This window comes from Anabrus simplex, chromosome 10 (assembly GCF_040414725.1).
Source record: "Anabrus simplex isolate iqAnaSimp1 chromosome 10, ASM4041472v1, whole genome shotgun sequence".
Taxonomy (NCBI): Eukaryota; Metazoa; Arthropoda; class Insecta; order Orthoptera; family Tettigoniidae; genus Anabrus; species Anabrus simplex.
The window spans coordinates 14,916,689-15,478,468 of NC_090274.1; the positions used below are offsets into that span (position 1 = coordinate 14,916,689).

The 561,780-nt window shown below is 41.1% G+C and overlaps 4 protein-coding genes and 2 pseudogenes across 9 annotated transcripts; 2 read left to right on the forward strand and 4 right to left on the reverse strand.

The window, feature by feature from the left end:
• Positions 1 to 26,361: 26,361 nt before the first annotated feature.
• On the reverse strand, positions 26,362 to 124,514 carry LOC136882252 (microtubule-associated protein futsch). The gene is made up of 15 exons (XM_067154804.2): positions 124,380 to 124,514; positions 124,087 to 124,257; positions 119,734 to 119,876; positions 115,363 to 115,519; positions 113,817 to 114,123; positions 106,367 to 106,478; positions 101,762 to 101,999; positions 74,629 to 74,862; positions 73,489 to 74,247; positions 70,702 to 70,884; positions 57,355 to 63,864; positions 48,933 to 49,071; positions 42,280 to 42,414; positions 38,166 to 38,310; positions 26,362 to 26,684 (listed from the first exon to the last, which is right to left on the reverse strand). Exons 1-15 carry the CDS (start codon positions 124,423 to 124,425, stop codon positions 26,586 to 26,588), a joined length of 9,378 nt encoding a protein of 3,125 aa, XP_067010905.2. The 5' UTR covers positions 124,426 to 124,514; the 3' UTR covers positions 26,362 to 26,585.
• Positions 124,515 to 124,675: 161 nt separating this feature from the next.
• LOC136881766 (major facilitator superfamily domain-containing protein 9) lies at positions 124,676 to 147,575 on the forward strand. 2 transcript variants are annotated; one of them, XM_067154201.2, is made up of 5 exons: positions 124,676 to 124,811; positions 132,983 to 133,114; positions 138,858 to 138,987; positions 141,750 to 141,959; positions 146,784 to 147,575. In XM_067154201.2, the coding sequence occupies exons 1-5, from the start codon at positions 124,764 to 124,766 to the stop codon at positions 147,479 to 147,481; spliced, it is 1,218 nt and encodes a 405-aa protein (XP_067010302.2). In that variant the 5' UTR covers positions 124,676 to 124,763; the 3' UTR covers positions 147,482 to 147,575. The 2 variants fall into 2 exon arrangements, with proteins under 2 accessions (XP_067010302.2, XP_067010305.2); XM_067154204.2 differs by lacking the exon at positions 124,676 to 124,811 and adding an exon at positions 125,377 to 125,440.
• A 17,006-nt stretch (positions 147,576 to 164,581) lies between these two features.
• Positions 164,582 to 446,015, reverse strand: ec (echinus). 5 transcript variants are annotated; one of them, XM_067154367.2, is made up of 9 exons: positions 445,681 to 446,015; positions 339,279 to 339,456; positions 238,548 to 238,640; positions 179,422 to 179,556; positions 179,166 to 179,330; positions 177,443 to 177,571; positions 174,621 to 175,790; positions 173,084 to 173,441; positions 164,582 to 169,309 (listed from the first exon to the last, which is right to left on the reverse strand). In XM_067154367.2, the coding sequence occupies exons 2-9, from the start codon at positions 339,429 to 339,431 to the stop codon at positions 165,972 to 165,974; spliced, it is 5,541 nt and encodes a 1,846-aa protein (XP_067010468.2). In that variant the 5' UTR covers positions 339,432 to 339,456; positions 445,681 to 446,015; the 3' UTR covers positions 164,582 to 165,971. The 5 variants fall into 5 exon arrangements, with proteins under 5 accessions (XP_067010468.2, XP_068085649.1, XP_068085648.1 ...); XM_068229548.1 differs by lacking the exon at positions 445,681 to 446,015 and adding an exon at positions 444,576 to 444,624; XM_068229547.1 differs by lacking the exon at positions 445,681 to 446,015 and adding an exon at positions 444,571 to 444,609.
• A 69,403-nt stretch (positions 446,016 to 515,418) lies between these two features.
• On the reverse strand, positions 515,419 to 540,190 carry Ercc1 (DNA excision repair protein Ercc1). The gene is made up of 5 exons (XM_067155083.2): positions 539,993 to 540,190; positions 531,972 to 532,105; positions 523,002 to 523,199; positions 519,879 to 520,064; positions 515,419 to 515,809 (listed from the first exon to the last, which is right to left on the reverse strand). The coding sequence occupies exons 1-5, from the start codon at positions 540,087 to 540,089 to the stop codon at positions 515,576 to 515,578; spliced, it is 849 nt and encodes a 282-aa protein (XP_067011184.2). The 5' UTR covers positions 540,090 to 540,190; the 3' UTR covers positions 515,419 to 515,575.
• LOC136882212 (uncharacterized) lies at positions 517,989 to 518,563 on the reverse strand (annotated as a pseudogene).
• A 2,463-nt stretch (positions 540,191 to 542,653) lies between the features above and the next one.
• LOC136882254 (uncharacterized) lies at positions 542,654 to 543,410 on the forward strand (annotated as a pseudogene).
• The last annotated feature ends 18,370 nt before the right edge of the window (positions 543,411 to 561,780 follow it).

Consider the following 561,780-nt stretch of genomic DNA (forward strand, 5'->3'; position numbering starts at 1 on the left):
ACCAAAAACAAAAAACACAGAATTGAAGTAGCACACGGAACACACGAAACTCGCTGATAATGTGGGTAATATTACCCTGATCCAAACAAAAGTTATGAGACACATTTTACAAGGAAAATACTCGCCACAAATCGGCTATATGTATTATTATAACACTATGTGAGCATCATCAAGAAACCGGTTCAAACAGTCAATGAGGGTATGGGTAAGTGAGGATAATAAACACGATGTACTGGTAGTCAAAGGTATAGCCATGTTCACTAAGAAATATTTTAAAAAGTGCGTCTGGGTACGTCGTAAGCCGGACATAGAAAGAAGATATTATTGCTAACACCATTAGACAAAAAGCACACACAGTAAGCGTGGGGAGTCAGTTGAAGACGGGTTTAATATTCAGGGGTTAAAGCATTATTGAAACGTAAGCGAATGATATTTGTGATGTGCCGTCGTAGATAAGTGCCATGAAAGTGCCAAGGTTTATGAGGAATAATGGGTTGGAGCTGATAAAAATTACCTTTTTTGCTTGACGAAGTATTAAATCATGTTGCCATTTATGATAAGCTTCAATACGCGCCTCAGACAATAGATCTAAGGGTATCGCAATAGAGATAGGTGAAGAAGATTGCTTGCATGTGTGTTTAGCGGCAGACTCAGCTGTCTTATTGCCAGAAATCCCAGCGTGTCCAGGAATCCATACTAATGAAATATACGCACCAGACTGGTCAAGAGAATATGATAAATATATTACGTTATATAAATACCAATTGTATGAAGGTAAATTAGAGCATAAGGAGTTGAGAACATTTTGAGCATCGGCATAGATAGTAGCCTTGGCATAAGATTTAATGTTAATGAGAAGGAGAGCCTGCCGAATGGCAAATAATTCGGCAGAGAATATATCATAAGAAGCGGGGAGAGGAAACTCAAGAAGTGTATAAGGTTGGGGTATAAAGATAGCAGCTCCAGTGCCTTAAAACGACTTAGAACAATCAGTATAGATACTGACTTCACACTCCGAGGAGGAGTTTAAATTTAGTGGCAGGAGAATAAAATTGTTTGGTATACTTGAAAAAGAATCAGCCGAATAAATAATGACAGATTGTCTAAAACACAAGCTTTCATAAGATATAGAGTACATTGGAAGTTTATGCATACGGAGGAATGCAATTCGATGCGAGATAATAGACATGTAAACGGTGAATAGAGCAGGGTCTAGATTCCCCACAAGGAGGGCATTAGGAATAATATGTATGCAAAAGACTTAACTTGGGAATGAGTGGAGACTGGGCGAGGGCAAAATGTTGAGTAAGTACTTAGAAGCGAGGGACTGGCGACGAATCCACGAAGGATATTCGCCTGCTTCGATCAGTATAGCATTAATAGGGGTGGTTTTAAGAGCTCCTAGGCACACTCGTAATGCTTGGAATTGAATTACATTTAAATGTGCTAGTGTAGAAGCAGATGCTATACGGTATCGATAAAGAAAGAACAGGTAATCCATTATTGATCGGATAGTGGCACGGTATAAGAAAATAGCGGTGTTGGGATCAGCTCCCCAGCTTCTACGTGTGACCGTTAGTAAGATTTTGATGAAGCTATCAGGTTTTCGTTTAAGCATCAATACATGTTGATTCCAAGTTAATTTATTATCTAATAACACATCAAGGTAAAGATGGTTGGAAACAAAGGGAACTGAAAAGCCGTCAACGACTAAAGGTGATCTATTGTACGCACCAGTCTTGGGTGAGCAAGCAGAGAGAACGGATGTGCTGAGTGAGTGCTGCGGAATGGGGAACACCTTGCAACAATATAGAGTTGCGATAGGAAGTTGGCAGAGCAGATGGAAGAGTAAAGAGGTAAAGGATAAGAAGACGAAGGATACGAAAGGGGATTAATGGCAGCGCTGCTTGTCGCAGTGGTGGTGGCAGAGTTGATAATGATAGGCGGAGTGGAGAGGAACCCAGCAGCAGGTCCAGGTCATGTGGGCGCTCTTGTATGGGAAGAAATTGAGGAAATAAGGGAGTTGGTGAAGTATGCTTGGCAGGCAGACCAAGTAAGGGAGCTGATAATAAACCAGGCAGAGGATATTAAGCAATGCATCAAGGTGGAGATGAAAGAACTAAAGGAGAAGGTGGAAAACAACAGAGAAGAGGTAGAAATACTGCGGAAGAGGAGCTGGTAAAGGTGAAGCTGGAAAGAGTTAATGGTGACCAGGAAAGAAGAAGGAAAAAATCTTTATTTATGCAATTCAAGAAGGGGACAGAGAAAATAAAGTGGACTTAGTGTATAAGGTGGTGGATGTGGTGCAAAACAAAAGGAAGATCAACTTCAGCGATGTTGCCATTGATGATGCGTATAGAGTGGGGAGAAGGAAGGGAAATAGTCCCATTAAAGTGTCGCTATTATCCACCCTGATGACGAATATTATATTAAGGAACTCAGGAAATTTAAAAGGGGAGGAAGTGTGGTTGAAGACTAATATTGGTAAGGAAGCAAGTAAAGAACTGAGAATTTTAAGGAAACATCTATGGGTAGCGAGAAAACAGGGCCTGAGGGCAAATATTAGAGGTCGACAGTTGGTAGTTGGAAACGGCAGGTGGTCACGTGTGGTGGGGGGGGAGTGAACAAGCTTCAGGAAATGGATGACAAACATCAGCAGGTTGGCGAACAATCGGCGGGTGAAGGTGAAAGGAATGTCGAAGCAAGTGCTGAGTGTGTTGACGTAGTAGTGAATAACCGTGACGAAGTGACCAAAGTCCAGTGTCCAGAGGAGGAAAGAGCATCAGGAAGAACACCGAGGGAGGGGGATTGTTACTGCCACACGCAAGCGGAGCAGTGGAAGGAGAAGAATAAAGACGCCGAGAAGGTCTGGGTAGAGGAAGGAGCATAAGTTTAAAAGACTTGTGGGGTAAGGAAAACAAAGGGCAGGACGAGAAGGCTAGTAAGGAGAGTGCCAACGTGAATAAAAAGGAAGAAGGGGAGCTGATATAGAAGGAGCGAGGGTAACGAGAAGCAGAACGATCAACACAACAGAAGGAAATAAATTTAAAGGAGGAAGGAAAGAGGATGGAGAGGGAATAAATAGCCATAGTGCAAAATAGGATTTGTAAATATTGAAGGGGTACTAAGGAAATTGGGTAACGGGGACGTGATAAAAGTAGTGGAGAGTTTTGACATTGTGGCCCTTTTGGAGACTTGTTAGGAGAAAGCATGAGTCTGACGTGTAAAAGGTTTGTGGTAAGGAACATAACGAAGAAATAACAAGGGAGGAGAAGAAACTCAGGCGGAACAGCATTGCCAATAAAGGAAGAAATATGCGATATGATTGAAGTATTATAAAATCAGATGGAAGAAGTGATTTGGGTGAGGGCTAAGCTAGGTAGGGGCGAGTCTAAGGAGGCACGCCCGGTCGTTTCATATAACCACCCTAGTGGCTCAGTATATGCTAATTATAGTTTCTTCGAGGAGCTGATAGTGGACTATAGTGGGATCAATGAAAAGGATGAAGAAGCGGAAATGATATTGATGGGTGACTGGAATGCTAGAATAGCGAACGTAAGTCCCATATACAATAGAGAAGCGAAAGGAATAAGGAGGAGCGAAAGAAGGAGTAAAAATATTGGAATAGATGGGTATGGGCAGAAACTCCTGGAATTACGTTCGGCAGGTATTCTATACATTTTGAATGGATGGTAGACCGGGAATAGCGAGGGGCGTTGACATATATTACAAAGCAAGGAGGGAGTGTTAACGATTTGGTAATCAGCTCGGATGAGATGTTAGTGAGAATAAATAATATGGAGGTTGTTTACTGACCTGAATCTCATCACGCCCCGATATCTGTAAACTTGAGGAGATTGGAGCACGGGGATAGGTTGGGAAAAGGAACGAGTGATAGAGGAAATGGTATGAGACTCATTAAATATAAATAGACAGAGGAGACTAAACCAAGACTTGATAAGTATTTACAGAATAAGTTCCAAGTTATGAATGTAGAGTGCGAAGTAGCATTGAGATGTAATAATGTGGATAGGGCATAGAGCTAGTAGAATATCCCATTAAGAAGGTAGCAGAGGTTACAAGTCCCCATTTATCACCTAATGCTTCTTTGTCTTCCGTTTCCTACTTTTCCTACATACCATTACCTTTTTCTTCCTACTATTTACTCTCAGCGACTTGTGGAGATTGGAACACGGGGATATGTTGGGAAAAGGAATGAAGGATAGAGAAAAGGGTAGGAGACTCATTAAATATAAATAGACAGAGGATACTAAAGTAAGACTTGGTAAGTATTTACAAAATAAGTTCCAAACTATTAATGTAAAGTGCGAAGTAGCATTGAGATGTAATAATGTTGATAGGACCTTAGAGCTAGTAGAATAGCCCTTAAAGAGGGTAGCAGAGGTTACAAGTCACAGAGGGAAAAGTGTTGAAGAGACAGAGGGGTGGTATAACAGAGAGTGTAAGGGATTGAGGAGATTAGTTTTAAGGGCACTGAAAGACTTTAGGAAGCATTGAGGGGGAGAAGAGAGGGAAAGGTTTTGTTGACTGAAGACGGAATACAAGGCAAATATTATAGAAAGGAATAGTCATGGAAGAAGGAACAAGTGGAGACAATCAATAGGGAATGCAAAAGCAAGGAAGGTAAAGGTATGGGAGAGAATCAATAAAATTAATAGGGGTGGGAGGAGGTACAGTAAACCTAAAATTGATTATGAAACATGGATGGGATATTTCCGTAAATTGTTAGGAGGAAAGGATAGGTGGAAGAGAGATAGAAGGGTGGAGGTGATTGGCAGCGAGTTCACAGTAGGAAGTTATGGATTGGATAAAGAAATATCAGAGGAAGGGGTATTGAGAGTGTTGGGCAAAGCCAAAAATAGGACAGGTGGAGGTGGGAACGGAATAACAAGTGTATTTTGAAAATAAGCGACGAAGAATAGTACGATGACGGAGTGTATAATGAAGTTATTTAATCAGGTGTTCGAAGGTACCAGTTTCCCGAAGGAGTGGCGAAAAGGTATTATATCCACTATTTTTTTTGCTATGAGCTTTACTTCGCACCGACACAGATAGGTCTTATGGCGACGATGGGATAGGAAAGGCCTAGGAGTTGGAAGGAAGCGGCCGTGGCCTTAATTAAGGTACAGCCCCAGCATTTGCCTGGTGTGAAAATGGGAAACCACGGAAAACCATTTTCAGGGCTGCCGATAGTGTGATTCGAACCTACTATCTCTCGGATGCAAGCTCACAACCGCGCGCCTCTACGCGCACGGCCAACTCGCTCGGTTATCCACTATTTACAAAAAGAAAGAGCGAGGAGCAACCCTAGTAACTACAGGGGCATAAATCCTTTAGACGCATTGAGTAAGGTGTACACGGGCATCTTAGCGAATAGGTTGAGAAAATGGGCGAAAGAGTTTTCTATATTATCGATATATCCGGTTCAGGAAAGGACGTAGAACTATGGGTAATGTGACGATAGTGAAGACAACAATTGATAAGTACATGAGGAAGGACGAAGGAAGGAAGGAAGGAAGGAAGGAAGGAAGGAAGGAAGGAAGGAAGGAAGGAAGGAAGGAAGGAAGGAAGTATGGTGTGCATTGCAGCGGTCGATTTTGAAAAGGCTTTCGACACAGTAAGTAGGAAGGCGCTGCTTGAGAGATTGGGTAGGGTGGGAATTTCCAGAAAGATGAGACGTGCGATTGAGGCTATATATGAGGAAATGTATTGTAGTATTAGATTAGAGGAAGGGGTTTTAAGTGGTCTAATCGAATCAAATATAGGATTAAAACAGGGTTATCTCCTATTCTTTTTTGATTTTATCAATGACATATTAGAAGGGCATGGGATGGAGTTGACGAGTCCTGTATTACGTGAGCTAGGAATCCCAGGGCTGATATTTGCAGACGATGTATTATTTATGACGCTGACGGGAGGAGGATTACAGAAAAACTTAAATGAAGTTTCAGAGTACGCTAGGAAATGGTCGCTGTGAGTAAGTAGTAGGAACAAAAAGGTAATGATATGTAGGAAAAGTAGGAAACGGAAGACAAAGAAGCATTGGGTGATAAGTGGGGAGGTAATAGAGGAGACAGATAAGCTAGAGTATTTGGGTGTTTGTATAAGTAGGAATGGTAAATGGTCCGATCAAATTAATCAAGTGAGTGGAAGGGGATAGCAGCACTTTCAGTTATAAGAATACTGGAAAATAAATTCCCAGGAATTGATTTCAAGGTACGGATAATGGTATTTAAAACAGTGGTTTTAAGTAGGATGTTTTATGGAGAAGAAATATGGGGGCTTCAAAAGGATCGTACTATATTAAATCAGGTTGTTAGCATATTTGGCAAAATGGTAATGGAGCTCCCAAATTGTACGACTAATGCAGCGACTAAAGTTATGTGTAATGAGTATATAGAGTTTGATATCATGAAGAGAGTGTTGGGGTACTGGAGAAAGTTAGTAACGGGTGGGGGTGGCTTGCTCCTACAAACGGTTTACCAGAACCAAATGAAGAGTTATTTTGGAGATTACTGGATTGACAAGGTGAAAATATTATTGAGAGATTGGGTTTGGGAAATTATTTGGAGAGAGATGGGGAAAGAAGGAATGTAGTCTGTTAGAGGAATACGTTGAAAAAGATCAAAAAATATTCAATCAGAGGAGCTGGAGGCTGAATGTAGGAGAAGGACGTCCCTAAACATGTTTATTAGAATCAAACAAGTAGTAAGTATAAGAATAGATCATGTGAACAGATTAGAGAGAAGAGGAATAACTTGGTGGATGATGGGTATTTATAGGAATAAAAGTTGGACAAGAATGAATGACAAATCGATATGTTTATTGTGTGGGGAGACAAGGTATGAGTTCCACTCGCTAACAGCATGTAAGGGAACTCGCGTGGAGAGAAATTAATGAGTGAAGGGCAGTTGGAAGCCATGAAACAGTCAGCCAATGAACAGAAGATTGTTAACTGGATAGCGAGAGAGTGGAAAGAACCTGGGAACTTAAACAAGTTTTTAGAAGTTGTCAGAAAACGCTGTATAAAGAAGTTAAAGGAAGCAGAAGTTTGAAGATAGTAGTATAGCATATATATATATTGTTTATTCTGTCGTAGTTATTGTTGTTTGCTCTTGATATGGAGAGCAGAGAGTGATATGTAGATAAGCAGCAGTGAGGGTGTGTCCGAGTGGTGTCCTAGGTTAGGTCTCAGCTGTCTGGATGAGGCGGACAGCTGACTGTGGGTTCACTCGCTCTGACGCACGCCCATTGTAAGTAGGCTGTTATAGTTAGGCAATTGTCTTTTGTTTGTTCTTGTTTTGTGTGCCGTTTTTGCCGTCAGGTTTTATTCAATAGCGTTGTCCATTATTTATATATTTATAGTGCTTTTGTGTTTTCCCAGTTCGGTCTTGTCTTGATTGTATTTGTTTTTTGTTTTATTCACTCTTTCTATTTTCTTCGTAAAGAGCAGAACAAAATCCCTACAGGGTTCTGCAACCAAGGAAACCAAAATTCCCAAGGCACATGGCAATGGAAACGTGGACATCACATTTCAGTAAGGTACTACAGGCCAAGGACTCCAGACCATCTATGAAGAACTACAATAACATCATTACCATTACTCGGCTGTTCACAGAAGACGAGGTGGAGGAGGTAATCCGGAGAAGTAAAGACCACAAGGCTTGTGGTCCAAATAACCTATTTAATGAACACTTGAAGCAGAACATTTCAGAGCTCAAAGCAGCTTGGACATCCGTTATGAATCAATGCCTCATAAGAGGATCCATTCCGGACAGATGGAGATACGCCACACTAAAGATACTATACAAGGGGAAAGGAAAACATAAGGATCCACACTCTTAAAGGGGTATTGCATTAGAAAGCATTCCATTTAAAATACTGACTAAGATCCTTGAAAAAAAGACTAACAGAACTTGTGGACCGTGTGATACCGGAAGAGCAATTTGGGTCCCTAAGGGGCAGATCTACTCTACAGACTGTTCAGTGCTTACAAAGTGGCATACTAGAAACAACAGGGAAACAGAAGCAGAAACTACATGATGCTTTCATCGACTTCTCAAAGGCCTTTGACTCGGTGAACAGAGCATTACTGATAGAAAAACTCGAGCCGCTTATTGGAAGTGATAACGTCCTATTTGTTCTGATATGAAATATAGCCTACTTACAGAGAACTACGTACAAATTGACGACAATTTGACAACGTCCTTTCCGATAGAATAAACAATAGAACTGTGTCAGAGGGCTCCGTTGAGCCCAATCCAATTCAGCATAACGACCATGGACGCAATCAGGAGAATAAGTGCGGAGAATGTAAACATTTATGTCTATGCTGATGATATGGCAATTGCGTCTTCGTCCAGTGAAGATCTACAAGCAGCTTTTGATAGATTAGTGGAATGGGCAGGTGGAAACGATTTACAGCTGAATGCAAGTAAAACAGTAGTTTTGACATTCAGACGAGGGAAAATGGCATTGAAAGACATTTTATTATAAGAGTGAGAGATTATAGACGCCCGCCTCCTTTAAGTACTTGGGAATGGATCTCCAGGTCACGGGTGCCATTTTGAAGTTTTCAAGCTACATATAAAAGACAAGGTCGCTGCTGCGGTAATAGCCATGAATGAAATCAAGCATCTGCGGAGTCTCTCAGTGGATACAGCGTTGCAGCTCTTTTTAGTGAAGCTCTCACCAATATTGAGTTACAGACTACATCTACCGAGAGTAATTTAAGAGATTTAGAGAAGACGAAAGCTGTTTATCTAAATAAAGATCTAAGATTATCGAAATATACTCCCTCACGATTGGTAGACGAAGTTGTAAGGGAAAGGTTCTTCATATAGAACCTGCGAGAGTAGATGCTGCTACATTCTACGTCTGCCTACAACAGTGTTCTACAAGAATTTTATTAAAAGAAAAAGGAAATATGGAGCACGTGTTATGCCATGATGCCATGGTGACACAAGATTGGAAACAATCAAATTATGAGCTATGACATGTCATGACACGATTAGGGGTACATGGCTTCCATCACAGAATATGTGACAATAAGAAACATCATGATCCGCAGGAGGATTGTATGTGTCGGCTGTGCAAGAATCGTTGTGATCGCTATCACCTCCAGGAATGTGGAAAAAGAGTGGTGTCCTTTACCAAATTTTGTAGTAATTAACACAGAGAATTACATATTGTATTATAAATGAACATTGATCCATGTATTTATGTATATATCTATCTCATGGTCATTGGCTACATTAAATTATATTATATTATAAATGCGGCATCGCCGTTATCGTTGCCATAGCAACAAAACATATTCGAGCAGCGTTAGTCAAGACTTTATCGCCGGTGGCGCTGAACTTCAGACTCCAAATCTCGTGGGCCTTAGTACAGTGTCTCGTTATGTATGATATACATGAGTAGTTAACAGAGGTAGGTCCATAAAGTCATCCGTCTATAAGCAAGAAACAAATCAATTAAAACACCAAACACGAATGTAACGCATTTAAAAGTTGGATTCGAGACCCTCACTTCGAAACTATAATGCAAACCTGAAAGTACATTAACAAAATAATATTCTATTGCAGATACAATTTTAAAGTTGCGCGAGTTGGGATAAACACATACACCCGGTCCCCGGGCCAGAAGAATTAATCAGAGGCGATTAAAATCCCCGACGCGGCCGGGAATCCAACCCGTGTCCCTCTGAACCGAAGGCCTCAACGCTGACCATTCTGCCAATGAGCCGGACGTCCTGTCTTTACATTGACCTTGACATACTGCTGACTGAATATATTTGTCTTCCGTAGTTCCTCACATAAACACTCCCGTTTTTCATTAATGGTCCCTGGAATCACGGTATATTATTCAGTATTTTAACTTATTTTATTTATATGCAAAAGGCATATAGGACGTCGTTTTTTTAATGAGCGCATATTTGTAGAAAATTTCGAGTTGCTAACCTTCCCGACGTGTTCAAATAGAAATTATTATCTTTTCTCCTTTATTGGCTATCTCCCCTCCTTGGGGAATGTGCCATAAACGTGAATAGTCGTTTCGCTGTAAGATTCGTTTTCACCGGACAAGTGAAGTTTGCTCCTGGCGGCTGTACACAAACAATAGATGCTTGGCGCAGGTAGACAATGACAATAAAATCCCAATTTTTTACCTTTTCTATTCCTTTTGCGTATAAATAAATAAATAAATAAATAAATAAATAAATAAATAAATAAATAAATAAATAAATAAATAAATAAAAAAATAAATAAAATTAATTATTCACCTCTTTGCGTAATTGGAAAATGAATAATATAAAAGATGACAATAAACCAGTCTCCACACGGGGAGTCGAACCCACGACCATCGAATTACTAGTCCAAACTCTTACTGCTACGCCAACAACTGCTCGGCGTGCGCACTCACGTAAGTTGCTTATACGGTGCGAGATCCGCGTCAACATTTTTATTTTTTATACGCTTGGCCATCTGGAGTTCCCACTTCGGGTACCGGTAGTTTCATTTCTAGTCAAGCCCTGCGTGTTCTATAAATTTGAACGAAATCGGTGATGACGAGTAGGGAATGCCCCCTTGTAAATATGGATTTAGGGTAATAATGGACTGCCTCGGCTTGCGGACGACATAGCCATAGCAAGCGAGATGGAAGAAAAACTCAACAAGATGAGAAAGATAGCCAGAAGGGTAGGGCTACGAATCGCCCACTCTGAACACCACCGGAGTTTGGAAAACATCAGAAGGCACCGTGCGACAGGTAGGAACGTTTAAGTACCTTGGAGAATGTGTAACAGGAAGGAGCAGCGAGTGATAACGATGAGGACTACCTAGCTTGCGACCAGAGAAGAAAGCTCAGACACTACAAGACAACAGTGAGGAACGCATGGGGCAGAGCAAGTGGAGAAAGAAGAAAGAAAAGTCCTGAGGAAGTTAGTGGCACCATGAAGAAGAGGCGAAAGATGGGAACGAAGATCAAGGGACGCACTGAACCGGAACATGAGGACGATCTCTGAAGAAATGAGTCAAAAGAGCAAGATGATCAGGATGGACATGGAGAGTATGGGAATCGAGAGGAAAGACGGGGACTACGCGAGTTGTCTGGAGTGAGATTGAGATCAAGGTGGAGAGGACAGAGAACTGGATACATAAATATACACCAACCAATACGCCAGAGCTCATAACAGAGAAAGGTACAGGAAGAGGATATTCGTCTGTCGGATGGAAACGTTAAGCCTTGAGCAGACCTCTTGGTGTTATTCGACAGTAGTCGATACCAGTTTTTCATCCTCTCTAAATAAATCTAGAAATGCTACTTCCACTTCTGAAGGGGGACATGTTTTTGAGGTTCATTCAGTATACGACTTAAGTGTCCCACGGTCGCCACGATGAGTGCATAGTCACTGACTTGTCATCGAAGCGACCGTGGTTCGAATTCCAGCTAATGAAAATGTAACTATTCTCTTGGTACTCTGACATATATCTTCTGTATTTCTACAAAACATAATTGAAGACTTCGGGGATAAATGACAACCCACATTTTGTAAGTCCTGAGATATAAAGGAACGAATTTTCACAAAATATTTACTGCTAAAACGTTGCATCTTTGAAACATCTTACCGGTACTCAATACAATGGCATATGCATTCCTTCTTTATATAACATCTTGAGAAAATTGCCTACAGAACCAGTAGTGTATAGGTAATTAGAGTATATTAAACATTGAATGTACCTATCAATTTGAGGGATGTAATTGTTTACATGCAATATTGATGAACGTAGTGAACTGACGACGCAAGAAAACATCTGTTTCTGAAGTTCTGGAAGAATTGCTTTGTTTACCGCCCTAGATAAGGAAGAATTAAACGGAACTTCATGTTGGATATAACTGTTTAAACAAAGGATTGAAGAGTCAAAATATGAGGGTTATCACTTTTTACCCCTCGAGCGTTTTCAATTATTATTACTCTCTGTTCGATAAGGGACACACCAAGCTCAGCACACTGTTAACAGAGGAACCCCCTAGCTCCAGGTTTTTCGAGTAGAGGTACGTTAGGTGATACGCGTGCGTAGTTGTCGGCATCCCGATATGATAAGGGAGGAGTATGTGCCATCAGTGGCTGTCCGTAAGTCCAGATGGAGTCTCGTTTCGCGGAAGTACTCTTAGGTTCCCCTCTTCAGCTACAGTCCTCCGTGGAGGTTAAGGGGAAGAGACAAGGAAGGAGTTGTCCCTCCAAGTCACTGGAGAGAGGGGTAAAGGGAGACGGATATCAGGCAAGCGTAAGCACAGTAGAACAAGCCTTATATATATAGTTTGTTTTACGTCGCACGGACACAGATAGTCTTATGGCGATGATGGCATAGGAAAGGCCTAGGAGTAGGAAGGAAACGACCGTGGCCATAATTAAGGCATGGTGTGAAAATGGGAAACCACGGGAAACCATCCTCAGAGCTGCCGACAGTGGGACTCGAGCCCACTATCTTCCGGATGCAAGATCACAGCTGCGAGCCCCTAATTGAATTATATATAATATAATTATATAATATTATATAATATGTAACATATATATTATATATAATATTATATAATGTATATAATTTATTATTATTATTATTATTATTATTATTATTATTATTATTATTATTATTATTATTATTATTATTATTATTATTATTATTATTATTATTATTGCTTAAAGGGGGAATAGCATCTATGTTTTCGGCCCCTATAATCACAACGTAACGGTAAAAATAAAAAGAGGTGAAATAATGTTTTTAAAAAAGCAACCGAGCTCGATAGCTGCAGTCGCTTAAGTGCGGCCAGTATCCAGTAATCGGGAGACAGTGGGTTCGAACCCCACTATCGGCTGCCCTGAAGATGGTTTTCCGTGGTTTCCCATTTTCACACCAGGACAATGCTGGGACTGTACCTTAATTAAGGCCACGTCCGCTTCCTTCCCATTCCTAGGCCTTTCCCATCCCATCGTCGCCATAACACATATCTGTGTCGGTGCGACGTAAAGCAAATAGAAAAACTAGCATACAAAATTGAAAATTATTCCAATATATAGGGCATGATCAAAAAGTTTCCGTATGAGGGCGGTGCTACAGCGGACATGCAACGTAGCGCGACTCCGATGCGGGTATACAAGCACAGACATGTAGGCAAGGGGATTCATGTGGCAGTCGTGTCGTGCTGAGGTGAATGCGTTAAATGCGGCCATTTAAATATGGCAACGTTATTACCAAATGCGTCCAAACAGGACCAACGTGCTCTTAATCTGTTCTTGGCTGCCAAAGGACAAACATCGGTGGACATCCATCGGAGAATGAAGACTGTGTATGGGGCAGCATGTCTGTCGAAAATCACCGCTGTGGAATGGTGCACCAACTTTCGTGCGGGTCGCGTTTCGACACAAGACGCCGGTCGATCTGGGAGGCCAGCCTCATCCATTACGCCAACTCAAGTGGAGACACTCGAGCATCCGCCCTATAGTCCTGATCTCTACCCATGCGATTACCACGCCTTCGCTCCCCTAAAAAAGGCCTTGATGGGTTGACGTTTACTGACGGACAAGATTATGCAGCAGGCGGTTACGGACTTCTTCACGCAGCAGGACACGATATTTTACCACACGCGGATCTTCAAGCTGGTGTGTCGGTGGGATGAGTGCCTAAATGCTCACGGCGATTTTGCCTGATTGGCATTGTAACCCGTCATGGGGGTTATATACATTTATTATGTATAATAGTGCAAAGAGAAGATCTAAATGTATCTATGACACCGAGTAGTTTCAAATCAGTTGGTTGCAATATTCACGCCGTGAAGTAAATGCCGAGTTAAGAATAGAGGCCGTGGTAGTTAAAAATCTCCAACCATCAAGATAATAGCATACTAGAGAAACGATACACATAGCGCAGTGGAAAGAGTGCGTAAGAACCTTAGAAAATTAAACGAGAGTGTGAAGAGAAATAAGGGACGTGACGGGTGAAAATAGATGAGAAACCATGACAAAATTTGGAAACAGATATATTGAAATAATTAAATCGAAAATCTAGAAATTTACATGAAAAGAAGAATATACAAATATGGAATTCTCCCAACCATATATAAAAAATAGGAATCTATTACACAAAAATAAGATATAAAAGAGAAAGAAAGCAAATGAGGGGGAATAAAGCAGGAATGGAAAGGGACAAACAAGGAAAGGATAAATACGGCTATAAGAAGAGAAACCCAGAATAACAACAAGGATCAAAAAGATATTCACAGTTACAAAATCAGAGTATACCAGCAGGAAATCTTCGAAGCAAAGTCCAAATGTACTATACAAGTCATAACCACTTCAGTTACCACCCGAATTGACACTAAGTAACGTTGTTATGCAGGCGGAAATCACTATATAGTTCAAATGAACCAGTTTCAAGACATTCAGAAACACAAATGGCGAAGCACTGATTAGACACGAGTGTGTGTGTAGGAGTCGCGGAATTGCAAATATACCACACGCACAGTTAGAAACAAAGTAGACACTAGGTTCGTCAATAGAGGATTTAAATACTGAAAAGACGAATGAAATCTCGGCCTGGAAATGCCATGCTCCCTGTCAGAAATTCAAGGGAAAGTAATTCCCGATGCAACAGAAGTATTTATAGAAAAGAAATTAACAGTTTGTCATACCTCATCATGAAACAGATAGCACTGCCCGAAAATGGGAGACTCCTGGGCACATGTCCCTAAGGACGGAGACGACGTTAGATGTTCTTCCCTCCACACAGGCCAAAGTCCATCTCAAAATATCCAGAGAGAGGCTAGGTATTTATACAGTGGAGTAGAGGGGAAAGAATGAAAAAAATATGTCTGGAAGATTCCAGAGGTTACTGGAGCATGCGCGACAAACCAGGCGATGACGAATGACGTCAACCGGCGAAAAGGAAGTCAGTTTATAGTAGATCGTAAAGATGAATAGAGCGGAGTTCATGCAAAGTATGATGTGTCCAAATTCACTGAAGTATGCGAGTCCCGGTTGCAGGGAAAGTACGGTTTATATGAAGATGAGGGTAAGTCCATATTAATAGTAGAAAAAAAGGTTATGTGCATGGCGAAGTTCATAACTGCAGGTGCCGGGAAGTGAGGAGTCCGTTACGGCATTCAGATTCAGGATTGTACGGCCGTCGAACGGAAATATATTTATCGCCCCCTTATAGGTCATTATTTGTCCAGTAAGTTGTAAGAACCAAGCATCAGGTTAAGTTTTAAAAAGTACAGACAATAGGTTTCAATCAATTACAAATCTCGCAGAGATACACACTGTCTATTCGTGGACTTCCAAAAAGCATATGATAGTGTGAACAGGCACGCAATATGGCAGGAACAGAAAAGGGCACAAGTTCCCAGGAAACTAAAAAAACTAACACAGACATGTATACAAGGAGCAACATGCTCAGTGCAAGTGAACGGAAAGAGGTCGGAGAAGTTCGAAGGGAGGACTGGAGTGCGAGAGGGAGACTGTTTCTGTTTAATCTGGCACTAGAAAGAGTACTGCGGAAAGTAACAAACCTAGAGACAGGAATTCAACTGGGTAGAAGAATCAACACCCTGATATACGCGGATGATGTAGCACTCAAAGCACAGAATGAGCAAGATCTTGTTAAAATGACAAGAGTTTTAAGGGAAGAAGCAATTAGTGTGGGCTTAAAGATGAATATGGAAAAGACCAAATATCTTGTAGTGAGCAGAGGAAACAATAACAAACCCTCAGATGTGGATGGAGAAATGTTTGTAAGACTAAAAGCATTTCAATATCTTGGGGCAGTACTCAGTGAGAGAAATGAGACAGGCCAAGAAATAATGGCTAGAATTCAAGCAGGAAACAGGTCAAGGTTTGCAGTCGGAAAGCTGCTCAAGTCCCGGCTTCTATCGAGACACACGAAGATAAGGATCTACCAGACTGTAATACAACTCGTGGTCCTATACGGAGCAGAGACCTGGACTCTGACCCAAAAACAGAAAGAAATCTCATGACATTTGAGAATGCTGTGCTGAGACAGATTTTTGGACCAGTGAAGGATAGAGGAGAATGGAGGAAAAGGAAAAACTTAGAACTTCAGGAATTGTACAAATTGCTAGACATTGTGGCAGTGATTAAAGAGAGGAGGATGAAGTGGTATGGACACGTAATGCGTCGAGGTCAGATAACCACGCAGGTGGTGGAAGAAAACATCAGAGGCAAAGGCCCAAAGAGAAGACAACCACTCAGGTGGATAGATGGGGTCAGAGAGGATATGAGCAGAATGGGACTAAACGAAGAAGAATACACGGATCGAAAAAGGTGGAGGAGGATAATTTGCGTGGCCAAAAACCGACTACGGTTTTACGTAAGTAAGTAATAAGTTTAAGGGGCGTATAACTGGGCAACAACAACTTTGGCATCTCAGCAGGCTGCCAGCAGTTAATGTAAGCAACATATATGGAATTTTCTTGAACCGAACCGTCACACCCCTGCTCATTACTTGAAAGTACAAACACCGTATCAACAAAAACATGTAAATACAGGGTAGCTTAATTACAAATGTTTATGCACTGGGGAGGAAATAGTTTAAGTTTCCACGGAAACAGTTCTGATTCTTTGAATAATATTGTTATTGATAACTTGTTTCTGATTCGACTATGAAGATTCAGAACTAATTAAATTTGCTTAGCCCTTCGTATGACTTAATAATGTATGATTATGTGACAAATATACTATGAGAAATAGTAACATACGAAAAGTGATACTTAACAGTAAAATGCAAATAAATGCCGAATAGATATACATTCGGTTTCAATGAAAATCCACCATGTTCTGTTTTACTTATAGTATTTACTGCATAGTGGTATATATTTGTTCAAAAATAAAATATCTGACACACAAAATGAAGGAACCCTTAAGTGACTTTCTTCTCTGGGAACATTTAATGCCCGAAGTAAATAATAAACTTATTATTGCCGTGCGGTACTGTTCACTGTACGGTCCGCACCTTGGCTACATAAGGAGTACGATCTTCAACAACGCATGTCAATAATGTCATACGAAGTATTATACCTACATTGAGGGCTTGATGCCTTCTTCATGTCGGAAATTACACTTCTGTTAGAAGAAGAGCCAGGTCAGCGAGGTAGTTTTATTTCTGTAACCGAAATCCTTCGATAGAAGAACTGCTGTATGCAACCAACATCCTCCCAAGTTGTTACCAAGATGAACGTGAAGTTGACTAACGATGGACATCATCAGATGATTCTGAAGTCGCCACCTGGCCATCAGAAGATTTTGCAGTCGCCAGCTTATCAATAAGAAGATTTTGGAGTCGCTAGCCGACCATCAGAAGATTTTGGAGTCACCGGATGATCATCAGAAGATTTTGGAGTCACTAGATGATCATCAGAAGATGTGAATTAGCCTAAGATGTGTGTTTGTATGTGGGTGTGGGTGTGGGTGTGTGGGTGGGTTTGTGTAGGTGGGTGGGTTTGGGTTTGTGGGTGGGTGCGTGGGTGCTGGGTTTTACCGGAAGTAATGTACGAACGTCATTATGTAACAAATTTCATACATTAGAATATTATTGGGTAAGGGAGAATTTATTAATCGGTTAGAGTGTCTGGCTGTTGTATGGGTGGTACTGAGTTCAATTACGAGCCCTGTACAGGGTTCTTCTCGCCTAGGGTGGTGCCTGCTCTGCCAGGACTCACACAGCCCAGAATAAATAATTGAGGTACTACTTATGCAATCGGTACAGAGCTCCTGGGGCGAACAGTGTAGAAGGGTGAATTTATCTGGGGCTGATGACCTAGATGTTAGGCCCCTATTATCATCATCATCATCATCATGAAAAATACCGGCGAAGGATAGCTGCAGTACAGCTGAGATCAGCTTTAAGAATTACAGAAGGTGGCTTATGGCAAACGAATGGAACGATGGCATCAAAGATGTCAGGAAGATCCACGAGGAGAATAGACTAAGCGGCTGATACCACGTTGAAGTTAATTATTAGCTTACGCAGCTTTTGACAGGCCATGGATAATTTAGAACATTTAGAATAGGCAAGCGAACAGTCCGTTGTGTGTTTATTGTAATGATGCTGACGATGTACTTGTATGTGAGCATTGATCTACACGAAGATGTTTAGAAGTTGAGCAAGGAGAAATTACACCAGAATCTATTGTCTTAGTGATGTTACGAAACCAGGAATGTTGAGATCAGATAGCTGCGTAAGCAGAAAGTATTCTACGAGAGAAAGAGAGTGATTTGGATGCCCATGAACGTCAGTAAAGAAGAAACGAAGAAAGAAGAAGCCTGAGTGGGCAAAAGCACGATGCCGCCCTGAAGTAATGCGAGAGCGGATTCCGGGGCGGAGGTGCACAACGTGGGAAAGGGTGTGTGGTTTTTAGTGGGTAAGAATCCCACACGCTTGTGGAGTGCGGACCCTTCACAAGTGTCTCATGAAAGATTTTCCACACTCCCTCGTAAAAAAAAAAAAAAAAAAAAAAAAAAAAAAAAAAAAAAAAAAAAAAAAAAAAAAAAAATTCGAGAGACGCACAAGATGTGTTTAAGTAGCAAAAGAAGGCAATAAGATGTATAAAAGGAAAGGCCATGCAGGCCTATGTTTCAAGAACTTGCTATTATGACTCTCCCGTCACTATACATATGTCATTGCATTCTTAATTTCAAAGAAAAACTCGATGATCTGACATCTCGTAGCAATATTCACTCATACGATACACGAAGAAGTAATGATTCAGATTCACCACACGTTAGATTGATAAAGACACAATACAATTATAAATATAATGGGAATAACTTGTTCAATAAGCTGCCTACCCAATGGAAATATATGTCCTTAAGTAACTTCAAAACATATCTCAAAAATGGCTGTTATTAAGCAGTTTTATTAACTATGGCTGTTATTAAACAGTTTTTATTCACTATCAGAATATGAAGAAAGAGTAACGCTATTGTCAAACGGCAAACATGAAAGTTAGCGCCTTCCTAATAGGTAGATAACACTGGTAGTTTTGATCAGATCCAACGGTTACTATTCAATAGACAAATAGCCCAAAGTGTCATGATAAGCTTTCATTGTATTCCCCATATCCGCCGCTTGACAATAGCGTTACTTTTTCTTCATATTCTGATGAAAATGAAAATCCACAGCCTGTTTCCAGTCATTCGACCGCGTCAAGAATGGGATGAATGAAGCCCCATCTAGCGGCGAGGATATGAATTGTGCCGGCTGCCGAAACCTGTCGCATTCCTCTAGGGCAAAACTTAATAACTGACAGATGAAATGAAATGATATTGGAAAGTGTTGCTGGAATGAAAGATGACAGGAAAAACCGGAGTATCCGGAGAAAAACCTGCCCCGCCTCCGCTTTGTCCAGGACAAATCTTGCATGGAGTAACCAGGATTTGAACCACTGAACTCGGCGGTGTGAGGCCGGCGCGCTGCCGCCTGAGCCACGGAAGCTCCTTCACATTCTGACAGTGAATAAAAACTGTTCAGTAACAGCCAAATTTTTAGATATGTTTTGGAGTTTCTTAACGGCATATCTTTCCATTGGGTAGGCAGCTTATTGAACAACTGGACCCCATTATATCTATAATTTTCTTGTGTGTTTTTCAATCTATATGCAGTAGCCTACTCTGTTTAGAGGCATTTAGATGTATTTATACAAGGTGATCGTAAAGAAAGTGAACCGAGTATAAGAGCATTAGAGCATTTGTCATACTGATAAGTAATTTGAAAAAGTTACGTGGATATCTCGGCCATTGTCAATTTATCAGCTGCTGAAGTTAGCCAATCAGATCGCTTCATGGGCGAATTCAAATGTGCTGTACAAGGCGGTAGTGCTAAATCAGCACATGGCTTGGTCAGGCTTGAGAGACAAGCCGAGAAATGAGCATCAAACTCTAACACACCGTGGGTTTCAGCCTACGGCACCGTAGCATGCTTGCTGTGGGCCGAGCCTATCAGCAGGAAGGTCCTTGTTCAACTTCCTCCCCTGGAGAAGTTAATTTCTTATATTGGCGCCTGATGCAAGCCTCGTGAAGATTAACAACACCGCCTCGCAAAGCCTATCTGGTGTCTCCCGCAATGAGATTTGACTGGCTAACTTCAACAACTGATAAAATGACAACAGTGCGGGATCAGTATGGCCAACCCTCCAACTCTCATATTCCCGCTTCACCCTGTATATTTTCACTGTAACTTATGTATTGTATTTGACTTTGTCTATTGCAACTGCATGTTGTCTAATGGCAATAAACTGTATTATATTTTCCGATGAAGCCTGCTAAGGACCACGTGCCAATTTCAATTCCGTTCTTCATACTTTTTTCTCTTCCGTTCCATCCAATATTCCTTCATCCTTTCACTACGTTGTTTCTTTCCGTCCTCGGACCACTTCGCACCAGGCTTCTTGTTCAATCTCCCTTGGAATCCTTCCATACCCTCTTTCTAAAAATCTCTCTGTCCATAATTTCTTCTTTTCTTATATTATTTCCTTCTAAATATTTCTTTACCTCTAGAATCCAGCTAGTTGTTGCCTGTTTGTCCCAAAGTTACTTGAAAATCCTTTTTGTTAATCTGGAATCATCCATTCTGTAAGTAAGTCCAAAAAATTGCAATATCCTTTCTATTATAGTTTCCGTTCTTTTCTATATCCCTGTATATTTCATCATTAGATCTTAATTTCCATACTTCTGTCTTTTTCACAGAGCCTAAGATTGTTCTCATGATTCTCCTTTCTGGTAGGCCTACCTAAACTTTATCTAATCTATGGTTTAGTACCAGGCATTCACTTGCATATAAGCATTCCGGTTTCACCACTGTAGTGTAGTGCCTTATTTTAAGATTTTTAGATAGACACTTTTTGTTATAAAAATTCTTTGTGATACCATATGCTCTTTCAACTTTGTGTACCCTTTCTTCTACTGCAGAAATGTCTAAACCATTTTCTAGAATTATTCCTCCCACACATTTGAATTTCGTTACTCTTTCCACTGGACCAATCTGTTGCCAAAAACGTTGAAGCACTCTTGATGTTTGTAATAAATTTTGTCTTTTCTATGGAGATTATGCCTTTGCTGGCGAGATGTAGTGTTTACAGTGCACTGTGTCTTCTGGTATGGGCTAGATCAAATTTGTTACTTTATTGCCCTGACTCAGTCTCATCCTTGACTTTGACAATATGAAAGTGACTGAGGTATGAGCGATGCTAGTAATACCATTCCTTATGCAGCCAGTCCCTGTTATGAATGGTGTGAAAATATCACTCATGGGGTCGGTTGGTGCATGCATTTCAGTGGGCTTGGCAGACTGATATGTAATAGCAACGGCTGGCTCGGTGAGGAAAGCAACGGGGAAACTACCTCACTCCTCATTTCCCTAGTACGCCTCTTCAGTGATGCCTAGGCTATTTATGACAGCTATGGAGATTGTCCAACCTGTCTTGTTGGCTATTTCTTCCAAGAGATTGATTTGTGTTGTTCCACTTGTTAGGTATTCTAACAATGTAGCAAAATTGTCTGCAAATGCTAGGCAATTTATTTCAATGCTTTTGTTTTTTCTCCCCAAAGTTACTGGCAAAATGTTATGTTCTTTAAGCTCTGCATTTCAAATTCTTACAGTTTTCTCTAGAACACAGATGAATAGAAGTCACCTTGCCGTATCCCTGTAATTATCGTAATAGGTTTTGATATCTCACCCATAAATTTCACCTTTGGAATTGTGTCAGTAAATGTTTCAATGTTTCACGTATTAGGTTTGCCAATTTAGTTTTCACTCCAATTCACGAATTGTTTTATCTATGGTTCCTCTATCAACAAAGTCACAATAATGTCTTTTGAATTCAATTTACTATGGTGAATTATGGATTTTAAGTTAAATATTTGTCCTAAACAAGATCTACCTTTTCGAAATTCAGCTTGATACTCACCCAGTCTCTTTATTATTATTATTATTATTATTATTATTATGCATTTGCTGGCGAGATTTAGTGTTTACAGTGTGCTATGTCTTCTGGTATGGGCTAGAATAATTTTGCTACTTTCACTGACCTGTCTCAGTCTCATCGTTGGCTTTGACAATGTGGAAGTGACTGAGGTATGAGTGATGCTAGTAATACCATACCTTATGCAGTCAGTCCCTGTTATGTATGGTATGAAAACATCACATAGGGTCGGTTGGTGCATGCATTTTAGTGGGCTTTGCAGATTGATATGTAATAGCAACATCTGTCTCGTGAGGAAAACAACGGGAAACTGCCTCACTCCTCATTTCCCTAGTATGCCTCTTCAGTGACGCCTAGCCTATGACAGCAGTTGGCGGAGCTGTGCAGGATCAAACCAGCTCATGGTAATGGAGCCATGTCTCATCACCAGTCACAAGCCTAGCCATGAAGTTGACTGGATCTTGATCATGGCATTGCAAAAGTTCTCTGCACACGTCCTCACGCCTCTGCTTTTCATCTGCAGACAAGAGCCTAGGCACCCATGTGGATGACACCTTCCCCAACTGTAAGTGGCTGTGCACGATGTTTCCGCTAATCCCCTTGGCTGTCTCGATTTCCGTAAATGTGATGCATTTGTTTCCTTGGATGGCCTGTTCGACCTGGGCAATGTTGGCTGGTGTTGACACTGTCACATTCCTTCCAGAACTGGTTCACTTGTCCACCGATTTGTGCTCTGTTTTGCATCCTTCCACCCAGTTGTAAACTGTTTTCCGTGACGGTGCATGTTCTCCACAGACTGCCACCATACGCCGATGAATTTCTGCGGTGGTCACGCCTTCTTTCCATAGGAACCAAGTCGTCTAGCGCTGTCCCTGACGGTTGCTTTCCATCTTGTCTGCTCATACGCTGACGGTGTTATGAAATGGCTACGGCGAGTGCATTCGTTGGCCCCTGTGCGTGTGCTGCTACCAAACGGTGGAACAAGTCACTAGTTACACGTCACCACCTTCGAAAGTGAAATGTGAACCATAGCTGGACGTACAAAAAATAAAGTGTAAAATAATATAGCACGCCCTTCGTATTTAAGACTATCATTTGTACCCGTTTTTCGCACGGGAATTTGCATTGGATTACATGTTTCCTTCAGAAATGTATGCGAAGTGATATGGCTCTATTCACATGTTGAATGCGACGTGTTAAAATGATATTTTCCTATGAAATCGCGTGGCAGTAACAAGCTGAACAAAGCCGAGAGAGAATGAGGACGATTTTCAAATTTATTGAACGGTGTAGTTTTTGGTCCGAAGTTGTGTGAAATTTTCCGTGGTTCTCAGGTTGCATATTGTATCTCTTCCCACTGGCGTGGCGCTCTGTCAATGATACCTCCCTTAATATCTTCCCTATCAAAAAGAGCACAATGGCTCTTTAGTTTCTCCGTTACCCACCTTAAAGTGACATGCACAACAATGTCCCACAGGACCTGGACTAAAAAATCAATTCTTTGTAATCAACTGCGTTATTATCCGTCGTACAATAAATACGTACATCGCATAAAGGAACAGAAATAACATATTCTTAAACGCTTGTTATATACATCATATGATAGACCTAAAGTTAACGAAAATATAAATACCAACCCCATGTGCATACCATGAAATCATATGCATCTGATAACACAACCCTGAGTAAGTAGATTCCAAATACGTAGTTTGGTTGAAATAAGTCCGGCAGTTTTCCACTTTTAGGAATATGCAAACAGACAGAGAGACAGACATCAAAGAAGGGAAACATTCTACCTTGTGTTTTCTCGGTATTTAGTTACTATAGGTGGGATTCATTTTCAAGCCCATCGAAATATTATGCATCCTGTGATTTTCTCCTGATAGGGTGTCCGTCACTGGCTGCAGAGCATGAAGGTCGTACGAAATAGTAATTTTCTCCATTATTTCAAGAGTAAGCAAAATTATGAGCATAACAGAAGTTGTTTATAATGAAGGCAAGTTTCACATACAGTCCACGAATTTTACAGAAAATCAATAGTATAACAGAAAATGGAAGAAAACTGTTCTGGTTTTCCTATAAACCCCCACAAACACTACCACTCCAACTTTGGTCACTTTCATCACTCACGAAACATAAACAGGGAAAACAAAACATCCTTTTAGTAATTTCGCACACACAGATCCACTCTAAATTTACGCATGATTTCTTTACTTTTAGTCTGCTTCGTTATATCAAGATCAGGCAGTGGGCGGCTGGCATTCTTAATCTCAGTTTGCGCTCAAGAGAGAGGAGAAAAGTTTGTCTTCCTAAGTATTTGGACATTGTTCATACTCATTTTGAGCTCCTTACCTTTCCCGGGCACAAAGATTGTGGACGCAACTACAATGCATAAAAACACACCCACGGACAAAAGATTGTAACTTCTTTATGTCCTAAAAGTTAATTTTCTCGGCACAACAGTACACTGACAGGCTTGTGTACAGCATACAATAATATAACTAATTATGACAAATACTGTGAAGTGGTATGGTGTAGTGGTTAGTGTGATTAGCTGCCACTCCCGGAGGGCCGTATTCGATTCCTGGCTCTGCCATGAAATTTGAAAAGTGGTACGAGGCCTGGAACAGGGTTCACTCAGCCTTGGGAGGTCAACTGAGTAGAGTTGGGTTCAATTCCCACCTCAACCATCCTGAAAGTGGTTTTCCACCTTTCCTCCAGGAAAATGGTACGTAACTTACGGCCGCGGCAGCTTCCTTCCCTATCCCTTCCAATCTTCTCATCCCCACCACAAGGCCCCTGTTCAGCATAGCAGGTGAGGTCGCCTGGGCGATGAACTGGTCATCCTCTCCAGTTGTATCCTCAGACCCAAAGTGTCACGCTCTAGGACACTGCACTTGAAGCGGTAGAGGTGGAAGTTCATATCTTCATACTCTGCTATACACACTCACCTCAGTAATCACAACATCCTAGATTTATTTCTTCACAGCAAGGTTGCTTCTGCTACATAGGTTCATCGAGATAACAATATCGATACGGAATTAAGTGGATAGTATGTAATACACAAGTTCATCGCGTGGTATTGCTGTTGCATTCCTGTTGATTTTGTTATATATTTCCAAAAATGACAAAATAGGTAGTAGAGGTCACAAGCCATTATTATTTCCACCTTCCCTACCCAAATTCAAGTCCTCTTCTCTTTTTACCCTGATGGAATTTCACAAATTTCACATATTTCTACTGCCAATATCCTCACCTTCAAAGCATCAGAGCTCCTTCATTTCTTTCTCTGATAATGTTAATGGAGGATGGTTGCCCAGCTGCACTTTCTTTAAAAACAAAAATCACCTGACAAGTCATGCAACTGTCTCACTTATAGTGCAATAACTTGATTTCTTTGAATTTTCCAATCAAAAAGTTTTTTAAGTTCCTTCGTATACTGCAGTTTCAGAGAACATATTGGCACTATGCATAACATTATGAAATGTGACAATGTACATCTGAATGTGGAACCAGCACAGCCTTATAACAACTTACTGGTGAAATTTTAGTGCAAGATGTTACTTTTGGGACTATATAAGCCATTTTGTTATTACTTGTTGACTTCTAACTTTGTAACAGATCTGACAATAATAAATTAATCTGAATAATTAACTTCCACGAAATAATCCCACCAGATTGGCTCAAGTCCACTTTTATCATTCTTCCTAATGAGACAAATACCAAATGCTGTGAAGAGCACAAAACCATCAGTCTAAGGCCCCATTCACACGAACCACTACTTTCCACGCCACGCCACGCCACGCCACGCCACGCCACGCCACGCCACGCCACGCCACGCCACGCCACGCCACTTCTTTGACACACTATTTTTCCTTGGGATTGAGGACATAGCGGAGTACTAGATTTTATTGGGTCCATCCATTGAATTCACATCACCTAGAACGAGGAGCTCATTGCTTTCTTCTTTTCAGCCAGGCGCGATAGTCCACAAGTTCAATATAACTTGTCGTACCAACATTCAAAAATTCAAATTGTTACAAATTTTATTAAAGAGTTTCACGCAAATATCTTGCTCAAGTTGGTGGGTATGTCGTGCATGCTCTACAAATACGCAGTGAACGTGTTAAGGAAGGAGCAGAGAGAAGAATAGTACTCAGAGAGTAGTGATGGAAGGACAGACAGAAATGCAGATCATTTAATCCATTACCACACTGCATAGAAAGTCAGATGAGGGAGCGAGAGAAGATGACTCCTTGCACTTCTTTATAAGCTGTACAAAAATAACATAAAAATTTATGGCTAGAGAATGGATTGCATGATAAATCAGAACTTACGAGATCGGACTCATATTAAAACATATTTTATTTCACTGTAACCAACAGCTATCTTTGTTGCCGTCACAGGGTATCAAGCACACATCCATGTCACGATACGTAAGTACATTGGGGCTTTATATATATACAGGGAAATAGTGCATAAAAACATGATGCTGAAAAATAGTAAATACAGCCATTTACATCAATATAGACATTTTTACACGATAAAAAAATTATACAAGAGGACTAGCGCTAGCTGAGTTCGTTGCCATGCACCATCGTCAAGAAGATGTCCAAGTCCACACTCTTGAGCAAAGACTGAGGATTTTCAGCACGAGTTCGCTTCTCAGGCTAAAACAGAAGAAAGAGAAAAGGTTAAAACATAGGAAAGACAGCGTACAAGTAATGGTAAGGACAATACAGAGAGAACTGGGAACCATGAAGATATTAACACAATTTATTTCATACTCTGATGTAACCGCCTTCCGTACTCAAAAGAGCATGGAAAATGACACTTGACCGTGCTGTGATTAAGTATTGATTAGGTGGTCAATTTAATAAATTCTAATCAAATATCATCAATACGGATCAAAAATGATATTTATTACATGTAATGCCAGTAAATCTACCGACACGTGGTTGATGTATCTGAGCACCTTCAAATACCACCAGACTGAGCCAGGATCGAACCTGCCAAATTGGGGTCAGAAGGCCAGTGCCTCAATCGTCTGAGCCACTCAGCCCGGCATTTAACTTTTTACCTTCAACAACATCAACAGTGACATTTTCAAAATACAGCATATGTTACAAAACAACAAAGGATGTTCCTCCAGTTCTTCGGCAAACTGCTTTAACTGCGAATTGCCTTAACATCGGCACTTACACACAAGATCGTCAATTTTGACACACGTTTTTTGTTTTTCATCGATGATTCGACTACAAATATATGAACATTTTTTAATATATGTTTTTATATCCACAGCAACAACATAAGAACTTCATAACATTCCTCGACTTCAAGTTCTTTAAAACTCTGCTCAACACTGCAAACGCACTCCAATTATTTGTGATCTGAGACCTGTGCCACTTTGCAATTTTTCAACTTTGCACTTTTCATTTTTCAATTGTTGTAAAGTCCAAAGTTTTTCTGTTCCACCATGATCTAGGTTTTACTTTTCAATTTTTTCACAAAGGGAAAAGTCTTAGCGAATGAGTGATGCGATCAAGTATATTCCATGGACAAACTGTACAATACTCCATGATTTAAATACTTTATATTTTGCGGCGAACTTGACAGTATAATTGTAGTACTGGTAGTTTTAAAGTTTTGATCATGGGAAAGAAAGATGATTACAAGAAGCTGGCTGTGCTAGAAATTATCAAGGAGAAATGGGACATCCTTTTTGGCAGCTTTAAAAATAACGTCTCAAATGATGACAAGCATCCATATTAACAAGACTACCATCAACACATCCACACACAGAAGGAAATTCACCCTTCATTAGAAATCCTGTCGCTACATTATGTGGATTATATGGCCAGAGTACTATATTAGGAGATATTACATTTACTATAACATCTATGACTTTGGTAACAGTTCTGCAAATATTTGATTCTGATGTCCAATGCATTGATGCTACACTGTGCAGCTGGCACCATTGATTATTTTTCTTTTTCGCGAAAGGATTGAGTTCTTTTTGTTGCATGCTCAATAAATGACCGATCACTTCAAGAATATCTAAGCAATAGTCAGCCTGTGTTGGGGTAATAAGAAAACACTCACGAAAATCCGTCAAAGTGAGGTTATGAAAATTTATCCTGTCTTTGTACATTCTCTTGTTGGAATATTCATCACTGTCCTCATTTGATGATAACAAAAGCTCTTGTCGTAAAATGTTTATATTACTAAACCAAATTCTACGTCGAGAAACTAGTGTACATACTTGTTAATTATCAGATGAAAAGGGAATCATCTCTTTGCAAGATTTATGAAAACATTTCATTTCTTTGCACTCTGCATTCCTGTACCAAGGTTACATATTATATAAAGTGTTGAATGGTAACTTTAATAACTTTCCGTACTGTCTCTGATTTGTTGAATTCTGCTTCACATTAATGTAAACATGGATAGTCAGAGAGAGAGTATGAATCAGAGAACTCCTAACTTAAGCTTCTCCACCTGATTGCAACACTGTGGTTCCCAGCTCAAGTGACATGCTGACATCAAGTTAATCCATTCCCAGTCGCATATCAATCAATGATCTGCATGCAGAGCCGTCACCCAGATGGCAGATTTTCTATCAATTGTTTACCTAGCTTTTTTAAAATGTTTTTAAAGGATTTGAAAATTTAGTGAAAAAATGTGATAAATTATTCCAATCCTTTACTCCACTTCCCACAAATGCATACCTGCCAACTTTACAAAACAAAAAATCAAGAGGTTTTGATATGAAAATCAGAAATCAGGAGATACAATTGGTGATGGTGGTGGTGATGATGATGATGATGCTTGTTTAAAGGGGCCTAACATCTCGGTCATCAGCTCCTAATGGCACGAAATGCAATGGCAATTTAAGAGTCCAAAATTCATCCACTGACTAGAATTTAAAATGTGATGATGATGAATGAAAAGATAAATATGAATTTAAAATAAGTAGCGGAGCCAACTCACAACACTGAAAGTTAAAAATAATTCCACAATCGAACCACTCGCTAGAATTCAAAAAGATAACAATGAACAATGTTTATGAACTTAAAGCAATCAGTGAATCCGACCCGCAATGCCTCACCTTCCCAGATACCGTATTGGGAAATTAGTGTTACTTACCAAGCGACTGCTTACAAAGCACAATTCTGAATCTTGTTGTCAAAAGGGGTCCAAAACCCAGGTCAACGGCCCCTCATAATGGTACTTATCGTTAGTAAAGTAGAACCATGATACTTGTCATGTTGCAGTACTAATCCAGAGTAACGTAGACTAAAGGTGTTCCAAACGGTTATGGTACTACTCACAAGTATTGTACGTCAGACAGGTAATGGAGACCTATGGTGTTTCTCACATAATGGCGCCACTCATAGGCAACGCCCAGACCCGTGGTGTTTCTCGCAATGGTACTAACCATAGGCAACACAAGCCCGTGATATTCCGCATATAGTGCTACTAATCACAAACCTATTGCGTACCTAATATAGTAGTACTCCTTGCAAGTAAAGGCGATCCACGGTTTTCCTTGTGTGATGGTACTAATAACAAGTAGTTTCATGGTTCTAATTCAATCACTCATACGTTGCCCCTTTTAGTCACCTCTTACGACAGGCAGGGGATATCATGGGTGTATTCTTCATCTGCGTCCCCCACTGGTCAAAACTGCTTATTCTACATGTATTGCACAATACAGGACAATATATACTGTATTATAACACTCATTGTCTCAAACCCCGACTGTATGAGGCTACAAGGATAAAAATTACACATTTCTATTGCCTCACAGGAAGTATGTGAGTGAGATGATCGGTCTCTGACAGTGGCGTATATTCAGGGCTTCCAAGGCTATCAGTGAAGCTCAAACCTCAATTGAAAATGATGGAAGTCTAAAGGACATTATAATGTAAGCATCTGACACATTGTTCCATTTACAAAACTTGAAAGCAGTGAGAAAAACCGTTGCACGTATTTCTGAGAGCAAGGCATCAGAGACTGATTTTGAAGCCCAGACTCTTGTCCCTCTCCCCTCTACTCGCCCTGCGCGGCTTGCTACTGTATATTGGACAGGAGCGAGGACTGGGGGGATAGGTGTGCTAGGCCTCGGTCCATCAGATCGCCACTGCTAACTATTAACCATGCACTACTCATCGTATATACTTCCTCACCTCATAATTCTGACTTAATTATCTAGATAACAGAGTGCTGGTATTTAACTCCCGTTTACTTCTACATCCTTGTAGGAAGACACGGCAGGGCTGCTGTTATAGGAGCAATATTGTGTTCTTTTTATTGGTAGATCTGCTAAAATGAAATGTGATCTTTCAGGTTTAGCGTTCTCTTTTGTTGGTTGGAATCGAACCCGTGATCATGGATCGGACACCACCACTGATCTCCCGAGGAAGCTAATTAACTAGGAAACGATGACTACGACTGCTAATAATAATGGTGCATGGCATCTGTATGGATTTGGTGGTAACCTAATGAGGATAAAATGAATGGCGAAGACATTATACACACCCAGTCCCCAAGCCAGTGGAAATAAACAGTATGAGGGGGTTTATTCTGAGAATTGAACCGGGGCCATCGGACCAAAGGCAAGCATTCTCTCCATTTAGCCACAAAGTCGGACTTTAATTTGCTAAACCTTAGGCTACCATCTCCACTGATCAGGGATTGAGCATTGGCAATAGCAGAGGCCAGGGCAGTAGCTTGTGAAACAGCCGTGACAACACAGCAGACTACTCCACTGGCCATTGGCTGAAGCTCAAAACGCTTAAGGCTTGACGTTCACTAAACCAATCATCGAAAAGGAGTAACCTAAGTCTAGTAGTAGCCCACGTCTCGATCCCAGTATACGCCACTGGTCTCTGATAAGCCTTCTGAAAATAGTATGAACTCGTGCTTCACACGTGTGAGTCAGCCGTGCACTTGGATGCCATTACTTAGCAAATGCATAGATTAATATATATTGGATCATGTGCCCGCGCGATTATGCAAAGCGCAAGGCTATTGTTATCAAATCATAAACTAAACTTCGCCAGACTTTGAAATTATGTCACTAAATTACTAAAAAATACTCCAAATCTAGCGACTAGTCTCTAGAATTGACTAGACTAACATAGCACACGAGAACGAGATATACGCGTCACAATATACAAGTTTCAATAAACATCGCACATTCGCGCAAATTTCACAAACGTCGATATTTCATTCAAAAGCGACAAATGAGCAAAGCACTACTGGCAACTGATGTATAAAGCTGAAATAGCGGGATTTGAAAAGAAATGTATGAAGTTCACCAAAAAATAAGCTAAAATCGGGAGCAATAATAGAATAACTGCGAGGCGGGAAAAACTATCGAAAATCAGGAGTCTCCCGCCTAATTCGGGAAAGTTGGCAGGTATGCATTCCCAACAGATAAATATCACATATCAGTTATCAATGATCTGTATTCAGGGCTGTCAACCAGGTGGTAGATTCCCTATCAGGTGCTTACCTAGTCTTTTAAAAATGTTTTTAAAGAAGTTGGAAAATTATTGAACAGTTTCCTCGATCTATTATTCCAATTCCTTACCCCTCTTCCTACAAATGAATATTTGCCCCAATTTGTCCTTTTGAGTTCCAACATTATATTCATATAATGGTCTCTCCTACTTTTAACACATTGATGACAAGCCCCGAACGGAGGCTTGCTACCCCATGCAGACCGGATAGTTCAAGCATCCAAGAAAGAAAGAAAGAAACTACACTGCAGCACTCAAACTACTGTAACTCAAAAAGTATTCAAGATATCGACCCCAAACTTTGAACAAGTACTCACTAGGTTGCTTAGTAGTCTTTATGGTATGACACCTTTCAATGCAGTACCATTTGTGGCCATATTTAACAGTCTTTTTAAGCTGTGTAGTATGAAGGCCCTGTGTGTGGATTTTGTGTACTCATTGTATTCAAGTAAACAGTTACTCTCCATTTAATGTTAGCCATTAATCATTAGAATTATCTAATTCTTGTCTCTTAGTACCTATTATAACCGGTCTGTACATAATTAATTACAATTATTCGTAGCAGTCGGCAACTGAATATGCAGCGCCATGTTGCTATCTGCACTGGAGTTCCAGGAAATAGCTCTACATATCCGACATTATTTTGTTAAATACATGAAGGTTTAAAGAAAGAAAGATGCAGCGATAATTTATATTCCATGACTAAAAGGTTTGGAACTCGTAATCTCGCCCACAATTTCATTACCGGGTGAGTTGGCGGTGCGGTTAGAGTCGCACAGCTGTGAGCTTGCATCTGGGAGATAGTGGGTTCGAATCCCACTGCCGGCAGCCCTGTAGATGGTTTTCCGTGGCTTCCCATTTTTTCACCAGGCAAATGCTGGGGCTGTACCTTAACTAAGGCCATGGCCGCTTCCTTCCCACTCCTAGGCCTTCCCTATACCATAGTCACAAGATCTATCTGTGTCAGTGTGACATAAAGCAAAGAAAAACACATCAATAATCATGGAAATATGAGGTGCATAAAAGCGAGAATTCTCATAGCCCGCAACCTACTGTCAGCTGAGAAACTACGAGAATTCTCAGGGCTCGTCACACAAGTGGCACGTTAGACAATGAATTTGCATATAAATGCTGAAATACTTTGTCATCACATAGAGCAAGTTGCCCTTGTACAATGATTCTTAGCACATATATACAAAGCTTCCATGGCTACAAAGACTGTACAATTAAATACATCGACACTAAAATCTATGATCTCTCTACTCCATGACATGATTGAAAGTAGTTTGAATTATTGCTAACAGATAGCACAACAAGCTACAAACGATACCCGTGCGTAGAAACGGAAATCTCCGGGCCCCGTCAACAACTGCTGGCCGCAGAACTAAGGAGATCTCTGGGGGTGGTCGTCGATGTGCTAAAAGCTTTACTCAAAACTTATTCGTCTACCAATGCCATTCCATGCTGTCTCTCCAATGACGGCTTGAAACATACAACTTCTTACAGTATGTCGTACATTTTGTATTACCTTCATTAACCTTTATCGGACGGGCGTGCACGCGCTTCCCTTAGCGGACAGAGCATTAGTAAGGTCCAAGCCCATGCCGGCCAGAGTTTTCTTTCCTAGCGACAGTACGAACTATACCATCATACTGGCACTCTCGTAGAAATATGAGATTTTGAAAGAACAACTTTGAATAAAGATTGGATTATTGCTTACAAAATGGGGAATGCGACATACTAAATTATTTATAAAACAATAGTTACAATTTATTAATAAGTCCAGTCAATCTCTTATTACACTACATTACCTGTGAATTTGCACAGACTGTACACAATATTGCAAGTAAGAAAACCTTCGAAATGACATGAAAACCTCCCTGGGTCATTCAGTAGATATGGCAATGTATGTTGTAAGGTCAGGCGAGGTCAGTAACAGGAAACTACTGAGCTGATGCAATGACAGGAAACAGGCCACGCTGAGGTGAAGACTCTACAAGGAAGTGGAAAGTTATTTTGTTCTTATCGCTTTACATCACATTACCATACCTGCCAACTTTAGAAATCAAAAATAGGAAGATAGTTTAATTCTTGAATTTGATCACGTATACTGCGCCACTGTCTCGGTGGAAAAAAAAAAAAAAGACAAGACAAAAGGCATACATATCTACAGTTACAATACGAACTGACCATTTAATTTAAAATCTTAAACTAAGAAAACCAAAAAATGGTTAAAAGAAAATGTAACGAACACAGAAAAAAATGTTAGTAGTTTCTTTTATTTGACTGCAAAATGAAAGGAAATTCAATTTTATAGGTTTGTGGCCATGATGTGAAGAGATAATACCAGAAACTGTCACTGAGACAACTCTCTGAAATACATTCAAGTCATTAAAATTATGAACTAAGAATGAACACAAATGCAGTGAAATACACAAAACTAACACATACAAAACAGATCAATATGTCTCATACATTATTAACATACGACTTTGACAGGGGGGAAAAAGCACAAAACCGCAAGAAAAAACACTTGGACTACAACTCCAACGGAACTACGCAGAGAAACGATGTTAACAGCGCACGAACCAAACAATAACAAAGCAACAAACTCATTCTTTCGTCCCAACTAATGGAGTCGCAAGCGCACACTAGCCTCTCTCGCTTGTAGGACGATTTCCGTCCCAAATTCCCAGCTGTAAAGCACACACGCTGCTCCAGTGTGCGGGAAACACTATACAATCGCCAAATAAAGCATCAAATAAATACGCTTGATAATTACACAAGCACATAAGAATCATCCTAGGGGAAGAGTATTGACTGTACTGGAGGTTACATTGGTCAAAAAATTGGAAGAAAAAATAAATCAGAAAATTGTATGAGTAACAAAAAACAGACTATATTTACTTTACATGTAGGCCTAAAAGTCGTGTTCACCATTTATTGTCTTTTTACATTTAGAAATACTGCCTTCCGAGGAAAGTAGCCCATATATCTCAAATACATTCTTAAGTTTTTTAAAGAATAGTGTAGAATGTACAATTTATATCTTTTTATAGCCTTGAAGTAATGTGTTCGCTGATCAATTTTGAGGTTATCACAGATTGGATACCCGTTTACTTTCTTTGACTGTAAAAGTGGAGGGAAAAAAAGGGGTCTAATACGCAAGTAAATATGGTATGTGCTGATACCGGGTTTCATCCTCTCCCAAATCTCATTATTATTATTATTATCATCATCATCCCACATCTAAATGTGAAGGTAAAATAGAAAGACCGCAAAAGGCTCGCTTTCATGAGTCCTACCCGACCTCCCTTGGTCAACTCTTGTTCTTTCGAAGCCTAGGGAGGGTTTCATTTTCACGCCCTTCATGGCCCTTGTCTTTCTTTGGCCGGTACCTTCATTTTTCGAAGTGTTGGACCCCTTCCATATTTTTCCTCTCAATGTTTTAACATATTGACGACCGGCCCCAGAGATCTTCGTTGTACTGCAGTCAACGGCTGTAAATGGGCCCTGGAAATTTCCGTTTTTACGCACAAACGTCACTTGTAGGTTGTTGTGCCATCTGTTGGCTATACTTTTAATTGCTTTCAATTATGTCATGGAGTAGAGCGATCGTGGATTTTAGTGTCTACGTAGTTTTTTTAATTGTACAGTCCTTTTAGCCATGGAAACTTCATATATAGACGAGTGTTCTTACAAGTAATAATAATAATAACTTAAATGTTTCCACCTTTTCAATACAATATATTCACAAATTTACAAAATTATACGGTACTAGTTTCGACCCATCTAGGGGTCATCATCAGCCGTATTGAAGCAAAGATCATTTGTGGCGAAATCCTAAGACAATATTATTTTAAAGAATAACAAGTGAAATGAGATGTTATGGTAATAGTTAATAATACAAGGAATATACATAATAAGAGGTTTTTAACAAAGAATAAAGTATAAATGGGGTGTTGTAAAAATTATAATCATGGAAATCAGTAAGTTCTTGTATTGAAATGAAATATGGCTTAGGAAGAGGGCTTAAGGTGGGGCTGAAGGGTGCGGGAGAAAGTGTAATTGTCTTGGAAAAGTACCTTTGATTAAATTTAGGATTGAGTTTAGGTTGGCTGCATTATTGTTTCTGAGGAAAGTGATAAATAGATCGAAGAGTATGTTGGGTTTCTCTGAGATTTCATTGAGATTGTGACTGGCATTAAAGTATTGGTCTAGGTGTATGTAGTAATTTTCCATTATGTTCAGTAAAGGGCCCTTGTTTGCTAATACGAGGATGTCCATGTCTTGTTCAATATTGGTGAAATTATGGTTATAATCTTGCATGTGTTGGCCGATGGCTGAAAACTTGTTGTATTTTATTGCGTTAGTGTGCTCGTGGTATCTGATAATGAAGTTTCTCCCGGTTTGCCCGATGTAGGTTTTTTTACAGGTGGTACATTTGATCCTATAAACTCCTGATTTTAAAAAACTGCTGGTCTTGTTGATGTGTGAAGTATTGTATAAAACATTCATGTTCTTATTGTTGGTTTTGAAGGCTATTTTAACGCCTTGTTTCTTAAAGATGTTGGTTAACTTGTAGATATCATTGTTGAACGTGAAGGTGGAAAATGTTAGAGGTTTGGTTATTTCTTTTTTGAGGGTAGTTTTTGGGCGATGTTTGTGTTTATTGATTATCCTTTCTATAAAACACAAACATCGCCCAAAAACTACCCTCAAAAAAGAAATAACCAAACCTCTAACATTTTCCACCTTCACGTTCAACAATGATATCTACAAGTTAACCAACATCTTTAAGAAACAAGGCGTTAAAATAGCCTTCAAAACCAACAATAAGAACATGAATGTTTTATACAATACTTCACACATCAACAAGACCAGCAGTTTTTTAAAATCAGGAGTTTATAGGATCAAATGTACCACCTGTAAAAAAAACCTACATCGGGCAAACCGGGAGAAACTTCATTATCAGATACCACGAGCACACTAACGCAATAAAATACAACAAGTTTTCAGCCATCGGCCAACACATGCAAGATTATAACCATAATTTCACCAATATTGAACAAGACATGGACATCCTCGTATTAGCAAACAAGGGCCCTTTACTGAACATAATGGAAAATTACTACATACACCTAGACCAATACTTTAATGCCAGTCACAATCTCAATGAAATCTCAGAGAAACCCAACATACTCTTCGATCTATTTATCACTTTCCTCAGAAACAATAATGCAGCCAACCTAAACTCAATCCTAAATTTAATCAAAGGTACTTTTCCAAGACAATTACACTTTCTCCCGCACCCTTCAGCCCCACCTTAAGCCCTCTTCCTAAGCCATATTTCATTTCAATACAAGAACTTACTGATTTCCATGATTATAATTTTTACAACACCCCATTTATACTTTATTCTTTGTTAAAAACCTCTTATTATGTATATTCCTTGTATTATTAACTATTACCATAACATCTCATTTCACTTGTTATTCTTTAAAATAATATTGTCTTAGGATTTCGCCACAAATGATCTTTGCTTCAATACGGCTGATGATGACCCCTAGATGGGTCGAAACTAGTACCGTATAATTTTGTAAATTTGTGAATATATTGTATTGAAAAGGTGGAAACATTTAAGTTATTATTATTATTACTTATATATTGTTCAATACGGACCAAAAACATGAAATTCATAACCATCAATGAGTGTTCTTACGCACCGAGAATCATTGTAAAAGTATTTCAATATTTATATGTAGATTCATTGTCTGATGTGCCATATGGGTAATGAACCCTGAGAATTCTCGTAGTTTCTCAGCTGACAGTAGGTGACAGGCTATGAGATCTCTCGCTTTTATGCAAAATTGTATTTCTTTGATTACTGATGATATTGTGGGCGAGAATGTGAGTTCCAAATGGTGCAGTCATGGAATATATATTATCACTGTATCTTCCTTTCTTTAAACCTTCATATATTTACCAAAATAATGTTGGTTATGTAGAACTATTCCCTGGCACTCCAGTACAGATGTCAACATGGTGCGGCATATTCAGTTACTGACAGCTTCCAATAATTGTGATTAATTATGTGCACACCGGTTATAATAGGTACCGAGTGACAGTGAATTAGATATTTCAAATGATTAACGGCTAACACATAACGGGGAGTAGAAGTAAAGATAAATCATTGCGTACTTGAACACAATGAGTATACGAATGGCACAAATACAGCATTCATACTACACCGTGCTTAGAAAGACTATTAAATGGAGCCACAAATGGTATTGCTTTGAAAAGTATCGCAACGTACAGACTACGAAGCAACCTAGTGAGTACACGTTCCAAGTTTGAGGTCCATATCTTGAATACATTTCGAATTACCGTAATGTGAGATACAGCAATGTAATTTCTTTCTTGGAGTCTTGAACTATCCGGTCTACATGGGGTAACAGCCTCCGTTCAGGGCCCAGAGTCAATGTGTTAATAGAGAATGGTTGCCCAGTTGCACCTCCTTTTAAAATCACCTCCTTATAGGCCACACACAATCAGAAAACACCACCATCATGACTTACAAAACAACTCACTGTGTTCTGCTCTGTTCAGTAAGAGATTACTTACCTGAGCAGTCGAATCCTCAGTCGAGGCTTTTCTCTTTTTGGGAGGCAATGACCGTGATTCATCGCTGATCGTCGGTCCTGACGGAGCAGCACTGGTGTCGCTCGCTTCACGGTTTACTAGGCAGGAGACTGAAGGAGGTGGTACTCTGCTGAACAGAAATTCGGCCTTTAGTCACAAGCACTACGAGAGACACACACAACAACATCAAAGAGTGAAAACCTTGTATGTTGGATTTTTTCTGAAATTGAGATATTGGAGATATATGTCAAACTGTTCAATGTCAAAAGTTACAAAAACTGAGTTATACTGCCCTCCAGCGACCAGTGAGTGAGCCACATATATCTGAATAGGCTGAATTTTGCATGAAATACTCATTGGCCATTCGCAATTACCATATTAAACATATTAGATTAACTGGTCTGTAATAATCCTTATAGAATAACTAATGAGAGATGAAGTTGAATTATTTGTCGTAGTCACCTAAATTAAGTAATTTTTTTCAAGTAGAAAAATCAAATTAATTCCACACATTTAATACCATATACTGGTGAGCAATAAGTCATTGTTATAGTGATTTAAAGAATATTAATTTCTGTTTATACCGAGTGTGACCTTGCCGCAATACATGCGTCACATACTTCCAAAGGCAAACTACTATCAAAGGATCTTTAACATTATGACCAATAGCAATCTTTTCTAAATACTCCGTGCTAAGAGTGCCAGTAGTTAACTCTAAAATGCACCAAGAGACGGCAGAGGTACATGCTTCTGAAACACAGATACGACCTAGTACGATATATTAGGGAGGGGTTTAAAGAAAGGATCACGATAAGGTGTAACACTGTCCACTCACCTCCCTCGCATTTGTCATTTTCCGCTGCTTTCTTCCCCAAAGTTTGACATTCACACACTGCCACAGCTACAGGGCTACCGTCAGCTGATTACCTGCGTCAACCTGGATGACGTCATCGACTCTATACACTCTTCGTGGACATTCTCGGCATTTCTAGTGCCACGTGTCATGATTTTCCCTGCACCTCCCCTCTCCAGATGGCCTATATAAGCAGCACTCTTTGCCTACTACTTCGATGCGTTCTTTGGCTGTTGGAGAAAGAGGAACATCTTTGTGCTATGCTGGTGTAAATTTTCACCGCACATGGGACTTCACTATTCAACCATGAGATATTGCAAACTTCTCATGACTATGTTTTCGAGTTAGAAGTTGCACTCGCGACAAGAGAGAAGTGGATCTCTAATTTCTTTAACTTATACACTGTTGGAATTTACATGAATACGAAAATTATTTTGTCAATACAATCAAAAACCTTTCGTACTTCTGTGCTTTAAATATTTTTTCTACTTTGAAGATCTCTTGTACTCAACTTCTGGACTGGTAACTTCATTCTATCGGGCCCAAATGCATCTCTGCTGTATCAAGTGTTTTCTAGAACTTGTCATTTGCCAAAACGCACTATTCTCTATTTACGTCAAGTTTAATGGCATGCCTGGACTTAGTAATTTAAAATGTTGTTCTTTGGTTCACTCTCCTACTCAATAGGGAACATGCATGATCCGGGGTTTTAATTAAAAATATGCTAATCTGATTCAAAATTTCATGCAGAATTCAAAAATGTGATCAGAATGTACAAATAATAACTCCAAACGTGATAAAAATCTACGAAAATGTCACGTCACGCAAGCACGCGATCTCATTGGTCTGACGTCATCGTACAGGTTGACTGAATTAGCAGACGAAGTAACACATAGTGTGCTGTGAGAAGCAGGATACACTTCGCGTATTTCTACTTTACGTTAGTGTCTAGTATGGTTAAATTCGAGGTCTATACATTGGATAATAATCTGAGTGGTATATTTTAGACTTAAAATGAATCCTGCGCAGACAGTGAGGCAGAAAACTTATAAATGGTGTAGAGTTCCGATGTGCAATAGCACATCGCATACCATACCAAACAAATTGTTTATAAATGTTCCAAAGACGCTAAAACTAGGGAGAAATGGATTTTGGCGAGCCGGAGAAATGCTGGTGATATATCGGAAAAGTCTACAGTTTATTTTTTTTTGAAGATTTTAACGTAAGATGAATTTGTTTGAATTTTCAAATCACTTTTCCATGTCAGCTGTTCTAGTGGTAAAACTTTAAATTTTAATGTATGATGCTTTATTTAAATGCTTCAATTACATCTTGGAATATGAAAGTAATAAACAGTGCATTAAATAATGCTGATTATTAAAGTATTCTCCAAACCTAACCTATGTTTTGGGTGATCCATGTCAAGATAATAAATCAAAGGGGTTATGAACCATTTTGACAGCTCTAATTCTACCAATATATCTTGGCATGGGACAGTTATGTATGTCTTTATCTTTATCATGTTTAACTTTTTCCCTCCACAAAGATATTTAATTCTCTTTTATGGGCCCTGGAAGTGGGTAGGCCAGTTGTCCCAACCATAAATATATATTTTTTGGGGAATGATAGATTATAGCCCTATAGTACTATGATCTTTCTTTCCTTCTTTCTTTCTGTCTTTCTTTCTTTCTTAATCTGCGTATCCTTCAGGGTTGGTTTTCTCTCGGACTCAGCGAGGGATTTCACCTCTACCACTTCAAGGGCAGTGTCCTGGAACGTGAGACTTTGAGTATGGGATGAAACTGGTGAGGAGGGCCATTACCTCGCCCAGGCGGCCTCACCTGTTATGCTCAACAGGGGCCTTGTTGGAGGATGGGAGGATCGGAAGGGATAGACAAGGAAGAGGGAAGGAAACGGCCGTGGCCTTAGGTGCCTGGAGGAGAAGTAGGAAAATACGAAAAACCACTTCGAGGATGGCTGAGGTGGGATTCGAAACCCTTCTACTGAGTAGACCCCGTTCCAGTCCTCGTACTATTTGTTTTCAACTTTCATGGCAGAGCCGGGAATCGAAACCGGGCCTCCGGGAGTGGCACACATTAACCACTACACCACAGAACCGGACTAGTACTATAATGCTACCTATATGTTTATGTTAGTGCTGAAATCCGATTTCTTACTTTACTAATGCTGAAAGCCCGAAAATGTAATGTTGTTCTTTAATAGGGGAATCAGTCTAGAAGGAAATGTTGAAAGTGATGTGATATCTATCCACGTTCGTTGTTATCCTAATACTATGGATTACAGTACATTGCACGTATATAAAAGACGCCACTTACAAACTTGCTTGTTATCCGCGAATTTCTGCGGGCACAAAAGTCACATTTTTCAAGAATGATGACATCTACACATGGTAGATTGTCTGACTGTGCTGTTTCGAACCTTTCTTCTGTCATTTCGAAGTTATTCGCGATCGTGAATAATAAACAATCGGCTTTTAGCAACGGCTATGCACAACGGCTGATAGAGCTCCATGCGGTACTGGATCGTGACGTCACAGCGCGCCGCTTACGTCAGAGGCCGTTTCACTCGCCTTGCGGAAAGGCACTATTAAATATTTTTTTAATGGTAGAAAACAAGGCAACATACCACAATGTAATACGTTTACGTACTATTTCATTGGTGTACTTTTCAAAAAAAATATTTTTGAAAATGATGCATGTTCCCAATTGCTTTTCCTATTTCCCTAATCTTTCTTATTACTCGTTGTACAGTTGGTTGGGAAACATCTGAGTTGTTTCATGTATGTGTTTGTTTGTTTATTCTATTCGGATAAAATCCAATTTGTATTTATGTAACTGATATCTGTAAAATCTATTATGAAATGTGTTGTAAGCTTCCAATATTTTCTTGATGTGCTATTGTGTCTTGTGTTTGAACACACCTGTTTTGTTCATCCAAAGTTGGCAATTCTTCATGCCCTAGTTCCCGTATATTTGCCTAACTTCTCAAACTCATTGCTATTTTATATCTTCCCCCCTCCTGTGACATCCATGGTTTAAGTCTCGTTTCCCAGCAGGTGAATATGTTGCTTCCACGATCCTTTTTTTTAAATCTTTCGTATATAATAATAATAAAAAACAATCTACATGCCATACACGGAATACATAAAAGGGTGAAAACAATGACAGGTGATTGTAGGAACAGAGAACACAAAGGACAAGGACAACCTCCATATCTTCGTACCTGCTGTCTTCAAACAGAGAGGCTCTCGCCTCATCAGTCCCAGTTCTTCTACGTTTGTCTCTTCTCAGCCCCTGACGAGCTCGCTTCTGCTTCCCAGCTTCTTTAGCAGGGCGGGCATCGTGACGGATCTTCGGTCTTGATGTGGGGAGTAAAGGATAAGAAGCAAGCCAGATAAATACAGGAAATGGGAAGAAACACAAGAAAAGATGAATAGGAACAAGATAAAGGGAGAAAAAGATCCCACAGCACAATGCAAGCATTGGAAAGGAACAAAGAATTATCAAGTCAAGTCGTATAGAGATAGGAACATGAAAAGGAACACATGATGGGATGAACACAAGGGCAAACATGAAAATACAACAGGTCAAGGACAATCTCCACGTCTTCATACGCTGCCGTCTTTGAACAGAAAAGGTATTCCATGCTTCTGTATTCCTAACATGGATATCCATTTCTGGGGAAAATTATAACATTCCCAGAAAAGAAAAAATTAATGTAGTCAGTGAGGTGATAAACAGTGCCTAAGCTCATCATCATCAACATTATTTTCTAGCTCTAGTTTCCTGGGTGTGGTGTACAAGCGCTCGTGACTTCTTCCTGTCAAAGTATAGTTTCTGTTCCTCTATGTCCTCCCACTTGGCATTCCTCTTGCTCACCTCCAATTTCACTCTCTCTATCCATCTATTTGTCTTTGACATAATTTGATAGCCAGGAGATCCTAGGATAGACTGTCTGCCTATTGCTGTTGCTCGCTTAGCACCACCCAGGGGACACGTGCAGGGCAATGAGGAGGTAAATCCAGCCTTAGCACTGGTTTTCTCTGCTGCTGACTATTGTGCTCCAGTGTGGATTAATAGTCCGTATACAAAGTATATTCACCCACAATTCAATACCAGCATGCGTCTTATATCTGGCATCATCAGATCAACTCCAGGTCACTGGCTCCCACTGTTGTCAGGAATAATGCGACCTGACTTACGAAGATCCAGAGCTCTTGTTCGAGAGTACAACAAGATGTGCAAGAATCCTCTGCTACCTGTTCTAAATGACATACCAGCTCTTAGTCTCAAAAGACTGAAATCACGACATCCACCCCTTTGTGATGCTGCTCTGAAGATGTCCACCAACTTCAATGCTTTGGAGGAGTGGAAAGGCAGCTGGAATAACTCTCCCGACGTGCCCCTGCATAACATCTTCAGAGGGGAAAATATTGTAAATGGATCCCAATTGCCACGTGCAACTTGGTCCAGACTGAACAGGATCAGGACAGGTCATAGAAGGTGCAGGGATTCTCTCTACAAGTGGAACTTTGTACCATCTCCAGAATGTGACTGTGGAGCCCCTCGCCAGACTATTCCTCACACTGTAAGCGAGTGTCAACTACGGGCTTATCCAGGTAGTTTGGAAGACTTCCTATCTCTAACAGTGGAAGCACTACAGTGGATTGAAAAGTTGGACATTCAAATATAAGAGATAACACTAATGCCTGAAGTGAATCAATGTTTTTTTGTTATTGTGTCAGGCTAGCAACCCGTCGGAAGGACATTTGACTGCTTTCAAGTCTTGCAAAAAGTAAAATGCAAGACCGTAACGGGTCACATGGCCCAATACTTGGAAGGAAGATGATGATGATGTGTATATATTGTATATTATGTATATAATTTCCTTGCCATACGTTAATAATAATAATATCCATCTATTGCTTGGTCTCCCAACTGGCCTCTCCCCTTTCACTTCTCTGTCAAAGTAATTCCTTTCTGTTCTTGTTCCGTCCATCCTCATAACATGTCCAAAGCACTGTAGCCTGCGTCTTCCTAAAACCTCAGTGACAGGTACTTTTGTGCCAGCCTCCTTCCTGTTTGCTTCAACTAAGAAAGCCACACAAATACGTCCAGCAACAAAATAAAATCACACTAGAAGTTTTGCTCCAATATTTGACCAGCTCTTACACCTTGAAGAAACAGTCAAAAGATTAGCAGGGTGACGTGATTCATCGAGTGCTCTGGGCTGTCTTTAGCGATAAATCCAGGATCTCTTTGTGTAATGACAACAGGTAACGTTTGTGTCTGGAGGCTTTGCTGTGGCACGAGAGACCTGGTCTGGAGAGCCATAGCATACATCAGTCGGTCACTCCCAGTCGTGAGACACAGACAGCACAGCAATAACTGCAGGACACCCTGCAACCACACATTACCCTTTACAACAGCAGGGCTTCCGAGAGGCATTTTCCAGCAGGATAATGTTCAGCCACACACAGCAAGGGTATCACAGAAATGCTTCCACAGCACAATGCTACACTTCGGTGGTCTGCCCACTTGCTGGATTAATCACCCATCGATTATGAGACTTTACACGATCTAGAGGACGAGTTGCAGCAAATATGGACATATAAGCAGCAGGATACCATATGAAATTTGGACGCCTCCATGCTCACTCGTATCACTTCAGGACCAGCAGGGCTCTAAAAGACCCCCTTGTTCGGTTTGCAGCAATCAACTATCCTTTTGTTCAAATATCATAATCTCTTGCTTACACCAACGTTACAATCACCGGTATCAAGTTTCATGCAATTCCGATAACTCCTTCTTGGTTCGTGATTTTTTTGTTGACAATGACAGTATATACACAACTTACAGTAAATGTAGTTTTGAACCCCACGCATGGACTTCCAATTTCAGGATTAAGTTATCTTTGTCTTAGGAATTTCCCCTACAAATGTGGATAAAAATGTCACATTGCAGTTATCCTTGAATACAACACATGAAACATCAATAGAGTCAATACAAGTACAATATTCTTCAGAGAATCCACGAGGTTTCTTTTTCATTTCTTGGTCACTTGGAAATTTACTGTTGGACAGTCTATTTCTTTGTACTGTTGCAACAGCATAAATACAATCTCGGGCTTTTCTGCTGTCACTATTATTTCTTTATATTTTTAAATGACATTTTATAGCCTTCATTGGACCAGTCAAGCCAACTTTATACAAAGAATTTTTCATTTTCCTGTCAGCCCAGTACTTCTTCATTCTCTCGGATTTTATCTTCCTTTCTTCATCAGAAATCACCCTTCCTATTGTTTGTTTGTTGATTCTGGTTTGCAGTCTGGTTTGCTTGTCTGTAAGTTTCCTGATTTTGTCAGTTTTGTCAGTTTTATTTCTTAGGTCTTCCACTGTAATTTGTAGTTCATCCATATCTTTCTTGATTTCTGTAATCCACTTAATGATGCACATTTTTTTTTCTTAATGCTATTTGTTTGGGGCATCGACCTATGTAGATCTTTCACCTTTACTGGCAACATATGTGAGGTAACTGCGTGTGTATTATGTAGTGGCAGAAGTGTAATGTGTTGAATGTGAGGAAAGGAATGTTAAGGACGACACAAACACCCAGTCCCCAGGGAATTAATCATTACAATCAAAAACCCCTGACCCGGCCGGGAATCTAACTCGGGGCCGCCGGGTGACAGGCGGACACGTTGTCCCCTACACCACGGGTACTATTCCATAATTTGTCTATTATTTTCCTGATGATACTGTTCTCTGGTGTCCTGATTAGATGTTCAAAAATATAAAATGCATTTCTTCCTGATTGTGACCATTACTGGTTCTATTTCTTTGCAGACTGTTTCATTAGAAGCTACTCCCCAGTGTCCATCTTTTTGGTAATATTTGTTGACGAACGTTCTAATGATTCTAATGACGTAGGGACGTGGCGACCCCATCGCCCACCCGAGTATTGGCGGGAAAACCATACTTCATTGGGTTAGGAGGAACTCTGAACATCTGGGGTCGTCCCTCTGTGGTTAACAACCGTACTTGTAAATCAGAGCTTGCTCCACCCAGGATTAACTACCTTTGAAAGTCAACCATGGAAAGGTCTTTTAGGAAAAAAAATGCCACCGTCCTGTCCAAGAAAGCAGGAGAAGTCTACATTGGATTCGGTGGGTAACCAACTAGAAGGCGACAACGAGTCGGAGCACAGGCAATCACCCATTCCTATGCCAGCACATAAGAACTGGATCAAACAACCATTATTATTATTATTATTATTATTATTATTATTATTATACGCCGCCCATGGAGTCCGTGAAGTACCAGTATGAAAACGTCTCGTCCACATATACAAGGTGTCATCTGTCTGGTCCAGGAGGAAAGCGAGGCTTGTTTTGGCCTTGGCTTAGCTTCTCTCATTTGGCGAGTGGTTGAATTAATCACCACTGATTCAACTGATTCAAAACTCTCCAGTTGTGAAAATACTGCACTGTCCATTGACACACAGCAACATTAACACGTAGCAATATATTTTACTGTAGGCAATGAAGTTGTTAAAATCTGGAGATTGATATCACTGATGTGCATGCGGGATGAAAGTATTGCTTCAAAGTAGCAGCTTCATGTTTGTTCAGACTTTTCAATTGGGGAATATGACATGTAGGAAACTACTTAACAGGTGAGATAACTGCAGAGGGCAGAATAAAACCAGCACTACTGTTGTTGTTTTTTTTTTAAATTATATTTCTACTTAGGTTAGGACTGTTCAAAGACATAGTACAGGAATGTTTAGTAAGTCGCCATAGTTTTCTGAGTTGAAAACAAAATTTTGCTATTATAGAGAAAAGAAGAAGGGTAAGTAAGCCTTCATTGCCCAAGATAAGATTGTAAAGTCAGCTAAAGCTGTACACCCTTTTCATGTAGTTCCATGGAGTCTAATGATTTCTTTGATTTTAAGTATGTTCCTGATCCACCATCAACATTTCACAAAGCACAATACTTAAAGAACCGGGCAAATTGGCCGTGTGGTTAGTCGCGCAGCTGAGCGCTTGCATCCACGAGACAGTGGGTTCGAATCCCACTGTCGGCAGCCTTGAAGAGGGTTTTCCGCAGTTTCCCATTTTCACATCAGGCAAATGCTGGGGCTGTACCTTAATTAAGGCCACGGCCGATTCCTTCCCACTCCTAGACCTTCCCTACCCCATCGTCGCCATAAGACCTATCTGAGTCGGTGTGACAAAAAACAAAAGGAAAAGAAAAACCCTTGAAGTAACTTGATCTCGTCCATCTCAAATAGCTATTAAAAGAATGTACTCGGCATTAGGAAGGTTTTTCAAGTTGCAAAAAGAGGACAATCAGTGGATGATACACAGCAAGCTGTACTTTGTCTGGATGATCAACCTTGTTTATCTTTTTTGCTATTTGTTTTACGTCGCACCGACACAGATAGGTATTTTGGCGACGAAGGGATAGGAAAGACCTAGGACGTGGAAGCGGCCGTGGCCTTAATTAAGGTACAGCCCCGGCATTTGCCTGGTGTGAAAATGGGAAACCACGGAAAACCATCTTCAGGGCTGCCGACAGTGGGGCTCGAACCCACTATCTCCCGATTACTGGATACTGGCCGCACTTAAGCGACTGCAGCTATCGAGCTCGGTCAACCTTGTTTATCATTTGCACAGAGAGATTTGTGAGATATTAATATCAACCCCTGTGTAAGAATTGTAAATCTAAACTCAGCCCGTCAATTGCGAGGAGAAGAGTGGTATTGTTGTACATGTTTCATAAGTTTCATAACACACTTTTGTACTTTTGTCCTGAATAACAAATTCTGCGCTTAAAGCATTACAATATACGTTCATGCTAATTGTTTTTTTTTTTTTTTGGTAACTATTTCCCTTTAAACGTGAGAACAGACATAATGTAAGTTTGAATGGCACTTGTAACCAGCTCTTCCATCATATGCCACATAGAAGCTTCCTATTTATCACTATTCTCTCTTTCTCCCTGGCCATTGTATTTTTGGCAAAGATTTGTTATACAAAATAATTTTGTCATAGAAAACGGTCTTCATAGTGATTTTGTGTATCATAAGTTAATAATAAGTTTCTTGCTTCTCCTGTAAAATTTAGAATATTTGACATTTCAATCTTCATTTGTGCATTGGTTTTAACAGTCTAAATGTTCAAGATCACAGTTCATTGTGGTGACTGTTGCACTCGGTTTACCACGAGCCTGTGCCCAGAGCTCGAAGCTCTGTCCTCTCGCCACAACAATAAGTGGAGGTTGCTGTAGTGCTTAATGGCTGCATGTTCTGGTTTCACGCATTAAAAAGAATGCATTTATTATTGGTATTACTTAAATATATAAAATACTAGCTGTTGTCCTTTTATCATGTTACCCTACGGTTGCATTTATTCATTGGAGGAGAGTAACATTTTAAATTTCGACATAGGCATGTGGTCACCACACGCCTGTAATGTATGTGCTCCAGTGACATTTGAGCTTCCCATAGCTGGTCTGTTCCATATGCCATACTGTCTTAGCCCTTGTTCATGCTAATGACAAGCCATAAAAGTCCACCATCTGGCTGCGCCTATGTTCTGCTGGCTTCAGTTATACCACCCAGCAGTTTTGTCGATCATTTGTTACTTTTTCAACGTCAATGTCAGAATAGTTTAAGCATAGCAATTTTCTCACACAAGCAATAATTTGTTAAGACTGAGACAACTTCTTGCTAAATGCCTAAATGCCTCCAGCTGGAAATAATAATAATAATAATAATAATAATAATAATAATAATAATAATAATAATAATAATAATAATAATAATCATCATCATCATCATCATCATCTTCTTCACACTTGACCGTGAGCTCACCTGGCAGTTATGTCAAAGTCCTGACCCGGAGTGTGGTATGGAGAACCGACAGAGCTGGACTCGCCGGTGGTCTCTTCTCTGTAGCTCCCCACGATGGCGTAAGTCATCAGGGTATCATCTGTTAACTCCTGCTCTGGCTCTGTGAAAAACACAACCACAGTCACTTTGTACTTCCAAATAAACATAATGACTCTCGTGTCTAGGCACCAGGGCTTACAAACAAGAAATGTAAAAAACTGATTTTAAAAAGCTCGTTGTACCTTTAACACTTTGTTCTTTTGGGAAGTGATAAACCTGAGCACTGTCCGCTCACTCTTCACGCACATCATAAAGTACAAAAGAGGTAGGCAATTTATGAAGGACATGTAAAAAAATCTTTGGCCTTCTGTGTCATACCTCAACCTTGGATTTTAAAACCAAGTATCTATTTTTAACTTATTTTTTTCTATTGGGCTATACTACAACTTGTATTGTAACAATCATCACATTTTATACACAGCATACCTGCCAACTTTCAGAAATCAAAAATAGGAAGATATTTTAATTCTTGGATTTGTTCACGTATATTGCGCACAGCCTCGGTAAAAAAAAAGACAAGATAAAAGGCATACACATCTACAGTTACAATACTAATTGACCATTAAATTTAAAACCTTAAAATTAGAAAACATAAAAAAGGTTACAAGAAAACGTAAAGATCACAGAAGAAAATCCTTAATATTTTCTTTTATTTGACTGTAAAATGAAAGGAAATTCAATTTCGTAGGTTTCTGGCACGTTTCTGAAATACATTCAAGTCATTAAAATTATGAACTAGGAATGAACACAAATGCAGTGAAATACGCTAAACTACTACATACAAAACAGATCAATGTGTCTCATATTTTTTTTTTTTGCTAGCGGCTTTACGTCTTATGGCGATGATGGGATAGGAAAGGCCTAGGAGTTGCAAGGAAGCGGCCGTGGCCTTAATCAAGGTACAGCCGCAGCATTTGCCTGGTGTGAAAATGGGAAACCACGGAAAACCATCTTCAGGGCTGCCGACAGTGGGATTCATACATTAATAACATACAACTTTGACAGGGGAAAAAACACAGAACCGCAAGAAAAAAATATGTGGACTACAACTCCAACAAAACTACGCAGAGAAACAATGTTAACAGGGCGCAAACCACACAGTAACAAACTCATTCATTTTTCCTGATTAACAGAGTCGCTAGCGCACGCCAGCCTCTCTCGCTTGTAGGACGATTTCTGTCCAGAATTCCCAGCTGTAAAGCACACACGCTGCTGTAGTGTGTGGGGAACATGATACAATCGCCAAATAAACCATCAAATAAATACGCTGAAAATTACACAAGCACATAAGAATTATCCTAGTGGAAGAGTATTGACCATACTGGAGGTTATGTTGGTCAAAAACAGGAAGAAGTAAAAATAAATCAGAAAATCTGAAGACGAGTTTTAAAAAAACGGTAAGTTTCCGGGTAAATCGGAAGGGTTGGCAGGTATGATACAGGGTATCCCAGGAGGAATGGTCAATATTCAGGTACATGACAGGAATGTTGAAGCAAAAAGAAAACTTCATATGGACATATGCCCTATTCCAAATGGTTTCCGAGATAGAACATTTGTTTTGGGGCTAGCGGCACACACATATGCGTCTTACATTGGAGTAGGTGGAATCATCTATGGGATAGTAGTTGTGCAATTTAGTTGGAAATGCTAGATGCTGTTGCCCTGCTGGAAGAACGTTGAGCAGTGTATAATGATTAACACGTAAACTTCTACTAAAAGAACACAACAATCAAGATTAGTGAACGCCAGCTTAACTCACCTAACTTCAAGACAGCCCTGCTGCCAACATAAAAAGCAACACACCTCAGCACCATGTTTGACAGCCTACACCTCACGATACGAAGTGCTCAACTAGCAAAACACCAGGAGTTTTAAGTACATCTCATGAAGAAGACAGAACTACAACAGGTTAACCAGTGCTATAAGGGAGCTATGGACACAATTCAAAATTTTATTGATTTTAACTTGTCATTAATGTTGTTCATCCTGCTTTTTAATCACATTCTTAACCTGTCAGCGTGGAGTGCCGAGCACTGCTCGCACAGTACACGTGTGTACCGTACTGCGATCTACCGGTTACCATCGAAGCTGTTTGTGTTTTTGCTCATTTCTGCTTGAAGTGGAAGGTTTGAGCTTTCGAACAATATACCTTGATCCCCATTTCAATAGTCACTGAAATTCAAGTGATATTTCAAGGAAGGTTTATCTCTGCCACGAGGGGCAAGCACTGTTTTTGTCTGCTATCTGGCGACTACTATGCACACTTCTTGCATTATACCTTCATTTCCTCTCAGGGAAGAACCTGGCTGTCAACAGAATCATAAATGTTATCTATTCAGGGCTCTCTTGAGACTGTTTCTTTCCCGTCCCTTTTCCTTATCGCAAGCTGTCTTGCATTCCATCAATCTTGAGTGGATATGGCTTTTATAAACAAGTGCGGGTTATCGAGCTTGGAAATAGATTCACAACTAAGTATTTATTTATTTTCCACCTAGTCGATACAATGATTGCTTAAGGCAATTTAATGGTTAAAAGTGGTACATGTTTCGTATATTATCAACATCTTCAGCCACATAACACTGTTTAGATGAAAAATACATAAATTGACAAGGTAATAGTTTAGAGGAAGTGTCCTTAAAATTAACATAAGAGGCTGTTTTAGAACAGTTGAATGGTTTTGACGAAAGTTTGTTAGATTCAGATGGTGATTTGAGTGATGTGGTTGACATCGCTGTACGCAAAGTGTTCCGTTCAAAATCACATACGATTGATAGTGCGCAGAAGGCAATCTGGATGTCACGGCTAATACATTTCGGTGGGAAAACATGTCTAATTACGTAGGTCAAATAGAACAGTTTATAGGGAACCCAGGACCTCATAATGAAGCAGTTGGGGAATGTGATGGTATGACGGTTTTTAAGACGTTCTTTACGAGTTATTGGAACTAATAGTTCGTGAAACAAATTTATTTGTTCCAGAATGCAGGATTGGAAACCAGTCACGAAGGATGAGATATACGCTGTGATTGCTCTTTACATGTTAACACTATGAGCCCGGACGTTTCAAGATGGCATCCCTACCCTGTGCCGGCGTATTTTAGACTCTCAGAAAAAAAAAAAAAAATCACAGTTCTGTCAATTTTCTCATAAATTAACAAATTTATATACATATTGTACAAAGAGTGGGCTACCCCAAGAAATCAAATAAAATATGCTTACCTTCAGCATTGGAAAGAAACTTAGGCTACAATATTAGTTACCGGGGCTGTGAGCTTGCATCCGGGAGATTGTAGGTTCGAATCCCACTATCGGCAGCCCTGAAGATGGTTTTCCGTGGTTTCCCGTTTTCACACCAGGCAAATGCTGGGGCTGTACTTTAATTAAGGCCACGGCCGCTTCTTTCCAACTCCTAGGCCTTTCCTATCCCATCGTCGCCATAAGACCTATCTTTTTTTTTTGCTAGGGGCTTTACGTCGCACCGACACAGATAGGTCTTATGGCGACGATGTGATAGGAAAGGCCTAGGAGTTGGAAGGAAGCGGCCGTGGCCTTAATTAAGGTACAGCCCCAGCATTTGCCTGGTGTGAAAAGGGGAAACCACGGAAAACCATCTTCAGGGCTGCCAATAGTGGGATTTGAACCTACTATCTCCCGGATGCAGGACCTATCTGTGTTGGTGCGACGTAGCAAAAAAAAAAAAAAAAAAAAAAAAAAAACAACAATATTGGTCCATTCTGATATCCTTGTTCACGCACTTGAATTTCGAATTCACTAGAAAAGTTCGATAGTTTTTAGTCACTGAATAACAGAATTACACATTGTTATTCCCAATACTTAGCTTTGGTATGGTAACACTCAAAACATTCTCCTATGCAAAGACCTACGTCACATTTATGACAATATATCGTTGTCATTTTCTTCACAGCACGACCGGTGTTATGTTTGGACTTGTCGTAGCCAACCTTGCAAGCACGCTGCGCGTGTCCTTCCTTCATTGCGCCTACTGCAAGTATTCTGTCTGGAAAATGATCTCTACCTACTAGCCTTCCCGCAATTGATGCTCGTGATTCTTCAGTAATTTCGGCCCCAACACTACTCACCAAATCATCCGCTAAACGTTCACAAAATTTCGAAAGGGGAAGTTTTTGTGAAGAAGCCTTACGGTACAGTATATAGGCATTCACTATGGCAAGAACAAACAGATGGAAGAATAATTTTTTCCAGCACTTGATCCATTTCCTTGTGAATGCATAATATGCCAACAATTGGTCGGACTTATCAACACCAATATTGAATTTGTTATAGTCTACTACTGCTGATGGTTTGGATTTCTCGTGGCACCCTCTTGCTGCAGGTACTTCAATCATGTCATCATGTGCAGTGCTCAGCATACACACGTCTCGAACATCTCGCCACTTTACTGCTAGAAGGTGTCCTTTCAGCAATGACATTTTTTCACCCTTTTTCAGTTTTTTCGCTAACTCTGATTTTGGCATTCCTTTCCGATTTGGCATCACGCTGCCAGCTGCTTTAGTCTGACAGTCCCACAGATGGTCATAATTATACAGTATAAATTGACTACTTGAGAGATGATTGCAGACTGTTGCCTCACTACACTTTCATTCTAAATCTGTGAAGTCATATAATCTGTCATTAGAACACACGCACATAAATTTGAGCTTATCTAACCGGAGCGCGCGAGGAGTAGGTATGTCAGCAATTACGTAAGATCTAACTGAGCGCACGTGCCTACGAAACATCATCCCTAAGTTGCACCACCAATCACTATTGATCAACAACACCACCTAACGATAGTAATGGAAATCGACAACAAGTCAAATCAAAAACTAATTCGATAGCGTGAATAGCTTTCGAGTGGCTGAATTTCAAAGATCGTGGTAGTAGTATTACTAACAGCAGCACTCAGGCACACACCGCATGGTAGAAATATTACTACCGGCGGGCGCATAGTGTTAATGGCTATAATACAAAAGCCTATGTTACGAAGCTATTTTTCTAAAAGCTCTATTTTGGGTTAGTTATTTCAATGGATGTATCTGAATCAATTAGTAATTTTAAGCATTTCAACAACAATGAGGCACTTGATGCATATCAGAACTCCTTCCGCACCACAGAGACGACAAGGCATTTAAATCCACCACGCTGAGGGGTTAAACTAAGTAATGTCCAATGATTTATACATGTCGTTTTATCTCATGTTCTTAAGGGAGCTGAAGATGATCAATGCAGATCAAAACCACTACTGCAAATAGTATATTTTTAAGTATAAATACATTGTACTTTTAATAAGCAGTATTGATTAGGTGGAATTATCCCCATTTTACAATCATGAACTTCAACAATATGGACATGAAAATAATAAACTACAATAAAATAAAAGGAAAAGCTAGAGTATGTTATAACTTTCAATATGCATTCGCATTAAATCGCTTTACTGCCGATTCCTTAAATTCATAAAATCAACTTCACGGTCCGTATCACACTTCAACAGATTCACAACTAAGTATTTTTTATTTTCTACCTTGTTGATACATTAGTTGCTTTAGGGAACTCATTGGTTAAAAGTGGTAGTTTCATATATTACTAACATCTTCAGCCACATAACGCTGTTTAGATGAAAAATTCATACATTGACAAAAAGTATCAATGCTTTGAGAGAAAGTGCCGTTAAAAATACCATTCTTCTTCTTAATGTGCCATCTTCTAGCGAAGGTTGGCGGTCAACATGGCAATCTTGAATTTGGATGCAGCGACACGGAACAGAGACATTGTGTCCAACCCATACCAGTCTACGAGGTTCTCATCCATAGAGTTCGTCGTCTACCAGGACTCCTACATCCTTCTATTCTTCCTTGTATAACAAGCTGCAGGATTCTGTACTTATCATTCCGCATTATATGGCCGAAGTATTCCAGCTTCTGCCTTTTAATGGTCAGCATGACTTCAGTCTTCTTTCCAAGTCGATCCATAAGAAGATTAAATGACATTATTAAAAACAATAAACCATTGAGAAAATATATAAATTCTTATTACAATTGAAAGCAGTTGTCAAGGAAACACTTGTACAATAATCCATAGAGAATAGTTAATAACCCGCTCCTCCACCCCTTCAAGTACGTGAACAAGAAAGAACACATCACTACTACACCAGACACAAGACAAGAGATACTGTTCCAGAGGAAAGCAGGTTTAAAAAGAATTGACAACTAGGAATTAGTGATATTATCGTCTCCAATACTAATAAGAGCCACATTATGAAACCTAGATTTCTTCACTTTGACAATTACTAAAAAAAATGTATAATTTTTTTACATGAACTTTTTAAGAAAAGAATATTCATCACGACATATTATCCATGGACTATTGCACAAGTGTTTCCTTGACAACCGCTTTCAATTGTTATAAGAATTTATATATTTTCTCTTGAGTATTTTGTTTTTAATGTTGTCATTTAATCTTCTTATGCTATTTTTAAGAGCACTTTCTCTCAAAGCATTGATACTTTGTCAATTTATGAATTTTTCATCTAAACAGCGTTACGTGGCTGAAGATGTTAATAATATACGAAACACGTACCACTTTTAACCAATAAGTTGCCTTAAGCAACTAATTTATCGACAAGGTGGAAAATAAAGAAAGTTGTGAATCCTTAACTTCAGACGCTGTACCGAAGAGAACTGTTCCGTCAGTAGGCCTACCGAAGATCCCTTCACCGAATTCTTTCACATTATTTCTTAACCCTAGAACTGCGGACCGTCTTTCTGGAAGACGGTGCACTGTTCCGTCAAATGCGATCGTCCTTCTGAGAGACGGTGTCGTTCTTCCGCCGTAGGTTTATAATTGGTCACCAGATGGCAATAATATAGATACCAGCCGAATACTTATACTTTTATCTTCAATACTGAAAGTCTTTGAAACACAAACATCGGTCTGGGCAAGTTTATTTAGCTGTAGAAGTGAAAGTACTTTCACATGTTCTGGGAATCAAGATGGCAGCCCGCTTTGTTGACGATTCTGAAATCAAACGCTCGATTTTCGAAGATCTTAGTGACAATACTGATGGTGACAGCGGTTATTTTTTTAATTCCGACGAGAAAATTATTCCTGAAAATAGTGAAAGTGACAGCGAAGTACAAGGTGCCTCGGAAGTAATGGGGATTTCCGATGACCGGAATGATGTTCAAGTCGCTGCAGGTTATGTTATTATTGGCCGTACGCCAAAACTTGAAGAAACCAGCGAAGGAATAAATTTGAACTGTTGATATTTTGCAGATTGTTATAAGGAATTTGATCACAACACAGGAAATAAGAAATTGACCTAAGAAAACTATGATAAGCCGTAGTTTCGAAATTCGTGAAAAGAACTCAAAATTCGTTTCGATGAAAATTTGAGTTTTATTTTGCAAACGAAATGAAAAGTGGATAACTGTGGAGGAATATATAAGAAAATACTTGTTCGTTTCAGAATATCATGTTTCAGAAATAAATTATCTATCACAAATTCCTTTATTTGAGCAAAATATTTCAACAGTTTCCTTTGTCTAAAAAAATTTTAATTGCATCTTACGATAGTTAGAAATCGTGGCAATATTTTTTGTTATTTGTATTATCTTCATTTAGATCAGTCTTTTAGCTTTCTATTGGTATATGTGATTACAGGCATGATTTCATTTTCATGGTGTATGTTGAGAAAAATAACTGCAGCAGTTCTAGGGTTAATTTTATATCTTCCAGACTGTACTTCACGTTAGATGTGATAGGACTCACTGTAGTGCTAGAAGTGTGACCAAACTGTTGAAATTAGTTGGTGGTGAAAGGAGAAGCGAGCTGTAACTGGACCCGTCAAGGATGAACTGGGTGAGAGAAGACATGGAATATCCTTGTTTGCTAATTGCTTCTCAGCAGCTCTTTCTCGGATTCACATCTTCTAAACCTGGTACCTATCTAATGCGGGGGGAAAAAAAGAGAAGTATGTCTACTACAGTATTTGGAAATCCTACGTTTGAAATTTGATGAAGGTAACATGCACCTTGTTAAACACCACACCTCAATTTAAGCAATAATAATAATAATAATAATAATAATAATAATAATAATAATAATAATAATAATAATAATAATAAAAAAGAAGCTCAAAATAAGACCTTATATAAACAAAATATGACTGAATGATGAAAACGGCCTAAATATGCAACATAAAATTGCTTTAAACAAGGTAGTATTTTTCAGATCTCTGTTAAAATAAGCTCAGGGGAGAAATATGACTTCTCCTTAACATCCGAACCTTAATGATGATGATGATGATGAGTCCATGAGTAACCTACCTGTTGTACTCTTTGGATTCCTGACTCTGGAGGCAGACTTCTTCTTCTTCAGGTGTTCTTTCTCGTCACTGGTATCGGAAAGTTCTCCCTCCTTACGACTCGAGCGGTTGTTGATAGAAGTTTCTGTAGTCTTCTTAGAGCGACTAGTAGGTGGTGAATCACTACGTCCAGAATGCCTCGTCTTCAGTCTTCGTTTGGTATCATGCCTCGTTCTGTGAAAGGAGGACGGGGATTCGCGTGTTCTCGATGACGCACGGCGCCTCAGCTCCTGAATTTTCAACCTGCGAGGGCTTCTGTTGGGATCTTCTCTGGTGCTCCTGACGTGCCTGTGCCTAGCGGGAGAAAACCTGCTACGTTTCCGATGTGTCGCTGCGTATTTCTCACTGATGTAGTCCTTGTACAGATGTGCCAATGGCGACTTATGCTGTAGCGATGTCTTCTGCTTCCGGTGAATGCTCGACCTTGAACTGGGTGAGCCTAACTTTCTCTCCAGGCTATTTCTGTGCCTGTTCCTCAAGCTCCGATACATCTCCTGCTTCCTCACAGAAAATGGCCTCGTATCAAAAGATATGTTCTTCACAGGTGACGAAGTTTTCTTTTTTGGAGACTTAGGCTTGTCTGCAACAGGTTTAGTTTCACTTGGTGCAACTGTCAGCAGTTCTTGGAGAGGAGAGACTGTCAGTGTGGGAATACCAGCTTCCTCCGACTCCATAATAAAGCTGGAAATATCCTCCACAACAAAGTCAGGATGTCGTGGGCCTAATCCCGTGTATCGAATTAAGAACATGCCTTGACACATACTCAGTGCTGGCTCTTCCAGTTTCTCCACACGCACCACTTCGGAGACATCACTCTCTTCTATCAGCTGTTTGGCAATTGCTTCATTATCCAAAATGTCAACAGTCCGCTTGGACAATGACTTAGCTTGTGGCGATATGCTACAGCTCTTCTTTTTCTTCACTTTCGCTGCTGCGGGTGATGGTTCCGACTTGGATGTACAGCCCTTCCTCTCGGTTGGTTTCTCTCTGCAAGTCTTGAGTATCGGAGGACGGATGCAACTAGCGTTATGGATTAGCTTCACTTTATCCCGGGCACACATCTCAATACTGTCTTTTCCGCATGAATCATTCGATTTCTCTTTCTGGCCAACACTTTTCTCTGTCATTATGACACTATTTTCTTTTCTCGGCATTGCTCGAGAGCTGGCAGCATTCTTTTGCTGAAGTAGTCGGGCAGCAATAGCCTCAACATCTTTCCTAGGACTCTTAACAGACGGCAAGGTATGATTAACAACGGTTGCAGCAGATGTCTGATTGAGGATGTCTCCATGTCTTTCTTGAGATGAAGATGCTCTCTGAACTCTGGGAGATGTCATTTTCTTACTAGTGTTGTCATCCACACCAACTTCGTCTGATTTCCTATGAACTGATGACAAAATCTTGGGCGGACAGCTGCTCTTGCTCTTGTTCGGTTTCATCTTCTTATCAGCCTCCTTCAACCTCGCCAGCATCCGTTGTCTTTTATCTTCTAGTTCTGAACTCAATGTCCTGTCGAACGACGCCCGACATACACGTGCTTTTGAACTACCAGCGTCGTCTGCACACAGATTCCACTGAGTGTTCGGTTTGATATTCTTAAGGGAACTTGAAATTTCTTCAGTATTAGAATCTATATTTGCAACATTAGAAGTGATTTCACAATTTTGCACTTCTACAGCAGCAGTTCCTGAGGAATCCGTCAACTTGTCGTCCTGTGTTACTTCCCGAGAAGATCTGGAACTGCAAATAATTTCTTCCGTTATTCCTGCCTTTTTGAGATCAACCTCAACAGTCAGAGTCATCAGTCTTTTACTCTGTTCAGCGACAACCCCAGCTGAATTTTCAGGTGCAACAGATGAATTTTCACCGGACTTTTCTTGCTGTTCAATACCTTCTGTCGCTTCTGTTCTTTCTGCAGAAGACTTGACTGTAGTTGCTCTACGTAATTCCTCCTGTGAATCACTCTCAATGATAATCGGGACCTTCTTCTTTGCTCCTACCGGGCTAATATCTTCGCTCGAGGACGAATCACAACTGTCGCTACTGCCGCTCGAGCTGCTGCTGCTGCTGCTGCTACTACTGCTGCTGCTATCACTGCTCGAGTCGCTGCCGTCCCAATCCTCCTTGGAAGAGCCAAACAACATCTTGTGAGCATTCTCTAAACAGTTCTTTATCAGCTCTTCAGATGATTTCTGCATGATCTCATTTTCCAATTCTTGTTTCTTTACGCTGCTACCTGCTGATTTCTTAACAATTTTATTCTTCGATTTCACAGGTGTTCTTAAGTCCTGATTAGGTTTCGGTCTTTTTGTGACATCTTTAACACACTTTTTCTGAACTGACAGCACATTTGCATTAGATTTTGTTTGCTCCAATGCTGTATCTAAACTCTGAACAACCACTTTCTCTGAATGCACAGAAATCTTTAATTTCGATATCTTACCTCCTGCATCCGGCTTTGTGTTAGAGTCCGAATGACCCTCACGTTCAGTGTGGTCTGACGTTTGAGTCTCCAAATCCTCCTTTCCTACTGGCCGACTTTCCATCCCTGAACATACCGAAGTTTTAACAGAAGATTTATCGACGTCATCGAGAGGTCTTGATTCTACTAGCTCTGAAGAATGAACTGACATTTCACCTTCGTTACAAATCCTTTCAGTTTCTCTTTCAATGGAAGAAACTTTACCCTCATGAATTCTTTCTAGTTCTTTCTCAATGAGTGTTATCTCAGGTACAGGTTCTTTATCTACGTGAATTTGTTCCAACTCTTTTTCAACATTCATAGTCTCTGCTTCATGCCCTTTATCTGTGTGAATTTGTCCTGATTCTTCCTCAATATGTGGAGTTTCAACTGCATGTGCCTTATCTTTGCAAATTTCTTCCAATCTCTTTTCATCGTTTGTAGTCTTGGTTGCACGTCTCTTGCGTTTGCGAGATTGTTCCGATTCTTTGTTGACAGGTTTAGTTTCGGTTTCATGTCCTTTATCTTTGTGAATTTGTTCCAATTTCCTTTTTTCTACATGCATAGTCTTGGCATCATGCTTCTTGTCTTTGTGAATTAGCTCCAATTTTTGTTCAACAGGGACAGTCTTAGCTTCACGTTTTTTATCTTTGTGAATGTGTTTCGAATCTTTTTCAACAAGTGTAGTTTTTTCTTCATGTTCCTTATCTTTGTGAATTTGTTCCAATTCTTTCTCAACATGTGTAGTCATGGCTTCCTGTTCTTTATCTTTATGAATGTGTTCCGAATCTTTTTGAATTTGTTCCAAATCATTGTCTACATGTGCAGTCTTGACTTCCTGATCCTTACCTTTTTGAATGTGTTCCAAATCTTTTTCTACATGTGTAGTATGGACTTCATGATCCTTATCTTTGTGAATGGGTTCCAAACCTTTTTCTACATGTGTAATCTCAACTTCATGATCCTTATCTTTGTGAAATTGTTCCAATTCCTTTTCTACACGTGTAGTCTCAACTTCATGTTCCGTATCTTTGTGAATGGGTTCCAAACCTTTTTCTACATGTGTAATCCCAACTTCATGATCCGTAACTTCGTGAATTTGTTCCAATTTTTCTTCAACATGTGTAGCCATGGCTTTATGATCTTTATCTTTGCGAATTTCGGTGGAACGCTGTTTACTTTCCTCGATATTATCCAACTCCTGCTCAACGTGAGAGAGTTCTATGTTAGAGCCTTTATCTGTCGTTGCTTCAACAACAGTGGTCTTGGCTGAATGTCCATCACCTTCGCTAGTAGGTTCCATTTCCTTCTCAACGCAAGTCATCTCAGCAACAGGCCCGTGAATTCTTTCCATCTCCTTTTCAATCTCACTAGTATCCACGATCAATTGTTTCTCTGCAGAACTGCCCACCTCATAATGCTTTTCTTTAGAACTGGGCTTCCCCATTTCTATCCTGTGACACTCATCAATGAGGACTTGCTCCAGTGGTTTTGCTGGAGTGTTCAGGTACGTCGACGGGTTGTAATAGGACGAACAGGACGAGTAGTCTGTCATTCTCGTTGCGTAAGACGAAGGACTCTCGTCGCTCCTCTGGGAGTTGGGAGTAACTGCCAGATGAGGGGTAGGAGGAAAGCTCGGAGTCTGAATCATAGAAAGATTGATGCAAGGTTGATCTCTCAGGAATTTAGTCATGGGAGTGTCCTCCTGGTGATGTCCGGGACTCAGCAATCTGGGAGTGAGTGGTATCAAGCGGGAGAGGTCTGCAGCAATAGCCTCTATCTTCCTTGGAGTATCGAGAATAACTACTTTTGGAGGAGGAGGTGGCAGCGAGACCTCCGACTTTGCACAACTGTTTTCGGGAACCTTAACAGATGAGGAACAAGTTTCATTGCTTGGCTTACTCTGCGCATTATCGGTAGGAGAATCGTCGGTAGGAGAATCTCCCGAGATAACGAAGGTCTCTATGTTCTCCTCAAAATCTTCAGACACAAACAACGCACATCCTTTAGGCTTCTGAACAAAAGTCCTCTTGGACGCATTCAGCTTTGTTGGGGAAAGCACTACTTTCGCACAAGCCGCTGAGTTGCTGAACATCTTCTCTGAACTCGTGACAGCGACATTAGACTCGCACGCACTGCTACTATCGGGGGAAGGTTCTTCAACAGGAGGTTCATGGGAGGGAGCAGCCTCTTCAACAGTAGAACAAGCCTTGCCACTTGGTTCGGAAGTATTTTCGACATTAGATACAATACTTTCGCTCTCGTCCTTCTGAGAAGAACTCTCTGGAACAGTATCTTTCTCCTCAGCTCTACTGACGTCAGAAGTATCTTTGGCAGGTGAAGGGACATTAGCATTATCCTGTCCTTTCTCAGACTCTCCACTGCTATTCAACATGGCCTCCACCATCCTCGCCTCGTCTTTCGTAGCTTTACTGATCCTTGACTTCTTGCTCTTCTTTGCAGGTACTTTAGTTTCCGAGTTGCTTGAACATCTCTTCCTAGCCTTCATTTTAGTCGACTTTGGCGCAACCTCCGCATTATCGAAGTCTCGTGTTAGCAACGCTCGAAGATCAGCATCCCAAGTTCGAGATTTACTCTTTGGCTTTGTGGTTGTCTGACTGGAACTTGTCACAGAGGCACTATCGGTCGAGTCTCCCTTGTCTGCAAGCACGCTTACAACTGTGTCTGGCTGTTTTTGAGCCTCCGAGTCACTGGGCTGAGACTCAGGGGAGAAGAACAAAGTTTTGGGAGCCAGCTGCGTCTCGGGAGCCTGCTCACTCGGAAAATGTTCTGGAGTCTCGGATCCAAAAATGAGTCCGGCCCCCGTCACCTTATCCCAATCGCCCCTGAGCTGGGGGGCGGGACTTCTGGTGGCGATGGGACACTCTGTTCTGCTGCTTGTGATGACTGCCGTATCCTGAACATCGCTTCCACATGGAGGGTTGGGAGACTTAAAAAGACTGGATCTAATGTTCTTGGCCTGGTTAATTCGTGACAAGGGCGACTTGTAACACGACGAACGACGGACTGATTTACAGGCACTATCGTTACCACGCGGAGATCTCTGCTTGCAGGCCACACCTTTTGGGGATGTATTAGACCGCCTTAGAGCAGAACGTTCCGTACCAGATTTTGGAGGCGTACCGAAGTCCAATGCCCTGATGTGGCTCCTACGTCGTCGAGGTGTGCTCAGGCTCAGACGTTTGGGATTTGAGATGGAACGCTCGCTCAAAGTCTGAGGAGTATCGCGCGACTTTTCCAATGCCATGTCTTCAAACGTTGCTGCTTTCTCAACATTGTTCTTGCTCGTGTTCAAGAGTGTTTCCGGCTGAGGACTGACAACTTTAGAGCCTTTCTCCTCAGGATTTTCCGAAGATTTGCGATCTGAATGCTTTAAATTCAAAGCGCCAAGGAGTTTTTCTCTCCCATCCTCGGAGGGAGTACCCACTTGACCAGCTATTGGAGACTTACTTAGCTGCAAAGGACTTCCGTCAGTACAGACATTGGGTAAGTCGATATCCTGCCTCTTTAGAGTGGACATCTTACTGTTCTTGCCGTCAGCGTCGCAAGCATATAGAGTGATAGAGTCCGGGCCTGTGGGGCTCACAACAACCTGTTTGTTTAAAGCTTTGTCCTGTGATCGAGTTCGCACCCCCGACAGAGCTCCGTCCTTTTTGGGATCTTCTTTCTTCTTACGGCTATCCCCGCCTGTTTGCTGCTTTAAAGCGCGTTTGTACTGTTCGGCACCAAACCCTTCTTTCGAGGTGCTCGGCTTCGAGAGATCCACTCCCTTTTTGGAATTGTTTGCAGGCAATGATTTAGTTTGAACTTCCACCATTTTCCTAGCCTTCAATGGACTGGGTGGGCCACCAGCTTTAGAAGGAACGGCAGTCTGTATCATGGGCATGATGTCCCTCTTCACGATGAGGGGTGTAGTGCAGGTGGTTGTAAGTATCGTCTCTAGCTGTTTCTGCGACACGCTACGGAGGACGATCGGTTGTACTATGTCAGCTGAAACAAGAGAAATTGTACGTCATTAACATTACAAGTAATGCCAAAGAGCAAACAAACAAACAAACAAAAGTCATAGGATAAACATGGTAGGTCAGTGCGGGAAGGAGACAAGGACACACCGAGGACACATACAGAGTGTACACAAAGCATTTTTTTACAATTTGTTTTATGTCGCACCGACACAGATGTCTTGTGGTGATGATGGGATGGGAAAAGGCTAGGAGTGAGAAGGAAGCGGCCATGGCCTTAATTAAGGTACAGCCCCAGCATTCGCCTGGTGTGAGAATGGGAAACCACGGTAAAGCATCTTCAGAGTTGCCGACAGTGCACAAAGTCTGAATATCCCATTTAATGGTGTACAGTACCTTCAGGAACCTAAACCATCAGTATGTGTTATGGAGAACCACAAATTTGGTTCGTATTTTACATACTGCTTCTATTAGTCATTCAAAGATAAAGGGTAGGATTCTCCACCTGTTCAATACTGTTTTCAATACGGACCAATTATGAAGTTTTTGATGTTAAAGATCTATTAGTCATGTCAACAACGAGATGCGCGAATCCTGGATGCTGCTTGATTTCAACACATTTGCCAATCCACTTCGCACTGCCTATTGGATGCGTCTGAACAAAGTCTTGTGAGAACTGCTGGACTGACAATTATCCTGCTCCTACACAAGAAGCTCTGATCTGAGAAACAAATTCGTTGCTTCTTACTATATTGTTTGCATCCATTTTTTTTTTTTTTTTTTTTTACAATTTCATACCTATTCAACTATACAAAATCATAAATCAGGAGATTTAGACATGAAAATCAGATAAAATCGGGAGAAATCAGAAGATACAATTCGTCAAAACTGCTTACTCTACATGTCCTGCGCAACACAGGAGTACTTTGGTATCTTAAAATTATTTGTTGGATATTCAACAACTTTACCAGATTGTAAATGTATTTATACATGACTAACTTGTGACATTGTATTTCAAATATTAGTACAAGATTTTAAAGTTTCAAACACTACAAATAGTTATATTGTTTTAATAAGATGACGTAATATATAATGTAAACTATACTGCATCATTTTTTTAACCTCAAGATCAGCAAGAGTGCTCAAGAACCTCTACATGAACTTCTATTTTTAATTCAAGAAAAGTGCCATAAGTGTTACAATTGTGTTGACTTCTTGCCATTTTTGTGTAGGCTGATGATGACATGGACAGATGTCGAAACCGGTCCCTTAATATTTTTAATATGTTGCTACATTGATTCGTGCAACAGTGTTATTGTATTGAAAAGGTGGAATATTTTTTCTCTTTTTAGCATTGTAGCTGCTGAAGTCAGCCGAAGCTCACAAGCGAGACATCCCTCTACTGGCATGCAGTTGTACCTGATGCTTAGTGCAAGTAAAAGTTTTATTGACAGCAGGAATATTTTCCTGATAGATCATCGTTGTAGAGATGTGGAACAGGTAATGACGGGGAATTTTCAATGCGTTCTCTTCGATATTATGCCAGTTTTAATTTAATGGTTATTAAACTCGCAGAAATAAACCTGTCACACTAAAGCCAGAACCAGATATGTCCAAAAACGTGATTTTTGTTTGTTTGTATTAAATACCAATATATACAAAGAGTAACAAGGTTGAAGATGGCAAAACCCCATATGGATAACAATGTATATGTCGCTAGCACAATGAACAATTTGAGTGAAAGTATTTTCGCTCCCTGTGAAAGTTTTACAACAATGCCCACACAGAATGGTTGAAAACCCTTTGATGACCTTACCACATCAATTACAAGCTAATCGAAATTAAAGCTGATTTTGGGTAATCTAGCAAAATTAAAAATGCGTCTCCTGAAAAATCAAGTTTTTGGACATGTCTGGTTCTGCCTTAATATCACAGAAACAATAATTGAGTAACCGCAAGAAAATACGGCACAACTAAAGCCACTGTTAGACGTTGGCATGAAGACAAAGATAGTCTAAAAGTGCACACTATGCATATGATTTCACGCAGCACTTTTTAAGTCTGATTTATCTATTTTTATTTTTTTGTGGGGGTCGTCTTGGATTCGGAGAAATATGATATTCAGCTTTCTTCCCACGCTCAACGAGTGTTGATACCTGCCCCCTTGACGAAGCTGGGAAGCAGAAATGAGCTTGTCGGAAGCTGAAAAGAGACTGATGTATAGATGCACTGGGATTGATGATGTATTTGAAGACGTAGAGACTGTCCTTGTCCTTTTATATCCCTCCTCCTACACTGACCTGATCTTTCTATATCCCTTTCAGACCGTGTACGCACAATTGTGTGGGTTCGTATTTTATTTATGTCTGAGCTTATTTGACGTTTTCTTGGCGCTAGACCAGACTGCAGTGCTTGTGCGGGATACGTAGCATGTACTTCAGCTTTTTTTATTTAGTACTTGACCACTAGGGGGCAGGAAGAAGAGTTTAAAAATATAGTTCATCAGCAAGATGGCGGGAAGCAGTAATGCCTAAAGTAAGTATTTATTTATTGCATTCATATTAATCTAGAAGCTTTACTGAGTATCAGAATATAATCAATGAAGTGTGTAAATTGTGTAGCAAACGTAAATTGTGAACTTACAATATTGTACGTAATACCATGAGGTTTTAAATGTTGATACGCACATATGTGTGGGCTAGGTTTCCTAACAGGCAATGCATGCAGGAATGCTGGCTGCTGTCACAAAAAGGACTATGAAAGCAAAACTCGTACTCTACATGAGAAATGTAATGTATAAGATTTTAATTGTTTAAAATCGTTCCACACTGTAAAATAGAACATTTGATCATGTACATATGTATATTCACATGCATTGAGGTAATTTTTCTTTTTTGTAAGTAGTGAATTAAGTCCTGACATGCACAATTGTGCAGGTGCTTTTTTTCAGATGTAATATTTATTTTGTAGAATAAACTAAAACCATGTGAACAGCTCACCCTCACCATCTTTATTATAACTAGGGCTCGGAAGTTGGAAACCTATACTTTGCCTAAATATGACCTAAAAGCTGACAAAAACTATGTAAAATTGTGATCCAAACTCATTCATAATTTTAGTTTTAATGGCATATTTAATGAAGGAATATAGTCTTTAAAAATGAAAAATTCTGGTGGTAGGCAAAAATATGAATGAAATACTTCTTCTTTCAGACAGTACATTTTAGATTAATATACCAGGTGAGTTGGCCGTGCGATTAGAGGCGCGCAGCTGTGAGCTTGCATCCGGGAGATAATGGGTTCGAACCCCACTGCCGACAGCCCTGAAGTTGGTTTTCCGTGGTTTCCCATTTTTCACACCAGTCAAATACTGGGGCTGTACCTTCCCGCTCCCAGGCCATTGCTATCCCATCATTGCCATTAAACTCATCTGTGTCAGTGCGACTTAAAGCAAATTGTGGAAAAGAAGAAAAAATATTATAATTAAAAGAAAAGGAATTCTGTGCTTCTTTTAGTAATCGCAGAATTTAAAATGAAATATTTTTTCCACCTAGAATGATTTCAGCGAACCCGCAATGGACATCCTGAAGAAAGAAACTGAAATTAGTATAACTGGAATCCTCTCTAAAGAACCAGAGAAACAAGGAAATGCCATTTGGTCCTTGTTTCAGTGATGGTGAAATCCTGACATTCACCTCTCCGCAGTAGAGAGGGGGCAATGATTGCATATAAAAATTATATTTTATATGCAGGCAGCTAACAAATGAAGGGACCGATTATCTCCCGGTATAAGGAGATCCCCTATACCAAGTGCCAACAGTCTCTTTGAGAGTGGATGAGCGGGTTTGGGTAAGGGCATTCTATTGTCCTGGGGACAAGAAATTGTTCCCAAAGGCGGAGGAAACAGTTTGGTCAACGGCATTAGGATGCAGAAGGCAACAGGAAACCACTGCATTAAAGATCCTGAGAGATATTCCAATAAATTCATATGGCACGGCTGCAACGTCAAGATCAGAGTTGGCCATGTGGATCGTCTACCTCCGTTTGGAGATGATGTCTTAAGAAGAAGAAGATAACTGGAATCATATTTGGCTTAACCACACTAAGGTTTCTTTTTCTTTTTTTAAATGCTGTTTATTCGGGGCGTCGACCTAAGACGATCTTTTGCCCCTACTTTACACCATATATTATGAACGTGCGTGCATTTGGAAAATGCAGAAGTGTAAAGTGTTGATGAGGAAAGGAACATAAAGGATGACACAAACACCCAGTCTCCAGGCCAGGGATATTAATCATATACAAATAAAAAACCCTCACTCGGCCAGGAATCGAATCTGGGGCCGGACACACTAGGCTTACAGAAATTTAAATTTGGAAACCTTACCTCAGTTGGCTTTCCAGTATATCACCACTAGTGATGTGACGAGTGGAATATTTCAACTCATTTAACTCGAGTCAAACACGTATTCGAGTCAACTCGAGTGACTTTCTGTTGTAACTCGAGTAAAGAAATTGATGGATGTCCAGATGGATCACGGTCGACTGTGATAAGATCTCACTCGCTTACACGCTCCCGAGTCATCCGAGTCAGAGACACAAACTCGCCCGAATCATCCCAAGTGAGTTCGAGTGCTTTCTGTTCACTGACTGATCGATTTTTAATGAATGTTAGGAAGAGAACTCACGTTCAACTATCGAGTATTCATTTAATTATAGAAATAATAGTAGTTTACTTTTGCATCCCATCTCATTCACAAGACACAGCGACCAGGTCGCCAACTCGAACTGCCAGAGTTTCCGAATACGAGTTACTTGAGATGACAAACTATATAACTCGCCATTTTCTACATGAGGGCAAAGACACAAAATGTCCCAAACAGCCCCGAGTTCGGCCGAGTGATTTCTGTTCTTTGATCAATTCCTAACCTACGCAAGAAACCAGTTACAGTATTAACTTTATTTTTACATATTATTAAGCCTTTTTCCTTTAGGTTTAATGTAATGTGTTACAGAATTAGTTTTCTTTACAGAGGGTTGAGACTATTATTTGGTTTACATTTGAGAAGAACTCAGTATTTCTGTTTCCTTACTTATTAATGTTTTCTTCAGCTGCCAGCCAGTGTTAATTTAACGAGTATGTGACTTCTGGTAGAAAATACATTACTGTACTACTACGAATACACTTGTTTTTGTTTTCATGCCTCAAATGTGCAACGCACACAGTCTTAACAAAGACCTGAGTAAACTCTGCGCACACGGAAAGCACTCGAGTTCCCTCACTCGCCTCCTTTACGAGACATAACGAGGGCCTCCGCGTCTCGTCTCGTCTCGCCCTCCCTGCCCTACCCGGTCGACTCGTCAACTCGAGTTGGTAGTGCTTCTGAACACGAGTGACTCGAATCAACGAAGTATTCAACTCGTCACATCGCTAACCACCACAGGCATCTCCAGGTTCTTAGGTGTAAAGAATCATCGCTTTTCGGACAGCACGTTGCAAAACATCGAGAAACTTCCCTTCACATCAACGGATGTTCAGGGTTTGTAATTGAAGCAAGCGACATCTTCCTTTTCAAAAACACTGACAATAAAAGTTTCTCCTTGCAATATTTCACTTATCTTGCACATAATTTGATAACCCTGCTTTTCTTTTCTTCATTTAATTTCATCTTCTCTTTTGGCAGATATGGTTCAAATATATGTATTTACTAGAGAAAAGATGTTTAAGAGGTGATGGATGAACTAATAACATACCTGGCAACTTTCAAAAAGAGAAATCCAGAAGATCCTAAAGCAGGAAACTATTAACAACACGCGCATGCATTACAAAGTATTGAGACGAATTGAAAAAGGACGGCAAGGGGGTAGATTATAAACAATACTAATACAAGTCAAATATATGTTATGATCACCCCTGAAATTAAATACTTACACAAAGTTTCATCTTGATGAGTGCTCATCTGTTTCCGCTTAACACTGGGAACACTTTCCGTGATCGTATAAAACAAGGAAATTAACTAGAATATGCCTCCCTAAAAGACTGATGATATTGTTTCTTAGTTGAAATCATTACGAACACCACTAAAAATACTAAATCGTCAATAAATTCGTCACACAATCCCACGAGTTTCAGAACTACCACCAATGTTACACTCACACACAAACAAAGCCTTTCACAGCTCCTACTTTTCACGGATTTCTTTTCTTCAAAGTCACAGCCTGGTACTTGTTTGGGAACATTTCAGTGAATGAAGTAGCAGTTGAGGTCGAACAGGTGATAATGAGGTGATAATCGATAATGCAATTATCGATACATTTACCGGTCGAATTTTAAACACTGCATCTCGTATTACCAGCTACTATTGAAAGTCAAACAAATCCGATTTGACCGCAGAAAGCGAAACCAAAGACGAATATTCAAAATCCGTACAATAACATTGTTCATCCGTACAACCGTAAAACACACTCAAAATCCGTACATTTTATGGAAAAACCAGAATACTTGGCAGGTATGTAATAATGATCGAATTGAGAAAAGGCAGTAAAAATGTAGTCAAAAGAGGGTGTAGTTGCAAAAAAAGCCGTTATGACCTAAAAAAAGCTTTAAAAAAAAGGACAAATAAAACCCATCAATTTCTGGGCTACAATGACCCAGAATGGACACATATTATGTTGGGCCTTGTCTTCGAACACCCGAGAAGAAAAAGGATTTTTCCACAACTTCCAAGCCCTAATTATAAGACCTGTATGTTTGACTACTTGGCAGAGTCTGGTTAGAGTAAGCTGAATGGCATTTTTGTTAAAAATAAACTTCCTTTTTCTGGATATAAGTCACTCAATTGTGACCTCATAATGTTTTATACACTTACTTGGGAGAGATGTCACCGTTGCCGAGGTGTTTGTACTTGTAGTCGTCTTCGGAGCTATAGGTTTGTATCTGGAGGTGACGTCGTCACACGGCTGAATGTGGGTCACTTCGGCTGTCGTACCTGCAACAGAACACAGCCTTGCAACAGCCAAGTTCTCACGCAAACTTAGTACCTGCAATGTGGCTGGTTACCAAACAGACGACACAATGTAATTAGAAGGTGCAAATAAGTGACATTTGACATATTTCTGCCATTTCAACTCTGTACTGAATGTAAGTTCTACAGAGGCAGACACACAACACTATGCAAATAGGAGACATGTAGCGGCAAAGCATGTGAATGGATCAACAAACAGGAATTCTTGGCTAGTTGCAAGCATGGGACATGTGGAGGACTTATAAACCTTTACGCTACATATGAACAACATCAGCCCTGTGATCAGCTGGGGTGGTCCCTCATTGATCGAGATATCATTACTTAAGAATGGAGGCCTCGTATCTTATCGTTTTTATGAAATACTGTTTTATCACATTGCTGTGGCTATACAAAGCCTCTGGATCGTTCCGTGGAGACAACGTAACAGAACATCCAATATAATTGTTTAAAATGAACCAACACTGTCATCTAATAATTTACGACACTTGTCTAAAGATACCTTGTAAGTACAAACAAATATCTTACAAACAATAAAATTAATTTTTTTGTACTGATCAATATGATGATTTTATCAAACTGAATTCTAAACTTGTCTTGACACCCCCACTTCCCCCGAAAATTTCAACTGTAGGACAGTCTTTTCACTCACACATAAACTGAGTACCTGCAATGTGGCAGATGGCACAATGTAATCAGAAGTCCACTGCTAAATGGTTATAGCATGCTGGCCTTTGGTCACAGGAGTCCCGGGTTTGATTCCTGGCAGGGTCGGGAATTTTAACCATCACTGGTTAATTCTGCTGGCATTAGGGTTGGGTGTATGTGTAGTCTTAAATCATCGTTTCACACTCATCAAGATCGACAGGTCGCCTACCGCCGTCAAATCAAAAGACCTGCACGTGGCGAGCTGAACATGCCCTCGAACACTCCCAGCACTAAAAGCCATAGGCCTGCAACATTTCTTTTTCTTTACTCTGCTATAAAATCAGGGTATTGTTACATGAGAGGTCTCCACTCATAAACAACGATACAGAGTGAAATTTAATTTTCTTACTTAGCACATATAAAATTTGAAGTCCTGATTTGTATCATATTACCAGTAAATCTACAAAAAAATTACCTCACTTATTGTGGCATGGTTTTTCACTGTTATTGCTTAATACAATCACATTTTTTTCAGCCCTGAAAATGATTAAGAAATTAAGTTCTCTACCAAATCCTTAGCCAGGCCAGTCGTTGCCGGTGCGTCATGCGTGCAACGTGACCAGGAACACTTATTTACATTTCTTATGGTGGGAATTACAAATGTACTAAAGTGACAAAAATATGCTATCTAGGTTTCTACGACATGGACTAGGGCTTTGGAATAATGGCGCAATAAACAGGAAAACGCGCTAGAGAGGTACGTCTTGAACAATTTCGACTGTTATTGTTTTATTATTCGAAACGAATATTATATTAATCAATTGAAGTATTAAGTAACATAGCAAGTTTTACCAATAATAACTACTGTTCCTTATTTCCAATTACAATACATGATTTAGAAGAGCTGAATATTACAAGGCAACAAATTGCAAATAGAGGAGAGAAAAGATTGTGAAGAACAAACATATAAGATTTAACACATTGAGCAGGTGAAGTTAGATCTTATGGAGCATTTTAGAGCGTTTTCACAGTTTTATACAAAAATAACTGATAACCTGGATTCAGCAATGTTTGAGCTACGCTTGCATACCTTTATTTTCAAAACTGGAGCATAACCGCTAACTTTTATAAATAAATTTTAGAAACCATTTTTCTACTTTCAATTTTTTTTTAAATTTTTGCAGTATGTTGAAAACATCAAAAGTTAAATATTTGCACACACCATGATATATTTATGAAACACAACATATATACCAATCATTGAGAAATGAAAAAATTACATTAATTGTGGAAATTGGCTCTAGTCGTCAGCCGCGCAAGACCATGCGGCTAAGAAGCGGCCTCGGTAGTACCAACTTAGTGTCATAATAGAATTAGGTTCTGACAATGTGTTGCTATCTCATCTAATTTCAATGAACTACAAGCACTGTGGAATCTGTTCCAGCACTCCGCTAACGTTTGTAATACGTTGAAGCGGATATATAAGCACAAGAACTCAAAGCCATACGGCGTATGTCGCACGTCTTCAAAGCGTTAAACTAACAATTTTGCAGCAAAAACAGTCTGTTATATCTGATGAAGAAAGGGCAGCAGGTCGGAAAAAATGAAGTGGTTTTGGGAGAGGAGGAAGAATATGACGAAAGTTAAATTCCTGGTTAATTGTTTGAAGGCTTACATGTATATGGTATGATTTAAGTGCTCCAATAGGGGTATAAAATATGTAAATATAAATATGGATCACTGTATGCATCTGGGAAAGGAACAGACAAGTGTCAAATCAAATCGGAGAGAACTTGCATGACATCTAAATAAGTTACATGGATGATGCTAGTTATCAATACATCCAGTGGCATAAAAATTGCATAAAAATTTCTGTTATACTGAAATAAATGAGTACCTATTATGCAGACAAATATGTTAAAACAAACATTAATCACCACAGAGTGCAGGGTTCTGACTAATTAGAGTACCATAATCCATACTCACATAGGTTCTGCTGAGTCAGGTTGAAGAACGGGGCCACCCCTCTGTCAGGGTCACACACGATCACGGTAGGCATGGACATGATGTCCTGCTCAGTGAGGTGCTGCCGGTGGTGGGAGGCCTCCAGAGACGTGCTCACCGAACACAGTTCTTGCGAACTAGGTATCGTAACCATGACCACGGGCATAGAAGTCTTGGGTTCGGAACTTTGAACCGGTAACACCATGGGCATCTCGGTCGATATTAACACAGCGGGAGGGTTATCCGCAGGCTTCTTCGCCATGACTGCATCTACCAAGCAAGGCTTACCGAGGCTGCTGCTCACAAATGGCGTGCTTGCACCGAGGTCGTCTGTTTGTTTGTCACTCACACACGAATCCACTTTAGCACTTTCCTTGCTCGCTGTCGGAGCAGCACTATCGTCCTGCTCCGAACTAGTGTTCACACACCGACTAGGAGTTCTCTTCTCTCGGATAACGTCACTACTGCTCCTAGGTGAAACTGTACTGGTATTTTCAGTGCTTGAGTTCACAGTCTGTGCTGTCGCAGAACTCTTACTTCTATGCGGAGACAGCTGCCGAGCGCCGTCTGGAGTGTGGTGGGACAGTGCGGAACCCTTACTTCTATGGGGAGATGCTTGCCGAATGCCGTCTGCTGTGTGGTGGGGGAGGGCGTCCACAATGAACTGGATAGCAAGAGCGTTTTGGTCGTCCAGAGAACAAACCGGCTTCTTTGTGTCCTTGGTAGACAAAGGACTGCTTCCTAAAAAACAAAACGATTTATTTTTGTTATGTTCAGTATGACAGGAATAACAAGATGGCAAACTGACAGCTGTTAAAAGGAAAAGTATACACTAACAAGAGAAGAACTAAAGGAGAACACTAGGCAAAGTGAGATTCTTCAAGTATTTAAAAATCTACGTAGTAAGTACCGAACATGTTCAAGAGCAGAAAGACATCACCCTGAGCATCTATTTTAATGTCAGGTAAGATTTTAGTCTCTTAGTTATACCAGAAACAACTTTCTACGACTGTTATTTGACATTTTATCTGCCAGCAGACAAGCCTGGGTGGTGTTCCTGCACAGTTATAAAATAAAGACCCCCGTAGATCCCTGTATCCTGACACTAAACTTATTCCGTACCTGAAGTGTTGAGTGAGTCCCTCTTCTGCTTGGAGCTGCTCCTCAATCGTTGTTTAAGAGGCACCTCCCTACTGGGACTCTTCACGTTCTGTTCGTCCTCTTCCTGCTGGTGAACTTCACTAGGGGTCTTGCTCTGAATGTCCTCATCTGCGACTGTTTCTGACAAACCACTGGCGTCCTCTGTCTCGCTTTCTGCTGCTGCAGGACTGGGGCTTCCTTCGTCTTCAACAGGACCTGATAAGAACAGTAAAAAATTGGTAAGCTGTTCATAGGCTGCAGGGCAATATCGAACAGACGTCCATTATATGGCTATCCATGCCCAAGACAAATTATAAGTTAAATTAAACAGAATTATTACAAACTAATTACAAATTAAACGACATTTCCAACAAATGCAGTAATTTGGGCAATATGGCTAACCTCAACATGGGATGATGAGGAGCATCGGTGTTCTCCCCAGGATCTTTTCAATGGGCGGACCGCTCTGCGAACATAACCTAGATATGTGCTAGTTACATAATAATAATACATATTTGAGTCATTGGGTGCTCCAAATGAATATGTAAATACTGTAAACAAACTCGTTTAAATGATAAATCTTCATTACTGTCAGCATACTTGTGTTTCGCTTGACTATCATGTAGCACCGTGCGCAAGCAATGTCTGGATTAGCGCAGAATCGCATGCAAGCACCCAATTTTGCGGGACATCACAAACTCCTTTGGCACTCCACAGCAACCGAGTGGAAAGCCCCAGTGTTACGTAATTATGAATGAGCAGTGCAAAACTAGAAGTTCAAAATTCTCAGCTATGTCTTGTTCGTGATAACAACACTAAAATAGTTCAGTTTTGCAGTTAATGTTTACCTGTCTGATATTATTATTATTATTATTATTATTATTATTATTATTATTCAGTCCAAGATTTCTTTTAAATTTCTTTTTCTTTTTTACAAGTTGCTTTACGTCGCACCGATACTGATAGGTCTTACGGCCGCACTTCAGCAACTGTAGCTATCGAGCTCGGTCAGACCGAGATCAACAGACAAACCATGGGAAGAGTGATTTCAGACAAGGAGAGAAAATCAAGATCCGAGAGAACGAAGAAGTACTGAGCTGAGAGAAAGTCGAAAAAACCCATTGTACAATTGACTAAAGTGGTCCAATGAAGGCCATAAAATGTAAAATAAAATAAATAAATAAATAAATACATAAATAAATAAATAAATAAATAAATAAATAAATAAATAAATAATTAATATTAATGCCCTGAGGGGAATAAATAGAAATGCTATGAATTTAATTTTTTTACGAGGTACTGTATTTATTCGTTTACTTTTTGAGACAAAGAAAATGAAAAATAAATCTTGCATACAAGACCCTCCTAAATGTTATTCATCAGAGAAGAACGACGACTCCACTTCGAAGCAGGTACAAGCCTCACTGCAGTTCTGATGACATCACACAAATTTGTGAATAGTTTCGTCCGTACGACCCACGCAATGCAAACACACGTCAATGTCACGCGGGGCATCTGTGTTTCGTAGTTAAGAAATGTCTGCCTCCGTAGCGTACGCCTAATGCAGCTCTGATGACGTTGCACAAATAAGCGAGTAGTTTTGTGTCCGACCCACGCAATGCAAGCGCACACGAGTCATGCTATAATGTCTGTTTTCTGTAGTCAAGAATGTCCGCCAGAGTAAAGGTTAGCACAAATAGCTGCCGTTCTCGGGGGCCTGAGTTCGATTCCCGGTACCGTACTCCAGAGATTAAGAATGGCAGGAAGGTTGATATGCGGTAAAAATGGTGCATGCAGCTCCCCTCTATTGGGAGCATGCCTAAAAAGAGCTGCATCACCTCGGGATGAAGAAACAGATTTACTTTAGTTAAGCAATATTCACGGTTGTTGCTATTAATATAGCAGGCGAGCTCATTAACGAAGCGATCGTTCAATATCTCTTAACTCGTGTCAATATACGTAATTTTTGGAGAGAAGTAGGTTTAAAACGGGATCAAAACAATCCAATCATAACTATTGTCTTACTTGCCAAGGCACCAAATAAGAAGAAGAAGAAGAACAACAACAACAATAATAACAATTTTATTAATTTTACGTCCCCGCTAACTACTTTCACGATTTTCGGAGATGCCAAACAAAAGATACTATGCATTAATTAAAAACATGGAAACAACGAACGCTTGAAATTAAACATTATGATAATAAAACGCATTACCACAACACCTGTAGATATCCATAAATGCAACAAGCTTTCTTGTTTCTTATTTTTATTCTTTCCGTTGTGGAACTTCTAGCACTATCTGGGCACTCGATAACATACCTAACCTAAACAATGCGGTATGTCTTATTTCAATTTCAGCTGTTTAGGTAAAACCTGATGTGAGAAATGTAACAAGCATGAAATATACTTAAAAATATAGGTCTGGCTATTAACAGCCGCAGTTATCCAAAGAATGCTTCAAATCATTATGCATTAGATTCGGAAACACAACTCGTAACATACGCTAGTTATCAGCTGATGTGTTTGCATGCTTTCTACAGCACGGCTTTATTCGGAAGGGGTGGCTTCTGCTACACATACACCAGCTGGGAATGACGGAGACCATCTCCAGAAACCAATTGAGAATAGATTCTCACTTTTTGGACTCTACAGTCAAGAACGTTCTCAATGGCAGTGAAGATGAGATCATTTGGAATGACGATACGCCAGTAGTAGGGATGTTGGCGGCACAAGACGATGATAATTCAAATGAAAGCCATGATCAAGTTTACTGCTCAACTGAGAAACAAATGACTGGCCATTAAGTTCTTTTGATTAATATTGCCTAATATGATAATAAGATACCCTTATCTGTTTTTTCTTCGGGGTCGAGTATGAATTGAGACGAATCTTCGTAGCGAGTTTTTACGACCGAATGCCCTTCCTGATGTAAACCTCACCAGAGGAATTAATGAGATGAAATGAATGACATGATAAAAAGAGTAACTAAAACTGACTATATTTACTTTATATGCAAGACTAAATGTCATGTGTTCACCATTTATTAATAATAATAATGTTATTTGCTTTACGTCCCACGAACTACTTTTTCGGTCTTCGGAGACGCCGAGGTGCTGGAATTTTGTCCCGCAGGAGTTCTTTTATGTGCCAGTAAATCTACCGACATGAGGCTGACGTATTTGAGCACCTTCAAATACCACCGGACTGAGCCAGATGCGAGCCTGCCAAGTTGGGGTCAGAAGGACAGGGCCTCAACTCTCTGAGCCACTCAGCCCGGCCCACCCTTTTATTGCCTTTTAAATTTAGAAATACTGCCTTCCAATGAAAATAGCCAGTAAGTAAAAACAGCATTTCAAGCCCGGCTACTCATTTCTGCTACCTGGCTGGCGAAAATTTCTGGGGAGGACACTGAGCATGAGATGAGGAGTCCATGAACAAGCAGGCAGTGAGAATATAGAGACAGTTGATGTTTGTCCAGGCATCCTCTTGACATCAACCTGCCATTACATGTTCCTCTCTATGTGTATATGACTTTGGCCAACATCTTGAATGCGATGACACTTGGCAATACCCGGATCGACTCGAGTCGAAGGTGCGAGTTTCAACATTCATGCTTAAGGTGAGGACACCTGTCCACTTCCCAAAGGATTTCAATTTTGCCTTCATCAGTAAGCAATTTCACAATTATGTGTGTATCCATAACTAGAATATCACGAGACAAATACTGTATGTACCATGCTGGTAAACTTCTCAAAATTCTCTTAATCCATAGGTAGGCTACCATGCAACAAACGTTCACAACCCTTCACTGTACCATTCAACACAGAATAAACTTTCAAGTTTCAACCATGTTATCGGGTTCTCTTCTTTTTCTCAATCTATTATTTTCATTTTCTTATCTCCTTCTTCCTCTGAGCAGTCATCCTCATTATAAAGTTTTTCAAAATACTTTGCCATCACCTTCTGAAGACCCTTTTCGTCATGTACTATGGATCCATCTTCTCTCTCTAATGCCTGGATTTTTTATTTTCGATTTTATTACTCTGCATACTAGTTTCTGATTTCCTCGACTACCTTGCTCAATTTTGTTGGTAAACTCTCCCTAACATTTCTCCTTTTCTTCCTTGATACTCCTCTTTACTTGTAGTTTCAATCTTTTGTATTCCACATGTAACCTTTCTATCTTATTCTCATCCCTCTGATTCGTTTTTTGATTTCCTTTATCCATTTCTTTCTTCACCTTGTTCCTTTCTTTTTTATTTTGTCTGCCCACCACTGTGTCTCCTTTCCCCTCAACCCTTGCTTTTGTTTTTATCCATACCTCAATTGCTGCTTCCACAAATGTCTGTCTTAAATTGCCTCACTCACCTTCTCCCCTTCGTTTTTCCGTGTTAGGCAACTTCCTTTTTATACAATCTTGGAATGCCATTCTTTTATCCTCCTCCAATTTCCAAATCCTGATTTTTGGTTTCTTCTTCAATACAATTTTAGGGATTTTTACTTGTTTTAATTCCACAATTAATAATCTATGATCACCCTCCATACTTTCACTGGGGATTATCTTCGTATTCATGACGTAACTTCCTCATTCTCAGTCTGTTATTATAAAATCGATGAGTGTTCCATACTGTCCATCCCAACTATATCGGCTGATCTTATGGCTATTCCTCTTCATAAACCATGTGTTCTTTTATTATCCGGATATTTCTGATAAAAAAGTCCAACAGTTTCTCTCCATCTTCATTTCTATCGCCATACCCATGTGGGACAATTAAAATGAAATAACAAATAACGTAGTTCAACCTATTCAATACAAGTAAATAAGAAATGTAGTGTTACATTCCTATTTAATTATAACCAGAAGCGGTACCGGTTTCGACCCCAATCTGGGTCGTCATCATCATCATCATCATCTCCAACAATGTGTGTTTCCAGTTCATTGAGGAACTCTTCTTATTCTTCCACACTACATCCTGTCTGTGGAGCATACACCTGTACTATCTTCAGCAGTTCCTTGTTTACATGTATGTTCATTAGCTGCCTCTGTGGATCAGCGGTAGAGTGTCGGCCTCCGGATCCCAAGATAGCGGGTTCAAACCCGGCAGAGGTAGTCGGATTTTTGAAGGGCGGAAAAAAGTCCATTCGACACTCCATGTCGTACGATGTCGGCATGTAAAAGATCTCTGGTGACACATTTGGTGTTTACCCGACAAAATTAATTAAATCTCAGCCATAGACGCCCAAGAGAGTTTCGGTTTACTCGGTCTGCCATCTAGTGGGGGCCTAGAGTAAAACGGAACGTCGAAATTGACGAGCAGACAGCCAGATGGCGTCAAATTGAAATGTCTGCACACGGTAGCTGAGGCCATACGATTATTATTATTATTATTATTATGTATGTTCATTCATATCCTAAAGGCAAGGCCTTGTCGCTGCAACCACATTTGTCTCTCATCTGCTGAGCGTTTCAGATCAACATATTTTTTTAAAATTCAGCCTGTCCATCACGGAATCCAGATACTTCTTCCTCGGTCTTCCTCTTCCCTTCTTACCCAGAACTTTTCCTTCCATCAGAGTCGTGAGGAATGTGTTATTACATAAAATCAGCTTCATGGTCCGTATCGCACTTCAATAGATTTACAATTAAGTATTTATTTATTTTCCACCTAGTCGATACAATGATTGCTTAAGGCAATTTTTAATGGTCAAAAGTGGTACATGTTTCGTATATTATCAACATCTTCAGCCACATAACACTGTTTAGATGAAAAATATATAAAATTGACAAAGTATTGCTTTAGAGGAAGTGTCCTTAAAATGTTATGTTAATTTTAAGGACACTTCCTCTAAAGCATTACTTTGTCAATTTTATATATTTTTCATCTAAACAGTGTTATGTGGCTGAAGATGTTGATAATATACGAAACATGTACCACTTTTGACCATTAAAAATTGCCTTAAGCAATCATTGTATCGACTAGGTGGAAAATAAATAAATACTTAATTGTGAATCTAAGGAATGTGTTATGTCGAAGTGTGTGGCCAAGGAATTTGGTTTTCCTCTTTTCTACAGTGTTTATCAATTTCCTTGTTTCGTTTATTTCCTTAAGGACCCTATTGTTTGACTTTTTCTCTATCCAACTAATTTTCAGCATCCTCCTCCATATCCACATTTCCACTGCTTCCAGGCGTTTTATATCCTGTTTTGCTAAGACCCATGTTTCGCAACCATACAACAAAACACTCCACACAAACATTTTGGCAAATTCTTTCCTAATTTTAATGTTAATGTTCCTGCTTGTCAAAAGCTGCTTCTTGTTACTGAAGGTACATGTATGTGCATTATTATAATTCTTAATGATACCCTGACCTAATAATTTATGGTGAACAGCCGAGGATGGCTGCAATGAACAGCCGAAACTAGTACTATTCAATGATATAAACTATGTATCGATAAGGTGGAAGCATAAATTAAAATTTGTATGAGAGTAATGTTAGATTATATATTCAAAGTAAATGCAGAAATACGCAAACCCGAACAAGAGCAAACCTACAAGAATAAAACATGTGTCTTTTCTCCTTCAAAGTTGTAGGCTCCCTTCTTTTACAGTCCTTGCAGATAGGCAGTATGTGTTGACCACCGATCAAATGCGCGAACAGAGTGTTTACATAAAGTAAACTCGTGTCCTCATCCTGAGGTGGTGCAACTGTTTTCAGGCACACCCCCATTGGAGGTCAGCTGCATGTACCATTTCAACCACATACCAGCCCTCCTGCCAGTTTTAAATTCCTGGCAGTACCGGGAATCGAACCCGGACCCCCGAGGACGGCAGCTAATAACACTAACCGTTACGCTACAGAGGCGGACAGTGTTTACATGATATGTGGGTAGTTAAGAGCAAATAGACAGACCTTAAAGTGAATCATGATCTGCAAATATTAACAAGAGACACTTAAAGTAGGACACAAATGCATCAGTCAACAATTCTGCTGATTAAAAAAAGTGTGATCATGTGCTCATTTTCACAATGGTCATTAAGTGCGATGCTGACTGGTGTTTTCGGAGAAAATGGACTAGTAGAGAGAGTGAACACAGAACAGAGTGAAAGAAAGAAAATTTTTGCAATTTTCACCTTTGAACGTATTGAAATAGACGTTATCTTAGTGTACTGGTTACGATGGAGATGTACACTGACCAAGAATTGAAGAAATGCTTTCTATGTAGTTATGAATTTTAGGACTTTGAAAACAAAAAAAGTGCCTGTATATGTGTATTTTTAAGTCTTGGTTTACTTTTCTTATGTGCATAAAGGTGACAATTGCAGATGCTGGTGGTTTCATTAGCACAGTCCCACTGATGAATGGTTAGTGATAACACTCGTCTTGGGACAGGTTAGAGATCAAGGGTTCAACAGGAAAAGCAAGAAATTCCAGCTGTTGATATTCTAACATCCAGTTTTCTATTTCATAAAAATGCTACAAAATGGCAAAATCTCCCATGTGCATGCACGACTGTTGATCGTCTAACCTTAAAAACAAATGCCCCAAAATCATTCTATTTAAAATTTTACTAAGGAGTAACTTATGTCTACCCAAACATCAGTTTTACAGGAACTTTTGACAATTCCATAATTTGTATCCTACAGCCAACACACATGGACCTAGCAATTTACATTAACCATGAGTTACCTGGAATCTTATAGCTTGTTAAATCAGCTGAGGTTAAGAATCAAAAAAAATATTCTCTCCAGCTGAAGATACTGTAAACTATAAAATCACTGGACCTAGCAGTTAATTCAGCTGAGGGTGAGTATGAGCAAAAATATTCTCCAGCTGAAGTTTCTGTAAATGATAAAATCCTTGACATTAGCAGTTTCTATAGTTTTAAACATTGTTGTCTCTGTAGTAATTATTGTTACATTTAGTTTGCCAGACTATATATACCAAGTCTGGTTCTACATCCTACATAGAAAGGAACATATACAATGATTAACACAACAACAGGTCAGTATGTAAAGACAAGACAAAGACAATCTCCTCATCAACTAAACGCATTTCTTCACAACCACAATGAGCTCAACTCTACTTCCCAGATGTATCAGAAGAGCAGACATCATGACAGTCTTGATGTGGAAACTGTGGAACAAGAAAAAAGGTGGATAGAGATAGGAAAATGGAAGAGGCAAAAATTAACCCTTGACTGCTGACGTGAGGTTCCTGGGACCGTTCAGCCCAGAATTTTCTGACCTTCACTTGCATCAATGGTCTTAAAAATCTCTTTCTCTGCCTAGCTTCCTAACTTCCAGTCTTCTCTGTGTTCCCATCATGATCAAAGCTGCCAGCATACCTGCCAACTTTACAAAACCAAAAAATCAGGAGATGCAATTCGTCAAAACTGCTTATTCTACATGTCTTGCACAATACAGGAGTACAATGGTATCTTCTTCTTCTTCTTGTTTTATGATCACATAGGATCACTTTAGTCAGTCCATCATTCAGGTCTCTTTGAAAGGGATTGTTCGGGCTTTATGGTCCTCCCAGTACGTCTTCAGACGCTCCGATCTTCGTGCCCTTTCCTCGCTTGAAAATATGCGTGTTGCAGGTTTGTTTCACGTAAAGGTAAAGCGGTGTTTTGAATTTTGTATTCAATTTTATCTTATTTGTGGTGTCTTCTGTTGTAAGGCCTGTTTCCTTCAAATCCTCTCTTACTTCTGATCCATTTATATCCTGTTGTGGTATTTTTTGAGACGAGATTGTGTTGTACTAGTTGTTTCAGAAGTCTCGAATCCTGCATCCTCACGATATGTCCAAAGAATCCCAGTCTCCTCTTACGCATAGTGTACTGTGGTACATATTATAACACTTATTGTCTCAAAACCCGACTGTTGGTATACGAGGCTACAAGGCTAAAAATTACACACCTCTATTCCCTCACAGGAAGTATGTGGGTGAGATGATCGGTCTCTGATAAGCCTTCCGAAAATAGTACGAACTCCTGCTCCACATGTGTGAATAAGTCATGCACTTAGATGCCATTACTTAGCAAATGCATAGATTAACCCTTATAGGACCAGCTGATGATATATTGTCAGTGACAATCGTTGCGAGAAAGACTAACTGACGATATATCGTCATTGGTCACGCTGGCTAAAACGACCACCTGGCGATATTTAGTCAATGGAATAAAAGGATATCTCTAGGCCAAATATTTAAACACATGTCCTGTGCAAGCTCTCAGCCTTCCTCCAATTTGAGGAATGCACCTCGCAGAAGACCAGGTGAAACACTTAAAATACTAGCACTTGAGGAATTTTCTAGAACTCAGCTCAGCTGAAACAAGTGTGAACAGAATGATGATAGGAAAGTTCACTGAAGGGTTGAGTTGAGGACATATGATTATGATGAGTGCTTGACATCCAAATCTTTACTTGTCTTGCACTGAATTTCAGCAACACACACTTTCTTCATAAATTTTATCTATAATACATGTCTTGCCTTAACTAATATTGATTTTGACTGATGATGGTCTCTAGTAAGACCGAAACTAGTTTCAACCTTTTTAAGATTACAACAAATAGTATTAAATAGCTTGAAACCTTATGTGTTGTTTTACACGATACTGCTCTTCAATACGGATTAATATGAAATTTATTTATTACCCATGAAGTGTAGACATTCGCATTGAATGGGGTATATGGATTATGATCCTGTGCCGTCAAAAATTATACTGATGAACCCATGTTTTGGAAACAAAGAGACTCTTATGTTACAAAATTATCAGAAGAGCCTTTTAATATGCACCGTAGTGATGGCTGATAAATAACGTAACAGGTATTTTTAACAAGTACGCGCTTGTAACGGTTACAGCATGTAACGGTTACAGGAGATATCCAGTTACTGAAATAACTGCAACTCGACAATACTCGGATAAACTCGGTTAACACCGGCAGCGCGTGGCCGTACTCCCCAGCAGTAACCGCCTCTATATAGTAACTAGTATTTTACTCTCACAGCGAATTTTTATCCTCACGGAAGCTCGGCAATACTCGGATGAACTCGGTTAACACCGGCAGCGCATGGCCGTACTCGCTAGCAGTAACCGCCTCTATTAACTAGTATTTTATTCTTAACGCGGATTTTTATCCTCACAGAAGCTCGGCAATCCTCGGATGAACTCGGTTAACACCGGCAGCGCGTGGCCGTACTCGCTATCAGTAACCACCTCCATTAACCAGTATTTTACTCTTAACGCGGAATTTACTGACCAGCATTGAGTTGTAATCATGCATTGATATCGTCAACATTATGAAGAGGGCAAAGACGAGCTTTATATGGTCATATTTTTCCGTAATAGATAGCGAGTTCGCGAAAATGTTCTGTGTGCGGGAAGAAATGCTCTTACAAGTTTTCCATATCAAATTTAAAAAAGCACGTGGAAAGGATTCATCCAACAAATAATTTAAAAATAGCAGTACCAGCAGTCGAGTTAAGTATTTTTAGGTAAACCAATTTCGTTTTCATACTCTTTAATGTAAGCAGGCATGGTAAAACTGGGGCAAGTGCATAAAGCGTTCTATAGGTTTTGTATCTCTCTCCCTCTCTTTGCTCAGTGTTTCGGAATCCAATTTAAGAGATTCATGCCAGTAAATTAAATAAGAAAAGAACCTCTTTTCAGGATGAAATACCGCAACCCCGGTGTCTCTCAAAAACCCGTAACAGTTGAAAAAAGACTATAACATATAATTATATTATAATTGTTACTTATTAATTATCCATGAACTAACTCAACGGCCGCTTCCTTCCCACTCCTAGCCCTTTCCTATCCCATCGTCGCCGTAACACCTATCTGTGTCAGTGCGACGTAAAGCAAAATTTTAAAAGAACATACCCGGCTCCGCAGAGAAACGGGCCAGTGGTTGAACAAAGAGTACAGTTATTTAAGCTTGCATTTCGCATTCATTTGTATTATTCTTATGGGTCTATTATGTGGAATTCATTTTGTTGTATTTTTGTTACTATATTATTAAAAATTTAAGTTCCTATTTAGCAGTTGCCTTGGTTTTTCTCTAAATATGTACGGAGCAAGTGGCCTCGTGGCATGGTCCACGTAGCTATCAGCTTGTATTCGGGAGATAGTGGGTTTGAACCCCACTGTCGGCAGCCTTGAAGATGGTTTTCCGTGGTTTCCCATTTTCACACCAGACAAATGCTGGGGCTGTACCTTAATTAAAGTTACAGCCGCTTCCTTCCCACTCCTAGCTCTTCCCTCTCCCATCGTCGTCGTAAGACCTATCAGTGTCGGTGCGACCTAAAGCAAAATTGTATTGTTTCTCTGAATATTTACTTAAGCTATTATTTTGTATTCATTTGCCTCTTATATTATTTAGGGCAATATTCTGTTGTATTTTTAATTATTGTAATTACCGTATTGTTAAAACATAAAGTTCCTATTCAGCACTTGCCTCAGCTTTTCTCTAAATAATTGTTTATATGTGCCTTTTACATTCATTTTACAGTACAGTTCTCTGTTATTAAGTAGGATTCCTTTTTTGGTAATTTCGTTCTTTTTCAAAATGATCGACTTAATATATTTCTCCATGGATGTCGGTTGTACAATGGAGACAGAAAATAGTACGTAAGAGGAAATTACGAAACTTAACTTACCCTACTTGCGTGTACCTTGCAGACGTTACAGACAGGAAGAGATATTTCCATGAAAATTGTGGCTGGGAAATAACTTAACAAGGATCTTTTACCAGTACGCGATTGGAGCTTGTTACGATTACAGGAAATACTCAGTTACTGAAATAACAGGGGCTCGGCAATACTCGTGTGTACTCGGTTAACGAGGCCAGTGCGCGGACGAAGTCGTGACCAGTAACTGCCTCCCGTAACTAGTATTTTTACTAACTAGTATTATAATATCTAGTTACTGAAATATCAGCGGCTCGGCAATACTCGTGTGTACTCGGTTACCGTACCGAGGGCACCGCGCTCTGGCACGTCACAGAAGCTCGGCAATACTCGGATGAACTCGGTTAACACCGGCAGCGCGTGGCCGTACTCGCTACTCGCTAGCAGTAACCGCCGCTATTAACTAGTATTTTACGCTTAACGCGGATTTGACTGACTAGTATTGAATTGAGTTGTTTCTGTGCTTTGATATTTGATATTGTCAACGTTATGAAGAGGGCAAAGACGAGCTCTATGTGGTCATATTTTTCCGTAATAGATAGCGAGTTCGCGAAATGTTCTATGTGCGGGAAGAAATGCTCTTACAAGTCTTCCATATCGAATTTAAAAAAGCACGTGGAAAGGATTCATCCAACAATTAATTTAAAAATAGCAGCGCCAGCCGTCGAGATAAGTAAGTAATTTTTAAGCAAACTTATTTTGTGTTCATACTCTTTAATGTAAGCAGGCATGGTAAAACTGGGGCAAATGCATAAAGTGTTCTATAGGTTTTGTATCTCTCTCCCTCTCTTTGCTCAGTGTTTCGGAATCCAATTTAAGAGATTCATGTCAGTAAATTAAAGAAGAAAAAACCTCTTTTCAGGATGAAATACCGCAACCCCGGTGTCTCTCAAAAACCTATACTGGTTGAAAAAAGATTAGAACATAGAATTATGTTATTATTATTATTATTATTATTATTATTATTATTATTATTATTGGGCTTGTTTTATGTCTCACCAACACAGACAGGTCATATGGCGACAATGGTATAGGGCAGGGCTAGGACTGGGAACACCGAGCTCGATAGCTGCAGTCGCATAAGTGCGGAGAGTATCTAGTATTCGGGAGATAGTAGGTTCGAACCCCACTGTCGGCAGCCCTGAAAATGGTTTTCCGTGGTGTCCCATTTTCACACCAGGCAAATGCTTTCCTGTCCCATCGTCGCCGTAAGACCTATCTGTGTCGGTGCGACGTAAAACAACTAGCAAAAAAAAAGGACTGGGAAGAAGGTGACTGTGGCCTTAATTTGTTTTGTGTGAAAATGGAAAAGCACAAGAAAACATTTTCAGAAATGCTGACAGTGGGGTTCGAACTCTCAATCTGCCGACCACGTGCCCTAAACCCAGTAGCCATCTCGCACAGTATATTATTATTATTATTATTATTGTTATTGGTATCTGCTGATATTACCTGTAAGTATCGAAACTGATATTGTACATACTGTATATATATCACTGATGAGATATTTTGTACCTCAAAATTACATACGCACTTGCCTCGGCAGTCTTAATTCATTTAGTGCTGCACAAATACAGCTGTTGTAAACATGTGTCCCATACTGGTGGGACATATGTGCAGTCCAGCAATTAAATGGTATAACTGCATGCAATAATAGTGATAAGATTATTGTAGACTACGGTACCAAAATTTCCAAGTAATTTCAACTTACTATTTCCGTTCTGACGACGTGTCAAAATACAACTTCAGATGTTTCAGCATACAGTTACCCTCTCAAATTATTATTATTATTATTATTATTATTATTATTATTAGTAGTAGTAGTAGTAGTAGTAGTAGTAGTAATATGCCATTATATCATCGTCATCATTTGTTTAGATTCGTCGAGTTCGATTGGGGATATTGTTAACTGCCGTGATGAAGATCCGTGCAACCTGCAGGCACCACAATCATCCAGTAATGTAGCCAGAATTGAGCAGACGCAGAATCCGAAGCAGAGTACAATGACTTCGTTCGTGACCAAGAAGATTAATGCAACTCAAAAGAAGATTATCGATGACAACCTTCTCGCACTGTTTACCGAAGACTTCCAGCCATTTTCCATTGTTGAGGACAAAGCTTTTCCGAGATTTGTGAAATCGCTAAATCCATCCTATGTTCTCCCTAGTCGTAAGGTAATTTCAAACACTATGTTGCCTGCGGCATATGAACAAAGTCTGACGAAATGCCGGGAGCTGTTGAAGGAAGTGAAAAGTGTGTGCTTGACGACGGACTGCTGGACATCCGGCGCCAACGAGAGTTACATTGCTGTGACAGCGCATTTCATCACGGAACGTTTTGAACTACGGTCTGTCTTATTGGAATGTGCAGCAATGGACACCAGTCACACCGCTGTAAATCTTGCATCAGAACTGAAACGAATTACGGATGACTTTGGCTTGTCAGAAAAAGTGCTGTTGGTAGTAACTGATAATGCTGCCAATATTATGAATGCTGTTTCTTCGCAACTAAAGTGGAAGCATTTTGGGTGCTACGCCCACACTTTAAATCTAGTTGTGGAGAAAGCACTAAACACAACTGGCTTCAGAGAAATTCGCAACAAAGTGAAAACTATTGTTGCCCATTTCAGAAGATCACCTGCAGCTACAGAAAAATTGATGACTTTTCAGAGAAATAATGGTATCTCTAATCCAAAGAGACTGATACAGGATGTTCCTACTAGGTGGAACTCCACTTTGTTTATGTTGCAACGCATATGCGAGATACAGGATGCAGTCAAGAGCTCGATTGCGCTGACAAATCCGAACTTGCCCACTCTCTCAGCGGAGGAGTGGCAGATTTGTTCGGAACTTCTTCAAGTATTGGCGCCATTCGAAGAAGTATCACGAAAGCTCAGTGCTGAGAACTATATAACTGGTAGCCAGGTGATCGTCCTGACACGAGGACTGACGGCAGTATGTAACCATTTGGTAAAGAAAAATTTTCATCGTCTTGTCGTGCAGGTTGCGGAAGAACTGTCAAATGGCGTAAAAGATAGATTTCAAAATATTGAATTCAGTAAAACAATTGCTCTCTGTACATTCCTCGATCCACGCTTCAAACTTCTTGCCTTCGAGAATTCAACTGCTGCTGACAGTATAAAAAAACATACAATAGATTTAGTGGCTCGCAAGTTGAATATGAAACGATCCTCGGAAGCCAGTGTAACTGAAAATGCTACTCACACCAGCAGTAATAGCAACAATCCTCTCTCTGTATGGGCTGTGTTCGATTCCATCAGCGCTACCACTCAGCCTCAAGGTACACCAATGTCTGCTGCAATTGCTGAAGTACAGCGATACACCGAAGAGCGCCTGCTCCCGAGGAACGAAGATCCTCTCATTTGGTGGAGTAAATACCAGCACGTTTACCCGACCCTCGCCAGCATTGTAAGTGAACGGTTTAATGTGGTTGCAACATCGGTACCCTGCGAGAGAATTTTTTCCAAAGCCGGAGCAATCATAAATGAAAGACGTACACGCCTCAGCTCCACGAAAGTATCACAGATCATCTTTTTAAGTGTAAATGGCCACTAATATTGTGTTCAGATCTTCATCGTTTTTAAGCTTGTACTTTGCATTCACTTACAGTGTTCTTATATTACGTAGGGTTAAATTTGTTGTATTTTTATTACTGTTAAAACTTTAAAGTCCATCAGTGCCTTGGCTTTTCTGTAAATACTCACCGTAATTAATGTTGTATCTTGCATTCATTTACAGTATTCTTATATTATGCACGGTTAAATTTATAGTTCTTTTATTTCTATCATGATATTTAGTACTTGTCTTGGTTTTTCTGCGAGTATTTATTTACGTTCGTATTTTTCATTCATTTACAGGAGTCTTAAATTACGTATGGTAACATTTCTTGCATTTTTGTTATGGTAACGTTAAAAGTGTAAGTTCCTATTTAGCACTTGCCTTGGATTTTCTGTAAATATTTATTTAAGCTTGTATTTTGTTTTAATTTTCGGTACAGTACCTGCTGTTATATTTCTTTGGCGTAAAATTCTGTTGTATTTTTTATTGTGGTAACTTCAAGCAGTTAGCTTGGATTTTTAAAATTAGTTATTTAAGCTTGTATTTTGCAATAATTTACAGTATTCTTATATTATTTAAGGTTTAATTTGTTGTATTTTAGTACAGTATTGTTAAAACATCAAGTTCCTATTCAGCAGTTAAGTTCCTATTTCGCACCTGCATTGGTTTTTCTGTAAATATTTATTTAAGCTTGTATTTTGTTTTAATTTTCGGTACAGTACCTGCTGTTATATTTTTCTGGCGTAAAATTATGTTGTATTTTTTTATTATGGTAACTTGAAGCAGTATTCTTATATTATTTAGAGTTTGGTTTGTTGTATTTTTTCCAGTATTGTTAAAACATCAATTTCCTATTCAGCAGTTACCTTGTTTTTCTCAAAGTAGTTATTTAAGCTTGCATTTTGCATTTTCAGTGTTCTTATGTTATGTAGGGTTAAATTTGTTGTATTTTTATTATTGTTCAAACTTCAAGTTCAGAAGTTGCCTTAGCTTTTCTCTAGTCACCGTATTTCAGCTTATATCTTGCTTTCATTCACAGTACCTACTCTTATATTATGCAGGGTTAAATTTGTTGTTTTTCTTATTATGATATTGTTCAAACTTCAAGTTCCTATTTAGTAGTTGTCCGGGTTTTTCTGTAAATATTATTTAAGCTTGTATTTTGCATTTATTTACAGTACGGTACCTACTCTTATATTACTTAGGGTAAAATTATGTTGTAATTTATTTTTATGGTTAAAACTTCAAGTTCCTACTTAACAGTTAGCTTGATTTTCTCTAAACGGTTATTGAAACTTATGTCCGTCCGGTCCATGATCGTCCAGTCTGTAGGATGGTTAACCCGTTTGACACTCGGTGATGAAAAATGAAACCACTTTTCCCTTTGAGAAAATCATATGATCATACAGTTATGTCTCGTGGTCTGTACGGTTACTAAGTAACATTGTCTGACCATTCATCCATACCTTACATCACGCCTGCACAGTTACTATGGTCACACTTTCGTCACAAATTTCCGGATGACCCCCAGCCACAAGACATTTATGTCAAAAAATCATCACCATCAGAATGTTGGGTGGCAGGGTAGGAGAGGTGGTGGTATAAAATTTCCAATCACTAGATTGCGTGCCCAAAGCCTGGATTCAATTCCAAAACTCCCCGCAGTGCTCGTATGGAGTGACGGCATATGACGCTGTTGATGGTGATTCGTCTGTCGGATGAGGACGTAAAGCACGGAACAGACATCTTGGTGCTATTCGGCAGGAGTAGGCTATTTGCCGGTAACGGATTTCTCTCTCTCCCTTCCTACTATCATATCATACGTTATTCATTTCATCTCATTAACTTCTCTGTCCGGCTAAATGGTTAGCGTGTTCGCCTTTGGTCACAGGGGTCCCGGGTTAGATTCCCGGCAGGGTGGGGAATTTTAATCAAAATGATTAATTCCACTGGAACGGTGGCTGGGTGTATGTGTCGTCTTCATCATCATTTCATTCTCAACACGACGCGCAGGTCGACTACGGGCATCAATTCAAAATACGTCCTCCTGGCAACCCGCCACTATCACTTCATCAAGTCCTCTGATGAGTTTGACGCCAGGAAGGACATCCGATCGTAAAAAAATTGCTACTAAGCTTCATCTCACTACATACCCCACCCTACCGGGTGAGTTAGCCGTAATTCGTTATTTCAACTGGCACGGGGGCTGGGTGTATGTGTCGTCTTCATCATCATTTCATTCTCATAACGACGCGCAGGTCGCCCACGGGAGTCAATTCAAAAGACCTGATCCTGGCATCCCTACACTAAAAGCCATACGCCATATCATTTCATTAAGTCCTCTGATGAGTTTGACGTCGGGAAGGACATCCGGTTGTAAAATTTCCTACGAAGCTTCAGCTCTCTTCATACTTGACTCTACCGGGCGAGCTGGCCATATGGTTAGGGGCGCGCAGCTGTGAGCTTGCAACATCCGGAAGTTAGTGGGTTCGAACCCCACTGTCGGCAGCCTTGAAGATGGTTTTCCGTGGTTTCCCATCTTCACACCAGACAAATGCTGGGGCTGTACCTTAATTAAAGTTACAGCCGCTTCCTTCCCACTCCTAGCCCTTTCCTATCCCATCGTCGCCGTAACACCTATCTGTGTCAGTGCGACGTAAAGCAAAATTGTAAAAGAACATACCCGGCTCCGCAGAGAAACGGGCCAGTGGTTGAACAAAGAGTACAGTTATTTAAGCTTGCATTTCGCATTCATTTGTATTATTCTTATAGGTCTATTATGTGGTTTTCAATTTGTTGTATTTTTGTTACTATATTATTAAAAATTTAAGTTCCTATTTAGCAGTTGCCTTGGTTTTTCTCTAAATATGTACGGAGCAAGTGGCCTCGTGGCATGGTCCACGTAGCTATCAGCTTGTATTCGGGAGATAGTGGATTCGAACCCCACTGTCGGCAGCCTTGAAGATGGTTTTCCGTGGTTTCCCATTTTCACACCAGACAAATGCTGGGGCTGTACCTTAATTAAAGTCACAGCCGCTTCCTTCCCACTCCTACCTCTCCCCTCTCCCATCGTCGCCATAAGACCTATGTGTGTCGGTGCGACCTAAAGCAAAATTGTATTGTTTCTCTGAATATTTACTTAAGCTATTATTTTGTATTCATTTGCCTCTTATATTATTTAGGGTAATATTCTGTTGTATTTTTAATTATTGTAATTACCGTATTGTTAAAACACAAAGTTCCTATTCAGCACTTGCCTCAGCTTTTCTCTAAATAATTGTTTATATGTGCCTTTTACATTCATTTTACAGTACAGTTCTCTGTTATTAAGTAGGATTCCTTTTTTGGTAGTTCCGTTCTTTTTCAAAATGATCGACTTAATATATTTCTCTATGGATGTCGGTTGTACAATGGAGACAGAGAAAATAGTACGTAAGAGGAAATTACGAAGCTTAACTTACCCTACTTTCGCCTATCTTGCAGACGTTACAGACAGGAAGATATATTTCCATGAAAATTGTGACTAGTAAATAACTTAACAAGGATCTTTTACCAGTACGCGATTGGAGCTTGTTACGATTACAGGAAATACTCAGTTACTGAAATAACAGGGGCTCGGCAATACTCGTGTGTACTCGGTTAACGAGGCCAGTGCGCGGACGAAGTCGTTACCAGTAACTGCCTCCCGTAACTAGTATTTTTACTAACTAGTATTATAATATCCAGTTACTGAAATAACAGCGGCTCGGCAATACTCGTGTGTACTCGGTTACCTAGGTCACCGCGCGGTCCTGCACGCTACCGGTAACTGCCTCAAATAATCTGTACTGACTGGTAAACGTGTTCCTGTAGTTACGGGAATTATGAAGTGGGGCGAGCCGTGCGGCCGTACTCGCTACCAGTTTCCATCACAGTAATCAGAATTTATGCATGTTATTTCAGCTTGTAATTAACAGTATTCTTAAATGATGGTGGCTTAAGTTTTTGTTGTGTTCCTTGTTCATGCTTCTGTTAAACACTTGTCGTGGCTTTTCTATGAAGTTATATAATCATGTATTTTACATTCGTTTACAGTATCCTTTTGTTATTTGGAGGTAATTTTTCGTCATTCTTAATCTGATCGACTTCATGTATTTTTCCGTGGGTGAAGTAGAGTGGTATTTACATAAAAGGGGATTATGACTTACGCTTGGTTGGTACACATACCATACTTCCCTGATGCTTCTTGCTTCGAAGGGCATTTGGCCTACTAAGCGACCGCTCCTCACCCCACATGTCTGCAGATTGAGGTGACACATGGTCAGCGTAACGAATCCTCCGGGTCGTTATTCTCTGCTTACTTGAACGAGGCCGTCATCACCGTCAGATAGCTTCTCAAGTGTATAAACACGTAGACCTCTCGAAGCAGCCCTCAGATGCAGCTGAAAATCCCTGACCAGGCCGGCACGCTACCCCGAGACTGGCACCATATTTCCTTTGTGCAGCGAATATTAGGTACCCCTCTTGTACTAGAGGTAATAATAATAATAATAATAACAACAATAGTTTTATTGACGTTACGCCCCACTAACTACTTTTACGGTTTTCGGAGAAGACGAGGCGTCGGAATTTAGTCTCGCAGGAGTTCTTTTACGTGCTAGTAAATCTACCGACACGAGGCTAACGTATTCAAATACCACCAGACTGAGTCAGGATCGAACCTGCTAAGTTGGGATCAGAAGGCCAGCGCCTCAACCGTCTCAGCCACTCATTTCGGCACTGGAGGTTATTTTTAACCGTTAACGTTAACGAGTATATTTGTGTAACCGCTCCAGTTATAACCGTTAATCAAAAATAACGGCTAAGCCCATCCCTAATGCACCGTTGTGTGAACACTACGTTTAGGATGCAGTTGTGTAAATGTGTGTTACAAACAGCAAACTCTCTTGTTTTGTGCCAAAGAAACTGCAACCTTCCATTCATATTGCTATTAACTGCTTATGTTTTATGTATTTTAATTCAGTAATTCATGTTTTATTAGAACACATAGCTAAATACATCCAAATTAATACTATGGCATTTTCTAACCCATATATCTAGTAGTGGTCCGTGGGACCTCACATCAGTAAATACATACAAAATTTCAACGTCCGCAGCTAAGGGTTAAGTTTTTTTTCACCTGTATTCATCTTATCTTAAGAACAAGTTGGGAAATACCAACAACCTCGTCAGAGGAAATGTATGCAGAAAAACTGGGATTGAAGAGAGAGCTTGTTTATGTGGAGATTGCCATATTCCTTTAGTGTTTTCGTGTTTATCCTCGTCTCCTCCTCCCCCTCTCCCCCCCCCCCCCCCCCACTGACCTGTCAGTGTGATCATACACAGTATGTGCTGACTTTGTACATGAACAATTGTCGGTCATTAGTTTCAGTACACCCCTCACGTGTGGTAGAGACTATAGGCTCACAATTACTAGAACCTAAACAATTTGGTCTCTCTCATCTCAACTACAGCTGTTTACATAAATCCTGATGTGACAAACGTAGAGAACAAGCAGCTGCAGTTATCCAAAAAATGCTTCCTGTCACAACGTATTACATTCGGAAATACAACTCTTAACATATGCTAATTATCAGCTGGTGGGTTGGCACGCTTTCTACAGCACGGCTTTATTCGGAAGAGGTGGCTTTTGCTACACATACAGCAAATGGGAATAACATACACCATCCCCAGAAACCTTTTGCGAATAGATTCTCACTGTTTGGACTCTATAGTCGGGAACAAAACTATTCTTTTAAGTCTCAAAAAGACGGGATCTCGATTGCTCTCAATGGTAGTGAAAACGACGTTATTTGTAAAAACGACACGCTGGCAGCAGGGAAGTTGGTGACAAAACATGATGATAATTCAAATGAAAGCAGTGATCAGGTTTGATGCAAATGTAATGAACTAGTGTAACTTGGAAACAATTCTCTAACACATGGGTAAATAATGAAAATATCGAGCTGCTTTTTTTTATCATCATCATTATTATTATTATTATTACGAGGTGTGGCTATGCAGTTGTTTACATGTATTAGTATTATTATTATTATTTACGTAGTTATGTACGGACTTTATTTGGAATAAATCGTGGTCGTATAATTTATTATTTGTCTTGTGTAACAAAACATGGATGTTATGTCATGACACGTCTGCTGTATGTATATTAATATGATTTTATTTAATGTAAAGAACACGTAATTAATAGTATATCATTTATTATTACCTGTAAATACGATGTATAAATCCAATGCAATGCTCTGCAACACAGGGTAAGATTCCAGAACAACGCAACGTTTTCACTAGAGGTTTATCGAATGTTGGATCCATTCGTACATAGGTTATAGAAAACATGTTGTGTCATACATTTCTAGAAGCCTGGCCAGGCAATGTACATAAAGAGGCAGTCTTGGGAATCGGAGTTGAATTGTTAGTGAGAGCTGCTAGTGAAAGTCGTTAGTCAAGTGTGTGAACTATTTTGTTGTGTTGGTAATTGGCTGACATGATAATGTGGGAGTCTTCTTCTTATTCTTCTTCGTAGCAGTCAAGTGTTCAAAATGGCGGTTCATTAATGTGTGTGTATATAATTTGTAAATACAAAACAGTGTACAAAATTGACAGCATCTCCTATGTGCGTCTTTGTAAGTACAACAGGTTTACTGTGCGGTAGGCCTACTGCTCAACTGAGAACAGACATACGAATGTCCATGAAGTTCTTTTGTATTAATATTGGATAATACAGTACCCACATCCCTCTTCTCTACGGGGTCGGGTATGAAGTGAGACGAATCTTCGTAGCGAGTTTACATGACGGGACGCCCTTCCTCATCAACCCCATCAGAGGAGTTAATGAGATGAAACTAATGACGTGGTATGACAGTAATAAAACTGACTATATTTATTTTATATAAGTCGAAAACAAAAGTAATGGAGTGCAGTCGAACGAAGGCAGGTGATGTAGGAAATATTAGATTAGGAAACGAAGTCTTAAAGGAAGTAGATGAATATTGTTACTTGGGTAGTAAAATAACTAACGATGGCAGAAGTAAGGAGGACAAAATGCAGACTAGCACAAGCAAGGAAGAGCTTTCTTAAGAAAAGAAGTTTGCTCACTTCAAACATTGATATCGGAATTAGAAAGATGTTTTTGAAGACTTTCGTGTGGAGCGTGGCATTGTATGGAAGTGCTACATGGACGATAACTAGCTCAGAAAGAAAGAGAATAGAAGCTTTTGAAATGTGGTGTTACAGAAGAATGCTGAAGGTGAGATGGATAGATCGAATCACGAATGAAGAGATACTGAATCGAATTCGTGAGAGGAGATCGATTTGGCTAAATTTGACGAGAAGAAGAGATAGAATGATAGGACACATCTTAAGACACCCAGGACTTGTTCAGTTGGTTCTTGAAGGAAGTGTAAGTGGTAAGAACGGTAGGGGTAGACCAAGGTATGAATATGACAAGCAGATTAGAGCAGATGTAGGATGCAATAGCTACATAGAAATGGAAAGGTTAGCACAGGATAGGGTGGCATGGAGAGCTGCATCAAAGCAGTCTATGGACTGATGATTCAACAACACAACATGAAGGCCTAAAAGTCATGTGTTCACCATTTCTTCTTCTTTCGTTTTGGCAGACTATGGACCACGTTAATTCAACTTCTTCTATTTCTGGGCTTTAATCCCCATCCAGTTCTCCTTCGTCCTTTCACTCTGCAATCTCCTCCTTTCTTCTGTCCTTGGCGCTTCGGTATGGGATCTAACTTTTTCTTGAAACCTCTTAGCGGCTTTGATCCTCGACTTGTAAGCATCCCTGTTGCTGATTTCCGTTCCTTGTATTCCCATTTCTTCCAGGCCCTTCTTCACCAGCGCACTGTAGTTTTCCTGATCTCAAAAAAATCTTATCATCTGATTGGTCAGCCTTCCCGGCTTCATTATGTAGATATGTCCGAAGAACATGGCTCTCCCCTTCCGGATGGTATCCGAGATCTTCTCCATCTTGAGGTATCATTCTTGGTTTTCCTTCTTTCTGTATCATCCATCTTCTGTTCTTTGGGGTCCCAAGTGTCTTCCTCTCCACTAGTACCAACTTCTTGACCAATACTATTTTTATCAGGTTCAAACTATCAGCTGCATATAAAGCCTCCGGGCGGATCACTGTCTGGTAGTGTCCGACTTTTGCATTGATCGAGATATTCTCCATTTATTTATTTATTTACATAGTTTAAGCCCACATTGGAGCACTTAAATCAAATCCAAATACATTTACGTTAACAAAGAATTAACTGAAGATTTAGCTTGCATCATCTTCTTCCTTTCCCAAAACCTCTTCATTCTGGCTGACCTGGCTGCCCTTTCTTCATCAGATATGACATATTGTTTGTGTTGTACAGTTTTTAATGACAATCTTATTTGTTTGTTCTTGAGAATCCTTTTTTCTTCTCAATTTTCAATTTGCTTCATTGTAATATTCAGCTCTTGTAAATCATTCTGAACTTCTTTAAACCAATTATTTTTTGTTTTACTTTTCCAAAAGTAATTAAATAGTTGTTTTATTATCCTATTATCATTTAATCTAGAAAGGTGACAGAAAAAGGCAATTCTTCTTTTTCTCATCGTATCTATTATAGATTCACTTTCCCTATAAACCACTGCATTAGGCAATAATCTCCATTGTCCATCCACCTGATGTTTTTTATTAATGATTGTTCTGAGTATCCTTCTGTCAACCTTTTGCAGTGTATCAGTTGTTACTTTGGTGTTCAATTTAGTGTTTCACAAGCATAAGTCGCTTCAGGTTTAATGACGGAACAGTAATGTTGAAGTTTAGCATTTATTGAAAGAGATTTCTTCTTGTACGTTGGCCATGTAATTCGTAGTGCTTTTTTAACTTAAATGTTCTGCTTTCTATTGATGATTTGTCATTGGTGTTCCAAGTTATAATTTCACCAAGATATTTAAACTTATTCACAATTTTAATTTGTTTAGTATTGGCTAAGGTAATGGTTGGTGCTGTAACAGGGAAGGTTGGCATTATTTCTGTTTTATTTTCATATGAAATTTGCAATCCAACTTTTCTTGCTATGTTATCAAGTTCTTCTATTTGCAATTTAGCTTCTTCCATATCATTAGCAAGTAGTGCAAGATCATCAGCGCCGGGCTGAGTGGCTCAGACGGTTAAGGCGCTGGCCTTCTAACCCCAACTTGGCAGGTTCGATCCTGGCTCAGTCCGGTGGTATTTGAAGGTGCTCAAATACGACAGCCCCGTGTCGGTAGATTTACTGGCACGTAAAAGAACTCCTGCGGGACTAAATTCCGGCACCTCGGCGTCTCCGAAGACCTCCAAAAGTAGTTAGTGGGACGTAAAACAAATAACATTATTATTATTAAGATCATCAGCGAATGCTAAACAATTAAGTCTTATTTTTCTGCCAATCTTGATGTTAGGTTGACACATCTTATTCCATTCCCGCATGATTTTTTCCAACACACAATTAAACAATAATGGTGAGAGTCCATCTCCCTGCCGAAGTCCAGTATTAATGTCAAATGGCTTTGAGAGTTCATTTCTAAATCTAACTTTAGATTTAGTGTTCTTAAGGGTAATTCCAATAAGGAGAATAAGTTTTGGATGTAAACCAAATTCTTTTAGGATATTCAATAATGACTCACGATGGATACTATCATACGCCTTTTTAAAATCAACAATTGTGATAACTAACTTTTTGTTTCTAACCCTATGATTCTTCATAATCCACTTTAAACTGATAATTTGATCTGGACAACTTCTCCCTAGACGAAAGCCTCCTTGGTATTCTCCAAGTTTTAAATTTATAAATACTGCCTCCCAACGAATATAGCTAGTAAAACTCAGAACACATTCATAAGTCTCTTAAAATACAGTGTAGAATATTTACATGAAAATTTATAGATCTTTATAGCCTAGAAGTTGTGTGTCCACTGCACAAAATTTGAGGTTATCGGATAATGGACAACTCCTTACTTTTTGGCCGTTAAATTGGAGGGAAGAAAGGGGGGAGTCTAATATGCGAATAAATACGGTATTTGTCTCTTTTAACAGTAATTACAGGGAAGTTACAGTAAAGATTATATTGAAATAATCGACAGGTTTGGAAATTCATAGTGGCTAATGTTTTGATCCTAGCATTTCAAGATATGTCACTGGGCTAAAAATTCTAGAGAAGATCATAGATTGAGAACCATAGTTAGAGGAGGAGAAATATGGATTCAGAAGTAACAGATCAACAATGGATCTAATTTTTAGCACCCGCATGCTGATGGAAAAGTATTGGGAGAAAGGCAAGAAGTTGGTCATTGTATTCCTGGATATAAGAAAGACCTATGATAGTGTTATAAGAGATAAGATCTGGGAGTAACCACGGAAAAGAAATGTTCCTGAAGGACTGGCAAGGAAAATTCAGATGTTGTACAAAGACTGTACTAGCTGTGTACAAATTGGGGAAGGTCGATCATCATGGTTTGAGACCACGGGTGGAGTTCAGCAAGGAAGCGCACTGTCCCCACTACTGTTCATCAATGTTATGGACAATATAATGAAGAACATCAAGGAGAAGTTAGGTGAACTGAATGCAGTGGCCTTTGCTGATGATATCATGATTTGGGGTGAATGTATGGAAATCCCAGTTCCAGGAATATAACCTCAATATCAGCAAGACCAAGACAGTGGTGATGGCAGTCAACAGAGAAGGGCATCCAGCAAGTGTAAAACTAGGAGACCACCAGCTAGAGCGTGTGGATAGTTTTCCTTACCTTGGAACTGTAATCTCCAGTGATAATTTGGTCAGAAAGGAAATTACAAACAGATTGCAAAAGGGATCAGAATTCTACCAACAAGTAAGAACACTTTTTTGGGATGACATGATTCCAAAACCAGCCAAACTGATGATGTATAACAGCTATTTCATACCAATATTGACCTATGGTATTGAAGCGTGCACCCTCACAAAAAGAGATTCATCAAGACTGCAAGCATCAGAGATTAAAATTTCTTAGATCTACCATCCAGAAGACCAAGATGGACAAGTTAAGAAATGAGGAGGTGAGGAAAGGAGCCGGAATAAAGACATCCCTAATAGACCAAATTGGCACATCCAGACTACGGTGGTACGGGCATGTGATGAGGATGGAGCCTACGAGAACAGCCAGAATACATTTGGGAAGACAGGTGGAAGGGAAAAGACCTGTAGGAAGACCTAAAACTTGATGGATGGACATGATCAAGGTTGACCTAGTTGCCAGAGGATGGACAGTGGATGATGTTCTCCATGACAAGTGGTATATGGACAGGAAGAAGTGGAAGAGGCTCATTAACAGTACCCGGGAAACTGGAACAGTACAATGATGATGATGATGATGATAATGTCTGGACACTCTCTCTCTCTCTTCCTTGACTCCATATTGTTTGCCAGCAAGCTCAAAGTACACTTCAACTTTATTTTACTTCTTCACAAAAGCTTTAGGGAGACATCTGATGGGGTACTCCATGCTCTAATCTACAGAACTAGCCACTAGAGGTCAGGCAAAGGCTGATATTACGAATGTATCATGATAAAACTTTGACATCCGATGGATCGGATTCACTTGACAATTTTTTGAGAACCTGTGATCCAATAGACCGGATCTTGGCACTAAGGAGGTTAAGGAGGTTTAACGGTGGTTGGACAGACGAAGATAGAAAGGTGCCATAAACATCCAAACCAAGCAGGTGCAGGATGATGGAAATGGATCGTGATGATGATGATGTATGTTTACAGTGGCTCAGAAAGTTGATAACACAAACCTATGATCTCCTCGAGGAACCTTTCGAACAAAGGATCCTGCTCCGTCTGCTCCACGATGGTCTTTATCGCCTGGTTCAGCTCGTGCAACATGCCATCGCATTCTACCAAAGGTTCGGAAGCTTGCAGCCCCAACACCTGCGCCTCGGTCCCGCTCTCGTTGGGGATGCGGATCACTCGGTTGATGTTCTCGGCAATCTTCTCGTGCAGCTCTTTGTTGTCCAGCAGGGCCCTGTGCAACTGAGTTACAACACATCGGTACAGCAGCTACTTCGCACTGAGTGCACACAATTTAAGACAGGTGAGGCATTTCTAAAAGACATAATGAATTAGAATTGGTGAGTAAGGTTCCAGCCTAGACACTACAGAACTCAATTATCCACACAATCTTCATTTTTAAAAGTTTAGATTTACTCGACATAGAAGTTAACTCAAATTTAAACATGCAACTTTTTTTAGAAATTCAGTGAAGCTAGGCTCGCATAGTATAGCCATGTTAGGAGAAGAGACCAAGATTATGTGGTGAATAAGATGACTGAAATGCTTCCACCAGGGAGAAGGAGTGGAAGCAACCCAGAAAAGAAACATACGTACAGCGAAACCTCATTAGTGTGTCCCTCATTAACATATTTTCCCGCTAAGCACGTCGTAAATTTGAAGTCCTGATTTTCATTGTATTACATCTATATAATAATATATCACATATCGCATCACAAATTTTCGCTATTACTTCTTAGTACAATCACGTTTTTCCTAGCCCTGAAAATGTTATTTTCCATCCTGTGTGAAAGGAACATGATTTCCAACTTGGGTAAGAGCCGTCGCCACAGCTGTGTGATGATGGGAACAGGCCTTGAATTCCTGAACTTCACAGGATAAGTTGCGCCTTTCGGGAGCAATCCGTTATCCTCAGGAATGTTCAGTTTTGCTCAATCCTGGGACACGCTTGGTGAGAATCGTACACTTTGGAGCTACACTGTTTCTACATCAGTTACGGTGTTTGAAGAGGAATGACAACATGAAGAGGATAAACGACAAGCACGGAAGCTCTGTCAAGCTCAGCCCGGCCCTCCCCCAGCCATTCCATGTGATCTCTGTGGACGTATATTTCATACCAAGATTGGGCTTCTAACTCATATGAAACATATTCGCAAAGCATTGTGAGTGTGAAAATGTAAACTGCTGAAGAATATGTTTACTTGGATACAAGTTGCAGCCGACGCCTATGAGCAGTGAGATTGTTGAATAACACAATGAACCTGTTTGTGCCTGTATTTTTCATTCCATTCAGAAGTTAGAAATTTATTTTGTGCTGAGTGGTACAGTGAAGGGTAGCAAATATTTTAAGCCTATATCTGGATTAGGAACATAATCGTGTGAATCTGACTAGCGTGGTGCATAATTGTCTTGTGATAGCGACCAGAAAATAATAACCCCCGTGCAAATGTTTTCATATTTGTTCTCTCATGTTTTTCACAACTTTTAATACTTTTTTCTCATCTTTAGAAATGGTAGATATAGTTCTCACTGTACCCACGGATATATAACGTAAAATGTCGGGAAAAAATCGTTATCTAGTGTTTCCATATCCCTGTTAGGATAGTTTTTATTCATGTATTCAGTAGAACATTTTCTCGCTAACATGTTCTTTTTCCCTATCCCCTGCAGAAATGTCTTAATTAGGTTTAACTGCAATCAGTCCACCTTGGTCAATACAATAACGTTTAAGTAAAAACACATTACATGTACATATTTCAGCCCTATTCAGCCTCGAAAAAGAAATATAAAATTTACATATAGAATACTCTAAAAACACCACACTAAAAGTTCATGTGAAAGAATTAATCATGAAACGTTTTAACTTGTCGAAACGTAACAACAAACATAACCAAAAAATCATATAGAAGAATATGTACAAACATTTATTCTTGAAGTCTTGATGCTATCAATATACACTCATGTTCATAAAAACCAGAACACCTTGAAAGACTAGAGATAGGAAGTTCATATTCACACGGCATGTGCATTAGTACGTTCTGAAGATACGATTAGCATTTGAACCATGTCGGCCCTCACATTCAAGATCCGCATCAATATTTCGGCGCATCACCACCGACTGGTAAAATGTGCCTGCAGCTCTCGTCGCTATAAACCGAAGGTAATGGATCAGTGCAACTTGAGCAGATGTGCAGGATGCCTTGCAGACATATGCAAGAACAGTACCGTCAAATGAGTTTGAAAGAGGGTGCATTATTGGCATGAGAGAACGTGATGAATCCGTCCAGGAAATTGATGCTCGTGTGGGACGAAGTGTGTCGGCAGTGCTACGGGTGTGTACAGAATGGTTCACAGAAGGCCGTAGAACACGACATCGGCCTGGTCGCACCACCCAGACCACACCCCGAGAAGATCGACACCTCATCCGAACGGCATTGCAGGACAGATCTGCATCCTCCTTAGCTCTGGCGCAACAGTGGAACAGTGTAACACATCCTACACTATCAGGAGCGACAGTCTGTCGCCGTTTATTACGTTCTGGATTACCGGCGCATCATCCACTTTTCCGCCTACCTTTGACTAATGTGCATAAACATGCTAGACCGCAATGGTGTATGGAACGACGTCACTGGGGACAGGAATGGCAGCAGATAGTGTTTTCAGATGAATCCAGGTTCTGCTTGTTTGAAAATGATGGCCGCATTTTGGTTCGCCACAGACAAGGGGAGAGGCATCATATTGACTGCATTCGCACAAATTATACAATGCCAACTTAAGGCCTTATGGTGTGGGGTGCTATTGGGTACAACCACCAATCACAGTGGGTGCATGTCCAGGGCACTGTAACCAACTGCCAACCACCAAAGATACACTGTGGAATCATGTGAATGCAGCATGGATGGCTATACCCCGGGATGCCATTCACACCTTATACGCGTCGATGCCATCTCGCATGGAACAGGTTATCTGTACCCATGGGGGACCCAGTGCCTACCAGGCAACAGGACACATGCTGAACCTAGGTGAATGAAATGCTAATCGTTTCTGCAGAACATACTAATGAACATGTGCTGGAATATGAACTTCTTATCTCTAAGTGTTTCAAGGTGTTCTGTTTTTTATGAACATGAGTGTATAAGATAGCACCAAAATTACGATTTTTTATTTCTAAACTTTTCTACAGGATGTAGGGGATGAATATCTTCATCACCGACCCCACATAAGTGGGATTAATAATGCCGAAGAAGATAAATAACTTTTCAAAGAAATAGATTTAGAGTTGTGAGTCAAAAATTGTTTTGAGCGGTAGGACATGCTTCCGAATAAAAGCAAAGGAGACTAATGTGAGTAGCCTAATATATCGAATGAGAGCAAATGTGGCCTTCCTGAAGAATGAGGCCAAGTGGAGTGAAAATAACTTAGCACAGGGGTGTTTACACATCTGGAAATACACAACACTTAAAGGATTAATAACCTATAATGTTGATCTAAAGAATCGAAGAACTGCAGTGAAGAAGAGAAGAAGAGCTGCATTATGAATACTGTAATAAATGGCATTGACTGGCTAAGTGCATGTTCCCTCTATTTAAGATTATATTTTGAACATGACTTTGAATGCGTGGAAATTAAGTCTGTGGTTTTTTTAGAAATGAACACTGGAAACGGCATCAAAATGCATTCAATATCAAATAGAAATGTTGGAATACGTTGGCTTGTGTTGATTTGTTGACAAAAATTTAATTTTTTCAGAAAGAAGTGATTTTGATTGAAGAGAACCCGTCACCCATTATAAAATCGCTTAAAGTGGGCAAATACCCTGATTGGCAAGAAACGTTCTAGTTCAGAAAGTATAATTTTGGGTGCATCTCACCGTTATACTCACATGGCCTTGAATCCACCAATCACAGCTGCGGATCCTGCGCACTGCTGACCCATGATTGGCAGTCTCCAGGCCGTGCATTGTGTTCAAACCAGTGTAAAAGCAAGAAATGCCCAAAGTTATACCTTCTGAACTACAATACTGGTAAACCACTACAATAACGTGCGGTGCCAGAATAAGGTAATTCAGATAGCTTTGGATTTCACACAGCAAATAGAGGGCGAGAAAGCACCAAACACAACCGCTACTGTTAGTGGACCCGGCTGCACTCATTGTTTACGCGTGCAAGCTCTTTCTGTAATTATGCTTATTATAGCTGCTACTTAGTGGAGTGACATAAAACCAAGCGGAGGAAAATTAAGGATATCAATAATATTAACAAGTTTCATGGAAAATAGATTGTGTTTATTCAACGCAAACCAAATGACAGAGAAAACAAACTTTCAGAAACGACTGATATTGTCTCCCCCACAGCATGCGTTCTATCAACACCCTCAATCAGGACAAAATTACAAGAGACTATGGTTTAATGTAGCTTTCTTCTTCTTCGTATAATAAGGAACCTGGACTCAATTAACATCGGATGCAGTTGGAGACGGGATAGGAAAGCAGGTTAGCAGAGCACCACATTGAGAGATCCACTTCTAGAGCACAGGTGTACACCTGCATGAGTAGTTCGGAACCTGACGTAGAGGAACACTGATTGAGACAGGCTTTGACTTCAACTTACCGATTTTGCAACGTTTTCGCTCGTTTCGCTGTCCTCCGAATGAGATCTCCGTGACCGATTTGGAGACTGTCCTTTGAGAAGAGGAGTGGTGGGCTTCTTCTTGGCTGAGTGACTGGAAAACAACACGGTGCTATATCAGTGGCTTAGTACTACAAGGGCCAAGAAAGAAAATCTCCAATATCTCTGTTAATATTTGCTGTATTGAATAATTACACACAATTAAAGATGAGCAAAATATAATTGATTATCTTTTATACGAGGTAATAATAACGGAGATAACTGCAATTTTTATATCTTTCAAACTTCAAAGTATCTCCTGAAATATTAGCTCTATGTAAAAACATTACAAAATCTTATCTTTCATATCTGACAGAGTTTTACCTTATGAGCTATAATAACAGAGATATTCACTGACATGGAAATAAGTGTTCAGTCGTGATGGTAACAAACTGGTGAAGGTGGGGGTGGTGGTTGTCTTTATAACACGCAAAACCATGTGATCATTAGCACCTATTGCTCAAGAAGATATAAACTGGATTAAATGTATAAATCATATGCAAAATAAATACCAGACACTCTAAAAATAAAATAAAAGTTTTTAAAAATTAGTTTAAAACACTGCGTATGGTTAACACTTTGGCCTCCTTTCTTGATTATACAGTTCTTTTTATGCTGTGTCCTTACAATGGTAATGTTCAGTCATGATGTTATGTTTGCATTGATAATTGTGTAATTAAACTTAAGTTAAACTCTCTCCTATAAGCTGTCAACTTTTGCTTGATGTTATGGTGACATTAAAAGGTTTGACCTAGCCAGGGAAACTCCTCTTATTAATTATTATTGATGTGCTGTAATACAGATGCTGGATATTTGCCAGGGCAGCTTGAAGATTCAGAGATATTTATTATTGAGCAGTCTAGAAAAGAAAATAAATATTTAGAGCATTTTTTAACAGAAGTATGGTGAATACTACTATTGATTTAAAAAGACTGAATACTCACTTCCCTGCTGGTCCCTTTAGATCGTTAGTTGTCGTTCTTACCTCGTATTGCCAGCGACACTGTGTCAGCAGCTGTTCGGAGGAGAAGCGGGAGGAGCAATGCTGTGCTGATAGGGGAAACTTATAGGAAAGGAGGAAAGTTTCCCCCATCAGCACAGCATTGCTCCTCCCGCGCCACTGCCAAGCAACTGCCCAACATACTTAGCAGCCAGGAATACCAGGTAAAGGTGCGTCCACAGCAAGATGTTTTCGTTAACTTTGTTAACAAATTCACTGCCAAACCTGTATATATACGTTTTGGTGCAGTGTGTACTTCACCGATCTCACAAATGAACGCGATATAGTGTCATGCTTTGAGATTCCGTGGAAATGCTCAAGGAAGTTCTGTACGGCAGATATACTACTCCATTCCGCGTGTTTTGAAAGCAATCTGGTGTTATTTCAGCTTCAATGGAGTGTAACATCTTTCTCACTAACGTGTAGCCATCATGGTGTCTTGAAGTATACAGTCATCTCCTGTTGACGAAGAAATTGAATGTTTTCTCATAAATAGCGATTCTGGAGAATATCTATGTGGCAATACTGAACTAGAAGAAAGTGCAAGACAAAGTAGTAATGATGAATCTCATGCGGAATTTTCACCCCTTCCTCAGACGAATTATTTTTTCCCCAAATGTAAATGATTTTGATAATACAAGTTCTTGGATCAACAATTTTATATTATATTTCCCGTAATAGTATCACAGAGTGGAGTAGCCCCCCGTATTAACATGATACCGTACGGCTATGGAGAAAAGCTCTGCACTCAGCAGGCGAGTGGGTTCGAACCCTACCGACAGCTGTCCGGAGGTTTTCTTTTTTTTTTTTTTTTTTTTTTTTTTTTTTTTTTTTTTTTTTTTTTTTTTTTTCCAAGCAAATGTCGGGACAGTTCCTATTCATAAAACACAGCCGATTCCTTCCACTTCCTTACCCAGTTTCATTCACCATCAATCAGGAAGGGCATCCAGCCGTAAAAATATGGTATAAAATATCATCTCACTTCATCCCCGACCCCGTATTTGGTTGCAGGTCTAAGGGGACGATATGCATTCCATTAATAGTAACAGCAAGTATGTATCTGTAAAAGTGCTACTTCCTTTAAAAAACCCGGCCCAGAGGGCTCGCCTGGTCATTAAAACTCGGCAGTGAAAAGGTTAATAAAAATTGTTATTGAACAATGTTCATGAATATTTTTGTATGTTGATAAACAAAATTTCTTTAACTTTTGTGAATGAAACGTTTCATTAACTTTTCATGTTTTTGTTAACATTTCGATTCGCACATGCGCCAGGACGCAATTAGAGCGCGCAGATTCGTAGCGCGGAATACGATAAGTTCTTATTTCTTCTAAAAATTTATTATCAAATCGCAAGCGAAAGTTCTAATATACATGACCTTTAATTCTGTATGATTTTCTTTTAGCTGTGTTCTAATGTAGTTTCATTTCCAGCTTCGCTCCTCGCTGAATAACCTAACCTCCCATGATTGCTTGTATATCATCAAAATAATACTATCCTAACTAGGAAGTTGAAATGAAGATTTTCTTTATTTCGTACCTTTACCCAGGCATCGTCAATAGAGAGCGAAATGCCTTCGGAGCCAGTTTGCTTCCCGCCCTCGAGGAACGAGAGCAGTTTAGCGAGCAAGTAGGGGAAGTGCATGACGTAGTACTGTATGTGCTGAAGGCCAGTGGCGCAAGTACAGTATGGCCACGTTATGCAACCCGCCTGACTGCTGCTCTCTTGTCACGTGACAAACAACCGTCCTGTGCAGAGCAAGTAACACCGTCTCCCTAGAGCAACTACGTGATGACGTCTGCCTTTACCAACTCCTTTATATTGTTGCATAAAGCTTCAAACACCACAGACACAATAACTGAAATTGTTTGTTTTGATACTCTAGACAAATACGGTAGGTACAAAGTGAAACGGCTGAGTCACCAGTTGCTAGGAATCTTTTAAGTTATACCTATAAAAAAAAAATTAAAAAAAAAAATAAAAAAATAAAAAAAATTTTAAAAAAGCCTAAGTCACCAGTTGCTAGGAATCTTTTAAGTTATACCTATATAAATAAAAAAAAAAAAGCCTATCATTAGTGGAGCCAGCTTTCCAATAATCTGTATCATTACTTGCAATTTCAGACCCAATTACTGTCAATAAAAACTGAAAGTCATGTGGGGGCATTCACAAGAGAATTTTGGAAGCCTGCTGCATCACGAATTAAAGGTTCTCACAAGTGTTCTTTCCAAACTTAATTCTACTCCTCTTTCCAGTATTTTTCTTTGCCACACTTCGCGTCTGCGCTTTTCTCCAATTGTACCCACTAAAATAATGAAAGCTGCAGCTGTAAGTATTTTCTTTCTGACCCTATCAATTGTAACCTCACATACAGCTATTTTGGTGTGGACATAATGTAGAAAAAGTTTAACAAAAGTTTATTAACATGTTGAGAAATGTTTTTATTAACACTGTTTCGTTAACCTTGTCTATTAACTTTGGTGTGGACTAACCATAAGAACGACAATAAACGTTCTAAAGGGTCCTGCGGGGAAATGACAATTGAATCTTTTCACAGCAACAGTATTACTCACCATACTTTTTTTTTTTTTAAATGCCAGAACTTCCTCTTATTTTCTTTATCGACTCATCAACATGAAATTTCTTGGAACCTTCAGGCTATTACATGTTACTAACCTCATGTTATGGTCCGTATTGAAATGTACTTAAAGTCAAATAATAATACTAGATTATAAATTCCACCTGTTCAATACATAAGAGTTTTTTATTTAAATTTAAGAAATAGTTCTCAACATATTAGATAAAGGGACGTTTCACTCATAATGAGGGCATTATCAGCCTAAAAATCTCATACCTGAAAGAAAGATCAGGATCCTGATTGTTCTTCTCCTTTAATTTTATTCCTTAATATTTCGCTCTCCTCTTATTTCAGACATAACACCACAAGCTCTACTCAACCTCACACATTTTCCTTTCGACTTTTAATACAAGAAGCTACAACCGCGTCTACCAGCTAATTATAAAAATAGCTACGTTTCTGACGCGTACTTGTCCTCGCTCCTAAGTGCTTCAAGTAGTTTGTTGTCTTATCTCTTCATATAAGATTAACAACTTCAACAGACAAACAACTTTGGATTTTACCTCATCTTTAACCAAATTAACACAACTGTCGAAAGGACATAAAACTACAAACTCTACTTAACCTCGCACATTTTCCTTTCGACTTTTAATATAAGAAGCTACAACCACGTCTACCAGCTAATTATAAAAATAGCTACGTTTCTGACGAGTACTTGTCCTCGCTCCTACGTGCTTCAAGAACTTTGTCGTCTTATCTTTTCATATAAAATTAACAACTTCAACTTTAGGTTTAAATTTAACTACCACTAAGAGTGACTTTTATCCTAAATATTAAGCTATTATAAGCTCCTCACGCCATCTCCAGAATAAGGCACCATATTTACCAGATTTCATTTCAATGCAGCAATTTACATATTCTTTTTGAACTTTTAACTAACTACTTGTTACCACATTTAAAAACAAGACATTCGTAAAGATCTACAATAAGGATTGATTATAAGACTTTGTCATAAGAGTACTTATAACTACTATATTCCTTACTTGCTGGTCATTTTATACACATTTGTACCTAAAACAGTATCCTCTTATTTATATTTTAGACCTTCGTTAAAAACTACGTATAAGAACAATCAGGATCCTGATCTATCTTTCTTTCAGGTATGAGATTTTTAGGCTGATGATGCCCTCATTATGGGTGAAACATGTCCATATATCTAATATGTTAAGAACTATTTCTTAAATTTAAATTTAAAAAAACTCTTATGTATTGAACAGGTGGAATTTATAATCTAGTATTATTATTTGACCTTCAAGCTGTACTGGCAAATATCTAACATCCATATTACAGCACATTAATAATTAATGAGAGGAGTTTCCCTGGCTAAGTCAAATATTTTAACATCATCACAACATCAAGCAAAAGTTGACACGTTATAGAGGAGATTTCAACAGAACATTGATTACCGAATTATTAATGTAAACATATCATTCATTCTACATGACTGAACATCACCATTGTAAGGACACAGAATGAAAATAGTTCTATGATCAAGAAAGACAACCAAAGTGTTATCCATACACAATGTTTTTTAAAAACTTGATTTAGCGTAAACCCGTATTTAACGGAAGAAATTTCCAGTCCCGAAAATTATTCCACAAGAGTAATGCAATTTTATATTTGATTTAATGTAATTCACAAGAGGGCAAAACCTGCACTTATAGAGTTAAGGAAATGTTAAAATTCTCAAATATTTCTATTTGTTTTGGTTATGGAACATTAAGAACCGACATCATAAGCTTGCTAAGGATGATTCAAGGCAGAAGAGGAATTTAGAGCGTGCGCACTTACGGCTAAAGTGAAATGTCGAACTCGGATACACATCCGACCGGGGCTGCTGTAGTAGAAGGGAACCCACGTTTTAATGACAATGTTCTTATAACCTTTGAAAATTCCTACATTAATCTGTGCAATATCCTTCGGTTACAATGAGAACCTTTTACTGATTCACCTGTTATTACGGGCAAATTCACGCATTAGTATTATCGGTTATCAATATTCATACACTCTACTCCAGCGTTTGTACTGAATGTAGTCTATCATTTTCCGTATCGATTCATCGCTACGCGCGAGCAAATCTTTCTTGAATGAGACTGCTCACAACTCCGACTGGTGTAAACAAACATCGGGATACCTTTTCTTCGCAATAAGTGCAACGACAGCAGTTGTTAACTCCTTAGAAATAAAGGCTGGAGTAAAAGATTGCTTAATTTTAATATTAAGTACTGAAATAAAATAATATGATAATGGTTTTCAAGATAGAGCAGTGTGCATAACTAATTTCAGACGTTAGGTTATGTACTTTCGCATCTTGTTAAATTTCAGAAAGGCTGTTCTCACGTAAATTTATAGCGAAAATGTTATCGTTATTCTAAATGAAGCTTGAAATATGTGTGCGGTAAAGCTAGGTTAGGTGATGCTGTTTGAAGTAAGAAAATGGAAATGTTTGCCACACGACTCTGTAGTGAAGCTATCACAATTTTTAAGAATGAAACTGAATATACATGCTCAGACTATTGGAATTAGAAAATATGTGCTAATGAGTAAGCTGCTGCTTGGAAAACATCCGCGAAAATGTTTAAACAAACCGATTGATGTTTCATACCTTTTTTAATGTGTTTTGTGAGAGTTTGGTATCTTTTCCGACTTTTATGGAAAACCATGTATAACGTTATAAGAACCTTAAAGTGAAGCAGTTTTGCATTCACCGATAAAAGTCTGTCAAAATGAAGCAAAAACCTTAACTACAGTACAGTGTGCAGGGTAGACAGATATCTCCTTGTTTGTGTAAATAATGTATGATGGTACAATTTATGTCAATGCAGACAAAGAGCTCTGGTAAAGGTGTGCTTTTTACTGAAACCTCTATTTAAGGTAAACCCCCATTTAAGGTTTAAAAAATTGGGTCCCTGTAAAAACGTTATTCATTTCTAGAGTGTCTATTGTCAATTTTGCATATTTTATATGTTCTTCAAGCTGAAGATGTCCCATATAAAGGGATGAAACGTGTTATATTTATAATGGAAAAGTGTTATTTCCTCAGAGAGATCGCACAATATAGTAGTACTGAAAGGTGGATTCTTCTCAATTGGATTTGAATGAGAGGAAAAGAAATAACAAAGGCAGGCTGAAAGCCAAGGTCTTGAATGTCATGATATGGTGAACCAGAAAGAAAACAAAATGTTAAGGCCTACAAAGTTCTGAGGGGCTGCCTGGCCGAGGCGGTAAAGGCGTGCTCGGTTCGCCCGGAAGGACATGGGTTCGAATCCCCATCAGGAAGTCGTAAAATTTAAGAAACGAGATTTCCACTTCCGGAGGTGCATATGGCCCTGAGGTTCACTCAGCCTACACCAAACATGAGTACCAGGTTAATTCCTGGGGGCAAAGGCGGCCGGGCGTAGAGCTAACCACTCTACCCCATCAAGTGCCGAGGTTAACAATGGTGGAAGCCTTTACCTTCCACTCCTCCAAGGGCCTTCATGGCCTGTACGGAGGTGACTTTGCTTTTGCTTTGCTACAAAGTTCTAAGGCCCTAAAAATTATCAACAATAACATAACTGTTATTCTGCTGTCACTCATCTCTGCTAGATTGCATAGCTGACTAACCTGTGAACAGCAGCTAGTGTTTGGATAAAGAAGGAATATAAGTAAAATTCCAGCATGCACCCAACACATGGAAAAACTAAAGATAAACTTTGCAGTGCCTTAGTAAAGCTTTCAAGACATTTGCTGACAGAGAGGTGGGTGGAACTGTACCTCTTTCTTCTAGGTGAGGGAACGGCGGGGTTCGGATGGTCGCTATCTTTACTCTGCACTCTCGGTGCCTTGTAGCTCTGGTCGCTGTCGCTGGTGTTAGCCTGTCTCTCGGCGACGCACTCGCTGGCAGCCTCCGGCTCGGGGCCAGACGACGACACGGTGGTTTCCTCCAAGGCCTTCGCAGCTGAGGCGGCCTGGCTCTCACCCTCGCGTCCCGTCTGTGTGCTGCGGCTGTCCAGCCCAGAACTGCCTCCGCTGATGCCTGGGAGACTCTCCAGAGGGGTCGCTTCAAGTGGAGGAATACTTCCTAGAAAGAGCCATAAGAAATGTTCTGAAATAGCCAGGAAAGTGGAAATCAAAGTGAAACATTGTTTATCCAGGTCAAATGGTAATGGGACTGGATCCAATTCAGGCAATGAAAATCTGCCCAGGTAAAAGAAATAGAAATTTCTTCAAGGTAGCCTATCGCAGGGAAGACAAGAAAAGATAGAATCACAAGTGAAGATAAAAGGGAATTGGAGTTTAAAAGCTACAAGACAGGACAGAAATAAGCAAGCGGAAATGGTATCTGCCATCCACTATATTCATGAACCTCTTTCGAGACCTTTCTTATGGTCTTTTTCAATCTTCCCTTGTAGGTTTGAAACTCAGATTTCCTTTCTAATCTCTTTTCTTGTCTTCCCTGTGATAGGCTACTTCTAAAAAATTCCGTCTTGGCCACCTGAACTCCACACTGATCTTATTTGGTTGTAGCCCACGAACCTGCTGCTCATGTGAACATCAGCAGATAACAGACTGAATATAGAACTTCTCTGCATTTCCTTGGAAATTTTTGTTCTATTATACAAGAGAATAATGTTTTGCATCCTCTGTCCCAATTTAAAGATCTCAAGTTGTTACCTAGAGTATTTACATGAAAATCCCTATGTATTTTTTAAAAAGTATTTTCAGTCCAACATATGACTCTGCAAATAACCTCAGCCTTTGTGGGTGGGGTTAACTTTCAATAAGTAACCAGGGGAACCTGACCCCTACAGAGCGCATCCCCAGGTGGCAGATGGGGGGGCCCCTATAGTACATAGGGCTGATTGAAATACCCAATACAACCCACGGACCAATCAGGTAGTCCAATTCCGGGGAGCTTTAAAATACTGGGACACCCTCTCTCCAGGGGTCATAAATATGGAGGGCCCTTGCCCTAGGTTATGGGTGAAGACCTTAACGGCATCTACGGCGGAGAAGATGGACTTCGGTATGGTGGAGATGGCGGAAGAGGCTGATAATATTTAACGTTCACTTAAAAACTAAACCCTAAAAAGTTCTTATTGTTTGTAATGAATGTCATAATATTGTTGTAAATCATGAAATAGGTTTCCTGAATTACAGTATCCAGCAGTGTTAAGTCCTTTACTTGCTATATCCACAAAAAATGAAGGAATTATTTCACACTGAACTTGCTTCACCACTCCCAAACAACAAAACTGATGGATACTTTAGCACTTGACAATTTTAACTCTCAAATGGAAGGCTTTTGCAGCACACTCACCCGCACTTGATCCTCGATCATCTCTCTCCCTGGAGCGCTGTTTGGTATCTTGATGCCAACGCACAGACGTTCGCTTGCGTTCCGACGAGCTCTGCAACCAGGAGCGGGAACGATTGGAGACGATCGACGAAACATTGCTGCCTGGAGGTGAAACGCCCTACAAACGAGACAGCACCATCAGAGATAATATTTTACACTAAAGTTTATTCCCAAACTGATAAGTTGTATGTTAAACAGCTAAAAAACCCAAGTCCTCTATCACAAACTGTGAAATGAAGTAAAATGTTAATTAAACAACAAGTTGCATCATATAATCATGTAATCCTTTAACCTTAATTTACTCACTGTCTCATATTTGTCACACGCTAAAGGTTTTCAGAACCGGAGCCTAGATCAGAAGAACATTTTTCAAGCCCTGATTATAATAAATACAGTAGAACCTCAATTATACGTTCCCGGAAGCTGTGTTTTCCCGTGTTATTCGTTCAAATTACGTGGTCCTGCGAGCATCCTAATTAAATCACATTGTAAAACTCCCGCATTATCCGTTCCTCGAAGAGAAGATTTCCCGTATCAACCGTCCAGAAATTTCAGTCCCATCAACGCTAAATCCTTGATCACAAATTTTTCAAGAAAATGGATCTCACGAAAGGATGGCTATGACATACTTACGGATCTTGGTGTTAACATCCCGTCACTGTGGTAATTTGAGGAAGTACTATACCAGAAAAGCAATCAGCAGTTAACTTTCATCAGGGACCATCTTAGCATCGCGTTCGGGTGGTACTGGTTAGAGAATCAAAATCATAAAGCAGAGAGTGTACACAATAATAGGAAGGAGACAGAGCGCATTTCGACAGCTCTACTTGAAGACTGAACGAGTTTCGTCAAATGTTCGTACTTGCTAAACATCTACATTATGTCCAGGGTTAGATGTTTATTTTTTTACTTTTTTCGAGTGTATCGCTGAACAGGTTTTCGGCACTTCCCTCAGGGGACTGAGCTTTCAGGCAGGAATTGAAACTGCTCCTTCTTAAATAACACAAATTTAGTATTTTAATATTATCGTATACGATTATGTTATCGAGACCAGAACAGATGTTGCACCTTACATACATAAAGCCATGGGAGGTTTGGGGATTGCCTATTACTGTTTTGGTCCTAATATAAGACTTTGTGTTAAAATGTTATAAAAACCGCAGTTGTTTTATCTGCGCACGTTACATTTAAAACTTTACATCATTTCACACTCATACCGACTTGTACAGCGAGGAAGATAGGAAAACTTAAAAGGGTCCACCTTTTCAATACAAAAATGTTATAGTTTATTTATAACATATATTTGCACTTGGAACTAGTTTCGACGCTGTTTGGCGTCATCATCAGCCAAAATGTGGGAAATAGGCCAGCATGTAGGCATTTATATTACACAAGGCGTTACATTAAACAATACATATCTTACAAGGAGATAAAAACAGGGACGAATATAGAAAAACAGATCTGTCTTTCAGATTATGCATAATACTTTGTCACGCCACACACTTTCACCACATCACCCTCCATACTTCCCCTCCTTCCACTCCTCCTCCCCTACCTCTCCTTCCCTCTCCCCTCCTAATCCAACAATGGCCGCTCCCCAGACCTAAACTATCCAACACGCTCTGTTCCTCTTCATCTCGCGCCATAGCTTTACCGCCTCATGTCCTGCAATAAACATCATAGAAACCTGCCCCCACCCTACACGTAACGCTGCAACAATACACCACAAATACTGGCACAGTCAACCTCCAAACTGTCAGAAAACGTATTCCTTAATACCAATTTTATATTCTTGTCGAGCTGAATACCGGACCTGTGAAGATTACAAGATTATTTTGTGCATCTACAGAACGGTGGTGTTAATGAAGCTATGTAATATAGAGAGAGACTTTCAAAGGTGGTTAAATGAAGAAGTTATATCATGTTCAAGATCATGCTTTCACATCTCTGCACAGTATTTAAAATACAATTTACCGTTGGTCTTTTATAGCTATTGTTGAGAGTGAAAGAGAATTTCCTGTTGTGTATGTTTATCAGGAACTCAAGGGAGACTTCATTAGTTAGTCGGAACATAGAAAAAATGATGAACTCTTCTCAGAAGAACTCTTAAGGTTTCACCTAACTTTTTCCTGCCTGCTGGCTCTTCAGAAGTGTGTGCGCGCGCGTTTTGTATTCAGGAATCATTCAAGGCAAATATTTTCGCACTGCAAGATGTGTGGTTAAGCTTATTTTTAATATGTATAACTTTTGCTTTCTCAATGATGCATTTGTTTCTACATTCGTCCCTGTTTTTATCTCCTCGTAAGATGTGTATTGTTTAATGTAACACCTTGTGTAAAAAATTGGGTTAAATGAAGAAGTTATATCATGTTCAAGATCATGCTTTCACGTCTCTGCATAATATTTAAAATGAAATTTACCGTTGGTCTTTATAGCTATTGTTGATAGTGAAGGAGAATTTCCTGTTGTGTATGTTTATCAGGAACTCAAGGGAGACTTCATTAGTTAGTCGGAACGTAGAAAAAATGATGAACTCTTCTCAGAAGAACTCTTAAGGTTTCACTTTATTTTTTCCTGCCTGCTGGCTCTTCAGAAATGTGTGTGCGTGTGTTTTGTATTCAGGAATCATTCAAGACGAATATTTTCGCACTGCAAGATGTGTGGTTAAGGTTATTTTTAATATGTATAACTTTTGCTTTCTCAACGTTTCATTTGTTTCTATATTCATCCCTGTTTTTATCTCCTTGTAAGATATGTATTGTTTAATGTAACGCCTTGTGTAATATAAATGCCTACATGCTAGCCTATTTCCCACATTTTGGCTGATGATGACGCCAAACAGCGTCGAAACTAGTTCCAAGTGCAAATATATGTTATAAATAAACTATAACATTTTTGTATTGAAAAGGTGGACCCTTTTAAGTTTTCCTATCTTCCATTCTCAGTTCAATACGGACAAAAATGAAATTCTTAGATTTAAATTGTACAGCGAGCGCGCTTTCCATTTGAGCTCAAGGTCGCGAATAACCGTAATTTCCAAAGTTTTGATGATTTTTTTACTTTCCAATTTCATTGTGACTGGTGACGGGCAGAATTGAATATAATGCCTTCGAGAACTTGAGAATCGATACTTACATTCGAAACCATATTCTCAAGTTCAACATAACCTTTAAAAGTCTATGTAGACCTAATTTACGAGGTACAAGATTTACATACACTGACTATGAACAATATACCGGTGACCAAATTACAATGGAAAATTAAAAAGAAAGGGATTTCGCCATCATATTGGGCGCTTTTGTATCCAATGTGCTTTATTTTATTAGATTAGAGAATTAAAAACTACTTGTGGTCGAATGTTGTTTGCCTTGGTGTTATTAGGTTTCTCGAACACTTTGACTGATCAAAGTTGCTGAACTTAAAGAAGTTTTCAAAGGATACTGACGAAGTTTCCCTGGTAAAACTAAATGTAATGTTTTGAGGTTTTTAAGTTGCAAACTAGTAATTAATGTTTGAAGCCAGCCCCGGGGTCAAACTTGCCTGCCTCTCACCCGGAGGGCCCGGGTTCGACTCCCGGACAGGTCAGGCATTTTTACCTGGATATGATGGCCGATTCCAGGTTCACTCATTCTACGATTACCTTTAATTGAAGTACCATTTAATGGTGAGATGGTGAACCTGGTCTACAGAGTTAGGAATAAAGGCCGAGAGGATGCGTCACACTGACCATGCGTCACCTCGTAATCTGCAGGCCTTCAGACCGAGCAGCGGTCGCTTGGTACATGGAAGGCCCATTAGGGCTGTAGTTTGGTTTGGTTTAGGGGTGTTTGTAAGATTATAAGTATACATATTTCTTTTTTGTGATGTTTAGCCGAATTGTTGATGGTTCATTCATTGCCGGATTTCCCGTTTTCCCATGTTATACATTTTTTTCGTGATCCCTCCAAAAACGGAGAATTGAGGTTCCACTGTATAATAAAAAGTACCATTCCACATGCAACAGCAGTAAAGGAGGATATGAGGCACTGGTTTGAGAAAGAAGCAAGCTCAGGACCTTGGTACATGGATTAAAAGGTCTTTCTGGAAAAAATTGAGAAAAACTGGCATAAAGTGGTCTAAAGAGTGAAGAACAGCATTCTCCTTCGAGATGGAGGAGTACCGGAAATCTAGAAAGGCTAACGAGTGTTAACTGTAGTCCTAATTACCAAAACAATATGTAAAACAAAGAAATTATATTTTTCTTGGTTGACCTTGTCTGTACAAATCTCTATCTTACTCTCCAAATATACAGTACCAACATTCCTACGAGGGGCCATGGGCTACCAGACATACCTGAGGAGGAACGGTGATGCTGACGAGAACAGTCTGACCTGACCGGGTGGAGTCTAGCAGGAACCTCAACTGGTCGATCAGCTTTCCGCACTGACGAAGCTGCTCAGCAGAATCCTCTGGTAGTTTCTGCAGGTGCTCTGCAACTAAACGACAGCACATTGTGAGCATCAATCACCAACAAATCAACTTCCTGTTCTTTCTAGAGTGATACAACACAAATACACTTCTACAATACCGGCGGCAATACATCCATTACCTCTCACGGAGGACCGAGACATCCGTTACTAGAGTGAATCAAATGTAAGAAAGACAGCAGATGCAGATGCCCTTGTCCTTTTGCAGAGTTGTACTGATTTAAATGAACTTATTATTATTAAAGCAACTTATTTCAATGGCTGACTTAAAAGATATAGTTTTTAAATCACTCATTCCAATCAATTACATATTGTTTTATTTTTGCTCTTCAAACTGTACTGTAAATGAAAATCTTATTTTAAACATACATTGTATAAATACATCGAGTTATAAATATTAAAGTATCTTAAAATGTGTTGTTACCAGAAATCAGTTTATGCAAAATAAGATGAAAAATGTTACGGATCAAAGTGAAGCTCGTATCAAAACATTGCCATTAAAGAACAGCTGGTAAAGCAGGAATACTTGCTTAATTAGAACTCTCGTAGATTTTTAAAGAAACTTGATGTTTTAAGGAAGATGTTTCACTTTTTTACCGTAACCGCCTGAGGGTGTGTTCCATGAATAATGAACTTTGATTTTCAGTCACTGGGAGAATCCGCTCATTACGCCTATACACAGAACTTAACATAGAGGTAACTGACGGCTGTCAGCAGATGAAATGACAGATTACAATATACAAGATAGATCATGGGGACACTTCAGAAAATATTCGTCGTTATTGCAGAGGGATTAAGCGACAATGGCTAGGCCTTGCTACTGGCCCGAAACAAATACGGGAAAAACGATGCTTTTGTTTACGTCAGGATACCTGCTTTTGAATATGATATTCAGATAAACATGGCGTGTGTCATAATTAATTCAAATCAGCAGTCATCTCAAATTTTTTTCCAGAGCCTACAGGTTTGAATCAACCAAGTTCTATGGGATTAAAAAAAATGATAAATTTGGTTCTTTTCAAGTTCTATTTTTTGTAAGTTGGTAGGCTATATTTACAGTTTAACAATAATAAAGGTTTATTATATAGTTTAATCATAAGACAGTTTTCCATTAGCATCTTTATATATTGTATCACTTTTCACATTTTTATGTTCCGAATTTTAATAACTGACTAAACTTTTAACTTCCACTTTTAATTTAGTTGTATTTTTGATGACTGTGTTTAGGCTGAAGATGCCCTTAATTGAGGGCGAAACATGTCCCATGTAACTAAGAATCTATTTATGTAACCACTATAAGTGAAAATATAAGTATTGAATAGGTGGAACAAATTAAAACACCTTTATTATTGTTGAACTGTAAAAATTTTCAATACGGACCTAAAATGAGGTTTATATATAACATGTAAGGCTATATTTAACCGACTATTATACAAGATTACCAATTTCGCATAACGAAAGTTCATAGCACACTTGATTTTTCCTTGTTTTGTGCAAAAATAATTGCATATGAATGATAAAATTCTGTAGAGGAAATCTTCTCAATAGTAGACACCACTGGGGGTTTACAAAACCCCATTATTAAGAAGAGTCCGCTATCTAGAAAAAATCAAACATATTTAGAGAAATGTTTTTGATTTGAACACTCACAAGAATAAACAATGTTCCATTTAGGCCTAACACAGAATTACAAAGCAAACAGTGTACATGTATTAGCATAGAATGGATCAAAATGAAATAACACGAACGACATTAATTTTCCATTTCATATTTAAAGAAATTCCACATGAGAGTTTATTTTCTACTTCTGAAATAATTTTAAATCCCTCTGCATTTTTACCAGAATCCTTAGGTGAAATCACTTTGTGAGCTTCTACTGCTTCCTCGTCTGTGTTCGATACAGTCATACACTAAACGAGACACTCAATGTGCAGGACAGATCATCTCTGTACACAGCGTTATCTAAGTCTGCTACACCATCTCCAAATTGTTTAGTTTTTCAAGTTTGCCAAGTTCATTTTTCACATTCATCCCCTCTGAAACAGCATCCATTATAATGAAAATAGTATTCCATAATACTTATTTTGGAGTGTACCGGTCTGTTATTGAGAACGTCTGATGCTGAGAAGCAATTATTCCGTATATGCCAGTACATTTCTGCAGGAGAATTTAAAAACACTGGAGAGGTTTCGTCAGAGTCACGGCCTCAAAGTTTATGGCGTAGAATACGTCTTCCTATCAAAAATGAAGTGGACTGAATTGAATTGAATTAAATGTAGCACACTCCATGTCTATAAACACAACACCAAAGTACTATTTAAAGTCAAGAATTTCATGTTTGGTCCGTATTGAATAGAGATTACAAAACAATAAGTTAAATTGTACAAGATCCACCTTTTCAATACAAGATATGTTGTTGATTAAAATTACAACCTCATTTATTAAATGGTACCGGGTCATTATACAAAGATACACATTAAAGTTAAAACACACAAAATTGACCCTCATAATTAAAACTGTCTATAAAAAGTTAAAATACAAACATACACTTTACACTTTCTTTGAGTAAAAGCAATTATTATCTTCCATTTGGGACAAATAATACAGTGACATTTCGTGGATCGAATTCGTTCACGTAATCCCCTCACAGAGCATGCTGCACTGCACACAGAGGACGAAGCTCTGTTCTTATCAGCGGCTATATCATTTGCTCGGACAATGCCACTGTCTATTCAGGTATATCCTGGAAGAGATCAGTCTGCACACACACTGGCTAATGACTAAGAACACCAATGATCTAATATGCCAGGGGTGCTACGCAAAGAGCCTCTCAAAGGGAGTGTGATCCTGCACATCAGGACCACTGTTTCGTGACAGACCATTGTTCTAATTAACAATAATAATGGCATTTAACTGATAGTCATTCGTAAGTATTACTTATGATGTTTTATTATTTCATAGTTGGTAATGAAATATATGTGTTGAATTCTGTGAGAGATGCTACTATCTGCGCACTTTTTAGTGATAGATTTACACCCTAGTGCTGAAGTGGTCGACTTCGGTTATCTTCGAGATTCATATTGGCAACCTTTGAAACACAAACTAAGAATCGCTTATCATCGCTGTGTGACATCTGGCGTACACTTTAAGTACTCGTACTGTTGTTGTTTACACAGCAAAGCCAAACTATAGAATTCATGCTAGGAACACGTTTCGCAACGGGAAATGTTATATTGTATTATATATTGTGTGTGTGACACAGTTGTTTGCTTAAAATAATAAAGGTTTATAAAATTCATATCGATCGATCATATTATCGATTCAATTCAGATTTCATTTCCATTCAGTTGGCAGTATTTACGGAACCCTTCTTACTTCTCCAACGAGTACAAAAATCTATCACTAAAAAGTGCGCATACTATATACTGAATTTGCATCAACCTGCCCACTTTGGAAAATACTGTACCAGTATTAGTAGTTTAATGATATTTTATTATAAACGTAGGTCTAGTTACTTCTTTGGGCAGGTTGATGGGTCTCAGCGCTGGTAATGAACACTTCTATCTATATGTCGTACAAGGTAAGATTTCTAAGATTCTGCACTCTAAGTTACATATTACCACTAGAGGGAGGGAATACTTCACTACGACTATCACAGCCTTTCTTGTTTAGACTTTCCTTGAAACAATACACATTTCCACTACCAACCTCTTCAGCTTCAGCAGTCTTCTCACTAGATTTCAACAGATACTCTTCAACACTACCGATTCTGAATACGGAAATTCTGTCTCGCATTAAAACTTTTAAGGTACCACAGATGCAGGTGAGCCAAACAAATTCCAGAACTTTGATCTTGAATCAAGAAGAAATTAATTATGAACCAGTGCTGGAGGGTTACCTGCAATAGGGCCTACATGAGCTAACTCCAGCTCTCAAGTTTCTTTGTTAACAAGAGAAGGACAAAAAGGAATAGTAATATTTTAATACTTAATTATGTAGCCAACACTGAATTGCACTCAAGTAGCTGGTAGATTCGGGCAGTCACAAGCCGAAAAGAAATAATAAACCATTCACACATTCTCTACCCTAAGCACAAAATATTCAATATACGTACGATCTTGCAGACTATACAATATTAATGTGTCTCAATACATGACGGGTAATCTAAATAACACCGTACAAAGTAAACAAACACAACTGCGCACTTGTTCTCACCTACCTAAACTGTTAACAGCACAGTATTCATCCAAAATATCGTTCAAACTATTGCCTAACACTCTGGTGCTGAATTTCCTGCCTTGTCTTGCAACTGCCAAGCATTCGGAGAGATGAGGAGAATGTTCCAAAAAACACTGGGCTGCTTCATCGCACTTTTCTTCCTCCAGATAACCTATAAAAATAAGTAAACATGAATCTCGCGTCAATACAAATATGTTTTCCCGCCTTAAAGAGACATTTTCGCAGGCATCTTGACTTTCCGAGATAGGACTGAATTTCATATGAGATATTTACCTAAAACGAGTCTTGCGATCTCTGAAGGCAGGAGAGGCGATTCCATTCTCGTTGATCTTGATCAAACACATGAGAATTAGTATTTTTGCTCATCAGGGGGCACCGATCAAACTTTTTTGCAAGGCTATTTTCCTTCCACACGAACCTCAACAAAAACAAATCCAGCACTTGCTCCTCCTGCTACCATGCTTAAAACACAATTACCACTGTACTTCACGTAAAATCACTAAAGTAATATTGGTTGCACTGTTCAATTTGAAGGTTAATGTAATCAAGCAAGGTGCTACTGAATAACTTGTAGTGTCCGTCATTGAAGATAAGATAATGGGAGTATTATTAATTAAGCTGTCTTCAATGACACTGCAGAAGTAGAGGATTTCTAAAATGCCCGGAGGAAACTCGGTAAAATGGCTGTGTCTCATCGCTTTTATGGTAAGTTGTTGACGAATGAACACACTCTTTATGGCAGAAGTATCAGTCATTATTGCTGATACTGACTGTCGCCCGGATGCATTTTGAGAGTAATTTATTTCATTTTGCCCTGTTCTGCTTTCTGACTTACATACACTGCTATTCATATCGAATTTACATCAGCCAAATACGCATTACCAACATTGGTAAATAACCCCTAATTCACATTAAATCCATTTTTTGCAAGGTTAGAAAAATGTCACTTTAGGATAGAATCTGTGTTAATTCGAAGGCACTTTATTACAAGGATCTGATTGAACCTGTTGAAGTACGTTGCTTTATAAAAATAGCTGGTTATTTGCGATTTCGAGGGTAATCTGTGTTCGCACCCAGATGTGTTCTGCATGTATGGTACTGCGGCCCTGAGGAAGTTAAAAGTGTGGATTTGCGCATTTTTGGCATAACCTCAGCTCGAACTCAGCCAACCTCAGCATCTCGTAAGAATATTTTGGCATCGCTCCAGATCCAGATGACCTATCCGTTTCTCCTGGAGTTGCTAACGACGTGAGAGTTTAAAGGCTTAATGGGCAAATGGCAACCACAGAAATGCATAATAAACGTAATTATGGTAGAGTGACCAAGTTCAGCAGGTATGATTATTTCAAAAAAGAATAACTTTTTTTTCATAGTCGTTCAGATTTGACTCATCTCTGAAATTATTCTCATGTGTAACTTCGAGATTTAAGGCAGACGCGCAGACTTGAAAATATGATTGGGGTGGGAGTGGGGGCAAGAATTATAATATAGGAATGTTATATCAGTTAGACCTGCCTGCTGCCATTTATTGATGGATGCAGTACTTTTGCACCTGTTTCTCGGCACATCCCAGAGCAGAATGTAGCTTCCACCGAAGTCTCAGTCTCATTTAAAACTGTGACAATATGGGCACTGCTGGGGTATGAATGGTGCTGAGTAATAACATTCGGATCACGACCAGTGCTCCCCCTGTGGGTGCGGGCGGTAGAATAACATCCATGGTATCCCCTTCCTGTCGTAAGAGGCGACTAAAAGCGGCCCTCAACTTGGGAGCTTGAGTTGGCGACCAAAGGGACCTTAGCTGAGTCCTGACATTGCTCGCATTCACTTGTGCCAGGCTCCTCACTTTCATCTATCCTATCCAACCTCCCTTGGTCAGCTCTTGTTCTTTTGCGACCATGACATATTAGGCTTGCGAATCCTTGGGAGTCTTTCATTTTCACGCACTACATGGACCTTGTCTTTCTTTGGCCGATACCTTCATTCTTTGAAGTGTCGGATCCCTTCCATTTTTTCACTCTGAGTAGTGTTATATAGAGGATGGTTGCCTAGTTGTACACCGAGCTCGATAGCTGCAGTCGCTTAAGTGCGGCCAGTATCCATTAATCGGGAGATAGTGGGTTCGAGTCCCACTGTCGGCAGCCCTGAAGATGGTGGTTTCCCATTTTCACACCAGGCAAATGCCGGGGCTATACCTTAATTCAGGCCATGGCCGCTTCCTTCCAATTCCTAGGCCTTTCCTCTCCCATCGTCGCCGTAAGACATATCTGTATCGGTGCGACATAAAGCAAATAGCAAAAAGAAAAAGAAAAATGCCTAGTTGTACTTCCTCTTAAAACAGTAATCACTACCACGACCAGTGCATTTGGTTGTTATGACAAGTGTTGGTCATGTTGGTCATAGGGTCAGTCGTGGTGCGATAGCACTTTTTGGCCCAGTGAGGAAAGCAATGTCAAACTCCCTTACTCCTCATTTTGGCACCACCATTCAGTTTTTGCAGTTTCCATATAACTGCATGACCTCTGGTGGTGCCATTTGAGGATCCGACCAACCTCTGGACTGATGACCTAACAGACAGACAGTTGTTTGGCAGGACAAACAAATAAATAAAAAAGTTCATTTGAAGGAGCTTACCATAACTTTTGCCAGCAAACATACTCCACCTCAGTTCGTTCCTGCATACTGCTCCAAGGTAAATTTTCAGTGATTCATCTCTGCAGACAAGAAAATGATTGCTCAGTGGTATAAGACGTTACCAAAATCGTCAGCACCATTAATATAAATTTCAGCTGGTGGCTCAGACGGTTGAGGCATTTGCCTTCTGAACCCAACTTGGCAGGTTCAATCCTGGTTCAGTCCAGTTGTATTTGAAGGTGCTCGAATACGTCAGCCTCGTGTTCCCCCTGTGGGTGGGGGCGGTAGAATAACACCCACGGTATCCCCTGCCTGTCGTAAGAGGCGACTAAAAGGGGCCCGAGGGGCTCTGAACTTTGGAGCGTGGGTTGGCGACCACGGGGCCCTTAGCTGAGTCCTGGCTTTGCTTCCACTTACTTGTGCCAGGCTCCTCACTTTCATCTATCCTATCCGACCTCCCTTGGTCAACTCTTGTTCTTTTCTGACCCCGATGCTATTAGGTTTGCGAGGGCTAGGGAGTCTTTCATTTTCACGCCCTTCGTGGCCCTTGTCTTCCTTTGACCGATATCTTCATTTTTCGAAGTGTCGGATCCCTTCCACTTTTCCCTCTGATTAGTGTTATATATAGAGGATGGTTGCCTAGTTGTACTTCCTCTTAAAACAATAATCACCACCACCACCTCAGCCTCGTGTCGGTACATTTACTGACATGTAAAAGAACTCCTGCGGGACTAAATTCCGACATCTCGGCGTCTCCTAAACCTGTAACGTTAGTTAGTGGAACATAAAGCAAATAGTATTATTATTCGTTCGTTGGGGCCACCTGACGACCACGGTGCTTGTGCTTTAGCTGTGTTGTTGTTTTTGATTGTTGCTGCTTGTGGTGTTCTTAATGGTAGGTCTGGCTGCTACTTTCTTCTTGGTACCTTGAACTTTTCTGTTGGCCCAGTAATCCTTCATTTTCTGGCTGAACTCTATTTTGTGTTGCTCAGACCATTTCCTGGTCTCATTGTGGTTAGTTGCTATAAGGGGTGTTAGGAAGGGTCTCGTTTTGATAGTCGAACGGTAGTCGCTTCTGTTAATTCTGATGACATTATTAATATTAAGTTCTGCCAGATTCTTCTCTACCTGCTGGATCCACAGCAATCCAGTGGCTTTACCCTTGCTGGCTACTTTGAAGATCTTATAGGACAGCCTGTGGAAATCCATTCTATACATTTCCATTTTCTTCTGATGGCATCTGTGAGAGTTTCTTGGTGTTGGTAGAGTTCACGGTTTGGTTTGTACCATCGCCTTCCATGTGATAGGATCCGTGGTCCTATTATCGTTCTCAGAAACTTCCTTTCTTGTACTGTGAGGGATCGTAGTGAGGTCTTCTCAGTTAGAGATAGGCACTCTACTGCATAGAGGACTGACAGTCTGTCTATTGCATAATAGTGTCTTAGTTTGACATTCATTCATAGGTGTTTTTGTTTGTTTATTGTCTTTCTTATATGTCGGGGCTCGGGCTATGAAGCCTGCTATTATGCCAAACCATATTATACAACAGCTTTATAAAATCATTTTTACATATATTTTTAAAAATCACTAAAAGTAATTTACTTAACCTCTATAATTTTCTATCCTTATTGATAATTAAGAGCTAATTATTAAATTTTTACGTTGGTGAAATCTACTTTTTACATATTTGAGTACCACATAAAACATTTCCTTTTAAATAGCCTCTTATTGCCTATGCCTCTAATTTCAGCTGGGATTGAGTTCCAGGAACGTATGGTAGCAGGTATGAATGAGTTGTTGTACGAGTTACTGTGGTGAATGGGAATGGACAAGAGGGAATGTGTGGATGACCTTGAGGGAGCTCTATCGGAAGGGGAGAGGTATTTAAAGTCTGTTCTAAGATAGTCTGGTTTGCTCGTTTGCAGAATACTTTGGAGAAGGGAAACAGCGTGGTATTTACGTCGTTCAGTCAATCTTAGCCACGACAGCTGAGAGAGGAAAGGGCTAATATGAGTTTGTATTGGGATATTTAATACGAATCGATCACAAGCATTGTAGGCTTGCTGTAGTTGACATGAAAGTGTTTTGCTCATACTATTATAAACTACATCTCCATAGTCAAATATTGGAAATATTGGAAATATTAGAAATATTAGGTGTACAGTTTCCTGCAGGCATTGTATGCCTTGTCTAGTTTATTATTATTATTATTATTATTATTATTATTATTATTATTATTATTATTATTATTATTATTATTATTATTATTATTATTATTATTATTATAAATCTCACTACTTTTGGCAATATGTTGAGTAGATGCTTTTCTTTTTTTTTCAAGGATATCACTATTTCACTAACTTCGGATAATAGGATGAAACATGCCTCGATGGAGGCGTAAGCGTTCTCTGTCTGTGTCTGATTCATAGAAAAATTTAATTTCATTTGCCACTGATCTGCATGAGGGCTACTTCCCTGATGGCAGATTCCCCATCAGTTTTATTATTTACAAAGTTGCCTGGTAGTGAATATAGCTCCAAAGGACTCAGTAGACTCACTAACAGAAATTTCATATAACAGCTATAACACATCGTAGTCAAATATTTGGATTGCGATGGTAATTTAGGTTTTGGCAGGATTTCTTCAGCACCATCACTACAATCTCATCTCGATCACAGAAGGGCAAATCTCTGTCAAAAATCTTTTAAAAACCTTGATATGGCACCTTGAGTTTCCATTAAAAGACCATAGACCTCAGCTGACTCCACGTGATATTTATCTTTGAAGAAATTTACTTTGAGTTTATAAATACTCTTCTATAATATGTATCTAAATCTATCGATATCAAAATGATCAAGACCAACATTATCAAAAGCCTGAGTGAGTGAGTTGGCCATGCAGTTGGGGGCAGGCAGCTGTGAGCTTGCATTCAGGAGATATTCGGTTCGAACCCCACTGTTGGCAGCCCTGAAGATGGTTTTCCGTGGTTTCTCAGTTTCACACCAGGCAAATGCTAGGGCTGTATCTTAATTAAGGCCACAGCCACTTCCTTCCCACTCCTAGCTGTTTCCTATCCCATCGCCGCCCTAAAGGCCCGCTCGCACCTAGCGGAAGCGAGACGCGGCGCGAAGGCGGAAAATATTCTTTCACTGCGTATTAGATGCAGTGGCTCACACTTGCACAGACTGGAGGGGAAACGCGCCGCGCCAAAGACAAGGAAGTTGCTTGGCGAGAATATTTATTCCGCTCGTCCCGCCGGAATATAACTTCGGTAACATTCGTAAAGTAGTCGGATGTTTTCGTCGAGTCCATGCGATACACTGGCGGTACACAGCACAGTGCTTGCTTCCCCTACGGATATTCAATTCCTGAGAGACGCTTAAACTGTTAAGTTACTACTTTTAATAATAAATTACATTGTTATTCGTAATTATTTAAAATTATAAGTATTAACAGAACAACTTGAGTACTAGTACATCGCTGATTTTAATATCTAATATATATTATCATGTAGTTCTAGTTGTGTTTATTATATGCATGCCACTAGAGTTTTGTAATAAATGGAACATTAAGAACTATTAAAATATGCAACATAATTAACTCACCTTAAACATACAACCTGTCATAGGGTCGCTGATATAGGTTCACGAAATCACGTGAAATGTTTATTTAAATGTTCTTCAACAAGCTGAAATAGCTGTTGAAATTTCTCAATGCTCATTCGAAAATACACTTTGAATTTCTCTTCATCGCGCAACAGCGATTGAAACAATGTACAAAATTCACCATTTAAATTCCTGGATAAATTTATGTCGTGAACCCAAAATCTTTGATTTTGCCTTTGTTCTTCCCTCTCAGCATCGTCAGCCAACAGCAATAGCCAACAAGCAATCCATTAGTTGCGATTGACTGAGTCGCGCTTCATACACACTACTGTGACAGAATGATGATAACAGCTATCCAAATGGCGAGGCGCGCTTCCGGTAAGTATGAGTGCTTACAAGAGAAATTCTTCTTGGAACTTCTTCTCTCCGCGCCTCCCTTCCGCTAGATGTGAGCGGGCCTTAATTATACTAGATCAGGTAGAGTTATAATTGTCCAGTAATGCATTTTTTCTGTCAAAATCTTTCTGTAATATTTCCATTTCTATAGTACAACATTCAAGGTTTCTTTTATCAGCATAACCAGCCTGCCTGGTACCCATGATTGTTACGGCATTGAAGTCTAAATGGTTTGACACTGAGGTTATCCGGTTCTAGTCCCATTGGTTAAAAAATGTTCACCATCAGAATGTTGGCTGGCAGGGTAGGGGAGGTGGTGTTATACAATTTCTAATCACTAGATTGCGAGCCAAAAGCCTGGATTAAGTTCCAAACCTCTCCGCAGTGCTCATGTGGAGTGAAGGCACATGATGCTGTTGATGGTGATTCATCCGTCTGATGGGGACGATAAGCCCTTGGTGCTATTCGACAAGAGTAGGCTATGTGCTGGCACCGGCTTTCACCCTCTCCCTACATCTTATATCACATCATTCATTTCATCCGATTAACTTCTCTGATGAGGTTGACGTCATCTCACCTCTTATCCGACCCCATAGAGAAATGGGACAAGTGTTAGACAAACAAACATACAAACAAAACAATTGAAATACTGATACTGGATGAGATCATAGTTGAAATTTCTCCCTTCCCTTCTTTCTGTTTCTTCTGGAATGTCTTTGTTCCTATCATTATTGGCTAATGCATGTCTGCTTTCCTGAATTGCAACAAATCATGTAACCGGGTGTTTAGATTCAGGTAGTTTCTGGTAGCACAATCGTGATCTCATTATACACTTCATTGAATTTAACTGGACACGATTATCTTCCTAATAGTCAAGAAATTTTTGTTCAAACACCTGTTCAACATTGCGTAGTTGTTTCAACTGAGGATACCTTGGATTATCCTCTTGAGAAGGAGTGCAGCGCCCGTTGTGTATACTCTCCTCCTCATGCTCATCAGCACATTCAACTGAGCTTACACAGCGGTTCACATTTCTCTCTCTGCTTGTCTGGGTGAGACCGAGTATGTGAGCTTCGCTGCTATCGAAGTCAGTCAGAACCCTTGATAATGCCGAACGCAGTCTTCCGTGAAACGTCGGGACCATCACATCCTCCTGGACCATGGCCTTCAAGCCCGGAAAACACCGACACGATTTGTAACGCCGGCCCTGAAAGCCTCAATTGCTATGTTTGAAAAATATAATTCATATCTCATTAGAATATCCACAGTGTCCTCAGACAAAACCATTATTGAATTAACACTCTCACGTTCCCACAATGAAAAGAGAAAAAATATATTACTCTTTAGTCCCGGTATTAAAACTATTTGGCTGCATTAAATAAATATATTAATACACTGGCCAGCTTGGCAACAGCTGTGAACCTCTCTGCACTAACGTGAAGTTTCCAACACTACACATCACTGTCACTCACATACACAGTGTGCTACGTTGCTAATGTTAGCTGTTACTGTGTGTGTTGCTATGAAATGTATGAAAATAGACAAGGAACCGGGTTTATTCAAATCTCAAGTTTGAGAAAATTGTATTGAATAGGTGGACACAGTAATTTTATTCGAGAAATAATTTTACTTAAATGGAATCATGTTCGGAGAAGTTTGATTCACAGTATTTTAGGGTAGGTTGAGTCTTACAGTGCTAATGGAAGTTTTGCCTCTGTTTTTTTATTTTATAGTGCAGGGTGGGTGGGGGGATTTGCCCCCACAAAGTCAGCACATATGGTTTATGGTCCTGAAAAGAAATTGACAAGATTTATGTTTTGATCTTTAAAACAACGAACATGCTGATCAGCCTCGTGTAGGCTGCTGGTTTGTTTGAAAAACAAATTCGGTCGGTCGGTCGGTCGGTCGGTCGGTCAGTCGGAGCCTTTCAAATTCAAAGTGTTTTTTTTAACCAGGTGCAGGTCTTTCTATTTTACTCCCGTAGGTGACCTGCACGTCTTGATGATGATGAAGACAACACATACACCCAGCCCCCGTGCCATTGGAATTAACCAATTAAGGTTAAAATCCCCGACCCGGCCGGGAATCGAACCCGGGACCCTCTGAACCGAAGGGCAGTACGCTAACCGGTCAGCCAACGAGTCAGACGTGAAGAGGAGGAGATTAGTGCTTTTGTGTTTCCTCTTTGCCTGCTCTTCCCACACTATTCTCTCATTGTGTTATGTGTGTCGTGTATTTCAGGACCTGTTTGCCGTCAGCATGGTGGTCCCTCTTGCCTCGGCCCACCTGCGCTCTCTGGGTTACTCTCACTTCATGACGGGCTTCCTGGGCTCCACGTACGCTGCAATACAACTCGTATCTGGCCCATTATTTGTGAGTATACTTGTGAAATGTTTGTGAGTATGAGGCAGGTGAAGTGAAATTCTTCAGACAGAATTTGTGCATGGTTTTAAATAATTACTAATTCACCTAAAAAGTATTTTCAGTTAATTTATTTGCTAGACTACAAATAATTTGTTTGTATATCTTTGCTTCAGTTATTGGCAGACTATGGACCACGAAAAACTTGAGGCTTTCTGGTCATCTTTTCTTATCTTCCCAGAATTTCTTCATTCTTTTCACTTCTTACTCTTCTGTGCTTCTCGGATGATATTGGTCGGGGCCTACTGTTTAGCTGCTTCTCCTGGAATTTTTAGAGTTTTCAGTTTAATTCCTAAAGTACAGTCTGTTTTGGATCAACTCTGCCGTGATTCCAATCTCTTCCGCATGGTTATTAACCTCCTCCCCTCACGTCGAGGTTGCCTGTATTCCTACCGTATATTCAAAGATCTTTTGGTCAGTTGTTTTTGCCCGTTCTCACCAGATGTCCATAGAATTTCAACCTTTGTTTCTGCATTGTATCCATGATCTTGTCAGTGTATAGGCCTTGTTTTTCCTGTTCTTCCATGTCCTGGTTATTTTCTGTAGTCCTAGGATTTTCCTTTCCTTTTTTCCGAGTTCTTGCAGTTCTCCTTCTTTATTCAGTAAAAGTCGTATGATCCCGCTGGTTTTACCATTGTGGGGTTCTGTTTGATTTTGGTTGTGTATTGTTCGTGTTCTGAGTTAGCCTGTAGGCCATTTCTAGTTTTCTGGCTCTTTCTATGTCGGCCTCTATTTGGTTGGATCCATTCTCCCAAATATTTGAACTTTCGTCTTGTAATCTTCCCATTCCTTGTTAGTTCGGTTCAGGAGAGTTCTTTAACCTTTTGACGAGTGCACACGGCCGCGTCCGAGTACGTATTTCAGTGGAAATTAGAGTCAGCAGCCAATACGTGCTTGAAATAAACACCACAAAGACAAAACTCATGGTTATAAGTAAGGAAAATATTTCAGGGATAAACTTGGTTATAAATCAAAAGAGTATAGAAAGGGTAAAACAATATTCATACCTTGGAACCATAATAAATGAAGACTGGGATTGCTCACAGGAAGTCAAGGTACGCATTAGAAAAGCAAGAAGTGTGTTCCAGAAAATGAGTAATGTGTTTAAAAGCCACAATCTAACTTTAGGGACTAAAATCAGACTTCTGCACTGTTATGTATTTTCTGTTCTTTTATATGGTGTAGAGACATGGACCTTAAATAAAAACACAGAAAAGAAGCTGGAGGCCTTTGAAACATGGCTTTATAGGCGGATCCTAAGAATATCTTGAACCCAGAGCGTGGAAGTAATAAAAAGGATGAACACAACACCTCAGTTGATCAAGATAGTGAAATGCCGAAAGCTGCAGTATCTGGGACATATAATGCGCAACACAGATAGATACAAAATACTCCAGGGGAAAATCAACAGCAAAAGAGGTCCTGGAAGAAGACGAATATCTTGGCTTGACAATCTTAGAGGCTGGTGCAATATGTCATCAGTTGAACTGTTCCGCGCTGCCACAAACAAGATGAAAATAGCCATCATGATCGCCAACATCCGAAACAGATAGGCACCGAGAGGAGAAGAAGAAGAAGAAGAAGAAGGAGGAGGAGGAACAACCTCTTGATTTATGAACCTATAAAGACCAACATTCGACATATATAAAAAAAAGGCAAATTATGGAAATATAACGCAAGAATCAAGGCCAACATGTTTCAGTGTCACTAAACACACTGACTATATTACTAGACATTCAAGTGTTTTTAAAATTTCTGTAGTAAATGATAAGCATTCAATTTATTAGACATTTATGTTTTATACAATACATAATCAACATAATATGAAACTTGTAATTTTATGCAAGAAGGTAATGACATTTAATCATTAGTTTTAAACGCCAACCATACACGGTATATTTAAATATTATCAATATCTGATGTTATATAAGGCAAATTGTTATAATATTTTACCACATAACAACGCAAGATCCAAAGCAATAAGTATTTTAGACTTTAAAGTACAATGATTAGACTTTAAAATATATTAGTGTGTTTATGTAAAATATTTTATAGAGATCAACCTGCATTTATATTTTGCCTAAAATAATATCACTCCAGCAATAAGGTATAAAGATGTAACATGATATTTTATTATAATTATCACGCAAGTTTTATTTATCAAATTTTACTGATAGTCTATTCACGATTGTACATAAGTATAAAAGGGATTCGATTCAACAGAATAAGCAACAATACCTAAGATAAATGCTTAATCAACCCAAGGATGCATTCTGTCAGCCCAAGGGCATGTATATAATAGACAAAGTTTTGTAATTTAATTTTTTAATTTTAACACAACGCTTAGAAATTTGTAAGTTTTTAAGATAAGTTTTCACTGAAAATTATGAAACAACATATCATGAAGGTCTTTCAGAGGTATAAGATAGAAATGCAAATGTGATTCTGATATAGCTGAAGATAACCTATGAAGGGTCGAAACCGGTCCTAGATTGTAATACTTTGCAAGAAAATAAATGTATTGATTAGGTGGAATTTTTCTTTCCTTTTATGAAGAAGGAACAACCTCTCGGGAGTGAGACATTTTTTAAAAGAAAATTACAATAAACTTATTTCTTACAACTTTCAGAGACTTTGAGACACATGGAAAGACATTTTGGATCAAGAAAACACTATAATGTCAAAACTTTTTTAATATATCACCTTCAGTAATATCTCTATTTAGTTCATCTTGTGTCCACAAACTCCATAGAATCACTTGTAATTTACAAAAGAAGAAACATTCACAGTTATATTTACAAAAACCAAAAATATTTATAGCTACGAAGAGCACAAACACTTGTCCACATCAGCGGCAATCCTTACACTGCTGTAACCTGTAGGCTAACGGCCTTCACCGTACAGAACTACGATTTGTACAGCGACACTATTCTAATAACTGAAAAAGCTCCAAGAAAGGCCGCAAGATATCATATTACGTCGGTAAGCAATTAAGTTCTTAGTACTAGCCTAAAACGACAAATCCCGTGCGCAGTCTATTGACTCTCCTTAGATGCACTCATCAGCAGGCTAAGGGATCTGCATAGTACAGTACAAACTTGTTGAAAGGAAATAAACTTCTAATTTCATATAAAAATGGAATCTTTTTGTTCCCTATCTTATGACAGATTGGTATCTGTTCCAAAACCGGTTCAATCCTATGGTTACCACTGGTTTTTGGACTTCATTGATTTTTTTCCCCCCAGATTTTTTGGCCTGTATCTGTGACTCATGCTTGGCTTGTATTCAATTTTTAATTTTCCAGGTCACGCATGGTCTGTTTAGCCTGTGGATAAGTGATATATGTTGTTGCGCCTCCAATGTTGATAATAAGATGGTGCCATGTTTTAGGAATTTGCTGCTATCTGTTGGCCATTTTCTGAACCCTTTATTATTAGTGCCCTTCCTAGTAGTGTGGTTATTCCTATGGTTCCCAAAAGAGTGTATTCCTTTGCTACCAATTTTGTGAGCTTTTTCATAATATTTTTCCTATAGGAGCAGGCTCCTACACCAGGTGGGTCGAACATGTCCGTGGGTACTCCCAGCACTAAAAGCCATATGATAAGCTAGTTGACAGGACAATCATTAGAATTTGCAAAGTTATCAAATACTTTCTGCCAGTATACAGGAATGGTGTTTTACTCAGGACGCAGCAGTAATCCCGTCCATCGGAGATGAGTGGCAGCCGAAGAGACAAATCACATTACAACAATGGTCAGTGTAAATGTTATTGTTGATCAGTATTATGAGCTTTTGATATTGTAGGTGTTCATATTTATTTTCCTTCCATCTCTGTGATATTAGGGCATCTAATGACTACTTTCATGACTCCCTGTTGTCCTGTTCTTCAAGCGATCGTTCCTTTACGATTTTTTCTCATTTTTCATAAACATCTTCACAATTCTCCTTGTAGAACCGTCGCCAGTTAATAAGATTAAACAATATTTCCGTGTTAGCAATGTTCGGCGTTGATATGGACTCAGCAACAAAAATCAAAATTCATGAATATCTCTGTTATCATAGCCAGTACGGTCAAAAATGTGTAAGACATAAATGATCATAACTTTAATATTCTATATAACTTTAATTGTGTAGTATTTATCGATAGAACCACTAATCACATAAATATCTGATAGTTAAAGTTTAGGTCTTCCCCTAAACTACCATTTCACTCAGCGTGAATAAAATTATGTATAGCCTAGATTGGAGTGCCTCATTCCCCAACTTAACATACCAATTTTCATTAAATTCTCTTCAGCCGTTTTCTTGTGATGCACGTACATGGATACATACTGAAAGACAGACATGTTGGAAAATTTAAAAGTGCATTTCCTTGTTACTGTAGACACGATCAATACAGAAATACCATTCTAAGCAATGTACACCTTTGCTGTTCGTAGTTTACATGGATCATCTGCTGAAAGGTATAAATTGTCAAGGAGGGATTCAGTTAGGTGGAAATGTAGTAAGCAGTCTGGCCTATGCTGACGACTTGGTCTTAATGGCAGATTGTGCTGAAAGCCTGCAGTCTAATATCTTGGAACTTGAAAATAGGTGCAATGAGTTTGGTATGAAAATTAGCCGTTTGAAAATTATTATTATTATTATTATTATTATTATTATTATTATTATTATTATTATTATTATTATTATTATTATAAATGTATTGAATAGGTGGACACGGTAATTTTATTCAGGAAAGAATTTTACTTATTGTATCTCCAATATGGAACAAAATGAGATTAGTTACTTGTAACTAAATTGATGTCGGTAGGTAAGAAATTCAACAGAATTGAATGTCAGATGGGTGATACAAAGCTAGAACAGGTAGATAATTTCAAGTATTTAGGTAGTGTGTTCTCCCAGGATGGTAATATAGTAAGTGAGATTGAATCAAGGTGTACCGTAGTAAAGCTAATGCAGTGAGCTCGCAGTTGCGATCAATAGTATTCTGTAAGAAGGAAGTCAGCTCCCAGACGAAACTATCTTTACATCGGTCTGTTTTCAGACCAACTTTGCTTTACGGGAGCGAAAGCTGGATGGACTCAGGATATCTTATTCATAAGTTAGAAGTAACAGACATGAAAGTAGCGGGAATGATTGCTGGTACAAACAGGTCGGAACAATGGCAGGAGGGTACTCTGAATGAGGATATAAAGGCTCATTTAGGAATGAACTCGATGGATGAAGCTGTACGCATAAACCGGCTTCGGTGGTGGGGTCATGTGAGGCGTATGGAGGAGAATAGGTTACTTAGGAGAATAATGGACTCTGCTATGGAGTGTAAGAGAAGTAGAGGTAGACCAAGACGACGATGGTTAGGCTCAATTTCTAACGATTTAAAGATAAGAGGTATAGAACTAAATGAGGACACAACACTAGTTGCAAATAGAGGATTGTGGCGACGTTTAGTATATTCACAGAGGCTTGCAGACTGAACGCTGAAAGGCATAACAGTCTATAATGATAATGTATGTATGTATGAAATAAAATATTACTTATATTGTGTGTGGAGGTACGTATGTTTAATAAATTTCTCTTGTAAATGGGGTGGATTAAGGAAAGAGAGTGTATATATGAACCATCTAATTGCATGAAATATTGTGCAAAGCCTTATCTTTTCTTTTCCCAAGAGATGTTGATGTTTTGCTCGCAGGGAAGCTGGAGTGATGTCCGCGGCCGGCGTCCTGTGCTACTCCTCACTCTGTTGGTCTGTTCGCTCTGCTACTTGCTTATGGGGATAGCTACAGCTCTGCCTGTCATCCTCCTCATCAGGATCGGACTGGGTAAGTAGTGCGTCCTTCAGACAAACACTCGCGTTTTTCCACAGCACTTGATACTGCGTGAAGAATGGCTCTGTCTCAGTTTTGTGCGCTAAAGAGAATACTGTATAATCTGCATTTTATTATTGCTGTAATAATAATAAAAAAACAGAACTTTTTTGCTTTTTTGTTCCAGTATGTTCTATTTGTAAAATGGGCCGAATGTTTATCAGGTTGAATTATGGGGGAAATCCTCTTTCTTAAATGTAGTGGAACCATTTTTACTCATAGGACAGAGCTTTTGAAAAAAAAAATGTCAACACGGAAAATCAAGTGTCAGAATTATTTATTCCTCTTGGAATTCCCCATATTTCGGCTTCCTAGACCGGGCTCTGCCTTGTCCCCACTGTGTCACGTTGTGTTGACGTCAACGTTATTGTTAACTTTTTTTCAAGATTGCAACAAGAGGACTCTTTAAGATCATCATCTTCATTTCCTGTTTCCTGTGTTTCCTGTGTTGGTATCCGTACCAAGTGCACATAACTTATGAACAACATAGGGACATTCACCTCCAAATTAATGAAACAATAGATCACTACATTGATAATAAGGAAAACCTATTCAAAGTACGAATGCTCCCCTTAAAGCTACATAAATCTAGACCCATATTACTATGAACAAACATGAATATCAATCAAGTTGCTCATCTACACAGAAAAAGATACCAACTCCCAGATCAACCCAAAAACGATAGCTGCTCGCCATCAACCACAACATTTTTGATGTGTTATTTAGTTTTAAGGTGTAAATATGTAATTTCAGACTTCATCAATAGTTCAAATTAAGACTATAAATTGTGTCATATCAGTGATTATATCATTATTGGTTATATATGCTGCTTATGTCTTCCAATTAGAGTGTGGCTGAAGATGACTCAATATATATGAGGGTCGAAACTAGTCCCAGTTTTATAAGACAATATACAAACGAATAGTTTTGAATAGGTGAACCCTTCCTACCCTTTGATAGTGATCAATTGTCAATACGGACCATAATGAAATTCATAACTTATGACATTTAGCCAAAACTATCTCCTCTTACCAATTCAGCATCACTTGATTTGTGATTCGATCTATCCATTTCACCTTCAGCATTCTTCTGTAACACCACATTTCAAAAGCTTTTATTCTCTTTCTTTCTGAGCTAGTTATCGTTCATGTTTCACTTCCATACAATGCCACACTCGACACAAAAGTCTTCAAAAATATTTTCTAATTCCTATATCAGTTTTTGAAGTGAGCAAATTTCTTTTCTTAAGAAAGCTCTTCCTTGCTTGTGCTAATCTGAATTTTATGCCCTCCTTACTTCTGCCATCGTTAGTTATTTTACTACCCAAGTAACAATATTCATTTACTTCCTTTAAGACTTCATTTCCTAATTTAATATTTCCTGCATCACCTGCCTTCGTTCGACTGCACTCCATTACTTGTTTTGGACTTATTTATTTTCATCTGGTACTCCTTACCCAAGACTTCGTCCATACCATACAGCAGCTTCTCGAGATCTTCTGCAGTCTCAGATAAAATAACAATATCATCGGCAAATCTCAAGGTTTTGATTTCCTCTCCTTGAATTGTGATTCCCTTTCCAAATTCCTCTTTGATTTCCTATACTGCCTGTTCTATGTAAACATTGAAAAGGAGGGGGACGAACTGCAGCCTTGCCTCACTCCTTTCTGGATTGCTGCTTCTTTTTCAAAGCCCTCGATTCTTATCACTGCAGACTGATTTTTATACAGATTGTAGATAATTCTTTGTTCTCGGTATCTGATCCCAGTCATCTTCAGAATCTCAAATAGCTTGGTCCAAACAACATTATCGAATGCCTTTTCCAGATCTACGAATGCCATGTATGTGGGCTTGTCCTTGATTCGATCCTCTAAGATCAGACGTAAAGTCAGGATTCCTTCACGTGTTCCCACATTTCTTCTGAGCAAAATTGGTCTTCTTGCAACTCAGCTTCAACTTGTCTTTCCATTCTTCTGTAAATAATACGTGTCAAAATTTTGCAGGCATGAGATACTAAACTAATGGTGCGATAGTTTTCACACCTGTCGGCACCGGCTTTCTTGTTAATAGATATAACAACATTCTGCCGAAAATCGGATGGGACTTCTCCTGTCTCATACATCTTACACACCAAATGGAATAGCCTTGCCATGCTGGTTTCTCCTATGGCAGTCATCATTATATTAAAAATCTTTAAAATCTTCATGTGAACATAAACGAATACAATGATAAACCTTATAAAACATGTGAAAGGTGGATGAATCTGGGTCATTAAATTGTCTTGTTGCGAGGAAGATTGAAGTCAAACACCAGATTTCAGCCACAAATAAGAATCATAGTTGACATTCGACGGTATCTTTAAGATCTATGTCCAAGTAATTCTTGAGGTAGCGAGGTGTTCACGAGAAAGTCATATTTTACTGAACAGTGGCCGTTGTTAGTCCCAGTTCAATGCGGAACCAGAAAAACCTAATGAGGTTTACCTTGCGCAGCGTGATGGAATGCTCGACATGCAGTGAGGGACTGAACTAGGAGATGTGTAAGAGAGCGGAAAGGAAAAGAGAACAGTGTGAGGGAGGGGGATGAAGGAGAGGAGGGGAGAGTGAGACTAAGGCGGGGCAGAAGGATGGGGTAATTTATTGTAATCTCAGTTCAATACAGACCAATATGAAATAATATCTCTCAATGAAAGTTGTGTCGACTATTCTGCTGCTTCAGGGATCTTCAAGCAAACGCAGACGTTGTGCAAGACGCTGGTAGCCGACATAGTTCCTTACGCACTGCAGCCCGAGGTTTACGGCAGGCTGAACGCTGTTTCCAGTTTCGGCTTCATGATCGGTCCCGTCCTGGGCGGGCACCTGGCAGAGCTGGAGGACGGCTTCTTCTACATCTGCTGTATTGTGGGGCTCAACTTCTGGATCATCATCGGTAAGTCACAACAGTAATGTTGTTGTTGACCAGCTCTCAGTCCTGTGGTCATAACTACTACGTCCTACATCTACTCTAATCTATTTGTCATGTTCACACCTTCTCTACCCCTACTGTTCTTACTATGTACATCATCATCATGAATTTCTTCCAGTGAGCTGGGTAGGATGTTTAAGAATGATGAGCCTCTGGTATGCTTCTTTTCTCTCTAGGGCATCCCATGTTTCTCCTCCCTTCTCTAGGTCTTCTCTTATCTGATCTAACCACCTATTTCTAGGGCGTCCAATTGGTCTTCATCCCGGAACAATCTTTCCAAATTCTTCCTTGGTGTTCGAGTCACCTGCAACGTGTCCTAGCCACTTCAGCCTTTCTTCCATGGTCAAGTTGACCTGCAGGCCTCTTCGTATCTGATCATTCCTAATACTGTCCTTCCTCGTTCTCTGTACAGCTGCTCTAAGGAACTTCATTTCAACAGCTTGCAATTGACTTACTTCTCTTTTATGTATGATGCAACTCTCCAGACTGTACGTCATGATGGGCAGGAGATAAGTCTTAAACAGGGTCTGTTTAACCCTCTGAGAAACTCCCTTGTCCCATACTATGTTCCGTACTTAACGGAAGAAGTTGGATTTTTTTTGCACCCTGTTCAACACTTCGCTCTTGGCACGTCCGTCATTTGATATTGTACTCCCGAGATATTTTAAGGTATTCACGCGTTCAATCTTCTCTCCCTTCGAGGGTGAGGGTACAACGTGTATTTGTCCTTCTAATTTTCTTTACCACTGTTTTACTCTTGCTCACATTTAACTTAAATTCTTTAAACTTGGTCTTCCAAAGATCCATCCTCCTCTGAATATCTCTCAGTTGCTCCCCAAATGGCAACATCGTCAGCAAAAACAGATGATGATGATGATGATGATGATGATGATGATGCCTCAGCTACCCTGTGCAGACATTTTAGTTTGACGCCATCTGGCTGTCTGCTCATCAATTTCGACGTTCCGTTTTACTCTAGGCCTACTAGATGGCAGACCGAGTAAACCGAAACTCTCTTGGGCGTCTAAGGCTGAGATTGAATTAATTTTGTCGGGTGAACACCAAATGTGTCACCAGGGATCTTTTACATGCCGACAATCGTACGACAACTTTTTTTCTGCCCTTCAGAAATCCGACTACCTCTGCTGGGTTTGAACCCGCTATCGTGGGATCCGGAGGCTGACACTCTACCACTGATCCACAGAGGCAGCAGCAAAAACAGATGCATTAAGATCTTCCTTATCTATTTCTTTGAGTTCCTTTGTAATAGTATCCATGAGTGAAATGTACACTTCTCTTAAAAACTAGCTGAACAAGTTTTTAAAATGTGTGCCATCAGTCTATTCCTTTTCTTTCCGGTCAAATTTCACCAATTTGTTCTGCTCAGTTTTGTATTCCTTCATTTCTGATCTGATATAGCTACTTAATCCTCAGCGCCACATTTCAGAAGCTTCTGTTCTCTTTCTGAGCTTGTTATTGTCCATGTATCACTGTCGTACAATGCCATGCTCCACATGAAATGCTTTAAAAGCATCTTTCTGATTTGTATATCAATGTTTGAAGTGAGCAAATTTCTAAAAGCCTTCCTTCCTTCCTTCCTTCCTTCCTTCCTTCCTTCCTTCCTTCCTTCCTTCCTTCCTTCCTTCCTTCCTTCCTTCCTTCCTTCCTTCCTTCCTTCCTTCTAGTATTTCCTGCATCAGCTGACGTTGTTCAACTACATGCCATTACATTTTTCTTGCGGTTAGGAGGGCGCCGCTGTGAGCTTGCATCCGGGAGATAGTGGGTTCGCATTCCACTGTCAGTAGCCCTGAAGATGGTTTTCTGTGGTTTCCCATTTTCACACCAGGCAAATGCTGGGGCTGTACCTTACTTAAGGACACAGCTGCTTCCTTCCAACTCCTAGGCGTTTCCTATCCCATCGTCGCCATAAGACCTATCTGTGTCGGTGTGCGACGTAAAGCCACTATTTTAAAAAAAGTTTTCTATTTTGATTTATTTGTTTTCATCTTATTCTCTTTCTCCAAGACTGTCCATATCATTCAGTAATTTATCCAGATCTGCAGCTGACTCAGATAAAATAACATCACTGCCAAATCTGACAGGTTTTTTTTTTTTTCATCATTTTTGCTTGTGATTCTCTTTCAAAAATTACTGTTTGATTTCTTTTGCTATTTGTTCTAAATAAGCATTGAAAAAGAGAGGGGACAAACTGCAGCCCTGCCTTTCTCCTTTCTGGATGGATTATTGCTGCTTATTTTTATTGCCGTCGGATCTTATCACTGCAGACTGTCTGTAGATAACCCTTCTTTCCCAGTCACCTTAATTCAATCCTCTTAAGGCAGATAAGATGTGTGTCCAATTGGTGAGGCAGTGGAAGAATCGAGATCTCCTGTATTGTGACTAGGATAATGCCCAAAGGCTAAGGGTGTGTTCCCTAAAAAAAAAAAAAAAAAAAAGCCCCAGCAAGTCCCTATACCGGACTGGATCATCATAAGGCTAATAACCCATGTGAATAAGATTACATCATTCAGAGACAATATGAAATAGGCTAGGCCCAACGCCAAGAGGCAGAAGGGAGCTGTGAAGGAAAAGATTGCTAGAAATGCACAGCACCCGAGATTTATTGCCAGATTTGTGAAGTTTATGGTCACAGTGTTATGAGTGAGGCAAGGTTCTTAAGTAGCTGAGGTTATTCAAGGACAGTCGGGAGAATGTACGTGACTAACCACGCTCGGGTCAACTATCTGTAATCAGTGATAATATTGTGTGAAGGTGAAAACCAACAGTTCACAGTTTCTACACTGGCGTTGCATTTCGCAGAAGTGTCTAAGTCTGTTCTTAACAAAATTGTGATGGAAAACTTGGACTTCACAAAGCTGTGCAATTAGTGGGTTCAGAAGATGCTGACAGAGGAGCACAAAATGAAGAAGTGTGCCAGTGCTTTGACAATTTTGACCTGGTACCATGAGGAAGGGATCATCATCACATTATCACGTGGATGTCTCACATGACACCTAAAACAAAGCAGCAATCGATGAAGCGGCAATACCCGACATCTACAATGAAAGTGAAGTTCAGGCACTAATTCTCAACCCTCAAGATTATGTTTATGGTGTTTTGCTGGCGGGCTTTATGCCACAAGGAACAACAATCAACACAGCTCTGTATTGTCTTTCATTGCAAAAACTGGCGCGTCAATCCAGAATAAATGCCGCAGCCTGCTGCCTGCTGGAGCACTCCTCCTTCATGACAACGCAAAGACTCGTTCTGCTGTTCAAACACAAGCACTCGTCCAGTCCTCTGGCTGGCAGCAGTTTGACCCCCTCCCTACAGCCCCAACCTTGCGCCTAGTGACTGCATCTCTTCCTTGGCAGTAAGCGTTTTCACACTGACCATGAAGTGATAACAGTCGAGGAATAGTTTTCCTCACAGGTGGCAGATTTCTCCAACGAGAGTCTACTGAAACTTGTCGCATGCTACGACTAATGTTCGAATAAGCATGGAAATTATGTGGAAAAATAGTTGAAGGTATGTAGAGTATAAAAATGGAATTAACCAATAACATGTAGTGGCTCTTATTTTATTGGCTAACCTTAATTAAAAAATAGCCATCATAATCCATCCATCATCTAAAGGCTAAGCCTTGTCGCTGCAGCCACATCCCACGGTAGTCAGCAGTCCTTTTCATCGTGACGTAGGAAGCAAAATCCAGCTGAGTGATTATGTTCCTAAGGTATGAGAGATGTGGTCTTCCTCTCGACTTCTTCCTTAGGACCTTTCCTTCGAAGACATTCTGGAGAAAGGTGTCATGTCTTAGGACATGTCCAGGAAATTTAGCTTTCCTTTGTTCTATTGAATAAATTAAGTCCGTTTCTCGTTAACTTCATTCAAGATTCAGATATTAGTCATTTTTTTCTGTCCAACTCATCCCTATTAGTCTTCTCCAGAACCACATTTCAGCAGCTTCTAGTGTTGATTGTGCTTGTTTTCCCAAAGTCCAGGTCTCACAACGTAAGTTAGCACACTCCAAACAAAGGTTTTAACAAATTTCTTCCTGGTTTCAATTCCTATGTGCTTATTTAACAATAGATTATTCTTGTTTTGAAACACTTGCTTTGCCATAGCAATTCTTCTTTTGACTTCAGTCAGGCACTGATTATCATTGGTAATAACACTACCCAGATAACAAAATTCTTTAATGTGATCTATTTTTTCCCAGCCTAATTTAATGTTTGTTTTCAAGAGTGAGATACTAAACTAATGGTGCAGAGTTTTCATGTTTGTCTGCACCTGTTTTGTTATAAGTGAGGATAACAACATTCTTAATATCAGATGAGTCTTCTCCCGTATCATACACTTCACTTTGCCTGTTTCTCCCAAGGCACTTCCAAAGGTATATCATCCATTCCAGGTCATTGTTCCTACTTAAGTTCCATATTCTCTGTCAGATTGTGACCTCAAAATTTGGTCTCCAATTACATCGCAATACTACCTCTTCTTATTCCAGAATCTTGCCAGGTACTTCTTTTCTATGATACTATAATTGCTGAATATGATTCTGTCATCTTTGTATGTTGTGTTATTTCCCTAGAAGTAATTTTTCCATGTGATCCAATATTTGTGCATCAAGTTTTCCTTTCTCCAAACTTTCTATCCTTTTCGTATATGCGAATTCATATCTGTGTTTCCTACAACCTTCAACTTCCTTGCACTTCTGTTTTAGCCATTCCTCCTTAGCTGTCGTGCACTTTCCATCTACTAAATGAGGCTAATCTATCCACTCTACAGGTATTGCCTACATGTTCGTGCCGGACGTCCAAGCCGAGACGAGCCACAAAACGAGCTCTGCTCAGAGGACTCTGGTGGGTGAGGTCAAGAAAACGGCGCGGCTCCTCTTGGAAGTGGACTGGTCCGTGTACTGGGACGTGTTCGCCCTCAAGTTCCTCCTTGGTTTCTCACAAGCCTTCTTTTACACCAACTACTCGCTCGCCATCCAAGAGAAGTTCCAGGTCTCCCCCAAGTGGATCGGCTACACCATCTCCTTCCAGGGGATGATCGGAGCCTTCAGCGGCTTCCTCGTTGGCTGGTTCAACAAGTTTTACCAGATGGACTCAACTTTTACATTGCGATCTTTGCACGGATTCTTACTTCTCGTGCTGGCATACTGTGCGGTCAGCTCGGCCCCGACACTGGGAGTGTTTGTGCTGTCGCTCGTTCCGTTGAGTGTTAGCTCGTCGTTCCTGCGTATCATAGGTCTGGAGTGCGTGCTTCAGAGGACGCCACTGGACAAGCGAGGTTCCGTCGTGGGTTCCAGCAACAGCATATCGTCCATCGCAAGGCTCGTCGCGCCCTTGTGTTCCGGAGCCATCCACGACGTAGCCGGTTATTTTGGAGTGTCTCTTGTTAGCATCCTCACTGCCAGCTCCGGCGCTGCCCTTGCCGGCTTCCTCAGGCTGTCTGAGAACCGCAAAGCCAAGGTCAGCTGACATATGCCAGTGTACAAGAAGTACGGGGCGGTCACGATTTACTCGGTGTGAATGTCGGTTTCGAGAGCTGTGCTCCTGTACTTACCATGTACATTTGACGATATGCCAGTGTACAAGAAGTACGGGGCGGTCACGATTTACTCGGTGTGAATGTCGGTTTCGAGAGCTGTGCTCCTGTACTTACCATGTACATTTGACGTGAACAGAGTTAAACAAGAATGAGGTTGATCCGTCTATGGCAGGTTGTTTTCATGTCCTGACTGTGTATGATATTTGAGCTGCAGGCAGGGCAGATATTCCCATGTTAGTTACATCATTCCACAAAATTCCATAATCATCCTTTTGTCATTGGCCTCTCCTCTCAGTTTCCCCACAGCACGCCCACCGAGAAGTTCTAAATCTCTCTGGAGCGGATGCTGAATGGTCTGGATTGATGCATCTTGAAGGTGAACTGGATGCTTATTTCTTGACTTTAATTCATCCATAGTTGTTTTTTTTGCTAGCGGTTTTACGTCACACCGACACAGATAGGTCTTTTGGCGACGATGGGATAGGAAAGACCTAGAGGAGTTGGAAGGAAGCAGCCATGGCCTTAAGTAAGGTACAGCCCCGGCATTTGCCTGCTGTTAAAATGGGAAACCACAGAAAACCATCTCCAGGGCTGCCGACAGTAGGATTCGAACCCACTATCTCCCGGATGCAAGCTCACCGCCACGTGCCCCTGACCGCACGGCCAACTCGCCCGGTCATCCATAGTTTTGGAACTGTAAGTGGACCGATGAGGATTTTAAAAGGACTTTATTAAAACTCCACCTAATCAACACTATAAGTAACACACAAATTCTTAATCTACCTCATTAGAAGTAGTACTAGTTCCGGTCAATATCTGACCCTCCTCAGCTACATATAAACAATGACGTGACAAATAATATCAAGATTACAATAATCTCACAGTAATACAGACCTTTTTTCACACAAAACTGGGAAATCAACACCAGAAAAACCAAATCCCATGGCATTACAGCCCTTCAAGGTCCTTGGCCTACCAAGCGACCGCTGCTCAGCCGAAGGCCTGCAGATTACGAGGTGCCATGTGGTCAGCACGACAAATCCTCTCAGCTGTTATTCTTGGTTTTCTAGACCGGGGCCGCTATCTCACTGTCAGATAGCTCCTCAATTCTAATCATGTAGGCTGAGTGGACATTGTACCAGCCCTCAGGTCCAGGTAAAAATCTCTGATCTGGCCAGGAATTGAACCCAGGGCCTCCGGATAAGAGGCAGGTACGCAGGATGCGTGAATAACAGATATCGCTTTGCTCTATCAGCGTCAAAGCACGACTCGTCTTTTCAGTTGAGAGCTTCTTTCGTACCATTCTGTGGGCAGTTTGTTGAGTGAGTGAAGTAAACAGCTGAGAACTGATAAAGGCCGCTAAAACAGTGGCAAGCTACAACCGTTACATGGTAGGAAAGCTCGCCCCTGTTTTGTTTTGCATTGGATATGCAAGGCAAAGTTAACAGATGTGAAGATTTTCATGAGCACCTCACTCCATCATGAAAGCCGACCACACACTGTGACCACCTTGCTCTTTCATCACTGTCAAGAAGCAAGTGAGGATTGCCTCGTACGTCGTATTTTGTTCTGCCGTCACTTCTATTTCGACATCACAAAAGTACAGTAGCACAGCTAAAGACTACCTCATGAACATGATTGAATTTTTATTGTGATTCTAGACATTATGCCTTCCTTCTCCGTTACATTCCAGGACAGTCTGAACGTAAACTGTTTTAAGACTGTACAATCTAAGTTTCATTTGGCTCTTTGGAGTCATACACAAGAATCATAGAAGAAATTACTGCTTGGGAATGAAGACCTTGTATCATAAGTCCAAAATGTGAATCTTAAAAGCACAACATTAATTTTTTGTACAAATCCATATGATTTATCATAGAATTTATTTCATATTTCCTAATTGGCACTATATTTTTTTTCCATATTCAATCATATGGGACTCTTTTTTCCTCTGAAATCTTGCTACATACAAGGTCTGCATTCTTAAGCCTCTGTGTAATTCAGACTGGATTTGAGGTGCAATTTCTGCTGGACATTGTAGAAGAAGTGTGGGGTTTTACAGTTGTTCATTACCACCTCACTGGTCATCACAGTTATGCACGTCATGTTAACCTCAACTCTTATTGTGTGACTTTGCCCTTGGTTGCCGTCGGGTCAACTGTTATCGAGACGGACTGCTAATTTGGCAACAATGCAATTAAATCTGCAATCATAGGGCTAAAAATGTTGTAAGATGAATTACAACTAGAGTTGCCATGTCAGAATTTCCAAATGCAGAGCATTCTTTCATAAAATGCTTGATTTCTGATTTTTTATTTATTTCAGAAAATGCTTGATTTCTGATTTTTTTATTTTTTATTTATTTAGGCTAATACAGTAAGACCTCGTTAAGACGTTTCTGCAGGGGACAAGGAAAAAGAATGTGTTAAGCGAGAAAACATACTGCTGAGAATACGAATTAAAAATATCCAACAGGGATATCAAAACACTGGAAATTATTTTTTCCGACGTGGCATTTTACGTTGTGTATCCGCGGGTACAGTGAAAATTATATCTACAATTCCTAAGGATGATGGAAAGTATTAAAAGGTGTAAAAAAAAAAAAAAAAAAAAACCCACCAGATAACACATATGAAACATGCACCAGGGCCAATTAAAATATCGGAAGTACTATTGCTATTTGTTTTACATCGCACCGACACAGATAGGCCTTATGGCGATGATGGGACAGGAAAGGCCTAGGAATGGGAAGGAAGTGGCCATGGCCTTAATTAAGGTTCAGCCCCAGCATTTGCCTGGTGTGAAAATGGGAAACCACGGAAAACCATTTTCAGGGCTGCCGACAGTGGGGTTCGAACCCACTATCTCCCGGATGCGAGCTCACAGCTGCACGCTCCTAACCGCATGGCCAACTCGCCCAGTGAAGTACTATTGCAGATCACACACACTTTCTAAAACAAATGTAAGTAGAAGCCTATTATTTCAGAGCAGTGGGTTATTAAGCATTATTTTCTGGTCACATTCTTACACAGTGAATCGGAGGTTACACTCGACCATGTGCGACTGGGAGGAATGACTTTGGCCGCCATTTTGAAGTCGACAGAACTTCAGTCAACTCAAGTGATATAGATGAAACTCGGAGGTGCGAGTTCAAAATTTGTGCTTAAAGATGCGGACGCCAGTCCACTTTCTAACAGATTTTAATTTTGTGTTCATTAGTAAGATATATCACAACTTTTTCCATATCCCTATCTAGCCTATCACAAGATAAATATGCACCTCGCTAGTCAGTTTCACACTGCTATGTTCCTAATCCAGGTATAGGCTTTCGTATCACACGACAAATATTCGCTACACTTCACTATACCACTCAACACAAAATACATTTCTAACTTCTGAATGGAATGTGAAATACAAGCACAAATTGGCCCACAGTTATTCAGCAATTTCGATGCTAGCTGGCAAGCAAAACTGAATATTCCTGAGGCTAACGGCTTGCTTCTCGAAGGTGCAGCTTATCCTGTGAAGTTCAGGAATTCAAGGCCTTTTCCGGTAATCACGCAACTGTAGCAATGGCTATTACCCGACTTCGAAATCCCGTTTCTTTCACAAGGGATGACGAATAACATTTTCTGTGCTAGGAAAAGTGTAAGCGGTAATAGTGAAAATTTGTGACGTGGTAAATGAGTTATTTTAAGATTAGATTTAATACAATGAGAATGAGGATTTCAAATTTACGATGTGCTAAGCGGGAAAATGCGTTAATGAGGAACGCACTAACGAGGTTTCACTGTATTTAGAATTTAATTTTATACATTTGCATTCCATAGAATTGATGATGACACACTGTATGAAATAATTAATGTTGTCTGAACATTCTTGTGTTTGGAAGAATATTTGTACATAATATTTAAAAAACAAATGCAGTGCTTTAGCCTCAGATTATCGGAGAATGTACAGGTCAAGATGACACTTAATCCCTGAGCTGGAACTCCAGGAGGGTACAGCATCATGTGTTTAATAATTTTTGTTATTTTTTATATTTTCAACTTTTAAACTTTTAAAACACACGGTAAGCATGAATATTGCTATTCAGTGTCAGACTCTTAAAAAGAAACTTAAATTTCTGCTGGATGGATGGTAACCCTAATCACAATGGTGACATTTAATTTAAAACACTTCAGTTATGTATACTTTCTGAAAAAGATGGTATCTACTCATCTGAGAATGTGTACACAAAGGATTACCACCTGAATGTCCACTGTACGAAATGTAGCCATACCACGTGAGATTCACAGACTTTCTCGTTCATATTTACAGAAGAAAAATAACCTTATCGAGAGAGACCTGCAGGCAGGCCCCAGTAGCTCGGAAAGTAGCAAAAATGTTAGGAGAAACACGATTCAGTGTATGTTAGAATTATATGAATTGTATAAAAAAACTGTTGTATAGAATACAACTGCCAAATTTATCTTCATTTTTTTGTCTCTTCCTTTCTTCTTATCCCAAACTTCCGACATGAAGATGGGCCCTTATTCAGGGTTGATGTCCACTATGCTGATGAAGCTGTGAAGCAGAAACAAGCTTGTTGGTCTGGAATTGATGACAAGAGACTCTGTCCTTGACCTGTCTCTCTATATATGAATTAATTTGTCTCTTGTTTACTTATAACAGAACTGAAGTTTGTATTGGGCAAATGTGTATATATAGAAACATTTTATTACTTAAGACAGGAGGAGGTATTCAAAGTTTTCTCGGATTTTACGTCGGGAAGTACCTTACAAGAACTTTTTTAAGTATCTTTACAAATCAAGAATTGTTTTCTCTTTTAAGTTTGTTTTAGTGTCTGCCCTTAAGATTAATTCACATGTTTTACTCATTTTGAAGGTCTTGTATATCACTGCTAGAAATAGCGACTTTTTGCTATCAAGTTTTAAAGAAAGAAATGTGTTTGAATTATGTACCGGTAATATATGTATTAGCTCACATATATTAGCTACAACTTTGTTTGTACTCTTTATTTGCTAAATACTGTATTATTTTACAAGTTCTGTGATTCCCGTTGTCTACTACATTGTGAATTAATCATATCTCTTCAATCTTTACTAAATGTTTACATGACGTTATAATTTGAAAGTTCATCTCGAATCATAAAAGTGGTTGGTCACCTTCACAGTCTAAACTACTCATTGTGTCAGTATCAAAGACAACTGAATCACATTAAAACATTGTTTATACAGCAAATGCAAAAATTTGTACTGTTTAGTGCGTGTGAAGAACTTAAGTTTAAATCATCTGCAGCTTTTGGTCATCATTTTTAAAGTACACCTAAATAATATCTTTGTATTTTTATTCTACCACTTTCCTTTGGAAATATTTGTACTGACTTAAGATGTCGCACAGAGGAGACGCATCTCACGAGAATGTCGAGAATGATAAGCACACAGTACACTGAGAGCGGTTTGGTCTTCCATTAGTACAGACATACAGTTATCTCTCATTATAACGCCATAGTTTGTTCAGAGCATTTGTTGGTGCAGTTAAGAGGGTGGTGTTAATTGAGGTCACTATTTTTTTTTTTTTTTTTTTTTCTTTACATAGCATCGACACAGATAAGTCTTATGGCGACGATAAGTCACTATTTTAAAACAGCAAGTTGAATAACTTGAGCGTCTACATAGTGATATACACTGAGTGGCCAAAAGTCACGGGAAGGGGTGTCCTATTAGAACATGTGCCGCGTATGACCCCTGAGCATTGTGGCTAGCTGCGGCATAGCTGACCAGTTTGTCACAGTGTTGCGAAGATGGCAACACGTCACTAGTTAACGTGGGATGATCATCGGCGCACAGCATTGCGGTGATCACACGCGAATTCAGGTTTCCGGGGTCAACCCTGTTGAGGGCGGATTTTCAATATCACGGAGAGAATGTTACCACCTGCATAAACTGCCACACGGGAAGACCACAGGTGTTTAACGAACGGACATCACGTCACCTCTGCAGAACCATACTGGGCGCTCGACAGGCTAATGTTAGTCAGATCACCGCACAGTTGAATGTTGGAAGTCGGGAACCCATTTCCACCATGATTGTAAGGTGGCAATTGCACTGCATAGGCTTCACCAGCCGATGACCAGCTTGTGTCCCTTTGCTGACACCTCGACACAGAGCTCAACGACTTGCATGGGCCCGCAAACATCGGCAATGGACCCTGGAACAGTGGCAGCTTGTGGTATGATCCAATGAATCCTGATTCCAGTTGTATCGAGCTGATCACAGTGGGACGTATGCCCTATGAAGCTATGGATCCTACGTGTCAACAAGGTTTTGTCCAGATGGGGTCTGGGCAGCGTTCTCATGGTCGCAATTAGGGCCCATTGTCCGGCTGCAGGGAGCATTGACAGGTGCACGGTATGTGAACATTCTTTCAGACCATCTGCATCTCTTTCTGGCCCTAGAGTACCCTGATGGAGATGCCATGCTTAAACAGGACAATGCACCATATTACTGCTCTGTGGTAGCATGCAGGTGGTTGGAGAATCACTCCAGTAAAGTTACGACCATGGATTGGCCCTCCAGATCCCCCAATCGTAATCCAATTGAGCATTTATGGGATGCTGTCGATGCTGGTGTACGCTCATTGAACCCTGCACCAACTACACAAGACCAATTGTGGGTAACAGTGCAAGATGCGTTGGTCCAGATCCCTCCAGAACAATTCCAACACCTTATAGAGTCAATGCCTTGCCATATTGCTGCCGTTTTAAGGGCTCACGGAGGAGCATCTCGTTATTAACATCACATTCAGTGTCTTCCCATGACCTTTGGCCACTCAGTGTACTGTATAGGGATTTTCTAGAATAGTATTAATGAACATTTAATTTTTAAATGTCTGTATTTTGCATTATAACAATCCTGTGACAGATGTTACATACTTCAATACTTCCTCTGCTTATGGGTTTGCCGCCACAACATTCAAAAATGATTTGTATCGTTCTGCTGACCAACAGAAGGATATTGTTCTTTATAAACACTTCTCGCTTTTCTTTCGCACATAAAATTGTTTGTTTATTAATCCTAGAAACTTGTTCATACAGGACAGGACAGACAGGACTGAAGTTTAAAACAGGTCAAGATGTGCTACCGCCAAGCTCTTTATCCTCTAATTGCTTTGTCCAGGCTGCTTTTCTAATTGGTATAAATCGGGATGAAACATGTACTAATTAGACGTTAACACATTCACTCCCATAGATGCCTTAAGGCGAGACCGTATCAGAGTTGAGGCGTTTAAGGTTGCGCGATGTAAACGTTGTTTTGAATTTAGCGCTTAATTCGTACAAAGTCGTAGTTCATGTTGAAAACCATAGATGGCATATAAATTAACAGTCCCTCACCCTGACTACCTGAACAGAGGATATATTCCAATGCTTTCTTTCTTTTTTTTTTCTTTGAGTAAACATGGACCTAAGCCAGTCGTGATATTCTTGTGAGGGTGTGTAGTGAAGTGAGTTACTGTGTCGTGATAACATGACAAGTTACAAATACAGTATACGAAGTGAGGAAATTGAAGACAAACTACTGAACGATGATTCTGGTGATGAATTCATCCCTGTTTTCAGTGATAGCGAAAGCAATTCTGATGATGATACACCAGATTCTGGGCAAAGTGAAATTCAGCACATTCAAATGACTGATACGCATCCGTCTTACTGCCAGCCTGCAATCAAGTTCACTGGCCGGGTAGGATTAAATGCTAATGTTGAAAATAGCAACGAAATTATATCTTTCGTCAATTTATTTGTAACGACGATTTCCTCGAATATGTATGCCATCAGACAAACGTTCACGCGGAACAAGTTATTAGTGCAGTACCGCGTCCATTCATTAAATAGGCCTATTCTGGAAACTGGTCGACGTAAATGAGATGAAAATGTTTTTAGTACTAATGTTTGTAACTGGAATAATTCAAAAACCAGATCTGAAAATGTACTGGACAGATGGCACGAACCCGGTTTGAAAACATATTGTCATTATTGCACTTTAACGACAGCAGTCATTATGAGGGGAATCCTGAATAGGCTATGCAAAATTAGGCCAATTCTCGAAAGGCTCAGCAACCAGCTTTCGTACAGTAATATGTAATATAAAATAGTGCACTACAGAGATGAACAATGGCCGTAGCCATGTTGAAACACCGGATCCCGTGAGATCTCCGAAGTTAAGCAACATTGGGCGTGGTCAGGAGTTGGACGGGTTGCCACACGCTGTTGGTGGGGGGTAAGGGAATGGAGGAGCGGAAAGGAACTGGCCACCCTACCGCACGTAAACTCCGGCTCAGGAACACCTCTGCAGAGGTTCGGACCTGCCTTCGGGCAGAATAACCCTTACCTTACTATAGAGATGAGGGGATTTAGAAAGGCTGGGCTGGGGATTTAAATCACCCATTGAGGAGCTGGTAGTCAATGTCTTCAGATAAGTCCAAAATTATACAATAAGCTAAGTTTATGTAATTACAGATTAGCCATTATATTTCGTGTGGCTATTTCTAGCCGGGTGCAACCGTTGTAAGGCAGACCCTCCGATGAGGGTGGGCAGCATCTGCCATGTGTAGGTAACTGCGTGTTATTGTGGTGGAGGATAGTGTTATGTGTGGTGTGTGAGTTGCAGCAATGTTGGGGACAGCACAAACACCCAGTCCCCAAGCCAAGGGAATTAACCATTTAAGGTTAAAATCTCCGACCCGGCTGGGAATCGCTGTTGGGAGCCTGTGGACCAAAGGCCAGCATGCTAACAATTTATTCATGGAGCCGGTCATTAGCCATTAAAAAGTACAGTATTGGAAGGTGGAAATCATCTTTTAAAACCAAAGTTGACTACAAATACCTTTTATTCAAAACTGTGACTTTACTCCATTCAGATGTAAGAGTCTGTATACCACTGTGGGACCATTCAGCAAGATTTCTTTGTCACGTCTGGACTTCGCCTATGACCACCTCATTGGTGTTGTATTGCCTCCCACAGAGCACATTTTTAACGGGACCAAACAAATTAGAGTAAGATCTGGACTGTAGGGTGGATGAGGAACAATCCACCCAAGTTGTGCGATTGTTTGACGGGTACGCAGACTTGTGTGTGATGTTGGACATCTGTATGGAAGCAAAGATGCAGTAGTAGTCTCTTTAATTTTTTTTTCTTTTTCCGACAGATTCTTAAACTAAACTTCAGAGGTTATTGTGTGGCCAGCAGGCAGTGTGTCAATTAGAATCGCTCCTTCAGAATCCCAGTGTACTGTGGCCATAAGCTTGCCAGCTGGGGGTTCCGACTTGTACTTTTTCTTCGAGGGGAATTTGTATGACACCACTCCATGGACTGTTGTTTGGTCTCAGGCTCAAAATGATGAATCCTTTCTTATCCCCTACAACAGTTTTGGATAAGAAATCATATCAGCCTTGTGATATTCAAGCAACTCAGCACAAATTGTCCTCTGTTGTTCCTTACTCTCATCCGTTAGGCACCTAGGGACCCGCTTGAAACAAACCTTTGAATTGGCTAAGCGGTCGATAATACTGTGTTGGCACTACCCACAGAGATGTTCAATTGAGTAGTCACTTCTTTCGTTGTTATTCGCCTATCACCCCAAATAAGTCCATCTACGCATTGAACAGTCACCAGTGTCGCAGCTGCATGCAACCGTACTGAATGTTTGAGGTCTGACAGGCTTGGTTTATCTCATTGCAACGCTGATACTCTGCTTACCCGATGATTAACTGTACTCCTATCCACTGCTTGATGTCCATAGACATTTTTTAAGTACCTGTGAATGTTTCCAATGGTCTTCCCACTCCTCAAAAAAAAATTCAAGCACTATTCTGTTTTGTACGTACTTTGTGTGGAGTAGCCATTTTATAACAAAACTATTATGTTACAATGACAAAGTTGTAACTTTGTGGCATTGCCAAGGAAGGTTTGTATTTGCTGTAAGTAAAATTTGGTCCTTTTTCAATATATGATTTCACAAACAAACAAAATATGCATTACTTATTGAACTGCCCTAGTACAAAGATTTTATTGAAAACAAGAGGTAGTATTCAAAGGAAAAACAACACTCAATGTTTATTCAGTTGCAAATAATATTTTGTTTGTTTACAAAGAGATTAGTTCTGTTTCATTTCTTTTTGCAAATTAGCAGTAATGGTAAAAATATATCCCACCACTTACCTGTGGGATGGACCCTTTTTTGACCAAGAAGGGAAGCCCATCAACACTTGTGTTGTCTTTCCACAGGAAACATTAAGAGGAGAGTCTGTGTTGCCAGACAAAGAAATAAAACCTTCCTCCCTCATCCTCGATCCCCAAACTAGCGCATGTCACTTGCCAGAGGATCGTCCTCTGAGCTCCTGGTCTGAAACAACTTTATCGTGTTGAATGTTGTGCGAGTACAGCATATGCTAGCGATTGTGATTTTGTTAACTTTATACACTGTTGAAAATGAGAGAATAAAATATTATTTAAGTTGTTATGTAATGTGGTTTCTCTTTTCTTTTTTTTCTTGCTAACATTTTAATTTTCCAGTAACTTGCAATAGAATGGGAAGGAACTGGCTACGGTCTTAATTGACTCTTTTTGAGCGCCAAGGGATGTTTTTTCATTCTTCCGTGAACTCGCCGAAAGTGCCAGGAATAATATGTCATCCCTCAAGGAGACTCATTTAGAAAATGCCGTAATTCTTCCTTTTCCATTAGATGGTATATTCTTGTCAAGGAAGGTGTGTAGTCTCCAAATTTACCACTAGGAGCCGCATAAAATTATTTGTTTTCATGTGACTAACATTTTTAAATGTGAAGGCCGTGTCCGCACATCTTGTGTACGTCAACAGTGATTACGTATTTACAAACAATGGTGGTCTAACTGATTACATACAGAGTTTAGAGAATAACAACGATTATGTCGAGTCAGAAAGTGAACTGGACTTCATTATAGTGTTGAAAACGCTTCTAGTGAGGTTATAGTCGTTGAAAGGGATTCTAAATACGATTTTGTAAGTGGAACACCGCCAATTGCCGAGGTTAGAGATAATTCGGAAAGTAACAAAGATTTTCTCGGTAATATTGGTATTAACAATATCACACATTGCCATTATTCAGTGAAGTTAACCGCGATAGTGATTTACCATACCAACCACCCTTTCCTCAAGTTACCTGGACTGAAACGCCTTCATGATGCTGAACCTATAGCTTATATCTTATTATATCATTATATCATATTATCACTCCAAATAACATAATTTTATCCAAAACGACAGTCAAGAGTCTGTGCTACAAGAAATACCATCAGTTAGTGTGTCATGCTGATTTTTAGAACTACATATTTGCCTTAAAATGTGGATTTTCATTAGTTGTATTTTAACTATAAATGATTTTAGGTATCAAGTGCCATTAATTCAAAGGAACATTCCTTTTATATAATAGGAAAAACTTTTACTGAGAATTGGTATACATTTTTTTTGCTAGTTGGTTTACGTTGCACCGACACGACGATGGGACAGGGAAGGGCTAGGAGTGGGAAGGAAGCTGCCATGGCCTTAATTAAGGTACAGCCCCAGCATTTGCCTGGTGTGAAAACGGGAAACCATGGAAAACCATCTTCAGGGCTGCCGACAGTGGGGTTTGAACCCATTATCTGGTATAAATTGAGAGAGTATTTAATTTTTTTTCCTAGAGAGTTGCAAATCAGACAAAAAGTGGGTGGCACCCTTGGCTAGTACCTAACAAATACGCGTGGTACTGTGAGGGTTAAGATAGACGCCTGGGATTTGTCCGGTGTGAAACATGGAATACTATCTACAGGGCTGCCAACTGGTTTCGAACCCACCATCTCTCGAATGATCCGCGTCATAACTGAGGATCATCCTGAGATGTTACCCAATATTGAAGAAATGTTTACTGTGGTATTTTAATCCAACTCTGTCCATTTATGTATTTGTAAAGTATATGATCAAAAGACTTCTCCCCACCATAAAATGATTATAATCCGATTGGCTACGTGTATCTGTGGTGACCAGGAAACTCCACATACATTATGACACCTGGATAACAAAATAAACAGACTAGTAATTTACATCATATTCTATGATATCAGGGAGTGGTGTCATAAATATATTAACGTTTCAACTACCCTTCGGTACCCCTTGTCCAGACCAAATGATGTGGTGGGTTACTGTGCTTTTGTAGCAGGAAGACAACTTTGTGTAGGTCTGCCTGATGTTTCCAGGATCAGTGCAGTATGACCCAATGTGGCCATTCTTCAGTCTTTCAGTGGCCAGTAACAGTTGAGAAACTCTACTTCGTTCCTGATGATGATGATGATGATGCTTGTTGTTTAAAGGGCCCTAACATCTAGGCCATCGGCCCGTAATGGTACGAAATGAAATGAAGTGCAATGACAATTTAAAAGTACAAAATTTATCCACTGACCTAAATTCAAAACGTGATGATGAAGAATGAATAGATGAATATGAATTTAAAACAATCAGTGGATCCAATGCACAATGTCTCATCTGACCAGAAACAATATTACTGACCAAGGGACTGTTTCCAAAGCACAATCCTGAATCGATGATGCTTGTTGTCTAAAGGTCAACGGTCCCTCATAATGGCACTTGTCGCTAGTAAAGTAGAACCATTGTATTCTCAAGTTGTGTTACTAATCAAAGGTAGCGTAAACTCACGGTGTTCCAAACATTATGGTACTATTCACAAGTATTGTACGTCGTACAGGTAACGCAGACCTATCGTTTTTCTCACATAATGGCACCACTCGTAAGCAACGCAAACCCATGGTGCACCTCACATAGGTGTACTAATCACAGGTACTGTAAACGCACAGTGAATCACTCTCTGTTGCTACTAATCACAAACCTATTGTGTACCTAACATAGTGATACTACCCGCAAGTAAAGCCAACACATGGTGTTCCCTGCGTGATGGTACTAATCACAAGTAGTCTCATGGTTCTTAACCCTCCAAGTGACACGAGTCGTTAATAATGACTCATTTATGCCTTTGTGAAATGATAAAGTCGGTATTAACGACTCTTTTTTTTTTTTTTTTTAGAGCCATGTTGCGGGCAACAATTTAATGAATATTGTCAAACTTTGCGCTAATCAATAGTTCAGTTAATTGGCTATTTCGATTCATCTACCTGAATTATCGAATAGGTCTTTTGGTTAGGTACCGTCTAAAACAAATCTTAGCGTCAGTCGCTCGAAGTGCCGCACCGCGTGGCAGTGTTCTATTATTGTTCTACTTGATTGGTTAGTGTTTCAATAAACTAAAATATGCGATCCATGTTGTTCTGACGATATTCAGGATATGTTGAAAGAAGATTATGAAAATTATGTTTTCAGTGATGACAGTGATTTGCCCGGTGACGAAATACCAAAAGCAGTTTCTTTGAGTGGTGGCTCGTCAGGAAACGAGGATGACAAAAAGAAAGCAAAGCGAATTCTGGTCCCCTAAGTGTAACTGTGGCGTTCATCCTACTTGCTACCATAAGTTGAAACACTTCCACAGGCCCATAGTAAAAGGGAGGAAAAGAAAAACTCTTGCAAGTGACTCGAAGTAAAGAATTATGCCCGAAGATGAGATGTACATTATTTTGGTTTTTCGTACATAACTTTCTGTTCTTTAGTTTTACGGTAAATATGTACTCTTAAGTCTTTTGTTGCTAACAAAATTGTGAAAATTTTATACATTTACCTTTTGTTTCGGTCTTTTATAGTGTTGAAGCTACGTACAGTGAAAAGTGAAAAATTGTAATTCACCACCCTCAATAAAATGGAATCAATGTCTGTACCCAATATTATTACATAATCACATTCCCTAGTTTATACTGAACAGAAGGATATGTAATATGATATATTTTACTGTCATTTTGTATTTTTTACGAATTTTTAAAACAAAATTGTTCTAAGACATTACAGTCGCTTATCACTTAAGAGGTTTTTACGTATCACTTGGAGACTTAATCAATCATCCCTTGGTCCCCCCTTGTAGTCGCCTCTTACGACAGGCAGGGAATACCGTGGGTTCTTGAGACTGTGCAATAAATAAGGAAAATTCTACACTTGAATCTCATCACTGGAATTTTAAAAGAATTGTTGGACCAGCAGTCTATCGCAGGAGTGATCATGTTAAGCAGAGACATTTAGAGAACGACTGTGACATTTGCTAGTCACATAACCAAGTGCACCATCTGCGAGACGCCGGCATTGCTTCAAAAGCTCAGGCAGTGGGTCGAGTAAATACTTAAATGACCACAATTATCGCACAGACCAAACTAATGCACAATATAAATGGAAAAATTGTAGAGAACATGCTGCTGTTGAAAATAAGAGAACATGAGTGGTGTGATTATAGAGATTTTCAATAATAGAGTGAATTCCAATAACACTTATTGCTCCTTGTGCATTGTGTAGTTCTAATCTTCAAAATTAATTGGAACATTTTGAAGAAGAAGAATTTGAAGGGGTTAGCGGTGCTTGCGAAGTAAACTGACGTGACAAAATACTCACCAACTTGTTGAGATCCCCTGCATTAGCTTGTAAATCCATGAAGAGATTCTTCAATTCAGACTGGTACAATCTCGCCAACACAACCTCCAGCATCCTCACCATCGCTTGTTTCTGTTTTGATGCTTGCTTAAACAGCCTAATCTCGTACATTGTGTACATTTTCACTACAGTATAATATCATGTACCAGCCCTGACATCTCCTTCGGTATTTGCTGGAAGGAACGAGTAAGTCAGGCCGGAAACCTCCCAGCCGCCCTGTTTTATTGTTCCCATCTGCTTTCTCCGCAGACCTTCTGGAAAGCCGAACGAGAATATTCCCTTTCCAGCAGAGCCCCAAAGATTCTAGTACTCAATAACCAGTGATATAAAAGGAGGCTACCCACAAACAAATCTGCAATCAGTAGAGTGTGTTGGACAGCAGTTGTCTTGGGAGTGTACCGTCAGAGTATCGTGTTGGAATACTGCGGAGGTACTACCATGGACTGTAGACCGATGTGAAGTCAGTGTCAACTCCAATAAATACACATTTGATATTTAAAATCAGCCTTGTCAATACTTAAGAGTTATTTAATTAATTATTTGTTATCACTTCGTACACTGCTACATGTTTTGAGGACCTTACTGTTCTCTTCCTCAGCTTTTTCTTTTCACACTACCAATTATATCTTGGACCTCTTTACTTATTATTAAACACCAAACACCAAAGTTCTGAACATCTCTAAATTGAAATCTAATGTGTTTTAATAAAATACATCATGTCATAAAATAACACTAAAAATACACTATTCTGTTCACAATCTTCTTAAAATGTCATCCTTGTCTATTACCTAAAAATGCCGTAAGGTTTTAAATAGAATAGTGTAGTTTTAGTGTTCTTCTATGACATTTATGATATATTTTTTTATGACACACATTAGATTTCAATTCAGAGATGTTTAGGACTTTGGTGTTTAATAATAAGTACAGAGGTCCAAGAGATAATTGGTACAGTGGAAAAACTGCTGATGAAGAGGACAGTAAGGTCCTCAAAACTTGTACGGTGTATGAGGTGATAAAAATAATTAAATAACCAAGTACTGACAGGGTTGATTTTAAATATCAAATGTGTATTTATTGAAGTAGAGGTTGTAGTCAATATGGACCATTATAAAATCAAACCACAATGGTGAAGTTAATAAACTCGTGATGTGATAGCGATGGTGATTTTTGTTTTAAGAGGAAGTACAGCTAGGTAATCATCCTCTCTGAATAAATTAGTGGAAAAGAAATTTAAAATAAAACAAAATTATTTATTCAACAAAGGAATTTGGATACGCAGTACAAAATAAAACAAAAAAAATTATTAAATTAGGCCGATAAATTATTAACGAATCAAAAGGGAACGTGTGTTCGAGTAACAGAATACTTGTAATTTACATACCCTTCATTAATCCACTGTCGCACATAAACCGGCTAGTATGCGTTCGAGCATTTCCTGCAGGCCGAGGCTCCGTCTTAGGCCAGAGAGATCGGCGCACTCTGTGAGGATGTGGACGAGAAGAACACACTGAGGGGGTCTTCCCTCTTTATGAAATAGGAGTGTGTAGATCATTCATGACCTATCCTCAGCCTACGCAATGCTATGCCCTCTCTCCCTGAAGTCCGGAATGAGGATCGCCACATGGTAGTTGTCTTCTCAATTGCTCTCAGCTCGTCGGGAATTTGGATAGCTAGCCACTCCGATTCCAAGGACGCCAAGATGGTTCAACGTAGCTGAGAACAAATATCTTTAGCAGGTTCATTGATAGGTCTTGGAAGTAAAAGTACCGCTTCCTTTGCAGCTTCATCCGCAAGTTCATTTCCCGCAATACCAACGTGGCTTGGAAGCCACGCGAAAGTGATTCTGGTGCCAGCATCCCTTAACCTGGCTAGAAGGTCATGAATCTGTTGCACCAGTGGGTGTTGCGAGAAACAGGTTTCAATAGACTGCAGAGCACTTAACGAGTCAGTACACATAAGTGCAAACTGCAGAGCTTCTAAGATGGCGTAAAGCTAACTCTGTTTGTCAGTAGAGGTGAAGCGGTGTTAATGTCGTCGGTGTGAGGAGTATTGTAGTGCTGGTTAGCACTGATGAGTTATCAGTGTCAAGAACTTCACTGTGGGGACCAGTCATGTTGACTGTGAGTTACCGGAGTCGTCGTTTGTCGTGATTGTTAACAGATTGTGTGTGATCAGGATTATAGCCCCTCCAGGTATTACCAATGAACTGGGCTGCCTGCTGCGAGGACAAAGACTTTGTAAATAGCCACTAACTAGGAACTGTTGTAATTCATTCTCAGATATAATTGTGTGTGTACTAAATTAGATCCATAAAACAGACCCTGTTTTATTCATAACAATACATTTGTGTGGTGACACTTCTGATGGAATGCTGTGAGGAGCAGTTAGGTAATGGAGAGGAAAATGAAAAAATAAAATCTAAAATATTTCAAGTTTTTATTATGATTTATCTATAGAGAGCCAACAAGGCAATTTGCAGTAACAAAATACAGTATAAGACCTATCTTACATAAACTAGTGAGATCAATTTGGTTTCTATCTAAAATATACATTCAAATAATAGAAGGCTTTATCGGAGGTTTCTTTCGTTATGTACAAGAAAATCAAAATTTGTACTTTTTGACATATTAGCACTTCCCTAACATTAAAAACTTTCTATCACCAAGGTCACTGTGTCGGAAGACAAATGTCATATCGACAGGCACAGGAGGAAAACGATGAGCTGCTGAAAGGTTTCAAGTTAAGTCTTGAACAAAATTCCTTAAGATCAAGTTACTTGGCGAGTATTGCTCCTCAGAGTAAGGACTGCCTATCTTCATTTCAGTCCCTCAATCCTAGGTACAAGCCCCAACACCGAAAAGGTTAAATTCTCAAAATGTTGTCAAATGGTCAAAAAGAAATTGTAAATGATATACATCAGGGGTTTCCAACAGCAGCCTGCAAGGCCTTTTCTTTTGGCCTCAGAAGTCACTTTATAATATTTACCATTTTCTTAAATTAAATTAAAATATATATCTTTGTTGAAGAGAGGCAAGTTCCGGTTTGAGGCTGTGGAGAAAGAAATATCACAGGCCAACTCCTGATTTATTTCACAGTCAGAAATGAAACTATGCTTTTGGAATACTTCATATCATTGCATTATCCCCATTTCGGTCTGCTCCTTCGCTAGGTGGAATGAATTCCTCCACTGCTGCAGTGGAATTCACTTTCACTGTTTAGGTTTATATTTTTTATGCTGCATGAATCTTTTAAATTATATGTTATTTTAATGAATTAAATCTTAAGTCTTCAATTTTTAATAGAAAAGAAAATGTTTTTTCCTACCAACAGTCTACATATTCATTTTTAGAATTTGTCAAGCTAAAATAGTTACTTTCCTTTTCACTGAAATACTGTTACCAGTTTAAGAAACTGACTGTACATGATGCAGGCAAAATAAGTTACCAATAAACTTACCACATAAGGTCGTATGTATATAAAATAATAAAAATTAAATTATTTTCTGTTCATAAGTGACCACATTTTCTCATTTAAATAAAAATTCTACCAATCTGCACAGCCTACCACTCAATTGCTCTGGCCTCTTAAAGTTGAAAACCCCTAGTGTATTCCATAACAGCCATTTTAAGGGGACTTGTTCACATTCCTCCTGTGCTCGTCAATATTCCAGTAATATCATGTAAAATCTCTTACCACACAATAAACTTCATTTCACTTCATCTCGTGCAAATGCATCACAAATCTGTGATGTCACAGATGCAAGTAGAAATGTGTGAAAGGAAGTGGACACAGTGATCTGGGTAAGTCTTAGTTTCGAGGACGGAATCGTGACATGTAAAACTCGCAGTCCGAACAATACACTGCCGGTGAAATCACCTGTTTCTTGTGGCACAGGTTACAAGACGTAGGAATCCTCACGGCTGAGGTCTTTGCTTGCTCCGGAGGTTTGTACTGTATCTGCTTTGCAACGTTTCCTCCAGCCGGTCGAGGCGGAGGAGGGTGATGATACGGAGGGTACATGGGAGGAGCCTGTTGCTGCCCATTGTACATCTGCTCGTGCCCGCCAAAGGCCGGGCTCCTAGCCATCTCCTGGTGCTGCGAGGGGAGCCTCTGGTAAGGCGGGTGGCCAGGTATCGAAGGGTGATGCGTTGGGACACTAAACTGCTGCTGGTGAGGGCCGGCAGGCTGAGTTACGTGTTGCTGATAGTCTGTCATGGACTGGCTAGTGTCCTGATAAGGGTGGGCCTGTTGATGGATGAACATCGGCCTCGGTTGCTGCTGAACGTAATGCTGCATGTGAGGTGGTGCTTGCTGGTGCTGCTGTTGTTGTTGTTGTTGCTGCTGCTGCATGTGGTGGACATGTTGCTGATGATGGAAGGATGGAGGGTAGGGCTGGTGGGGGTACGCTTGTGACGTCCTCATCTGCTCGGTGTAGGACTGAGGAACCGGGTACTGGTACAACCGTGGATCTGGTGGCTGCTGGTACGGGCCGGGAGCAGTCGTCGCTCTCACCTCTTGATGGATTGGCTGCTGTTGAATCTGAGCGTTTCTAGCTTCGACGGCCGAGTACGAGTGTTGAGAGACCACCTTCTGATAAGTCTGTTGCGAAAGATGATGGTAGACCTGGGCGTCCCTCTGGACGGCAGGCGTCTCGGCCTGGTCCGGCTCTCCCGACTGCAGACTCCGCACCTCAATCTGAACGTCAGATGAATGAGGAGAATCCTGTTTATGGAATGCTGAACGTAGCACCCTCTCCAGGATAGGATTTGGAATGTAACTATCTTCTTCCTCATCTTCTGCAGTTGCGACCAGGATCACTTGGTCACAGAACGTTACGTTCTTTTTCTTCCCACTCTTTCTGCGACTATCTTTTGCATCGATCCCAAGGATTAAGTTATCAGTCTTATTAGCATCCCCTTGATTTGCAGTCATATTAGGTCCATCAACAACGTCTTGGTCACCCACCGCAAGCAGACATTCAATGGAAGACGTGCTACTATTACGCTTCTTGACAGAGAGCACACCCGTGTCGAACCCATTGTCGGAACGATTCTCACGTAAATTTGGAGGACAGTTGGATAAGAAGGTACTAGCACTATCGAAGTTAGTGGGGGCAGCTGACACTGGTTCAGCACTAGTAGAGCTTATCGACGTAGGAACTGAGAATGTCGGAGACTTTACAGGATTACCAAGAGTACTTTTAGACAGCCTTGATTCACACTCACTAGTATTTACAGGTAATTGCACTTTGGTGGGTACTGTATAAAGATGAATGTTCTCAAAGCGGGATGCTAGATCCTTGACCGACGAGGGTTTCTTATCGGCGGAGTCACCTCCACCCAATCGACTCAGATCTTGTCCCATTTTGTTCACAGAGGAGTCCGTTACACTGTTCTGCATCTTCTTTAATCTTCTCTCGGCTTGCTTCGCTTGCAACTCTTTCAGCCACTCTTCACTCGACTTCCCTGAAGACGAGCCAGAAGACTCAACTTCCACCTCTTTGTTCTCTTTAGCGAGAAGAATCTCCTGTCGCTTCATTTGCAGCTGCGCCAACAAGCTGCCAGGAGATGCCGTCTGAGCTGGAGGAGACGGTGACGGTACAGGAGGAGGAGCTTCGCCTAGCGACACAAGACGGTTTATAGCCTCCGTCGCAAGTGCGGTGTCCAGAGGAGGTGGTGGAGGAGGGAAGTCTTCGCTAGCTTGCCGCGAATGAGACACAGAGTTTAACGGGCTAGGGTAAGGTGGCAAAGGCAGCGACTGAACGAGACTTTCACTATCTTCACCATGCAGGGGCTGCTGCTGTTTAGTAACGTTGGCGTTCTGTTCATGATGCACTTCTGCGTGTGTGACTAGTTTATTGTGATGTGCGTACTGAGCTGCGAGTCTGCTATCATACAATAAACCACCGTTAGCGTATGTCACAGCTTCACCCTGTATCCTCTGCTGACAATCTTGTTCCACACTGTATGAAGGAACGAAGGGAAGAGATTGTGGCTCAAAGTCGTAGTTGTGGCCGTACGGCGAGGTGGACGACCTGGTGTTCGATGCTGGATTGTGACCCCCCTTGAGACCTTCCATAGTCGTAAGAGGCTGTCTCTGGAAGTGAGTGTATGCCGGATGGAAATGGGAGATGGAAGAACTGCTGGTGTCTGAAGGCAAAGGGTACTGAGGGCGTTCGAATGTCGTCGCGTTGGCCTGTTCCTGATTTCCATTAGTTTCAGGCGTGACCTTTGCACAGTTAGTAGTCAGTTGAGAAGTGGTACGAAGAGGGGGAGGCGGGGGTACTTTGGCAGCATGTAGAACCTTGCCGGCACTGCCATGGAAACTCTTCCTCATGAGCCGACTTCGCTCCAGATTGGGGTTTCCTCCAGCACCTGTGTACTCCAGGTGGCCTTCCGATAAATAACCGCTCAGAGTGCCCATATTAGCAGCCTTGTCAGCACCCTTAAGGCCGACGCTACTGTCGTCCTGCGACGCCTTCACTCCCGATGAGATACCTTTAGAGTCTATTGCATCCCCGCCAGTCTCTCCTTCTCTGAGGTCTGGCATGGAGCGATTCTTGCGCCGGATCAGGCCCCCCATCAGCAGTCTCCGCCTCACTTTGTGCTGCTTCTTGCCTTGCTTCGCCTCGGGAGGTGCCACCGATTTCTTGGTAGCCTCTTCAGCCTTCTTCTCCTTCTTTTCCTTTGGTAAACTGAGAGGTGCAGGATTTGACAAGAGAGAATAGTCTCGACTATTTTTGTTCCTTTCCTCACTTCTTGCTCTTTTCTCCCTAGCGTTCTTGTCGTCGTCCTTCTTACGTCCCAGTCTACCCGGAAACAGACTTCGCTTGTAATTACTGTATTCCTCGTCCTCTGCTATGTTGCTGCTGTCGCTGCTTGTGCGAGGTTTGCTGCCACGAGAACTTCCTCCAAGCTTCTTCTTAGGCAGGGTGGCGTAGATCTCGATGCTCTTGGCTGGTTTGTCGAGAGGAGCGCTACTCGGGAGCTGCGTCAGTAACTCGCGACTGTTCTGCCTCGAGTGCTGGGAAGAGGATGTCTTGTCTCGAGACCCTTGCCGGGAATGTTGACCGCTCGATTTGCTCCCTGCACTACGGGCACTGCACCCGCTGCCCTCTCGGCTGTGTCGAGCCTCCAATGGACCATCTGAAAACAAAATAATTTGTTATTAATTTGTAATAACAAGTTTTTGCAAAAGTAATAAATCAAAGTAAATTTGAGGAGATGCAGCTTGTGACTCAGGCTTCTCAAGGAGATGCTTCACTCAAGTAGTCCATTTGCAAAACCAGCTATGTGCAAGATAAGCAATTTGTGAGAAATCAGGAAAAACTAATAAAACTCAACAGAAATGTGGTAGAGGGCTGAATTTTTTAAATATAAACTATAGGTAAACATGATTGTAATATGTGTACCAAACTTCTGAAATATCTGATGAGTAAAAATAAGTTATCAATATATTTAATTTGCATATATCGGGTTTTGCAGCTGTGCTGTTCACATAGCAGGTTTTGCAACTCCAGTGGCAGCCATACTGACTGCGCTTTAGTTTGCAAAACAAGCTACAACTGTAGTGGTGGAGTTTAATCACACACTTTTGATGTACACCATGGTCATAATCTGCATCTTCATTCAAACTTTTGAGTATCAAGATTCTGTTCTGCAAAGACATCGACATAGAATTTCAAATTTGGATTACTGCATCATGCTTCCCCAAAGTAAAGGGCAAGAAGTCTCTTAACATTCTTGATCTTAGCCAATTTCACAACACCCCCCCTTGGAATATCAGGGATATGAGCAATCTTAAAATTCTTCCATTTCCCACACAAGCTTTTTACTTCACCAATGTCAAAATTTTAGAAGAGTTCTCCTTGAAGTAGGAGAGATTTATTGCTTTCGCTTCTTGTGATTGTTAATCTCTTTACTTTCTGAAATTGGAAATGCCATTGTCCAGCGTTTTTAAGAATATCATCTGAATATGTCTGACCCGTTGGCTGAACGGTCAGCGTACTGGCCTTCGGTTCAGAGGGTCCCGGGTTCGATTCCCGGCCGGGTCGGGGATTTTAACCTTAATTGTTTAATTCCAATGGCACGGGGGCTGGGTGTATGTGTTGTCTTCATCATCATTTCATCCTCATCACCACGCGCAGGTCGCCTACGGGAGTCAAATAGAAAGACCTGCACCTGGCAAGCCAAACCCTTCCTGGGATATCCCAGCACTGAAAGCCATACGACATTTCATTTTTTTCATCTGAATATGCATTCCAGTACTTAGCAGGGGCATCTTCTCCTAGACGTGTTACGATTCCGTCAGCTTGTAGGTGCATCCACACCAATGAAGTCGGAGAAACAGACAAGCGAGGGGAACAATTGCAAACAGAATTTCACAGCTGAATCTCTACACTATGCAGTACAGCTCACCTAACTATCTACAATAAAAATAAGTGTTTTACCATTATTTTCTTTGACAAAGAGGAGTGAAATGCTGTTCTTATGGAAAGAAAATAGCAGATTTTGCAACTCTACCCGAAGGACAGCCATGTTAGTTAACCCTTAGCCGCATGCAACAAAACGGAGTTTGGAAATGTCAATTTAAGCATGATGTTCCTAAATTTATGTTGAGTGGAAGTTAAGAACACAAATTTCAGATGTATGTAATTTATTCTAATGGAGTTGTCGGTTTTTAAAATTTGGGACATATTTGTTCCACTATGCAAAAAGGAAAAAATTTCATTTCTTAATATTAGGCGCTAGTAAACTTAAGAATACAGTTTCTTTCTTTTGTGTGTCACAAATCAAAAGTAAATGTTTAACTGTATGGTTGGATGTTGATAGGTTTCACACACAAAGGTCTTAGATTCGATTCCTGGCTGGGTTGAGGAATTTCACATTAGGCACCGTGGAACTTTAGAAAGCAGTTTCTTTCTTCTGCGTAACACAAATGGACATTACATGTCTTAAACAGTGTTCGTTATATCCTCTGCACAAAGTTTAGCACATTCAACACATCTTTTTATGGCATCCAATTTCATCATCTTATGTTAGGAGCGACTGCTGAAGTTGACGTACTTCTCTTCTTCTGTGAGGTCACATACATGGGACACGATCTTTCCTGCTTGAAAATTGGCCAGTCAGACTTCCGTCAGCATTTACAAAATTCCAAGTGAGTGAGACCTGAATCACCTGCATTTTGACAGAATATAGTATAGACTATATGAGCACTGTTGACTCCTATGTCCAGCGGGGGTAACACATGCGCAACTTTTTGTGATTTTTTTACATGAGATAAATTAATACAGAGCTTCTGGATGTTGCATGTGGGATCTAATCCATGAGTAGAGGCATGATTTTTTCGCATTAACGATAAACGCGACAAAAAATATTTTGAAGCGGTTTTGCGATATCTTTACGAATCATGTTTCTGGTTAAGAAAATATGGATATTATGTGCGCGAATTAAAGCGATAAGGCCATTTTAAAGCGAAATTCAATTATTTCGTGATAAGCATGATATTACAGCGAAATGTGTAGTGAATAACGAACTTGACATTTTATTCCAAGATTATGTATGAAAAGGAAAGGAAAGCGACAAAGATTCATCAACAGGAACGAAATATGTTTCATTAATGTCCTGGAAGATCTCTTTAAGACATGGCATCAAGAAAAAGGGGTTGGCTCCAGGATTCTTGCCAAACGAAATGTTTGGAATGTTGTTCTTGTGGTGGCTGGTAATCCCACCCCAGTCTGTCTCCTCTCGGCATTGTGCAATCCAGGAATCCCTACTGACGTCTACAAGCAACACAACTGACTGGTGTATGGCAATATCTATTTTGCAAAATAACGCAAAAATTAGTATCCTTTTTGTGAAATCATTCAAAAATTAATGCAAAAAAATCATGCCCCTATCCATGAGGTATTCAAAGTGACTGTTACCAGGGCACAGAAAATGAAATACCTAGAATGGCGATTTCACAAATTTTTCGTACCTGGCAAAAGAATATAAGTTGACAAGTCTATTATCGGTTTCAAAAAAATGTAAGCTTCACGACCTACAACCCTGGCAAGTGTTTGAAGTAAAGAGGTCATTGTGTATTTAACCTGCGCGTGCATAATTTTGTAACAATTCGTAATTCTCATAAAGTAATATCCAGAATTGTGTAAAACATTAGTTTTATATTCAGCTGAATATTCTCACAGAGGTATCATACCTATTATAAAAATACACTATAAATGTAAAAATTTGGTCAAGTTTTAAAATTACTTTTTTTTTTTTCAAAAAGTAATAAAAGATGTGTACACTTTTAAATTAATATAATGAAACTCTATTGCAATTACAGTCACACTAACATGTTCTCTATTCACCTGTGTCCTATGGAAAAAAAATAATCAAGGATTTATGTCCAAAAATGTAAGTAGGGGAATATTTTTCCTTAGTGTGTGCATTTCCATTAAAATTGTCCTGGCATTCTTAGTGCAACCACTACATTACAGTTCGGCATGAAAAAGGTTAAGATGTTCTATTAAAAGGAAATGCGACAGGGACTTATAGGTAATAATAATAATAACTTAAATGTTTCCACCTTTTCAATACAATATATTCACAAATTTACAAAATTATACGGTACTAGTTTCGACCCATCTAGGGGTCATCATCAGCCGTATTGGAGCAACAAATGATCTTTGCTCCAATACGGCTGATGATGACCCCTAGATGGGTCGAAACTAGTACCGTATAATTTTGTAAATTTGTGAATATATTGTATTGAAAAGGTGGAAACATTTAAGTTATTATTATTATTACTTATATATTGTTCAATACGGACCAAAAACATGAAATTCATAACCATCAAGGGACTTATAGGGCCACCGATATGAAAGTATCATATTCTCTGTGAGAATATGCCCAGTGTAAAGGCAAACTCACCTTCCTTGTCCACGGAGCCCCCAGCGGCCAGGAGTTGCTCCTGCTGACTCTGTATCAGTCTGCGATGTAGGCTGCGCACTCTCATCACGCACGTGTTGTGCTTCATGCGGGCGAAGGTTAGCGTCTGAGGGTTGTTGTAAGGAGCGTCCATGGCGGCGCGGGCCTTGCTCGCCGCCGCATGACACAGCACCATCGCCGTTTCCAGGTCGTGCGCCTCCTCTGTCGCCCGAGACTTGTCCAGCAGCTGGTCTGCCTCCAGACACAGCCTCTCGCAGTCGTCTCCGGAGCTCGGATACGCGCCGGGTACTCGGGCCTGGTACATGCCGGGAGGGACTCCAGCCTCCGGGATCTGAGCCAACTGGAAGGAAACACAAGAGCCAAATCATCAGAAAAATACGCCAGATGACGAGTCAAGGAGATGTTTACAATTCTGGCAATAAAACTTTCATCCCTTAAAGTCCTTACTCAAGTAGATTTTAGGCAACAATCGGGTAGGAAAGGGCCAGGACTGGCATGGAAGCGACCATGCTACAGCCCCAGCATTTGCCTGGTGTGAAGAATATCAAGTTCCTCTATATTGCCATCAGTCAAACCTCCTTGAAGACTGCAGTACATGAGACAATCTTACCAGGATCACACCTCCCTAAGTTATAAAGCAACCCGTTCCTTACTTGGTTCAGTTTTAAAGTAATGTTTGTTTCTATTTGATGGCTTCTGTCAGCACAACACAGACAATAAACTGAAGGGGGGAGTGCATTTACTACCAACAACCTAACTTTAGTAAAATCCTAATGTTCCAGCGCAGAACTATAAATGCGACTTGAAAAGAATTGCATAATCAACATACTTCATTGACATTTCCTGAAAGAGTTCTGATTTTTAAAAAGCCTACGCATTACCTGTAAATTTTTTTTTTTCAAATTTGCATGTTAAAACTTAAGGGATGTGTCATTTACTCAGGAGGGAGGGCATCAACACACAGTCATCATGTGGGAAGTGTCACGTAAGAAGATGAATATGGGAGTTTTTAAAAAAAGTGACACGGGGAAAACATAAGCAATTTGCTTTATGTCGCACTGACACAAATAGGTCTTATGGCGACGATGGGATAGGAAAGGCTTAGGAGTGGGAAGTAAGCAGCCGTGGACGTAATTAAGGTACCGCCACACCATTTGCCTGGTGTGAAAATGGGAAACCACGAAAAACCGATGGGAACCCACTATCTCCCGGATGCAAGCTCACAGCTGCACACCCCTAACCACACAGCCAGCTCGTCTGGTGGAAAAAACATAAAAGGAGAAAAGGAAAAAAATGGATCAACTTAACTAATTGAAGGGAAATAAGCTGATCAGGCGCTGGGAATGTATGTAGAAATGTGATTGACGAGGAGAGAGTGCACCTGTGGAGATTATCCTCGTGTCTTTCTCCCCACACTGACCTTCCTATTATGCCCTCCTTCCACTCTCTAACTTGATTTGACACTTGTCATGTGCTCTCTGCCATTACTTATAACAATAATTAAGTCACCAAGTCTCACCTGCAGGTTGTGCTTCAGTCCCTGCTGTAGCGGCAAACTGTCCGTGGACGAGAGTGAATACGAGTCGTATCCTCCGTCGTAGGGGCCCCCTCCACTGCTCGAACTGGTCGGACTCCGGGGAACGTTAGAGGGCTGACTTCGCCCCTGCATCTTCCCCACTATGTACAAGTAAGGGTTTTCCATGGATGTGGAGGAAGACGAGGAAGCGCTGTTGCGATCGCCGCTCCAGTTGCCGGAGTCTCTCCGCCGAGGTATGTTCAGATGTTCCGGCATGTTGAGGCCATCCCCGCTGCCATTGGTGTAACTTCCCCCACTGGAAGTCCTCTGCACCAGTTTCTTCTGTTGGAAGCTCAACACGTTTTCCACAGCTCGTCGACTGATGTAGCTCGGCTCCGTGCTGCCAACATCGCCATCTACGACGTCCACGCCCTGCCCTTTGTCCGCCCCAAATATCGCGTCCTGAATGTCGTTAAGGTTCTGATATTCGCTGTACGGCTTATTCACCGTCTGCTGCTGCTGCCTCTGCACGTTCAAAAGGTGATGAGCCACTTCTGGGTTAGGCGTGATCGCTCTACGAGGCGCGGTGCTGCCTCCATTTACGGCCGCAGAAGTCTTCTCTGGGCTAGGCGTAACTGATCTCCGCAGCATGGGGATCTGGTTGGGGATTGTTGGCGAAATAGGAGACGGAAATGTCCTTGGTTTTGTGTTGTTGTGCTTCTGAGATGCAACAGTTACAGGAATGACAGCTTTTGGAGCACCTTCCGTCGACACGGGCGTGCCACCCTGTACAGCATACAGAAGCAGGAGCGGCTGATATCGTCCTCGCCGGCATTTCTCCACAACCTGCTCCCAGCGCGGTCCTATCTCTTTCACGGTAGCGTCGTCAAAGTAGATCCACACCCGGAGCTTGGTGTGAAAGAAGAAGGTGGAGTAGTGCTTGCCGTAGTACGTCACCACTCCGACAAGGGAGTGCGTGGTCGTGGCCGCCCAACGATGGTCCACAACGCTGTGGAACACGTCCGACAGGCGAAGAGAAGTGCCAACCGTTGCAAACACGTCCATGATGTGCTCTAGAGTTGGTCTTTCGGAATCCCAGACCACACCCACAGATACAATCTCCGGGCGGTTCATGAGCGTCCGGCAGATCTGGATCTTGGCTCCGCAGGCGCTCTGAGAAAGGAAGAATAATAATAATAACGATTCTGATATTCAAAGTTTATCATAGCCTGTAACACCATAAGCATAATACACTTCCTCAAGCATGTCAATCCTGAAAATCAAAGCACTGTGCAGAACATTTACTGGAATCAGATTTGCAGAGCTGTATGTTGTCCCCAATGTTCTTTAACATTTACTCAGCAAGAACTTTCAGAGGTCTTGTCAGACAATAAAATCAAGATGTATGGGGAGTACTCAAAGAACATTCACTATGCTTATGTATGCTTACGACACTGTGTCCACTGCTATGAACTCTGCAGATCTCCATTCGTTGTTAAGAGTCAAAGCTTCAAGTGAACATTATGATTTGAATCCTCAACACCAAGAAAACTGAGTACCTGGTCATTAATAGAACTTCTGCCAGGAACAAAATATAGTGAAAAGGTCAAAATATGCTCTGCTGTGGAGGCCTAATGCTTGATAAGAAAAACAGAATAGTGAAATTTGTTCTCTCTCAAAATAAACTTTGAACGCATTAGGTCATGTCTGTACGTATCGAAGAGATGTTAAGTACAGAATAAAAATGGCCAACTGGACATCAGTGGTATATGAACCCAAAACCTTCCAATTTCACATCGGATGTTCTATCCAATCGAGCTACGGCCTCTACATCAAATATAAGTGGCTATTTTCTTTCTTTTGGAATCTTTGCTCAAGTTGTTTGAGCCCGGCAATCATGCTCAAGGAGAAATATAGTCCCCATTTTAAAGAACGACAAACGCAAAGTGTTCATTCTATTTTATGATCATTAACAATTTAGTTGATCATTGCCTTCAATTATGAAAATTATAATAGAAAAACCATTGGCAATCGCTTGCTATAAGTATGTGGTGTACACACATCAATATATAGAAAGAGCACCAGAGCATAATTTGCTTATCAGACACTAACAAAATGTAAAGCGTTATGCACACTCCTCATAAAAACAGTGAGAAGTTTTCTAATATTGGATGTACATTAGTTGAATATATATATTCTTAACACTGGCAGCCGTATCTCAAAACAAAGATGGCCTATGCCGGAGAGTACATTTACATGAAAGAAAATTCTAGTGATTTTTTAAAAAGTAATTTAAGATTTCTCCCTATTACTGAGGTGATTTAAAAGAATTTGGTGCAAACCGTAACTCCTGACTGACTGTGATACAGTACATCGTATGATATCGCATGATATAAAAAGTGTTAATTTGATTGTATTTGCACTATATATTGTCAATTTTAGCCCATGGCTGAAGATGACCCGTAACGGGGGTCGATACCGGTCGTGGACCTTCATTTTTTAAATTTCTTATGAATGTAACTTGACTAACAAGTCATAAATCACCACAATGAAAGCCAACATTCGGAATGGATAAGGTACTAGAAGAAACCTATCCTGAGCGAGACCAGGACTGCTTCAAGTTGGGGGCTAAGAAGTTGCCCACTTTGACTCTACTACAATGATGATCATCATATTATTGTTGTTGTTGCTGTTATTAATATTATTCCTACAAAAGTACTTTCTAACATGGCACAAGAAAGTGGAGTTAATGTTGCAGCCACGTATTCCAATGTGTACATCCACGTCAGGTTGGAAATACAACGAGCGCTGATCTTTAAACTCACCGGACAGTCCCGAATGTCCCCCATTCCACCAGCTTTCCTCAGCAACTGTCCAAACAGGTCAGGGTGTGCCGGCGGCTGACTCTGTCGAGCTTGAGCTGTCAGAGCCGAAGCAGAAACGTAGTGCACCATCTGAGGACAACAACGACAGTATTAGCAAATTACCTGCATTACAACAGTTTAAGTAATGGACAGGAAGAAACAATTGACAGATCAAGTTTTATATATATATATATATATATATATATAGAGAGAGAGAGAGAGAGAGAGAGAGAGGAATAAAAACACAGGTGAGCGTGGGAAGAGGAAACGAGGACAATCTCTCGCCTTATCAGTCCTATTCACATGTTTGTTCCTTTTTATTCTTTAGTCCGGAGTTACCTTCCAACAGAATAAGAAGGGGAATAGTTCTATCAATTTCCTCATTAATGACCGGCAGTACAGCCCACAGACAATAACCAGTTATATGGATGCCCCTGGGGTCTGCTCGACTGCTAACCAATAGTACACTTGCCTCATAAATGAGACACCACGTGGACTTCAAAAGTGTGCCAGTCATTAACGAGGCAATTGCGACAATTGTAATCGACAAAAGTCTTCAAGAAAAACAAATGATATCAGATCAAGTCTAGGGTTGCTGTACATGCTGAATTACAGTCATCTGTTCCAATATCCTGAAAGTGTCTTTTTAGGACATAAAATTCCTGATTTCATCAAAATTTAAAATAAAAACTCATTTTTGGTTCATCCCATGGGTCATTTTTAAAAACATACATTTATGTACATGTTTTTTATATGTTTTACTGTAGCTTATGTCAAAATTTCAACTGAAAATCATAATTTCTGTCTGTGTCTCATGAGAAGTCATGGCAGTGAGTAGTCACGGCACGAGTACTACACTAAGCTACAAACATTAGTCGCGATAAACAGTGCGAGCTCTCCGAAAGAGATGGGTGTTCATTGTGCAGTACTTACAGTAAATGTTCCCCTAAAGTGCAATTCCACTATCAATTTGAAACTTCACAGCAGTGCTTCAGTTCACAAGAATCACCGCGAACGGAACTGATGTTTCTTGTCCCGCCTGGAGACTGGCGCAAGCGCAGCAGCCACGCTCACCCTCCGCACCCCTTATCCCGCACGCACGTGACTTCTTGTCAGTGGGTAGCAACTTTTAGAACATTTGTTGACAACAATGTAGAGTTGTCAGCTTTTCTAAGTGTTCTCCAGGAATAATGCTTCAGTTGAGTGTGTTTCCGCTTGTGAGCAACAAAAGGAACTCCCTAGATACTGACATGGTTAAAATCACAGTAACTCACCTTTTAACCTCGCCATATGCATGGTTTTACTGCAAAATTCTAAAGGATAAAAGAATACTTTCCACAGTTCCACCAAGTAGGCTACTCCTATTACAGAAATCGCATAAACTGTGAGTACATGTTATAGGTATTCATTATTCTTATTATTAAATAATTAAATTTTTATGGCTGACAATATTCTTAATTGTCTGTTGAATATGGAATACCAATCAATTTCATTTACACACGTTTGTTTTCTTTTAAAAATTCTGGATTTTGCAGTTTAGTAATCCTATTCAAGTCATGACCCACTTTCATATAGAATAACTATTATTAAACATAGGGCTTAGTGCAATTTCAGAACCAAACATCACCAACACACGAGTGACAGTAAACACTCTAGCAGTACTGGTAAGGAGCGAGTTACTCACCTGCGTAAAGGGGAGAGGTTCCGAGGTGGCCCCGCAAGCACCGCATACGCTCTGCTCCACGAGGGTCATGGCGAACTTCTGGTGAGGAATGCAGTGGCGGGCGCTACACATGTCCTCCGCCTCGCCGCTCGCAATGTGGAAGTGGATCCGCAGCAGGATGTTCTCCTAAAACCGACAACATCCAGATGTAAGTGACTCCAGAAACAGACAGGGCACAACACCAACACCTATGATCCCAAAAGAAGAAATGACTTACAAAGCACTCGGCAGCATCGTCCATGAAGCCGAGCTGGAACCGCTGCTGGTCAAAGAAGGACTCGGCCAAGGCTCTTCGCAGAGCGTCGGGAGGCAGTGCGCTCTCATGGCTGAACTGGAGCTGTGAGAACAGGTCCTGCAACAAGAAAAAATACATGAGAGCACATTTACCAACAGGAATGACGGTTTGACATTGAATATCTTAAGAAAACTAATCTCTGCATATTTTAGAGTCCCTGGAAAGAAAATGTTTGGAAACAAGAGATTTTATAACCCTTGGCAACTGTAGCTTCTTGTGCCATTAATTCCACCATAACCATCAAGATGTTCTAATTTTTAACGGCTCTGATTTGCTTGTAACTATTATTTTCCCACTTGCCAAAGAGAATATGTTTTATAGATCATTCTATTTTCCTATACATCCACTAAAACCTCTCTTCAGCATCTTAAAATCTGACTATGTTTGTAAAAATACAGAATTATGGATCTACCATCTTCAGTCCTTACAACACTCCCTCTATGGATGGCTGAGTGCTCGCCTGCGAATCTCAGGATCACAAAAGTAGGTAATTACATTTCTGAAGAGCAGGAAAGAGAGTGGTGGTGATAACCGTTTTAAGAAGAAGTACCACCCTCTATAAACACTAATCGGAAAGGAAAAAGCAGCAGGTCCAACACTTCATAAAGGTATCAGCCAAGAGCCACAAGGGGCATGAAAATGAAAGACTTCCAAGGTCTCATATGCTCCAAAACCATCGGTGTCGGAAAAGAACAAGAGTTCACCCATAAGGAGGTTGGATGAGACCCCTGGTCCCTTTTCAGTCACCTTTTACGACAGGCAGAGAGAGTATTCACGAGGACGGGGAAAAGTCCATTCGCCACTCCACGTCCTACTATGTCGGCATGTAACGCAAAGGCCTACTCAGAATATCTCAAGATATGTATTCCGTACATAATTTTGTAATATTTAATTTTAACGTCAGGTGTTGCCCGACGCAATGAGAGTATGGTAAGTAACAGAATGAAGACATGCCTAAGGCCAGTAATACACTATCTAACCTGGATGAAAGAAATTTGATAATCTCTGATTGGAGAACTTGGACGAAAGCCATCTCGGATCAATATTTCGAAAGAGTTTCTCAATGTTATTACATTTTATTAAAGAGTTTGTGATAAAGGTGAAAGATGACCTGGTAAAAATGGCAAAAAATTAAACTGGAGCATCACTTCGGTGGAACGGCTTATTGCAAGTATGAGGAGAATGATTTGCTGTATAACGCAAAGTCCACGCATTATAATAATTATATATTACCAGTTGAAGATGTGAAAAACAAAACCGTTTCAGGACCTAATACTTTGCTGAAAATATGAATGTACGGTAATTGCTGATATTATTACACCGAGCTCGATAGCTGCAGTCGCTTAAGTGCGGCCAGTATCCAGTAATCGGGAATCCTGAAGATGGTTTTCCGTGGTTTCCCATTTTCACATCAGGCAAATGCATTTTATCGACGTGCTGTGAGATACCGCGAGACGTAAATAAGACGATCATGGATCGCAACCTCCAATAACACATGCCGAGCACATGGTACAATACCGATCGTCAACTTCTCCTATGAAGGGCAAGGCTTATTTCAACCCCTACGGTTGTATTTTTAAAACGTTATTCGACTAGATACGATATACACAAGACTTCTGAAGATGACATGTTTAAATCTTACGAACGTAATTCTCATTTCGCCTGCAGGGAATCCACGAAGACCTACGATCTCACACCCCAAATACAGGACCACAAAGAATGCTAAGGCCATTTGTATTCTATATACTGAATTATCACCTTCGGAAAGTAAGATTATTAAACATAAATTGGCGTAAACATGGAAGGAAAAGAAAGGCAATGGCGTAATGATGGTTTAAGTCACCTCTAAGAGGAATGACGTCAGAAAGCAATGAATTAGTCGTTCAACGGAAACTGTTAAAATTCGCTACTTGGAAGAATATCGTCGTAGAAGTTGTCCTGAACTACCTACTTAAAGAAATGAACGAACGGTAATAAAGAGTAGAGTACGGTAACCGGTTGACATCCGCGTATTCAGCGAAAGGATGCAGAAGACCAACAAGAACATTGCTGTGAAGTGAGATAATGACAAGCAAATATTATCTCTTAACACTAATCAAAAAAGAAAAACGACGAGGATATGGGCAAAAAAAAGGAGGATGTCATGTCCCTTAAACCGAATCGTGAATAAAATTAATAGGAAACGACATCAAACATGATTAAGTGAAAAATCATCTTGAGTAATATACAAAGGTAGTTAAATGACACACCGGTCCGGTCTTCAGTACAGAGGGCCCCGGACACTACGTATAAATGCATCCCCCACATGAAGCTGGTGTCAGGAAGGGCATCCGGCCGCAAAACTGCGGGAAATCCGTATCAAGTTCCACCCCACCCCCCCCCAATAAATTCGGAAGATGCGAGGAGAAGAAGAGAGAAATTACACGTCATAAGTTATCCACAATGTTCGTAACATCATGTGTTAAATGAAACTCTCACAAATTAACCTGGAACTCCCTGTGGGTGGGGTCTGCAGAATAGCATCCACGGTATCCCCTGCCCGTCGTAAGAGGTAAATAAAAGTGGTTCTTAGCTGAGTACTGGCATTTTTTTCCATTGGCTTGTACCAGGCTCCTCAACTTTATCTATCCTATCCGACCTCCCTTGGTCAACTTTTGTTCTTTTTCAACTCCGGCGGTATTAGGTGACTCCCTATTATTTTTCATTTTCACGTCCTTCGTGGCCCTTTCCTCTCTTTGCATACCTTCATTTTTCGACCCCTTCTGTTTGTTTCCCTCTGATTAGTGTTAATAGAGGATGATTGGCCAGCGGTACCACCACCTCCAACTTGAGTCTTCATATTACTCGAAGTGACATTGTTAGAGCGAACAGTATCCATACTTTAGTTGACGCTATCTTGTGACAAATGACACACGAAGCTGAAAACAATGAAAGTTAGAAGGGGCGTTGTCTACACACTTAGGAGTAGATCGCGTGGGCCGTGCGAGGTTACCTCCACGCCCAAGTCTACGTACAGCGAACGGGACACTGCCTCCACACCCTGCGGTGACGTCACGAATGCAGTTGGCAAGCGTATTGTAGCGAACGTAGTACAAAGAAACCTGCATGTACGCCTTCATAGCACTCAGGGCCAGCAACCATGCATCTAATGGAGTACACTCGTACTGACTTATGTAAGTTTAATTGAAGACAAGCGGGAACATTGCAGTACGGAACTTCTATGACCTCACATCTTACAAGAAACATTTCTACTATACTGCACTAGCTGCACTACCCGTGTATGTCAACGATGCCTCAGTCATCGTAACTTATACCGTAAACACGTATGGAACATAAAAATTTAGAAATTGCATTTCCTACTTTTCTTATGCACATCCTTACGACAGAACTAATATTTGTGGAAATAATTGGACGTTTCTGAAAGACGTATGGTAATAATCTCCTTTACTATTCCTCATACAACCGGGCAAGTTGGCCGTGCGGTTAGCGGCGCGCGACTGTGAGCTTGCATCCGGGAGATACTGGGTTCGAATCCCACTGTCGGCAGCCCTGAAGATGGTTTTCCGTGGTTTCCCATTTTCACACCACACAAATGCTATGGCTGTACCGTAATTAAGGCCACGGCCGCTTCCTTCCAACTCCTAGGCCTTTCCTATCCCTTCGTCGCCATAAGACCTATCTGCGTCGGTGCGACGTAAAGCCAATAGAAAAAAAATCACATACGGTAAAAACGCACAAAACCTGAAAGATCAGAAATTATATTTTACACAAATTAAATACAGTTCCAAGTCTCGTTAGGCTTAACACCTTTCACTCACTCAGCCTAATTGGCGACAAATCGAAATTCATGCTCACGATAGCAAAGACCATATTATTATTATTATTATTATTGGGCTAAATTGAGGCATCTAGACACTGTTGTTAAACCTCAGTGCTTGTATGTAGCGGAAACATTGGACATGATTGGAAAAGTTGGACTTGAAGATATCCGGAAGAGAGAAATAAATACTTAATAATGTTAATTGCTTTACGTCCCCCTAACTACTTTTACGGTTTTCGGAGACGTCGAGGTGCCGGAATTTAGTCCCGCAAGAGTTCTTTTACGTGCCAGTAAGTCTACCGACACGAGGCTGACGTATCTGTGCATCTTCAAATCTACCGGACTGAGCCAGAGTCGAACCTGCCAAGTTGGGGTCAGAAGGCCAGCGCCTCAACCGTCTGAGCCACTCAGCCCGGCGAGAGAAAGAAAAATGCTAAGAAAATTTCCGGGCCCAAATGTAAAATATGAGGAGAGGAGACTCGAATCTAACAAAGAATTGTATCACGGAACAGAAGGAGTGATTGAACTGATGAGAACGAGAAGGTTACAGTTCTATGGACACTTGCTGAGGATGGACAGTAATAGGCTACCGTAACGAAGAAAATCTTTGAATACTTCAGGAAGAGGAAGACGGAGGGAAGTCAGGTTAGACTTGACGAAGATGGGAGTTCCGGAAGATTATATCACGGCAGAAATCAATTTTCTATATCAGTTTTCTAGTATGTATCTTTATATGATTACATATTTTGGTATTTTATATGATTACATATTTTGGTATATGACTAATGAACATGTAGGATTAACTGTAAAGTGTAGAAATATTATTATAAGCCTTTGCCTCCAATTATTACAGTGAAGTCCGACTCGTTGGCTGAACGGTCAGCGTACTGGCCTTCTGTTCAGAGGGTCCCGGGTTCGATTCCCGGCCGGGTCGGGGATTTTAACCTTAATTGGTTAATTCCAATGGCACGGGGGCTGGGTGTACGTGTTGTCTTCATCATCATTTCATCCTCATCATGACGCGCAGGTCACCTACGGGTGTCAAATAGAAAGACCTGCACTTGGCGAGCCGAACCCGTCCTGGGATATCCCGGCACTAAAAGTCATATGACATTTCATTTCATTACAGTGAATATTTAATTATTTTATTTTTAGGATTACAATCAATCAATCAATCAATCAATCAATCAATCAATCAATCAATCACTACTGATCTGCATTTAGGGCAGTCGCCCAGGTGGCAGATTCCTTATCTGTTGTTTTCCTAGCCCCTAACTGCACGACCAACTCGCCCGGTGGGCAGAAATCAATTTAGACAACTCGTCAAAAAAAGTTCCGTGGTTTCCAGAAGACTGGGGAAGAAAAGGGAGGTCCCTATACAGAAGAGCAGAAAAAGGAAGTAGGATACAGGATGAAAAGATACAAGCAGAGAGTAAAGGCAGAGAAGGCTAAAAATACTGCAAAGATTGTCAAACGTAGTCCACAGACAGCCGAAACGAAAACTTAAAAAAATATAGTTTAGTAGTTCGGTAGTTTAGTGGGATTTAATTACACGCTAGACAAACACCTACCAAAGAAACACACAATAGTTGAACATCCCTCTACCAACGGTTGGTGTTCCGAAGAGCATCCACTCGTAATACTGGACCAAGCCTACATGTGCGACACACATCGCACCAGCTTCCTCATCGAGCTACGGGAAAACCGTCGATAGAAGAAAAATGCAATATTAAACTCAATTCCACATGAAAAAAAGGGCATTTTGCAATATCGCTTACGTGGTCCCGTTCTCAGTAATAACTTATAAAAGTGATTCAGCAAAATCTCCATCTTATTCAGAACTTGCCTCTACTATTACGTTAGCAATGAGCGGGTTACGCCGAGGTCATCCGCGTGCGTCACGCGTTTTCTCTCTGGAAAGATTCATTACCGAAGTGGCCAGGTTATGGCAAGCAATCACGGTCACAGCCACAAAGATCGCTATAACACAGTCACCGCCGGAGCTCAGGAAATGCCAACGGTTGTGAGTCGACTGATTCACGACCACTTTCCACGAAAACATGGCCTGCGAGAAGTCAAGCGTGAGAACGGCCGCCTACACATGTGAGTCTACACACAGCCATGTTAAGCAATGTTGTAAGATAAGAAAATGACCGTTAATGATCTACGAAAGCTAAGCGTACGAAGCTTGAGAAATCTACAAGATGTGTTTGGACTGGCCTCTAAAAATTGTAAATTTCCGCTATCTTCTGTGTTTATTGGGTGAAATAATGGTTCATGTCTAATGCCATTCATCCCAGTTAGAAATATCGGTATTACTATTATCGGAATTAGCAGCGTACATGGAATAAGATGCCATTTCTCAGCAGACAGAGTAGGGGTCGCCATACTAACAAAAATGTAATCAAATTAAGCAATTTCCTCAATTGTGCCTAAAGTTGAAGGACTAAAGGGCCCAGAAAGGTTTCAAATTCTGAGTCTTGGATAGCTCTATCAAACTAAAGAAAACAAATTTCGAAAATCACTTTCGGCCTAATTGTAGTTCCGGAAAAACAGCCTAAAAGCACTTGTTTCTTTATCCTAGTCAAATTAACGTATTTACATAATTCTTTCTGTAATGTGTTCCTTGGTTCAATACTCTCAGGCGTTTTTTGATTTTTTTTAAATGTCCACACCATATGTAGTTATAAGGGCTTAAGTGAAAATCTGCATTGACTCGCATTAGCGCTCGTAGTGGTAGAAAAAGGCAAACTAATAATCTAACCACGGCCGACTTGATGCGTCGCTCTAGCTATAATAGCTCCAGCTCAGCGAGGGATCCAGTCGGCCGTGTTCTAACCGGATAACCATGATTAAGAAAAGGATTGTCATGTTTAGGAATAAATAAAGAATATATTCTCATACTATATTTTATATACCTAAAATTCGTAGTTATATCCCTAGGGTGTTTACAACATTGAGTTGCTTGCCTGAAGAAGTATGGATTTTGGATAGAAGCTGTGCTTCCTGCTTGACTTCATTGATAACCACAAAAGGGATTCAAACATGTTCATTTACGATAGGGATGAAGCCGTACACAGGAAGTTACCATTCGTAATTATATGTACTATTTAACAACACCTTCTTTGAAATGTATTGTTTCCTTGTTTCTTTTAAAATTGCATTTATTATTAACAGCAAATGCTATTCAGCTTCCCCTCGATAGCGGTTTCCCAGTGGACAAAGCGTTCCGAACATCAGTAAGGATGACATAAAATGAGTAGTAGCTCAATCAAGGAAAGGCTTTCATTAAGAAAAGAAATTTGCTTGCTTCAAATACACAGATCTGCATATAGTAAGCTATTTCTAAAAGCTTTTTTTGGAGCCTAACTCTCTATGAAAGTGAAACTCAGAGAATATTTAAACCCATAAAGAGAGAATCAGCATTTTACATTCCACAAACTGTTTCCTCTGTTGGTTTTCTGATAAGTCAAGATGCCGGAATTTTGTCCCGCTGATGTTTGTATACATCCTGATGATAAGAGGCTGTCGTATGTGAAAGGTCACACGTAAGGCAGTTCAGTGGCATAGTAATAATGTCGTATGGCTTTTAGTGCCGGGATATCCCAGGACGGGTTCGGCTCGCCAGGTGCAGGTCTTTCCATTTGAGACCCGTAGGTGACCTGCGCGTCGTGATGAGGATGAAGACAACACATACACCCAGCCCCCGTGCCGTAGGAATTAACCAATTAAGGTTAAAATCCCCGACCCGACCGGGAATCGAACCCGGGACATTCTGAACCGAAGGCCAGTACGCGGACCGTTCAACCAACGAGTCGGACAGTGGCATGGAGACAAGTGGAAATGCTGTCAGGAAACTCTACATCGGCGAAGCGCAGCTGAAGATGGGAAGGGAATCAATCCATTTCATGTCGCCTTAATTCGCGAGTGACCAGTTGACTTCCTCATGTGGAACCAAGCATAATACTTCTTTACAGTGTGACTCATCTCTGCGGTAACTCTCAACTGTTTTATTTCTCCTCTGTCGCTCTGTCAGAATACAGCACATTGTCGACAGAGTTCGGGGTAGAAAAATACTCGTTTTACAATGACAGTCATCTTTCCATTAAACTTTCTGAACATTCTGTACTCGATAACACGAGGACCCTTGACCCCGCCCCCTCCCAACCCCCAAAAGCTGCTTCATCCTCAAATGGAGTTCATTCCTAACTAAGCGTGAATCTTCTCGTCGTGAATGTCCTTGAATATAGATGCACGTACGATTGATCACATTACTATATCTGCATCGTGTCCTTCTTCAGCAAGAGAAATTGTAGACTAGACCATTTTAATAAATAAATAAATAAATAAAATACGAAACATAAATTTCCAATGTAGCCAAACACAAACTCTTTTGAATGACATACAGTAACTCCACATTACAGTCATTCGTGTATTGCACACATGGATCATAAAATCTCACATAGAACCTATTTCTATCAGGGAGCACGCAAAAATAAACTATTTTATTTAATAACTGGACACGATCAATATTACAGTGTTCGAACAAAAATTCTACCTCAACGATCGAGTCCATTATTCTCCTAGGCAACCTATCCTCCATTTGCTTCTTTTTTTTCTATTTGTTTTACGTCGCACCGACACAGATAGGTCTTATGGCGACGATCATTCGCTTCATATGACCCCCCCCCCCCTCCCGACCCCAAAAAGCTGCTTTATCCACACATGGAGTTCATTCCTAACTAAGCGTGAATCTTGTCACCGTGAATGTCCTTGAATATAGAATTATTAAAAAAAACTATTTTAAATAATCGTAATATGTCTTAAATACGCCAACAATATTCTAAGCACTTTCTTTATAACAGTACCGAGAAGACGTGGCCATGTGCTCGATCAGGACATTTGTTTGTAGAGCTAACGCTAGAGACTTTAATGCGCTGTCGCGCGGAAATCAATGGACATTCGAGATGGCTGAAAAATAACGTAGCAGTTACTTTGTAACAGATACATACCTGTCACTGTTACGAATTTAACGAGGACAAAAATAACAGGTTACCGAGTAACGACAACAGAATAACATACTAGTGAAAACAGTAACTGGAGAGTGGGAACTGTAACTAGTAGCAGCTTACAGACAGAATGTGACCTACCGAGTTCAGATAGTGCGCATGTCTTCGAAGTGAGAGCACTTTCGTAGGAGATTACTTTAAGTGAATAATGTACTCTATAGTGTATTTGTTTAAGTTGCTGCTGTCATCTGGTAACTAACGTGTAAACTGTTATGACATATTCAACTACTCAGGGGTAATCGTTGACTTAGACATCGCGCAGGGCTACCTACATTATAATATTATTATAAGTTCAAGTTTATTATAAGTCTAAATCCCTCTCCTTGCATCTTAGACACTACAACACCGTAGTAGTAAGACCATCTGTACCGTACGCCTCAGAATGCCTAAACATGACCCAGAAACGACAACTCAGAAAACTGGAACTGAAAGAGCGAAAGATCCTCAGAAGGATTATGAGACCCATTAAAGAAGGAGATGGCTACAGAATCAGGCACAACAAGGAACTGTACAGTAAAATAGAGAGCATTACAACAGCTATGAGGAAGAGAAGACTAATGTTCTATGGTCACGTAGTCAGGACGGACAGCCAGAGACTCACTTCAAGGATCTTCAACACTGTATCTAGAGGAAAAGCAATAAATGCCAAATGGACGAATTTAGTTCGGAAAGACCTACAATACCTAAACATTGATCACACTGACATTTACAACCGAGATAAGTTCAGAAAGTTAGTCAAGACTTCTGACTCTCTCCAGTCGCTAACAACTAAATCACTGCGTCCAGGAGTTGGAGTGAAATGGACTCAAGAAAGAAAAGACATCCATAGAGCTAGAATGAAGGAATACTGGGCTAAGAGGAAGAAAAGAGCTCACCAGAGTTAAGAACCACGTGGTCCATCGTAGGCCTAAACGAAGAATAATAATTATAATAAGTTTTACCCATATCATTTTTCCTGTACCATAAATAAATTAGTATGCTAACTTGCCTTACTGATATTATAGATAACATCACATTACTTAATTTTACTTAATCGATCCTCTTGTACCGGTTTGTGTCGAGGTTTGGCAGATATCATCATGTTTTCTTGTCTTCTATCCTTGATCGGGGCATTGTCAAACTCACTCCTCTAGATTTCACAAAAGACGCCATGTTGTCTCCTCATTTCCTCCGCTGTCTGCCTCTCGTTAACTTCATAGCAAAATAGGATTGCGTATTTTGCTGCAGCGATTTTCAACAGTGATGTGATGCGTGCGCGCATGCGCGAGTGAATGAATGGGACTTCGCAACACAGCTTTAAGGAGATGAGCTTTAAGCCGTGACCAGACTGTGACCAATAACAGGTGAGTAACTTTGGACGTTATTTTTAAATGTTACTTTTCACAGCTACTTTATTGTAGCAGTGACATATGTAGCAGTTACACAAAAATAACCGTTTGCGACACCTCTAATGGACATCACTGCCTGTTTCCATGATATTTCGAACTCTAGTCTATTTCCATTAGCTTTACCTGTACTTCGCCATAATGATACGGCAAAGGGAAGGAGAAAAAAATGTAGGATGACTCGCACTGCCAGAGGATGTTAAATGAGTACGGGCAAAATAGTATCGCTTTAAAGCAGGCAACTGTCAAGGATGGGAGGGCGCCTATAAGAGAAGAATGAATTATCGTTCCTCAAAGTTTAGAGCGAGAGCGGAAGATGCCATGGGAAGAGTGAATGAGCCTCACTTCCTGTGATTGTTAGTCCAAGAGTGGTTAATCGTTGTGGAGAACGAACCGTGACAATCACCTGTCAACCTCATTAACACACACACACACCTCTGAGGCTGATAAGTGATAAGGGCAACACCCACACAATAGGGTGTCATGTCTCCTCACATTGTACATGAGAACAATTAATGGCGCCGGTCTAGAATAACGGCCGAGAGGATTCGTCGTGCCGACCACGCGTCACCTCGTAAACTGAGCAGTGACTGCCAGGTAGGCCGGGTTTGAACCCGGGTACTGATCTACAGAGATTGCTACTTATAGCCAGATACTGTTCTCACATCCCTCCACGTACATCTGGAGATCACGTGAGTTACTACCGATATTTGTTTTCGTCATGTTCGGTGATCTGCGATGGCTGCAATGGCCCCATCTTCATTAATTCTGCTATATTTGCTTTCAGTACCAATTTTAGATAATTTCACGGAACAGGCAATGTCACTCGTGAGTTCGTGGTTACGTTCTACAATCTCCAGTGTTTGTTTACGGTATTACAATAGTTCCCTGTCTCTCTTGTGGCCACTGCTCAGACAATTACGCTCTTGTTCATAACTTGTTTTGACCAGACCAGACCGAGGCGTGACGCCGCAGTGTGTAAAACTGTCAATGGAGTCCCTTCTCTACTACCTGAGCCAATTGGCGCCAGGGACATTTTAACACAGACCAAGCAACACAACTCTGGTGATGAATATATGACACCAAAAAAAAAAAAAAAAAGACGCCAAATTATAAAAGGAAGAATTGTTTGCGATTTAGGACGAAAAGCTGGAATCAGGTCTAAAGTCAGAGAAAAATAGAAGGAAACAGGACGACGATGGTTGGACTCCATTTTTAATGATTCAATGATAAGTGGTGTGGAAGGAAACTAGATACAGAATTCCTTAATATATAGAGGTTGCAGACTGAACGCTGAAAGGCATAGGAGTCTAATAATGAATATTATTTTGCGAACAAGCGCGTTCAAGAGCATACAAAGTACTTTAGAGGCGTCTGTTTGCCTCTCTTTGTGTCCATATTTATTTTGTCTCTTGGGTCCGAGTTGCCTGCCCGTTCCTCCTGGACAACTTGCGCTGTGTTGGAATACTTCATGTGTGATTCCAGCTAATTACATTTCATACTTTCCCTCTTGGCTTTACTCCTGTTATCGGAGAATTTGACTATTTGTTTTTTAAGTGTGGGTCTTGTAACGTGGCCGTTAAATTTTAATCTGGAGTTTGTAATGTCTGTGTATTGTTTGTTCCTGAGTCAGTACTGTTCGTCCGTTCAAATGAGAGTTTCCGATCCATAGAAACATTCAGTACTGCAATGTCCAGTAGATATTTTGTTTTGCCATTTGCTTTACGTCGCACCGAGACAGATAGGTCTTATGGCGACGATAGGATAGGAAAGGCCTAGGAATGGGAAGGAAGCGACCGTAGCCTTAATTAAGGTACAATCCTAGCATTTTCCTGGTGTGAAAATGGGGAAACCACGGAAAACCATCTTCAGGGCTGGGGTTCGAACCCACTATCTCCCGATTACTGGATACTGGCCGCACTTAAGCGGCTGCAGCTATCGAGCTCGGTGATATTTTGTTAACATGGTTGTTAAAGGTTACAGATCTCTTCACACGGTTATGAGGGTATTTCGGGGTTGTATTAAGGATGTGAAGAAGAGGGCATGCAAGTTTTGGTAAGTCGCCAATTAGAGCATGGTCCCACTGCATGGGACCCTCACCAGGATTACTTGAAACGAGACTGGAACAGATCCAAAGGAAAGCGGCAAGATTTGTTCTGCGCGATTTCTGACAAAGCAGTAGTGTTACAAAAACGTTGCAAACTTGGAAGACTTGGGAGTAAGGAGACGAGTTGCTCGAACAAGTGGTATGTTCGGAACTGTCAGTGGAGAGATGGCGTGGAATGACATTAAGAGACGAATAAGCTTGAGTGGAGCTTTTAAAATTAGAAAAGATCATAATGAAGGTAAAGTTGGAATTCAAGAGAACAAATTCGGGCAAATATTCATTTATAGGACAAGAAGTAAAGGACTGGAGTAATTTATCAAGGGAAATGTCCAAGTTCTTTGAAAACGTTTAAGAAACACACAAAACATAGGGAATCTAAACAGCCCTAAATGCAGATCATTTATTTATTTATCGGGGTATTTATCTGTGGTATCAAAATTCGTATGCTACTGTCTCGGTTGTTTTTTCCTGAATTGTATCACAGAGGTATTTAAGTTGTGCAACTCGTCGCATTTTGTTTCCGTGCGTATTAGTTGCAGATAATTTATTTTGTTTTTGTTTTTTAATGATACTTGGAGCAGACTTTCTCTGCTGTTCGATTTGTTTTGCAGCTGCGGCGATGTCGCGAGTTAAAGACAGCTAGCTCGTCTGCAAATGCTAGGCAGTCTATCTGTAACTCCCACGCTCAGCGTAGTGGTGTTCGGTTCAGAGGACCCAGGGTTTGATTTACGGCCCGGTGGGGTTTTTTAGCCGCATCTGATTAACTCTTCCAGCGTGGGGACCGAGTGTTTCATGCCACAACTCCGAGCACGTGGCCGTGCAGTTGTGGGTTCGAACCTCACTTTCGGCAGCCCTGAAGATGTTTTTCCGTGGTTTTCCACTTTCGCACCAGGCAAATGATGGGAATGTACCTCAATTAAGGCCATGGCCGCTTCCTTACCAATGCTAGCCCTTCCCTGTCCCATCGTCGCCATGACACCTATCTGTGTCGGTGAAACGTAAAGCCGATTGTAAATCTTATCACATTAGGTACCACCACATCCCTCCACATAGGGTTCGCGCCAGGAAGGGCATTTGACTGTAAAACTGAGCTTCATCCACATTAGAGTCGGGTAAAGAAAAAGCAGAATAAGGTGATCGGTAGGTACTGAACTGATGATAGTCCAAAGAGAACAGGTTTACACTGAGTCTGCTGGTGGCGAGTTGTCAGGAGAGACATCATCTTGCTAACGGGCTCACAGTATGTGGAAACAAGGAAGAGCAAACAACTTAACGATGGAGAGATAAGTACCTGCACTTAGATTAATTACTGAGAATCGCGGCTGGAAATCATCTCCTACTTCGAGCAAACGTGAGGAGCCATCTTGAGTAGAACTTGCTCATGCTGTGATTAGTGATGGATTATCGAATACAAAATAATCGCTTATTCAATTATACTTCCTATTCGATTATTTTTCGATTATTCATTTAAATGAATGAGACAATTGAATAGTGAATGCTTTAGAAATAGTCGAATGAAAAGTGATGTTATTAAGACAGTCAATACACTCATTTAGTTGTCCGACTAGAGGCGGCAAACCATCGATAGTAATCGCCATCGATAGTTCCCGATATTATGAGTTCTACTATCGATAGTAATCGATAGTTTTGAAAATTGAAAACAATCCACAAAAAATCAGTAGAAACCACAACTATTTCATGCTATACCATTACTGAAATTCAAATCGGAATGATCATAAATATTTTCAGTGGCACGTCCGAGACATTCTCGGCTTCACGCGCTTACCCATAACTTAACCGCCCGAGAAATTCTCGTTCAGCTGCAGTGTTCATTTTGCGATCGCCCGGCATTTTCTCGGGTATTGTAATATCTTTGAAAAATGTTTTACAGCGTTCTCAACAGATAGCAGGAGGGTTTTCAGTTGCTTTCATCAAGTATTTGACAAAAAAAGATGTGCCATATCTTCTCTCGCCTACATAAAATCTCTCTGACAACTTATAAATCTTTTTTTTTTTTTTTTTTTTTTTTTTTTTTTTTTTTTTTTTTTTTGTTGTCCCGTATTGGCCTCAACTCAACTAAGGTTAGGTTAAATGGAGAATTCCACCTTCCAAAATGCTAAATAGTCTTTCTGCCGGCACTGAAGTCGCAGGTACACAGAGATACTTAAATGCAGACCTTTGAATTGAAACAAACTCCTCGCCAGTTAAATGCAAACAGCTGTATAATTTCTGTTGTGCGAAAAATAAGCCAATGAGAAAAAAGAACTGTCGTTGACTATCGATAATAAGCAACTGACTATCGATGTCAGACGATAGTGGTCGCTATCGATAACCATCGATAGTTTTCCACCTTTATGTCCGAATTGTTAGCTGAATGGTCAGCGTACTGGTCCTTCGTTTCAGAGGGTCCCGGGTTCGATTCCCGGCCGGGTCGGGGATTTTAACCTTCATTGGTTAATTCCAATGGCCTGGGGGCTGGGTCTTTGTGCTGTCCCTAATCTCCCTGTAACTCATGCACCACACATAACACTATCCTCCACCACATAAACACGCAGTTACCTACACATCACTACGATCGTACGCGTGCATAATCCTGCAGACTTTCAGAAGAATTCCAGGATGTTAGCTGCCACAACTCATGGCTGGTACTGTACTACAGATCGCATCACCGACTCAGCTGTACCAAGCATGCTTGCACTATTCAGCAGTAGATTCTGGCAAGGAAGTATGGTGACATTATCTTCATTGTAGACTGCCGCACCTCACACCGTCCAGTCTGCAAGCCTCTGTCAATTAACTAACCACCTCCACAACCCTCCATTTGATGCCTCCTTTAGTTTTAAAACTCTCGCCTTCAAATCATTAAAAGTTGAGTCTAACTATGGTCTTCCTCTACTCCTCCTACACTTTATGGCCGAATGTATTATTCTCCTACGGAGCCTATCCTCCTCCATTCGCCTCATATGACGCACCAACGAAGCCGGCTCGTGTGCGCGGTTTCATCCCTCGAGTTTATCCCTAATCAAAACCAACCCTCAAGAGCCATGGTCTACCAAACGACCGCTGCTCAGCCCGAAGGCATGCAGATTATGAGGTGTCATGAGGTCAGCACTACAAATCCTCTCGGCCGTTATTCTTGGCTTTCTAAACTGGGGAGTTTATTCCTAACTTGATCTTCATCCCTTAATTCAAAATACCCTCCTGCTTTTGTTCCCCCCTGTTACTCCCAACTTTCGTGTCTGCTCCTCCCAACTAATGAACAGGATATCCTTAGCCCACTCCTGTACAGAAAACAGACCTATCGTTTCATCCCAGAGCTCAGTTCCTTGTTACAGACCACGGGTGATCACAACTTCAACCTCACTACATTAGCTATGCTACACAACGATTCAACTTCACTTAAAAGAAATTTAATTAGTTATTTCTATAGGAAATGTAATTTCAATTAGTGTACCACTCAACCGACATCTTTCTAGTAAAATGAACGAAGACATGGTATCCTCTGCCTGTCATAACAGGCGACTAAAACGGGCCCCAGGGGCTCTCAACTTGGGAGCGTGGGTTGGCGACCACGGGGCCTCTCAGCTGAGTCCTGACATTGCTTCCACTTACTTGTGCCAGGCTTCTCACTTTTACGACCTCCCTTGGTCAACTCTCGTTCTGTTTCCTACCCCGGCGGTATTAGAGCACTCGAGGCCTAGGGAGTCTTTCATTTTCAAGCCCTTCGTGACCTTTGACACTCTTGGGCAGATACCTTCATTTTCCTTCTGCTTAGTGTTAATAGAGGATGGCTGCCTAGTTGTACTTCCTCTTAAAACAATAATCACCACCACCACTACCACCTTCGGTTAAACCACAGTCGTGCCAAGTCTTTGACCGAGGGCAAAACAAAGAATACATTGTGTTCACTAAAAAAAAAAAAAATCTTCCAATATTTAAAATGTTAAACAAAAGGAAATGCTGAAATAAAGCATATATTGAATTCATGTTGGAAATGCTGCAGAATGCAGCCTCACTTGAGTTTTCTGTGGCAAATCAAATGAAAAAAAGAAACATCTAATCTACCCTAATTCTTATGAAGCAGCAACAGGTTTAGAATTCGCGTTATTGATTTTGAGAACAGTCGCGGACAACCACAAAGAAAGTGACTTACAGCACTTGCTCGTAATTTCCTGCAGAGCACTGAACAACGAAACAGAACAAAAATCACCACCACATCCTCATGCTGATTTTTTTCTTTTCACTTGCACACAAACTTACACATTTCTTGGGCGCTTCTGGTTGCGGTGTCATCTTCTCTGCGCCAAGCACACTTCACCCATTGCACACGTCTCGGGCACTGAACACTCACTCACTCACTTTCGCATTACTAAAGCCTTTCCACGAAGCCTCCACTCACCGAATGAGCGCTGGAAGGTCTGTGCCTGCCTGCCGAGCTAGGTAGGGCTGCCAAGAATGTGGGACAGGAGAATTACTCAATGGCTACTGCCAATTTCCTCGTTGGAAATGAACTGACTGAGCTCTAGTGGACACACGCTTTACTTTGCTTTGCTTTGCGTGTCCCTACCAAGGTTAAGATAATTGGTCCGGTCCTATAATGTATGCGCACACAACTTTTGTCAGCTTCCCACCGCAAGGAGTTGTTCTCAAACAACACCGTTACGTCTGCTACTTCGCCATGTTCCAGCTTCGTGAACTGAAAATGTGGGACAGAGGAGCTAGCATCAACCTGCAGCGTCCTACTGTGCCACCCTCGTTTGTTTTAGTCTAGCCTGCTGCTTCTGACTTTCGTGGATATCGAACGAAATTGTCCAAAGAAAATCAACTAGACATCAATAAAAACAAGACTGAAGCTATGGTATTCAGAAGAGGAGGTCGACTATCACGCAAAGAAACGATCACACGTGATGACACAAACATTAACAAAATCAACAAATGTAAATATTTGGAAGTTACCTTGCAGTCAAGAGGAACGGGATTTGTAGCTCATATTAAAGATAGAACCATAGTTGGATTTATGGCAATTAATGATATTAGACACGTACATAAACCAGATTTCCCTAAAACCAGCCATGACTTTATTCAAAATAAAAATAACTCTTGTGCTTACTTATCTCGGAATATCTCAATAGAGAACGTCAAGAAAATTTCCTTTGAAACGAGTGTTGGGTGCGTCCAAATTCGCTCCATCACGTTTGATATATGAAATGACGAGATGCGTTATTTATTGAAGATCTACGAACTCAAATAACGCTGCCCTATACGACGGGCTAATGGGAACTCTTTAATGAAATGAAGTGGAAGAAACACGAAATAGGGGACTATTTTTATGTGACTGGTGCTCTAACAACGACAAAGTGAACAAATAATGGATACAAACTGAGAAATTCAGTAACTCGTTTTGTCATACATAGATTCCATCACAGCATTCACAGTGTCTATGTATGTGGTCAGTGTGATAGATACCATGCTCTTAGATGCAAGAAAGTGAAGTTTTCTCTCACTGAACTAAGCATAAATTAAATATGCGCACATGCATTTCTTCATCTGTATAGTTCATCGAGTTACTAAACACTTTATGTATATGGACATTGGTTGCAGTAAAACTTTCAATATCGAACTCTTGTCGGAGGTTCTACCCCAGGCTTTGCCTAATGCTTTGTGGTGGTGGTGGTGGTGGTGGTGGCGATTATTGTTTTAAGATGAAGTACAGCTAGGCAACTCCAGTTCACCCTTGAGAATCATTGGACCATACACTTCCTCTTCCACATCATCAAAGAATGCGATGTAGTCCCTCCTCACTGCCACTTGCTCTTCATTATCCACAACAAGGTGATCTGTCGATCAGTGGTACAGAGTGTCAGCGGGTTCGAACTCGGCAGGGGTGGTCGGATTTTTGAAGGGCGGAAAACAGACGATTCTACAATCCACGTCGTACGAAGCTGGCAAGTGAACTATCTCTGGTGACACATTTTATGTTTACCTCACAAACTTCGTTAAAATCTCGGCTACAGATCGTTCAAGCGAGATCCGGTTGACTCTGTCATCGAACCTGGGATTCTCTAAACCGAAGGCCCAACGCTGACCCTTCAGCCAATGAGAACGACACATTTACGTTTGTGTCGCTTTCAAGTGAAAAATACTACCAGTATTTAATTCCCTCTTCCGCTCTAGAGATTGAAAAAGACCCCCAATATCCTGTAACATTAGTAATACCGAACTTTCTCCTTCATACAAGTGGCAACACTACTTCGGGGAACTCTTCCTTTTGAGAAACGCACATGGGAATTCCGATATTTCATCACCGGCACGCCATCTTTCCTCTCTGAAAGAATATTGTAACACAGAACTGCTGTAAGACATAAATGGCCGCAGCACCTCGCAACATAATTTCTGCTGTTGTAGTAAATATAATTATGTTGTTAGAAGGACGAACACACAAAGATGATTACGTCCAAAAAATGGAGATACAAGACACAAGACAAGAACTCGGGAGACAGAATACAAGAAAGAGAACGAGTCGGAAGAAGGATCCGTTTGAGAGGAACGGAACTAGCCTAGCGGTTGATGAAGAACGTTTACAGTACGAAGATTCTATCCTATGGGGTAAATTAAGATACCTGGGAACCTGAAAGCTTGTACTTTGGATATGATCGAGAAAGCTGGGATGGAAAAACATTACAAAGATGTTGAAAAAAATTCTGGGTCCAAAGATGAAACATGGACAGAGAAGGCTCAGACCTAACAAAGAGCTGTACCAGAGAATATAAGTTCAATGGACAGGAATCCGCCGAGTTCTTCAGAGAACGGGAAAGATGGTTTAGCGGGAAGTGAGAACTGACTTGGCCAAGGTTAAGGTTGAGGAAGATGACATATGGGGTAGAGACAGACTTAGACAATAAATGAGCGGAGGTTTTCAGGAAACAGGGGAGAAGACAGTAAAGGGGGAAAAGAAAAAAAAAACACAAAGAACGAAACGATATTGGCAGAATTTGAAGGAAAGATTGTCAAGCGTGGTATATAGAGGGTGCAAACAAAAATTATGATAGGCTGTTGTTTGGGTCATCAGTTCATACCGTTCTAACGTACCACTACTCTCAATCTGTTGGTCTACCCTTACTGTTCTTACCGCCTACTCTGTGTAATGGTTAGCGCCCTCAGAGGCCCGGGTTCAATTCCCTGTACTGCCAGAAATTTAAGCTTGGTAGAAATGACGTGGTCCAAGACCTAAAATGAGCTGCAACACCTCGGGATGAACTACACTTCCCTCGCAAACTAACTGAACAAGTTTGGGATATCTCAACATCTCTCCCTTCTTCTGATTAATTTCGCGAAATCAGCTAGATGTATGATCCTGTCTACCTATCACATCAAAAGCTTCTATTCTATTTCTCTCTACGCTAGTAATTGCCCATGTTGCCACGCTCCACCAATAAACTAATAATGCATTCGACTTCTTCTTCATAAGCTCACTACCAGATTTAATATCCATGGCCCCCGTCTGTTCACTGATAACGTTGCCTCTCCGGAAGAAAACAACGAGTGGTGCTCCCTGAACCTGTCTCATCATGGTTATCAGGTGTACCTCAGGGCAGTATTCTGGGACCTCTACTCTTTGTTCTCTATATCGATGACATAATTTTCTGCACCCAAAATAGCCAGTGTTCCCTCCTCTTGTACGCCGACGATCTGAAAATCCTAAGGGAAGTGTCTACACCTGATGATTGTGGAATTACAGACTGCTCTCAATTCGTGTGGGGACTGATTTTAGAAATGGAATCTTTCTCCGAATGGTGAAAAGTGCAACATGATCTCCTTTTCATTGCAATCGGCTTCTCCTATGTTCTCCACCATTACTGACTTTTATTCCCCTATTTGGTCCTCATCTGCTATCACAAACATATCTCAACTAAACAGTGTTTTTAACTTTTTCACTCTCATTGTTAAGACTCGCAATCCTGTTTTAAGAACAAAACTAAATTTGAACTATCTGGTTATACTTGACCTGAGAAGCCGTTTACAGTTCTCCGATCTATGTCACCTTCATAAAATAATCAATAGCTACACCAAATGTAATTCTCTTCCAGCGTACTTCCCTACACACGTTCCTCCCCGCCCTACACGCAACCGGCGCACTCATCATGTGTCCCGTCCATGCCTAACCTTACAACAACGCGCTAACTTCCACCATCTCCCTACCCTAACTAACTCACTACCCGATATCGACATATTCACACCTTTCGCATCCTTCAAACAAAAAATTTTAAAAATGCCTTTGGAGTTCTAACCAAAAAGATCTTCACGTATCTTTGGAAGAAAAAGTCAACAACCACCTGGATTCAAGAGATCAAAAAACGACTTGGAAAGAAACAACATCAGAGAAGAAAAGGTAATGGGAAGAGAAGGATTCCAAGGGAGGAAGGCAAAGAAAACCGGCACAAAGTGGTCTGAAGAAAGAAAGAAAAGAAACATAGTGAAACAATGAATGAATATTGGAAGAAAAGGAAGGAATTACAACAAAGGATGAAGAATTGAAATTGGATCGTGGTCCCTAGTAGGCCCTAACGAAAGAAGAAGAAGAAGAAGAAGAAGACGAAGAAGAAGAAGAAGAAGAAGAAGAAGAAGAAGAAGAAATCTCCAGGTTTCCATTTTCTTCCGTCCATCCAACACTCGACCTTTCCTCTTCCTAGTTCTGTAACCGACACTTGCCAGTTATCGTTGCCATTGTTGTAACATTGTTATTGTTAATAATGTATAGTTAATACTTAATGTTGTTTATACCGATTGTTATCTTATTTACTTGTTTAATCTTAGTATTATTATTATTATTATTATTATTATTATTATTATTATTATTATTATTATTATTAGTGTAAAATGGCCCACCATTGGCTGTATCTAATAAATAAATAAATAAATAAATAAATAAATAAATAAATAAATAAATAAAATACGTATTTGAGGCAAGTAAATGTGTATTCTTAAGGAAGGCCAGTCCTCCGTATTTTTTCCCTCACTAGTTATTCTAACCTGACGCCATTCCACTACTTTTGATTTATACTTGTTCAGTTCCATTACGTAGGGTACTTGGTAGACTCGAACCGCTGGTCTCTATAGCAACCAGTTACGTGGCTTGCCAGTGTAGTGCAGCATTTTACACATGTCATAGCCTCTCCACTACTTGCGCCCATTAAATAGAATAAACACATTAGAGAGAAGCTGGCACGATGACTTGGTAGGCACCTTGTAGCGCGAGGTAGCGGTACCCACCGAGCCGTTGTTGGCAGCTCCAGACCCTGTCCTGCCGCAATGTGGCCACGACTACGTAATAACCTCAATAACCATCTGGAGGTGTTACACAGATCCTAACAAAACAGTCCCAAAAGTAGATCGTCTGTTCTTCTTACACCTTTTCATTTTCTCAACACGTGGTCAATTCTCCAACGAATTCGGTGGATAGTTGATATGTTTAAAAATCGAATGGGGCTATATCGAGGTCACAGAACACGTAACCAACTGACAGATCTAGCCAAGATTATGAGTTCCATACGCTCGGTTCCAGCAGCACAACGTTCCTGATAACACTTCCGATGGTGATTTTTGAATCTCTTGGAATTCTGATGAACCGCTCGATTCTCTCGAATGCCTCTTCGATATTTGAAGCCATTCACTGTCCATATGTCGAGAGACACCTTCGGAATAGCAAGTTTAAAACATCATAGGTTGTTCTGCCATTCGGCAGGTCCAATCATGACTGTGACCTCCATATCTCTCGATCTTGTGCCCTTTTCTTCACTTCTGCATAATCTTCCTTTCTTTTTCTAATGCTGTCTAATAACTGATATCGTCTCCTTCCTCTTCATCGTTTTCCTTTTATCATCCTTTCAATTGCTACTCGTAGTAAGGTGTTGTGTGTCTTAGATTATGCCCTACCCAGTTTTTCTTCCTATTTTCGATTACGGTCAGCATGCTCCTCACTTTTCCCACTCTCTTCAGAACTTCTACATTTGATATTTTATCTTCCCACTTTACATCTTCAATTCTTCGCCAAATCCACATCTCAAATGCCTCTATTCTTCTCTGTTCTTCCTTCCTTAATGTCCATGTTTCAGCACCATATAGAGCTATACTCCATATGTAACACCTTGCAAGACTCTTTCTCAGATCTTTCTCTAGCGGGCCACAAAACAGTTTTTTCTTCTTGTTGAAGCTTTCCTTGGCTAAGGCAATTCGAGCCTTTATGTCGGTTATAGAGTGAAGGTCTTCCAAGATACTTAAACTTATTCACCTGTTCAATAATTTCTCCCCCTATCTTGATTGTCGCTTTTTCACCTTTACCTCCAAGTGTCATGAATTTGGTTTTCTTTTTGTTTATGCTCATTCCATACTCTTCACACTTTTTGTTTAATTCTCTCAGCATTTTGCAGACGTCCTTTACATTTTCAACTATCACTGCCATATCATCAGCAAATGTTATACATACAAAAATGCACAGTTCCAGTCTTTCAGAATATACTCTTTATTTATTCCTAAATATTACACTCCTTTTCTTAATCATTGTTATTCGGTCGATTAGATCAGCAGTTTGCGTTTCTTTTCTACCACTACGAGCTCTAATGTGAGTCATTGGAGAGTTTCACTTACCTGCATTCGGTGTGGACATTAAAAAAAAATAAAAAACGCCTGAGGGTACTGAACCAAGGAATACATTACAGAAAACAAATGATGTAAATAAGTTAATTGGGCTAGGACTTTAAATAAAAAAGAAAAGGAGTAAAGAAATAAGCAATTTTAGGTTGTTTTTCCGGAACGGGAAGTGATTTTCGATTTTTAATTTTTTTTAATTGTTTATTTTTTTTTTTTTTTGATAGAGCTATCCAAGACTCACAGTTTAAAACCTTTCCGGGCCCCTTAGCCCTTCAACTTCTGGCACAATTGAGGAAATTGCTTAACGGGTAAGAGGCAGTCACGCTACCCCTACACCGCGGGGCCGGCGTTGTTAAACAAAAAGCAATGTTTTTGTCTGCCTTACGAATATTGCAGTGTTGTCATTTTCCAAATTACCTAATTTCTACTACTATATTTTACTCTTATCAATATTTAAAAATACAGGCCCTATTTCGAATTTATAGAGCTCGAATTAGAAGGGGTAAACAAGTGTGCAAAGGTTTAGGAATCACTGTTCTGTGTAGCTACTGATATTATTGATTTTATTTTGACCTAAAGAGGTCTTGCACTTTTCTTTTTTTTTTAATTAATCAGTGGCCCTAAAGTGCCCGTCCAACTTCACTGCCGCTGTTAACACATAATATATAATTCCTTTAACTTCAGTACAGAAATTGGACTCTCGGATATTTTGTACGCGCTGACACTGGCCAAACAGCACATCCATTCTTCGCTGATTAAATTTTCATACTACAGCGTGAATTTTGATTAAATATCTTATCATGTATTACAATCGACAAGGTCCCGTGTCCTGTTATCATAACAAAGGAAGTCCTTTCCCTGTCGAGGGTATTAAACGATGAGCAAGACACAAACTCTCCTTATCGTGAGAATATAAAGGGCCAATTCTTGTGTACAGGTAACTCCAAAAAACAACGACTGCAGAAAATAAAACCTTACTAAAGAAGCATTTCAGTCCTACAAGAAGAGAGCACAAAAGCTGAGATTAGCTCAACCTTCCCAGGAACTAACGGATCAGAGAAAGTTTAACATCCTGTTCTGAGAGACTACAACGAGCAGAGAAGACACGAACCTCTCAACTTCCTCAAGCACGTTGTGGATATAACGTAACACTGTGGCATCCCGGAGATTCAGTCCACATGAAGAACTATCGACTTTAACAGTTAATTGTTGGCGTGTTTTGTCTAAGATAAGCAGGGGAAATTTTGTGATGTCTCTGTTGTTTGAGGGATGCTCTGACGTGCGTTTAGTAGTGACAAGCTGACGGTACAAGAATGGTTGGGTTAAAGGGATGAAACCATTCGTTTTCAAACATGGCAGAGGTAGCGGTGGTGGTGGTGGTGATGATTATTGTTTTAAGAGGAAGTTCAACTAGGCAACCATCCTCTATATAACACTAATCACAGAGAAAAAATGGAAGGGATCCGACACTTCAAAAATGAAGGTATCAGCCAAAGAAAGACACGGGCCACGAAGGGTGTGAAAATGAAAGACTCCCTAGGCCTCGAGTGTTCTAATACCGCCGGGGTGGGAAAAGAACAAGAGTTGACCAAGGGAGGTCAGATAAGAAAAATGACAGTGAGGAGCTTGGCACAAGTAAGTGACAGCAATGAGGGCCCCGTGGTCGCCAACCCACGCTCCCAATTGAGAGTCCCTGGGGCCCCTTTTAGTCGCCTCTTACGACAGGCAGTGTATATACTGTGGGTGCTATTCTACCGTCCCCACCCATAGGGGTACAAAGGTGATAGAGATCGGCTTTCTCTGTCACCCTGTGCCTTAAGAACTATTCTGGCTGTATCCCAACTCCATCCATGTCACATGCCTCAAGTGTAAAACGGAAATTGGTGAGAGACTTGCCTCACTCTTTCCTCGTAGCTCAGTTCTGCGAACACTCGACAGACTGTAGAATAGCCAGTGAAAGGCAAGGCTGAGCGTGTAGGCAAAATGTCAGCGAAATGTTCCCTTGTGCCGAGCGCTGCGATCGAACAAGCGAGTCAAGGCTCCATGGAACATCAGAAACACTTGACGATCGAGGTGCGAACCACTTGACCTTTCACTCCAACACCTTGAAGAAGATACGAAACGTGCCACCACGTCCCAATTTCTACCCTCCAACTAAGTCGGTCACGGGCGAAGTTCATGTCATTTGCTACACTACACTGAGGACTTCGATTACGTCTTCAACTTTAACAATCGAGACTACACTCGACACGAAACCAGAACTTATATTTCATTTATCAAGTATATTATGCCAGATCTTCTCGTCAATATTTGGCCACGCTACTTCCACTCTCATTTAGGGGTAGCGATCCTGCTTACCCAGAGCCCTCGGGTTCGATTCCCGGCCAAGTCAGGGAGGACTGTTTCGAGTTCCACTCAGGCTACGTGAAACAACACTGACGATCTCTGGTCTAGGAAGCCGAGAGGATTCACCGTACTGACAGGCGTCACCTCTTGAACTGCAAACCATGAAGCAGAGAAGCTCTGTTTGGTAAGCGAACACCCCACGGACTTCTCAGGGCAGATGCATCAACTGCAATCCCAAATGCACAAGTAGTGACTTTCACGTTACATAGGGTTGCCACCTGTCCCGTATTGTACGTGACATCCCGTATTGTATGTGACATCCCGTATTTGAGGTGAAAATTTTGCGTCCCGTATTATGTAAAACGAGCGTCATTTTTTGTCTCTAAACATTTTAAAATCCTTATCTGATTTGAGCGCCAATGAAGTTCAAAGTAGCTTCATTATTTTTCTCAAAAGAAGGAAATATCGTGATGTCTCGCCATCTGCTGGTAGAGCTAAGCATACTGGGGTTATATACGTCTTCCGTCGCGTACTTCCGTAGATCTTCCATTCCAATTTCTAATGTGATTGTTCATGCTGTTTGAGACTAAAACTGCGTAAATTGTGAAGTTATCAAAGCTCATCGAATACATCAGCGTTAAGATGTCAGATGTACTGTACTGTTAATATGGTGGAAGTTAGTTTCTTTTATGAATTTCAATAATTATCTTATTTTGTTAATGAAACTAATTAATATCCAATCGAACTTTGTACCTAGCGTCTGATTTTCTAGTATTTATGAACTGTCCCTTATTTTTGTGAAAAATCCCGTATTTTTAGGTAAATGTCCTTTATTTCTTATATCAGAAAGTGGCAACCCTAACGATACAGCAATATAACTGTTGACAACAGTTCAACTCCTCGCAAATTACGAAAAATGCGGCGAACATAAAATTGCCGGATGTCGTGCTGGCAAACAGGATCACTTCATTGTACGAGTGGCAACACAGAAAATGATCCAACAGTTAGAAACCTCGGGGCTCTTCACTTGGGAGCCTCGGTTGGCAACCACGGGGCCCTCAGCATTGCTTCCACTTACTTGTGCCAGGCTCCTCACTTTCATCTATCCTATCCGACCTCCCTTGGTCAACTCTTGTTCTTTTCTGACTCCGACACATTAGGTTCCCGAGGCCCAGGGAGTCTTTCACGCCCTTCGTGGCCCTTGTCTTTCCTTGACCAATACCACCTTAATTTTTTGAAGTGTCGGACCCCTTCCATTTTTTCCCTCTGATTAGTGTAATATAGAGGATGGCTGTCCAGTTGTACTTCTGTTAAAACAATAATCACCACCACCACCAATTAGAAACCTTCTCTTAATCCCGGATTGCCGCAAACTGAGGAGGAAGATTTGAAATGTACATTTAAATAAACCTTATTACAATCACTTTGCTTGTCACTATCCCAAAACTTAACAATGTAATATAAGATATCCATTTTACACATTATCAGCTATTAGTCCCAGATTATTATTATGAATATTATGTATTTATTTCTTCCTCTTCTTCTTTATCTGTTTACCCTCCAGGGTCCACTTTTTCCATGGACTCAGCGAGGGATCCCACCTCTAGCGTCTCAAGGGCAGTGTCCTGGAGCTTCAGACTCTGGATCGGAGGATACAACTGGGAAGGATGACCAATACCTCGCCCAGGCGGCCTCGCCTGCTATGCTGAACAGGGGCGTTGCGGGGGGCATGGGAAGATTGGAAGGGATAGACAAGGAAGAGGGAAGGAAGCGGCCGTGGCCTTAAGTTAGGTACCATCCCGGCATTTGCCTGGAGCAGAAGTGGGAAACCACGGAAAAACACTTTCAGGATGGCTGAGGTGGGAATCGAACCCAGCTCTACTCATTTGATCTCCCGAGGCTGAGTGGACCCCGTTCCAGCCCTCCTACCATATTTCCAATTTCCTGCCAGAGCCGGGAATCGAATCCGGGCCTCCGGGGGTGGCAGCTAATCACACAAACCACTACAGCACAGACGCGGACATGTATTTATTTAAAATTTGTTTTACGTCGCACCGACCCAGATACTGTAGGTCTTATGTCGACGATGGAATAGGAAAGGGCTAAGGTTTGAGAAGGAAGCGGCAGTGGCCTAAATTAAGGTACATTCCCAGCATTTGTCTGGCGTGAAAATGGGAAACCGCGGAAAACCATCTTCAGGGCTGCCGACAGTGGAGTTTCCCGAATGGAAGCTCACAGCTGCGCGCCCCTAACCGCACGGCCAACTCACTCGGTTAAGTCCCAGATTTTACACAATGTACATACATACATACATACATGTATGCCCGCCTTCATTACTTACAATAGTGCTTACACTTGACACGTATTCTGTTATTGTGGTCTGTGTTTCCCGGTGTCATCCACAAAGAGTTTCAGGAGTAATAGGAGCGGGGTATAATAAGCCTACTAATGTTAAACCCTCCTACAGTTCACTGGTCGCCAAGACATACACACAGCTCTCACAGCGGCTGGCCGCAAAGGCGTCCAAACCTCGGAACTGATGAATTATTCAAAGCACACACACCTGAGCGTTTTACGGAAAGATGCACACCTCTCTATTAATTCATCTCTGCCGTGTTTACTGTCCACTTGCGTTACACGACACAGCGCTCATCTTCTTGACCCCTGCACGCTACGTCCCACTGAGTTCAATAAGATCAGGGTCCTACATCTCGCCGAAGAACAAAACGAATTACAGAGTTAAAGGTAGTCAGAGGTGATGACTATCCCCTGAACATAAAGTACACATTTTAGGATTGTAAATCTTACAAATCATATCTGGTGTAACATGTAGGAAAGAGGGATGTATTAATTACCCACCATCCCGTTCCAGAAATATATTTACTTCTGTAGCAAAATCTTACGAATCGTCCGACATTTTCCATGCATCCATTGGCTGAAATTTATTACATGACATTACTCCCATAACTCAATCAACACCAATAGATTTCATTAACAAACTACGGCATAGTAAAAGAAAAACTTAACTAATGGTGATAAATTAATATGCAACCTAAACCTTGACAACAAACTAAACATAGTATATTTTCTAACACCTTATGCTGAAGATAATCCAATGGTGACACTTGATAATTTTTCTAACTGTTATGCCTCAGCACGCCAATGCAAATGAAATGGCGTGTGTTTTTTGTTTTGTTTTTTAAAGTGCCGGGAGTGTCCGAGGACAAGTTCGTCTCGCCAAATGCAGGTCTTTTGATTTGACTCCTGTAGGCGACCTGCGCGTCGTGATGAGGATGAAATGATGATGAAGACGACACATACACCCAGCCCCCCGTACCAGCGGAATTAACTAATGACGGTTAAAATTCCCGACCCTGCCGGGAATCGAACGCTGGACCCCTGTGACTAAAGGCCAGCACGCTAACCATTGAGTCGGACATCGTAAGGGGAATGAAGATGATCATGTGAGGAAGTAAGATGGACGCCTACAAACAAGAGAATGTCGCCATGCGACGAACATCATGGAGGTAGTGGTGGCGATTATTATTTAAATAGGAAATACAACTAGGCAACCATGTTCTATATAACACTAATCACAGAGAAAATGGAAGGGATCCAGTTCCAAAAATGAAGGTACGGGCAAAGAAAGACAAGACCGAGCTCGATAGCCGCAGTCGCTTAAGTGCCACTTGTGTCCAGTATTCGGGAGATAGTGGGTTCGAACCCCACTGTCGGCAGCCCTGAAGATGGTTTTCCGTGGTTTCCCGTTTTCACACCAGACAAATGCTGGGACTGTACCTTAATTAAGGCCACGGCCGCTTCCTTCCAACTCCTAGCCCCTTCCTGTCCCATCGTCGCCATAAGACCTATTTGTGTCAATGAGATGTAAAGCAACTTGCAAAAAAAAAAAAAAAAAAAAAAACCAAGGGCCACGATGGGCGTGAAAATGAAACACTCCCCAGCCCTCGCAAACCTAATAGGGTCAGGGTCGGAAAAGAACAAGTGTTGACCAAGGAAGGTCGGATAGGATAGATGAAAGAGGAGCCTGGTATAAGTGGAAGTACTGCCAGGACTCAGCTAAGGGCCCCGTGGTCGCCTACCCACGCTCCTAAGTTCAGAGCCCCTGGGCCGCCTTTTAGTCGCCTCTTACGACAGACAGGAGATACTGTGGGTGTTATTCTACCGCCTCCACCCACAGGGAAACCACCCAGATTTGCCGCCTGAACGATAATGGGAAATGATGGTGTTTGCTTTTGTAGGAACGCTTACCGTTGTTATGCAATATACGCTGCAAAGAATTTCACTGTTTAGCTCACTGTTACCCATCAACGTACTATTTTCTTTGCAACCGTTTACTCGTTGACTCGGTAAACAAATGCAGTCACAGCTGAATGAATACAAAGCAGCCATATTACCGGACGTATACCACACACTATTTCTTTACTTAGTGAATACTGCAGACAAGACAAGAAGAAATACGTTAACAAAACTACACAGTTTTCAGCATTAGGATCATAGTTTCATACCAGTATTGAAAGGTTTGTAATCCATGCGATTGCTTCAAGAGTTATTGAGTGGAGTTCATCCGGAGTATGAGTTTAGAAGTCAATCACAGGTGAGCGAATACATAGCAGCCGAATTGATGGACGTATATCACTATAAGGCCCGGTTTCATCAACGTGGGTTAAATATACTATAACCCTAGGTTTGTTAACTTGGGGTTAATATTTTAATGCGAATCGCGCGTTTCACCAAGCTATTTCGGCAGAGGATTAACTAACACCGTACTAACCCTTGTCGGAAGCAGCTGCCGTACCGATCTAATAGGCAATGACTAAAAATCGGGGATTATGAGCACACTTCTTGCGTGGTTCATTTGTTTATTTCTTGTGCGGTATTTCGTTTTCTTCCTTAGTTACTTGGTAGATAATATTCTCTCCTAATCGTGGTAGAACTGATTGCAGAGATCTAAAAATGGAAGAAGTTCAAAAGAGAAAAAGGGGCACGAATTTTTCTGCTTTAGAAAAAACATTACTTATTGAATTAGCTACCAAGTACCAAAGCATTATAGAACGCAAGAAGACTGACGGTGTTAAATTAAAATAAAAGGAGAACATATGGGAATGAATAACAGGGAAATTTAACAGCAAGCCATCTTGCAACTATATAACGAGTTATGCGGTTAGAATCACTAATTAGTTGACAAATGACAGAAAAATAACCCTTGTTGCATTAGACAATTATACGAAACGGCCCTGTTGTATAAAACCTTAATGTAATCAATACCTTAGGAGAGAGAGAGAGAGAGAGACCTGTTTCGGTTAGTTGTGTATTCTAATCTCTCGCGATATTCATCGATGACATTACTGACGACTGTTTCTCACAATCTAAAGGCCTACCTCTTCAGAAATTGTTCCTCAGATAGATTTTGAGAGTCGTTCCTTCTTATTATACGCCTATTTCTGTTAGGGACACCATTTAACAAATCTAAATAAAGCAACTCTGCGTCAAACGCATGAGTTATAGCGGCCATATTGCTTTTAACCTACAGTTAACAGTTTAACCCAGGTTAACTTAACTCCGGCCTTAACTTGGAGTTAAAATTAACCTTCCTTAATGAAACAGAATGAATAGTCTAATTCAGAGTTAAAATTGTATAAGGAGTTGTTAATTTTGTGGAACCCTAATATTTGCGAACATAACGGTCCGAGAATAAAGCGCTCCGACATTATTGGCGTAGTGAAATGTTCGGCACCACGATTACACTTAAAGATAATTATATAGACGTTTTATCATTTCAACAGTTAATCCGCGCCTGTGAGGAGATGTAACAGCTCGACACAATGTTCTGACTGGTGTGACAAGTTCAAGTGGGCCCTAATAATGAAGTTTACCAAATCTGTACTCCGCTAAGAGCGCGCTCAACTTCTAGCCCCATATAAGGACACCATAATAAAGCGGGCGTGGTCCTGCTTTCCTTTCGCCAGAGACGCTCGAGTTCAATACCGTGTTGAAACAGAACAACCGACAATTAATTATAAGAACAGCCAATTATTCCCTGTAAAACGTTCATCTTCCCTTAAAGTAACACCATGATTACTACATTTAAAAGAACTAATAAAAAACCTTGAAATACTATAAGAAGAACCTATTTATTGGGACTGATGAACACAAATACCAAAAAATGATAAATTCTCATCACGATATAACTTTCTACACTCTACCAACTATGCTTTGTCGAAATAGAAACCCTCTCTTATGTCCTAGGCTGCTTCACGCACAATGAAAATCTAAGTAAGGCAGTTATCGAACCATTCGTTCCATCCTGGCCCAGAGCTTGCAATATTCCAGCATGGTTGTCCACGAAGAAGTTTACGGCATCCCCGCTAATGGCAGCACTAGTTTTGTAGACATCGTCTTCCAGGAAAAAAATGTTAAAAATGGGAATATAATTGATCTAACCATCAGACTCGAGACTAATGAGGCACAGCCAGTAGATGTGGAGTAATAAATAAATAAATAAATAAATAAATAAATAAATAAATAAATAAATAAATAAATAAATAAATAAATAAATAAATAAATAAATAAATAAATAAATAAATAAATAAATAAATAAATAAATAAATAAATAAATAAATAAATAAATAAATAAATAAATAAATAAATAAATAAATAAATAAATAAATAAATAAATAAATAAATAAATAAATAAATAAATAAATAAATAAATAAATAAATAAATAAATAAATAAATAAATAAATAAATAAATAAATAAATAAATAAATAAATAAATAAATAAATAAATAAATAAATAAATAAATAAATAAATAAATAAATAAATAAATAAATAAATAAATAAATAAATAAATAAATAAATAAATAAATAAATAAATAAATAAATAAATAAATAAATAAATAAATAAATAAATAAATAAATAAATAAATAAATAAATAAATAAATAAATAAATAAATAAATAAATAAATAAATAAATAAATAAATAAATAAATAAATAAATAAATAAATAAATAAATAAATAAATAAATAAATAAATAAATAAATAAATAAATAAATAAATAAATAAATAAATAAATAAATAAATAAATAAATAAATAAATAAATAAATAAATAAATAAATAAATAAATAAATAAATAAATAAATAAATAAATAAATAAATAAATAAATAAATAAATAAATAAATAAATAAATAAATAAATAAATAAATAAATAAATAAATAAATAAATAAATAAATAAATAAATAAATAAATAAATAAATAAATAAATAAATAAATAAATAAATAAATAAATAAATAAATAAATAAATAAATAAATAAATAAATAAATAAATAAATAAATAAATAAATAAATAAATAAATAAATAAATAAATAAATAAATAAATAAATAAATAAATAAATAAATAAATAAATAAATAAATAAATAAATAAATAAATAAATAAATAAATAAATAAATAAATAAATAAATAAATAAATAAATAAATAAATAAATAAATAAATAATCACATTGGCTTTACGTCCCACTAACTACCGTTACGACTTTCAGAGACGGCGAGGTGCCGGAATTTGGCCATGTCGGACTTCCTTTACGTCCCTGTAAATCTGCTGAGGCGAGCACCTGTCAACTTGGGCTCAGAAAGCCAGCGCTCTACCCTGTGAGCTGCTGAGCCCAACAAACATACACGAGATTCTCTTCACTATCGGCAAGTAAGGCTATATCGTCAACAACGGTGTTAAAATTGCGTACGGAACTGTTCTAACAAGGCAGTTTCCAGCAGAATATTGCATAAAGTTGGTGGTAGGCTACCACGCTGTAGAATCAGATCCAATTTTGAATTAGTAATTCGCCAAATTAGACATCTCGAAAACATGTTAAATTTTAGTCTTTATTTCTGGAAGTTATTGCCATTTATAATTAGTAGCCCTACAAAAAGTCTATCGCTGAAGGACCCTCAGGGTCAAGAGGAAATGAGGAAGCTAAGACTCAAAACGGTTGAACCTGCTGAGGAAACTCTCTCTGCTGCTACTGGATACGGAACTCCTCAGTCGAGAGGGCAGTGTCTTAGTTGCCGCTGGACCACCGCAGTTACAGCGAACGGCACCCGAGGGATTTGAGAAGCTTCAACTAGGAAAGATGTACCAGCAGACCCACTAGGAGTCTCTCTCCGCACGAGCTCTTTGGTCGCGGCCGCCATCTTGACGTTGGCCTTGACCACGCACGCCAAGAGCCCGAGGGCACCAACACGGCTCTGAACCCGGTAATTAAGATAATACAGCGAGCTGCTGCGATCTGGTGTCATCGAGTCCTACCTCAGACTCCACAACCAAAGCCGTGCAGCTGGTTCACAGAACTGAGCTCGGTGACACCACAATAAGTTTCCCAAACATGAAATACGAATAATATAATAAATTAGCGTAGCTACATCCCTTGTTAGGTGAATAGGAAGCTGCGTATATGGATCGGAAACATTGATCATTGGAGACAGATCACTAATTAAAGATATCGGAAGGCAATAAAGAGAAATCCTATGGAGAATCGTGTGCACAGAGGGAATCTGAATGATAAAAAAGGAAACGTAATGAGAAGTCCCAGCATTATCAAAAAAATCTTGAGACACTTTCAGGAAAATGTCTAAAAAATCTACGATCACACTGTAAGATTGAGCAACGAAAGACTGACCAAACGATTCATCAATTTTACCCTCTCACTGAAAGTGAGAGACCTGCAGGAAATCAACATCACAGACAAAACACTAGTAGACTATCCTCAATTTGCAGAGGAAGCCAAAATTAGACAGTTGGACAGAAAAACTCAACAACAAAACGAGTGATGCGATATTACCGAGCAACGGTGCAGGCTGTGATGTGAAGTACTGATGGATGGCCATGACTGAGACATATTATCAAAGAGGGGGTTAAAATACAGATGGTCGATGTGATGCTGCAGGCTGTGATGTGAAGTTTTGATGGATGGCCTTGAATGAGACATATTATCAAAGAGGGCGTTAGAGTACAGATGATCGATGTGATCTTGCAGGCTGTGATGTGAAGTATTGATGGATGACCATGACTGAGAGACATATTATCAAAGAGGGCGTTATAGAGTACACATGGTCGGTGTGATCTTGCAGACTGTGATGTGAAGTATTGATGGATGACCATGACTGAGAGACATATTATCAAAGAGGGCGTTAGAGTAAAAAGATGGTCGATGTGATCTTGCAGGCTGTGATGTGAAGTAATGATGGATGGCCATGGCTGAGAGACATATTATCAAAGAGGGGCGTTATAGTACAGATGGTCGATGTGATCTTGCAGGCTGTGATGTGAAGTATTTATGGATGGCCATGACTGAGAGACATATTATCAAAGAGGGCGTTAGAGTACACATGGTCGGTGTGATCTTGCAGGCTGTGATGTGAAGTATTTATGGATGGCCATGACTGAGAGACATATAGAAGGCTTTTTCATCAAAGAGACCTCATCACTCTAGAGAACTTCATTCGTGGTACTTTCATAGGCCTTGAGTCAGTTTCCTCCTTTGGATGTGGACTCCAACGGCGAATATCTCCATTATTTATCCTCACAAGTTAAACACGCAGGGTATAATGTTTTGCGCAGCTTTTCTCGATACAGCTAATATTAACGGAGAGATTGGACATTTCCTGTTTAGGCCCCTTTATACTGCTACTCTTCTGCATAAAAATCAAACAGTACTTATATACCAAGTTTCGAGAAATTCTGTTTAGCTGTTTTTCCGTGGGGGTAAAAACAAAGCATGAGGCAAGTGCAAAAACAAAATTAAAACTTTAATTTGAATAGGATGCGAAAGAACCAAGGACTTTACTCTGAAAGAACCGAACATGTACATTTTCAGACCACCTGCACACATAATATATATTCAAGAAAGTATGCAAGGGCCAAGGACCAATCCATGGTAGTTTGTTTCACCTTTTTGTTCCTAGACGATAATCTTTCGTGATTAGAGGTTGACACAGTTCCCACACATATTTTCTCTCTGTGCACAATAACGCTTACACAGATTGTACTAACAACGCGAGCTTTCTACTTCATACAACTAAGACTCTAGAAGGAACGACTACCAGTTCCAAACAGCACACGCGGAAAGGCTACAAAATTCTTCCTCACTCTAGAACCGAAATTTAAGACTCTATCCCAGATGATCAACGGATTTAAAATTACTAACACACAGGGTTTGAGACGACATATGAAAAATAGGAAACTTTGTATAAGTACTGAAATTTTCAATAAAAAAATATACAACTATTTGCATTTTGTATGTAGAGAGTGAATTTTATATTCTAACCTTCAAACCTTCTGCCTTCTTCTTCTTCTACGATTACCTAATTATCTTACAAACTACGGTTACCAGAGCGATGTTACACTACTAGAATTTTTTTTACACATTATTTAGTACATGCCATTACAAACATACAATATAGTGGATGGAAAACAAAAAGAAGAAAATTACAAAATTATGTATTGCAGAGACTCCAGAGCAGCATGCAAGAAATACAGAAATATTTTCGATGATATGTTTGATAGTTTGTCTAAGAAGTCCGCACTTTGCATGTTGAACTCGGAATTTTGCACCACGTTCTGTGAGGCCAATTCAGAGCATCGGGTATGACACAGCCTCTGAGATAACTACGGAGTGTGATGAGGAAGTTGTTAATCCACTGTTACTTCCAGATTGATGTGAAAGTTATTGTCCGCCAGGTCGTCAGGTGCCCAAACTGCGGCCTTTAATATCTTCATGAATAAGCAGGTTTCCTTACACTCCCTGACTTTACAATGTCTAGTGATCTCCATCAGTAGCTTTTCAAGCTGGCAGCGTTGATGAGTCTTATTCAGATGTGCAACATTTCTTGTTTTAGGCACCCATCTGATATGACTTCCAACATTTTCATATTACAGAATCTCTTTGTTTTTAAAGAGTGTTTTGGGACCCTCTTATTGCCAAATGCCTCATTTAAAAGGACACAAGCCAGGTGGAAGCACGATCGCCCCTCTCGGTGTAGAAGTCTGTAAAGATGGCATTAAGTTCATCCTTATCTCGACGACAGTCACGTGCGCCTTTGGCGGGAAGTATTGTATACTTGCTCACAAACCGGCCCCGGCGATGACGTAAAGTCTGTTGGCAAACAAAACAAACAAAAAACTTACACTTCTTGTTCTTTGCAGCGCTGTGCTGTACCTTCGCAACGAGCAGGGAGAGCGGAAATCGTGCCGTGCTTGCAAATGATCTAACCGCGGAGTCTGGAACACCGCGAGCTTTAGATGGGATCACGGTTGTTCTTTTAATGTGCCCCATTCTCTTTTTTTTTTTTTCAGAAGAAATTGGACCAAACAAATTTCCAGCTCTTGACATGGTCCAGTTAAAATAATGCACTGTATTTTATGACAATTTTGTTAGGGAAGACCTTAGAATAATGACGAAAAGCTTAATTTATTTTTATATATTATCATTTTCAAACTGCGGTTAAACAAAAACTGTAACTGAACTTCGTTTTATTTCTCTGCTAAGATATGAGCTGTGCACCGCACTTGATATAACGCAAATAGAACTTTGGAAAGTATGGTGCCACTTTTAAATTTACATTTCGAGCGCTGCAAGACATTATACATAAATGAAAACAAACTTTTTTTTTTCAAATCTCGAAGGACGTTCACAGATGGAATGGTTCGAAAGCGAACGAATCTTCTCGTGTGATGTGTTGAGTACAAACCGTAAAACAAGATTTCGAAGTCACTTCTTCATAATATTAGTTTTATTATGGAGAATATCACCTTCACATCAACCAATGGAATTAAGAGGAGCTCAAAATTGGTGAGAATTCATGGTTATTATTATTATTCCTGAACACTGGGAAATGTGTCAGGGACCTCGCATTCCTCTTCTCGCGGAGGGCCAAGAAGATATTATTTCGGTTCCGTCTAGAAGTGATTAAAGTTGTGATGCAGTAAGATATCTGCCCGATAGAGACCAATATTATTCAAGACATTCCTCCGTTTCTCTGAGATGTATGCAAACTTAGTGCTACACTGCGGAGCTACGCGAGCTACCATCCGCACCTCGATACACCATCACGAAATTGAATTTTGAGCATATTGGCGTCTATTTCTTCAAAATTTGTTTCCTGACACAAGTCCCTATAGGTTTTTTGGTGATGATGGGTTAGGGAAGGTAGCCTTTGTTAAGGTACAGTCCCAGCATTTGTCTTGTTGGAAAAACGGGGAAACCATGGCAAACTATCTTCAGAGCAGCCATTACCATTGAGAAAAGAAATTACCTCCACTTTGCTTCGTTTATTTATTTCTATTGTGTTTCAATTTGACAGCCATCAGGTAGGGGTAACCTATTCAGAACACCTACTGTAGATTCGATTCCTAGCTAGTCAAAGGAAATTCTGGACATAGGGCTCGAACAGCCTGACGAGACTGGGAGAGAAGATGTGTACTACAAGAGGTATCGGACCCGGTCAAGTAAACTAAGCCAAGGTTGTCATCAGGCTGATATGGCTGAGCAACAGTTGTCTTGGTTACCCAAGGCCCTGCGCCACGGTTTCTTTTGTCAATGTATTTTTATTTCCAAACGAACACCAATCAAGTGTTCACACAAATGCATACCACAGACAATTCGTAACAACCCTTAAGTATCAAGTAAAAACACGGAAATGACAGGGATTTTGAACAGATGTCTAGCTACGAAAAGTTGGACAACTGATCCGCCATCAGTCCGTCTTTTCGATCTTCCAACACTTCTCTTGTCTACTGATATATAACATACGTTCTTTCCATTTTTGTCCTGATTTTAATAGGTTCCACCTGGAGTTCTAGATGGATGATTCGAACATCCCTTAACTCCTCGTACAAATAAGTTGTCGTCACTGTATATAAAAAGAAATCCTAAGAGAAGTGCTAACCACAGAACAAACTTCAAGGATCACTTTAAAGAGTTGTGTTGACTCTACCCCTCTGTAGGTTAAGAGGTGCCCTACTTCACTTAGCAGTTAGGTGGTAATTCCTTGTCCTGATATTATCTTCACGTTTGTACGAGTTTTCAAACTTCGGCAAGAAGTCCTTCACAAAGGAGTTTAGATCCGTTAACAATTCTCCACGGATGCGTCACTGCAAGTATAAGAAAGTAATGTTGCTGATTGCTAGCAAGCGGAAAAACATCTCATATTATAGACACGCTCCTTTCCTTAGAAAGGAGATATTTATTATTACTACTGCCCAAATTACTTTGAAAATAACGAGGTTGCTAGGGCTTCAACGTCGCTCTAAAGCATAGATAGTTTTCTGTGTCGACACGAAGAAAAAGGGGTAGAATTTGGAAGGTAGCAATGTGCTGCTTTGAAAATGAGAAAGCACGGACAACCATCTTCAAGACTGCGAATGGTGGAATTCGGTCCCACTATCTACCAAATACAAGCTCACTAGTACATGAACCGACCTGCGTAGACTCAATGACATCGTGTTCATAGCCACGGGATCTCAAGTTTTAGGTGGAATCTGAACCACGAAGAAATGACTTCTAAAAGAAAATCCCGCATTCACTGGCCAGAGTTCAAACGCTCTTGGCGATGTGGTGGAGGTGCAGATGATTTAGGATACCATCTGGACGTTTGAAATGCCTTACTAGTATTTTGGTACAGACTAAGAAGACAAGTCTTTCAAGTGGTCAATTTTGTTAACTGTTCGCGCTGAACGATGTCTTCAGAACGAGCGAGTGGTAAACATAAGGTTTCTTTCTTACTCGCTCGCTTAAGTCTCCACGACCATCTGTGCACATTACCGTGTTTCTGGACACGGGCAATAAGAGAAATGAAAATCTTAAGAGTTGTACGCAGTAAAGACAATGGGATGAGCTGCAGATCGTGATGCTGCGCTGCGCCAGTAGGAAGCGAGGCCAAGCGACGGCGGGATGGCTCGTCATTGGTTACTGCTGAGCACGTGCCCAGCTGAGCTGACTCAGAGCTCGAACCAAATGAGGAAACTGGAGAGATGAGCTCCTTAATAGCAAGATCCTCCTCCAGCTACACATTTATGGAATCACAGAGGCTAGCAGCTTCTCCTCTTGTTTAAGGATGTCCGGTTTTTAGAGAAGCCATCGCCACAAACAGTAGCTACAGTGTCCGAACGTTTGACGCCATCTAGCCTTCTTGGGTGTTAATTTCCACGATCCATTTTACTCTCCCAATCACTACGGCTGAGTTTTCATTAACTTTGTCGGGTAAACGCGAAATGTGTCGGCAGAAATTATGTACATGCCGACATCGTACAACATGGAGTGTCTAACAGTTTTATAAAGATATTGAATGAGCCGTGAGAAATTATATATAAAGTTATGTTTCGTAGATCTAGACACGGCGTATGAAAGAGTATCAATGAGTTATATGTTGGCTCTACTGAGGGGTCCGGCTCCATGGCTAAATGGTTAGCGTGCTGGCCTTTGGTCACAGGGATCCCGGGTTCGATTCCCGGCAGGGTCGGGAATTTTAACCTTAATTGGTTAATTTCGCTGGCATGGGTGTATGTGTCGTCTTCATCATCATTTCATCCTCAGCACGACGCGCAGGTCGCCTACGGGAGTCAATTCAGAAGACCTGCGCCTGGCCACTCCCGGCACTAAAAAGCCATACGCCATTTCATTTCATTTGTACTGAGGGATTATGGAACACCCTTATTGTTCATAGTTTACTGCAGTGACCGAGAGGGATTCGACTGTGTGGAAATGTAGTAATGATGAAGTAACATTTTCTCCGAAATTCGTAAAATTTATAAGATCGTTGTGGTCATTAGAAGAAGAAAATAGCAAGTAACAGCTACGGCTGTAAAGTTGTAGAGTACATTATCAGTTCCAATGTCTCCCTGTCGAAATGCAGTAAAAAAGTTATACGAGTAAACATTTAGTTTACTGGAACTACAAACGAAGGTCATTTGCAAAACAACCTGTAGGAGCACGTTCAGAAAAATTACTCTTTTAAGACATTAGTATGACTTCACAGAGTCAAAATGTGACTGACAAGTAAGTTTGGAAGAGATCAAAACTTTGGTATCGTTATAGACACTTGAAAGCCCTGACTGACTACAATGAAAACATGGAAAGATTAAACTTCCAGCCTCACCTACCCTTTCCTAAGACGTCCAGTACCTCATTGGCGTTTGCATTGTATACAAGGTCCACCTTGGTACACCTTGACGTAACAATGCTCACCGTCGGTAAGGAAACTAAAGAAAAAGAAACCGCTTTGCGAAAATCAAATGATGAAAGCATGTAGCCCGGTCATGGCCATCTAGCATCGGCTGCTAATTTCGGATGGCAACCTGCCCTAAGACGGTTACTATGGTTACACTTCCGTCATGCATGACGTCACGACATGTTACACAAATTCCCGGATGACCACCAGCCATAAGACATAGTTACGTGAAAAAGAGCTGAAGAGTCCCCCAAGTTTTGAGGCACTATCCCAGTGAAGTTCAAAGGTAGCTTAAGTTCTGGGAATGTAACACTTATTAGTACTCTGGCAGTAAAAGCGGTGTGGAACTACAAATGAATTGCGGTGATAACAAGAGTAAGTTTAGGGTTAACGCTACGTTCATGCTCGCTCATTTGTTGGTCGGCCATGGACCGGTAAAGTACGAACAGGCCAGTGTTTACGTCACTCCGCTATTGAGGGCACAGTCGGCTCTCCCATTCTCAGAACTTTAATGGAGCTGACCTTTTAAAATAAGAGTACGGTATCGCTCTGCACAAAAAGCCACGTTGTGAATTAAATACTCCAAGTCGTGATCCTCAGATCAACGTGGCTACTCCATATGCATTTTTTAATCAATTTGCAGTCACTGTAAAATTTCGGTCACAGATTTATATACTTGTCACATGGCTTTTAGTGCCGGGAGTGTCCGAGGACATGTTTGGCTCCCCTGGTGCAGTTCTTGTAAGGGTGAGCGGCATCTGTCGTGTACTGGAACTGCTTGTTACTGTGGTGCAGGATAGTGTTGTGTGTAGTGTGTGACTTGCAGGAATGTTGAGGACAGTACAAATCCTCAGTCCCCGAGCCAAGGGAAATAACCATATAAGGTTAAACTCTCCGACCCGGCCGGGAATCGAACCCGAAGGGGAATATGCTGACCATTCAGCCAAGGAGCCGGAGTTCGATCGCAGAATAAAGAAAAACCAGCTCCGGCCAAGGAGACATTACGAAAACAACAGGCTGCACAGTTTGTTCATACAGTTCTTGGCTTGCTTTTGGGAGATGGTGGGTTCAAATCCCCCATGAAGACAGCTCTGAAGATGGTTTTATGAAAACTCTCTTGACGGAGCTGTACCTTAAAAATGCAATGGTCACTACCTCGCACTCCCAGTCCTAGTCTATCACAACATCGCTGAAAATCTATCTTTTCTTAATAAAAGTGAGGTCCCTCACCGAGATTAGCTGCCACGAAATTTGAAAAGCGGTACGAGGCCTGCAACGGGGTCCACTCACAACTGAGTAGACGGGGGTTCGATTCCCTCCTCAGCCATCCTCGAAGGCCACAGCCGCTTCCTTCCCTCTTCCCTGTATATCCCTTCCGATCTTCCCATCCCCCACAAGGCCCCTATTCAGCATAGCAGCTGAGACCGACTGGACGATGTACTTGTCCTCCTTCCCAGTTGTATCCCCGACCCAAAGTCTCATGGTGGTGGTGGTGGTGGTGGTGATGATTATTGTTTCAAAAGGATGTACAACCAGGCAACCATCCTCTATCCTCTATTAACACTAACCAGAAAGAAAAATGGAAGAGTTCCGACACTTCGAAAAATAAAGGTATCGGCCAAAGAAAGACAAGGGCATGAAAATGAAAGACACCCTAGCCCTCGATACCTAATAGCCTCCAGCTCGGAAAAGAACAAGAGTTGACAAAAGGAGGTCAGACATGATAGGTGAAAGTTAGGAACCTGGCACAAGTAAGTGGAAGCATTGCCAGGACTAAGCTAAGGGCACCGTGGTCGCCAATCCACGTTCCAAAGTTCAGAACCCCTTGAGACCCTATTAGTCGCCCCTTATGACAGGCAGGGGATGCCGTGGGTGTTATCCTCCTGCTCCCAGCCACAGGAGGACCAAAGTCTCACGCTCCAGGACACTGCCCTTGAGGTGGTAGAGGTGGGATTCCTCGCTGAGTCCGAGGGAAAAGCCAACCCTGGAGGGTAAACGAATTAAGAAAGAAAGAAAGAAAGAAAGAAAGAAAGAAAGAAAGAAAGAAAGAAAGAAAAGCGAGGCGACAGTGAGAATTGAGGGCCCAAGGTGAGATTAGCATTATTTCCATGTTTCCATTACGAAAGACTGGCAATTCCACTCGATCCCTCAAGACAGAAAGCTCTGTAGAGTACGGTGCCGGCTCAACCACGCGTTGAAGTCTCCGACTTGAGATACTCGATTTGGAGCAGACACAATGATCATTTAAAAAAAAAAAAATGGACTTTCAGATGTTCGTGACAAGATACTCGAACTGGAAACCCCGAGCGGTTACTGGTATAGGGTGTTTCATTTCACCCGCCTCCCTGAATAAGTTTTGATATTTCTCAGACTCGCACAGATCCTGGATAGGAAAGTGGAAGGAATGTATTGTAATTACTGTGGCCAGAAATCAGAAGCTGCGAGGTAGCAACCATAAACGTTCCACGCCGTTATTCTGTTCCTCGTGACATAAGCACATGGTCACGATCATTGCAGGCGGTGACGTGGAGTGCAGCTTACGTAACACTAGCCAAGATCTGCTTCTCCCACACAACGCTGAGTGGCGCCGACCAGAACTTAAAAGTCTCGCTGTGTACTAGGAAGCGACTCCATTCTCGGCCAAACTCTTTTTTATAGTGTATCTTATGGCTAAGATCTCGGAAAAAAAAAAGAGCTCAGAGATTCGAATCCCAGACCATATGGTTGAACTTGTGTTCTTTTCTTTTCACAACAGCAAATTGTCCTACACCATCCTTCTGATATCTGATTTTCACCGAGCAAGAGCTGGCCGTGCGGGTAGAAGCGCGCGGCTGTGAGCTTGCATCCGGGAGATAGTGGGTTCGAATCCCACTGTCAGCAGCCCTGAAGATGGTTTTCCATGGTTTCCCATTTTCACACCAGGCAAATGCTGGGGATGTGGCTTAATTAAGGCCGCGGCCGCTTCCTTCCAACTCCTAGGCCTTTCCTATCCCATCGTCGCCATAAGACCTACAGTATCTGGGTCGGTGCGACGTAAAACCACTAGCAAAAAAAATTGATTTTCTTCCGGGTCCGCCTCTGTGGTGAAGTGGTTAGCGTGATTAGCTGCCACCCCTGGAGGCCCGGGTTCGATTCCCCGGCTCTTCCACGAAATTTGAAAAGTGGTACAAGAGCTGGAACGGGCTCCACATAGCCTCGGGAGGTCAACTAAGTAGAGGTGGGTTCGATTCCCACCTCAGCCATCCTGGAAGTGGTTTTCCGTGGTTTCCCACTTCTCCTCCAGGCAAATGCCGGGATGGTACCAAACTTAAGGCCAAGGCCGCTTCCTTCTCTCCTCCTTGACAATCCCTTCCAATATCCCCATCCCCCCGCAAGGTCCCTGTTCAGTATAGCAGGTGAGGCCGCCTGGGCGAGGTACTGGTCATGCTCCCCAGGTGTATCCCAGACCCAGAGTCTGAAGCTCCAGTACAGTGCCCTTGAGGAGGTAGAAGTGGGATCCCTCACCGAGTCCGAGGGAAAAACCGACCCTGGAGGGTAAACAGATAAAGAAGAAGAAGAACATGATGATGATGATGATGATTTTCTTCTCAGCAGAATTGAAATAACGCAAGAAATCAACCACAAAACATCGGGAAGGTTTGTTTCTTTTTACATAAATATGTCTTATAGCTGGGGTCAGGTGGTGGTGGTGATTATTGTTTAAAGAGCAAGTAGAACTAGGCAACCATCCTCTATGTAATACAAATCAGAGAGAGAGAAGTAGAAAGGGATCCAACACTTCGAAAAGTGAAGGTATCGGCCAAAGGAAGACAAGGGTCACAAAGGGCGTGAAAATGAAAGACTCCTCAGGCTTCGGAAACCCAATACCGTCGGAGTCGGAAAAGTACAAGAGTTGACCAAGTGAGGTCGGATAGCCTGGCACAAGTAAGTGGAAGCAATGCCAGAACTCAGCTAGGAGCCCCATGGTCACCAACCCACGCTTTTAGTTGCCTTTTATGACAGCCAGGGATACCGTGGGTGTTATTCTACCGCCCCCACTCACAGAGGGAGCTGGAGGGTCATCCCGAAAATTTGTGTAACGAAATGGTGTTACCTAGCAACAGTACCTTGAGAGTTCTGTGTATCATGACCATCAATCAATACTTCACATCACAGCCTGCACGGTTGCTAGGTAACATCGCGTCACTCATTTTACTGAAAGACATATGTCTTATGGCGACGATGGGATAGGAAAGGGTTAGAAGTGCGAAGGAAGCGGCTGTGGCCTCAATTGTCTGGTGTGCAAATGGGAAACCACGGAAAGCCATCTTCGGGGCTACCGACAGTGGGGCTTGAATTTACTACAGAATCTCTCGAATGCAAGCTCTCAGCTGCGCGCCCCTAACCGCTCGGTGGATCTTTTTTTTTTTTTTTTTTTTTTTTGCTATGGGCTTTACGTCGCACCGACACAGATAGGTCTTATGGCGACGATGGGATAGGAAAGGCCTAGGAGTTGGAAGGAAGCGGCCGTGGCCTTAATTAAGGTACAGCTCCAGCATTTGCCTGGTGTGAAAATGGGAAACCACGGAAAACCATTTTCAGGGCTGCCGATAGTGGGATTCGAACCTACTATCTCCCGGATGCAAGCTCACAGCCGCGCGCCTCTACGCGCACGGCCAACTCGCCCGGTGGTGGATCATGTGATTTCCCAACGGGATATTAATAACCTTTTCTTTTGTAATTGGTGGTGTGATCGCTCGTGTTTTTACGACAACGAAATGTTCATTCTTACAAATGCGCTTCGCTGACGAAAAAAATAATCTAAAAGTCTAGAATCAAAATTATAACCCGAGTGAAAGTAATAGTTCATCGAACACGCTAGCTGATCGCGGATGGAATATTCCGAAACACTTTCAGTTTTTCAAACTCTCGAACTTCAACCAATATAAGCACACCCCAAGAATACAAACGGCCAATTATCTGGGAGAAATAGTGTGTAGTGTGTTTGGGACTTTGGCCCTGACCCTACAACCTGTTGCAGACACAATAAGAACAACTGGACTGGGATACGGAACGGAGAGCGGCCAGTGTTCCCGCTTTTATAGCTGCAGCCGGGGGCTTTGTAGTGGTGGACGGGGCTCACTTTGGGGTCAACACAACTTCTCACTGCAGCGCTACGGGACAGGGGTATTGTTACATAACTTTCATCTCCTGATATTTTCTTTACGACAGTTTTTACACATGTTAAGTGTGTCCATACCGTGAGGACATTAGTCTGATCAGGTTGTGACACAAAATACTGTGACAAGAAACAGAAAACTATGATCTATTCTTAAATTTGAAAATTGCCCCGGCACGTCTTTATTAAAACGAACTGTATATGAACTTGAATCTATATTATATAAACTCAGAAGGCTGACTGACATTAATGTTTACCCACTTCCAGATGAGCTAGGAACTTCTGGCTCAGTGAGGAAAGCAATGGCAAACACTCTCGCTCATTTCTCTAATACGCCTCTTCAACGATGACCCCTAATGGTGGAGCTGTTGAGGATCCAACCAGCCTTCCGGCTGAGGTCTGAACATATACCATATACAGCATTTGGGCTACATTTTTTTTTTTTTTTTTGTTATTTGCTTTACGTCGCACCGACACAGATAGGTCTTATGGCGACGATGAGGCAGGAAGGGGTTAGGAGTGTGAAGGAAGCGGCCGTGGCCTTAATCAAGGTACAGCCCCAGCATTTGCCTGGTGTGAAAATGGGAAACCACGGAAAACCATCTTCAGGGCTGCCGACAGTGGGGTTCGAACCCACGATCTCCCGAATACTGGATACTGGCCGCACTTAAGCGACTGCAGCTATCGAGCTCGGTGGGCTACATTTTAGATCTCTAGCTCTAACTAAAGTGACTTAGTGTCAAGATGTGTGATAGTTATCGTAGGGGAGGATAATTCGTGTCCGAATTAATAAAATTGTCTCATTTTCTACACACCACGGTTACTCGACGATCCATCAGATATCTCCGATCCTTTATCACATCCATTACCAACAAGAGGTTGACCAACTCTGTTCTCTTCCTCGCGATGATAAGGTAGTTTGCTAACTAGCATTCATTCGCATCAACAAAATTACCAAAATGTAGATGTAATATATATATTAGAGAAATGGCCTTTCAATAACTGGGACGTAAAGAAAACAATGACCTGTAAATGTACCAGAAAATCACAATCGAAAAGATAATGATTTTTAATTCCAATACACGAGAATGGCTGTACCTATCTTTCTAGACAAACGAGTGGACAGTGTTTAATCGACGAAGTTGTAGCGTTTCAGGCATTATGCACAGTTGAAATTGTTGTAGTAAACTGTTAAAAACAAGATAGAAATTGTATGCTACAGGGAAGGAGTACAAGTGCCAAAGTTATGGTGGGTGTAAGATTGAAAGCTGCTGTATTTGGAAATTGACCTTGAGATGTAGAATGACACAAAATTTTCGGTTAAAAGGGTCAAGTTACTCACATAAAAATGCATAAAATATTATTACCAGATTCCGGTGAAGATCTAAGTTAGATAGGTTGTCAACCTACCGAGTAAAATATAACCTACCGGGTGACTCATAAGTTTGAGCGGAACCTCAAGAATCCCTCCAGAGTGGTCGAAGTACAGCATCCTTGACATAGGAACGAAACCCGCGGGAATGTCAGAAACGACGTAATGAATAATTTATTTTACTTAATTTTCCGAAATTATATGCATTTCAAAACAATTCAGGACTGACAAACAGCGAAGTGATAGCCGGTTTTGCATGTTAGACACTGGACATTCACAGGCTTGTCGCACCTTCGTACTGCCAGTATATAGGCTTATAAACAAATTACAATTTGCCAATTCCATAAAAATGGCGTCCCTTAAGGCAGGTGGTCATCTTCACAGGTTTTAGTGTATAGAAATCGTAAACAGGATAGGAGGTTGAAAGTGGGGTTTGGAGCACACCTGAGCGAGACAGGAGGCTTTACGGACGGCTGAATAGCGCCCCCACCGCCCGACTGACTACCTGCCAGAGAGCTAGCTGTCAGGGGAGACTGCAGCAGGTAACAGGACTCTGTTGCCAAATCTACATCACAATTCGCTCCAGAGTCAGTCCCACTCAGGTTTCACAGACTTAACTTTTTTGGATGAAGAACACACATGACAAGAATGTGACAGCCTGTCAGAGTCATCAGTGTATCAAATAACGGGTTTTATTCTTCACTGTTTGAAAACAGAGGGTAGTATAGTGTATATATACAAGTTGTGAGACCCCAGAGAAAAATTAAATTAGCTTTCTGGCACAAGAAAACAGCGGACGCTTGCATATCTCGTCCTGTACTAAACTAATTCCTGCATTAATCTACTACACCTACAGGGCTGGATCAACACTTTATTCGGCCCCTGCCGGCAAAAGAAATGTGAGGTCCTGCTTCACATATCGTAACGAATTCTAGGTGAAATGGCAAGTGATTTCATTGCTGGATACGGACGTTTTCCGCCTCTGTGGTGCAGTGGTTGGTGTGATAAGCTGCCACCCCTGGAGGCCCACGTTCGATTCTTGGCTCTACCACGAAATTTGAAAAGTGGTTCGAGGGCTGAAACGGACTCCACTCAGCCTCGGGAGGTCATCTGAGCAAAGGGGGGTTCGATTCCTTCCTCAGCCATCCTCGAAGTGGTTTTCCGTGGTTTCCCACTTCTCCCCCAGGCAAATGCCCTGATGGTACGTAACTTAGCACCGGCCGCTTCCTTCCCTCTTCCTTGTCCATCCCTTCGAATCTTCTCATCTCCCCACAAGGCTCCTGTTCCGTATAGCAGGTGAGGCCGTCTGGGCGAGGTACTGGTCCTCGCCCCCAGTTGTATCATCTGACCGAAAGTTTCACGTTCCAGGACACTGTCCTTGAGGCGGTAAAGGGTGAGTCCGAGGGAAAAACCAGCCCAGGAGGTTAAACGGATAAAGAAAGAAAGAAAGAAAGATATTGAGGTTGTATACAAGACAAAAAAACTCAATATTTCATTCCTTCCCACCCACACGCTTCCTCAAAAGAGTTTTTTTTACAACTGGCTTTACGTCTCACCGACACAGATAGGTCTTATCGCTACGAAACGACAGGAAAGGCCTACGAGTTGGAAGGAAGCAGCCGTGGCCTTAATTAAGGTACAGACCCAGCATTTGCCTGGTGTGAAAATGGAAAACAACGAAAAGCCATCTTCACGGCTTTCGACAGTGGAGTTGGAGCCCACTATCTCCCGGATGAAAGCTCACAGCTGCGCGCCCCTAATCGCACGGCCAACTTGCCCGGTAAGGTAACCACGACAAGAAGTTGGGTGTAGTGGTCAGAGGTGGTGGTGGTGATTATTGTTTTAAGAGGAAGTACAACTAGGCAACCATTCTCTATATAACACTAATCAGAGAGAAAAATGAAAGGGATCCGACACTTTGAAAAATGAAGATATCGGCCAAAGAAAGACAAGGGCCACGAAGGGCATGAAAATGAAAGTCTCCCTGGGCCTCGAGTGCTCTAATTCCGTCGTCAAAGTGAGGAAACAAGTGGCAAACAATGGCAGGACTCAGCTGAGGGCCCCGTGGTCGCCAAACTACATTCCAACGTTCAGAGTCCCTGGGGCAGTGTAGTGGTCAGTTCAGGAATTAAACTGGTACCAATACTCAATTTTTGGCGTAGGCTGAGTCAACCTTAGACCCAAGTACCTCTCCAGAAATAGAAGACAAATTTCTCGACTTGCTGACGTGGAATCCAACCCACGTCCCTGCAGGTGATCCGACCACGTGTTTACTGCCTTCGTCCAATTTTGTACAGAACTCTTCCTCCTGTGGGATGGAGGAGAAGAATATATCCACAGAATCTTGTGTCGATCGTAAAAATGAGACTAAACGAGCTGAAACCCCAAGGGCTCTCGAGTTGGGAGCACAGATTGGTCACCACGGGACTGCAAGCTGAGTCTGACAGCCTCTTCACCATCATCTTTCCCATCTGACTTCCCTTGGTTAACTCTTGTTCTCAGACCCTGAGGCCTCCGAACTGCTTCCATTTTGTCTTCTGGTTCCATTTAGGTCAGTTATTGATCACGAAAGACTGTCCTTTAACAGCGTCGCTCCAGCTTGCTGGCATTTAATAAAACAATGTAGTGTCACCGGTCCCTCTACTACAGTTTCCACACATTCCACGCAGAGTACGCACACAATATTAGCGTCACGGCCGTGAAGCATGAATGGCAGAGCTTCCTGGAGGGACCAACAGCCACCGGATATGAACTGCCGGAGTAATGTTCTCATTCATGACTACCGCTCTATTCATATCATAAGAGTGGCCTACTCCCACACCGGCAAATGAGCAACGAGCCCGTTCAATAATAATAATAATAATAATAATAATAATAATAATAATAATAATAATAATAATAATAATAATAATAACAATAATATGCCATAGAGAAGTTGCATGAGATAGCATCAAAGACAGGCCTCCAAATATCGTATGAGAAGACTCATATCATGGCTAATGGACACCAGAATATCCAAAGATCCCCGCTACAGACAAATTATGGAATAATCACACAGGTCCCTTCCTTCAAATATTGGATTGGACAGGAAAGCTAATTTAGAAAGAGCCACCAAACTCCTGAAAGCATACCGAATAACATGGAACCACTACAATAAAAGAGTGATGTCACGAAATGCAAAACTTCGGCATTACAAGACTGTTGTTCTTCCGGAAGCCTTGTATGCCTCAGAAACCACATCTCTAGGAGGCCACTCTAAAATGGATGAAATTGAAAAACAAGAACGAAACATTCTGAGGAAAATATATGGCCCCGTTCATGTAAATGGTATATGGATCAAAAGGAAAACTGTAGATTTGTACAAAGCAATCGACAAGTTCACCGATACTGTACGCAGGAGACGATTGGAATTCTATGGCCACAGCTGTAGAATGGACGACACTAGATATGCAAAAAGATTGCTTGGTATAATTAATTCAAAGAAGGTCAAAATAAGCTGGTTTGAGGAAATAAAGCAGGACTTAAAAGAAATGAACATCACAGAAGATGTCATCAGGGATCGCAAGGCTTTTGGGAATCTGGTTGCAAAGCACACGTTCACGGAAAAGGCTAAAAGAACCACAAGGAAACAATGGACGGAAGAACGCAAGAAACAGTATAGCGAGTTCATGAAGAGATTTTGGAAGGAGGAGAAAGGAAAACCATCAAGCTAACAAGTTCCAACGCGCTCTGTAAACGGGCATAACGAAGAAAGAATAATAATAATAATAATAATAATAATAATAATAATAATAATAATAATAATAATAATAATAATAATAATAATACCGGGCGAGTTGGCCGTGCGCGTAGAGGCGTGCGGCTGTGAGCTTGCATCCGGGAGATAGTAGGTTCGAATCCCACTATCGGCAGCCCTGAAAATGGTTTTCCGTGGTTTCCCATTTTCACACCAGGCAAATGCTGGGGCTGTACCTTAATTAAGGCCACGGCTGCTTCCTTCCAACTCGTAGGCCTTTCCTATCCCATCGTCGCCATAAGACCTATCTGTGTCGGTGCGACGTAAAGCCCATAGCAAAATAATAATAATAATAATAATAATAATAATAATAATAATAATAATAATAATAATACACAAGAACCTCATTTATCCGGATCAAAAATAATACACATTTATTTTTAATTGTACAATATTTCTTTTACGGGGTCGATTCTTCTTGATTGTCTTTTCCACCAAGCGTAGCTAAGGACAGGAATTGGAAGTAAGTCGACCGGGGTCCATCAAAGGTACCGTCGCGGCATTCGCCTGGAATTGAGAATGGGAAACCGTTGACACAATTCCTTGACACATTCGCACGCATTCCCGGATGCTCGGACGTAGACGTGAACGACGTAAATGGCTGGTTGAAAAAAATGACGGCTTAATGACAGATGAATAAATAATTACTGCCTCTTGTTCCTCGGCAGGTATTGCCGAGAGTGATGGTGAATTCGAAAATGAAACCGGCCCTCCATCAGAAGAAACAATTACTCATGGCGATGCAACAATGCAGCTGGACAAACTGATGGCCTATTTAGAATCCCAGACTGAAACCACACCGGCAGAACTGATGTTAGTAAAACGTCTTCGTGATCGTGCTGCGCGCAAACGCTGTACAAATGTAAAAGAGAAAAAGCTGACCCATTATTTTAGTGCATAAAACAGAGTCGTAAATGTAAGAAAAGTGTTCTTAAATTTTTTGTACAATTGAAAAAATGTATTACCGTACAACTTATGTTATATATTAACATGTACTGTATTTTTTTAAAGTTTTTCTGGATTTTCCGGATTTTCGATAATCTGGATCGGTTCCTGTCCCGACTGCCCCTGGGGCCCGTTTTAGTCACCTCTTACGACAGGCAGGGGATAACGTGGGTGTATTGTTCATCTGCGTCCCCCACCCACCGGAGGTAGGGAGTCATGAAAGAAGGAAGGACTGCCTTTACATTAGATGCCCTAATAAACCAGAGTCGAAAGAAAACTAAATTAGAAGGCCTAGAATATCGAAAGCTCATAAAATTGATCAACAGGAACATTATACTGACCATTGTTGTGATGTGATTTGTCTCTTTTGCTGCCACTCATCTCCGATAGATTAGATGGGATCACACGTCAATTTCGACGTTCTGTTTTACTTTACTAGAAGGCAGAGTTTTTATACATTTTGTCGGGTAAACACCAAATGTGTCACCAGAAATATTTTAGAATCCGACTTCGTACGACAAAGAATGTCGCCCTTCCAACTGTCGCGTCTGAACTCCAGCGAAAATCCACGGAGAGAACTGAAAGAAACTAAGGTATCGTAGAAAGTGAAGACCCAGGAAGGCATGAAAATGAAGGACTCCCTAGGCCTCGGAAATCTAATATCGTCGGGGTCGGAAAAGAACAGGAGTGAACAAAGAGAGGTCGGCAAGACCAGGAGCGTGGCACTTGTAAGTGGAAGCAATGCCTGGAGTCTCCCCTGAGGATTCACGACAGACACGGGATACTGCCCTCACTGAAAGGGGGATCCAGGATGGAACAATAACATGTTCCCTCAGCTCCCTCCACCATCACGAAGTGAGATTTTCGTCATCGTAGTTTAACCTTTGACCGGCCAAGTGAAAGGCGCTCCAGCCGCTCAGAACAAGGCCCCCTGTTCGAAGTGGGCGCTCGAGACCCGTTATTAATTATCATTATTATCACAGGCGGCTGTTTAGTCAAGGAGAACGACATAATGGCAATTTATATTGTGACGATATAACGGTACAGGAGGGATCTTTATTTATTAATTCATTTTAAGCATCCCACGGGTGCTGTCTGGCTCATTTGCGCTACCTTATGACCTTGAAGACGTCTAGTATTTCTTAAGATGGATACACTCTATCTCCAGCGTTCTCGCTAGGACCTTTTTAATGGGCGCTCCACCCTGATGTCTTTACAAACCGCCCGGCTAACACAACCGAGATACGTACTAGTTTTACGAGTCACTGGGTGCTCCAAATTAAAATGTAAATACTGTAAAATTGTTTATGTAAATGATAAATCTTCATTATTGTCAGCATAATTGCATCAATTACATCGGAGTTTAAATGTTTACCTTGACTATCACGTAATGTGCGCGAGCGATGTCTGAATTAAGGTGGAATCGCATGCGAGCTCGATTCCTTTCACAACTTGTTTTACGTCGCACCGAGAGATAGGTCTTACGGCGACAATGGGATAGGAAAGGCCTAGGAGTGGGAAGGAAGCGGCCGTGGCCTTAATTAATGTACAGCTGTGAAAATGGGAAACCTATGAGAACCATCTTCAGAGTTGTCGACAGTTGGGTGGTGGTGGTGGTGGTGGTGGTGGTGGTGGTGATTACTGTTTTGAAAGTACAACGGGCAACCATCCTTTATAAAACTAACACTAATCAGAGAGAAAAACTGGAAGGGATCCGACACTTCGAAAAATCAAGGTATCGGCCAAAGAAAGACAAGGGCCATGAAAGGCTTGAAAATGAAAGACTCCCTAGGCTAGCCATATAACGTCGGGGTCGGAAAAGAACAAGAGTCGACCAAGGGAAGTCGGAAAGGATAGATGAAAGTCAGAAGCCTTGCACAAGTATGTGGAAGCAAAGCTCCTGTTGCCCATTTTAGTCGCTTCTTACGACAGGCAGGAGATACCGTGGGTGTTATTCTACCAACCTCGCCCACAGGAGGATGCTAAAAGTGGGATTCGAACCCACTATCTTTCGAATGCAAGCTCACAGTTGCGCGCCCCTATCACAGGCAAGATTATAACTGTGTTTACTGAGATGATAAAAGGCGCATTGTAGTAGAACTCCTCTTCCTGCAGACGAGAAAGTGCTTCCGCGGCTGTTTATCAAGTTAGATCTCTCGCGGCTAAATAAGACCGGGTGAAATCAGCGGATAACTTCTTGTAACGCGGGAAACTGACCGAACAGTGACTTTCATCTCATTTGGTCAAGCCTGTCGACCAGCCGATTGATTGCGCCGGTCTTTTAAGGAACTACCTGTTGTTTCCGGCGACGAGCTGTGCTTACCTTCCTGTCTGTCGCGACAAGCGACTAAAAGGGAAATGCAACAGCGGTCCTCAACTTGGATAAACTGTATGACTGTCGCCACTCCAATCCTGGCTGATGAATACAGGATTTCCGAAATGAAGTTCGGAAAAGTGGTAATGTAAAACTACAAGCTTGTGGGTTGGTGACCACGGGGACCAGAGCTGAGTCTAGAATTGCATCTTCGCACTTCTATGGCTCCGCTCCCGTCGATACTAGGTTTGCGAAACATAAGGTGGTGGCGGTGATTATTGTTTTAAGAAGTACAATAATAATAATAATAATAATAATAATAATAATAATAATAATAATAATAATAATAATAATAATAATAATCTGACAAGCCACTAACTAGTTCTACGGTTTTCAGAGACGTCGAGGTCCTGCAGTTCCTTTACGTGCCAGTAAATCTAGCAACACGCGGCTGGTGTAACTGAGCACCTTGAAATACCACCGGACTGAGCCAGGATCGAATTCATCAAGTTGGGTTCAGAAATCCAGCGCTCTATAGTGCCAGGTACTCGGCTTGAGAAGGTGTCAGCCTCAGCTAAAGGTTGCGTAGTCGCTAGCCACACTCCCAAGTTGACAGCCCCCGCCTCCGTTTAATCGTCTCTTAAGACAAGCAAGGACTGAGTTCGGAGAAAATACCCAAACTCTGCCTCAACAATCAAGGAAACTCCCCAAGATAAAAGTATCGATAGGGAGTGCTGTCGCAGTCCCCATGCGTAGTTAAGATCATGATCAACTCAGCTTTTGCTCCTCGCGAGTTTTCTGTCCTCGCTGAGCTGGCCTTAGGACACCTCGGTTATTCACCCAAATGCTTAGATGCAACCCCATCACTGGAAACGAAAGCCGCGGGCTGATAACTTATTCTTTGAACTCTCCTAGGAACAAAACCAAGATGAAAACTAGCCGGAGCGAAGTGAAGTTGGCGATCCTTGGCATGAAACATTGTATGTGAACTAGATACTGAAATATTCAAACAAGACCAAGGCACTTGCAAACAACAGAGTTTGTTGACAAGCTTCTAGCAAAGCTTTGTGTTTTCCAGTGGCTTGAAAGGTCGGCTACTACAAGTAAGGGATACCGCTCTCACTCACAGAGGGCTTTTCAGAATCGCTGGTCGCCAATCAGTGCTACTCTGAACATACTGGCGGACGACAGAGGACTGAGATGTTGTTCCAAACATCACTTCACTAATATTGAAGGGTCTTTGGACGAGAGTAAAATACAAAGGACCCGAAATTTTCTTTTAAAATGTGCAATTTCTTAATGGAATAATGTTTCAATAATGCCTTACTGAGAATAAATTACGTAACAAAGCAATGTATTTATTTTGCTTGAAGAAATCATCGAGAGTGATTCACATCCGATGACTTTCTCATTCTGTTACAAGACCAAAGAGAAAATAGCACTTCCTAGCCTCCAGCTCTCGTCGTAATAGCCGTCACTTTCAAGTCGAAAGTTTCCAGTTCCTGTGGCCACTATTTGCCTCCTCCAGAGTAAACACCGTGGTTTCATTGAGAAAGAAGTCTGCCCCTGTGAAGAATGAAGGGGAAACATGGGGATGGATCTTGAGGGAAGAAATGAAGAGAACAAGATAGGTCGGATTGGAGGACGTGAAACTCACGCGCAGTTAAGAGCGTGGCAAGTCTCATTAATTCTGGTGTGCGTATTAGCCTCCTTTTTAAAGAAAGTATTAGTTTTGCAAGTTAGACAGAATTTCAGGGTTCATGTCTTGAAGACTTGAGAAGATCAAGAAAATCGCATGTAAAATGGTCAAAATTGGGATTCGAAGCCCTTTCATTTTATAATTATCTGCAGCAAAGCCAATGATGAGAAACTGGCTTCTTTAATACAGCTTGGATGTAGAATAAATAGACCTACACAATATATCATTCAATTAACGAAACAACAGAACGGGTAGAAATTCGGAGTATGACGATAATGGCATACGCTAGAGTGAACTGTATCTTGCTCCACATTACACTTTCTTGATGCAGAATCAGATATTTTTTTCCTTACTAATAAGCACTTTCCACGAGATTAACGTTTAAGATTAGAACTTTCCTTTTTTCTTATTTGTATCTTCCATACATGGCCTTCTTCAAAGTATGTTTTCATCAACCAATCACATAATACTACAACATGCAGCAAGCATCTTTGACATCCGTTCCAAAACAATAGGTGATATAATCTCTGGTCAGTTTTCTTCTCCTTGGTTTAAGAAGCAGGCTCGTTATTTCGAACTGATGTATTTCTGTCCTCGAGTTAACTAACAAACAGGGTACATACATGAGAATTATATTAACTCTTTTGATATTTTTGAGCAAATTATGTATTAAATAAATTAGATACAAGCAACTGACTGGTAATGTCTCAGATGTTTAAGTACTGGGAGGATATTCAGTTTCGATGCCCTAAGATTGGATAAATGTTAAACTGGGATAGATTATAAGCGAGTGTTTAACCTAATTTCTTGCATTTTACGTTAAGTAGTATCAGGTCAAGTAAGACACGGTGTTAATCAATCATCATCATTGTCTAAAGGCTTTGCCTTGGTATCGCTGCAACCATTGATCTCTTCTCTCTGCGATCCTTTTCACATCTCCATAACCTTGACATCCCATCATGTCAACCACTTCTTCAATGATCTTCTTCCGTGGTTCCCCTCTGCCTTTCTTTCCCATCACCTTACCTTCGAACAAGTTCTTTATGAAGTCATTATGCCGGAGAATGTAATCAAAAACTGACGCTTTTCTTCTTTTTATCGTTGTTATTAAATGTCTGGGTGTTTATTTCTCTAAGCACTGCTTCATTAGTTTTCTTCTCAATCCAGCAAGTTCTTGTAATCTTCCTCCTTAGCCACATTTCCACTGCCTCTAGTCGTCTCACGTCCTCTTTCAAGAAAATCTATCCTTAATCAATGATCAATCTATATTTAATATCCGAAACACATCGGTGGAATTCTAGATTGTTAATTAAAGAATTGCGAAATATACGAAGATAATTACCGTATGTTAAGTTGTAGAATACATTGTTAATGTTCGTCATATGAATGTCCACCTCAAATAGATCGTAACGTTAAAGATGTCGAAAAACTGTTTTAATTGTTGCTCATAACTGAATATGCAGTAATCCAAAGATACTAGAAACGTCCGAGTCGAATTTACGAATCAGTACACACGCCATTACAAAAGTCACCGACTATGCCAAGGGAGCGTCCGAAGCAGTTCCGAGACGGGCCCCTCAATCTCCGCCAACTAGTGAAAACTAAAATTCTCTTATAGAGGGTTAATTTAGAAGGCAGTGGTTGGCATTACACATTCAGTTGCGCGGTACAGCAAATTCAAAACACAACACTGTTATCGTTGCGCGTGAAGGGAACTTGGTCGTACGGTAAGTAATAGTGCTTGTTAGACGAAAATTTGTTGAGATTCCTTCGCATTGAACGAGATTTTTGATCCAGTTTTTTGAGAGTATGGAGTGAAATTACAATTATACGCGTTCTTAGTGTGAAGAAATTGTATTATGATCATGAACGTTTCACATTGAACTACCTAGCTGTTGCGAGTAAACGTGTGTGTGATTGTGCTTCTTACCTGCTGTTTGGAATAAAATTCAAAATATAAACTGTGTGCATTATGCTGTGTTTTACTTCTTCCTTTCCTTCTCCTGTTTTCCATTCTCATACATAAAAGTCGTGGGAAGGGTTTAACGAACGAGCGAAAGAATGAGGTTACGTTAGATCGTGATTTAGGCAAATATGGGCGTTTTGGGGTTTTATATGAATTGCATTAACATTTTCAGTAATCAATGTTGCATTTATTATCTAATAGATGTAAATGTACATTACAATGCGAACGGCGAAACAACGACACAAGCTAGCATTATAGCAGTATTGCCAACATACAAATACGGTAATTGCAATTTGCTTTTCAAGTAAAAGACACGAGAGAAGCTTTAGATACAACTTTCCTACCGAAATGCAATCATTATCTCTATCACAATTAAAATTTTAACAAAGTAACAACTGTTATTATCAAGTTTATTACGAGGTATTATCGTGGTATTTATTTCCTTATGTTGGCGGAGATACAGGGGCCACTATAGCTTCCATGACCTGTTTTCTCAGTGAACTATATTATTCAGGAGTGACGGATCTATTTCTCTTATATGATCCTTGGACTATGCTATTTTGCTTCATGTCCCACGGACATTCTATAACATACACCGTAGAGGATGGTGTAGTTTCTTTGCTCTAGGTGGCCTTGCCCACGGGAGAGCAGTGACTTACGTATATCCGGCCCCCAGCTCTTCCCACAAGCCCAACAACGCCCCCCACACGCGAGGTTCACACGACACGAGATTATCAGCAGACCACGTGATCAGCACAAGACAAGGACTTACCATAGATGATCACTTCACAAAACTGACGTGTTCATAAATCGACTGTTTCAAGTCATAATAATGACAAGAAAATTAGGTATGAAGAGGGCTGGCAGCTGAAGAAAACAATGTTGTGAGAAGGAACATACAAATGTCAATTCACATCATCTTACGCTAAAATGAACCCAGGGGGGTCTGTTAATGGTACTGAATGAAAGCTTAAAAGGCATGCCAGAGAGAATCATGCGATACTATTTTCGTATTATTAGCAAAGTTAAGTTCTGCTGTGTGTGATAAGGTAAGTAAATGCCTCTTACACAACTACAACCGTATTGTAACTAAAGTTGTAGGAACGTGCCATTAGCGTAAGACTTCTTCAGTAACATGATTCCTGTAACCAACATCAAAAGAAGTTTTACACTTACCTTGAGAGCGCAGAAGATGCACGACTCCGCCATACAGGCATGGCCGGACAGTTCGCGGAAACTGCGTCGGAATATGTCCAGATGCCATAGCACCTGAAAACAAGAAAAGAAGACAGCCCCATGTAGTAAAGTGCTAGAAGAGAAATAAAAGAAAAATATTGTTTAGTAGATCGCTACACATGACACTTAACGTTAAAATCTGTTGATTTCGTGATCATAGCCACAGGACCTCCAGTGATATGTGACTGTTGATATCGTGATCATAGTCACAGGACCTCCAGTTACATGTGACTGTTGATATCGTGATCATAGCCACAGGACCTCCAGTTACATGTGACTGTTGATATCGTGATCATAGCCACAGGACCTCCAGTTACATGTGACTGTTGATATCGTGATCATAGCCACAGGACCTCCAGTGTTATGTGACTGTTGATATTGTGATCATAGCCACAGGACCTCCAGTTTTATGTGACTGTTGATATGGTGATCATAGCCACAGGACCTCCAGTTACATGTGACTGTTGATATCGTGATCATAGCCACAGGACCTCCATTGTTATGTGACTGTTGATATCGTGACCATAGCCACAGGACCTCTAGTTACATGTGACTGTTGATATCGTGATCATAGACACAGCACCTACAGTGTCATGTGACTGTTGATATCGTGATCATACACAGTACCTCCAGTTGTATGTAACTGTTGATATCGTGAACATAGCCACAGGACCTCCAGTTGTATGTGACTGTTGATATCGTGATCATAGCCACAGCACCTCCAGTGTTATGTGACTTGATATCGTGATCATAGCTACAGGATCTCCAGTTTTATCTGCAATAGAATCTGAACCATATATAGGTGCTATACTTGAACATCTGGCATCTATTAACCGGGCGCCTTGCTTTCAATGCTTGGAAGTTCATTTGCAAATGTGTGTAGTGGAAGGGGCTAGCCTTGAAACACCATGTCGTACGTGAGAAAACGCCGTCTCGAACCAGCCGGTAACACAACACCGAGCCTTAAAGTGTTTTGTGAATCGGGCCCAAGTTTACGAGTAACAACTGAGGTGGCAGTTCGGTGGTTCCTAAAACAGCTGAGAAGTTAGACTTCGGGAGTGTCGATGATGAATTGTTACACTCGTTACGGAAACTAGAATCATTGTCCCAAAAACAAAATGTACGATGGCCAATTCTCTTAGAAAAATATTAAACAGGGCTGAATCAACACCTTCTTGTGCTCCTGGCGAGAAGAAAAATATGAGTCCCCCATCAAATTTCCATTTCTAGAACTCAAGATACGCAACGCCGGCATTACGAGTTCTAAAAATGTTATTTACGAATATTAATTTATAATCTGAATTAAAACTTAAACACATCAAAAAACTGCCCACGAAGTTTTGGTTACTCAGTCATCTAGTAAAGCAGGCAGCTTAAATGGCATCACATCAAAATACCTGCACACGTCAGCTGAATTATTATTATTATTATTATTATTATTATTATTATTATTATTATTATTATTATTATTATTATTATTATTATTCCTTTGCTAGCGAAATGTAGTGTTTACAGTGCACTATATGTTCTGGTATGGGCCATCCCTGCTTTGACAATATGAAAGTGACCGAAGTATATATCATACGGTCGACTGGTGCATGCATTTCAGTGGACTTGGCAGACTGATATGTAATAGCAAAGTCTGGCTCGGTCAGGAAAGCAACGGGGAACTCCCTCACTCCTCATTTCCCTAGTATGGCTCTTGACTGATGCCTAGGCTATGTATGACAGCTGTTGGTGATGCTGTGCAGGATCAAACCAGCTTTCGAGCTGAATACCCAACATACAGTACACACACATATTATTATTATTATTATTATTATTATTATTATTATCATTATTATTATTATTATTATTATTATTATTATTATTATTATTATTATTATTATTATTAAATTGCACGTCGGCTCCACTCCCTCCGCGAGTCTTACGCAAGCCCTGCTGCCAGCACAAGGTTATGTTTTGCAAGAACTAGTCGCTACGTAATGTTCACGAATAATAGAAGTTGGCAACGGCACAATGAATGCTGTAGTAAGGAGTAAGGAAAACCAATACGTGAATGTCATTAAGGAGACGCGTGGATGTCGCCAATTTATTGACACACACAAACTTGGAGCACTCTTGCACACCTCGTCTTCATTCTGACAGTGACGCAGCGTGACAGCATGGTCTGGGTAAACTAGTGGATTTTATATCGATAGTTTAATGCTCAATAAAAGTAATGTAACTACTTGAAATTTGATCTGGTATCTTGTCTCTTTATTTGCTGCCATTATCATCATTACTGAGGGAAAGGGATTCGAACCCACTATCTCCCCAATGCGAGCTCACAGCTGCGTGCCCCTAACCGCACGCCCAATTCGCCCGGTCTCTAAGGGAAAGAGGGTGTGTGTGTGTGTGTGTGCGTGTATTGTGGAGGCCATGGTGCCAATTGCTTGTGAGATGTGTAAACTCATTGATAAATTAATGACAATGGGCGTAATGCGAAAATGTAGGATGGAGAAATTTGGTGCTTGTCAAGACGTGATTGTTTTTTGTTATTGTCTCGTTGCATTTTCTCGATTCCTAATAAATCCTGTGATAAATTAAACTCCATATTACTATTAAAAGAACTTGAACTTGGATTCATCATCATCATCATCATCATCACGTGTCTAAAGGCAATGCCTTGTCTACGCAACCATGGGCGCCCGCAAGGGGGGGCAAGGGGGGGCACTTGCCCCCCCGGAATTCTAAAAATGTTGATGTTCAATTGTTTAATATCATACCAGATTATTTCATAAACTGAACTCACTGACAGTCATCTAGCATCTGTTTTAACTGGAAATTTCTGTAAACAATTTAATGTTGCTGACGTTATATTGGTTTTATATTCAAGAAAATTGTTAATGTGCCCCCCCCCCCCCCCTTGGAAAAGATCCTGCAGGCGCCCATGTACGCAACCATTCTTTTCTGTCCTCAGCTCCTCGATTCAGTTCATAATAAGAACGGTAATGAAGACTCTGTGGCAAGTCTTGAAGGAATGTTTTCCTCGATCGTCCTCGGCCTTTCTTGCCCGTGATTTTCCCTTCCAGCAGATTGGCGAGAGAGGTGTTGTGTCGCAAGATGTGGCCAGTGAATTCAGTTCTTCTCTGTATCGTTAGCATCAGTTGTCTCTTCCCTTGAATTTCTTGCAGAACGCTATTGTTTGTTCTCTTTCGAATCCATTTAATCCTTAGCATTCGTTTCCAGACTCGGATTACCAAATAAAATATTAATACGGTGGGGGCGGTAGAATAACACATACGGTATCCCCTGCCTCTCGTAAGAGGCGACTAAAAGGGGCCCCAAGGCTTCTTAACTTTGGAGCATGGGTTGGTGACCACGGGGCCCTTACCTAGTCCTGGGATTGCTTCCACTTACTTGTGCTAGGCTCCTCACTTTCATCTATCCAATCCGACCTTCCTTGGTCACCTCTTGTTCTTTTCCGACCCCGACGCTATTAGGTTTGCGGGCGCTAGGGAGTCTTATGGCGACGATGGGATAGGAAAGGACTAAGAGTGAGGAGGAAGCGGCCGTGGCCTAATTAAGGTGAAAATGGGAAATCACGGAAAAACATCTTCGTGGCTGCCGAATGCAAGTTGACAGCTATGTGACCCAAAGCACGCTGCCACTCGCTCAGTTATTTCAGTTCTATAAAGTTACGGAAATGCCAAGCAGCGTAGAGAGCACACACAGCCCAAGCATTTCCTGATATCCCTTCATTCTCTTTACTTGTGTACTACACAGCAACTTACCAGTTCCCTCAAGTAGATTAACGTGTACACACAAACTCGTTTTTCATTACCTCTCTGTCATTGTGCTTTTATCAAGGTAATTTGGGTTCCCCGGGAGATCGAATGATCTATCATTTATGTAACAAGTCTTAATGCAAACAAGAAATTAGTAAAAAATATTCGTTTTTAGATCAAAAACTACAAATACTTCTTAAACAAAATTATGTATGTTTAACATTTTCATTACCATGTAACAAATAACGTCCAGAATGTTTAAAAGCTTAGTTATTGTCTATAACTCCTCTGTGGCTCAGAGATAATGTGCACCTCGGAATGATGATGGTGATTATTGTTTTAAGAGAAAGTACAACTGGACAACCATCCTCTATTAAAATTAATGATGGTGGTTATTATTGTTTTAAGAGGAAATACAACTTCTATTAACACTAATGGTGGTGTCCGACTCGGCTGAACGGTCAGCGTACTGGCCTTCGGTTCAGAGGGTCCCGGGTTCGATTCCCGGCCGGGTCGGGGATTTTAACCTTTGGTTAATTCTAATGGCACGGGGGCTGGGTGTCTGTGTTGTCTTCATCATCATTTCATCCTCATCACGACGCGCAGGTCGCCTACAGATGTCAAACAGAAAGACCTGCACCTGGCGAGCCGAACCCGTTCTGGGATATCCCGGCACTAAAAGCCATACGACATTTACTAATGGTGGTGGTGATTGTTGTTTTAAGAGGATGTACAACTGGACACTAATGAGGGGGAAATATGGAAGGGGTGCGACACTTCGAAGAATGAAGGTATCGGCATAAGAAATACAAGGGCAACAGCAGGCGTGGAAAAAAGTAAGACTCCCCAGGGCTCGTGGGGCTGGAGTTGAGCTGACCACGGAAGGTCGGATAGGAAAGAAGAAGGTAAGCAGACTGGTACAAGTAAGTGGTATTAATGCCAGAATCAGCTAAGGCCGCCCTGGTTACCAACCAACCGTGAGATGAGAGCCTCTGCCTGGGAATCCGAAGATCGCGAGTTGAAAGGTCCGTTTCTTGCCATCTGGTAGAGTAAAATGAAACATCGTAATTGACAAGCATGCAGTCTAAATGGCGTCAGATGTAAACCGTCTGCAACATGATAGTTAAAAGAATAGATTATTGTTATTATTATTATTATTATTATTATTATTATTATTATTATTATTAATATTATTATTATTATTATTATTATTATTTAGCAGATTTTGAAACACTTACACCAGAAAGCCGGCCGGCCCTGCTTCCCCGAGAAGTTGTAAAACGTCTCCCAACGTTCGGCGGGTATAACATGGAATATTTAAGTCGCAGCCTATTTCGTAACTGCTACACGTTCGATTGTAATTATGACGTTGCACCGTTTTTATGTCATTTTTAACTGCCATGTATTTAGTTTTTGTACTGAATGCATTTTAATATTTTCCCTTCTTTCCTTATCGTTTTTCTTTTCTTGTTTTAATACATATCTTGTTTTCACCCAGTGGTGTTAGTGGTATAGCCACAGTTACAATGTGCATGTATTTTAATCTGACGCCATCTAGACTACCTGCGCATCAATTCCGACGTCCCGTTTTACTCCACTAGAAAGCAGAAGAATTTATGTATGATTATAGTTTTAATTCATTTTGTTGGGTCAACACCAAATGTGTCACCAGAGATCTCGATTTCCACTACCTCTGCCGGGTTCGAACTCGCAATATCTCCGAATCCGGACGCCGACATTCTATCGCTGATCCACAGAGCTTTTTTTAAAAGTAATGTTTGCTGTAACGTAATTTGTTTTCTTTTAATTTCGTTGCCATGAACTGCAAGCAGACATTGCGATCGATATATCTCCCAACTGTAATGCATTTGATGATGAAGATAGGTCCTACTTTAAAGATAAGAAGGCCCAGCCAACTTAGTTCAAGGAGGTGAAAGGGGACCTACACTAGATGGGGATCACTTTGAAGTTATACAAGAACGCAACCCTCTGAGGAGGAATCTAAAAGACCACGAAGGCTTTCAAGAAAGGCCAGGGTTGAAGAAGGGAGAGACGTAGACGGAGGAAAGAAAAGGGCAACACCGGCAAGGAGAGAAGGAGCACTGGGCAACGATCAAAGCCCAGAGAAGACAGCTGAAATAACGTAGTCCTTAGTAGACAGAAATAATAATAATAATAATAATAATAATAATAATAATAATAATAATAATAATAATAATAATAATAGGCAGGTTGAGTGGCTCAAGACAGAATGGCGCTAGCTTTTTCAGCCCAATGCGGTATTTGAAGGTGCTCAAATACGTCAATCTCATGTCGTTAGATTTACCGGCACGACAAAATTTCCGCACTTCGATATATCCGAAAACCGTAAAAGCGATCAGTGCGATGTAAGACAAGTAGTAGTAGTAGTAGTAGTAGTAGTAGTAGTAGTAGTAGTGTACAATAAATAAACCACATAGGCAGATCACACACGAAAACAACATCGCTTTGGTATAAACGTGTCAAACAAGATATTGATTTTTGTTTTAACTTTCCGAAAAATTATACAAGAAAACCCACAAATCAAATTTAAGTACGCACAGAGACGAGAAATATCACACAAAGAACTAACGAGATATGGGCAAGTAACGAGTCTCTGAGCAGCCCACAAGCAAACAAATCTGCAAATCATTTTGATTAACATTCGTAGTCCATAGTCGGCTCATCCGAAATAATGAAGAAGTGTATAGTGAAGTTACAATTCGTTTGCAGTAATACAAGTGTACAAGATATACCACCATTTATTTTCACTTTATAAGGAAAGCAACGAAAGGGACAGTCCATTGAAACCTTCATTTTTAAAACGCGCATATATAATTATTGTTTATACATTGACTCATTCTCCAAAATACATCTACACGTATAACAAAAACATAAAATAAACAATGGCTGATCCGAACAACCTGTCATGCTAGGAAATATTAACAATAAAAGCAAAGCAAGGATCTTCTGCTGACATGACAAATGTCATAGTCGGTTTCAGTATGCAAACAATGTCATGCGTTCGCAAAACCATTCATAGAACGTTATCAGGTGTGTTACGTATCATGTATCCTAGCAACACAGAGGCTAAGCCCCCTGTCAAAGGTAAACAACATGGCAGACCCGCGCTGACGCCATTTAGATCCTACGCGTAACTAAAGAAAACACACTTCTTACCTTCGTTATCTGGAACAGTGCTAGCCTTCGATGACGGTATTTTTCCTTCATATTTTAAAAAATATTATCACTCACACATGTTTAATAGATTATTAAAAAAAGCAACATAGCACAGAGAAATAATTATAAACGCTACTTCGTCATTTACCGCAGCAATACCTGTGCGCTCGCGTCTACGTGTAAAGGCAAAGCCCCCTCCCCACAACAACAAACAGGCACAGGTAAGAATACAATACCTGGCGCTACCTGCGGCCGGCAGTAGGAACTAATGCTACTATAACTACTACAGCCAATCAGCATCGAGCTTGACTGCGTACGCTGTGGAACAGGTGAGGTGAGGCGGAACGAAGGGGAGAAGATTACTATTATGCAGGGGCTGTTTTGTCTGGTCCGCGGTGCATTTCTTATGTAACCCGAAGGGGGAAATAAACTGGTGCAGTCATACAGAACAGTAGCACCTGTTAAATGACGTCACTAATTTGTCAACCTGCTAGGAGTCTAACAGGTTGCATGATCTGAAGAATAACCCAGCATTAGGTATGTAAAATAAGATTTACTGATTCTTCCTCTTCTTGAAGTGTCCTCTCCTCTCCGGCTACCACCACAGATATCCTTGCTTTAGCTCTTTCTTTCTTAATTCGTTTTTCCTCCAGAGTTTGTTTTTCCATCGGACTCAACGAGGGATCCCACCTCTACCGCCTCAAGGGCAGTGTCCTGGAGCGTGAGATTTTCGGTCCGGGGGGGGGGTTCAACCGGGAAGGAGGACCAGTATCTCGCCCAGGCGTCCTCACCTGCTATACTGAACAGGGGCCTTGTGGGCGGATGGAAAAATCGGAACGGATAGACAAGGAAGAGGGAAGGAAGCGGCCGTGGCCTTCAGTTAGGTATCATCCCGGCATTTGCCTGGAGGAGAAGTGGGAAAGCACGGAAAACCACTTCCAGGATGGAGGGAATCGAACCTCCTTCTATTCAGTTGACCTCCCGAGGATGAGTGGACCACGTTCTAACCCTCATACGACTTTTCGAATTGCTTGACAGACCTGGTCATCGAACCCGGGCCCCCGGGGGTGACAACTAATCACACTAACCACTATACCACGCATTGCCGGTCTTTATCAGTTAATACATCCCTCATATCTTCTCTCATTCATTAAATGGATGTGGAGTTTTATTTTAGCGCAATATGGTAATGAAACTGAAGTGTTCCTTATTTGCCATCTGGAAATCTGGCAATCTTATCATTTATGACCATATTTGTCCGGCTCAAACGCAGTATCCTTCTGGAAGTCCATAGCTGAAAACTGTCTTTTTCACTTTTCTTTAGTGTCCATGTCTCAACTCCAGAGAACAAGTTAGAAAAGACGTAACATCTCAAAAATCTAATTTTGACATAAATACGTCTTTATGGCTCGGGGTGATTTGAAAATTTGTGTCACGTGACGGAACAAAATGTGCAACCGTGCAAGCTGTGATGTAAGGTATCGACAGATGGCCAGACAATGTTACCTAACTGTGCAGGCTTTAATGTAAGGTATCGATAGATGGCCAATGTTACCTAGCAACCGTGCAGGCTGTGATTAAGGTATCGATAGATGGCCAAACAGTGTTAGCAACTGTACAGGCTCTGTCTTATGGCTGGCGGCGATCTGAAATTAGCAGCCATTGATAGATGGCCATGACCGGGAGTCATATTTATGATCATTGGATTTTCGCAAAGGGAAATGTGGCACTAGGGTCTCTACTACAGGTTAATCTATACATGTTATTAAGTTCCCGATAGGTGTCTGCGTTTGTGCGGATTGATCTACAGTAGAACGAATTTTTGCTGTGGTTTTCACGGCGGTAGAGAGGATTCATCGAGGAAGCTTTAAATGTACGAAACATTAATCCATGAGTGGTGGTGGTGGTGATTACTGTTTTAAAAGAAAGTACTACTAGGTAACGATAGTCTATATAACACTAATCAGAGATAAGAAATGAAGGGATCCGACGCTTCGAAAAATGAAGGTATCGGCCAAAGAAAGACAAGGGCCACGAATGGCATGAAAATGAAGGGCCCCCTAGCTCTCATGTCCGACTTGTTGACGGAATGGTCAGCGTACTGGCGTTCGGTTCAGAGGGTCCCGGCTTCGATTCCCGGCCGGGTCGGGGATTTTACCTTCATTGGTTAATTCCAATGGCCCGGGGGCTGGGTGTTTGTGCTGTCCCCAACATTCCTGCAACTCACACGCCACATATAACAGTATCCTCCACCACAATAACACGCAGTTGTCTACACATGGCAGATGTCGCCCACCCTCATCGGAGGGTGTGCCTTACAAGGGCTGCACTCGGTTAGAAGTAGCCACACGGAATTAATTATGTGCTCTAATAGCGTCGAAGTCGGAAAAGAACAAGAGTTGACCACGGGAGGTCGGACGGGATAGATGAAAGTGAAGAGCCTGACACAATTAAGTGGAAGCAATACCAGAACTCAGCTACGGACTCCATGGTTGCCAACCCACACTCCCAAGTTAAGAGCCCCTGGGGCCCCTTTTAGTCACCTCTTACCAGGGGATACCGTGGGTGTTATTCTAGCGCCCCCAGTCACAGTGGGTTGATCAGTAGGAACTGCTGAATGGTTTGAACAGACTCGGAGTGCTTCTTGTTCATAATCATCACCCAGGGGCGTAGCCAAGGGGGTTACTAGGGGTTAGCCGCCCCCCCCCCCCCCATGGAATTTTTACAAAATAAAATAAAATAAAATAAAATAAAATAAACAGAAACTGGCCATAAACAAGTGAAAATCGACTCAAAGTGTTGGCTCTTTTGAATATTCACAGACATAATTATTGTGAAACCAACAGATTTCTTGAATCTAAGAAGCCTCGAAAGTTGGAATTTAGATTGTAATCTGAACATACCATTCACCATATTTTTCTTGTTCTGTAGACAAGAACCTCGTTCATCCGGCCGTCACTGATCCGATTTATCCGGATCGAAAATAATAATTTATTTTTAATTGTACAGTATTTCTTTTACAGGATCGACTCTTCTTGAATGTCTTTTCTGCCAAAGATAGTTAAGGGCAGGAACTGGAAGTAATTCGGCCACTGTCTATCAAAGGTACCGTCCCGGCGTTCACCTGGAATTGAGAATGGGAAACCGAGAAAAACTATTCCCAGGACGTCCGAGGTGGGATTCGAACCCACGCTCTTTTGAATGCAACGCACTAGTAATTCAATGATGGTGAATTCGAAAATGAACCCGGCGCTCCATCAGAAGAAACAATGACTTACGGAGATGCAGCAATCCAGCTGGACAAACTGATGGCCTATTTAGAACCCCCGACTGAAACCACGCCGGCAGAACTATTGTTAGTAAAATATCTTCGTGATCGTGCTGCGCGCAAACGCTATACAAATGTAAAACAGAAAAAAAACCCTCACAGATTATTTTAGTGGATAAAACAGAGTCGTAAATGTAAGAAACGTGTTCTTATATTCTTTTTTGTACAATTGAAAAAAAAAAGGGTATTACTGTACAACTTATATTAACAGATTATATACCATGTACTGTATTTGGTTCTTTTAGTTTTCCGGATTATCCGGATTTTCGATAATCCGGATCGGTTCCGGTCCCACCTAATCGGGATAAACGAGGTTCTTGAGTAATTTAATGTAAGATATTGTAGTGTCCTTATCAAGACACTTGCGCATGCGTACACTCACAACCACCACTGCCTTCGTGATATCCAGGCCGTACTGTAGGGAGCGCGGGAAAGCAATCAGCTGATCGTTAGGGGGAGAGTTAAGCACGTGTGTTAGTTGAGTTACATATGTGAATTCTTCGCTGTTTTATTGAAACTTTTAACGTTGGCCGCATGTTTACTCAGATGTATATCAGACTGAGTCGTTATCGACCGCATTATTAAGTGAAAAGTCCTCACTTAGTGAAGAAAACTTAGTGTGAGCGTGTATTCTTGTGAGGCTCTAGGTTAAGAATATTGCTCTGCCGTGTTTTAATAATGTAGTTTATTTGTGTAATGTTATATCCCTAGTGTAAAATTGAGTTTGTGCATTCAGCGGTTTATTATCAACGACGATGTGTATAAAGTTGAATTAAGGTTATCAGTGAGAGAAATCACCATGCTAAGAGTTGCTGTGTGCCTGGCTGCAAAGCAAATTATAAGCAAGGAGAGTACACTCCAGTATTAGTGTTTCCTTCTGAAGAAGAAAGAAGGCTATTACTGGGGAGAAATGAATCGTTAATCACCACACAGTTGTGTGTATCAACCAAATTTCTGAACACTAAATGCTGAGGGAAATAAGAGTGTATCGTCCAGATGGTGAGTTTTAAAACTTCTTATTGTGTCAAAAACATGGGTAACATTAGATATATTTTTATGTAGTAAGACTCGGATTATTTGAATTCGGTGTACCAGTATATGAAAATTCAAGACCAATTTATGCATTGTACCATTTCAGGTAGAAATGTATTGTGAAATAACACTGCTGGGATTTTCTTATCAAATTTCATATCATATGCAATGAAACAGGGTTATTCCATGAAAATTTAATATGAAAATAATTGTATAGGCATTATTTGCTGTTCGAAAACCTACATTTTTAAACAATAACTGAATTTCATGACAGTGACAGTAAATGTTTTGTTATTGTTGGAGGTTAGCTTACTTGTAATCTTTCTTGTAGGTACTGAATCGGTGGTACAGAAATAATTTACATTTGTAGTATATTGTATCGGTAATCTGTTGCTTGTTTTCTATCAGTTTGTATGATGTGAATGTTCCAGAATGGATAGAAACCGCAAAAATAGGTCTCAAAGTGTTCGCATGTACTCGCGGAAACGGACGGATATACGCGAGAAATAGAACGTTACGGGGAAGGATATGCATTTTATATCAGAACTAACAAATATTTATGAATAGTTTTAGGTTTTATAAGGTGTTAACAGATTCTTAAGTAATTTAAACGAGTGTGTTATTCAAGTGGAGCGGATGCGTATCGCCTCCAAGTCCCACCCAAAGCGTGACGTCATCAGAGTTACAGTACGGCCTGGACATCACGAGGGCAGTGCAACCACCTTCGTTATGTTCTATCAACCCCCCCCCCCCCCCCAAACGGTCGGTCTTGGCTACGCTACTGTCATCACCATCACTAACATGAGGAAGTATGAGAGGGGGCCTCACATTTCTCTCCCGTCGGTAGCCCAAGAGGGTGTTAACGCAGCTCTCTCGAGAAGTACAATTAAGTACCTTTTTTTAAAAAAGAAACTCCATCTGTTACGTAATATTCTTGTCGAAATTGGCGGGTGAATTAGATACATGTTGTTGTTTGGTTTCTGGCTCAGCTAGCTGGAAGGCAAGATGCTGGACAAGAAGCAGCTCTCGCGATGTCCATGAACCTTCCCCCACCACTCCTCTGCCTCCCGCCAAGTGTTCCCGCCATCACGACCCAGGGCCTAGGTTCGACACCCTCTCCTTTCCCGCCAAATCTCTTCTTGGCACACAGCCCATGTTGTATTCTGAACTTGCTGTGTATGGATCGACCAGCGGCGGCTCTTGCTATTAATTCAGGATTTGCAAGCTCTGTCTTCTGTCCCAACCAAATCCAGAGTGATGAGTCATGTTGTCACAAAATAGAAAAATATAATAATGTAATCCTGCACGTGCAAAAGCTCCTCTACTTGTTCACTCGCTCAAAAGACAAGTCAAATGACGACCGAATGTAAACACTGCCATGCCATCAACAGAACAGTTCCTCGACATCTATCCTTTTAAGTGTGAGGCCTCCGGTGGGGCCCCCTCGGTGGATCGAGTAGCCGAGACCCCACACAAAATAACCCTTTTCACCCCACCAAGCACTTGAAAACTCACTTCCTAACCAAATACCTTCTTAGCCAGCAAATTACCCCTTCATGTAACACCAGAAACACCAGAAACCGGACCCCGCGGTAGGTGCACCTCAATAAATGCTGCAATCACAAATGCTGCTTAAAATCCATTTAAAATATATTTTGGAGACTAAATTCACGTATTAATAACATCTGATACGCAAGAATATAAATATATTCCAGTACACAATCCAGCGACAGGGCCCGACACAGTTAAGTAACATCGGGCATGGTTAGAGTATGGATGGGTGACCATCCGGGCTCAACCCCTGCCGCTGGTACGAAAAAAATTAGAAATCCTCCATAACAGCCATGGCACGCACCGGATAATGTTGAGTTCTAACCATATTCACAATATACAGTACACACAATACAGTAAATAATATCACTATATTATTATTATTATTATTATTATTATTATTATTATTATTATTATCAGTATCATAAAATTATTATTCTTATACTTTATTTTCTACAACAGGCCAGGTGAGGAGCGCAACATTGCGCACCGGTCCTGGCACCACACTAGGCATCCCTTCGGGGGTGTCCTAACGGACATATGGTTACGAATGAAATTCCAGGAGATCTCGACACGTTAAGAAAGGTATGAATTTACTACCGATAAAGGTTTACCTACAGTGACACGCGTAAATATTTAAAAAATCAAAACACTTTGTTGACATGAAGACATTTCAGAAATAGAAATTCAACTCTTACCCGGAAATATCCCAACTTCTCTGCAATTCATATGTCTAAGGGTAGCGTGCACCAACTCTGTAAATAGTACTTCGAAAGTAGTATCTACTAGAAGTGGTCCATACTACAGATGTAAACTACTACGAAAGTTATTAACTCCTTACTCGCGGAGCACTGAGGTGGTGGTGGTGGTGGTAGTGATTACTGATTTAAGAGAAAGTACAACTAGACAACCATCCTGTTGACAACACTAATCAGAGGGGAAAATGCAATGGATCCGACACTTCAAAAATGAAGATATCGGTCAAAGAAAGACTAGGGCTACGAAGGGCGTGGAAATGAAAGACTCCCTAGGATTCGCAAACCTAATACCGTCGGGGTCGAAAACAAAAAGAGTTGACCAAGGGAGGTCGGATAGGATAGATGAAGGTGAGGAGTTTGCACAAATGGAAGCAATGCCAGGACTCAGCTAAGGGCCCCGTGGTCGACAACCCACGCTCCGAAGTTAAGAGCCCTTGAGGCACCTTTTAGTCGCCTCTTACGACAGGCAGGGGATACCATTGGTGTTATTCTTTTATTGTTTGTTTGCACGTTTTATTTAAAAGGATTTTGTAGGATAAGGATTTGCGATACGAAAAGGAGAACTCGTTTGCGAAAAAGATATATGCTGTTAGTAGAGATAATCAAACTCCGTGGAAAGGATACGGGATGAAAAAACCCGTAAACATGCTGGCTAGGAGTGAGATGAACTCAATGCTTGTAGCTAAGTAAACGCAGTGAAGAGCAACTGTATGCGGAAAGGGCTGAATGCGAAGGCTATAAAGCAGAAAGCCATGGAACGCTGGAATAATTTAAAAACTGGAGGTGGTCCTCAGACAACATTCGTGGATAACGTTTCGAAGATAGGCTAATCATTGAAATAAATCCCCATTATTCTATTATTCACACCATGCTCAAAGTTTGCCGCAATAGATTGCCTCAAATTCGGGTATCGTGTGTACAATCAAGCCAACGACAAACAATGTACATAACCTTCATACTTGTATCGCAAATTATCTGCGTCTTCATGGACAAAAATCCCTCCCATTTTCTAAAAAGGTAAAGTTTACCATCGTCACCGGAGGGACACAAGTTAGAAAAATGCGTGCAGTCAATTGCAGCGAGGATGTGTGGAAAACTTGCGAACAAGAAGAAATACCTATCATTTTCCAAAAATTTATGATGATTTGCAGGCGCATTGCTGTACTTCCCCCTCGACCACGCGATGAAAGATGCAGCTTGCAGTCGGTAGTAAGATCATCCAGAGCGAACTAAAATGTCCCAGTACGAAACACGTGAGAGGATGGTTACCTCGTTGTACTTCCTCTTAAAGTCAACCAAACACTCACAGGGCACACACCAACTGTAATTTTGGGAATACAGCTGAACTTCTGCCTGGATTATTTTGTAAATGATGTCCAAGTGGATTCAGACGGAACGAAAAGGATTCTTGCCTAAGGCCGAACAGTTTTTCAAAATCTCTCTCTGGATAAATATCTTAGAGATCTCGTCCTTCGCGCACTATCAGGTTACAATATCAACGTTTTCTTCGTCGAGAGAGTCAATGTGATCCATGGATACGTTAGAACGTCTTCCTCTCGTATATGGCACGGTACAAATTCTGTCAACAATTTTACTCTAGGCTTACTTCATGCGCGACGAGAGAGAAAATCCTAACCTATATTTGTGATTTACGGTGCTCTTCAACATTTTAATTTTTTAACGATTACTTCGCGATAATCTGGAGGGGCTAAAGTAATTTACTCTTGTATGGATGTCACCAAGTGTTGAGTTTAGTAGTACTTTACTACGGAAATAGCAAGCAGTACGTAGAGACAATATGACACACAAATGTTCAATAGTTATTCTATAAACACGACAATATCTGGCAAACTCGGAGCAGTTAGCTCTATGCACTGTAGTAATATACCAATGTTATATACTAAACACGTTATACACAAAATGAGATTATGACAACACCAAGAGAATTTCACGGAGCACAAACGTCATTACCAATCAACGCGCGGTCGCATACTTACGTCAAAATCCCTTTCTTGGTCTTCTTCTAACAAGGGGACTGTTGGGATGGACCAGACTGAATTCAATGAAACTTGGTGCAATGATCAATAAGATGTCAGAGAATGGCTGTTGTTACACAGACTCTCCACAGCATTACAAAAATGACTGATTCTCAGCGGGAATATGACATTTTCCTTGTTTGAGCTATTAAGATTATCTAGAGTAATACGTGTAATAGGCCCTACTATTTATTGAATGAAATATTTAATAGGCCTAAACAATAGCATAATATGTATTTTATATAATATTATATCATTCAATGTGTTGCATAGCAACGCTGATAATGTCACTTCTCCAAATCCCTTCGTAATACCGCCAATGTCTGACTTGCTCACCGCCTTGTAAACAACACGCGTTTAGGTTACAAATCAGAAACACCTGAGAATCACCTTCGATTATATCCAAATAGTTGCCTATCATGTGCGATAATCTCGTTTCTATAAAATTTCAGTGATTGTCAAGCATGACTGGTTGAAACTGCCACGAACTGTAGGCCAATGCGTGGCGGATGAGGTAAATAGTCACTCTTATATTTAGATCTTTGGTAAGACCCCAACTAGAGTATGGTTCCAGCGTATGGGATCCTCACCAGGATTACTTGATTCAAGAATTGAACAAAATCCAAAGAAAAGCAGCTCGATTTGTTCTGGGTGATTTCCGACAAAAGAGTAGCGTTACAAAAATGTTGCAAAGTTTGGGCTGGGAAGATTTGGGAGAAAGAAGACGTGGAATAACATTAGTAGACGAATAAGTTTAAGTGGTGTCTTTAAAAGTAGGATAGATCACAATATGGAGATAAAGTTGGAATTCAAGAGGATAAATTGGGGCAAATATTCGTTTATAGGAAAGGGAGTTAGGGACTGGAATAACTCACCAAGGGAGATGTTCAATAAATTTCCAATTCCTTTGCAATCATTTAAGAAAAGGCTAGGAAAACACAGACAGGGAATCTGCCACCTAGGCAACTGCCCTCAATGCAGATCAGTAGTAGTGATTGATTGATTGATTGATTTAATATTTCAGACTACAAAGTAGCTCTATTATAAACTATCTAAAAGTATTAAAACCCTAACATTTTTATATATTAATATACCGTACTGTAAGTGTTTGTAAAATACGTTCGTGAAATTCTCTTGGCGTTATCATAATCTCATTTTGTATATAAAGTGTTTAGTATATCACTATTGCTATGTTTCTACAGTCAACACAGATAACTGCCCCGAGCACGCCAGCAATTAATTCTAATATCACCGCCGATTTTACAGCGAGCTGATCACTGCAGTTACATTTGGGATGTCTCCCATCACGTTTCACTGGCAATTGTCTGGTCCAAGCCAAACACTTCCTCTGTTAGAACCGAGAACGGAGTGTGGCAGATCGGTATGACAAGATAGCGTGTACACGACGGGTTATTTTACTTACTGACATGAATGTAATTACAAATTCGCCTTCAAAAGGCGACCGCCAATCTTCAGAAGGAAGAATACTAGCGCAGGCTATTCCATTTCTGCTGTATCACGTGAATGATGAGTTCGTATTTGTCAGGAAAGAAGTATGACGGTCACTAACGGTAACGGAACTTGGCCCAGGAATAGAGCGACAGTTATATGATCCATAAATAACTAGCTAACTGCAGGTATTCCAAATTTCACTGCTCCCCTACAATCTGTTTCAAAAGTACTGACATTCGGGTACCAACAACTGGCCTGACTGTGGCCAAAAACTAGTGCTAATTTGGTAAAGACATATTTCGGAGTTGCTTCATGTGTTTAACCCACAAAAAGGATGACAGCAGTCCGGAATGGAGGTAAATCATTCAAGTGAAGCTTTGCCAAGTATCGTATACCGTTTCGAGGTTTGTTGGCAGAACTAGGGAGAACATACAACGCAGACTAGCACAAGCAAGGAAGGCAAAATGCTTACTTCAACTATAGACCTCGTGCGAATGGCCAAATTTTACCTGCTGGCGCTCCTAGCGGCAACTCGCTCAGAACATTCATGTGACGACTGTGTGTAGTGGCTTGTGCGGGAGAATCAAGTGTGACAGTGAAGGAAGCCATTTAAAGCTGAACTGTCGTCGTCCATAGAGATTTGTGTGGACTTTCAGAATATTCGTTGGGATAAGTCATATTTCAGTAATCACATGTTCCAGGTGAAAGAACGATTGGGAGAAGAAATATCCAGCTTCTGTTTGAGGGAAACGAGCATTAATCAAACGCCTTATGCAGTTAAACTTACAGTAATAGTTACCTTTCTTTTTGCACCATAAGTCATATGTATATACAGACTATTAATTTCAAACATAACTTTAATATACAGTACACATTTTCCGTGTCCATTGCCGTTGTAAATTATTTTTTCATTAATTAATGCTAGTCTTGTTTTAACATTTAACAGATCGATTGCAACAGGAATATTCAGCCAGCCGAGTGTGAATGCAAAGCAAGCCTTCCCAAATGCTGTAAGCATTTTGCTGCGCTTTGCATTTATATTAATACAGAAAGATTCTTCGAAGATTTCCTTTATGCAACAATGGGAAAAACCGAAAAATGTTGCCGCAGAATATTCTAAAGGTGAACATTTAGGAGAAATGTTCAAGGACAGATTAAGTAAGCGGCTAGTTTGTAGCGTACTGGAAAGTGAGGGATTTGAAACATTCAGCAAAACTGAACTATATGATAAAATTAAATTTATAGACTGCTTTTACAAGAATTTTGAAGGCCGAGTGTGAAGGTGAATCCTTAATTATCTCCAATTCGACTGTTGAAGCTACCGTGGATGATGGCTGTAGAACAGAGCGAAACAAGACTTTTACTTCAGTGTCTACAGCAATTAGACCTTCAAAACGTTAATAAACTGTTTAGATGCTATGGAATAAATTACTTGTCAAGTGGTAAGATATCAATAGTGCCAAACAATTATTATGAGTGCACGTTGCAAAGTGACATCCTGAATTTTTATTATGACAACGTAAAAGTCACAAAATCGTAGACGTATGCTATTGCGATTGCGACTAGGGCTCTGCGTGGTTCGATCAAAGACAATTACACATATCTGCCAGCCAGAGTGTTCACAAGAACATGACACTGCAGAGTGGAGATTTTAATAAACTGCCAACTCAGCTTCTTTCTAAGGACATAAACAGTCCTGCAGTGAGATATGGCAGAGATAATGAGCTGAAGGCACTTCAGGAGTTCTGTTTATCGTCCCAATTTTGCGTGTCACAGCTGGGTTTGTTAAATAAACGAAGAGCAACCCTAGTAGCCTGGATGGGATAGTGCTAGGTCAGGACTGATCCTCTCTTTTGGAGATTAAGTTCCCTTACTCGTGTTGGGAAAAGCCCGTGATTGATGAGAACATGTGTAATGTTCCAAATTTGTATATTGACATTGATGGCGATATCAAGTTAAGGAAACTCACGTATATTACACCCAGGTACAGGCATCATTGTATATTTTGAACCACAACTCCCGTGACTTTTTGTAAATTCTCCAAAGAAAAGTGTGAAAGTGGGTGTCTCCAGAAAAGAAGAATTCCTTTCAAATATTATTCTCACGGCACGGAGGTTTTATTTCGAACATTACCTTCCACTAATTGTCAAGCGTTATGCATAGTGTTACATTGTTACCATACTCAAGCATAGATTTTACCACTATTCAGACATTTCAAACATGCTATAATTTCTACTTGAGTTAGAAGTAAAAAAATAAATTAAAAATAGTGAACTAAATCGATGTAATCATGTGCAATTCAATAATTATATAATCATGTTTAAGTTTAGGCCTTTACCTAAAATATACTAGTCGTCTGTTTTATTGATCGGAGGACTGAAGTTCACTAAGACACCTACGAGACGAACAATTTTGTCTAAAAGAGTTAGGTACAAATGTGTGCTTATTTTTTGGGAATACGAAGAATTTCGTTCCAGGAGGACAATTTGTATAGGAATAGTTACATCCAACCACAGACCAATTTGTTCTACTCTTTGTAGGACTTTCTTCCGTCTCAAATTTGATTTCGTATCTCAACAAACGCAGGCTGATAATCGCGTTGCTTCACTTCACTGACGAGAGCAAGTCACATGAACTATTCGAGCAACTTGCCGCCAGAGCGCAGCAACATCCATGCGCACGAGGTCTATACATGGTTTAGCAGCGCATGGAAATGAAACATGAACAAAAACTGGTGCAGAAAGAGGGGCATCACAAACCTTTGAAATGTGGTGTTACACAAGAACACTGGAGATAAGATGGGAAGCTGAATCGAGTTGCAGAGAGGAGAATTTGGGGAAAATTTGACCAAAAGAAGAGACGCAACTTGAAAGACCAAGGCCTTGTTCTCCCCCTCTGGGTGGGAGCGATAGAATAACATCCACGGTATCCCCTGCCTGTCGTAAGAGGCGACCAAACGGGGCTCAGGGGCTCTCAACTTGGGAACGTGGGTTGGCGACCATGGGGTCCCTAGCTGAGTCCTGGCATGTCTTCCACTTATTTGTCCCAGGCTCCTCACTTTCATCTATCCTATCCGACCCCACTTGGTCAACTCTTGTTCTTTTCGACTCCGACGGTATTAGGTTTCCAATCCTAGGAAGTCTTTAATTTTCACGCCCTTAGTGGCCCAGTCTTCCTTTGGCCGATAGCTTCATTTCTCGAAGTGTCGGATCCCTTCCATTTTTTCCTTTGATTGGTGTTATATAGAGGGTAGTTGCCCGGCTGTACTTCCTCTTAAAACAATAATCACCACCACCATCAGGGCTTGTTCAAGCAGTTGTTGAGAAGTGTAAGCGGTAAGGATGGTTCAAGTCTAAGGCATGAACATGGCAACAGATTGGAGTAGATGTACTGTATATGGACTGACCCAAACTAACAACTTCAATAACAACAATTTTTTGTAGAGGTGCTGTTCAGACGACTGTTCAACTCCCACAAGTCGTGCGAAATGTCAGGCCAGCCAAGAAAAGGTCGGTCGCTAGCAGAAATGTCAACGCCTCCTGCGCGAGGACATCCAGCGTGAGACTCGGCCCATTGTGTTCTTAACGACCGTTGTCGTGGAGAAAGAAGATCCTTATACTTTAATAACGTACGAGTCGTATCATCCAACGAATTAGCAAAGAGAAATACACCTTTCCCTAAATTAAATGTGGAAGAAGTGTTTTCTTTCCACGTAACTGCTACTCTAATCTGCTTGTCATATTCATGCCTTGGTCTACCTCCCCCTGTGGGTGGGGGCGGTAGAATAACACCCACGGTATCCCCTGCCTGTCGTAAGAGGCGACTAAAAGGGGCCCCAAGGGCTCTGAACTTTGGAGCGTGGGTTGGCGACCACGGGGCCCTCAGCTGAGTCCTGGCATTGGTTCCACTTACTTGAATCCCCGATTCTAATACGACGCATATATACTTGGAAAGTTCACCGCAGCCAAGCGAAGCGGTGGCTGACTGGACGCCGTACATACTTGAGAGTCTAGACGACGTGAGTTCGAGTCTCGTCGCAGCTATTTTTTGGTACAAAATAAATTGTTGCTGAAAGGGGCCTAACACTTAGGCCATCGGCCCTATAATAAACTGTTATTTGAGGGAAGGTGAAGATAAAAATGCAACCAAAATATTACGAAAATTGCAAGAGACACTATTTTCTACCTGAAATCAATAGAGACGTAATCGTTCTCACAACACTGTATGTGTCGGTGCGACGTAAAGCAACTTGTGTGTGTATATATGCATATAACCCCCTGTGGTTCGGGCAGTAGAATAACACCCACGGTATCCTCTGCCTCTCGTAAAAGGTGACTAAAAGGGGCCTTAGCTGATTCCTGGCATTGCTTCCACTTACTTGTGCCAGGCTGCTCACTTTCATCTCTCCTACCCGACCTTTCTTGGTCAACTTATGTTCTTTTCCTACCCCGACGCTATTAGGTTCGCGAGGGCTAGGGAGTCCTTCATTATCACTCCCTTCATGCCCTTTGTCTTCCTTTGGCCGATATCTTCATTTTTCGAAGTGTCGGATCCATTCAATTTTTCTCACTGATTAGTGTTATATAGAGGATGATTGCTTAGTCGTACTTCCTCTTAAAACGCCTCTAAAAACTGGGTGAAATTCAGGTGCTCGAAAGCCCCGCGCTGTACAGAGTTTGGAGGAACGTGCCTGCTGCCCGCACACGACAGCTTCTAGGAGGGTGGCGAAATGCCAGGAGTTGCTCGTGCTCGTGTCCCTTGAGTACTAATTACTGTCGAGTGTCTTCTGAGATGTGACGGCCTCACCCACATATTCGCCACCCACAACACAAAGCTATGCGAGGTACGTGTTATCCACTTACTGTAGCTCTGATATTCTATACTCGTACAGAAAGATGTCTCTTTTCAGGTACTGTATTCGTTCGTTCGTAATCTGTTTACCCTCCAGGGTCGGTTTTCCCTCGGACTCAGCGAGGGATCCCACCTCTACCGCCTCCAGGGCAGTGTCCTGGAGCTTCAGACTCTTGGTCGGGGGATACAACTGGGGAGAATGAACAGTACCTCGCCCAGGCGGCCTCACCTGCTATGCTGAACAGGGGCCTAGTGGAGGGATGGGAAGATTGGATGGGACAGGTAAGGAAGAGGGAAGGAAGCGGCCGTGGCCTTATGTTAGGTACCATCCCGGCATTTGCCTGGAGGAGAAGTGGGAAACCACGGAAAACCACTTCCAGGATGGCTGAGGGGGGAATCGAACCCCACCTCTACTCACTTGAGTTAATAGATCTGAAGAAATATCCAATTATACGGGAATCCCGGTTCCCATAGCAGTGTTTACCTCATCAACGCCTGCCGACGTCTTGGTTATTGAGCAAATAAGATCGGGAGAGTTGGCCGTGCGGTTAGGGGCGCGTACTTGTGACCTAGCGTCCGAGACATAGTGGATTCGAATCCCACTGTCGGCAGCCCTGAAGATGTCTCCCGTGGTTTCCTATTTTCACACTAGGAAAATGCTGGGACTGTACCTTAATAAAAGAGCACGGCCACTTTCTTCCAACTCCTAGCCCTTTCCTATTCCATCGTCGCCATAAAACTTATCTGTATCGCTGCGACGTAGAGCGAAGAGAAAAAAAAAGTTTTATATTCCGCACCTAGATATTTTACTATGTTCCTCTCTCTGACCCTCATTCTTGTATGTCCCCATTAGCCACCACACTATATGCTTGAAAGACTTCCTTTCTTTATTGACATTTTTCAATAATTTCACAGAATTCCGATAATGTTCTTTTAATCTTACATTCCGCCATCTGCTTTTCAATATATTTTACTCTAATCGTTACTTTGTGGCACTCTTTCTTCTCTTTTGCTCTCTGTAGTTCACTAAACGTTAGCTCGAGTTGCCAGTTTCGTTGACGTAACGAGCGGTCTGTTCAGTGTGCTGACAGTCATGGAATAAGCCACCCATCGCGGCACTCGAACAGAGGAATGTGGTTAATGTGTCACGAGTACAAAAACCCGGGAGAATGTCCGGTGAACATCACGCAATAAAGCCTGCTCTCCCTCACCGACAAGTGCGTACAGTAGTCCCGGCTCTGATATTCCTTTTTAGAGCGTACTGACATATTTTCCTTTGGGAAATTCTTATCAAGAAAACAAAATAACTCATGTGTTACATATGAAGCCTCTTGTTACGGAAACATCCGTTCAAACGCACTTCCATTCATAAATTTGTAATTCCTGATCTACAAATAAAGTCCAAATTCATCGTATCGACGCGTATGAAACGTGGTGTTGGAAGAATGTTCTCTAGATTCTATGGACAGCATTTCGGATGAAATAATCCATTCTGCGTGAGTTCCCTGTTTTTACAAGACTATCAAACATATGTTTCCACAATATATTGTAATAATAATAATAATAATAATAATAATAATAATAATAATAATAATAATAAAACAGACTCAGACCCCGAGCTACTGGAGTTAACCAACGAAGGTTAAAATCCCCAACCCCAACTGAGTAGAGGTGGGTTCGATTCCCATTTCAGCCGTCCTGGAAGTGGTTTTCCGTGGTTTCCCACTTCTCCTCCAGGGAAATGCCGGGATGGTAGCTAACTTAAGGCCACGGCCGCTTCCTTCCCTCTTCCTTGTCTATCCCTTCCAAACTTCCCCTCCCCTACAAGGCCCCTGTTCAGCATAGCAAGTGAGGCCGCCCGGCGAGGTACTGGTCCTCCTCCCCAGTTGTATAGCCCGACCCAGAGTCTGAAGCTCCAGAACACTGCCCTTGAGGCGGTAGAGGTGGGATCCCTCGCTGACTCCGAGGGAAAAACCGACGCTGGAGGGTAAACAGATTACGAACGAACGATATCTATGGCTATGACTTATTTAAACCCCTAACATTTACGCAACGCACCTTACATAAGTATGAGGCGGGCTGGCCGACACATACTACTTGTCAAATCATTTTGCATTTTACCGTAACAAAAAATCCATAACCAAAGGAAAGTACTAGTAAATGAAGGACCCCAATATCTTGAAGACTAGAACAAGTGAAGAAATAGCCCTATCTCGGTAGCTTCTTCATAGAGAATAAGAGGCAAAAGAAAAAGTGACAGCAAAGAAAGCGTTTACAGAATATACAAGGAACTTAGTGACCAGCAGGCACCACTATACAGCACCTACTTCGGACAGCAGGGGTTTCCAAACTGTCTTACGCGTCAGGTTCTGTTACAGCATCACGGGAGAATGGGTCAGCGGATTTTCATGAACCTTAATACTATCTGCGCACTTTTTAGCGATAGATTTACACCCTAGTGCTGAGTCGGTCGACTTTGGTTATCTTCGAGATTCGTATTGGCAACCTATGAAACACAAACTAAGAATCGCTTATCATCGCTGTGCGACATCTGGCGTACACTTTACGTACTTGTACTGTTGTTGTTTACACAGCAAAGCCAAACTATAGAATTCATGCTAGGAACACGCTTCGCATCGGGAAATATTATATAGTATTATATATTGTGTGTGTGACACAGTTGTTGGCGTTAAGATAATAAAGGTTTAGAAAATTCATATCGATCGATCATATTATCGATTCAATTCAGATTTAATTTCCATTCAGTTGGCAGTATTTACCGGAACCGGCAGTGGTCCCTTCTTACTCCTCACCGAGTACAAAAATCTATCACTAAAAAGTGCGCGTACAGTACCTAACTTTAGGATAAAGATGAGTAGGATCTTCGCTATCATTTATTTTAAAACATTCAGAAAGAGGGAGCCGATGTATCTCTTTTATGGCGGGTTTTACAGGGAAATAATTTAAATTATTTTTATTATACACCATTTTCTGATGGTTCTGATAATAGGTAACCATGATTCACTCAGGTGTCTGTAGCCTGTGTCGCGGTTGAATTTATCTGGGTGTTTAAAAAATGACGCTTTACTGTTGCCATTCGATCCTAGCATGGGGCTAAAACGGCGTCTCTATTACATTTTAGGGCACCATTTTAAGTTATTTGTTGTTTTCTCTTAGGAATCTTTGATGCGCCATGTTTCACTTTTCTGTTTACTCCTGATTAAGAAAGGCAAGGTTCATTTTGAAACGCGTTGAGAGTCTTTATGCAGTTCATTACACGACATAAACCCAAAATATACACCATGAATAGATTAAATTAATTTATTGTTATTCCTTTTCCTTCATACTATTGTTCTTTGCATTATAAAAAGCAACTGGCATTACTAACAGTGTATTAAGAAAGGGAGTATGTCCCTAAGTTTGCCACGATAAATAAAACGGAACAGGCCCGTGGCTGTTTTATGATAAGGGTGACGAATATCACAATGTAATCATCCTCCACTTTAACCACCCCTGAGATCGCTGAATAATGCAGCTATATAGGAAGTTGTTCTTCCCACGAACGTTGCAGACCGGAACTGGCAGATGGTCCTCAAGTCGACGACCATAATTTTCGTCATGAGATGAGCATTATGCTGTCTGCACCACATTAAATGTGACTCACGATTGTATTGTCCTAGTGAACTCGCTCGCCTCGCCGGTGGTGGCCAAACCACCGGAATAGCTCAACTCTCAAACTATTGTAAGATTGTACCCCTCACTTATGGCTAAATATCCATTGTACCCCCACAAAAATATCCCTAAATGATAGGTTTAAAAATAAGACAACCTGGCTAATTGCTGAGACATGTTTAATTGATTATAAACCATTCTTTTAAATACACATACTGTATAATCTGCTGTATTTATCTTCGTTACTTCAAAATTTCCAGCCACGTAATTATTATTATTATTATTATTATTATTATTATTATTATTATTATTATTATTATGCGTGAATGGTCCCTTTCGGAACACACGAAGCTTTATTTATGATTTCGTTTGCGGAGGATCCAGGATGCTTTCATCTGTTGACTAAAGATCCTTTTCCTTTCTTCCGTCCACTTGGTACCTGCTCTTTTTGGTACTTCATTCTCTGGAGTAACTTCCCAATTGTCAATTTTCTTTCTATATATATTTCGATTCAAAATGTATTATATTATAAATATTATTATTATTATTATTATTATTATTATTATTATTATTATTATTATTATTATTATTATTGTTGTCGGACCGATGACCTCGATGTTAGGCCCCTTTAAACAACAAGCATCATCATTATATATTCTTTTTCTTCTTCTTATTCTTGCGTTCCGGCCTTCTAAGGACCACGTTACAATTTCAATTGTTCCTCCTTAGTTGTTCTTTCCTTTTCTTCCCGTATTCTTTCATTGTTTCACTGTGTTTCGTTTTCCTGTCTTCAGTCCACTTTGTGCCTGTTTTCTTTTCCTTCCTCCCTTGGAATCCTTCCATTTGTAAGACTTTCTTCCTAAAAATTTTCCTTTCCAATAATTCTTCTTCTCGTATGTTGTTCCTTTCCAGGTCTTTCTTGACTTCTTGAATCCAGGTGGTAGTTGATTTCTTTTCCCAAAAGTACTTGAAGATTCGTTTAGTTAGTCTATTGTCATCCATTCTGTAAATGTGTCCAAGAAATAGCAATCTCCTTTTTCTTATTGTTTCTGATATGTTTTCTACGTTCTGGTAAATTTCATTGTTACTTCTTAATTTCCAAAACTCTGCAATTCTTAGAGGACCTAATATTTTCCTTATAATTCTTCTTTCTAATATTTCTAATTTATCAAGCTTGTAGTTCAGTGCTAGACATTCGCTGGCATACAGGCATTCTGGTTTCACTACTGTGTTGTAGTGCTTTATTTTAAGTTTTCTTGATAAGCACTTTTTGTTGTAAATATTCTTAGTTATACCGTACGCTCTTTCCATCTTTTGCATCCTCTCTTCTATAGCAGATTTTTCTAAACCATTTTCTTGAATTGTCTCACCCAAATATTTGAATTTCTTTACCTTTTTTTTTTTTTTTTTTTTTTTTTGCTAGGGGCTTTACGTCGCACCGACACAGATAGGTCTTATGGTGACGATGGGATAGGAAAGGCCTAGGAGTTGGAAGGAAGCGGCCGTGGCCTTAATTAAGGTACAGCCCCAGCATTTGCCTGGTGTGAAAATGGGAAACCACGGAAAACCATTTTCAGGGCTGCCGATAGTGGGATTCGAACCTACTATCTCCCGGATGCAAGCTCACAGACGCGCGCCTCTACGCGCACGGCCAACTCGCCCGGTTTTACCTTTTCTATTTGACCAATATCCGTTACTAAAAACTTTGGGGCACTTTTTATATTCGTCAAAAATTTTGTTTTCTCGGCAGAGATTCTCAAGCCTGTCATGTTCTGTCTTTTCAAGGAGATTGACTTGCATTGCTGCATCTGTAAGGCTTTCTGAAAGTATGGCAAAGTCATCTGCAAATAATATATTAATATTATTATTATTATTATTATTATTATTATTATTATTATTATTATTATTATTGGTCCGCATTTGTGGTGTAGTGGTTAGTGTGATTAGCTGCCACCGCCGAGCGTTTGGGTTCGATTTCCACCTCAGGCATCCTCGAAGTGGTTTTCCTTAGTTTCCTACTTCTCCATGCAAATGCCGGGATGGTACCTAACTTAAGGCCACAGCCGCTTCCTTCCCTCTTCCTTGTCTATCCCCTCCAATCTTCCCATTCCCCCACAAGCCCCCTGTGAGACCACCTGTGTGAGGTACTGGTTCTCCTCCCCAGCTGTATCCCCGACCCATAGTCTCACACTCCAGGACACTGTCCGTGAGGCAATGGAGGAGGGATCCCTCGCTGAGTTCGAGGGAAAAACAAACCCCGGAGGGTAAACGGATAAGTAAGAATGATTATTATTATTCTCTCTTTTGTTTCTGCGATCTGTGGATATCGTTTGACAATATCTGCAGTATATTTAGCCTTTTCTGCCAGTATCTTTTTATCCTTTCTCCTACTTCCTTCTTCTGCTCTTTTGTTCAGCAGCCCCCTCTCCCAAATGGACCCGTCCCCCTACCCTTTCCGCCTCCTCATCTCATCACTCCATAACAACACCGCCACTCTCCAGTTCCTAACCTTACATAGCTACCCCGGACCTCACTTCCGACCGACTTAGTCACATCATACTCATCATCAAGAATTGTATCACCTCATTCATCACTATCTATCTGAATTGTAAACCTGTAACACTAATGTATCTGTACCACGTAAACAATAAATTTATTTATTTATTTATTTATTTATTTATTTATTTATTTATTTATTTATTTATTTATTTATTTATTTTATACCTTTGTATGTGGCGAAGTTAGGGCTCACGGCCCTCTCTTACACTTAACCACTACATACAGTACATAGTCACATACTTTGGTAAAATAACATTAGCAGACCCTAGGAGCTACCTTAAATTTATGGAGTAATATTATAACAGATTATTATTGTTATTTTTAATCATTAATATTATCTAGCCTATCTACATCACCTAACAATAGTTCTAAATCAGGCTTGCACTCATACACACTAACATTCATACAAGCTGGTCACGTATTTAAGAGGAAATCTCGACAAGACCGTTTAAATGAGACATAGAACAGACTACAGGAGGCCAATCCTCCAACACACCCCCTTTAATGCATCACCATTTTTCCCTCTTCCAACTGCTTAAAATTCTCCAAACCCGCCAAATCTCCTGGCCAGAGAGAAGGCGTTACATTCTAGGTGGCCCGCCCCTCTCCTTCGAGGAGGGGAATGAAAACCTTTCCTAGGTCCTAGGTCCTGTATAGCACCTCCCTTTTCCCACTAGTGTTTCCCCAGTTTCCTGCAAACAACGCAACTTTTGGACAAGTTGTCCAAATTGATTTCTGTCCATGACATAATATTCCGGAATCGCTATCTACGTGAAGTCCAACCTCACTTCCCGAAACCATTTGAGCTCTATCTTTCTCTTTCTGAAGAATTCAAAGATTCTCGTCGTCAGTCTGTCACTGTCCATCCTCGGCAAGTGTCCACAGAACTGTCACCACCTCTTTCAACCACTCCTTCCGTTCTTTGATACAATTTTTTGTTAGATTTGAGTCTGCTCATTCCATTTTTTTTTTTACATTGGGAACTAGAATTATTCTTAGCATTTCTTTTTCGGATATCTTCAACCTCACTAATAGTAATAATACATGCACCGTATTGTTTTTAAATTATTAGAAAGTGTGGAGATCTATTCCTACTAATGTGTCTCGGCGGGCTGAGTGGCTCAGACGGTTGAGGCGCTGGCCTTCTGACCCCAACTTGGCAGGTTCGTTCCTGGCTCAGTCCGGTGGTATTTGAAGGTGCTCAAATACGTCAGCCTGGTGTCGGTAGATTTACTGGCACGTAAAAGAACTCCTGCGGTACAAAATTCCGGCACCTCGGCGTCTCCGAAAACCGTAAAAGTAGTTAGTGGGACGTAAAGCAAATAATATTATTATTATTACTAATGTGTCTCGATTTTCCTCGGACAAAATATGGTAGGTTTAAGTAAATGACCTTTCTTTTTTTCAAGCACATTAAGTTTCCGGAAGATCAGGCAGTGCGCTCGCTGGCGTGTGTCGTCATAAATCAGGTTTGGGCAGCGAGCTGGCCGTAGTAGCAGCGGTAATGATGCAGGCAGCGCACGTCTTGGGCGAGTCCATTACAGCACACGTCACGGGGGAGGGAACAAGCCAACAAGAGGCCAATGGACTGGAGATGAAGATGCTGGTTGCCCAGAACTCTCGCCAGAGAGCATCATCGGACAAGTCGACTTTCACTCAACTAAAAGGAAAACAAAAATAATATCTGTCCAAACGAGTGTGACAATCACGATTCTCGGCAAGAAAAATAAACAGGAAGAAACACGACTCCGTTGCTCCAACGAACGCAAAACATTACCGAATTATGACAATCAAATGGCGGCGATTTCTTACCGTAATTTTCGTTTACAAAGTTAGACCGCTCAGAGAGTTTACATTTTTAACTTGACTTTTCTCGAACAATCGTTTCCGAAAAATGCGTTTAAAATTGTCAATTTTAGAATACCTGCAAGCGACTGAATCTGTGATTGCATAATTTCCTTGAAAATGAAAATCGTTAGCCTGTTCCCAGCCATACCTCCTGGTCAGGAATAGAATGAGAATAGGAATTGTGCCGGCTGCCAAAGCCAGCCGCACTCCTCTGGGGCAATGATTAATGACTGACGGATGAAATGAAATGATATTGGAGAGTGTTGCTGAAATGAAAGATGACTGGGAAAATCGGAGTACTCGAAGAAAAACCTGTCTGCCTCCGCTTTGTCCAGTACAAATCTCACATGGAATGAGCGGGATTTGAATCACGGAACCCAGCGGTGAGAGGTTGACGCGCTGCAGCCTGAGCCACGGAGGCACCTTCATTTCAGAGTATTAGAATTCACAATTATATTAAAATATATTACAGTATACTAAATTATATTTACAATAGTTATTTAACTATGTTCATTTTCTTCTTTTACTTACAGTAGCTTTGTCAGCAAACAATTACGCTTTTTATTTCTCATTTGGTTCTCAAATGGGCGGAGATTAGCAACGTCCGAAAAGCATATTTTTGAATCCTAGAAATAAGTCAACCAACAATACTCTATTTTCGACCCCCTTCTAAAAGAAAGCCCGCCTATGAGTCTGGGTAAGGGGAGGATATTTCTTTATTATATTGGTGTATATCGCTTGTTTGCAGGAACTTCGCAAGAGCTGGGAACACAATTACGTCTAACTGAAATTAATAATTCATAATACCGATCGTGATCGTTTGTTTACATCGAGTTCTACGTAGCTCTACTTATTTAGTTGCATGTCGGCAGACTGTGCTGAAGGCGTTCAGCTTAATAATATTGGAACAATGAGTATAGTATGAAAATTAGCATTTCCAAGATTGAAGTGATGTCGTTTAGGAATAAATCTCATTAATCTAACTAATCTAATATCAGGTCTGAAATACAAAACTGGAACAGGCAGAACATTTCTAGTATTTATGATGTACATTCTGCCAGGATGGTAGTAGAGTAAGTCTTGGCCTACAAGTGAGCACTGCTCATCCCGAAGGTCAGGTCGTTATTCTTGGCTATCTTTCCGTCAACTAGCTACGGAATGAACTAGATATATGAAGACGCATGGCAAAATCGACTTCGGTGGTTAGACTCAGTTTTTAACGATTTATGGAGCTAAACGAGGATATACAGTTAGTTATGGAGGATTGTAGAGGCGCTAAGTTTATTCACAGAGGTCTAAAGCAAGTGATCCCTGTGCATTTATTTTCTAGCCGTTAGGATTTGATAATTTATTTAGGAAGAAAACCGTCAGCGGACAGATTGCTCACCGGAGACTTCGACAGGCGGTTTGCACCGCAACCTGTTAAGCCGAACTGTTCAACGGGTAGTATTCCAGCCAGCAACAGGCGCGCACTGCTTGCTCGAGCACGGCATTAGGATTAGGACACTAGACGAACTTAGACAACATATTCACTGACTGTCTAGCTCCCTCAAGGTTATTTTAAGGACCAGTTACCCCTCCGTCTATTGTCGAAATCTCTCTGGCATCGCGCTCTTTATTTTTTTTCATAGTAATCGTAAATTCGAAAAACAGGTGACGGTGATTATATTTTTGAGAGGTAGTACAACTGGACAACGTCTTTACTATTACAAATCAGAAGTGAGAAAGGAAAAATTCCGACCCTTCGAAAAATGAAATGAAATGAAATGTCGTATGGCTTTTAGTGCCGGGATATCCCAGGACGGGTTCGGCTCGCCAGGTGCAGGTCTTTCTATTTGACGCCTGTAGGCGACCTGCGCGTCGTGATGAGGATGAAATGATGATGAAGACAACACATACACCCAGCCCCCGTGCCATTGGAATTAACCAATTAAGGTTAAAATCCCCGACCCGGCCTGGAATCGAACCCAGGACCTTCTGAACCAAAGGCCAGTACGCTGACCGTTCAGCCAACGAGTCGGACTTCGAAAAATGAAACTATGGAAGGGGAGAACCACGAAAATCATGAAAATGAAAGACACCCTAGGCGTCTACCGTGGGGGTCTCAGAAAAGGAGTGACCAAGCGAGACCAGATAGGAAGGTTGAAAGTGAACATCCTGGCACGATTAGGTGGAAGCAACGCCAAACTCAGCTAGAGGCCCGTGGTCACCAGATCACACTCTCATTCTGAAAGCCCAAGTGTACATGTGTTATACTGCATTCAGCCACAGGGGGTTTGGAATTTTGGCTCCAGTTTGATCTGAATTCCATTCCTGTGTTAGCCAACATCCTCAGTACTTGAAATATCATCCCCCATTCAATGGTGTTTCTGTTTGCCGATTACCATGAAATTTTTTCTCTGAATATCTAAGGACAAACTCCTTCCATACTTCTGTTCAAACATAATTGAAGTTCTAAATGAGACTAGTTCAAACTCTGGTTTTCTCTGTCTTCCTCTACGCTGCTGCAACGTGGACCTTGCGGGCAGCAGATGTGAAGAGGTTGAACTCATTTGAGATGTGGTGCTGGAGAAGAATGCTCCGCATTCCTTGGACAGCATTTCGTACTGGTGACTCTATCCTGAAGGAGCAGAGCATCAATATCAGACTATCATCAGTCCTGACTGCCGAGGTCGAACAAGTGGCGCGCGCCTGATGCACGCTGGAACACACAGGCTTAGCAGGTTGCTGTGCTAACCGCCTCTCGAAGTCTCCACTGAGATTCCGTCCGCTAAATGACGGTCTTCTTCCAAACAGCAAGTAAATAAATATACAGGGAACATAGGAAATGTGTCTGGAAAGAATGAGCGTGGGCGAGCTCCTACACGCTGGACAACTTGCATAGAACATGTCACCAAAACATCCCTCGTACAAGCAACACATTTGGCAGAAGACCGCGGGGGATAGAAACGAATACCAAAAATATCCTAAAAGACGAAGAACAAGAAGAGTTGGAATCAAGTAATATGTTTGCACAGGGTAGGTGAGGCCATCCGATTATTATTTTTTTCTTTTCTTTGCTAGGTGCTTTACGTCGCACCGACACAGATAGGTCTTATGGCGACGATGGGATAGCAAAGGCTTAGGAGTTGAAAGGGAGCAACCGTGGCCTTAATTAAGGCACAGCCCCAGCATTTGCCTGGTGTGAAAATGGGAAACCACGGAAAATCATCTTCAGGGCTGCCGACAGTGGGATTCAACCCCAATTATTATTATTATTATTATTATTATTATTATTATTATTATTATTATTATTATTATTATTATTACCACAACCCGGTAGGGTCTTCTAGGGATCACGTGACAATTTCAATGCTTCATCCTTTCTTGTTCCTTCTTCTTCCTCCAATACTCCATCTGCTCAGTATGTCTCGTTTTCCTGTCCTAGGGCCATTTTGACGATGGTGTCTTTCCCTTCCGACCTTGGAATTCTTCTACTTTTAATACTTTCTTTCTAAAAAAAAGTATATATATCTTGTTGCTAATCATCATCATCATCATCATCATCACCATCATCATCAGAAACCGGCACTCGTGTTGACAGTCGGGGACTTTCTGAAGTTAAGTATGGCAGGTTCAGGAAGGGATGAGCAGGTGGTAAGCTGCATTAACGATATAAGATGGAAATTGAAACGATTAACTAGAAGTCGCTCTCATCTTGTGTGGAGGGTCATTATCCCCTTGTACTGGGTGGCAGGTGAAGTGTTCCGGCCTTGCCCTTCGCCCCCTCGTAATGGGTCCTTCCTTCCGCTCGTCTCGCTACGCTAGTTTTTCGCGTGAGAAGACTGTCTCCCAAGAGAACTGTGGGGCTGGCCATACGATACCTCGCCCGCCTCATGCACTGCCTTCAGCGAACAGGTCTGCGTGTCATGAAAGAAAAAAATGTAAACAAACACGGTATTTGCTTCTTTCTCTGTAATGACGTGCAGAAATAATTATTGTCCAGCCTCCAAGTAGATCGACCAATTGTCCTCATGAAGTAAACACAATGCGCGACGGGATTACGAAGTACAGTGTGTTTGAGCAGTTCGTGCATGCTATAATTAACAGTAATCAGAGAGAAAATTCAACGTGTTCAACACTTTGAAGATGAAGGTATCGGCTAAAGAAAGATAGGGAACACGAAGGGCACGAAAATGAAAGAACCCCTAGGCCTTCAGAGTGCGAAGGGAACAAGATTTGACGAAGACAGGTCGGATAAGACAGATGAAAATGAAGAGCCTGAAACAAGTAGGAATACTAGACTTGTTTGATCAGATATGAACTTACAATTATTGAAAGGTTTCCGGCGACGCTAGTTGAGAAAGGGCTGGGATTGGGAAGGAAGAGGCCGTGCCCTGAATTAAGGTACAGCCGCAGCATTCTCCTGATGTGAAAATATGAAACCACGGAAAACCACCTTCAGGGCTGTCGAAGGTAGAATTCGAACCAAACATCTCCCCCATTTCAAGCTCACAGCTACACGGCCCTAGCCCCAGGGGCTCTGAACTGCAGAGCGTAGGTTGGTGACCACGAGGGCCTTAGCTGAGTCGTGCCAGACTCCTCACTTTCATTTATCCTATACGATATCCCTTGATCAACTCTTATGTTTGTCCCACTGCGACGGTATTTTAGTTCATTCCATGATTTAAAAAAATACAACAACAGGCCTGCGATATCGAACGTCTCTGCTCAACACCATCACGGGAAAACGTAAGTTTGTGTAATTCAGTATTTAAGTTCAAGACAAAAAAAACTTTTATTAACTAAAGGGGACGGGGGGGACGGGGTTACAGGGGCTATTTTTTGTTTGTACAGAATCAGAGGTAAACTGTGGCACATAAAATACTTCAGCATTGAAGTGTAAGGCAAATAGGGGAGAAAATAGACAAATATTTTTTATGAGCTAGATGGGTGAGGGATGCATTTAACTGTATTTAATAAATTTATCCAGGCATTAAAGGCGAGAAAACAGACGCAACAAATAAATTCTGTAGATGACCACTACAGAAGTGAGCTGGCGGCGATTCACAGAGTGAGGGACTTCACGAGGCTTGTACCAGAGCAACACAGAAGAAGGAAGGTGAAGGAAGGCAACGAAGCGATGGCTGTTCCTTCCATTGTGCTTCCTCCCTACGAAGGTATTTATGAAAAAGAAAATGTTATGTAGTTATTTTAATAACTCGCGGGCAAAAATGCCTGATCATTTTTATCTGCCTTTCATAATATATTACGAAGTACACTATAATAACCGTTAATCATGAGGAATTATGGGTGTCTCAGAGGGGGTGTGTTCACTCCTTGTAGGTCCATAAGAGCAACACTGTTTTCTTAATGTGGAATCAGTTATAGAGCATCCGAGCCCTAGGGAGTCTTTCATTTTCACGCCCTTCGTGGTCCTTGTGTTTCTTTGGCCGATACCTTCATTTTGCGAAGTATCGGATCCCTTCCCTTTTCTCTCTCTGATTAGTGTTATATAGAGGATGGGTGTCCAGTTGTACTTCCCCTTAAGACAATAATCACCACCACCACCACCACCACCACCACACGCGCCCCTACCCGCACGGCCAACTTGCTCGCTTCAACACTGTCTATGAGAACTGCAATCTGATGACAACGATTCTGTTATTGGTGATGTCAATTTATAATTAGCTGGAGACACAGTGGTCGCGTTTACCTGGGCAGTCTCCTAACAGGAGTGTTAACTGACGTCACCAACTACCAAACCAGTTTGGTTGCCGCCACGAGATTACGCTACTCCCAGAAACCTGTTCCGGGTGCATGGTACAGACAGTGCTAAAACATCAACAGATCATCAAGACACTCAATTTTTCCAGACTGCCTTAAGGTCGATTCACACATCTCCGGGACGTGACGGCGCGCTCCGTTTCCGTATCCGTCCTTTCCGACATGAATATTTCACGTCTGTTCTCACACTTCAGTTCCGTGCAGTTATACGTCGGCAATCAAGTGTTCCATGATGAGTTTTCTTAGTGATGATGAACTGTTAATGATAGCTATAATCTTGGATGAAGAGGAGAAAGAGAGGAAGAAACAAGTGATTCCACAAACCAAGAGTTTGTCAATCCACAGCTCCAAAACTTACCCCCTCGTGGTGGGAATTCGACCAGAGAAGCTTTCTGCATAAGGGATAAGTTAAAAGATTATTTCTGCTCTGAAGCTGGTTCAGTACCGTGGCAAGAACACATATGAAAGATGTCGATAACGTCACTTAGTGAGTGGCTAAAGACCTTTCCGATATGCTGGTACATTAAGTTCTGAGAATGTCAATTTTTAGTAATATAATTAGTATATTATGATTATTATATTATTTTATATAGGCCTACTGTATATGATTATACTCGTATAATTGTTATAACAGTTGTTTATAATGTTATGTTTATAACTATATTAAATTTGGATTGATATTCACATTGTCGCAGGTACATAGGCGTCGACTTGTTAAACATTTAGAAGGTGGGGGAGGGGGGGGGGTGTGCAAAAAGTGAGGTATTAGTAAATTATTTACTACAACTACTAGCGAAGAAGGTATTAATGGTATTAGTACACTACATTTGCTTTTAATTACTTGAAAAATTAAATGAAATTGTTGATTAATTTTTAATGCCCCTGACTTTGTAGGTTGGGGGCAGAAAGTGCCTTGTCGCGATAAAGTCGGTGCCTATGTACAGACAGACTGATTTTCTTAATCTTAAGAGCAGAAAAAATTGGTTACCTACCTTCAGCTTCCATTTTCTCGCCAATTTCCTCCCATACACGCTTCTTCAAACCACTGTCCATATATTTCGAATCAGCTAAATTATATATAAAAGAGTGTGCCTTCACTAATTCAATCAGCAGCTCGTCCTTCATTTTGGGAGATAAAGTCCAAACGTACACAGATAACCTCAGTACTCTACGAAAGCAGAGAAGCAGGAAGGCGCGATGAGAGAAATCACGTCCGTGAAAGCAAGAAAATATCGTTGGCGAGCGAATACGTATTGCCGGCACGGATCACGGAGAAGCACTGAAGGTCACGGCGAATGACGTCAACGGAAGTGTATGAACTCATCCCTTCGTTTACATGGCGACGATATTTTATTTTCACGGAAGATGCCGTCACGGCACGGAAAGCGCCGTCACGTCCCGGAGATGTGTGAATCGACCTTTAGTGGGGCGAGTTCAGTGGAACGCAAAATGTTTCGCAGCGCTGTCTGAAGTGTAAACAACACACAAGGCGAATCAATTTCTGCCTTGAAATGTACACCCAGAAAACAAAAATGCATGGTAATCAGCAAATTAGCACTGTTATCACTCTGGATAGACACACTATTGTCAAATCCAAATACATACGATACTGGCTAAAGACATAGTAGTTGTGGAACGACGTTGAGCTGATCCCAAGATGACACAATACCATCACTTCTCTCCCGGAGACCCGAAGGAAAGTCTACCATAGATTCATTGATCCTTTAACTCTTTCCGGTCTAACTGCGAGCATCTAAGACATGGTTTCTCGCCGCGAACATGTGCTTGACGAAAGTGATATTTTCGATATTTTGTGATAATATATTATAAGTTTATGCGCAAATGAACATATTATTGACATATGAATTCGAAACAACTTCTTGCATTTCATTATGATTGGTGATCGTTTTCCGGCCTAGCGCATGTTCCCGCGTATTTCATATTTGCGTGAATACGTAAGATTGTCTACATATTCATAAAGTTGTCTGTTTAGAAGACTGTATTTTCTCTTTCTCAGAAGTATTTTGTGGTAAATAGAACAATAATTCTACATTTGAGTAAGTTTTAACAAAATTTATCAATTAAAATACATTTTCGTTATTGTAATTATTACTATTATTATTATTGAAAAATTATTGTTTTTATATCGTACTTATTATTGTTGTTGTTTTGTAATTGCAATGCACATTTTATATTAGCGAAATAGGGTAAATATAACTGTATTTCAGAAAACTGTACTTGCTTAGTTATCCGTCAGACTTTTCTTCCATTCGCAAAACATGGTAAAATATATAAACAATTTTAAAATCTCAAGTGATAGTTGACATGATACAAAGAGCGCTTTTGAAAATTAGATTCTCAAACAAGCACAAAGAAAAAAGAACCATGCCAATATCTACAGAGATATAATGTTTTGAAGATCCTTAAAAATGTCCAGTCCAGAACGTTTGTTAGGTATATTAAGGCCCAGACTGGAATGGGTTAATTGAGGAGTTGGATGCAATAACAGCGTAAGTAGACTTACGTTATTTTGAGAAACGGAAGCTTGAAGTTTATAAATGTTCTGAGTTAAAAGTAATATTAGGAATCAACCTGAATTTCATTTAAGGACATTTAAAAGAGCCAGAAAATGTATTTCCCAAAGAATTTTATTGATCTGTTAGCTAATAAGAAAGACAGAGTTATTTAAAATTTCATTTTATACGCTGTTATTGCATGAAGAGCAGGAATATTATATTTTGCCATACACCAGTATTGATCAGGGAGTTAGGAAAGCATGATCGCCCACTATAGAGGAACAAAAGTGGCAGTTTATCCCACCTCAGTTCTCCAAAATGTCTAAACTGACTAAAATTAAGAACAAATTCCTAAAAAAAAACAAAAATTTGTCAACTAAGAATGGTAAAACCATTAAATTTATTCTTTATTTAATATTCACCTTTTTCGTTCTTTTCTCGTAAAGAGACAAGAGAATTTTGTTACAGTGCTCTCTCCAACTATGGTATTAGGCTACGGTAATTGCCCCCCCCACACACACAACAAATGGTTGAAATGTTATAAAATTAGTAACATTCATTTTTGAACAACTTTTATTCCTATTTTCATTTACAAAGTGATTATTTAAACCTAAAAGAAAATAAAAGGAACAAAAAACAGATCGCAAAGTATATAATTGGGATTTAGACATTGTGTGTCTTACTTGTTTGAAATACTCAAATGTATCATTGAGCAAAATCAGGATGATTCATCTTCACATGCTGCATTAGCAGACTCTAGGGAATCATTACACACAGACATGACTTTCACATATCACTCAACATTTTCAGTTTTTAAGTATTTCATTAGTGAAATAACATCAACCCTTTTGTCTGCTTTTACGCCACACTTTCTTACATCATGTAGCCTCAAATCATTAAAACTGAGAAAGCTAACATTCCTCTTTAAGAAGATAAATGGCACATAGGAGTGTAGGACTGTGACTCTGATACAACACCATTATGGTAATAAAGTCACACAAACTTCTGTATCATGAATCTGTTGCTTTTAGCAGAAGGCATTCTTAGAAACATAGGTCGAAGTGCTGATACCCAGTCTTTTATTAAATGTGACACCACAAAACCTTCTCTTCCACTCAGTGACATCTTCTCCAGCCAGAGAACTGGCGACAACTTAACGTGCCACTCGTGAAGCATGCCTCATGCAATAACAGCGTAGCGCATGGTATCAGTTTTAGTGAGCTCCTGACCTCTAGCGGCATCCTAGCGAACTAAGACCTGGACTGGGTTGTAGTGAAGGGGCCAGGAAATCCAAAAACAGTATTCATGCAATAACAGCGTAAGTAGACTTACGCTGTTATTGCATCTAGCTCCTCAATTGTTCTCATCTTAGTGGAGCGAGGGATGCCGTCTTCGATACTGGGTTCCAGCACGCTGAAGAACGTATGCTGTACACCTCGGCGCGTCTAAAAATTGAAGGGAACTATATGATAATAGTGTTCCCTCACACTGAGTGTTCCGCGTGACGTGACATTCCCACAGTGAGTCACTGCACTTAGACCCACCTGTTATAAGGTAACGCTCGGCTTCCCCTACTTCATTAATTCAGGACAAGTGCTCCACTTACATGTCGGAGGGGGTACTCGGCGAGGTCCCGTATAACATCCACTAATCCGTGACAATTCAATTCCTTTCGAACAACATCAGCGAAGTAATCAAAGAGTTTGACCTTGAAATAAACACCATGGTCATCACCAAAGAGAAGATCAGCACATTTCAAGTACCTGGCTAACACACGAATGGGATCTACAAGTAAAAAATCTAAACTAGAAGCGAGTTTATGAAGTTAAAACACATCTTGTTTGGAACAGTGACCTTCGGATCGAAACTCTTCGTCGTGCGGTGAAGAGTTCCTTGATTACCGGTGCGAAAAAATAGACACTAACGGAAAGATCTTCATTAGAAGAATCACATTAAGGATCTTCTAAGTGCGGCTGGTGGTTTTAATGTTTTAAAGGGAAGTACAACTGGGCAACCCTTCTGTATATAACAGTAATCATAGTGCGAAAAAATGCAAGGGGGCCCTGCACTTCGACAAAATAAACTTTTCTCTTTGCGAAAAGCTATAGATCATGAATATATCTTTCAAGAAATGAAACTCAATGTTATATCAAGGAGAGCTGCAACTCTACCTCGAAGGAACATGTAACCGTGGGATCTTTGGCGACCAAGGCCTACGGTAACGACTAATATGACGTCACTGACGGTACACACATTTTTGGATGACCTCCAGCCTTAAGACATATTCATGCCAAAATCATAGTATCGGCCAAAGAAGGACAAGTGCCACGAAGGGCGTGAAATGAAAGACTCCCTAGGGCTCGGGGTCGGAACAGAACAAGAGTTAACCAAGGGGGGTCGGATAAGAGAGATGAAAATAAGGATCCTTGCACAACTAAGTGGAAGCAATGCCAGGTGTCAAATAAGGGCCCCGTGGTCGCCACACGCGCTCCAAAATTCTGAGGCACTCGTACCTCCTTTGGTCACCCTTTACAACAGGTGGGAAATACCGTGCATATATTTTACTACCCCTACCGATAGCGGGATGAGGAGCTGGTAAATAAAGATTCCAGATCTCTTCAGATGGCTATGAAGTTATTTAGAGGGTGTAGTAAGTATGTAAAGGAGAGGGCATATAAGTCTCTGGTAAGACCTCAACTAGAGTATGGTTTTAGTGTATGGGACCCTCACCAGGATTACTTGATACGAGAACTTGAAAAGATCCAAAGGAAAGCAGCACTTTTTTTTTCCCTGGTGATTTCCGACAAAAGATTAGCGTTACAAAAATGTTGCAAAGTTTGGGCTGGTAAGACTTTGGAGTAACGAGACGAGCGGCTCGACTACGTGGTATGTTCCGAGCTGTCGGTGAAGAGATGGCGTGGAATGACATTAGTAAACGAATAAGTTTGAGCGTAGGTTTTAAAGGCAGGAAAGATCACGATACGAAGATGAAGATCTAATTCTAGAGGACAAATACACATTTATAGGCTGAGGAGTAAGGGATTGGAATAAATTACCAACAGAATGTTCGATAAATTTCCGAGTTCTTTGAAATCATTTAAGTGATAGGGAGTCCGCCAACTGGAGACAGTCCTTAATGCAGATCAATAATTACTGAAGAGCTTCGTCGATGAGCTCATTGCAAACCTTTGTGACATGGATGTACGGCAGATCACCACGACATGTTAGTCCGTCATGCTGGGAAGTATTAAACCTCGCAAAGCGCAGGGCGGCAGAAAAGTTCAGATGAAGGTTGCACCCTCAAGATCCTAACACACCACGACCCCGACTCCTCTGTCATGTTCACTTATTATTATTATGACCTTGTTTGCAAACATTGCGTGGACGTCCTCAACAATTGCTCTTTCTTTTAAAGAGTTTCTTGAATAGACCGCGCTTCCTCCCTTGTTTGTTGTTCCAAGGCGGAACACGTGTGTTTGCTCGGCTTTGTTCAGCACAACAAAGTCAGCTTTTGTGAGCAGATGCACTCTGATATACTCTCGTGGTCACGAACCTATACAATACTTCCTTTCTTCACGAATCCCATCAGGTACTTCCTATGCAACAAATTACTGAATTATTGTCACCCTCTAACCATGGAGCGTAGCACTGTGCCCTCACTAACCCTATCAGGGTTTGCTTGTTTGTAATAAGGTCTATCACCTATGCTTATCTCATTATCGTTAGTATCAAAGTGGCCGTGTTTTAAATCGGTCTAAGTAACCCGCCATCCTTGGACGCGGCACGGATCCAACTTCTACCAGACCATCATGACATGGCGAATGAGAACTCGCAATAAACACAACACATGAACGACTTCAATATTCCAGTCAGAATGATAACAGGCAGCTATTTCTTTCACGTTTGTTTCTAGTAATTGGAATTTACAATAATAATAAAAAAATCTCTATCATTAAAGTGAAAAATGATACCGTGAATTTCGATGGTTTAGAGAAAGATTTTATAAATAAAATTGCCTGCGACTCGTTTTTTACAAAAATATGTCTTATGGACGGGAGTCATCTGAACATTTTAGTCACAAACTGTGCCATAGAAAATGTGTGACGGATGTTACCATGCAGCCGTGCAGGCTGTGATGTGAGGTATTGATGGATGGCCAATGGCCATGACTGAGAGACATATTATCAAAGAGGTGCGTTAAAGTAAGATGGTCGGTGTGATCTTACAGGCTGTGATGTGAAGTATTGATGGATGGCCAATGGCCATGGCTGAGAGACATATTATCAAAGAGGGGCGTAAGAGTACAGATGGTCAATGTGATTCTGCAGGCTGTGATGTGAAGTACTGATGAATGGCCATGGCTGAGAGACATATTATCAAAGAGGGTTGTAAGAGTACAGATGGTCGATGTGATCTTGCAGGCTGTGATGTGAAGTATTGATGGATGGCCATGGCTGAGAGACATATTATCAAAGAGGGGCGTTAGAGTACAGATGGTCGATGTGATCTATTAAAATTCAGGCGTCTCCTTAGACAGTCCGTCATATTTAAGAAAAAACTAACAATGCCCAGATGAAGATAGAAGCAACGAAAATGGGTGGGATTTTCCAACAGTACAAGAATACTGCGCATCTTCTTAAAAGCGAGCGAGTTGGCCGTGCGATTAGGGGCGCGCGACTGTGAGCTTGCATCCGGGAGATAGTGTGTTCGAATCCCACTATCCGCAGCCCTGAAGATGGTTTTCCGTGGTTTCCCATTTTCACACCAGGCAAATGCTGGGGTTGTACCTTAATTAAGACCACGGCCGCTTTCTTCCAACTCCTAAGTCTTTCCTATCCCATCGTCGCCATTAGACCTATCTGTGTCGGTGCGACGTAAAGCCACTAGCAAAAAAAAAAGAAAAACGCAGATAAAAGAGGGGAAAAAGTGCTTAAGCATGAAATAGAAGCGAAAACATGGCAACATCCAGTAATCCCACAAAAAAAGGTGTAAAAGGTACAACAAATTATACTTATTTAGTTTTATTTCATGTCTCCACATACATATATTGACCTGTCTATGAAAATAGTTATATTTTTGGAAACTAGCAGCCATTGACGGATGGCCATGACTGTAAGAAGACAACATTTGTTTATTTTACAGAGAACAAGAAGAATAAACCATTTTCATTGCCCTTATAACGGTTTTCTCTACGAGATAAATGTGACTGGACTTTCGTTTTCACGCCGGCCGCCTGGCGCGCGCAGATGGTCTGGCTGTATTGGGCTTGAACTGGGGGCTATGCATCTATCTCCTTCCCTCTCAACCTGTTCTCGATAATTATAGAGCACCCGAAGCACCGCTAATTGCCTTCGGCTTCACATATGAAAATGTTAAAATAGTAAATTGGATTTTCGTGAGCTAACAGCGTACACACGAGGGTTGTACAAACTGGCGAGATGATCTACACGAAGGACGAGACAGAGCGCTGTCCTTCATGTTCTTTGGCAACCCAGCAACAGCCTCCGTGTGAGAGAAATTAACCAATGATGGTTAAAATTCCCGACCCTGCCGGGAATCGAACCCGGGACTCCTGTGACCAAAGGCCAGCACGCTAACCTTGTAGCCATGGATGTAAGCTATTAACGAGGTTCAAGTAAACATAAAACCAAATCCCATGGCGCAACAGCTCCGAAGGGTCTTGGTCTACCAAGGGACCGCTGCTCAGCCCGAAGGCCTGCAGATTATTAGGTGCTGTGTGGTCAGCAGAACGGATCCTCTCAGCCGTTATTCTTGGCTTTCTAGACTGGGGCCGCCATCTCACCGTCAGATAACTCCTCAGTTGTAATCACGGAGGCTCAGTGGACCTCGAACAAGCCCTTAGATCGAGGTAAACATCCATGACCTGGCCGGGAATCGAACCCGGGGCCTCCGGTTGAGAGGCAGGCACGCTACCCCTAGACCGCCGGGCCGGCTCAAGTTAATATACGATTTACGTATTTACGTAGGTAATCTATCGAATTTAACCTTTTTCTAAACTATAGACTTTCACGATCTCTAAATGACATAGTGATATAATATAGAGCATATTAGGTCGTGCTGTTATTGTATGAGCTGACATGTTTCATTCTTACGACCAATATCGCCTTGCGCACTAAAGGTAGTAGTCCACTGGAGGCGGATCCCTGTGAAATTCAAGTGCGGACGAATCTATGCGAACTCTGTTCGTGAGCAGCGATGACTTGTTTTGGCTGCGTATTCGGCCGAGTTACAATGTACTTTAACATCGCACCGACAGAGATATAGTTGGGGTCAAAACATGACGGCCTCAGTTCCTAGAAGCGAGCTGGAAGCCAGTAGTCAATCACACCCCGCACCCTGCCGAGTTAACGAGTTCTAAGTGATTAGGGATGGGTCCAGTCAGTTCATTCGCTTGAACTAGTTCATTCGATACCGTTCATCGCCTTGAGTCGTTCAAATGAACTAGTTCAAATGAACGAGGTAGTTCATGAGCAGATGAGAAATGTGCTGTCACGTGACCATTAACATGGCACGCCATTGGCCATTTTTGTGCGAGCTTATTTTATCGTTCAAATGAACGAGGTAGTTCATTTGTGCTCTCGCAGCATTTCGTTCAAATGAACGAAGTCGTTCAAACGAACGAAGTCGTTCAAATGAACGAGGTAGTTCATTTGTGCCCTCGCGGCATTTCGTTCAAATGAATGAAGTCGTTCAAATGAACTAGGTAAAGCTATCTTAGCAACAGCACCAGAGGCGCAAGAGAGATAGTATTCCGTGCCGGACTTGTGCTAGTACGTAAGTTTTACAATAGATGGTGCTTGCTTACATCTTCGTCCTACGCTGTATGCTCGCGTGAACGACTCGTTCAAAATATTTGAACGAACTCGTACTAGTTCAAATAAACGAGTCGTTCAAATGAACTAGTTAGTTCATGAACGACCCAACTCTATAAGTGATCCTATCACGTACTTAAGTGTAAACTGAGAATAGAATCCTTAACAAAATTTTGTACAGACGACTGCTCATAAGAATTATTATCATTATTATTTTCCATGCACATTTGTGCGCAATAAAACATTTATAAGTGATCCTTGTTTGTTGTGGACAGGCTGCCAAACCACTTTCTTCCTCATTCTCTGTAGTATTTTCCTTTCCTTCGTGTTGAGTGCAGTAGCCGATTTGGCAACTATGGCTGCAGTAGGGGTAGTAAATCCTATAAGTTGATAGACACCGAGCTGCCGCTGGAAAGCAGTGGTGTGAGGCGAGGTCGTCATGATTTGTCCCCAACTATAGGTCTAATGGCGACGATAGGATAACAACCATATTTAGGGCTGTCGACAGTGGGGTTCGAACCCACTATCTCCCAACCAACTCCCTCTGTACGGAAAGCGCACTCAAGTCGATTTTATTCCTGCATGTAAACGCACTTACTGTGGAGAGGTTTTGAACTGAATTCAGGCTGAGTGATAAGAAATTGTATACCACCATCTCTTCTACCCTGCCGGCCAACATTCTGATGGTGAAACATTTCCACCGACGGGACTCGAACTGGCTAAGCATGGTGTCAGAACCTACATCGTTAAAACATTAACAATCATGACCATCTGGCGGGCAACCTTGAAATGATGCACACTCTGCGGTCAGGGATACCTCATAAATGGAGGTAGGGCCATTACAACGTTGGCTAAATAATGATTTTACTGCAACCCCGTCCTAATTGAAGGTATATTCTCTTCTTAAGGGATTTGTCACACATTCTTCTACCTCATTCATATTCCTCGAAATTCCCCCTGTGGGTGGGGGCGGTAGAATATTACCCACCATATCCCCTGCCTGTCGTAAGAGGCAACTAGAAGGGGCTCTGAAATATGGAGCGTGGGTTGGCGATCACGGGGCCCTTACCTGAGTCCTGGCATTGCTTCCACTTACTTGTGCCAGGCTCCTCACTTTCATCTTTCCTATCCGACCTCTCTTGGTCAACACTTGTTCTTTTCCGACCCCGACGCTATTAGGTTTGCGAGGGCTAGGGAGTCTTTCTTTTTCACGCCCTTCGTGGCCCTTGTCTTCCTTTGGCCGATATCTTCATTTTTCGAAGTGTCGGTTCCCTTCCATATTTTCCCTCTGATTTGTGTTATAGAGAGGATGGTTGCCTAGTTGTACTTCCTCGTAAAACAATAATCACCACCACCACAATTCCTCTAAATATGTAACATTTTCCTGGTGTCAGGGCTTTTGAATTGAACCAACATCCAAAACAACAAACAATGTTAACGGTGCTATAATCTGGTAGTTAAAATAACAATCCTACTAAGAAGAAGAAGAAGAAGAAATAAACAACGATGGACTACAAAATTGTGTGAGATTGGGTTACAAGAGCATGCACCTTTCAATTGATTGGCTAGCTTTTACAGATGACCTAGATATTTTCTCTGATTCTTTATACCCGGCTAGAAAGCAAATTAATCACCTTAAGACACAGGCGAAAAAGCAGGCCTCCAGATCTCTTTAGAGAAAAAGCAGTTCATAAGTGACATCAAGCCAGAGCTAAAAGTGAACCAGGGGCAATCAAACGGACAGATAAGTTTAAATATCTTGGCGAGTAGATAGAGAAGCTTTCGCGTCGCGCATGAATGAAATGGAAATTGCTTATCAACTGATCAAAGACGTTTACAACAAAATGTCCATACCCCTGAACGCAAAACTCAGGCATTATTGCACCGTCATAAGACCAGAGGCTTTGTATGCAGCGAAATGCCTTGCTATGAACAACAAAGACCTGATAGAAAATTTGGAAATGAAACAAAGGAAGATCTTAAGAAATTCTTGGTCCAATTAAAGATAAAGATTAATATAGACGTCTGCATAACGATGAGCTCTATACTTCTGTCCAGAAGATCTCTGATGTCATGCGGAGAAGGAGAATTGCATTTCATGGCCACTTGCTAAGAATGAAACGTTTTATCTATTTTAAAGTTAGGAAGATCAGCCAACTTGGTTCAAGGAGGTGGGAAGAGACCTACAGGAGATGGGGATCACTTTGGGAAAAGACGTGGAAGCAAGAAAGGAAACAGCAACACCGGCAACGAATGAAGGAGAACTGGGCAAAGAACAAAACCGAGAGGAGGCAGATAGGAACTAATAATAATAATAATAATAATAATAATAATAATAATAATAATAATAATAATAATAATAATAATAATAATACCCGCCTCTGTGGAGTAGAGGTCAGAGTGATTGGCTGCAAACACAACCCCCCCCCACCGGCGGCCTGGGTTCGATTCCCGGCTCTGCCACGAAATTTGAAAAGTGGAACGACGGCTGGAACAGGGTCCACTCAGTGTAGAGAGGTCAACTAAGTTCGATTGCCATCTCAACCATCCTCGAAGTGATTTTCCCGTGGTTTCGCACTTCTCCTTCAGGCAAATGCCAGGATGGTACCCAACTTAAGGCCACAGGCGCTTCGTTCCCTCTTCCTTGTCTATCAATCACTCAACAATCACTGCATTTAGGGCAGTCGCCCAGGTGGAAGATTCCCTATCTGTTGTTTTCCTAGCCTTTTGTTAAATGATTGCAAAGAAATTGGAAGTTCATTGAACATCTCCCTTGGTAAGTTATTCCAATCCCTGACTTTCCGTCCTGTGAATGAATATTTGTCCCAATGTGTCCTGTGAATTCCAACTTTATCTTCATATTGTGATCTTTCCTACTTTTAAAGACACCACTCAAACTTCTTCGTCTACTAATGTTATTCCACGCCGTCTCTCCACTGACAGCTCGGAACATACCACTTAGTCGAGCAGCTCGTTTTCTTCCAAGTCTTCCCAGCCCAAACTTTGCAACATTTTCGTACCGCAACTCTTTTGTCGCAAATCACCCAGAACAAAATCGAGCTGCCTCGTGTGAAAATGGGAAACCAAGGAAAACCATACTCAACATGAAAATAAGAACAAATTACAAATATAAAAGCATTTAGGTTAAGCAATATTTGATGGTAAATCTCCAGAGAAAAACAAGAAGAAATAAAGCAGTAAATGGACGGAAGAAAGAAAACAACTACACAGAGAAAGGATGAAGAAGTTTTGGGAAGACAAGAAGAAGAAAACTGCTTCCTGTGGGATGAATAATAATAATAATAATAATAATAATAATAATAATAATAATAATAATAATAATGAATATTGAAGTTTCACGACCGCATTGTAATCGAAACATACTTTCAACGTAATAGGTCGTGTTACGTATATGTAGTACGTGTTGAAGAGATGTTAAGTACAGAACAAAAATGACCAGCCGGACACCAGTGGGATCCGAATCCAATTGGTAGAGCAACCGACGCGAAATCGGGAGGTTGTGGGTTCGGATCCCACTGGCGTCCGGCTGGCCATTTTTGTTCTGTACTTAACATCTCTTCAACACGTACTACATGTACGTAACACGACCATATACGTTGAAAGTCTGTTTCGATAATAATAATAATAATAATAATAATAATAATAATAATAATAATAATAATAATAATAATAATATGAGCCGTCAACAACCTCTACAAATTTCAATATAAATAGGGCACATAGTAAAACGTGAATGTTCTCGCAGACTTGTATATCGCGGAACGACAGTCAACTGTTTCCTGACTAGTTTTGTTATGCCTATGAATCAACCAGGAGTACTTGAGCAGATGAATGACAACGCATTCTTATAGATTCTTCGTTGAACCAAATAACAAAAATTGAATTGAAACGCCCCTTATTTTAAAAGTCTGCGTATCAGGTTTAACAGCCTTCTGAGCTCAAGTTAGGAGTTCGATCCCCACCCAACTCGATGGCATGTCATGATGCTCAAATACGTCAGCTTTGTGTCAGTAGATTTACTGGCAAGTAACAGAACTCCACCATGATAGAATTCCGGCACCTAGCATCTCCGGAAACCGTACGAACATTATTATTATTATTATTATTATTATTATTATTATTATTATTATTATTATTATTATTATTAAATTTAACAACGGTTAGAATATTGTTGGCAGAGGTTGGCTTAGTTTTAAAACTGTTTATCTAAAGAAAACCATGACATACACAATACAATAACTTGATCGAACGGCACTGCAAACTTGTAGGAGGACTTACCAGTTCATCAGCATTTCAGAAGACACGTATTACAGCACCAAAAGCACTAATACTATAATATTTGAGCAGTACACCAACCGAAAACAATCAGAGGCCAACTGACAACTAAACACAGAGCCAGTCTGCTCCAGACTGTGGGATGACGACAGCGAGAGGAATGTGCGGGGGCCATGGAACGTGTTCGAACTTGCATGGAGTCTCCAGACCAAAAAACAACAATAATTTATTAAAGAACGTCTTTTAGGTCTACAATGACGCCCGATACACTAGCGCACCGTCATGGCGATCAATTGAAATTTAGTAAATTCCCTTAATAGCGCCTCCTCTTGTTTCCAGAAACTCGGATCCAAATACCGTAATTATTTTTTGTTCAACTCCACTTTTGAAAGGGCGCCACATTTCTTAATAAACTCAGCCATTTTGTTCACTCTTAAGATCCAGGCCTCCGATATCGGGGTAGAGTGCCTGCCTCTTGCCCGGAGGCCCCGGGTTCGATTCTCGCCCAGATCAGGAATTTATAATCTGAGGGCTTGTTGAGGTCCACTCAGCCAACATGATTACAATTGAGCAGCTGTCTTACGGTGAGATGACGGCCACGGTCTAGAAAGCCAGAATAACGGCCGAGAGGATTTGTCGTGCTGACCACACGACACCTCGTAATCTGCAGGCCTTCGGGCTGAGCAGCGGTCGCTTGGTAGGGCAAGGCCCCTCGGAGGTGTTCCGCCATGATGCATGTATGTTGGTTATTCAGCCCGAAAGCTTGCTTGATCCTCAACAGCTCCGCCATCAACTGTCACAGAAAGTCTAGGTATCACTGAAGAGGAATACTAGGGAAATGAGGTGTAAGGTAGTTTCCCGTTGCTTTCCTCACCGAGACAGTGGCTGCATGAGGAATGGGCTAGAGTCCTGCGCGGATATACAAAATAATATCCGCATTCGCAAATGGTTATCCGGGGATATGATAAATATTTACCTACAGTACATTACACGCAATGTATATAAACGGATAGATCTGTTAACATAATACAACAGACCGACACCTGGCATCAGACAAAGTTACAGGTTAATGAGGGATTTTCTCTTGCGACAACTACCGAGTTGTCGATCTTTGTTCCACTAATTGCCGGCACGAGTCAGTTAGGCTTAGGTCAGATTTGCGGTTTTATGGTCCCAAGGCTCCACCATTCTCCCATACCACTGTCAAGGGTCGCCTAACCACAAGCGAAAGTAAAAGTATTTTTAAAAAAGCCATGGCACAACAGCCCCGAAGGGCCATGGCGTCCCAAGCGACCTCTGCCCAGCCCGAGGGCCTGCAAATTACGAGGTGTCGTGTGGTCAGCACGCCGAATCCTCTCGACCGTTATTCTTGGCTTCCTATACCGGGGCCGCTATCTCACTGTCAGATAGCTCCTCACTTGTAATCACGTAGGCTGAGTGGACCTCGAAACAGCCCTCAGATCCACGTAAAAATCCCTGACCTGGCCGGGAATCGAAACCGGGGTCTTCGGGTAAGATGATACAGTCTATTTGACCTCCTGGATCTAAAATCTAAAATGCCTCCTTAAGCTATAATCCTGTTCCGTTAAAAATATCGCAAGCGCGAAACAAACCAACCAATTCTAACAGAATTAGGTTATATTTAATTTATTTACAGTTCGGTACCGGATGCATTTCTACTCGGCATTCTATTGTCAAAGACAGTGATGTCACAGCCATCTACACGCAGGAGCTACAAGGGCGAGGAGCAAATGAAGGCCGGACGGCTGTTTTAAGCAGGCCCTAGAGGCAGACTCTACGGGCGCCGCAGAATGATGCTAAAAAGTTCTCTTTCGCAGCAAAAAGGTGGCGAAGGTCAACATCAAACAAATATAATTTAACAACAAAAGAGAAGGAGCGATATTAAATGCGACCAGAACAATTAAACACCGACAGAGGGGCAGTTAGCAAACAACACGCAAACTGGGAGTCCCGAGGCTTACCCTTCGGCAGTGACCTTACTATAGTTCCTGTTACTAGATAATAATTAGGCGCCTCATGAAACAGTAAACCAAACAGCGATTGCATGTCCCGTTCGTGACAACAACGAAAATTAGTGGCAAAATAAAACAGAGGAGGGGGGGGGGGAAGGAAGGAAGGGACGAGGTAAAAGAGTAAATAGCCAAGGTGAACATCGGCTGTGACTTCACCCTTCCTTTCCTTTCACATGTGACAGGGAGCACGGATTACATCCGCAGTATTATTTATGTTTTTCAGTGTTTTCATATCAAAGGATGACGTGGAAATCATAATATCCTCTCGGCCTCGCAAACCTACCGCCGAGAGAAAAGGAAGACAAAAAATGACCAAAAGAGGTCGGATCGGAAAGATGCGCGACTAGCAATGTGAGACTGATCGCCAACCCATGGTTACGCCTCGCATTTAGTACATCTGGCGGCTGACACCGTATTCGTTTATGCTCGACGACTCAGTCTGATTACCAAAGCCCCCTCTGACCGGAGGGGATAACGTACTGCACAAAACATTCCGGAAGTTAGGAACACTCACGGACAACGACCCTCACTTGTTATTGCAAGTAAAATAAACCGCCCGAAAGTGCAGCGCTCTGTCACTGAATAAATATTTACCGACGCTGGGTAAATTTCGGCAAGCTCTCCTTAGAGCAGTATTGATATGAAAACATTCGGCAGACGAAACGAGAGGCTATTCTGAGAGATTGAGGTTTCTCGCAATGTCGCCTGTAAGAGTCGGCTGAGTTTTAGCAGGATATAGGTCACAACAGAAACCCAAAGAGTAGATTTTGTCCATGAAGTTCGTCAATCAACCAGGTTCAGTAAAATATAAGCATTATATCTGTCAGAGAGATCAGGATATTTTTAAAAATTAATCCTACTTTGAACACCAGTAACTGTGTGCCGGCAGTCCAATAGTCGTTTTCCAATATTAATATTCCGTGGATCTAGAGACGTCGTATAACAGAGAACCTGGAGGAAATACGTTGCCTGTACTGAGGGATTATGGGATTAGGAGTAGGTTACTTCAGCCAATCGACAAGTATTTAATTTGGCGATCGGTGCACAGTAAGAATTAATTATAGAATGAGTTCTTGGTTCAAAGTAGTAATAGGGGTACACAAGGGTGTAATCTTAGACCTTTGTTGTTCATATCATATATGGCTTATATTTTTCTAAAAGGTATAAAATGGCAGATGGCGATTCATTTGGATGAACATGCAGTAAGCAGTTTAACTGTGCCGAAAACCTGGAATATAGTATGCTGAAAGATATGGAGCGAGTATGATACGAAAATCAGTATTTTCAAGCCTAAGTGAGGTCAATAGATAAGAAACCTAAGAGGGATGAAAGTCACGTCAGGAATACAAAGCTGGAACAGATGAATCTTTTCTAGTATTTAGGATGTGTGTTCTCTCAGGACGACAATGTAGTGACTGAATCATGGTGCAGCGAAATTAAATCAGTCAGCTGGCAGATACGATCAACGGTGTTTTGTAAGAGAGAGGCATCGGTCTGTATATACAGTATATGGATGGGAGTGAAAGATGGGTGGACTCAATATTTTATTCATAAGATGGAAGTAAGACAAATGAAAGCAGCGGGAGCAATGGGAGGACATGTGTAAGGAGAATGAAGGGTGTTCGCAGTCACTTGCTCGGTATTATCATTATTATTATTATTATTATTATTATTATTATTATTATTATTATTATTACATCCATTTAGGAAAGGTCGGCTTGTGCCGGTAACATAATGGGTTAACTCGGCCTAAGCAAGGAGTCGATTAGGAAAGTATACAGATATTTACAAATATATACAACACAAATAATTACAACATAGCCTATATAAATATGCACAGATGACGTCGCTAAACAACTTTTTATCTCCCCGTTTTGGGAACCTGTCTTTCAGTATTACCGGAACTGCAGTCCGACTCGTTAACTGAATGGTAAGCGTACTGGCCTTCGGTTCAGAGGGTCCCGGGTTCGATTCCCGGCCGGGTCGGGGATTTTAACCTTAATTGATTAATTCCAATGGCTCGGGGGCTGGGTATGTAGGGCGTATTCAACATTAGAAATCATCCTAGGTAGGGCCCTTGTCTTCACAGAACTAATAGGCCCTAATAGGCCGTCTACTAGAAAAAGACCTGAACCAGGCCTCTCCGGAGGCCATACGCCATTATTATTACCGGAACTGCGGCCTGGAACTTCATGCTGTTTGGTGCTCCTCAGAGGAAAAGTAGGAACTTTCTCACAATGTGGCAGGTGCTCAGGAGGGTGGCTTTTTGCAGTTCAACGTACGTGTAGTAATGCAGGTTTAATGCGGCCGAGAGGTGTTCAAGCTCTTCTGAATAACACCAGTACATGGTATTACTATTAGAACTGTGATGACTGATGCTATTACCACATGCGTCGTATTTATATTGCCAGTTCTGTGTATTTTGATATCTTTGTGGCTATTGTACGCAGACTGGAGGTGTTTGGACAAGCAATTTCTATAAGGGATGCGGATCTTTTTGATTTATTGCTTAGAATAATGTCTGGCCTATTGTTGCTGAGCGTGACATCGGTTATGACTTCTCGGTTCCATAGAAGCTTGTGTGAAGAGATTTAGAGAACGGGTGGAGGTGTGTATTTCCCAATATGCAGTTGATGACTGAAAAAAAGAAAAAATCAGAAAGTTTATGGTGAATGATTTTAGCTACCTGATCATATCTGGGCTTATAATCAGTGTTGGCCAAGTGTGGCCAGCCAGAGATGACGTGCTGGATGCTCACTGTAGTTCTGGAACAGCGGCGGCAGAGACAACTGTTGGATTATTCCGGCTCCATGGCTAAATGGTTAGCGTGCTGGCCTTTGGTCACAGGGGTCCCGGGTTCGATTCCCGGCAGGGTCTGGAATTTTAACCTTAATTGGTTAATTTCGCTGGCACGGGGGCTGGGTGTATGTGTCGTCTTCATTATCATTTCATCCTCATCACGACGCGCAGGTTGCCTACGAGAGTCAAATCAAAAAGACCTGCATCTGGCGAGCCGAACTTGTCCTCGGACACTCCCGGCACTTAAAGCCATACGCCATTTCATTTCATTATATATATATATATATATATATATAATTCGCTGGGGCCATCAAGGACCACGTTAAGTCTTGTTGCATTTGACACTGAACTTGGCCTTCTTTAGAGCCCAAATTTCCCTCATTCTTTGTGAGTGGGCCTGCTTACGCTCCTCTGTCCAAGGGGCACCGTGTCTTCTCTTCGGTTGCTCGTCTCGGTTTAGCCCGTTCGTCAATATTTTCTTGCGGAAGAGATCTCTGTTAAGGGCGTCTTCAGCTGAGATATGTAGCATTTGCAAGTCTTCTCTGGTGTTTCTAAACCAGGGAATTGTGGTTTTGGGGTTTGAATCAAAAAAGTGAAAGATTTCTTTAGTTAACTTTCTTCCGTCCATTCTTTTCAGATGACCGTAAAATCGTGCCCGTCTTTTTCTGATTGTGTCGGTAATTTTCTCTATTTTGCTGTAGACTTCCTTGTTGGATCTCTTTTGATGGATTCCATTTCTGTACTTTGATCCCAAGATTCCTCTCACAATTTTGCGTTCTCTTTTCATTATTATTACTACTACACAATTCCGGCACCTCGACGTCTCTTGACAACCATCAAAAAGTAGTTCGTGGGATGTAAAACCAATACGATTATTACTGTTTGAAATAGTGAGTGGCGTACGCTGATTTTCGTACGTTTTAAAACTTTTATCAAATGTGATTTACCTATATTTTAATTATGTTTCCTAATAGATGTTGTATTTCATAATAGCGACAAGTGTTGGGTTTATGTGATTACGAGATAGGTTCGTTGAGTTTCTGCCTCACCCGACATTTCCTGGAACGTTCACGGATGACATTCAGGGATTCTTAGATTCAGATTTCGATGCTCATTTAAGACTTATTTTTTATAGGTATTCACTTTCTTATTTTGGAGATTTTAATACATATTCCCTGAAATACATTTCACGTCTTAAATCTCTCTAATGTTTTCAAAATATTATTACTTCAGTTTGTTTCGTCAGAACAATACAATATATACGCTTAAAATGAACTCATCGTATTGTATTATGTCGAGGTACACTGCTGGCAGCAAGCGAGTCCTCCTTTCGAATGGCACATGGCCGGTTCGAGTCATAAAGACATAATATACACAATTTCGTTGCATCTCCGCTAACTTTAGGAACCCTCATCCATTCACGTCGAGAAAAGCTCTGTGTGTGTGACCCAGTTCACAGGTGGCCGTGCTCAATCCAGAGCCTGCTGTGTTACTCACGTCCAACGGCAAGGAACAAGGTGCTCCTTGGAGCTATGTCTGTATGAACAGAACCAATGTTAAGTTGAAAACTACCGCCTTTATCGTGTACTGTGAAATACAACCAGCGGCCTGTTCCACGAACGAACTTTGCACTTATCAGTTCAAATTTTGTTCCACCATCACTTTTCAGATTTTGCTTGGAAAGTGAAAAGAAATGAACTTTTCATAAATCTTGCAAAGAGATGATTCCCTTTTGATCTGTTGAAATGAAATGTCGTATGGCTTTTATTGCCGGGATATCCCAGGACGGGTTCGGCTCGCCAGGTGCAGGTCTTTCTATTTGACGCCTGTAGGCGACCTGCGCGTCGTGATGAGGATGAAATTGTAATGAAGACAACACATACACCCAGCCCCCGTGCCATTGGAATTAACCAATAAAGGTTAACATCTCCGATCCGGCCGGGAATCGAACCCGGGACCCTCTGAACGGAAGGTCAGTACGCTGACCGTTCAGCCAACGAGTCGGACTTTGATTTGTTAATTAACAAGTATGTACACTCGTTTCTCGGCGTAGAATTTTGTTTAGTGACATAAACATGCTACGATGAGAGCTTTTGTTATCATCAAGTGAGGACTTTAAAACTACCGGTACAGCAATTATATCGTCAAGTTCACCGAGAAAAATAAAGCATTAAAATCATGGAGTATTTTACAGTTTGTCCAGTCAATAAACTTGATCGGATCATTCATTCGCAAAGACTTTTCACTTTGCGAAGAAATTGAAAAGTAAAACCTAGATTATGGTGGAACAGAAAGACTTTGCAAGAATTGAACAGTAAAAAGTTGCACAGTTCGTTCGTGGAACCGGCTCCAGGACAAAAGAGACGGAGGGCGGCGGGAGAACTAGGTTCAAAGTCAGCCACGAACAGAATTTAAAAACTATTTATTTTGGCATGGCCGAGGGTCATCCCAACATTTGTGTATAACGTCACGCGACAAAGTGTACGACGTAAATGTAATCATAGCAACCGTGCAGTCTATGACTTATGGACGGTCATAGACTTTGATTGTCTAAATACCTCCAATCTGCAAAAAAACACTGAAATTAGCAGCCGTTGATGCATGGACATGGCTGGCAGATATATTTATGATCTTTTGATTTCCACAAAGGGAGAAGTGGTTTGTTTTATTCTTAGTTTTCGCGCCAGAAAAATAAGATTAATGGAAGGTAAAATCTCTAGTCTTTTGTACGTTACTTCAATTTAGGGCCATGAGCCTATTCAACTGGAACCCAGAACGTGTTAAGTGACCGACAATACGACGCACAAGGACAAGCCAACCTGCCCATTGTGGAGACATGCGCCAGGAAATATGGCATAAACAATGCATTAGAAACTCCGTGTTCTGGGAAGACGAGTCAAGACAGGTAAAATTTGTGTGGCCGAGGAAACAAGACGCAGAGGGTGGCGCGAGCTTAAATCCGGGCTAATGACCAGAAAACACGGACAACGACCATAAAGCCTCTTTGGGATTCAGTCTTCAGGTTCATAGAGAGGGAACCTTCGATCACCTGTGAGAATTTAATTACACGGGAAACACATATAATTCTTTCTTTAGGAAACTGACCCTCAACGGATTTGCCATAAGACAGAACAGACCAAAGTGGTCGGAAGAACGTCAACGAGCCTTCTCGGAAAGAATGAAAGCCTACTGGAACTACAAGAAGAACCCACAGAAGGACTGAATGAGTCATTTGCTTAACGTCTTCCAATATTGGGAGAATTCGCTAATAATAATAATAATAATAATAATAATAATAATAATAATAATAATCCTTTATTTATGAAACTGACCCTGAACGGGTTTGCTATGAGACAAAGAGTGGTACAATTTATATGTTTTACAATTTAAATGGTTGATACAGATGTTGATTTGTCCCGAATGGAGAAAAACTGAAATGGCGTATGGCTTTTAGTGCCGGGAGGTATCCGAGGACTTCGGCTCGCCAGGTGAAGGTCTTTTGATTTGACTCCCGTAGGCGACCTGCGCATCCTTTACCTGGTGGCCAGGCAGGCATCAATTTGTGGTAATGAGACTAAGTCTCTCATAGTGCATTGGCCTCCACGGTATGCACTACCCATGCGTCTTGCTAGGTGTGCTATTTACCAACTGATGAGCCCAACTTAGCACACTGGGGCGAAACGCTGGCAACCAGGAATGCGTTAGCTGGAAAATTTATAATGTCCAATAACGGACCATTTATATGGGTATATAAATGGTTCCTTAAATGAAGCATGGCCTCACGCAAGGCCGCCTGGACAATCGTGGCTACGTAGCGTTCCTTGAGGGCATAACCCGGCCATCATCCCCGGTATGGTACCTCCTGCACCCACTAACAATCCATAAACGGTGGAGTTTACATGATATCTCTCCATGAAAAATCAAACAGGAATTTGGAAAGGGAGTCACAATCCAAGAAGAGTAAATTTGCCTATGATATTCTCATTTTATCTGAAACTGCAGAAGAACCGGAGAAATTGCTGAATGGTATGAACAGAGTCTTGGATAAGAAGTACAAGATAAAAATAAATACGTCCAAAACAAAAGTAATGTAGTGCAGTCGGACGAAGCAGGAAATATCAGATTAGGAAATTAAGTCTTAAAGGAAGTAGACGAATATTGGGAAAGAATATACAACGGAGAAGTAAGTAGGACATAAAATGCATACTAACACAAGCAGGAAGAGTTGAAGTTGCTCACTTCAAACACTGATATAAAGGTAGGAATTAGAAAAAATGTTTTTGAAAACTTTCGTCTGGAGCGAAACACGGATAATAACTAGCTCAGAAAGGAAGAGAATGGAAGCTTTTGAAATGTGGTGTTGCAGAAGAATGCTGAAGGTGAGATGGAGATGCTACATTGGTAAGAGGAGATCGATTTGGCTAAATTTGATCAGAAGAAGAGATATAATGATAGGACACATCTTAAGACACCCAGGACTATGTTCAGTTGGTTTTTCAGGGAAGTGTAGGCGGTAAGAACGGTAGAGGTAGACCGAGAATATTACAATCAGATTAGAGAAGATGTAGGATGCAGCAGAAATGAAAAGGTTAGCACAGGATAGGCTGGCGTGGAGGGCTGCATCAAACCTGGTGTAATTGGATACTGGAACGTAGATTACCTGCTTCTCAAAGTGCACACCGTGCGGCTGTTGTCGACGTACTGTTGGCTCCAATAATACAGAACGATCTCTCTGTTTATCGACGGCTAGAATATCTACTCTTCTTGTGCTAAACAGTTCACTTCTTCACATACTTCCCACCCGTCATCGCGACAGACTTTTGCAACAAGGCCGCGAACTTTGTGATGGCGGGTATTCCTAAGCGAGGAGCCGAATGAACAGTAGCCGAGAACATCGCCCAAAGTTTCGATCTCACCACAGTGGTTGTTCTCCTGGCTTCTGCCATACAAGCTTCTTACTGGAGCCACGTCTGCCATCATTTTGATGCTTTCAATCCACTCTGATGTCGAAGGGCCTAGCTTTTTCTGCGAACTACTTATTTCCTTGAGGGTGCTGTGCGGAGAGGAAGGAACGGAGCACTATTTTATGAACTCCTTGTTTCGTAGACTTTCCATGAAAACTTTGCTATTCATTTTTGTTGTGGTAAAAAGGATGGTAGACGTGCTAAAGAAATAATTAGTAGAATCAGTCAAGCAAAAGCTGCATTTACCACAAATAGCATCAGTTGCGTTACAAGGAGAAGTTTGTTAGAAACATGTGTAAAAAGTGTTGACATATATAGGTGTGAAGCCTGGAGAATTGGAAAAGAGGGAAAGAAGATATAAACCGCATTCGAACAGTGGTGGTACAGAAGAATGTTCAAGATCACCTGGAGCGATGGCATAAGAAATGAGGAAATGTATAAGAAGGCGGGGGAAACATGCTATTTGGAGAAGCCTAAAAACTAATACCGGAAGACCACATAGTAAGACATGGCCGCTTGCTTTAAACTGATATTTAAAGTAATGATTGAGGGGATGAGGTACCGAGGAAGAACCGTGTCCAGTATATTGAACAGATAATGGGAACTTTAAATGTGGAAGCTATGCTGCACTCAAGAAGGGGGCGGAAAATAGGGACGACTGGAAGGCTGCAGGAAACTAATCCAGGAAACGAAGACTTAAGGAAGGGGTTCAGAGTTTCCTGCAATCTACCACTCCCACATAACAAACCCTTGTTCCCAGAAAAATACTGACGTCAAGTAGTTTACAGGTAATGTAGAAAAGAAAAAATCAAATATAGATTTACTTGTTTACTCCAAGCCACGAAATATGGTACTTGTTGTACAGACTGTACTTTTGTCAATCCAAAATAGCCGTTTCCTCGAACTCTTATCTTAAGTGGCGACAACCTGCCGTTCTCTACCTGGAGTTCCTCTTTCTAAATGGTTCCTATCGTTAAGCTCAAAAGCTTGCCTCAATGTCACGTACTGTACAGGCTTTCACCTGGAACCACACCGAGCACCAGGCGTCACTCCACCTGTCGAACACACGACGCTGTCACTGATTCACCACATTTTTTATTTTTTTTAATGTTAGAGAGCTAACCGACTTCAACAAACAAAAATCACTCACTTGATAACTCTGATATGACTATCAGGAGATAACCTGCCTTATCTCGTTGTTACCACTCTTTGAAGCGCTTGCTGGCTCTGTCATCAATAATTCTAGTTTCTTATTCACTTGCCGTCACCAACACATGTTCTTCAGGAATTCGAACCCACTATCTTCTTTTTGCACGCGACTTTGACTTGTAACGGGGGGGGGGGGGGGAAACCCGTTCAACATCGCAGGATGATACTGGGCCATATTTGAATTAAGTCAAATCATTAAGAAGTTCAATTGAGACTCACCTTCCTGTCGCTGTCTCTTTCTATACGGCTTTCCCTCCTAATTAACATAAATATGAAAATAAGACATAATTAGGAGATGGGAAAAATCCGTCTTTGAGGCGACTGAAAGCAGATATGCGAAAATGGAATAAAAGATAAAAATATGAAAAAACACGACAATTCACGTGGAAATATGACTATAATATGAAATATTACCGGAAAATGACAAAAAAAACGTTAAAAGAGCCAAAATATGACTTTATATGACCCGTGAAAATTGCAAAATTTTAGTCACCGTAGATAAATCATGCTTAACTTGTGTTTTCCATGGAAAGAATATTTTAAAAAATAAAATATGTCATGCCATAAACATCCAGGCTCTATACATCAAGAATGAAACTCTCTACAAGAAAATTGAAAAACTCTCAGATACTATGCGAAAAGATACTTCTTTACGGTCATCTTCTCAGAATGAACTCTAACAGATTAACCAAACAAATCTCTGACTTCTTCCGTAACCGAAAAACAGAAGCCAACCGGTTTAAGGGGAGAGACCCAGCTTAACAAAGGAAAAAAAAAAGGTTAATATTCATTCGATTGTTATCCCAGTGTTGGCATGCTTCCTGGCAACCAGAAGCAACTTTAATAATGTCAGAATTTTAATAATTTTAATATTTTAGAATGAAATGTTCAAAATTTCCCGCCTTTTTAACAATATATCAGTTTCCCTTATAAATTCCAAGTTTATAAGAATTTTCGTACTTTTCCTTTTTTAAAGTGTGTATCAAAACTCCGGCTACAAAATGAACCTCAATCATTAACATAGACTGTGATTTGGATTTTTCGTCGCGTTTTTATTCCGAGCACCAGAAAATATTAATAGTTTTTTTAAATAAAAATGTTATACACAATCGAATTGAAATCCTATTGGTCTGAATGAGGTACAGATTGTAGTACAACACTATGGGAGGAAACTCTGAAAAATTCATAATTATCTGTTATTATTATTATTAGCGTATGATGTGTACATGAAAATCAAAATATACAAACATAATACAAAATATACAAATATACAAGTTGGTGACAGCATCAGGACTTCACTTTTATATTTTAATGTCCAAATTTTTTTATCCAAGTAATCACCTCTGGTGTTACTTCAAAAAATCAGTAAGAGGGTTATGAAGGAAACCGTGATATATTGTTAAAAAGGCGGGAAATTTTGAACATTTTATTTGAAAATGTTATAATTAGAATTTTGACATTGAAGTTGCTTCTGATTGCTCTGAAGCATGCCAATACTGGGGTATGTGCAGTATTTGTCAACAACGTTTGTAGCATTTATAACAATCGAATGAATATTGGCCTATTTTCCCCGTGTTAAGCTAGGTCTCCCCCCTTAAAGAAACTGAAAAACCCTAATAGAATAAAAAATTAGCGAAAAATTCACTATTCGATCGAACAGCTAAAGTACTAATTAAAATCGGAAATATTACGTTCCAAGACAAATCTAATATCTCGGAAGATGAGAGGAAACGATCAGAAACAATGAAGAAATATTGGGCACTAAGAAAATAACAACACACAGAGAAATGATTGATCAAACGTGACTCCAAAGAGGGTGAAATGAAATAATAATAATAATAATAATAATAATAATAATAATAATAATAATAATAATGACAATCGTATGAAGAAGAGAAGAAGGAAGTAGAAAGGATGCAAATACACTGGCAGGGAGAGAAGGCTAAACATAATGCAAAGATTGTCAAACGTGATCCTGAGATGGCCGAAACGAAAGAACAAATTGAGTTTTAAAAATCGTATCAATGAATATTGAACTTTCACGACCGCATTGTAATCGAAATCAACTTTCAACCTATTAGGTCGTGTTACGTACATTTAGTACGTGTTGAAGAGATGTTAAGTTATTTCTTTCTTAATCTGTTTACCCTCCAGGGTTGGCTTCTCCCTCGGACTCAGCGAGGGATTCCACCTCTACGGCCTCAACCGCAGTGTCCTGGAGCTTCAGACTCTGGGTCGGGAGATATAACTGGGGAGAATGAACAGTACCTCGCCCAGGCGGCCTCACCTGCTATGATGAACAGGGGCCTGGCGGGGGGATGGGAAGATTAGAAGGGATAGACAAGGAAGAGGGAAGGAAGCGGCCGTGGCCTTAAGTTAGGTACCATCCAGGCATTTGCCTGGAGGAGAAGTGGGAAACCACGGAAAACCACTTCCAGGATGGCTGAGGTGTGAATCGAACCTACCTCTACTCAGTTGACCTCCCGAGGCTGAGTGGACCCCGTTCCAGGCCTCGTACCACTTTTAAAATTTTGTGGCAGAGCCGGGAATCGAACCCGGACCTCAGGGGGGTGACAGCTAATCGCACTAACCACTACACCACAGAGGCGGCTCAAGCGGACACCAGTGGGATCCAAACCCACAACCTCCAGATTTCCCGTCGTATCCTGTTAAAAGCATGAATTCTTATATTTTGTAGCCCAGAGGTATTATTATCGGGAGGTTTTGCGTTCGGATCCCACTGGTGTCCGGTTGGCCATTTTTGTTCTGTGCTTAACATCTCTTCAACACGTACTGAATGTAAGTAACACGGCATAATACGTTGAAAGTTGATTTCGAAAATCGTATCACCTCAGGTACAGTGCGCAGGTATTTGGTTCGGCGCCATTTTTTTAGGTTTCCTCTGCGTGAATTTGGTCGTTCCATTTTAGTAACGGGTCTCTATTGCGCGATTCATGGCTAGCAGTTTTAATAAGCTTCATCGAGTTTACACTTGAAATGTCACCAGAAATCTTTCACACGCCGATATACTGTGTGTGTGGAATAGATTTCTCTTCGCCCTTTGAAAGTCCGCGTACCTTTGTCGGATCTGAGGTAACTGTTTGGGGATATATACCTGCCACTGATGCCCACAGGGAGTTGCTGGGTTCCTGTCAACCACTGTATGATCGTAGGTCGGTAGGTTAGTAAACAAGCAACGGGACAAGATCACGGGACTTCAAGGCCAAGTGAGAATCAATGAGATGAAGGCAGTAATGGAGTGGTTTCCCTTGAATACCAGAAAAAGAAATGGCATTCATTACTGATTACAACACAGACAGGCTTCAAGGTTTATTACTACCAGGGGTTTGGAGAATTGTTGTTGATTGTTGTTTTGAGAACAGAACAATGTAAAGTTCCAATCGTAGACGGTACGACTGCGGAGCTCGAAGTTCGCGGCTTCGATCCTGCCTTGAAGACTTGAAGAGCAGTCACGAGAGAGGCCAATTTGTTGTAGCCCACACCAGAAGACATAGGTGTCGCGTAGGCCGCTCAGCTAGTCACATGTCGAAACGATTATAGAGAGTGTATCCACCTTCAGTCCCCAAACTTATTAAATAACTGGTCCGTTCAGCACCAATCACTGCGGACTTTCTCGGATTTCGTGATCCACTCCGTCGCTTTGAGCACGATTCCTCAATATCGGCCAATGTAAGGCGATGTTACGCTAATCTCCACTAACATTTATTTACCCCTTTTATGCATAACGGTAGCTGGGACCAAACATCTATTATTATTATTATTATTATTATTATTATTATTATTATTATTATTATTATTATTATTATTATTATTATTATTAGAGAAAGGAGGATGACCCATTGCAGAATGAAGGTTTTGTCTAAAGAAGTGAAGACCCATCAGGACGCGAAAACGCCGCATAAACCTTTAGAACACGAAGTGACCAAGGGAGATCGGATAGGACAGATGGAAGTGAGGAGCCTGGCCTGTAAGGGAAAACAATGCAGTCTCCTTGGAACTTCTAATTAAATATCGCCATTCGTCCGAGAAGACAGGTTTATTTAGCAAACGAATGCAACGAATTGCACCCGCCACGCCAGTAAATACAGCGGCTTCTCGAAGTTGTCTGCGCACATGAAACTGTAGTAGAATCAAATCAATCATTAACTTCCCTATCGTACGTAGGCTATACGCACCCGCTGAATTCCGTTACGGCTATCTCCAACAGGCAGATGTCATCACGTGGACGAATTACTACACTGTTTCACCAGTGTTAGCAGCAACTCTCCACTCAGTATCAGTTGTGGTATACGTCCACCAATATGGCCGCTTTGTATTCATTTACTGCACTGTTTCCCGAGTCAACGAGTAAACAGCAGAACCGAAGCTGACGTGTAACAACCAGAAAATTCCACAGCTCTAACCATTCAAGCAAGCAACTCAATGTTGAAAACATCCTAGGGATATGAGCTACGAATTTTAGGTCAATACAATATAATAAAGTATGAGAATGTATTCTTTATTTATTCCTAAAAATTACAATCCTTTTCTTAATCATCGTTATCCGGTCGATTAGATTAGCAGTCTGTCTGTTTCTACTACTACGAGCTCTAATGTGCATCAATGCATTGTTTCACTTTAGCACAACTACGAGCGCTAATGAGAGTCAATGCATTGTTTCACTTTAGCACCACTACGAGCGCTAATGAGAGTCAATGCATTGTTTCACTTAAACACCACTACGAGCGCTAATGTGAGTCAATGCATTGTTTCACTTTAGCACCACTACGAGCGCTAATGAGAGTCAATGCATTGTTTCACTTTAGCACCACTACGAGCGCTAATGAGAGTCAATGCGGAGTTTCAATTTATCACCACTACGAACGCTAATGAGAGTCAATGCGGAGTTTCAATTTATCACCACTACGAACGCTAATGAGAGTCAATGCATTGTTTCACTTTAGCACCACTACGAGCGCTAATGAGAGTCAATGCATTGTTTCACTTTAGCACCACTACGAGCGCTAATGAGAGTCAATGCATTGTTTCACTTAAGCACCACTACGAGCGCTAATGAGAGTCAATGCGGAGTTTCACTTTAGCACAACTACGAGCGCTAATGAGAGTCAATGCATTGTTTCACTTTAGCACCACTACGAGCGCTAATGAGAGTCAATGCGGAGTTTCAATTTATCACCACTACGAGCGCTAATGAGAGTCAATGCATTGTTTCACTTTAGCACAACTACGAGCGCTAATGAAAGTCAATGCATTGTTTCACTTAAACACCACTACGAGCGCTAATGTGAGTCAATGCATTGTTTCACTTTAGCACCACTACGAGCGCTAATGAGAGTCAATGCATTGTTTAACTTAAACACCACTACGAGCGCTAATGTGAGTCAATGCATTGTTTCACTTAAACACCACTACGAGCGCTAATGTGAGTCAATGCATTGTTTCACTTAAACACCACTACGAGCGCTAATGAGAGTCAATGCATTGTTTCACTTTAGCACCACTACGAGCGCTAATGAGAGTCAATGCATTGTTTCACTTAAACACCACTACGAGCGCTAATGTGAGTCAATGCATTGTTTCACTTAAACACCACTACGAGCGCTAATGAGAGTCAATGCGGAGTTTCACTTTAGCGCAACTACGAGCGCTATTGAGAGTCAATGCGGAGATTCACTTTAGCACAAATTCGAGCGCTAATGAGAGTCAATGCGGAGATTCACTTTAGCTCCACTACGAGCGCTAATGAGAGTCAATGCGGAGTTTCACTTTAGCACCACTACGAGCGCTAATGCGAGTCAATGCATTGTTTCACTTTAGCACCACTACGAGCGCTAATGAGAGTCAATGCGGAGATTCACTTTAGCACCACTACGAGCGCTAATGAAAGTCAATACGGAGTTTCACTTTAGCACCACTACGAGCGCTAATGAGAGTCAATGCATTGTTTCACTTTAGCACCACTACGAGCGCTAATGAGAGTCAATGCGGAGATTCACTTTAGCACCACTACGAGCGCTAATGAAAGTCAATACGAAGTTTCACTTTAGCACAACTACGAGTGCTAATGAGAGGCAATGCGGAGTTTCACTTTAGCCCAACTACGAGCGCTAATGAGAGGCAATGCGGAGTTTCACTTTAGCACCACTACGAGCGCTAATGAGAGGCAATGCGGAGTTTCACTTTAGCACAACTACGAGCGCTAATGAGAGGCAATGCGGAGTTTCACTTTAGTACAACTACGAGCGCTAATGAGAGGCAATGCGGAGTTTCACTTTAGCACCACTACGAGCGCTAATGAGAGGCAATGTAGAGTTTCACTTAAGCCCTTATAATTACATTCGGTGAGGACATTTCTCAATAAATCAAAAAAAGCTCGAGGGTACCGAACCAAAGAGCACATTACAGAAAGAATTATGTAAATAAGCTAATTTGGGTAGGATTTAAATAAATAAGAAAACGAATAAAGAAAGAAGCTATTTTAGGCCGTTATTCCGGAACTGCACTTAGGCCGAAAGAGATTTTCGATTATTTTGTTTACATTGATAAAGCTATTCAAGACTCACTCCGGGCCCTTTAGCCCTTCAGCTTTCGGCACAATTGAGGAAATTGTTAAATTTTACGTTTTTCATCGTACGGGGACCCCCCCCCCGCCCATTTTTGAGCAAATAAATATTTTCAATATTAAAACAGCGTAACTAACAACCGGAAGAGACATCAATATGTCTTATGGCTTGTGGGGGAGGTGACGTCACATTAGTCGTTACCGTAGGCCTTGCTCGTCAAAAATGCAGCAGCTACAAGTTTCTTTGATGTAGAGTTGCAGTTCTCCTTGATATAACATTTGAGTTTCATTTAATGAAAGACTACTCATGATCATTAGCTTTTCGCAGAGGCAATTAATATATAATGCAACATTCTTCTAGTAAATATTCCAATTAACATTATCTGGTATAAACGTGAATACTAGTTAAAACCACAGATCCCTTCTGCAAATAAATCTGATAACTTGTTAAGTGCTCTGTAACACGATCGACTGTCAACATGTAAAAAATAAAATTAAAATGTGAAAAAACCTCTGTCGATGAAAGTTACAGGTTCTCAATGAAAAGACGAGACAGAGTTGGGCGCCATCTAACTGTCCTCACACGTAATTGGTACGTAAAGAACAGGTTAGTATTGAGTTTCTGTCAATCACATCTTGTGTTGTTCATCTCTGACCCTATCAATTACCTGCATGAAGGGCATGGCGCAGTGCCCCGAGCAAGGCCCCATGCACACCTGTCTGTAGCGTGATTATCGCCTTAATGGAGCAAGAGGAGAAGAAAGCTTTCCAGTAAACATGAATAAAGTAAGACAAAGGTAACTAGAAACAGGGCTATCCACATTACCTTCAGCAATGTCAGGAGGATTCACTCACCTGTGAACAAAACAGAGATGATGTCAGAGATTCAAGTAGTGAACATGGAACAAAAAAATAAACATTTACATGTTCAATTTAATCTATCAGATCCATGTACTAATAGAACGGTGGTAATGGCCGTGATTACTATTGTTTTAAGAGGAAGTACAACTGGACAACCATCCTCTATTTATACTAATGGTGGTAGTGATTATTGTTTTAAGAGGAAATACAACTGGACAACCATCCTCTATTTATACTAATGGTGGTGGTGATTATTGTTTTAAGAGGAAGTACAACTGGACAACCATCCTCTAATAACACTAATGGTGGTGGTGATTATTGTTTTAAGAGGAAGTACAACTGGACAACCACCCTCTATTTATACTAATGGTGGTTATTGTTTTAAGAGGAAGTACAACTGGACAACCATCCTCTATTAACACTAATGGTGGTGGTGATTATTGTTTTAAGAGGAAGTACAACTGGACAACCATCCTCTATTTATACTAATGGTGGTGGTGATTATTGTTTTAAGAGGAAATACAACTGGACAACCATCCTCTAATAACACTAATGGTGGTGGTGATTATTGTTTTAAGAGGAAGTACAACTGGACAACCACCCTCTATTTATACTAATGGTGGTAGTGATTATTGTTTTAAGAGGAAATACAACTGGACAACCATCCTCTATTTATACTAATGGTGGTGGTGATTATTGTTTTAAGAGGAAATACAACTGGACAACCATCCTCTATTTATACTAATGGTGGTGATAATTATTTTTAAGAGGAAGTACAGCTGGACAATCATCCTTTAACAACCCTGATGGTATTGTTTTAGGAGGAATTACAACTGGACAACCGTCCTCTAACAACACTAATGGTGGTAGTGATTATTGTTTTAAGAGGAAATACAACTGGACAACCGTCCTCTATTAGCACTAATGGTGGTGGTGATTATTGTTTTAAGAGGTGTACCTCTGTATAACCTTCCTCTATCAACAGTAATGGTAAATAAAATGGCGTATGGCTTTCAGTGCCGGGAGTGTCCGAGGACATGTTCGGCTCGCCAGGTACAGGCGTAGGCGACCTGCGCGTCGTGATGAGAATGAAATGATGATGAAGACGACACATACACCCAGCCCCCGTGCCAGAGAAATTAACCAATGATGGTTAACATTTCCGACCCTGCCGGGAATCGAACACGGGACCCCTGTGACCAAAGGCCAGCACGCTAACCACTTAGCCATGGAGCCGGACAACAGTAATGGTGATGATTATTGTTTTAAGTCGAAGTATAATTGGACAACGATTCTATATTTACACCAATTTTAGGAAAAAATAAATGCCCGTTATTTTCAATAAGGGAGGTAAGGCCACGAGGGCATGAAAGTTAAATACTCCCTAGACCTCTCATTAGGATTAAGGGCGAGTTATTATTTCATTATATTTCTCCACGAAGTGAAGATCAAGTCATATGGAAAGCGACTTTGATTTTCGGCTGCTTTAGTTGGAACGTAGAAACAATATCACTCAACCATCAACTGCTCTCCAATCTTCTTCTTATTATTCCACGCCCTGATGGGGTCGCACATATTAACAGTCCGATGTCCTTCAAGATCCAAACCAGGGTGTGGTTTCTGTGGTAGTTGGTAGTGTATATGGCGATGTGTGTTTCGGGACAAACACAGACGCGCAGTCTCCGAAGAATTAAAAAGACGCGTCTATAATACCAAACCTGGCCGGGAATCGAACACAGGACTCTGTGAACCGAAGGCCTCGAAAATGACCATTCAGCCAGGAGGCAGACAATTGCCTTCCAGTAATATCAAATCTGTAATGTTCGGGTATGTGATTCAAAGAGTAAGCATGATAGAGAGGAGAAATGAAACTACTTTGAGCAATCTAAAAACATAAATCTATGTCTGTTTACTAATGTCTAATTTTAGCTTTTCAAAGGGGCTATTTCACATTTTATCACCTATAAACGCACGTAACTGCTATAATCATGGCATCATCTTCAATCTAACGCCAAGTAAAACAAACGAACGGACGAACGACTTCCCGTCTCTGGAGACAGCTGCGGGCTCATCCTGTGGGACTGTGTCACAGGAAGCAGGAGGCTGTGTTTGACAAAAACCAGAGCCACGGAGTAAAGAACACGTGCTACCGACCAGACCGCAGAGTCGCTTGACTGGCCACGCGCGGAGCGGGCACGAGTGGAACTAAACCAATAACCAGCAATAAATTATGGAATATCCGACATATTAAAAGATCTCTTTGACTGGTGTAGGTGAAGGCATTTCAGCAAGATAAATACATCCTAATAATGTGGAAACGACATGCTGCTCAGGAGGCAAAATTGTACCTTTCTGACGGGTAATAATATTGTGTCCAACTTGCTGTGTAGTTCTTATCAAAGTCCGAGAAAGGACCGTATTAGTCACTTACTTTACAAAAGCTGAAAGTGAGGTTTAACGTAATATCAGTAGAGAATTCGACCGTGTAACGTACGCTATTTTCTTCTTATTATTATTATTATTCTTTCATGACCGCATAGGATCACTTTAGTCAGTCCATCGTTCAGGTCTCTTTAAAGGGATTGTTCAGGTTTTGCGATCCTCCCAGTACTTCTTCAGATGCTCCGATGATCGTGCCCTTTCCTTGGTTGAAAATATGCGTGTTGTTGGTTTGTTTTCGTGTAAGGGTAAAGGGGAGGTTTGTATTCTTGAGTTTCAATTTTATCTTATTTGTGCTGTCTTCTGTTGTAAGGCCTATTTCCTTCAGATCCTCTCTTACTTCTCTGATCCACCTACATCCTGTTGTGGTATTTTTTGATACGAGATTGTATTGTACTAGTTGTTTCAGAAGTCTCGAATCTTGCATCCTCATGATATGTCCAAAGAATCCCAGTCTCCTCTTACGCATAGTATCTGTAATGGATTCTAGCTCTTTGTATACGACTTTGTTAGGTATTATCCGCCACTGTCCATCTTTCTGGTATTTTTTGCTGATGCAGGTTCTTCCAATCCTCCTTTCAATTTTCTGAAGTCTGTCAGTCTTTGATTGTTTATTCAGGTAAAAAAGTGTTTCTGCTGCATATGTAGCTTCCGGTTTTATAACTGTGTTGTAGTGTTTTATTTTTGCATTTATTGATAGACATATTTTTTGTAGATATTCCATGTTAAGTTTTGTGCTTTAGGTAATCTATTTGTTCTTGTCTGGACTGAGATTTTTTATTTATGTTTAATTTATTAATTATTTACTTAAATATTGTTACGATGAGCACATTATCCTCAATTGAGGACCCACCATTCAACATGAAAGTTACAGATGTGGACAGATATTCTCCACACTATGTTCGATAAATCGAATGAAGCAATTGGGAAACTGATTCCTAGAAAATTAGAATATACAATATAAGGTAGCACTTTCGTAGGGCGAGTTAGGGGATGGGGGGCGGCTGCACGTTTAAGAAAGAGAAAAAGCATAGAAAAATGCTGTGACGTAGCGGAGAAGACGAGGGATCCAATAACCCGCCCCTAGAAGGATTCTCACTTGTAAAACCATAGAAGGAAAACTAATGGCACAAGAGCCCCGAAGGGCCATGGCCTACCAAGCGAGCGCTGTTCAGCCTGAAGCCCTGCTGATTACGAGGTGCCGAGTGGTCGGCACGATGAATCCTCTCGGGTACCGCCACCTCACCGTCAGACCGCTCTTCGAATTACCTCTCAGATCCAGGTAAAAGAATATCCCTGCCCTGACCGGGAATCGAACCCAGGACCTCCAGGTAAGAGGGAGGCACGCTACCCCTACATCGCGCACCGGCATTGTTACTTATATCGGAGAATTAAACCCGAAACTGAGTAAATCTGCAAAATTCGACCAATTTCTGTGTTGGTAATGGCCAGCGGTGATGAAGACCAAGTTTCCTACTGTCTTCGATAGAGCTCGCATCATGTCTGGGCACAGGACTGCAACATTCTCAGCTCCAGTGATCTCAATATATTAGAGCTCAATCTGTAGCTCTTGTCACTGGAGATACGCCACTTCGCGGTAGCGAAGTTGGGAGCCCGGCTCCGACACCTGCTTCCCCCTGTGGGTGGGGCAGGTAGAATATTATCCACCATATCCCCTGCCTAGCCTCCGTGGCTCAGACGGCAGCGCGTCGGCCTCTCACAGCTGGATACCGTGGTTCAAATCCCGGTCACTCCATGTGAGATTTGTGCTGGACAAAGCGGAGGCGGGACAGGTTTTTCTCCGGGTACTCCGGTTTTCCTTGTCATCTTTCATTCCAGCAACACTCTCCATTCTCATTTCATAGCATTTATCAGTCATTAATATATCACTTTGGGAGTGGCGACTCCATCGTACTAATAGCCTATATCTGCTTCATTCATTACATTCCTGACCCGGTCAATGACTGGAAAACAGGTTGTAGGTTTTCATTTTCATCCCCTGCCTGTCGTAAGAGGCAACTAGAAGGGGCTTTGAAATATGGAGCGTGGGTTGGCGAGCACGGGGCCCTTACCTGAGCCCTGGCATTGCTTCCACTTACTTGTGCCAGGCTCCTAACTTTCATCTATTATATCCGACCTCTCTTGGTCAACTCTTGTCTTTTCCGACCCCGATGCTATTAGGTTTGCGAGGCGCAGGGAGTCCATTTTCACGCCCCTCGTGGCCGTTGCCTTCCTTTGGCCGATACCTTCATTTTTCAAAGTGTCGGACTCCTTCCATTTTCCCTTCTGATTAGTGTTATATAGAGGATGGTTGCCTATTTGTACTTTCTCTTAAAACAAGAATCACCACTACCACTAATAATAATTTCAGATTTTGAAATGGATTGTGACAATTTAGACTGGCTTATACTGGGTTTTCAGCGTTGTAACATCTTGTCGTCTGTTCCAACAATTGAGGCGAAAGCAAAAACTTATTCTTTTACGAGGCATAAGTTTGAAGTTACTCCGTTAAAGCCGCTGATAATCAATTTAAATGGGTGTTGATTTTAAAACGTCATTAATTAGCAGCGAATGAGAAATTTCCAAGTACTAGGTGTGAACTGACACAGCTACAACGGAAGTGATGTGTATTAGTTTAGAAAGCAATTTACGGTCAGATTTGTTGGCACGCGTTAAGAAGTCTGTTAGAGAGAGTTTCAGAACATACTTCCTTTTTAATTTTCACCTAATGTTACACCTTTTAAAAGCGTTAGAGGTGACGAGGTAATTCCTTGCTGAAGTTGACTGAAGGGCTGGTAGATGGAGAATATCTTATTATTTATTCCATTTAGATTGTATGGCCTTCATTGGACTAAATTAGTAATTTTTATTAAGAGTATTTTCAGTTTCCTGTCAGCCCAGAACTTCATTATGTCGGATCCTAACATTCTTTCTTCGTCTGAAATTACCCATCCCGCAGTCCGCCTGCTGGTCTTGGTATGTAGTTTGGTTTCTTTGCCTGTTTTTATTTTTTGAATCCTCTATTGCAATGTGTAGTTCCCTTGATTTCTGTAATCCATATTGTTGCTCTGACTCTTCCATAAATCTCCTGATGATCCCGTTTTCCGGTGTCCTGAAGAGATATCCAAAGAATGAAATTCGTTTCTTCCCGATTGTGCTCATTACAGGTTCCATTTCCTTGTACAATCTGTACAAAAACCAGTCTGCAGTGATAACAGTAGAAGGCTATGAAAAAGGAGCAGCAATCTAGAAGAAGTGATGCAAGGCTGCACATTTTCCCCTCTCCTTTTCAATGTTTACATAGAACAGTTGATAAAGGAAATCAAAGAGGAATTTCTAAAACGAACCATAATCCGAGGACAGGAAATCGAAACTCAGAGACTTGCCGATGATATTGTTATTTTATCTAAGACTGCAGAAAATCTAGAGAAATTGTTGAACGGTATGGACAGAATCTTGCGTAAGGAGTAGAATAAACAAATAAATAAATAAATAAATAAATAAATAAATAAATAAATAAATAAATAAATACATACATACATACATACATTATCATTATAGACTGTTATGCCTTTCAGCGTTCAGTCTGCAAGCCTCTGAGAATTTACTAAACGTCGCCACAATCCTCGATTTCCAACTAGTGTTGTGGCCTCATTTAGTTCTATACCTCTTATCTTTAAATCGTTAGAAACAGAGTCTAAACATCGTCGTCTTGGTCTCCCTCTACTTCTCTTACCCTCCATAACAGAGTCCATTATTCTCCTAGGTAACCTATCCTCCTCCATTCGCCTCACATGACCCCACCACCGAAGCCGGTTTATGCGTACAGCTTCATCCATCGAGTTCATTCCTAAATTAGCCTTTATCTCCTCATTCCGAGTTCCCTCCTGCCATTGTTCCCACCTGTTTGTACCAGCAATCATTCTTGCTACTTTCATGTCTGTTACTTCTAACTTATGAATAAGATATCCTGAGTCCACCCAGCTTTCGCTCCCATAAAGCAAAGTTGGTCTGAAAACAGACCGATGTAAAGATAGTTTCGTCTGGGAGCTGACTTCCTTCTTACAGAATACTGCTGATCGCAACTGCGAGCTCACTGCATTAGCTTTACTACACCTTGATTCAATCTCACTTACTATATTACCATCCTGGGAAAACACACAACCTAAATACTTGAAATTATCGACCTGTTCTAGCTTTGTATCACCAATTTGACATTCAATTCTATTGGATTTCTTACCTACTGACATCAATTTAGTCTTCGAGAGGCTAACTTTCATACCATACTCATTGCACCTATTTTCAAGTTCCAAGATGTTAGACTGCAGGCTTTCGGCACAGTCTGCCATTAAGACCAAGTCGTCAGCATAGGCCAGGCTGCTTACTACATTTCCACCTAACTGAATCCCTCCCTGCCATTTTATACATTTCAGCATATGATCCATGTAAACTACAAACAGCAAAGGTGAAAGATTACAGCCTTGTCTAACTCCTGTAAGTACCCTGAACCAAGAACTCATTTTACCATCAATTCTCACTGAAGCCCAATTGTCAACATAAATGCCTTTGATTGATTTTAATAATCTACCTTTAATTCCATAGTCCTCCAGTATGGCGAACATCTTTTCCCTCGGTACCCTGTCATATGCTTTCTCTAGATCTACGAAACATAAACACAACTGCCTATTCCTCTCGTAGCATTTTTCAATTACCTGGCGCATACTGAAAATCTGATCCTGACAGCCTCTCTGTGGTCTGAAACCACACTGGTTTTCATCCAACTTCCTCTCAACGACTGAACGCACCCTCCCTTCCAAGATGCCTGTGAATACTTTGCCTGGTATACTAATCAATGAGATACCTCGATAGTTGTTGCAATCCTTCCTGTTCCCTTGCTTATAGATAGGTGCAATTACTGCTTTTGTCCAATCTGAAGGTACCTTACCAACACTCCACGCTAATTTGACTAGTCTATGAAGCCATTTCATCCCTGCCTTCCCACTATACTTCACCATTTCAGGTCTAATTTCATCTATTCCTGCTGCCTTATGACAATGGAGTTTATTTACTATCCTTTCCACTTCCTCAGGCATAATTTCACCAACATCATTTTCCTCCTCCCCATGAGCTTGGCTGTCGCAACACCACCATGATGATTTCCTTTTACATTGAGAAGAAGTTCAAAATATTCCCTCCACCTCTCCAGTGATTCCCTGGGATCTGTTATGAGTTCACCTGAATTACTCAAAACACTGTTCATTTCCTTTTTTCCTCCCTTCCTAAGATTCTTTATTACTGTCCAGAAAGGTTTCCCTGCTGCTTGACCTAGCCTTTCCAGGTTATTACCAAAATCTTCCCATGACTTCTTTTTGGATTCAACAACTATTTGTTTCGCTCTGTTTCTTTCATCCACGTACAAATCCCTGTCTGCCTCGGCCCTTGTTTGGAGCCATTTCTGATAAGCCTTCTTTTTACGTTTACAGGCTGCTCTCACTTCATCATTCCACCAAGATGTTCGCCTTTTCCCATCTTTACACACAGTTGTTCCTAGGCATTCCCTTGCTGTTTCTACTACAGCAATCCTGTATGCCACCCATTCACTTTCTATATCCTGAACCTGCTTACCGTCTACTGTTCGAAACTTCTCACTAATCATATCCATGTACTTCTGTCTGATTTCCTCGTCCTGGAGATTTTCTACCCTTATTCGTTTGCAGACAGATTTCACTTTCTCTACCCTAGGCCTAGAGATACTTAGTTCACTACAGATCAGATAATGGTCTGTATCATCGAAAAATCCCCGAAAAACTCGTACATTCCTAAAAGATTTCCTGAATTCAAAGTCTGTTAAGATATAGTCTATTATGGATCTGGTACCCCTAGCCTCCCATGTGAAGCGGTGAATAGCCTTATGCTTGAAGAATGTGTTCGTAACAGCTAAACCCATACTAGCACAGAAGTCCAGCAAACGCTTCCCATTGCCATTAGCTTCCATATCTTCCGCACATTTACCAATCACCCTTTCGTATCCTTCAGTTCTATTCCCAACTCTCGCATTGAAATCGCCCATTAGCACTGTTCTATCCTTGCTGTTGACCCTGACCACGATGTCACTCAATGCTTCATAAAACTTGTCAACTTCATCCTCATCTGCACCCTCACATGGTGAATACACGGAGACAATTCTTGTCCTAATTCCTCCCAATGACAAATCTACCCACATCATTCGCTCACTTACGTGCCTAACAGAAACTATGTTGCGTGCAATGGTATTCCTGATAAAGAGCCCTACCCCAGACTCTGCCCTTCCCTTTCTAACACCCGTCAAGTACACTTTATAATCTCCTATCTCTTCCTCCTTATCTCCCCTTACCCGAATATCACTTACTCCTAGCACATCCAGATGCATCCTCTTTGCTGACTCAGCAAGTTCTACCTTCTTTCTTCCATAAGCCCCATTAATATTGATAGCTCCCCATCGAATTCCATTTCGTTCGCCAAGTTGTTTCCAAGGAGTCCCTCGCCTGTCAAATGGGAGTGGGACTCCATTACTCCCATAGGTCCGAGGCTTGCTTAAAGTGTTCTGAGCTCGGTAAATTCATGAAGCAGGATGCTGCCCTACTTGCACATAGTCCAAGTGAGGATCTCTCCTCTAACGGGTTATGGACCACCGGTGAATTGTGTAGTCCTAGCCGCCTGAGCACAAGGAGGGCCACGACTCAGAATATGTCCGAGATGCCCACTCCCATTCCATAGCAACTGGTATCCCGACTCTCAGGACCACTTACTAGGCCACTCAGCCGTTGCCCATGGTTCACGAACTAGGACGTGACTACAGTAACCCACAAACATGAACCATAAATAAATAAATAAATAAATAAATAAATAAATAAATAAATAAATAAATAAATAAACCTAAAACAAAGGTTTAACATGGAAGTAATTTTCAATTTATGGTGATAGGCTTTATATAATATTTCCTTGTGGACGACACCGACACATAGCTGTTTGCTCGCTTCTTTCTCCTCATGCGATATTCTGTATTCGTGTGATTTTCACTAAACGACAATAACTCCTCTATAGCACTCACGAAAATTATGTACTTTGAAGGGTATTTTATCGAGACGAGTAAAAACTATTTTGGTGACGATTGTTATTGACCTCTAATTTTAAGATTGAACTTTGACTGCGAACTTTAATTACAAAATGCTTATTGAGCTCTTCTTGTACAGGTAAGCGTATACTGGCGTGGCCTTTATTGCAGAGCTTTTTATGCTCAACATTTCTTCTACACATATCTGGAGTCCATCGCTGATGCTGGAAGCTAAGAAAGCGATCTGATGCCCGTTCTTTGTTTGACTTCCATCACTACATCGCCACCGCTCGGCTTCCTTTTCTGGTAGATTAATGGTTCATGCACCTTCTTCGATTAATACGGCATCGTAATTCGTTCGCTGATTGTCAAGATCAAAAGGAAACAGACACCTGGCATTTTAGTACAGAAAGATGAGACCTTTTGTAACTACATGTTCATAAATCATTTAATAGAACGTTGACATCTAGACTACAGTAATCTGAAAAAAATTGCCAACGTGCAAAATACTGTTCGTAAGGCCAGCTGAGGTAAGGTGCATATGAAGAGGAAGATGAGTCATAGACAGCAGGAGTTTCCTGGAGCAAGACAACCACCTGCCCTGTATTACACCTGCCACCTCCAACTCTCACTGTCTAAAACACTCCGCACACTTTCTCTCATTGAGGAAACATGTTACCACAATCAGTGCTTCCCAGCTACTACTACTACTACTACAACTAAATGTTTTCATTCCTCTCGCCCCAGAGGCTCTTAACTTGCGGAGCGTAAGTTGGCGACCACAGGGCCCTCAGCTGAGTCCTGGCAGTGCTTCCATTTACTTGTGCCAAGCTCCTCACTTCCCTTGGTCAACTCATGTTCTTTTCGGGTATAGTGCGCATTGGTATCACCTAAATATCACTATAAAATTTGTCACAAATGGAACATAATAATTACTTTTACACATATCAAGTGAAAAATCCCTGGCAAATTAAGAAATATATGTTTTTTGGAGAATATGAATACGTACTTTACTACTTTACAAGTACATTTGGTGTTGCGCTCACAGTGACACACGTATGTCTTTTGTCTTACACTTTGAACAATTTCGTGTGTGATATCTGTGTTCACTAAAGTTCTTTGCTTTCGTTTCATTCTTCACTTGTCAATGACATCATTTCATGAATTGTATCGCGATATGCAATATTTAATAGGCGACAAAATGATATGACCAATGTACATAAGAAAAACTCAGTGGACTAGTGATTTCGTTCGAACAGAAATAAAAATATTTATTGGTCCAGGGATCATGCTATTTTTCTTTTGACCTCCATTTTGCTGTTTGTACTGGCCAAAGATAATGAGAATCTACAGACATAGCACTCCCATTCCACGGTGCTAGCCCTGGACCTGAATAAAGTGACAAAAGACGGCACCAGCAGCGAATGGACAAAGATAATGAGAATCCACAGACATAGCCCTCCCATTCCTGAAGAAAGTAACAAAAGACGGCACCAGCAGCGCAGTACGTCATAAACCAGTCCTGTCTACAAGCCTTAAGTATGTTTTCATATTTCTCAAATAACGACGGTACGGTATTTCTTAATTTGCCAGGGATTTTTCACTTGATATGTGTAAAAGCAATTATTATGTTCCATTTGTGACAAATTTTATAGTGATATTTGGGTGATACCTTTGCGCATCATACCCTTCTTTTCCGTCCCCGACGGTATTAGAGCACTCGAGCCCTAGGGAGTCCTTCATTTTCACGCCCTTCGTGGGCCTTGCCTTCCTTTGGCCGATACCTTCATTTTTCAAAGTGTCGGACCCCTTCCATTTTTCCCCCTCTGATTAGTGTCAATCGAGCATGGCTGTCCAGTTGCAATTCCTCTCAAAATAATAACCACAACCACCACCACCACTGTGAAATGGCAAGATGTCCTTGGAACAAAGAATGAAGACAGGAAGAGATGCCAAGCGCTTGTAAACCACACTCGGGAAAGTAGAGTTGGAAAATGACGACGATGTCCGGCTCCATGGCTAAATGGTTAGCATGCAGGCTTTTGGTCACAAGGGTCGCCGGTTCGATTCCCGACAGGGTCGGAAATTTTAACCATAATTGGTCAATTTCCTTGGCACGGAGGCTGGGTATATGTGTCGTCTTCATTATCATTTCATGCTCATCACGACGCGCAGGTCGCCAACGGGAGTCAAATCAAAAGACCTGCACCTGGCGAACCGAAGTCCTCGGACACATCCCGGCACTAAAAGCCATACGCCATTTCATTTACGACGACGATGATGATGATGATGATGATGATGAGGAGGAGGAGGAGGATGTCAAAGAAGGCCACTGTTATCTCTGATGCTATTGTGCAAAACATACTAAAACATCATCTTCTTCCTCCTCCTCCGCTTTTTCCACATCTGTGGGGTCGCGGGTGCGAACTGTGTCGCACATGTGGATTTGGCCATGTTTTACGGCCGGATGCCCTTCTTGGTACCAACCCTATATCTAGGGATGTAATTACTATTGCGTGTTTCTGAGGTGGTTGGTAGTGTAGTGTATTGTCTGAATATGAAGAGGAAAGTGATGAGACAAACACAAACACCCAGTCCCCTGGCCAGAAGAATTAATCAGACGCGATTAAACCCCCCGACCCGGCTTGGAATCGAACCCGGGACCCTCTGAACCGAAGGCCTCAACGCTGATCATTCAGCCATTGAGTCGCACCCAAAAAAATATAAAACAAAATGTCGACATTGACACACAGACAACCTAAACGCTGCAAACTATTAAAAATACCTGCGCACGGTAGCTGAAACCATAGGATTCAATCGTCATCGAGAGAGCTGATTCCTATGACCCATGACAAATCACCATCAACACCCCCGGATCAGCACATCAAGGAGGTCTTCCTGGTTTCTCTGTTTTTTTTTATATTTTTTAATTTTTTTATGGGGCCCTCTTCTTTGAAAGTCAGGTAATTCAGATTTCTGCGTTAAGGGAAGCGATGTACGTCCAGCAAGTGTGGAGATGGAACCGTGAAGTTGTTCGACTTCCACCTGATCGGGAAACACTGCCCTTATTCCTAGTTGATGAAGACACGGGTTCGTATAGGCGACAAGAGTATTCAACCCTAACTCCCGTCTCAAGGTGAAGGCAGTATCTCCAGCCGAGCAGGACGGGCGATCAGTTGGAACAGTCGGACCAGCCCTTCCTTCCTGAGAGCCGACAGGTGCACTTCAATCTCAGACTCTTCAATCTGAGCTCCACAGTTCTTGTAGTGAGGGTAAGAGCTGCAGGAAATATCCCACCCACCGCTTTTACATCCCCGTTTCCATTTCGGAGGCCGAGCCTATACGATACTTTGGTTTCGATTTTGCTGCGTATTAGATTAGTTGTTTGGGTCATCAGTCGATGGACTAGTTTGATGCAGCTCTACATGTCACCGTATCCTGTACCAACCTTTCCATTTCTACGTAATTACTACATCCTACATCTATTCTAATCTGCCATATTCACACCTTGATCCAACATCACCCTTTTTACCCCGTACATTTCCTTGAAAAACCAACTGAACATGTTCTGGATATATTCAAGTGTGACCGGGCGAACTGGCCGTGCGGTTAGGAGCGCGCAGCTGGGAGCTCGCATCCGGGAGATAGTGGGTTCGAACCCCACTGTCGGCAGCCCTGAAGATGGTTTTCCGTGGTTTCCCATTTTAACACCAGGCAAATGCTGGGGCTGTACCTTAATTAAGGCCACGACCACTTCCTTCCAACTCCTAGGCCCTTCCTGTCCCATCGTCGCCATAATTCCTATCTGTGTCGGTGCGACGTAAAGCCACTACCAAAAAAGTATTCAGATGTGTCCTTGTCGTTTTATGCCTTCTTCTCGTCAAAGTTAGCCAAATCGATCTCCTCTCACCTTATCGATTCAGTACCTATTCATTTGTGATTCGATCTATCCAGCTTACCACCAGCATTCTTCTGTAGAACCACATTTCAAAAGCTTCTATTTTCTTTCTGAGCTAGTTACCGTCAATGTTACACTTCCATACAATGCCATGCTTCAGACGAAAGTCTTGAAAACACTAATCCTCCTCTGGGTGGGGGCGGTAGAATAACACCCACAGTATCCCCTGCCTGTCGTAGTAAGAGGCAACTAATAGGGGTCCCACGGGCTGTGAACTGTGGAGGGTGGGTTGAAGACTACGGGGCCCTGAGCTGACTCTTGGCATTGCTTCCACTTACTTGTGCCAGCCTCCTCGCTTTCATCCGTCCTATTCGACCTCCTTTGGTCAAACCTTGTTCTTTTCCGACCCCGACGGTATTAGGTATCGAGGCCTGGAGAGTCTTTCATTTTCACGCCCTTCTTGGGCCGTGTCTTTCTTTGGCCGATATCTTCATTTTTCAAAAAGTGTCGGATCCTTTCCATTTTTTCCCTCTGATTAGTGTTATACAGAGGATGGTTGCCTAGTTGTACTTCCTCTTAAAACAATAATCACCACCACCTCTTCAAAACACTAACGTCATTTACCAACTCGGCGACGCCGAGGCGTCGGAATTTAGTACCAGAGTTCTTTTAAGTGCTGGTAAATACGAGGAAAGTGTATTTGAGCACCTTCTTGAGGCATAAAGAAGCTACATAAGGTTGGAGAATGAATCCTGTGCTTTCAGAACGGGACAAAGATATTACTGTCTGGCTTGGAGAAAAGAAGGGCGGTGAGTGCGAGTTCGTGTGGACGTACAGGAGAAACTCATTAATATGTGATGGACAGGTTTGGCGAGTGTCACACCTTCTATTGTGCGGGGCGGGACTCGAACAACGCCCTGTCAAACTGCCGTATCACGTGAGCACAGTCTAGCTCAGCTTGCAGTCCACTCGCGTATACAGTATTTTATCACGGGGGTCACACTTTGAAGATCGGTAATTCAAATGCAATTGCAAAGGATTTTAATTATATTTCTATTATTATTATTACAATGAGTGTGGTATGAAAATTAGCCTTTCCAAGACCAAAATGATGTCAGTAGGTAAGAAATCCAACAGAACTGCATGTCAGATTGGTGATACACAGCTGGAACTGGTAGAATAATTTCAAGTATTTATGATGTGTGTTTTCCAGGAATGGTAATATAGTAAGTTAGATTAAATCAAGGTGTAGTAAAGCTAATGCAGTGAGCTCGCAGTTGCGATCAACAGTATTCTGTAAGAAGGAAGTCAGCTCCCGGACGAAACTATTTTTAGATCGGTCTGTTTTCAGACCAACTTTGTTTTAGGGGAGCGAAAGCTGGGTGGACTCAGGATATCTTATTCACAAGTCAGAAGTAACAGACATCAAAGCAGCGAGAATGATTGCTGGTACAAACAGGTGGGAACAATGGCAGGAGGGTAATCGGAATGAGGAGATATAGGCTAAGTTGAGAATGAACTCGATGGATGAGGCTGTACGCATAAACTGGCTTCGGTGGTGGGGTCATGTGAGGCGCATGGAGGGAGATAGATTACCTAGGAGAATAATGGACTCTGTTATTGAGGGTTAGAGAAGTAGAGGGAGATGAAGATGACGATGGTTAGACTCAGTTTCATACGATTTAAAGATAACAGGTATAGAACTAAATGAGGCCACAGGGCCAGTTACAAATAGAGGATTGTGGCGGCGATTAGTAACTTCACAGAGGGTTGCAGACTGAACGCTGAACGGCATAACGTTCTATAATGAACGTGTGTGCATATTATTATTATTATTATTATTATTATTATTATTATTATTATTATTATTATTATTATTATTATTATTATTATTATTATTCCATCAGAATGCTGGCCGGCAGGGTAGGGGGGAGGTGGTAGTATACAATCTCTAATCACTAGATTGCGTGCCAACAGCTTGGATTCAATTCAAAACCTCTCCGCAGTGTTCGTATAGTGTGAGAGCATATGACGCTGTTGATGCTGATTCGTCCATCGGATGGGGAAGTGAAACCTTGAGCAGACCCCTTGGTGCTATTCGACAGGAGTAGGCTATGTGCCGGCACCGACTTTCACCCACTCCCTTCCTGCTATCATATATCACGTCATTAATTTCATCTCGTTAACTCCTCTAGCGAGGTTGACGTCGCTAGGAAGATTTACCTCCCTTCACATCCTGTTCCTGATCGGCTCTTTAAATAGGGTAAATCATTTATAAATTTTATGAGTTGTTACGAATAAAATTTGCCTGCTGTCATTTCTTGATGGATACAGTACTTTTGCATCCATCTCTTGGCACAGGCCAGAGTAAAGTGTAGCGTCCACCGAAGTCCCAGTCAACATCCATGGCTGTGACAATATGGACGTTGCTGGGGTATGGGTGGTGCTGAGTAATGACATTCAGAGCATGACTAGTGCATCTGAGTGTTATGAAAGGTGTTGCTCATAGGGTCAGTCGTGCTGCAATAGTACTTTCTGACCCAGTGAGGAAAGCAATGGCAAACTACCTCACTCCTTATCTTGCCTAGTATGCCGCATTTTGGTGATGCCATTGGTTTTTGGGGTTTCCTTATAACCGCATAACCTTTGGTGGTGCTAACTGAGGATCCAACCAGCCTCTGGGCTGATGACCTAACAGACAGACAGACGAATAAAATAAAGATGATCTTTAAAGGTAACCCTTAAACATTACACTTTTTCATTTTTATATAGATGTGCCAGTGGAAAAATCCTCAGGTGGCACATCATCTCACTTCACTCACTGGGCAATCACCGTGATCTTAAGTAATAAAGTTATGTTTCATGGCATCCCACTGAACTACTGCGATGCTGTTACTGGAGCAAGCGGGCGCAGACGGCAAGCTGTCTGCTTCCTCTAACGACTCTTTTCCGGTCTCGAGACAGCGGCATTTGTCGTGTACTGACCACCTCAAAACGGGACTGTGAGTAGAGACGCTATCCTAGGTCCACAGTTCCGTCAACCTCTGTTAAGTGTTCAATTATGTGAGTTTAGAAGGCAGTGCTTTAAATTCGTACTTCTGAACGCTGCCAAAGGAAAACAATGTCAGAGAATTGTTTACGCTTCCACTAGTCATTTTTCTGTTGCCGTGGCAGAAAGAATGTTGTAAACGGATACCGAAACTAACAAGAAAATCACATTTGATCAAAGTTGATAGATAAGTAAAAGCGTACAACAGAAAATTATAATGAATATAGGGTGGTTTAGTTATAGCAGAAGACACCCATTGAACTAGTCTACATCATCATCATCATCATCATCATCATCATCATCATCATCATCATCTGTTTACCCTCCAGGTTCGGTTTTTCCCTCGGACTTAGCGAGGGATCCCACCTCTACCGCCTCAAGGGCAGCGTCCTGGAGCTTCAGACTCTTGGTCGGGGGATACAACTGGGAAGTATGACCAGTACCTCGCCCAGGCGGCCTCACCTGCTATGCTGAACAGGGGCCTTGTGGAGGGATGGGAAGATTGGAAGGGATAGGCAAGGAAGAGGTAAGGAAGCGGCCGTGGCCTTAAGTTAGGTACCATCCCGGCATTCGCCTGGAGGAGAAGTGGGAAACCACGGAAAACCACTTCCAGGATGGCTGAGGTGGGAATCGAACCCACCTCTACTCAGTTGACCTCCCGAGGCTGAGTGGACCCCGTTCCAGCCCTCGTACCACTTTTCAAATTTCGTGGCAGAGCCGGGAATCGAACCCGGGCCTCCGGGGGTGGCAGCTAATCACGCTACCACTACACCACAGAGGCGGACTAGTCTACATAACGTTTGATTTTGATACGTCAGCAATGTCTCCTACAGTCGCATCAACTCGTAAAGCGTCCGGCTCCATGGCTAAATGGTTAGCGTGCTGGCCTTTGGTCACAGGGGTCGGGAATTTTAACCATCATTGGTTAATTTCGCCGGCACGGGGGCTGGGTGTATGTGTCGTCTTCAACATCATTTCATCCTCATCATAGCTGCCTCTGTGGATCCGTGGTAGAGTGTCGGCCTCCGGATCCCAAGATAGCGGGTTCAAAACCGGCAGAGGTAGTCGGATTTTTGAAGGGCGGAAAAAAGTCCATTCGACACTCCATGTCGTACGATGTCGGCATGTAAAAGATCTCTGGTGATACATTTGGTATTTACCCGACAAAATTAATTAAATCTCAGCCATAGACGCCCAAGAGAGATCCGGTTTACTCTAGGTCCGCTAGATGGCAGACAGAGTAAACCGGAACGTCGAAATTGACGAGCAGACAGCCAGATGGCGTCAAATCGAAATGTCTGCAAACGGTAGCTGAGGCCATACGATTATTACTATTATTATTATTATTATCCTCATCATGACACGCAGGTCGCCAACGGGAGTCAAATCAAAAGACCTCCCGGCTCTAAAAGCCATACGCCATTTCATTTCATTTGAACTCGTCAAGCAATGTGAACCTTTACCACTGCAGATTAGAGAGGTTCGTAACTGTTAAATTATCTACCCTATGTTCAATTTCAAGCAGCTCTTTTTCAGTCACTGTTATTGATAATCTATATCTTTCAATACAACTTTCTTCTGACATTTCCCCGTGTGGGTGGGGGGGGGGGGGGTAGAATAGCACCCAAGGTATTCCCTGCCTCTTGTAAGAGGCGAATAAAGGGGCCCCAGGGGTTCTGAACTTTGGAGCGTGGGTTGGCGACTACGGGGCCCTTAGCTGAATCCCGGCATTGCTTCCACTTACTTGCGCCAGGCTCCTCACTTTCATCTATCCTATCCGATCTTCGATGGTCAACTCTTGTTCTTTTCCCACCCCGACGGCCTTTCTTTGGCCGATACCTTCATTTTTCAACGTGTCGGATCACTTCCAGTTTTCCCTCTGATTGGTGTTATACAGAGGATGGTTGATCAGTTATATTTATCACAACGAGCGCCGTCTGAAGTCAGTAAAAGTAGATCGGAGAAAGTAAAACTATCATCATCATCTACAAAGTCCTACCATCACGCTAGCTAAGAAAGCGGGGAGTCCCCATGTAGCAGTATACAGTGGAGGGCCCCCAAACTGGTGGCCAGGTTGAACTCCTGTGTAGATCCGGTTGGTGGTTTCTCTTGACCTCCAGTCAGAGAGTTGAACGGCCGGACAAGACAGCGCTCCGGGCGACGCCACTTACGTAACCCCGCGTTAACCAGGAATGGGGACATGTAACACACACATATCCTCTGGGATAACATCGGGAAAGAGAAGATGGAGCTTAAGAAGAGTGTAACAGTCAACAGAGACCAAACATTATTAACGAGAGCTTCAGGAAACTTTAAGTGATACTTCGGTTCGCTGACGCTGAATCTTCGCGATAGGGATTTGCAACACCAAAAATGATGCTGCTTGTTGTTTAAAGGGGCCTAACATCTAGGTCATCGACTCCATACAAAAAATGAATAAATTATGCATCGCCGTGACATCTCGCAGAGCTTAGAACAATACTGTCATTTCTACAGCAAGGCAAACAAGTAGAGGTGAAAATTAAGATTCTTCTTTTTCTGCGGTTCTTGGCGACGGAAAGATAGGAAAGGAATAGGAGTGGGAAGGAAGTCCCCCTGTGGGTGGGGGCGGTAGAATAACACCCACGGTATCCCCTGCCTGTCGTAAGAGGCGACTGAAAGGGGCCCCAAGGGCTCTAAACTTTGGAGCGTGGGTTGGCGACCACGGGGCCCTTACCTGAGTCCTGGCATTGCTTCCACTTACTTGTGCCAGGCTCCTCACTTTCATCTATCCTATCCGACCTCTCTTGGTCAACTCTTGTTCTTTTCAGACCCCGATGCTATTAGGTTTGCGAGGGCTAGGGAGTCTTTCATTTTCATGCCCTTCGTGGCCCTTGTCTTCCTTTGGCCGATATCTTCATTTTTCGAAGTGTCGGACCCCTTCCATACTTTCACTCTGATTAGTGTTATATAGAGGATGGTTGCCTAGTTGTACTTCCTCTTAAAACAATAATCACCACCACCACCACCTGGGAAGGAAGTGACCGTGGCCTTAATTAAGGTACAGCCGCAGTATTTGCCTGTGTGAAAATGGGAAACCACGGAAAATCATCTTCAGGGTTGCCGACAGTGGGATTCGAACCCGCCATCTCCCGAATGACATCTTAAGCGCGCGGCCAACTCACTCGGTAATTAAAATTTCAAAATACTGGACATTGCTATGGCTAAGGAAATTCCAGGTACATCACAGGAACACCGTAGGACTCAGCAACTGGGTGACTGTTCCGTTTGTCTGCCACCGCAGCGTAATGGTTAGCGCTATTAACTGCCGTCCTGGCGGTCCCAGGTTCGATTGCCGGAACTGCCAGAGATTTGAGAATAGCGGGAGAGCTGGTATGTGGTAAAACTGGTGCATGCAGCTCACCTCTGTTGAAGGCTCGTGTTTACTTTTACTACAGTTCCTTTAACTACGATGACTCGGTGAAGAACAGAGACAGATGACCGCTAAGAATACGGCGGAAATTGTAAAATGAGACCAGAGTTGTGCTATCACTACAACTGATCTTTCACTGCAATTCCGTTGACAATGCTACGGGAAACAAGGAAGCTCTCTTCTCACCTCCTACCCCTGTAAGTTTATTTTTTATTTTTACGCCCTTCGTGTCTCTTGTGTTGCTTCGGCTGACACCTTCATCGGATCTCTTCTATTCTTTCCCTCTGATTAGTGTTAATAGAGGATGGTTGGCTAGTTGTACTTCCTCTTAAAACAGTAACCAGCACCACCACTCCCCCTGTTTTCGGCACCCTGTGGGTGGGGGCTGTAAAATAACACCCATGGTATCCCCTGCCTGTCGTAAGACGCGACTAAGTAAAAGGGACCCCAGGGGCTCTTAACTTGAGAGCGTGGGTTGGCGACCACGGGGACCTTAACTTAGTCCCTGCATTGCTTCCACTTACTTGTGCCAGGCTCCTCACTTTCATCTATCCTAACCGACCTTCCTTGGTCAACTCTTGTTCTTTTCCAACCCCGACGGTATCAGAGTACTCGACGCCTAGAGAGTCCTTTTTTTCTTATAACCTGTGATCCTGAGACTTCTCGCTACCTCACTAACTTTACAAGATAACCCCCTGCACCTGCTTCAACTGAACGGCTCACGAGAAAATGCTGTGTGGCTAGGAGAGCGCTTCCAGTTTCGTGCCTACCGTAACAAATCATCTCCTGAACACGAATTCGTGTAAGTAAATATAACAAAATCTTTATTAATAACAGAGAAATAATATTCTTGTTGCAGATTATTTGCATTCAGTATCAATCACATTCAAATGAAACCAATATTTGTAAATTTCCCGACTTAAGAGGGTATCTCTGCCTGCTGTCGTTTCTTGATGGATACAGTACTTTTGCATCCATCTCTTGGCACAGGCAAGAGTAAAGTGTAGCTTCCACCGAAGTCCCAGTCAACATCCATGGCTGTGACAATATGGAAGCTGCTGGGTTATAGGTAATGCTGAGTAATGACTTTCAGAGCATGACTAGTGCATCTGAGTGTTATGAAAGGTGCTGCTCACAGGCTCAGTTGTGCTGCAATAGTACTTTCTGACCCAGTGAGGAAAGCAATGGCAAACTACCTCACTCCTCACCTTGCCTGGTACGAATCATTTTGGTGCTGCCATTGGTTTTTGGGGTTTCCTTATAACCGCATAACCTTTGGTGGTGCTATTTGAGGATCCAACCAGCCTCTGAGCTGTTGACCTAACAGACAGACAGAAGAGGGTATCAATCCTTCTCTTTGTCAGCTCACCTGTCCGGGGGTAAAAGTACTTGTATTTCCGCTGAAAACACCAACCCCCGAGCTAGTTGTCCGTGCGGCTAGGTTGCATTCCGGAGATCGTGGGTTTGAATTCCACCGTAGGCAGCTCTGAACATCGTTTTCCGTGGTTTCCTATTTTCAAACCAGGTAAATGCTGGGGATGTAACTTAATTAAGGCCATGGCTGCTTTCTTCGATCTTGATAAGCTTCGTAATGTTAAAACACCATTAGTTGATGATTATGAAAGACGTTTATGGGGGTTTAAGTTTTTAGAAAACCATCTGAAGCGTCTATTTGTACAGTGAAAAAGATGATTACTTGTAGTACAATTTAACAGTTTATGCTCAAAGTAATGGTATATCTACTGCAAAAAGAGTACAGAGATGTGGAGTCTAGTTACTTAACTGTATCCAGTACTGGACGAATACAAGAAGACTGTAGATGAAGAATAGAAAGACATGAAGTACTGTTCTTACCAAAAAAGAGAAAAAGAGAAAAATAAATGTGTGGGCCAACAGCCAGGGGAATTAATACTGACATGTCTTGTAGTATTGAACAGCGGGTTGCATATACCCAACTTGACACGGCGCTGCATAAGCCTGTGTCGAACGTTTGCTGCAGACAACGCACTCTCGCGTGACTTCATTATCTTCATAGTTACTCTCCTATTTTCGAGCATCTTTATTAATTCCATTTATATCACGATCCTCTCGTAATTGGTCTGGTTAACACCCACTGCCTTTCAATTCGGTCAGATGAACTATCACGTGTCCTGTAATTACGCGCTAGTAATAATAACATGGACTGAGCTATCATATGTAGTCATTTTGATTTAACCTACCTAGACTGCCTACCTGTCAATATCATCGTTCTGTTTTATTCTACCAGATATCCGAGTAAACTGTGTGGTGGCGGTAGAATAACACCCACGGTATCCCCTGCCTGTCGTAAGAGGCGACTAAAAGGGGATTCAGGGGCTCTGATCTTTGGAGCGTAGGTTAACGACCACGGGGCCCTTAGCCGAGTCCTGGCATTGCTTCCACTTACTTGTGCCAAGCTCCTCACTTTCATCTATCCTATCCGACCTCTCTTGGTCAACTCTTGTTCTTTTCCGACCCCGACGCTATTAGGTTTTCGAGGGCTAGGGAGTCTTTCATTTTCACGCCCTTCGTGGATCTTGTCTTTCTTTGGCCGATACCTTCATTTTTCGAAATGTCGGATCTCTTTCATTCTTTTCTCTCTGATTAGTGTTACATAGAGGATGGCTGTCCAGTTGTACTTCCTCTTAAAACAATAACCACCACCACTACTCAGATACCAGATGTAGTCATTTTGATTTGACGCTATCTAGACTTCCCACCCGTCAATTTCATCGTTCTGTTTCATTCCACCCGACGACAGAGTAATCTGGTTTTCTCTTGAGCATCTATAGATGAGTTTTAATAAATTTTGTCGGGTAAACACCAAATGTGTCACCAGAGATCTTTTACATGCCGATATCGTACGACATGGAGTCTCGAATGGGTTTTTCTTCACCCTTCAAGAATCCGACTACCCCTGTTGGGTTTGAACCTCCGACACTCTACCACTGATCCACGGAGGGAGATTGTTACGTACTGAACACTTTATTCGGGTGACGGAAGATTTTCGGCGATGCAAGGGCTAGGATTGGGAAGGCAGCGGGCGTGGCCTTAATTAAGGTGCAGACTCAGCATCTGCCTCGTGTGAAAACGGGAAACCACGGAAACCATCTTCAGAGTTCTCGACTGTGGGATTCGGGCCCACCGTCTCCAGAATTTAAGCTCACAGATACGTGACCCTAACCGCAGAACCAACTCGCTCAGTGTTAGGACTGTCCGGCTCCGTGGCTAAATGGTTAGCGCGCTGGGGTCCCGGGTTCGATTCCCTCCAGGGTTGGGAATTTTAACCTTAACTGGTTAATTTCGCTGGCACGGGGACTGGGCGTATGTGCCGTCTTCAACATAATTTCATCCTCATCACGACGCGCAGGTCGCCTACGGGAGTCAAATAAAAAAAGACCTGCATCTGGTGAGCCGAACTTGTCCTCGGACTATGGCGTCAAGCTGAATGTTAATGCACGTGATCTATTTTCAATAGAGTGTTCAGCAGAAAATTGTATACAAGAAACATTAATTCCTTGTGAAAGGCTGAAAGGGTAGAGCGCAGGTCTTCTGAAACAAAGCTGGCGGATTCAAGCGCCGCTCAGTTCGGTGGTGTTTGAAGGTGTTCAATTAAGACAGCCTGGTGTCGGTAGATTCACCTCGGCGACTCCGAAAACTCCCACTGCGGTAATCATATAAACGGGGCGTTTCTGGGACGTAAAACTTGACCCGCGAAATCTTCGACTTTGGGCGTGCTCATCACGTGCCCTTGACTCCAGCTCAGTGTATGGCCGTCCGACTCGTTGGCTGAATTGTCAGTGTACTGGCCTTCGGTTCAGAGGGTCCCGGGTTCGATTCCCGGCCGGGTCGGGGATTTTAACCTTCATTGGTTAATTCCATTGGCCCGTCCCTGCAACTCACACACCACACATAACACTATCCTCCACCACAATAACACGCAGTTACCTACACATGGCAGATGCCGCCCACCCTCATCGGAGGGTCTGTCTTACAAGGGCTGCACTCGGCTAGAAATAGCCGTCCTCTACGTTCACCCGACGATTACTTTGAGAAGGTCTCACCGTGCTCACTTCGGGGAAATAATAAAGCCAGTGGTAATCTCTCAAAAAACACTACTTTTGCTTTCGATGTGTCTCGTTACCACAATAATACTAATGACAGCAAATTTTAATTACATAATATTAGCTTTCTGAATCATGGGAACAGTGTCCTCAAAACATAGTGTGGCGCGTTCATTAGTGCAGTCCAATGACCCACCTGGAGTAGTGTCGACAGGAAGTGGGGGCAGTAGAATAACACATATGGTATTCTTAGCCAGTCCTAAGAAGCGACTAAAAGGGGACCATTAGGGTCTTAACCTAAAAACGTGGGTTGGCAACCACGGGGCCCTTAGCTGGGTCCTGACATTCCTTCCAATTACTTGTACCAGGCTCCTCAATTTCATCTACCCTATTCGACCTCCTTTGGTCAACTCTTGTTCTTTTCTTCCATTTTCACGCCTTTCGTGTCCGACTCGTTGGCTGAATAGTCAGCGTACTGGCCTTCCATTCAAAGGGTCCCGGGTTCGATTCCCGGCCAGGTCGGGGATTTTAACCGGCACTGGTTAATTCCAATGGCTCGGGGGCTGGGTATTTGTGCTGTCTCCAACATCCCTGCAACTCACACACCACACATAACACTATCCTCCACCACAATAATAAATTATGGTTGCCTAGTTGTACTTCCTCTTAAAACAATAATCCTGACCGGGCGAGTTGGCCGTGCGGTTACGGGCGCACAGCTGTGAGCTCGCATCCGGGAGATAGTGGGTTCGAACCGCACTGTGAGGAGCCCTGAGGATGGTTTTCCGTGGTTTCCCATTTTCACACCAGGCAAATGCTGGGGCCGTACCTAAATTAAAGCCACGGCCGATTTCTTCCCATTCTTAGGTATTTCCTGTCCCATCGTCTCCGTAAGACCTATCTATGTCGGTCCGATGTAAAGCAAATAGAATAATAATAATAATAATAATAATAATAATAATAATAATAATAATAATAATAATAATAATAATAATAATAATAATATCTGAGTAAAGAACTCGAATCAGAGATGAGGCTTCTTGCAGAGAATGTCACAATTTATGGAGTAGTAAGAAAGTTAAAAGGATTGTGAGCGACTGCGAAAAGACCTCGACAATGTTGTGACTGTAAACGGGGTTAAAAGTCAGGTTGTGAATTTCACAAATAGGAAAGGTCCTCTGCTTTAATTACTGTCATGATGGGGTGATAATACCTCACTGAGATCACTATGTACCTAGGTGTAAACTTCGTTGGGGTAATCACATAAACTGGATTGTAAATAAAAAGCAGAGGGCGTATTAGTCTCTGGCAAGACCCTAGTGTGTGGGATTACTAAATACAAGAACTGGAAAAGATCCAAAGGAAAGCGCACTCTTTGTTCTGGGTGATTCCCGACGACTTTGGAAAAAGGAGACGATGTGCTCGGCTAAGTGATATGTTCTGAGCAGAGCTTTCAAAAGTAGGAAAGATCATACTATTAAGGAAAAGTTGTAATTCAAGGACAAATTGGAGCAAATATTTGCTTATAGGAAGATGAACTAAGGAATAGAATAAATCAAGAAAAATATATGATAAGTTTCCAATTTCTTCGAAATCATTTACGGTAAGATTAGGTACAGAAATGATAGGTTGTCTGCCACCTGGGCATCAGTCCTAAATGTAGATCAATGCTGAATGACTGATGAATCATATGACCTTACCAAACCTATTCATGCCGTCTACGCTGTCTACGAATCACTTTCGAGCTTCTGTTTACTGTACTAGATAGCAGAGAAACGGATCTTTCTTGAGTGTCTGTGGCCGAGTTTTAACCTCACGTAAACACCAGAACTTTTACATGCCAACATAATACAATGCGTAGTATGGAATGGACTTTTTTCCGCCTTTCAAAAATCCGACTGCCTCAATCGGTTTTCAAGCCACGCTCTTTGAATCAGGAGGACTCAAATTCATAGGAAATTTGTTGCGAAAAGGGTTCCATTAAATCCATGTAGACACAAAAGGGAGGCAGTGAGCAGAGGACAGACAGCCATGTTGCGCACCTCATCAGAGATGCCAAGTGCGTCTCCATGGCGACTGAAGACAGCATTCAAAACAAGCAAGACAGAGGCTTTCTCAACACCGAGATAAGAATACAAGGAACACATTTCCATATTCTTCTGCTGGCCAGATGTTGTCTGCATGTTCTTAAGAAACGGACGGCAGGTGTTCAATGTTTCCTGCCAATCTGCCCGAAAATATCTACTTAATATATAAATGCATTACGACCCTTTGTTTATCATTTAATTTGTTAACGGAGGATTATAACACCCTCATAACATGTCAGCACTTGCCGAGAGGGGAGACACGGGACATAACGTGCTTTCCTTACTGAACAGATGTCGGCAAACAATATTCCCTTATGAATAAAGTAGTTGCCTTGTAATCTATATAGCCTAAGTAAAATGAACATTATGTTTGTTATAAGGGTCAGTCATATGAAAACGGGTCACCTGCCAAAAAAGGATAGTAGAACATTTTCTACCAGGACTTGAAGACATTTCGACGGTTCAGAGCAACACTGTTATAACTAGCATAATGCTGGTCAGCATTAACACTTGTATGTACGAAAAAGCGCATTGTTAGGTCTCCAGTCTCTATTGGTTATTGCTCTGTGACTTTCATTTGTTTGAGTGATAACGTTAGCGATTGCGCTGTTGATTTTTTTTATTACAGGCACCTACATCCCCTTTGCTTGCCCCTAGCTCAATGGTATTGTCTAACCAATACAGATCCCCCTGTGGGTGGGGGCGGTAGAATAACACCCACGGTACCCCCTGCCTGTCGTGAGAGGTGACTAATAGGGGCCCGAGGGGCTCCGAACTTTGTAGCGTGGGTTGGCGACCACGGGGCCCTTATCTGAGCCCTGGCATTGCTTCCACTTACTTGTGCCAGGCACTTTAATTTATCCTATTCGACTTCCCTTGGTCAACTTTTGTTCTGTTCCGACCCCGACGGTATAAGAGAACTCGAGGCCTAGGAAATCTTTCATTTTCACGCCCTTCGTGGCCCTTGTTTTTCTTTGGCCGATACCTTCATTTCTCGGAGTGTCGGATCCCTTCCATGCTTTCCTTCTGATTAGTGTCATATAGAGGATGGTTGCCGAGTTGTACTTCCTCTTAAAACAATAATCACCACCACCACCACCACCTCATCGACACTGAGCTCAATGCTACTATACATTTAATCATTATCACCATTTCCCTTTATCCAGCTGTAGGCGGGTAGGGGAAAATATGGTTCCTCTCCACTTTCTTCGGTCATTCCACGACTCCTCCTGCAACACTGTGTCCCAGACCAGGTTTCTTTCTATAATCCTGCGTTGGATTGCGTCCTTCCATCTCAATCGTGTCCGGTTCTATGGCTAAATGGTTAGCGTGCTGGCCTTTGGTCACAGGGTCCCGGATTCGATTCCCGACAGGGTCGGGAATTTTAACCATCATTGGTTAACTTCCCTGGCACGGGGGCTGTGTGTATGTGTTGTCTTCATCATCATTTCATCCTCATCACGATGCGCAGAGTCAAATCAAAAGAGCTACACCTAGCGAGGCGAACCCGTCCTGGGATCTCCCGGCACTAAAAGCCATACGCCATTTCATTTTCATCTCAATCGTGGTCGTCCACGGCCTCTCCTTCCTTGCATTTGCATTTCTATCACCTTTTTCGGCATTCTTTCGTCATTCATTTGCTTTATGAGCCCAAACCATCTTAGTCGGCTCTTCTCTATTCTATCATTCACTTTTTCCACTCCAATTTCTTCCCGGATTTTCTCATTCCTTATTTTGTCTCTTCTACTCTTCTGTATCATATTCCTCAAGAACTTCATTTCGGCTGACTGTCATTCATTGTCCAAGTTTCTACTCCCCTTTATTGGGTCCCAGTTCTGTCAGGTATACTGCCACCTGTCCTCAAAGGACGTTGTATATCAATATTTGAGATTTTCATGGAATAAGCTTGTATATCATCTAAGGAATGTCTTGGCACCGGAAGGGGTTTCCAATTTGTAAGGGCTCGAGCGCCATTTTGGTAACCTTAGTCATGTCCGCGGGCCGCAGTTAAATAGGCCAATTTTCGTAAAATTCTGCAAATAGTACAGAAGCACCATTACGAAATAATATGCATAGTTCAATTGAAATGAGGGTTTGATCATTTTAATTGCTCAAAACATTATTTTAAAATTGTATAAAAGAGTGAAATTTGGAGCCGGCCTTCTGACTCCAGCTTGGCAGATTCGATCCTGGCTCAGTTCGGTGGTACTTGAAGGTGCTCAAATACGTCAGCCTCGTGTCGGTACATTTACTGGCACCTAAAAGAACTCCTGCGGGACAACATTTCGACACCTCGGTGTCTCCGAAAACCATAAAAAGTAGTCAAAAATAATCTGTTGAGAACAAGTGAATACTTGAAAAGAGGAACTAGTATTAAATAATAATTAGTTCTGACTTGGGTCTATTATAAGGTGTATAAAAATTAATACGTTTATGAACGAGCTATTAAATATTTTTGTGACTTTTCTTCACATTATTTCTTAGCGCGCTCTCGCGGGCCGCCTTTTGGAAACCTCTGCTCTATATTCAAATAAATGAGAGAGAAATGTTTGTTTGAGAATTGGTTTCGATGCAAGAACATTGTACATCAACAAACATGGCCGAAGCCCGTAATCCGAGTGGATCACTGAATAACAGCTGGAAGATAAAGATTAATATCAACTGAACTGGAAGGACAACTTACGCAAACGATTGAGGAATGGTAGAAGGAGGACGTGTAGTGAAAGGGAAGCAACGTAGCCGGTTGTTTAAGGAATATATTCGCGTAAGGTGTTTTTCATAACAACAGGCGAGATAATACGTTTACTATTTAACAAACTAGTTTATTACTGAGGCCATTTGAGATACACCAGTAGACAGGTTCCTTTCTGACAGTGTAATTTTTTACAAAACAACGTATATTTTGAATTGCCATGTATTTAAGACATAAAAGTACTATAAAACTTTCTTCCACGGAATGTGCTTTTTTCTCGCAGCAATCTTTCTACAACACCATTTATATTTAAATATATTAATTTAACTAAGAATGATTAAGCATAAGTTTTATTTACAGACAGAATATAAAGAACTACCTGTTCTTTTTCTCACTCCTGTAAAATTGCCAAATGTGATATACAACTTTCTTTGAGGGGAGGCTTCTAACGTCCTAATTACGGAGTACAAGAAGATCTGCACGAACTCTCAGCTACCAGTGTTTAGAAGACCTTCCTACACTCGAATTGCGGAAGCTCAGGTAACGTTACCCACCCTCACGTGACGATGGCATAAGGGTTGCTACCAACTTTGGCACTTTGGATGAACAGAGAGATCGCTGGGCAGCCACCACATATATTTCTCTGCACAACATCTCTCCTGGTGAGCACCTGCCAAGCGTACATCATCTACCGCGTAAGATGTGGACCACAGAACATGGAAGATGCAAGGGCTCCCTTTACAGGTGGAATTAAACAGTGACTGTGACACCCCACGGCAAAATAGTTCACCATATTGTGAGTGAGTACAAGTTGCGACGCTATCCAGGTAGTAGGAGTGACTTTCTGGAAACAACGTATGAAATTCAACAGTGGATCTAGGCTCTGGACATTCAAACTTAATACGATACCCCAAGATTCACGTTTCTTGTTTGTTCAATATTGATGGGCAGATCCGTGTTTCTTTGGATATCAGAGTTCAGAGACGGCAGGGACTGTGCTGAAAAACGCGAACGCACTGGGCGTCCAGCAACCGCACGCAAACCAAACAAATCACGTTTGATGAACAAGAGAAGACAACAGGTCTATCACCGGGAACACTAAACACCATCATCAATGAGGATTTTAAAATGAAGAAGGTGTGTGCAGAATAGGTTCCCCGTTACCTCACCATTGCGCAGAAACACAAGCGTGTGGAGACATGCAGTGCAGAAACAACGGAGTTCATGCAGTTGTCATCCGGTGGCGCCGAGATACACCCAAAGAATGGTTTGCTACGCAAATACGGAATCTGCCAAACGATGGCAAAAGTGCATAGACATTGGCGGGGAATGTATACTATTTATTCATTTGTTCAATAAATGGTTGCTACGAACACGAAAATATTGTAGTGCCAATCATTTCTGAACGCCCCAAGTAATTTTACATATATCCGCAACTTATCGCCATACGCTAAATAATGATGATGATACTTGTTGTTTTAAGGGGCCTAACATCGAAGGTCATCGGCCCTACGCTAAATAAAGAAATAATACTGTGCTATTGCGAATTTTCAAAAACTCACACTTATTCTACATTATTCCCAAGTATAAGTATTTCTGAGAAAATATACTGTAAAGCAGTATGCGATGTTGTTCCCCAACCCTCTTGTCCTACATGAAAAAGATCCTAAAACAGAAATGAACAAACAGCCGCTGCAATGGAATTCGTTCCACTGTTACCATGTTCATTGTGCTGTACTTCCTGCGGGGCCGATAGCTCAGGTATGTACGTGATTGTGACGGCGTTACACTCCGACCTTGAGGTACACCCATGACATCACATGCGCCTCATCTCTTGCCAAACACGTTCTGACCCCACGCCCTATCGTTCACACATTGTGAAAAACATGTCTGTCATAAAACGAAGTACGGACGAATGGTTGTGCCTCTCAATTCAATCACTTAAAAATTGGGACACGTCAACAAGTTTTAGGCGGAGAACAGATATCCCTGTGTGGTGGCGTAAGAGGCGACTGACAGGGAATTACGGGATCTCTAGGTGAGTCTATCACTGCTTAGAGGTGATACTTTCACACAAATACACGTTTTTATAGTAACTTTGGGCATAGTTCAAACGGAGTACTTAACCATCTCATTACTTTTCCCGTGCATATTTTGGGCTTTTTACGGAAAAGTCACATATAATGCATACTTAAGGAAATTTTAGCTCAATCATGCATATAACATACAATATATTCAATGAATATTGAATTTTCATGACCGCATTGTAATCGAAACAGACTTTCAACGTATTAGGTCGTGTTACGTACATGTAGTACGTGTTGAAGAGATGTTAAGTACAAAACAAAAATGGCCAGCCGGACACCAGTGGGATCCGAACCCACAACCTCCCGATAGCTCAATTGGTAGAGCAACCGACGCGAAATCGGGAGGTTGTGGCTTCGGATCCCACTGGTGTCCGGCTGACCATTTTTGTTCTGTACTTAACATCTCTTCAACACGTACTACATGTACGTAACACGACCTAATACGTTGAAAGTCTGTTTCGATTACAATATATTCCGTTTAAATGCATATTTTAACGGTTATTAAGAAATGTAATATCACGGCGTAATTTCCCTGTCTCCCTTATTTACTTTCCGTAATACGCTGTCAATAAATCAGTTTGAGTTGAAATTGATACTCAGTTACCTTACCAAATTGTAATGATTGAAGTTAATATTTATCTTATTTCATTCTAAAGATAGGTACGAGGGAGAATCAAAAAGTAAATTACACGTGCAACACAGCTATGTCAACATACAATCTAAGTTTACTTTTCCACATGGCCCCCAAGAGACGGTAAACATTTTTCGGAACGGTCAACCAACTTTTCTATTCCGGATGCGTAGAAATCACCTCCAGTTTCCCCATGTGGATGGGGGCAGTAAAATAACACCCACGGCATTTCTAGCCTGTCGTAAGAGGCGACTAAAAGGGGCTCCAGGTGCTCTGAACGTTGGATCGTGGGTTGGCGACCACGGGGCCCGTAGCTGAGTCCTGGCATTGCTTCCACTTACTTGTGTGAGGCTCTTCACTTTCATCTATCCTATCCGACCTTCCGTGGTTACTTGTTCTTTTCCGACCTCGACGCTATTAGGTTTCCGAGGGCTAGGGAGTCTTTCATTTTCACGCCCATTATGGCCCTTGTCTTTCTTTGGCCGATACCTTCATTAAGTGTCCGATCCCCTCCATGTTTTCTCTCTGATTAGTGTTATATAGAGGATGATTGCCTAGTTGTACTTCCTCTTAAAACAATAATCACCACCACCTTCCGTTTGGGAAAAAACAAATGATCATAAATCATTTCCCCCTGTGGGTGGGGGCGGTAGAATAACACCCACGGTATCCCCTGCCTGTCGTAAGAGGCGACTAAAAGGGGCCCCAGGGGCTCTGAACTTTGGAGCGTGCGTTGGCGACCACGGGGCCCTTAGCTGAGTCCTGGCATTACTTCCACTTACTTGTGTCAGGCTCCTCACTTTCATCTATCCTATCCGACCTCCCTTGGTCAACTCTTGTTCTTTTCCGACCCCGACGCTGTTAGGTTTCCGAGGGCTAGGGAGTCTTTCATTTTCACGCCCTTCATGGCCATTGTCTTTCTTTGCCCGATACTTTCATTTTTCGAAGTGTCGAATCCCTTCCATTTTTTCTCTCTGATTAGTGTTATATAGAGGATGGTGGTACTTCCTCTTAAAACAATAATCACCACCACCACCACCAGCAGCAGCTTCCCTTTGGGAAAATGAAATGATCTTAGATATGTCTTTCAGTACAGTGTGACCCAATGTTACCTAGCAACCGTGCAGGCTGTGATCTGGAAGGCCATGAGATAAAGATCCACGGCCTGTGCAAGTTTCAAGGTACTGTTGCTAGGTTACACTTACATGACGCTATTTCGTTATACAAATGTTCGCATGGTCCCCAGTTGTAAGATATATTTATGTTAAAAGGTAAGAATGCTGTACCTGAACGGCGCTGTTGAGAAAGCAGTTGTTCTGGCCAGGTCCATTGAGCAGGCCCTTGGTGCTAGTGAAGGCCACGGAGTCTCTAGAGGGTGCTAGTGTCAGCAGGTGAGCGCCCACAGCGCTGTCGGGCTGTTCCACGGCCGTGGACGGCATCGTGGGGCGCGCCTCACTGCATCATCTGTGGACAAACAACACATCATTACTCCGAGCTGAAAATAAAGGTTGTATCAGTCACTGAGTTGCAAAGGGTAGGGTCAATGAGCAAACATCGAAACAAAGAGTATATGAAGCGTACCGTTCAGTTCAGAGAGGAGCAGCTTCCAAAATATAGTCGCTCAAAAATGAAAGTATTATCTGTTCCTCGCATTCAGTATCTCATCACACTTAATTTGAATTAATATCAAAGTATAATTTCCATATAGATAAATACTCTATGGATATCCACAACCAGTGTTACCAGATCTAAAAATAATATTTCGGAAGATTTTGTCAAACTTTTGGATCATGTGGATAAGCGGTAGAGTATCGGCCTCCGGATCCCAAGGTAGCGGGTTCAAACCCGGCAGAGGTAGTCGGATTTTTGAAGGGCGGAAAAAAGTCCATTCGACACTCCATGCCGTACGATGTCGGCATGTAAAAGATCTCTGGTGACGCATTTGGTGTTTACCCGACAAAATTTATTAAATCTCAGCCATAGACGCCCAAGAGAGTTTCGGTTTACTCGGTCTGCCATCTAGTGGGGGCCTAGGGTAAAACGGAACGTCGAAATTGACGAGCAGACAGCCAGATGGCGTCAAATTGAAATGTCTGCACACGGTAGCTGAGGCCATACGATTATTATTATTATTATTATTATTATTATTATTATTATTATTATTATTATTATTATTATTACACTGACTGACAGAGCAAATGCAACACCAAGAAGGAGTGGTCAGAACTTTATGCCAATTGCAGGGTAGACTGACGTCACTGAGTGTATGCTCATGATGTGAAATGCGCCGCTGTGCTGCGCACGTAGCGAACGATAAATGGGACACGGCGTTGGCGAATGGCCCACTTCGTACCGTGATTTCTCAGCCGACAGTCATTGTAGAACGTGTTGTCGTGTGCCACAGGACACGTGTATAGCTAAGAATGCCAGGCCGCCGTCAATGGAGGCATTTCCAGCAGAGAGACGACTTTACGAGGGGTATGGTGATCGGGCTGAGAAGGGCAGGTTGGTCGCTTCGTCAAATCGCAGCCGATACCCATAGGGATGTGTCCACGGTGCAGCGCCTGTGGCGAAGATGGTTGGCGCAGGGACATGTGGCACGTGCGAGGGGTCCAGGCGCAGCCCGAGTGACGTTAGCACGCGAGGATCGGCGCATCCGCCGCCAAGCGGTGGTAGCCCCGCATGCCACGTCAACCGCCATTCTTCAGCATGTGCAAGACACCCTGGCTGTTCCAATATCGACCAGAACAATTTCCCGTCGATTGGTTGAAGGAGGCCTGCACTCCCGGCGTCCGCTCAGAAGACTCCATTGACTCCACAGCATAGACGTGCACGCCTGGCATGGTGCCGGGCTAGAGCGACTTGGATGAGGGAATGGCGGAACGTCGTGTTCTCCGATGAGTCACACTTCTGTTCTGTCAGTGATAGTCACCGCAGACGAGTGTGGCGTCGGCGTGGAGAAAGGTCAAATCCGGCAGTAACTGTGGAGCGCCCTACCGCTAGACAACGCGGCATCATAGTTTGGGGCGCTATTGCGTATGATTCCACGTCACCTCTAGTGCGTATTCAAGGCACGTTAAATGCCCACCGCTACGTGCAGCATGTGCTGCGGCCGGTGGCACTCCCGTACCTTCAGGGGCTGCCCAATGCTCTGTTTCAGAAGGATAATGCCCGCCCACACACTGCTCGCATCTCCCAACAGGCTCTACGAGGTGTACAGATGCTTCCGTGGCCAGCGTACTCTCCGAATCTCTCACCAATGGAACACGTGTGGGATCTCATTGGACGCCGTTTGCAAACTCTGCCCCAGCCTCGTACGGACGACCAACTGTGGCAAATGGTTGACAGAGAATGGAGAACCATCACTCAGGACACCATCCGCACTCTTATTGACTCTGTACCTCGACGTGTTTCTGCGTGCATCGCCGCTCGCGGTGGTCCTACATCCTACTGAGTCGATGCCGTGCGCATTGTGTAACCTGCATATCGGTTTGAAATAAACATCAATTATTCTTCCGTGCCGACTCTGTTTTTTCCCCAACTTTCATCCCTTTCGAACCACTCCTCCTTGGTGTTGCATTTGCTCTGCCAGTCAGTGTATTATTATTATTATTATTATTATTATTATTATTATTATTATTATTATTATTATTATATGCCAATTTTTATTATTTTACTGAAAAAACACTGAATGACAGAACGGAATAATTTTCGTTCATAAGAGGATCGCCTTTTCCTAGTGATAACCTACGGAGTTGGGGTCAGAAGGCTAGCCACTCAGCCCAGCTGTTAAAAGAGGATGGTTGCCCATTGTACTTCCTATTCAAATAATATTCACCACCACCACCACCACCTGTACACCACCCCGTGGTCGCCAACCCACACTCCCATGTTGAGAGCTGCTGGGTCCTCATTTTGTCTCCTCTTTCGAGAGGCAGGGGATTATTTACCACCCGTACCCACAGTGGGATTATGCCTTCCTAAGGTTCGTAAGCTTACGGCCCCGGAGACAGAGAATTATTGAGGGTGTCATGGTTAATCACTGCTGTCAGTTTTGAAAGTAGTCAGTCAGTGCCACGGCTGAGCCAGCAGCATCAACTCTCTCACTGCTCATATCTCGGGTTACGGCTCGTAAAGAACACGTGTGTCGTCTGTCTTTTGTTTACATCCCCCTCCCCCACCTCGACCACCTGCAGCACCATTGTACGCCCTTCACCTCGGTACATCGCTTATCATCAGCACGGAGACACGACCAAAGCCTCCCCGGAGGTCACACGCCATTATTATTATTATTATTATTATTATTATTATTATTATTATTATTATTATTATTATTATTATTATTATTATTCTCCAGTTTGTTGCTTGGGTGATCAGGCCATAGACTGCTTTGATGTAGCCCTCCATGTCATCCTATCCTTTGGTAATCTTTTATATTTCTACGTTCAGTGACTACGCTACTATACACTGTAATCTGTTTGCGATATTCATGCCTGAATCTACCCCGCCCCCCCCCCCCCCTTTTTTTGCTAGTCGCACCGACACAGATAGGTTTTATGGCGGCGATGGGATAGGAAAGGCCTAGGAGTTGGAAGGAAGCGGCCGTGGCCTTAATTAAGGTGTGAAAATGGGAAACCACAGAAAACCATCTTCAGGGCTGCCGACAGTGGGATTCGAAACCACTATTTCCCGGATGCAAGCTCACAGCCAACTCGCCCGGTCTAAAGTTCTTCCGTTTATAGGTCAGTGGCTATATATTTAGCCACCTGAATTTTCCCTCAGTGATCACATTTTATTTTTTATTAATAATAATAATAATAATAATAATAATAATAATAATAATAATATTTGTTTTACGTCCCACTAACTACTTTTTAAGGTCTTCGGAGACGCCGAGGTGCCGGAATTTAGTCCCGCAGGAGTTCTTTTACGTGCCAGTAAATCTACCGACACGGGGCTGATGTATTTGAGCACCTTCAAATACCACCGGACTGAGCCAGGATCGAACCTGCCAAGTTGGGGTTAGTAGGCCAGCGCCTTAACCGTCTGAGCCACTCAGCCCGGCAATAATTTTTTTAAAATTAGAAGAACATTATTTGTAGCAGGGGTAACTGTTCATTGGATTTGATATTTTTTTTTTATAAAACCCTTTCACTGTTCATTCCTACTGACAATAGGCTGGTGTTAAATATGTGCACTGTTAGCTATTAGCTTCACATGGATTATTGACAATAGTTAAAAAAATCATTATACTTAAATGAAATCATGAATATCGCGATATAATACAGTGTCAATCACTCCAGAAACATTCAATATACAGCGACAGACTGAGAATATACACAACATGTGATGCTACTAGGTATGCAAGAACTCAGTGTCTAAATATTTAGCCACTTTCGTCCCAAATGGCAGCACAGTGCAGAAAATGACACACAGAACAGAAAGTGGCCAAATATTAAGCCACTGAACGTTTGCAGACACCACCAAATTCAATAAGGCTCAATATCAATGGCTTCTGTCAAGCATATTCAACTTTATTGAAGTGTCTAAATATCTAGCCACTGTTCATGTACGCAAACAATAAGCTCATCTGCTCCTACAATAACAGTGACAGTCAACAATGAGCTCGTCCGCTCCTACAATAACAGTGACAGTCAACAATGAGCTCATCTGCTCCTACAATAACAGTGACAGTCAACAATGAGCTCATCTGCTCCTACAATAACAGTGACAGTCAACAATGAGCTCGTCCGCTCCTACAATAACAGTGACAGTCAACAATGAGCTCATCTGCTCCTACAATAACAGTGACAGTCAACAATGAGCTCGTCCGCTCCTACAATAACAGTGACAGTCAACAATGAGCTCATCTGCTCCTACAATAACAGCGACAGTCAACAATGAGCTCATCTGCTCCTACAATAACAATGAGCTCGTCCGCTCCTACAATAACAGCGAGAGTCAACAATGAGCTCATCTGCTCCTACAATAACAGTGACAGTCAACAATGAGCTCATCTGCTCCTACAATAACAATGAGCTCGTCCGCTCCTACAATAACAGCGACAGTCAACAATGAGCTCATCTGCTCCTACAATAACAATGAGCTCGTCCGCTCCTACAATAACAGCGAGAGTCAACAATGAGCTCATCTGCTCCTACAATAACAGTGACAGTCAACAATGAGCTCATCTGCTCCTACAATAACAGTGAGCGTTAAAGGGTTAAACCTTTTTAAAAAAAACTAACTGAATATGTCTTAAGATGTGCCTTATCATTATATCTCTTCTTTTCGTGGTTCGATCTACTCAACTCACCTTCACTATTCTTCTGTAACACCATATTTCAAAAGCTTCTATTCTCCCGGAGCTAGTTATTGTGCCCATTCTACTTCAATACTATGTCACGCTCCAAACGAAACTCTTCAAAATCATATTTCTAATTCCTGTATCTCCAGTTATTTCTGGAACCGTTCAAGCCACTCAGTCTCTTTTATATGAATTTTGAAGACGCCGAGGTGCCAGAATTTTGTCTCGCAAGAATTTTTCTACGTGCCAGTGAATCTACCAACACGAGGCTGGAGTATTTGAGTACTTTCAAATACCACCGGACTGAGTCAGCATCGAACTTGTCAAGCTGGTGTCGAAAGGCCAGCGCCTCAACCGCCTGAGCCACTCAGCCCGTCCCACTGACCTAATTATGTTCCTATTATTATTATTATTATTATTATTATTATTATTATTATTAACGTAAGAAATGAACAAGGGGCATAAGCCAGAGCGACATTTACAGACATATCTTTTGAACTAGCAGACCTTTTTTAAAAAATCACCTTATTTAATAAGAAAGGAGTTCTTTCCGCATTCACCAAGTTGAAGAAGCATAGAGCCCATGAGCGAACCCCGAAATAAAAGTTATATTAGGCACACCATTGATCTCAGAGTCGAAGAGCTTCCAGAATGTGTATGTTTAGTCGCTGAAATAAAAGAAATGTACATATAAAAAGAATAGTCGCATGGCAGTGAATGCACCCGCATTTTATAATTCATCACACTTAAATTGTGCTTCCGTGGTTCAGGTGGCAGCTATCTGACCGCCCTTGGTCACCTCTTGTTCTTTTCCGAACACGACGCTACTACATCACCCGAGGCCTAGGGAGTCAATCATTTTCACACCCTTCGTAGCCCTTGTCCTTCTTTGGCCGATACCTTAATTTTTCGAAGTATCGGATTCGTTATATTTTTTCTCTCTGATTAGTGTTAATAGAGGATCGTTGTCCAGTTGTACTTCCTCTTAAAACAATAACCACCGCCACCACCACATGTGGCAGCGCGCCGGCCTCTCACCGCTGCGTTAGTGGTTCAAATCTCGGTCACTCCATGTGAGATTTGTGCTGGATAAAGCGGAGGCGGGACAGGTTTTCCTCTGCATACTTAGGTTTCCCCTGTCACATTTTATTCCAGAAACACTCTCAAATATCATGTCATTTCATCTGTCAGTCATTAATCATTGCCCCAGAGGAGTGCGACAGGCCTCGGCAGCCAGCACAATTCCTATCCTCGCCACTAGATGGGGCTTCATTCATTCCATTCCTCATCCGGTCGGATGACTGGAAACACGCTGTGGACTTTAATTATCATCACAATATAAGTCGCTCCCATGTGCACAGAAAACCATGTGGATACCCAAAATAAATGCTTTGAAGAATGAAGATGAGAGGAAAGTTGTACCAAGAGGTGCAGATGTGACAGTAGTACAGCGTTCCCCGCAAAGTTGTCGAAGGGTGAAGTTACCGGCAAAAGAAAGGGAAGAGAATCATAAGGGAAAAAGGGTAGTGCAAGAAAGGTCAGATAGTGAGGAGCCGCCTCCTCCTCCAAGTACAGTTGAGGTCAATGTCCGAAAAGCGTCCAAGGATAATGTCCGAATCTTGGCACGACTAAATGACATTTGACGAACGCGCTGCGTACACACGCAGGTCGCGTACGATGTAGGCGGGTCTGCAGACCGTGACGAGACGTTACCAGTGCGTATACACATTTCAGCAATAATCCCCAATGGCTCTCATCTAGCGAATGCACGTTCTCTAGTTGAGTCTGGCATTTCTTCCATCTTCCCTCTGTGTCGGCCTGGAATTTGAAGATCGCGTGGATGAGACCCAGCGAAGGTCGGGGAAAAAAAAAAAAAAAAAAACTCCTTGTCGGTATATAAAGAAGATCTCTGGTGACACATTTGGTGTTTACCAGACACAATTAATTGAAAGTCAGTCACAGATCAAGCAACGATAAATCAAGCCATACGATTCTCCTTCTTCTTCTTTTTTTCTTACACCGGCTTTCTCCCACACCCTGTTATCTGTGTCACACATGTGACCGGACAGCAGCCCTATGTGGAGGAGTATATTCACCACTGTATGTTTCTGGTATCTCTATGAAGATGAGAGTTTTGGGACAAACACAACACCCAATGTGCGATTGAGAGGAATTAATCAGACGTCGACAGTCGAACTCGTGACCTTCTGACAATTCATCCAAGCAGACGGACAAATAGGATTACTATTATTGAATATTCTTGACCACATTGTATTGGAAATAAACATTCAACTTATTAGATTGTGTTCAGAACACATTGAAGGGATGTTACGGTAACTACAGAACAAAAAGGGCCGAACAGACAGTACGTCATTTGTGTCAGGCTCTTTACTCTCATTTATCCTATTCGACTTCCCTTTGTCAACTCTTGTTCTATTCCGACCCCGACGGTATTAGAGCACTCGAGGCCTAGGGAGTCTTTAATTTTCACGCCCTTCATGGCCCTTGTCTTTCTTTGACCGATACCTTCATTTTTCGAAGTGTCCGATCCCTTCCACATTTTCTCTCTGTTTATTGCCTCCTCAAACAATAATCACCACCACCACCACTCTCGAATTACACAATGATTTCAAAGGCAATGATGCTGAGTTCAATTTATGCAATTTTTGGAAGTAATGAAACCTCTGGAATACAAAGAGACTTTGTACGTGGGAGCAATAAACAAAGCATTCACAAAATCGTCACGCACTTGGCAATGTTGAGGGGGCTGCTCCGTGACGGGAATCTCTTCTTGTTTGACTGCCTCGTCGACCTGGAAGACAAGTGCCAATAAGACGAGGGAACACTCGCTGGTGTTCGGGAAACAATAAGGGTCTTACTAATAAAAAGTCCTTATACCGTTGTTTAACTCTTGTTTAGTTATACAGTGAATAAACCCTGTATAAGCGTTTTACATTTTTCTTACTAATAAACGAGGTATACGCATTGTATTACTACACAGCACGTATACACTCGTTCGAAGGAGTAGGAATCTCTTCCTGCAGTTCACTGACGTATTTCGCACGTTTACCGCCTTTATGATCGCTTCTGCTGGTTATCTACGAGCAAAACTTTCCGGAAAGTCGTACAGTAGCACGGCATATCGAAAAGGCAAGTGGCAACACTAAGTGAGACAGCTAGAAATTCGCTTATACTGATATCAACATTTCTTCAGCTTGCTTGTGTAATGAACGCCAAAAAAAAAAAGAAATGGAATGGCTTAAGAAAAGATCAATAGCTCCTAACTGGGATAGTACGGAAAACGTAAGCAATTGTAATTGAATCGGCGGGTTGAAAAGGGGTACACATTCCAAAATCCTTACTTTTCAGGAGAAAGGAAAACCTGTTTTGTAGCTAAACGAAAGGTTAGATCAAAAAAGTTTCTATCAGGCATTTATACATCACATTTCTACGTATTCAACTACAAAGTATGGAAATCATATTACGTACGGTTTTCAAGTTATACCATTTTTTATGTCAAGGAATATGTCCCTTTTTATACTCAAATTTGAGAAAGATCAAAGATCTTTGTAGAGGCAGATAGTGTATAATAAACTCGCAATATCAAAGGTCTATTAAGCTGTAACACATTTTTACACAAAAATACGCCCAACCATCATTTCTTTTATAGTTATTTATTGTCATTCCGTCTCTTTAAAGTGTTTTACTTTACGAAAATGTCTAGCTTCCATAACCTCTGAATGGTGTGCCGTATATGTCTCCTATGTTTAAAATATCGTGAAGATCATCAACGTTATCGTCATTCTTTCAACGTGTGTTCAATGTTAAATGGATAAGTCGAATATTTTACAACGATTATATTACTGTCGACAATAAAAACCACGAAAATAAACTGCTCACTCGTTTCTTTTTTTTCCGCTACACGCTGCTATACGACGCTTGTACTAGGGTCCTGGACTGTATAAGCAATTCAGTGAATAACTATAACAGATGTATACACAGGAGGCTTATACACGGTTTATTAGTAACGAATTTCGCGTAAACGGTGTATAAACCTTGTATAAAAGTTATACACCGTTTATTAGTAAGACGGTAAGAGTATACCAAGACCAGTTGAGGTCCAGCCGAGTTAACGAGATACCTCTCTTAATTACATCTCAACACTTGGCCGCTCTGGAATGCGGAGCAGCCCAACACGCACCTCTTGGCCTAATTTGTGGCTCTCCTGGAGAGCAGGTAATTTGCGCCCTCCAACAAAACCGGCAGCGGATGTTTCGACAATGCATCACGGGCAAGAATTTAAAATCCGAAAAAGCAAGGAAGCCTGTGGTGTTCCCTAGCTGTTGATATCGCGATCATCGGGCTTTAAATTTGAGCTAGATCCATACAAAGTGGTGACACCACGTAAATGCAAGAAGAAGTCTTAAGTGAGTTACGTCTTCAACCCGGAGATTGGTTGCATCCTCCAACAACACCCGCAAAGAAAACAGAAACAATGGATGGTGGCGTACAAGGCATGATGACTGAGGTAGTTTCAGAATTTCGGAGCGTGGGTTGGCAATCACGAGGCCCTGAGCTGAGTCCTGGTATTGCTTCCACGTATTTGTTCCAGGCTCCTCACTTTCATCTATCCTATCCGACCTCCCTTGGTCAACTCTTGTTCTTTTCCGACCCCGACGGTATTGGAGCACTCGAGGCCTAGGGAGTCTTCCATTTTCACGCCCTTCATGGCCCTTGTCTTTATTTGGCCGATACCTTCATTTTTTCGAAGTGTCGGATCCCTTCTATTTCCCCCTCTGATTAGTGTTACGCCTATATACAGGATGGATGTTTAGTTGCACTCCCTCTTAAAACAATAATCACCACCACTCGCTCAAGGACTGGGTGTTTGCGGTGGTCCATCTGGCATCCAGCCGTAAAACGGGGCCAAATCCAGAGTTCGCAACAGATGTGGGAAAAGCTGAAGAAGAAGTTAAGAAGAATGTGGACAATTTTAAGACGATCGAATTTTGCACTGCGACACACGAGACTGCAGGGAACATACATTAAGCACTCGCCTGTGCTGAGAGACGGATATATTGCATCCATCAAGAAACACCAACAGGCCGGACCATGTAAGATGGAAAGAAAGCATGACCTCTAATTACTCTCTGGTCCAAAGAGGGTAAATCTCGCACTGAAATGTGTCCCGTGTACAGGAATTTAGATTAGTAATGGTCGGTGGGCCAGCAGGGATCAGAGCTGCAGTATGCAAGCAATCAAAATCAATTTAATGGCCAGAGCCTTTGTTAGCGCAAGGTCAACTCCCTAGCTCTCCAGACATTCCAGATTATAGTTCTTGGAAGCCACTGAGGAAACACTGAACAGAATATCGTCTTTGTTCTGTAATCGTGAGTCCAGATGTCAGCCAAGCAACAGTTGACAACGAACAGCACTCAGGTCTCTTCTCCGAACATGGAGAAATATCACCCGAGTATGACATCCACCAGTTACAAACCATCCTGAAGAAGTGAACGTCATACCATGAGCAAGAAGTAGTCAAGTTGTTCAAATTTAACAGGAGAAGTAAAACACGTATTAACTCATTCTATGTCCATAAACTTTATAATAAGGTACTATTTTTATTATTTCAGTTAAGTATTCAGCCTGCAGGCTGGTTAGATAGTCAAACAGCTGTTATAGCGAAACAACGAAACCCGATCGTGGGGCCATAATGATACGAGATGACGAGTCATGTTTTCACTATAAACCTCGTATATTTATGAATAGGGCTCGGATGTTTAAGAGCTAAAAACAGCTCAAATAAGCAAGCAAATATGACCTCAAAAGTAACGAAATATTACGTAAAAACTACAACATATGACCTGAAAATTATTAATCAAAATATAGCCATTTTTTAAAAAAGTTAAAAATCGAAACAATAATTCCTTTTATACATATGTGTTGGCAAAATTCTTTATTCTTACTTTCTTATAGCTGCCTCTGTGGATCCGTGGTAGAGTGTCGGCCTCCGAATCCCAAGATAGCGGGTTCAAACCCGGCAGAGGTAGTAGGATTTTTGAAGGGCGGAAAAAAGTCCATTCGACACTCCATGTCGTACGATGTCGGCATGTAAAAGATCTCTGGTGACACATTTGGTATTTACCCGACAAAATTAATTAAATCTCAGTCATAGACGCCCAAGAGAGTTTCGGTTTACTCTGTCTGCCATCTAGTGGGCCTAGAGTAAAACGGAACGTCGAAATTGACGAGCCAGATGGCGTCAAATCGAAATGTCTGCACACGGCAGCTGAGGCCATACGATTATTATTATTATTATTATTATTATTATTATTATTATTATTATTATTATTATTATTATTATTATTATTATTATTATTATTATTATTTGAGATCAGATTTCTTGGCGGAATTTTAGCGAATTTTTCGTAGTATTTAGCGGATCTTGAAAATATAAGTTGGCAACACTGCTCGTATTAACTGCAGATGTGATACCGAGAAGCAGTTTTGTGGATACTAGTTCGCATTCGATAAGATGAAAATGATTTTGCACAGCTACAGCTGTCATCAAACCGCCGAAATATGACATTTTACGAAAACAGCTCAAATATGACCTTATGACAAAAAATAGCAAAAATATGCAATTATATGGCAAATAAAAATTACTTAATTGTGACGATAATCACCTGAGTTGCCCTAAGATACAATCAGCCAAGAAAATAGAAACAAAGGAAAAAGGATGACTTTTTCTGAACATCCGAGCCCTATTTATGAATACGTTCATTTGCTTTTTAGAAATCATTTATTTTTATAACACGGAAGAAGCCACTGATTTTCTCTATCATACCCTTCATTGTGTCTTCTGGTAGTGTTGAGAACCACTCGCGAGAGCTACCAGAAAAATGGAAATTTAGTTTAAAGGTAATGAAAGGAAGGACATGATGAAAAGAATTACCGATGTTATTCAACACAGCACTGGACGAAGCAATGGGGGGCAACAAACAAAAGGTGGAGATACCAAAAACACATGTGGGGGACAAGAAGGATAACAGGGCTCAGGTGGACTGCCTATTCTTTGCGGACGACGTAAAGAAACAACTCGACAAGAAGAATGAGACAGCCAGATGAGTGAGAGTACGGATCGTCTAAGAAAATTGTAAGACTCCGAGCACCACCGGGGACTAGAAAAGACGAGAAGGCACCGCGCAGAAGGTAGAAAAGTGTTAACACCTTGGAGAATATGTAACAGGAAGGAACAACGAGGAGGACTCCTACATTACGACCAGGGAAGTTGGTAACAACAACAACATAAACATATCAACAGACACAAAGACAAGGCGACAGTGAGGAACGGGGCACTGTACCCGGAGAAAGATACTGGGACAAACAAGAGGAGGTGAAAGATGGAACCGAAGATGAAGGATCGAACTGATCTCAGAAGAAATAAGTCACAAAAGAGCAAGATTTACTGGATATGGCGAGGATTACTAGAAGAGTATGGGAGACAACGGATAGGAGGAGAGGGAAAATAGGCACTAAGTGGGTTGTCTGGACTGACATGGGGATCACGATCATCATCATCATCATCATCATCATCAGACTGATCAGATACTATAAAACATTTCCAGATTATCCTGTCACTTGTTGCTTCGTTCATTGATACATAATTCTATGCCTTGATGTCTTCTTTCTTCCAGAGCTTTCCTCCAGTCTTAAAGCTTCTCATGTAGTTTCTGTCGTATCGATTCGCAGAATACAAGGTCGTCAGCAAACATCATGATCCATGGCGCCGTCATCTTTACATATTTAACTAGCAAACGACTAAGTTGACAGGTACACAGTCTTCCCCTTTTCTGCATAAAAGCCCGAACAATACGGCATTTACTTCAGTCTCGCACTTTCAGTCCTCTGCAATCTTCTGACCTAGAGTTGTACCATAGCGGAGGAAAATGTAAAAAATAATTAACGTATAACATGCAAGATAAATAATTTAAAGTGTTAATGACGTTGAAAACATCATCGCAAATACTACCAGGTTTCACTAAGAGATGGCGCCTGCGAACATTACGCAGCGTACAGTTTGTTCGTCTGACATTAACCTACCAACACACACAAGTTGAGACCGCCAAACACTAGCGTCTGTGTTGTGTCGTTCAGTGATCATGTCGACGTTTGTGCCTGAAAAAGAACATTTGCGGCACGCATTGCTTTTCTTCTTTAATCAAAAGAAAAAGGCTGTGGAAAGTCATCGTTTGCTGGTGAAGTCAACCCGTATCCTCATCCCGAGGTGATACAGCTCTTTTCAGGCACACCCTCAGTGGAGGTGAGCTGCATGTACCTGCCCCGAGGACGGCAGCTAATACGCTACGGAGGCAGACATCGTTTGCTGGTAGAACCATAAGGTGAACACACTCCATCGATTAGAACATGTGAGACATGTGTCGGCATGTGTCTGGTGGGACCAGAGTGGTATTGTATATTATGAGCTCTTGAAGCTCGGCGAAACCGTTAATGCACAACGCTACCGCCAACTAATGATGAATTTAAACCACGCATCGATCGAAAAACGACACGACAATGCGCCGTCTCACACAGCAAACCCAGTGAAGGACACCTTAAAATCGCTTGGATGGGTGGGTCATCCTTCCGCACCCGCCGTACTGCCCCGACCTGGCGCCATCTCGATGGGGTACGCACTCGCAGAACGGAACTTCAGCAATTTCGAGGAAGTTGGAAAATGGCCTGACGAATGGTTTGTCGCAAGACGCAAGCAGTTTTTCTAGCATGCTATTCACAACAAAAATGTTGCAAAGTTTGGGCTGGGAAGAATTGGGAGAAAGAAGACGAGCTGCTCGACTAAGTGGTTCCAAGCTGTCAGCGGAGACATGGCGTGGAATGACATTAGTAGACGAATAAGTTTGAGTGGCGTGTTTAAAAGTAGGAAACATCACAATATTAAGTTGGAATTCAAGAGGACAAATTGGGGCAAATATTCATTAATAGGAAGGGGAGTTAGGGATTGGAATAACTTACCAAGGGAGAAAGGAGGGGTTATTCTGCCCGAAGGCAGGTCCGAACCTCCGCAGAGGTGTTCCTGAGCCGGAGTTTACGTCCGGTAGGGTGGCCAATTCCCTTCCGCTCCTCCATTCCCTTACCCCCCCCCACCAACAGCGCGTGGCAACCCATCCAACTCCTGACCACGCCCAATGTTGCTTAACTTCGGAGATCTCACGGGATCCGGTGTTTCAACACGGCTACGGCCGTTAGCACCAAGGGAGATGTTCAATAAATTTCCAATTTCTTTGAAATCATTTAAGAAAAGGCTAGGCAAAAACAGATGGGGAATCTGCCACCTGGGCGACTGCCCTAAATGCAGATCAGTATTGATTGACAGACTGATAACTTACCTAAAGATGGGCGAAGTGTGTAGAAGCCAATGGCCAATATTTTGTATAAACAAAAACATTAATTTCCCTTGAAAATTACGAGTTTTCTGTTCCAGAAAAACCCGGCAAAAACTTATGCATACGCCTGGTAAAGAAGAGTATTGGTGATACTGAAGACTGGTGGTAAGAGCAAAAGAACGCGAAAGGCCACGAAAGGCGTAAACACAAAAGACTCCCTACGTCTCGCAAACCTGATATCGTCAGGATCAGAAGAGACCAACAGAGATGAGGAGCCTGATACGCCACCCCACGCTTTCCCCTGAGGACAGGCAACAACACAGTTTGATATACCTGGCACGCAAGGAGAATAGCGAGGCGTACGGCAGCCAGTTACAGCGAGTGCAAAATTTAAATCAGTTTGTAATTTATATTCGCCGGTCGGTCGGCGGAGTGTAAGAAGGTCCTGGCGGCGAGCCAAGGGAACATGTCAATGGACACAGAGCGTCCTCAACTGTGGCGGGACGCAGCTTCACAGGTAGTCCTCAGACACGACACTGGCAACTTGTTATGTCTAGTTCACTTCGTATTTTAATGCAATGAAAATTAATTAACTTTCTTTTGAAAATTATGGACATAAAACTTACTTTAATTGTACTATATTTTAGAACTGATTTTTCTTTAGTTATATAGATAAGAATCTGTACGAAGATGAAGGAAACAGAGCGAAACAAATCATTATAGAAACCAAGAGGAAATCATGGGATGATTCCCTAACAACCTGGAAAGGTTTGGTCAAGGCGATTTTAATGATATTGGAAAGGGAGGGGAAAATCCAAAGGAAACGCTGTGGGTAAATCAGGTGAGCGAATCACTGAACAGATGGAACGAATATTTTGAAAATCTTCTCAATGTGAAAGGAAATCGTTCTGATGAACTTCTAAACCATTGTAGTTGAAAAGAACAAGGATATCACTGACATTACGCTCCAGGAAGTGGAAAGGATGATAAATAAACTGCAGTTATAAAGCAGGAAGAAGATGACATTAAGAGCTGAACTGGTGAAGTATGAAATGGCTTCATTGTGTAATAAGATCAATATAGAGTAAGGTACTTGCTGATTGGACGAAAGCAATAATTGCACCCATCTCCAAGGAAGGGAACAGCAAGGATCGTAGCTATCGAGGTATTTCCTTGATCATTATACCAGACAAGGTGTTTGCAGGCACTTCGGAAAGTAACAGCTCCATTGCCCTTTTCTCAGATTAGTGTTCATAGAGGTTGGTTGCTCAGTTGTACTTTTTTAAACAACAAAAACCACCATAACTTTGTTATACACCCTCAAGTCATTCTTTCGCAAGTAGTAAGTACCCCATTCCTATGTTATGTTTATGTAATGCAATTGAGAAGAAAGCTAACGCGTGGCGGTCATCTTTCAGGCCTTCACGGAAAGAGCCTGTAGTTTTGTGTAGGCTGAGAATGGGTCATGAAAGATCTACACACTCTTACCTCCTGAAGAGATAAGACTCCAGCTATGTGTTATTGTGGCCCACATCCTCACAGAGATTTCTCTGCCTTGAAACGGAACCTCGGCCTGCAAGAGACACTCAAACTCATATTATCCGAAGGTGTAATTAATACTGATCTCGTCATTCGCTATATCTATGAGAGTGGATTAATGAAGAACATATACATTTCAAGGGAAAGGATACGTTCGTTTATGATGCTCAATCAAATAATGTTTGTTTTGTTTTGTAATTAATTTTCAAATTCCTTCGTTGAATAAATAGTTTGATTTTAGTTCCATTTTTCTTTCCAATTAACCTGTTCATAAGTGAGAAGTAACAGGCATGAAAGTAGCGACAATGATTGCTGGTACAAACAGGCGGGAACAATGGCAGGAGGGTACTCGGAATGAGATTTTTTTTTTTTTTGCTAGTTGCTTTACGTCGCACCGACACAGATAGGTCTTATGGCGACGGTGGGACAGGAAAGGGTTAGGAGTGGGAAGAAAGCGGCTGTGGCCTTAATTAAGGCACAGCCCCCAGCATTTGCCGGGTGTGAAAATGGGGAAACCACGGAAAACTATTTTCAGGGCTGCCGACAGTGGGGTTCGAACCTACTATCTCCCGAATACTGGATACTGGCCGCACTTAAGCGACTGCAGCTATCGAGCGAATGAGGAGATAAAGGCTAAATTAGGAATGAACGCGATAGATGAAGCTGTACGCATAAACCGGCTTCGGTGGTGGCGTCATGTGAGGCGAATGGAGGAGGATAGGTTACCTAGGAGAAGAATGGTCACTGTTATGGAGGGTAAGAGAAGTAGAGGGAAACCAAGACGACGATGGTTAGACTCAGTTTCTACGGACTAGTTGCATATAGAGGATTGTGGCGGCGATTAGTAAATTCAAAGAAGCTTGCAGACTGAACGCTGAAAGGTATAACGGTCCATAATGATGGTGTATGTTAATTTGTTCAGAAAGGATGATTACCTAGTAGTTTTACCTGAAACTACAACTGGAAAGTATGCAAAGGAAAGCAGCACTATTCGTTCTGGGTGATTTTCGACAAAGACGTAGACCTAAGAAAATTTAACAGACTTTGGGCTGGGAAGACTTTGGAGTAAGGAGACGAGCTGCTCGACTAAGCGGTATGTTTCGAGCTGTCAGCGGAGAGATAGCGTGGAATTACATTAGCAGACAAATAAGTTTGAGTGGTGTTTTTAAAAGTAGGAAAGATCACAATATGAAGATAAAGTTGGAATTCAAGAGGACAAATTGGGGCAAATATTCATTTACAAGACGAGGAGCAAAAGATTAATAAACAATTGTTATGGAATCTGCCACCTGGGAGACAGTCCTAAATGCAGACCAATGACTGATAGATTCTTCTTGGTAAACCAAAATTCACCATCACTTTGTTCACGCCATCCAAATAATGGTCCTCATTTAGTGCTGACAGGCTGTCCTCCGTGTGTCGACCAGTATCGAACTATTAATTTACCCAATATGTTCATACATCATTTTCACTCCCATCGGTTCATGTTATTAGCTCTGCTACTGTTTAGTGTATTATACCAGACATTTAAATATTCCTAGATTACCGTCTCGAGGGCTGACTGGCGCCCTTAATCCTCTCAGCTGTAAGTGGTCACTTACCACATGGTTTATCTTCCCGCATTCCAGCAGAACACTTGACACTGTTTCTCGAGACCACTCCAGCTCGTGGACCAGCTTTGTGTCACTCACCGAGTTTTATGAAGAGAGATAATTAACTGTATAGTGTAATAAAACCTCTCATAACTTGCACTTTGTTGATGTTTGAGTCATCAGTCCATAGCTCTATGTGCTAACCTTTTCATTTCTACGTAGCTACTATATCCTAGATCTGCTCTAGAGATGGCTGAAGAATAACGTAGCAGTTACTTTGTTACAGTTACATGTCTGTCACTGTTACAAATGTAAGTAACAACAACAGAATAATATACTAGTGAAAACAGTAACTGGGAAGTGGCAACGGTTACTAGTAGCAGCTTACAGACACAGAATGTGACCTTCAGAGTTCAGATAGTACGCATGTCTGCCAAGTGACAGCGCTTTCGTAGGAGATTGTTTTAAGTCAAATACACTAATATACTCTATACTGTATTTGTTTTAGTTGCTGCTGTCATCTGGTAACCAAAGTGTAAACTGTTATGACATATCCAACTGCTCAGACGTAATCGTTGACTCAGACATCGCGCAGGCTACCTACATTACACAGTAATATTATTATAAGTTTCACCTGTATAATTTTACTTGTACCATAAATAAATTACTAAGCTAACTTTCCATACTGATATTATAGATCACATAGCATTACTTCATTTTACTTCATCGATCCCCTTGTACCGCTTTGTGTCGAGGTTTGGTAGACAGATCATCATGTTTTCTTGTCTTCTATCCTTCGTCGGAGCATTGTCAAACTCACTTCTCTAGATTTCGGAAAAGACGCTATGTTGTCTTCTCATGTCATCCGTTGTCTGCCTCTCGTTAACTTTATAGCAAATAGGAATGCGTGTTTTGTTGCACCGACTTTCAACAGTGTAGTGATGCGTGCGCGCATTTGCGAGTGAATGAATGGGACTTCGCAACACAGACAAGCTTGAAGCCGTGACCAATAATAGGTGAGTAACGTTGGACGTTATTTTTAACTGTTACTTTTCACAGTTACTTTATCGTAGCAGTGACAGATGTAGCAGTTACTAAAAATAACCATTTGTCACACCTCTAATCTGCTTGTCATATTTATACCTTGGTTTACCCCTACCGTTCTAATCCCCAACACTCCGTTCAAAAATCAGCCGAACAAGTCCTGGGTAATGTCTCTTATATCTCTTCTTCTCGTCAAATTTAGCCAAATCGATCTCCTCTCATCAATTCGATTGATTTTCATTCCTGATTCGATCTAACCATCTTACCTTCAGCATTCTTCTGTAACACCACATTTCAAAAGCTTCTATTCTCTTTCTTCCTGAGCTAGTTATCGTCCATGCTTCACTTCCATACAATGCCGCGCTCCAGACCAAAGTCCTCAGAAACATCTTTCGAATTCCTATATCAATGTTCGAAGTGACCACATTTATTTTCTTAAGAAAGCTTGCTAGTCTGCATTTTATGTCCTCCTTACTTCTGCCACCGTTAGTTATTTTACTACCCAAGTAACAATATTCATCTTCATTTCCTAATCTAATATTTCCTGCATCACCTGACTCTGTTCGACTGCACTCCATTATTCTTGTTTTAGATTAATTTATTTTCATCTTATACTCCTTCACCAACACACTGTCCACACCGTTCAGCAACTTCCTTGGTTCTTCTGCATATTCACATAAAATAATATCACCGGCAAATATCAGAGTTTTAATTTCCTCTCCTTGGACTGTAATTCCCTTTCCAAATTCATTTTCGATTTAAACACTGAAGAGCAAGGTGGACAAACTGCAGCCTTGGCTCACTCCTTTCTGTATTGATGTTTCCTTTTTCAAAGCCCTTGAACATTAAGATTCTGTATTTCTATTTATAGCGTAAACCATACAGAGTAGCTTCTGACCAGCCTCAGTCTCATCCTTGACTTCCAATAATATACAAGTGACTGAGGTATGGCGTTGGTAGAACACACCCATGGTAACCCCTGAACTGTTGTAAGAGCCGACCAGAAGGGGCCCCTTGCGCTCTGAACTTTCGAGCATGGGTTGGCGACCATGGCGCCCTTAGCTGACTCCTGGCAATGCTTCCACTTACTTGTGCCAGGCTCCTCACTTTCATCTATCCTATCCGACCTCCCTTGGTCAACTTTTGTTCTTTTCTGACGCCGACGATATAAGAGCACTCGAGGCCTAGGGAGTCTCAAATTTTCACGCCCTTCGTCGCCCTTGACTTTCTTTGGCCGATACCTTCATTTTTCGAAATATCGGATGTCTTCCATTTTTCTCTGTGATGGTTGCCCAGTTGTACTTCCTCTTAAAACAATAATCACCACCACTTGTTGTACGAGGTGAATAAAATGGGTCAACCCCAGCAGTGGCTCACAACTTTGAGCATGGGTCGGCCACCACGGTTGCCCTAGCTTATTCTGGCATTGCCTCCCCTTATTTGTGCCACAATCCCCCTTTCAACTTTCCTATCCGACCACCCTTGGTTAAATCTTGTTTCCTACCGAATCCGAACAGTGTTTGATCTGCGAGGTCTTCGTGAAGTTCTTTTGCTGATACCTCCATTTTTGGAGGTGTCGAACCATTTCCGGTTTTTTTTCTGATTAGGTTATGCAGTTTTGTAAAAAAAAAATGGTCTCAAAGTTTTCCTCGCAAGGTTGGTTGGTATGTACATATCAGTGGGATCGGTATGCTGATATGCAATACCGCCTTCTGGTTCGCTGAGGAAAACTTCGGGAAACTACATCACTCCTCATTTCCCCAGTACACCTCTTCAGTTACCCCTGGGGTAGGCTTTCTATGACAGATGATGAAGATCTAACCAGCTTCCAGGCTAAGAACTAGACACACAGATTTTCAACCGAGTTATTGTTTAAAAACGTATATGAATGGATGTTGAGTAAGATTAAATTCAGAAGATAGTGACATAAATATGGCTGGGGGTATTCTGAAAATAGAGATAGGCCTACAAAATATGCAACGGCAGCAGTCAATCAGTCAATGTTATGAAAATATACGCTCTCAAAATTGGCCTATGAAATAACAAGGGGAACGCTCCTAATCGAAGTCCTCAGAGAGAGAGAGGGAAAAAAAGGAACCATTAGCCATCTACAGTCAACTCAACCAAAGTGCTTGAAGAGTGGCAACGAAAGACAAGTGAAATCCGGAGTGAATTTTATGCAACAGATGCTATGTTTACGACAGATTGGAAAGGAATTACGTGTAAGGGGATATTCAAGTGATTTTGTATAAGTTTCATATGAATTCTAATGCTATATTAACTTGAAATAAGTAAAATTAGACTTGTACACATTTACCTGACTACCACATATGATACATCTTGGCCTGTACCTTTCCTCCTTTCGAAAGCGTTATCGCAAACGTCGAGCATAACCTAAAAAGAGCTGCATTAGCGTAATGTTAATCTGTTGTGAACCGTTATCTCCAATGTTACGCTTCACGTTTCCGAACTGCGACAGACATGGGTTAAAGAAATTCGCTATTGATAAGGCTCTAATGCAGATCAATGATAATGTAAGACGAAGAAGTAACAGTAGGAGAAACCAATGCAACAAAATAGCATCTACGCAGCGAGTTTGACGCAGGGGGCCTTGAAAACCGCAGCAGGGCGACAAAGATTGAATCACGACTGTAAACTTTTCGCCATAAACAAACACAGGGTCAGATTGCGGAGAAATAAGAATACAGCGCTATAAACCTCAGGCGGGCGAGCTGTCTATTCAAACAGCCAGGGCCATTAAAAAAAGCCTTTATTATACTTAAATGACACGGGCGAGTTGAAATACCTTTTACGTGCCAATTAAAATAACTTTCAACTCGTCATAAACTATAAACTACAATAAAATGAACTTTAATGGGAGCTTCACCACTGGTGTGCGATGTGGTTCGCCTTTATTCATAGTTAGAGACGATGCATTGGATTCCTCCCTCCCCAAATATAGAGCTGATACATCACCCCTGCCAATTCCTACTTTTCATTATACGTCCCTTGCTTGGGCTTTCTACAGAAAGGCTTCCCCAGTTGTAATTCCTCTTAAAACAATAATCATCACCACCACCATAAACAGAAAGGCTCCTATTTTTCAGAATGTTTCAACCCGAAAACGGAAGTCCTGGAAATAGGCGTTCAAATTTCTCAAGTTCCTTCCCATGCGCCGTGATTTAAATTCTTAAATACAGATTGAAAATCTTCGACACAAGGAAATCAACTAAACCCGTACTTTTACGCGACATGGCCACAGGTTGATGATCATAGTTACAGGACCTCCAGTTGCATGTGACTGTTGATATCGTGATCATAGTCACAAGACCTCCAGTTACATGTGACTGTTGATATCGTTACATGTGACTGTTGATATCGTGATCATAGTCACAGGACCTCCAGTTACATGTGACTGTTGATATCGTAATCATAGTCACAGGACCTTCAGTGTTATGTGACTGTTAATATCGTGATCATAGTTACAAGACCTCCAGTTACATGTGACTGTTGATATCGTGATCATAGTCACAGGACCTCCAGTTACATGTGACTGTTGATATCGTGATCATAGCCACAGGACCTCCAGTCTTATGTGACTGTTGATATCGTGATCATAGTCACAGGACCTCCAGTGTTATGTGACTGTTGATATCGTGATCATAGTCACAGGACCTCCAGTGTTATGTGACTATTGATATCGTGGTTATAGCCACAGGACCTCCAGTTACATGTGACTGTTGATATCGTGATCATAGCCACAGGACCTCCAGTTACATGTGACTGTTGATATCGTGATCATAGTCACAGTACCTCCAGTTACATGTGACTGTTGATATCGTGATCATAGCCACAGGACCTCCAGTTACATGTGACTGTTGATATCGTGATCATAGTCACAGGACCTCCAGTTACATGTGACTGTTGATATCGTGATCATAGTCACAGGACCACCAGTGTTATCTTTAAGTTGTTCTTTTACCGACCATGGTCTTGGACGAGAAAAACAAAAGGTAAGGAGCGCGGGGTAGAAAAAAGTTAGGGGCGGGTGGAGCAACACAGGTAGAGGGGGCTTGAGATGCAGCTGCCACAAGTGAGGTGGGCACCTAGCAACATCCCCTGCGCTTCAACACTTCGTCTATGGACTAGTTTTTAGTATCTTAGTATTATGTATTTATTTACCGCAATAAATTCAGACGACAGAAATATGGAAGGTCTGGTGGAAATGCGAGAGTCCTACGTACATGAAAGACATTTCACAGATTAGTGTTTAAAATTATGTTGGTTTATTTATAATATCTACATGGTTTATTTAGTTATAACTTCTCACTGCTCATTATCCATACACCCATTAATTTACTGATTCTTTAACACACTCACAGTGTCATACAGCATCAACAATCGTGCGTGAGCTGTTTTTTAATTAATTTTTATCGGACGTCCAACATATATTTTCCCAGTGCGGACTTATTGTAAAGTATCCTCCTTCTGTCTATTCTTCAACATGTTTCTCCTAGATCTGTGAACATACTGAAGTACAGTACATTGGGAAATTTTCTGTAAACAGCATTCAATCTCCAAACTAGGTGCGCGCGTTAAAGGCATAGGAAAAGAAGCAAATAATTGAAATTTAGCGGTTACAATTTGAAAATGTAGGCGCCTGGGAATCGACCAGGCCTGCTTACCAGGTGTCTTTTCCGGTTTCACTAACAAGGGGGCATTCCCTACTCGTCACCACCGATTTCGCTCAAATGTATAGAACATGCAGGGCTTGGCTAGAAATGAAAGTACCCAAAATGGGAACTCCAGATGGCGAAGCGTATAGATAATAAAAATATAAATGAAATGACCTGTATATTGCCCAAGAAACTATAAAAAGACATTAAAGTACACGGAAAATGACCTAAAAACTGGCAAAAAGACGTAAAAATCCGATCTAGCGTCTGTGTTGTATCATTCAGTGATCATATCGACGTTTGTGCCTGAAAAAGAACATTTGAAGCACGCATTGCATTTCTTATTTAATCAAAAGGAAAAGGCTGCGGACATCGTTTGCTGGGAGAAACTTATGGCGAACATGTTCCATCGATTAGAACATGTGAGACAATTTAAACGTAGTGATTTCAATGTGAAAGACAGCGCGCGCTCTTGTGTATTATGAACTCCTGAAGCCCGGCGAAACCGTTAATACACAGCGCTATCGTCAACAAATGATTAATTTAATTCACGCATTGATCGAAAGACGACCTGAATGGCCCAAAAGAGATGGCAAACTGATTTTGTTACACGACAATGCGCCGTCTCACACACCAAAACCAGTGAAAGACATTTTGAAATCGCTTGGTTGGGACATCCTTCCGCACCCGCCGTACTCTCCCGACCTGGCACCATCTACCACCTCTTCGCATCAATGGGGTGCGCGCATCGCAGAGCAGCACTTCAGCAATTTCGAGGCAGTTGAAAAATGGCCAATATTCTGAATAAACAAAAAATGATTTACCTTCAAAATTGCGTGTTTTTCTAACACTAAAACTGGCAAAATTTTAAGCATACACCTGGTATGCGAATAAAAATATTTTTGGACGCGATTAAAACTCACACTTCACTTCATTAATCATTGCCCTAGAGGAGTGCGACAGGCTTCGACAGCCGGCACATTTCATATCCTCCCCGCTAGTTGGGGGTTTCATTCCATTCCTGACCCGATCGAATGACTGGAAACAGACTGTGGATTTTCACCTCACGGGAGGAAAACACAACAGTCCACAGGGTGACCATTGCACAAAATGGACTAGATTTGCAATCATGAAAAACAGATGTGGTGTTGCAGAATGTCGTTCGTGCCTTGACGCAGGGGTTGGAAAGTTGTTGTATGGGCTACGTCAGTTTGCATATCTCTCAATACTACTTTCTGTGTTTATAGTTTGTTGCTAACGAAATAACAGTGATGATCTGGTACTAGGTAATGTCTTGGCTTCTACATACAACAGAGCAGATTTTGACTGTATAAAGACTGGGAAGCGAAAGAGGGAAGACAAAACCAGGGCCATGGTATAAATATAGGAGGTCGACCTCAAACGGATGACGTCAGTACACATGTGCCAAGTGTCCGTCAAGACGAGACGAAATCTGAGCGAGCAAACCTGTGCGTACACGAGGTCATCGCAGCGCGACCAAAACCACAAATGGAGCTGATCGGTGTACTGTAGTTCACACGGGAGTAGAGTTCCACAATCATTATCAAAACAGCACCGCTTTTTATGGACCCTCATGACATAAGCCAGTTAAAATGTTACGCAATAGTTTTACAACGTGATGCACAGTATTTCCTGGAAGTATTACGAGTGGTGCTCGGGGAGACCTATATACTGCCTAAAAAACTATAAAAAGACATTAAAGTACACGGCAAATGACCTAAAAACTGGCAAAAAGACGTAAAAATCCGATCTAAATTCATTCATAATTTTAGTATTTTAGCATATTTGAAGAAGAAATTGAATCTTTTAAAGTGCAACAATCTGGTGGTAGGGCAAACATCGTCATCATCATCATCATGATCTGTTTACCCTCCAGGGTCGGCTTTTCCCTCGGACACAGCGAGGGATCCCACCTCTACCGCCTCAAGGGCAGTGTCGGGGGATACAACTGGGGAGAAAGACCAGTACCTCGCCCAGGCGGCCTCACCTGCTATGCTGAACAGGGGCCTTGTGGAGGGGTGGGAAGATAGGAAGAGACAGACATTGAAGAGGGAAGGAAGCGGCCGTGGTCTTAAGTTAGGTACCATCCCGGCATTCGCCTGGAGGAGAAGTGGGAAACCACGGAAAACCACTTCCAGGATGGCTGAGGTGGGAATCGAACCCACCTCTACTCAGTTGACCTCCCGAGGCTGAGTGAACCCCGTTCCAGCCCTCATATCACTTTTCAAATTTCGTGGCAGAGCCGGGAATCGAACCCGGGCCTCCGGGGGTGGCAGCTAATCACGCTAACCACTACACCACAGAGGCGGACAGTGCAAACATATAGAGTGAAATATTTCTTATTTCAAACAGTATGTATTTAAGAATAACATAATTAAAAAAGGAATTTCATGTTTCTTCAAAAATATTAGTTACAGAATTTAGAATATAACACGAATCAGAGAGAAAATATGGAAGGGATCCGACACTTTGAAAAATGAAGGTATCGGCCAAAAGAAGACAAGGGCCACGAAGAGCGTGAAAATGAAAGACTCGCTAAGCCTCGGAAACCTAATAGTGTCGGAGTTGGAAAAGAACAAGAGTTGACCAAGGGAGGTCGGATAGGATAGCTCAATTGGTAGAGCAACCGACGCGAAATCGGTGTCTGGTTGGCCATTTTTGTTCTGTACTTAACATCTCTTCAACACGTACTAAATGTTCGTAACACGACCTAATAGGTTGAAAGTCGGTTTCGAATAATTAATTTAGTTTTCAAATTCGAAGAAATTAATGTAATACACGTATATGGTACACACACACACACACACACACACACACACACACACACACACACACACACACACACACACACACACACACACACACACACACACACACACACACACACACACACACACACACACACACACACACACACACACACACACACACACACACACACACACACACACACACACACACACACACACACACACACACACACACACACACACACACACACACACACACACACACACACACACACACACACACACACACACACACACACACACACACACACACACACACACACACACACACACACACACACACACACACACACACACACACACACACACACACACACACACACACACACACACACACACACACACACACACACACACACACACACACACACACACACACACACACACACACACACACACACACACACACACACACACACACACACACACACACACACACACACACACACACACACACACACACACACACACACACACACACACACACACACACACACACACACACACACACACACACACACACACACACACACACACACACAAAAGAAATGCATATTCCAAAACACGCTGAACATCACAATATTAAGAAATAGAGGCGGAAAACTATCGATAGCGACCACTATCGTCATGCATCGATAGTCAGTGGCCTATTATCGATAGTCAACAATATGGAAAGAAACACGTTACGAAAAAGTAAAGTATGTAGCCTATAACATACTGCGTAAGAATTATTGGGATTTCTTCGATTACAACGTATGTAGGCCTACTATTTGGTAATATGTGTCTTTTGAAACACATGAAGAAGGTTGTGACATACAGCAGGCCATGAATTGTCTAGGGCAAATGTTTCCAAACTTCGTCTCAGAATAGTTATTTATGGCCGAGCAGTGAAGTAATACAGTAGGCCATGAAGCGCGCGCTTTAAGGAAGAACTCCGGAAGATAATATTCATGTCTGTACTCTGAGGATATAGGGAGCCCATCAATCAGTACATGACGTGCTGCAGTCTACAGTAATAAACAGTTAACAGCTCATTACTGTGACTCACCTCTTCGTCTCCTGAGCAGCTCAAGAAAACAATGGCCTACGACTTCCGGTGATAATAAAGCGATTGTGATGTTATGACGAGTAGTCATGTTCCGAGTTAAAGGTGCAAGCCAGATCCATCTCTGTCAGATAAAATGGTGTGGTCTCTCAGTGTAGGGTTACCATAGTTGAAAAAAAAAAGGAAAAACTGGGGGGGGGGGGGGTACTATACCGGCCCTATGGTGTAGGGGTAGCGTGCCTGCCTCGATTCCCGGCCAGGTCAGGGATTTTTACCTGTATCTGAGGGCTGGTTCGAGATCCACTCAGCCTACGTGATTACAATTGAGGAGCTATCTAACGGCGAGATAGTGGTCCCATCTAGGAAGCCAAGAATGACGGCCGAGAGGATTCGTCGTGCTGACTACACGACACCTCATACTGTGCAGGCCTTCGGACTGAGCAGCATTCGCTTGGTAGACCATGGTCCTTTGAAGCTGTTGCGCCATAGGGTTTGGTTTATGGGGTTACTATACTGTCAAGCAGTCGCGGCGCGTTGATAAAACGTCTAGAAAATAACCAGATTTATTGTTAACTTGATGTAAAACTGACATTGCTGGATCAGCAACGCGACCTTCCTTTTAATGCACACGGCTGTAGTTTGAAGAAGTTCTCAAAATAATTAGGAATGAAAGACAGAGAGAATATGAGAGGCAACTACTTGAAACTAATCAAGTTATGAAGACGTTCTTGCGTTAGAATTACTGCTTCAAGAATGTTTTAGGCAGACTACAGTTATTTACGTCATGACGTATTTTGCTTTTTATGTTCATAAAACATTTATTTATGTCAATATTATGAATTATGTTTACATCCAAAGCACATAGAGAGTTACGTCTACAGTCGAACCTCGATATATCGAACCTCCATTACTCGATTTCTCGAAGCAAACATTTTCTTCCTTGAAGCAAAAAATACACTGTAACTCGAATTTTGTACAACATTAACTGTGCAATACGGCATTTGTGGTTTGTGAGGAACAGTTAACAAGTAAAGAGGGTTACAGTGATGCTGGGAGCTACTATGACAGGAACCGAAAAACAAACATATAGTGCTCGGAAAATCGGCGAAGCCTCGCGGTTTTTTCGGGTGTGGATTCATTACCGGTCACGTACGAAAGCAACCCCGGAGTCGCGGATGACAAGCTCCATTTACAAATCTCGGCTGCGCGTTTCGAACCTACATACAGTGTTTCTCACAGCAATAAATGTTGTTGAAAAACATCTGAAAGAATAGAAGATTAACAGTAATAAGACAGAAGAGACTAACGGATTTTTTCCAAAGGTGTTAACGGAGGTATCTTTCTTGTTTCACTAGTGTATGTACTGTATCCTGTCTTCTAACAAAGTTACTATAATACGGATCATAATTAAAGCGATGCCGTAAAATACGAGTTTATTAGTGTATTTTGAAATACTGTTCAAGATACTGTATTCAGTATAAACCCGTAGAGGTGGTGGTGGTGATTATTGTTTTAAGAGGAAGTACAACTAGGCAACCATCCTCTATATAACACTAATCAAAGAGAAAAATGGAATGGGTCCGACGCTTCGAAAAATGAAGGTATCGGCCAAAGGAAGACAAGGGCCAGGAAGGGCGTGAAAATAACTCCCTAGCCCTCGCAAACCTAATAGCGTCGGGGTCGGAAAAGAACAAGAGTTGACCAAGGGAGGTCACATAGGATAGGTGAAAGTGAGGAGCCTGGCACAAGTAAGTGGAAGCAATGCCAGGACTCAGCTGAGGGCCCCGTGGTCGCCAACTCACTCTCCAAATTTTTTTTGCTAGGGGCTTTACGTCGCACCGACACAGATACGTCTTATGGCGACGATGGGATAGGAAAGGCCTAGGAGTTGGAAGGAAGCGGCCGTGGCCTTAATTAAGGTACAGCCCCAGCATTTGCCTGGTGTGAAAATGGGAAACCACGGAAAACCATCTTCAGGGCTGCCGATAGTGGGATTCGAACCTACTATCTCCCAGATGCAAGCTCACAGCTGCGCGCCTCTACGCGCTCGGCCAACTCGCCCGGTCTCTCCAAATTTCAGAGCCCCTGGGGCCCCTTTCAGTCGCCTCTTACGACAGGCAGGGGATACCGTGGGTGTTATTCTACTGCCCCCACCCACAGGGGGATAAGCCCGTAGATACATGTGACCGGGCGAGTTGGCCGTGCGCGTAGAGGCGCGCGGCTGTGAGCTTGCATCCGGGAGATAGTAGGTTCGAATCCCACTATCGGCAGCCCTGAAGATGGTTTTCCGTCGTTTCCCATTTTCACACCACGCAAATGCTGGGGCTGTACCTTAATTAAGGCCAAGGCCACTTTCTTCCAACTGCTAGGCCATTCCTATCCCATCGTCGCCATAAGACCTAACTGTGGCTGTGCGACGTAAAACCCCTAGCAAAAAAAAAAAACCCTTCTCTTCCTCTCCATAACAGAGTCCATTATTCTCCTAGGTAACCTATCCTCCTCCATTCGCCTGACATGACCCCCACCACCGAAGCCGTTTTATACGTACAGCTTCATCCATCAAGTACCCGCCTGCCATTGTCTCTAAATATTTTAAAATTCGTATTTGATTTGAGCGCCATTGACGTTCAAAATAGCTCCATTATTATTATTTTTTTTTTTTTTTAGAGTCTCAGAAGAAATAAATATCGTCATGTCTCGCGATTTGCTGAGAAAGCTGAGCATGCTGGGTTATTTGCCTGGTCTTCCGCCGCGTACTTCCGTATTCTCAGTGAGCTAGAAGTTCACTCAACAACCGAAGCAAAGGGCAATAGTTTCACACTACTCATCAAAGAGACTCGTGTTACTAACATCGCTCAAACCTCTCTTACTTTCATACTGTGAAAGTCAAGGATGAGAACGTGATTGTTCATGCTGTCTGAGACTAAATCTACCCAAATTGTGAAGTAATCAATCCCTCCAATTAATATGGAGGAGAGTTTTGTCTTGTTCGGAACATTCCTGCCAGTATTTTGGAAAGGACAGAAGATGGCTCAAACAAGTGGTTGTCAGGTTTTACTAGTCACAAAGGACAACAGAAACTAATAGATTTTTTTTAAACTTGTGTCTTTTGTAATGCGTGTTCCTGGGTTATCTGTTGACACGCGTTTTCTCCTCAATGTCTAACAAGTGGCAGGACGGTAGAAACAGGTGTTCAGTAGATCTGATAAAAAGTGAACTACTAATTACTGTAAACATGAACATATCTTGTAGAGAGTTCCATGTTGCATGAACGTGCGTGTAATTGGAATGGCGCTAGTGTGGAATGTTGTTTGTAAGCTGGTGGTGATTATTGTTTTAAGAGGAAGTACAACTAGGCAACCATCCTCTACATTACACTAATCAGAGAGAAAGAACGGAAGGGGTCCGACACCTCGAAAAATGAAGGTATCGGCCAAAGGAAGGCAACGGCCACGAAGGGCATGAAAATGAAAGACTCCCTAGGCCTCCATACGTAATACCGTTGGGGTCGAAAAAAACAAGAGTTGACCAAGAGAGGTCAGATAGGATAGTGGAAAGTGAGGAGCCTGGCACAAGTAAGTGGAAGCAATGCTAGGACTCAGCTAAGAGCCCCGTGGTCACGAATCCACGCTCCAAAGTTCAGAGCCCCTGGGGCCCCTTTTAGTCGCCTCTTACGACAGGCAGGGGATACCGTGGGTGTTATTCTACCACCCACAGGGGGGATGTGTGTGAGGAAAGGAAGATTATGGACGTCACAAACACCCAGTCCCCAGGCCATGGATATTAATCATTACAATTAAAAAACCCTGTCCCGGCCGGGAATCGAACCCGAGGCCGCCGAGTGACAGGCGTACGCGTTGCCCCCTACACCGGCGGCCGTACATGATGCAGTTAGACAGTGCAATTTTAAACTCATCTATGTCGAATGTGAAGTACAGATGGAGAAAATAACGTAGTTGTAATAATGTTTTCTCTGTACATTTTGTCATTGTGTGTAAGTTAGTTTCTTTTATGAATTTCAATAATTATCTTAGTCTGTTAATGAAACTAATTATAATCTAGTTGAAATTGGTATCACGTTTGATGTTCAAGTATTTATGAACTGTCCCTTATTTTTGTGAAAAATCCCGTTGTTTTTTTTTTTTTTAATAGGTAAATGTCCCTTTTTTTCTTATATGTAAAAGTGGCAACCCTAGGGCTGCCAACAGTGGGGTTCGAATGCACTGTCTCCCGAATGCAAGCTGATAGGTACATAACCGAAACAGCGCAGTAACTTGCCCGGTGGGTTACGTCTAGAACAGGGGAGGACAGTGAAATGTTGGCGGCCAGAACACAAGACAGACGAGGGAAGGAATGCTTCGTATTTAAATATCAAATGACCTCTGTCTCGATACGTGAGAAGCCCTTATCTCTACAAGGAATTCCAATTCCCACCTTGACCTCGGCCCACCCACAGCGACCGCGTCAAATTAATGAATACTATTAAGAGGGAAAGCGAGTTTTACATTCCAATAGGCTAACACATTGGTCCCGTCGCTGAAACCCATCTACGAAAAATATGTTGAGCTTTGAAACAACCAATCGTGATCGTCGGCACTCGGATGTTTTCAAATAAATTTCCTTTTTTCTTAATCTGTTTATTGTCCAGGGTTGGCTTTACCCTCCGACTTAGCGAGGGATCCCACCTCTACCGCCTCAAGGGCAGTGTCCTGGGGGTTACAACTGGGGAGAATGATCAGTACCTCACCCAGGCGGCCTCACCTGCTATACTGAACAGGGGCCTTGGTGGGGGATGGGAAGACTGGAAGGGATAGACAAGGAAGAGGGAAGGAAGCGGCCGTGGCCTTAAGTTAGGTACCATCCCGGCATTTGCCTGGAGGAGAAGTGGGAAACCACAGAAAACCACTTCCAGGATGGCTGAGGTGGGAATCGAACCCACCTCTACTCAGTTGACCTCCCGAGGCTGAGTGGACCCCGTTCCAGCCCTCGTACCATTTTTCAAATTTCGTGGCAGAGCCGGGAATCGAACCCGCGCCTCCGGGGGTGGCAGCTAATCACACTAACCACTACACCACAGAGGCGGACTTCAAATAAATTTGATAAATTAAAAGATGGTTTCCATTTAAATGGATTTTGGCTCCTATTTCCCAAGTTTTGGTAATTTCTGTTGCTATTCTCAGTGAGCTAGAAGTTCACTCAACAACCGAAGCAAAGGGTAATAGTTTCACACTACTCATCAGAGAGACTCGTGTTACTACATCTCTTACTTTCATATTGTGAAAGTCAAGGATGAGAACGAGACGGGCCAATGAACTGCTGATACAGGAAAACTGAGCGGACTGTTGAATACCTCGTCCTGTCTCCAATAATAAAATATTTCTTGCCTTACTCTTAAATACCACCTCTTGTAGTTTCTTGATGAATGCAGTAATTTTAACACGGATATGTTTTAGGTTAACCCTGTGGGTGGGGGCGGTTGAATAACACTCACGGTATCCCCTACTCGTCGTAAGAGGCAACTAAAAGGGCCCCAGGGGCCCTCAACTTGGCAGGGTGGTTTGGCGACCACGGGGTCCTCAGCTGAGTCTTGACATTGCCTCCACTTACTTGTAGCAGGCTCCTCATTTTCATCTATCTATCCGACCTCCCTTCGACCCTTTTCCGACCCCGACGGTATTAGAGCACCGAGGCCTAGGGAACCTTTCATTTTCACGCCCTTGTTGGCCCTTGTCTTTCTTTGGCCGATACCTTCATTTTTTCGAAGTGTCGCATCTCTTCGATTTTTTCTCTCCGATTAGTGTTATATAGAAGATGATTGCCTAGTTGTACTTCCTCTTTAAACAATAATCACCCTAACATTCATCGTGTTCACATCTTTGCATCACATTCAGGAGGCTCTGCGGAGGACGTGGTAGCCACAGCGTCTTCACAGTAAAGACATCAACTGTTGCTTGTAAACTTGGCTCACAGTGACAGCACGTTCGCGTTCCATTCAATACGTTACACCTCGCAGGCGATGTCATTATAGAACGGGAAATATGGCGCAAGTTCCCTTCACCAAGACAATGAGGTTTCGTAACGGACCGTGGTACACAAATAGGCCGGGCATGGCCCCCTGAAGAAACAATAGACGTAAGGAGGAAGTCTCCATTACGGACCATATCGACAGCATACAACTGAGTCCAGATCTGGTGATTCGATCCCTCGCTTCGTTGGCAATTCATGAACAGTACAGCGATACGACGTTGTAACTGAGAACAACAGACAACTATTTTAAGGTCGTCGTAACGGAAGGTAGCTACGAGAAATTAAACATATAATGCAAGCAAAAATGATCTTTTGTATTATTATTGTTACCGTGTTTTGGTGGTAGGTAGAGGTGTAAGAAGGTGCGGGCGTGAATGGGTTTCAAACTACGGAATCAAAGTTAATGCAAAATTTAACGAGGTTATATTTTCTTTTCAATATTAAGTAATAACAAAGAACAGGTACTTAGTAGCCGAAACACAATTTGAAATGTACAATTACAGGGGTTACAGAGTTTGGGCTTCGAGCCCTGAGTTCATACTTCTTGAGCAACTAGCCCAACTTTCCGATATACAAATTTTAACAAAGGGGCAGAAGACCCCAATCAAACCCTGGAGCACTTGCTCCAAATTACATAGTAAAGCCTCCCCGAGGCATACAACACTCCGTTTCCAAAAGAGCCACACGCTCTTTAATTTACGCCTCTCCCAGGCCACACCAAACTCCACCTTCAAGTTGTCCTCAACGGACATAAACACAGGGGTAAAATACCCAATCTACTGAAGTCTATTAAATGAAAAGCAGGTTAATTAAATGACCTCTAAAACAATTTGAGAGGAGGCGGACTTGCACTCCTAATACATTTGGTTAAGACCTACTTGGCACTAGGCCGTTAATACAAGGGCTAATCCCATGCTAAAGAGGTGACTTAAGAAAAGAACAATTTGTTTTACATTAACGAAAAATAGGTTGAGAAAATAAGTTCACCTCAAGACAATGTGAGTGGGAGCTCGAGAGGGTTAGCACTCTCTATCCCAATATGTCGTTTTACAAGAGAATAGATGAAAAGAGAAGTTACATTTTAGGAAAAGGTTACATGGTTGAACGCTTAGAACCCGCCCCGAAAGTTAAACTGCTGAGCTAGCAAAGAAAGAAGTTATAAATCGGCCATTACCTTGTGTTGAACGGCTGGAGAAGAAAGAGGCGCTTCCCGCCCCCTGCTATGTACTTAACACACTGAAAGATGGAACAGAAGTGGCCGAGAGACCCAAAAATCAGCAGTTTATATCCTCTCGCGGAAGTTTCTAGGCGTTAGGGGAAAGAAAACACCCTCCCACAAACTCTTTATTGGATAGGACCCCGCAACAGATTCAAGTTGGGGGAAGATACATCTGATTGGATAGAAATTAATTTAAGAAATTCGGGATTGGATACATTCATAACAAGGGGAAGAAAGGGGTAAATATTGCCAACTTAAACGATGATAGAAAGAAATTTAACAAAGAACAAACTCTTGAAATTAAATTTTCTCCAAAAAAAATAGTTCTTTGACTCCGCACTAGGTTGCACTATTGTAGATCTTCAGTAGTGTCCTCTAGAAGAGAAAGTTCACACTTCTTACTTCAAGCGAAACAAAAGCACATCAAAAATGACACAGTTCAAAAACTCAAAATTTTCCACGTGGTGACATCTTCTGAGACGGTAGAAAATTAATACTGTCAATAAAGTTCAGACTTCCTCCAGCAGAGGAGTTTCAACAGGCGCACATTTTAAATTAGCGGAGTGGAGGTGTACCGCCCGGTACAATTATTATTATTATTATTATTATTATTATTATTATTATTATTATTATTATTATTAAATGCGAAAAAGGCCAGAAAACTGATCACGCAAAGCTCACTTAGAAGTTGTGCATTTCCTTCTTTGCCAGACACCCTTCAATTTTTCTCTCATCGTGGTTCTTTGTTCTTCTGTCCACTTAGCTCCTGTCTTCTTCTTGTGGTTTCTCTCTGACTCTACTTCCCACTTGCTGATTTTCGTTCTGTAGCAGGTTCGGTTAGCGATGTCGGCCACTTTGATTCCTGATTTTTCCAGGTCTTGGCGGATTTCCATTGTCCACCTATTTGTTTTGATGTTTTCTGTTGCCTCAAGTAGGATTCTTGTCTGTCTGTTTTCTGGAAGGCGTTTGATGTGTCCGTAAAATTTCAGGCGTCTTTTTCTGATGTCGGCCGCAAGGTTTGAGAGCTCCTCGGTTTTTGAACGAGATTGCAGTCTACATCCTTCGTCAGTCAGTTTATAGCCGAGAATTTTTCTGATGAATTTACGTTACTCTTTCAGGATGTCTTCGAGTACTGTTTGCCCGTGGAGATCCAGTGTTTCACTCGCGTATAGTATTTCAGGTTTGATCACAGTATTGCAATATCGAATTTTGGTGAAGATTGAAAGGCATTTTTTTGTTGTAAATGTTTTGCGTTCGGCCGAGGGCTCTCTTCATTTTCTGGATACGAACCTCGAGGGCCTTCTGTTCTTTTCCTGTTGGTACTATAATTTCTCCGCGATATCGGAACTCAGTTACTTTTTCGATTGTGCCAAATTTCGTGTTCAAATTCTGGAGGCTGCAGTGGTTACATTATTATTATTATTATTATTATTATTATTATTATTATTATTATTATTATTATTATTATTATTATTATTATTATGTTTTGGCCAGCTATGAACCAAGTTCTCGCCCAGTACTCCCGCATCCTTCTTCGGTGAGCTTTCTTCCGTTCTTCAGTCTACGTCTTGCCCGTCTTTATTTTGAGTGTTGTTCGAAAACTCTGTAGACCTTCAAGTTTCTTCTTTAAAGGGGCACGCTGCAAGATATCACCATGTAAGATCCCCTAGTAAATCGTTTTCCAATTCGGTGAACCGGACCCCTTTAGTTTTCTTATTCAGAAAGTAGGCAAAGATTCCAGTGGACAGTCTCATTCGTGTTACGTGACAATAGAAATAAATCCTTCTTTTCCTAATAGTGTCTGTTATTTTTTCCATATGCAGATATACTCCATGATTCTCCCTTTACTGGCTCACGATCTTTCTTAGAATCTTCTTTTCTTTGGCTTCTAGTTGTTCTGCCAGAACTTTCTTATTCACTGAGAGGCGTTCTGCCGCATATAGAGCTTCAGGTCGAATTACTGCACAGTCTACGCTTGGATTTGAAAGATATTGACCATTTGCTACAGATCTCTTCGGTGAGGTGATAGGCCATTTCCATCTAGTTGATTCTTGATTTGAATGCCTCTTTGTCAGAAATATTACGTTCTATGCACTCGCCCAGGTATTTGAATTTCTCTGCCCTTTTTATTTCGCCCTGAATGACCTGTAGATTTCTAGAAGCTGTCCTGATGTTTGTTATGAACTGTTTTTTTCTCAAATGATATCTGCAGGCCTGCCTTAGCCGCTTGCATTGGAAGTTGGTTTATTTGGTGAATCACAACTAAACGCCAGATTACGTGAAGGCTAAGCAATTAATTGATAGATTCTTGCCCCATTCGTAACACCTTCATTACTCCGATTTTTGCAACATTCTCGAATAACTTTCTCCAGAACACAGTTAAAGAGCGGAGGAGAGAGTCCATCTCCTTGTCTCACTCCTGTCTTAATTTGAAAGCTATCTGAAATTCCCCCCCCCCCCCAATATTTCACTTTATTATCATTATCGCAAGGGCTCAGTTACCGTGTCCGGCTCCATGGCTATATGGTTAGCGTGCTGGCCTTTGGTCACAGGGGTCCCGGGTTCGATTCCCCGCAGGTTTGGGAATTGTAACCATCATTGGTTAATTTCCCTGGCACGGGGGCTGGGTGTATGTGTTGCCTTAATCATCATTTCATTCTCATCACGACGCGCAGGACGCCCACGGGTATCAAATCAAAAGACCTGCACATGGCGCGCCGAACCTGTCCTGGGATCTCCCGGCACTAAAAGCCATACACCATTTCATTTACCGTGTGTAGGAATTTTAATCGAATTACAATTTAACCTGCCTGCGTAGGATGGCAGAGAATGGCGATCTATGGTTAATATTTTTTTCGGGTGAACACCAATAATGTCACCAGAGATCGCTTACATGCCGACACCGTACGACATGGAGTGTCGCATTACTCCACTCAGCCCTTCAAATTTCCGACAACTTCTACCGGGCGTCCGAACGCAGACACTGGTGAAGGAACAGGATGTGACGTTGATTTACAGAGATGTCAATGGACACTTACAAGATACGAATCTGCTTTATCACGAACAAGAAAGAGGACTGGGCTTGAAAAAAGTGGTGAGGAAGGCTTCCGAGAACCCGCATCAGAGTGCGTGAGCAAACCGCTCCGTCTGGAGGAGCAAGGTCAGGCAGGGAGTTCGTGTGACTGAGGTTATAAGGCAGTAACAGAGTAGCGCTCTTTATTTCTACCAGTTCCGCACTTTTTCTATAATACAGAAAATAATACTTTGGTAGGAGAAATGGCCTCAAATTTCCGTACGGAAAATTCCAATGATCATAAATTTCTCATATGACTCTCGGTTATGGCGTCCATCCATTCCTTACATCACAGCCTACACGGCTGCTAGGTAACATTGTCTGACCATCCATCCATACCTTACATCACAGCCTGCACGGTTGCTAGGTAACACTGTCTGACCATCCATCCATACCTTACATCACAGCGTTCACAGATGCTAGGTAACATTGTCTGACCATCCATCCATACCTTACATCACAGCGTTCACAGATGCTAGGTAACATTGTCTGACCATCCATCCATACCTTACATCACAGCGTTCACAGATGCTAGGTAACATTGTCTGACCATCTATCCATACCTTACATCAGAGCCTGCACGGTTGTTAGGTAACATTGTCTGACCATCCATCCATACCTTACATCACAGCCTGCATGGTTGCTAGGTAACACTGTCTGGCCATCCATTCATACCTTACATCACAGCCTGCATGGTTGTTAGGTAACACTGTCTGGCCATCCATTCATACCTTACATCATAGCCTGCACGGTTACTAGGTAACATTCTCTGACCATCCATCCATACCTTACATCACAGCCTGCACGGTTGCTAGGTAACATTGTCTGACCATCCATCCATACCTTACATCACAGCCTGCACGGTTGCTAGGTAACATTGTCTGACCATCCATCCATACCTTATATCACAGCCTGCACGGTTGCTATGGTTACACTTCCGTCACACATACTGTTGCATTACGTTACACAAATTTTCGGATGACCCACAGCCATTAGACATAATTATGTCAAAATGGCCGTAAGACCGGCCAATAATAAGTTATTCTTGACTTTGTCCCAAGGACCAAACATCGTAAGTATATGGGGGCAGGAAACCCTTGCTTTGGGCTGTAGTTTCCTGTCTTACGAAGTTTCCCAGCTTAAAGTACACGCAAATACTGTATTTGTCGGTGACACACAATATTCGCCTCTCAAAGTTACATTCAAGAGACTATTCTTTCATTGGCGCCATCAATTGATTTTTGAAGGTCATGCCCTGTGTTAAGACAGAATAGGCGTAATTTGTACCTTGCACGAGTGAATGTGAGATAGGACTGGTCATTAGGAACACCACAGTTTGTGAAGCGAATGATGGGGATAGACTGAAGAGGTGCTATCTCAATGTATTCATCTTGAGAGGGAGAAGTAGACAACAACCGCCACAACTACTAGGACTCATTTCCAACTTCTGCTGGCACGGATATGAACCAACCTCCAACGTAAACAAATGTAAGCAGGTGAAATGGTACCAAGAAAAGCACACACACTGATGAACCCCATCAGTCAAGGTGTTAGAGAGGTATCTGCCCTGAAGAATCAATCAGCGACCGTGAAATTCAGCACAAAACAATTTTCTCTGTGTTATGAAGAAGCAGCGAGCATAAAATGAAGGAAGGATGACGGAGCGCTCTCTAGCCACCGCCCCTGGTAACAGGTAGCCCGAGAACAACGCCCTCACAGTGTGCGACTACCAGGGTGTTTTAGCTCTAGACAAAGACTAAAAGTACTTCTCTCCTGACGCAAAGAGCACAGGCAAAATCGTCATTCCCGGTCGTTAGATAATAAATAATAATAATAATAATACGCGAGTGAATGTGTAGTACTGAATTACAAGCTGAATCACTGCCTTCGTGATGTCCAGGCCGTATTGTAACTAGCGCGGGAAAGCAATCAGCTGATCGTTAGGGGGGAAGTTTAGCACATGAGTTAGTAGAGTTAAACATAGTTTTTCGCAGTTTTATTGAAACTTTTAACGATGGCTGCATGTTCACTGAGATATATGTGAGAATGAGTCGTCATCGACTGCATTATTAAGTGGAAAGTCGTTAATTAGTGAAGAAAACTTAGTGTGAGCGTGTATTTATGTGAAGCTATAGGTTAAGAAGATCGTTCTTCGGTGTTTTAATTTTGTAGTTTATTTGTGTAAAGTTATATTTATAGTGTAAAATTAATTGAGTTTCTGCATTCTGTGTTTTATTATTAACCACGAATTGTATATACTTGAATTAAGATGATCAGTGAGGGAAATCACCATGCCTTAGAGTTGCTGTGTGCCTGGCTGCAAAGCCAATTATAAACAAGGAGAGTACACTCCGGTATTTGTGTTTCCTTTTGATGAAGAACTAGTTTAGTTATGGAAGAAGGCTATTCCCAGGGAGAATTTAATAGTTAATCAAAACACAGTTGTGTGTATCAAGCACTTTCCTGAAAATCACATCCTGAGAGAAATAAGAGTGTCACGTCCAGATGGTGAGGTAAATTGTTTTATTATGTCATAAACATGGGTCCCATTAGGTAGGTCCTGTATTTTTATGTAATCAGACCTATGGCTTATCTGAATTTGTATTTGAAAATGCAAGTCTTATTTATGAGTATCACCGAGCTCGATAGCTGCAGTCGCTTAAGTGCGGCCAGTATCCAGTAGTCGGGAGACAGTGGGTTCGAACCCCACTGTCGGCAGCCCTGAAGATGGTTTTCCGTGGTTCCCCATTTTCACGCCAGGCAAATACTGGGGCTGTACATTAATTAAGGCCACGGCTACTTCCTTTCCATTCCTAGACCTTTCCTGTTCTATCGTCGCCGTAAGACCTATCTGTGTCGGCGCGACGAGAAGCAAATAGCAACAAAAAAAGAGTATCAAACAGCAGTGTGATTTATGTAAATTTTATCTTCTGACAGATTCAGATCTTATATATGAATTATCTCCAGAAGTAAGATATCTGAATTTCCTAAATCGAGTGGGCTTAAAGTATCCATCAGACATGTCAATAGAACTTAGAATTGAGGTGTGCAAAGTATTTTGTGTGTTAGTGTCAGATACATATAAGATGGTATTTCTAAATTCAGACAATCCTAAGTGTGTCACAAAATTCCTTGGCTTTGGAGTCAATGCAGTTGGCAGATTCCCTAGTCATTTGTGACTGCGGGAAGAAATTGGAAGACCTGGCCGGACAGTGTATATATATTTCGGTGAATATGTTTTTAAATAATTTTTCCAAAATTCACACAGACTTGTGTATTCAACAAAATGCTTCAAAGAGAGCAGACCTACTCCTTACTGGTGTAACTTCCTGTAAGAGGTCCAGGAAAGCTGCAGTGTTCATGAAGTGGAAACAGTGAGGTACTGAAATAATTTATATTTGTAATAAATAGTATGATAATTGGCTGCATGTGTTCTGTCAGTGTGTATGATGTGAATGTTCCAGTTGACCAGAAAATGGATAAAATCGCAAGAATATGTCTCAAAATGTTAGGCTGTACTCACGCAAACGAACGTATATACGCGAGAAATAGAACTTTGCGGAGAAGAATATGCATTGTATGTCAGAATTAACAAATATTTGTCGATAGGTTTTGATTTTATAAGGTGTTAACAGTTCTTTAAGTAATTTAAACGAGTGTGTTATTCAAGCGGAGCGTATGCGTATCGCCTTCAAGTTCCCCCCAAAGCGTGACGTCATCAGAGGTACAATACGGCCTGGACATTACGAAGGCAGTGGCTGAATACATTAGAAGCACTGGAAAGAAGAACTAATTATACGCCAAGAACTACAGAACTCGGGAAATCAAGAAATAATGACGAACAATATAGGAACATAGAAAACATAACAGAAACAATACGAAAGAGGGGATTGATGACTTTTTTCTGGACATTTATACAGAACAAATTACAACAGGTCTTCAAAATATCTTTGGAACAATAAGTCAACAACAACCTGGATTCATGAAGTCAAGAAAGATCTGGAAAGAAGCACTATGAGAGAAGAAGAAGCAACAGAGAGAGATTTTTAGAAAGAAAGTGTTAAGAAATGGAAGAATTCCATGATCGGGAAGGAAGGACAACAGTTTCAAAATAGTCCGAGGAGAGGACTGTAAACGGAGACAGTGAGAAAACGATGGAGTATTGGACCAAGAAGGAACAACAAATGATGAAGCACTGAAATTGGCACGTGGTCTCTTGAAGACCATAAAAGAGAAATAATAATAATAATAATAATAATAATAATAATAATAATAATAATAATAATAAAGACTATGGTTAGACTCAGTTTCTAACGATTTAAATAAAAGAGATATACAACCAAAAGGAGGCCACAGAACTAGTTACAAACAGAGGATTGTGGCGGCGTTTAGTAAATTCACAGATGCTTGCAGATTGAACGCTGAAAGGCATAACGGTCTATAGTGAAGATGTATGTATGTATAATAATAATAATAATAATAATAATAATAATAATAATTGCACGGAAAAGATGCAATTCTGTGGTCATATAGCACGAATGGACGACTCGCTTGACCAAGAAAATCTTCTACCTCATCAACGGAATCCGACAATTCAAAATACGCTGGTTGACCTCACAGAAATCGATACTGACCCACTGAGAACTGCACGGACTACGAGCAGAAAATAAATACACATAACTTCATACCCAAGAACCCAATAGGAAGGAATTTGAAACTCAAAAACTCATGGACGCAAGAAAGAAGACAAGCCCAACGTCAAAGGATGAGCAAGTTTTGGGAAGATAAGAAGAAAAAGAAAACCAGTGCTAAGTAATTGTTCTAAGTGCTCCTCAGAGGGCGAAACGCAATATATAAAATAATAATAATAATTCCACAATTAACCTGGATGCGACTGTGCTGTCCAGCCCATGGCCAGCAAAGAAGTTAATCTTCATACCTTTCATAAACAAGTGCATGACTGCAGTGCGTCCTGGTGTGTGTAAAAAAAAAAAGATGATTGGACATTTTCACTGGACAAAAATGCGAGGAAAAAGAGGAAGGCTGTAATGTAGCCATGACATAACAAGAGGGCTGACTATGAAAGCGAATCAGAGTGGAGAATAAAAAGTAAATACTATAGTACACAGGTATGTAATTAGGGGTCTGAGGTGATAAAAGTAAAACAAGAAATGGAAATGACGTTCCGCCTCATCAGGAATCTGGCCGGGAGCAGGCAGGTGTTGCCAGGCAACCGGGGCTTCCCGCAGGCGAGATGCGCACGAGGCGGCCACGCTGCGCTGCTCCTCAACAGGTGGGCGCAGGGTTATAACATATCCTCGATATGTGCTGGCACAAATTCAAATGAAAACCATGCATTTCGTATATGACATAAATTTCGTCGTAATTCCTATGTGACTGCTCTTAATTAACGGAACACCATTTGTAAATAACTCTATCTACTACCCCAATTTCAAACTACGCGTTTTCTGAAGTTTTGCGTTTGAGGAGCAGGACTTGTTTGTACGGAAAATTATGTCTTACGTTACGAGGAAGATAAATTTTAGTAGTTCCTGTTATTTAGCCAACGGCCGTAGCCGTGTTGAAACACTGGATCCCGTGAGATCACCGAAGTTAAGCAACATTGGGCGTGGTCAGGAGTTGCATGGGTTGCCACGCGCTGTTGGTGGGGGGTAAGGGAATGGAGGAGCGGAAAGGAACTGGCCACCCTACCGCACGTAAACTCCGGATCAGGAACACCTCTGCGGAGGTTCGGACCTGCCTTCGGGCAGAATAACCCTTACCTTACCTGTTGTTTAGGATATTTTATTCTATACTTTGGCTAATTTACTTATTTTAAATTCAATATTTCATTATACATGCCATCCAAATCATCCATGCTTGACTCATGTACGGTAGTGAATTTTTGTTTTGTTTTGTTTTGTGTGTATATTTTTTATATAAGAGGTACCACGTGTATGCATAAGTCCTTACCGGTTCTTTTTTTGTGGTAAAGAAAACACGTAATTTGCAAGGGAAATTCATTTTTTGGTTATTCAAAATATTGGCCACCAGCTTCTACACACTTCGCCCATCTTTCAGGTAAGTTATGAATACCATGTCAGAAAAACTGCTTGTCTTTTGCGGCAAACCATTCGCCGACCCATTTTCCAACTTCCTCGAAATTGCTGAAGTGCTGCTCTGCGAGCGCGTGCCCTATTGATGCGAAGAGGTGCCAGATCGGGAGAGTACGGCGGGTGCCGAAGGATGTCCCATCCAAGCGATTTCAAGGTGTCTTTCATTGGTTTTGCTGTGTGAGACGACGCATTGTCGTGAAACAAAATCACTTTGTCATGTCTTCTGGCCCATTCCGGTTGTCTTCAAATTCAAATTAATCATTTGTTAGCGATAGCGTTGCGTTTCGCCGGTCTTCAAAGAGTCTTCGCACTTTTGTGGTCTACCAGAGCGCACTGTCTTTCACATTGAAATCACCACATTTAAATTGTCAAGACTATGTCTCACATGTTCTAATCCATGGAAACTCCATATCGACTAACGCAAAATATCTACAACAAAAAATGTACCTCATAGCACACAAAACGAAGACATTACAATACAGTCATTAAACCAGAATGTCTTCATGGATCAGAAACGCTTATTTTGAACAGGGAAGCAGACATTGAAAACACTGAGAAAAAAGAACGCAAAGTCATAAGAAAAATTCTAGGCCCAAAACTCACCGACGGACAATACCCACTTAGAGGCAGACAGGAACTCCAACGATACACAAATATTCACAGTGACATTAGAAAACGCAGGCTAAGATTCTATGGACGTATTAAAAGAACGCACCAGATAGACTTACAATACAGTCAGGCTGAGTGGCTCAGACGGTTAAGGCGCTGGCCTTCTAACCCCAACTTGGCAGGTTCGATCCTGGCTCAGTCCGGTGGTATTTGAAGGTGCTCAAATACGTCAGCTCCGTGTTGGCAGATTTATTGACACGTAAAAGAACTCCTTCGGGACTAAATTCCGGCACCTCAGCGTCTCAGAAAACGAAAACCGGAGTAAAGCCAAAACAGACACAATGAAATGGATAGGTAAAATCAAAACCGATTTGAAATAGACAGAAATTACACCAACAGATGTAACAAAACACGGTACATAATCTTCAGATCCACAAATGGGAAACTGACCAGAAGGAAAGACCATAGAAGAAGACTGGAATAACCTGGTCTCAAGACAGAATGGAAGCCCTCAGTAAAAGAATGAAATATATATTTATATATATGTATGGGCACAAAGGAAGGCAAATACACGCCTCTAAGTACGTTGTGCAGTCTGACTGGGCTTATTCGGATATAATAATAATAATAATAATAATAATAATAATAATAATAATAATAATAATAATAATAATTCACAGCAGTTCCTCTTGTATTTGACTTAAGTTAGCACTAGTGTAGATAAATCTGTTCCTCCCTCAGCAAGCCGATACGTGTTCAGGCGGCCATGAAAACAGCCAGGCTGCTGGAGTCGAAAGAGGCCAGGTGCAGCTACACCACCACCCTCGACATGTGGCCGGCTTCTGTCCCCCGGGGGCAGATTTAGTTTCTACAACAACACACCTGTTGGCTTTTTGGGGGCTTCTTTACAGCTACAAGTCTCAGCTCAACAGAACTCACATCAAATACTGTGTGCCGGGTTCTTCAATTATGTTTCTATTAACAAAAGACTTTTGTGACCAGATGATCTACGTATTTATTTAAATTTCGACACGTTTTTTTTCAAAATTAGGTCTCCACGCTCCGTATTTTAATTTATTTTATTCTATTTTATTTTAATTATCAACTATAAAAAACATACATTTTCAAAACATTTAGTTATGGCATTGGACACAAAATACGAAAGTCAAAGGGGTGCCGTGCGGTTAGGATCGCGTAACTGCGACATTGCATTCGGGAGCTGGTGGGTTCGAATTCCACCGTCGACAGCCCTAAACCTGGTTTTCCGTCGTTCCCCATTTTCACACCAGGCAAATGCTGGGACTATACCTTAATTAAGGCCACCGCCGCTTCCTTCCCAATCCTAGCCCTTTCCCATCCTTACGTAACCGAAAACTTCGATTTGTTAGTGCACGTTAAACTATTCATTCATTCATTCATGCATGCATTCATTCATTCATTCGTTCGTCTCTATCTTGCACCGCTCTTTTCATCGTCACGTAACTTTTGAATCCCATTATTTTCCTTTATCTCTTCCAATATATTTTCTTTTCCTAGGCCTTCAAATATATTGGCGATGAAGGTATTGTGTCTAATTGTATATCCTGTAAATATGATTTTCCTTCTTTCCATTACTTTTAACAGCTTCCTCTCTTCTTGATTTATCTTAGTACTTTCAGATTTTTTTCTTACAGTCCAGCTCTTCTTGTTATTTTCCTCCATACCCGCATCTCAGCTGCTTCAAGACGAGTCTTTTTTTGTTTTCCCAATGTCCAACATTCACTTGCATAGAACAGAGTACTCCAAAGAAATAATTTTGCAAAAGATTTCCCGACTTCTATATTGACGAAACGATAAATAATTTCAAGGCAAATACCAAAGGAGTAAACGTAAATGGGCACCATATCCAATGCATTCGATTTGCAGATGACATAGCAATTATAGCATATTCCGAGAAAGAGTTGTCCAAGATGCTGAATGTATTGTCATCAGCCTTGTCAGACTCACGCTTAAACATTAATGTCAAGAAGGCCAAGATATTAGCTGTGAGTAAAGATCCTGAACGAATTCACACCAACATCAAGCTTACTCACAAGATAGCGGAACATGTCACCAGTTTTCCTTATCTAAGAAACCTGATAATGACAACAGGTGCAGCAAAGAGATAAAAGGCGAATAGCGCAGACGTTTAGTAATGAGAGAAATCTTTTAATCAGTGCAAATTTAGATTTTGGAATTACGAACAAATTTGTGATTTCTTTTATATGGAGACGACTGGAAGCGTTTGGGATGTGGGTCTGGAGATGAACGCCAAGAATTAAATGGACTGATAAGAGAACAAAAAGCGTTCTGCATGAAATTCAAGAGAAGAGAGAACGGATGCTAACGATAAACAGAAGAAGAGCTAAATTCACTAGCCACATCTTGCACATGATACCTTTCTTATCAATCTGCTTGAAGGGAAAATCACAGGGAAGAAAGGCCGAGGACGACCAAGGAAAAAACTCCTTCAAGACTTGTTACAGAGTCTTCAATATGGTTCTTATTATAAAATGAAACGAAGAGCTGAGGAGAGAATGATAGACAAGACATTGCCTTTAGACACTGACATGACATGACATGACATATGAGATATGATATGATATGATATGATATATGATATGATGATATAATATGATATGATATGATATCATATCATATGATATATGATATGACATGATATGATATATGAGTGGTGGTGGTGGTGGTGGTGGTGATTATTGTTTTAAGAGGAAGTACAACTGGGCAACACTCTATATAACACTAATCAGAGAGAAAAATGGAAGGGGTCCGACACTTCGAAAAATGAAGGTATCGGCCAAAGGAAGACAAGGGCCTCGAAGGGCGTGAAAATGAAAGACTCCCTAGCCCTCGCAAACCTAATAGCGTCGGGGTCGGAAAAGAACAACAGCTGACCAAGATAGGTCGGATAGGATAGATGAAAGTGAGGAGCCTGGCACAAGTAACTGGAAGGAATGCCAGCACTCAGCTAAGGGCCCCGTGGTCGCCAACCCACGCTCCATAGTTCAGAGCCCCAGGGGCCCCTATTAGTCGCCTCTTACGACAGGCAGGGGATACCGTGGGTGTTATTCTACCGCCCCCACCCACAGGGGGATATGACATATGATATGACATGACATGACATGAGATATGATATGATATGATATGATATGATATGATATGATATGATATGATATGATATGATATGATATGATATGATATATAATAATTTCGTGTGGCTATTACTAGCCGAGTGCAGCCCTTGTAAGGCAGACCCTCCGATGAGGGTGGGCGGCATCTGCCATGTGTAGGTAACTGCGTGTTATTGTGGTGGAGGATAGTGTTATGTGTGGTGTGTGAGTTGCAGTGATGTTGGGGACAGCACAAACACCCAGCCCCCGGGCCATTGGAATTAACTAATGAAGGTTAAAATCCCCGACCCGGCCGGGAATCGAACCCGGCACCCTTTGAACCGAAGGCCAGTACGCTGACCATTCAGCCAACGAGTCGGACATGATATGATATGATATGATATGAAAAGCTTTTAGAATATTTTTCTTTGCCATAAATGCATGTTTTGCCATGGCTATTCTACTCTTCACATCCACCAATCATCTGTTGTCTTCAGGTAGACGGGAAACCACTCTATTAAGGATCCTCAGGATATCCTAAGTATTGTGCAACCATGGCAGGAGTTGTTGATAAAGATGTTAAAACCACAAGCAAAATAAAATAAATAAAAAATACGTGCCAATAACCAAGAAAAATTATACATTAGGTCATCGTATAGAAATTGAGTCATACTGTATTTATTTGAAGTGAAGACAAACAGAAACACAGGAACACCTGATGCGGGAACGAATCTTGTTTTCCATGGCTACATGAACAGTAACTACATGGCAGGTTATAAAGCATCTAGGAAATAAAAAATGCAACTCGGCATCATCTGCGGTTGTAACCGGAGAGGCTACTACACATTGTCGGGATGGCACGCGACTTTCACAGTGACTCAGAACTCGCGTGTTAACCTGCGGCCAGAACGTGCTTACGTCGTGATTCACCACGACAGCACAGGAATGTTTCTGTCTCAACACAATTTGATTGATATTGTCTGAGGTTATGGTGTTCACCGAAATTCACGGAAATTATTTTTAAACACAGTGTGATAGTCAGTCTATTTGGGCTCCACTTCTTTACACTTTATGCCGTCAAAATGTTATTGAGGGAAAGGTTGGGTATTCCAGATTTCCGTCGATTTTTGCGCCCTCAAACTGCTGCAGTTTGAGCTCAGTGGCTCCACCCTAGACCTAGAATTACCTACCATTAAACAATCCAAGAGTGGACGTGCTGTCTTCCTCACATCCTAAGGAGCTACTTCATCCGGATCGTCCGATAAATTTTGCCCTCATATATGATTCTCAGACGTACCACCAAATGTACCCTAAAGGTCGACCGAGAATAGATTTAGCCAACTACGCTAGTTTCCCTCCATCTAGCAAGGTGGCAAGCTGTTGTTGGTGGTGATTGTTGTTTTAAGAGGAACTACAACTGGACAACCATCCTCTAACACTAAACAGAGACCAAAAAAAAAAAAAAAAATGAAAGGGATCCGATACTTCGAAAAATGAAGGTATTGACCAAAGGAAGACAAGGGCCACGAAGGGCGTGAAAATGAAAGACTCCCTAGGCCTCGAGTGCTCTAATGCCGTCGGGGTTGGAAAAGAACAAGAGTTGGCCAAGGAAAGTCGGATAGGATAGATGAAAGTGAGGATCCTGCCACAAGTGGAAGCAATTCCAGGACCCAGCTGAGGGCCCCGTGGTCGCTATCCCACGCTCCCAATTTGAGAGCCCCTGGGCCCCTTTTAGTCGCCTCTTACGACAGGCAGGAGATACTGTGGGTGTTATTCTACCGTCCCCACCCACAGGGGGAGAAGGGCGGAATTTTGTCTTCATAAATAATTCTCTGGCATAGCACCAAATTTACCCTAAAAGTCGATCGAGAATAGATTTAGCCAACTACCATAGATTTCCACCCTTCTAATAGACAACCATCCTCTATATAACACTAATCAGAGGGGAAAATTTAAGGGATCTGACACTTCGAAAAATGAAGGTATCGGTCAGAGAGAGAGAGAGATAAGAGCCACGAAGGGCGCGAAAACGAAAGACTCCCTAGGCCTAGAGTGCTCTAATACCATCGGTGTGCGAAAAGAACAAGAGTTGACCATGGGAGGCCGGATGGGATAGATGAAAGTGAGGAGCCTGGCACAAGTAAGTGGAAGCATAAAACAAAGCTTAGCAGATTGTATGTTGTGGGAACCACGCAGTCCACAAAATACAATCTCTCGAATAGAAAATGAATAACAAAATTTGGAGGAAAGATAAACCGCCAAGTAGTCACGTGATAAACGAGGAGACTATAACTACAGGGCACTTGGCACAGTAGGCCGTGCTGTCCCTAGTTTTATACTAGAATGCACGGTAGAGAAGGCACACACTGTATCAGATGCTGAGCTACGGACCACACGTTACAGGAGGCCGAACTGGCGCCATGCCACTCCCTGCCCACGTGCTTGGGTCAGCCGGTCGGAGAAAGTGTTGATCTGCACAACACAGCCTCTGTCCTTGGGGCAACATGTGGTCACCAGACAATGGCTTAGAATGGTGGTGAGCTTGGCAAAGGTTATCAAGTGATCAGATTTATGGACAATCCTTAATACGATCAACTTTCTGTTCAGAATAGTAATGTCGCATTGGCTTCTTTTACATGCAAGGAGTATCGAGAACGTCAGTTCGCAATCTAGACATACTGTAAAATAAAGTACTCAGTAAGTGCGTATCTATGTTTATACCGCCTACTTTCGAGAACTTTCCTAGTGGCTTTACGTCGCACCGACACAGATAGGTCTTATGGCGACGATGGGATAGGAAAGGCCTAGGAGTTGGAAGGAAGCGGCCGTGGCCTTAATTAAGGTACAGCCCCAGCATTTGCCTGGTGTGAAAATGGGAAACCACTGAAAACCATCTCCAGGGCTGCCGACAGTGGGATTCGAACCCACTATGTCCCGGATGCAAGCTCACAGCCGCGCGCCCCTACCCGCACGGCCAACTCGCCCGATACTCTCGAGAACTACCCAAGCGATTTTGGTACGATTTCATCACTGTATAGAGGATTTATCTTGGAAGATGTAGGTGTAAGAAAAATTAACCCTACGATAACAGGGAGTCGAGCAGTGGCAAATTCAATGAGAGAGAATAAATGACCATCCGAACTTTCTTGGCTTAAGCTGCCTATCAACCACTGAGCCCACATGCGAGTGCAAGAATTGTTGAACGTAAAAAGCTCTCAAAAGTCCGGCTCCACGGCTAAATGGTTAGCGTACTGGCCTTCGGTTCAGAGGGTCCCGAGTTCAATTCCCGGCCGGGTCGGGGATTTTAAAATTCATTGGTTAATTCCAATGGCCCGGGGGCTGGGTGTTCGTGCTGTCCCCAATATCCCTGCTCACACACCACACATAACACTATCCTCCACCACAATAACACGCAGTTACCTACACATGGCAGATGCCGCCCACCCTCATCGGAGGGTCTGCCTTACAAGGGCTGCACTCGGCTAGAAATAGCCATACGAAATTATTATTAAATTATTAAGTCAGAAAATGCACAAATTAGTTTAATTTGAATGTAGTGAGGTCATAGCCGCTAACCACCAGGCTAGTAGTGATACAATTACTCATAAGTAAATCACCAACAGCTATTAAGTTTAAAGATACATTTTCTCGTTAAGGTCTATGGTTAATGGCAACGTATCTGATTATTTTTGACGTAGACCAATCTCCCAAAGCTTGACGAAAAGCGGTGATTGCGGTGTAAGTTTTGACTGATCTGTTTGCATGTTATTCGTGTCTCCGTGAACTAATAAAATCAAGTGTTAAATAGTGTATTTTCATTAGAATTATTTTTTCAAACCGGTTTCACAATCCATGGATAAGAATTAGAGCCTGTCTCACATCCGGAGGCTCGGGGTTCGATTCCTGGAGACGCCGAGCTCCCGGAATTTTGTCTCGTAGGAGTTCTTTTACGAACCAGTAAATCTACCGACACGAGGCTGACGTATTTGAGCACCTTCAAATACCACCGGACTGAGCCAGGATCGAACCTGCCAAGTTGGGGTTAGAAAGCCAGCGTCTTAACCGTCTGAGCCACTCAGGCTGGCTGCCATGTTGGGGCCCGACAGCCAGCGCCTCAACCGTCTGAGCCACTCAGCCCGGCACACCCCAAACAGTTTTCTTGTGTTGATGTAAGGGACGCAACTTCTTGTCTAGAGTAATGTATAATTTAAATGCAGACTGAAGAGCTCGGTAATTGTGGTGAAGTACGAGGTCACGCACTCTAGTTTATTGTGGGATACGGAAGGCACGAGAGGGTTCGAACTCTGGACTCTGTCCCTGAACTGTTGTCCGTGACCCAGACACAACCACACCCATCACGAAGTGGTACGCTTATCTCGCCTCACCGTCTGTCACCGCCAGACCCAGCCCACTCGCAGCGCTGCGGCTCGGGGATTAGAACAGCGAGCGCCTCTTGTCTGGCAGCGGACAAGTCTTCAAAATAATAAAAATAATAATAATAATAATAATAATAATAATAATAATAATAATAATAATAATAATAATAATGCAATGATGATCGTTATTATTGTTTTATGAAGATATCGGCCAAAGAAAGACAAGAGCCACGAAGACCGTGACAATGACAGACTCCCTGGCCTTCGCAATCTAACAGCGTCGGGATCGGAAAAAACAAGCGTTAACAGATGAAAGTGAGTAGCCTGGCAGAGTGGAAGCAATACCAGGACTTAGCTAAGGTACCCGTGGTCGCCAACGCACGGTCTAAAGTTCAGATCCCCTGCAGCCCCTTTTAGTCGCCTTTTACGACAACCAGGGGATATCGTGGGTGTTATTCTACCGTCCCCACTCACAGGTGGAGAGGAGCCTGGAATACGTAAGTGAAAACAATGTTAGAACTCAGCTAAGGACCCTGTAGTTGCCAACTAACGCTCCCAAGTTAAAAGACCCTGAGGCCGCTTTCCTATATAGAGGGATGCAATCAATATTACGCGTGTCTGTGAGGTGTGTTGTCTGAATATGAAGACGAGACTGTTGGGACAACACAAACACCCAGCCCCCGACCCACAAGTTTTAATCAGGCACGATTAAAATCCCCGACCCGGCCGGAAATTAAACCCGGGACCCTCTGAACCCAAGGCCTCAACGCTGATCGTTCAGCTAAGCAGTCGGACTGGTAACCATCCTCTGTTATTGTTTGACTCATTAGTCCATAGGCTGGTTTGATGCAGCTTTCCATGTCACCCTATCCTGTGCTAACCTTTCCATTTCTACGTAACTCCTGCATTCTACATCTGCTCTAATCTGTGTGTCATGGTTTGGTCTACCCCTACCGTTCTTACTACCTGTATTTCCCTCCAAAAAAAAAAACATCCTCTATTGACACTAATCAGAGGGGAAAAAATGGAAGGGGTGCGACACTTCCAAAAATGACGGTATCGTCAAAGAAAGACAAGGGCCACGAAGGGCGTGAAAATGAAAGACTATCTAGGTCTCGTCACCGCATACCGTCGGGGTCAGAAAATAAGAGTTAACCAAGGGAGGTCGGATAGGATAGATGAAAGTGAGGAGCCTAGCACAAGTAAGTGGAACAAAGCCAGGCTCAGTTGGGGAACCCCCGGTTGCCAACCCACGTTCACAAGTAGACAGCTCTACGGGTTACCTCTCTTATTTGGCTCTTAAGTCAGGTAGAATAATCATACTCTACCCGCTTCCGTCCGCAGGGGGTTCGAAAGAGTTCGCTCTGACTCTGTGTACGGACAATTTGATACATACAGTATATAAGGTGATTTTCTCCTGTATGGCAGAATGCTAGGGCGACGGTAAGGGGCATATTAAGCCAATACACCGCTATGTTCGTTAGTTAGAGTTTATTAAAGTCGCAGAAGAGTGTAATAGCTGTCTTAGCAGCATGCAGGTGTAATACAAAAAATGTCACGAACTAGACTAAAGATCTTAGCGTTATCTTCCTCATCAACTCTCGTATCACTTACTTGCTTTATGCTCTAGAGGAGAGACTGTCCCTACTCTCATTCTCCACACAACTAAATGTTTGGCACTTCCGACAGCTGTGGACGTGCGGTAACAATACGTGACCACTTAAAACCTTGAGATAACCAGAAAGTTTATCAGGCGATACGACAGCCAACTCACGGCAGCAGAGAACGCTCTTTGGGGCCGCAAAGATGACCGTTATAGTTGTCCAATATAAACTGGCTCTGCCCTTCAACTGATTTATAGAATCAAGATCTTAACATGCACATAAACATCGCTCCAAGCTTGATACATACAGCCTATTCATCGCAATAGTCACGCCAGATGTGTAATAAAAACGAGTTATATGTTACTTTCGCCAGCTATTCAGGTTAACTTGAGATCAAGTGTCATATGGAAAACATCGTTACTGTCTTGTTTGCGTATAACACAACATGGACGAACATAGAGATCGTATCAATGTGTAGCCTAATGTTTTATATTCCATGAATAATAAGGGTTCTCTTGTCGATGAAGTAATCAGGAAGGGTTACTGTATGTGTACGAATCCGATCCACGAAACGTCACTGTAATATTTGTTCCAAATGGAAGATAATAATTGCCATTACTCAAATAAAGTGTAAAGTCAGCGATGAATTAAGAAATATACCCTCGTTACTAGAGAAATATGTATACGTACGTACGGGCTGTAGACAGGACTCCCTTATGTTGCAATCCGCTGCTCGCGCCGTCTTTTGTTTCTTTCTTGAAGTTCAGGCCTAGTACCGACGAATAGGAGTGCTATGTCTGTGAATTCTCATTATATTTGTTCATATGACTAGCGCGGGCAGTTCAAACAGCAAAATAGCATGATCCCTGGACCAATAAATATATCATTTAATGAATGAGTTAGGGCACAAGACGAATGAGTAACATGAAGAAAAGACACCTACTATAATTATAATTATAATTCAAACTACTTCAGTGAGCAAAGACATCACACACGAAAGTGTTAGACAAACAAAACACGTACGGTAGCGCTGCGACGTAGCAGAAAAATTAGTTGTAAGGTAGTAGAATATGTATCCATATTTTTCTCTAAAAGTAAAATATTCCTTAATTTACCGCAGAATTTACACTCTGAGTAAAAGCCATTATTATCTTCCGTTTGGGACAAATATTACACTGACATTTCGTGGATTCACTTCGTTCTCGCAACCGTCAGGAAGTTATTTTGTCAAATGCATTATTGTAGGCCTAAAAGAAAATATTGCATTCGACATCACGATACATACATAAATCGTATACAGTACTATTCTATTGCCATAATATTGCGGTAGATGTTTATTCTGCTCATTAGTTTTTATCAAGCACATGACTTATTTGTGGAAAAGAACGGAGCTTGCTGTCCGTATTAATATGAATAAGTTTCTGGGCTCTGGAATTAGCGTAAGCAATTTAGCGTGGACAAGAAACAGACATCATACCCACGCAACCAGCGTACATCATATGGATGGAAGAACGTCGCCATTTTGGTGGACAGAAAGACATGTTTTTGAAAGATGTTGATGTTGGTCGTATAAAACCTATAAAAAGAGGCTTTAAACAAAGCAATGGCGAATAATTTTAACGAGAAAGCATTAATGAAAATTATAAACACTGCGGAAGGAAGATAAATGTATTTATTTATTTATTTCGATTCATCGGAAGTCTTTTTTATCTCCGCTGAGAGTGGAGTGAAAGGTTGGGAGGTTTGAACCCCCTGCCGGCAGCCCTGAAGATGGTTTTCCGTGGTTTCCTATTTTCAGACCAGGCAAATCCTGGGATCGTACCTTAATTAAGGCTATGGCCGCTTACTTCCAACTCTTTCTTATCCTATCATCGCCACAAGATCTATCCGTGTCCGTGCGACGTAAAGCCAATTGCAAAAAAAAAAAAAAATAATAATAAATAAATAATAATAATAATAATAAATAAAAGAAAGCATTATATGTTCCCCCCTGCATGTCATAAGACGATATTAAAGGGGAACAGCCAAAGAATATGTACTCGTTCTCTCGCCGTGTAAGCCCCAAGACATACCAATGATTCTATGTTTTACTGTGTAGCAGAGAAATTTACATTGAAGAATCAAAGACCTATCTCACAATGCTCTTCCTGTCCATTATTGACATAAATATGTCTGATGGGTAGGGATTATCGGAAATTAACAGCCTTGATGGACGGCCATGACCAGGAGACACACAGTTCAAAAAAATTAGGGGAACATGTTTTTGAACGTCCGCCATGCTCCACAAAACAATACCTTTATTCTTTACCGTTGAAGTATACAAAAGAACATCCATGGACTCGCGTTCATTTTCAGAACACAAACGGAAATGTCCAAATAGGGGCGAAAACAAAGTGATAACAGTCCTCCAGGGTGGAGTTTTATCACAGTTGGAGAACTTCAGTATGGTGTATGTCCTCCACGAGCATTTATCACAGCTTGGCACCTACGTGGCATGCTAAGTATAAGTCGACGGAGGTCACGTTGCGGTATCAGATCCCATTCTTCGAGGTCTTAGAGAGTCTGTTGTGGAACGGGACGCCCACGAACACTTCTGTCAAGCCTATCCCACACATGCTCGATGGGATTGAGGTCGGGACTCGCTGCTGGCCATTCCATCTCTTGAATGTCCAGTTCTTGCAAGACAGCTCCGGTGATGCGCGTTACATGAGCCCTGGCATTGTCGTGCATGAGTACAAATTCAGGGCCAACACCGTATGCAGCAACCAACACATGCTGAAGCAGTATCTGCTCGATGTACCCCGCAGCGGTAAGATTACCACGGATGACGACAAGATTCGTACGGCCATCAATACTGATGCCACCCGACACCATCACAAAACCTCGTCCGAATCGGTCGCCTTCCTGAACAATATTTGGCATGCATTGCACACCACGGCGTTTCCATACATGTTGACGTCCATCACGCTGTGTCAGGGGAAATCTGGACTCGTCTGTGAACAATACAGGTCTCTATTGGCGAAGTTGCCAGTTGACGTGGGTACGGGCAAACATAAGGCGAGCTGCGCGATGTTGCTGCGTTAAACGGGGCACTCGAACAGGACGTCTGGGTGGTAAGGATACTTCTCTTAACCTGCTCTTTACTGTCTGGTCAGACACCGTGACCCTCCTGAGGTCTTGTTGCAGTTCTCTGGCAGTTGCTGAACGACGCCGCAACGCACAAATGGTCAGATATCGGTCATATGTGAGGTTGTCATGCATCGACGACCTTGTCCAACCCTCCTTGTGAACTGGCCTGCCTCAATGTAGCGATTCCACAAGAGTTGAATAACTGACGGAGAGACAATGGCATCCACAGCAACACGACGAAAATTCCATCCTTCCTGGATCAAAATGACGGCCCTTGCCACTTGAACGTCGTTAGGATATCACATGGGATGTGCTGGTTGACGTATAACGTGCTCTGTGTACATCACAACGACACACGGACGCACCGCTATTCACTTTGTTTTGAGGGGTCTCCTGACAGTTTAATGCATGGCTACGCCTACAGATGGAGTATAACTTCGATCTGACATACCCTGAGTAGCTAAGGTCTCAAAGTATGCTGTACGACCATTGGAACCCCATCTACCAAATTAACGTTCACATACTAGACGTTACAAAACATGTTCCTCTAATTTTTTTGAACTGTGTGTTTATAAACATTTGATTTTTGCAAAGGGGAAAGTGGTTTCTTTTTTCCTTAAGACTGGTCACGCTTCACAGCCACATAAGGATATGCAGTCCATCAGAACAATTTTCCTTGTATTCATTGTCCTATGCATGTGTATTTACGGCTCATTTTGTTTTACACCTTCGCATAGGAGAAAGAAAACAACGAACATTGTTCTGATGGACTGCAATCCATATGTGGCTGGGAGGCGTGACAAGTCTTACGTAAATTAATGAATAGGAAGAGCACTGTGATATACAAGGTATTGTTTCTTCACCGACGATGTCAAGATGGCTGCGATCCTATATACAGTTCCTGGCGTGACATGTCGACAAAAGATCTCCCCAAGCGCCATGATGATCGTTGTTTTAAGGGGCCTAAATTCAAGGTTATCAGCCTGCAATAGAAAGTAAGCAGCAAATTACCTGTAGTAATATAACGAGAGCTCGAGTTGATTATTTAGCGAATAATTACTAAATTAAATAAGTTACGTTAATAAAAATACATATAAAACAAATCAAATGCATGTAGTAGGTAATAACGTACACGGAAGACATTTCTTACCAGGCAAAGCAGGGGCCCCCAAACGTAAAATTAAGCAATTTCCTCATTTGTGCTGAAAGGTGAGAGCTAAAGGGCCCAGGAAGGTTTCAAATTATTAGTCCTCGATAGCTCTATCAAACTAAAAACACAATTCGAAAATCACTTCCGGCCAAAATGCAATTCCAGAAAAATAGCCTAAAATCGCTCGTTTCTGTACTCGTTTTCTTTTTTATTCAAATCCTAGCTAAATTAACATATTTACATAATTATTTCTGTAATGTGTTCCATGGTTCAATACCCTCAGGCGTTTATTTGATTTTTTGATAAATGTCCTCACCGAATGTAGTTATACGGGCTTAAGTGGAACAATGCACTGACATTAGCGCTCGTAGTGGCAGAAAAACGAAAACTGCTAATCTAATCACGGCCAGCTTGATGAGTCGCTCTAGCTAGGGAGCGCAGTGAGGAATCCAGTCGGCCGTGATCTAATCGACCGGATAACGATGATTAAGAAAAGGATTGTTTTTTTTGGAATAGATAAAGAATATATTATTTTACATACTTTATTACATTTTATTCAATTAAAACTCGAGGCTCATATCCCTCGGATGTTTTCAACATTGAGTTGCTTGCCTGAAGGGCAGGCACTATGGACTTTTGTATTTAAACTCTTTGGGTTCCAATCTCTCAACATGTCGGCTGTCGACCTTTAGAATAACACAGTTACGCCATCTGTAATCAAGTGTAGCATTACTGAAGATGTGCCAATGCATTATTATGATGAATTTATATAAAAACAAGTTAACGTACGTGCAGTAACAAGAAAACTATAAAAATGTGAGGACAGGCAGCTGCTGACTGGTTAACATTCCCGATATTCTTATAGCGGAATGGTCATTGGAGCCGTGAGTTAGTCACGGTAGCGATTTCTTGGCTTCGAAGGGTAATCAATAAAAAGGGACCCTTGTATGCTTTTAGATCAAGTTTAATTGATAACATTTGCCATAAATTATCCTAAACACTGTTTGTAACATAGGTGATAGAACTGAAGTGTCTACAGGATAAATATCCAGCAAAGAGTAAGACAAGAAAAGCATTGTGTTACAAAAGACCACAACACGGACATGTTTCCGCCGTTGAACATTCGACCATTTAATTCGCGATCTTAACAATCCGAAGGGTGATATCATGAATTATTCACAAAGAGAATTAGAAAACAGATTTTCTTTTCTTTTTAAATCGCCAGTTAAGTGCCGTGGGGTTTGGTTTATGTTTATAAAGTTAGCACCATTTCTTTACGTTTGCGGTGGTCAAAGACCATCATCTGTTCGATCCAAACACTCGTGATAGAACGCACATGACGCACCCCAGCTACTGAGCTGTGTCATCAATTTGTCGGCACTCATTTGTCTTAGCTTTGCTTACAGAAGCAGCTTTGGCGCGCTCTTGAAAGAACAATAGGAACACTTCAAATTATTACACGATCACCCGGTTTAAAATTAGACCTGGGAAAATACTCACTAGTGTTGAGAAGGAAGAACGTTTTACCGACATTGCTTAAAAAAAAAAAAATACAATTTGCTTCACGTCACACCGACACATATTGATCTTATAGTGACCATAGGATAAGAAAAGGGCTAAGATTGGGAAGGAAGTAACCATGGTGTCAATTAAGGTACAGCCTGGTGAGAAATGGGAAACCACAAAAAAACATCTTCAGGGTTGCGGACAATGGTAGACTGAATGTTAGCGTTCATCCTTAACACTACACTGTCAACCACCACACGTAATATGGTAATTACTGTAGTTTTAACAATGTAATGAAATGGCGTATGGCTTTTAGTACCGGGATTGTCCGAGGACATGTTCGGCTCGCCAGATGCAGGTCTTTCGATCTGACACCCGTAGGCGACCTGCACGTCGTGATGACAATGAAATGATGATGAAGACAACACATACACCCAGCCCCCGTGCCAGCGAAATTAACCAATGATGGTTAAAATTCCCGACCCTGCTGGGAATCGGACCCGGGACCCCTGTGACCAAAGGCCAGCACGCTAACCATTTAGCCATGGAGCCGGACGTTTTAACAATGATAATACTTTGTAAGTGTGTTTTAGAGAAAGTGATCAGAGAATGGAAAGTCAAACTCCAAGAAAAAAATATATTTTATGTATACAAAAATCTGACAATAAAATAAACTGTTTAACTTTTGCAGATGATTTAGCTATTCCATCAGACAGTGCAACAGAACATATAATGACGCCAGAAAAAAGTAGTTTTTGTCAAGACTGAAATATGATAAACATTAAAGATGGTCCTAATTTGGAAAAAATAAGAAGGTAAACAATTGTTAAGTAGCTCGGAGAAATAACTCAGCCTCGTAGTCTTGACGAGTTTTTAGAATGAGTATGTATTGATGTACTGTAACCCTAAAAATATAATTTTAACTTTAATATAGAACAAAAGTATAGACCTAACCTACAAAGAGATGGTCGTGGTGATTACTGTTTATAGAGGAAGTACAGCTAGGCAACCATCCTCTATATAACACTAATCAGAAGGGAAAAAGTGGAAGGGATCAGACACTTCGAAAAATGAAGAAAGACAAGGGCCAAGAAGGGCGTGAAAATGAAAGACTCCCTAGGCCTCGAGTGCTCTAATACCGCTGGGGTCGGAAAAGAACAAGAGTTGACCAAGGGAGGTCGGATAGGATAGATGAAAGTGAGGAGCCTGGCACAATTAAGTGGAAGCAATGCCAGAACTCAGCTGATGGCCCCGTAGTCGCCAACCCACACTCCCAAGTTCAGAGACCATAGGCCCCCTTTTAGTCGCCTCTTACGATAGGCAAGGGTAGAGTGAGTGTTATTGTACCGCCCCCACCCACAGGGGACCTACAAAGAGAGTTTTGAATTGGTTTGGCCTTCAAAACATTAGAAAATTACACACCATAATTATATATTTTTACTAGTAATAGATGTTCATGGCTTAACCGAATAAAATCGTTATCCAAAGCGGCTTCCCCACCTCACAACTTTAGCTCGGTTAACTACTGTAATAAATGGTATTCCTTTTACACCCCACTAATAACTTCCACGGTTTCAGAAAACGCCCAAGTACCAGAATTTCGTCCCAGAAGATTTCCTTTATGTACAGGTAAAAAAACCAATACGAGACTGACTTATTAGAGCCCTGTGAGTCGGGACCGAACCCACAAGCGTCCAACTGTAGATAACGATCCTCTATTAATGAAAGAGAGGTTCTCTCTGCACTGGAGCGACCAATCTGCTCCTATTTCTTACCTGGCCTAACTCTGGACGATCGCAGCAAAAGCCATACGCCAGGAGCTGGCTCGCCTCCAAGTCATTTGCATTCAACAACCAAACTTTCTGATTTACTGCTTCTTCTGCACAAACATAATGCACTCTTGCTTTTATTTTCAACAAAAGGACGCAGTGATTTTAAATTCAACGCAGATGCTCCAAGCCAACAAACAGAGAATCTCAAAACGTGTCCGGCTACTTCTCAGCAGAGTTTATACGTTTGATGAAAATTTCCTCTGTCCGTGTAAGACAATACCGTCCATGGAAGTAACTTCCAGTTAAGGCCAGAAATATAATAATAATAATAATAATAATAATAATAATAATAATAATAATAATAATAATAATAATAATAATAATAATAATAATACACAAATCAATCTCTTGGATGAAACAGACAACAAAACATGTTTGAGAATCTGTAGAAAATACAAAATGTATTTACAAACATAAAAGACGCCCCGAAATTTTTGACAACACATAACGGTCGAATAGCGAAAGTAAAGAAATGCAAATATCTGGGAGAAATAATTCAAGAAAACGGTTTTGAAATATTTTTTTCTAGTTGCTTTACGTCGCACCGACACAGATAGGTCTTATGGCGACGATGGGATAGGAAAGGCATAGGAGTTGGAAGGAAGCGGCCGTGGCCTCAATTAAGGTACAGCCCTAGCATTTGCCTGGTGTGAAAATGGGAAACCACGGAAAACCATCTTCAGGACTGCCGACAATGGGATTCGAACCCACTATCTCCCGGATGTAAGCTCACAGTCGCGCGCTCCTAACCGCACGGCCAACTCGCCCGGTGTTTTGAAAATTCTGCTGTAGATGGTGTAGAAGAAATGTTACACAAGGTGGAATTTTGACAAGAAATGCTTATCTAAAAATCGTAAAATAAGGTATTACAATGTGTTTTTGTTTGTTTCTTTGTGTTACCCTTGTCCCGTTGAGGTGAGATGAATCTTTCGTGGCGAGCTTTTTATGACCAGATGCCCTTCCTGACGTCAACCTCATCACAGGAGTTAATGAGATGAAATGACTGATGTGATATATGATAGTAGGGAGAGGGTGAAACCCTGTGCCGGCACATAGCCTACTCTTGTCGAATAGCACCAAGGGGTCTGCTCAAGGCTTAACGTCCCGTCTGGCGGACGCATCACCATCAACAGCGTTATATAGCCTCACTCCATATGAACACTGCGGAGAGGTTTGGAATTTAATCCAGGCTTTTGGCACGCAATCTAGTTATTAGCAATTCTATACCACCACCTCCCCCTAACCTGACGCCCAATATTCTGATGATGAAAATTTTTTTCGACCAACGGGACTGGCAAATCTTAGATCCAATGAAAAACAACAGAGCAATGGAAACTACGAAGTAATCTATACATATAAAAAAGAACATGTCCTGACTGACTGACTGACTCATCATCACCGAGCCAAAACTACTAGCCATAAAGAAATTAAATTTTAAGGATACATTTATATTACTGTGTAGGTCCTCACTGCGGAAGGATTTTTCGATATTCCGTCGCTAAGGGAGTGAAAAGTGGGGGTGAATTTTTATAACGAGTATATCTCTATCTCAAAACCTGAACTGTTTAAAGACGTGAAAATTGGTATTTGGACAACTGGGCAACCATCCTCTATATAACGCTAATCACAGAGAAAAATAGAAGGGATCCGACACTTCGAAAAATGAAGATATCGGTAAAAGGAAGACAAGTGCCACGAAGGGCGTGAGAATGAAAGACACACGTATTTTTGTTTTGTTTTCGGAAAATCCACTTAAGAGGTGTTAAAAGAAGTGAAAATGGGGTGAAATTTTAAAATAAGTATATCTCAAAAACTTAACGTATTATAGATATGGAAAATAAGTACTTAGAATCTCCTTTAAAATTAAAGAAACACTTTTTTTCGACTCGAGAGATGACTGTTTTTCGCATGTTAAAACACTTTGGCGTATGCCGATGAGCCGATGACATGGTCTTAATGGCAGATTGTGCTGAAAGCTTGCAGTCTAATATCTTGGAGCCTGAATTTAGGTGCAATGATTATGATATAAAAATTAGCTTTTCCAAGACTAAAGTGATGTCAGTAGGTAGGAAATCTAAGAGAACTGAGCATCAGATTGGGGATACGAAACTGGAACAGGTAGATGGTGGTGATTATAGTTTTAAGATGAAGTACAACTGGGCAACCATCCTCTATATAACGCTAATCACAGAGAAAAATAGAAGGGATCCGACACTTCGAAAAATGAAGATATCGGTAAAAGGAAGACAAGTGCCACGAAGGGCGTGAGAATGAAAGACTCGCTAGGATTCACAAACCTAATACCGTCGGGGTCGGAAAAGAACAAAATTTGACCAAGGGAGGTCGGACAGGATATATGAAAGTGAGAAGCCTGGCACAAGTAAGTAGAAGCAAAGCCGGGACTCAGCTAAGGGCCCAGTCGTCACCAACCCACGCTCCCAAGTTCAGAGCTCCTGGGGCCTCTAGTAGTTGCCTCTTACGACAGGCAGAGACTAGCGAGGGTCTTATTCTACCCCACCCCCACCCACAGAGGGAAAGACGACGAGACTCAGTTCCTAATGATTTCAAAATAAAAGGTATTGAATTAAACGACGCCACATAGCTAGTTACAAATAGAGGGTTGTGGAGGTATAGTCAATCCACAGAGGCTTGTAGACTGAATGCTGAAAGGTATGACAGTCTATAAAGTTGTATATACTGTACTGAATAATAATAGGTCTAGACATACACTCCTAGAATACGGAGGTAAGTTCTCATGTGATGTTTGTGTCTTTATATTCTTAACATTGATTTATTATTATTGTTGTAATTGAACCGCATCAAGTACTTATGTTACAAGACAGAACCATAAGCACAACCTCGCCACAGCAAAACATAAATAAAATCTAACGAAGCCTTTCAGCACGCAGGTATGTTAAATCACGCAGGCAAATTGCAATGAACCGTTAATATAGTTGAGCAGAAAGAGAGAAGAGGACGTTTTTACACACTAATGAGAGCGCTAATTGGATACCGCAGCTAACAATAATAATTGGCGAGCGTATTCCTGTGAGTGTGACTGAAGTAATGTGTTCGACCAGTCGGAGATGCAGAGAATTTTACGATCGTCTGATACAATCTAAACATGTGCGAACTCTCGTGTTCAGATGTGATATTCTTGTGCGTACAAGATGGACGACCATGGAGAACGGTCCAATCACCAGTGTGCAAAGACATGAAAGATATAGACTGCTAAACTCGTTACAGCGCCCCTGGTTGAAGCACAGCGAACTAACTTTTGCCTGCAACTGTCATGGCGGCTGCCACTTCTTGGTCTTGACAATTAGCCCTTATCAGTTCAATGAATTGATGAGATTATATGTTATTGCAAATTAAAGATTTATTTAAAAATAAACATGACATCTTCAAACATGCTTAATGTTGCATTGATGTTATAATGAAATAAGCTCAGTGAATATGGTGAGTATTTCATTGGTTAAAACAAGAATTACGTATGTAGAAGGATGGATAATTCGGCGTCATGCACTAACAATAAAGTCATTCACTCCAGAACGACATGTTATACGTACAGCAGTTCATTGAGGAATTCACACGCGTAGAAGAAGATACTACTGCCTTTTCATGACATATTTTCACTGTCATTCTGGTATAATTTTTGAATTTTGCTTCTTGGTATGGTTTGTTATGTTTTATGTTTTTTGATACCTATGGCTACTTTGTAAGAACTGCTGTGCAACATGCAGCACATACGTCCGTTGGTTGCGGTGTAGAATATCTCTACGGCATCCTCTGCCTGTCGTAAGGGGCCACCCCCAGATTCTAAAGTTGAGACCACCGGACCCCTGGTTGAGTGTAGCATTCCTTCCACATGCGGTATCCTACCAGCTTTACCACTTTAATATTTCTACTGGACCTCTCTTGGTCAAGTCTCGCCTGACTTCATAGCCTACATTCATTCATTCATTCATTCATTCATTCATTCATTCATTCATTCATTTATTTATTTATTTATTTATTTATTTATTTATTTATTTATTTATTTATTTATTTATTTATTTATTCATTTAGTTTAACCTTGCACACATTCTCAAAGACCTTACTTCATCACACAGCAACTTCTGCAGATCCTTTCTATGGCAGATTCAGAGGAAATAAGCATATGTTTTGTTTACAAGTGTCATGGCTGCCAGTGGTTCAAGAAGATTCAAAGATGGCCATCAGATTAGCAGTCTATATTTTTAATGTCGTTGCCGGTGTGTTAGTTTTAATGTTGAAAACTTTTCTTATAGCAGAGAAAGTAGGGGTCTCCATACCACGAAAAACGTAAAATTAAGGAATTTCTTCAATTGTGCCGGGCCCGGAAAGGTTTCAAATTGCGAGTCTTGGACAGCTCTATCAAACTTAAATAAACATCAAAAATCATTTCCGGCGTAAATGCAGTTCCGAAAATGCAGTTCAAAATCACCTGTTTCTATCCTCGTTTTCTTTTTGATTCAAATCGTAGCCAAATTCTTTCTGTAATGTGTTCCTTGGTTCAATAACCTCAGGTGTTTTTTGATTTCTTGAAAAATGTCCACACCGAATGAATTGACTCACATTAGCGCTCGTAGCGGTAGAAAAAGGCAAACTAGGTACTACGTGGTTACATCTGGCCATTTCTAGTTTTGGCTTGAATAATTTACCAAATTTGACATTCTCTGAAATCATTTAAGAAACTATTACGACACATAAATATCTGATAGGGAATCTCCTGTGAGTAGGGGTGGTAGAATAACATCCTCGGTATCTCCTGTCCATCATAAGAGGCGTCTAAAAGAGGGACGAGGGGCTCTCAACCACGGGTCTCCTAGCTCAGTCTAGCACTGCTTCTACTTACTTGTGCCAGGCTCCCACTTTCATCCGACCTCCATTGGTCAACTCTTGTTCTTTTCTGACCCCGACGACATTAGGTTGCCAGGTCTAGGAGGGGCTCTTGTGGCTCTTGTCTTTCTTTGGCCGATACCTTCATTCTTCGAAGTGTCGGACCGCTTCCAATTTTCCCTCTGATTAGCGTTAATAGAGAATGGTTGCCCTATCCGACAACACTTATCCAACTATTGTTCTCGACAGTGTTGTCTTCCATAACGCATTCCTCTTTCAACGTAGGAATATGCTTTTTCTTTTGCTTTATTTCGCTCGACCTACTTGGTCTTCACTACCACCAGCATATCGATAGGGAATCTGCCTTAACAGCCTCTGTGGTATAGCGGTTAGTGTGATTAGCTGGCACCTCTGGAAGCCTGGGTTCGATTCCCGGCTCTGCCACGAAATTTGAAAAGTAGTACGAAGACTGGAACGGGGTCCACTCAGCCTTGGGAGGTCAACTAGGTAGAGGGGAGTTCGATTCCCTCATCAGCCATCCTCGAACTGGTTTTCCGTGGTTTCCCACTTCTCCTGCAGGCAAATGCCGGGATGGTACCTAACTTAAGGCCACGGTCGCTTCCTTCCCTCTTCCTTGTCTACCCCTTTTCATATTCCCATCCCCCAACAAAGCCCCTGTTCAGCATAGCAGGTGAGGCCGCCTGGGCGAGGTAGTGGTTCTCTTTCCAGTTGTATCCCCCGACCCAAAGTCTCACTTTCCAGGACACTGCCCTTGAGGCGGTAGAGGTGGGATCCCTCGCCGAGTCCAAGGGAAACCCAACCCTGGAAAGTAAAGAGATTAAGAAAGAAATTTGCCTTAAATGGAGATCAAAGGAAAGGAAACCTACAACCTGTTTTCCAGTCATTGACCGGGTCAGGGATGTAATGAATGAATAATTTATAGGCTATTATTACGATGGGGTCGCCACTCCCAAAGTGATACATTAATGAATGATAGATGCTACGAAATGAGAATGGAGAGTGTTGCTGGAATGAAAGATGACAGGGAAAACCGGAGTACCCGGAGAAAAACCTGTCCCGCCTCCGCTTTGTCCAGCACAAATCTCACATGGAATGACCGGGATTTGAACCGCGGTATCCAGCGGTGAGAGGCCGACGCGCTGCCGTCTGAGCCACGGAGGCTTATAAATGGAGATCAACCGACTGATTAATTTGGTTTTGTTAGACTGGAGGGTCGTAGCCAATACGCTAGATACATATAAAGCGTCTCACTTCACCATTCTACAGTTTCAGGCAGAAGACAGTGAATGCGTCTCAGCTATAAAAGTGAACGGCTCACGGTCTCAGGACCGTGACCTCTGGCTAAGAGAAAGTCCTTATGATCAAGAAACAAAAAATGCCTATTAAGATAACGCACGCCCCATCATCGTCTGCTTTAGATAGGAGGGAAGGTCCGGGCAGGCTCGCAACAAAAACACAACTGACGGACAAAATCGGAGTTCCTTTCCAAGATACGTTCTCGGAGCAAAGTGGTTTTATTTCAAGGAAAGGGTGTGTTACTTCAAACATTAGAAATGTTCTGTGGATGAGGGCAGAATATTAATGCATGGCATCTGCCTGTATAGGAGGCGAACTCTCAACTCGAGCGTGGGTTATTAAGCATTAACAGAATTATTATCTTCCTTTTAAGTTAGAAATAATCATGAAATTTGATTGATACTATTCGTTCTCATAATTATAACCTTGAACTGCGGATGGGAGCTACCGCTATGTTATTCAACAAATGTTTTTCTATGCCTGATGAAGTCCAAAACTGGGTTAAGAATTTTGGAACTGTTCCCCGAGCTATTACCATTAACACTGTCGCATATTTTGCAGTCCATATTACATGACATTGTATATTACATGTTTCCCTGCTTTGTTTGTGTATTTTAAGCACTTCTTCTTCTTATTTCTTTTCACCCTTTTTGGGTTGCGTTGAATCAATCATTTCTCTGTGTGTTGTTCTTTTCTCAGATTTGTCTTGAAACCTTATATTTTCGTCTTTAGTTAGTACTTTAGCTGTTCGATCGAATAGGAATTTTCTGTAATTTTTAGTTCTACTAGGTCTTTTTTCAGTTTCTTTAAACGAGTTGGGTTTTGTTTTGCGGTTACAGAAGAAGACAAAGATTTGTTTGGTTAATCGATTAAAGTTCATTCTGAGAAGATGACCTAAAAATGTATCCTTCTTTTTCTCGCCATTACGACAAATACTATTTTTATTGGAATAGTAATAATTAGTAAAAAAATCGTCCTTGCTAGTTTATACTTTGGGTAAGTGAAAATATTATAAATACGATAGGCTAATTCAAAAGTTTGTTTCTTTTAAAAAACGCCTTCTACGCAGAATTGTTTCCTAATGGCTGTTAATCGCACTGTTATCTGGAAGCAGAGCTGGGCATTCCGGTAAACAAGTCAAGAGTGCGAACACGTCCAGAAATAACTTCACTCTTTCTCCTGTCAAAGGCACATGTGGTTATGGTTAGATGCGCGCCTGCGTAACGGAACTGCACTGGTAACTGTTGTTATGTGTGTCATTGCTACACCATGATGACGTTCTGCGCGTGTTTTTATAGTCCTCTACCATAATGCTTTCCCCTATAGGTGAGCATGACGTCCCAGATTGACTTAAAATAGCAGTCGCATTCCGTCTAATTCTCACCGACTAGCTGTAATAGCCGTCGTTCACGAGACAATCACTGACCATGCGCAAAGTTTCCGCCAATATTCAGGCAGGCTGTTTTACTCCATCTATCGGAGATGAGTGGCAGAATGTAATGTTACTGTTGATCAGTTTTATGAGCTGTCATACGGTAGGCCTTCATATTTACCTTTCTTCCGCCTCTCGGATATCAGAGCATCTAATGTAAAGGAGTCTTCAAGCGATCATTCCTTTACTGTTTTTATCAATTTCATAATAATTTTCAAAATTTTCATTGTAAATATGGACTGATGACTAGAGCCTTGCGCGGATATACAAAATAATATCCACATCAGCGAATCGTTATCCGCATCCGCGAATTGTTATCTGCGGATATTGTAAATGCGTATTTAACTACAGTATATTACACCCAAGGTCCTGGCAACTGGCACCAGAACCCCTACAGTCACCTTAATTAAGGCCACGGCCGCTTCCTTCCCATTTCTAGGCCTTTCCTCTCCCATCGTCGCCAAAAGACCTATCTGTGTCGGTGCAACGTAGAGCAAAAAAAAAAAAATCTTTAATTGGGGTAATCACATAAATGAGATTGTAAATAAAGGGTACAGATCTCTGCACATGGTTATGAAGGTGTTTAGGGGTTGTGGTAAGGATGTAAAGGAGAGGGCATGTAAGTCTCTGGTAAGACCCCGACTACAGTATGGTTCCAGTGTATGGGACCCTCGCCAACATTACTTGATTCAAGAACTGGAAAAAATCCAAAGAATAGCAGCTCGATTTGTAATGTTACTCTTTTGTCGCACCGACACAGATAGGTCTTACGGCGATACCTGTGTTATTGATCCTAGAGCGTCCGTGCCTAGTGTGAAAATGGGAAACCACGGAAAACCATCTTTAGGGCTGCCGACAGTGGGGTTCGAACCCACTATCTCCCGATTACTGGATACTGGGCGCACTTAAGCGACTGCAGCTATCGAGCAAATAGAAAAAAAAAGAAAAAATCTCAAATATATTTGTTATTAGTGGCCCTATCGATAAAGGATAAATACCACATGACTAAAGTTACATAGAATTACATTTCCGATCATTTATGTCTTACACATTTTTACCGTACCGGTTATTATAACAGAGATATTAATGAATTTCAATTTTTGTTCCCAAGTCCACTTCAATGCCGAACCACGAGAAAATGGGCGAACATAATTTAATGAAAATCCGTATGTAAAGTGTGCGAGTAAGGTACTACAGTCTAGGCCAGGGGTGGCGAACCTATGCCACGCGTGTCACTAGGTGACACGCGAACACGATTTCGGTGGCACACCACATGAACATAATAATATTTTATATATACGTCTTGTACTACAGACAATGCATATCTTATGGTGTTTCACGTGTAAGAAATAAATATCGAAAATCTAAATCCTAGTTCCATTCGGACGTGCAATATGGCAGCACGGATACTCATAGGTCCAAAAGTCAAGTGAGATAGTGTCGTTTTCTGGTGGTTTTGTATACGGACATCGCAAACACGTTTTCGATGCAGAAAAGAATAGAAATTTAAAGTGGTCACCGTATATTTCAAGAACTCTGGCCAAGAGAATTCGGCCTATTAAAGAGATGTGTTGCCTGTGTTCGATAACAATTGTATCCCCCACATTTAATGTAAAGCGCAATTTCGAGACTGGTCATTCAAATGTTTGTTGCATTTCAAATGAAGAAAGAAGAGAGTTCGTTTCACAAAATATCGAACTTTACACAAAACAAACTAGTTCTTTTGTATCATCTTCCCGGCCAAGGAATAATATCAGTGAGGCTGTTTCTATCTGTCTCACTGCATAGTACAGCATGCATGGGAAACCGATTTCTGACGGTGAGTTGTTGAAAGGAAGTTTCTTATTGACGCCCGACACATTATTTGAAAACTTCCCTAACAAACAAGTAATAATTAACAGAAATAAAGGAATGCCAGCCAGTTGAACTGCTGTCAAGGATAGAATAATAAAAATGAGTGAAGAAGTTTCCGAGCAGTTGAAAGCTAATTTGGTTAACTCCCACATGTATGCAGTATGTTTTGATGAAATCATTTATGTGACCTTACAAACAAGGATAGCCGGTTTTTTAATTTTTTTTAGATATCCTCATCGAAATGTGATGAGGGAGAAATTAGTTCAATTGATTGTGGGCGTACAAACTACAACCTGGAATGGAGAAAGTGAAGTCCATTCGCAATATTAGTAATTTTGATTTTTATATCTAATAATATTTTTTTACAACAATTTGTTTTACGTCACACCGACACAGATACGTCTTGTGGCGACGATGGGACAGGCTTACGAGTGGGAAGGAAACCGCCGTGGCCATAATTGAGGTACAACCCCACGGAACATGCAATCAAATGTATTTACAAGATATATGTATAATAAATAAATAAATGAATCAGTGAATGAATGAATAAATAAATAAATAAATAAATAAATAAATAAATAAATAAATAAATAAATAAATAAATAAATAAATAAATAAATAAATAACATATTATGAAACATAATCGGGAATTTATGAAGGAAGTCGCCGTGGGGGGGGGGGGGGAGGGGTTGTAGGTTGTAGACATCCCTTAGTGGAAAACAACAAGTGGAACAGTCAACAGATGAGAATAATAAACCAGACTTAAAATGGCACACTAGTTGGAAAAGGTTCGCCATCCCTGGTCTAGGCTATAAGCAATTCACGCTGGATGAAATGGTAGTTTAGGGGAAGCCGCCAATTTAAAATTAAAATGTTGCAAAGTTTGGGCTGGGAAGAACTGGGAGAAAGGAGCGGTGAGAGGCCGACGTGCTGGCGCCTGAGCCACGGAGGCTCACACCTAGATATTAATATAAGGAAATATCTTCATGAGATAAGAAAGGCTTAGGAGTGGGAACGAAGGAAGGAAGGGGCCGTGGCCTTAATCAAGGTACAGCCCAAGCATTTGACTGGTGTGAAAATGGGAAACCATGGAAAACCATCTTCAGGGCTGTGGGGTTCGAACCCACTATCTCCAGGATGCAAGCTCACAGCTGCACGCCCCTAACCGCACGGCCAACTCGTCCGGTGAGATTTCAATTTAGGCCTTCCTCTAAACTACCAAATCAACCAGAGTAAATACAATTATTTATAACATAGACTGTAGTTCCTCAATCCCCAACTTTCGTTACCACTTTTCATGAAAGTCCTTTGAGCCATTTTATCCTGATGAGCGTACAGACAGAAAATTAATCGGTGCATTTCCTTGTTACTGTGGACACGACCTATACAGAAATGACATTATTTTAAAATTCTGATCAATGTAGAGACAACACACTTATTTTGGGTGTAGAGTAGCTTTGAAAAAAATCTATCGGTACATTTCTACAGTGTGTACTGATCCCAGGCGCCCAGCTCATTTAGCAATTAATCATAACCCCCACCGTTGAATTAGGACAAAATTTAGGGTAGCCCATGATAACTGATCGGGTACGATGCGCATTGGTATCACCCAAGTATCACTGTAAAATTTGTCACAAATGGAACATAATAATTGCTTTTACACATATCAAGTGAAAAATCCCTGGCAAATTAAGAAATACCGTCGTTATTTGAGAAATATGAAAACATTCTTAAGGCTTGTAGACAGGACTGGTTTATGACGTACTGCGCTGCTGGTGCCGTCTTTTGTTACTTTCTTCAGGTCCAGGGCTAGCACCGTGGAATGAGAGTGCTATGTCTGTGGATTCTCATTATCTTTGTCCACATGACTAGAGCGGCCAGGGTTCAAACAGAAAAATGGAGATCAACAGAAAAATAGCATGATCCCTGGACCTATAAATCACTAGTCCACTGAATTTTTCTTATATACATTGGCCATACCATTTTGTCGCCTATTAAATATTGCATATCGCGATACAATTCATGAAATGATGATGTTTGACAAGTGAAGCAATGAAACGAAAGCAAAGAACTTCAGTGAACACAGATATCACACACGAAATCGTAAGACATACGTGTGTCACTGTGAGCGCAACACCAAATGTACTTGTAAACTGGTAAAGTACGTATACATAATATTCTCCAAAAATCAAATATTTCTTAATTTGCCACGGATTTTTCACTTGATATGTGTAAAAGCAATTATTATGTTCCATTTGTGACAAATTTTATAGTGATATTTGGGTGATACCAATGCGCACTATACCCTAACTGATCATTAGCCCAAGTTCCACTAGAATATGTCTAGCCCAATCCAAAAAGTTCCTTTGTTGACACGATGAGAATAATGAGTATGACTCAGGGACTACTTAGTAGATTGAAACGATGACATACATGCAATAAGAGAAGGTTTCAAATTTCATGTGCATCCACGCGTATCACACGAGGAAAAAAAATGTTCAGGAGCTGTAAATGTAAGCGTCAGGAGAAATCCCATTCTCGAAAGTTGGTCAAAGAATTGCGTACAAAGAGAATTAAATCTAATGAAATGAATTCAAACTGGCATCACACAAAGAAACGAAGTAAAGTGAAAGAACTGAACTGAAAACTAAGTAAAACCTTGACACGTTAAAACAAATAATGGTAATTCATGTTGCGAGTACTTGTAAATATATAGTGTAAAGGAAACTTCAGATGATGATAGGCCGGCCATGACCGGGTGATGCAGTTGTTGAAGGCACGGCCTCCTTTAACAGCAAAAAGCTTACAAACCCACAGCGTTCTATTACAAAGAGAGAAGGATTTGCAAACAATGCAGCAGACAATGTAAGAGACCCGACTCATTCAAGGCTGAATATGAAATGGCGGCAGACTGCAGACAGATGGACCTGTGGGCCGCGCGAAAAGTATCCACATCCTGCGATAGTTCATTGGAGCAGCTGTCTCCAAATGGCCCACAGAAAATCTTATACGCAGGTAAGTCTAATTTTAGCTGATAAAAGACACAAGTAAGAGTGAAAGGAAAAGAGAGCGTCCATGTGGAAGACGCGAAGTTCCGACAATGATGCGGACATAACATTACGGAAGCAATGGGTAGTACAATGATAACACCAAGAAAAGGAAGAGAATCCTGTTGAGATATGAATGCGACTATCATGACTTTTATATACTCCATATGATGTGATTTTTTAAAATATAGAAATTCCTGTCATTGAAAGCTATTTAAATTAAGGAGCATTATCAGGCCGTATGAATACTCTCTTCGCTCATTTAGAGTTGCTATATACCGCGGATTACACGGACAATCCGTGATTTTTTTGGAGAAATAAGAACCCCTGGCATGAAAAGACAGAAGTCTGCCATAATTGTTTTCATACCTTTTCATCATAATAAACAGTAATTCTTAAAACCACTGAGAAGTATCAAATGAATTTAGACTGTACATAAAGGTTCAATTAACCACACAATGAAAAACAGAAAGACATCAATAAAGAATACATATCATACTTTTTCCTACTCTGGAATTAGCCTGTAGAAAAAAATACAATTTGAAAACTCGATCAAAATCTTCTCTTTGGCCAGGTTGTTAAATTGGAATGCTTTTTGGGATACACGAAGCTTAAATATCTTGATAATATGAAATTGAACACAAAAACTGGGTAGCATTTTTCACGACCGTATTCCTGCGGAAGAGTATTGGGAACCGGTCAAAACTGTAAAGTATGGGATTATGCGAATGGAGAGAGGGTGTTTGCTCTTATGCCTGTCCAAAGGAACTGCGATGCAAGTACAATACAACTAGAAACATGGAAGTTGTAGAGAGTTTCATAGCCTCTTTCTGTTCTTGGTTCTGAGAAGTATGAGTGATTGTGTAATAGCTGTCATTAAATTAAGTTGATAAACATACTGAAGTTATTTTTTCAAGATAAATGCTTCATTAAATGGTACTAATTCGAACACTCTTCTGTCATAATTAGCATAATCTGGCCTTCTGAGGTTAGAAAAAAAGTCGTCATTATTCATCTGGCTATTTCCAAAGTAGATTTTATTGTCTGGTGGAAGCGATTGTGATTATTGTTTTAAGAGAAGCACAAGTACAGAACCATTCTTCTTCAATACTAATCAGAAATGAAAAAAGCAACAGGCTGAAATTCGGAGAATGAAGGTGTCGGCAAAAGAAAGAAACGGGCCATGAAAGCTGTCCAAATAAAACAGAATCCCTAGGCCTCGGAAGTTTAACAGTGTCGGAAGAGGACCAGAGTTGAGTAAGGAATGATGAAATACATTTTTGACACCATGTTAGAAATATTCTCTGGATTGGGGCCAAATTAAAATGTTGCTGTAATTTAATTTGAGACTGAGCTACTAGTTTGTAGTTTATTCCGGTTTAAACTCCGTAACGGTGGAATCCTTGACCTTGGCTGTAACATACTCTTTCACCATCATACTATTTTCGCTCCACATATCTTCATGCCCCCTTTCCGTCTGGTACTTTCCTCAATTTCCCTCCAGATCTTCTTCCACCTTATCTCAGATCTGCATGGCGCTCCAATTATAATCAGAGCTCTTTATTGTAGAATCTTCTACTTCTGTGCGCAAATAAAAGCATATCAATGATGAACGATACGGAAGAGAAACTCCCCAAACCTCACGTCCTGTGAGGATCGTCCGTTTCTATCACCCTTGTCTGGACACCATGAATATGACTACCATAGCGGTTATTAAAACCAAGAAAGTTGAGCTAACTGTGGCTCCAGTCGCGTGCACACATCTCGGGCTACGTCCTACTTTGGTGCGAGCATGGCTGCCAACCTCTTTGTAATGCAGCGCGGTAGTTGTTCAGGGTTATGCTCCGTATGACCCTGACAAAGTCTGCTGAGCCACTTCAACCAAGTTCACTTCTACCACAACAGACAACTCGTTGGCGCAGTCAGTAGGGTCTTGTCCTTCAGACCCCAAGATTGCGGTAACTCCGTTGGTGTGAAAACAAGAACAACAACAATTCACACGCTTCCCCAGAGTAGAACAAACATTTAAAAAAGGTGACTTTTCTAAATTATATCTTGCGGTTGGTATTACGATTACACATAGGCGAGGCGGTACTAGGGTCTGTTTATCTCAGTTGGTAGAAGATAGCGGGGTGAGCAGTGCACAAGTACAGTCATCACTTCAGCCTCGACAGGGCACTCCCCCTCTGATATCCCCTACCTGTCGTAAAAGGGGAGTAAAAGGAGCCTCAGAAGGCAATAAGATGTATTAAAGGTGAGGGCACCAGGGAGTCATGCAGACCTAAGTTTCAAGCCCTAGTCGGGCTGAGTTGCTCAGACAGCTGAGGCGCTGGCTTTCTGAGCCCAACTTGGCAGGTTCGGTCCTGCCTCAGTCCGGTGGTATTTGAACTGAACCCACGTCCTCTCGGACGAACCACATACTCCTTGACCACCTCGGCCAGTCAGTCCCCTGTTCAGAGGCCCCATACCTTTTAAACATTAAAACCTGAAGAAGAAAAAATGTTTTAGCGAAAATCCCATTCTATTTCGGTATCCGGCAAATCATGAGGATATTAGGGAAATGACTTACAAATACAGCTATGTATACGTCATGGTAATGACGTCAGGTAGTATCGGTGTACTGCCGGCTTTAATATTAAAATGTTAGGTTAATTTAGTGCATAGCATTAAGCAATGCGGTGTTCTCTTTCCGTAGCGGAGCCTTCTCAACTGCACCAAGCTAAGAAAATTAACATTTTATGCAACAACGAGTGTGGTGACATCACCCGAGAACTAACTGCATGCCGCTCAGTACAACAATCAAGGACAAACACACCGCATACATTAGGAAGATATCAGCAAGAAGCCACTATATGCTAATCGATCTGTACCAACTTGGCAACTGGCACGTATTGTCGAGACTTCTCCACCTGGCTCCAAAGAGACACACAGTTCTGTGTCTCTCAAGGAACTGTGTAAGAAATTCCACTACGGTGTTTCCCGAGGGGCTCTTAACTTGGTGGGGGCGTGCGTTGGCGACCACGGGGCCCTCAGCTGAGACCTGACATTACTTCCACTTGTGCTAGGCTCCTTATTTTCATCTGTCCTATTCGACCTCCATTGATCAACTCTTGTTCTTTTCCTACCCCGACGGTATTAGAGCACTCGAGGCCTAGGGAGTCTTTCATTCTCATGTCCTTCGTGGCCCTTGTCTTTCTTTGGCCGATACCTTCATTTTTCGAAGTGTCAGATCCTTCTATTTTTCCTCTCTGATTAGTCTTATATAGAGGATGGTTACCTAGTTGTACTTCCTCTTAAAACAATGATCACCACCACCACCCCCATCCTACAGAAGTGCAGGTCGCCTATAAGGCGTCAACTCGAAGGACCGACGCGAGAATTACTTCCACTTATTTGAGCCTGGGTCCTCACGTTCATATTTCCTATCTCACCTCTCTCAATTAACTTTTCTGCTATTCGGACCCTCAAGTTATTAGGTTTGCGTGTCCTGAAGTGTCTTTTATACCCTTCTCCTTTCATCTACCGACACCTTATTTCTTCTGAAGGATTAGATCTCTTCGTCTTTTGTCTTTTAGAAAAAGTCTTATGGCGACGATGGAATATGAAAGGGCTAGGAATGGAAAGGAAGTGACTTAGCCTTAATGAAGGTACAGGCCCAACATTTGCCTGGTGTGAAAATAAGAGACCAAGGAAAACCATCTTGTGAGTTGACGGGAGTGGGGTTCGAACCCACTATCTCCCGAATGAAAGCTTACAGTTATGCTCCCGCAACCGCACAGCCAACTGGCTCGGTCCTAATCTATACTAATATCGTACGGGCTGGGTGTTAGTGCTGTCCCCAACATTCCCGCAACTGACACACCACATATAACACTATCCTCCACCACAATAACACGCAGTTAACTACACATGGCAGATGCCGCCCACCCTCATCGGAGGGTCTGCCTTACAAGGGCTGCACCCGGCTAGAAATAGTCACACGAAATTATTACCTTATTAGTGCTCAGAAAATCGGGCTCTATATAACCTATTTAGTTACCAAATTGGTTTAGACTCTGTTCTAGACTGAGGTTATCTCTCTTCAAATTCCATTCCATTTCGTTTTTTCCGCGCAGACACCGTGAATCGGGCCTATGCATGGTTAAGAAAGGCCTTGAAGAATTACTTACTCGATGTTTGCAGACTATTCATAACATCTTATGGCGACGATGGTATAGGGAAGACCTAGGAGTGGAAAGGAATCGGCCGTGGCCTTAATTAAGGTACAGCCCCAGCATTTGCCTGGTGTGAAAATGGGAAACCACGGAAAAGCATCTTCAGGGCTGCCGACAGTGGGGCGGGGCTCGAACCCACTATCTCCCGCATAGAAGTTCACAGCTGCGTGCCCCTAACCGCACGGCCTACTCCCCCGGTGATAACCTTGTAAGTTTTATTGCTGCACTCGCTTTAAACTAACCTGTTCCCTTCTTCACTCTTAAATGAATTCATGAGCGAAAACAAATTCAATCACACTCGAAAAAGCACACACATCTGAATTGTTCCCAACAAATGTTCTAAAAATCAGTACGCACTTATATTCAAGGAAATTTCAGGATTCAGTTATTCATACATCAGAGATGTGAATTAAGGCATGGTAATTCCTTTAACGTCCCGTTGCATGTAGCAAATAAAATAAAATAAAATAAAATAAAATAAAAATAAAAAATAAATTAAAATAAAAGCAAAAAAGTAAAAAGTAAAAAATAAAAAATAAAAAAATAAAAAATAAGAAATAAAAATTAAACATTAAACATTAAAAATAAAAAATAAAAAATAAAAAATAAATAAATAAACAACATGAAATTCGGGACAGATATCTGCAATCTGGTACAGTCCGGAAAATCTGAGACCCATAACAAGCTTCCTCAAAATATGATTCACCATTTCTTAAGAGGTAGTGAACACATTTCGTTATAATTTCCAGTGTTGAGCAATTCTAAACCAAGTTTCACGCGGCAAAATACGAATCATGAGTGTTTAAGAATAGAGCCTCTTGTTTCGTCAACAATGCTACTATTGTGGGAAATGGTGACACGACTTCGACTGAGAAAAATGTTCAACTAAAGTTCCTTCTTTTGCCTGTTGGACCATTTTCTGTGCATTATGAGGAGGTTTGTTTGTTTTTAGTGTAACGAGGCCATTGCAGTAGACTCCCTTGTCCCTGCCGATGACGAAATGGCGCGGATGCGGGTCCCTCATCCTGACAGAGAAAGTGCTTCTCTCTCACCTGGACCAGTCGTCCACCAGGCTAGACTTTCATTTTATAAACTACCTTTCTCCACAACAATTCGCGTAAGTGAGCACAGACTGAGGCTTGACCAACGGGAGACACTTACGAGAGAAATTATGCTAGGTAATTTTCAGACCCATTTGAAATTAACGACGAACCCAACCCCGGACCTTGGGGGACCCCATTATCTTATTTTAAAAAATAAATAAATGATCACAGATGTACAGGGGATGACTAAAACATTACATAAACATAACATAGGTAGATGCAAATGTTATGAGGAGAAAACTTAGAATAATGTCGAAAAGATTAAATTCGTTTTGCTGATTACTGTTTTCAAACTCATGTTAGACAAAAACTGCAGTTAAACTTCATTTTAGTTTCAGTGCTAAGTTATGAATTACGCGCTTTTATGGAATTAATATTAACGTGATTCGGTGCAATCCACATCGACAGTAAGGGGTTTCTGACCAAGATATTGTTGATAACGCTTGTGTTCTAAAGCCGATATAACGAAAATTGAGCCTTGGAAATTGAGGTGCTGAGATAAAAAAACGGGAAATGTCACTCAACAGTAGTTTTGAGATAAATCCATTTGTATATATAATTCTGTATAATAATATCTCTACACCTTATAGTTAACCTTACATGCTCGTTAGGAAGATTAAAGTCATATACCAAAATATGTATTCCTATAATACACATACCAGGAAATTGGTATAGAAAATAACTGACAAGTCCCGCTTTAGAATTAAACGACACTCATTTCACCACAAATAAATTTTATAGCAAAGTGTGTTTTTAATCAATTAAGCATTCCAAATAAGGGTATAAACTTACAAACAAAACATACATATTAAAATCGACGCTGTCAATAACCTATCAGTGTCTTGGCTTGTATCATGGGAGAGATAATACAAAAGGATTTTCTTACTAATACAAAAGATTATTTAGTCAGACATATATGTTCATATTTGATGTGGACGCCAGATTTCGCTCCTGATCACTATCCCAAACTTCACTTTCGCTCGACACAAAATTTCAATACTGCTTTAACAGGGAAAGAGTTACTGAACAAGTTCCATTTTAGCATCAACAGATGCGGACGGAATCATATAAAGATAAGAACCACAGTAATAAGTCACATCGCCATAAGACCTATTTGTGTCGGTGCGACGTAAAGCAACTAGCAAAAAAAAAAAAAAAAAAAAAAAAAAAAAAAAAAAAAAAAAAAAAAAAAAAAAAAAAAACCACATACCACCAACATGATCTCAGTGCCTCAATTTTATCGGCATTTCTAAATTTACTATTTCGGGTTCTGAAAAATATTATACTTAAATGTTTAAAGCAGAATTCAGTTTATTATTACCGGTATTATTCTGACTGCCTAGCGAATAACAAGAATGTAAAATATGTAATGATAATTCAATTACATAAATATAAACAGAGAACAAAGCTTTCAGCATGGAATATACTGTTTTATTTTTACAAACTCTTTGAGAGCCAGTCTACGAACATGTCTGCTGTTGGCTTCATCAGAATAACACAATCATGTAAATGTATTATTAGAGATAACTGAAACACCAAAGAAGGTGCAATATATATGTGTTTGATTTCGTCATTCTCATAAATTTATATTTAAAAAGTTCGATAATTTTGTCGTGAAATACGGCTGGTGACTGTTGTCAGTGGCGCCATGAGCTAAGTAGCTAAATGTTTCTGTCGTTTCCCCCTTATTAAAAACCGGAGGGCCTTATTCTACGCAATATATTTCCATGAAAACCTTTGAATATCGCCTTCACATCCATCAGTCGAATAACTTGCGACTTCAGAATAAGTTATATTATTACAGTTACATTTCTGTCCCCGCCGGAGACCAAAGAAGACGGTCCTCGGAGAATGAAGATCCTTCCCATCTCCTCCATTCTTCAGTGAGTGTGTCAAATTCTGAGCCTCTGCCTGTAGCACAATGAGTTCCGTAACAAGGGTGTTTAGTGACAATGTCCAATAATTAGAGAGACCGATGAATGGATGTGTAATGAAGACTCCTCTGAGGAGCTTCATTCCCTCCTATTGTTTCATGGAGCTCTCCGAAGAGCCTTGCCGCAATACCAGACAACCTCAGAAGAGAACCAGGTGCGTCGAAAATCATTCCACACACCGACTGGTAGTGATACTTGTTTTAAGAGGAACTACAGCTGGGGCAAGCATTCTCTATTAACACTGATCTCTGTATATTGAATTTCTAAATCACTCACAAGTGCTAAGGTTTGGTTGATAATGTTTTACCGACACTGCATTCTTTATTTCTACTACTGCATGTTTTAAAAACATAAGATAAGATTAAAATAAACCTCCCCGTAATCTGTGGTTTCCCAGATTACGGGAGATGGGTATTATCGTACACTAATCAGACTACTAAGCAGCGGTCGTCTGGTAGGTCATGGCCCTTTGGGACTGTTGTGCCATGCGATTATTATTATTATTATTATTATTATTATTTTACAAGTTGCTTTACGTCGCACCGACCCAGATAGGTCTTACGGCGACGATAGGATAGGACAGGACTAGGAGTGGGAAGGAAGCGGCTGTTGCCTTAATTAAGGTACAGCCCCAACATTTGCCTGGTGTGAAAATGAAAAACCACAGAAAACCATTTTCAGGACTGCCGACAGTGGGATTCGAACCCACTATCTCCCGAATGCATGCTGCCATGGGATTTGGTTTAGTTTTAACATTGATAATCTATGTTTTGGGGATGAGGGTCTATTTGGAACTAGCGTGGACAGAAAACATACACAGTGTGGTAACCAGGCAACCAGTGTTCGTCATCATCTTCCTCGTGTTATCACCAGAACACCGCCTTCTATATTAGTAGGTACAAATAGCGCAGTGTTCTAAATGAGTTTCCACTGTCTGTGATTGGCATCAGCAAAGCCCCTTACACACGATGTTACACAATACAAATCTTGCGAAATGTATGGCCATAAAACCATTTTGTTGGGCATACATCATGATGGAGTCAGTCTGTTTTGGGGCTGAGGGTCTATTTGGAATTAACGTGGACAGAAAACCGACACCTAGGCAATCAGGCTACTAAGAGGGGAAGAATCTGTACTCGCTCCTTCCTCTTCTAACGATAAGCTCAAAACAATTCCGGGCAGCGAAGAAATTTACATCTATCTTTTTATCACCAGAATAATTATTGGGCCAGGGGGGAAGGGGCATGACATGAACACAGGGGTGTGAAATGAGTAACAATTATTAATGCAAACATTCCTATATAATAACAATATTCACAAACAGAAGAAAATCATATATTATTTCAGTAGTATAGATCCCTTTTGCGGCACTCATCATAAGTAACCGATCGTGACAAATGAGCATTCATAGAAAGATAATAGACATTAGCGGTGGCGAATTGCACTCTCAATTCATAAATATCGATAATTTCTTTAAAAAATGAATTTTAAAAACTGTACGAAGTGTGCGATTTGCAAATACTGTTAGTGTAGGAGAATACGCCCCATCATTGCTGTTCACTTCATATTTTGGTCGCTGAAACGCCTGTTTATGTCATTATAATATACTGTAATTATCAGTTAAGAAAAGAGTGATAGTAAAACTAAAAATTACTTCCGGAACATTCGTCAGGGTATAATAATGCACTTGCATTTGCTTCCGTTCAAGTGGACGTCATAAATGTTAAAAAATCAAAGATTACATTAAGTGGTAAGTAAGACTGGTTTGTGTATTCCTTAGTTCACCAGGGGGCTACTCCACCACAGAACATGCGAGATTTCTCGCACGGGTCCCCTAGTAGAACAATAATAGAGCTTGTTTCTCGAATACATTTTCGAACGAGTCTTGTGTACGGATTTTTCAATAATATTCACTGTCGGCAGCCCTGAGGATGGTTTTCCGTGGTTTCCCATTTTCACACTAGGCAAATGCTGGGGCTGTACCTTAATTAAGGCCACGGACGCTTCCTTCCCACTCCTAGCCCCTTCCTATCCCACAGTCGCCATAAGACCTATCTATGTCGGTGCGACGTAAAGCAACTTGCAATAATATTCACGAGTAAACAGAAAAAGCTATCAAAATAATCACAAGGAAAAAATTAGAACTTACTTCATGTTAAAACAGTAACCTCCACTACGTCATATTGAGGTCAAATTCTTCCTTAGTACTGCTTCGTTACAATGAGCTATGATCAGGCGCGCCGACTTCGGATAATTATTGGGCAGAGGAGCATGACATGTTACTCATTTCATTTCATGATAAGAAATGTGAAAAGCTCTACCAACAGATGAACCGCCTGAACAGTCTCCATTGGGAAATGTAGTTCTCTGGAGGAATGCGCTCTTTCTAATCTCATTTCTTGATATAAAACAATCTACCATCTTATCCAGATTTTAGCAGCCTCCAAAGACCACCAAACTCCACGTTTTTGGGTGGGGCAAAATGGCACTCTGCCCCCTCCCCCTCCTCAAATCATTGGCAAGGGGGGGGGCGGCAGAAAACGCCTTGCTCCCCCAAAGTCGGCGCCGCTGGCTATGATAACGGACATATTAAGGGACCTAGTACACCAACGGCGAGTATCAACATATCAATAAGTCGGGCGGTGTAGTTAGTCAGCCCGTAGTAAATCAATGAGGCGGATCGTCACAAACAAGCAACACTGTTTCCTTCCTTTGGTCGAGAAAGTGTGTCACAACACATTCCATTGCTGGCAGTCGAATGTCAGCCACAACTTATGAAGGAAGCCCTCAGGGGAATACAACACACTCGTACTATCGGTTTGTAGGCCAGCCAACGGTGGGTCATTCATTGAGAATACCGACCGTCTGATCCCGGCTTATGTAACAAGACCTGTATGGCTCATCAAAGACTCCAATTGAGATCGAAAAAGAAATGGAAGGAGTTGTAAGCTTCTCCCGCTTGATTCATTCTATCACTAATTGAATCATGGCTTGTAAAAAGGGCTTAAGTCCAGTTTTTTAGCGATTTGATTTAAGTATCAATACAAGGTCTACAGACCTCAATACACAATGTTATGTTAAAACAACTTTAGTCGTGGAATCCTGCAGTATAATATTGAAGATGCTTTTCTGAGATTATCTCAGAATTTAAGAAAACAACAATATCAGTGGAAACCATGAAACGTTCTGTCCCACATTCTGAGAAGATAAGCTTCAGACCTACAGAGTATAAGAGTTAACGTACTCTGCAGATGTGAAAGGTTGTGTAGTTACTTCTCCATGCATCAGCAGTCTTGTTTGTCATACTTTCAGACTTGCACAGCCAGGAGTACAGGCAATAGTTCTTGCAAAGACTTTAGCATACCCACAGGATAGTGTTTCCATCAACAACAAAAAAACAACAAACAAACACAAACACAAAATCTAGCAGATATTCAACAGGTGCTGCCATACATTCCTTGTGGTACAGAAGAAGACACGTTTCACCAGGAAATTCTGCAGTGAAACAATGAAGACAGAGGGTGTGATGTTAGTGGCGAAGACTAATGAAACAATATCGTCACGCTCATGACTTCTCAGGTAGTTACAGTGGGTCACTTTAATATTCGGACAACACCAATAATGCAATGTTTCCTGACATAATGCGTTCGCAAACAAATGTATATACAACAAACACATGTCCAACAATTCATGCGTATATACCCCACGTATCATAACAAAATTAAATGTCAGGCGAATTGGTGAAGTGTTTTGATAGTGATCGAAAAGGAAATCATGAGATACTACACATCACTTTATTATTCGGACACGTTGTCGTTACTCCATTTGCACGTGACTACCTTACCCAATTGCGGCAAGGGAGAAACGTAAGGAGTAGGATACGTATCCCTGAACTTTACTGCAGAACCACGTTTCAACAGCACCAGCTGGTTATTCTCCACAATGCAAAGGGGCGTAATTGCAGAGATATTGCGCAAATGTTGTGTATGAGTAAGAGTACTGCCAATGACATTATACGGCGATTTAAAGAAGAGGGCAGGATTGCGTGTAAACCGCAAAACGGGTCAACTGAAAAAGCTAACTGATCGTGGAGAGAGACTTCTCTTAAGAAAAAATAGGGAACGATCCTAAACTGAATGTGCCACAACTTGCACGGGACTTAGAAGAGGAAGCTGGTAAACCCGTGCACCCTGAAACTGTGCGCAGGACTCTTCGAAAGGCCAGATTTAACGGGAGGGTGTCGAGGAAAAAGCCATTTATCAGTGAAGTGAAGCGAAGGAAAAAACTGAAGTTTGCCTTGAAATATGTGCACAAGGACACAGGATGGTGGAAACCTGTGTTATTTTGTTATGAGAACAAATTTAATATTTATGGATAGGATGGGAGGAGAATGGCTTGGTGCAAACCAAATGAAGAATTAAAACTGAAACATTTGCAACCAACTGTCAAACATGGAGGTGGGAATGCAATCGTATACGCGTGGTTTTCTTCTGCTGGAGTGGGCGAAATGTCGTTTATTGAACATACAATGGACCATAAACAGTATCTAGCCATCCTGAAGCAGAATTTACACCAAAGAGCAACAAAGCTTGGGATAAGGGACATTTTTCATTTCTATGAAGATAATGAAAGCGTGGAATGTCCGAATGTGGCTGTCGTTGAACTGCCTAAAGGTGCTTGAAACTCCACCCCAGATTCCGGATCGCAATCCCATTGAGAATTTATGGAGTGAACTTGACAAGAGTGTGAAGAATTCCAGAATGACGTCACAGAAGGAACTGCAACGAAACCTGATACCATAATGGGCTAATATTAGCCCTAAGGACACGGAAAAGTTAGTTTGTTCTATGCCACAACGACTGAAACTACTAGATTAATTTGAGTTCCATGTTACGCTACAGTTTCGGTCATTATGATCCTTGTGGTTTTGTTATGTGATAAAGTGACGACTTATTTTTTATCTACATGCCATTTTTGTTCTGAGACACTTGTATTATTATGTAATCATATTGGAAACATTGGGGTTTTGTATTGTCAAACTTTATTTTCTGTATGTATCAAAAAAGTACAAATATAATGTTCAGATTGTCACATGTCATATGTCCGAATATTAAGGTGACTTATTGTAGCCGTTGATGTCTTAACAACTTGCAAATGACAACATTTTATACGAACCTAATGAGTACTTTTACCATTTGACACATGTCTATAAAAAGTGTGTCTAAGTCACTTTAGTGGTATTAACATTAAGAAACATGCGTAATGAAACTATTTACATGTGTATGCTTTCAAACTATGTCATATCCTAACAATATTCAAGAATGCATTTTTAAAAGGACTTAAGTCTACAGTATGTACACCTTAATCTGTATATTAAATTGCATTAAAATTGAAGAATGTATATCCTACATGTTATACATTACAGGTTGAATCATGAGAATAGTGCAATTTACAAGAACAAAATTAACCGGTTGAGGCATAACTTTTTTTTATGTCTCTTAAAATTAGGTTCTATGGACTTAACGCCCTTTTAACAAGTCATAATTCAATTATACTACTACTGCTATTTGCTTTACATAGCACCGACACAGATAGGTCTTATGACGACGATGGGATAGCAAAGGCCTAGCAAGTGGGAAGGAAGCGGCCATGGCCTTAATTACGGTACAGCCCCGGCATTTACCTGGTGTGTAAATGGGAAACCACAGAAAACCATCTTCAGGGCTGCCGACAGTAGGGCTCGAACCCACTATCTCCCGATTACTGGATACTGGCCGTACTTAAGCGACTGCAGCTATCGAGCTCGGTAATTCAATTATAAACCTAACCGCCCTCCCACTTCTACGTGATGGACTCTCTCACATGTTACAAAGATATCAGCAAGTTATAGTTCTTTTCTAAGTTTCATATTGACAGGAATTGTCCTTGAGTTGTTATTTATCTCTTACATGTTGAAATACGCTGCTATTATTGTATGCTTTGTAAACCTGATATGGAAATGTAAGTTACTTCAATGATATAGTGTTATCACAGAATATCACAAAGATAATAACAATAATTAGTTGCACAACCTTTCTAAGAAAAGCGTACTCTAGTGACTCTAGCCATAAGTACGCATGTGCATACACATTTCTCGTATACAAAACCATGGCCTCCTTTTACTATGGACCAAAACCAGGATAACGAAAAATTACAAGACCTCAGAGCATACAATGGAGAAAACACAATTCCTTTTAATTCAGTGTTAAGAAATGTGAATCAGTATCTTTACTAGAAAAAGACAACCAGAAATCTATTCTTATGAAATGAACAGTTTTGAGCCTAAAACGAGTAGATGAAAAGCAGGATCTAAGAGTAATATTTGACAGTAAACTTGCGTTAAATATACCTAGCATTTCTAATGAGAAACGCAAACAAATTCAAAAATATCAAAGCCATTATACAGGTATACAATTCATTAGTTAGAACAGTAATAAAATATGCATCTATAGTCTGGAATCCAAACGTAATAAAGATATAAAATAAATGGAAAATGTTCAAGCTAAATTTCTAAGATATTTGTATTTCTGTATCTCTAAAACTACTGCTAAATCCTATGGCATATAGTGACTTAATAACACATTTTGGGATAGATGTTGCATATCAGGAGAACATTAACGAGTATTAATTCACTCAACATAGAATTCTCAAAGGCAAAGCAGATAACCGAGAGTTATTCCACCAAATAAACCTGTACGCACCGTTTGGAAGTATCAGAAATAATTTAACTTTCTATATTAAAAGGTTAAACACAAATCACCATATGAATTCACCATTAAATAGAATGTGTCGGTCAATTAATAAAATGCCAAACGTGGACATATTTCACGAGGAGAGTGTCTTTTTAAGGTCACTCAGAAGGGAACTCATACAGTTAGAAGATATAAATTTAATAGAGTACCATACTTGTGTACCACGAATAGTTTATCCCTTAGATTAACTTCGATTAACCCTCTACTGCATGAATTATTTTTCGTTTCCGTTTGGTGAAGAACATTTCAAGCTTTAATGTTCAACATACGTTCAGTGTTTTAGATGTACCAGCAATCCTTAACTGGGGCTAATAGCTGAACACTCGTATGTGATGTGGATTGCCATATTGGAATATATATAAGATATACGATTTTTCACGATTTTACGCTAAGCTTTTAACATTCAAAGACCGAACATTACTGCCTACTGGCCATGGGTACGTATTGCAAGCTGAGATTCGTAAATGGAGCTTGTCATCCGCGACTTCGGGGAGTTGCTTTCGTACGTGACCGGTAATTAATTCACACCCGAGAAACAGCGAGGCTTCGCCGATTTTCCGATCATTAGAAATTTTAGTTTTGGGGTTCCCGTCATATTAACTCCCAGCATCACTGTAACCCTTTCTTTATCTGCTAACTGTTCCTCACAAACCACAAATGCCGTATTGCACACTTCATGTTGCACAAAATTTCAGTTACAGAGTATTCCTTGCTTCAAGGGAGGAAATGTTTGTCGAGAAATGGGGAAATAAATACACGTGAAGAATATGACAAACGGCCGGGAAATATAAGTTACTTCGAGATATTGAAAATTCGATGGGAGTTTCGAGATATCGAGGTTCGACTGTAGTTTAGCCCATTTTTGCTACATAGATTATTGTTCGCTGCCACCACCAGAGTCCCGGATTCGATTCCCGGCTCTGCCTCGAAAATTTTGAAAAGTGGTACGAGGGCTGGAACGGGGTCCACTCAGCCTCGGGAGGTCAACTGAGTAGAGGGGGGTTCGATTCCCTCCTCCGCCATCCTCTAATTGGTTTTCCATGGTTTCTCACTTCTCCTCCAGCGAAATGCTGGGACGGTACCTAACTTAAGGCCACGGCCGCTTCCTTCCCTCTTCCTTGTCTATCCCTTCCAATCTTCCCACACCCACAAGGCCCCTGTTCAGCATAGCAGGTGAGGCGACCTGGGCGAGGTACTGGTCCTCCTCCCCAGTTGTATCCCCCGACCCAGATTCTCACACTCCAGGACACTGGCCTTGAGGCGGTAAAGGTGGGATCCCTCGCTGAGTCCGAGGGGAAAGCCGACCCTGGAGGGTAAACAGATTAAGAAGAAGACGAAGAAGAAGATTACTGTTCATACAAATTAAATTTACAGAAAAAAAACCCCACTATTTACAGAGAGACGCCAGTCGTTGATAATTGTGTAAACGTTAAGCGAAACGTAAAAGGTACAAATAAGAATCACTAACCGATATTCTAGTAGCAGACATTAGTTTGAAGTTTCCTCTTTGGAGTTTACATTATATCGACATTGTTTTATAAACTTCCAAGTTCTTCTCATATTAGTTCCTGTGAGTCATTCGTAGTGACTTCGTGGTAACAATTCAGTGTTGTTCTAGAAAGCTTTAATCTTACATAGGCTACGTGTTTTTTCTCTAAGACCACAGTATAATCCTTCTAGAGGAATGTTGTTTTCTCCTCGGAGTTATTGCCTCGTGCGTGTGGTCGTATTATAAAGTACCGTATGTTCTATCTCAGGAAGAAAACCAGTGATTTAAACAGCTCTCGTAACTTTGGTAAGCTTCTCCACACAGAAAGTAGTAAGTGCACTCCTACACTCCTTGTTCTGTAATACAATACACACTTTAGTTAGTTATGATAATGATGCTTGTTGTTTAAAGGGGCCTAACATCTAGGTCATGGGCCCTTTTAGTTAGTAGAGTGACAACCAGTGAGTGTCGTAATCTAAACTCCGCATGTACAGTTACCATATTCTGATTTCCTACCCACAATCAAACAACAGGTCTACAGGGAATGGTCTGAGTACTGGAAAATGTCACAACTTACCAGAGGAAAGCACTACGCTAAAGTCAGACCACCATACGAACGCAAATCTGGTTCAAGAAATTGAAACTAACTCGCAGACACCTTTCATCTTTAATAAGAGTGCGTCTGGGTCGTGGATGCTCTCCGAGTCATCTACACAGGATCAAGGTCTTAAGACACCCCTCACTGCTCCAGAAGACCCTGGAGAAATAGCCGACCTGAACCACATCCTACTCTCATGTAAGAAGTACTCCCAGCAGCAGAACCATCTGTATTCTTCTTTAGTGAAGTTAAATATCCCGCTGCCTCCATAATTATGCGCTGTAATTTGCCAATATTTATCAGACTGTAGTATTAATTTATAAGTTATGACATTTTTTATACTTAATGAAATTTATGCTCTCTGACTCTGTGACTGTAAATGCTGGCCGCACGGTCTTCCGAGGCTTAACGCCATTAGTATATTTAAAAAAATTAAAAAATCTACACTCCTTGTAAGAAGTGCACTCTTGTCAGTGAACCTCTGCAGTCCCTGTGGATGGGAGAGGAAGAATATACTTACGGTATCCCCTACCCGTTGTAATAGGCAAATAAAAGGGGGACCAGGGTTCTCAACTTGGAAGCGAGGATTGGCGACCGCAGATTGTGTTTGGCTCTTCACTTTCATGTTCCCTATCCGACCTCCCTTGGTCTGTGGTAGTTTTGCGAGGCGTATGGAGTCTTTCATATTCACTGCCTTTGTCTTTCGTTTTGCTCTGCCGATATCTTCATTGTCAGACCTCTTCCATTTTCTCTCCGATTAGAGTTAAGGGAGGATGAACGCCCAGTAGTAGGGCCTACTTCTTCTTAAAACAACAATCACCACCACAAATGTACGACTCGTTGGCTGAATGGTCAGCGTACTGGCCTCGGTTCAGAGGGTCCCGGCCGGGTCGGGAGTTTTAACCTTCATTGGCCAGACAATGTTACCTAGCAACCGTGATGTAAGGTACTGATAGATGGCCAGACAATGTTACCTAGCAACCGTGATGTAAGGTACTGATGGATGGCCAGACAATGTTACCTAGCAACCGTGATGTAAGGTACTGATGGATGGCCAGACAATGTTACCTAGCAACCGTGATGTAAGGTACTGATGGATGGCCAGACAATGTTACCTAGCAACCGTGATGTAAGGTACTGATGGATGGCCAGACAATGTTACCTAGCAACCGTGATGTAAGGTGCTGATGGATTGCCAGACAATGTTACCTAGCAACCGTGATGTAAGGTGCTGATAGATGGCCAGACAATGTTACCTAGCAACCGTGATGTAAGGTGCTGATGGATGGCGAGACAATGTTACCTAGCAACCGTGATGTAAGGTGCTGATAGATGGCCAGACAATGTTACCTAGCAACCGTGATGTAAGGTACTGATGGATGGCGAGACAATGTTACCTAGCAACCGTGATGTAAGGTGCTGATAGATGGCGAGACAATGTTACCCAGACAATGTTACCTAGCAACCGTGATGTAAGGTGCTGATGGATGGCCAGACAATGTTACCTAGCAACCGTGATGTAAGGTGCTGATAGATGGCCATGACCAGGAGACATGATAATTGATTAACGCAAAGAAAAAAAAAAGGTTTTTTTTTCCGACTGAATTCAATCACCACTGATCTGCATTTAGGACTGTCGCCCAGGAGGCAGTGGTTTACCTAAACTTTTCTTACATGATTTCAAAAAAAGTTGGAAATCTATTGAACACCTCCCTTAATAAATTACTCCAATCTCTATTTTCTCTTCCTACAAACGAATATTTGCAGCAATTATCCTCTTGAATTTCAGCTTTATTTTCGTATTTTCCTACTTTCAGAACCTCCACTGACAACTCGGCTGACGAGGGGAAGCCGCTAAGTGGAACAGCCCAATTTCCCAGAAACTTCACTCAGCGAAAGAGGGGCTGAAATAAGCCAGCACGTGTTTCTGCTTATCCGCAGACGCTGGATTGTTTCCCAGAAGTTTCAGACGTGCTGTACCTGCCTCTTAGCTCGTAGCAACTTCAACCGATATCGCGACCTCGCGGTTTGCGCCCCGTGTTCTTTCATTTATTTACATTTGTCCATTGACGATTACTGCCGCGTCAGTTCCTAGTATATAGGCCACGGCTGCCAATCCCCTCACCTTCTCACGGAATGAAAACGTTTTAGCTCCAGTACGATATTATCCCTCTATAAAGGGATGGGCATCCCGCCGTAAAATTGTGTCAAATCCACATCAACTGCCAACCCCGAGGAAAGTGAGAAAAAGCTCAGGAAGATGAAGAACAGTGGCGCCAACCCCGCGGGGAGCTTGTGAGGGGCCCATGACTGTTTCTTAATTCAGTACCTGAAGAGTGAGTTTATATATTGATAAAGCTACAGCACACAACACAGTGCAGAGCTTCTTTCCTCAATAGGAGTATGGTAGTTATCCCTTGCTGCCACTCACAACAATCGACGAGGCAATTAGCCGGTTCTGAGAACCCAGTAGTCAGAGAAGATGCGATAACAAAGTCATCCTCCTTATCTAAACTTTAAATACTGAAGTTTCCAGCCGGTTTATAACTCTCCGCAGTCAATGTAGCTACGTAGGCCTACGATGGGCGGTTGAGTTATAAATGGTAGTTAATTATTTTGTGTCCGTCTCCAAGGCTACAGGGTTAGCGTGCTGGCCTTTGGTCACAGGGGTCCCCGTTCGACTCCCGGCAGGGTCGGGAATTTTAAGCATCATTGGTTAATTTCCCTGGCTCGGGGGCTGGATGTATGTGTTGTCTTCATCATTCCATCCTCATCACGACGCGCTGGTCGCCTGCGGAAGTCAAATCAAACGATCTGTACATGGCGAGCCGAACCCGTCCTAGGATCTCCCGGCACTAAAAGACATATGCCATTTCAATTATTTGGGCCTAGTAACGAGATTTTTGTTAATATTGTGACGGTCAACGTGTTTTAGTTATAATAATTCATATATTCACCATCTCTTAACCTCAGTGTGGTAGTTATATAATTGGAATATGCATCTCTCTCTCTCTCTCTCTCTCTCTAGCCCCAGGGGCTCTGAACGTTGGAGCGTGGGTTGGCGACCATGGGGCTCTCAGCTGAGTCCTGGCATTGCTTCCACTTACTTGTGCCAGGCTCCTCACTTTCATCTATCCTATCCGACCTCCCTTGGTCAACTCTTGTTCTTTTCCGACCCCGACGCTATTAGGTTGGTTTTTTTTGTTTTTTTTTTTCCTAGCTGCTTTACGTCGCACCGACACAGATAGGTCTTATGGCGACGATGGGACAGGGAAGGGCTAGGAGTGGGAAGGAAGCGGCCGTGGCCTTAATTAAGGTACAGCCCCAGCATTTGCCTGGTGTGAAAATGGGAAACCACGGAAAACCATCTTCAGGGCTGCCGACAGTGGGGCTCGAACCCACGATCTCCCGGATGCAAGCTCACAGCCGCGCGCCTCTACGCGCACGGCCAACTCGCCCGGTATTATTAGGTTTGCGAGGGCTAGGGAGTCTTTCATTTCCACGCCCTTCGTGGCCCTTGTCTTCCTCTGGCCGACATCTTCATTTTTCGAAGTGTCGGATCCCTTCCATTTTCCCCTCTGAGTAGTGTTATATAGAGGATGGTTGCCTAGTTGTACTTCCTCTTAAAACAATAATCATCACCACCACCACTCACTCTCTCTCTCTCTCTCTCTCTCTCTCTCTCTCTCTCTCTCTCTCTCTCTCTCTCTCTCTCTCTCTCTGTGGTGGGGGGTTTCGTACCATGTAAGTGAATTCTTTCGGATTTGAAAACTAATTATTTATTCGTATCAGAAGCAATACATCATATAAATTGTTAGTTAAGGAAGAGAAATAATTAAATAGGCCTAACTGGTAACACAAAATCATACTAGAGGTACATTCACTGGGCGAGTTGGCCGTGCGCGTAGAGGCGCGCGGCTGTGAGCTTGCATCCGGGAGATAGTAGGTTCGAATCCCACTATCGGCAGCCCTGAAAATGGTTTTCCGTGGTTTCCCATTTTCACACCAGGCAAATGCTGGGGCTGTGCCTTAATTAAGGCCACGGCCGCTTCCATCCAACTCCTAGGTCTTTCCTATCCTATCGTCGCCATAAGACCTATCTGTGTCGGTGCGACGTAAAGCCCCTAGCAAAAAAAAAAAAAAAAAAAAAAAAAGGTACATTCAAAGTAACAATTATATCATATAGGACCAGAATTTGGCAAGATCTCGACCATTTGGTGTGACCTTTACTAAATCTTGCATGGTGCAAACAAGAGGGCAGGAGTTGCAATTAAGGAGGTACGCCATGGTTTGATCTTGTCCGCAGACACAGAGGTTTGACTCTTCAGATAGACCCCACTTGTTCTTAGATCGACCGACCCCAGACCGCAGCCTGTTCAGACACTTCCATGTAGACCGTGACTCTTTAAAACTGGCTGGAAGAGTTTCATATGGATTCATCCATCCACTGAAATGAAGGTTTCTGAATCTCCAGGAAGTTAGTCCTGATGATTGAGGTCACTCCGAAAGAATGAAGAAAACTAAATTATTAATATTATTATTATCATCGTTGCTGTTGATTGTAATAATATGCAATCTTGTAGTACGAAATAAACTTGTAACTTTCGTTATCAGGAAAGGAGGGCCCTTTTTCAAGTATTGCTTGTGGGGGGACGAGCTTCTTAGCGCCGCTACCGAAATGAAGAATTTTGACCGTGTAGATATTTTCTGCCGATCACAAGTATAGATTTCGGGAGCCCTGAAGATGGACTGCCGGGCTGAGTGGCTCAGACGGTTAAGGCGCTGGCCTTCTGACCCCAACTTGGCAGGTTCGATCCTGGCTCAGTCCGGTGGTATTTGAAGGTGCTTAAATACGTCAGCCTCGTGTCGGTAGATTTACTGGCACGTAAAAGAACACCTGCGGGACAAAATTCCGGCACCTCGGCGTCTCCGAAAACCGTAAAAGAGTTGGACGTAAAGCCAATAACATTAAATTAAGATGGACTGCCATGGTTTCCCATTTTCACACCAGACAACCTGTGGAGCTGTTAAACGTTTCTATCCACAAATCTGTGAGAGATGGAGCAGCCGTGAAGACCGTCTGGAAAGAACTAAGGAGTGTTCCCAAACCGGACTGGACTGGCCGACATCTTGCATATAAAGCTGCTCCTTAGTCTGAGCTGGTAATAAACATACTTTAGCATATATTAATTGCTGGAGCATGGAGAAGTCTCCAGACAGACGAGGTCGGACCAACACTGTTGCTTCTAAAACAACGGTTTAAACATCGAAGACTATATTACTTAGTAAATCGACTGCAGTGATGCGAAAAGTGCAATGAAATAGATTTACCTAAAAAATATTTTACTTAATTACAAATTTTTCAACGAGTAATCAGTAAACTTAGATACATGACAGAACACCAGTCTTAAATCACTGACTTTTTTTTTTTCGCACTTTGGAGTATTTGTGACATATATATGCCTTAAGGCTGGCGACCACCCGAAAATCTTAGTATAATAAATAATTTCGTGTGGCTATTTCTAGCCGAGTGCAGCCCTTGTAAGGCAGACCCTCCGATGAGGGTGGGCGGCATCTGCCATTTGTAGGTAACTGCGTGTTATTGTGGTGGAGGATAGTGTTATGTGTGGTGTGTGAGTTGCAGGGATGTTGGGGACAGCACAAACACCCAGCCCCCGGGCCATTGGAATTAACCAATTAAGGTTAAAATCCCCGACCCGGCCGGGAATCGAACCCGGGACCCTCTGAACAGAAGGCCAGTACGCTGACCATTCAGCCAACGAGTCGGACGAAAATCTTAGTAACGTAACACGAAAAAATGGGTGACGGAAGTGTAACCATAGTAATTGTGCAGGCTGTGATGCAAGGTATGGATGGATGGCCAGACAGGATAATATGTTACTATTGCTAATAAAGTGTTTACATTCCGTGTTTTTTGTTTTCGGGAAATCCACATAAGGGGGCGAAGAGAAGTGAAAAAGGGGTGAAATTGTCAAATGGGTATATCTCAAAAACTGAAGATGTTACAGACGTGAAAATCGGTATTTGGAATCTCTTTTAAAAATAAAGAAGCACGTATTTTTGTTTTCGGAAAATTCACTTAGGCGAATATGGAGAGAGAGGGGGTTAAGGACTGAACAACCGGGCGAGTTGGCCGTGCGCGTAGAGGCGCGCGGCTGTGAGCTTGCATCCGGGAGATAGTAGGTTCGAATCCCACTATCGGCAGCCCTGAAGATGGTTTTCCGTGGTTTCCCATTTTCACACCAGGCAAATGCTGGGGCTGTACCTTAATTAAGGCCACGGCCGCTTCCTTCCAACTCCTAGGCTTTTCCTATCCCATCGTCGCCATAAGACCTATCTGTGTCGGTGCGACGTAAAGCCCCTAGCAAAAAAAAAAAAAAAAAAAAAGGACTGAACAAGGAAGTTGAATCCTTTTCAGGGGGATCCTTATCTCTAAAGCTAACAACTCTACCCCATCACGTGCCGAGGTTAACAATGGTGGAAGCCTTTACCTTCCACTCCTCCAAGAGCCTTCATGGCCTGTACGGAGGTGACTTTGCTTTTGCTTATCTCTAAAGAATTGAAGATGTTACAGATGAGGAAATAGTTATTTGGAATCTCCTTTAAAAATAAAGAAACAGTTTTTTTTTTTTTTTTTTTTTTTTTTTTTTTGACTAGAGAGAGGACATGTACAGCTCTATGCCCAGAGTTAGCTCTGTCAGTAGCCTGGTCATCTTGTGGGGTAAAAGAGACTCAAGTTTTCGGTGAATTTTTATACTGTAGGTATTGTCAGGTAATGTCTTAGTACTGTACCGAGGAAAGATTACTTTTATGAAATTACGAAATCCACACGAGCGAAGCCGCGGGTAACAGCTAGGTTATTTTAATCTGATTTTCGCAAAGGGAAAAGTGACTTTAAAAACATAAATAGCTGGATGTAGAAGACCAGTGAGTAAGCAAAATACGGTTGTCAAAGTTGTGTATTTAAAGACGGAGGGAAGTTTGTTGTAACTTGCTGTAACCCACGGATTGTGGAAGCTCGGGTGGTCTGTCATGCCCTGACATAAAGTATGAGACGTTTCACATTGCAGCACTGGTTTTAGTTAATGACTTTTAGCGTTACAAATAGATTCTCATTTACTTTGCAAAATAAATGATTCCCAAAATTCTCGTCGATAAGCCTCGACCTGTTGTTCTTGGTGAAGTGCATAAATATACGTATTTGCTTAAAAGACGTTGTACAGAGAGAGGCACTTGAAGGAATGCCCTCAGCAGCAGTGTTGCCAACTTAGCGGATTTTCCGCTAAATTTGGCGGAATTAGAAGACGGAGAAATATATCATTTAGCGGACAGCGGATTTTTTGGCGGAATTCTAGATTTATTATAGCGGAATTTAGTGTTTTATCCATTTTACGCTTTTTTTAAAAATTGCTACTCTAGTCTGTCTCCGAGCTATTCCGTATTTCTTGTCAGGAGGTAGCAGTCACACGAGGAAAACATGCTATTTGGATTTGATGTTATAAGATCGTGGTATCATCAATTTGTAATGCGTGGGGAAAGGTTACTCATCTCTTAGTTGACGAATGACGACAGATAATGAAACTGTGAGAGAGTATGGTATGAAGGGAGACCGTTTAATGAATTGGCCTACCGAGCTCGATAGCTGCAGTCGCTTAAGTGCGGCCAGTATCCAGTATTCGGGAGATAGTAGGTTCGAACCCCACTGTCGGCAGCCCTGAAAATGGTTTTCCGTGGTTTCCCATTTTCACACCAGGCAAATGCTGAGGCTGTACCTTAATTAAGGCCACGGCCGCTTCCTTCCCATTCCTAGCCCTTTCCTGTCCCATCGTCACCGTAAGACCTATCTGTGTCGGTGCGACGTAAAAAAAAAAAAAAAAAAAGAACTGGCCTGTTCTGTGTGTGGCCCTTGAGGTAGGGGATTCACCTAGTTCGCACCTGGCAGTTAAACACCTCAAAGTTTTACTTCGCTGGATTCGAGGCAGGGGGCTAATCCCAGTGGAACGCACAGATCAGGTGAGTACAGACATTTACTTGTATTATTATTATTATTATTATTATTATTATTATTATTATTATTGCTCATTTTTATTGCTCATTATTTGAGATCGGATTTCTTAGCGGATTTTTAGTAGTATTTAGCGAATTTTGAAAATATAAATTGGCAACACTGCTCAGCAGTAGTCGACATTATACGATAAGTCTGATATCTTTGGAAGTACTGGAAAGGTGAAAGTACCTCATCCAGCACTGGTGAAGGTAAAGCTTCTGTCTTAGTATGCGGTGGATATCGAATCCAATTTTATTTCAAGAAGTAAATTACGAGGGAAAAAAAGTAAAATGGCTTTACGTCACACCGACACAGATAGGTTTTATGGCGGCGATGGGATAGGAAAGCGCTAGGAGTGGATAAGAAGCGGCTCTGCTTTAAATAGGGTACAGCCCCAGCATTTGCCTGGTGTGAAAATGGGAAATCACGGAAAACGATCTTCAGGACTGCCGGCAGCGGGGTTCGAAGTCACCATCTCCCAAATACAAGGTAACAGCTATACGCGACCCTAACCGCACAGCCAACTCGCTCGGTTAGTACCTTTCTTGCATACTATTTTTGAACTTTGTTCGATCTGAGTGAAATTTCCACGTACTACAGATTCTACGATAATATATCAAAAATTTCACCCCACGCGCACAAAATAGACGGACAAAAACTACTTTTCGCCAGTGGGTTAACGTCGTATCAACACAACAGAAGGTTTTCGACGACGCTACGGAAAATTCTAGGGCCCAAGAAACTACCGAGGGATTAATTCAAGTTTCGTTTTTTGGTCTATTCGAGAAGTGTACGAAAAGCTGGAAAGGATTTCAGCTGGTATGACAAAAGGAAGGTTGATTTTCTACGGACACAGTGGAAGGTTCGGATTTTGGATTATTATTTTGTTCGTTTACCTGTCAGCACAGAACCTTCGCTGGTACTATTAAAACGGATATATATATATATATACACGTCATCTGTTCTCCAAGACCACTGTAACCATGACAACTCACTGTGCGCTTTCTTTCTGTAACGAAGAGCTTGAGAAAATATCGTATCCTCGAAGTGGTTTCGCACTTCTCCAGGCAAATGCCGGAATGACGGTCACCACCGCTTCCTTCCCTCTTCCTTGTCTATCCCTTCCAATCTTCCCATCCCCTCACAAGGCCCCTGTTCAACACAGAAATTTCTGACCCCATTGCTCTTCGTCACTTCTTCCTCACGATCGTTCAACCTCTCTTAAACTACTGCTCTCCGATTTGGACAACAGCCGCCCCCTCCAATACCAAGCAGTTAGACAGAGCAGTGTCCTTCTTTGCTGCAATTGTAAGGAACAGAAACCCCGAGCTCAGAAATCTGTCTACGCAGCAAGTATTAATGGGAATTAATATGTCACCGCTGCACATCAGGCGACAGGTAGCTGACCTGAGTTTCTTCCACGGGATCTTAAATGGACATTACCGCTCGGAACATCTTGTCTCACTCTTCTGTCTCCGCGTTCCTTCCCGCTCCACTAGAACCAAAGACCTTCTCCACATTCCCCACACTCAGCACTCAATACTTCAACGATCTTTCCTAATCCGCCTCCCAACACTCTTTAACAATATTAATAGGAGACAAGAGCTTGATACAGTATCAAATAAAAGTGCATTCGAGAGGTGTGTAAATAGCCTCTTAAAGATAAATTGATGTGAAGGGATTATACCGCCATCTTGACCCACGACGACTTGGCTATGAACATGGACATTCTCATGGTTTTCGATTTGGACAGTTATTAGTAGGCTAGGATGTGTACCTGATCTTGTTACATTTTGTTATGTTTGTTATATTTTATTATGAAAGTTTACGTTTGTTAAATAGTCTGTTGACAGTGCAAGTGAAATTTGCTCAGTGTAGCTGTATCTTGTGCTTCGTGAATAAATAAATAAATAAATAAATAAATAAATAAATAAATAAATAAATAAATAAATAAATAAATAAATAAACAGCAGGTGAGTCCGCCTGGGCGAGATACTGGTCCTCCTTCCCAGTTGTAAACCTGACCTAAAGTCTCACGCTCCAGGACACTGCCCTCGAGGCGGTAGAGGTGGGATCCCTCGCTCAATCCGAGGGAAAAACCAACCCTGGAAGGTAAACTGATTAAGAAAGGAAGAAAGAAAGAAAGAAGATTATTATTACAGTTTAGATGCAATTCTTGAGGTTTCAAAATGAAAAAAGTAGAATTTGTAAGAATATTAGTGCTAGATTTTGTCTTAAGTTTCTCTCCATTTAATAAGAAATATCTATTAAAATACAAGAAGTTTCAGAATAACTTTTAAGAAGTCGTTAAATTTGTTCATGAGCTCTAATGCTTAATTAACTCATTACAATGCTTTCCGTCAACTGTTACACTCAAAACAGTGAAATACCAAGAAAAACAACGATTACCCTTTTTTTAAATTAAATATTTAGTTTTTTTTTTTACAGTTTCCTTGGTCTGCAATAAAATTTGCAAGTTTCTTTTTAGCTGTCATCTTCCAGAGTTTTATTGATTTTCACCATCCACCTCAACAAGTACGTTGAATTCGATTAACGCCCATTACAGTACGTTCTTTAATATTTAAAATACTGGGGAAAAGTTTTTTTTTTTTCTTCAGAAAATAACAGCCCGCAGTACACACAAAAGTAAGAGCTATATTTTGCAATTGATGAGATTTTGATCAACCGCTATTTCATTCTCCAAATTTGTCTTTTTAAACTGTTTTACTGGAACACCCGTTACAATGGAATGCCCGTTTACCTTTACAGATGCGACAGAACAGGGAAGTGAGGGTCCGTTTGCCTTAATTAAAGTGCAGCCTCAACATTTGCCTGGTGTGATATAGGGAAACCATGGAAAACCATCTTCAGAGTGGCAATGGTGCGGGGATACAAACTCATAGTTACGGGGCACGCAGTCAACTTCCCAAGAAATGAAGGAGAGTCGAACGGAGGGCTGCAATACTGACGGAGCGAGAAACACCCTCAATGGCAGTCAAACCCATGGAGGGATCTTCAACAGGAAAATGAACTATTTGCCTGCAGCCGGCGATACTATCCACGCGCTGCCATCAGATGAGACGATAACTCACACAACTGCGATAACTCGAACTGATTAAAGCTTATCGCACCAAGTGATAACATTCTAAAGAGAATTGCAAGACGAACAGTTCTTGAACATCAATAAGGGGCTTGATCAATGATTCACAAGAAATACATTCTTCCAATTTGTCTCACAGCTGTGGCCAACAGGGCACCCCCTAGCTGAGCCTGGCTTCATCTTTTCCTTCCTCCTCACCTCGTCAACTCTCCCGCAACTCGGTGTTTAAGACAGTTTAAAAAATACACTGAAATGTCCTTTTTTATAGAGCCGAAGAAAAAATACAGATTCTTAAACAAGATCGTCAAGATTTGTAGGCCTACCTCAGTGTCTGTTCAGTGGCCCCTTTCAACCGTTCAGATGAAAGAAATTCACTGTTCCGACTTGAGTATGGTCGAGTATGAGGCTTGCATACGGGACACAGTGGGTTCCAACCCCTCCCAATGGCTATCCTTGGACTGTCCATTTTAAGAGCAGATAAACACTGGGGCTGTACCTTAATGTCACGGCTGCTTCCTTTCTCCTCCCTCTATTACAGAAAATGTCCACGTGTCAGTACGATGGGGAACGTTGAATTGGGCCCATGATAAGAGCCCTGCGAGGATATACAAAATATTATCCGCATCCGCGAATTGTTATCCACAGATATTGTAAATAATGAACTAGATTACATCGAAGGCATTGAAACGGATAGATCTGTCAACATAATACAGCAATAGTCCTGATACCTCGCAACAGCCCCCTACAGTGACAGAATTTTGAGGAATTTCCTCTTGCGACAACTATCTACTGCACATATTGGGCGGTTCTCTTTCGGAAACTTTGTTCTTTTCTTTCACTAATTGCGGGCAGGAAGTGAACCAGTCACAATTCTCCCATACCAACGTCAAGGGTCGCCTAACCACAAGCAAATATACGACTATACTTGAGTGAAAATCAAGAAATTTCATTAACCCGCGGATATGCGCATCTGTGCATGGCCAACTCGGAGTGAGAGTGGAATTGCCCCCATGCAACTGACCCCAGCAGTCACAAATTTTGGAAATCAGTTAAAATAAGTTTTTAATTCGGTGTAGAGTCCTACTCAAAACTAGGTTAGCTTAGGTGATTAAGTAATTATTTAATTAAAAATACATTTTAAACTTTATTAGATTGTTTGTTAAAAAATACGTTTTAATGAGACGTTATTATGGTAATCATTATTTTTTTTTTGCTAGGGGCTTTACGTCGCACCGACACAGATAGGTCTTATGGCGACGATGGGATAGGAAAGGCCTAGGAGTTGGAAGGAAGCAGCCGTGGCCTTCATTAAGGTACAGCCCTAGCATTTGCCTGGTGTGAAAATGGGAAACCACGGAAAACCATCTTCAGGGCTGCCGATAGTGGGATTCGAACCTACTATCTCCCGGATGCAAGCTCACAGCCACGCGCCTCTACGCGCACGGCCAACTCGCCCGGTAATCATTAAATGGGGATGTAATAATTTCAATAACTGTCCTTAACTGATAATAATAATAATAATAATAATAATAATAATAATAATAATAATAATAATAATAATAATAAAAAGGCTAAAATTTTATGGACATGTTAAGAGGCTTCCAGAAACTAGACTAATCCACCAAGTTCTTGAAAGAGTCGACAAACTGAAGAATTTTCCTTGGATACAACAAACAAAAGCAGACATGAAGAACGCACAAATTCTCTGTGAAGACATTTTGAATCGAAATATATATATAGAAAGAAAATTGACAAGTGGGAAGTTACTCCAGAGAATGAAGTACCAAAAAGAGCAGGTACCAAGTAGACGGAAGAAAGGAAAAAGGATCTTTAGTCAACAGATGAAAGCATCCTGGATCCTCCGCAAACGAAATCATAAATAAAGCTTCGTGTGTTCCGAAAGGGACCATTCGCGCATAATAATAATAATAATAATAATAATAATAATAATAATAATAATAATAATAATAATTGTTTTACGTCCCACTAACTACTCTTTTACTGTTTTCGGAGACGCCGAGGTGGCGGAATTTTGTCTCGCAGGAGTTCTTTTACGTGCCAGTAAATCTACCGACACGAGGCTGACGTATTTGAGCACCTTCAAATACCGCCGGACTGAGCCAGGATCGAACCTGCCAAGTTGGGGTCAGAAGGCCAGCGCCTTAACCGTCTGAGCCACTCAGCCCGGCTTTACTGATATTAAAATGTAATTCCGATCCTTGTTAATATTAAGAAGGACATTCGAAAAACGAGCGACCGAACATTAATATATCGAGAAACCTACCCCAGTGATCAAGGGCGCTACTAGACCCTTCGAGGAACGACTTTCATTAGCCAGGATTCATCATTTAAATGTTTTATCCGATGATGGTAGCTGCGTTCAATATTTCCTTCCCGTCTCCCCTTCTTAATCTTAAAAAATTAACTGATTACCTTTCCAGGTATATCTGTTAGTATATTTACATCTTCACATATCATTCTGTCTCCTCTACTTAATCATCATCATCATCTGTTTACCCTCCAGGTTCGGTTTTTCCCTCGGACTTAGCGAGGGATCCCACCTCTACCGCCTCAAGGGCAGTGTCCTGGAGCTTCAGACTCTTGGTCGGGGGATACAACTGGGGAGTATGACCAGTACCTCGCCCAGGCGGCCTCACCTGCTATGCTGAACAGGGGCCTTGTGAAGGGATGGGAAGATTGGAAGGGACAGGCAAGGAAGAGGGAACGAAGCGGCCGTGGCCTGAAGTTAGGTACCATCCCGGCATTCGCCTGGAGGAGAAGTGGGAAACCACGGAAAACCACTTCCAGGATAGCTGAGGTGGGAATCGAACCCACCTCTACTCAGTTGACCTCCCGAGGCTGAGTGGACCCCGTTCCAGCCCTCGTACCACTTTTCAAATTTCGTGGCAGAGCCGGGAATCGAACCCGGACCTCCGGGGGTGGCAGCTAATCACGCTAACCACTACACCACAGAGGCGGACCTCCTCTACTTGCTAGACAATATAAAGAATGATCTTCCTTGGGGTAAAACTATTAACGAGGTTATTAAGAAAAATTACAAATTTCTTCACATGGGTATGAGGGTATTTAAAGGATGTAACTACTGGGCTTCGTGGTTCAAATCCCGGTTACTCCATGTAAGATTTGTGCTGGACAAAGCGGAGGCGGGACAGATTTTTCCCTGTCATCTTTCATGCCAGCATCACTCTCCATTACCATTTCATCTGTCATTCATTAATCATTGCCCCAGAGGAGTGCGACAGGCTTCGTCAGCCGACACATTTCCTTTTTTTTTTTTTTTTTGCTTTACGTCGCACCGACACAGATATGTCTTATGGCGACGATGGGATAGGAAAGGCTTAGGAACGGGAAAGAAGCGGCCGTGGCCTTAATTAAGGTACAGCCCCAGCATTTGCCTGGTGTGAAAATGGGAAACCACGGAAAACCATCTTCAGGGCTGCCGACAGTGGGGCTCGAACCCACTACCTCCCGATTACTGGATACTGGCCGCACTTAAGCGACTGCAGCTATCGAGCTCGGTGACACATTTCCTATCCTCGCCGCTAGAAGGGGGCATTATTCATCGCATTTCTGACCCGATCGAATGATTGGAAACAGTAAGGATCTAAAGGAGAGGGTATATAAGGCTCTGGTAAGACCCCAATTAAAGTATGGTTCCAGTATATGGGACCCACACTAGGATTACTTGCTACCCAGAAAGGGAAAAGATCCAAAGGTAAACAGCTCGATTTGTTCTGGGTGATTCTCGACAAAGGAGCTGTGTTTCGAAACGAAAGTGTTACAAATATTGGGCTGGGAAGACTTGGGAGTAAGGCGATGAGCTGCTCAACTAAGCGGTATATTTCGGGATGTCAGTGGAGAGATGTCTACTTATACAGTATAATTCCACGCCAACCTTGAGTGGTGTTATTTTTTTTAAAGTAGGAAAGATCACAATATGAAGATAAAGTTCGAATTCAAGAGGACAAATTGGGGCAAATATTCATTTACAAGACGAGGAACAAAAGATTGGAATAAATTATTGACAGAAATGTTCAATAATTTTGAAGTTATTTGAAAACATTAAAGAAAAGGCTAGGTACACAACAGATAGGGCGACAGCAGATCATTGATTGATTGTCCGACTCCATGGCTTCCCGGCAGGGTCGGGAATTTTAACCATCATTGGTTAATTTCCCTGGCACGGGGGCTGGGTGTATGTGTTGTCTTCATCATCATTTCATCCTCATAACGATGCGCACGTCGCCTACGGGCGTCAGATCAGAAGACCTGCACCTGGTGAGCCGAACCCGTCTTGGGATCTCCCGGCACTAAAAGCCATACGCCATTTCATTTCATTGATTGATTGATTGATTGATTGATTGATTGATTGATTGATTGACAGTAATCCGCAGGGGAATATTTTGACCATGGACCCAACTTGAACTTATCCCAGTACGATGTTTTACAAGACATAAATAAATAAATAAATAAATAAATAAATAAATAAATAAATAAATAAATAAATAAATAAATAAATAACCTCACTGTTTCCAGAACGGCATTGCTGGGTGCAGGCCCCGATTTCAAGTAGTTAGCGCCCTGGGCAAACAATATTTAGCCGCCCGCCCCTCTGCTCGTTCTAAAAAATAATTGTTTACAAATTAAATATTAACCAGTTTCCAAGATTATGAGTTTTAAAACAGCACATTATGCAAATACAGTTAATTCTCATAATTAAAGTTATCAAGCCAAATAAAGATAAGAGCCAAATGAGAATGAGGCTGTTTTTATTTTTATTTAAAAAGCCGTTGGTTCAGTTGGATAGTCTGTATGTTAGTAAATAATTTTAGAAATAAGATACGTTTTCTTCATAAAATTTAAATATGTAGATTAAATTCAGATTTTAAAGTTAGAATAGTTTAAAGTGTTTTATAATTATAATCTAATAAAATAATTGGAATAATTTGGGGAATGTAAAAGTAATTTGAGTGTAATGAATTTAAGACGTAATTCACGCAGGTCATAATTACTCCGCCCATTTGTAAATCGGGGCCTGGCTGGGTGGACTCAGGATAACTTATCCATACGTTGGAAATAATCAGAATAGCGAGAATGACGGTTGTAAAAACAGGTGGGAACAATGGCGGGAGGATTCTCGGAATGAGAAGATAAAAGCTAAAGTTATGAATTAATTCGATGGGGAAATCCTGTACGTATAAACCTGTTTCGGTGGTGGGGTCATGTGAGGCGAATGTAGGGGGGGAGGAGGGTTACTCTTGAGAATACTGGAGTCGGTCATCGAAGGTAAGAGAAGTAGAGGAGGAAGTGTGGCCACAGAGCTAGTTGTAAACAGGGAATTGTGGAGGAAAATAGTTAATTTACAGAGGCTTGCAGACTGGGTGCTGAGAGGCTTAACTATCTATAACGAAGAAATTCACGGACCTCACATATGTGAGCTCCCGGCAGTATTTTAAATTTTCTAAACAGACAATTTTCTAATGGATCGGAACGTTAGTTAGGTTAGCCTTTAGCATTAAAATATCACAGAATATCGTGAACATTAACACAAGAAAAACAATAACAAATATTTTCTTAATTTAGGCCTATAGATTTCCGTTTATTATGAAATATACAAAAATGTGTTACTGACCTTGTGGGTCTGTTTATCCAACTGTCAGCGAAGTCGTTGTCCCAGTCATTCCTTAAAAAAAAGGTCACTGTCTTGGTTTTCCCCAATTTCAAAGTGAGGTAACTTTAAAAAACAGCACCGCTTTTATTAAATCACTGCAGTAGAACTACACAGCACATGCATTGAGTACACTGAAGACCACTGTCATGAAAGAGTTTAACGCAGGCGTTGTTTTCGTACAAAAAACCACGACAGATCACCACCGCTGTGATAAGAAAACATACGAACACTGTCAGTCAAGCGCTGTTTGTAAACACGTGAAAGCACAGACAGTCAGACACGCACGCAGGCCAAACCAAAGCCTGCTGGACCGCTCCCGCTTTGAAACCTGCTTTGACCGCTGCGCTGCTAGCGCTCCAGGTAGTGGAGTTCGTACGCTGCAGACGGAAAAAGGTCAGTCCCCATTGCCAACGTTGCGCGCTTAAATTCCACCGTGCTCAGCTAACTTGATCGCTTCAACACCAAACTCAGTAAGTTTGTATTGGTCTTGCTCAGGCATTAAACCAATGGATTGCATCTTCCAGTATCTGATCTTATTCCACTAAAAATGTTTCTTTTGATAAGTACCAACCTTCTGAGAAAATGGAATAATAAGACTGTTTTAAGTCTGTTCCTGTTGAAGAGACATATATTTCCGTACCGTAAACCTATATCGTACATACAAATGGTGGTGGTAGTGATTATTGATTTAAGAGGAAGTACAACTGGACAACCATCCTCTATATAGCACCAATCAGAGAGAAAAAATGGAAGGGATCCAAAACTTCGAAAAATGAAGATATCGACCAGAGAAAGACAAGGTTACAAAGGGCATGAAAATGAGACTCCCTAGCCCTCGTAAACCTAATACCGTCGCGGTCGGAAAAGTACAAGTGTTGACCAAGGAAGGTCGGATAGGATAGATGAAAGTGAGGATCCCGGCACAAGTGGAAGCAATGTTAGGACTCAGCTAAGGTCCCCGTGGTCGCCAACCCACGCTCCAAAGTTTAGAGCCCCTGGGGGCCGTTTTAGTCACCTCTTACGACAGGCAGGGGATATGGGTCAGCGACCACGGGGCCCTTAGCTCAGTCATTGCATTGCTTCCACTTTACTTGTGTCAGACTCCTAACATTCATCTATCCTATCAGACCTCTCTTGGTCAACTCTTGTTCTTTTCCTACCCCGGCGGTATTAGGACATTCGAGGCATGAGGACTTTCATTTTCTCGCCGTTTTGTGGCCGTTGTCTTTCTTTGGCCGATAACTTCATTTTTGGAAGTGTCGGATCCCTTCCATTTTATCTCTCTGATTGTTATATAGAGGATTGTTGCCTAGTTGTACTTCCTCTTAAAACAATTATCACCACCACCACTATGAACCGCCAACGGCCGTAGCTGTGTTGAAACACCGGATCCCGTGATATCTCCGAAGTTAAGCAACATGGGCGTGGTAAAGATTTGGATGGGTTGCCACGCGCTGTTGAAGGGGGGGGGGGGGGGGGGGGGGTAAGGGAATGGAGGAGCGGAAAGGAACTGGCCAATCTACCGTACGTAAACTCCGGCTCAGGCACACCTCTGCCGAGGTTCGGACCTGCCTTCGGGCAGAATACACCCTTACCTTACCTTACCACTATGAACCAAGAACACATTATGGCCCTGTTTTCAACTTACATGCCTTTGATAACCTACCTCCAATCCCACAACCCTTCAGTGTGGAAAACAGATTTTCCTTTGGTACTCTGTAGTAGCCTATACCTCTCCAGATCTAAAAAATGAGTAACTGTGTATTCCTCTCATAGTATTTTTCGAATGCTTGACACTTACTGAAATTCTAGTGTAAAAATGAATTTATCAGCTCTATCCCTTGTGCTGAGCGGGAGGAAAAGTGACTGACAATGAAGGCGTTATATCCAAATTAACAGAGGCTACAATATTTTGGAGGTGACGCTACATAAAAAATCAGAGCCCGAGGCTGAGAAGCGCGTGTCGCACATTCCATGGCCGGTGTCAACACACGTCATTAGCGGAGTGCTCAGGGCCCTCTGTATACACAGCGGCACGCGCAACCACCTCCACGTCACGAAAAGGTGCACCGCAGTTTACTCGCCCGGGAATTCGGAAGTCGACAAGCTCTCGAAAATATTTATGAGTTATTATCAACAGAAAATACTAAGTAAATCACAAATCGTGAGATTGGATGGAGTCTTAAAAGCCACATTCATACACTTTATTTATGTATTTATTTATTTATTTATTTATTTATTTATTTATTTATTTATTTATTTATTTATTTATTTATTTATTTATCCTTTTACCCTCCAGGGTTGGATTTTCCCTAGTACTCAGCGAGGAATCCCACTTCTACCGCCTCAAGAGCAGTGTGAGCGTGAGACTTTGGGTCAGGAGGATACAACTGAAGAGGAGGACCAGTACGTCATCCAGGCAGTCTAATCTGCTATGCTGAACAGAGACCTTGTGGAGGATGGAAGATCGGAAGGGACAGAGAAAGAAAAGAGAAGGAAGCGGCCGTGGCTTTAAGTTAGGTACCATCCCGGCATTTGCCTGGAGGAGAAGTGGGAAATCACGGAACACCACTTCGAGGATGGCTGAGGTGGGAATCGAACCCCACTGTACTCAGCTGACCTACCGAGGGTGAGTGGACCCCGTTCCAGCCCTCGTACCACTTTTCAAATTTCGTGGCAGAGTCGGAAATCGAACCCGGGACTCCGGGGGTGGCAGCTAATCACACTAACTACTACACTCCAGAGGTGGGTATTATTATTATTATTATTATTATTATTATTATTATTATTATTATTATTATTATTATTATTATTATTATTATTATTATTATTATTATTGCCCGCCTCTGTGATGTAGTGGTTAGTGTGATTAGCTGTCACCCCTGGAGGCCCGGGTTCGATTTCCACCTCAGCCATCCTCGAAGTGGTTTCTCACTTCTCCTCTAGGGAAATGCCGGGATGATGGTCACCACCGCTTCCTTCCCTCTTCCTTGTCTATCCCTTCCAATCTTCCCATCCACTCACAAGGTCCCTGCTCAGATTAGCAAGTGAGGCCGCCTGGGCGAGATACTGGGCCTCCTTCCCAGTTGTATCCCCGACCCAAAGTCTCACGCTCCAGGATTCTGCCTTTGAGGCGGTAGAGTTGAGATCCCTCGCCGATTCCGAGGGAAAAACCAACCCTGGAGGGTAAACTGATTAAGAAAGAAAGAAAGAAAGAAAGAAAGAAAGAAAGAAAGAAAGAAAGATTATTATTATTATTATTATTATTATTATTAGGTCGTTACTGGGAAAAGTGGGAGTCTCCTTCGCCGGGAACTCGTAAAGTTTAATGGATGAGCAGTAACCGTCCTATGCGAGATAAGTTTGACATTTACGAACTTACTTTCATCTATCTCTTGCGGTCTGGGCCGTATTTCTGTCAGCAGTGCTGGACCGTCACACGTCCCTCAGAAGCTGCTGAAGAGATTCGAGGTGGATTCCGAACACTGAGCCAGCAAGGCGCGTCATACGGCAGGCCGGGTGTATCGTGGGCGTGCACGAGTCGTCAATCACGGGAGTGAGAAGAGAAAATAAAAACACTAGTTGTGACCTCTGAAAGAGTGAGGGAGGTCGTCAGGTCACTGACTAACCGTGTTGAGGATGGATGGGTGGATGGATCTTATTCCACACATCCATCGCATTCAAGTTAAATGTATTCACTAAGGTATGCTTGTATGATTTATTTGTTTTCTTTATATTAAGCTAAACTCTGTTTCACTCTGTCAGTACAGAAGGTTTAGTAGAAAGCATTGCCTTCACATCATCTGAAAGTATTTTTCGCACTGGATTATTTATTCATTTAGCTGTGCCGGGAGCGTCCGAGGAGATGTTCGGACTTCGGTTCGCCTGGCGCAGATCTTTCTATTTGAAGGGCATGGGCGACCTGCCCGCCTGGACGTGGGATGATGATGATGGATGAGGTAGGGTGAGTGTGAAACCCCGTGTCGTTTGATAGCCTACTCCTGTGGAATATCACCAGGGCTTAATGTACCGGGCTAGTTGGCCGTGCGGTTTAGGTCCACCCAGCTGTCAGCTTGCATCTGGGAGATAGTGAGTTCGAGCCCCACTGTCGGCAGCCCTAAAGATAGTTTTCCGTGGTTTCCCATTTTCACACCAGGCAAATGCTGGGGCTGTACTTAAGTTTAGGCCACGGCCGATTCCTTGCAACTCCTAATCCTTTCCTATTCCATCGTCGCCATAAGACCTATCTGCGTCGGTGCGACGTAAAACAAATTGTTGGGCTTAATGTCTCCATTCGACGGACAAATAATCATGATTATCTCCACACTCCATATTGACACTGCAGAGAGGATTCGTTGTACTGATAACACGACACCTCGTAGTAGGCGTTTGGTTTGGTTTGGCTGTCCGGCTCCATGGCTAAATGGTTAGCGTGCTGGCCTTTGGTCACAGGGGTCCCGGGTTCGATTCCCGGCAGGGTCGGGAATTTTAACCATCATTGGTTAATTTCACTGGCACTGGGGCTGGGTGTATGTGTCGTCTTCATCATCATTTCATCCTCATCACGACGCGCAGGTCACCTACGGGTGTCAAATCGAAAGACCTGCACCTGGCGAGCCGAACTTGTCCTCGGACACTCCCGGCACTAAAAGCCATACGCCATTTCATTTTCATTTTGGTTTGGCTACGGGATTGCCGACGAGTTAAAAAAAAAAAAAAAAAAAAAAAGGAGAAATGGCGTATGGCTTTTAATGCCGGGAGTGTCCGAGGACAAGTTCGGCTCGCCAGGTGCAGGTCTTTTGATTTGACACCCGTAGGCAACCTGCGCGTCGTGATGAGGGTGCAATGATGATGAAGACGACACACACACACCCAGTCCCCGTGCAGGGGGAATTAACCATTGATGGTTAAAATTGCAGACCCTGCCGGGAATCGAACACGGAACCCCTGTGACCAAAGGTCAGCACGCTAACCCCTTAGCCATGGAGCCGGACACCTTTTAGGCACCTCTTGTGATAAGCAGAGGATACCGTACATGTCTTGCGATATTCTCAGCGCTGGTGTTGTGAACAAAGCAGTATTGTCAATCAATCAATCAATCAATCAATCAATCAATCAATCAATCAATCAATCAATCAATCAATCAATCAATCAATCAATCAATCAATCAATCAATCAATCAATCAATCAATCATCTACATTTAGAGCTGTCACCCAAGTGCCATATTCCCTATCAATTGTTTACCTAGATTTTTCTTTAACATTTCCAACGAACTTTGAAATTTATCGAACATTTTCCTTGATAATTTATTCCAATTCCTTACTCCTCGTGCTGTAAACGAATATTTGCCCCAATCTGTCGTCTTGAATTCCAACTTTATCTTCTTATTGTGATCTTTCCTACTTTTACAAGCTGCACTCAAGCTTATTCTTCTACTAATGTCATTCCACGCCAACTCTCTACTGACAGCTCGAAACATACCGCGTAGTCGAGCATCTCGTCTCCTTACTCCCAAGTCTTCCCAGCCCAAAGTTTGCAACATTTTCCTAACACTACTCCTTTGTCGGAAATCATCCAGAACAAATCGTGCTACTTTCCTTTGATTATTCCCAGTTCTCGCATCAAATAGTCCTGGTGAGGGTCCCGTACTTTAGTTGGGGTCTTACCAGAGACTTATGCGCCCTCTCCTTTACATCCTTACTACAAACCCTAAATACTCTCAAAACCATGTGAAGAGATCTGTAAGCTTTCTTAACTACCTCTTTATTATGATTTCCCTAACTAGGTTCACCAGATGAAAAGTGAAGAAGAGGACTTTTTATCACTCTAATATAACTTAAATATTTTGTCTATTACTATAAAAATGTTTCCAACTCTGCGTGTCTGCGAATCTCGCAAGCCAAGAACACCCAATGCACTCATCTTCATCGTACTTGCTAGCTTCTAAACATCTACGAAAGTTTGTTCTTATATCACTTTCTTTTGAGTAAGATCGTTAAGAGTGAAAGCTATTCCAAAGATAACTTCAACAACTGCATTTAACATACCTCAAAATACATCATATCATGTATCACGTTACTTCCGTACCCAAGTCTGAAATCACAGACTCCTACATTCCGAATTCCAGTACACAATGAATCATATGTGTGTGTGTCTTCTTTCTGTGGTCTTTGTTCATTTTTTTCAGGCAGACTCAAAGGGTCATTCACGTAGGAAATATACAGAAAACGGGATGTGAAGACGGAAGCTTGCAAACTGCAAGTTATTTGTTTGCAATATTGTCAGCGGTGGTATGGCGAACAAAGCACTATCGTGACGCTTCTTTCAAGTGTCTGGTGCAAGGCTATGGAATTCCCTTCCAGTTAGTGTTAGGAATTGCACTTCCTTAGATTCTTTCAAGCGGTTTTGCCGAAATTACCTATTAAATTTATAACCAGCTTGTATGAATGGCAGTATGAATGGAAGAATATATGAGGTTAGGATTTATATTTTGTTATATTATTTCACTATTCTGTTTTATGAAGTTTATTAGATATGTGGTTAAGTGTAAGAGAGGGCCGTGAGCCTTAACTTCGCCACAAATGAAGGCATGAAATAAATAAATAAATAAATAAATAAATAAATAAATAAATAAATAAATAACTAAATAAATCTACTATTATTTATCGGAGTGAAGTGAAACCACGCTTTAATAATACACACAAGCAAATATATTACATGTATATACATAGCAGGGACTATAGAAGAATTTCTCTTACTCTATTTCCCATTGTTTACACATTGCTTTTTTCCATTAAATAATCTCCGCGAGGAGCGCTGATATAGCATATTGATAATACGGAAAATGGTAAAATAGATAACAACTATAATATTTAATGGCTGTCAAATGCACATGGTCTCGAAGCTGATGACGTAACAAGTCCGCTGCTGTGGGAAGAGTTGTGGTTCCCACATGAATAGTCCAGAGTTCCCAGCCAGAACCATTGTGTATCACAAGTACAGCGCCCAACACAAGGAAGTGAAACACGATTCTCCATCGAACAGCCGTACGGGAATAGTTACAGTCACTAACAATGGGATTCTGCGATATATGAGGTGAATCAAAGAAGTTGACACAGTATGAAAAGAAACATTTAAATATTTGTCAATAAGCAAGTAGAGACACAATCCTTCGTCTAACAAATTGCTGATCGAGAGTCCATATGCTCGAATTCTAGCTCTGTTATAAACTGAAGTCTGGTTCTGGGTATTGAAACGGTACCCACCATCCTAACCACAAATACCCAGTACTGCCTAGGGCTCCCATGCCAATTTTTTCAAATGCACAATATTCTTTCAGAAAATATCAGACTTCTGATTTTTTTAAAGCAGGACGAATTATTGACGATAAAATGTAAAAATGTACGCATCAGAGTACCTCTCCAAGAACGTCAAACTCAGGCACTGTAATACAATAATAGTAAAATCATCTGTTCTCTACGCCTCTGAGAGTTTCGTGATGACTAGAAATGTCCCTCTCAGGAAACTAGAACTCAAGAAAAGGAAGATCCAGAGGAAAACAATGGACCCGTAAGACAACTCTGGCACAACGATGAGCTATACGAAATACAGGAAGACATTGTCATGTGTAAAAGTCGCCTGGTCTTCTATGGGTACCTAAACCGCATGAACTCCTGCAGACTTACCAGCAGGATGTTCGCTGTGGCAGGTAGAGGAAAAGCATCCAGGAATAAGTGGATCTCTTGTGTCAAGTGAGATCTGGAGCAACTAGGTATCCATACATGACCGCCCACAGTTTCGACAAGTCATCCAGAGGGGAATTTTTACAATGTCGCTTCTGAGTAGGAACAACACAGGGACCAGCAGACTTATGTGGACGGAGGAGAAAACAGAAGGCCCAAGCGACAAAGAAGAAGCTCTAGAATCGTGATACACTGTATGAAATGTTGTTTCAATTTTTTTGATTGTTGAAAAAATTTATGTTGTGTAATACAGCTCTGGTCACAACTGTTTTTTGATATTTCCTGCTATCGCTCAATAATTGTTTCTGCTATAATAAGAGGCGTCTGGTTATTTCTCTGCAAGATGCAATAACATCCTTCATGAATCTAATGGAAAAGAAGTACGCCACTTCATGGCAACAGTCTTTAGCGATAAGTGTGACATCTGTCAGTAGCACAATGCACCCTGCCGTATGAATTAATGTGCAATGATAAGAAGAATGTGAAAAAGCCTACAGATCATTGTTCTGGCTTCCGCGTTCACCACATCTCAAACCGACAGACCATTTACGAGATACTTCGGACAAACAAGACACCAAGACCATTACCAAAATTGTAAAAAAAAGATGCCTCACGCTGCGCTCTGAGAGGTATAACAATAAAGCACGTGGAGGTCTGATTATTCTATTACTCAGAAGGCTCAAAGTGGTCAGATCGACATAATCAGGTGTTCATACCAATGTTCTGTACAATATATACCAGAATGATTCACAAATGTTTAGAAATGTACTTTAAGAATTGAACGTGTGCCGAGCACGTTGGCCGTGCGGTTAGGGACGCGCAGCTGTGACCTTGCATTCGGGAGATAGTGGGTTCGAACCCCACTGACTGCTGCTCTGAAGATGGTTTTTCCGTGGTTTCCCATTTTCACACCAACCACTCCTAGCCCTTTCCTGTCCCATCGTCGCCATAAGACACATCTGTGTCGGTGCGACATAAACCAAATTGTAAAAAAAAAAGTTTGTGTTGAGACGATATGAGGTCTGAAACTGTAACATTCACTTTTCGACCTCGTATTAAAGACCGCTCCTGTACTACTGTTAACTGAAGGATTGGCTGTGCTACTCTGAGAGTATGAGCCATTAAAATGTATTGCCTGTGCGCTATGTTTCGGGGGGGGAGGACACAAACTTCCTTTTCACCCATCAAGTGTTAAGGAACAAAAAATGTTTCCCGGCACTCTGCTTTGAACCGGAACGTAATGTGTTGATGATATACTTCAATAAGACCCCGGTACAGCTGATCACGTGACGTGCTCGGTGTTCTCTCCTTCACCTGTCTTTTGCCTAGACATTACTTTATCATCCTCAAAAACTTAGGAAACCAAGGATTCCATTGCCGGGCCGAGTGGCTCAGACGGTTGAGGCGCTGACGTTCTGACCCCAACTTGGAAGGTTCGATCCTGACTCAGTCCGGTGGTATTTGAAGGTGCTCAAATACGTCAGCCTCGTGACGGTAGATTTACTGGCTCGTAAAAGAAATCCTGCGGACTAAATTCCGGCTCCTCGGCGGCTCCGAAAACTGTAAAAGTAGTTAATGGGACGTAAAGTAAATACGATATTATTATTATTATTATTATTATTATTATTATTATTATTATCATTTCTTCTTCTTTATTCGATTTTAGCCAACTTTGGACCACGGTAAACAATTCCCTTGCTAGTTGGTCCTTTTTTATTCTCCCAGAACTTCTTCACCATTTCTCTTCCTCTGCTCTGACATGTTCTAGGACTTGGAACCCCTTGAATTTATCTATTTTAGCTCGAAATTTATCTCTATTAAAGATTTCTTTTGGACATGTTTTGTCAAGTCCGAGGGTTTGATCTCTAACCCCTATCAACCTTCAATTGGCGTCCCACAGGGATCACTGTTAGGGCCTCTTATATTTGTTCTGTTTCTAAATGATATTACTGCAGTCGTTCAGAGCGGTGAATGTCTCTTGTACGCTGATGACTTGAAACTATACAAAGTCATGGAAGAAGACGGTGATGGCGATTGTCTTCAAGAGGATCTGAAGCAAATATGCGAGTGGTGTGGTAAGTGGTCCCTTAAAGTGAATAAATTCAAGTGTGGTGTCATGTCATTTACTCGGAAATTAACACCTGTATATTACAGATATAAAATCAATGGAGACATTCTAAATCGTGTGGGGGAATTTAATGATCTAGGTGTAATTGTTAGTAACAGGAATGGCTTATCCTTTGAGAAACACGTCGATAGTATTATAAAGAAATCTTTTAGACTCCTGGGGTTTGTCAAAAGGAACTGTAAAGATTTCAGTTATATTGCATGTGTCAAAACACTGTTTTGTTCTCTGGTGAGACCCTGTCTCGAGTATGGTTGTGAGGTGTGGCTTCCGTATCAGAAAGGCCACATACCCCATCTCGAGAGAGTACAGATAAGGTTCATGAAGTGGATTATTTTATTATTCCTGGGCATGCCACTCTCTTCAAGCAAGTATGAAGAATTTGTAAACATTCTTGGAATGAATACGCTGGCAACGCGCCGAAAGTGTGCGAACGCAATGTTAGCGATTAAATGCTTGAAGAGTAAAGTGGACTGTCCGGCTATACTGGGGTTGATCCCACTTCATGTTCCAAGCAGACGAACAAGGCAGAAATGTACATTCCACCTGCCAAAATGTAGGACGGTAACACATGAAAATTCTTTGTTCATGCAAGTCATTAGGACCATAAATTAACTGGAAGTTTCACTCGACATTATTCATCACCCTTCCACTGCAATTCAGAAAGTTCTTCTCAAGGGTGGAACGTGATAATTTTGTAAATTATGTAAATAATCTGTAGAAAACATGTGAAGATTTATATCTGTTTGTATATATATGTGTATATTTGTATATATATAATTTTATTTCTATTTAATTTAATTATTTTATTTTATTTTTATTTTATTTTCTATCACATAATCTGTAATTGGGAAATCCTGTAGGTGATAAATAAATATATTCTATATTGTATTCTATACTCCATTGACGCCAACTTCCTCCATGTCTTTTCTTGTTTCTTCTACCCATTTAATAGTTGTTTTTAACTTGATGATTATTTAAAAATTTTCTTTGTCAGTCGACTCTCGTTCATTCTTGTGAGGTGCCCATACAACTTCAGTCTCCTCTTACGTATGGTGTCCGTGATCTTCTTTGTCTCTCTGTATAGATCTTCATTTCTCCATGTACCATCCTTTCTTTTTTCGGGGCTTAAGATTTTTCTCAAGATGTTCCTTTCTTTCTTCTCTCTAGCTCATCTGTTTCCCCTTTCTTAGTCAGTATAAGATATTCTGAACTGTATAGTTCCTCTAGTTTGATAACCATGGGTTAGTGTCTGATTTTTGCTCTGTAAGACATCGTTCTTATATAGTATTTATCCTGTACTAATCTACTGGCTAAATCCATCTTCCTGGCCCGTCCCTTACATTTACTTTATTTTTTATTATTAGCGTATTCTCCCAATAATGGAAGACGTTAAGCAAACAACTCAATCAAGCTTTCTTTGGGTTCTTCTTGTTCTTCCAATAGGCTTTCATTCTCTCTGAGAAGGCTTGTTTACGTTCTTCCGACCATTTCGGTCTGCACTGTTTTTGCTTTGGTTGCTCTGATGTAACTTCCCACTTGTTGACTTTGTGTCTGAAGGTGTCTCTTTCTAAAATGTCTGTTGCACATATGTTTGCGTTTTTGAGGTCCTTTCGAAGTTCGTCCAGCCAAGGTGTTGAATTCTTAAGTGAGCTAACATAATTTAATATTCTTTTTGACAGTCGATTTTCTGGTAATCTTGTGAGGTGTCCAAAGAATTTCATTCGTCTTTTCTTAATGTCAATTTCAATGTTTGAAACTTTTTCTGTTGTTTTGATTGATTGTAGCCTGTAACCATCTTGGGTATATCTTGCTCCTAGGATTTTCCTGATGATCTTCCTCTCTTGCTTTTTTATTTCTTCTAATTCTTGTTTACTGTTAAGTGACAATGTTTCACTTGCGTAAAGGACTGTTGGTTTTATGACTGTGTTGTAATGCCGAATTTTTGTCTGTCTTGACATGCATTTTTTGTTGTAGATGTCTTGAACTAACCCTAATGCCTTCTTGACTTTTTGGAGACGGTTTTGCTGTGAGATCTTCTCAAGGCCTGTCGGTTCGATGAATTCTCCGAGGTATTTAAAGTACGAGACCCGGTCGATTTTACCGTATTTTGTTCTCAGGCTCGTGATATCTGTCTTTATTATTATTATTATTATTATTATTATTATTATTATTAATTATTATTATTATTAAGGATTTCATCAACGTTTTCGAAAGGCACAGGAATTCATAGCGCTTGACTACGTAAATGGATCAATCCGACCGCTGTAATCTTTAAGATCTAAGGAACACTGTAAGGTTGTGTATGCAGTGAAGGTCCCACAAAGTGTCCTATTAGAGTCGCGGGGACCTTGAATTACAGGGCTCAGCGGCGTTCGGGATGTTATCACGACATATGGCAGGGGCATTGCGCTCGGAACAGTAGTGGGGTAAACCACAGTCATTAGTGGTGGGACAATTAAGTTAGAGTAGAAACCGCAGCACCTTGTGTGTGAGGACAGCTGTTAACATCACTCATAACCAGAGCCGGATGTTTTAGGCAGTAATAAGACAGAATGCAATAGGAAGTGTCCAGCCCGCTCCTCCGTAATGTAGCGAGAGTGACGTACATTTTAGGGTTTCTGATGGACCGTACCCCTACTGTTTATGCAAATCTTATAGCATCACCGTTGTGCAGATAGAGTATACTTGTTAGTCCCTTCAGTAAATTTGCATTTTGACCTATTACTGCCTCTATAGAGCGTTCCAACCTTAAATTGCAGTACAGCGTAGATGGGGCGCGCTGTTGCGAAATCGACTCGTGAAGATCACGCTCGAGTGTGACTCAAACAGGGCGACACAGTTCTACATTTTTCGTTTGTAATTTTGTAATTTTAAGTTCATTCATAAATTAATATTTGTAGGATGGTAAAATAAATACAACATACCTTAATCACTGGCGTTGCTTGCTCTCAGACATTGGACGTACACCTTCTATCATTTCTGCAAGGCCTGATGTTCCCGCTTTGGATGAACCGGGTTCGGGAGATGAACTTGAGGATGATCCGGACGATGAAGAAAATCGTATTAAAAGCTTTTCATCGTCGACATCATCCTGTAATTCGTCTGCTCTCCACAAATCTCTTTCATTTTTCTTTACTTCGTTCACGTAATTTGCCCAATTGCCTTATGTTTTTATGGCATAAAAAATTTAGTTCAGCATTTGGAATAAAACCATGTTCATCACCCGCGTGGACTAAGGCAAATCACGGTCCTCGGCTTTTCGGTGGCCTAAGTCCAGAACTCACCCCTTCAATAGCGGCCTGCCGTGCACTTTTCACTGTCGTATCCTTCCATTCTTTTGTCACTGCCTGCCCAATGTTTACCCACGATTCATATGTGTAAATTATAGCATTATTTTGTGCCCTCAAACGTTTTATCTCCCTGAGATATCTGTGCCTCCAATTAATAATTTCATCGGTTTCAGTGAAAGCTGCTTTATTACCCGGTCTTAAATAACGGAAGCCTATATCATGTAAGAAGGGATACAACGTAGTTTTGGAAAATCGTAGGAAAGAATCTTCTCCATTTACCCGACTCAAAATCACGTTCAATGTCGATGGTATGTTAGCAAATAAAAGAGAGTGAACCACCCGACGCACTCCACTTTGCACAATTTCATCATATTTAATTTTCCTTGCATTTTTCTGCCGTCCTTCTCTTTTTTGCTTTTTTTTTTTTCAGGAGTTCGCAAAGGACCATGTGTGTTTTTCTTCCTTATAGCATAGATTGTTCTTTCGGACAAACTGTAGCTTTAGCCGTTTCACTGACTGTGCTGCTCATATTCATAGTCTTTAAAAATAATCCAGGACACTGATTATAATATTGCGTTATTTTCTTTTGAGTTTACCTACGGAACGTTCTTTTTTAATTTGACGATCCATTGTACATCCTTCTGCACTTTTTCTTCGAACTACACAGACTACACAAACACAACAAACACAATCCACTTGTCCTCAAGAACTATACATTTATCACTTATCTTGTCCGGTTTCATGGCTAAATGGTTAGCGTGCTGGCCTTTGGTCCAGAGGGCCCCGGGTTCGATTCCCGGCCGGATTGGGGATTTTAACCTTCAATGGTTAATTCCAATGGGTCGGGGGCTGGGTGTGCGTGCCGTCTTCAACATTAGAATTCACCATTCTTATAGACGCGCAGGTCGCCTATGCGGCGTCAACTCGAAAGACCTGCACTCGGCCTCTTCAGAGGCCACACGCCATTAAATATTATATATATATCAATGATCTTTATTTAATCAATCTTACAATAGGTACTGATTAAATGAACACCACTGCACACGCCTGTCAGCATATTTAAAAGCTCAACCAGCCGAGTCACTCGTGAAACGTAAACAAACGAGACGTTCTCCCTGTCATAAATTAAGAGATAACGAGATAAGGACTTGAGGTATTATTTAAAAATAATTTTCATATCCGAAGAGAGTTTGCTTTGCTTTAACCACGGCATGATCCTTCTGCACTTTTTCTTCGAACTAAGATCCCCACGCACGAGCACGAACTCCCGAAACACACAAACGAAATACACTTTCCCTCAAGAATTGTACATATGTCACTTATATGTATTTAATCACTATTATACATACTACTGACGAAATGAGCACTGCACTGCATGCGACTGTCTGGAAATGTTAAAAGCGCATGTTAAGGAGATCATTACCGGTACTTCAGCCAGCCAGCCAGACAGCCAGCCGAGTCACGCGCGAAACCAAAATTCAAGGAGATATTCTTCCTGTCACAAATTAAGAACTAAGCAAGTTAAGAGATTCGGGATTGTTTTAAAAATAACTTCCATATCTGAAGACCATTTTCCTCGCTTTGACCCCCCCATACAAATTCAATAGGAAAGACGCTGGCTAGCGACTGACTTTTTCGTGCCTGCACATAAAATTCCCTGAACATCACTGAAAATAAACGCATTTAAATTTAAAAATAAACTTATCTACACCGAGCTGAAATGTTTCTTTAGCAACATTGAAAAAATTAGGATAATAATGAATATAAAATAGGAGTTACGACATGATAAGTTCTACATAATTAAGATTTTGCATTTGGCGAAATTTTCCGTTATATTACAATTTTCATACTAAATTATTTTTTTACATTTCTTTTTTGTTAACGGCATCGAATGCGCCTTGAAATTCTGCACATAACACGATATTCACCCATTTTAACAGATAACATTCTGATTTACGGATATTTGGCAAACCCGCTGCATTAGAGTAGGACAGCGCTACCCGCAAAACATGGGAGAAGGAAAGAGACGGAATTATCCCATTACTGCTGTACTGCAATTTAAGGTTGGAACGCTCTATATTCTAACCGCCATTTATGTCTTGTTCTACACCTAAATAACGTGTTAGGAATTTTTGGTGCATAGGTTGTAGCAAGGAATTCCTTATTTCCAATTCTTCTTCTTCTTCTTCTTATTATTATTATTATTTGGCCTCTGTAGTACTACGGGAAGCTTTGTCATGGTTTGGGTTTTCTTCTTCCCTTTCCAGAACCTCTTCATCCTCTCTCTTCTTCTCTCCCGTTCTTCAACTCATATTTTCAGTATCGTCTTCCCTTGTCTCCAGGGTGCGAAGTCAGAAAGAAACGGTGGGTTGGATGAGGATCGTAGGGCTTAAATACTAGTGTCCATTTCAGGCAGGAGAAGAGGTATATACTTTCCCTGTAAGTAAATTACCTTCTACCCCAGAAAAATGTAAATGTTAAATCTTTTTGTTTGAAGTATGTTGTTATAACGAGAATGATAAATATTGGAAAGTTATTCCCGGGTTTCAGATGGACTTACGAGAGTGAAACATGAACAAGAAGCTGCGGGAGCGGAGTTGCTTTATTGCTCAAGGTCTTGCAGTCATTCTATTATTTCTGTATTATGTCTCTTATTGCTGATGTTTTCAGTAATGTTTTCTACGTTTTCTTATTTTTTAATGAAAGGATCCCTCCCGCCCGGGTAATTTTAGTGCGAAGGAAACTTCGAGATAAAATCATCGGTGGAGATGAAACCCTCCCTTCCCCCGCCCACGCGATTTCGCACCCTGGTTGTCTCCCATTCTCTCCATATTTATCCTGATCACATGATGGTGGTGGTGGTGATGATTATTGTTTTAAGAGGAAGTACAACTAGGCAACCATCCTCTATATAACACTAATCAGAGGGAAAAAAATGGAAGGGGTCCGACATTCGAAAAATGAAGATATCGGCCAAAAGAAGACAAGGGCCACGAAGGGCGTGAAAATGAAAGACTCCCTAGCCCTCGCAAACCTAATAGCGTCGGGGTCGAAAAAGACAAGAGTTGACCAAGAGAGGGCGGATAGGATAGAAGAAAGTGAGGAGCCTGGCACAAGTAAGTGGAAGCAATGCCAGGACTCAGCTTAGGGCCCCGTGGTCGCTAACCCACGCTCCAAAGTTCAGAGACCTTGGGGCCCCTTTTAGTCGCCTCTTACGACAGGCAGGGGTTACCGTGGGTGTTATTCTACCGCCCCCGCCCACAGGGGGAGTAAGGGGTCCGACACTTCGAAAAAATGAAGGTATCGGCCAAAAAAAGGCAAGGGCCACGAAGGGCATGAAAATGAAAGACTCCCTAGCCCTCGCAAGCCTAATAGCGTCGGGGTCGGAAAAGAACAAGAGTTGACCAAGGGAGGTCGGATAGGATAGATGAAAGTGAGGAGCCTGGCACAAGTAAGTGGAAGCAATGCCAGGACTCAGCTGAGGGCCCCGTGGTCGCCAACCCACGCTCCAAAGTTCAGAGCCCCTGGGGCTGATCACATGACCCCCAAATCTTGCTCTGTTGAGTCTTATTTCTTCGGAGATCGTCCTCATGTTTCGGTACAGTTTGTCACTCGATCTTTATTTCCATCTTTCACCTCCTCTTTTTGGTCCCAGTATTTTTATCAGAATTCTTCCTCCAGTTGCTCGTTGCCTTCCTAGTCTCATCGTCCGGCCCGTGTACAGTACCGCATTCCTCACTGTTGCCTTGTAGTGCCTGACCTTCGCGTCTGTTGACATTATTAGTTATTATTATTATTAACAAATACATCGCATTTGGGAATTATCCCGGTGGCAACGATCACTTACAGCAGTGTGATAATAAAGTTAAAACATAATTAACCCAATAACAACAACAACAACAACAACAACAACAAAAACAACTACAACAACAACAGTACAACAAGCAATTCCATGGACAGAATTTATTATAAGAAATACTACTAGTTTAACATTCTAAATCCAGCATCATCATACACAAATTCACACACAACTTAAGTATTTCCAGTGCTTGACACTGCGGCTTACAATACTATAGGTTGATCTTACAACACCGTCTTATACCAATTCGCATGTACCTTACTGGGTGAGTTGACCGTGCGGTCAGGGGCGCGTGACTGTGAGCTCGCAACCGGGAGATAGTGGGTTCGAATCCCACTGAAGATGGTCTTCCGTGGTTTCCCCATTTTCACACTAGGCAAATGCTGGGGCTGTACCTTAATTAAGGCCACGGCCGCTTCCTTCCAACTCCTAGGCCTTTCCTATCCCATCGTCGCCATAAGACCTCTCTGTGTCAGTGCGCGTAAAGCCACTAGGAAAAAAAAAGCACCAACCTTAAGTATTTCAAAATGTTATACTATGACTTACAACAACGACAACAATAACAACAATAAAATAAATACACGAATACAACAAGCAATTCCGTGGAAAGCTAAATATTATAAGAAGTACTACTAGTTTAATATTGGCACGTAAAAGAACTCCTGCGGGACTTATTTCCGGCACCTCGGCGTCTCCGAAGACCTTAAAAAGTAGTTAGTGGGACGTAAAACAAATAACATTATTATTATTATTAGTTTAATATTCTCATTCCAGGATCATCATACACAAATTCACACACAACTTCACTATTTCCAGTGCTTAACACTACGGCTTACAATACTATAGGTTCAGCTTAGGCTACGTCCTAGATAGGTGCGTGAAGTACGAACTATTCTATCTGCGTTATTCTCTTGTTGAATACACGAAGTAAACAAGTCTAGGTCTATGAATGGGGCGTTTAAAAATTGAAATATGGAAATAAATAAGAAGAAAGTTAAATATGTACTGAATATATGGATCCACGCTTTGCTTGAAAGCTTCACCTGGACTACGACACATCAGAAGACTACGTGACGTCATGCAGGTATAATCTCACTGAAATTTTGATGGTTCGCAATGTCTGAATTCTAGAATTAAGGTCGAAAATTTGACAACCTTATTTATTAATTTGATAATGTTGGCTAAAATGTACCGGTAGCGTTTTGTGAAACTTTCATACAAACAGACTATCCTGTGTTACCTTATGGCCATTGTATTATGCTTGGTACAGACACAAATTCTTATTGTGATGTGCTATAGAAATGTATTCCATTTCACGATCCCGTCTTCTTTACGATGTGTATTTAAAATAATCGTTTATAATCAATTAAAATGCCTCAATAATTAGCCAGGTACTCATATTTTTAAGCGTATTACTTAGGGATTCTTTACGTGAGGATACAATTAACTTTTACCCATGAGTGAGGGTACAATCTCATAATAGTTTGAGAACCTCTGCTCTAGTGGACTGACAATGGCGATAGAAGAGAAGCCTCGTAGCGGAACAGAATGGTGTCTGATCTCCATAAACTGTCTATCAATGGCGCAGGCGATCTTCCTCTGTTCTCTCTTACGTCCAGAAAGGCAAACAAAGACGTGGGCGGAAATTAAATAAAGAATGTAATTACTCCTTGATACTGTGGCCTTGACTCGGACACGGCTTTGTCTAGGAGAACACGCCATTAATTATAATTGCTCTGAGTCATCTGTATCTCACATGCAAACTGATCCATAGCCATTATCTGGTGGACGACGCTCTACTGGATGATTCAGGTGGCTGTGCACCAACTAAAGTGGCCCATTAGAAGAACGGTGGAAGATCAACAACTTTTGAGCAGGAACCAACAGTCTAGGATGAAACCCTGCGTCAAAGGTAAGACTCAGAATGTCAGGAACGACATAATAGACAAGTTATCTATATGTCCTGACTGACTGACATCATCGCCGAGCCAAAAACTACGGAACAAAAAGAAACGAAATTTTATGGATACATTTTTATTATATGTAGGCTACAGTAGGTGCTCACTATGGGATGGTTTTTGGATATTCCGTCGAAAATGGAGTAAAAAAGGTGTGTGGGGGGGAGTAGGGGTTGAATAGTTTAAATGAGTGTATCTATCTCAAAAACTAAAGTCCGGCTCTATGGCTAACTGGTTAGCGTGTTGGCCTTTGGTCAGAAGGGTCCCGAGTTCAATTCCCGGCAGGGTCTGGAATTTTAACCATCATTGGTTAATTTCCCTGGCACGGGAGCTGGGTGTATGTGCTGTCTTCATCATCATTTCATCCTCATCACGATGCGCACGTCGCCTACGGGTGTCAAATCAGAAGACCTGCACCTGGCGAGCCAAACCCTTCGTGGGATTTTGCGGCACTAAAAGCCATACGCCATTTTTTCAAAAAATAAACAGTTTGTAAAAATTGGTATTTCGAATCTCCTTAAAAATGAAGAACCATGTAATTTTTTGTTTTCGGAAAATCCACTTAACAGGGGGTGGGGCGTAAAAGAATCGAAAAAAGGGATTAAATTATGTTTATCAGTATACTTATAGCTCAAAAACTGAATATGTTACAGCATGAAAATTGGTACAGGGTATCTCCTTTAAAAGTAAAGAAACACGTTTTTTTTTTGTTTTCAGAAAATTGAGTTGGGTGAAAAGAAATGAATAAGGGGAGAATTTTTAAAATTAGTATATATACAGTATATGTCAAAAACTTAACATGTTACAGACATGAAAATTGGTACATGGTATCTCCTTTAAAAATTAAGAAACATGTACTTTTTTTTCGGAAAATACGCTTAAGTGGAGGTGAAAAGGGCTTAAAAGGGGGTTGAATACTTTGAAAGGGGATACGTATATCTCAAAAACTAAAGATGTTACAAACGTGCCTTTAAAAAAATAAAGAAACGGACTTTTTTTGTTTTCGGAAATCCATTTAAGTGGAGTGATGAAGGGTTTGAATTCTTTTTTTTTTTGTTTTCGACTTGAGACAGGACTGTTTCTCAGCATGAACAGTTCTATGTCGCATGTTCCAGAGTTAGCTCTGCCAGTAGCCTGGTCATCTTAGTCCATCAATCATCTTAGGGGTACGGTGGTAAATAAAACTAAGTTTTTGGTGAGTTTTTATATCTTAGAAATTTTTAAATAATGTCTTAGTGCAGAACAGAGGAACGATTACTTCTATGGAATTACGAAATCGACTTGCGCAAAGCCGCGGGTAACAATCCGTTTTTATTTAATTTTCCAAAAAGCTCTACATTGTTAACAATAATGTCCTATTACATCGTATTACTTCGGCCAGAGGAGCCTCCGTGGCTCAGACGGCAGCGCGTCGGCCTCTCACCGCTGGATACCGTGGTTCAAATCTCGGTCACTCCATGTGAGATTTGTGCTGGACAAAGCGGGGGCGGGACAGGTTTTTCTCCGGGTACTCCGGTTTTCCCTGTCATCTTTCATTCCAGCAACACTCTCCATTCTCATTTCATAGCATCTATCACCCATTAATATTAAGTCACCTTGGGAGTGGCGACCCCATCGTAATAACAGCCTATATCTGATTTATTCATTACATCCCTGACCCGGCCAAAGACTGGAACACAGGTTGTGGGTTTTCATTTTCACTTCGGCCAGAGTTGACTACGCCGATGTGATGCGTCTCCTAGCACATACAGTCTGACGAGACTGTCGTCATAATAAACTAAGGCAAGGCATTTCTTCGTGGGAGTACATCGTCAACAGAGATGAGTAGGTAGCCGGCTCTGGTTACCAAATAGAAGTGAGTCACAGTCCAAGAGCTGTTATATAAGGGGATCTGGGAGAGTACGAGACTCTCATCTGGTACTTAATTTACATCCGGAACTGCACCGGGCCCACAGAATGTAACATGCTTTATGAATTTAAAGAACTTGATTTGCATACCCAACACGATTTGTAAAACTACCATTACTACGTCTTCTTGAAACATAATCCTCAGTAATTTCACTTACAATATTGCATGCGACGTCACTCATTATTCATGTCACAGCTCATCAAGTCCTGTGTACCTCGCAAAGACAGTCGGATTTTTAAAGGACAGGACACATGGATTCGACACTCCACGATGTTGGCATGTAAAAGATCCCTGGTGATACATTTGATGTTTAATCAAAAATTAACTAAAACACACCCATAGATCATCCAAGACTGATCTAATTTACTCTGCTGAAATTGTATGGCAGGCAGCGTAAATGGCATCCGAGTTGAACGCCTTGGAATAAGTATAACTACGTCTAAAATGGAGCAAGCAAAGTCCAATGATAACGTGCTAGAAATAAAATGTTTCATTTACTTATTTGTTTGTATTAATGTTATATAACCGTGTTATTTATCGCGCTGAGTAGCTCAGGGGTTTCTTAGCGGGTTCAATCCCAGCTTAATCCGGTGGTATTTGAAGGTGATGAAATACGGAAGCCTCGTGTCGGTAGATTAACTGCATGTTAAAGAACGCTCGCGGGACAAAAGTCCGGCACCTTGGCACAACCGAACCGCAGTGGCTGTTCAGACCGAATGCCGGCATATTACGAGCTGACGCGTGGTCACAGCTCTGACATCACATCTTACTGCTAAGTGCAGTATAAAAACTGTTATTGCGGACGATAGGTACATTTTATAGAATTTTCTTATTCTCGATAAATAACGTCTTCAGCAATTGTACGGAAGCTAAAACGTCAACGATGGACACTGCTGCTACTTATCGCTCTGATGGGGCAAAATTCCACTCACAATTCATGCAGCGAAGTTATTTATTCCATTAAATTAAAAACCTCCATGTTTGGTATTTAAATTGTTTGTCGCAGGAGCTGTAACCTCGTTTGCTGGGATCTTCGCTGAAGAAGGTCAGGCACACGGGGAATGTTGTCCACCGTGTGTATGACCCACATAGAGCAGACAAGTCTCTCCATTCATTCCTCACGACACTGCAGCGCGGTCTGCTGGCCAAACCATTGCTACGCACCTCTCAGCCTATTTATATATTACATACTTCATACGCCATTTCATTTCGTCATCCTCCCCAGTTGTATCCCCCGACCCAATGTCTCACGCTTCAGAACACTGCCTTTGAGGCGGTAGAGGAGGGATCCCTCGCTGAGTCCGACGGAAAAACCAACCCTGGAGGGTAAACAAATTATTTTAAACAGATTACTCGACTTGACACATTGTAATGGCTGCTTATTTTAAATTCCTGTCTCTTTAACCTCTTCTTGCATAGTGGTGTCTTGTTGTGTAAGCTCTTAAGATGAATTCAGTCAAGCAGGTCATTGTTTCAACATTCGAGTTCTGTTCCTTGAAGTTTAGAGCGCATTATTGTGTAATTTAACAATGGTATGTTGAATCAGTCATGGTTTCCCTCCATTTTTACCAACTGAAATATATTCCTTGATGGCGACTGTTGTCAGGTTAGTTTGCAGCTGCTTCGCAACACAAACAATTCGTATTTTTTGGTAAGGAAAATTATTTTGTTCATCTACATAGAGTATAAAAGGCAACAGAAATAATAAGAGTCATTTATGTTATACTATAAGTAGTGTATGTCTATAAATGTATGTGGTGGCATATGACACCTTCATGCAATTATGGTAAACAGAAGATCCATCCTAATTTTTAAGGTTGTGTGACCAAACACATTTTACTTGTTTATTTTAGGAGGCTTTAACTTTAAAATGTTGTCTCCACAGGAAATTGAGTCATATTTACGTCAATGGAGGAGCGAAGATGACATCTTCTTAGAATCTGAAGCTGATGAATGCAGCCTTTCAGGTGATGAACAGGTTTCTAATGATGAGTTGGAGTCTATTATAGAAGAATATCAGTGTAACAATAGTGAAAGTGTTGAAGCTACCAGCATAGAATCAAATGAAACTGATGATGGACCTGTGATGTCACATGAATCAATCACATATTTCATGAAGTGGTGTGAAAATGGGAATTCACAGAAAATCATCTTCAGGGCTGTCGACAGTGGGGTTCGAACCAAGAATCTCCTGGATGCAAACTCACAGCTCCGCGTCCCCCACCGCACGGCCAACTCGCCCAGTATTATTGAAATAAGCAGTGTCTGAAGAACGATGCTTTTGGAACTCGAAAGGAAGGATTTACAGCTGCAGAAGTAGTAGTAGAAGAAAAAGAAGAAGAATTGAAATGAAACATTTTTTAATTATTTAACCATAGGTAAATATTATCATGATTGTTTAACTGTTTCATTTGGAAGAAAATACATGTTTCCTACGTAAGGGTCTCTTTAACCCCTTATTGCATGGAGGTGTCATATGACGCCATATCTGTATTTACTGAAGTAGGCACCGTAAAATTAAAAATTAATATTGTTGTGTTCCAAAAGGCCAAAGGTACGGTAACTATAAAACTGAAAAAATATTTTTAATGATATTTTAAAAATAATTCATACATGAAGAGGTTAAAGAAGTCGATATTTTTATAACTCAAGCTGGCCAATATTTTAAACACAGATTTAACCATACCAGTAGGTTGCATGTAAGCCTGTATTACTGAACATCTTGTGGTTATAATCACATATCTTTAAACGGAAAACAGGAGGCAATTGATGTCATTTTTCGACTTGAGGTGGCAACTTACCGCCTTCGGATGCAAGAGCTTGTTCTCTCTGTTACTGGACATAGATTGAGCTCACAGTCAAATTCTGGGTGTATCCAGACAAAGAGACCGTAGTGTGGGAGTTGTTCGGGGTGGCGTTACTCCCAGTACACGAGTGCAGCGGTGCAAGACCTGATGAGGTTTTCCAGGAGTCGCCATGAGTCTGGAATGGATAAATACATTAACAAACAAAACCCCGACTTCTCAGCAATTGTTTCCACTTGTATCTTCCGACCCCGGTGGTGTAAGGTTTATTGAACTTCGTGTCCCTTGTACTAACCAGTCAAAATGAACCGCTGGTCTTCTGAGCCCCCAAGCTGGGGATTTCAACGTGCTCATGTAGGGGTTTTTACCATCACGTGAAAGAAATCCTGCGGACGTAAAACAATTTACATTACCGGGCAAGTTGGCCGTGCGGTTAGAGGCGCGCGGCTGTGAGCTTGCATCCGGGAGATAGTGGGTTCGAATCCCACTGTCGGTAGCCCTGAAGATGGTTTTCTGTGGTTTCCCATTTTCACACCAGGCAAATGCTGGGGCTGTACCTTAATTAAAGCCACGGCCGCTTCCTTCCAACTCCTAGGCTTTTTCCTGTCCCATCGCCGCCATAAGACCTACCTGTGTCGGCGCGACGTAAAGCCACAAAAAAACAAACTACATTATTATTATTAGTAGTAGTAGTAGTAGTAACCAAACCCCGTGGCGCAACAGCCCCGAAGGGTCAAGGCCTACGAAGCGACCGCTGCTCAGCCCGACGGCCTGCAGATTACGAGGTGTCGTGTCGTCAGCAAATACCAAATATGGAGGTTTTTAATTTAGTGGAATAAATAAGTTCGCTGCATGAATTGTGAGTGGAATTTTCCCCCATCAGAGCGACAAGTTCTCTTCATTTTACATCAGCAAACAGTTCGGCACATTGTGGAGCAGTGTCCTCTCACCGCTGGGTTCTGTGGCTCAAGTCCCGGTCACTCCAAGTGAGATTTGTGTTGGACAAAGCGGAGGCGGGACAGGTTTTTCTCCGGGTACTCCGGTTTTCCCTGCCATCTTTCATTCCATCAACACTCTCCAATATCATTTCATTTCATCTGTCATTCATTCAATATTGCCCCCAGAAGAGTGCGACAGGCTTCGGCAGCCGGCACAATTCCTCTCCTCGCCGCTGGATGTGGGCTTCATTCATTCCATTATTGACCCGGTCGGATGACTGGAAACAGGCTGTGGATTTTCATTTTTCAATGTAACATTTCACTATTTGGAATATCTTTGGTATTTTGTAGTACTACCAAAAAATAGCTCCATTTAATAATTTTACAGGATAATATTACAGTAAACGAATACTCTCTCCTCAGTTGGTGAGTGGAAGAGAAAAGTATTCAGTTAAACCTCAGCCACAGATCGGCTAAAAGTGAAGTGATTTCTTTGCCATCTGGTGGAATGGAATGGAGACCCATTACCTGTGTAGGCCTAGAAAACATAGCTTCCCATGACAGACGTTACTCTCCGTTCTGGGAACAGCAGGGAGTGACACCAACCACCAAGTGTTATAGAGTGCCTGGTTCGATTACCGCGCATCGCAAGAAGATTACCCGCTACTGTTGAGGACCCGCATGCTTGTCCTGTCTTTAACTTGGAGCCCTTGCTTTAAAGCCAGCCAGCACGTGCTCCGGAAGTGCATCCGTCCGCCCCTATCCTTCTGTGGAGTCTGGACACAAGAGCCAGATCCAGGTCAAAGAGCCCTACAACTCGACAGGTGTGACAAATTTGACCTTATACCGGTATATCACATCTGACAATTTCCTGTTTCAGAAATGTTACACGTTTTCCTTACGTGGAAGGTAAAATATTGTAAATTTTCAGTCTTGAAGAACTTGTTTCCTTAAATGAGACAATTTTATGTCAAACATAAGGTTTACTGCTTTACACTCCACATGGCTCTGAAGTGCGATATCGACCGTTGAATGCAATAGAAGAACGATCGCGTGTTATTACATTTTAAAACCCGTAAAAACTATGGCTGAAATTTAGCCTGCATAATTTTACTCACTCTGGTCGAATGTAGAGTAATATTGGGTACTACTCATAAGCAACGCAGACCCATGGTGTTCCTCACATAGTGGCACTAATCACAGGCAACGTAGACTCATGGTGTTTCTCATAAAGTTGTACTATTCTAGGTAACGCAGACCCATTCTGAACATAGTGAAACAGACCGGTGGAATACACACGATGACACTTATCATAAGCTAAAATTACTCAAAAACTTAATAAAATTAATAAGCATAATTAACCAAAATGTCCGTAGTATGGGCGCCAGAGTTCACCAGAATGGATCCCTCGAATTTAGATAAGAGCATGATAAACTTTATATCCCAGGGCGTGTACATAATGCTGCGTACTGGTACATCTGCTGCAGGCCTTACCTAACCTCCTGAAAACGACTAATTAGGTAGGAACTGCACCTAGGTTCATCAATAACACTGATTCTAAAATAGCTAACTATATTCTTAACAAAATCCGTGCATGAGCACCTCATCAACACACAAAATTATACATATAATACACACATAAAATATTGCTGGAAGACTCCATATTTACAACAACAACAACAATAATGAAAACCGTGGGAAAACGAAAGCGAGAACTAAGCTACCATTTGTAGATAGTCCGATGTACAATGTACATGTATGAAGATAAATACCCTTCACTGTCTCTATATCAATTCGACTTACCGATTCTCATAATCGGCAGTTATCACATCACACAGATACTGTACCTTGTACTACTGTGTTCACATATTTTAACACTTGTTGTAAAGATATATACACACGTCTGTCGATCCTCAACATATAAATTTATGGAAAGTCTGAGATAGCTTTCACCAACATATAATGCTAGGCCGCCACAAGTGCTACACTACTTAATGCGCAAGCACTCTCCACAATCATCCACTTTCCACGAACATAACAAGACTACGCTCCACGAACGTTTGAAGTCCAGTCCACTGCAGCCGTGTCGCTCCAGTGCCGTGTATCAGCACCACTTCCTTCCCGTACAGTGCGTCAGTTGTAGTTGTAGTTTTAGTTATCTTCCTTCTCGTTCCTTTTCAATCACCTCTACAATCACCTTTACAATCTTTCTTACAATGTCCCTCATAATGTCCTGGTTGCCGCCGTATCATCAACCTTTATAGACATCAACATCCCCCTCCTCTCAGATGATACGTCTGGATTGGTGCTTGCCAGCCAATCATGAGTGAACCTCTTCTCAAGCCCAAGCCCTGAACTACTACTTCCTCCCAAGACAATAACAAACTCTGGGGTATATTCCATGAGTCACCAAATTTTCCTAATACAACAACAAGCTCATCTCATCAGGCTGGGATATATACATGACTCATGAATTTCCCGACACAAGTACATCACAACAAACACTGGGGTAGCCATATGACTCATTCAAATTACCAGAGTTATTAAAGCAATGTTTTCCCACTCGTGCAAAACAAATTACTCATACCTACATATGTGGATATCTTCCAGCTTACCAATATAAATGGCAAAATATACAAATGAAATACTGATAATAATAATAATAATAATAATAATAATAATAATAATAATAATAATAATAATAATAAATCGAATACTGACAATAATATCTATAACTTCTACATATAATTCGGGGGTGTGATATATGTACTATCACAAAGCAAAGCCCAGACCCGTAGTGTTTCTCACATAATGGTACTGCTCCTATGTAATATAGACCCATGGTTATCCTACCAATGTGGTACTAGTCGCAAGTAACGTCCACCCATGCTGTTCAGCACGTAATGGGACTAATCACAAGTAATCTCACGGTTCTAACGTCATCATCTCTTGGTCATCACTTTTAATCACCTCTTACGACAGGTAGGGGATACCGTGTGTATATTCTTCGCCTGCGTCCCCCACCCACAGGAAGTGGACATATTTTTAGGAGAGAATGACAGTATTTGGAAAATACCTCTCTGCAAGGCAAAATCGAAGGCAGTAGAATACAAGGAAGAAGTAGATGGTTACATCAAGCGAAGGAGATCTTAAGGTGATCTTAAGAGGAGACGTATGCAATGACCACTACGAATAACGACGATTATTTAGGTTTCGCGAGCATTCAAAATCCTGTGGTGTAGGGGTAGCGCGCCTGCCTCTTATCCGGAGGCCCCGGGTTCGATTCCCGTCCAGGTCAGGGATTTTTACCTGGACCTGAGGGCTGGTTCGAGGTCCACTCAGCCTACGTGATTAGAATTGAGGAGCTATCTGACGGTGAGGTAGCGGCCCCGGTCTAGAAAGCCAAAAATAACGGCCGAGAGGATTTGTCGTGCTGACCACATGACACCTCGTAATCTGCAGGCCTTTGTGCTGAGCCCTTCAAGGGCTGTAGTGCCATGGGGTTTGGTTTGGACCATTCAAAATAAAAAGGACATAGGAATGTGACCGGGTTTTCTGCTTGTTTTCTGAGCTTGGACGATATGTAATTTATTTTGCGTCGCATATTTTGAAGTTTTATGTCGTATTTTGGTATTTTTATGGCATAAGGGCAAGCGTACTTCTAGAGCTTTTAGGTCATAGAAATCCGAACCCTTTTAATGAGGATGAGAGAAGTCTTTGGACGGAGCTATTCTGAAAGGAAGAGATCGGTTTATAGGACATCTTTATGGCAAATGTTCTTGAGGGAAGAGGCAGGGTCAGTAACCAAATCACTGAAGATGTGAAGTCGTACCTGAGAATGAAGGAAGGGATGATTGCCCAGACTGACGAACCGAGAAGAAGCTGGCAGTTAATAAAGTTGCGAGGACATTTATAGTTCATATTTCATTTCGCGTGATTCTACCTTCGCTTTAACGACCAAGACTGAAAATGTGCTGTAATATCTTGCTTGAAATATGTTGTGTGAGGTGGAAGGTTGAACGGATACATTTCGACTGACTATAAGGTGTCTGTGCTGTCTCCTCTAGGGCAGAAACTTAAAAAGATATTTCTTCTCTTCTACTCATTGCTAGACGACCCGATCTGCTCCACAGCATTCCTTATAAACAGGTCCTGTCCTTTTCAATACTTTCATAAACATTTAATACAAGTATTGATAACTGATTCATTCGTAATTCCGTTTATAACATTTCTTTCCATACAATATTCTCTGTGCTTCGACCATTTGGCCGTATCTGGATCTCAGCATTTTCAAACGATCTTGCCGGAGATAGTGCAACATTCAGCTGCCCGTGGCTGAATAATTCGGGTAATTGGACTACCGACGTTTTCAAGAGTACGTTCTGCCATCTGCCGAGTATATTCAGAAGCTGCGGGAAAGTCAGAGAATCAAAGAGTATCTAGCAGAGAACAGTATTCTTCCATCAACGACATTAAAGATATATAGACTGCTAAACATACTCGTTACAGCGCCCCTGGTTGAAGCACAGCGAACTAACTTTTGCCTACAACTGTCATGGCGGCTGCCACTTCTTGGTCTTGACAGTTAGCCCTTATCAGTTCAATGAATTGATGAGATTATACGTTATTGCAAATTAAATATATATTTAAGAATAAACATGACATCTTCAAACATGCTTAATGTTGCATTGATGTTATAATGAAATAAGCGCAGCGAATGTGGTGAGCATTTGCTTGGTTAAAACGAGAATTGCGTATGTAGAAGGATGGATAATTCGGCGTCATGCACTAACAATAAAGTCATTCACTCCAGAAATACATGTTATACGTATAGCAGTTCATTGAGGAATTTACACGCGTAGAGAAAGATACCCTGCCTTTTCATGACATACCTTCAGTGTCATTCTGGTATAAATTTTTAATTTTGCTTCTTTGTCTGGTTTGTTACGTTTTATGCTTTTTGCTACTTACGGCTACTTTCTAAGAACTGCTGTGCGACATGCAGCACAGACGTCCGTTGGTTGCGGTGTAGAATATCTCTACGGCATCCTCTGCCTGTCGTAAGGGGCCACTAAATGGGGTAACCCCAGATTCTAAAGTTGAGACCACCGGACCCCTGGTTGAGTGTAGCATTCCTTCCACATACGGTATCCTACCAGCTTTACCACTTTAATATTTCTACCGGACCTCTCTTGGTCAAACCTCGCCTGACTTCATTCGACTGAATTCATAGCCTACATTTATTTATTTATTTATTTATTTATTTATTTATTTATTTATTTATTTATTTTAACCTTGCACATCTTCTGAAAGACCGTACTCCATCACACAACAACTTCTGCAGAGCCTTTCTATAGCAGATTCAGAGGAAATAAGCATATGTTTTGCCTACAAGTGTCATGGCTGCCAGTGGTTCAAGTAGATTCAAAGATTCCTTATAAATCAGATTAGCAGTATATATTTTTAATGTCGTTGTCTTCCATCGTCAGAGGAAGTGTATACTCTCTGGCTTAACAGGTGTTTGTTTGTTTGTCCAGCCCTTGTCCCGTTTCCCTACGGGGTCGGGTATGAGGTGAGATGAATTTGTCGTGGCGGTTTTGTATGACCGGATGCCCTTCCTGACGTCAACCTCATCAGAGGAGTTAATGAGAGATGAAATGAATGACGTGATATATGATAGTAGGGAGAGGGTGAAACCCGGTGCCGGCACATAGCCTACTCCTGTCGAATAGCACCAAGGGGTCTGCTCAAGGCTTAACGTCCCCATCCGACGGACGAATCACCATCAACAGCGTCATATGCCCTCACTCCATATGAGCACTGCGGAGAGGTTTGGAATTTAATCCAGGCTTTTGGCACGCAATCTAGTGATTAGAAATTGTATACCACCACCTCCCCTACCCTGCCGGCCAACATTCTGATGGTGAAAATTTTTTCGACCAACGGGACTCGAACCGGCTAACCTCGGTGTTAGACCGTTTTAGACTTCAGCGCCTTAACGATCATGGCCACCAGGCGGGCTCTCTGGCTTAACAGGTAGTAATCATTAATGTAAGTGATAGTCGCTTAGCAACCCGCTAAGTACAGAATGTATTGCGGGTTAGGATAAGCCTTCGCCTACAATTTTCGGAGTGATCATTTTTAATGATTTGATCTTGGAAATAAATATAGTTCCACTGACTCTTCAAGAAATCCAAGATTCTTCCTTTACTATTGAGACAGTTTGGAAGATTTTGGTACAAACCGTGCCTTTTAACTTCCCCTGGTTTAAGCTTTGTGGAACATTCACGTTAGCAAGTTATAGGCTATACACCGGGTGTATGCATAAGTCTTTTCCGGTTTCACTAACAGATAGCGCCAGCGAACAGTACGCGGCATATGAATTTAACACATACGTCAGTTTGTTCGTCTGACACCAAGCTCGATAGCTGCAGTCGCTTAAGTTCGGCCAGTATCCAGTATTCGGGAGATAGTGGGTTCGAACTCCACTGTCGGTAGCCCTGAAGATGGTTTTCCGTTGTTTCCCATTTTCACACCAGGCAAATGCAGGAGCTGTACCTTAATTAAGGCCACGGCCGCTTCCTTCCCAGCCCTTTCCTGTCCCATCGTCACCATAAAACCTATCTGTGTCGGTGCGACGTAAACCCAATACCAAAAAAAAAAAAAAGTTCGTCTCACATTAACCAACCAACACACACAAGTTGAGTCCGCCAAACACTAGCGTCTGTGTTGTATCGTTCAGTGATCATGTCGACGTTTATGCCTGAAAAAGAACATTTGCGGCACGCATTGCTTTTCTTATTTAATCAAAAGAAAAAAGACTGTGGAAAGTCATCGTTTGCTGGTAGAAACACGGTGAGCACGCTCCATCGATTAGAACATTTGAGACATGGTTTCGACAATTTAAACGTGGTGAGTTCAATGTGAAAGACAGTGCGCTCTGGTAGCGGTATTGTGTATTATGAACTCCTGAAGCCCGGCGAAATCGTTAATGCACAAGGCTATCGCCAACAAATGATTAATTTAAATCACGCATTGATCGAAAGACGACCGGAATGAGCCAGAAGACATGGTAAAGTGATTTTGTTACACGACAATGCGCCGTCTCACACAGCGAAACCAGTGAAAGACACATTGAAATCGCTTGGATGGGACATCCTTCCGCACCCGCCGTACTCTCCCGATCTGGCACCTCTTCGCATCAATAGGGCACGCGCTCGCAGAGCAGCACTTCAGCAATTTCGAGGAAGTTGGAAAATGGCTCGACGAATGGTTTGTCGCAAAAGACAAGCATTTTTTCTGGCATGGTATTCATAACTTACCTGAAAGATTGGCGAAGTGTGTAGAAGCCGATGGCTAATATTTCGAATAAACCAAAAATGAAGTTCCCTTGAAATATAGTCTTTACTTTACCAAAAACCAGCAAAAACTTAATGCATACACATGGTAGCCTATATAGATTGTTATTTAGTTATGTTCATTCATAAAGCACGTTGGAACTTGTTCATCAGGTGGAAGAGTTCCGTCTTTGAAGATCTCTTCATGAACTCACTGTGTTGCCTCTTCCGTTCTTCAGACCACTTTCTTTTTTTTTTTTTTTGCTATTTGTTTTACGTCGCACAGACACAGATAGGTCTTATGGCGACGAAGGGATAGAAAAGGCCTAGGAGTGGGAAGGAAGCAGCCGCGGCCTTAATTAAGGTGCAGCCCCAGCATTTTGATGGTGTGAAAATGGGAATCCACGGGAAACTATTTTCAGGGCTGCCGACAGTGGGGTTCGAACCCACTATCTCCCGGATGCAAGCTCACAGCCGCGCGCCCCTAACCACACGACCAACTCGCCCGGTTGACCACTTTGTACCAGTCCTGCTGCTACTTATCACCACAAAATAAAATGTGTGTTGATTTACTGAGGTCCTGAAGACTTCGCGATTTGTCTCCCGTAGGTCATTAGAATAGAATACTCCCGTCCCCTAGTTACGGATCACCAGGAACTGCGGAGATAGTAACCATTTGTTGGAATCCAAATTATTTTGATACATGAATAATTTTCTTGTTACAATAAATGTATCTATTGGTAATAGTGGTGGTGGTGATTATTGTTTTAAGAGGAAGTACAACTAGGCAACCATCCTCCATATAACATTAATCAGAGAGAAAAAATGGCAGGGATCCGACACTTCGAAAAATGAGGGTATCAGCCAAGGACAGATTAGAGCCACGAAAGGCGTGAAAACGAAAGACTCCCTAGGCCTTGGAAACCTAATAGCGTCGGGGTCGGAAAAGAACAAGAGTTGACAAAGTAAGGTCGGATAGGATAGGTGAAAGTGACGAGCCTGGCACAAGTAAGTGGAAGCAATGCCTGGACTCAGTAAAGGGCCCCGTGGTCGCCAACCCACGCTCCAAAGTTCAGAGCCCCTGGGGCCCCTGTTAGTCGCCTGTTACGACAGGCAGGATATAGCGTGGGTGTTATTCTACAGCCCCCATCCACAGGAGGAGCAGAAGAAAAATAAGTTTAAAATACCCGACTGGGCTCGGAATCGAACCCGGAGCCCTCTGAAGCCAGAGCCACGGTACTGACCAATCACGCAAGGAGGCGGACACGAAAGTAAATGAAAACATGAGTTCTTGAATATTACATTTCTGGCGTCAACGAAAAGAGTGCAGAGCACGTTCTTCGTAGAAATAAAAAACACTCTTCTTGTACTTCGTGCTACGTTTTCCAATTAGATATGGTGCAAGTTTTACGGCCTTGTGTGCTGCCATCTAACGACTTTTTAATGAAACAAGTAAGCAATTGCTTAGGTAAGGTAAGGGTGTATTCTGCCCGAAGGCAGAGGTGTTCCTGAGCCGGAGTTTACGTACGGTAGGGTGGCCAGTTCCTTTCCGCTCCTCCATTCCCTTACCCCGACCAACAGCGCGTGGCAGCCCATCCAACTCCTGATCACGCCCAATGTTGCTTAACTTAGGAGATCTCACGGGATCCGGTGTTCTAACACGGCTATGGCCGTTGGCAAATGCTTAGAGTGTTGATATTTTATGTTTTAGTCTGGATGTTATAATTTTATTTATTACTTCATTTTTTTTTTTCCTTCTTGGACCATAGGTAATGCCTCAAAAGGCTCGAGTTATAACGTCCACGGCTGTGTGCATTAAACCAACCCATGTTCCCCCTCTATTCTAATTAATGACATGAAGTCAGTTAGAACAGGACAACTCCCTCGCCCGTGACAGTATAACCTTTATGTGCTCTAATTATATTCATCTGGGTAGAGGGTCACGAGTTCGTGTCACGAGCAGATGATTCGTGACTCGTTCTGTCATATATCGCTTGTTGCTCTCTGCTCCTGGGCTGCGTGGGGCGCGCGCCCATTGTGAAAGTGGTCTGACAGCCCAGTCGTGACGTGACACACTTCCAATTTAGTGGACCCAGACAGTCTCCTCAGGGTTTAGAACACGTAGCGCCAAGTAAGAATGGCACAACACGTCTCCGGGACGCGCAGCGGATAACGTTACCGAAAATATCCTTTGCGAAAGTCGAATGATCATAAATAAGTCTCACGGTCACCCATCAAAGGTTGTTAATTCAGATGATTATTAGCCATGACATCCATTCGTACATTACATCACAGCCTGCACGGTTGCTAGGTAACATTGATTGGTCATCCATCCATACCTTACATCACAGCCTGCACGGTTGCTAGGTAACATTGTCTGGCCATCCATCCATACCTTATATCACAGCCTGCACGGTTGCTAGGTAACATTGTCTGGCCATCCATCCATACCTTATATCACAGCCTGCACGGTTACTAGGTAACATTGTCTGGCCATCCATCCATACCTTATATCACAGCCTGCCCGGTTGCTAGGTAACATTGTCTGGCCATCCATCCATACCTTATATCACAGCCTGCCCGGTTGCTAGGTAACATTGTCTGGCCATCCATCCATACCCTACATCACAGCCTGCATGGTTGCTAGGTAACATTGTCTGGCCATCCATCCATACCCTACATCACAGCCTGCACGGTTGCTAGGTAACATTGTCTGACCATCCATCCATACTTTACATCACAGCCTGCACGGTTGCTAGGTAGCATTGTCGGGCCATCCATACTCTAATACCGTCGGGGTCGGAAAAGAACAAGAGTTGATCATGGGAGGTCGGACAGGATAGTTAAAAGTGAGGAGCCTGGCAGAAGTAATTGGAAGCAATGCCAGTACTCAGTGGCCACCAACCCACGCTCACAAGAGTCCCTGGGGCCCCTTTTAGCCTCTTACGACGGGCAGGGAATACCATGGGTGTTATTCTATCGCCCTCACCCACAGGGGGAAGCGAGACTGTTGGGATAAGAAAAGAAGGTGAGTAAGAAAGTAACTATTAGAATGAAAGATATTGAGAAACAGATGCTTATGGTAGAACGTAAAACCGAAGGAACATTATTAGAATTCTGCAGAGTTAACCAAGGCTGTCAATAAATTAAAGACAAGGCTTACGAATACAGAAGAGCTATAGTGTGGTGGCTAGTGGGGATACATCAGAATACGGTTCATGACAGAAATTATTGTTTATTCTGTGGAGAAAAATCGAAGAGGCTCATCTGTTGAGAGTATGTAGGGACCATGTTGTGTGCCGTGCCAAAAGGTGTTCGTGTTGCGTGACATTGGGTTCGCCATCCCTGCGCTGAGATGCCGTCGCGGTCTGGAAGAGCATGAAGGCATCTCGTCGTGCTCCAACCACTGTGATTGAGATGTCGAGGCGAGCTCCAGATGACAGGGATAAGACTGTATCTGCTCTGAACATGAAGAGTGTGTGTCAGTGTGGAGTTCTCAATAGCCTGTGAGTCATCCCGGCATGTCCGACTCGCTGGCTGAACGGTCACCGTACTGGCCATCGGTTCAGAGGGTCCCGCGTTCGATTCCAGGCAGAGCCGGGGATTTTAACCTTAATTGGTTAATTCCAATGACACGGAGGCTGGGTGTATGTGTTGTCTTCACCATCATTTTATCCTCATCACGACGCGCAGGTCGCCTACAGGAGTCAAATGGAAAGACCTGCACCTGGCGAGCCAAACCCGTCCTGGGATATCCCGGCACTAAAAGCCATACGACATTTCAATTCATGCCGGGATTCGCCAGACCCAGTCTAACACATATTCCCTTCCATTATAGACTATTGGAAAGACAAGTTGAAGCTGAGTTGGGAGAAGATCAATTTGGGCTTCAGAAGAAATGTAGGAACACGTGAAGCAATCCTGACTTCACGTCTGATCTCAGAGGATCGAATTAAGAAGGACAAGCCCACGTACATGGCGTTCGTAGATCTAGATAAGACATTTGATAATGTTGATTGGACCAAGATTTAAGATTCTGAAGGTGATTGGAATCAGATACCGAGAACGAAGAATTATCGACAATCTGTAAAAAAAATTAGTCTGTAGTGATAAGAATCGAGGGCTTCGAAAAAGAAGCAGCAATCCAGAAAGGAGTGAGGCAAGGCTGCAGTTTGTCCCCCCTCCTTTTCAATGTTTACTTGGAACAGGCAGTAAAGGAAATCAAAGAGGAATTTGGAAAGGGAATCACGATCCAAGGAGAGGAAATCAAGAACTTGAGATTTGCCGATGATATTGTTATTTTATCTGAGACTGCAGAAGATCTCGAGAGGCTGCTGAATGGTACGGACGAAGTCTTGGGTAAGGAGTACAAGATGAAAATAAATAAGTCCAAAACAAAAGTAATGGAGTGCAGTCGAACGAAGACAGGTGATGCAGGGAATATTAGATTAGGAAATGAAGTCTTAAAGGAAGTATATGAATATTGTTACTTGGGTAGTAAAATAACTAACAATGGCAGAAGTAAGGAGGACATAAAATGCAGATTAGCACAAGCAAGGAAGAGCTTTCTTAAGAAAAGAAATTTGTTCACTTCAAACACTGATATAGGAATTAGAAATATGTTTTTGAAGACTTTCGTGTGGAGCGTGGCATTGTATGGAAGTAAAACTAGCTCAGAAAGAAAGAGAAGCTTTTGAAATGTGGTGTTACAGAAGAATGCTGAAGGTGAGATGGATGGATCGAATCACGAATGAAGAGATTTTGAATCTAATTGATGAGAGGAGATCGATTTGGGTAAATTTGACGAGAAGAAGACATAAAAAATGATAGGACACATCTCAAGACACCCAGCACTTGTTCAGTTGGTTTTTGAAGGAAGGAAGTGTAGGAGGTAAGAACAGTAGGGATAGACTAAGGTATGAATATGTCAAACCAGTACATGGACGGATGACTCTAACAACAACAACATGCCTTTGAGTGTTAAGTCTGCAACCCTCTGACACAATAAATTCTCTATTTACAAGTAGCTCTGTATTTTCGTCTAGTTCCACACCTATGCATTTAAAAGTAAGTTCTTTTTGGTTTTTTTTTTGCTAGTTGCTTTACGTCGCACCGACACAGATAGGTCTTATGGCGACGATTGCGATGGGACAGGGAAGGGCTAGGAGTGGGAAGGAAGCGGCCGTGGCCTTAATTAAGGTACAGCCCCAGCATTTGCCTGGTGTGAAAATGGGAAACCACGGAAAACCATTTTCAGGGCTGCCGACAGTGGGGTTCGAACCTACTATTTCCCGAATACTGGATACTGGCCGCAAAAGTAAGTTCAACCAACGTCGCTTGGTCCTCATGCGCTTCTCTTACCCTGCATGACTCTTCTACGTAACCTATCGCCCTCCATTAATAATTATAATAATCGTATGGCCTCAGCTACCGTGTGTAGACATTTCAATTTGACGCCATCTGGCTGTCTGCTTGTCAATTTCGACGTTCCGTTTTACTCTAGGCCCACTAGATGGCAGACCGAGTAAACCGAAACTCTCTTGGGCACTTGTGGCTGAGATTTCATCAGTTTTGTCGCGTAAACACCAAATGTGTCGCCAGAGATCTTTTACATGCCGACATCGTACGACATGGAGTGTCGAATGGACTTTTTCAAAAATCCGGCTGCCTCTGCCGGGTTTAAACCCGCTATCTTGGGATCCGGAGGCCGACACTCTACCACTGATCCTCCGTTCGCCTCACATCACTCTGGAAGACAAGACTTGACTGATGACAACCACCGCTGAGCATCCCAGGGGGAAGAATGAGCAAACATCGCCTACCTCCCTTAATGGTTTTAATCAAGGGCAACATTCGGGTCGTACCTTCGTGCCACGGTGGCTGTGAAACAAAAATTAAATTCATTGTCAACATTTAAAATGATAACACAAACGACAATGTGCCCTACTGGTTGATACCCGACGTGCTCTGCTACGTCTCAATAAATAAAAAGGCGTTTTTAATCAATTCTACTTCATGCAGTTTGTATAATATTTTTCTTCATTATTTTTGGTTGTTTTGTTATTTATATTTTTCTTATTACATAAATTGTAATTTCACTTATAAAACAAAGAAGTAATTACTGTAAATATGCTCTATTTTTTAGATTCGTATGTCTATTAATTTAATCAAAGTATTATTTTCTATATGCTTACATAAATGGCGATTTATTTGCATGATGCATGACGTTCATTGCAACGCGAGTGGATACATATCTATTTGTTTTTCCAACTGGTGTGAAAATAAACAGATTCCTCGGCAATGAATTGCCTAGTTACATGAACCTCCTAGCAACAAAGGTACTTCATAAAATATGGCGGAGTGTTCTTATCCTCCTAGATACAGCCATGGTCATGAACCTCCTGGCAAGAAAGGTACTTCATAAAACACGGCGGCGTGCTCCCATTTTCCTATATACGGTCATGACAAGAAAGGTACTTCATAAAATATGCCGGCGTGTTCCTATCCTCCTACACACAGCCGTGGTCATGGACCTCCTGGCAAGAAAGGTACTTCATAAAACACGGTGGCGTGCTCCCATTTTCCTATATACGGTCATGACAAGAAAGGTACTTCATAAAATATGCCGGCGTGTTCCTATCCTCCTACACACAGCCGTGGTCATGGACCTCCTGGCAAGAAAGGTACTTCATAAAACATGGCGGAGCGTTCCCAACCTCCTATATACAGCCGTTGTCATGGCACGAAATGTACTTCATAAAACATGGCGGAGTGTTCCCATCCTCCTATATACAGCCGTTGTCATGGCACGAAATGTACTTCATAAAACATGGCGGAGTGTTCCCATCCTCCTACATTCAGCATTTCTTACTGGACTGTCATGATACAGAGTAAGTCGCTGTCGTCTAGCGACAATCTATCCATCAAGGTCGATACAAATCTTGGTGCGGCTTTGTAATTATATGAATTACATAAAATAAATATATTTTCGTTGACTTTTCAAGAGATGCAAGATTTTTCCTGTACTAATGAGACGATTTGGAATATTTTGGTTCAAACAGCACCTTTTAACTCCCTCTGTTTTTAGAGCTTGAATTTTGCGAAACATACACATTAGCGTTTTATATATTATTATTATTGATTATTATTATAGGCTACATAACAAAATCACACCAACCTCAATAGAGTCGATTCAGGATATCAGTAACATACCACGTAAGGTGAAACTTTGTGAGGTAATTTAGAATGTTAATTATAAAGAAAGAAATATATTTAACAATGATGCCTGAAGTACTAGTATGGGTATGAGAGAATGATGGGCATGATCAACAGCACATGGTGGAGCATCGAATGGAAGCTGAATATGATGACGTGATATTTTCATTTAGTTATTTCTTCATTAACAGTTTTATTATCCATAACAAAGGATTTAAGACGCTTCAGACTCATTTTCTGGCTTAATGAAGTAGTTTGTAAAGAACCTGAAAGGACATTAAAGAATTTTGGAACGAAGTACAAGAAATTGCGTTTTATTATGCTAAGTTGGAGTTTGTATAACAAACGACGGTGGTACATCGTACTGCGTGTTGAATATTCATGTTTAAATTTCTCAATTATATTTTTGGTTTTGTTAATATATTTGTATATTTCAAGGGCACAGTACTGCTTTACATTAAATATATTTGCTTCAGCATATAATTGAGTACTTGGGTATAATCTTTATTTTTGGTACAATATTCCTAATATAAGGATTTGAACAACTTGTATTTTATTAATAACATTTTGTAAACTCCTCCCCATGCCAATACTCCACAGCTAAGAACAGATAGAACCAAAGCGTAATAAACAATTTCATACTGGATATGTATTTTAAAATGTGAAACATATAAACAGTTCTTCTGACTTTCTTACTCAAATTTATAATATGACTTTTCCATTTCATACTCGCATCAATTAATAATTCCAAATATTTAAGATTACTTACTTTATAAATTTTCTAGCAGTTACAATTAAAATTACAGTTGATGTTGTGTACAGTCAAAACATTACAATCATTTCTTGTATCTATTATTGACAAATTCAAAAATGTTGTTTTCTTAATGTTTAAAAACAATTCATTATTATCTAACCGTGCTTTAACTTTAAGCAGTGCTTGAGTTGCTCTCTGTCTGACGAGACCGAGCTCGATAGCTGCAGTCGCTTAAGTGCGGCCAGTATCCAGTATTCGGGAGACAGTAGGTTCGAACCCCACTGTCGGCAGCCCTGAAGATGGTTTTCCGTGGTTTCCCATTTTCACACCAGGAAAATGCTGGGGCTGTACCTTAATTAAGGCCACGGCCGCTTCCTTCCCACTCCTAGCCCTTTCCTGTCCCATCGTCGCCGTAAGACCGATCTGTGTCGGTGCGACGTAAAGCAAGTAGCAAAAAAAAAAAAAAAAAAAAAAAAAAAGACGAGATTCCAGCTATCACCCTCAACACAAATGACTGTAGCATCTTCCTATGTTACGATGTACGTATGTTCGTCGTTTGCTATTGCATTCTCTAGAATAAATCATTAATAAATACAATAAATAATAATGGATATAATACTGTGCTTTGTGGGACACCCGTTATTATCTTCATCGGTATGCTCAGAGATTGTTTTAATTTTGACATACTGTACTTTGATCTGTCAGTAAATCTCAAGCAAATCTCCTTACTCCTAAAGCCATTTTTTTTTCCAATTTCTGGAGGAGCAAATGGTTTGACACACCATCGAATGTCTTTCCAAGTTTAAGAAATATCCCTGTGGAGAGCAGTGAAGAATACAAATTTTAATATATTCTCTTTATTAAGATGGATATTGCATAAGTCATTTCGAGATTTTTAATGAATCCGAACTATCTGGGCGAAAGTATTTGTTGTTTTGCTAAAATTGGTAAATATTGTTCTTTAAACATTTCTAGAATTTTTTTGATATTGTTGTAGTTGTCAAAAATGGGTCTGTAATTTCAAATTTCTAATGCCATAAACATATCCAGACTTTGAAAAGAGTTGTACTACGGTATTATTGTTTTAAGTTGCTTTGGAAAGAAGGTGAATGGATCATTGATAATATTCATCAACGGTTCCTTTAATCCTCTCTGAAGATCCAGAGAAACTGATAAAAGCCATTATGGTCTCAGTTTCAATGACGGTGAATGACATTCACCTCCCCGCGGTAAAGAGGGGGCAACGACTGTTTATGACAATTTTGCTATATGCAGGCGGCTAACGAATGAGGGGACCGAGTACCTTCCGGTATAAGAAGATCCCCTCTACTAAGTGCCAACAGTCTCCTTGAAGGTGGATGAGCGGGTAGAGGTTAGACCACTCTATTGTCCTTGGGACAGGAAATGGTTCCAAAAGGTGGAAGAACCTACAAGTGGTCAACGGCATTAGGATGCGGAAGGCAACGGGAAACCACTGCATTAAAGATCCTGAAGGATATCCCTTTAAGTTCACATGACATGGCTCTGTTTAACGTAAAATTACTATCCGGAGTTTCTATTCCCCCATTCGGATCTCCGGGGGGGAATTCTTTCAACGTTGCTATGACTAGAAAGCCCGACAGTGTTGGAAAGAACAACGTGTACGACAACAAAGTTCGAATTGAAAGACATCCGAAGATGGCACAACTGCACTTCAGAAGATGCTTTCCATGCTGCAACATCACGTTCGGAGCTGGCTATATGGACCGCCAACCTCCACTAGGAGAAGGCGCCTCAAGAAGAAGGTTCCTTTAATGACTCGATATTTTCTTGAATAATTCAAGCTGAAATATTGTCTATTTCTACAGCTTTATTTTCATCTACTTCACTCAAACATCTCTTCAGATCGTATTCTGTTACCGGTACAAGGAAGCACGTATGAGGTTTGCGAGTGATATTTCATGTGGAGTCGAAAACATGTCTGTGATGCTTTGTCGTCATAATGTAGACTTATTTAACATCGTAGAGCTGAATGAGACTACCCACTCAAGTTGCTTCGGCAATGAAAACGCTACTTCATGTAAATAGTGTGTGGAGAAATGGTGTAGTACGTTTGAAACTTCCCGGGAGATTGCAGGAAAATCTTTTCTTCGCCGGTCTAATGTAACTTACAGTATAAAGCCGAAATTAGCGCATGTCTATGTTGATGGACACATTGAGAGAAAAAGCCAATTACTGCATCTGTCTGGCGCACACGGTCAGTGGCTGAGGGTCGCACGACTTGACCTGTGAGCTTCCTTCCGTAGGAGCAGGATACAGTCTGGTCCGAAAGTGGGCTACGTTTTAACACTAATGGTAGTAAAATGAAATGGCGTATGGCTTTTAGTGCCGGGAGTGTCCGAGGACATGTCCGGCTCGCCAGATGCAGGTCTTTTCGATTTGACTCCCGTAGGCGACCTCGCGTCCTGATGGGGATGAAATGATGATGAAGACAACACATACACCCAGCCCCCGTGCCAGCGAAATTAACCAATGATGGTTAAAATTCCCCACCCTGCCGGGAATCGAACCCGGGACCTCTGTGGCCAAAGGCCAGCACGCTAACCATTTAGCCATGGAGCCGGGCACTAATGGTGGTGATTATTCTTTTAAGAGGAAGTAAAACTGGACAACCATCCTCTATTAACACTGATAGTGCTGATTATTGTTTTAAGAGGAAGTACAACTGGATAACCATCCTCTGTTAACACTAGGGTGGTGGTGGTTATTGTTTTAAGAGGAAGTACAACTGGACAACATCCTCTATTGATACTAATCAGGAAGGAAAAACCTGAACTGGTCAGACATTTCGAAAAACGAAGGTATCGGCAGAGAAGAAAAAGGGCCACGAAGGGCGTGAATATGAAAGATTCGTAAACGTAATACCATCGAAGTCGGTAAAGAACAAGAGTTATCCGAGGGAGATCGCATATAAAAGATGAAAGTTAGGAGCCTAAGACAAGTAAGTATAAGCAATCACAGGACTCAGATAAGGGAACCCACGCTCCAAAACTGAGATCCGTGGTCCCCCTTTTAATCGCTTCTTACGTCGAGCAGAGGATACCATTGGTTAATTAACCCCCCACCTCACAGGTGGTGGTGGTGGTGGTATTGTTGTTTTAAGAAGAAGTACAACTACGCAACCATCCTCTATGTAACACTAATCAGAAAGAAAAAATCGAAGGGACCCGACACTTCGATAAATGAAGGTATCGGTCAGAGAAAGACAAGGGCCACGAAGAGCGTGAAAATTAAAGACTCACTGGGCCTCGAGTGCTCTGATAACGCCAGGATCAGAAAAGAACCAGTGTCGACCAAGGGAGGTCGGATAGGTTAGATGAAAATGAGGAGCCTGGCACAAGTAAGTGGAAGCAATGCCAGGATTCAGCTAAGGGCCCCGTGGTCGCCAACCCACGTTCCAAAGTTCAGAGCCCCTAGGGCACCTTTTAGTCGCCTCTTACGACAGAAAGGGGATTATTCTACCACCCCCACGCACAGGGGGACATGATAGAAAAAAAAGCATACAGTGAGGGATACTATATTAAGTGATTGCCTCACTCTTAAATCAACAGTACAGAGCGATTGGTCGTGCGATTAGAGGCGCGCAGCTGTGAGCTTGCATTCGGGAGATAGTGGGTTCGAACCTCACTATAAGCAGTTTCGAGGACGGTATTCCGTCGTTTCCCATTTTCACATCAGACAAAGTGCTGGGGCTGTACTGTACTTTAATTAAGACCATGGCCACTTCCTTCCAACTCCTATCCCATCGTTGCCATAAGACATATTTATGTCGTTGCGGCATAAAGGCAATTAATAATAATAATAATAATAATAATAATAATAATAATAATAATAATAATAATAATAATAATAATCACTACTACCACCGCACCAGTCGTTATTACTGTAAACAGAAGCACTGCTAGTGGCACTAAAAAGCTCCTCGGCTATCTGGAAAAAAGCGGTCCCTTTGAGCTCAATTTGTGGGTGTTTCCTATGATATCGAATGTGGTGGAGCGCTAACATTTATGAATATCGCCCACTCACTGAGGAACACGGAATCTGTCTTCCCGTAAACCAGCGTTCACCTTTTGTCTACACACGACTTGTTGGTCAAAGCCAGTGTTTACTGTCTCATTGGAGTTGTTTAGTTTTCTTTGAAGAGTCTACTGCTGTTCACCGCACGTGCGCTCACAGATAGCCCCGGGCTAGCTCGAGCCAGGGGCCGCCAAAATACTGTACCTGCCTGCCTAGTTTCTTCACTGGTAAGAACACCCAACACGCAGTTAACGAATGGACTGTCTCACAAAAATTGTTAACACTAACAAAATTGTTAATACTTGATTTTTTATTGTTTTATGTAGCACCGACGATCGGATAGGACATGATGCTTGTTATTTTAAGGGACCTAACATCCAGGTAAACGGCCCCTAGTATAGGACAGGGTTAAGTGATGGTGATTATTGTTTTAAGAAGAAGTACAACTGGGCTACCATTCTCTATATAACACTAATCTCTTTCTCTCCAGTCGTTCCACTCACGACTGAGTACCGTGACCCAAGGACTTTGTTGTTACTTTTGTGTAAGCTGATGCCATTCTGTACGAACTTACGTTTTCTGGACAGTAATTCTCCATGGTAAGTCCATGATCTCTCTTACTTGATCAACCCATCCTTTCGTGACCTGTCCTTGTGACCTTGTGCCAGAAACTCTTCCTTGAACAACTAATTTTTCTAAGTTGTCTTCCTCTCTTCTCATAATGTGATCAAAGAATTGCAGGATTCTCTGATACACAACTTGTCATAGACTTTCTTAACTTGTGAAAATTTGGATTATATAATTCCACCTTTAAGTATTGTAAAGGTGGAATTATATAATCCAAATTTTCACAAGTTGATACTTTGACAATACGGGCTCTAATATGAAGTTTATTACGTGTAATAGACTTTCTTGTCTTCCAATTTCGACATAATCATTTGTTCGCCTGGCTATCCACGGTATTCAACATCCTTCTCCAACACCACATTTCAAATGCGTTGATTCGATTCCTATCTTTAGTTTTTATGGTCCAAGTTTCACATCCATACAGGAAGATCGAGAACACAAGCGAATGGACTATTCGTAAGCATAGATATTGCTCTATCTTGCCATCTTTAATTTTGCCTTAGCTGTACGTCCTAGAATGATGCGAAGTTTGATTTATTTTTCGCAGCTATTTGTATCCTCGATTATTGAACCAAGATAAGGAAACTGACAGACACTTTGGAGATTGTTCAGGTGCTGTGGCAGCAGAATCTCTGCTGCACCTTTGTTGACAAACAGAGAGAGAGAGAATGGACGGGATTCGGCACTTCGAAAAATGAAGGTATCGACCAAAGAAAGACAAAGGCCACGAAGGGCATGAAAATTAAGGACTCCCTACGCCACGAATGTTTAATAGTGTCGGGGTCGGAAAAGAACAAGAGTTGACCGAAGGAGGTCGAATAAGATACATGACAGTGAGGGGACTGGCACAATTCAGTGGAAGCAATGCCAGGGCTCAGCTAAGGGCCCCGTGGTCACCAACCCACACTTCAGAGTTCCGAGCCCCTGAGGTCCTTTTAGTCGCCACTTACGACAGGCTGGGGATACCGTGGGTTTTGCTAGTGGCTTTACGTCGCACCGACACAGATAGGTCTTATGGCGACGATGGGAGAGGAAAGGCCTAGGAATTGGAAGGAAGCGGCCGTGGCCTTAATTAAGGTACGGCCCCCAGCATTTGCCTGGTGTGAAAATGGGAAACCACGGAAAACCATCTTCAGGGCTGCCGATAGTGGGATTCAAACCCACTATCTCCCGGATGCAAGCTCACAGCCGCGGGCCTCTAACCGCCCGGTAGGTGTTAATTCTACAACCGCCACCCACAGGGGGAGGACGTGGCTAAGACTGGAAAGTAAGTGACTGTGGCCTTAAAGAAGATCCAACCACAGCATTTACCTGGTGTGAACATTGGAAACCACCGAAAAACATCTTCATGACTGCGGGCAGTGGGATTCGAACGAATCGTTTCCTGAATGCAAGCTCACGGCTACGTGACCGAAACCGCGTAGCTAACTCGCTCTATTTGTACTAAATTAACATGGTATTAGCCATGAGATGAACTTCTTAACAGCTGTTAAAATTTCAAAATGACAGCATCTAGAAAATATACCGTAAGTTTGAAGCCTTACTGCTATCTACAAACTGAAGAAGGGAGACATCGACCCAAAGAAAAACAAAACGATCGATTTAGAGTTGTCAAAGAAAGTTTTCTACTAAGACACAGAATTCCCAAAGCCATGGTTAACAAGGTACAGAAGAAATTGAAGATAGGTTATATTCTTCCACAGATAGAAATTTACCAGTCAGTGCCTCCAATGTGCAGTTGTTCAAAGCTCTCAGATAGTATGCTTCAGACTATTCCCAGTTAATCGGAGGTGACTGTGGTTATGTGCATTAGGGATTAGGAAACAGCGTGAAAACGTTGCTGCATTATCAAGACAATACCCTCGAAAAGCATCGAAGACTTTTTATCAGTTACCACAGTTTCCCAGTTTTGTGATATAACCTTCCGTTCTTTTATTTTTAAGCACACTCGCATACTTTCCAATTAAATCTATGACAAGAATGTTATCGTGTTTACTGAAATTACACGTTTATTGCCTCTTCCTGTCCATGTTTACCTATTCGCGGTGTCCGCTACCCGCAGTCCCTTAACCTCAACGCCTCAACCACATCCCCGTACGGTGACCAAACGTCCAGCATTTGCCGGACATGTCCTTCATTTTTCATGCGTGTCCTCTGTCCGGAAGGCATTTATTTTCTGCTATTAAATGTCCGACTTTCTGTATATTGTATTCTTAGTCGTTCAGTTTCCTATTGTTTTCTCTGCAAAGCTATTTTTGTTGCACTTCATCTATCTCAGTCCATATTCTGCATACCCCTATCAGACTACGTCATTTACTCACGTAATAATAAATCATATCTTAAGTTAGAGCTGTCTGAAGGGCCTGTCACCAATGTGGTGACACCGCCCGACGTGATCTGAACGTGCTCGGTCGGGCCGGGGAATTCTCGGCGGGGATTCACCAGTCAAGTAATGCTGGCTGCGGTATTACGTAGTTTTGTTTTTGTGCTAGTTGGATTCGGACCTTCTGAGTGAGTGGTGTTTGTGATTTTATTATGAAATTTGAATAATATCAGTATGTCATCACTCAAAAGTGGCGAGGCACAAAACAGGAAATGTAAGTTCTCGGAGAAACTGAAACAGTGGGGTGCAGTCGATAAGTATCAGCATAAAATAGCTACATCAGCATAACAGTTATAAAGGTATGTAATATTAAATTTTGTATGTAAATATTAAAATTCCATTTGTCCTCCATTTGAAAATTTAGAGTTGGTGACCCTTCCACGTGCGACAGAATACAATATTATTACAATCTTCTTCTTCTTCTTCTTCTTCTTCTTCTTCTTCTTCTTCTTCTTCTTCTTCTTCTTCTTCTTCTTCTTCTTCTTCATGAAATGTTGTGTTGGGCTCCTTGTGATTTTCGCTCATTCCTTTGCTTATTGGGCTTCGCGTTTGTGATTTACCCCGCTCTGAGCACCGTATGTTTAGAAACAAAAGAAGCTCACTGCCAAACGCATTCAGAAATTCCACGGAGACGTATTAATTTGTTCCTAACAATTCATTGTTTCCTATAACAAATGTTCGAAGAACGTTCGTGAAACAGTAGACTTTTATTCACAATGTTAAATACTGTAAATAACAATATTGTTAGTTCACATCTGTTAAGTAAAACAGAAAAATGAATCGGGAAGATAGTTCTTGCCAGTAGTTTTTGATATTCCCCGGTAGTTTACATCGACGGTATTTCCTAGACGTTCGTTTGCTTTATGGTGTCTCTCTGGCTGAGTATGGCATTCCACTTGTGTCGGACTCCACATTTTCACCTCCCTTTCCGACACTTTAGGTCAGGGATGGTGAACCTATGGCACGCCACACAATACACCAACAAATGTTACTGATTTAACATTTAATAAATACGTCGGAAATTTACTAACATAGCAGTTTTCAACGTTATGCTTTAATAAAATTAATAAAGATGTATGTCACAATTAATTCTTTGGCCATATTTTTCACAAATTTTATTAAGTTAAAGCAAACATATATCTTATTCATAAAATTTAACAGTTTTTTAAAATGTAACTTTCAGTGATGTTAGCAAAATACGAGGGGCGTACTGTATTGTTTTACACTTTATTTCTTGTACGTCCGGGTATGGTTCACATTTCACTTTTGAAGGTGGTGACGTGTAACTATTGTCTTCTTGTTCCACCGTTTGGTAGCAGCACACGCACAGGGGCCAACGAATGCACTCGTCATAGCCATTTCATAACACCGTCAGCGTAGGAGCAGACAACAAGGAAAGCAACCGTCAGGGACACCGCCATACAACTTGGTTCCTGTGGAAAGAAGGCATAACCACTGCAGAAATGCATCGACGCTTGGTGGCAGTCTGTGGAGAACATGCGCCGTCACAGAAGACATTTTAGAACTGGGTGGAAGGTTGGAAAACAGGACGTACATGGGTGGACAAGGGAATCAGTTCTGGAAGGAATGTGACAGTGTTAACACCAGCCAACATTGCCCGGGTCGAACAGGTCATCCAAGGAATCAAATGCATCACATTTACGGAAATGGAGGCAGCCACGGGAATTAGCCGAAACACCCTGCAGCGGATCGTGCACGGCTACTTACAGATGGGGAATGTGTCATCCACGTGGGTGCCTAGACACTTGTCCGCAGACGAAAAGCAGAGGTGTGTGGACGTGTGCAGAGAACTTTTGCAACGCCATGATCAATATCCAGCCGACTTCATGGCTAGGCTTGTGACTGGTGATAAGATATGACTCCATTACCATGAGCCACAAACGAAACAACAATCGATGCAATGGAAGCATAGGACGCAAGTGATTATCACCTGTTCGGGAACATGAAGAAACCTCTGCGTTTTATGGATTTTGCAGAACTGGACACAGCTGTCAAGGCATGTGTACGCAGCACACCGAAAGAATGGTTTCAGGAAGGTCTGGAGAGACTGACACATCGATGGCAAAAGTGCATACAGTTACAAGGAGATTATGTTGAGAAGGTGGACGTAACAACTGATGTGTAATGTACTTCATTTGGGTAGAAAAAATCATCATCATCATCATCATCTGTTTACCCTCCAGGTTCGGCTTTTCCCTCGGACTCAGCGAGGGATCCCACCTCTACCGCCTCAAGGGCAGTGTCCTGGAGCTTCAGACTCTTGGTCGGGGATACAACTGGGGAGAATGACCAGTACCTCGCCCAGGCGGCCTCACGTGCTATGCTGAACAGGGGCCTTGTGGAGGGATGGGAAGATTGGAAGGGATAGACAAGGAAGAGGGAAGGAAGCGGCCGTGGCCTTAAGTTAGGTACAATCCCGGCATTCGCCTAGAGGAGAAGTGGGAAACCACGGAAAACCACTTCGAGGATGGCTGAGGTGGGAATCGAACCCACCTCTACTCAGTTGACCTCCCGAGGCTGACTGGACCCCGTTCCAGCCCTCGTACCACTTTTCAAATTTTCGTGGCAGAGCCGGGAATCGAACCCGGACCTCCGGGGGTGGCAGTTAATCACGCTAACCACGACACCACAGAGGCGGTTGGGTAGAAAAAATAAAGTGTAAAACAATACAGTACGCCCTTCGTAAAATCATGAAACATTCATTTATATGTAATGCAATCTTATACGTAAACGAAGTGAAAAGAGGGGCTTTCTTGATGATTTAAAATAAAACATAACCAGCGGCATACTAGACAGTAAAAATTACCTTAGCTGACGCGCTAGTCGGAAAAGGTTTGCCATCCGAGTTCTAGGTCAACTCATATTTAAAATGGTTTGAAAGTAACATAGTATCTCCTGCACTATAGCTGCTTATCTTATTTTTTAAAAACAGAGAAACCAAAGACATTTTCAGCGCTCTACAGGACCCAGTTAAAATATTCCGTAATCCTTTTCTAACCTGATGTGAACTATTTTATGAATATGTTGTGAGGAAAGAACTTAGAATACGTTGGAAGACCTAATTCAGTTTTGTCGTTTACAGTTTTCAAACTCCGTGTAAACAAAAACTGTTTTACTTCTGTACTAAGCTGTGAGTTACAGTTTTCTGGAATTAACATGAACGTGATTCGGTGCTCCCTACATCGGCAGTCACTAGTTTCTAACCAACACATTTTTGATAATACTCATGTTTTGTGCGCCAAAGTCGATATAACGTGAATGTTCCACCTCGAAAACAAGCGTCCTGAGTTTTAGGAGACCCTGAGTAAACTATAGCAAGAGCACAGGTGGCTTTGCTTAAATCAGTGAGTAGAACAGTTGAAGGCGACTGAACCAGCAGACCATGACAGGTGCATCTGCACTTGACGTATTATTGCGTTCCCGCTACGCCTCGTTTGCGGTTTTAAATTGTGTACAGGGAAGAAAAGGGAGTAGCTGTATTACAAAAGGTCGTCTCGTCATTAGTAAAAGGTTCCCTTGTAGTGGTTTGTGATTACGCAGGGGTGTACACAGTGATGTCACTAGTTGCTGAGACCTATGGTTGTATGAGGTCAGAACCCAAGCAGTACCATTCAGGACTCGCGAGGGAAAGGGAAATGTGAGGGCCCCCTATGACAAATATGTTAATGTTTGTTAGTAGTAAAAATGATACCGGGAAAGTTGGCCGTCCGGTTAGGAGCGCGCAGCTGTGAGCTTGCATCCGGGAGATAGTGGGTTCGAACCCCACTGTCGGCAGCCCTGAAGATGGTTTTCCGTGGTTACCCATTTTCACACCAGACAAATGCTGGGGCTGTACCTTAATTAAGGCCACGGCCGCTTCCTTCCCATTCCTAGGCCTTTTCCTGTTCCATCGTCGCCATAAGACCTATCTGTGTCGGTGCGAAGTAAAGCAAATTGTTTTTAAAAAAAAGTCTTTCACACTACTGTACAGAGACGCTGTTCGCAGCAGAATGCCTCGGGATCAATAAGAAACGTTTGACAGACAAAGTAGAAGCCAAGGAAAGGAAGATCCTGAGGAAAGTGTTGGGTCCGATCAAAGAAAATGGTGAGTTCAGAAAATAATAATGTTATTGGATTTTTACGTTCCACTATCTATTTTTACTGTTTTCCGAGATCTGAGGTGCCGGAATTTTGTCCCGCAGGAGTTCTTTTACGCGCCAGTAAATCTACCGGCACTAGTGTGATATATTTGAGCATCTTCAATACCACCAGACTGACCCAGGATCGAACCTGTCAAGTTGAGGTTAGAAAGCCAGCGCCTCAACAACCTGAGCCACTCAGCCTGGCTCTTTACCCAAAGAATTCAAAATAATGTTTGATCACTTTTCACAACCATGTGCCCTTAAAACGGCCCTGTCCGTAGCAGGCATATTTCAGGCAAGTGAGTAATGTATCTCCCTCCTTAAGGCTAGAAAGATATAGCCCAGGTCAGAAAGCTGTAAACGCAAATGAAAATCTCATCTGTAAAAAAAAAAAAAAAAAAAGAAACTATTGAGATAAATCCGAAGTGTAATACACAAACATAAGTACTGAGAGATCAGTAAGGAAACAGCTCATTAAATTGTAATGTGCCCCAGCAAACAGTAGGCCTACAAAAACACAACTTGTTTCTCCATTCCATAGGGCTACTCAAGACATTCCGTGAGCGACGATGAACCAAACATTTCCGGTAGCAACAGTTGTAATGTGAAAACAGACATTCCTAACTTGTGATTCATGTACGACACTGAGAAAAATGTCTTCTTTTCTACGCAGTTTGAGATAATATACAGCTCAAGCTTATTATTTAGAGAAAGGTCCGACTAGTTGGCTGAATGGTCAGCGTACTGGCCTTCGGTTCAGAGGGTCCCGGGTTCGATTCCCGGCCGGGTCGGGGATTTTAACCTTCATTGGTTAATTCCAATGGCTCGGGGACTGTGCTGTCCGCAACATCCCTGCAACTCGCAACTCGCACACCACACATAACACTACCCTCCACCACAATAACACGCAGTTACCTACACATGGCAGATGCCGCCCACCCTCATTAGAGGGTGCACTCGTCTAGAATTAGCCACACGAAATTAAATTGAAATTTAGAGAAAGGACGGAATGGAAAAGCAAGGCGGACATCATAAATTAATTTATTATTATTATTATTATTATTATTATTATTATTATTATTATTATGTCCGGCTCCATGGCTAAATGGTTAGTGCGCTGGCCTTTGGTCACAGAGGCCCTGGGTTCGATTCCCGGCAGGGTCGGGAATTTTAACCACCATTGGCTAATTTCTCTGGCACGGGGACTGGGTGTATGTGTTGTCTTCGTCATAATTTCATCCTCATGACGACGCGCTGGTCGCCTACGGATGTCAAATCAAAAGACCTGCACCTGGCGGGCCGAACCCATCCTGGAATACTCTCGATGGACAAAACGTATTTTTAATAATTTTGACTCAAAACCAGTGGCGAAACTACTTGGAGTCATTTGAGGCAATGCCTACCCTAACAAATACGATTGAAGTATAGAAATATCATAACAAATGTATCTGTTGTTGTTTTTGTGCTAAAACTATAATAATCTCTATTTGACATGACAGCGGACAATGTGCTTCGCTGATCCCGTGCTAGATGGCGACTTTAAGTGGGGTAATTGTTACAAAAATCTTTCTTAGAAAAGCGGAGATGCATCAAAATTCAAATAAACATATTCAGAATCAAGAGAGATTCCGTTTACTGGGGCGCGGGAGATACAACATTCTTCATCTGAAGGTGCAAGAATTCAGGCCGTTAAACAAAATCCGCTTCTTATGATACTTGCTGACATTGTGCGTTTTCTTGGGAAACAGGAGCTGGAATTCTTTATCAATTCATTGTCCAATCTTTCTCTATTAAAAGGGGGGTAAATGTTCATAAGACTATTCAGTTTAATAGCAGGGAAGCATTTGTTTCGATATAGAAAAACATTGTACCCTCAAAACCCTTTACATTATATTGTCCTAAATGACCTCGATCCAGTGTAAGTGGAAGCGTAAAAATTGATTTCCTTAATATTAACATTTCCTGTGACAACGGCTTCCTCTGAAGAGTACTCTGAAGAGGATAAAGAGATACTTGCGTAACACAATGAACAATGGAAGGTTCAGCAGTCTTAGTGACAATTCTATCGAGAAAACGCTTGTGAAGGAATTGACGAGTGATCAGCTATTGAAGGACCGTGCGATTGACCATATTGCAACCAAAAAAACTTCGACGTTTGGAACTAGTCTACAAAGATAAGATTTCCTGCCTACCCATTCATTAACTAACAGCTTCGCCACTGCTCAAAACCAGAAACAACAATTCCCTGGGACGAAGAAATGGGCCTACGACCAGATGACGCGCACAAACGAGATGTTTTTAGAACAAGCATCGTAACTTTTAGGACTTTCCGGGATGCGAAGTGAACAACTGGTGCTTAAAGTGGTCGGATGAAGGCCGTGCTCCACACAGCGAGCTCATGAAGACCTATTGGATCAATGGAAAACTGAGTAAACGCCACAATGTATAATGAAACTTACCATAGTCCCTAGTTGGCCGAGTAGCGAATACCGTAATGAATAATAATAATAATAATAATAATAATAATAATAATAATAATAATAATAATAATAATAATAATAATAATAATAATAATAATAATAATAATAATAATAATAATATAACCAAGTGCACATCTCCGAACTAACGAGTTTCAAGAAATATTGTTGAGCCGATTTCCCGTGATGTAACAAACAAATAAATATCATTCGAATTTTGTTTACCTAATCCGTAGTTTAAAAAAAATGAGATGTGAGAGACAAATATGAAGAGTAGGTTGCAGAGAACAAAAAATACTAGCTCTGTGCTCTGGTTTTATAGTCCAAGCGAAGACGTTCAGAATCAGCCCATTAATGGTTGTAGTCTGGTGAGTTTTTGTCGACTATCTGAAGTCATTACACACGGTCCTGTCAACGCGGTGCGCTGGACACTAAGCAGACACCAGACGCAGTCATACGATACAGGACTAAGGCTGGGCCGACAAACGATCATGGAATAATTAAACTGCGATAACAAGCCCAGCCAGGCGAGTCACGCCACGTCTGGAAGAGCAATTTATAAGCGACACGTTTTTAATGTTGAAAACTTAGTAAACTAGGGGTTCCCATACTACGAAATTAAGCAATTTCCTCAATTGTGCCGAATATTCAAGGGCGAAAGGGCCCGGAAAACCTTCAAATTGTGTGTCTTAGATATCTCTATCAAACTAAGAAAACAAATTTCGAGCCTTAATGCAGTTCCGGAAAAGCAGCCTAAAATCGCTCGTTTATTTACTCGTTTTCTTTTTAATTCAGATCCTACCCAAATTAACTTATTTACATAATTCTTTCTGTAATATATTCCTTGGTTAAATACCCTCAGGCGTTTTTAGATTTTTAAAAAATGTCCACACCGAATGTAATTATAAGGGCTTAAGTGAAACACTGCATTAACTCACATTAGCGCTCGTAGTGGTAGAAAAAAGACAAACTGCTAATCTAATCACGGCCGACTTGATGCGTCGCTCTTAGCGCAGCGAGGGATCCAGTCGGCCGTGATCTAATCGACCGGATAACGATGATTTAAGAAAAGGATTGTAATTTCTAGGAATAAATTGAGAATATATTCTCATACTCATACGTATTTTATTCGTGGCTCGTATCCCTGAGTTGTTTGCCTTAACTGTGGATTTTTAAAAATCGCTCTTAATGGCACGTTTCATCAATTAGTTTGTTAAATAATAAATTATCGTGTTTTTAGCCGAGTAGTTTAGAAAAGGCTTTCACTGTGTCACGACGATCTGAGCAAAGATAGCGCTCTGAATAAGAATAAATTATACTTCCTTGAGAATTTTAACAAAGAGATCAGTAATGAGAAAATTGAAATTTTCAACCATGCCCTTTGACCTTGCTTTCAGAGACGAAATCGGTAATCCGAAGACGCTCTAGCGTACCACGGCCCTGTGAGCAAACATAGTGGGTTGAATAGATTTACTGGTTATGGCGATTCAGATGGTCTAAGGGAATGTTATGTGTTGTACTTGTGAAATAATTTCATAGCATTCTTTGGATAATTGTGGCTGTTTAAAATCAGATTTTTATTTTGAAGCACATTGCATCCATGATCTGTAACTTTTATCAGATGAGGTAAACAGTTCTTAAGATTGATTGAGATAATGAGACTTCATAGTTTAGGTTAGGTATGTTATCTCCATGTGATGAGCAATGTAAATTCAACGGGCATAATGCATCTCGGGAATTTATTAATTGAATTTGTTCCGTATAGTACATTTTTGTGGAAATATACACGCGTTGCGAGTTTTATGTGAAAGTTCGCAATCACTAAATGCTAAGAAGTAGTGCGTACCACGACGAAAATCCAACTATACAAGTGGAAATACACCAATATTTGCATTTCCGTTGAATGAGAGGTAAGAGACAATGATAGAAGACAAAAATTCGAACATGAAATTTTTACAAAAAATACATGAGTATGTTTCACGTATCTTTCCGAACTGATGGTGAGTTCTGCTTTTGACTATCTTCTTGTTATATATAGATTTATAGCAGCGCGTTTTGTTGTTGAAACAGAACAAGCCTGAAAGTAATATAAATGGCTTAGGTAATGTTGAGAACACGCTGCTTTATCCCCCAAAATTAATGAGAAGTAAAAGCAAAACCCACACTAAAAATGTAGAACTAAATGTAGTTTATAAAACCTAATCTTCTATTAAATGATTTTGTCATTATTATTATTATTATTATTATTATTATTATTATTATTATTATTATTATTATTATTATTATTATTATTATTATTATTATTATTATACATATATTTTAAAATTAAACTAAAATAAAAACTAATAAAACATGCATTTATGCACGATAAAACAGGCCACTATCGCTCATAAAACGGATGACGAGGTCTGCTAACTGCTCGTCATCACGTAACATGAGGGAGATTGCACTCGGAAGTTTTGGACTACGGCGTAGATGGGCCAGGTCCACGCACTCCGTAAGGCTATGTACCACGGTAAGATGACCGCCGAAAGGGGGGGGGGGTGGCGGTTGCGGTTCTTCCTTCGATGTAGTGTAAAAGCTTTATTATTCTAAAAAATATTATTATAACTTGGAGTAATTTGTATAGAGTGAAAATGGTTCAATGAAGGAGAGGGCGTATGGCTGGTGTTCACTATCGAACATAGTGGTTCAATGTCCCTCTTATATACTTGAAGTTGGTCACCCTATATCCACCCGCGCATCAGTCACCGTGCCTGGTCGAGCACGAGGACAAACAAAAAACCAGTTCCAAACAGGCATCATAAAGAAGCTGGAGTGTGAAGCACACAAACCGGTTAGAGCTCCCTCCCAATTGCCCGGCAGCATTGTCTTAATACAAAAGGAAAATAGAACATACAATCAATGAATTAATCTATTACAAAACCCGTTTGTTGTTTGGGTCATCAGCCCATAGACTGGTCCATGCCACTCTTCAAATCAAAGACAATATTGCATCCGGAATTGCGTTACGAAAAGTACTGATCTTGAACTAGAGTATGGTTCCAGTGTATGGGACCCTCACCAGGATTACCTGATTCAAGAATTGGAAAAAAATCCAAAGAAAAGCAGCTCGATTTGTTCTGGATGATTTCCGACAAAAGAGTAGCGTTACAAAAATATTGCAATGTTTGGGTTGGGAAGACTTGGTAGAAAGGAGACGAGCTGCTCGACTAAGTGGTATGTTCCGAGCTGTCAGCGGAGAGATGGCGTGGAATGACATCAGTAGACGAATAAGTTTGAATGGCGTTTATAAAAGTAGGAAAGATCACAATATGAAGAAAAAGTTGGAATTCAAGAGGACAAATTGGGGCAAATATTCATTTATAGGAAGGGGAGTTAGGGATTGGAATAACTTACCAAGGGAGATGTTCAATAAATTTCCAATTTCTTTGAAATCATTTAGGAAAAGGCTAGGAAAGCAACAGATAGGGAATCTGCCACCTGGGCGACTGCCCTAAATGCAGATCAGTATTGATTGATTGATTGATTGATTTGTGTTCAAAATCGTTCATGTTTAAACTATAGTTATTCCACGTTAAGAAAACAGTATTGCTCTTATGACAACAGGGTTGCCATATCGATCGGCTCTGCTCAACAGCATCACGGGGAAACTTTGGCACGTAAATTTGTGAAACTCAGTATTTAAGTTAAAAAGATAGAAGGGGTAAGAAACTAGACTAAGCTGAAAATTATTTTTATGAACTCAAGGAGACTCGGGGTTTAGAGGGGGCTCGTCTTGGTATTCACGGCATAAAGGGAAAACTGCGGCAGACAAATTTGTCTAAACTCAATTTTCAAGTTAATTATAAAAGGGGGAAGAAAATAAGATGCAAATTAAGAACAGTTTACTCTTGTTCAGCTTCATCCATACAGTAAATAGATCAGTATGTTAATGCTAAAGAAATAAATCGCACACATGGGTAATTAATCACATAACACTCACTCAACACAAGACAAGTACGCAGTGATATAAATATTAAAAACATACGCAACATATAAATAGACGACTTCTTTACAACAATAATAAGCTACCAGTATTCATAGATTAACGGTTTACACAATACAGGTGCCGGGGCGACACAGAAGGAAAATGAAGGAAGGCAACAAAGCGATGGCTGTTTCCACCACTGTACTTCCTCCCTGCGAATGTATTTAGGAAATAGAAAAGCTTCAGTAAGTATTTTAAAAAAGCATGGGCAAAAAATGCATCATCCTTTTTACTTTATTTCATAATATAATATAAAGCACATTATAATAGCTCTAAATCACGAGGAATTATGGTTACGGTGTCTCGGAGGGGGTGTGTTCGTTCCTTGTACGTCTATAAAAGCAATACTGTTTTCTTAACATGGAATGGTCTATAGCTGTCGTACCAGTCGTTGACGGGTTAGTTTTCGTAACCTGCAGCAAACAGCTACAGAGCACATCTTACTAACAACAATAGCCTATCAGTTTTAAGGGGCTTAGAACATTGCAAGTCACAAATTCATTTTGTTCCGGTTCACCCCCTCTTTATCAAGTGATTGTTCCCTCATTTCGATAATTTCTCTATAAAGCTCATCCGGTTTTATTAGCACCACATGCAGAATATTCTTCCCTCTAGTTTGTTCTATCACTTTCTGATTCAACTGTCCTTCCGATTAATTTATTTACCATTTCTTGGCCGTGTTTTCTCTCATTCGCATTACCTGATCAGCAGAGGTATAGTGGTAAATTTAGCTGTGGGGGGAATGATGTATACCGGGGGATATGGAATAGCTCTCAGAATGGGATTGGTCGTGCCGTTAGAGCCCTGAAGATGGTTTTCCATGGTATCCCATTTTCACACCAGGCAAATGCTGGGATGTACCTGTAATTAAGGCCACGGGCGCTTCCTTCCATCTCCTAGACCTTTCCTAACCCATCGTCGCCATAAGACCTATCCGTGTCAGTGCTACGTAAAGCCACTAGCAAAAAAAAAAAAAAAAAAAAAAAAAAAAAAAAAAAATGGGTCCGAGGGTTGCCCATCCTCCGCCGGAAAACTTTTTACAATTGAGAACAAAACGGTGAGTTGTGAGGCCCTTTACACTGATTTCAATTACAAAAGACTATTTGACACTGGCATATTTTTATTACTATTGTCCGTAAAAAGTTAATTTTATTATGTTTCTTTAATGGCCATGAACCAAAAATTTATTTAAAATTCATTCTTACGATCGTCAGACAATTCAACTTACAAACTGTAATATTATCTTGTTCTGATTTTCTCTCTTTTTTTTTTTTTTTTTTTTTTACATTTGCCACCTGGTGACGAATGTTTAAAGAACTTTTTCAGATTTAAAAAATAAAAATAGGCATTTTTGCTCAAAAGCTGTGGAGGAAACGACATTCCTCCGCGTTTCACCGCTACAATAACGTTCCTTTATGTGGGGAACGACATAGAGCGTGGGTTAGCAACCACGGTTCCTCTAGCTGAGTCTAGCGTTGCTTCCACTTCTGTCAGACTTCTTTCCTATCCGACCGCCCTTGGTCCACTCTTGTCTTTTCCCGACCCCGACGCTATTAGGTTCCGAGGTCTAAGGAGTTTTCACGCCTTTCGTGGTCCTTGTCTTTCTTCGGCCGATATCTTCATTTTTCGAAGTGTCAGAACTCTTCTTTTTTCCCCTCTGATTAGTGTTAATAGCGGATGATTGTCCAGTTCACAGAAAGTACTTATGTTTTGATTTTTCCCACATACAGTATGTTTATCTAAATATATATTTAGATAGCATTTGTTCTATTACCCCAAGTAAAGGATTCTTGAATGAAAATAGTAAACTGCATTAAGAATTGGGAATGTAGTGTGATATAACTTACAGAGGATAAAAAGTATTACGTATGGCAGAAGATGGAGTAGATGTCGGTTTTTATTTATTCAATATCATACCCACTAAATAAGGGTTTTATTGACCTTCCTTGCTAACATAGTTTCAAACTGATACATTTACATGCAATGAATGAACGTGAGAGAATTCTAGCGATACAATTAGTGTTATCGGTGATGTGTCAATGTCAATAGTGCAAAAATATGTTTCTTACAAATAGGCATCTGCGTTGCATGTGTTTAGTGTCGACTTTTGGTTTAAAATGCCCTATATTTTCAGATGGAACTCTTTATTTTGTCATTTTAAATTAACATGATTATATTTAAATTTGTTCGTTATTATTGACAACTTAGCAATTCAATACGAGAATCAGAAGATTATCTTTATATATCACAGACTTGTTTACATTCAACCAATGCGTCGGCCATGTTGATGTTTTATTAAGATCTGATACTGTTGTAGATGTTCTTGACTGTGCAATATGCTTTGGATTCGTCAATATTCAGTGAGTGGACGATGAGGTAAATAGTCTTTCTAATGGTGAAAGAATTACTGAAATCAGTTGAGTAGTTCTCAAGAGAACATACCAACACACTTTCTTTTGATATAGTTCACTCGTGTGTATATAGAGTACATTATCTTAATTTTTGGATTACATACCCACTAATCAGTTTGTATGTCCTTTCTCCCAACGAAGTGCATAGTTGCGTTGTGAGGCTGTGAGCGTGTTTTGTTTCATTCGAAGTCAAGGAGATCTCTCTCACACACGGGAGGCTGTTTTATGAGTCGGGAAAGAGAAATAAAAGAATGAGATAAGGTTAAAAGCTTAAAGGTGGAAAGGTTTCGGATACGACACCGACAGCCTTTTAACGTGACAGCTGAAAGACCAGAGAACCTGGCTATAGTCTCGTCACAAAGTTCTGCTCAGAAACCTGTTAAGATCTGGTTCTGAAAACACGAATTCGTTCAACTAAGGGGTTTCATACACCAGCAAAGGTAAATATTCAATATCTCTGTAATAATCGAGAGATTTTCTTGAAAGTTGATCAACGCGTACACCCCACCGCACAAAAAATTGGCCAGTAAAGAAACAGTTAACTTTATACCTCCTCGAAACGCCGAAGAGATTATACTTGGAATCGTACCACCTGGTCATCCTATACAAACAAAAGTATTTTGAAAGAAAGTCATTTTTGTGCCTGTGTTTCCAGGTGCTCTTAACTTGGGGAGCGTAGGTTGGCGACCACGGAACCCTCAGCTGAGTCCTGGCGTTGCTTCCACTTACTTGCGCCAGGCTCCTCACTTTCATCTATCCTATTCGACCTCCCTTGGTCAACTCTTGTTCTTTTCCGACCCCGATGATATTAGAGCACTCGAGGCTTAGGGGTCTTTCATGTTCACGCCCTTCGAGGCCCTTGTCTTTGGCCGATACCTTCATTTTTCGAAATGTCGGACCTCTTCAATCTTTTCCTCCCTGATCAGAGTTAATAGAGGATGGTTACCTAGTTGTACTTCCTCTTGAAACAATAATCACCACCACCACCGGACAGCGATGTGAACAGTATCATTATTCAGTGTTCTACCTTGCAGCGCCTAATTCACCGGCAGGCGACAGGAACAGTATGTATGTAACCCTTATTTGTACTCAGTGTGTTTAATAAATCTTTTTAGAAAATGTGAATAATGTTCGTGAAAAATATAATCCCGTGACGTAGTTTCCAACGAATATTTACCTTTGATTAAAAATAAAGCACAAATGGTTTAATTGACGGTGCTTTCTACGGATAGAGAATGCGGCTTGAGTCATGGCCTTCTTCAGAGAATCCGTATCTTTTGTGGCTAGTCAGAATTCTTCGAAAACGATTATTGGCCGACTGGCATGGAATTATATCTTTGTCTTTATTTGAGTGACAACATGAATGTGTATTGAGTAATTCTCGATATCGCATTCTTTGGCCAGTAACGTAAACAAATACCTATGTTATACACTCACAAGGCTGTGAATTGCAGGTCTTTTCAAGCCGAAGCGGGCACAGCTTCTTTTCCGCTATGTGGCAGGTTTTAGACCTGTCCTAGCCGAGAATTAACATTGTGAAGATAGCTTTTCAAAGCATTAGTGTGTCCTTCCTGTCTTCTAAAATGTAAAGATCTAGTATTAATTCATTCCTGCAATCACCTCAGGATCGCTGTGAAACCACAATACACATAAAGGAGAGAGCAGCAAAGTCTATCAGAGCAATATATAAAATTTATGACCTCCACTAACTCTCTATAAGAGCAACACTAAAACTATTTCACGCTGCAGTCAGCGCTATTGCTACCTATGTTATCGAAATGATTTGGGAATAAGTATCTTTAACCGATCTAAGAACTTAAGAGAAAATAAAGGCAAGAATCCTAAGCGAATATTATGCGTACCTATTTTATATGAACACGTAATCGAGATCAGTGTACGAGCTCTGTACAGAACCGTTCTTTTTAGAGGATGAGGAAAGGATCAAATAGGACCATATATGGCTTGAATTCTACGCCACAGACGTTATGATAAAGCAGAAATGTGCTGAAGCAAATAAAGCAGTACGACACTCAGTCATTTACGAAGGAAAGATGGATTTAATGACATGATGGATTCGAGATCATGCTTGTACCATGGAAACAACATTGAAAACTGGCATGATAAATACGTTGGATACAAATAATGCAGAAAGGAAGACGTTCAAGATTAGATGCCATCATGCAGCAACGTGCCGAGGGATGCAGAAAATTAACTCCAATTTTCTACCCAAGGCTATTTTAGAATTATTTAACTTTCCACTATAAAGTACGTTGTTCATGTATCAGCTAGAAATAATTTTATTTCCTAGTATAAGACGTCTATAGTAAATAATCCATTATTTGTCTTTTTCAGAATGACCAGTCTCAACAGAACTGATATCATTGGCTATGATAGGTGGATATTTGGTCGAATTGCCGAGGACAACGCACAGTGCTCGTTCTATGACAACAGTCCTTTGATGTATCCAATTTAGTCACAAGACCAATGTGCATCGAAAAAGTTCGTTTTCTTCTTAAGAAATAATCTTAAATTCACTTCGCATGCCGCACAATATGTACTTAGGAAACTGAAATTGTTCGTTGTTCCCAGATTCATACATATATATGCAAGGAATGTAATCAGGAGCCACTCCTTAACATTATAGTAATGAAGTTTCACAAACCGATACTTGACAATCATGCAAGAAATGTTACAAATTACATTGATTTCGTGATGAATTTCATACAAAATCTCTGAGTCGGAAAGTGCTAAAATTATGATTCTCATTATGGAGCAGAGTATTTACAGGTATTATTATTTATTATCAGGGTAGTTATTTATTAAAAGGTGAAGTTAATGTTTTCTTGTTCCCATAAGTGTGTCATATTTATTAATTCAATTAAAGTGTGATGAATTAATCCCCGCCTAACAAAACCCTACAGTTTAATAGGTCTAAACAACGCGATCTAGCGGTGAATTCTCAAACAACGCCGAGCCGCTATTCAGAACGCCTCTTTCACGGCCTTGTGAGTGTATAACGTAGGCAACGACATATACACTGTAAAAAGAAAATCACGTTATAAGAGGAAAGCAAGGCGAGTGTAACATGAAATTTTCTTCAGTAAAAAACTACGAGTTTTGAGTATGGTTGGTCAGTTATCAAGTAACATTTGTAAAATGAACATAATGCCTCAGATTTCAATGTCTGGGATAGCATCTGAATTCAGGACAAGGGACAACTACAGAATGTAGAGATCTGCGGACTGTGGGGTTCGAACCCAAACATTATTATTATTATTATTATTATTATTATTATTATTATTATTTAGCCAGCCCCCGTGGTGTAGGGGTAGCGTGCCTGCCTCTTACCCGGAGGCCCCGGGTTCGATTCCCGGCCAGGTCAGGGATTTTTACCTGGACCTGAGGGCTGGTTCGAGGTCCACTCAGCCTGCGTTATTAGAATTGAGGAGCTATCTGACGGTGAGATAGCGGCCCCGGTCTAGAAAGCCAAGAACAACGGCCGAGAGGATTCGTCGTGTTGACCACACGACACCTCGTAATCTGCAGGCCCTCGGGCTGAGCAGCGGTCGCTTGGTAGGCCAAGGCCCTTCAAGGGCTGTAGTGCAATGGGGTTTGGTTTTATTATTATTTATGTTTAAACCAACATAAGTCACATTTTATTCATTTTACCTGAGAGAGGAGGGTGTATTCTGCCCGAAGGCAGGTCCGAACCTCCGCAGAGGTGTTCCTGAACCGGAGTTCACGTGCGGTAGGGTGGCCAGTTCCTTTCCACTCCGGAGAGAGGAGAAACTTCAGTGGAACAGCATTTTTAATAATGCAGTATGACTTAGCCATTAAATGTTCATCGTTGTTCTTGACATATTTTGTGTAATTTTGATCACTGAACACATTCGCTAATATAATTTACGCTTAAAATGGTTAATTATGATTAAATTGCCATAAAAATAAATAAAAAATGACAGCGGACCTAAGTTTGCGTGGCTTTAAGATTCATAAAATGTGACTTAAGTTGGTTTCGCTTTCAGGTACAGAATTTGTGATGTAAACAGTGGATTTACCTCTTCGTCGCCCATTGGCTAAACAAGCACTCAGTCGCGTTTTATAAAAATAAAATAAAAATCACTTCTCATCAATAGTAGCATCCAGCCATTAATTAAATGACAGGAGCGTATAAACCCGCAAAATATAAGAAAGTGATACGATATGAATTATATATCAAACTTACTTCTTTGTTATGAGAACTTCCTCTGAGTAAAGTGATTTATGAATGAAAATCCACAGCCCGTTTCCAGTCATTCGACCGGGTCAGGAATGGAATGAATGAAGCCCCATCTAGCGGCGAGGATAGGAATCATACCGGTTGCCGAAGCCTGTCGCACTCCTCTGGGGCAATGATTAATGAATGACAGATGAAATGATATTGGAGAGTGTTGCTGGAATGAATTATGACAGGGAAAACTGGAGTACCCGAAGAAAAACCTGTCCCGCCTCTGCATTTTCCAGCACAAATCTCACATGAAGTGACCGGGATTTGAACCACGGAACCCAGCAGTGAGAGGCCGGCGCGCTGCCGTCCGAGCCACGGAGGCTTAGTAAAGTGATGTATAAAGTTATCAAATTCCATACTTTGCATCAACCTTCCTTCAATATCAAGGAGTGCCTCCATCCAAAATTCCTTCCTACACAATTATGACCTCAGATAACCCCCCCCGCCCACTCTTCCCTAGTGGGTGAGAGCAGTAGAATACATCCACGGTATCCCTTGCCTGTCGTAGGAGGCGACTAAAATGGGCCCCAGGGACTCTCAACTTGGGAGTGTGGGTTGACGACCACGGGGCCCTTAGCTGAGTCCTGGCATTGCTTCCACTTACTTGTGGCAGACTCCTCACTTTTGTCTATCCTATCCGACCCCCCTTGGTCAACTCTTCTTCTTTTCTGACCCCGATGGTATTAGAGCACTCGAGACCTAGGGAGTCTTTCATTTTCATGCCCTCCGTGGCCGTTGCCTTTGTTTGGCCGATACCTTCCCTATTTTCTCTCTGATTAGTGTTAACAGAGGATGGTTATCTAGTACTTCCTCTTAAAACAATAATCACCATTCTCCTTTGCCAACCATATTTTCCTTCTTTTTTCAATGTGCATGCTCCTGTATAGGTATTCATCCTGGTTTTTACAGAGCCTCCTCTTTTCCATCAATTGTATTATTTCATCAGACATCCAGGCCTGTTTTATAATCTTTCAGTATTTGTTGACTTGCATGTTGAAGCAGTCCCCTTGAAGGATTTCCATTTGTCATTGACAACACTGGGAAAAAATTTTCTCGATTTTAGAAAGTTCTTCATTGATTTGTTCTGTAATCTGTTTTCTCACTACAGGATCTCAAAGTTGAGAGATGCACAGTATGTCGCTTTTTTTTAAATTTATTTTTTTTTTATTTTTTTAGGTAGTACTTTCTTAAGCTTCATTTCGAAATTAGTGGATTGTGGTCTGGTGTCACATCCGCTCCAGTATAAGTTTTCACTGCCTTGTTGGCATTTTGATAGCATTTGTGGATTAGGATGAAATTGATTTCGAATAATATTGTTAACGTTATCTCTGGATGCTTTTCAGGTGCTCACTCTTCTTGCTGGCAGCTTATAGAAAGTGTTGGTAACAATTAGCTCATTTTCCTCACAGTACTGTGCCAGTACTTCTCCCCGTTCATTCCGTGATCCGAGTCCGAAATCTCCTATAAAGTCACCTTCACGTCCCTTTGTATTGAAATCGCCCATGATGACTATGATGTCTCTAGATTTTATGGCTTGAAATGCAAGCTCAATTTCTCTGTAGAACTGCTGGACTTGAATAATGTTACGGTAACTCTCTGCAATTACCTTGTCTGAGATTGGCATAAAGCTGGTCACATACTGGCCCGTGATTTTGTCTACAATAATAGCAACTCCATTCCAGTGACAATTATCATTATTACCAGAGTAATATATCTTTTGGTTATTGTACATTTCACCTGAGCTAGGCCATCTTGTTTCTTCCAGTAATCCAGAATTGTACGCTGGACACTACTTTCCCTGGTAGCAAGATTCTCAATTAAAATATGGACACAGCAGAATAGTGTCAAACAATTCTGCGTCATTTTTCATTAGTGAAGTAGACTGAATAATCCTTACGGCTGATAGGGCATGTCGGTAGGACTTCACGTTACGTAAACCATCTTCTTCATTCTTGTCTTACCGAGCTCGATAGCTGTCGTCGCTTAAGTGCGGCCAGTATGCAGTAATCGGGAGATAGTGGGTTCGAGCCCCACTGTCGGCAGCCCTGAAGATGGTTTTCCATTTTCACACCAGGCAAATGCCAGGGCTGTACCTTAATTAAGGCCACGGCCACTTCCTTCCAATTCCTATCCCATGGTCGCTATAAGACATATCTGTGTGGGTGCAACGTAAAGCAAAAAAAAAGCATTCTTGTCTTCAGTGCCATTATGCTTAACTTTTGGACACTAGTGTATGTAACTTTTTGTAAGGTTACAATAGATAGTACTGAATAGGTGGAAACCTTTAGCTTTTGTTTTGCATTATATTTCTACCGTGACCTTAAAAAAGTAACATATATATACAGTAGAACCCCGTTTATCCAAAATAAACGGGGTGGAACCACTTCGGTTGACACGTTTTTTCGGATGACTAATGGTAAATATTTTCCAAAGTTAAATGTTGAAATAAAAATGCATAAACTCTGTAAAGCAAAGGTGTATACCGTATACTAACATTAAAATGTTTACAAAATGCCACTCATTGTATAAAATAAGTGATTTTCTTCTGAATTTTCTTAATGCAGCGCTGTCGTGCAGCTGTCATGCCACTGTTTAAGTAACAATACATCAGCTGGTGTAGATTCATTGCTTTGTTCAACAAAGCTCAAAGCAATCTGAAATAAAGAAACAATTCTTTTGTTACTATTGAACTGAATACTGTGTACAGTAATTTTATTACAGTACTGTAATTTAAGCGCGTGGTACTGTATTTTAATGTGTGTGTGTGTGTCATCAGTCCATAGACTTGTTTGATGCAGCCTTCCATGCCACCCTATCCTATGCTAACCTTTTCATTTCTGCATAACTATTGCATCCTACATCTGCTTGTCATATTCATACCTTGGTCTACCCCTACTGTTCCTACCACCTACACTTCCTTCAAAAACCAACTGAACAAGTCCTGGGCATCTTAAGATGTGTTCTGTCATTCTATCTCTTCTTCTCGTCAAATTTAGCCCAATCGGTCTCCTCCGACAATTGGTTTCAGTATCTCTTCAATTTGTGATTCGATCTATCCATCTCACCTTCAACATTCTTCTGTAACACCACATTTCAAAAGCTTCTATTCTCTTTCTTTCTGAGCTAGTTATCGTCCATGTTTCACTTCCATACAATGCCACGCTCCACACGAAAGTTTTCAAAAACATCTTTCTAATTCCTATATCAATGTCTAAAGTGAGCAAATTTCTTTTCTTAAGAAAGCTCTTCCTTGCTTGTGGTAATCTGCATTTTATGTCCTTACTTCTGCCATTGTTAGTTATTTTACTACCCAAATAACAATATTCATCTACTTCCTTTAAGACTTCATCTCCTAATTTAATATTTCCTGCATCACCTGCCTTCGTTCGATTGCACTCCATTACTTTTGTTTTGGACTTATTTATTATCATCTTGTACTCCTTACCCAAGACTTCGTCCATACAGTACCATTCAGCAGCCTCTCGAGATCTTCTGCAGTCCCAGATAAAATAACAATATCATCGGCAAATCTCAAGGTCTTGATTTCCTCTCCTTGGATTGTGATTCCCTTTCCAAATTCCTCTTTGATTTCCTTTACTGCCTGTTTTATGTAAACAGTGAAAAGGAGGGGGGACAAACTGCAGCCTTGCCTCACTCCTTTCTGGATTGTTGCTTCTTTATCAAAGCCCTCGATTCTTAAAACTGCGGACTGATTTTTATACAGATTGTAGATAATTCTTCATTCTCGGTATCTGATTCCAATCACCTTCAGAATCTTAAATAGCTTGGTCCAATCAACATTATTGAATGCCTCTTCTAGATCTATGAATGCCATGTACGTGGACTTGTCTTTCTTGATTCGATCCTCTAAGATCATCGTAATCTATAATCTTCATTTCCGTATTGACAAATTGTACAATTAAAAATAGGAGAGGATTTCCACCAATCAATACTTATTTATTGCATATATTAAACTACAGGACCGGTTTCGACCTCATATACAAGGTCATCTTCAGCTGAACCATACATACATATTTATATAATGAAGCTTTGATTAAGATTGTGTTGTTAAAGGAATGCTATATGATGATGATGTACATTTAGTCACATACAAATGGGGCACGTCTTAGCGTGAACTGGCGGATATGTCATTCTGTACAATATTGCAACTGTATGTCTAAAATATTATGTTGAAGGTCTTAAAATTAGTGTATAAAATATGTCTTTACTTAAACTAACTTATATATATATATATATATATATGTACAAGATAAATACAATATATAAAAACACTTCATGCATATGAACATTCGTTCTTGCTTGTTGGTCAATACATCGACTAACTTCCGTATTTAAGCCTTATTTACAGTTGTACACTTCAGCTGCTATTCTTGGAGTTTGGCCGGGTATGGGGAACATTTTCAGCATAAACTGTAAAAACGGTGAGTAAAACGCATGATAATGATTTTGAGCACTGTATTCTGTCGTACATACACATGCGCGGTAACCGGCAACTGAACCATCACTGGCGGCCAAGGTCTAGCGAGAAAGTCCTTGCCAAGCATAAATAAAGACCCTGTCCTACCCAAGTAACAATATTCATCTACAGCCTTAAGATCTCATTTCCTCATCTAATATTTCCTGCATCACCTTCGACTGAACCTACTTATTTTCATCTTGTACTCCTTCCCCTAGGCTTGGTACATACCATTCAGCAAATTCTCCAGCTGCAGTCTCAGATAAAATAACTATCATCAGCAAATCTCAGGGTTTTGATTTCCTCTCCTCAGATTGTGATTCCCTTCCCAAATTTCTCTTTCATTTGCTTTACCTCTTGCTCTGAATAAACACTGAAAAGGAGGGGGGACAAACTGCAGCCTTGCCTCTCTCCTTTCTGGATTGCTGCCTCTTTTCAAAGCCCTCAATTCTTATCACTGCAGACTGATTTTTATACAGATTGTAGATCATTCTTCGTTCTCGGTACCTGATCCTGATCACCTTGAGAATCTCAAATAGCTTTGTGCAATCAACATTATCAACTGCTTTTTCAAGATCTACGAATGCCATGTATATGGGCTTGTCCTTCTTAATTCGATCCTCTAAGATCAGACGTAAAGTCAGGATTGCTTCATGTGTTCCAACATTTCTTCTGAAGCCAAATTGATCTTCTCCCAACTCAGTTTCAACTTGCCTTTCCATTCTTCTGCAAATAATACGTGTTAACATTTTGCAGGTGTTAGATACTAAACTAATGGTGCAGTAGTTTTCACACTTGTCAGCACTGGCTTTCTTGGGAACTAAGAAATTTTACATAAAGTATAAAGGAGAATGGGAAGAGGACAAGGAAGAAAATTAATGCATAAGATTAAAATTGCACTTCACTGTATATCTCTATAATATCGTACATTACTTTAAAAGTAAAGGTCATCACAATTCATAAATAACAGTTTTATCGTTAAAACAAAATATGCAGGTACAGGTTCAAAGTGAGATGTTTCATGGCACACCCCAGCCAAGTAACCACTGAGCTATCTCTTGGTGGAGAGGGTCAGCTTGGTGTTCCTGATAGTCGACGAGTCTTTGAGGAACGGCTGATGAAGCACTTTGTAGAGACGAGCCGCTTTCTGGGGGCCAAGCCCGGGGCACAGGGCCAAAGACTCCGGAGTGGCACGGACGAGCTTCTCCAGGGACCCAAAAGTGGACAGCAGAGTGGCCGCATCTGTGCGGTTTATGGAGCGTACGGATGTGAGAGCATTTGTGAGCTGAAATGGAATGGAAGAGACTTACTTTCATTGTATCAGAGGAAAGGAACAACTACGTTAACAACACAAAGATTGATTGATGTTTGTTGTTTAAAGGGGCTACCATCGAGGTCATCGGCCCCTAATGGTACGAAATGAGACGAAAGGAGATGACAAATTAAAATTCCAAAAACATTCACTGACCAGAATTCAAAGCGTGAGGACGAAGAATGAATGGGTGGATATGAATTTAAAACGATCAGTGGATCCGACCCACAGTGCCTCAAATGCACAGAAGCTCACACAAAACAATAGTATTATGGACCAAGGGACTGCTTCTACGCCACGATGCTGAATCGATTATGCTTGTTGTCGAAACAGGTCCAAAATCCAGGTCATGGGCCCCTCATAATGGTATTTATCGCTAGAAAAGTAGAACCATGGTATTTGTCATGTTGCAGTACTAATCAAGAGTAGCGTAGACTCGCGGTATTCCACTCATGATGGTACTACTCACAGGTAATGAAATTTGCACATGTATTATAGACCTACTGTGTTTCGCACATTGCAGCGCCACTGACAGGCAACGCAAACCTATGGTGTTCATCACCTAAGTGTACTAACCACAGGGACTCGTACTATCCCGTGGTGTACCTCATATAGTGGGTACTAATCATAGGCAAACCAGAACCATGGGTTCCGTCATCCCATGGTGTCGCTCATATAGTACTACTAATCACAGGCTACTGTAATAGTCGTCGCGCTCTCATTTACTAATAATCACAAACCTATTTGATACCTAACATAGTGGTACTATGTGCAAGGAAAAGCAACCCATGGTGTTCCCGACGTGGTTGTACTAATCACGAGTAGTTTCATGGTTCTAATTTGATCATCCCTTGGTCGCCTCTTACGACAGGCAGGGTGTATTCTTCGTCTGCGTCCCCCACCCACAGGGAGTAACAACACAAAGCAGGCTTTTGTCCAGTGAAATAGAATTTTAAAATGTACGGGTGGTTCACAGACTTTCCATAAATAACCGGTAAGAGAAATCCAGATCCTGCAGTAGTTCCACAGGTTGTATCAATTAAGTCCAGTATATATATATTAAGCCTGAGAGAAGTAGGAATAAGAAAGGAACACATACGACAACTATAGTGAAAAAAATATTAGGGATGCTCTTCGTATTATGTTAAGAACGACGGTGCAATCGGATTGATGGAGAAAATGATTCTCTTTGAGAAAATGACGTTACTTTATCACTTCCGGGCATGTGGTGCAAATTGACGAACTTGCTATATTTGCTATGCCGGAAAGTACAGCATACTGCCAACTACTGTATCTTATCAAGCCCAGCTACAAGGGGAAGCCACTGAAATCCTGAAGCACACCAAGAGCTTCAACCGCAAGGAGGAATCTGAACGAGTAAACAAAGCCTGGTTTCCAATCCTGAAAACCTTAAATCCTGGATGACACGATGGCCGCGGCAGACCAGAAAAAGCAACAGGTGATCAGTTGTCTGTGTCCGCCAAGGCAGGTCGACGTACATCAGGCTCCTTAATGCTTCAATCATTGGCCAAAGAACAGCCAATCAGCGACTGTCCTTCCAGCACGGTAGACCAATAGGCGAGCAGCGTACCATAGCCTGCACTATATAATGAGGTGGAATTACAATACCACTTCATTACACTGAGAGCTTTGCTGCTATCGAAGTCATTGATAATGATAAAGATGATGATTCTCATAGGGAACCTGAAATATTTGTTCCGAATGAGTAAATTTATAATACCAATATAGTTGGTCTGTTCGACATCTTTATCATCTGATGGCCAGGCAGGCAACTATTTTTGAAAATGAGACAAAGTCTCTCACAGTGCATTGGCACTGCCGGTGGCTCCAAGTAGCCTATGCAGTGGCCTCCACGGTGTGCACTAGCCATGCGCCTTGGTGGGTGTGCTATTTACCAACTGATGAGCTCAACTTAGTGCACTGGGGCGAAATGCTGGCAACCAGGAATGAGTTAGCTGGAAAATTTATAATGTCCAATAACGGACCAACTATACTGGTACCCTTGATAATTACGCGTTATAATTCTCATATTTTGGTCTCTTGAATTGTACATTAAAGTCAAAGAAATATTAATGTTCATTTAATTCCACCTATTCAATACATAAAGAGTGATTTTAATTCTTCTTCTTCTTTAGCGTTTGTCCCGCCTGGTGGCAGGGTCTGCTGTGTGGATTAGTTGTCTCCATTTAATTCGGTCACGGGCCGTGTCTGGATGTAGTCTTACAGCTTTCAGGTCGTCGTGCACTGTATCGATCCATCGCTGTCTTGGTCGTGCCTTGGGCTTCTTTCCAGCGACTTCCAATGTATACGCTGACTTTGACAGTGTATTGTCTTCTGCACCAACACATGTCCAAACCAGCACAGACAGTTTTCCTGCATTTTCTTCTGGATTGGTGCAACGCCAAAGCGTTTCCTAATACTGTCGTTTCAAACATGATACAGTCTAGCGATGCCAGCTGTCCACCTAAGCATCCTTGTCTCCATGATGCTTAGTCGACATTCTACCTCCTTCGTAGCAGGCCAACACTCAGTGCCGTAGAGAGCGACGGGCCGGATAACAGTCCGGTAGATCTTAGATTTCAGATGGTCCTTCATCCGATGTTCGCAGGTGATGCACGTTGTCATTCGCCACTTCAGCCAGGCTGCGTGTATCCTTGTGTTGACCTCATCAGTAAGTCTGCCATCGTCAGAGAGTGTGGAGCCAAGATAAAGATAAAGAGTGATTTTTAATTAAGAATTAAATCTTACAAAGTAAATTATAAGGGACATGTTTTGACGCAGCAATAATTGTGTTCTTGTAGAACTGCTAACATGCAACTTGTTACCACATTTTTAGACCAGGACATTCAAAAAAGTATATAAATTAGGACTGTTTGTAAGGTTTTATGAAGGTTTTATTATACGAATATCTTAACTACTGTTATCCCTCTCGCTCATTTTTCGAAGCATGTACCCACATTTAAAAAAAAACTACAATTAAGAGCAATCAGGATCCTGACTGATTATCTTTCAGGTTTGAGATTAAGGCTGAAGATGCCCTTAAAAAAAAAGGGGTGAAACAAGTTGTCCCTATAATTTACTTCACAAGATTTAATTCTTAATTAAAATCACTCTATGTATTGAATAGGTGGAATTAAATAAACATTAATATTTCTTTGAGTTCTTTGATCCTTGATAATGCCGAGTGCAGTCTTTGGTGAAACGTCAGGACCATCACATGATCCCTGATCACACTGACATGATTTGTAACGCCGGCCGTGAAAGCCTCAACTGCTATATCTAACATTATTATTTCTTCACTCCAGCAGGGAAAAAGAAGTCACTCTGCATAAACTTGGTCATCTGCTTCAATCAACCTTCCTTTGGTCTTTCCACAAGCCCCAGGGGCTCTGAACTTTGGAGCGTGGGTTGGTGACCACGGGGCCCTCAGCTGAGTCCCGGCATTGCTTCCACTTACTTGTGACAGGCTCCTCACTTTCATCTATCCTATCCGACCTCCCTTGGTCAACTCTTGTTCTTTTCCGACCCCGATGCTATTAGGTTTGCGAGGGCTAGGGAGTCTTTCATTTTCACGCCCTTCGTGGCCCTTGTCTTTCTTTGACCGATATCTTCATTTTTCGAAGTGTCGGATCCCTTCCTTTTTTCCCCTCTAATTAGTGTTATATAGAGGATGGTTGCCTAGTTGTACTTCCTCTTAAAACATTAATCACCACCACCACCACTCTTTCCACAAGTCTTCCACCAGCTACGTCTCTTTGAAACGACAGGTCAGCATCGGAAGAGAGAACAATAGGATAGGAGGCAGGGACAAACAAATTCCCATTCTTCCAGCTCCTGATGAGCGTGTTTCTGCTCTGCTTTGCAGCTTCATCAAGAGGGGCCAGTTTTGATGGCGGAAGTGCAAGACAAGAAAAAAACAGCAGGATAAAGACAAGAGAAAGGAGGTTATAAAGATGAATACAGGTGGCAAAAGACGAGGAAACCAACAGACCAACCTTGTTAAGCCTGGATACTGACGTACCTTCTGATAAGGGCTGTTCTCGGTCCTTTCCATAATGAGGTCAGGAGGTTTGTGTTCAAATATCTTGTAGGTCTCAATGATGCGGCCTGCCTCCTCTGGGCTCCATGCCAACATCAGTGTCAGGTTGGCCAGGATACAGATCCTCGTCAGGTACTTGAGGGTGTGGTGAGGGTCTTGGCTGTCAACCTGCAACAGAACTATAGTACATACAACGTACTGAATTCCTAACTGCTTGGTTTCACAGAGCTAACTACTACTATAACTTGGAGCTTTCAAAACTGAGGTTTCAATGGCTCTTTTTAAAGTTAATTACTTTTTTTTTTTTCCAGTAAAGAAAAGATCTTTGGACTACAGCTGAATGGTACCACGGTGTAACCGCCTGCTGGACTATGCCTTGCAGGAGGAGACATGCAAATGTGTAATTACAGTTGAAAGGAAGTCATAGGGATGATACTAAAAATTGGTTGAGATTATAGAAATCATTTTAATACATTCAAGCATTAATTTAAAGATTTCTCCAACTAAAGGAGCATGCTTATTTCCCGTACTTGTGCATAGTGTCGTCACAGAATATGAGATTCTGCAAGTTTGTGAAATAAATGGAATTTTAACAGCAAAGTAAATTTGTGTCCTTGTTCCAAGATGGTGTAGCTATTTTTGTGCACACCACCGACAGAAGTGAGCTCCATGTACCAGTTCTCATGCCATTCTTAAGCCTCTGGCAGTACCAGGAATTGAATCAAAACCTCTGAAGATGGCAGCGAACAGTGCAAACCGTTATGCTACGGAAGTTGACATAATAATAAAGAAAGGATCTCTAAACTACAAAGAGCATACAGACTCTCTTGGAACCGATATAATCAAAAAATCCATATCCCGAAATGCAAAATTAAGGCATTACAACACTGTAATCAAGTAGTCTGAAGAACTATATGCATCTAAAACACTGGTTACTTAGGGCAGATCATTGATTAAAGATGTAGAAAAGCAAGAAAGAAAAATCTTAAGGAAAATTTTTGGACCAGTCCATACAGGGGGAATCTGGATAACGAAATCTCATGACCTGTACCATCACGCGGAGGAAATCTCAGATACATTTAGGAAAAGACGCTTAAAGTTCTACGGACATATTCTCAGAATGAGTAATCAGAGATTGACCAAGAGAATTCTAAACCTTGCCCTATCAATGAAAGGAAAAACTAATTGCCTGCTCGAAGTTGGAAAAGATCTCCAGGAAATAGGCAATCACAGATGAGATTGTGTTAGACAGATCTAAGTTCAGAAAATTAGTCGGCAATCGCCGCTTTACACACAATCCAAGCACTACTATCAACAAAACCTGGTCAGAAGATGAAGAGATTTTGGGAGAAGAAAAAGGCAATGGCATCAGCTAAGTAAGTTCAATCGTGGTCCTTAGTTGGGTATAACGAAAAAAGAACAACAACAATTAATATAGGAGTTTTGAACCTCAAAGATAAACTCTTTATCCTTTGAGATTTGCGCAAGACGAGTGAAATTTGGGCGTGGACTCTTTTCGCAAATGTCGTCATTATAGTTTGTCTCCGTGAAACAGTGCAGCGCCATAGTAGTCGTGATTGCAGTAGCTGTTAGCCTGTTAACACGTTCGCTGCTATTGTTACCATGTTGATCTTAAGCATGAGTGCGTCATGAGGCACATGTGACTCGTACTACGGAAGTAGTTCTGCGGGCTGCCAGTGAATGGTGAAAGTATATTACTTCAAAATAATGAGATTGGCAGCTGCAAGTCATGTCAAGTTCTCGCATTCCTCAGCAGGGGAATCCACCAGCGTTCAGTTTAGCGGCAATAATCGTTGAAGTCCACGAATCACCTGAGCCTCGGGTAGCACAGAACAGAGCGTTAACATCCCTTTCTACATGTTGGTAAATGTTGATTTACATGAGCATAAATGCATTTTTAGACAATAAATTAACACATGTATTTGTTTTATAATAAAAGCACTGCATAAAAAACTTACAATAATAATATTTTTAAAATAATATTGTTTTCTATTTGAACCCAATTGTCTTTTTTTTACTGATCTTGAAATTCCCTAAACTATTTACACTCATGATCTCACTAATTTTGTTATTATACAATGGCAGTTTTTATTTTTAACACAGTAAGTTCAAGATCAGCATTTATGAACTTTATTAAAACATCCAATGCACATGAATGGTTTGTTTGGGCATTCCTCACTGTATGTTGTCACCTGCCTTGTTTTCTTGTCAGCGTCTTTCGATGTGCCACATTCTCGCTGAGCTTTATTATAGCAAACCACGCACTGTCTTCAAACTTTTCTGGCGGGTCCTTCCATCTTTGAGATAGTGTGCATTGATTAGGGTGGAATTTAAATGTTTACCTTGACTATCACGCGATGTCGTGCGCGAGCAGTGTCTGGATTAGCGTAAAATTGCACGCAAGCACTTAATTCCTCATAACGTCGCAAACCCGTATGGGACTCCACATGTCCACAGCAACCAAGTGGTAAGTCCTGCTATCATATGATTATGAACGAGCAGTAGAACACTAAAATAGTTCAGTTTTGCAGTTAATGTTTACCTGACTGATAACACTGTTAGTGCCCTGAGGAGAATAAATTGAAATTTTATCATATTCTTTTTACGAAGTATTCCCCACCCAACTACTCATTCCTGCCACCCGACTGACAAAAATTTATGGGGAGAACATTGCAGAGGATGTGCAATTACTGGGCAAATATCAAAACCCACCCCAAACGCAATAGTTGAATATCATGGTCTTTGGTCAGCCTATACGAAACAAGAAGAAATTTAGTATTTATTGTCATTTTGGTGAAAGCGCACAAATAATTTAAATATCACATGAGGAGAAAGAGGCTAACAGGCGGCCTTGGAAAATACATACATCAGGAGGAAAACAACTAATGTCACTTGTAAGGAAATCTTGTAACGACTATCATCATAAATACTGCTCCCATGTTAAGATGAGGGTGGGTTGCTGGTTATTATCATTATTATTATTATTATTATTATTATTATTGATATTATCATCCACTAGCACAATTCCCTACAAATGGTGAAAAGCTTCCTAGCATACAATCTTTCAAGCAACACAGTATTTACCTGCACCAAGAGAACCCTGAGGTCGTAGCGTGGCCCCAGAAGCTTGAGCCGCTCATGGATGTAGTCAGGGTTCAGGCTGTGGTATCGCAGGCTGAGGAAGAGAGCACAGGTTGTCTTGCCCATCACGTAGTCCGGCACGATGTCTTCCTCAAACTCCCACGGGACATTACAGATAGACTTGAGCACAGGGTTCCCCCTCTATCACAAACAACACACAGACTGCATTAAACACAGTTTTCAGCATCATCATTTCACTAATATTGAAAAGGACATGGTTATATTACACCTGTTAGATAAAGGTAAACAAATGAATGCCCTTGAGAAATTAAAAATTTACAAGTTACAAAAATTTGATAGTGACAATAGCCTTAATGAACACATGGCAGAGGATAATCAGTTATTTAAATTGGTGATCCAATATTCTAGAATGAGGGAAAGCACATAACGGGGGGAACATGACAGTAACAGCCCGTAGGCGGTACTCTCCACCCCTCCACCGCACCTCGCACTCCAACTCCGCAATCTGTTGTTGAGCAACTTCAGTTGTCTTTATATCCCTCTGACAGTCGCATGTCAGCTTTGCACATCCACTTGCTCTACAATATTGGTAAGTTTTCATAATTTTTACTCGCTGTACTCTCATTTTGTTTACAATGTACTCACGCACTTATAATCTCTATTTTCTCTCTCCTTCTTACAGACTATGTAAGGTTCATATCAACCTGGCAGCATAATCATCTTTTACCTGAGGGGATCGGCTTGACAACTTGGTTTACACCATTTTATATTATTTTTAATATGACCCAATTTAATTTTGATACGGGAGTATTGGATTAACAAGGACACATTGACGTCATATCGCAACAGTGCTCAACATTCTATCTACATGGACATTCCCTACTGCTGTGTGTTTATATAAAGGATGACATGATGGAATTTACTTACATGACACTATTCATCAATTTTTAATATGTCATATAGAACATGTCACAGTTTAAGTTTTCTTAGCTGGGGCCCCCCTGTTTTATTAGGTCTTATAGTAATAAACAAATTTTAACTTAATTAGCTGAAGAAGAGAATGAACGTATTCTCGAGACATGTTCTATGTACCGAGTGGTCCACCAGCCCCTTGCGATCCACTTTTATGCATCCCTTCACATTTACTACAATTCTGAAAGACATTGGTCCCTCTCCCGGATGTGCGCTCCTAACCGCACAGCCGACTCGCCCGGTGACGATGATCCATCTCTTCGTTGTCCAGTTCCTTCTCTTTGGTGTTTGTCTTTAGGTGTTTCAGTTCTTTCAGATTCCTTAATTTTTATTGGGTTCTGGATGACTGTTGGATGTGTGCTCGTCTTCTCTTCTTGTTGAAGTTTGAGAGACTCCGCTAGCACAGTCCAGTTGTTTCCTGTTGCTTTCAAAATGGTCCGCTTGTTGGAGCTGTGCTCCTAGGACTAGTGCCATTTTTGTCATGAGAACGTTACCCATCTCGTCGATCTTTTCCTACAAATCCTCTTTTATTTCTTCGTTGGTTTCCCTTTCCTGCGGCGAGGTGAGTAATAGTTTACATTTCTCACATAGCTAAAGGAGTTTGCAGTTTTTCCATTTTAAAATCTCCTGTTGTCAGTCCGGCACAGTCATCGTGGTGCCATCTGTTGCATGCGGCGTCACATTGAATCGATATTTGATCGCCTCTTGACTTCTCAGTCACAGGCACAGCAGAATGAAGCTTTATTATTCCTTGGTGTGCCTGTCATGTTTCATTGGCGTCCTTTTGTTTTCCAAGATGTCTTCCTCTTATGTCTGGAGACTCTACTCCTCCTCCTCCTCCTCCTCCTCCTCCTCATCATCATCATCATCATCATCATCATCATCAATGTCCCAGTCCAGTCGCCTGGGTGTGGTTAACAAGCCTCCTCCACTCCTTTCTATCCTTCCACTTTTCCTGCTCCATTACTTCCGCCATATCCAATCCAGCTTCTCTAATGTCCTTCCAAATCTCATCCATCCACCTTCTCTGTCTCCCAACCTCTCTTTCCAATTCCCTTCTTGCTACCCGTTCCTTTCCCATTCTTTTTACATGTCCAAACCGTCTAAGTCTTGCTTTCTGTATCTTCTGTACTAATGGTTCCATATTTAGCTCCTCTCTGATTTTAATATTTTGAAGTCTCTCTCTTCTTGACTTTTTAACCGATGTTCTTAAAAATTTCTTTTCTGCTGCTTGGATCTTACTATCCTGTCTCTTATTAGCTACCAGCGTTTCTAGTCCGTATCTTACAACTGAGTAGCCCATTTGCAAAACCAGTTATGTGCATAAAATTACGAAAATGAGATAATGGTATCCCATGTTGCTTTATGATAATGGCTTTTAATTTAGCTATAATAGGTTTAAATTTGACATCAAAAATGGAAAAGGGTTGCAAAACTTGCTAAATGCATGGCATGTACGGATGCCAAGCCTGCTAAATTCGCATGCCAAGGCTTACGTTTACAAAACCTGCTATATGTATATTAACTAACATGGCTCTCCTTTGAGTAGATTTGCAAAACCTGTTATTTTTCTTTTCATTAGAACAGTATTGCACTCCTCTCTGTTAAAGAAAATAATGATAAAACGCTTATTAATATAGTAGATAGTTAAGTGAGCTGTACTGCATAGAGTAGAGATTCAGCTGTGAAATTCTGCTTGCAACTTTTCCTTGTTCACCTATTTCTCTGCGTTCATTGTTGTGGGTGCAGCCTACAAGCTGAAGGAATTGTAACACGTCTAGGAGAAGATGCCCCTGCTTGGGATTGGAAAGCTCATTCAGATGACATTCTTGAAAACCATGGACAATGGCATTTTCAATTTCTGTAAGCAAAGAGATTAACAGTCACAAGAAACTAAAGCAACAAATCTCTCCTAGTTCAAGGAGAACCCTTCTACAATTCCGACACTAGTGAAGCAAAAAGTTTGTGCGGGAAAGGGAAGAATTTTAAGATTGCTCACATCCCTGATATCCCAAGGGGTGCTGTTGTGAAATTGGCTAAGATCAAGGATATTAAGACTTCTTGTTTTTCCCTTCGAAAAAGCATTAGGCAGTAATCCAGATTTGGAATTCTACGTCGATGTCTTTGCAGAACAGGACCCTGATACTCAAAGTTTCGTTGAAGATGCAGATGGTGATCATGGTGATGACACTTTGGACTTTGAACTAATGGAAGCTGATGAAACAGACATAGCCTAAACCCCTTATTTGGTTGTACTTTGATAGTATATTAACACACACAGAACTATTCTAAACTGTGTATGTCCTTTACGTTGTAATATACTCCATTATACTCAATATATTCTTCCATTACGCATGTATGCATTATATATTGTAACGTACTCAATAAATAATTCCATGCATCAAAAGTGTATGATTAAACTCCACCATCACAACAATTGTAGCTGGTTTTGCAAACTAAGGTACCACGAATATGGCTGCCAATGGAGTTGCAAAACCTGATATATGCAAATGAAATATATTAATAACTTGTTTTCTACTCATCAGATATTTCAGAACTTTAGTACACTTATTACAATCATGTTTATCTATAGTTTATAAAAACAATCAGCCCTCTACCACATTTCTCTTTCGTTTTATTAGTTTTTCCTGATTTCTCACAAATTGCTTATCATGCACATAGCTGGTTTTGCAAATGGACTAAGTCTTGCTTTCTGTATCTTCTGTACTAATGGTTCCATATTTAGCTCTTCTCTGATTTTAATATTTTGAACTCTCTCTCTTCTTGACTTTTTAACCAATGTTTTTAAAAATTTCATTTCTGCTGCTTGGGTTTTACTATCCTGTCTCTTATTAACTACCAGCGTTTCTAGTGGTATGAAATACTGTTTATATTATAATGTTCATTTTGTTCTCTTGGGTACTTTGTCATTCCATAAAAGCCTTCTGACTTGATGATAAAATGTTGTACCTTTACTTAGTCTGTTATTAATTTCAGGGTTGATTTCATTACTTCCATCAATAATGCTACCCAGATATATAAACTGTTCTACATTCTCTAACCGTTCTCCATCTATATTCACTTGGCTTCTCTTTTTCTTCCTCCACAGTGCAGGAATACAATTTTCTTTTTACTATTTACCATTCCAAACTCCTTTAGATTTTCATTCCAAATGTCCAGTCTCATTTATACTTCCTTTCCTCCCTTTTCCCAAATCACCACATCATCTGCAAATACACAGCATTCACTTCATCACTACTGATAATCTGTTTTACACTTTTTATGATTTCATCTATCAATATAATAAACAATAATGGTGACAGTGCACTTCCTTGCTTGAGACCTTAGTCTGTATAAAATGTTTCAGTCACCACTCCCCTCTCGTACACTGCTTTTACTCTCATGATACAGCATTTTTATCTTGTTAATTAATTATTATGGTACATTTCTTTTCAGTAGACATTCCCATATATGTTTTCTCTTAACTATAATAATAATAATAATAATAATAATAATAATAATAATTGTTACGGAGTTATCCGTGGTAGTTAGAGGTGAAAGAAGGTGCGGGCGGGAATAGGTCTCAACTTACGAAATTAAAGTTAATTTAAAACATTTTTTTTTTTCTATGGGCTTTACGTCGCACCGACACAGATAGGTCTTATGGCGACGATGGGATAGGAAAGGCCTAGAAGTTGGAAGGAAGCGGCCGTGGCCTTAATTAAGGTACAGCCCCAGCATTTGCCTGGTGTGAAAATGGGAAACCACGGAAAACCATTTTCAGGGCTGCCGATAGTGGGATTCGAACCTACTATCTCCTGGATGCAAGCTCACAGAATTTAAAACATTAACAAAGGTTATATTTTCTTTTGAAAATCAACAACTGACAACAAATAACAAAGATGTAACAGGTACCAAGTAGCAAGTTAACAATTTAAGAATTTACAGAGCCCCAAGATTAATTTATGAGCTCTCAGCTCACCACCACAATAGTTACAGGGCAGAAAACCCCTAAGTACAAGGAGCACTTGCTCCTAATTACAATGTTAAGATGAAAAGAGCAGACCCGCTCTCAATTTTACCAGCCTGTCAAAGGCTAAAACAACCTTTATTCCTAACTGCCCTTAAGGCACACATACCGTGAAACAGGGATATCTTGTACCCAACCCACAGGGCCTTCACATGAAGAAAACAAACACTGGGTTAATTAAATGGCCCAAAAAAACAAATTGACTGGAGGCGTAGCTTGCACTCCTACATGAAACTTCTTAAAACCTAGGTGGCACTCGGCCAGTTATACAGGGGCTAATCCCATACTAGGGAGGTGACTAGTTGGCAAATAAGTTTAAGACTTTAAGAAGGAAGAGAAAAAAGGTTACGAAGACATAGTCACCTCAAATTCAAAATGAAGGGGAGTTCGAGAGGGTTAAGCACTCTCTATCCCAACTTGCGGCTAATTTACATGAATGAAGTAAGGTTTACATTAAAAAGGATTCGAACCTTCCCCCGTGGGTTAAAACTGATGAGCTAGCAAGACATAAAGATGTTAACAGGCCATTACCTTGTAGATGAACCGCGGCTTGGAGAAAGAGGCGCTTCCCACCCCGTGCTATATATGTTCACACACTGCGAAAGATGTTACTGAAGTGGCCCCAAGACCAAAAAATCAGCAGTTTTTATACCCTCGTGGAAAATTCGAGACCTTTCAAGAATGAAAAAGACACACCCCTTCAACTTTATTGGTAGACAAGGAATTACACATGGAAACCAGAGGAAGAAAGCAATGATTGGAGGAAAATTAATTACAGAAATTACCGATTGGTTAAATTCAAAACTGGCGGAAAGAGAAGGGTTATACTGCCAACCCAAAAAATGACTGAAAGAAATTTAACAAAGAACAAACTTATGAATACCAAATTTCTTCAAAAAAAAGTTCCTTCACTTCGCATTAGGGTGCACAATCATAGTTCTTAAGTAGTGCCATCTAGAAGAGAATGTTCACACTTCTTACTACAGAGCAAACAAAAACAAATCGAAACAGACATAGTTCAGAACACTTCAAAATTTACAGTAGAGACATCTTCCGAGAAATTTTTGATTTCATACAGATTGTTGAAGTTCAGGCTTCCTCCTGTAGAGGGATTTCAACTGGCGCAATATTTGAATTCGCAGCATGGAGGTGTACCGCCCGGTACAATAATAATAATAATAATAATAATAATAATAATAATAATAATAATAATAATACTCGTATGGCCTCAGCTACCATGTGCAGACATTTCAAGTTGACGCCATCTGGCTGTCTGCTAGTCAATTTCAACGTTCTGTTTTACTCTAGGCCCACTAGATGGCAGGCCGAGTAAACCGAAACTCTTAACTGTATCATAAGCTTTTTCCAAATCCAAAAATATGAAGATGACTTTCTTGTTCTTTTCCAGATGTTTTTCCATTATAGTTTGTACTGTAAATATCAAGTCTATTGTTGATCTATTCGGTCTAAAGCCATATTGTTCCTCCTCTAACTGTGTTTCTATTATATCCCTCAGTCTATGATTTTCTCCATTATTTTTAGCCCTGTGATAATACAGTTATACCTCCATAATTTCCACATTTCTTCCTATTTCCTTTTTTGAACAATGGTACAATGCTTCCTTTTTTCCAATCTTCAGGTATCCTTTCATCCTTCCATAGGGCTTGGTATAGCCACTATAGTCCAATGCTTCCTGCTGCCTTAATCATATCAGCATTGAATTAATCTTTTCAACTTACTTACCTCTGGTAATTGCTTTCACTGCCCTTTCAGGTTCCAACCATGTTATCAGGTTCTCTTCTTTTTCTCCATCTATTATTTCCATTTTCTTATCTCCTTCTTCCTCCGAGCAGTCATCCTCATTATAAAGTTTTTCAAAAGTACTTTGCCATCATCTTCTGAAGACCCTTTCCGTCATGTACTATGGATCCATCTTCTCTCTCTAATGCCTCGATATTTTCTTGATTTATTCTTTTTGATTTTATTACTCTGTATAATAGTTTCTGATTTCCGCAACTATCTTGCTCAATTTTGTTGGTAAACTCTCCCCAACATTTCTCTTTATCTACCTTGATACTTCTCTTTACTTGTAGTTTCAATCGTTTGCATCCCACGTGTAACCTTTCTATATTATTCTCATCCCTCTGATACGATTTTTGCTTTTCCTTATCCATGTCTTTCTTCACCTTGTTCCTTTCTTTTATTTTGTCTGTCCACCACCGTGTCTCCTTTCCCTTAACCTTTGCTTTTGTTTACCCGCATACCTCAGTTGCTGCTTCCACAAATGTCTGTCTTAAATTTTCCCACTCTTCTTCCCCACTTCGTATTTCCGGGTTAGGCAACTTCCTTTTTATCCAATCTTGGAATGCCATTCTTTTATCCTCCTCCTCCAATTCCCAAATCCTGATCTTTGGTTTCTTCTTCAATACAATTTTAGGGACTTTTACTTGTTTTAATTCCGCAATTAACAATCTATGATCACCTTCCATACTTTCACTGGGGATTATCTTCGTATTCATGACACATCTTCCCCATTCTCGGTCTGTTATTACAATCGATGAGTGTTCTGTACTGTCCATCCCATCTATATCGGCTGATGTTATGGCTATTCCTCTTCATAAACCGTGTGTTCTTTATTATCAGGTTATTTCTGATAAAAAAGTCCAACAGTTTCTCTCCATCTTCATTTCTATCACCATACCCATGTGAGCCCAAAACATTCTCATAAAAATAATAGCGATCCCATTCTATCAGTTCCCACATGAGCATTCATATCTCCCATTATCTTCTTTTACTTCCACGCTACATCCTGTCTGTGGAGCATTCACCTGTACTGTCTTCAGGAGTTCCTTGTTTACATGTATGTGAATTATTATAATTCCTTCATTTACATACTCAAATTCAGCTATTGGTTCAACATTCTGATTCTCTATAAATCCCACTCCATTTCTTTTCTCTTTACTGTTACCCAACCAGTATAGGGTGTACCCCTTTCTTAGTTTCTTCATTCCTTTCCCTTTCCATTTTACTTCACATAATCCCAGGATGTCGAGTTTTCGTCTCTCCATTAGGTCAATAAATTAATTTTCATTCCCATTCATTGTTAAAATATTTATTGTCCTGATCTAACACTTGCATGAACATCAGCATTACCATCATACTGTGCAACTGTAGCCAGAGACTTGTCAATTCCATTTTTAAACTTCCATCCGAGGCTTGTATTATAGTTGAAAGCAAATACAACTTTAATCATCTGCTGACCTGCTAAGCCTAACGCATCTGAGGATTTTCTTTCTTTCCCTACGTTGACATTTTTAGTATGACCAAAGCTACATTCACTTTGTCATGTAACACTGTACTTCTCAATATAATTTAATAGATTATGAAGAAATTTAAAAGAGAAAAACTAGTATAAAGGTTGTAAACCATAGTATTAAATCTATTAGATTCTAAGTGAAAAATCCTGTTCCAAATAATTGTCTTTAGTATTATACTAAATCTTAATTAAAATTAGTTAGTACTGTAATGTAATATTAGATATATTATCCATAACTTGTTCCCCTATTAATGTAACTTGCGTGTCACTGAATTAATTTTTACATTGTGTTTTTCTAAATCTGTATTTTTATCGTCTAAGTAACAACTGTCATGAACATTGTAATTGGGACTAAGGTAAGGGTGTATTCTGCCCGAAGGCAGGTCCAAACCTCCGAAGAGGTGTGCCGGAGCAGGAGTTTACGTACGGTAGGGTGCCCAGTTCCTTACCGCTCCTCCATTCCCTTACCCCCCCACCAACAGCGCGTGGCAACCCATCCAAATCTTGACCACGCCCAAACCTGTTATGTTAAACAAACAGTATCATTTTAGAGTTCTAATCAGGTAACCTGCCATCAATGATATTCCCTGGAGAGTTCTTTCACATGCATCTCCACATGTTTAGTAATACTTGCCTGCTTGGGGCTGACGAGAACAGCATTCATCTTGGCACCGCTGCTCCGTACAGCTTTCGAAGCGGCCGAGTTTTCTTTGGCTGCTGCAGCCGGAGCCTCATAGAACTCTGATTTCTTCAGGTCATTGAAAGCATCTGGAAAGAATAGAAATGACTGCCATAAATCAGAAGAGAATGTTTTGTAACCAACTGACAGGGCATAAACCTAGTGCAACCAGTCCAGTTTATAAGACACAACTTTGCAAAGAAACATGTATGAATTATACCTTAAAATCCTTGTAGAAGAGAGATGTGTTCATTACCAATGCCAGGGACCTGCTGCACCCGCCCAAAAAGGTACATTTCTTTTATAACCTAATGAAAGATCTCATGTGTCATTGACCATTAGCCGGCCAGCTACGAGCACAGCTATTGGCCAACATGACATCATTCCTAGAATTCCTAACTCGCTGCTTACGTTACCAACCCACGCAAAATATAAAACACGGCAAAAGACTCTGGTAGTAGTAGTAGTAGTAGTAGTAGTAGTAGTAGTAGTAGTAGTAGTAGTAGTAGGAGCAGCAGCAGCAGCAGCAGCAGCAGCAGCAGCAGCTGTAACCTCCCACAGCAAGAAAAAATGTAATTTAGTAGCTGTAACCTACACTATGTGATCAAAAGTATCCGGACACCTGGCTGAACATGACGTACAAGTTTGTGGTGCCCTCCATCGGTAATGCTGGAATTCAATATGGTGTTGGCCCACCCTTAGCCTTGACGACAGCTTCCACTCTCACAGGCATACGTTCAATCAGGTGCTGGAAGGTTGCTTGGGGAATGGCAACCCATTCTTTATGGAGCGCTGCACTGAGGAGAGGTAGCGATGTCGGTCGGTGAGGCCTGGCATGAAGTCGGCGTTCCAAAACATAGGATTTATAGGATTCAGGTCGGGACTCTGTGCAGGCCAGTCCATGAAAGGGATGTTATTGTCGTGTAACCACTCCGCCACAGGCTGTGCATTATGAACAGGTGCTCGATCATGTTCAAAGATGCAATCGCCATACCCGAAGTGCTCTTCAACAGTGGGAAGCAATAAGGTGCTTAAAACATCAATGTAGGCCTGTGCTGTGATAGTGCCACGCAAAACAACAAGAGGTGCAAGCTCCCTCCTTAAAAAGCACGACCACACCATAACACCACTGACTCCGAATTTTACTGTTTGCACTACACACGCTGGCAGATGACGTTCACCCGGCATTCGCCATACCCACACCCTGCCATCAGATCACCACACTGTGTACCGTGATTCGTCACTCTACACAACGTTTTTCCGCTATTCAACCGTCCAATGTTTACGCTCCTTACATCAAGCAAGGCATCGTTTGAATTGACCTGCGTGATGTGTGGCTTATGGGCAGCCGCTCGACCATGATATCCAAGTCTTCTCACCTCCTGCCGAACTGTCATAGTACATGGAGTGGATCCTGATGCAGTTTGGAATTCCTCTGTAATGGTCTGGATAGATGCCTGCCTATTACACTTGACGACCCTCTTCAACTGCCGGCGGTCTCTGTCAGTCAACAGACGAGGTTGGCCTGAACGCTTTCGTGCTGTACGTGTCCCTTCACGTTTCCACTTCACAATCACATCAGAAACAGTGGACCTAAGGATGTTTAGGAGTGTGGAAATCTTGCATACAGACTTCTGACACAAGCGACACCCAATCACCTGACCACGTTTGAAGTCCGTGAGTTCCGCGGAGCACCCCATTCTGCACTCTCACGATGTCTAATGACTACTGAGCTCGCTGCTATGGAGTACCGGGCAGCAAGTGGCAGCACAATGCACCTAAGATGAAAAATGTATGTTTTTGGGGGTGTCCGGATACTTTTGATCACATAGTGTATATTTCCAAATCCAGGCCAAGCTCTGTCATGAGAACAGTGGCCCCCTTCGGGTGCCACACTCCCTTCGAGAGGCTCTTAACTACCGCCGTGGCGCATAATGCCTGCACGGCAAGATAAAAGTGAATTTAGTGGTTTTCGAAATTTTGTTACATTTCGTTGAACAATTCTTTAACAGTTGGTAACAGTTCGTAGATCGCATTGTAACGACACTCCTATCGGCAATCTCGTGAACTAAAGATAAAAGAGTATCACCTGCCGCTGAGCCTCCGTGTACAGCGAACAGAGTGAGTACACTAGGCTTCTGCCCTTTTGCTGTAATAATAATTGCAGTCTGGTTATGATAAACAGATAGTTTTTAATTCACACAAGAAAAAACTAAAATATCTGTCTATATAAGTGACAAAAATTTTTGATTGATGGTACAAATATGTTCAGCTAGGACCAGAGATTGTGTGCAGCCAAGCCAGATTTTTGCTGTGCAAGAGATCTGTTAACATTGGAATAAACTTCTGTGCTGGTGTTTACAAGTAAAAAAAAGAAAGAGAAAATATAATTGGATTATTTCCGACCAATTTTTTGTTTTGCAAGTATTTTAACATTGCGTTGACATGGTGAGGTCTTCTGTCGATGATGGGATAGGTAAAAGCCAAGATGGGACCATGACTTGATTAAGGTTGTCACGTTCACGCAGTGAAATTTGTGTGTGTCACTCGTGTACTAATTTGTAACAGTTTCATAAATAATGGGTTTTACATGTAGCCAACTGCGCACAATCAAAGGGATGACAAACGACAACTGATTTGGAAGCAGGCTGGGAACAGTGAGGTATCCATGAATGGTACAAGAAAGAATAAGTGTGATTTTTAACAAAATTTGTGTATGCTTTCTACCTAGAACACAACCAAAACCGAACTCAGCATCTTAAAAATTTCAAAACTAAGGTACAACAATTTTAACAGAAATGACACCATTGCGATGGATGAACTTAGAGAAAAAAGGCGTAGTTACAACAAGATTTTATGTACAGAGTCGTAGACCACTGATAAAAGGTTTTTACAATAACAAAAGATCTAAGACTTTCCAAGTCTTAGCCTACAAAAAAGGGAAGCACAGTTTCAGAAGAATTAAGTGAGGAAGTCTGCAACAGGGAAGGTTGGAGAAGCAAGGGGCGGAATCACAACACCGGGAATCGTTCGTAAATAACTAGACAAAGTGCCACACTTTTCAAAAGTTCACTTGCCGAATGGTTCGTTTAAATGAAGTCCAGGCCCACTTTTCGTAACTCAAGCCTCAACTGGAGATACATTTTCTTAGTTTTTTAAACTGGTCAAGGGAAGTACTGAAGTTAAATACTTGTACATAATATGAGCTGCGCATTTTCGTAAAAGAAAAGGAACATAGTGTAGAACTATGCAGGCATAATAAAGTCCGTGGGGCAAAATGACAAAATCATAACACACTGCTGCTCACACTGTTGAAGAAGTAGCAAAATTTTCCAGTGATGAAACTGGGAGCTGGTAAGACGACCCTCCAACCTCACTCAGTGTCAGCATTGGGCTGAAGACTGAGCGGTCGGGGTGAAGAATTTATAGGGCGAAGGAAGGTTCTTGAAGCACAATAAACTTTGAGAAACAACACACACAATGACGTGGTGAGTGACGTAAGCCACGGGCAATAGCAAATAGCAGTTCAGCATGTTGAGTAGGTGTGGAGCAACAACCGGTTGTACAAAGTCAAATAGGGAAGTGCTCGCTACAAGGTACAGCCTCAGTATTTGCCTAGAGTGAAAATGGGAAACCACAGAAAACCATCCTGAGGACTGCTGACGGTGGGATTTTAAGCCACTATCTCGCAAATGCAAATTCACAACTTCATGTCCCAAACCGCGGAGCCAACTTGCTTGGTCCAAATTTTTCTGGTATTAACTTACAGGCTGCAATGGTTAATTCTCCTCCAGAAAAAGTGAAATGTGTGTTTTCTGGTTTCAGTGGGAGAACACTATTTCTTCTCGGTGTTAATAGATTATAGGAAATGGACCCTGAAATTAATAAATGCAGTGCTACTGCAGAGCAAGTGTTTCCTCAACAAAGAAAATAGAAACATAGGACAATAAACACTTACAGGCGAGAATTTATTCAAAACCTACTTTGGTATTTTTACAGGTTTCAGTATTGATCACCATAAGTAATTATTGTGGTTTTCTAAAGTAGTGCATCTACCAGGATATAAAATTCATTATGATAATTGTTCTGCCTTTTTTTCTTTTCATGTGCTTGCCACCAATTCTTCCCCCATCTAGACAAGTCTATATTGTCTAACACCATAGTTAGGCTAACTGGTTCAAGTCCCGTTGGAAAAAAAAAAAATTCCCCCATCCAAATGTTGGCCAGTGGGGTAGGAGAGGTGGTGGTATACAGGGTGAACTTAAATAAAACTGACAAATTGCAAGGACTGATTCCTGACTGGAAATAGAGGAAAAAATGTCATATGAACATGTGTCCGGAAATGGACGGTGTGCGTGCAACGGCAACAAATAGTCCCGGAACACAGTACATAGCTGAATCCCTTCCACGTTACAGCAGATGTTCAAAGTGGCCTCTATGGGCCGCAATGCACGCGTTCAGACGTCGTATCATGGAATGCCTCACTCTTTCGCACGTTCCGGCCTCTCGCCGAATAGCGTCAGACGCTTCGCGAACACGCTGTTGAAGGGTCTGCACATCAGGAACTGGTTCAGCATACACAATGCTTTTCAGATGTCCCCAGAGGTAAAAATCCAGGGGGTTTAAGTCCAGTGATCTAGGAGGCAATGCAACAGGGCTTCCGCGTCCTATCCAGCGTCTGAGGAAGATGTTGAGGTGTTGGCGAACTGTAATGCGGAAGTGGGGTGGTGCTCCATCATGCAGAAACGACATAACCTGTCTTATTGCCAAAGGCACACTCTCAAGCAATCAAGGCAGAGTATTCTGCAGCAAGTCCAGGTACGTTCCTCCGTTGAAGCGTTGTGGAATAATAACTGGTCCAAGTATGTGGTTGCCAAGAATCCCTCCCCAAACATTGATTCTGAACCGATTCTGGTGAGATGCTTCAACCATTCCCCGGGAATTTTCTGTAGCCCACAGATGAAGATTATGCACATTGACGATGCCATTTCCGGTAAAGGTTGCTTCATCGGTACAGAGGACTGACGACAGAAATCCCATAACTGTGATGGCCTGGTGCAAAAACCATCAACAAAATCCTTCCCGTAGAGGGAAATCTGCTGCTGATAATCCTTGCACTCGTCGCAGGTGATAGGGACAATAGCAGTTGTCATGCAGGATACACATAATCGTAATCTGGCTTACACCATGTTACAAGTGATGAAAATCATTTTTCGTCCGTATTGAAAGTTTCATAAACCGTATATAGGATAATATCTTTTGTTTATTTCCACCTATTCAATACATTACAAGAAGTTGGCATTTACTTTAAAACATTATTCAGATGAGACATGTTTCGTCTCTCACTGTGAGGCATCTTCAGTCATTATCAAAAACCTTATTATTTTACCAGGCATCTGGTTGAAGATATTCAAAAATGTGTTTGATGATTATAAGAGAGGTAAGATTTACGTTAGTTATAAACATGTTCATGAAGTAACTAAAAATCTAATATATTGATAAAAACATATGTAGTTCTTTGTTGAATAGGATTTGTTTGATTGTACTATAGTAAAAGAAGGTGGCTTGAAGCCGTAGTCATTAATAGATGTCTAATACATAGTGGAAGGCATAAAATATCAGTTCTATGAGAATATACATTACATTCAAATGATACTAAAAACTAGTGGATTCAAAGGTAGTACATATAAAATGTTCAATGAAATAACTATAGATCTAATAAAATGATAAACACATACCGGTATGTAGTTCTTTGTTAATTAGGACGTCGTAAGATTGTACGGCTTAAGGCCGTAGTCATTAATAGATGTCTAATACATTTTTTTTTTTTGCTAGGGGCTTTACGTCGCACCGACACAGATAGGTCTTATGGCGACGATGGGATAGGAAAGGCCTAGGAGTTGGAAGGAAGTGGCCGTGGCCTTAAGTAAGGTACAGCCCCAGCATTTGCCTGGTGTGAAAATGGGAAACCACGGAAAACCATCTTCAGGGCTGCCGATAGTGGGATTCGAACCTACTATCTCCCGGATGCAAGCTCACAGCCGCGCGCCTCTACGCGCACGGCCAACTCGCCCGGTGTCTAATACATAGTGGAAGGCATATGAAATCTGAATAATGTTTTAAAGTAAATGCCAACTTCTTGTAATGTATTGAATAGGTGGAAATAAACAAAAGATATTATCCTATATACGGTTTACACCATGTTGGCGGGCCACTTGCCTGGAGCTTGTACTAGGGTTCGTCTCAATGTCCTGTAGAACCTGCTCCTCCAGATCTGGTATATGCACAGTTCGGTGTCTCCCTGCACATTCCGCTGTCTGAAAGGACCCATGATCACACAAATGCCTAAAAATGGCTTTAAACGTTGTATGATGTGGTTAGTATCTGTGAGGGTACTTGTTTTGGTATAGCCGTGCTGCCTCTCGACCGTTTCCATTGGCTTGGCCATACACAAACACCATCTCGGCTTGTTCCCGACATGAATACCGGACAATTCTGCTTCCGACAGTACGCTGCTTCAATCACACTATCTGCAACAGAAGAAACACACTGCAAGTAATCACAGAAAATTTCATTCATCAGTGCCATCTACCGTCACAACGATCCATTTCCGGACACATGTTCATAGGACATTTTTTCCTCCATTTCCAGACAGGAATAAGTCCCTGCAGATTGTCGGTTTTATTAAAGTTCACCCTGTATAATTTCTAATCACTATACAGATGGTGTGCCAAAACCCTGGATTTTAATTTCAGATCTCTCTGGAGTGTTCGTACCGACTGAGGGCACATGATGCTGCTGATGGTGATTCGTTCATTGGATGGGGACATTATGCCTTAAGTGGACCCCTTGGTGTTATTCAAAAGGATTAGTGTATGTGCCAACACCGAGTTTCAACCTCTCCCTACCTCATTATCTTTATCATCCCACAAAAAGATGCACAAGTCGCCCATGGGCGTCCAGCAGAAAGACCTGGACCACCAAAGCCGAACATGTCCTCAGACACTCCCGGCACTAAAAGCCATAGGCTACAATAAATAAATAAATAAAACCCTAAAGCAAAATACTACTCCCTTAGCATACACTAGTAGAGAGCGCTATGCATGTCTATGTTCTCTTCTTCCTAGTACCTTGCCCACCGGGCGAGTTGGCCGTGCGTGTAGAGGCGCGCGGTTGTGAGCTTGCATCCGGGAGATAGTAGGTTCGAATCCCACTATCGGCAGCCCTGAAAATGGTTTTCCGTGGTTTTCCATTTTCACACCAGACAAATGCTGGGGCTGTACCTTAATTAAGGCCACGGCCGCTTCCTTCCAACTCCTAGGCCTTTCCTGTCCCATCGTCGCCATAAGACCTATCTGTGTCGGTGCGACGTAAAGCCCCTAGCAAAAAAAAAAAAGTACCTTGCCTTACCCCTCACACATGTACATACTGTTAACTTCACTGAGGTATGTATGTAGGTTGCATCAGAACTATACCGACAAAAAAAAATCAGGGATGCGCTTTGTGTTATGTTAAGAACGATGGTGCAATCGGATTAGCGGAGAAAAGTTTTCTTTTCGCGAAAATGAAGGTAATTTATTATTCCAGGGCGTGCTATTCAAACTGACCAAGTTGCTGTATTTGTTATTTATTTAATAAATCACAGATTACAAAAACTTGGTAACAAGTCGCTTATTAATAATAAATAGGCTACGCGATTTGTTTTTATTTAGTTTGATCCAAGGGACAGAAAAGTTGCCTTACAACCGGAAAATATAACAGCGAAGGGTGCCAGGGTTCAAACAATAAATCTTCAAACTGGGCATATCCCACATCAGAACAGTTCCACCTGAACAATACCGGAGATTAAGCAGAGCTGTGTCTGGATATTTTTTTTTTTTTTTAAAAGACAAGCTTCTGGCTTTATCAGGCAGTTGATATTGTCTTGTTCTCTGACCTCATGACAACTTTGAGGTTATCTCACTTTGTTTACTAACCTGCAAACCTCGAGACTGATGCAGTTTGAAGTTGAGTTTCAACTCGATGTTTCTTGGGTGGAATTTCTTCCTGTTCACCGCCACTCCTATCTGTCATTTCGGAAGGAATTAGATTAAAATAATAGTAGAGAAAATTAAACTCTCATAGAAATGGCCTATAACACTTATCACGCACGTCAGTCTGCAGGTACAGAACAGGAGAACTAGAGGTGGGGACGGAGCGAGTAATACCGATGAGTAATCCGGTTGTAGCGGTGGAGCGCGCCACCGATCCCCTCCGCTTACAACTGCGAGTACTCGCGGAGGACCTGAGTACAGTGTAGCGCACAACACACGTACGAAAGTACCTGTATTCAATCTGTGTTGTTTCGAATGTACGTATATATTTCCTACGCTTGTTATGTTTTGTAGATAATGTAAAGTCTGTTAGATTATATTTGTGGTGTTAGTGTGATATTTAAACATATTCGTAGATAGTAGTTATATTTTTAGAACATTTAAAGGAATTTAAAGAAATATTTACAGAAAGTTGTTCCACAATGGCCACGAAAACCGTCGGATGCCTGGCAGTTTTTTGACATCACTGACAATAGGAAACACGCAAAATGCAAATTTTGTGGCCGCACATACGCGACGGGTGGTGGCACATCAAATATAATATAATATAATATAATATAATATAATATAATATAATATAATATAATATAATATAATATAATATAATATAATATAATATAATATAATATAATATAATACCTGTATTTATAGAAGCATTCTACTGATAGCTGTTTGGCATTGGGACGTGTAGTAGTATGTTGTCAGATATGTTTTGTAATCACATTTGCAAAGAAGGACATTCCAGTCAACGTTCATTTACGTAATTACTTTTGTCATCCTGTAGATGAAATATGTCAGTGTTTTCATTATATTCTGATAAGATTCTTTATATTCAGGTTATTCTTCTCATTAACAGTGTACCGTATCACATGAACTTACGAAATAATGGTTAATACATTACTTTTCTGTTAACTTCCAATCCCCTTGTATACAAACCCTTTCGGTAGGTATGCGCCATACTTTGTTTCACTATTCGAATGAGTTAACTATACGAGTAACTAACATTTATTCCACATACTACCTCCTACTCCCTAGCAGTTACGTATATAACAATTATAGTGAATATATATGCAGTTATTTACAGTTGTTACGTTGTGAGAGAAGGGTATTAATAGAGGGATGCAATACCTTCGCAGTGCATACCTATAACGTGTTTAAACGTCCCGCGTCAGGACATTTACTCGGTAGTTCACTCGGTACTACCGGGTGATGACGTCACAACAACTGCTCCGCTCCGCTCCGCTCCGTCCCCAGCTCTAAGGAGAACACCAAATACAGAACAGAACACCAATTAGAGATGGCAAACGAGTATCGATATATCGGAAATATCGATATTTTGAGAGGGAAATATCGATATATCGACATTGATATAATGAGGTGCGATACATGCCCACCGCAAAACGGAAGACATCCAACGTTTTTACGGCATCAATGACGAAAAAGGTGACCTGCTGGTTGACTAAAAGAAAGCGCGAGAACGCTGGCGGAACTATTTTGAGAAACTTTCAACGGAAAAATTCCCCTACCCACCAATCCCAACCACCTCCGCTATTGAAGGCCCAGTGAAGGAAATTGACGTCACGGGAAGTTCAGGCTGTTCTGAAGGAGATTAAACCAGGGAAAGCCACCGGCCCCGATGATCTTCCGGCAGAGTTCTGGTGCTCTGAACGGTGGGATGCGGCAATATGCCTAACACAGCTTTTCAATCAGATCATCAAAGAAGGTCAGATATCATCAGATTGGTGATGGAGCATTACCGTACCAATCTTCAAGAAGAAGGGAAGTCCTGCCGATTGTTCTAATTAACGCCCGATCAGACTTCTGAGCCACGCGATGAAGGTCTTCGAACGTGTTCTCGACAAAAGGATTCGCGAGATACGGTAGCCAAACTTACAACGATTTGTGAAAAATTGTGGCACAACAGATGCAATCCACACAGCACGGCTGTTAGATGAGAAACACCGGGAAAAAAATAAGCCTCTTCATCTCACTTTTCTGGATTTTGAGAAGGCCTTTGATCGGGTGCCACATGACCTCTTCTGGTTAACGCTACTAAAACGTAGCATTCCAGAGCACCTTGTGAAGTGGGTACAGATACCCTACATAGAACCAAGGAGTTATGTTCAAGCTGCCGCAGAAGCGTCCGATGATTTCCGCATCAATGTAGTAACCTATCAAGGCTCTGCTTTATCACCACTGCTGTTCATTCTTGTGATGGACACTGTTACATCAGACCTGCACAAGCCAATACCATGGACACTTCTCTATGCTGATGATGTCATGTTGGCTGCTGAGAATGAGTTTGATCTCCAGTGCCAAACAGAAGAGTGGAACAACTGACTAGCGCAATACAGCCTGCGCCTCAACAAAAAGCAGACAGAATACATGACATTAGATCCTTGAGAAGTTGGAACCATTCACGTTGAGGGTGAAGATCTACCACGAGTAGAGAAATTTAAATATCTTGGCTTCCCAAATCTCTGACGATGGCAGACTACTGATGAGGTCAACACAAGGATACACGCAGCCTGGCTGAAGTGGCGAATGACAATGAGCGTCACCTGCGACCGTCGGATGAAGGACCATCTGAAATCTAAGATCTACCAGACTGTTATCCCTCCTGTCGCTCTCTATGGCACTGAGTGTTGGCCTGCTACAAAGGAGGTAGAATGTTGACTAAGCGTCATGGAGACAAAGATGCTTTGCTATTTGTTTTACGTCGCGCCGACAGAGATACGTCTTGTGGCGACGATGGGTTAGGAAAGGCCTAGGAAGTGGAAAGAAGCGGCCGTGGCCTTAATTAAGGTACAGCCCCGGCATTTGCCTGGTGTGAAAATGGGAAACCACGGAAAACCATCTTCAGGGCTGCCGACAGTGGGGCTCGAACCCACGATCTCCCGATTACTGGATACTGGCCGCACTTAAGCGACTGCAGCTATCGAGCTCGGTAACAACAAAGATGCTTAGGTGGACAGCTGGCATCACTAGACTGGATCATATTCCAAACGACGATATTAGCAAATGTTTTGGCATTGCACCGATCCAGAAGAAAATGCAGGAAAACTGTCTGCGCTGGTCTGGTCATGTGTTGCGTGCAGAAGACAGTACATTGGCAAAGTCAGCGTATACATTGGAAGTCAATGGAAAGAGGTCCATGGGACGACCAAGACAGCGATGGACCGATACAGTGCACAACGACCTGAAAGCTCAAAGACTACATCCAGACATGGCCCGAGACCGAAATAAATGGCGACAACGAATCTACACAGTGGACCCTGCCACCAGGCGGAACAAATGCTAAAGAAGAAGATACAAGACCAACTATTGTCTTTTTCAGGCCCTTTCAATATTTGCATACTAAAGTTACGAAATTTGAACTTTTTATTTCTCAATTCACTTTGGTAAATACAGTGATAATATCACAAGTCATTCATCGTGCATACCGTTCATTTCATTGAAGAGTCTTCAGTCGAATTAATTGCACTCGGCGTGTTTCAGTTACAGCAATACCATACTAAATTTTGTCTGCATTGAGCGAAACAAATAGTTGTTGAATCCAAAAAGAAGTCATGGGAAGATTTTGGTAATAACCTGGAAAGGCTAGGTCAAGCAGCAGGGAAACCTTTCTGGACAGTAATAAAGAATCTTAGGAAGGGAGGGAAAAAGGAAATGAACAGTGTTTTGAGTGATTCAGGTGAACTCATAATAGATCCCAGAGAATCACTGGAAAGGTGGAGGAAATATTTTGAACATCTTCTCAATGTAAAAGGAAATCATCCTGGTGGTGTTGCGAACAGCCAAGCTCATAGGGAGGAGGAAAATGATGTTGGTGAAATTATGCTTGAGGAAGTGAAAAGGATAGTAAATAAACTCCATTGTCATAAGGCAGCAGTAATAGATGAAATTAGACCTGAAATGGTGAAGTATAGTGGAAAGGCAGGGATGAAATGGCTTCATAGAGTAGTAAAATTAGCGTGGAGTGTTGGTAAGGTACCTTCAGATTGGACAAAAGCAATAATTGCACCTATCTATAAGCAAGGGAACAGGAAGGATTGCAACAACTATCGAGGTATCTCATTGATTAGTATACCTCTACTTCTCTTACCCTCCATAGCAGAGTCCATTATTCTCCTAGGTAACCTATCCTCCTCCATTCGCCTCACATGACCCCACCACTGAAGCCGGTTTATGCGTACAACTTCATCCATCGAGTTCATTCCTAAAATTAGCCTTTATCTCCTCATTCCGAGTACCCTCCTGTCATTGTTCCCACCTGTTTGTACCAGCAATCATTATTGCTACTTTCATGTCTGTTACTTCTAATTTATGAATAAGATAACCTGAGACCACCCAGCTTTCGCTTCCGTAAAGCAAAGTTGGTCTGAAAACAGACCGATGTAAAGATAGTTTCGTCTGGGAGCTGACTTCCTTCTTACAGAATACTGTTGATCGCAACTGCGAGCTCACTACATTAGCTTTACCACACCTTGATTCAATCTCACTTACTATATTACCATCCTGGGAGAACACACAACCTAAATACTTGAAATTATCGATCTGTTCTAGCTTTGTATCACCAATCTGACATTCAGTTCTGTTGAATTTCTTACATACTGACATCAATTTAGTCTTCGAGAGGCTAATTTTCATACCATACTCGTTGCACCTATTTTCAAGTACCAAGATATTACACTGCAGGCTTTCGACACAATCTGCCATTAAGACCAAGTCGTCAGCATAGGCCAGACTGCTTACTACATTTCCACCTAACTGAATCCCTCCCTGCCATTTTATAACTTTCAGCAGAACAGCAAAGGTGAAAGATTACAGCCATGTCTAACCCCTGTAAGTACCCTGAACCAAGAACTCATTCTACCATCAATTCTCACTGAAGCCCATTTGTCAACATAAATGCCTTTGATTGCTTTTAATAATCTGCCTTTAATTCCATAGTCCCCCAGTATAGCGAACATCTTTTCCCTCGGTAGCCTGTCATATGCTTTCTATAGATCTACGAAACATAAACACAACTGCCTATTCCTCTCGTAGCATTTTTCAATTACCTGGCGCATACTGAAAATCTGATCCTGACAGCCTCTCTGTGGTCTGAAACCACACTGGTTTTCATCCAACTTCCTCTCAACGACTGATCGCACCCTCCCTTCCAAGATGCCAGTGAATACTTCGCCTGGTATACTAATCAATGAGATACCTCGATAGTTGTTGCAATCCTTCCTGTTCCCTTGCTTATAGATAGGTGCAATTATTGCTTTTGTCCAATCTGAAGGTACCTTACCAACACTCCACGCTAATTTTACTACTCTATGAAGCCATTTCATCCCTGCCTTCCCACTATACTTCACTATTTCAGGTCTAGTTTAATCTATTCCTGCTGCCTTATGACAATGGAGTTTATTTACTATCCTTTCCACTTCCTCAAGCATAATTTCACCAACATCATTTTCCTCCTCCCCATGAGCTTGGCTGTTTGCAACACCACCATGATGATTTCCTTTTACATTGAGAAGATGTTCAAAATATTCCCTCCACCTCTCCAGTGATTCCCTGGGATCTATTATGAGTTCACCTGAATTACTCAAAACACTGTTCATTTCCTTTTTCCCTCCCTTCCTAAGATTCTTTATTACTGTCCAGAAAGGTTTCCCTGCTGCTTGACCTAGCCTTTCCAGGTTATTACCAAAATCTTCCCATGACTTCTTTTTGGATTCAACAACTATTTGTTTCGCTCTGTTTCTTTCATCTACGTACCAATCCCTGTCTGCCTCGGCCCTTGTTTGGAGCCATTTCTGATAGCCTTCTTTTTACGTTTACAGGCTGCTCTCACTTCATCATTCCACCAAGATGTTCGCCTTTTCCCATCTTTACACACAGTTGTTCCTAGGCATTCCCTTGCTGTTTCTACTACAGCATCCCTGTATGCCACCCATTCACTTTCTATATCCTGAACCTGCTTACTGTCTACTGTTCGAAACTTCTCACTAATCATATCCATGTACTTCTGTCTAATTTCCTCGTCCTGGAGATTTTCTACCCTTATTCGTTTGCAGACAGATTTCACTTTCTCTACCCTAGGCCTAGAGATACTTAGTTCACTACAGATCAGATAGTGGTCTGTATCATCGAAAAATCCCCGAAAAACTCGTACATTCCTAAAAGATTTCCTGAATTCAAAGTCTGTTAAGATATAGTCTATTATGGATCTGGTACCCCTAACCTCCCATGTGTAGCGGTGAATAGCCTTATGCTTGAAGAATGTATTCATAACAGCTAAACCCATACTAGCACAGAAGTCCAGCAAACGCTTCCCATTCCCATTAGCTTCCATATCTTCCCCACATTTACCAATCACCCTTTCGTATCCTTCAGTTCTATTCCCAACTCTCGCATTGAAATCGCCCATTAGCACTATTCTATCCTTGCTGTTGACCCTGACCACGATGTCACTCAATGCTTCATAAAACTTGTCAACATCATCCTCATCTGCACCCTCACATGGTGAATACACGGACACAATTCTTGTCCTAATTCCTCCCACTGACAAATCTACCCACATCATTCGCTCATTTACGTGCCTAACAGAACCTATGTTGCGTGCAATGGTATTCCTGATAAAGAGCCCTACCCCAGACTCTGCCCTTCCCTTTCTAACACCCGTCAAGTACACTTTATAATCTCCTATCTCTTCCTCATTATCTCCCCTTACCCGAATATCACTTACTCCTAGCACATCCAGATGCATCCTCTTTGCTGACTCAGCCAGTTCTACCTTCTTTCTTCCATAAGCCCCATTAATATTGATAGCTTCCCGTTGAATTCCATTTCGTTCGCCAAGTTGTTTCCAAGGAGTCCCTCGCCTGTCAAATGGGAGTGGGACTCCATTACTCCCATAGGTCCGAGGCTTGCTTAAAGTGTTCTGAGCTCCGTAAATTCATGAAGCAGGATGCTGCCCTACTTGCACATAGTCCAAGTGAGGATCTCTCCTCTAACGGGTTATGGACCACCAGTGAATTGTATAGTCCTAGCCGCCTGAGCACAAGGAGGGCCACGACTCAGAATATGTCCGAGATGCCCACTCCCATTCCATAGCAACTGGTATCCCGACTCTCAGGACCACTTACTAGGCCACTCAGCCGTTGCCCATGGTTCACGAACTAGGATGTGACTACAGTAACCCACAAACATGAACCACATTAACTGTTAACGTGTGAAGAATTATAAGAACCTGAACAAACATGTTATGCCAAATTCAGGAATGAACAGGTGAACCCACAGGCGACTAGTAGAATGTCCGAAGATTACAACACAACACTGTATCTATTATTGTTGGCGGGTATACTTACCAGTGACAGCTGAACAGCTTGTTGCAAACAAGGGGATAGGTCAGGACGGCTCCAGTGATCTGCCATCTGCAAGATATGAAACAGAGAAACTTACAATACTGGTTATTAAATTATATGAATTGATTTGAACAATTTAGAAATATTGATATAGAAATTTATTATTAATTAATAATTATAATATTAGAATATTTTACTGACTTACTGAAGACCCCAAGGTAGAAAATGGGAACCCTCGCAGCAGATAAGTGATTGGCAACACAGCTTAATCTTGAAAGACCATTGTATATTTGAAGTAAATCCCAGAGAACACAGTTCACCAGCAAATTATAGACCATGAAACAGTGAACTGTAACATTAAGGAAAACATTTTAAATTTGAGAATATAAATACAGTTAAGTTCATTGACCACATCATCTCATAACATTAAAATAATAATGGAATCTCATACCACCTGATGGATCCATCCCCATTATTACTGCAACTACTGGAACACTGTATGCTCAGCAATACTTCCAGGATACTTACATTCATCATTGCTTGGTGCTTATGAAAAGAAGAGTACAAGGTTTAGACGAATGAAGAGTTGAAATCTTCCTGCAAAAGAAAACACTGTTAGATTATTGAATATTACAGACACCAAGGAAGGTCCACAGAGTTGAGAGCAACTGAACAGTCACTCCAACACTGACAGAGAAACAGTCTGAACATAACTCGGCACCTAACTCAACCTAACATGAGTATGAACAGACTAAATCACTGCCCGTACATTGGAGGTCAGCACAGTGCCAACAACAACAAGCATTCAACCTTGGGTCCTGAAACAAATAGACCTGTGGAGAAAGAAGGATTTATATTAGTAAAAGATGTGTGTTAGGGCACACCCTCCGTGACAAAGGGCACAGAAATGGGAGTTGTAAGCAACATCCTGGCCATATAGTAGTATCCATTTTTTTGGGCTGGATGGACCCTAGACAGACCTATATAGAACATAGGCAATGCAGCACTGATCGCCCTAACGACCAAGCTTTCTGTCCACGAAGAAACAAAGCAGAAAGGTCGATCCCTCTCCCCCTACAACGATGGGTGCCACCTATGCGAAGTGGACACATGCACGGAACTATGGGTATGCGGTCTCTAATGTGGGTTTCTCTAGACTTACAACTATGACTCACATTCATCCAGGACTGCTACCCGCACGTCCCACGTTGACGTAGACTAACAACAGCGTCACTGCTACTGCTACCCCTCCACCAATCAGTGACCCTGTCTTCATCTACACTTGTTCCTGCAATAAAACAACAGAGCACAGCACAAACCTTGTAGTGAGCAGGTTTATTTTGAAAAGACCTTGGTATTTAGTGACGTTTGTGCTGTGCTTTCAAATAACACTCAACAAGTCCCACTACAAAAAGCTCAACACAGTCTGTGGAGGCTGATGGTAAGTGTCCTCCCCAGCATCCACAAACTATGTCAAGTAGCACAAGTCCTCCTGCAATGTACTAACAGTTCCTGATGGAATTGCTTACAGCTTATCAGACAGTTCTCGAAGAGAACTGTTACAGGTTATTGGACAGTTCTTGAAGAGAACTGTTACAGCTTATCAGACAGTTCTTGTAGAGAACTGTTACAAACAAAAAGACAGTTTGTGAGGTGAACTGTTACAGCCTATTAACAGTTCCTGAAGAGAAATCTTACAGACAATCAGACAGTTCTTGAAGAGAACTGTTACAGCCTATCAGAATGTTCTTGAAGAGAACAATTCGAGAGGACATGTGCTATACCATGAAGCTCACTCACCAATTTAGGTCCCACGAAGTGAAGCGATGTGAAGAGAAGTCTTCTCTCTTGATGTTAGTGTAGGGCGCAAACAAAGTAATTCTTTAGACAGCCTTGCTTCGTTGGCACCGTTAGGATCCACTCGGTTGTCAGAACTACAGTGTTTACTTTGTGTGTTTCTTGTGTGTGTGTGTGTGTGTGTGTGTGTGTGTGTGTGTGTGTGTGTGTGTGTGTGTGTGTGTGTGTGTGTGTGTGTGTGTGTGTGTGTGTGTGTGTAACTGTACTAGCACCCTATCATTACACCTATCAGCTATGCAATCTAGCCCTAGCACTATCTTGAAGTCAACTATCCCTTGATGAGGGTATAGTTATATAACTAACTTAAACCTGTAGTACCTACAAATTTATAAATAGGACACATATCTTGAAGTGGACAACTGCTAACTGTACATAACATCTCGGGGAGGACGGTGAAGGCTTGATGGGGGTCCTTCGTGTGTTCTTCGCAGCTGTAATGAAAAATTAAACATTAGATAACCTTCAGTAATAGTGTATATACACGTGGTGGTATAGTCGCTCAAAAAAAATTTGCAGATAGTACTCTATTCTCACCATATTTAAAATGTTATCAATACATAATTTTTGCTATCAATAAACAATTCACCTGCCATTAGATACAAATGCTGCGCATACCCATAACAAATGTATCCTTGAGAGGAAAGTGGACCTTCAAAGAATTTATATGGTACCATATAAACTTTCTCCTTTTTTGAATGACTGCACAGTCTGTTGGTATGTAATCAGTCACCCAGGAATTAAAAGAGTATAATATGATATAATACAAATCTGATGGTCAGGTATGCATAATTTTTATTTGATAATGACACAAAATCTCTCATAGTGCATTGGCACTTCCGGGGTCTCCAAGTAGCCTATGCAGTGGCCTCCACAGTATGCACTAGCCATGCGTCCTGGTAGGTGTGATATTTACCAACTGATGAGCCCAACTTAGCACACCAGGATGAATCCCTGGCAATCTGGTATGAGATAGCTGGAAAACGTATAATGTCCAATAACGGATCAACTATATTGGTATTAGGTTGATTAAATTCAAAATAATAGTCAAAGGGAAAACCTGGGAAATTGTACAAGTATATGCTCCACAAGTAGGATGCATGCAACCAGATAAGAATGACTCTGAGGAAGAATTGGAAAGGCTTTACAGGGTCTGTCTTATAAACCCAGACCGCCCAGCAGCATTTTTACTCTCCGAGACCTAACAAGCAATATTGGTGGCGCGTGCATATTCAGTTGCAAGGAGCATGCACGTGTTTGACCTAGCATCAGTAGGCAGTCTGAATCTCAGCTGTTAACATGGTGAGACAGTATTCATTTCAACACCACGTTTTCGTATGTAAAAGTTATTTTAAGTATGTGTCGGGTGGATGGGTTCGCAATGAATTTGTTCTGCAATTTCCTGGTGAAGTGCCACCTTCATGAGCACAGATTCACATAATTGTAAATAAATTTGAAAATACTGGCTCTGTGCCCAATAAAAAACATTCACAAAATTAGCACAAGTAGGGGTTACGGTTTCCTCTGCACACAGAGCTACAAAGCTGTTACACATCAAACCGTACAGGTTTACATGGACCTATTGCTTAAAACCTGCTGATCCAGCCACAAGAGTGAGATATTGTGAGTGGTATCTTGCCTCACTGGAAGATCGTTTGTTCGAACCACAGCTTCTGTTCTTTTCCGATGAGGCCTGGTTTCATTGTATGAACAGTCATACGGCTTGCTGTTGGTGTGCAGGATATCCTAATGGTGTTTATGAAGTCCCTCATAATGAAGAATGACACTTCTAGTATCTTTTATAAGGTAAGGTCTTGCTTGGTTTATAAGGAGATCCTGTGTAACGGGGGACTTTAATGCCCATGTAAGTATGGAAAGGAAGGGATATTTCAACGTTCTTGGAGCAGAAGAATGGGGAAATAGAAGTAAGGAAGGGAAAAAGCTACTAGATTTGTGCAAAAGAAATGGGATGATGGTTGCAAACCTGTGGTTCAAGAAGAGAGAAAGTCATAAGGTAACCTGGTACAACTGTGACTGGTCTAGGACTACATGCTCTATAACTGAGAGATGAAGGGGAATGTTGCAGATGTAAGGGTAATATCATCAGAGGCCCTAGATATTGACCACAGGCTAATGGTGATGAAACTGGAACAATGATGGAAAGAAAAAAGTCGTTTCAAAATGTGGAAACTGAAGGAGAAGAAAACCAAGGAAGAATACCAGGAAAAAATAAGATTGAACCTACCAACAGATGATACAAAAACTGGAGAGGAGGAATGGGAAAAGTTCAAGAGGACCTTAGTAAGAGCTAGTACCAGGAAAAGATGCAAGGTGACCCCATGCTGTATCGACAGAGTCAAGTGGCAGCTGGGGAGAAGAATAAAGCTTTTAAAGTGTGGTTTCAACAGAGGACAATGGAGACAAGACAGGAATATAAGACCAAAAAGGAAGAAGCTAAAAAGGTTGTATCAGAGGAGAAGAAAAAATGGATGGAAAAGTGGAAGGAAATAAAGTACTGTAAGGAATGGTCAAGAGTAAGAGGAAGGATGTTATAATGATACATAAAAATGGAAATAAAATGCAGGAGAAAGAGAAACTCAAATGAATGTAGAAGGAGTAATTTGAACATTTACTAAATCCAGATGGATGCATAGGGGAGGAAAGTTGAAGCAGGGAGGAAGGAAGAAAAACGGAAAATGAAAAAGACTGAACATGGGGAGAAGTGGAGGAAGCATTGGACAAGATGAAAGGAGGGAAAACCCCAGGTTTAGATAATGTGAGTATTGAGATGGTGAAGGCAGCAGGAGAAGTAGGGAAACATTGGCTTTATTGTGCGTTGAAAGTAGTATGGAAGGAAAGGTAGACTCCTAAAGACTGGGAATAGGAATAGGAAAGATTTTAAGAAATATTGGGGAATGAACATTGATATGTAACTGGTCAAAGGTGTTTGAGAAGGTTCTAGAGCATAGAATTAGAAAGAGGGTGGAAGAGAAGTTAAGAGAAGAGCAGTATGGCTTCAGATCAGGAAGTTCCACAGTAGACCTTATATTCGCAGTAAGACAGTTACAAGATCATCATTATTGGTGGCGTAACGATGGCCTTTTTGGACTTTGAGAAAGCATATGATCATGTGTGCAGAAACAAGGTATGGGAAACCTTACAGATAAAAGGTGTCGGGAAGCAGACAATAGAAAGATGTATCATGGGAGTGTCAGTTGTGTGAAAGTAGGAGGAGAGAGAACGGACTGGTTTGAGCAATAATGTGGATTAAGACAAGGAAGTGCTCTGTCACTTTCGCTCTTCTCTGTAGTAATGGACGAGCTAATGACAAAAGTGGCAAGAAAATTGGGGAAGGAAAAATTGTTAAAGTGATGATGCAGATGACGTGTTAGTCTGGGGGGAAAAGGAAAAAGATATCCAGGAACAGTAATATGCATGGGAAGAGGAGGTGAAGCAATATGGAATGAAATTTAATGCATAAAAGAGCAAGATAATGATCACAACTAGAAAGAAGGAGAGACGTACGAGAGGGATAATGTTTGGAGAGAAACAACTTAGGATGGTAGAGAGTTTCAAATACCTGGGAAGTATCATAGAGGAAAGTGGAAGAAATGATAAGGAAATAATCAAGTGTGGAAGACAAGCAAGGATGTCCCTCAGAGAAGCAAAAGAGTGATATACAGGACGAATTATGTACCTATTCTGATGTATGCAGCAGAAACTCGGGTAATGAGGCAGAGAGCCATGACTAGGATACAGGCAAGTGAAATGGAATTTCTTAAAGCAGGATAAGAGTGACAAGAATGGCTAAGATGAGAAACGAGAAGGTTAGAGATATAGTAAAAGAAGAGCCGCTACAAAGCACAATAGAGGCATCTAGGCTTAGATGGTATGGACACATGAAAAGAATGACAAAAGAAAGCATACCCAGGAGGATGCACAAAATGGAGATAACAGGAAAATGACCACAAGAGAGGTGGATAAAAGCAGTGGAAAAGTATGTGCAGAGAAGAGGAGAGGACTAGACAAGAGTGAAGAGGGAGAAGTGGTGGGAAGGCAAGAGGAGATGGAGAGTATTAGGTTCTAAGCAGACTTGGCCAACAGCTGGAAACTGTATATGATGATGATGATGATGATGATGATGATGATGATGATGATGATGATGATGATGATGATGATGATGGTGGTGGTGGTGATGATGATGATGATGAATAAGTAACCCATGTCGTTTCAGTTACATGTATTGCTACTGCTGAGTGATAAAAATAGGCAGTATATTAGCAACAGCTAGATCTAATCTAGAGGGCTATGTGATGCTGAAGTGTAGGCTGTAATTCCACACCACTGTTACAGTGTAGGCCTTGCTAAAGTGCCTTTCTGTTCTGATCCATAAGTTTGCTTAAATCAATGGCATCATTCTTTACCTTTAAATAATTATTTAGCAGAAAAATGAAATGGCGTATGGCTTTTAGTGCCGGGAGGTGTCCGAAGACTTCGGCTCGCCAAGTGCTGGTCTTTTGGTTTGACACCCGTAGGCGACCTGCGCATCGTGATGAGGATGAAATGATGATGAAGACGACACATACACCCAGTCCCCGTGCAAGGGGAATTAACCAATTATGGTTAAAATTCCAGACCCTGCCGGGAATTGAACCCGGGACACCTGTGATCAAAGGCCAGCATGCTAACCATTTAGCTATGGAGCCGGACATTATTTAGTAGAACATTGTCAATGACTGAAAATATTATTTCATGTGTATATGTTCCGTACCAGTATGGGGGTCGGCAGGCCTGAAAATGGTTTACCGTGGTTTCCCATTTTCACAACAGACCATGGCCGCTTCCTTCCCACTCCTAGCCCTTCCCTGTCCCATCGTCGCCATAAGACCTATCTGTGTCGGTGCGATGTAAAGCAACTAAAACCCCAAACCCCATGGCACTACAGCCCTTGAAGGGCCTTGGCCTACCAAGCGACCGCTGCTCAGCCCGAAGGCCTGCAGATTACGAGGTGTCGTGTGGTCAGCACGACGAATCCTCTCGGCCGTTATTCTTGGCTTTCTAGACCGGGGCCGCTACCTCACCGTCAGATAGCTCCTCAATTCTAATCACGTAGGCTGAGTGGACCTCGAACCAGCCCTCAGGTCCAGATAAAAATCCCTGACCTGGCCGGGAATCGAACCCGGGGCCTCCGGGTGAGAGACAGGCACGCTACCCCTACACCACGAGGCCGGCTGTAAAGCAACTAGCAAAAAAAAAAAAAAAAAGATGAATCTTCGCAGGGAGCTTTTACTACCAGAGACCCTTCCACAATTCATCCTCATCAAAGGAGTTAATGAGATGATATTAATGATGTGATACATGATCACATGGAGATGGTCTGTGGAGACTGGAGAGCCGAAGTAGGGGACTGCTGCAGGGGTGAAGTACAGTGGGGAATTCGAGGTCCCTAGAACCGCTACGATAGCTGTGTAGGCCCTTTAGAAACTCTAAAAAGCGGTGGCAAAAGGAGGACTGGTTAAGACACAGCAGGTCGTTATGCTTGATAAGCACGAAAATGGGTTTAAAAAAAAAAAAAAATGCAACATAAATTTTAATCTTGGAGCAGTTGTATAGTATTATTTGAAGTAATTATACATACTATATATGAGTTGATTATATTTGTAAGTTTTGTAAATAACATAAATGTATTACGAATGAGCCATGTGTTTAATTTAAAAATTGGTAGAGTAAATTGTATAATACTGTATTTTTGGAAAATGTCTTTTTCTCTTGTTAATTTAAAATTTAGTGCTTTTGATAATAATGTATTTTTCTGTACCATTTGCCACCGAGGTAGACACCTCATTTGCAAACAAAGTGATATTGGTTGATAGGAAGGGAGAGAGTGAAATCGCAAGCTGGCACATACCCTGCTCCAGTTGAATAGCTGACCAATGGGTCAACTCAAGGCTGTACTTCCCCATCCGATGGACGAATCACCATCAATAGCATCATACGGCCTCACTAAGTATGAGCAATGCGGAGAGGTTGGAATTGAATCCAGGCTTTTGGCACACAATGTAGTGATTAGAAATTGTATACTACCACCTCTCCTACCCTGCCAGTCAACATTCTGAGGGTGAGACTTCAAAAAAAAAAAAATTGACCAATGAGACTCGGTGTCAGACCATATAGACTTGACACCTCAATGGGTAGGCCCACAAGGTGGGCTGAAAATATTATTTTATGTAATATACTAATTTCCACTCCACACAGGCACACATCATTTGGGAAACCTGAATCATCAAGCAACAGATTTTAAGATTTGTTTAATATCTGAGGATATTTTCTTTGCATTTTTGACTCAGTTAATTTAGGTTCTTCAGGAAGCCAAAATTAATTTTACAATAAATAAATTTTAGGCCCGTTAAAACAACAAGCAGCAGCAGCACAATAAATAAATTTAAATAAACAAATAAATGTATAAACAGAATTATATCTGAAAAGAGAAAACGTAATTAAGTTCGTTTTAATTTAATTTTAATTAAGTTTATTATTTTATGCCTAAGAGATTTCGATCTTTGTAACGATTCCGTTTAAAAATTCAGATTTAGCTTATGCTGAAAGAACACTGTCCTAGATTAGGGAATGCGTTTCTATTTTATGTCACTTGCAACTTAAACTCACCTGTAAGGGTAATATAGAGGCTATAGTAGAGTTTGTTTAAACGTGCCAAGCATAAAGAAGCACAATAGGAGTTGAATAACTATGTGAAATAAACGAGAACACTTGGGAGACTTGAAAACTCACTTTGTGTTCCCGCCTGACAAAGTGGACAAACACTGTTGCCAAACCTCAAAGCTAAACAAGTATCGACCGTGATGGCATTTGAGGTGTATATAGAACCAAAGCCTACTAGATACTAGCGTAGGCAACGGTAAAACTGGGACTTGTGCAACGTGTGCAGAATTTTGTAGTGAAAGCGATACGGATAAAGAGCATTTGCTATTTCCAAGTTAACGCGTAAATAACACAATGAAAAGAAAGAAAGACTTCGCTGATGGTTTTGCTGCACATAATTTTTGTTATGTAGATCAGTGGTGATTTATTTTAGATGTCATTTGCGAATTGCGAGGCGTTGACAGCACTCGAAAAGATATATGTTGGGTTCGTATTTACAGCTTTCGCCGCTCATCTGTGAGACTTCAACTCTCGTGGACCCTACTGTAAATTAATGATGAATCTGTTTGGAACAGAGCGGAAGAGCCACGGAGAAAACAATGTATTTCTTTTTACCAATTATTTACTACGTCAGAAATTTCAAATACCTAGGCATTACCATGCAGGTCACAGGAAGAACCTTTAGACTACACATACGGTCAAAAACAGCCTCCGCAATGAAAACTATAAACGACATTGGACATATAAATCTCATGTCACTTGAAACAGCAATGGCACTTTTTCAAACGAAGGTACCGTACTACCGGTACCCGTTCTGACATATGGATTCGAGCTAATATAGGAATTTCTGAACTACAGGCAATTGGAAGACATTAATTTCGTGTGGCTATTTCTAGCCGGGTGCAGCCCTTGTAGGGCAGACCCACCGATGAGGGGGGCGGCATCTGCCATGTGTAGGTAACTGCGTGTTATTGTGGTGGAGGATAGTGTTATGTGTGGTGTATGAGTTGCAGGAATGTTGGGCACATCGCAAAAAACCAGTCCCCGAGCTAAGGGAATTAACCATTTAAGGTTAAAAGCTGCGACCCGGCCGGGAATCGAACACAGGACCCTCTGGACCAAAGGCCAGCAAGCTAACCGTTTAATCATGGAGCCATACACTGGAAGAGATAGAAAAGATAAAATCTAGATTTTACAAAAGATTCCTCGGTGGTATACGAACTTGCATTACTATGTAGGTCAAATTCTAAAAGGAATATGACATATATGTATCATTATGGCCATTCGGCCGAAATAAATTCTTTATTATTATTATTTACTACGTGGGAAGAGTTCGAGGCAGCCGTGGGAGCAGTTGTGATGTCATCACCGAGTGATTGTAGTGACACGTTTAATCAGGTTACACCTGCCTCTGGAAAAAAAAAAAAAAAAAATCTCCGGCGAAAGGTTTAAAAGGTGATTTGCCCTAATTTAGGTGTGCTGATTTCAATGTGTAAACCGTTTTTGCCTATCACGTAGCCTACAGTTGTTTTGCTATTTGAAATCCAAATTTGACATATTGTTGTAATATCGATAGAAAACACCACAATAGAGAATATTATATGTAATTGTAATGGGAGATGATCAATTTGCAACGAATATACAAAAAAGTTACATGTTCATTACTAGAAAATACGAATCTCACTACAAGAACACTATTGTTTGCTGCACTTTGATGTGAATGAACGCTGTGTTGATTTGCGTTTGTGTTCCTCAGTACTGTAGTGTTATCTCGCACCAGTGGCGAATATAGAATATATTTTTGGGGGGGCCAAGATTGATGTAAGGTTAGATGAAGTAATTTTAAGAGGTCAGACGATTTCAAACACTTTAGAAAGGAAAAAGGAAACATTGATTTGGGCTGATACATACATACATACATACATACATATAGTCCGCACACTTTATGTTGGTGCATTTGTGTACGGGGATAAGGAGTAAGGAGGGAGGTGTCCCGGTATCGATAGTGCTACCAACCGAAGGAAAATGAAATCTGAATTGAATCGAGAATATGATCGTTCGATACGAAGTTTCTAAACCGTTATCATCTTAAGCCAACAACTATGTCACATACATATTATATAACATTATAAAACATTTCTCGATGCGAATCTTGTTCCTAGCATGAATTCTATACTTTGGCTTTGTTGTGTAAACAACAACAGTACTAGTACGTAAAGTGTACGCCAGATGTCGCACAACGATGCTTAAGCGATTCATAGTTTGTGTTTCAAAGGTTGCCAGTACGAATCTCGAAGATCGCTGAGGTCGACCGATTCAGCACTAGCGTGTAAATGCACCAACATAAAGTGTGCGGATAATACATACATACATACATACATACATACATACATACATACATACATACATACATACATACATACATACATACATACATACATACATACATACATACATACATACATACATACATACATACATACATACATACATACATACATACATACATACATACATACATACATACATACATACATACATACATACATACATACATACATACATACATACATACATACATACATACATACATACATACATACATACATACATACATACATACATACATACATACATACATACATACATACATACATACATACATACATACATACATACATACATACATACATACATACATACATACATACATACATACATACATACATACATACATACATACATACATACATACATACATACATACATACATACATACATACATACATACATACATACATACATACATACATACATACATACATACATACATACATACATACATACATACATACATACATACATACATACATACATACATACATACATACATACATACATACATACATACATACATACATACATACATACATACATACATACATACATACATACATACATACATACATACATACATACATACATACATACATACATACATACATACATACATACATACATACATACATACATACATACATACATACATACATACATACATACATACATACATACATACATACATACATACATACATACATACATACATACATACATACATACATACATACATACATACATACATACATACATACATACATACATACATACATACATACATACATACATACATACATACATACATACATACATACATACATACATACATACATACATACATACATACATACATACATACATACATACATACATACATACATACATACATACATACATACATACATACATACATACATACATACATACATACATACATACATACATACATACATACATACATACATACATACATACATACATACATACATACATACATACATACATACATACATACATACATACATACATACATACATACATACATACATACATACATACATACATACATACATACATACATACATACATACATACATACATACATACATACATACATACATACATACATACATACATACATACATACATACATACATACATACATACATACATACATACATACATACATACATACATACATACATACATACATACATACATACATACATACATACATACATACATACATACATACATACATACATACATACATACATACATACATACATACATACATACATACATACATACATACATACATACATACATACATACATACATACATACATACATACATACATACATACATACATACATACATACATACATACATACATACATACATACATACATACATACATACATACATACATACATACATACATACATACATACATACATACATACATACATACATACATACATACATACATACATACATACATACATACATACATACATACATACATACATACATACATACATACATACATACATACATACATACATACATACATACATACATACATACATACATACATACATACATACATACATACATACATACATACATACATACATACATACATACATACATACATACATACATACATACATACATACATACATACATACATACATACATACTTGCAAACTTATCAAGAACTTCTTCGACACTAACTATAATGTCTCTGTGGATAGAGAGTAAAGCAAGCCCGTTAAGCCTACTTTCAGATGTGCTGTACCTCAAGTAAGTCTTCAGTCTCCTTAGGCTAAAGAAAGTTCTTTCTACGGTTGCAATAGAAACAGGAAGAACGGCAAGTAATTTGAGAAGGGTATAAATGTTGGGGAAGAAAGTCTTGTCACATTTTTCTAGAGAACTTACAGCCATTTTGGGAAGATTTGAAGGATTTTCCTGACTCCACTTTTCTTTCCACCACATAAACTCACTTTGCACAATCTCTTTATGTAACAGATTTCCTTCGTAGAAACTAAAAGCAGTCTCCAATGAACCGAAATCTGTTATGATACACAATTGTGGAAGGATGTTTTTGTAAGGATGCAACTATTTCCTTGTGAGATTCAAAGCATTCTTTTAGTGAGTTACAAAAATCGTCCAGGTATGGCACATAAACTGCTAACTGTTGGCTCGGAATCTCAACAACGATCGAAAATTCCCATCATTTTGGTCCGGTTCTTCAAGGCTTATACATTTTTCGGGGGGGGGGGGGGGCAGGCCGCTGTCTCGCACTAGACACCAACAGTAATCTGATATCATGGAGACGTCCCATCGCCACTGATACCTTCGTTCCATTTCTTTTACATCCTGATTGAACCGCTCGCCATGTTCCTCGCTGAATGCTCCCTAATTTGCAGGAAAATAATCCAGATGACTGTGCAGGAAATGTAATTTTAAACTCATGTGGCAACCCAATTTCTGGAAGTTGTACAGCATGGTTTCCTCAATCTGTTGGTAGTTGACATCTTTCACATCATCCAGGAATTTGATACAAACATCTTTGAATGATTTCCATGCTTGAAGCTTTGTTTGGTTCCTCGCTGTACTGAATGTCGGATCCTTCATAAGCTTCCGATTTGGGGGCCGTCAAAAACACCTTCCTTAATTTTGGCATCCGACAGTCCTGGAAATTTCTGACAGAGGTACCAAAATCAGGGATTGTCTATATCCAAACTCTTCAAGTAGTGCTTTATAATTCCCAATTTAATATGTAAAGGTGGCGACAACACACGTTGAGGATCAATTAATGGACGATTTACAATGTTTTTTCCTTCAGACACGAACTGTTTCCTCTTGGGCCACTCAGACACTAACCAGTGATGATCCCAGCCCCGAGGATCCCACTCACACAGAAAACACGGAAACTTTGTATATCCTTCTTAATGCCCTAGTATGATACCACACACTTTTAAATCACAGCACAGTAACTATTTGTGTTCAGTGTAGTCCAGTTTCTGAAACACCATAGATAAATTGTGACAATTTTCACGAAGAGATGTTGAATGGACGTCTGGCACTGAAGCAAGTTTATTTCCACCCTTTGGACTTCTTTTACTGGTATCAATAAATAGACGCCAGTTCTTTGTTTGGTAAATAGATCCAAAACGACGAATCAGGCCAGGAATTTCGCAGCAAAACATAAGTTCGTCTTCGTGAACTCAGCTGGTGGCCACCAACTGATGTTCCCAAGTTAAGAGTCCCTGGAGCCCCTTTTAGTCCCCTCTTACGTCAAGCAGTTGATGTCGCGGGTGTTTGGTAGTGTATGTACTCAGACCCATATTTTATTACAACTTCCATGGCATTAATTCATATCTTGATGA

Excerpts from the sequence above, each read along its gene's own strand:
- ec (XM_067154367.2), bottom strand. The coding sequence starts at position 339,431 with ATGCCGTCCACGGCCGTGGAACAGCCCGACAGCGCTGTGGGCGCTCAC. Across the intron at positions 238,641-339,278 it reads TTCTCAACAGCGCCGTTCAG|GTGCTATGGCATCTGGACAT; the intron begins GTACAGCATTCT and ends TCTTGTTTTCAG. Across the intron at positions 175,791-177,442 it reads GGGACATTCGGGACTGTCCG|AGCGCCTGCGGAGCCAAGAT; the intron begins GTGAGTTTAAAG and ends TTCCTTTCTCAG.
- Ercc1 (XM_067155083.2), bottom strand. The coding sequence starts at position 540,089 with ATGACAGATAGGAGTGGCGGTGAACAGGAAGAAATTCCACCCAAGAAA. Across the intron at positions 523,200-531,971 it reads TTCTCGTCAGCCCCAAGCAG|AGGGGGAACCCTGTGCTCAA; the intron begins GCAAGTATTACT and ends TGTTTGTGATAG. Across the intron at positions 515,810-519,878 it reads AGAACAGCCCTTATCAGAAG|CTCACAAATGCTCTCACATC; the intron begins GTACGTCAGTAT and ends ATTCCATTTCAG.
- LOC136881766 (XM_067154201.2), top strand. The coding sequence starts at position 124,764 with ATGCCCGGAGGAAACTCGGTAAAATGGCTGTGTCTCATCGCTTTTATG. Across the intron at positions 133,115-138,857 it reads TCGTATCTGGCCCATTATTT|GGAAGCTGGAGTGATGTCCG; the intron begins GTGAGTATACTT and ends TTTTGCTCGCAG. Across the intron at positions 141,960-146,783 it reads CAACTTCTGGATCATCATCG|GTATTGCCTACATGTTCGTG; the intron begins GTAAGTCACAAC and ends TCCACTCTACAG.
- LOC136882252 (XM_067154804.2), bottom strand. The coding sequence starts at position 124,425 with ATGGAATCGCCTCTCCTGCCTTCAGAGATCGCAAGACTCGTTTTAG. Across the intron at positions 70,885-73,488 it reads CCTGACTCAGCAGAACCTAT|CCACATTGCAGGTACTAAGT; the intron begins GTGAGTATGGAT and ends TTTGGTAACCAG. Across the intron at positions 42,415-48,932 it reads GACTTTGACATAACTGCCAG|ACCGAAGATCCGTCACGATG; the intron begins GTGAGCTCACGG and ends CCCCACATCAAG.